The following is a 576,716-nucleotide window of genomic DNA, read 5'->3' as shown; positions in this document are numbered from 1 at the left end:
TAGGAATATTGAAGAGGGACGTACCATTCTTAACAGCACCTCATAAGAACATAAGAAATTGCCATGCTGGGTCAGACCAAGTGTCCATCAAGCCCAGCATCCTGTTTCCAACAGAGGCCAAAACCAGGCGACAAGAAGCTGGCAATTACCCTCTCAGGTTTGCTGGAATGGGAAACGCCTGATTGAATAAGAGGGGGACAAGTATAGAGAGGTTAGTTTGTATTTTTGGTTAGCATTTAAGGGACTAAGAGCTTTTTCTTTTCTGTCTCCAGTTCTAGGTCTCACAGTCAGAGTCACTTGGAGAAAGGGAGAAGCTTTTCCCTGAACAGTGCACGACCTGCCTAGAAGGATTTGTCTCAGGATTCTCAGAGGAAGTAAATTATATTTGTGACGTCATTTTTGGAAGATTTTTCCTTTTTTGTGAATCCCTGGTCCTGGTTTGAAGAGGGGAAAAAACTCTGCCATGAGAGGATAGGGGTAGAGGAGACCTGATGTGCCCATCTCACAACTCGCAGAGGGAATGTGGTGGCCTGCCACAAGACGGAATTTGCTGGAGTTTGGAGAAGTTTTTTTTGTCCTTTCTCTGAGTTAGGAAAAAGTTTTGCTGCCACCCTTCTTTCCCAGAGGCTGGGGAAAAGAGAAGCATGGACTTTTCCTAGTTACAAGCCCTTTCATCCAGAGAGATCCAATTATACAATTTTGAGAGAAAATAAGAAGTAAGAAGATGGGGACACCTGGAGACCTCTATCAGAGACTTCACCCTAGGACACAAGACAAGGATTGCTTTTTAGATATCTGGAGTTCGCCTGGACCCCAGGTGCTTTTGGAGATGAGATCCCACTGCAACTAGGAAAGCCCCACCCACCTGGGACACTTATCTCTCCAAACCCTGAGAAGGTAAGAATATTGCAGGATCAAGTTCTGAAGTACACTTTCACAGAGAGAAAAGACATTTGAGGAAATATACTAGTTTGGGATATGGATGTAACTAGGGACAACTTTGTTGGTGAAAATTGATCAAATTAGACCTAATTACATTAAAGTTTTAATTTGGAACACCCACCCATCCAGTTTGGAACTTGGAACACCCACCCAACCAGTTTTAATTTGGAACTAGAATGTCCTGCCTTTCAATTCATTGCACTTATATTTAAATATCATCAAGAACACGCCTTGGGCCTTGGAGGTTTGGCCTCCCCCCCCTATTTGAGAAGTTCATGCCCTGGGATGAAAGGACTGATAACTGGGAATTGGACATTTTGGCCCCAGGACTGAGTGTGATCCCTGCCCAGTTCAGATAACACCCTAAATTTAGGGCTACATTAGTAATGCAGAAGATGTTGTTAAAGAGACCTCAAATTAGTAACTGCTGCTTTGGAAAAGTCGTTCTTTAAGTTGCAGTCTTCCCTTGACAAAGTGAAAGAGAAGCTCCACTCAAACCCAGAAACTGTCAGAAGTGGAAAATAGTCTCAGACCAATAAAATAACTTGAGAATGCAGATGACAGTACTACAAAGAGCAAACCCTTCTCCAGAATGGGTATCTCCCAAACATCCTCTTCAGTAAACACCGAACCAAAGAAATCATTTAATCTTTCCATGATGGCCTTATCTTCTCTAAGTGCCCCTTTAACCCCTCGATTATCTAACGGTCCAGTTGACTCCCTCACATGTTACGCGCCCCGTCAGCATCCAGCCCGCATATGGGCCTGCTCACCTCGCTAACTCCTCTGCAGGTCACGGGTCGGCTTCCCCAGCGGCAGCCATGAGCTCCTCCAGGCCTCGGCGTCCTGCGGCAGCGGTCGCAGGGCCTTCCACTGTGCGCCAGGCCTCACGCCAGAGTTCCACGTCCTCAGTGGCATTGGCCACGCCCCTATGCACACATGTGCGCTCCACCCAGTCTCTTGTAGGTCCAGGGGCGGGGTCCTAGCTCTACGGCACGCCCTGATTGATTGCCTGATATAAGGAAGTTCCTGCCTGCACTTCCTTGCCTTGGCAATCAGGTCAGCACTGCTTGTGTGATAGTTTGCCTCTGCTTTCACAGTCTTGTTCTAGTCTTGTTCCAGCCTTGTTCCAGCAACCTACTGTTCCAGCCTTGTCACGATGTCCTTCCGTTCCAGTGTCCGTCTGTCTCTTCTCCCCAGGTAGTACCCTCGGACTGTCTCTCTGGTACTGACCTCAGCCTGTTCCTCGACCATTCTGCCTGCTGCCTGGATCCTGACTTCTGCCTGCCTTGTGACCTCGTCTGACCTCCGGAACCTGATCCCTGCCTCATTGACCATTCCTCGGACTGATCCTTGGATTCTGACCTTGGCTGCCTTTGACCATGTGTCTGATTCTGGCTCTGTCCCTTGCCTTGTCATCGCCTACGCTGTTCTGGTCCTCCATCAGAGCCATAGCTCCAAGTTCAACCACGCTTCCTTGCTGTCCGTGGGCACACCTGTTTACAACTTCTCCAGAAGACCCTGCAAGGCCCACCTAAGTCCAAGTGGCTCTGGTCCCTACGGGCTCCACCCAGGGGGACAGCGGGCTTCCAGTGGTGAAGCTCATCCTAGCCTCTGTCTCCTCCAGTGCTCTGCCCTCTGGGGGCAGGTGCTTCCTGGTCCCTACCAGGGAGCAGTTCTCCACTACCTCAGTACAAGGGTCCACCCCTGAGCGCAACAGGTTGCCAAGGCCATGGACTCGGCAGAGTCTCCTGCCTCCGGGGCCTACCGGGTTTGTCTGCTACAGTTCAAGATCATCGCAGAGCTTTGGAATCATTAGCCTCTTCGGTGGAAGAGCTTCATTCACAGCTGCGAGATACAGCTCTGGCCAATCCTGTGGGCCTATCGGTCTCTATGCTACCCAAAGCATCACTGGTACTCCCGGCACCTCCTCGATACAATGGGGATCCAAGCTCCTGTCGTGGCTTCCTCAATCAGTGCTTCATGCAATTTGCACTGCAACCCTCTTTGTTCCTGAAGGAAACCACTAAAGTGACCTTCGTCCTTTCCCGTCTGGAAGGGAAGGCTCTGGCATGGGCCTCTCCCTTATGGAAACGCATTGATCCCATACCTTCCAAATTATCCGAGTTTATTGCTCTCTTCAAGCAGACCCTTGGAGACCCAGGCCATCAAGCGGTAGCCAGCCATGATCTGCTCCATCTCTGTCAAGGGTCACGGACCCTCTCTGAGTATACAGTGGAGTTCAGGACCCTGGCTACTGAGCTCGGGTGGCAAGAAGATTGTCTGCAAGCCATCTTCCTAGATGGAACTTTCCAGCACTCTCAAAGATGAACTCTCTGTCTGTGAGACTCCCACATCTTTAGAGGACTTGATTTCCCTCACCGGGAAGATCGACCATCATTTCCGGCAGAGGCGCCTAGAAGTAAAGGCTTCTCATTCTCCTACATCGCGTCCTATGTGTGTCCTGAGTCCTCCAGTCAAGACTCCAGCACCACCACCCTCTTCCATGGTGGAACCTATGGAGGTGAACCGTGGGTGACTATCTCCAACTGAACATCTTCTTCGGAGGAAGGAGGGTCTTTGCCTTTACTGTGGCACTCCCAGAAATCTTCATCAGTCTTGTCCAGCACGCCCGGAAAACTGCAACAACTGAGCCCGGCAGGGGTCCCGGGCTTAGGCGCTACTGTCACCTGCCCCCAACTCCAGCTTCCTGTCTCTCTGGGCATCGAAGCCCACTCCTTCACCACCACTGCACTTGTCGACACAGGAGCAAGTGGCAGCTTCATCATGGAGGATATTGTCAAACTCTTGAACATTCCTCTTCAGCCACTGGATGTGTGTCTCCGTATTGCCTCCATTCAAGGAGAACATCTTCCAGGACTAATCACCCATCGAACAGTGGTGGTCCGTCTTATCATGGGCACTCTCCATGAGGAGGATATGTCTTTCTATGTGTTAAAACGTTCTACTCATCCAGTCATCCTGGGGCTGCCCTGGCTCCAGGCCCACGAACCCCAGTTCGATTGGCATTCCCTGCAGTTGGTGCAGTGGGGCTCCAAAAGCCAGAAGACATGCCTGTGTCAAGTATCTCCTGCAGTCTCCGTTCTAAAGTCTACCACGCTAGCTGGGTTGCCTACTCAGTATGCGGACTTCGAAGACGTTTTCTCGAAGCAGAAGGCGGATACCTTGCCTCCGTTATGCAAGTTCAATTGTCCCATAGAGCTTCTGCCTGGCACCATGCCTCCCAAGGGCAGAACATATCCATTGTCTCACCCAGAAACCATAGCCATGTCTGAGTATATCAAGGAGAACCTAGAGAAAGGGTTCATTCATCCCTCTGATTCGCCTGCCGGAGCAGGCTTTTTCTTTATCAAGAAAAAGGCCGTCGGTTTACGCCCTTGTATCAATTACAGAGGGCTCAACGCCATAACCCGCAAAGATCGATATCCCATGCCCCTTATAAGCGAACTGTTTGACCGACTTCAAGGGGCACGGATCTTCACCAAGTTGGATCTCAGGGGTGCTTACAGTCTGGTACACATCTGACCTGAAGACATCTGGAAAACCACATTCAACATGAGGGATGGTCACTATGAATATATCATGATGCTCTTTGGGCTATGCAATGCCCCAGCAGTCTTTCAACGCCTTATGAACAAAATACTACGAGACCTCTTGTATGACATCCTGATCTTTCCAAAGATCTTGAATCCCATCGAGATCATGTCTGGACTGTCCTCCAATGTCTAAGAGAAAACCACCTTTATGCCAAGTTAGAAAAGTGCCTCTTTGAGCGGAATCGCTTACCTTCCTAGGGTACATCATATCCGATCGAGGTTTCTCCATGGATTCAGATAAGGTCCAGGGGATCTGTGACTGGCCCCAGCCAGTAGGCCTTCGGGCCTTACAAAGGTTCCTTGGCTTTACTAATTATTAATGGAGCTTCATTGCCAATTATTCTACCCTAGCTGCTCCGGTCACCGCCATGACCAAGAAAGGGGCGAGCACTCGTGTGTGAACTCCCAAAGCACAAGCCACCTTTCAGACGCTCAAGGAAGCTTTCTGTTCCGGTCCTTGTCTCCAGCATCCAGATGCAAGATGTCCTTTCGTTGTCGAAGTTGACGCCTCTGCAGTTGGAGCAGGAACTGTCTTAAGCCAGTTTTTTCCCAAGGGTAAACTGATACCTTGCTCGTTTTACTCACACAAGTTCTCGCCTACAGAGCAGCGCTACACCGTGGATGATCAAGAACTTCTCACTGTCAAGTTGGCACTCCAAAAGTGGCGTCCCTGGTTAGAAGGGGCGCAGCACAAATTTACCATTTTCACCAACCATAAGAATCTTGAGCACCTTAAAGAAACTCAACTTCTGAACCCTCAACAGACCCGATGGGTGCTCTTCTTTGAATGGTTCAACTTTGTTCTCTCCTATCGCCCAGCTTCTAAGAACCTGTGTGCTGATGCATTCTCAAGATCCTTTAAACCAGAGGATGTTCCTGATGTTCCTAGATACATCATAGATCCGGCCTGCGTATCCCTCGCCGTAACCACTACAGTCCCAGCTGGGAAAACTGTCGTTCCAAGTAGATTACCTGAACAAGTTCTGAAATGGGCTCATGACTCCAAGCTGGCAGGCCACCTGAGTCATGCCAGGACCTTAGAGATACTGCGGAGATACTACTGGTGGCCCAACATGGTGCAAGACTCTCATAACTATGTAGATTCATGTCCTGTCTGCGCCCAGCAGAAGCCGCCTACCGGACGGCCTTGGGGCCTACTTCAACCCCTGCCTGCATCTACCGAGCCATGGTCCAGCATCTCAATGGACTTTATCCAGACCTGCCTCCATCCCAGAACAATACTTTATTCTGGGTTATCATCAACCGTTTTTAAAAAATGGGTCACTTCATTCCCTTGCCGGGCCTCCCATCGGCCCCAGTATTAGCCAAGTTGTTTCTGAAACACATTTTCCGCCTCCATGGACTTCCAAAGGAAATCATCTCCAACCGAGGACCACAGTTTGCCGCCACATACTGGCGCTCCCTATGTAAGAAGTTTAACATCATTTTGAATTTCACATGGGCCTATCACCCACAGGCCAATAGTCAAGCTGAAAGGACCAACTGAACTCTGAAAACATTCCTCCATTCCTACGTAAATGATCAGCAGGACAACTGGTCTGATCTACTATCCTGGGCTGAACTGGCGCACAATACCCACGTCGCTGCTACCACCAATGTATCTCCGTTCTCCGTGGTATTTGAACGGCAACCTCGGCTACCACTCCCAGTTCCTTTGACTGTTCCTTCTCCAGCTGCGCAATCAATGGCCCACACCATTTGTCAGGTGTGGAATCAAGTCAAAGAATGCCTTACCCAAGCCGCTGAACGTTCCAAGTGGACTTCTGATGCCCATAGACGTCCCACTCCACTCTTCCATCCTGGTCAAAAGATGTGGTAAAGCGCCCGACACATACGGTTGAGACTTCCCTCTCATCGCCTGGCTCCCAAGTATATCCATCCATTTCCAGTGCTTCAAAGAGTGGGAGCAGTATCTTATCAGCTTCAGCTAACTCATGCTATGGGCATTCACAACACATTCCATGTCTCCTAGTTGAAGCCTTTGGTCCTCTCCTGGCCCTCTCGTAGGGATCCATCACCTCCACGGATCTCCACAGAACCAGACTCATCTCTCCAGGTAAGAGAGGTCATCGACATCTGTCGGCGTTGAGGTAGATTGGAATACCTCTTAGCTTGGGAGGGTTATGGGGCCGAGGAGAACTCATGGGAACCTTCCCATAATATCCTTGATAAGGAGCTCCTCAGAACCTTTCAAAGGACATGTCCTGATAAGCCTAGACAGGGTAGAGGGAGACCTAGAAGGGTGGTACTGTTATGCGCCCCGTCCGCGTCTGGCCCACGCACGGGCCTGCTCACCTTGCTAACTGTTCTGCAGTGGCAGCCGCAAGCTCCTCTAGGGCTTGGCGTCCCACGGCGGTGGTCGCCGAGCCTTCCACTGCGTGCCAGGCCTCACGCCGGAGTTCGGCATCCTCAGTGGTGTTGACCACGCCCCTACACGCACGCACGCGCACGCGCGTTCTGTCCGGTCTCTTATAGGGCCAGGGGTGGGTCCTAGTTCCGCGGCGCGCCCTTATTGATTGCCTGATATAAGGAAGTTCCTTCCTCCACTTCCTTGCCTTGGCAATGTGGTCGACACTACTTGTGTGATAGTTTGCCTCCGTGTTCACAATCTTGTTCCAGTCTTGTTCCAGCCTTGTTCCAGCATCCTACTGTTCCAGCCTTGTCCCAACGTCCTTCCGTTCCAGTGTCCGTCTGTCTCTTCTCCCCAGGTAGTACCCTCGGACTGTCTCTCTGGTACTGACCTCAGCCTGTTCCTCAACCATCCTGCCTGCTGCCTGGATCCTGACCTCTGCCTGCCTTGTGACCTCGTCTGACCTCCAGAACCTGACCCCTGCCTCATTGACCACTCCTCGGACTGATCCTTGGATTCTGACCTCGGCTGCCTTTGACCACGTCTCTGATTCTGGCTCTGTCCCTTGCCTTGTCATCGTTCTGGTCATCCTTGCTCCATTGTTCTGGTCATCCTTGCTCCATCAGAACCACCCTTGCCTTGTCATTGTTCTGGTCATCCTTGCTCCATCAGAACCACAGCTCCAAGTTAAACAAGCAATTTTCAAGTACTGGCATGTTTTGCAAATACACAATGTTTTTCAGTCTTTTCCACGGATAACGTTTTCCCGTGCTAGAAACCTACGAGATCGATTGGTACATTCTGATTTTTCCCTTCCATCTAATACCATATTTGAAAATTCAGGCTCTCATAGATCATGCCAGTCCTGTTCAGTATGTACAAATTCTATGACTGTTGATGATGTTTTTGATTTGCCATCCGGTTTTAAAATTTACCTCAAGCATCACATCACATGCATTTCCATGATGATCGTATACCTGATTAAATGTCCGTGTGATCTGTTATACATTGGTAAAACCAAATGGATGCTAAAAACCAGAATGATTGAGCATCGATCTAATATAAAGACTGGCCACGCAGAAGAACCCTTGGTTGCCCATTGAATTCAATATGGATATTCCTTTACTGATTTGACATTCTGTGCAATAGATCAAGTAGCCCAACATTGGCGAGGAAGAAATCAGGGCTTATACCTTCTCCGTTTGGAACAGCGTTGGATATACAGATTAAAAACAGTCAGCCCTTTTGGTTTGAATACTGAACTAGTCTTACATGTTTGTTTAGGTTAACATGTTTTGTTTATGATTGTAAGTATGGAATTTAGAGGAGATACTTTTCCATTTCCCTCATCTACTTGACGTCATGATTGTTTGTTTGGATAGCCCCATTTGCATAGAGTGACGTCCCGTTCCCGCTTTCGGCGTATACAGGATATTTAAAGAGACGCTCTCGTCTCGTGTTTTGGACTTTATAATGTCCTTTATCAAGGGCTCTATTTATTCCAACAACATGGTTTTGAAAATGCTGAGAGTAACCATGTTGTTGGAATAAATAGAGCCCTTGATAAAGGACATTATAAAGTCCGAAACACAGCACTGTGTCGGGCATGGATACCGCAATGAACATGGAGACCGCAACTTATTAACAGCACTGCATTGCAGCAGAATAAATTTGGACATGAGGATTGGAATATAAGATAAATAAAGTTCAAATTGAACATGGACTAGTAATGACAACAAGTTTGGATGGGAACATATATTTTTATTAGCACGGGTGAAGAAGCACAAAAAATTAAAAAGATTGTTCGGGACAGTAATATTGACCTATGATTATACATAAGGCAGAGTGCAATGATGCCTATTATGATGGTCATTATCCAAGCGTCATAAGAATTGTTGATATGGGAAATTAGTTACCTTCATATTGTTATCATTTACTGCTATACATTCTAATTCTCCCATCTTACTCCTTAGATCTCTAGTATTAGCAAACATTTCAAAGTGTGTTTTTTGTTTGTGTTTTCATTCTGCTTTTTAATTGATAGGAATAAATTAGAATTTTTTTTAGCTCAGGTGAGTTTTTAGTTACAGGCACTTGGACTATTTTTCTTATTATTGGAACCTCACTGTTGGGATGCCCTAATTCTAATGCGTCATTAGTATCCTTTAAAGATACCTCCCTCTGAACCATGTGCTGCTAAGTAACTGTCCGATTTCCCCTTTGTTCTAGTTTAAAAGCTGCTCTATCTGCTTTTTAAAGGTTAGTGCCAGCAGTCTGGTTCCACCCTGGTTAATGTGGAGCCCATCCCTTCGGATGAGACTCCCCCTTCCCCAAAAGGTTCCCCAGTTCCTTACAAAACTGAATCCCTCTTCCTTGCACCATCATCTCATCCATGCATTGAGACTCCAGAGCTCTGCCTGGAATCTCAATGGAACAGGGAGCATTTCAGAGAATTCTACCCTGGAGGTTGTGGATTTAAGCTTTCTACCTAAGAGCCTAAATTCGGCTTCCAGAACCTCCCTCGTACATTTTCCTATGTCGTTGGTGTCCACATGTACCATGACAGCCGGCTCCTCCCCAACACTGTCTAAAATCCTATCTAGGTGACGTGTGAGGTCCGCCACCTTCGTGCCAGGTAGGCATGTTACTACACGATCCTCACACCCACCAGCCACCCTGCTGTCTACATTCTTAATAATTGAATCACGAATAATATGACGGCCAACCTAACCACAACCTCTGGCAACAAATTCCAGAGTTTATTTGTGCATTGAGTGAAAAAGAACTTTCTCCGATTAGTTTTAAATGTGCCAAATGCTAACTTCATGGAGTGCCCCCTAGTCTTTCTATTATCTGAAAGAGTAAATAACCGATTCACATCTACCTGTTCTAGACCTCTCATGATTTTAAACACCTCTATCATATCCCCCCTCAGCCGACTCTTCTCCAAGCTGAAAAGTCCTAACCTCTTTAGTCTTTCCTCATAGGGGAACTGTTCCATTCCCCTTATCATTTTGGTCGTCCTTCTCTGTCCCTTCTCCATTGCAATTATATCTTTTTTGAGATGCAGCGACCAGAATTGTACACAGTATTCAAGGTACGGTCTCACCGTGGAGCGATATAGAGGCATTATGACATTTTCCTTTTTATTCACCATTCCCTTTCTAATAATTCCCAAAATTCTGTTTGCTTTTTTGACTGCTGCAGTACACTGAACCGACAATTTCAATGTGTTATCCACTATGACGCCTAGATCTCCTTCTTGAGTGATAGCACCTAATATGGAACCTTACATTGTGTAACTATAGCATGCGTTATTTTTCCCTATATGCATCACCTTGCACTTATCCACATTAAATTTCATCTGCCATTTCGATGCCCAATTTTCCAGCCTCGCAAGTCTTCCTGCAATTTATCACAATCTGCTTGTGATTTAACTACTCTGAACAATTTAGTATCACCTGCCAATTTGATTACCTCACTTGTCGTATTTCTTTCCAGATCATTTATAAATATATTGAAAAGTAAGGGTCCCAATACAGATCCCTGAGGCACTCCACTGTCCACTCCCTTCCAATGAGAAAATTGTCCATTTAATCCTACTCTCTGTTTCCTGTCTTTTAGCCAGTTTGTAATCCACGAAAGGACATCGCCACCTGTCCCATGACTTTTTACTTTTCCTAGAAGCCTCTCATGAGGAACTTTGTCAAACACCTTCTGAAAATCCAGTACAGGGCAAAGTGAGGAATGCACGAAATATCGTCAGGTAAAGATCATTCAGGGTCAGGTCCGTCAGCAGCTGCTGTGAGATTCACCACCTACACACTGCGTTTTGAATATGGACAGCAGCAATATGATTTTATGGATTTCCATCAAGTTGTTTTTTATTTATTGAATTTATGATTCTGAAGTAATGTTTGCTGATTGAATCTGTGCCAAGGTGCTGGTTAACATGAGGTTGACATTTTTCATAGTAAAGTCTTTGAGTTGCTTTTTTTTTATTTTCATACTTGAGGCGTATCATATTTTTCAAAAGCACTTTCTATTTGACAACTACTTTGGTTATTAATCTAACTTTATAGGGGTGCTGTACCACTGTTCATCATCAGAAATTCATGTGCAGCACCACTCAGATGCATCCAAAACACAAAGACATAACCAACTGAAGGAACTTCAGGAGAGACAATATTTAAATAGGGGCCTTGTTATAATTTTTTATTTATTTACTAAATATTTTAATAGAACATCTAAAGAAAACATATTGTACTAAGTGCTTTACAATTTTACATAACCATAATAAAAGGTTATGATTACACACCCTTTATTAGATGAAAGTTGATCCATGCATGGAGTAAGCATAACGTTTTGCATGGTAGATATAGACCAGTGGTTCTCAACCTTTTTTCTATTAGGACACACCTGAGAGATGATGCTCACATGAGTGACACACTGAACATACGAACATCATGAGACTAAATATAAGCATATGCCCTGCATCCATAGGCATCCCCCACTTCCTAACAAAGGGTGCAGAGCAGAACTAAGACATTTCACTGTTTAACTCATCATAAAAAAAAAAGATATTCTGATTCCGGTGTCATCTTAACAGCATCACAAACTCCCTCTACTACCAGCAGCATTGTAAAATAATTCAAACAAACCCCACTCTGTACAGGTCTATCAAACCTGCCATACCTCAGCAGCACTAACTCCAAGAAATGAAACAGCAATAGCCCTACCCATGAAAAGGCAGCAATTCACCACAAGTGCAATATCATATTGAGAAAATACAACAAATAAGGCTGATACAAACCTCTAGTAAAGTTCCTCATTTCAGTCACATATACAGACAGACCTGTCTTCACCAAATATAAAATAAGAGACCATAAATTACAAATGTGCAAACAAAACCTTTACTAACCTTCTGCATGCAGTGCAAAACTGGAGACTAGAAACAAAAAATATATTTCTTCCTACACTAAACAAAGTTCAAAGAGAGAAGAAGTGCATATTCACAAAACTGACATAGTATGGCCCTTAAAGGCAGTCACTCCCCTCCATGCCCCAATTATCCCTCATGTCTCCCAACTACTCAGTCATCCCTTCACATGCTCATATCCCTGACACCCCTCACCCCACATCCTCTTCCCCGTGCTCCCTTTCTGCCCTTCCCTCTGCCCTTACCAACCCAGAATACTTCTCACCACCTTTCTTACTCCTTCCTGCTCAGCATCCTCCAATCCCTGCTCCCCTCTCCCCCTCTCCAACCCAGCAGCCCCACAATTCCATCTCTCTCTCCACTTCCATCTCTCTTCCCTGCCCAGCAGCCCCCAAACCCTCCCTTCTCAACCTCTCCCTACTCAGCACCCCCAACCTCCTTCCCCCCACCCCTTCCTATTCAGTAGACTCCTGACTCCCTATCTCTCCATGCCTTCCTGCCCAGTACATGTCCCCCTCCTCCAGGCTCCCAGCTAGCAGAAAAGACCAGTCCAATCCAGAGTCTCTCTCCCTTTTTATCAATAGCAGATGAGGGCAAGAAGCATTGAGGAGAGGAAGATGAGGCGGCAGCAGCAGTGGATCTACAGAGCACGCACCTTTTTCCCTTATGCTACTGTTTTCACATCCAAGTCCCATGGGATGAAGAGAGCATCCGCAGGCTCACTGCCAGGCCAGGCAGAGGAAGATAAATTTAGTGTCCTGCCAGGCCCATACGAACGGGAGTTGGTGATATCGCACTCTGGGTGAAGGAGGAGGGAACAACCTCTCACTGGCCAGGAAGAGCAGAGAAAACAAGAGCAGCTTCCTGTCATACCCAATAAAAGAAAAGTCAGCTAACTCCTGCCCAGACTGATGAGGAAAGATCAGTCTTCTGCTGGCTCTGTGACACTCCTCCTGGGACTTCGCAACACACTAGTGTGTCCCAACACACCTGTTGAGAACCACTGATATAGACAATCCAGTCATCCATAATTTTTTAATAAAAAAAAATAAAGATTTAGGAAAAGAAAGGATAAAAAGAAAAGAGATAAATAAAAAAAAGAGCTTCTGTTCTAGATAGAACTAATTATAGATTCTTTGCCTTGAAGATCCTGGATTCTGTTTCCTGCATAACGAATCAGGTGCCCTAATATCAAATTTAGAACAAAGGACTCTGCCCCAATTGTTCAGGTGCTTACAATTAGTGCTGACACTTCTCATAAATGTTTTATCTCATAATATCTGTTTGGACTAACCTTCAGATGGCATCAGGGAATGAAGTCACAAAATCTTTCCAGGTTATGGTGATATGCGTCCCACCGTGCCTCCAGTCTTTCCTTTGACATATGTTGAAACCATCCTTCTATACCATAAATGTGCAATGGCAGCCACTTCTGAGGTCCACTTCGATAAGATGCACTTTTTGGTGATTGCAATAGGCCGGCTATGTGCTCTCATAAATGTAAGGGAGGAATTTTCCCTGATAGAGAGCATTAGCTGTAGGTATCAGGTAAATGTTGCTCATACTGTATCCCTGTTCCTAACATTTGTCTCCAGAAAGTCTTAATATGGCCACAGCTAGGAAAACAAAGCAACAAATATGGTTTCTGGAGTTTTATATTGGTAACCCCTGCTAGAGGAACATCAAATGAAAAGAGTCCTGAAGCTGGGGAGGGGGTTTTGCCTAGGCATACACTCTATGGGCCAGATTTTATAACATGCGCGCGGGCGTAGATTTGTACGCGCAACTCGGCGTGCATAAATCTACACCCGATTTTATAACATGTGCGCGCAGCCGGGCACATGTTATAAAATCTGGGGTTGGCGCACGCAAGGGGGTTTTCCTCTGGGCTGTAATTCTCCCATGAGATGAGATACTCCCATGTCTTGCCTCTTTTACGTACATCAAGTTAGCCATGTACTAAGTTAGCCATGTACTAAGTTAGCCATGTTATTTATACCCAATTGTTGGATGTAATTGTATATTTGTTTAATTGTTCAATCTGTTTGATGTAATTTTCTGTTCCTTGTTCTGTGTAAACCGAAGTGGTATGCACAAGTGCATGAACTCCGGTATATAAAAGCCTTTAAATAAATAAATAAATCAAGGATGTCGTCAACGGTGTATTCAATGTCATCTTCTGTATCTAGGCTGGTAGGCTCTGGGTCTTTCCAGGAGAACTCGGAGAGTATCACTGGCTTGAATATAGATACATGAAATGCATTGTGTATCTTCATTGATGGAGGCAGTTTTAAATTGTAAGTTAGATTTCCTAATTGCCATAGGATGGCGAAAGGTTCCCGCCATGACAAAGCGAGGTGCAAATCTTGCAGAAGGAAGCTTAAGTCGAAGGTACTTGGTGCTTAACCAAACCTTGTCTCCAGGCTGAAACTGGGGTGCCTTTTGATGATGGGCATCATAGGTTTTCTTTGCCTTTTGTCCTGCTTTGAGGAGAAGCTCCTTCGTCTGTCTCCAAAGTTGGGATAATTCTGCTGCGGTAGCCTGGGCATCAGGAGAGGTTACTGAAAATGGAATTGGCAGTGGAGGTAATGGTTGTCTCCTGTAGACAAGCTGGAAAAGGGAAGACCCCGATGAAGAAGCAGGATGTGAATTGATGGTAAATTCTGCCCAAGGCAGTAATTCAGCCCAGTTATTCTGTCTAGAGTTGACATAAGATCGCAGAAATTGTTTCAGCGTTCTATTCATCCTCTCAGTCTGACCGTTAGACTGAGGATGGTAAGCTGAAGTTAAGTCCAAGGCGATGTCAAATGTTTGACATAATGCTCTCCAAACCTTTGCAGTAAATTGCACTCCTCTGTCGGATAGGATATGTTTAGGCATCCCATGAAGATGGAAGTTGTGTTTAATGAAGAGTTTTGCTAACTCAGTAGCAGAGGGTAATCCTGGTAATGCTACAAAGTGTATGAAACAATACACAAAAGAGAGGGAAAAGGATCAACGTCCAATGTAAATCTCAAACCCGCTTAATTGACAAATGACAATATCATAATCAGTCTTTGCTTTAAAAGATTTGCATCTGCAGCCTCTCGCCTCACAATGGGCCGCAAGCTTCAATCAGCTTATAAAGCAGAGTGTAATACCTTTTTAATCATTTATTGTCATATTGTCTATCCCTATTCAAAACTTTATTTCAAATAATTTGTCAACAAACTTAATTCTAAACACCCCTAAAAAAGGTATACCCGTATGAAAAACTTAATGCTTCTCACTTTTCACTCCTCATTTTTCGCTCTGTTTTAACCTAAATTTTCTACAAAAGAATACTTAGCCAAGTCAACGTGAAATGTAAATAAAATCATTTCACGTTGACTTGGCTAAGTATTCTTTTGTAGAAAATTTAGGTTAAAACAGAGCGAAAAATGAGGAGTGAAAAGTGAGAAGCATTAAGTTTTTCATACGGGTATACCTTTTTTAGGGGTGTTTAGAATTAAGTTTGTTGACAAATTATTTGAAATAAAGTTTTGAATAGGGATAGACAATATGACAAGAAATGATTAAAAAGGTATTACACTCTGCTTTATAAGCTGATTGAAGCTTGCGGCCCATTGTGAGGCGAGAGGCTGCAGATGCAAATCTTTTAAAGCAAAGACTGATTATGATATTGTCATTTGTCAATTAAGCGGGTTTGAGATTTACATTGGACGTTGATCCTTTTCCCTCTCTTTTGTGTATTGTTTCATTATCTTAGAGAGGTGTTTCTGCTTCGTTGGTTAATGCTACAAAGTGTGCCATTTTAGAGAAATGGTTGACCGTAACCCATTTGGTGTTATTGCCGTTGGATGATGGCAAATCCACTACAAAATCGGTAGCAATATGGGTCCATGGGTCACCGGTGATGGTAGAGGCTGTAATAGGCCCCAAGGACGCCTGGGTGGTGGCTTTTATTTGGCACAGACAGCACAGGAACCCACGTATGCTTGTACATCCTTCTTCATGGTTGGCCACCAATAATATCTTTGCAACATAGCTAGGGTACGACTCTGTCCTGGATGGCCTATCAGATGGGAATCGTGTGCTCACTTCAGCAGTTTCTTTCTTAAACTTCTGGCCACTACCGTCTTCCCAGCAGGTACCGTGTGGGTGGCTGCGAGGACCACTCTTTCAGGATCGATGATATGACGGGGTTCATCCGGCACATCCTGAGGTGAGAAGGATCATGATAAGGCATCAGCCTGAGGGTTCTTCTCTCCCGGACGGTACTTCAGAAGGAAGTTGAATCTGTTGAAAAACAGCGACCATCTTGCTTGATGGTGGTTGAGTCGTTGAGCATGTCGAAGGTACTCTAGATTCTTGTGATCGGTGTATACTACTATTTGGTGTTGTGCGCTTTCTAGCGAAGGACGCCACTCTTCGAAAGCCAGCTTGATTGCGAGAAGCTCCTTGTCTCCTATCCCATAATTTCTCTCAGCAGGCAAGAATTGCCTAGAAAAGAAGGAGCAAGGATTCGCTGTACTGACTTACAACCGCCCCCACACCAACGTCGGATGCGTCGACCTCCACAATGAAAGGACAGTGTGGGTCAGGGTGATGGAGACACGGCTTCTTTTGAAAAGCCTCTTTAAGTGTCAGGAAGGCTGAGACGGCTTCTGGAGACCAATTGGCAAGATTGGCTCCCCTCTTGGTCATAGCAGATAGAGGAACTGTCAATGATTTATTTATTTATTTATTTATTTGAGGTTTCTTACCGAGGCACGTTTTAAAACAAAACATCACCTCGGTTCACAATATAACATAACTTAGCAACCAGCTTTACAATATTAACATTAACAGGGAGAGGGTTAACAGGGGACAAAACATGAATTATATACAGGAATAATATACAAATGTACATGTTAATTTTAACAAATGAGTTAAATAAGGCAGTGACGGTATATGGGGGGAAAGTAATGGAGGGAGGGGAGGAGGAGGAGTATACCTACAGGGGTGGGGGGTAGGGAAGGAGGGGAGAGGTCGGGGATCGGTCAGGCGGTCAAGAAGTATCTTTGGTGAGAGATAGTTCGTTAGTCAGGGGAATGCTAGTTTGAAAAGCCATGTTTTAAGGTTGTGTTTAAAGTTTTTATGGCAGGGTTCCTGGCGTAGTTGGGAAGGCATTTTGTTCCAGTGGGCGATTCCTGTGATGATGAAGGATCGATCTCTAAAGGTGGAATGCTTCATGAGTTTAGGAGAGGGTATTGGAGTTTGGCCTGGTGATGTGTTCTTGTGGGTCTTGTTGGAGTATGGAGCAGGAGATGATGAGTAGTTTTTAGTAAAGGATCGGTAGTAATTGATGAATCCCAAGAAGCGGCGCAATGCCTTCAGGCCTGTGGGTTGAGGCCAGTCCCGGATACTCTCAGGTTTCTTGGGGTCCATTTGAAAACCATTTTAGTCACAATGTATCCCAGGAAGGGTACATCTTCTTTGTGGAACTCACACTTTTCAAGCTTTGCGTAAAGGTGGTATTCACGCAGGCGACTTAGAACTTTCTTAACATCCTCCTGATGACGCTGAAGATCTTGAGAAAAGATCAGTATATCATTGAGATATATTACTACGCATTGATACAGTAAGTCCCATAAGATGTCATTCATCATATTTTGAAAGACTGTAGGTGCATTACTTAAACCGAAGGGCATGACGAGGTATTCAAAGTGTCCATCACAGGTGTTAAAAGCAGTCTTCCATTTGTCTCCTTCTTGAATACAGACCAAGTTGTAAGCTCCTTTTAGGTCTAATTTGGAGAATATTTTGGCTCCTTGGAGTCTATCAAACAATTCTGATATTAAGGGCAGGGGGTACATGTCCTTGATGGTAATCTCATTCAGACTCCTATAGTCGATGGAGGAGCCTAAAGTGCCATCCTTTTTCTCTACAAAAAAGAAGCGTGCTCCAGCAGGTGATTTGGAAGATCTGATAAATCCCTTTTGTAGATTTTCTTGTATGTAGGTAGACATAGCTTTAGTCTTAGCTACTGAAAGAGGGTAAACTCTTTCTTTGTGAGGTTCTGAATTTGGCTTCAGATTTAAGGCACAGTCGAACTCTCTGTGTGGTGGAAGAACATTAGCTGCTTGCTTTGAGAAAACATCCTAGAAGGAGGCATATTGTGGAGGTAAGCCAGGTAATGATGGGGTAGTGGGCATGCAGATGAGCAGTGAAACTTCAGCAAGACACCACCCATGACAGTCTGGTCTCCACCAGGACAGTTCCAAGGTAGCCCAATTAAATTGTGGCATATGGTCTTGAAGCCATGGCAGCCCCAATACCACTGGATGCATGGCTTTTTCCAATACTAAAAAAGAAATAGATTCTGAGTGTAGAGCTCCAGTGCGCAGGCCGATGGCCTGGGTGGTCAATGAAACTTCTCCAGGAAGTGGTTCTCAATGGATAGATGACAACAGCAGAGGCTTAGCTATTGGTGTGGTAGGAATCCGTAGATGTTCAACCAAGCACTTCAGAATAAAATTACCTCCGGCACCGGAGTCAATGAGAGGGGGAGTCTGAAATTCGAGATCTCCGTAAAGCAGAGATACAGATAATGATAATGGAGGAGTAGGAGAGGTGAGGCCCAGGAGAAGTCCTCCTGCAGATCCCAGGCCCATCAGTTTCCCGACAAATGAGACAGGTTTGGACTGCATGACCTGATAGGCCACAGTACATACACAACCCCATGGGCTTGCGATAACGTCTCTCCTTAGAGGTCAAATGGCTTCGGCCTAGTTGCATAGGCTCTTCTTCCTCTAGGGGTGCAGACGGTAAGCTGGAAGTAATAGGCACAGGTTTAGAATGGTTGGCCCCCACTGTAGACTTTCGTGGACTCTTAGTCTCCTGAGTACGATCACAGATACGGCGGTCAATTCTCCTCGCTAGTTCCATCAGGGACTCAAGGGTATCAGGCAAATCACGAGCCACTAATTTGTCCTTTATGCGAGAGTTGAGACCATCCATGAATATGGCACGAAAGCATTCAGTGTCCCAATGTAGTTCGGATGCTAGAGTCTTAAATTCAATAGCAAAGTCTGTGAGTGGCTTGTTACCTTGCTGAAGGTTGAGCAAGGCAGATCCAGCGATGGTCTGGCGAGCCGGGTCATCAAACACAGACTTAAAAAGTTTTAGAAATCCTGGTAGGTCATTCAGGATAGGATCTTCACATTCCCATAACGGTGAAGCCCAGGCCAGGGCTCGTCCTAGGAAAAACAGGATGTAGGTGGTCTTTGAAGCTTCAGTGGGAAAGAGGGTAGGCTGTAATGAAAAACGCATGCTGCATTGATTAACAAACCCTCTGCACATCTTGGCTTCACCCGTAAAGCGGGTAGGTGTGGCTAAAGGTACAGTGGTCTTAAGGGTTACCACTGGTGACAGTAATTCCTTCACAGGAGGAGCTGAAGAGTTCAGTTGAGCGTATAACTGATTGAAGGCAGTAGCTAGGCTCTCCAAAGACTTTTGTTGTTCCGTGATCTGCTAGGCTAGGCCAGGGATGGCCTGCAGGGCTGCGAGCTGAGCCGAGTCCATGAAGTTAGCAATCTGTTGTGTTTGTGGCATTGTGGACCCTTGGTCACAATGGAGATGACTCCGCCCATGGGGAGGAGCCCTGAGGGGAACCACTGCGATAGGCTGAACTCAGATAGCAGACACTTTATGGATAGAGGCTTTATTGGACTGCTGTAGATAGATGGTAAAAGCAGGAAGGTAAGGCACTGATCCACAAAGTGCCAGTATGTTCAACAGACTCAGAATTATAGTCTCACCCAGATGTTCACGATAGGCAGGAGCCTGCAGTGCGGGTAACGCCGCGGCTGCTGGATGGAGCTGGAGCACCGGATCGTAGAGATACTCACAGGAATGAAGGCGTCTTCCTGATGGTAGAATGGTGGGATCGAAGGTCTGTGGTGCAGGATATAATAGCTGGTAGGTCCTTGAGGAATGAGTACTCGATGGTCCGATATCCTGAAATGTAGAGAAAGAGAAAGACCCCCGAGAAGCGGTTGTCTTAATTTGTGAGGACCCCGAAGGGTAGTTGGAAGCGAGAGACCCCCGAGGAGCGGGTGTCTAGAGCTTCTACTGGAGCGGCGTCTAAGCGTGCAGCTTAGAGCGGTCAGAGTAGCTAAACCGAAGTCTTTGCTAACTCAAGGTGGTAGTGGAAGCGGAGGTTTGTTATACCCGAAGGTACTGATGTCATGCGATGGGGCCGCCCCCGAGGTTCCCACCATGACGTGTATTTGAGCGTAAGAGACGTGCGCGCGTGCACCCTAGGAGGCCATGAGAGTGAGCATGGTGGACTGGGACTCCCATGCTAGTTTGGAAACACCGAGACTCTCGGCACTCAGCACCGGAGGCAGCCATCTTGCCCAAGGAGAGTGAAAGAGGACAAAAAGAGGTAAGGCAGAGCGGTCGCAGCCGTCTGCGACCGACGGACCAACACAAGGGACAAGTGGCTGGATGCTTTTTTACCATTTTAGACAAATAAACGGGTGCGGTACCTTCTACCTTTAAAAATCAGAATTATTACTTTGAATGTTATCCTCTGGGTAACCAGCAACCAATGAAGGCTCCACAGAACTGGTTTGATATGCATACCTGGGAACTCTCAGGATTTCACCCTGAGACTCAGGGAATTTACATCCGTAGTAAGGTCTCAGGGGATACCCTAGAAATCTCAGGGCCTCTCTGTACACAGCTCAGCCACTCCCCTTTCTCAGTAAGCCTGCAGAGAACAGGAGAAGAAGGGGTGAGCCTGGAGCAGACACTGCAAGCAGCCTGTGGGGAGAAACTGGAGAGCGGCTGTAATACACACAAAACTCAATCTGCAGCTGTGATTCCAAGACTTGTTATAAAATACGATATCCACGCTCACATGTGGGGGCGGATGGCCTCCTCCATGTACAGTGGGGGAGGGAATTTTCAAAGCCCATATGCGGCGCGGGGCTAGGGCTTCCCCAGTTCCCTCCCAGTCCGCTCCAATTAAAGAGCAGACTGGGAGGGAACATCCCTATGCCTAATCCTACCCTTCCTACCCCTTCCCCTCTCCTCCCCAACCCCCTACCCTCTCCCTAACTCCTCTGGAGTAGCCGTAGATTCCGTGCGCCGGCCAGCGTCGAATGGCACTTTCCCCGCCCAGACCCCTCCCCCGGCCCGGCCCTTCTGAGAGGCCCAGCACTTCTGCATGTATCAGCAGTTACATGCATGGCTGAGCCCTTTAGAAAATGTGCACAGCACGCACAGGGCCCAGCCATGCATGTAACCTCCAGTATTTGCATGCGCAAGACTTTGAAAATGTACTTGAAGTGCATTTGCATCTTAACCACGGCATACAATAAAGGGGCAAATTTTCAAAGGTTCGGTCAGGATCTAAGTGGATAAAAACAGGGTTGAATGACTGAGACTGGCTAAGTGGACTTTCAGTTGCCTAAATGCATGCTCCCACTTTCATGACACAGGTACTCAGCCTTGGATCTGTCATTAGGCACCCATTGTGCCCGTGCCTAGGGCTGCAAACACATAGGGACAGCAGGCAGGCTGGCCAAGATTTGCTGCCGTCCAGCTCTGCTGAATCCCTGCTACCCTGTAATGGCTCCTTACGGGAGGTGGGGAGGTGAAAGCACCAAACGTTTCTAACGGCAGCAACATCCTAACTCTCTCCCTGCATGCACTTATAGTCACGGCCAGAGGGGGGCCCAAGAGACCCTCGAAGAGGGTCCTAAAATCTTTTTTTTTTTTTGGTGCCTATTTTGTTTTCTTGTGTCGTCATTTTATTTTATTTTGACTATAACTCGGGGGGGGGGCTTCAAAAGTTGGAAGTTGCCCAGGACTCCCTGGATCTCACAGAGGGCCGGCTTATAGTATGGACAGAATAACTGGACAGAGTGAATGGGACTGGATGGTCTTTTTCATCAGCTGTGTATTTTCTTACTTTTAGATGAATTAGAAAGGGTGTTGTTGCAGGGGGCTTATCATAGTCGGGGGAAAGTTCTACACACGTACATTTAATTTTCAGAAATGTATGTGCATTGCTAAGGTATGTGCTTTACCCCTTCAGTTTGGACTACCTACGATACACATGTACATTTTATCCTTCTGACAACCTTATCTTCAAAGAAAAGGAATGCAGGTACTTTCTGTTTGAAGATCAAGTTGGTTTGTGCGAGCCAAAATGGTTCTGCATATTTTGACTGATAGGTGCCATATTATTTATTTTTATTTATAAAATTCTTATATACTGTCGTTCAGACTGGCCATCACAACGGTTTCCAAACATAAAGCTGTAAATAAAACATAAATAAAATAGCCAGATAATATGCACGTACTCCTTAAAAATAGATTAAATTAAAACAATAAAATGCAATCATAATAAAACAATGTAAAATAATCTAAAATACATAGGGGCAGATTTTCAAAGCCCAATCGCGTAAATCCAGGCGTATTTACGCACGTAGGAGGGGTTACGCATGCCAGGCCTGTTTTCAAAAGGCCTGGTGGCGCGCGTAAAGCCCCAGGACGCGCGTATGTCCAAGGGCTCGAAAAAAGGGGTGGAGCACGGATGGGGTGGGGCGGGTCTGGAGCCTCCAGGCACAGCGGCCATTTGCTGCTGTGCCCGGGATCACGGGCCAGCCATCGGCCAGGTGCGCAACCTATGCCTGCCCAGAGGCAGGCGCAACATATAAAATAAAGGTGAGGGGGGGTTTAGGTAGGGCTGGGGGACGGGTTAGATAGGGGAAGGGAGGGGGGGCCGAAGGAAAGTTTCCTCCGAGGCCGCTCTGATTTAGGAGCGGCCTCGGAGGGAACGGGGAAAGCCATCGGGGCTCCCCTAGGGCTCGGCACACGCAAGGTGCACTAGTGTGCACCCCCTTGGGTCCGCTGACCCTGGATTTTATAACATGCGCGCGGCTGCGCGCATGTTATAAAATTGGGTGTAGATTTGTGCATGCTGGGTTGCACAAATCTATGCCCACGCATAGCTATTAAAATTATTTTAGTGCTTTTATGTCTCCCACTCTCAGATGTAAAAACTAGCTGCTTCACATTGTGGGGTAGATTTTCAAATAGCGCGAATTGGCTTACTTTTGCTGGCGCATCAGGCGCTAGCAAAAGTAAGCTGGATTTTAGTAGATACGCGCGGAGCCGCGCGTATCTGCTAAAAAACCTGGATCGGCGCGCGCAAGGCTATTGATTTTGTATAGCCGGCGCGCGCCGAGCCGCGCAGCCTACCCCCGTTCCCTCCGAGGCCGCTCCGAAATCGGAGCGGCCTCGGAGGGAATCCTCTAACGCCCTCCCCTCACCTTCCCCTCCCTTCCTCTACCTAACCCACCCGCCCGGCCCTGTCTAAACCCCCCCCCTTACCTTTGTTGGGGGATTTACGCCTCCCGGAGGGAGACGTAAATCCCCGCGCGCCAGCGGGCCTCTTGCGCGCCGGGCCACAACCTGGGGGCGGGTACGGAGGGCGCGACCACGCCCCCGGACCGCCCCAGGCCGTAGCCACACCCCCGGGCCCGCCCCAGAACGCTCCCGACACGCCCCGAAAACGCCGCGCGGTTCGGGCCCGCCCCCGACACGCCCCCCGACATGCCCCCTCCGAAAACCCCGGGACTTACGCGAGTCCCGGGGCTCTGCGCGCGCCGGTAGGCCTATGTAAAATAGGCTTACCGGCGCGCAGGGCTCTGCTCGCCTAAATCCGCCCGGATTTGGGCGGATTTAGGCGAGCAGGGCTCTGAAAATCCGCCCCAATATATATATATATAATACACATAGGGGCGGATTTTCATACTCCGCGAATAGGCCTACTTTTGTTTGCGCTCCAGGCGCAAACAAAAGTACGCTGGATTTTAGTAGATACGCGCGGAGCCGCACGTATCTGCTAAAAACCTGGATCGGCGCGCGCAAGGCTATCGATTTTGTATAGCCGGCGCGCGCCGAGCCGCGCAGCCTAACCCCGTTCCCTCCGAGGCCGCTCCGAAATCGGAGCGGCCTCGGAGGGAACTTCCTTTTGCCCTCCCCTCACCTTCCCCTCCCTTCCCCTACCTAACCCACCCACCCGGCCCTGTCTAAGCCCCCACCTTACCTTTGTCGGGGGATTTACGCCTCCTGGAGGGAGGCGTAAATCCCCGCGCGCCAGCGGGCCTCTTGCGCGCCGGGCCGCGACCTGGGGGCGGGTATGGAGGGCGCGGCCACGCCCCCGGACCGCCCCAGGCCGTAGCCACGCCCCCATACCCGCCCCCAAAACGCTGCCGACACGCCCCGAAAACGCCGCGACGACCGGGACCGCCCCCGACACGCCCCCCTCGGAGAACCCCGGGACTTACGCAAGTCCCGGGGCTCTGCGCGCGCCGGTAGGCCAATGTAAAATAGGCGCACCGGCGAGCAGGGCTCTTAAAATCCGCCCCACAATATATAAATAAATACTTAAAATGTACCCTGGGGACTGCAATTGTTAGAGAGCAGGAAGGTTGTAGGCTACAGGCCTGAACATCCTATAGAGTTTCCCTTTAATAATCCACTTGCTGGCCAGTGCTGCGTGGATCTCCAGGTGCAATGTATGGGGGTAAAGAATAAGCCAACATTTCATTGTACTTCATTGTATTTTTCTCCACAGGGAAAATTATCCGTGCTGTCGAAAGTAAGGGTGCTATTCTCCGCAGAGACAGAAGGTCAATTTTTAAAGGGTTTTTTTTTTTTTTCTGTGGGTAAAACCATGTTTATCCCCAGAAATCCCATTGAAAATTGCCCTGAAAATAAATTAAGCTGTAAAAAGATTCAGGAGTACCAGCAGATGGCGCTGTAAGTCCAGGATGCACAACCTCATGAACTCAGTAACTGGGCTATGTGGGAAAGCCTGCTTCCGTCTAGCCCTGTCTATGGAGTCTCCGTTCTGAGGATAAATTAAGAACGTCAGTTTCCAGGGCTGTTAGTCCGGCACCTATCAAGAGCTCTAAAGTTTCACTAGAAAAATAATTTTAAACAAATCCAAGAGGACAAAGCAGTTCAGTGTTACAGAAGGAAACCTGTCCAGAGGCAACAGAAAACTTGCCAACTCTGTTGGCTCAGTCTGCCTGGTAGCTGTTAGGAGAAAAATATGTTATTTTTGGTCTTTTGGACTGCTGCCCGAAGGAAAGGATGCTGACTGGGGGCACATGCTGTGATACTGTAAACAAAAGCACTGCACTATTGAACCACACTCTTCTCTGCAAATATTCTACCAGGGCTGAAAAGTGCTAAAAACTTACCCAAAAAATCTTTCATATAGAGTATTTTAATGACAGATGTCGCTTACATTCTCTCAGGTTTTCATGGTCTATTCTTATATTAAAGCTAGGATGTGACCTTTTTTTCAGTTAAGATCAATGATGAAAGAAGAAAGATTGGATGGTATAACAGGACTCCCAACTCAGAGCACTACCATGAACTGCAAATTATAAAGTCAGAATTCAAAAATATAAACCTATTCTCTAAGCTGCAACGCCAACCAGAGGGGAGAGCATGAAAGAAGCTGGGACATAAGGCGTAAGGAGCAGTCCCACTCTGTTTATACACAACCTTGGCTATATGAGCCAAGTTGTCTGTGGGACTGTATCATGCAGACCATGATCCATGAAAGGTTGCATTGCTCTGTAGCTTGGCCTTCAGTTGTCCCCAGTTACTAAAGAAAGGCCAAAACAGTTGTATCCAGCGGCTGCTGAGCAGAAGGGTAGAAGCAGATGGCAGTGCCACTCCATAGACTCATGGTCAGTTCAAAAATATCCTTTTCTGGCTAGGCAGCGAAGGGCAACAGATGCACTAAGCTGAGGGAGGGAGAGATTTGAAGTTCTGCTTCCATATGAACAAGTAATGTCGGGATTATTGACGTGGTTCACCCAACTTCAGTCCAAAATTTATTAGTTCAGCAAATAAAACAATTAAAATCATTTTGTACCAGACTGCTCTACAGAACACCAGCGTGAGCAGATCGTGGTTTTCCTCCAGAAACATGGTATAAGAAGACACTCAAGTGTGGGGTTAATTTCAAAAGGGAAGCTTTACCAAGAGTCTAGTAATGGGTTTACACAAAGGCCAATGCAATAATGTGCACTAGGCTGGGCACTCATTTTAACTCCCGTTCATGATTTCATTTTTCTGCTCGCAAATCTAATCTGAATTTAATAAGAATTTTAGCACCAAAAAATTGTGTGCAGAAATGGGAGTTAAAGTGTACACAAAAATTAGCACTCCTCATGTAAATCCCACATTAATAATAATTAATGCATTAACTATTACTTCCAACTGCAGAGAGGTCGTAGCATTGTAACGTTGGAAATTCAACTGGGTCAGAGGTGGAGTAAAGTTAACTCACATTTCTGGGGCTATTAGGCTATGGTGCTTTGCTCCAGTATTGTCCTGGATCTGCAGTTCAAGGATCCTGAACTTAGGTTTTGTGTGCACAACTTTTACGAGCACGATTTTGTGCTCCTAACTTGTATGTTCCTAACTCTTGTTTTGTATGCACAACTTTAAAGCATACAATTTGTTTGCACCAAAATATTTTCTACAAGCAACAATGCACACAAACGATGTTTTGTGAGCACTAAGCATATTTTTGTGTTCACATTTTTGCCTTAAATGCTTTTTTTTTAAACTTCTGATGCATTTGCTTAACATTAGCTCTGAATCAGGAGTTAACTCTTAATTTTTAGAAAATGCTTAAAGAAAATACGCACTGAAATTCAGTACATATGTTTTACTCAAGCCTTTTTACAGTGGGCACAGAGTGAGTCCATGACTGTCAAACAACAAAGCAGAATGACAATGCTGATGATCTATGAACACTCAAGGAAATCCTATTCTCCTAGTCCTTCTAAAGGGTCTAGCCACAGTTCAACCAAGCACAAGTTCACCATTCTTAGCAACCACAGGAAGAAATCAGAGCACAGAGAAGACCTAAGGCAGAGCCCGGAGGAACGCTAGCAGAAAGAGGAGAAGATACAAAAACAAGACCCCTGAAGCAAAGATTGAATAGATAGGAGGAAAACCAATTGTGGACCAAGCCAAAGAATAGCAAAGCAGGGAGCGTAGAGAGAAGACAGGGGTGATCAACAGTGACAAAAGCAGCGAAGAGGTCAAACAGGACATGAATATAGAAGGGCAGAGAAAAACAGCCATGGGGAGATGGTTAAACAGATAAAGAAGAACTGATCCAATAGATTAAGTAGGTTGAAAACCTGATTAAGAGGGACCAAATGTGTTTGCAGACAGGAGAAACTGGAGAAACTTTCAATAGTTTGATCATGAAGTTTGGAAAGGAAGGTGAGAAGAGAGATGGGACAATAGTTTGTAACAGAAGAAGGATCCAAAAAGGGCCTCTTCAGGACAGGACAGAACAGACTACAGAAGCTTTCAAAAAATTAGACAGGCGCTACAAAAATAAAAAAGTTAAGGAGAAATGGAATGAAAGGGAGAAATAGATTAGTGTTCATAAGAAGGACAAATACCAGGACAGGATCAGAAGGTGAGGTAGGAGACTTTAGGAATTCATGTATATATTTCTAGCATATGGTCCAGAATTGTACAACATTACTGTACTTAATTCTATGGAAAACTAACTGTAGGCTCAGGAATAATAATACACTTTTGAACACTGTAACAACAATTAGTTCAGAGGCACAATGAAAACAAGATGAAAGTGGGTATCTTTTTTTCCCCTTCTTTGGCACACAATAAAACTGAAAGGTATCAAAACCATTATTTCTGCAGCATCAAACCATCCCCAATTCTTTTTTAAGTTTCCTTGTAAATACCAGATTAACTATCAAAATACTCACTGTGAGCCCATCGTTCAAAACTGCTCGCGCTACACTATTTGCACACTTAAGTGGGTGCACTGAGATTTGTGCTAGTATTTTATAAACTGTGTGCCAGGTGCCACAATTATAAAATACTGTGCATTTCTCTCCCAAAATACACATGTATTTATCAGTACATGCATATATTTGTAATGCAGGAGCAGGCATAACTTTCTCTAACCATTTTCAAAATATACATGTGTGTATTTTAGACATGTAATAACTGTAACAATTCATAATAACCCAGAATTAAACACAGCAACGGGTATATTTTAAAGTATGCACTAACCTTGCTTCTGTAAATACTTCCTTGTGCATGTATTTGGAGTCATCAGTTTGACATCAGTTCACCCAGACCTTCACCAATTCAGAGAGACCCTCCTGCATTTCACCCGAACCCACCACCATTTCATCCAGTTGCCCACCCAAAAACTGAGGACAAAAGATAAGACCAATTTAAATTGCATGAGTCACTTTGTTGGTATAAAAGTATTTCAGTAATGTATGTGTGTATTCCACTTATGAAATAGAACTTGTGTGCCTGCTTCTGAACTCCACCCCAGAATGCTCCTAGATCACCCCCTTTTTTTCCCCTGTTCACATGTACATGTGATACTGCAAGTATATGAACAATCTCGAGGTTTATAAAATAGCATCGATTTATTTATTTATTATTTATTTCTGAACATTGGATATTCTGCCTTTTCCCAAATTTGGTCTCAAGGCAGATTACAATGAATGTAAGTGAACAGAGGCATTAGAACAGCTTGCAATCCAATCAGAATTTGCAATTAATGTAGCACTGTGATCCAGCATAGTTTCAAAACAAAACTGTGTCCCTGTCGTGTATAACACAGCCCCTCGTCGGGAGTTCAGGAAGTTGGGCCAAAAACATGGGTCTTAGGGGAAGGCCAGGCTGAAAAGCCGTGCCCTAGCTTTTTTCCTGAAATTAAGGAAGCAGGGCCCCAGGCACAAGGTTAGTGGTACTTTGTTCCAAATTTTTGGTGCGTAACAGCTGAAAGCATGGAGTCTCATGCAGAACAATCTGACAGCAGTCAGTGGAGGAGAGAAAAGAAGAACCATTTTGGTGGGCTAGCGATCCCTTGCGGGCATGTAAGGGGAAAGAAGTTGTTTATTCAAGCATTTCAAGACAAAGCAGAGAGTTTTGAATTTTATCCTGCTTTCTACTGGGAGCCAGTGAAGTTGATATAGAATAGGCTTGATATGATTAGTTGCTTTTGCACCTACCGAAAGTCTTGTAGGAGTACTTTATGGGAGCTGGAGGCACAATCAACTGTATTGTGAGATGCCATCATATAGGAATTACAACAATCGGCTGGTGATTAACACATGGATTTCAGAAGCAAGATTGTTTGTCAAGGAAGTGGGCAGATCTGATGCACATACATGAAGGAGAACTTACTACTTTCAAGATGTGGGGTTCCATTGTGAGGTTTTGGTCAAGTTGAACCTCTAAACTTTGCACTAACATTTTAGGATGTAAGGTGGTACCTGCCAGTGAGGGAAGCAATTGTAGAGGGTGACCTTTATTTTATTTTTAAAACTTCTATGCTGCGTTCTCTTAGGTCCTAAGAAACTGAACCAGAGGCATTCTGATTTAGATGGATTTAGTCTTGTGTTTGTGTTTGGTCTTGTGTTTGTGTTTGCTAAGCCATTGGGCTACTGCTGTAAGATAGTTATTGATATTGATAATGGATAAAGTTTGGTCATATCCTACTTTGGTGCAGAACTGGATCTCATCCACAAATAGGTGGCACTCAATATTGAAGGACTGGATGAGATCGCAGATAGGGCACATGTAGATGTTGTAAAGTACTGGAGAGAGGACTGAGCCCTGAGGCAAAGGTGAGCTCTCTAAGGCAGAATAGTTTGTTGACACACATAACGATTGTGTTCTCTTGGAAAGGAATGATTCAAACCACTTTAAGGCAATGCTATTGATATCAATGTCCTTTAGGTACTGGATCAGGAGATGGTGGTTACTTATATTGAAGGCAGCCAAGAGATCAAGTAGGACAATGAGGGAGTCACCAGCTTGATCTGCATGGAGGTGGATACTGTTTGTGATACTAAAAGGACCGATTCTAATCCATGGTCTTTCCAGAACCTGGATTGGTAGTGATGTAGGATATTGTACTCCTCTAGGAAATCTAAGATTGGAGGTAAACTACTTTTTCCACCACCTTAGATAAGAAAGGGAGGCTGGAGACTGGGCGATAATTTTGATTATTTTAGGATCAGCACCAGATTTTTTTAGAATGGGCTTGATAATAGCCTTTTTGAGCAAGCTGGGTAATGAGCCTAGGGTTAGAATGGCATTTATTATATTGGTTAGCTAGAGGTCTAGATCATGTTTCAGGTTACAGATGAATTTGGGGGAAATTGAATCTAATGGGCTCATGGACTGGCTGAATCACTAGAGGCTCTTTTCCATTTATATTGGAGTGATTGTCCTGAAATTGGAGAATTGGATCAAGTCTGGAGGGAGCTGAATAGAATTTGCGGTTTGGAGAGTTTCCATACCAGGTCAAAAAGTTTAATTGGGTGATTCATGGACAGTTCAAGTTGTTTGGAAATATAGTCTTTTTTTTTTTTGTCTTACTGGATAACTACTTTGTATTTTTTGAATGCTCCTTGCAGAGCAAATAGTATTTTGTTTCCACCATGTCTGTTCGAATTGTCAGGATTGTTGTTTTAGGAGAAGACCTTCATGGAGCTATAGAGAATTCCTGGGACTTCTGATAAGATTGGATTTGAGAGGGGCTAGAACAATGGTCCCCAAACCTATCCTGGAGGGCCACCAGCCAGTCGGGTTTTTGGGATATCCTCAATGAATATGCATGAGAGAAAATTTACATGCACTGCCTCCATAACATGCAAATTTTCTCTCATGCATATTCATTGTGGATATCCCAAAAGCCCGACTGGCTGGTGGCCCTCCAGGACAGGTTTGGGGACCACTGGGCTAGAATCTCAATCGCTGTAGAGAATTCATCGTTCTTTTGCTGGACTAGAAGTTCTGGTGGGACTGAAGTGGTAGTTGTTGTGGGTATGTTGATGAGATCCTTAGGTTTTCATTTGTAATATAAGCTAGATTCCTGATGGGAGATTTGGTTGTAGGAGGATTTGGGAATGGGATGATGGCATGGGCAAGTTTATTGTCCAACCAGGACATGATGACCACTGATATTGAGTCAGAGTCAATCTTGATGCTGGCAGATTGAAAAATTAAGTTGAGAGTGTGAACATGTCTGTTTTTGGGACCTTGATTAATTGGATGAGGCCAACGTCATCCATGTTGCACTGGAAGCTGGCAGAGTACCCTTTGAGGGAGGACTCTGTGTGATAGTTGAAATCTCTTAGAACCAGGAGATTGTGAGTAGTGGTAGTGATATCACATAGGAATTCAAATAGTTTAAGAAAGAAATCTGTAATAATTGTGAGCCCTTGTGTTGTGGTGAGGTTGATACAGCATAGTAGGTGAACCTACTAGGCCCCTGCCGACAGCTGCTGAACACGCCCTGGTTTGGGACAAGCTGGAGCTTTGCCTAAGCCAGCCCGATTCCCCTCAGGTTGAGCTCTTGGGTTCCAGGGGCCAGCTGATGAGTCCCAAGGGTAGTCCAAGAGAGAGTCCATAGATGTTCTAAAAGTCAGGGCAGGCAACGAGCAGGTCTTAGTCAGAGTTCATGGCAAGGTCGAGTCCAGGCAGCAGGCAAGGGAGTACTCAATGTCCAGAGCAGAGGTTAAATCCAGGTGAGCAGGCAGAAGGGCTGAAAGGGTACAGAGCAATGACCTCATCCAAAGCTGGATGAGGCAAGAATGAGGCAGGCTTGGCCAAGGCAAGGTAAATCTGGATAAGACAAGGCTGGACAAGGCAAGGCAAAGCTGGATGAAGCAAGGCTGGAGCAACACATACTACACAAGGTAGGAGGACTTGTTGCTGAGGTATTGGAGGGGAGCATGGTTAGAGCTTATGTACCCAGCCATGCTGACATCATAACAAAGCACCAATAGGCTTTTCCTGCCATGTGCGCCTAGGGAGTCAGCAGGTGAGAGGCGGTGTGAGAGCATTGACTGCACCATTCTGCAAAGACAGGTCGGCGGTGGCCAGGGTGAGTATGGCCAGTCATGGGGCTGTCCCGTGGCTGGCCAAACATAACAGAGTCAGGCTGGATATCAGATGGGCAGTAGATAAATACAATTTTAGATCGCTCATTGCCTTGGAGCTTTGTTACTAGGCAGTCAGATTTTTCTATTTATTTAGTAGTCGTTAGGTCCAAGGGCAATGAGTGTTGTAAGATGTCAGCAACTCCTACTCCACACCCATGTGTCGAGGGGTGAATTGAATTTGGTAGCCAAGTGGGCACAACTGAGTGAGAGTGACAAAGTCACTTTCTCCTACCCAGGTATGTGGAGCTGGTATTCTTCAATTAGGTCCTGAATGAGGTGAGATTTGCTATTTGCAGCATGAACATTAAGAAGGCCTAGCTGAAGAGATGGAAGGGTGATTTGTTTGGGTTGAGTAAACTGCTTGGGTTGAAGGGGAATAAGGAGAAGATACCTTGTAAAGTTTGGCTTTGGTGGTAATGTTTACTTTAAATCACCTATATAGGTAGAATGATTTTGCTGAAGTACATAGTAGTGATATATACTACTTACATGTTTAAATGCTATTTTTATGCAAGCAACCCCTGCATAATTCTTTAAAACTTCACTCCTGTATGTTTTTTTTTAACTTTTTATTTATGCATTTCCAAAAATAAACAAGACATTACATCTTGAAAGAAAAATAGGAAATTGAAATTAGAAACAAATACATATCACCCTCAAACTCAGATATCTCAGTTCATTTTCAATTCTTTCCAACTTTTTTTGCTGAACTCCTTGTCTCCTTGTATTAGTCCACTTTGTATTTTTTTCTATTTGTACAACCTTCTGATCTAGTTCTTTCATTTGTATACTCTGTATCTCATTCTGCTGTTCCATTTTCAACATCCTTTTATTCACATCCGTTACTACGTTAGTCAAAGTGGATATAGATTTTTCTAGGGTCATAATTGCAGTACAGACATTATCAAGCGTAATTACTGAAGGCTTTTCCACGTTTTTGGGAAAACTGGCAGCTAAATCTGGGACTCCAACACCAATCAGGTCTTTACGTGTGTCAGAGATTCCTCCTTCACCTCGTTTACAAAGTCCTACTCCACCTCCTTCTTGTAGAACCTTTTCCCCAGATGTTTCAAGGTTAAACTCGATTTCTCTAAGTGAAGATGGTCTATCTCCACATGGAGGGGAAGGAGTATTCAGTGCTCCCGGACTCAATGAGGTAACTGAGGCTGGTGAATCCACATCAAGCTCAATAGTGGATACCACAGCGTCTCCTTCAACGGGAGTATTTTCAGGGACTGCGTTGAAAAAACTTTCTATTTTTAACTGGGAGGGGTTCATTGGGGAGGATGTGGTAGTCACCTCCCTCAGTTTCCCCTTCCTTTTTGTGTGTGGCATTCTTAAATACCAGGAAGAAATAAACAACAAGAAATTTGAAAGTTTTCAACTTCCAGTAATTAAATATTTCCCTCAAATTAAATGTATCTCGATCCAAGAACAATTTAAACAATACATGAATACTGTGCTAAAAATTCCAGCAGAATCTACACCACCATTGGCGAAAATATATTTCCTAACTGGAAGAAGATCGAAAGAGGAAGAAAAACAGGAGTCTCTTAATGTAACTGAGTTGCTTGAGTCATCAAACGAGGAGATAGTTGAAAAAAGAGGATCTGTACTTGGACCGGTGCTTTTCAATATATATATAAATGATCTGGAAAGGAATACAACGAGTGAGGTTATCAAATTTGCAGATTATACAAAATTATTCAGAGTAGTTAAATCACAAGCAGACTGTGATACATTGCAGGAGGACCTTGCAAGACTTGAAGATTGGGCATCCAAATGGCAGATGAAATTTAATGTGGACAAGTGCAAGGTGTTGCACATAGGGAAAAATAACCGTTGCTGTAGTTACACGATGTTAGGATCCATATTAGGAGCTACCACCCAGGAAAAAAATCTAGGCATCATAGTGGATAATACTTTATAATCGTCAGCTCAGTGTGCTGCAGCAGTCAAAAAAGCAAATAGAATGTTAGGAATTATTAGGAAGGGAATGGTTAATAGAACGAAAAATGTCATAATGCCTCTATATCGCTCCATGGTGAGACCACACCTTGAATACTGTGTACAATTCTGGTCGCCGCATCTCAAAAAAGATATAGTTGCGATGGAGAAGGTACAGAGAAGGGCAACCAAAATGATAAAGGGGATGGAACAGCTTCCCTATGAGGAAAGGCTGAAGAGATTAGGGCTGTTCAGCTTGGAGAAGAGACGGCTGAGGGGGGATAAGATAGAGGTCTTTAAGATCATGAAAGGTCTTGAACGAGTAGATGTGAATCGGTTATTTTCACTTTCGAATAATAGAAGGACTAGGGGGCATTCCATGAAGTTAGCAAGTAGCACATTTAAGACTAATTGGAGAAAATTCTTTTTCACTCAACGCACAATAAAGCTCTGGAGTTTGTTGCCAGAGGATGTGGTTAGTGCAGTTAGTGTAGCTAGTATAGCACATAAATAAACAATACAAGCAAATTGAACGTATCTCTTTATCTTCAACCCTGACACAGGACTGACACAGGACTGTGTTTTGAAAAAATATTCTGCCTCAGGGGGGGATAATCTTGAAGCTCAGTATCACTTCTCCACTAATGATTCTAGCATTTCAAAAAAAAAAAAAAAAGAAAAGAAAAAGAAATAAAACAAACATACAAACAATTTTATGGAGCAGTTGGTTCAGGAACTGACGAGAGAGGAAGCAATTTTAGATCTAATTCTTAGTGGAGCACAGGATTTGCTAGAGAGGTAACGGTGGTGGGGCCGCTTGGCAATAGTAATCATAATATGATCAAATTTGAATTAATGAATGGAAGGGGGACAGTAAGTAAATCTATGGCTCTAGCGCTAAACTTTCAAAAGGGAAACTTTGAGAAAATGAGAAAAATAATTAGAAAAAAACTGAAAGGAGCAGCTACAAAGGTAAAATGTGTACAAGAGGCATGGGCATTGTTAAAAAATACCATCCTAGAAGCACAGTCCAGGTGATTTCTCACATTAAGAAAGGTGGAAGGAAGGCAAAATGATTACCAGCATGGTTAAAAGGGGAGATGATGTTAGGTTCCATATTAGGAGCTACCACTCAGAAAAGAGATCTCGGCGTCATAGTGGATAATACATTGAAATTGTCAGCTCATTATGCTGCAGCAGTCAAAAAAGCAAACATAATGGGGCAGATTTTTAAAAAGTACGCCAGATTTTAAAAGATACGCGTGTAGCCACGCGTATCTTTTAAAATCCGGGGTCGGCACGCGCAAGCCTGCGCAAAATTGGCAGCCTGTGCGCGCCGAGCCACGCAGCCTGCCTCTGTTCCCTCCGAGGCCGCTCTGAAATCGGAGCGGCCTCGGAGGGAACTTATTTTTTGTCCCACCCCCCACCTTTCCCTCCCTTCCCCTATCTAACCCACCCCCCAGCCCTAACTAAATCCCCCTCCCCTACCTTATTTCATTGAGTTATGCCTGCCTCTGCTGTGCCGGAGCACTCGGCCCCACCTCCGGACCACCGTCACGCCTCCAGCCCCACCCCCGGACCACCGCCATGCCCCCCCAGACACGCCCCCGAACGCCGTGCTGCCCCCGACACACCCCCCAAGCAAAACCCCGGGACTTACGTGCATCCCGGGGTTTTGCGCGTGCCGGTGGCCTATGCAAAATAGGCGCGCTGGCGCACAAGTGCCCTGCGCACATAAATCCGGCAGGATTTACGCGCGCAGGGCTTTTAAAATCTATCCCAATGTTAGGAATTATTAGGAAGGGAATGGTGAATAAAACAGAAAATGACATAATGCCTCTGTATCGCTCCATGGTGAGACCACACCTTGAATACTGTGTACAAGTCTGGTCGTCGACATCTCAAAAAAGATAGTTGCGATGGAGAAGGGCGACCAAAATATTAAAGGGGATGGAACAGCTCCCCTATGAGGAAAGACTAAAGAGGCTAGGACTGATTCAGCTTGGAGAAGAGATGGCTGAGGGGGGATGTGATAGAGGTGTTTAAAATCATGAGAGGTCTAGAACGAATAAATGTGAATCGGTTATTTACTCTTTCGGATAATAGAAGGACTAGGGGACAGTCCATGAAGTTATCATGTAGCACATTTAAAACTAATCAGAGAAAATTATTTTTCACTCAACGTACAATTAAACTCTGGAATTTGTTGCCAGGGGATGTGGTTAGTGCAGTTAGTGTAGCTGGATTTAAAAAAGGTTTGGGTAAATTCTTGGAGAAGTCTATTACCTGCTATTAATCAAGTTAACTTAGAAAACTTCTATTACTGGCATCAGTAGCGTGGGATATACTTAGTTTTTGGGTACATGCCAGGTATTTGTAGCCTGAATTGGCCACTGTTGGAAACAGGATGCTGGGCTTGATGGACCCATGGTTGGACACAGAATGGCATGTTCTTATATTCTTATGTTTATTTATTTATTTATTTAAAAACTTTTATATACCGGTATTAGTATGCATACATCATACCGGTTTACAATGTAACTTTAAAGGTAGAAATTACAATGAACAGGGAGGGGCGAACAAGGAGGAGTATACAAAGAGCAGGAGGTGGAGGAATTAAAGCAATAAATAAAAACTGCAACAGACTATTTACAGGAATATACAAGGCGTAGGCAAGATACTTGCAGAAGTCGGTGTACTTAATCAGGGTAGGCTTGTCGGAAGAGCCATGTTTTAAGTTTTTTTCTGAACTTGGCGTAACATGGCTCTAGCCTGAGAGTGGTAGGGAGGGCGTTCCATTGTTTAGGGCCTGCAATGGATAGTGCACGGTCCCTAGTAGAGGAGAGGTGGGCTTTTTTCAAAGGGGGAATGGAGAGGGTGCCTTTGTTGACAGTGCGAGTGGGTCGTTCAGTGCGTATAGGACGAAAGGGTTCATCCAACCAATTGGAATTGTGCGAGTGGATGGACTTGTGCACTATGGTTAGAATTTTGAAGAAAATTCGGGATGCGATGGGGAGCCAGTGGAGTTCTTTGAGTATTGGGGTAATGTGATCAGCTTTCCTTGAGTTGGTGATGACCCTGGCGATGGCCAAATATTACAAAAGTACACTGTGAAAACTCATTTTTCTGCCATTCCTTCTCACTTTACACATTACTATAGGCAGAAGGGAACTCATGAGTTCTCTGTTTAAAATGGATGACCAACAAAATTAATTTCTAATCAACCATTGCCCTGTCATGCTGTCTTTCCGCACAGACTTAAAGAAGTGTATTCCACTCTATATTGATATCTAAGCCTTGTGGATGTACAGTCTCCAATGTAAAAATCCAAAACTATCTATAATCCAAGTATAACTGTTGATCAATGTACATGTCTTCTTTATCACACACCATTTTAGCTCCTCACAGGAACGACCATGTTCCAGAAAGTGTTGAACCATAGATGCCTTTGTTTTACATGTGTTTAGACAACTTCAATGTTCTGTAAGTCACATTCTTTTAATGCATCTCACCTGTACCTTTGGACAAACAAGCACATACACTATAAATGAAGATGAACAATTCATACTAATCTACAGCTTGTATATTTGACCCTATGCTGGATGCTCCCCTCCTTCCCTACTGATAGCTGCCATTTAAAAACATCCAGATGACACTACTCAGGAACATCCAGATGACACTACTCAGGAACAGAGCCAGAAGCTTCCACACCCTGGGATTCCTGAAAACTCTTCTCCATAAGTTCAGTTTACATAATACTTGCTATATTCGTAGACTCTGGTATAAAATAAATAAATAGAATAATAAAATCATGGGACTTTTATCAGTGGAAATACAGACATCCTTCGAAGAAAATTGTGAAGAAAAGGCATCAGTTGACATCCTCCAAACCTGGAAGATAGGAAATGATAAACTACAATCAGGCAAAGAACATCACTCACCAAGCTTGCCAGGGATTCAGAAGCTTAGTGACCTCAGTATAAAGTAGGTTCTTATGATCAATGAGCATTGTTACTGGGAAGGCAGCACCCTCTAGAAAATGTTTCCACTCTTCTAAGACCCATTTTATGGCAAAATATTTCTGGTTTATTGTAGTTGCGTTTGGTGGGAGAGAATTTATTTATTTTATTTATTTATTTTTAATTTTTATATACCGAGGTTCTTGTATGAAATACAAATCACTCCGGTTTATATAAAACAGTGAAACGCCCGAAAAAGAGGGGGGCTTTACATAGAACAATAGAACAAGTACAGATTGAACAAATTATAGTTACAAGAAACATTTGAACTCGGTATAATAGTACAGTTACAAAGAACATTTGAACTCGGTATAATAGTACAGTTACCAAGAAACAATTAAGCAAAGTAGCTTTAATAGGGGAGCAAGGGATGGGACAACGTGAATGAGTATGGAATATACAGAATGCGAGTATAAAAACTTGAACAAATCACTCTGAGCTGAAATCTGTTATAGGCATTAGTCCCGGGAACTGCCTAATAGAGTTTTAAAGTTATAAATAAAAGGAGGGAAGTGTATTGTGTAGAAAGAGGGAGGGGAGAGATCCTTTAGGAGGGGGGGGACGACGACAGAAGATGAGAATAGTGATGTAACGTAGTCCTATGACCTGAAAGAAAACATATCGATGAATTGAGTGGAAGACTGACCAGTAGTAGAATTTCCAAGAGAAGCAACTGCATGGGTACAGCCAAGAATTGGGGTTCGATCTTTGTGACAAAAATACCCTAGCTCCAACTCCTGATGCAGTAACCTCTAGAATGGCACAATGGGAGAGCAGAAGAAAAAAGCTGATTTAGCTAAGAATAGTGATGTAACATAGTCCTATGACCTGAAAGAGAACATATCGATGAACTGAGTGGAAGACTGACCAGTAGTAGAATTTCCAAGAGAAGCAACTGCATGGGTAGAGCCAAGAATTGGGGTTCGATCTTTGTGACAAAAATACCCTAGCTCCAACTCCTGATGCAGTAACCTCTAGAATGGCACAATGGGAAAGCAGAAGAAAAAAGCTGATTTAGCCTCTCAAAGGCCTCCTAAGCCTTGAGATTCCAAGTGTTCTGGGAGTCCCTTTCCAAGTCAACATCTTTAGCAGAACCATTACCCAGGAATAGTTAAGAACAGAACACAAGAAGTTGCTTTACAGGGTCAGAATAAGGGTCCGACAAGCCCAACATCCTGTTTCCAACAGTGGCCAATCCAGGTTACAAGTACCTGGCAAGTACCCAACATTAAACAGATCCCATACTACTGATGCTGGTAAAAAGCAGTAGCTATTCCCTAAAACAACATAATTAATAGCAGTTTATACACTTTTATTTATTTAATTCTTTTTTGATATACCGATAATCAAGACACATGTCTTATCGTACCGGTTTACAGCAAAACAAGGGATAACCAGCAATATAGGCGAAAGTTACAAAAATCAGGGTGATGAATTCAGGACAATTAAGATAGGTAGAATTAGCTTAACATAGCGCTAAGATAGAGTAAGCAACAGGCAATTTAAAATTTAACAATTTTAAAAATTTTTAAATGGTAAACAACAAGCAATAGTAAACAACAAGCAATTTAAAGTAGTAACTTGGCATGAGACCTGGATGGCACTTAAACAGTTCTTCAAGGGGAGATTAAATCTATACAGAGCAATGAAAAAAACGGAATTTGTGTTGAGTCTTAGGGGAGGATGGGTAAGGAGAGAATGGGCTAGAGGACCGATGGGGTGGGTGAAGGGGGAACAGAGGGCTGAGGATCTAGCAGGGTGGATTGCATTATTACAGGTTTAGAGCCAAGAGAGCAGCAAGAATAAAGAAAGTTATTAATGGATCAGTGTAGTTCTGACTGGAAATTATAAATGAAGATTTTTGTATGATCCTTATTTGAAGTGGGGCCAATCAAGGGAAGGCTTGTTTGAAAAGCCAGGTTTTCAGTTTCTTTCTAAAGGTGAATGGGCATTGTTCCAGGCAAAGTTCAGGTGGTAATGAATTCCATTGAGAAGGTCCGCCGGTGGAGAATGCACGTTCCGAATGGAGGGGTGAAGTGTGGATTTAGTAGGGGGAGCCTGAAGAGATCCTTTATATGCCGTTCTGATCGGTCTCGGCAGAGGAGTGAATGTTGAGCGGAATTTTGAGTTGGAGTATGGATTGAAGGTGGATGGTTTTGTGTATAATGGTCAGGGACTTATATAGGATTCTAAAGTTGATCGAAAGCCAGTATAAATTTTTGAGGATAGGTGTGATATGGTCTCTTCGCCTTGAATTGGTTAGGATCCTAGCTGCGGCATTCTGGAGCATCTGTAATGGTTTTGTTGTGGAGGCAGGAAGGCCAAGGAGTAACGCGTTACAGTAATCAATTTTTGAAAACAGTGTGGCCTGAAGGACTGAGCGATAATCATGAAAGTGAAGGAGGGGTCTGAGCTGTTTTAGTATGTGTAGCTTATAGAAGCATTCTTTTGTGGTATTCTCCTCCAGGAACTTATCCAAACCCTTTTTAAACCCAACTACACCATCTGCCTTAACCACATCCTCTGGCAATGATTTTCAGGGCTTAATTGTGTGTTGGGTAACAAAGGATTTTCTCCTATTTGTTTTAAATGTGCTACTTGCTAACTTCATGGAGTGCCTCCTAATAATTGTATTATCTGAAAGAGTAAATAACTGATTCACATTTGCTCGTTCAAGTCCTTTCATGATTTTACAGACCTCTATCATATCCCCCCTCAGCTGTCCTCTTCTCCAAGCTAACAGCCCTAACCTCTTTAGCCTTTCCTCATAGGGGAGCTATTCCATCCATTTTATTATTTTGCTCACCTTTCTCTGTATATTCTCCAGTGCAACTATATCATTTTTGAGATGCAACGACTAGAATTGCACATAGTGTTCAAAGTGCGTTTTAAACCATGGAGCGATACAGAGGCATTATGACATTCTCCATTTTATTCACTAATCCATTCCTAATAATTCCTAACATTCTGTTTGCTTTTTTGACTGCTGCAGCAAACTGAGCCATTTTTAAAGTATTGTCCACTAAGATGCCTAAATCTTTTTCCTGGGTGGTAGTTCCTAATATGGAACCTAACATTGTGTAACTACAACAAGGGTTATTTTTCCCTATATGCATCACCTTACACTTATCCACATTAAATTTCATCTGCCATTTGAACACCCAATCTTCCAGTCTCACAAGGTCCTCCTGCAATTTATCACAATTCGCTTGTGATTTAACTATTCTGAATAATTTTGTGGCATCTGCAAATTTGATCACCTCACTCATCGTACCCTTTTCCAGATCGTTATAAATATTTTAAAAAGAACAGGTCCAAGTACAGATCCCTGAAGCACTCCACATTTTACCTTTTTCCACTGAGAAAACTGATCATTTCCTAGCATGTAGCAGATGGACTCAGGACCAATGGGTATAATGTACTCCTGATAGCAGTTGGAGACTGATCAGATTTCAATCTGACGTCAGCCCTAGTACATATACCCCTGCAGGAAGTGCAGCTCTTCAGTATTTTCCGTCTCCATAGCAGTTAGGGACTCTATGCACGCTTGCACAACAATAGAGTAAATTTACCAAAGAAAACCAAAATAAAAAGAAATCTTACCTCTACAGACGAGTCCCCGCTCTCCTGCAGTGGTGGAGCTTGTGGCCTCCTATAATATGGCCACAAGCTCCACCAGAGGACCTCAACATCCCAGGACCCTCTATGCCCAGGGAAGTGATCCCACCCGCCCAGAAGCCCCACACGGACAACTCGGATGAGGATTCAGAACCCATGGAGGAACGGGGACTCTCTCCGGGTGTTACTAAAGCTCTGTTGTTAAAGCTGGGAATTAGCAATCTGTTATTAGAGCTCTGTTGTTAAAGCTGAGAGACAGTAATCTGTTATTAACGGAGTTGCTGGATATAGCAATCTGATATTATTTAGAATAGTTGTGGGTGGATCCTTGGACCAGTGGCAGGTGACCACGCCCTCGGGGGAAATCCCGAGAGGGACCACTGGTCAGGCTTAGTGTAGGAGACAGACACACACTAGTTCTTTTATTAGACAACAAGCCGTTAAGAGCCCGTTAAAACGGGCAACATTAACATTTTTTTTGGATCATTTCCTTCCCCCTCATGCTCCCTCCCACCTCCACCACTCTCTCCCCTCAGTCACTCCTATCTCCCCCTCCCCCAGTCACTCCCCCCTCCCCTGAGTCACTCCTCCCTCCCCCCTCCCCTCAGTCAGTCACTCCTCCCTCCTCCCTCCCTCCCTCCTCCCCTGAGTCACTCCTCTCCCCCTCCCCCCTCTCTCCCCTCAGTCACTCCTCCCTCCCCCCTCCCCTCAGTCACTCCTCCCTCCCCTCAGTCCACTCCTCCCTCCCCCCTCCCCTCATTCAGTCACTCTCCTCCCTCCTCCCCCTGAGTCACTCCTCTCCCCCTCCCTCCCTCCCTCCTCCCTCATTCCCTCCTCCTTCCCTCCTCCCCTCAGTCCCTCCTCCCTCCCCTCAGTCACTCCTCCCTCCCTCCTCCCCCTGAGTCACTCCTCTCTCTCCCTCCCTCCCTCCTCCCTCCTCCCCTCAGTCACTCCTCTCTCCCCCCTCCCTCCTCCCCTCAGTCGATCTCCGCCAGAGCAGCGGGAGCGGCGGCCTGAAGACCCGGAGCGGCGGGAGCGGCAGCGGCGGCCCGAAGACCCGGAGCGGCGGCCCGAAGACCCGGAGCGGCGGCGGCATGCGCACGAGGGAGGGACAGACGGAAGGAAAATGATAAAGGGGATGGAACAGCTTCCCTATGAGGAAAGGCTGAAGAGATTAGGGCTGTTCAGCTTGGAGAAGAGACGGCTGAGGGGGGATAAGATAGAGGTCTTTAAGATCATGAAAGGTCTTGAACGAGTAGATGTGAATCGGTTATTTTCACTTTCGAATAATAGAAGGACTAGGGGGCATTCCATGAAGTTAGCAAGTAGCACATTTAAGACTAATTGGAGAAAATTCTTTTTCACTCAACGCACAATAAAGCTCTGGAGTTTGTTGCCAGAGGATGTGGTTAGTGCAGTTAGTGTAGCTAGTATAGCACATAAATAAACAATACAAGCAAATTGAACGTATCTCTTTATCTTCAACCCTGACACAGGACTGACACAGGACTGTGTTTTGAAAAAATATTCTGCCTCAGGGGGGGATAATCTTGAAAGCTCAGTATCACTTCTCCACTAATGATTCTAGCATTTCAAAAAAAAAAAAAAAAGAAAAGAAAAAGAAATAAAACAAACATACAAACAATTTTATGGAGCAGTTGGTTCAGGAACTGACGAGAGAGGAAGCAATTTTAGATCTAATTCTTAGTGGAGCACAGGATTTGCTAGAGAGGTAACGGTGGTGGGGCCGCTTGGCAATAGTAATCATAATATGATCAAATTTGAATTAATGAATGGAAGGGGGACAGTAAGTAAATCTATGGCTCTAGCGCTAAACTTTCAAAAGGGAAACTTTGAGAAAATGAGAAAAATAATTAGAAAAAAACTGAAAGGAGCAGCTACAAAGGTAAAATGTGTACAAGAGGCATGGGCATTGTTAAAAAATACCATCCTAGAAGCACAGTCCAGGTGATTTCTCACATTAAGAAAGGTGGAAGGAAGGCAAAATGATTACCAGCATGGTTAAAAGGGGAGATGATGTTAGGTTCCATATTAGGAGCTACCACTCAGAAAAGAGATCTCGGCGTCATAGTGGATAATACATTGAAATTGGTCAGCTCATTATGCTGCAGCAGTCAAAAAAGCAAACATAATGGGGCAGATTTTTAAAAAGTACGCCAGATTTTAAAAGATACGCGTGTAGCCACGCGTATCTTTTAAAATCCGGGGTCGGCACGCGCAAGCCTGCGCAAAATCGGCAGCCTGTGCGCGCCGAGCCACGCAGCCTGCCTCTGTTCCCTCCGAGGCCGCTCTGAAATCGGAGCGGCCTCGGAGGGAACTTATTTTTTGTCCCACCCCCCACCTTTCCCTCCCTTCCCCTATCTAACCCACCCCCAGCCCTAACTAAATCCCCCTCCCCTACCTTATTTCATTGAGTTATGCCTGCCTCTGCTGTGCCGGAGCACTCGGCCCCACCTCCGGACCACCGTCACGCCTCCAGCCCCCCCCCCGGACCGCCGCCATGCCCCCCCCAGACACGCCCCCGAACGCCGTGCTGCCCCCGACACACCCCCCAAGCAAAACCCCGGGACTTACGTGCATCCCGGGGTTTTGCGCGTGCCGGTGGCCTATGCAAAATAGGCGCGCTGGCGCACAAGTGCCCTGCGCACATAAATCCGGCAGGATTTACGCGCGCAGGGCTTTTAAAATCTATCCCAATGTTAGGAATTATTAGGAAGGGAATGGTGAATAAAACAGAAAATGTCATAATGCCTCTGTATCGCTCCATGGTGAGACCACACCTTGAATACTGTGTACAATTCTGGTCGTCACATCTCAAAAAAGATAGTTGCGATGGAGAAGGGCGACCAAAATATTAAAGGGGATGGAACAGCTCCCCTATGAGGAAAGACTAAAGAGGCTAGGACTGTTCAGCTTGGAGAAGAGATGGCTGAGGGGGGATGTGATAGAGGTGTTTAAAATCATGAGAGGTCTAGAACGAATAAATGTGAATCGGTTATTTACTCTTTCGGATAATAGAAGGACTAGGGGACAGTCCATGAAGTTATCATGTAGCACATTTAAAACTAATCAGAGAAAATTATTTTTCACTCAACGTACAATTAAACTCTGGAATTTGTTGCCAGGGGATGTGGTTAGTGCAGTTAGTGTAGCTGGATTTAAAAAAGGTTTGGGTAAATTCTTGGAGAAGTCTATTACCTGCTATTAATCAAGTTAACTTAGAAAACTTCTATTACTGGCATCAGTAGCGTGGGATATACTTAGTTTTTGGGTACATGCCAGGTATTTGTAGCCTGAATTGGCCACTGTTGGAAACAGGATGCTGGGCTTGATGGACCCATGGTTGGACACAGAATGGCATGTTCTTATATTCTTATGTTTATTTATTTATTTATTTAAAAACTTTTATATACCGGTATTAGTATGCATACATCATACCGGTTTACAATGTAACTTTAAAGGTAGAAATTACAATGAACAGGGAGGGGCGAACAAGGAGGAGTATACAAAGAGCAGGAGGTGGAGGAATTAAAGCAATAAATAAAAACTGCAACAGACTATTTACAGGAATATACAAGGCGTAGGCAAGATACTTGCAGAAGTCGGTGTACTTAATCAGGGTAGGCTTGTCGGAAGAGCCATGTTTTAAGTTTTTTTCTGAACTTGGCGTAACATGGCTCTAGCCTGAGAGTGGTAGGGAGGGCGTTCCATTGTTTAGGGCCTGCAATGGATAGTGCACGGTCCCTAGTAGAGGAGAGGTGGGCTTTTTTCAAAGGGGGAATGGAGAGGGTGCCTTTGTTGACAGTGCGAGTGGGTCGTTCAGTGCGTATAGGACGAAAGGGTTCATCCAACCAATTGGAATTGTGCGAGTGGATGGACTTGTGCACTATGGTTAGAATTTTGAAGAAAATTCGGGATGCGATGGGGAGCCAGTGGAGTTCTTTGAGTATTGGGGTAATGTGATCAGCTTTCCTTGAGTTGGTGATGACCCTGGCGATGGCCAAATATTACAAAAGTACACTGTGAAAACTCATTTTTCTGCCATTCCTTCTCACTTTACACATTACTATAGGCAGAAGGGAACTCATGAGTTCTCTGTTTAAAATGGATGACCAACAAAATTAATTTCTAATCAACCATTGCCCTGTCATGCTGTCTTTCCGCACAGACTTAAAGAAGTGTATTCCACTCTATATTGATATCTAAGCCTTGTGGATGTACAGTCTCCAATGTAAAAATCCAAAACTATCTATAATCCAAGTATAACTGTTGATCAATGTACATGTCTTCTTTATCACACACCATTTTAGCTCCTCACAGGAACGACCATGTTCCAGAAAGTGTTGAACCATAGATGCCTTTGTTTTACATGTGTTTAGACAACTTCAATGTTCTGTAAGTCACATTCTTTTAATGCATCTCACCTGTACCTTTGGACAAACAAGCACATACACTATAAATGAAGATGAACAATTCATACTAATCTACAGCTTGTATATTTGACCCTATGCTGGATGCTCCCCTCCTTCCCTACTGATAGCTGCCATTTAAAAACATCCAGATGACACTACTCAGGAACATCCAGATGACACTACTCAGGAACAGAGCCAGAAGCTTCCACACCCTGGGATTCCTGAAAACTCTTCTCCATAAGTTCAGTTTACATAATACTTGCTATATTCGTAGACTCTGGTATAAAATAAATAAATAGAATAATAAAATCATGGGACTTTTATCAGTGGAAATACAGACATCCTTCGAAGAAAATTGTGAAGAAAAGGCATCAGTTGACATCCTCCAAACCTGGAAGATAGGAAATGATAAACTACAATCAGGCAAAGAACATCACTCACCAAGCTTGCCAGGGATTCAGAAGCTTAGTGACCTCAGTATAAAGTAGGTTCTTATGATCAATGAGCATTGTTACTGGGAAGGCAGCACCCTCTAGAAAATGTTTCCACTCTTCTAAGACCCATTTTATGGCAAAATATTTCTGGTTTATTGTAGTTGCGTTTGGTGGGAGAGAATTTATTTATTTTATTTATTTATTTTTAATTTTTATATACCGAGGTTCTTGTATGAAATACAAATCACTCCGGTTTATATAAAACAGTGAAACGCCCGAAAAAGAGGGGGGCTTTACATAGAACAATAGAACAAGTACAGATTGAACAAATTATAGTTACAAGAAACATTTGAACTCGGTATAATAGTACAGTTACAAAGAACATTTGAACTCGGTATAATAGTACAGTTACCAAGAAAACAATTAAGCAAAGTAGCTTTAATAGGGGAGCAAGGGATGGGACAACGTGAATGAGTATGGAATATACAGAATGCGAGTATAAAAACTTGAACAAATCACTCTGAGCTGAAATCTGTTATAGGCATTAGTCCCGGGAACTGCCTAATAGAGTTTTAAAGTTATAAATAAAAGGAGGGAAGTGTATTGTGTAGAAAGAGGGAGGGGAGAGATCCTTTAGGAGGGGGGGGGACGACGACAGAAGATGAGAATAGTGATGTAACGTAGTCCTATGACCTGAAAGAAAACATATCGATGAATTGAGTGGAAGACTGACCAGTAGTAGAATTTCCAAGAGAAGCAACTGCATGGGTACAGCCAAGAATTGGGGTTCGATCTTTGTGACAAAAATACCCTAGCTCCAACTCCTGATGCAGTAACCTCTAGAATGGCACAATGGGAGAGCAGAAGAAAAAAGCTGATTTAGCTAAGAATAGTGATGTAACATAGTCCTATGACCTGAAAGAGAACATATCGATGAACTGAGTGGAAGACTGACCAGTAGTAGAATTTCCAAGAGAAGCAACTGCATGGGTAGAGCCAAGAATTGGGGTTCGATCTTTGTGACAAAAATACCCTAGCTCCAACTCCTGATGCAGTAACCTCTAGAATGGCACAATGGGAAAGCAGAAGAAAAAAGCTGATTTAGCCTCTCAAAGGCCTCCTAAGCCTTGAGATTCCAAGTGTTCTGGGAGTCCCTTTCCAAGTCAACATCTTTAGCAGAACCATTACCCAGGAATAGTTAAGAACAGAACACAAGAAGTTGCTTTACAGGGTCAGAATAAGGGTCCGACAAGCCCAACATCCTGTTTCCAACAGTGGCCAATCCAGGTTACAAGTACCTGGCAAGTACCCAACATTAAACAGATCCCATACTACTGATGCTGGTAAAAAGCAGTAGCTATTCCCTAAAACAACATAATTAATAGCAGTTTATACACTTTTATTTATTTAATTCTTTTTTGATATACCGATAATCAAGACACATGTCTTATCGTACCGGTTTACAGCAAAACAAGGGATAACCAGCAATATAGGCGAAAGTTACAAAAATCAGGGTGATGAATTCAGGACAATTAAGATAGGTAGAATTAGCTTAACATAGCGCTAAGATAGAGTAAGCAACAGGCAATTTAAAATTTTAACAATTTTAAAAATTTTTAAATGGTAAACAACAAGCAATAGTAAACAACAAGCAATTTAAAGTAGTAACTTGGCATGAGACCTGGATGGCACTTAAACAGTTCTTCAAGGGGAGATTAAATCTATACAGAGCAATGAAAAAACGGAATTTGTGTTGAGTCTTAGGGGAGGATGGGTAAGGAGAGAATGGGCTAGAGGACCGATGGGGTGGGTGAAGGGGGAACAGAGGGCTGAGGATCTAGCAGGGTGGATTGCATTATTACAGGTTTAGAGCCAAGAGAGCAGCAAGAATAAAGAAAGTTATTAATGGATCAGTGTAGTTCTGACTGGAAATTATAAATGAAGATTTTTGTATGATCCTTATTTGAAGTGGGGCCAATCAAGGGAAGGCTTGTTTGAAAAGCCAGGTTTTCAGTTTCTTTCTAAAGGTGAATGGGCATTGTTCCAGGCAAAGTTCAGGTGGTAATGAATTCCATTGAGAAGGTCCGCCGGTGGAGAATGCACGTTTCCGAATGGAGGGGTGAAGTGTGGATTTAGTAGGGGGAGCCTGAAGAGATCCTTTATATGCCGTTCTGATCGGTCTCGCAGAGGAGTGAATGTTGAGCGGAATTTTGAGTTGGAGTATGGATTGAAGGTGGATGGTTTTGTGTATAATGGTCAGGGACTTATATAGGATTCTAAAGTTGATCGAAAGCCAGTATAAATTTTTGAGGATAGGTGTGATATGGTCTCTTCGCCTTGAATTGGTTAGGATCCTAGCTGCGGCATTCTGGAGCATCTGTAATGGTTTTGTTGTGGAGGCAGGAAGGCCAAGGAGTAACGCGTTACAGTAATCAATTTTTGAAAACAGTGTGGCCTGAAGGACTGAGCGATAATCATGAAAGTGAAGGAGGGGTCTGAGCTGTTTTAGTATGTGTAGCTTATAGAAGCATTCTTTTGTGGTATTCTCCTCCAGGAACTTATCCAAACCCTTTTTTAAACCCAACTACACCATCTGCCTTAACCACATCCTCTGGCAATGATTTTCAGGGCTTAATTGTGTGTTGGGTAACAAAGGATTTTCTCCTATTTGTTTTAAATGTGCTACTTGCTAACTTCATGGAGTGCCTCCTAATAATTGTATTATCTGAAAGAGTAAATAACTGATTCACATTTGCTCGTTCAAGTCCTTTCATGATTTTACAGACCTCTATCATATCCCCCCCTCAGCTGTCTCTTCTCCAAGCTAAACAGCCCTAACCTCTTTAGCCTTTCCTCATAGGGGAGCTATTCCATCCATTTTATTATTTTGCTCACCTTTCTCTGTATATTCTCCAGTGCAACTATATCATTTTTGAGATGCAACGACTAGAATTGCACATAGTGTTCAAAGTGCGTTTAACCATGGAGCGATACAGAGGCATTATGACATTCTCCATTTTATTCACTAATCCATTCCTAATAATTCCTAACATTCTGTTTGCTTTTTGACTGCTGCAGCAAACTGAGCCATTTTTAAAGTATTGTCCACTAAGATGCCTAAATCTTTTTCCTGGGTGGTAGTTCCTAATATGGAACCTAACATTGTGTAACTACAACAAGGGTTATTTTTCCCTATATGCATCACCTTACACTTATCCACATTAAATTTCATCTGCCATTTGAACACCCAATCTTCCAGTCTCACAAGGTCCTCCTGCAATTTATCACAATTCGCTTGTGATTTAACTATTCTGAATAATTTTGTGGCATCTGCAAATTTGATCACCTCACTCATCGTACCCTTTTCCAGATCGTTTATAAATATTTAAAAAGAACAGGTCCAAGTACAGATCCCTGAAGCACTCCACATTTTACCTTTTTCCACTGAGAAAACTGATCATTTCCTAGCATGTAGCAGATGGACTCAGGACCAATGGGTATAATGTACTCCTGATAGCAGTTGGAGACTGATCAGATTTCAATCTGACGTCAGCCCTAGTACATATACCCCTGCAGGAAGTGCAGCTCTTCAGTATTTTCCGTCTCCATAGCAGTTAGGGACTCTATGCACGCTTGCACAACAATAGAGTAAATTTACCAAAGAAAACAAAATAAAAAGAAATCTTACCTCTACAGACGAGTCCCGCTCTCCTGCAGTGGTGGAGCTTGTGGCCTCCTATAATATGGCCACAAGCTCCACCAGAGGACCTCAACATCCCAGGACCCTCTATGCCCAGGGAAGTGATCCCACCGCCCAGAAGCCCCACACGGACAACTCGGATGAGGATTCAGAACCCATGGAGGAACGGGGACTCTCTCCGGGTGTTACTAAAGCTCTGTTGTTAAAGCTGGGAATTAGCAATCTGTTATTAGAGCTCTGTTGTTAAAGCTGAGAGACAGTAATCTGTTATTAACGGAGTTGCTGGATATAGCAATCTGATATTATTTAGAATAGTTGTGGGTGGATCCTTGGACCAGTGGCAGGTGACCACGCCCTCGGGGGAAATCCCGAGAGGGACCACTGGTCAGGCTTAGTGTAGGAGACAGACACACACTAGTTCTTTTATTAGACAACAAGCCGTTAAGAGCCCGTTAAAACGGGCAACATTAACATTTTTTTTGGATCATTTCCTTCCCCCCTCATGCTCCCTCCCACCTCCACCACTCTCTCCCCTCAGTCACTCCTATCTCCCCCTCCCCCAGTCACTCCCCCCCTCCCCTGAGTCACTCCTCCCTCCCCCCTCCCCTCAGTCAGTCACTCCTCCCTCCTCCCTCCCCTCCCTCCTCACCCCTGATGAGTCACTCCTCTCCCCCCCCCCCCCCTCTCCCCCTCAGTCACTCCTCCCTCCCCCCCTCCCCTCAGTCACTCCTCCCTCCCCTCAGTCACTCCTCCTCCCCCCTCCCCCTCAGTCAGTCACTCCTCCCTCCTCCCCCTGAGTCACTCCTCTCCCCCTCCCTCCCTCCCCTCCCCCTCGTCACTCCTCCTTCCCTCCTCCCCTCAGGTCACTCCTCCCTCCCCTCAGTCACTCCTCCCTCCCTCCTCCCCCTGAGTCACTCCTCTCTCTCCCTCCCCTCCCTCCTCCTCCTCCCCTCAGTCACTCCTCTCTCCCCCCCTTCCCTCCTCCCCTCAGTCGATCTCCGCCAGAGCAGCGGGAGCGGCGGCCTGAAGACCCGGAATCGGCGGGAGCGGCAGCGGCGGCCCGAAGACCCGGAGCGGCGGCCCGAAGACCCGGAGCGGCGGCGGCATGCGCACGAGGGAGGGACAGACGAAGGAAAATGATAAAGGGGATGGAACAGCTTCCCTATGAGGAAAGGCTGAAGAGATTAGGGCTGTTCAGCTTGGAGAAGAGACGGCTGAGGGGGGATAAGATAGAGGTCTTTAAGATCATGAAAGGTCTTGAACGAGTAGATGTGAATCGGTTATTTTCACTTTCGAATAATAGAAGGACTAGGGGGCATTCCATGAAGTTAGCAAGTAGCACATTTAAGACTAATTGGAGAAAATTCTTTTTCACTCAACGCACAATAAAGCTCTGGAGTTTGTTGCCAGAGGATGTGGTTAGTGCAGTTAGTGTAGCTAGTATAGCACATAAATAAACAATACAAGCAAATTGAACGTATCTCTTTATCTTCAACCCTGACACAGGACTGACACAGGACTGTGTTTTGAAAAAATATTCTGCCTCAGGGGGGGATAATCTTGAAGCTCAGTATCACTTCTCCACTAATGATTCTAGCATTTCAAAAAAAAAAAAAAAAGAAAAGAAAAAAGAAATAAAACAAACATACAAACAATTTTATGGAGCAGTTGGTTCAGGAACTGACGAGAGAGGAAGCAATTTTAGATCTAATTCTTAGTGGAGCACAGGATTTGCTAGAGAGGTAACGGTGGTGGGGCCGCTTGGCAATAGTAATCATAATATGATCAAATTTGAATTAATGAATGGAAGGGGGACAGTAAGTAAATCTATGGCTCTAGCGCTAAACTTTCAAAAGGGAAACTTTGAGAAAATGAGAAAAATAATTAGAAAAAAAACTGAAAGGAGCAGCTACAAAGGTAAAATGTGTACAAGAGGCATGGGCATTGTTAAAAAATACCATCCTAGAAGCACAGTCCAGGTGATTTCTCACATTAAGAAAGGTGGAAGGAAGGCAAAATGATTACCAGCATGGTTAAAAGGGGAGATGATGTTAGGTTCCATATTAGGAGCTACCACTCAGAAAAGAGATCTCGGCGTCATAGTGGATAATACATTGAAATTGTCAGCTCATTATGCTGCAGCAGTCAAAAAAGCAAACATAATGGGGCAGATTTTTAAAAAGTACGCCAGATTTTAAAAGATACGCGTGTAGCCACGCGTATCTTTTAAAATCCGGGGTCGGCACGCGCAAGCCTGCGCAAAATCGGCAGCCTGTGCGCGCCGAGCCACGCAGCCTGCCTCTGTTCCCTCCGAGGCCGCTCTGAAATCGGAGCGGCCTCGGAGGGAACTTATTTTTGTCCCACCCCCCACCTTTCCCTCCCTTCCCCTATCTAACACCCACCCCCCAGCCCTAACTAAATCCCCCTCCCCTACCTTATTTCATTGAGTTATGCCTGCCTCTGCTGTGCCGGAGCACTCGGCCCCACCTCCGGACCACCGTCACGCCTCCAGCCCCACCCCCGGACCGCCGCCATGCCCCCCCAGACACGCCCCCGAACGCCGTGCTGCCCCCGACACACCCCCCAAGCAAAACCCCGGGACTTACGTGCATCCCGGGGTTTTGCGCGTGCCGGTGGCCTATGCAAAATAGGCGCGCTGGCGCACAAGTGCCCTGCGCACATAAATCCGGCAGGATTTACGCGCGCAGGGCTTTTAAAATCTATCCCAATGTTAGGAATTATTAGGAAGGGAATGGTGAATAAAACAGAAAATGTCATAATGCCTCTGTATCGCTCCATGGTGAGACCACACCTTGAATACTGTGTACAATTCTGGTCGTCACATCTCAAAAAAGATAGTTGCGATGGAGAAGGGCGACCAAAATATTAAAGGGGATGGAACAGCTCCCCTATGAGGAAAGACTAAAGAGGCTAGGACTGTTCAGCTTGGAGAAGAGATGGCTGAGGGGGGATGTGATAGAGGTGTTTAAAATCATGAGAGGTCTAGAACGAATAAATGTGAATCGGTTATTTACTCTTTCGGATAATAGAAGGACTAGGGGACAGTCCATGAAGTTATCATGTAGCACATTTAAAACTAATCAGAGAAAATTATTTTTCACTCAACGTACAATTAAACTCTGGAATTTGTTGCCAGGGGATGTGGTTAGTGCAGTTAGTGTAGCTGGATTTAAAAAAGGTTTGGGTAAATTCTTGGAGAAGTCTATTACCTGCTATTAATCAAGTTAACTTAGAAAACTTCTATTACTGGCATCAGTAGCGTGGGATATACTTAGTTTTTGGGTACATGCCAGGTATTTGTAGCCTGAATTGGCCACTGTTGGAAACAGGATGCTGGGCTTGATGGACCCATGGTTGGACACAGAATGGCATGTTCTTATATTCTTATGTTTATTTATTTATTTATTTAAAAACTTTTATATACCGGTATTAGTATGCATACATCATACCGGTTTACAATGTAACTTTAAAGGTAGAAATTACAATGAACAGGGAGGGCGAACAAGGAGGAGTATACAAAGAGCAGGAGGTGGAGGAATTAAAGCAATAAATAAAAACTGCAACAGACTATTTACAGGAATATACAAGGCGTAGGCAAGATACTTGCAGAAGTCGGTGTACTTAATCAGGGTAGGCTTGTCGGAAGAGCCATGTTTTAAGTTTTTTTCTGAACTTGGCGTAACATGGCTCTAGCCTGAGAGTGGTAGGGAGGGCGTTCCATTGTTTAGGGCCTGCAATGGATAGTGCACGGTCCCTAGTAGAGGAGAGGTGGGCTTTTTTCAAAGGGGGAATGGAGAGGGTGCCTTTGTTGACAGTGCGAGTGGGTCGTTCAGTGCGTATAGGACGAAAGGGTTCATCCAACCAATTGGAATTGTGCGAGTGGATGGACTTGTGCACTATGGTTAGAATTTTGAAGAAAATTCGGGATGCGATGGGGAGCCAGTGGAGTTCTTTGAGTATTGGGGTAATGTGATCAGCTTTCCTTGAGTTGGTGATGACCCTGGCGATGGCCAAATATTACAAAAGTACACTGTGAAAACTCATTTTTTCTGCCATTCCTTCTCACTTTACACATTACTATAGGCAGAAGGGAACTCATGAGTTCTCTGTTTAAAATGGATGACCAACAAAATTAATTTCTAATCAACCATTGCCCTGTCATGCTGTCTTTCCGCACAGACTTAAAGAAGTGTATTCCACTCTATATTGATATCTAAGCCTTGTGGATGTACAGTCTCCAATGTAAAAATCCAAAACTATCTATAATCCAAGTATAACTGTTGATCAATGTACATGTCTTCTTTATCACACACCATTTTAGCTCCTCACAGGAACGACCATGTTCCAGAAAGTGTTGAACCATAGATGCCTTTGTTTTACATGTGTTTAGACAACTTCAATGTTCTGTAAGTCACATTCTTTTAATGCATCTCACCTGTACCTTTGGACAAACAAGCACATACACTATAAATGAAGATGAACAATTCATACTAATCTACAGCTTGTATATTTGACCCTATGCTGGATGCTCCCCTCCTTCCCTACTGATAGCTGCCATTTAAAAACATCCAGATGACACTACTCAGGAACATCCAGATGACACTACTCAGGAACAGAGCCAGAAGCTTCCACACCCTGGGATTCCTGAAAACTCTTCTCCATAAGTTCAGTTTACATAATACTTGCTATATTCGTAGACTCTGGTATAAAATAAATAAATAGAATAATAAAATCATGGGACTTTTATCAGTGGAAATACAGACATCCTTCGAAGAAAATTGTGAAGAAAAGGCATCAGTTGACATCCTCCAAACCTGGAAGATAGGAAATGATAAACTACAATCAGGCAAAGAACATCACTCACCAAGCTTGCCAGGGATTCAGAAGCTTAGTGACCTCAGTATAAAGTAGGTTCTTATGATCAATGAGCATTGTTACTGGGAAGGCAGCACCCTCTAGAAAATGTTTCCACTCTTCTAAGACCCATTTTATGGCAAAATATTTCTGGTTTATTGTAGTTGCGTTTGGTGGGAGAGAATTTATTTATTTTATTTATTTATTTTTAATTTTTATATACCGAGGTTCTTGTATGAAATACAAATCACTCCGGTTTATATAAAACAGTGAAACGCCCGAAAAAGAGGGGGGCTTTACATAGAACAATAGAACAAGTACAGATTGAACAAATTATAGTTACAAGAAACATTTGAACTCGGTATAATAGTACAGTTACAAAGAACATTTGAACTCGGTATAATAGTACAGTTACCAAGAAAACAATTAAGCAAAGTAGCTTTAATAGGGGAGCAAGGGATGGGACAACGTGAATGAGTATGGAATATACAGAATGCGAGTATAAAAACTTGAACAAATCACTCTGAGCTGAAATCTGTTATAGGCATTAGTCCCGGGAACTGCCTAATAGAGTTTTAAAGTTATAAATAAAAGGAGGGAAGTGTATTGTGTAGAAAGAGGGAGGGGAGAGATCCTTTAGGAGGGGGGGGACGACGACAGAAGATGAGAATAGTGATGTAACGTAGTCCTATGACCTGAAAGAAAACATATCGATGAATTGAGTGGAAGACTGACCAGTAGTAGAATTTCCAAGAGAAGCAACTGCATGGGTACAGCCAAGAATTGGGGTTCGATCTTTGTGACAAAAATACCCTAGCTCCAACTCCTGATGCAGTAACCTCTAGAATGGCACAATGGGAGAGCAGAAGAAAAAAGCTGATTTAGCTAAGAATAGTGATGTAACATAGTCCTATGACCTGAAAGAGAACATATCGATGAACTGAGTGGAAGACTGACCAGTAGTAGAATTTCCAAGAGAAGCAACTGCATGGGTAGAGCCAAGAATTGGGGTTCGATCTTTGTGACAAAAATACCCTAGCTCCAACTCCTGATGCAGTAACCTCTAGAATGGCACAATGGGAAAGCAGAAGAAAAAAGCTGATTTAGCCTCTCAAAGGCCTCCTAAGCCTTGAGATTCCAAGTGTTCTGGGAGTCCCTTTCCAAGTCAACATCTTTAGCAGAACCATTACCCAGGAATAGTTAAGAACAGAACACAAGAAGTTGCTTTACAGGGTCAGAATAAGGGTCCGACAAGCCCAACATCCTGTTTCCAACAGTGGCCAATCCAGGTTACAAGTACCTGGCAAGTACCCAACATTAAACAGATCCCATACTACTGATGCTGGTAAAAAGCAGTAGCTATTCCCTAAAACAACATAATTAATAGCAGTTTATACACTTTTATTTATTTAATTCTTTTTTGATATACCGATAATCAAGACACATGTCTTATCGTACCGGTTTACAGCAAAACAAGGGATAACCAGCAATATAGGCGAAAGTTACAAAAATCAGGGTGATGAATTCAGGACAATTAAGATAGGTAGAATTAGCTTAACATAGCGCTAAGATAGAGTAAGCAACAGGCAATTTAAAATTTTAACAATTTTAAAAATTTTTAAATGGTAAACAACAAGCAATAGTAAACAACAAGCAATTTAAAGTAGTAACTTGGCATGAGACCTGGATGGCACTTAAACAGTTCTTCAAGGGGAGATTAAATCTATACAGAGCAATGAAAAAACGGAATTTGTGTTGAGTCTTAGGGGAGGATGGGTAAGGAGAGAATGGGCTAGAGGACCGATGGGGTGGGTGAAGGGGGAACAGAGGGCTGAGGATCTAGCAGGGTGGATTGCATTATTACAGGTTTAGAGCCAAGAGAGCAGCAAGAATAAAGAAAGTTATTAATGGATCAGTGTAGTTCTGACTGGAAATTATAAATGAAGATTTTTGTATGATCCTTATTTGAAGTGGGGCCAATCAAGGGAAGGCTTGTTTGAAAAAGCCAGGTTTTCAGTTTCTTTCTAAAGGTGAATGGGCATTGTTCCAGGCAAAGTTCAGGTGGTAATGAATTCCATTGAGAAGGTCCGCCGGTGGAGAATGCACGTTTCCGAATGGAGGGGTGAAGTGTGGATTTAGTAGGGGGAGCCTGAAGAGATCCTTTATATGCCGTTCTGATCGGTCTCGCAGAGGAGTGAATGTTGAGCGGAATTTTGAGTTGGAGTATGGATTGAAGGTGGATGGTTTTGTGTATAATGGTCAGGGACTTATATAGGATTCTAAAGTTGATCGAAAGCCAGTATAAATTTTTGAGGATAGGTGTGATATGGTCTCTTCGCCTTGAATTGGTTAGGATCCTAGCTGCGGCATTCTGGAGCATCTGTAATGGTTTTGTTGTGGAGGCAGGAAGGCCAAGGAGTAACGCGTTACAGTAATCAATTTTTGAAAACAGTGTGGCCTGAAGGACTGAGCGATAATCATGAAAGTGAAGGAGGGGTCTGAGCTGTTTTAGTATGTGTAGCTTATAGAAGCATTCTTTTGTGGTATTCTCCTCCAGGAACTTATCCAAACCCTTTTTTAAACCCAACTACACCATCTGCCTTAACCACATCCTCTGGCAATGATTTTCAGGGCTTAATTGTGTGTTGGGTAACAAAGGATTTTCTCCTATTTGTTTTAAATGTGCTACTTGCTAACTTCATGGAGTGCCTCCTAATAATTGTATTATCTGAAAGAGTAAATAACTGATTCACATTTGCTCGTTCAAGTCCTTTCATGATTTTACAGACCTCTATCATATCCCCCCTCAGCTGTCTCTTCTCCAAGCTAAACAGCCCTAACCTCTTTAGCCTTTCCTCATAGGGGAGCTATTCCATCCATTTTATTATTTTGCTCACCTTTCTCTGTATATTCTCCAGTGCAACTATATCATTTTTGAGATGCAACGACTAGAATTGCACATAGTGTTCAAAGTGCGTTTTAACCATGGAGCGATACAGAGGCATTATGACATTCTCCATTTTATTCACTAATCCATTCCTAATAATTCCTAACATTCTGTTTGCTTTTTTGACTGCTGCAGCAAACTGAGCCATTTTTAAAGTATTGTCCACTAAGATGCCTAAATCTTTTCCTGGGTGGTAGTTCCTAATATGGAACCTAACATTGTGTAACTACAACAAGGGTTATTTTTCCCTATATGCATCACCTTACACTTATCCACATTAAATTTCATCTGCCATTTGAACACCCAATCTTCCAGTCTCACAAGGTCCTCCTGCAATTTATCACAATTCGCTTGTGATTTAACTATTCTGAATAATTTTGTGGCATCTGCAAATTTGATCACCTCACTCATCGTACCCTTTTCCAGATCGTTTATAAATATTTTAAAAAGAACAGGTCCAAGTACAGATCCCTGAAGCACTCCACATTTTACCTTTTTCCACTGAGAAAACTGATCATTTCCTAGCATGTAGCAGATGGACTCAGGACCAATGGGTATAATGTACTCCTGATAGCAGTTGGAGACTGATCAGATTTCAATCTGACGTCAGCCCTAGTACATATACCCCTGCAGGAAGTGCAGCTCTTCAGTATTTTCCGTCTCCATAGCAGTTAGGGACTCTATGCACGCTTGCACAACAATAGAGTAAATTTACCAAAGAAAACCAAAATAAAAAGAAATCTTACCTCTACAGACGAGTCCCGCTCTCCTGCAGTGGTGGAGCTTGTGGCCTCCTATAATATGGCCACAAGCTCCACCAGAGGACCTCAACATCCCAGGACCCTCTATGCCCAGGGAAGTGATCCCACCGCCCAGAAGCCCCACACGGACAACTCGGATGAGGATTCAGAACCCATGGAGGAACGGGGACTCTCTCCGGGTGTTACTAAAGCTCTGTTGTTAAAGCTGGGAATTAGCAATCTGTTATTAGAGCTCTGTTGTTAAAGCTGAGAGACAGTAATCTGTTATTAACGGAGTTGCTGGATATAGCAATCTGATATTATTTAGAATAGTTGTGGGTGGATCCTTGGACCAGTGGCAGGTGACCACGCCCTCGGGGGAAATCCCGAGAGGGACCACTGGTCAGGCTTAGTGTAGGAGACAGACACACACTAGTTCTTTTATTAGACAACAAGCCGTTAAGCCCGTTAAAACGGGCAACATTAACATTTTTTTTGGATCATTTCCTTCCCCCTCATGCTCCCTCCCACCTCCACCACTCTCTCCCCTCAGTCACTCCTATCTCCCCCCCCCCCAGTCACTCCCCCCCCTCCCCTGAGTCACTCCTCCCTCCCCCCTCCCCTCAGTCAGTCACTCCTCCCTCCTCCCTCCCTCCCTCCTCCCCCTGAGTCACTCCTCTCCCCCTCCCCCCTCTCTCCCCTCAGTCACTCCTCCCTCCCCCCTCCCCTCAGTCACTCCTCCCTCCCCTCAGTCACTCCTCCCTCCCCCCCTCCCCTCAGTCAGTCACTCCTCCCTCCTCCCCCTGAGTCACTCCTCTCCCCCTCCCTCCCTCCCTCCTCCCCTCAGTCACTCCTCCTTCCCTCCTCCCCTCAGTCACTCCTCCCTCCCCTCAGTCACTCCTCCCTCCCTCCTCCCCTGAGTCACTCCTCTCTCTCCCTCCCTCCCTCCTCCCTCCTCCCCTCAGTCACTCCTCTCTCCCCCCTCCCTCCTCCCCTCAGTCGATCTCCGCCAGAGCAGCGGGAGCGGCGGCCTGAAGACCCGGAGCGGCGGGAGCGGCAGCGGCGGCCCGAAGACCCGGAGCGGCGGCCCGAAGACCCGGAGCGGCGGCGGCATGCGCACGAGGGAGGGACAGACGGAAGGAAGTCTGTCCCTCCCTCGCGCGCATGCCGCCGCCGCTCCGGGTCTTTGGGCTGCCGCTTCGGGCCGCCACTGCCGCCGCTCCAGCCCAGGTCTTCGGGCCGGTGCCGCCGCCGCCGCCGCCGCCGCTGCTCTTCGGGCCGCCGCTGCCGCTCCCGCCGCTCCGGGTCTTCGGGCCGCCGCTCCTGCCGCTCCGGGTCTTCGGGCCGGTGCCGCTGCCGCTCCGGGTCTTCGGGCCGCCGCCGCCGCTCCGGGTCTTCGGGCCGCCGCTCCTGCCGCTCCTACAGCGCCATTTTTATTTTTAAGAGGCACACTGTGACCGACGTGCTCGCTTGCGCGGTAGAGCTGCTCTCTACTGCGCATTTGCGGCACGTCGGTCAACCTTCGTTATTAGGTTGATATGTTAAACCACCAGAGGTGGCAGTAGTGAGCTGGAAGCGCCCGGCTGGGCTGTAGTCCCTCAGGTATTGGAACAGCGATCCCAAGGTGGCTGAGCTGTAGAGAAACTAAGAAAGTGAGTAGATAGGATATGCAGAGTTCTGGAACAAGTCCTTGATGATAACACTCACACCATAGTCTCTTGAGGCAGCCCAGGAGTAAGAATGAAGTAGGCCCTCGAGGAGAGAGTACCTGGTCCCAGGGACAGCTCTGAGAGATAGATGGAAACTCACTAATGTTGTAAGCAGCGATGACTTCTTAGCAGAAGTGGTATTCAAGAGCTGGTCCAGGACATGGGCCCTCGAGGAGTGAGTACCGGTTCCGAACTGCAACCTGAAAAGAAAAAGAGAGATTGAGGCCCCCGAGGAGCAGGTACCTCTAGTTAAGTCCGAGGAGGCAGAGTAGCTAGGTTTGCGGAGAGTGAATCCCATCTGCAGCGACCTGGAGGAAGTGAACCCTTGCTAACTCGTCTTGTTAGCGAAAACTGAGACCTTAAATATCTGGAACTGATGACGTCATCTCAGGGGGATGCCCCTGAGGTTCACGCCAACGCCGGTACATCAGTCGGGCTGTGCGTGCGTGCTCATTTAGGCATCTGGTCAACATGGTGGCTTGCAGAGTCGAGCCGGTCCAGGGACGCCGGAGGAGGACGGCCTGGAGACGCCGCAGCAGCTAGCCTTCCATCAACCCCGAAGGGAGTCGCCAACGAGATAAGGTGGGCGGAGCAGAGATGTCGGACAGCGACGGACACAACACCGGGGACAGAGCCCCACCGAACCATGAGACGCTTCTTCACCAAGGACTAGCTTCCAGACCTGGTCACACACAGCTTAAAAGAGCTTGCTATCCTGGGCTCAAGTGCCTCAGGGGAACCTAAGACAACCCCCCTACTAGAGGGACTCCGTCAAACCTCCCATCATTTCCCACTATTACAAGCCGTCCAGCAACTAATTGACCTGGAATGGGATGCCCCGGAAACTACGTGGCTCTGGCAGCCATGTACCCTCTGGACCCAACCGCCAATGATCTCCTGGCATGTCCGAAAGTGGATGCCATGGTCTGCGCGGTTTCGAAGCACACTACTATCCCAGAGGAGGGAGGAGCAGCACTCAAGGATGCCCAAGACAGACGTCTGGAATCTATCCTCAAACAGTCCTTTGACATCTCCGCTATGTCTCTACAGATCGCGGCCTGCTGTGCCGTGGTGACACGCGCCTGCTTATCACAGACCAGGAACAACACTCCTGGGGAAGCCCTGGAACCAGCAGTATAATTCCTCACGGATGCTGCTTCTGATCTGGTACGCACCGCAGCTAGAGGAGTGTCATCCGCCATGGCAGCCAGAAGACAACTCTGGCTCTGAAACTGGTCGGCCGATGCATCTTCCAAAACGAACTCACAAGGATGCCCTTCAAGGGAACCCTCCTGTTCGGAAGCGAACTAGAGAAACTAGCCAACAAATGGGACGAGTTCCCACTGCCACAGCTACCGGAGGACAGGAATAAGAGAAACCAGCGACCCTTCCCCCGAACCTCCAGGGGCAGAGGATCACAGCGCTTCAACCCATATAGAACTACATATCAAGCGACCCACCCCGCAGGCCAGAGGCAGTCCTTTCGGAACAAGCATAACAAAAAGGGAGCCAGCTCAGGCCCAGGCCCCAGCTGCACCCCACAATGAAAATCAGCCGACCCATCCAAAGGAGGAAGCCATAGGGGGCAGGCTTGCCCTATTCTACCAAAGATGGGTCGAGATAACTTCGGACCCAGCACTCCGGACATTCACCAAGATCATAGTGGTGGTGGCAGCAACACTGAGGAAGGAAGGAATCTGCATACACCCTTACCTAGACGATTGGTTGATCAGGGCGAAATCCCCAAAGGAGAGCCACCAGGCGACCAACAGAGTCAAAACGCTACTGGAGAGCCTGGGGTGGGTGGTCAACACAAACAAGAGCTGTCTGCAGCCCTCCCAATCTTTAGAAATCTTGGGAGTCCGGTTCGACACCAAACAAGACAAGGTCATCCTGACACCGCCGAGGAGATCGAAATTGATGACCCAATTGCGAACCCTGTTGAGCGAGCTTCGCCCCACAGCATGGGACTACCTCATGCCTCATGGCATCCACACTGGAAGTAGTGCCATGGGCAAGAGCTCATTTGAGACCCCTACAGTGCTCACTACTATCACGATGGAATCCACTGTCCCAGAACTACACCATACGCATTCAGCTCCCGGACAAAGTCCGGACCCAACTATGATGGTGGCTACAAGAAGACCATCTGAGCCAGGGAGCAAGACTATCCTCACATTCCTGGATCCTACTCACCACGGACACCAGCCTACAAGGATGGGGAGCACACTGCCAGAAGCTGACTGCTCAGGGACTGTAATGAATCTCCGTGCGGAGTTAGCAATCTTGTTGAGAATCTATGTTGCGGGCTCCTGAAGGGGAGGAGTTAGCAATCTGTAATGAATCTCCGTGCGGAGTTAGAAATCTGTAATGAATCTATTATGATTGACTCCAAAGAAAGAGGAGTTAGTAGTCATTGATATAGTTGTGGGTGGATCCCTGGACCGGTGGCAGATGACCATGCCCTTGGGAGGATATCCCGAGAGGGACCACCGGCTAGGCTTGAGTATGGAGACAGACACACATTAGTTCTTTTATTAAACAGGTGATAAAGCCACCAAAGGTGGCGGTAGTGAGCTGATATGCCTGGCAGGGCTGTAGTCCCTCAGGTACTGGAACAGCGATCCAGGATGGCTGAGCTGTTGAGAAACTGTAGAACGTGAGTAGGCAAAGTAGACAGGGTTCATGAACAGAACTAGATGACAAAACTCACATAAGGTCTCAAGGAAGCTCAGGAGCTGGAACAGTATAGGCCCTCGAGGAGCGAGTACCTGGTTCCAGGGTAAGCTCTGAGACAGCGATGGTAACTCACAATTGTTTGTAGTAGCGATATCTTCCAGGCAGTAGAGAATCTTCAGAGTCTCCAGGAACATGGGCCCTCAAGGAGCGAGGTTCCTATCTGTAATCTGAAAGGTAAAGAGAGAAAGCGAGGCCCCCAAGGAGCAGGTACCTCTGGTAAGTCCGAGGAGGCAGAGTAGCTTGGAGGAATCATAGACGGATCCGTATCCGTATCTTCTCCACTCCTTGCTAACTCAATCTGATAGTGAAAATAGAGACCTTTAAATACTGAAAGCGGATGATGTCATCTCAGGGGGTCGCCCCTGAGGTTTGCACCCTTGCTGGTACTTCAGTCAGAGCGCGCACGCGCACCCTAGGTCATCAGGCAAACATGGCGGATCTGCAACGTCGAGCCGGTCCGGGGACGCTGGAGGGAGATGGCATGGAGACGCCATGGCAGCCAGCCGTCCATCAAACCCAGAGGGAGTCGCCACAGATGTAAAGAGGGCGGAGTGAGGGCATCGAGCAGGACGGACACAACAGGGACAATGGAACAAAGAAGAGTCGGGGTGGAACATCAATCGCCTAGAGGCCCGGGCAGTCAGACTATCCTGCCTATGGTTCAGTTACAGACTCAGAGACAAGTCAGTCAGTCAGAGTAATGTCGGACAACGCCACAACACTCCTATTGGGCGCAATCATCAACAAGATAGAACACCACAGGGGACCAGTACTTCTAGTGGCCCCAGACTAGCCAAGAAGACCATGGTACGCAGACATGCGAAGACTGCTGACAGGGAGCCCCCTCCCTCTACCTCCACACAGAGACCTGCTCCAACAAGCTGGATCCTCCACGAGGATCCAGCTCGATTCTCTCTTATGGTCTGGTCATTGAGAGGACTCACCTGAGGAAGAGCAGATACTTGTGGACAATAATTAACACCCTACTCCGAGCACGCAAGTTCTCCACATCCCTAACATACATAAGGATTTGGAGAGTATTCGAAGCCTGGTGCGAGGACCACGACATCGTTCCACGCTCAGTCAAAATTCCTGCGGTTTTGGAATTCCTACAGAACGGCCTACAGAAGGGATTGTCTCTCAACTCCATCAAGGTACAGGTGGCCGCTTTGTCATGCTATGGAACCAAGAGCGAGAGCGGCAGCATAGCCTCTCACCCGGATGTCTCCTGCTTTCTGAAAGGAGTCAAGCAGATCCAACCACTCCTAAAGTGGCCAGTGCCTCTTTGGAACCTCAACCTGGTCCTAGATTTCTTAGCAGGAGCTTCCTTCAGACCTCTTCGCGACCTGTCTCTCCGACTATTAACATTGAAGACAGCCTTCCTGGTGGCGGTCTGTTCGGCCCGCCATATTTCTGAGCTACAAGCACTGTCCTGCCGGGAACCATTCCTCAGACTCACCCCGGGAACCACCCAGTTATGCACAGTTCCGTCATTCCTTCCCAAAGTGGTGTCTCACTTCCATCTCAACCAAACCATCTCGCTACCATCGCCAGATGAGCATCAGAATTTGGAAGAGTCTCACAGCCTACGCTATCTCAACATCAGTAGACTCCTAGTCCAATACCTGGAAAGGTCAGAATCCATATAAAAGATGGACCATCTATTCATTCTTCACAGTGGGAAGAAGCAAGGGGAAGCGGCCTTGCAAGCAACCATAGCCCGCTGGATCAAAGAAGTCATCAAGACGGCCTACGTAGAAGCAGGCAAGCCATCGCCTTTACAAGTCAAAGTCCATTCTACGAGAGCCCAGGCAGTGTCCTGGGCGGAAACCAAGGTGCTGTCACCCGGCGAGATCTGTCAGGCGGCGACATGGTCCTCCATCCACACCTTCTCCAGGTTTTACAGCCTGGATGTTAAGGCTCGGGAGGACACAGCATTTGCAAGGGCAGTACTAAGTGGGTCATGGGCAGCCTCCCACCCGGTTCGGGAGTAGCTTTTATACATCCCATTGGTCCTGAGTCCATCTGCTACACCCTAGGAAATGGAGAAATTACTTACCTGATAATTTCGTTTTCCTTAGTGTAGACAGATGGACTCAGCATCCCACCCACGGCTGCCGTTACACATGGAATTCTCGGGTGACATCCCTGAGAGCGAGTGATTCACGGGTAAGCCATGCTTTCCTTCAGCTAGGACACCCATCCTGCTGGTTGTTGATGTTTCTCGGTTGAGGGCACTGGCGGTCTCCAGCTATAACCAATTCAACCGGGTCAAATTAATTAAGTTAACCAAGTTATAAAGTTAATCAAGTTGTCCAAATTATTCAGTCATACAAGTAAGCGACGGTATAGAAAAGACAATCAATCAATCAATCAATCAATCAATAAATAAATAAATAAATAAATAAATGCTTTTCGAGGAGAATACTGAAGAGCTGCACTTCCTGCAGGGGTATATGTATATCAGATTGAAATCTGATCCGTCTCCAACTGCTATCAGGAGTACACTATACCCATTGGTCCTGAGTCCATCTGTCTACACTAAGGAAAACAAAATTATCAGGTAAGTAATTTCTCCATTTAATCCTACTCTCTGTTTCCTGTCTTTTGACTAGTTTACCATCCACGAAAGGACATCGCCTCCTAACCCATGACTTTTTAATTTTCTTAGAAGCCTTGTCAAACGCCTTATGAAAATCCAAAAACACCATATCTACCGGTTCACTTTTATGCACGTTTATTAACCCCTTCAAAAAATGCAGTAGATTTATAATGCAAGACTTCCCTTGGGTAAATCTATGTGTTGTGTCTGTGGGCCCTTGGGCTGAGGCAAGATCGATACTACCTGCAGGGAGGAGTCCTGCAGGTTCTCACCATTGACAGGCGGACCCAGGCAAAGAGGTTTCCGTTCAGGACCTTCACCTGTACCAGCCCATGTTCCCCTCAGGCTGAGCCTTTGGGTGCTGAAGTGGGCAGGACTTAGGTGGGATCTCTGCTGATGGTAGAAGAGAAGGTCGGTAATAGCTAGGATCATAGGCAGGCAGCAATCAGGCATATCTGAAATCCAGGCAGTGGTCAGGGGCAGGCAGAGATCAAGTGTATCCAAAGTCCAGGCAAGGGTCAGAGCTGGGTATCCATTCAAAGGAAAGGAAGAGGGCCGGATAGGCTGGGGCAGGCAGGCAAGGGCTGGAACAAGCGTGCAATGGAGGATGAAACAGGCTGGAGTGAAGACTGAAAACAAGCTGGATGAAGACTGAAGGCAAGTTGTGTGAAGACTGAAGATAAACTGAATGGAGACTGGAACATTGAGAAGCAACACACATGCTAGGAGTAGCTGTACTTGTTGCTGAGGCAAGTTGCTTCTGGGGAGCTGCCCTTATATAGGACAATACTGATGATATGATATCTAGGGGCCACCTGGACTTTCCTGTCGCAGTCCCTTTAAATTCTGGGCATGATGCACGCAAACGCCCATAGGGAGGCGTGGCACGTGCTGTCAACTGCATCCTGCTGGCATTGTCTCGGCACAACGGGGAGTAGTGTCCTGTTATGTGGTTTGGCTTGCAGCATTTGCCACGTTGACAAACAGCGGGATCGGCCCAGCTGAGGGGGGTGTGTGTTGTGGTTCGTGGGAGGAGTCCGCAGACCGCCAAATGCAACAATATTTTGGCTGTGTCCCAGTAACCCATTATGTTCCTGTGTCCTATCTAGAGGACAGCTTCTTAAAAATTGTGGGACATAATGGGTTAAATCAATTCTATCTGTATGTTCTGAGATTTTGTTCTTTAGAATAGTTTTCATGATTTTTTCCAGCACTGAAGTCAGGCTCACCAGGGTATAGTTTCCTGGATCACCTCTGGAGCCCTTTTTAAATATCAGGGTTACACTGGCCAACCTCCAGTCTTCAGGTATAATGGACAATTTTACTGATAGGTTACAAATTACTAGTAATAGGTCTAAAATTTTATATTTGAGTTCTTTCAGAACCCTGGAGTGTATACCAACCAGCCCATGCTACTCTTCAATTTGTCAATCTGGCCACTACATCTTCCAGGTTCACCATGATTTGGTTCAGTTTATCCGAATCATCACCCTTGAAAACCATCTCTGGAATGGATATCTCCCCAACATCCTCTTCAGTAAACACCGAAGCAAAGAATTCATTTAGGCTTTCTGCGATGGTCTTATCTTCCCTAAGAGCCCCTTTAACCCTTTGATCATCTAATGGTTCTACCAACTCCCTTGCAGGCTTCCTGCTTTGTATATATTTTTTAAAGTTTTTATTATGAGTTTTTGCCTCTACAGCCAACTGCTTTTCAAATTCTCTCTTTACCTGTCTTATCTATGTTTTACATTTAACTTGCCAATGCTTATGCTTTTTCTTTTTTTCTTCAGACAGATCCTTTTTCCAATTTTTGAAGGAAGTTCTTTCGGCTAAAATAACCTCTTTCGCCTCGCCTTTTAACCATGCCAGCAATCATTTGGCCTTCCTTCTACCTTTCTTATTGCATGGAATACATCTGGACTGCACTTCTAAGATGGTATTTTTAAACAATGTCCTCACCTGTTGTACACTCTTAACCTTCATAGCTGCACCTTTCAGTTTTTTTCTATTTCCTCATTTTATCAGTTTCTCTCTTGAAAGTTTAATAGTTAAGCTGTAGATGTAATTATTGTCCCTATTACAGTCATTAATTTAAAATTGATCATAATATGTCACTATTGCAAACTGGCCCCAACACTGTTACCTTTTTCATCAAATCATGCGTTCCACTAAGAATTAGATCTCAAATCGCTCCCTCTTTCATCGGTTCCTGAACCAATTGATCTATGAAGCAGTCATTTCTTCCATCCAGGTACTTTATCTCTTTAGCATGTTCTGATGTTACATTTACCCAGGCAATATTGGAGCAATTGAAATCTCCAGACACCAAAAGTGCAGAAAAGAATTTAGTCCAAACCACGTAGTTCAAAAAGCTCTACAGAGCGTAAACAGTTTTTATTCTTGAACGGCAACTCCACTGATTCACAAATTACCAATTTAGACCGCGTCCCCCGACACGGTCCCGTGTTTCGCCTAGGTAATTTGTGAATCAGTGGAGTTGCCGTTCAAGAATAAAAACTGTTTACGCTCTGTAGAGCTTTTTGAACTACGTGGTTTGGACTAAATTCTTTTCTGCACTTTTGGTGTCTGGATATTATTGAAGTGCAGTATTCTTTGCTCTGTGGTGTTTTGGGTCAGCAATTGAAATCTCCCATTATTACTGCACTGCCAAATTGGTTAGCTTCCCTAATTTCTCTTTAGCATGTCATCATTCATCTTATCATTTTGGCCAAGTGGACGGTGGTATACTCCTATCACTATACTCTTACCCAACACACATGGGATTTCTAACCATAAAGATTCTACTGTGCATTTTAGTCTCTTACAGAATCTTTATCCTGTTGGACTCTAGGCCATCCCAAACATAAAGTGACTCCCCCTCACCCAGTTGATCTACCCTATCATTGCAATATAATTTGTAACTTGGTATAGCACTGTCCCATTGGTTATCCTCTTTCCACTAGGTCTCTGAGATACCAATTATGTCTATCTCATCATTCACTGCTATACACTCTAACTCTTCCATCTTACTTCTTAGACTTCTGGCATTGGCATACATACATTTCAAAGTGTGTTTTTTGTTTGTATTAACAACCTGTTTTTCAGTTGACAGAGATAATTTGGAATCTTTATAGGCACATGGGTTACTTTTGCTTGTATTGGAACCTCTCTGTTGGGATGCCCCTAACTCTCTTGTTTCATTATTATCCTTTGAAGATAATTCCCTCCAAATTATGTGCTGCTTAGTGATTGTGAGCTTTCTTCCTTGCTTTAGTTTAAAAGATGCTCTTTCTCCTTTTTAAAGCTTAGCGCCAGCAGCCTGGTTCCACTCCGGTTAAGGTAGAGCCCGTCCTTTTGGAAAAGACTCCGCCTTCCCCAAAAGGTTGTCCAGTTCCTTACAAAACTGAATCCCTCTTCCCTGCACCTTGAATACTGTGTACAATTCTGGTTGCCGCATCTCAAAAAAGATATAGTTGCGATGGAGAAGGTACAGAGAAGGGCAACCAAAATGATAAAGAGGATGGAACAGCTCCCCTATGAGGAAAGACTAAAAAGGGTTAGGGCTGTTCAGCTTGGAGAAGAGACGGCTGAGGGGGGATATGATAGAGGTCTTTAAGATCATAAGAGGTCTTGAACGAGTAGATGTGAATCGGTTATTTACACTTTCGAATAATAGAAGGACTAGGAGGCATTCCATGAAGTTAGCAAGTAGCACATTTTAGACTAATCGGAGAAAATTCTTTTTCACTCAACGCACAATAAAGCTCTGGAATTTGTTGTCAGAGGATGTGGTTAGTGCAATTAGTGTAGCTGGGTTCAAAAAAGGTTTGGATAAGTTCTTGGAGGAGAAGTCCATTAACAGCTATTAATCAAGTTTACTTAGGGAATAGCCACTGCTATTAATTGCATCAGTAGCATGGGATCTTCTTAGTGTTTGGGTAATTGCCAGGTTCTTGTGGCCTGGTTTGGCCTCTGTTGGAAACAGGATGCTGGGCTTGATGGACCCTTGGTCTGACCCAGCATGGCAATTTCTTATGTTCTTATGCACCATCATCTCATCCACACAATGAGACTCTGGAGCTCTGCCTGCCTCTAGGGACCTGTATGTTAAACAGGGGGCATTTCAGAAAATGCTACCCTTGAGATTCTGGATTTCAGCTATCTAATTTTCTAAATTTGGCTTCCAGAACCTTCCTCCCACATTTTCCTATGTTCTTGGAATCCACAAATATCATAGCAGCCAGCTCCTCCCAGCAATGTCTAAAATCCTATCTAGGTGACATGTTCTGGATAAATTTCTTATAATAGCAGCCTAGATTTCTGGTCCTGCCCTTACACTGTCCCTAGGCCCACCCAGAATTTGTCTGGCTAAATTTAGCCACCTACTGAAATTTAAGAATTTAAATTTATTTGATTAGGCTGTCCAGTTTTCAAAGGCTTTAATCTAGCCAACTAAGTCCTAACTTAACCAGCTAGATCCCTTTGAAAATTGACCCCATAGTGGGTATCCCTCATATAAAAACAATCTTCCATTCATTACCTTTGTGATCTGAATAAGATTGTAGGCCCCAAAAGACATCCAACATAGTGAATATCTTGGCATTTTGAAATCTGTCAAACAGCTCCAAGTTCAATATCACATAATATCTAACCTTAATAGTAATTTTATTAAGGCCATGAAAATCAATACAGCCCTAAGAAAGCCATATTACTTGTGAACAAAAAAGAATTTCACCCCAGCTGGAGATTTAGAGAGGCAAATAAGACTACATGATTGGTTCTCCTGAATATAATACCACAAGGCCTTCATCTCAGATCCAGATGGTGGATATGTGCAACCACAAAATGGCATCATCCTGGGAGTAATTCAGTGGTGTAGTTGTATTCACAGTGCCTGGACAAGGTCTCCACCTGTTTCTTGATGAAAACATCAGCAAGTGAATAATATTCAACCAGAAAACCCTTAGGCATCTCCAAGGTGGAAGCTAGGAAGGCAGGATCCATGGGTCTAGGGTCTGGAACACAAGACAAAAAACAGGAGGAAGACTATGAGAGAATTGTCCCTGCCGCCAATCAATAAAGGGGATTGTGCTTTTAAAGCCAAAGTAACCTCAAAAGAATGGGGCAGGACCATACCTCAATGACCAGAAGGAAAATGGCCTCCAAATGCTAGGTGCCCACTGTTACTTTCATTGTGACATGTTGCATACTCCCATGGGCTAGAGATCTGCCATTGATGGCCACAACTAAAATCAGTGAAGGTTCATCTTAAGAGGTATTCCATGTTAATGTGTGAAATCATGACTGAAAGTTCCTCACTGCTACTGAATCAATACGGGCAGATGCCTCCACCAGTACAAGGAAACTTGAACTGAGATATATTGGGCCTTCTGGAGATACAACCTAGAGGACAACTTTCTACCTCCATGAGGCTTGGGTATTTACCACACTTATTCTTGTAAGGGAAGGTTGTGGTGAAGTTCTCTTCTCCATCACAATAGAGACACAAGCCCAGTCTCTTTCTTCAGTCTTTTTTCACTACCAACAACATAATCCCTATATGGCTCACCTCTGTAGGTTCCTCAGTCTGTAAGGGGCAAGTAGGCAATGGAGCAATTGTGGAGGCAGCACCCCTGGGGAAAAGCTGGAGTCCTGACAGATGTTCCCAGATGCAAGCATCCAGGCGCAAACACAGAAGGATTAGAGCATCCAATTCTGATGACAATTTACGACAGGTCAGCTCATCTTTAATCCAGGCAAAAAGGCCATTCCAAAAGGCTGCCACCAAAGCCTCATTATTCTAGCCCAACTTGACTGAGACTGCCTGACTGAACGTGCTCTTTGTCTTATATGAAGAAGGGCAGAGGAAGCAGAAACCACATGGCCAGGGTCATCAAATGAACATTTAAAAATATGAACAAGGGCATCATATTCTAAGACCACAGGATCCTGCCTCTCCCAAAGTGGAGATACCCAGTCCAGTGTCTCCCCTATCAGTAATGAGATAATGTGGGAGGCCTGTAAAGTAAACACAATAGAGCACTGGTTCAGAAACCAACAAGAATTGGATTTGGATTTCCTGAAAAACACAGGGAGCCTCAACCCAAGGTTCCTCAAACCATAATACTGGCACTGCTGTGGACACAGGAGCTGGAGATGCCGATTACAGAATTTGAGCTCCAGCAGACATCCCCGGTTGGTGAACTAGAATGAGTGCATTGATCTGTTCCTGCTGCTTATCCAGACACTGGTGCAATTCTCCCAGGCATTGGTTTGGTTCTACCAGAAGCTTCTCTTGGGCTGCTAAAACTACTAAAAATACTCAAGAGGGTTCATTTGGCTAGGGCTTGGTGTGATGATTCTAGTCAAAGAGGAAGACCCTGAGATAGTGAGAGAGCCAGAGCCCAAGGACAAGGTAAACTGCAGAATCAAGCACCCCTGGTCTGAGAATATGGAAGATATGATTTTCTGCCTGTGACAGTTGCCTTCCCCCTTGGTTGAGCCCTTGGGTGCTGATGGATGCCAGACCTTTGGCCATATAGAGCGGCTACCAGGGAGTGAGTTACCCAAGACAGCCAAATGTAGTCACAAGAAGAAACCAGAGAGCACACAACTTCAAGGAAGATCCTTCCAGATAGAGGACCAAGCCACAGTTGGAACCAGAGCCTGGAATGAAGAGAGTCCAATGCAAAGTCTAAATCCAAGAAGAATCCAAGCCACCATAGGAAACAGTGAAAACTCGAGGTGCATGTTGGGATAGTATATGACCAAGCTATGGAAAAGAAAACAGGCAGGATTCATAGTATATATATACACAATAAATTAGGAAACCAAATGGCCCCAAGAGGAAATGGGGACCATGGAGTGGTAAGAGGAAATAAACTGGTCAGATAAGCATACTGACATATGTTGGTGGAAGTTTGCTCCATCATGAGGTCCTCCTGGGACCAGAGCTTCTCCCTAGCCTAGCAGCGGAACCTCAGTTCCAGGATTTGGCTTCTGAATTTGGGTTTCTTTTGACTGCGGGCAAGTTTAAGGGTCTGACCAGGTACCTTACCTTCTTGGGTATCGAGCTTGACTCCACAACTATGGTATCTAGACTACCACAGGACAAGTTAGTCAAGTTGTACAGTTTGGTCAGTTCAACACATGCAGCCAGGAAGGTCACCCTACGGCAGCTGAGGTCTCATCTTGGGTCCCTTACATTTGCTTGCTGGGTCACACACATGAGTTACACTTTTCTGCGCTGGTTGACTCTAGCAATGGTAGGGATTAGCAGGGACCACCACTGGAAAATAATATCCATACAGATGCAGGAATGTCCTTGCTAAAGGGGAGGCCTTCCTGATTGAGTTTAAAGAGGTATCTATGTGGTTATATTCTGATGTCTCTGTGGGCTAGGTTTTGGTCTTTTCTGCCAAATGACTGCTGGAAGGAGGAACATCAGGGGTCATCCCTCTTTCCTGCACCATCTTCTCATCCGCACATTGAGACTCCAGAGCTCAGCCTGCATCTGTTATATATTTTTATATTTTTACATGTTATAACTTGTAATCTGTCCAGAAAAGGCATTCTGAAAATTGGGCAGAATATAAATTGCTGTAATAAATAAATAAATATTGTCTTTTTAGAGTTCTTCCCAGTTGTAGTGGCCTTACATGTCTTATTTATTTATTTATTTATTATAGCAATTTATATTCTGCCCAATTTTCAGAATGCCTTTTCTGGACAGATTACAAGTTATAACATGTAAAAATATAAAAATATATAACAGATGCAGGCTGAGCTCTGGAGTCTCAATGTGCAGATGATATTTTACTGCGACAACATGGCGGTTGTGGAAGTTATTAACTACTAGACTTCAAAATGCCTGCTGGTTTTGGAGCTGTTAAGGGTATTTGTTCTGATGTGCTTGCGAGCAAGTCATATACCAGGTTCAAGAAATCAAATTGCCGTCTCTCTTTCTCATTGCCAGTGGTCTGTTTTCAGGAAGCTGGCTCCAGGAGCAGAGAGGAATGGAACCCAGTACTGGGTCATTTATGGGACCATCGAGCCGGAGGCATGGGAACATAAGAACATAAGAAGTTACCATACTGGGTCAGACCGAGGGTCCATTAAGCCCACTATTCTGTTTCCAATAGTGGCCAAACCAGGATACAAGAACCTGACAAATACTCAGACAGTAAATAAATTCTATGCTATTAATGACAGTAATACGCAGTGGCTAGTCCCTAAGTCAATTTGATTAATTGCAGTTTATGGACTTCTCCAAGAATTTGTCAAAACCTTTTTTAAACCCAGCTATGCTAACTTCTTAACCACATCCTCTGGCAATGAATTCCAGAGTTTAATTGTGTATTGAGTGGAAAAGAATTTTCTCCAATTTGTTTTAAATGTACCACTTGCTAACTTCATGGCGTGCCCCCATGTCCTTATATTATCTGAAAGTGTAAATGACCAATTCACATTTACCCATTCTAAACCTCTCATGTTTTTATAGAGCTCTGTCATATTACCCCCTCAGCCGTTTTTTCTCCAAGCTAAACAGCCCTAACCTCTAGCCTTTCCTGATAGGGGAGTTGTTCCATCCTCTGTCATTTTGGTCACCCTTCTATGAACCTTTCTAAGTGCAACTATATATTTTTTGAGATGCAGCAATCAGACCTGCACACAGTACTCAAGGTGTGATCTCACTATGGAGCAATACAAAGTTACTATGACGTTCTCCTTTTTATTCACTATTCCTTTCCTAATAATTCCTAATATTTTATTTTCTTTTTTGACCACTGCAGCCCCCTGAGCCGATGATTTCAATGTATTATCTGCTATGATGCCCAGATCTTTTTCCTGAGTAGTAACTCCTAATATGGAACCTAACATCGTGTAACTACAACGTGGGTTACTTTTCCTTATGTGCATTATATTGCACTTGTCCACATTAAATTACATCTGCCATTTGGATGCTCAATCTTTCAATCTCACAAGGTCCTCCTGCAATTTATCACAATCCGCTGGGCAGATCCATGGCCCCCACCACCTGGAGGGCCTATAGCAGGGGGGCTTCTATATGAGCAGAAATATGGCACCATTATTTCGGCTAAGCATTCCAGGGTTTCCAGGGTTTCCCTATTTATTGAAGTGGTCAGACTGCGGTGGAGGACAATATGGATCATGGGTCGCCTGTACATCTTCTGGGCAGAGGGGCATGCAAAATCCAGCTCCTTTGGTACCCACTTGGGACTGTACGAGTATGATATTTGGGTGCATTGGTTCAGTCACAGAGGTAAGTTTTGGGTTGACCTTATTCTGGGTGTTCATCAACTGCTTATTTTTATTTATATTTTTTATTTTAATAACCTTATATTATGAATCTTCCAATCAAAAGATGTTCAGTGCAGAGAATACCTAATACAGTCATAAAATCAATAAAGCATGGCAAAAAAATTGCATACATACACAATACATGAAATGCAAATTAAAAATTCTGTTTAGCAAATATAAACACATAAGCATAATCATGATCATGGCTGTAAGCCAAATGCCTCTTGAAAAAGAATAGTCTTGTCCTGCTTCCAGAATACCTTTATATATACCTCTACTCTAAGCTGAGGTGGTAACGCATTCCATAAAACTGGAGCTACATATGAAAATGCTATATTTCTTGTCCACTGATACCTATAATCATGAATGGCAGGTATTTCAAGCAATCGTTGACCTGCTGAGTATAACATTCTGGCTGGAGTATACCATTTCAACTTTTTTCCAAGTACACATGAATATTCTGTGTTCAATAATTTATGAGTCACCACTAGCATTCTGAACTAAATCTATATTTAACTGGTAACCAATGCAAACCTTGCAACGCCAGCTGAATATGATCACTTCTTGAAAGCCCTAGTATCAATCAGGCAGCTGCATGCTGAATTAACTGAGGTACATGAAAAAAACATTTCCAGAAGTCCAGTGCAAATGCTATAGTAGTCAAGATGACCTAAAACCAAGACTTGAAGCACAGTTCTAAACATCTCAAAAGGTAATATAAATTTCAGTGGCCTCAATATTTTCAATTTATAAAATGCTACCTTGCCCAACTGCCAAATGTGTGGTTGCATGGTCAACTGTGAATCTAAAATTACCCCCAGATTCCTCAATTCAGATAATAAGGTATAGATACTCCCTCAAAAGTAACAGACTGGCTTGCTCCGATGTGTTAGTAATCCATATTTGAGGCAATGATTTGGGCAATCTGTCTGGAAGACAGCTGGTGAACATGATCAGGTTGATATCGCACTCCTTACCTCCTGGTTGCCATGAACCTGTATTGTTTGGTCCAAAATTTTCCCTTTCTGCCAATGGGATCCATTCCTGCCCATGTTGCGGAGTATAGCCAAGATCAATCAGCAAATTGGAAAATGTGTAATCCATCAAGGGGGCTGTCACATTAGACACAAATAGGCATCCGTCAACTGTGTTGATTGGTTCTGGTGTGCCCATATCTGACCTTGGCCAGGAATTATTCCTTAATCCCTTAAAGATAGGTCTGACTTGAGCAACTGTGGGGAGAGAGAGAACTTACATGAGCAGTCGGACTGAAGTTTGTGGTGGCGGTCCCTGAGCAAGCCCAGGTGGGCTGCTCAGGTCCTGTGGTGAGTACCCGAGCCTAAGGTGGAGGGTGATGCAGGGAGAGGGGAGGAGGGGAGAATATTACATTGGGCACTGTCTGCCGTAAGGTTCAAGAAATTAGCTGGAGTCATCTACCTCCCGGAGAGCAGAAGACGGTTTGGCATCTGACAGATGATTCCTCTTGCAGCCAAATAACAGATCTGGAGGGCCGACAACCTTGCTAGCATGGGGCAGGCTGTCCAAATGGCCCAGACCTACTCACTCACCACTATAACCCAGCCTTGTTTGCCTGGGGCAGACCAGGGCTGGGTTTGTGGAAGGGTGGGCAGTTCTCCTTCCCCTTTATAGCTTAATACCAACTGTTATTACAAGGCTCAGGTACATAGCTGAGACCTTTTCTCAGAGTATTGACTATGCAATAAAGCTACAACCTATTTATTTCCACTCGAATATTGGCTCTGGGTATTTGTGGCTGTTTATTGAGTTGGGATGCGAAACTTGCATGACTGCCCTGGTTACATCTTAAATTGAATTTTCAGTCAAAGTTTTAATTTTAGTGAAACCCCTTTTCAGACTGTAGATTAATACTTAAGTAATCAGTACCTACAATAACCTGTCACTTAGCCACGAGTTTGTCCAAGATATTTGCCAATTATATATTAGAGAATATTTTATTTCAGTAAGAGAGTGAAAGGAACTGAATGCAAATTATTTTTGTTAATCCCCCAAACTGAATTTAAATAATATCTAAACTATAAAAAGGCAAAAAATTCACAATTTTCTAAACCAAACCTTGGAAACCAATTTTCTAAACCAATTTTGAGATCTTGAAATCTGCAATTTTTTTTCCATTGGCAGAGAAAACTTTTTTCACTACTGTCAGTCCATTTTTTCTACATTTACTAAATATTTTTTGGAAAGGTCTGGCTCAAATTCAGCATCACCTTGCAGAGGTAGGAAAACTGAATAGTTTGGAAGAAGTCCTAGCATTTTCCATGCTGTAAACCAAGCTCCTCCAACTGACTTAACCAATATTTTTGTATTAACTCTGGAAGATATTTTGGTTTCGCATGAAGAATAAGGTTAAAAAACAGAGGTTTTCCATCTGACATTCAATATTCATGGCACTACACTATATATTGACGTTCCCAAATTCTCTAGTATGTCATATATCATGCTATGTTATATTTTCTGATATCCAGGCCTCCCTCTCTCTAGGGCAGGGGTCAGGAACCTATGGCTCGGGAGCCAGATATGGCTCTTTTGATGGCTGCATCTGGCTCGCAGACAAATCTTTAATAAAAAAGTAAAAATCTAACAAAATCCCCCACCCTCCTGATGCCCCCCAAGACCTCCAAAATTAATTTACTACAACCCCCATCCTCCTGACCCCCCCCCCCCCCAAGACCTGCCAAATGTCCCTGGTGGTCCAGTGGGGGTCCAGGAGCGGTCCGGGAGCGATCTCCTGGACTTGGGCTGTCGGCTGCCAGTAGTCAAAATGGCGCAGACGGCCCTTTGCCCTCACTATGTCGATGGGGTCGACCAATGGCGGTGGTAGCCCCTGTGACATAGTAAGGGCAAAGGGCCGTCGGCTGCCAGTAATCAAAATGGCGTCGACAGCCCTTTGCCCTTACTATGTCACAGGGGCTACCGCCACCATTGGTCGACCCCAGTGACATAGTGAGGGCAAAGGGCCGTCGGCGCCATTTTGACTACTGGCAGCCGACAGCCCAAGTCCAGGAGATCGCTCCCGGACCCCCGCTGGACCACCAGGGACTTTTGGCAGGTCTTGGGGGGGGTCAGGAGGGTGGGGGTTGTAGTAAATTAATTTTGGAGGTCTTGGGGGGCGTCAGGAGGGTGGGGGGGGGTTAGTTAGATTTTTACTTTTTTATTAAAGATTTGTCTGCGAGACCTGGACCCCCGCTGGATCACCAGGGACTTTTGGCAGGTCTTGGGGGGGGGGGTTTAGGAGGATGGGGGGTTATAGTAAATTAATTTGGTAGGTCTTGGGGGAGTCAGGAGGGTGGGGGGTTGTAGTTAGTATGGCTCTCACGGAATTACATTTTAAAATATGTGGCGTTCATGGCTCTCTCAGCCAAAAAGGTTCCCGACCCCTGCTCTAGGGCAATGCTAAAGGTTTCAGGAAGGAAACACAAACACAAAATAGTCATATATACTCCTTCCATTAGTTGCATGTGTTTGTGCTTCACACAACTATGTGTGTGATGTGATCCCAGATATATGGATGGGCTCATCTGCAAAATAATGTTTCATATTTCTCAGAAGCAACCTAATTAAGGCCTGGATTTATCAAAATGCACTAAATATTGCATGTGATAGAAAAAGGGCTATGTTTTATGGTAGTAGGCAGTTTATTACAATTTGTGCTAATATCTTCCATGTTTACTATCAGAGAGTGAGCGAGAGAGCTAGTGAGAGAGAGAGAGCGAGACTGACTAGCCATAATGTACTCACACTAGAGAGGTATTTATATCTCTATGGGAGGCCCACCTAGTAACTCGAGTGAGGTTTAGGTATTAGTGTAGGGGGTTAGGGGCCACTTTGACATTCAAAGTGAGGCGTACGAACAGAACAGTGCGCTCTTGTGAAGATTTGATGACCTTCGGAGTGAGGAAACTCACTCAAAGATGAGATTCGGGCAATGTTTGGACTATTGCAACTCTCTCCTGATTGGCTTACCTAAAACGTCCTTAAAACCTTTGCAGTTACTTCAGAATGCTGCTGCCAGAGACCTGACAGGTAAAAGAAAATCTGACCACATAACCCCCATCCTCAACTATTTACAGTGGCTACCGATAGAGAAAAGAATAGAATTCAAAGTTCTCACAATTCTTTACAAAGCAATTTATAAAGCAGACTACACTGCCCTTGATGACATCATACATATTCATAGATCTCTTCGCACAACAAGAACAACAAGTAAACTCCAACTAGTGATTCCATCTCTTCCACATGCCAAACTGTCCTCCACTAGAAACAGAACCATTTCCATCATTGGCCCGAAGTTATGGAATTCGCTACATCACCTAACCACTCAAGAAAACATAAAATCTTTTTAAAAAGACCTAAAAGCCTGGCTACTCGGCCAAACTCTTAAAGATCTTAAAAGATAAATCCACAGACTTCTCCCTCTGCATGCCCCTCCTTCTGACATTTAATCCCCCTCCAATGACTAATTTTCTCTCTGACTCCCAGAATCCTTCCCATTTTTCTACTACAGATGTCCCCTACATGATTTAAATTCAGATTTTTTCGTATTCCTATTTTATTGTATATCTTGATCAGTTTATGCTATTGTTACCAGTTTCTGCAGTTTTTGATGTTAAATTACTTTAAATGTAACAGGTTGTTATAAGTGTAAACCGGAGTGAAGGCAACTCTGCCATACCTCGGTATATAAAAAATGCTAAATAAATAAATGTTCTCTCAACCTAGCTTGATGTTACCCAGGTAGAGAGTCCATCAAGCTAGGTTGAGAGAACATTGCACAAATCTCATCTTTGAGTGAGTTTCCCTACTCTGAAGCTCATCAAATCTTCACAAGAGAGCACTGTTCTGTTCGTACGTCTCACTTTGAATGTCAAAGTGGCCCCTAACCCCCTATACTAATACCTAAACCTCACCTCGAGTTACTAGATGGGCCTCCCATAGAGATATATATACCTATCTAATAGACACATACCCTGGCTAGTTAGTCTCTCTAGCTCTCCAGGATCCTCAAAACACATAGGCAAGCTCAGCTTAACACTACTGAAAAGAAAAAGATGTAGCTAAAATTGTTGTTAAAGCCATACAATAGGTCTTTGCAAAACAGTAAACCCTAACTCTTCCTCTTTTTCTGATTTGCATCACACCATACCTTATGGTGCTATCACATGCATTAAAGGCATTTTCACATGCATTAACGGCACTTTTCACATGCGATAAGCCCTTAACGCATGCAAAACGCCTTATAGCATTTTGATAAATGACCCTACAAATTTGTCAAATTTGGAAGAATAATATAGATTAGAAGGGAGAATATGTGTGCCAATGTCCAGGAAAATTTGACTTGTATCAGCAAATTGAAAATTATCACTTAATATAGAAGTACCAAGGGACCCTTAGCAATGGTAGTACTGCTGAGTTACCATAATACAAAATATTCACAGTTATTTATTTTTTTATTTTAAGGATTTTATGATTGAAATTGTAGCTTAGGTTTGTATTAGATTCAGAAGCAATGGCCCTCCTGTTTGTCATTTGCGAAGATTAAATGGTCCACTATATTTTTCTTCAAGGGACAACGTCAGAAAAATATTTTTTCATATTGAATGCATAGAATGGCTTCCCAGTGGTGGTGGTGGTGGTAGTGGAGACAAAAAATGGTAACAGAATTAAAAAATATATTGCACAAGCTCAGAGGATCACAAGTGGCAAGGAAGTGATTGGGAGGCCAGAGATTGCTAGGGTCTATCATGTTCCTCCAGGAGTGAAGTGGGGTGGGCTGGCTGGGCCCTAACAGTCCTTGTGTTCTGTGGTGGTAGTGGGAGCAGGGTTGTGTGGTTGCAGTGTTGTGGGCAGCCCACCGTTCACTCCTTCCGTGGTGGAGGCAAGGCGGTGAGATGATGAGGGCAGAGCCAAGGGGCAGGTAATGGAAGCATGACCTAATGAAACTGCAGGCCACAGTGGAGCTGGGCTGGACCAGCAGGCTATCACTCCCCTAAAATCAATCAGGTCTGTGCCAGCCGGTTGGTACCAACGTTGTCCAGCATGGTCACAGGGACCTGGGAGGCGGGATGTTCTGACCACAGACTGTCTAGTTTTGACAGATTTGTGCATTACTACAAAGCTCGGAGGTATGATGGGAGGGAGGGGGGTGCCTTGGTATTAGATTAGGTTATGGAACCTTACGGCCAAATTTTCAAATACCTGCGCGCATAAAATCCAGGGTCTCTGTGTGTGGCTGGGCCTTGCGTGCATCACGTGCATTTTCAATCGGGCCCAGCCACAAACGTAAACCCCGGTGCACACACAAGTGCAGGGGTCTCTTCAAAGGGGCAGGCCGGGGGCGTGGTCTGGGTGGGGAGGGGTGGGCCGGGACAGCGCCATTCTACGCTGTCCCGGGGAAGGGCATGCCGGCCGGCATTTGCTTCTACTCCCAAGGAGCAGTAAGTAAAAAAATTTAAAAAAGGAGGGGTGGCTAGATAGGCATTAGGAGTTAGGGTGGAGAGAGGAAAGGGAAGGGAGGTTAGGTAGGGGGTAGGGAAGTTTCCTCCCAGTCCGCGAGTGCGCCAGCGCGTGCATGTTATAAAATCCGTGCGTCCATGTGCACGCGCCAGGAACCGCGCGCACGCCTTTTAAAATCTACCTCTTAATGCTCATCTACCTGGGGCGATAGAGAACCAATGAGAAAGAAAATACAGCCTGGCTTGGATAAGAAGTGATATTCAACAAGCAGTCAAACCTCTATGGCTGGCAAATGGGATGTATCTCTGCAGTATTGTACAACTGGACAGACTGGATGGACCAAGTGGTCTTTTTCTGCCACCATCTATTGTATTACTATGAAAGAAACATAATCCTTTGTGAACCAGAAGGCAAACTTTTAATCACATGAGCTTAGTTTTGTGTTTGAAATATGAGTGTTCTGCTTTCTTAACATGGTTCTAATTGTTTTCTGAAAGCCTTTGTTCCACATATGAGTGATTCCTGAGTTCTTCATATAGCAGGTACCATTGGAATCATTTGGTCAGTAAAATGGGAGAGTCACTTGTCCATCTAGGAACAGAAAGTAATATTTTGCATTTAAGAGGGGCACTGCAATGCTGTATCTGGTAATGAGCATTTTAGAAGACGGAAGAATTGATCAGATTTAGTGAATGTGTTTTCAAGGTTTGCATAATAGCAAGGTTTAAAAATACATTTTAAAAAAATAACTTTCTACTTTTGGTTAAATGATTTAATTAAATATTTCCCCCAGTTGGTTAATTTGACTTTTGATACACCTTTAATTGATAAAAATGTATACTTATGTTTATATCTACCTTCTTATCTATGACATTGCATTCATTGCCTGTAGAATTTTTTTATTAGGCATGTGTCCATGTTAGTTTTCCATAAATACGCTCAGACTGCTTCATCTCCAGAGTGGGTACATTTCTGTGGTGGCCCAGATGAGCCACGACCATCTCCAGCTTCTAAGTACACTGGAGGGACGCATGACACAACTGCTTCAGCAGGTTGGCACTATGTGATATCCATGTGCTCCTCCTCCACCCCTACCCCCAGCACAACTGAATGGGAATTGTCGGACAGCACATAACCTCCACCAGTGCCTGTGCAAACAGGGCCACTGAAACAAACAAACACAACACAAGCAAATTTCCTGTTATATATAGTGCATGAGATATATATATACAGAGGGAGGGGGAATGAATATTAGGAAAGATGTTCCAATAAACAGAAAAGAATGAATCACACTGGAAGAAGATCACAAAGAAAATCATTTTGCCCCACTCTGCACTCGGTCGGCTCAGTCAGTGACTGCTGCTGCTTTGCTATGACTCTACTTTTTGCACTTCACATCCCATGCACAGTGCTGTACATGAAACAGGCTCTCAGAGGACTGAACTTAAACCAGGGCTGGATTCTGGGGTGGGCAAGCTGGGTAGAGCCGTGAGCTAAGGGGATGCTCAAGGCCCCACCAGTATCACCCATCCCACAGCAGTATGGCCATGGCTATTTCATCACTCTCTAGCATTTGTCTCATCCAAAGAAGGGCCCTGTGAAGTCAAGAAGGCTCAGGTACTACATCATTTTTCGGGTTGGTTATGTATAAGATATCCCAAACTACAAAGAACTCTGCACTACAGCATTTTCTAAAGCAAACAGGTTCAACTGCCAGCCCCTGCCTCCCTGAATACACGAGTGAAGTGGTGAAGAAAGATGATAAAATCAGAATCAAAGCACTGATATCTTTTGTCATTTCCTGTTCCAGCACTCCCAACATAAATGTGCAATTTCAGCAAACAGAACAATTTTCCCCAGTTTGCAACAGTTTTGGTTTTTGGTTTTTTTTCATTTTTTAAATTGGTGTATAGAAACCTTCAGAAATAAAAGAATGGAACTGACATCCCTATGGGAATTTGAAAGTGTTCTGACTTAACCTTAACACTTCCATATGCAGCCGCAAACATTTTTGCTTCAAAAATCTAAAAGAAAAATGAACTCAGTCCATTTACAGACCTGGTGAAATAATCTAGGTAAAATAAAAAGCTTTTAATGCTGAATACATCGTCACAAAGGTGATTTTACAAAAGCTACACTGTCAGAGCCCTACTCTCTGATGCCTGCATAAACAGAATCACTTGTACCAGAGTTTTGAATACATTTTGAAACTCCCAACTGTCTGATTTTTGATTGATGGCCTCTCTGACAGTCAAAGAGCCTGTGCTCATGTCTTCTGCCTGCCCCTGTCTGCCATGAAGGTCTTATCTATAAAGATCACAGTTAATGAAAATGTCATGGGTACAGGGCCGGCCATTAGACGAACTTCGGCGGTCACCTAGTGCGCCGAGCCGTATGGGGCGCCGGAGAGCAGTCACGTGGTGCTCAGGCACACAGTCTCTATTTCTCTGTGGCATCACGTGGCTGCTCTTCGGCGCCCCCTACGGCTCAGCGCCCTGAGAAGCACACAGTCGGCGCCGAAACAGGTAGGGGAGGGGGTGCGACCGGGGAGGGGAGGGGGCGGCAGCGCAAGGGTCGCTTAGGACGCCCTATACCCTTGCACCGACCCTGCACGGGTACCACGGGAGAGAAAACCTTGTAGACCAAGTTCTCTAATGACTGTCTGGCTGACCTTGGGCAATAGGGACAGGCTCTGACCTATCCTAGTGCCACTTTTATCACCACACAAAGATGCAGAGTCCCTGCCAAACTGCCATCCTGAGCCTTCTGAATAATAATTCTGAATCTGCCCCTCCCCGTGGTTATTAGATCATGGTCTCCTCCACTCTTGATCCCCTACTGCCAAGTATTGTCCTGTTAATCACCTGGAACTTTTGCTTACGTAGCCATGCTTGTGCATGGAATTCAGAGTATGATATGCCAAGGGATTGAGGCTGGCATTCAGCGTGACACTGAGCTGTACATTTTCTACTTGGCTCTCGCTAACACTTAATAGGATCTTGCAAAGGGTAGCAGTTCCTTCATGGGTCACACAGTAGGACCTACAAAGGCAGCCTGGAGCCCTATATCTGGAAGCAGTAAAAAAAAAAAAATGAGGGACGAGAACAGCCTTTGCTTCCTGTGGGTGTATAACACTATAATAATTTTAGGCACCAATGCAAAGCATTCGAACATGGCCAGTGTCTGAGATAGCTAAACTAAACCCTTGCTTTAATACCTCAAAATGAGTCCATAAAATCTACCTTAATCCTTTCCATGGTATGCCTAAGCCAAAAATATTTTAAGAAAAGAGCCTTTTGAATTAATCTAAAAAGACGTCTCTTGCATTTTATGTATCCATACAATTTGCAGTTGTGAGTTTTGCACAAGGTCACCTTGGTAGATGCAGACAAGATGGAAGACATAGACATTTTTATCTAATTAAAAAAGAAAGGTGTTATTTTTGGAGAGCAGCACTAACACACTTGTGAAAATGTTGACTTTTGAAATCCCTGCTTAGATAGACATTTCCAATAAGTGTTAAAGAAAAAGCCTGCCAACTCCAGCTTTTTCAGCTTGATCTCTATTTTCCCTCCATCATCTCCAGGCTGAATTTAATCCGAGAAGGGTTCCTTTGAGCTTTTGTGTTTACTGGGGGAGATGTTGATGCAATGGGATCACATTACAACTTTCATTTCCTGAAATGTTTGAGGGAACATCCAGGGTTTTATCCACACGTCAGGCAAAGTTGGCAAGCTCAGGTTTCAGGCCTTGTCACTCAGCTGTCACCAAACAAATGAGCCTCTCAGAGATGGAGATTGAGAGAGCTACCTGCTATTCATGACCCCAAAGCAGGTGATCACTCATGGGAAAAGCAGGTAGAATTAATCATTTTGCAGCTCTCTACTTCCTCTCCTTTTTAGCTGACCTACAGTGTGACGCCTGACAAAAAAAAAAAAAAGTCTAATTAACTGTTCCTTAACCATGGAAAGCGTGCAAAGACAAACTGAGAAAAAGAATAAAATGCTGGTTTGGTTCAGCTGCATTTCAGATGGTATATGGTATCTCTTGCATGAGCTTGAAGGTTTTAACTTGCTGAAGAACTCGTAGCTCATGCAAGTCAGTCACAAAGCTGCTGTTAGTCTAGGTAATCGGGTTCATCCATAACTGTTTGGGGGACCTGTGCTTTTACATAACCTTCATCAGACTCCTCCGGCTGATTTTAAGGTCTGAGCAATAGTCCCGTGGTACCGATTGCCCAAAGATTGGTTCTTTTGCACATGCCCAGTCCATCCAGGCTTGCATTAAAAAAATGCACCAATTAAAAACTGCATGGCAATTCTATTTTATTAGTTTTCTTTTTTTGCTGTACATTTTTAAAACAAACATAGTTACCATTGTTATAATGAACTTTAAAAAGAAAGTATTCTCCTTTTGGTTCTAACTTTGCTTTTAGTTTTCTTACACATCCCTAAAAGATAGGAAATCATGCTACCTACCTACACACATTGTGGCCTCTAAGATGCAGCAATATCTCACTGCTGCTCAGTGTTACAGCATCATCCAAGTTTGAATTTCACAGCCAGAACCTAAACCACAGTGCTTAAACATGTCCTGCCTTTATCTCACAAAAGTCCCACCAAATAAAAACAAAAAAAAAAGCCTCCTTTTGAAGAGCGGGGGTGTGTATGGCACAGAACTGCCTATTTGAATGTCCGTGGAGGGTTTTTGAACCAGGGTTACCTAGACAACCAATGTGCAGGTATGACTTCCTAACTGTTGATAATGTTTGCATTTATTGATTTAGCCTGCACAGCTCATCCACTGGGACTTCACGGGTCCTATTGCCCCAAAGTTATGGGCAGAATCCCGGGAAACGGGGCCGTTCCTAGGACCACAGCAAGACAGACTGAAACAGGGAGAACCGCTGTAACCTCTGGGCTGCACCCACAGCAAGACAGACTGAAACAGGGAGAACCGCTGTAACCTCTGGGCTGCACCCACAGCAAAGAGTGGCAGAGGCCAGTCCCAAACGTCCCCGTGAAATGTACGCATCGTTCCTTCTGGTTCCACTTCTCCCTGGACCTTCCCAAGCAAACTTGAGGTCACCACTCTGTATTATTACTTCTGAAGCTTCCCTTTGTGATGGGCACATTAGATCATTTCTGTAGTTTATTTTTTTTTCTCTTTCATAGAAGGGAAAATCGTGTCTTTTTCAGCTGAATTTAGCGTCTTATTACATCCAGGCTGGTTTTCTTCCTTTCTTTCGGTTTTTTTTTTTTGTTTTTTTTAGAGGGTCATTTTCAAAAGCATTGCCATGGGTAAATCTAAATAAATAAATAAAACCCGCACTTCTCCCGCCCCAATATGTCAGTAAACCTATGCCCATATGCTCTGTATGCGCATAACTTTAACCGGACTAAATAGAGGCATTCCGGGAGGGGGGGGCAGGTGGGGAGAGGGGTTTGGATTTGCACAGGTTTTTGTATTTTCAAAAGCATGCACGTCAATCTCCTGAAAAGTTTTCCCTCTCTCAAACTGGCAGGTATAGTTGGTGTGCAGGTAGTGTTGGTGGGGACCTTGCGTTAAGTTCGCTTTGAACCTCTGGGTAACTTCTGTGCAGATTTGCTGATTTTCTTACCCAGGCTGTTACAAAATGGTCCCCCTTAATTTAATAGGGAAATGGGTGCGCATCTTAAATCATGGCAGTTAAAATTAATTGTGGGTAGCCTCCTTGGTCCGAGATATGTCTTACTGTCGTTTAAAAAAAAAAATGTTGTTACAACTAATTTTTAAATGAAGAACACTGGCAAGCAAGCAGTTAAGTGCAGCAGCTATAGATTAAAGTAAATACATTTCACTTAGCAATGGTAATGGATATCTTATAGATTTTCGCCTTAGGTTTTAAGGGCTTCTAAAGAATAAGATATGTAAGAAATCCTTCTTCATGTCTTTATGAAGTCTGCATTCTTCGGTTTATTTTTGAAACACTCATTGGTTAGGGATTCTCATAACTGACTAGTTAATTTTGCAGAGGAACAGCCCTGAGCAATGCTGTTCTTTAGTGACTCTGGAAGGTAGCATATCACATTTGCTCTGTGTCAGTAGAAGAAAGATACATTTACTCACACAAGGGTCCATCTGTTCTATAGAAGCTCATTGCACGCTACAGGGAAAATATTAGTAATATTGATTCCAAGGTGAATTATTATCAGCAACGCCAACACAAAAAAAGAGAATTTAAAATATGAAGATGTGCATTTCACATATCACAAAATAAACTCCTGTCATTCGAATGTGTTTGGTGGCAGGATAGTATCATTTAAAACTCATGAAGAACTTAGAAAAGTAAGTGACATAAACTAATGGTTTCTATTTATTTATTTATTTTATTTATTTAACAACTTTTAATATACCGACGTTCGTGAGGCACATCACGCCGGTTTACAAGTAACTCAGTTAAAGGAGGAAATTACAATGAACAGGGGGCCGGGGGATGGGAGCAGGCCAGAAAGGGGGGGGGGGGGGAAGGGAGACAGGAAGAAGAGAGGGAAAGATAGGTAGCATGAGTGAGAGTATAAAAACAACCGTTAACATAAGAAATAAAAGGAACTTATTTACAGAAAAAAGGAATATTTACATTAGTGACAATTAGCATAGGATTAATTATATCGGACTAAATTGAACAATTTTGTAGAATTGTAGGAAGATAAAGGGGGAAGGGCGGGCAAGGAGAGGCGAAAGGGAAAGCCTTGGGAGGGGGGAAAAAGCCTAAGGAGGGGGGAAAACTTTGGGGCTTCCCAAACCCATCTTGGAGGACCCCCACAGCCAGTCAGATTTTCAGGATAGCTAACGTGAACATTCATGAGATACATTTGCAGACCATGGAGACACTGCACATGCAAATTTATGCCATGCATATTCCTGGTGAATATCCTGAGAACCAGACTGGCTGTGGAGACCCCGGCGTGGGTTCAGGAAGCCCTGGGCTAGCCTAGGGGTGAGGGCCCACAGAAAAGCGCCAGTGGGGAAAAAATCAGGAGGAAGATATGGAACAATCGGGCTGCCGTCTGTAGAGGTGAACTGGTGACCTTGTTTAGGCTATCATCATTTTGAATAAAACTCTGAGTGATTTGGTGTCAAATGAAGGTGAGATGGATCACATGATTTAAAAAAACAAACAAACATTTTTTTTAAGTTCAGCTTGTTAAAAAAAAACCCTGAGAACTGCTGGCATTAAAAGACTCCTTAATGTGATTGGATTGTAAAGTTTCTATCTTCTCTAAGAATGGTGCAGTACCCTGTTAGGAATTTTATCTGAACTCTACCGTCTTCCTTACTCTACCTGTCAGTATACCTGGCTTCTGCACAATATCAGCAGACGGTAATAGGATAGGGCTCTGCCATCCTAAGGTGGTTTCCAAATGCCATAGACAAAGGTAAGCTCTTTGGAAACATTACACTGAAGTATGGTTGGGAGAATTCACACTATACAAAGACAAACATTAAAGAAGCATTACAAGAAATGTCAGCATTTTTCTGTGCAATGAATTCGGAATTCAGTGTTTGGTGTTAAGAGATTGCACCTTCTCTTTGCAGCTCGTCATTGTACATAAACTATTTAGGTACACTGGAAGGATGTGAGTAATAACGTTCTCTGTTGAACTAAAAATTAAATTCATTGCATCAAGACTGATCAAAATTGTCCTGGTGTACCTGAAAAAAAAAAGTGTGGTACCTTCGTGGTTTTAATTGATGTTGTTGACATTGTAGAACAACTGAAGTCTGTGAAGCAAAAGAAATCATTTATATTACAAGCACACATGAAAGTTTTGCTGCACCTCCAGCCTCCCAGCACAAATTCAGTTTTAACAGCTAGGAAGAGTTCTTTGAAACTATTGTCCTTTTTTTTTTTTTCATTTGCTTGCATAGATTTTGGTTTGCAATGACTACACAAAGCTGCAAGGTAAATACACAATATTAGACTATTTTTCTGAGAAGTTGTAATAAAGTATCGCAGTGGTGGCCGTTTTACCCCCTTAGTGTGCCTTTTGTTGCTTTCCACCATTATATCTTGAAGGAGATCTTAAAAACTGCAAATGAAAACACTGACACTGTTTTTCTTTCAGTACATTATTTCCCAATAACTGGGTTGTGCTTTTTAAGTCACTGAAAGCGAATTTTTTCTTTCTGTTTCGGTGGCTCTGCAGTAGCGTTTTGTCATTCAGTAAAAAAAAAAACAAAAAAAAAACGGGCTGTAAATAAGGCATCGCTAAAATCACATTTTTTAATTTAGTAAAAATTATGTAAACTGGCAGACAATTATCTGTTGTAGGTACAGCAAGCAGCATAAAAGGATATGCACGTTATGTACGAAAGTTTAACTTAGCAGCAAGGAAAATGTGGATTTTGCTGCTAAGAGTCATATCCTTCGAGCAAGATCGTTTTTAGCTCTTCCCTCCAGTGGAAGGATGTCCAGTAATCCCCATTCTTCACGTAGTGTGGAAAAAACCCCCCCAAATCTTTACATGAAGGTCTGTGGATTAGTTGACGTAAACCCAAGGATGCCCCTAAGAGAAATCCGTTACAGAAATGTATTTCTGTAATGCTCGGAATAAACAGAGAACAACAACATTGATGTCAAGATTTCCTTCCCCCGTGCTTTGCCCCTGGTAAAAAAAAAACAACAACAACAAAAAAAAACCGAGGGCCGATCAGGGAAGATCCTTCACTGCCGGCGCAGGTCTTGGAATTTCTTGCATTGGAGTAGGTTTGACCTGAGCAATTGCGTTCGCATTTCAGGTTTAAGTGAACTCCAGACCTCCTTCCTATGCAATCTTTGGCGTTTTTTTGTTTTGTTTTGTTTTGTTTTTTTAAGAAGAAAGCATTGCTAGCTAAACTTTCCACTGATGGGCGATGCGCCTTGTTTGAACGTTTTCTCCTTGCTGCTTTGGGGGATGTACGAGCCGGGGGCGCCTATGCCGTTTTATTCTTGGCCTCCAAAACCTTGTGCCTCGAATTAAAGGACTACGTGAACGACTGAATTCTACCATTGGGTCTATTTTTTTTTTCCCAGTCGTACTTCCATTCCTATTGTAGTACAGGTGCTATTCGTTCATTCACTTATTTATTTATTTTTAATCTAGCCCTTGGCTGTTAGGAGAAGGTGAGCAGTGGGGTCGGGGGAGTCCTGCTCTGATTTGGGGGGGAGGGGATGGAACATGTCTTCCCCGGCTCCTGCCCCTTCACCTGCGGTTTCCGCCTCCCCCCCCCCCTACCTGCCCGGCTGTGCTTCCTCACGCTCCCCTGCTCCGGAACAGGACCTGACAGGTCGCATTAACATCCCAGAGAGACTGTGAAGCAGGTAGGGGGAGAGAAGCTTACCATGGACTCCCCCGCCCTGCCCCTCTTCCTGCACAGAAACGCGGGATCCCTCTTTGCTTCTCTTCTCCAGCCATTACAGGCACTGGCTTCAGATGCTCTCCCTCAGCAATTTATTTCAAATTTAGTTTTGTTTTGGGTTTTTTTTTTTTTTTTTACAGCTTCCCTTTAGTCTTTTTTTTTTAAATGTAATTTCAGTTACAACCATTTCATTCTACGTTTCAGACGATTTCTTTGCAATTTCCCTTCCTAAGGCTCACAGCAGTATATCCAAGGCCGCGCACGCCTCTGCGCTGGGCGTTCCTATTTCCAAAGCGACTGAAAATAGCGCTATATTATTCTAAATCAAGGTTAATAGTACTGCTTTACCCTGCTCAATTCTATGTACCTTTATCTCCATAGGCAGAGGAAGGCAATAAAATGTATATGATATGAAAATGAATTGCAAGAAGCGGCATATCTCCCCTCCCAATGGTAGGGGGGGCTATTCAGACAGCCAGACAGACCCACACACAATTTGAAATGTTTCTCTTATTTGAATAAAGGTACTTTTTCAAAGTTTGAGGGTTTTAGGCTTCCTATCTTCTTAGAATTCAGTGAGAAAACTCGAATGTCCCCCCCCCCCCATCTCTAACCTGCCCAGGTCGGGCTCAAGTTGCTGCCTTTAGGTCCAGCTTCTTTTTAATAGCTCATGGATTGCACTGCAATACATTAATTACCACTTCCTTTCTGGATCGCTGGTCCTGTAAATTCAGCATCTTTGGTGCAGAGACCTGAACTCCTCTGCACCCTGCACAGCAACCTGAGCCTTCAACGTCCTATTGTAGTTCACGAGCTTCCAAAATCACAGGGGCCCCTTTTGTACCGTTTCAAAAGCTCAGGCATTACAACTTCTTTTTCGCTAAACCTTTAAGTAGGTGCTATGAAAACCTCTGCATCTGCATAGGTTTTGCAAAATGTTGACAAAACACATTTTCAGTTTACTACTTGCTTCCCTATAATCTCCTAAAACAGTAGTGCAGTTCTCGAGCCTGTTGGTCATGGAGAAAGCTGAAGTCTTAGATTGTGATATTTCTTAAAATACAGCCACATTGCCTTATTAAAGTATCTCTGGATTCAGGTTTAAACAAATTATAAGCACTAATAAAAAAAAAAAAAGCCTCCAAAATATTTTTGCTCAGTCAGTTTCCCAACCAATGTGCCTTCAGACCTAATGAGGGGGCCGATGAGATAAATTAGCGTAGAAAGCGGGTGCTGAAGAGTCCCGTGCCCGCTTTCTTAATGCACCCCAGGCTCCCCCAAGGGGAGCGCCATGCAATATTAAAATTGGGGGCTCGCCTTAGCCAGCAGGCGCTGTATTGCATCTGCCCCCAGGTGTGCCAGGGAACAGTCGCCACTGTGCCTGACGCTGAGATCCAGCCAAGTACTTGGAAGCAACAGGAGCCATCAGCAGTGGATCTTAAACGTGGAGGAGTTCCTTTCTGAGAATCTGAACTCATGTGTGTCTCTTCTTCCTAGCTGCAGTATGGACAACATGCAAGCCATGGATTATTACTGGGCCCTGCTTCCAGCAGCAAACACATTGCACACTAGGGATGTGAATCGTTTTAGGACGATTAAAATTATCGTCCGATAATTTTAATATCGTCTTAAACCGTTATGGAACACAATACAATACAGATTCTAACGATTTATCGTTATAAATCGTTAGAATCGTGAGCCGGCACACTAAAACCCCCTAAAACCCACCCCCGACCCTTTAAATTAAATCCCCCACCCTCCCGAACCCCCCCCCAAATAACTTAAATAACCTGCGGGTCCAGCGGCGGTCCGGAACGGCAGCGGTCCGGAACGGGCTCCTGCTCCTGCATCTTGTCGTCTTCGGCCGGCGCCATTTTCCAAAATGGCGCCGAAAAATGGCGGCGGCCATAGACGAAAAAGATTGGACGGCAGGAGGTCCTTCCGGACCCCCGCTGGACTTTTGGCAAGTCTCGTGGGGGTCAGGAGGCCCCCCACAAGCTGGCCAAAAGTTCCTGGAGGTCCAGCGGGGGTCAGGGAGCGATTTCCCGCCGCGAATCGTTTTCGTACGGAAAATGGCGCCGGCAGGAGATCGACTGCAGGAGGTCGTTCAGCGAGGCGCCGGAACCCTCGCTGTACGACCTCCTGCAGTCGATCTCCTGCCAGCGCCATTTTCCGTACGAAAACGATTCGCGGCGGGAAATCGCTCCCTGACCCCCGCTGGACCTCCAGGAACTTTTGGCCAGCTTGTGGGGGGCCTCCTGACCCCCACGAGACTTGCCAAAAGTCCAGCGGGGGTCCGGAAGGACCTCCTGCCGTCCAATCTTTTTCGTCTATGGCCGCCGCCATTTTTCGGCGCCATTTTGGAAAATGGCGCCGGCCGAAGACGACAAGATGCAGGAGCAGGAGCCCGTTCCGGACCGCTGCCGTTCCGGACCGCCGCTGGACCCGCAGGTTATTTAAGTTATTTGGGGGTGGGGGATTTAATTTAAAGGGTCGGGGGTGGGTTTTAGGGGGTTTTAATGTGCCGGTTTTTCGATTTTTCGATTTTTTAACGATTTTTTAACGATTTTTCACGATATTTTACCCCCCCAAACGGCAACAATACGATTCCCTCCCCCTCCCAGCCGAAATCGATCGTTAAGACGATCGAGGACACGATTCACATCCCTATTGCACACAGCAGTTCCTCGTCTGATCTTCCTGCCTCTGTTTTGTCCTTAGTCGGAGTAAGAGGGCAGCCTGCACTGAGCACTGGATGTTGGAAGCAGCAGCAGTGGAGGAGCTCTGACAGCCACATGGGGCAACCAAAGTAAACCACTGAGCCTGCTGATTTCTCCCTTTTCTCCTGCACTTGTGCATAGAGGGAGCCACTGCATGCTGAGGGGTTCACATTGCCCCTTTGTTTTAAAATTTGGAAGAGAGACTGCTGGAGCTTGCAGTGCTTCCCTTCTGGACATATGAGTTCTCCATGTCCTCCCTGCTTGCTCAGCAGAGGTGGATGTGCCACACATTTTTGCTACAGGCGATGTGCTTTGAGTGTAAAAGGGTTGGGAAAGGTTGTGCTCCACATTAGCAGCAGCATCAAAGCCACTGTCAGGGATCTGGAAGAACAGCTCATCCTTTTGGTTTGCCAGCAAAAGAGGCAGCCATTGAGAATAGTTAATTGCTGTGAGGAATAAAATGCCCTATTTTCTAAAAGCTTCACTCCTTCTGCATCAAATACAAATCAAAATCTTTAAAAAGAAAGATTTTTCCACCATTGACACAGCGTAAACCTTGCTGCATAAGGTCCTGCTTCTATGGCTTTTTGGCCAGTTTCTGGAAGGGAAAGAAGTGTGTATGTGAGGGTGTGTGTGTGTGTGTGTGTGAGAGAGAGAGAGAGAGAGAGAGACAGATACACACCATAGTAACTTTAGGGGCTGATTTTAAAAAAGCATTTATATGCTTAAAATTAGGTTTCACATGATTAAATGCACCTTACCCATTTAAGTGGGCTTTTGAAAATTGCTACAATATATGCCATTGAATTATCCATAGGATATTCACGTGTAAGTGCACTTTATGCAGGTAAATGGCTTTTTAAAATTGCTATAATAGTATGTTACATTTACACGTGTAACTCCTTTGAAAATGACCTCCTTAGTGTTTAATATCCAACTTTTAGTGCATGCTAGGAGAGGGAGGGAGAAGGGAGTGGAGCCTGGGGATTCTGAGGGGGGGGGGGGGGGGGGGGGGGGGGGGGGGGGGGAGGGGGGATTTCAAGATCCTGGCATCTGTGCTAACTGCAGACACCCGAGCAGGCGGGCCGGACAGAAGGCCCCATTTGGGTTTCTCTTCTGTTACTGCACTAATTGTCTGCTTGTGAAGGATTGATGTATGATGCCAGCTTTTGAGCCCATGCTAGATTTGAACATTTGAGACTTGTTTTGTAATCAATTAACTAATTAACCAAGTAATTAATTAATTGCCAAGTTCTCTAAAGCATTCCCTCTCTGGAGTTAAGGTTCTCAGTTCCTGAAGATGTTCTCCCGTTCTGCTTCTATGAAAAAGGAAGGAAAAACTTTGAGCGAAAAGGATGCTAAAGGCTGTTTCCCAGCAACCTTCTTCTGCTCCGCTATGAGCTTACAGGTGAAATGTCGGAACCATAGGATCCTAAATACCGAGGGGAAAAGTGCTTCCCTATTTCGAAATGGAAGAAAGAGTGGTGTGTGTGTGGGGTTAAGAGAAACCTGGACAGAGTTATGTGCCTGAAAAGTCAACTTGTGACTCTGGTGTTGACGTTTCTAATCAGCAGTCCCGGAGCAGGGCAGCAACTAGTTCAGTTTAGGAGCAGGAAATCCTTATCCCCCTTCATCGAAACGGTTATCATGCTCTCAAAGACAAAGAAAACCTGTCTTATATATAGAAAGCTAGATATTTGCATCTGAGGTAGAGGAAGCAGCTATTGCTTATTGCAGGGAGCGCTGATCATCCGCTTCAGATTAGCAATCCGAAAATATGCAAAGGTGTCGTCTGTTGAATGCTTTAGGTGCACTGGATGGGGACGGTGGCTGGGCGCAAGAGACCAAAATACCATCTGTGAAAATAAAATCACACTTTTTTTTTGTTTTCATATTTAAAGACAACATTGACAATGAGCGGTATTCAGTAGCTGTTAAAAAAAAAACAAAAAACGTCAAATAAGAACAATAATTGGGCCAAAGCGTGTCACATTTCTAACTCAGTTCTGTAAAATACAAAAATGAAACATAACAAAACAAAATAAAACAAGGGGGGCCCCACAGAACTGTTCAGAGACTTAAATGACACCCTCTATTTTTCTGGGAACTTAACCAGCTGCTAGTGTCAACGTTTTATTTGCGAAGAAGCTTGAAGTAAGCGGTGCACAACAGCAAGAGGTTCAACGTGGAGCCCAGTGGCTATTCTCTGCCACCACTTCTAAAATTATTTATTACTGACTTGATTTCACAGTCCTGACTTATTTTCCAAAAGAAAAACAAATATAAAGGTTATTTATTCATTCATTCATTCATTCCCTGGTATTGACATGACTCTGATTTCATTTGGTGAATACCAGGTACAATTAGCTTAACTCATTTCCCCCTAAAACAAACCCTGAGGTCAAATGCGTATTAGCCTCTCGGTTAGCATGAAATCTACGATGGACTCCGATATTTCAAACAATGTCAAATATTCCACAAAGATTAACACACGCCATTAACAGCATGCAACAACATAAACGCAGGATGCAGGCAGGGAGACACCTGCATTGACATTCATTGATAAATACTATCTTAATAGCATCAGACTGCCTGATATACTTTCTGTTTGGATAACTGCGGCAACGTAGACAGACGCTTTGCTATATGAATGCAAATACGATAAAATAACTCTTTTTTTTTTCTTTTCAAAAGAGGCAAAGACTCCTAAAACTTGCTTTGTTGCATCTTCAATATTTGATTGACTCATCCTGTATGAGATTTCCTGTCACTGATATGCTGGATTCATATTGCATATAGATACAATGCAGGGTAGCGTGTTTTAATTTATTTCCATCTGTCATAGACTTTTCATGATTTGATTTATATTTTCTGTAGGACTATTTGATGCATTATCGCTTACCCTAGTTTACAGCCTTGCTACTAACCCATTGCTTTTGGATTCACACCCCCCCCCCCCCCCCCTGGGATTGGTCTTCTACTGCCGGATACCTGCACACTTGCTGGAATGGGAGCTAGGCTGCCATTGGCTTTGCATATTTTGAAAGCATAGGATTTAAACGTATTTTGCTTCTTGACGTAGTCAACTAAGAAAGTCTCATATATCTCTCTTCAATAGTTCAGTCTTTATTTAACCCACCAACATAACAGGACAATTTCTTGCTAATCTCAGTCTTTTTATTTTTATTTTCCTAGGACCTATTGACATTGTGACAATGACTGTCCCCCTACAATCTGAGAACTTTCCTTGTTAAGCGCAGTATAATAAATAACTTTTTATTATTTACCCCCCAAATCCTGCAATATGATTGAACCCGCAGTCATGGCTGTCTTCCTCCTTGGGCTTACTCTTGTTTTACTAATTTCCGTATAATTTGTTCGTGGATTAGAAAAATTTAAAAAAAAAAAAGTGGGAGCCGTCAAGGATCCCATTTAATATCTATAGATCATATTTTTTGTAGGGGTGGAGCCTAACCTTTCTTAATATTATAAAAGTAACAGAATCATTATTACCCTTACTGTTATTTTGTACATAATAGACTACAATGACAGACCAAAAACGATTAAAAAAAATGTAGATGACTTAAGCATTGCCTTCTGCAAAATTATAGAACATTTTAAATAAGTTTCACGGGTCTTCCTTTTCGCAGAATTACCGAGAAATGTAAATTGTGCCTGTAAAAGCAGAACTCTAACGGATGATTTCAAGCCAGGCTTTTCGACTAACAGTCAAGGTGGGTAGCTAACAATCACCGGTTTTGTTTTCTGTTGCAGAACATTTCAGAAAGCCTCGCGTGGGATAGTGCGCAGAAATCCAGTGGCTGGCAGTGAACGTTCATTCGCAGGGTCCAGTGAGAAGAGGCTGCTCTACCGCCGCTGAATACTTTGGCAGAAGTGTCATTTTTTAAGTGCTGGAGGCAATAATAGGACGGTTTTAGGACAATTCTTCCTTTCTCCAGTGGTTGCCGACTTCTCTGCTTCTTCACTGAGGTTTCCCTTTCAGAAAGTAAAGAGGCCACACCACCCAGGGATGACTTCATTGGCGCAGCTGTGTGTGTGCGCATAGGTCATGGAATTATACGGGAAACCACTGGCAAGGTATCATCTGCCAAACTGACTAGTAGACAAAACAAATATTAAAAAATCTAACCGGCTTGACATTCCTTCTCTTGCACTAAGGTTTAGGCAATCCGTGCTGGGACTGCATGGGTCATTTAGAGCTATGGTGTGTTTGGTTTCTTTAGTGAATGTGAAGAATGCGCGGAGGTCCCTAGTGAGGGTCCCTCCTGCAGAGGGTGGCATTTCTCCATGGCCCCCAAAACCTGGAGGATAAACACAACTGTGACTTAAATAAACACGCACCTAATGATCCAAAACACTAACAAAGGAGATTGGGCTCGTTAGCTCTAAACCCAAGTGAATATATGAATAGTGTGCATTTAAAGAAAATTATTTTTACTTCAAAGGGCAGTGGAGAAGCATCCATGCCGTTTGTTGCCTCAGTAAAGAAGAACTTGGAGGGTTGTTTTGGGGGTTTTTTTTAAACCTATACAATAATTCAATTTTTTTTTACTAGAACAGAGCCACTTGTGCTTCACATTACCATCCTATAAATAGGGTAATAAAAGCTTAACAGGAAAATATGAATACAAATCAAATCATTACATTCAAATCATTATGTAGTCCAAAAATTCAGCCTATTGGTATCGGAGAATACCTTTGAAAAATAGGGACCCTTACCGAATAAAATGCTTTCCCATGAAGAAGGAATATTTTCATAAAACCCTGTTGCACATAATTTTATGGTATGTACCGTTCTTAAATAAATAACTTCGATACATTTAGGATAGGCAATATATTGCTTTTAATTAAAATTATAAATCAAACTCAATTCGATTTCCCTGTCACTTACCCAAAACAAAAAGTGCTTCTCCACTGTCAGCATGTTTCACACATGTTATGAAGGACTTTCTATAAGATTGTTATTCTAACACTAATCCAATTGTTCTGTTTCCCATAAAATCTTATTACATGATTACTCTGTTCAAGTCGGAAATATCCCACCTGAAAAACATCCCTACTGTAAAATAAACAGTAAAAAGGTAAAAATCAACCTTCACCCAGTATATGACAAAAAAAGTTCTGCTTGCCATTAATAAAATTACTTTTTTTATTGCTTGTCATTTGCTCACTTGAATATAATTCAATATTTATCAGTAAAAATGCAAGCAACCATATAATAGGAAAACTAGAAACAATAAAAATATAAGCCTTTTAACAGGAAAGACCAAAATAGCTAAGTTGTTTTCTATTTTGAATGTCCAAATATGTAAGCAATGGAAGATCACCCCCGACAAACTGTTTTGGTTTTTTTTTTGGGGGGGGGGGGTTCTTTTATGTGGCTTGTTTTTTTATTTGCTTATTTGTTTGTTCTGCTTCGAATTGCAGACTTGATTAAATTCTGTACATTCAATACGATTTAATGAATAAGAAAATTTAAAGATTTTAATATTGGTCAGGAAAATACTTTCCTTCACCTGATGGGTTTCCAATGTTCACCACAAGCAAAAAAAAGATAAACATTGTTGTCTATTAATGGCCTCTTAAATATGTAAAGAAAGACAAAGCCACTAGATTTTCTAATACTGCCTTTTATTATAAACTACTTTGCAATCCCGTTTAACACTAAATGTGAAAAAAAAAATGTAAACTTAGCTTCCCCCACAAGGCATTTTGTACATTATGGTATAGATATTTTATTTTCAGGAAATTAAAAGGAGAGAGAGAAAGCACAGTTTTTCAAAGCATATGCTGTGGTTTGCCTCAGTTGCTTCTCTCTCTCCCTCCCCCCCCCCCCCCCCATAGGATAGAATTCATCTTCATAAATAATTGAATCCAGTCATTTTTTTTTATAATTCCTATTTGCAAAAGCTTCATTGACCTGGACGGAATATATAGGTTTAGAGTTTAACAGTGCTTTTCATTTCTCAAGAGTTTGGCTACTTGCGGGAGAAATATGCGAAAGTTGTAAGAGCGATCAAGACATGAGGTGAGGATTTTTGATCATTAAAAGGTATTTTAAAAAGTCAGGGGTTTCCTTACAGGCTATGAGTACCACAAGATGAGTTATGGTGTTTACTTGTCCTACTATTTACAATTAAGTGTCTAGTGACGGCTGGGTACAGTTCAGAGTGCAATCTAGGAGGCCAAATCCACCAGGCTGGAGGTGAGGGGTCCGAGCAGGGAGTCCTGCAGCTGATGCTGGTGCCCCTGGAGGCCGTGACTTCCCTGAGTGCCGCTTAACGCGCTCAGGGAATAACTGGAGCTTCCCGGGTGGTTGAGATTTCCCTGTAAGAGGAGAACCGAGTTCTGATCTGGACTTTGAGGGGGCGAGAATTCTTCTTCGGAGCTGGACATAAGTGATTTGCCCCCATCCAGCGGGGAAAGCTGATTTGGTTTGTTGGTGGAGGCGTTATTGTTTTCAGTGTTCTCCCTAAGAAACAGAATTACAGAATATTTTAATGCAAATAAATAAATAAATAAATACAAAATAAAAACAGCCAGATTCACTGCAATTCAATTTACTGGCACCACATTGTGCTAAAAATTTGTTTCAGTTAGGCTAGAAGTAAAATGCCCCACGCCTTATGAGAGAAAAAAAAAAAAAGAAACCAGAAAAACCAGGGAACATAAGTATTTAAAAATAGCACCGTAACCCAGAGAGCCGGAGTAATCACGAAATGGACAATTCATTCAGTACAACTGCCAACTAACGCAACACAAGAAAACAGAGTCATGAGTATCATGAGCCATACCAGGCAAAAGGTTACAGCTTTCACAGCTCTTCAAATGTCTTTAAACTTTTAAAAATAGTGTTAAATTATTACCAGACAACTGAAGTATTAGTTTAACTATGAAGTGAATTATGCAGGGATATAATAAACAGCAGAGGAACTCATTCTAGATTACAAGGTGTGGTCTAGGCCTACTTCTGTCAGATTATTCTCCATGTACGAATATCTAAATGAACATGAAATGCAGTTCCCCATCCAAAACAATCACCCAATATTTAGGAAAGCCTTCTTTAAAAAAAAAACAAAAACAACAACACAACACCTCTAGATCTTCGAAATTGTATTAACTGCTATTGCTCTCCAATATAGACTGAAACAAGGTCTGGAGTGCTATGGCAATTGCCAATACTTGCATCTCAAAAACTAAACTTGGAGTTATCCTATCCATAGACCCCAGAGCCTAAAACTTGAGGGCCTTCACTGAACTATCTGGAAGTGGAAAGGTCTGAATTTTCATCGCTGCCACTTTTTAGTACTCTGGGCCTAATTATCAGGGTCCTCGCTAAAGCGCTATTCTATTTATTGTCGAGATCAACCAAAACAATAGGATTTGTCCTATGACCCCCAACACTGACAGCCAAGTCCAATAAACCGTGCTGAACTATCAAAACAAAATATCCGCACATTCACTGCCTGTTCCATGTGTTTGTTTTTCCTGCCACAAGTCAAAGGGGCTGTGAAATTCAAAATGCTTGCTAGAAGAAAGACTGCAGTTTGAGAAAATGGATTTCCAAATGTGCAAAGTTAACTAGGCACTTAGAGGAGTTCGTCCAAGAAAAACTAAACGACTTAAGGAAAATCTTAAGTGTGGCAAAACGGATAACAAATAAGGATTTTTTTTTAATTTCCTAATTTGTACTCCATTTGCAGAGTTTTATATATAGGATAGTCTGTATGTAAATATCTTCTGGTACTGTTTCGCTTGTGTTGATTTATGTGATTATGAATGTCACTTTGTGATCCGCACTGGACTTATTTATTGGAAGCTTGCGGGAATACAAGAATACACAAATAAAATAAACATTTTCTTAAACATCAGTCCTTACTTTCCCCTTCCACACTGCCCCATCAGCTCAGTTTTCTGTTGTCGTTTGTACTGTTTCCAACGGGAAAACATCCAATTTTCAAAGCGGAATAATTTAACAGGGCCATATTTATTTATTTATTTATTTTTTGTTCCCTCCGGTGGGTCCCACAGTCCGAGACCAGATTCCTTGGAAAGACTGTGCAGGACCTGTGAAGCAGAGCCCCCCCCCCCCCCCCCCCCCGGGGCTAAGGAGAGACTCCCGTGGCCTTTCCCGATCACCCTGGGATCCTACAGTTTTAGGTGGGAGGGCATGAGCAGGGAATAAAAGCGCCCTCGTCAGTTGCAGACCGAAGGCCACCGGGCACTAAACACATTTCCTCTATAAACTCCAAACTGGCGAAAGCCCCGAGACACTTCGGGAGCTTAATTTCTGCCAGGTTGCAGGCAAAGTCGATCTCGTCAGCTAGGAGAAGCAACCACTGCTAGCTCCTTCAACCTCTGCTGTAAGCCGGGATACTTTTCAGACTTGTAACTCGGTGTAGTAGGCAGAGAGGGGTGGGGGTGGGGGGAGAACAAGCCAGCCAGGGCTATACTGTACCTTTCTTTGGCCTCCGCTGCCCGGTCCCGCTGCCTCCGGTTTTTAAACCAGTTGCTGACCTGGGTGGTGGTGAGCCCGGTGGCCTCCGCCAGCTCCCGCTTCTCCCGCGGCGACGGGTAGGGGTTGTGCGCGTACCACTCCCGCAGCACCCCCCGCGACTTCTCCTTGAAGCAGTAGCTCGTCTCCTCGCCGTCCCAGATGGTGCGGGGCAGGGGGAATTTCCTGCGCACCCGGTACTTGCCCACCGCCCCCAGGGGTCGGCCCCGCAGCTTCTCCGCCTCCACGTAGTGCGCCTTGAGCCAGAGCTGCTGCAGCTTGGGGTGGTTGTGCGGCGAGAACTGGTGGCTCTCCAGGATCTTGTAGAGCTCGCGGAAGTTGCCCCGGTGGAAGGCCACCACCGCCTTGGCTTTCAGCACGCTCTCGTTCTTGTGGAGGTGGTCGCAGGCGGGCAGCGACCAGAGGAACCTGCCCAGGCGCTCCAGGTTCCCCCCTTGCTGCAGCACCTCGCACACGCAGGCCACTTGCTCCTGGGTGAAGCCGAAGGACGGCAGCATCGACATGGCTCAGCTCGCCACAGTCGCCCGTGGAGGAGGAGGAGGAGGAGGTAGGTATCCGAGGAGCAAAAAAAACCAGCGAACGGAAAGGACAAAAAAAAAAAAACAAAACCCCCTCCAACCTTCCGAGCAGCAGATCTGCGCGCAAACACAAAAGAATCCCAGGCTCCGAACAAAACGAAATAAACTAGCCAAAGCTCTTCGCAGCTTGCCAACTTTCGGGAAGGGGGGAGGGGGCGGAGGGGGGGTGGGTGTGTGTGTGTGGGGGGGTGGGGGGGTGATGCTGGTCGCGGCGGGGAGAACTTTGTTTCTGCTCTTCTGCAGGCAGCCTTAAGGCTCCCGGCGGCGGTGCGCTCTGATTGGCTGGGCCCGGCGCCTATAGGAAGGCGGCAGGAGCTCAGGCAGGGCCTGACGGAGGGGGCGCAGAGCGGAGCGGAGAAGAGCCGACGACTGGGGGGGGGGGGGGGGGCGGGGGAGCGAGACGGAAAGGGACCCGCGCTGCTCCGGGGAGAGACGAGTCAGGCAGGACTCTGCAACATGAGCCCCGGCTCAAGTATCACCCATAAGGGAGCTGGCTTCATCTCTGCACAAATCAATTATTGCAGACCTTTTCTTTAAAAAAAAAAAGAAAAAGAAAAAAATCCTCCATTCTCATTGTCCTTTTCAGACCTGCTCATTCCCGGTGAGCTCATATTTAATTACCTTAATGCTGAGAATGAATAAATAATAGCTTGATGAATAGCCTCTCGAGCAAGATAAATAATTAAGGAGAGCTAAGGTCTTTGTAAAAAGGAACCCATAAGTTTTTAAGGCCTTTTAAATCAATGCTCGAACTGTGACGAGGAGAAAATAAAACATATCTTTCAACTGGTTTTATGGGGGGTGGGGGGGGGGGGGCTTTTCTGTTCGTGAGCAAGAATGATTTTTAAAAATGGCAGAATAAATGGCGTTTCCAGAAGCTTTCTTATTTCTGGTATATTGCTAATGCCAGGTTCTCCTCCATCCATCCCTTGCTCGTAAAGAGTTATTAGTGTCTTAAATAAAATACGAAACACTGCTCCTTTTCCACCTGGGAGGAGATAGATAAAACTTTAGTTAGTCCCAACGCCGAGGAGTTCCACAATTTATGCACTGTATGGGGCCATTCTTCTGTGAAATAGATATGGGATCCGGGAAAGGACTGGCGCCTTGGTGGGTGGTGTTGCTGCGCCTAACTTTTAAACGAATTCTATCATATCGTCCCCTGTGGCCCGCTTTTTTCAAATGTTTTCTTTTCAGCGACTACAAGCTACCTTTTTTTGAAAATAGGGCACTTTTAGTCGTATTGTTTATTCTCTGTAGGCGTGTGGAGCGCTTTTTTTTTTCCCCGTAAACTTGCACAAACAAGCCACGCTCTAATTATCTTAATGCCCATTTGCACACCTTATTTGAAAGCAGTTATTAGAAAAAGATTTAGAAAACAATTAGCCTCTCTAAACACCACTAATCTATTGTCAGTAGCAGAGGCAGTTTGTGAGATAAAAACAATACGTTAAGATAAGGAAAGTGGACAGGTGACAAGGCAGAGGTTTTTCCGATTATTTATCCTTGGCTGTATAAGAAGATAGTACTTTAAGTATGCGCTCTACAAAATGCTTTTGATTTACGAATTACGACTCAGGAAATGCTAACAAGTTAGGGCTTTTATAAACAAGTCTGTCTTTATTGAAGACATTTAAGTCAATAGACTTGTGTAAACACGTAGGGCCAGAGCTCAAGCCCTTGAGGATAATATATATTGTAAATGATTATCCTCTGGATTCAGTTTTGGAAGCAGCCTCTTTCTCTATAGTACTTCTGAGTCTGTGATCGTCAGAAAGTTGCACTCATTTCTCCTAGGGTGTTCTTATCTTTGCTTTAAAAAAAACCCAAAACAAACAAACACTCTTGGTTCTTGATTTTTTCGCTAGTAAAGGCGCACGGTGGTAAAACCTGTAAAGAAGATGAATCTTTTGCATTTGTAAGATTTACCCTCAACTAAAATATTATGAGAAAAAAAAGCTTCCGATGGTTTTAAGGCTGTCTTTTAAATATATATATATATATATATATATATATATATTTAAAAGACAGCCTTAAAACCATCGATATTAAGGCTGTCTTTTAAATATATATATATATATATATTTAAAAGACAGCCTTAAAACCATCGGAAGCTTTTTTTTCTCATAATATTTAGATTGGTTATTGCCACATTAGTCTCTAGGATGACTTGTTTTCTAAACCGGAGGCACGGCACTTCTCTGTCTCCTGACCATGTGCCTGGTAGATTTCCCTTGCCCTTTTTTTTTTTATTTTAGTGCTTGTGATGTTTCAGATGAAGTCTTAAAGAGCTGCAATGTTCTGCCAGAAAGAATGTCTCTACTTGGAAGAGCTCCTTATTGACAAGGCAGCTGTGTTGGGACCGGAACGGAGCCTTTAAACCCTATTCCCAAATCGCTTCATACCCTAATGTCTGGAACAAGTGCGCAGAATTACACTGGAGGAGCTGCGATTGTCTCTTAAAATAGGCGTCCCAGCTTCCCATACGTGTTTGCCAAATGGATGCTTTGCCGGTAATACTTATAAATAAGGTAACGAGTGGTGGAGGGTTTATTTGGGGAGGGGGGAGGGGGTCATCTAGGGATCTGGCAAGGCTGAGGGTATAGAAAGTGCGATGAGATTCGCTCTGTCCCCCTTTATTTATTTATTTTTACTGTTGTCTCCAAATAAAGTTTGGAGACAACTTACTGTTGTCTGGAGACAATAAAGTTTGGAGACAAGTTTGTATCATGAAGATTGCTTCTTTGTATTAGAAAACGACTATAACCGGTTACCGGTGCTGAAGGAGGTCACGTGCGGTACAGTCGCCACTCCAAAAAAAAAAATATATATATATATATAATAAAAGAATTTAACTGGAGAAAGTGCATCGCAGGGAAGCTAATGTTAATTTCTGGCAACAGTTACAGCTGTTAAAGGTAGTAATGAGTGACTGAGCATAGATAATATATATATAAGCAATTCTGAAATTAGAAATCTGGGCCCCCAGGCAGCCTCTGGCAGCAGGTGCCTTCCATCGGGCCAGGCCGCTGCCCTTATCCACTCAAAGCAACGACCTCCATCCATTCCGCCACCCTGACCTACCTTGTGCCAGCCACTTTGCAGTTTTTGTGCTTGTCTTGGGAAAAAAAAAACCCCACAAGGTGCCTGTTTCTTACCAAAATAGCAACTCTTTGCTTCGGTTTAAAGCAGGCCGGCCGGCTCCAGCGAAGCACAGGCCAGGGCTTCAGACCTCTCTACTGAAGGAGGGCTCCCGTTTCGTGTTGATAGGAAAACGCTTACTCAACAGGGCCCGAACCTGTCCTAATTTAAGACATAGAACTGCATTTTAAGGCGTCTATTATGCCTGCAGAACTGCGACCACCCAGTCATTTTAGGATCTACAAAAAAAAACAAACCCAAAACGTCACAAATGCTACGTAATGAGCTCATTGCTGTCGTTTTTAAATCATCAATTTAGAGGTTACTATTCGGAGATTATGGCTTTCTCATATCATTTCCCTTCTTCAGTCCTTATTTGAAAGCGCATTCTCTGGTTCGTTCAGGACAAATCGTCCTCCTCAACAAGTGCACACAGTAAACACAGTTATCCGTGGTCCTGCAACAAGCACACACCGACCACCACAAGACAGAAAATGCTAGCTGTGCATCCCCCCTGGTAACGCGGGCTTGAAAATGTGGCATAAAACAGAGCGGCTTCAGGAGAGGCTGGGAACACAGAGGCGGGCATTCACAAATGGGAACAGAAATAGGACACCGAGCCATTAGTAAATGAAGGTCTTTTTTTTTTTTCCCATCCACTTGCTGCTCTCAAAACTAGATCACATTTCGTTATCTTTAGTGAAAATCTGCAAGGCGACACCGGATCCTGCACAGCAGCATTGCCAGCCCCAACTGCCTGCCAGCCGCACTCCGCTCCCCTGCCTAATTTCCAAACAAATGGGCATTTGTGCCTTTTATTTTCTTTCAAAATACAGGCGTGGAGACCTTTACCACGGGATGGTTGGTGCAATCGTGAAGCCCTGGGCCCAGTAAAGCTAAAGAGGGCGCTTTAGTGAGATAGAGCTTAGCTATTGCCTTCCACACCTGTGAAAACAAAGTTTGCCAGGAGGGAAGAAGGGGGGAGCAGGGCAAGGAGAGGCTTCTGCAGTGAGTGCCGGGTGACTTTCCTGGAGAAAAATTATATAAAAAAAAAAAAAAGGAGCCTTTCCTTTTGTCAGGGATGCCCTTGGTAGAAACAGGTAAACAGCTCCAAGGCCTCAGCCAGGAACCAGAAGGAATGGGAGTATCTGAAAGCTATTCTGCCCTGGCTTTCCAATGCCCTCTCTCCCTCCCCTTGCTTTTCAAAAGTTGGACTCTTTTGACTGCCGGTGCAACGTGATCGTCCTCTCCTGTGCCGACTCCTTTCCCCCTTCTGCCTCAGCCCGATATTAAGAACAGACCAGGGAGCGCGGCTAACAAAACGCCCTTGCCTGAAAATCAGCTCCTCCCAAAAGGAGAAGCCGGGGAATAGGGCTCAGGACACTGAACGGGGAGCTCGGAAGGCAGGCGGGGAAGGGGGCTTTTGACGCTTTTGTTAGGGGAGATGAGCACTTCGGTAACAAAAGTGCTGCGCGCAAGCAGCTTGGGAGGTATTTTCAAAGGACTGAAAGTAAGGAGATCCTCTCCTTTATAAGCCGAGGTACCGGGAGATCCAATTTTCGGGCCGGCCTTCTGCTCCTCTTGGAGCATCGTGGACGCCGAATCGGCCTAAGCTAAGAGGAATTTCCTCCTGAAGGGCGGAAGCCTTCAGCTCCCCCAGTGCAGAGGGAAAGTGCCGGTGATGCTAATAGGAGGTGACACTAAATAAACAGTTAAGTTGGGCTGGAAAGATGGAGTTAATTATCCAGTGAGCTCCATTTAACTCTGCCCCATCGGCTCTCAGCAGAGAGCGGGAGAGGAGCCATCTCCGTCTCGTCACTTCTCCGGACTCCCAGGAGTTTTAAGGAATCCCATTTTTGGTGGACGGAGGCCAGTAGTTTAAGAAAATCGTTTTAAAGAACCGAAATGGTTATTCCTTTTGTTTTCCAGACCGCGACAACAGAAATCGTCATGAACTGCGAGGTCTCAATAGCGCAGTCAAGCGAAAGAAAAAGAAAAACAAACAAACAAACAAACAAACAAAACCCCAGAAACCCAAGCTCAGATCTGTGAAATTATGGGTGCAGCTGTCAACAAAGAAAATGCTTTATGGAGACAAGTCTTTTGCAGGCCACACAGGGCTCATCCTAACACCGCATTACATTTCCGAGCACACGGGCATCGTTTTTTTGGTTTGTTTGTTTGTTTGTTGTTGTTTTTTTTTTTTTTATAATTGTTAAAGTCTCTTCTAGCTGCAGTAGAGCCGGCTCGCTTGCCAGCCCATTCCCGCAGGTAAAATCCGCACCCAGATCGGACTGCTGGTAACTCAAACCTTGCTGTTGCTATAACATTTTGCTGTTGCTAATCCCCGGTTGCCCCTATCCCCGGGTCATTACGGTACTGCTGGTCTCTAATCAATCCTAATGCGATGGCAATTGGAGTCCCTGATGAATGCGGCTCGAGTTTCCTGTAATGGCTCTACCACATTTTCCTGGAGCGCCTTCTTTAACCTGAGATGCCAGGGGGACGAGTCCTTTTCTCGGCTTCTGATTACTTCAAGATGTGGGGGTGGGGGGTGGGGAGAGAGAGAGGAGAGAAGCAGAAAAAAAAAAAAAAAAAAAAGAAAAGAAATGTAACTGATTGGCAGTCTCCAGTCAAAGTGACTTTCCTCTTTTTTTTTTTTTTCAGGGTTTTTTGATGTTGTCGGATTTTGGGTCATATTTAACAGCTTTCCTATGCGATTTCTGGGCGCTCTTAGCTAAGCGAGCCTGAGCATTCGTTTGTATATTTTGTTTTTAATTCGCCTTCGCTTTTTTTCTTTATGGGGACTCGCAGGTCATTTTTCAGCGCTGGTCTCCTCCTGGCCGGTAATACTGTAAGTTACCAGCACTGATCCACGGCAAAGGCTCCTACCCCACCACCGCAGGGTGACATTCGTTCAGCTCGCTTCATGCAGCTCTGCCGCCCTTCTGCTCTGCTGCCATTCACATGTGCAAAGGCCCTGGCTGCTTTCGATTTCTCAGCTTAATGGAATCCGCCGTAACCCGAGACAACTGATAATTGCAGCTTCCGTGCCAGGGTCCTTTTTTTTTTTTTTTTTAAATAAGATAATGCTTGCAAATTAAGTTGGAAAGTGCTGTAGACAAATTAGGGCACCGAGCTGCTGCTAGATTGATCGTTTTCCAGCAGGACTCTTAGTGGCTGCTGCTGGTGGCTGGCTGGCTCTTGCACCTCTCATACATCAGCCCCTGGCTTTCTGCTGAATTCGCTTGAAATAAGACGTTCTAATAAGGCAAGATATGGTTGGCCAGAGCAGTGCAAATTACTACAATTAGTTCTCAAGAAACTAGTGCTTGCTTTCATTGCCCTGCCACCGGTATTCTAATTAATTAACTCACCATCAATCTTTGAACCCCTTACATCAGTGTGTACAAGAAATTGTACACACTGATGTCATTGATAAGCTCTGCTATGAACTGGACACAGACTTTGGTTGTCCCTTGCAATTTAAATCAGAAGTTGAAATGTTAGGGGTACTGTTGGATTCAGAATCACCTATGCAACCATGGGTTTAATAATCTGGCCAGGCTATCATTTGGCAACTTCAATTAATTCAAACTCTCCAGTTTTACTCACCAAGAGAAGATTTGATTATGGCAGTCCAATGCCTTTTTTTCTTGGAAGATTAGACTATTGTAATGCTTTGCTAGCTGGGTAAGACAAGAAACAACTAGAATACAATATGTCCAAAACACTGCAGCCCAAATAATGATGAGGTTAAAGCTTTCAGATCACATTTCCTCCTCCTTGACATTTCTTTATTTTTTTTCAATCTCTTCTGGAGTGAATTTTAAGTTCTTGACTATTGCACATAAAGTGAAATATTAAAGATCTACTTCTCACAGAGAATGTTATGCTTTTTATGTATTTATTTTAAATATTTATATTCCATTGGATCCAGACCTGCCATTCTGAAAGGATTCCCCAAAGCCTAAATAATTAGACAAAAAAAAATCCAAAGCATAATAGATATTAAACTTAAAACAACTGCTTCATTGAATTTCTACATGAAAATGAGATCTTGGATCACTTTCAGTTCAGCTTAAAAATATAGTACTGAAGTTTAAATAATCGTGAGCCTGGATATTATATGTGGAGACTTTGATACCAGTACTGACTTTATGCTGGTGTTGCTAGATGCATCTGCAGCATTCAACATCTTGGACCACAATATGTTATTATCATGTTTGGACGAAATCGGTAATGCTGTATCTGTGTATATGTGTGGTTCCAAATCTTTCTCTCTGGCTGACTGCAACAAGTCAGATTTAACTCTGAAACCTCTAATTGGTTCCCTTTAAAAATTGGTGTACCACAACGATTGTCCCTTTCAGCAACATCTATCTGAACTCAATATGCAAATTGTTTGCAGGCCTCGGCCTACATTATTGTATATATCTGGATGATAGCCTCAGATAACAATATCACATTAGGTTATTGACAATCTATTTGAAGGCAATTAAAGCATGGATGTTTGCACACAAGCTTGCTTTATATATTAATAAATCTGATTGTAAGACTTAGTGGGAATCCAGCTCCTGGAGGTTCAAGTTTTTTCTTTTGATGGTCAGGACATAGCAATTTATTTTAAGATAAAAAATCTGAGGATAATGGTCCTTCGAAACACTGATTAAGGCTGTACTTCACAGTTCCTTTTATATACTTCATCTTCTAAGCAAAATCAAGCCCTATTTGGAGGCAGAAGACTTTTGTACAGTCTTGCAAGCGTTGGTCATATCAGGGATGGAATACTGTAACATTATATATTTGGGCCTTCCTGCATCAACAATTAAATCCCTACAAATAATTCAAAATTCCACAGCCCATATTTACTGGGTGCAGCACGATATGGTCATATTGCCCCAGTTTTACATACCTTACATTGTCTTCCAGTAGAATGGAGGGACACTAATAAGATCCTTACCGTGCTTCATAAAGCTCTAAACAATGTATCAGTAGCTTATGAAAAATCTATAGAACATCACACCCCCTCTGTTCTGCTGGATGTACTGACAGTCAGTCATGCTAGGCTGGTAGAATCAAGGAAAAGGTTATTTGTCGTTACATGTCCTATTCTTTGGAATCAGCTTCCTGAAACTCTACACCTAGAGCAATGTTTTAACACTTTTAAGAAGACTCTTAAAACATACTGTTTTACAAAGGCTTTTAATTTATCTTTTTAGTCAGTATTGTGTCTTTTGCAGTCCTGAGATCAGTCATTGAAATGATGAAATGATGTATTATCTTGTCCTTTGTCAGTGATGGCGAGTCTATAATCAGTCTGATTTAATTGGTGCTTGCTGCTTGTTTCCATCAATAACAATATTCATATTTGTTTTTAATTTATTCTAAATATTGTCTGTTTTATGTGTTATGTTTGTTAATGATGGCTATTTTATGGTTACTTTGTTTTATTTTATGATTGTTTGGATTTATAATGTTGATATTTGTTTTAAATTTATTTTATTGTTTTTTTAATGTTTTCTGTTTATGGGTGTTATATTGTAAGCCACTTAGGGTATTAGATAATGCAGCATACAAATAAAATGAAAAAAAAAAAAAGAATAAATATATTTACCTTGCTAACTGCCCAAATATCTTTGAACTCTTTCTGAAAGTTCACATTGTCCTGTACCACAAGTCCAACAATTAGTTGTTCCCCTTTTGGCAGAAGTCAAGTTGGTTTTCACTAGGAAGAAGGCATCATATATGTGGAGCTCTCTCCCTAATGAGCTAAGACTGATGTAGGGGAATCTGCATTTTCATAAACCACATAAAGCTTCCTTTTTTTAGAATGGCATTTTAGAATGAATTTTAATGATTTATGATAATGACAAATGCTGATTAATCTGATTCACAGTATAGTGTCATTTGATGTCAGAATTTTAATTTTAATTTATTTTTGGTTACTATTTCTTGGTCTGATATTTTATTTGGTTGTATGTTTTATGTTCTTGTTGGTTTGTTTTATGTGTATCTTATTATTGTAATTTTATGTATGAATTGTATGTTGATCAGAGTTTCATTTGAAATGAGTATCAAAGAAATTAAAAAACTAAATAAATTAATAAGTAATTAATTTTCATAAAGTACAACCACATAAAATAAAATAATTATTTCCCATTTCTGGCCCTTGATGTAGAGATGTGCACTGATTTTTTATTCGTGTCATTTTCGTTTCGGGGCATTTACTGTCAGATTTCATTTTTATAATGGTTCGGGAGGTAGTTATTTCGTGTTTCTCTCATTTCAGAGTTAGTGCACACTACGTAGTTTTCTAATTCTGGAGTTAGTACGCCCTAATAGGACTTAGAGAGCACTAACTAAAGAGACAGTAAGGAGACAGCCAGTGGGAATATAGAACAAAACCTCTAGCTAATGAACTACTCCCCAATTGACACATTTTGTAACTTATTGGTAACATTTTTTGTTAGTGAGCACTAACTAACAAGACTTAGGGGGTCATTTTCTAAAGGGATTGCACGCGAAAAGACCCTTTTCGTGTGTGATACCTAGATCGGGGCGGAGTTGGGGCAGAGTCCGCTCCAGAAAGGTAGGAGTCGGGGTGGCACCGGGGCGGACTCTGCGACGACTTTGCTGACACTGAAAGGTAAGAGTTATGCGCAGGGGAGTTATGCGCGCTGAGCGTATTTTGCATAGGCCCAGTGATGCTCGCAAAGCCCTGGGACGCGCGTATGTCCCGAGGCTTGGAAAAAGGGGCGGGGCGGAGGTGGGTGGGGGTGTGGCCAGAGGCCTTCGTAGGGCTGCTAGGCCAGGGGATTGCGCGCTGGCACTTGGCCGGTGCGCGCAATCTACGCCTGCCCAGATGCAGGCGCAACTTGTAAATTAAAGGTTAGGGAGGGTTTTAGGTAGGACTGGGGGGCGGTTTAGGTAGGGGAAGGGAGGGGAAGATGGGGGGGTGGAAGGAAAGTTCCCTCCGAGGCCACTCCGATTTTGTAGCGACCTTGGAGGGAACGGGGAAAGCCATTGGGACTCCCCTAGGGCTCGGCGCGTGCAAGGTGCACTAGTGTGCACCCCCTTGCACGCACCAACCCCGGATTTTATAACATGCGTGCAGCTGCGCACGCATGTTATAAAATCAGGCGTACATTTGTGCACACCGGGTTGCGCGCACAAATGTATGCCTCGCACACCTCTTAAAATCTGGCCCCGAGCTTGTAAACAGTTAATCCGCACTAACATAAAATATGAAAGTCCATGAAATTTTGTCGATTTTTTTTTTTTCATTTCGGGGTGCTCCCAAAACACAACGAAATAGACAATTTCGTTGCCATTGTCTATTTAGTTAAAAACGAATGCACATCTCTACTTGATGACCATCTGTATCTGTCCATGGCTATAAGCCCATCTCCTGCTACTTCCCTCAGACACCCATAAGTGTCCCAGATTGGTGACCAGAAGGCAGGAGAAAACAAATCTTGTCTGTCTCTTTGAAGTCAATCTATCTACTATGATGGAGGAAAGTTTTTATCGGAATACAAGAGTTAGGGGTGCCTCTATTACTGAAGCGTGTAGAACTACACTGGAATTTTGCCTTGTCATCGCTGGAGGCTGACAATTACAGACATATCCACATTCACACCGATCCAGCGGCGGCAGAGCCACCACCAGTGACATATTCCATTTATGCTGTATACCCTTGTATTTAAACAAAAAATTGCAATTTAAACTGTTCTAAACTTTGATACATTTGCCTCCAACTAAATAGCTTACTCTTGACAATTTTATGAAGAAATGCTCACGTAAAAAGCATTCAAGGGTAGATTTTAGAATGGACGTGCCGATTTTATAACATGCGCGACTGGCGAAGAATGGCGCTGACCTGGCCTGCCTCCTGGACCGCCCATCCCAGTCCCCCGGCCTGTCCATTTGTCAGGGCCCAGCACTTATGCACATATGGCCACTTACGCGCGTGGCCGGACCCTTTTTAAAATGCACACAGCTCACACAGGGCCCGGCAATGTGTGTAAGTGGCCATTTCTATGCGCGTGGCCGATTTAAAATCCAGCCGTTAATGAAAGAGCCCTGTTTTCCAAAATTGATTTTCCATCTTATGTCAATAGAGACATCATCAGAAAATAACAAGGTAAGACAGGAACATGGTCCCCTTGTATTAACAGCTTTCAAGCTTTCTTTCCTTAGAATCCAGTGGGAGAAAAAAAAAATTTGTCTCAGGACCCTGTGGAAGAAAAACATTTAATCCCCACATGGTCTCAGTCCAGCTCCAGCATCCATGGCAGAAGCCTTCGCATTGTGGCCCCTCCAAAGGTCCTGACTCTAAATTTTGCTGCACCATCCTCTCTGGATTGTAACAAGGACAATGAGAGAGATGCAAGCAATATCTTTTGACTTGAGTTTTCATAAAACACAGTGCTAGCCATAGCACTTCATATCGAGTAATAATTAGACATTGATGTAATTTGTAAACCATTTTAAACAGTACAAAATAAATATGTTAAAACAGTAAAGATTGGGTTGTTTCACTTAAGTTTGTTGTGATGGGCGTGCCTGCCTCTTCCCGATGTCCTTGCAATCCAATCAAAAGATGAAAGTGCTGCCCCCATATCAGGTCTGTTCTGAGGTCTCCTTCATTCTCTTGTTTTCTCTTCTTCACAGCGTTCCCTCTCTCCCTACTCCCCACTGTCAATGCTGTCAGTCCCCTAAGCCCCGATTACTCATTCTGTCACCCGGACAGTAATGAATTTAGGATTTTTCCACCCCCCCTAGGCACTGTTGGTGCTGTTGTCCTCCCACATCCCCATCAGATCAGACAAGAGGGAGCAGGAGGTCAAAGGCACAGCTCCTCAGCCTTATGAAGCAGCTCAAGGGTAGATTCTGTGGCAAAATCAGAAGATGCATAAGCACATTGGCAAACAGTTCAACATTTTATATTACATTTTAAAAATGAAGTAATTTTCCAGGCAATCTGTATACTTTATTATTATTATTATTATTATTATTGGACAAGGAAAAGAGACCTCAAGCATCAGTAGAGGAAATTTCAGGAATGGGGAAAGAGGAAAGGAGGACTAGGAATGGGACAAGGAGAAGTGGTGAGAACTGGGGGGTGGGGGGTAGGAGTGTGAGAAGGAAATAGGACTGGGTGTAGGCAGGATGGGGAAGGGGAAGATCGAGAAAGGGGGCAGAGATCAAGAATCTGGGATGGGCGAGGGAGGCTCTGGGAATGAGTAAGGAGGAGGATGGAGTAGGAGGGGTCGGGCCATGGGTACCAGGATCTGGAGGGAAGGGAGAGGCAGGAAGGGAGGGAGATTCCAGGATAGGGGGGAAAGAATCTGAGGTCAAGGGAGAGAGGATCTGAATTGCATTGGTAGGGGTGAGGGAAGAGGCAAGCATCTCTGCCATTCTTTGGTTCTGCTCTCCCTTGATAACCCTCTCTAACCTCCCACCCAATCTGGCAAACACGCTCACAGCCATCCCCGATCCCTTCTCTCTCACACACGCACACACTGCCCCTACCCTCTCCCCTTCCATTCCCCTCTCACACAGAAACAAGTTCCCTAGTTGATCCCCTCATCCCCCAATGATCCCCACTCAGCCCCTCCTATTCTCCCAAACATGATCCCCTTGGATCTGTCTTCTCCAGTCTCACCCTCTCCCTGCACACGGCCTGGGAAGGAAGGGGCTGGATCAGGAAACAGAGGGCTGTTTTCTGGTGACTGAGATTAAGCCCAGTTGGAAGGCAGCAAAGCTTCAACAAGCCTACTGTCCCCAGATTTCTGCCATCCTAGGCACAGGCCTAGTGGGCCTATTGCAAATCCAAACCTGCACTCTAACCCACTTTGCTAACTCTCACAACCCCAAGTCCCCATTGCTTACTCTTACACACTCCCCAGCAGCACCATTTCTCATACTCCACCAACTCTCATTGCTCACTTTTTCACTCCTCTAGCCGCTGTTGCTTACTTTTTCAGCATCATCCCCAGCCCCACTACTCACTCTCACACACTCCCCCACCCCCACGGTTCACTCTCACCTTTTCACACACCTCCCCCCTTAATTGTTTTCTCCCCTTCTGCCAATATACAGCTCTGGGTCATTTATCAAATCGCGTTATGGCATTTTTGCATGCGAAAAGTGCCTTAAAGCATGTGAAAATGCCTTAACGCACGTGATAAGCACCATAACGCATGGTGCGATGCAAATTTTTCAAAGGGGAGAGATTGGAGAGCAGTCGGAGGCAAGATTTCCAAAAAAGCGGGCCGGCTTCACACTTTACGTGTTGTGAACTTGCCCGCGATGGGTGCAAGCAGGTCCTCTACCTTCTCTCCAAGCTGAGCACGGCAGTCCGCCGCCGACACCGTCCTCCGTGGCCCGGAGGCTGCGGCCATCTCCTGCCCTGCACGGCAGGGCTGAGCTGCCTGACACATCCTCTTCCCGGCTGGAGCTGCTGTCGGGGTCCTCGGACGGCAAGGAAGCCATTCTTGCCGCTGCCGGGGTCTTCGGACAGCAGGGAAGCCGTCCCTGCCGGTGCCTGTTTCCTTACCCCGTCTTCGCAGCAGGGAACCACTCCAGCTTGGGCCTTCCATGTGGCAGGGACACCACCAGCGTCTCTGTCTCTTCCTGCTCTCCCTTAGGCGTGGGCGCCCGCCTCACCTTGACAATTAAAGGGCCAGCGGCAGGAAAAGTCCCCGCAGCCCTCAAAGATGATGTCATCGACCAGTCCTGCTTCAGCCCTATAAAAGAGACCCTGTGTCAGTCTTTCATGGCCTTTGCAAGGAGCCAGTTCGCTTCTGGATGTCCAGACCTTCGCTCCAGGAGTCTTCTGAGGTCCATTGCTTCTTCAAGGTCCTGTGTTTCCTGTTGGAGCTCCTTTGTCTTTGTCTGAGCCTTCGTTCCTGATGTTTCATGTCCAGATGTTCCGCAGACCTGTGGGTTCGTTCCAGAAAGCCTTGATGTTCCAGATGTCCTGTTGTTTGTGGCTCCATTTCTGAATATCCTGTCATTCCACATCCTGATGTTCCTGATGTCTCAGATGCTCCGTGTTGCTGTTGTCTTGTTCCTGATGCCCTTGTCTTTTCTTCTGCATCCAGTTCCCAGGTTCCTTGTACCCACCTTTCCTGGCATGCCACATCGTGGTCCATGACCAGCCCACGGGATGGCTGTGTAGGGCGCTTCGTGGTACAAGGCCTCCTTCTCTGCTGTAGCGCAAGCCTCTGGGAGACTTCTGTCTTGAAGCCTTTTTCCTGTGTCTCTTGTTCCCAGTCTACGGAGTTCCATTGTGTCTGCTCCATCCATGCCAAAGACTCTGCAGTACCTGCTCCGCTTCATCATGGTCCGCAACCAGCCACAGGCGGCTGTGTAGGGCGCGCCCCGGTGCAGGCCTCTATGGTATCTTCACCATGTTCCTGTCTCACCTTCCATTACCTCGTCTTGAGTCTGCTTCGCGTCCAGCATGGTCCGCGACCAGCCCATGGGATGGCTGTGTAGGGCACGCTGTGATGCAGTGCTCACCCAGTACTTTGCCTGACTCCTGAATCCCTGCTTGAACCTCTGAATGATCCGAATACCTTGAATCCTTGTCCAAGTCTGAAGTATCCAACTCCTCGCCTGAGTCTTCATCTGTGCATCCAAGTCCTCGTCAAGTATCCAAGTCTACGTCTGAACCCTCTGAGTATCCGAGTCTATGTCTGAGTCTTCATGTTCCAGCCCTCAGCCTCCGTCTGGCCTCACGCACTCGTCGTTCCCAAGCGGTGGGTCCGAAAGGGCTTCCGAGTGGCCGGAGGGCTACTCTCAAGACCAGCATTGCATTGCTGGGTCACACTGGTGTGTGCAGGTCCAGCGGAGGCCGGGTCCAGTCTTGCTCCTGTCCTGCCCATGCCCGGGCATGCCTCACCTGCCTCAGCACCTCTTCGGAGTTCCTCTGGGGTCGAGCGGTGGCCCAAGAACACATATTCTCCTTGAAAGTGGAACCGCTCTCCTAGCGCTTCCTAACATTATGAAGCCATAACGCATGATAATGCCAAGAATAACTACACCTTTTTCAATTGCGTTTAGCTGTGCGATATGTCCATAACTCAATTTTTTCACAAATTCTGTTTTGGGCATTTTTTTTAGGAGAGAGAGAGAGAGAAAGCCTCTGGGGGTGGCACCATAGTAAGCAGCTATTTATGCTACTATAGGAGGCCCATCTAGTAACTCGAGGTGAGGTTTAGGTAGTAGTGTAGGAGTTAGGGGCCACTTTTACATGTAGCGTGAGATGTATGAACAGAACAGTACATCTCACTCTGCATGTAAAAGTGGCCCCTATCCCTTACACTACTACCTAAACCTCACCTCGAGTTACTGGGTGGGCCTCCTATAGAGATATAAATAGCTAACTACTAGAAGGGCCTTGTAGATAGAGTCTCTCTCTCTCTCTCTCTCTCTCTCTCTCTCTCTCTCTCTCTCTCTCTCTCTCTCTCTCTCTCTCTCTCTCTCCCCTAACATAGCACACATTGCAATAATTAGGAAATTACTATAAAACATGCCCCTTTTTCTACCATATGTGATATTTAAAGCTTCACTAAGTTTAAAACCTGTCATGATGAGTGCCATATTGAACTATTCTGAGATTTTCAGCCACTTAGGATTCCATGGACTATCCCATCCCTTGCTGATTCTGTCAACCACTCGACAGGAACAATTCTCATTGATGGTGTTCCTTTTGTTTCTAATTATTTAAAAGAATGCATTTCTCGCCTCTACACTGTTATTATGAAATAGAATCTGAATCAGCTGCACTCTAAAAAGGAGCAGGGATCCACCACTGCTTTGGATGCCAGGGCAACGTTTGGGACATAAAGATGCTATAAGATAGGCCCTGAAGAGCATACACAAAGATGCTATATTATTATTATTGAATATGGTAGCTCTGCACTGCTGCCCACAGTTCCATGTCAGCAAAGATTAGTCTTCCAAAGCACATTACAGCTTTAAAATAGATAGCTCCATACTGTTATTGGTTTTGACCATTACAAAATTATTTGATTTAAGCACCACAGGGGGAAAGGATGTCTCAGTCATGTCGTCTGCTCTGGTAGAGTATCAGGGTATTTGTTGCTATTTCTGAGTTGTCTGAGAATAAACAAGCATTGTGGCAGATCAGGCAGCCTCGCGTGTCCATCACGCTTTGATTTGTTTGGAGAGGCGGCATAATAAGAGCAATAAACTAAAGAGCGAACACAGGAGACACAAATGTAAAGGAAAGCTGAGTTTACAACACTTGAGCCCCATTGAAATTTCACCTGAAATGGAGAAACATACAATACAGAAAGAATTATAATTAAATATTTCAAAAGTAACATTGATAAGGTTTCTGCTGGGTCATTATTGTTTACATTTTTTAAGTTGCTTCCCTGGACCCATGGAAGCACCCACGATATTATTATTATTTTATTTGCTTGATATACTTCAATTCCATTAATTCCATCAAAGCGGTTAACAGCAAAATATAGCAGGAATTACAATATCTAAAAATTATTTCTAGGAGAAGTATACATTAAAATAGCAGAAAAATAGTGTCACAAATTATCTAGCATGAGGGGCATTATGATTAGTTCATGCAGCCTATTTGATGTCAGATCCTGGACATAAGGTGATTTGGAACCCTCCTTTGAATGTGCTGCTCCCAGAGTTACAGGAGAATTCTAGGAGCTACCTGGCGCGCGCACACATGGACGCCCGATTTTATAACATGCGCGAGCAGGTGCGTGCATGTTATAAAATTGGGGGTCGGCGCGCGCAAGGGGGTGCACACTAGTGCATCTTAGGCGTGCCAACTCCCGCGGCCTTCACCCGTTCCCAACCAGGCCGCTCCAATTTAGGAGCGGCCTGTGAGGGAACTTCCCTTCCCCCTACTCTTTCCTTCCTACCCCTTCCCCTATCCTTCCCGCCCCCTAGCCCTATTCTAACCCCCTTCCCCATTCCTTTAACTTACCGTTTGCGCCTGCCTTGGGGCAATCCCCCGGCACAGCGGCAAATGCAATCCCCCGGCACAGCGGCAAATGCCGCTGTGCCGGGAACCTCTAGCTCCATCCCAACCCCACCCCACCCCTTTTTCGAAGCCCCGAGACATACGCACATCACCGGGCCTTTTTAAAATAGGCCCGGTGCGAGTAACCCCCACCTATGCGCGTAAATCCTCTGGATTTACGCGCATAGGCATTTTAAAATCTATCCCTAAGGACTCAGTTTACCCAATAAGGGGTAGATTTTAAAAGGTGCGTGTGCGGCGTACATGTGCGTACCTTGCGCGCACCGAGCCGTGCTGCCTTCCCCCGTTCCCTCCCCCCTAACCTGATCTTCCCAGCCCTTCCCCTAACCTTTCCCCCCCTAGCCCTACCCTAAACTCCCCCAAATTTTTATCTTACCTTTTGCGCTTGTCTCTGGGCAGGCGCCAGTTGCGCGCCCCGGCAGTCTGCCGGAACACGATCCTTCGACACAGCGGCAATGGCCGCTGTGTTGGAGGCCTCTGGTCCCGCCCCGCCCACGGACCGCCCCTTTAGTAAAGCCCCGGGACTTACACGTATCCCGGGGCTTTACGCGCGTCGCCAGGCCTTTTTAAAATAGGCCCGGTGCGCGTAAGGCTGGTTACGTGCGTAACCTTTTGAAAATCCGGCCCTGGGAGCACATACTGTCAACTGCAGAGGGGCCGGACTATGTTCCAAAGCAGGATGCACAAACATACTCATGTTTGCAGCCTTTGGGAAATGCATAAAAGGCAAATTTCATTTTAATTGTATTTCCTCTTTAACTACAATTCGTAAGGGACAATTTTGGGTGGGGCACCGAGAGGACAGTCTAAGGAACCAGAATTAAGCATCAAATGGCCAAAAAAGGTAATGGAAATATGTGTTTCTGAGCATGATAGGCAAAACTAATTTTTATTTAGTTCTCCTCTAATCCCCTCTGCACCTATGGGGGAAACGTTACGTTACTGGTAAATTTTAAAAGCCCTGCGTGCGCGCCAAAACCGGAAGATACGCAAGTATCTCGGGCCAGCATGCACCGAGCGGATTTTAAAAGCTGCCCAAGTATGCGTGTATCTCCCGCTACACGCACAAATTCATTTTGTCAAAAAAGGGGTGTGCATGGGCATTGTCTGGGCGGAGCATGGGCATTCTTGGATTTTTTAATGAATCCAGCACATAAATACTTATGCGCACAAACACGTGCCAGGGTCTCCTACCACATAAGTTTACTTCTGCTATGGATGGCGTGTAAGTAGCAAAATAAAAAAATCTAGGCTAGTCAGTGGGGTTTTAAGAGTTGGGGCTAACGGGGTAAAAGGGAGGCTATTTAACTGGGGGGGTTAGGAAGTCCTATCCCTTACCCGGGCAAACTGGGAATGAACTGGAAAATGACCAGTTGTGTCGGTGCATTGCCTTATAATAGTCCCCCACTTGGACGCTAGAGGCAGCCTTTGTATGCACATGCGCGCATCCACTATAAAATCGTGCGCACAAGTGCACGCATAGGGCCGGATTTTCAAAAGGTTACGAGCATAAATCTGGAAGATTTACGTGCGTAACCTGTCTTACGCTCGCTGGGCCTATTTTAAAAAGGCCCGGTGACGCAAGTAAAGCTCTGGGACGCGTGTAAGTCCCGGGGCTTTACAAAAGGGGCGGGGAGGGGTGGGGCCAGAGGCCTCCAACAGGTGGCAGCCAATTTGAGAGTAGCACGTGAATGGCTTTTGGGGAAATCCTTTTATGTGCACATCATGGCGGAGCAGACGCTGGTGGCCCCATTGGATCTGAAATTTGTTTTAATGGGGCCTAGTGATGCTTTACCTTCCTCGCTGTCTTGAAGCCCCTTAATCCTCCCTATTAGGAGGGCTTGGTTATCCCTAAGTAAAATGCTGGGACTGCCAAGAGTTTGTTCCTATCTGTTACCCCTACGAGGAAACCCGGAGCTTGTGCCTGGTTCCTCTTCTGCCCTCTACCAGACTTGGGAGAGGCAGGGCATATTATACTTGGGACACTTGCTGGATGACATGGGTGCTCTATTACCTTTTGACACTTTGAAAGACCTGTATGGGTTACACGGGACTCATGTTTTTGGCTATTTGCAGGTTAGGCATTACATTCAATTGTTGAGTCCTGATATTCCCTCTTCCAAGCCTTAGACGCTTTCTTTCATTTTGACAATCCAAAATTTCCCTCTTTATCCAGATACTATAAAGGGCTGTGCCAGGGTCGACCAGAACCTACTTACGCTTTGTCAGTGGAGAGCTGGGAACATGATGGAGTGTTTCAGGTTCCTATTGCGGCCTTCTCTGCTTGTATGAGAAATGTGTGTCAGAATACAGGCACCATGTACTATCGGGAAATGCAATTCAAATTTTTGCGGAGAGCCTATATATCTCCTCAGATTGCGTTCTATGCCAAACAGCGGCAGGACGCTACTTGTTTCAGATGTCATTTGACTGTGGGATCACTTTCTCACGTATTTTGGGCTTGTCCCTTGATCCAAATGTACTGGGGTAAAATTGTGGGGTTTTTGAAGCATCTCTTAAAGGTGAATATTCCGATGTCTCCGCAATTACTATTATTTGATTGCATTCCCCAGTCCCTGCTCAGAGAGGTGGGGCCTTGTTGCTTTGTTAAGAAGGCGTGGCTGGTGGGGAAGAAGGTTATCTTACTTTCCTGGAAAGATCCCTCTGCTCCCTCCTATTGGACTTGGCGCATACATTTTCATTGTCTGATGCAGATGGATAATCTCACATCAAGATCTTTGCCACAACATCGTCGGTCGGTCCTGCGAATTTGGGAGGCCTATTTGCAGGCCCTGCCTCATCGCACTCGAAGTCTGAGACTCAACGACTGACATTGCTGAGTTGTCCTTATCCTTGGCTAAGGATTTGACTCTGCAGTTTGGGGTTTCATATTTAGTCACATCAAGGACACAGAGAGACTGGGAAAAAAAAGTTTGTTTGGATGGACTGGAAAGGGGGGGGGGGAGAAGGTATTGGGTTGTGATGCAATGTATAGTATGTTTGTATCGCCTTGAACCTGGGGGGGGGCAGCTGCAGGGTGTATAAGGAACACTGCGCCTGCGGCTACTCCGCAGGTTTATCCTATATGTGTTGACAATCTTATTGGTTATTATGCATGAAAGGGGGGTGGGGATGAGGGTTTTGGGGGGGGGGAGGTAAAGGTCAAATATGAGTTGACTCCGATCGACCGCTTGATGCTAGAAATTACATCGTTTTTTGTTCACAGATATACACTGTTATAAACGTTGAAGCTGTTTGGAATATGTAAGTTTCTCTGTTTAAGTTATACTGTTAAATGTAATAGGTTGTTGTAATTGTAAACCGGAGTGAAGGCTGCTAGCTATACCTCGGTATAAAAAAACCTCTTAAATAAATAAATGCTGCACAGCTGTTCATTCATTTGCATAGGACATGTTATTTTGTAGCAGGAGACACCATTGTTTATTGGTATTTCCATGGTTTCATTCACTAATTAAAAATTGTTTAAAAAAAAAATAAAAAAATCTACCCCTTTGTGAAGTAACACGAACCCCTGCAAAAAAAAAAAAAAAAGACAGACACCTAGAATCCTGTCATACCACATCATAACAGCAGTAAATCTCAGGACTCAAACAGCAGCAACTTTATCTATGAAAAGGCGGCAAAGCAAACATTATACCATGCCCTAGAACACTAAGGGCCAGATTTTCAAAGGCGTACGCGAGTAAGATACGCGTGTACCCCCCAAAAACCTGGCCCAAACTCCCCCTACGCGCGCCGAGCCTGCGTTGAGTAGGCTCGGCGGCGCGCGCAAGCCCCGGGACACGCGTAAGTCCCGGGGTTTTCCTGGGGGGGGGGGGGTGTCGAGGCCATGTCGGGGCCGTGTCGGGGGGGGGCGTGTCGCGGCTGGCGCGTCATCAGGGGCGTTTCGGGGGGTGTATCAGGGGGGCGTGTTGTGGCGTCATTGGGGGCATTCCGGGGGCGTGGCCGTGGCCTCCGGACCAGACCATGACGTCCTGGCGGCCGGCCCAACGCGCGCAAGTTATGCCTTCGAGCAGGCGTAACTTGTACAACACAGGTGGGGGGGATTTAGATAGGGCCGGGGGGGTGGGTTAGGTAGGGGAAGGGAAGGGAAGGTGCGGGGAGGCCGAAGGAAAGTTCCCTCTGAGGCCGCTCCGATTTCGGAGCGGCCTCAGAGGGAACGGAGGCAGGCTGCGCGGCTCGGTGTGCGCAGGCTGCCGATTTTGCGCAGCCTTGTGCGCGCCGACTCCGGATTTTATAAAATCTGGTGTATTTTTGTTCGTGCCGGTGGCGCGAACAAAAGTACGCGCGCGCGTATGTTTTGAAGATCTGCCTCAGCGGGTTTTGTGGAAACATCACTCCCTCCAATCTCAAAGATATTGTATTTACTGTCAAGAAGAGATGATGAGAAGCAAGAGGAAAAATCAGAAGAAAATTTGTCAGATATAATTGAAAGATCTTATGAGACAGTGATTGAGAAAAGAGCTACGCTCTTGGTAACGTTTTCATCGCTCTCAGATAGAGATAGAATTCTTCAAGTGTATTTTTGTAAGCAGAAGAATTTATTCTATGGGAAACAGATAAGAATTTTCTCCGATATAAAAAGAGCAATGCAGCAAAAAAGGAAAATTGTTTCTTCAGATGAGAAATGAAGTTATTTCCAGAGAAGCAAAATATTTTTTAAGGTTTCCATGTCGCTGTATAATTGTTTATCAAGGGAATAGATATATATTTAATGAAGTTGAGCTGTTGAGGCAATATTTGGATTCCCATTCCTAAGTATTCTCAGGAGTAGTTGGTTAATAGAAAAGAAATGGAGCATGTGCTATGCTTACTTTATAGAGTAACATTTACCTGGAAGTATTCTGCTTAAAATTATCTTGCCCCCCTTAAATTACCTATAAGTTTTGATTAGACTTTGTTACAGATTTTTTGTACTGAATGTATAAGTGCTTTCTTTTGGGACTTGCATTTTTTCTGCAGTAACAGTGTCTGAATATATAATTTGAAAATTCAATAAAAATTAAATTAAAAAAAACAACAACAAAACAAACATTAGAATTAGCAAAAAGAAAGAAGTTGCCATCAAATGAGGTAAAGGGGAGGGGGGGGGGAACTAGAAATAGGATTGACAGGAGTGGAGGGTGGAAAGGAGACCGGAGGTAAAGTAGCACGGACCCTCCTGTCGACCAAAGATTCCACAGGCAAAATGGAACCAGGGACACAATTTCTCCCAGAGCTCCCAGGAACCATCTGAGCAGAGCCTCTCACAACGGAGGAGCTGGGCTACCAACAAAGTTTTGAACGAGGGGGGGGGGGGGGCCACGCGAGGGCTGAGAGTTTGAAGCCGGTGCCCTTTTGCCACGGGCAGGCATGTTAGCCGCAGCAAAGAAAAAACTTGCTAAAACTCTGAATGCCCTGATAAAAAACCCTGAACTAGCTGACAAGGAAATCCCAGACAAAAAACCAACCCAGCTCTAACACTTGGAAAAAATTGCTGCACTGACCGAAAACCCACCGACCCACCCCCAAGACAAAAAACTACCTATAATTAGAAAAACACTCATGCGCCGTGCAAACAAAAGGGGGGCAACCCAATAGCAGAAGGAAGGACCGACTGCCAACTGCACAGAGGAAAAAGAAGCAGGGAGGAAGTGTTGCGTCCGTCGGTTGCAGACGGCTGCGACCGCTCTGCCTTACCTCTATTTCTCCCCTTTCCCTCTCTTTGGACGAGATGGCTGTCTCTGGTGCTGAGTGCCGCGGGCCTCAGCGTCTTCAGACCAGCATGGGCGTCCCCATCCGCCATGCTCACTCCCGTGGACTCCCAGGGCGCGAGCTTGTACATCTCTGACGCTCAAATACAGGTCATGGTGGGAACCTCGAGGGCGGCCCCATCGCATAATGTCAGCATCTCCGGGTATAACTAGCCTCCGCTTCCGCTACCAATTTGAGTTAGCAAAGACTTCGCTTTGCTACTCTGCCTGCTTTAAGCTGCTAGCTTAGACGCCTCCTTTCGATAAGGGCCTTGCTCCAGCAGAAGCTCTAGACACCCACTCCTCGGGGGTCTCTCGCTTCCAACTTCCCTTCGGGGTCCTCACTAACCTAGACAACCACTCCTCGGGGGTCTTTACTCTTATTCATTCCAGGATATTGGACCATTGGGTACTCGTTCCTCGAGGGCCTATCTACTTCATATCCTGCACCATGGACCTTGGGTCCTACCATTCCACCATCAGGAAGACGCCTTCACTCTGTGAGTACCTCTAAGAACCAGCGCTCCAACTCCACCCACTAGCCGCGGCGTTACCCGCACTGTGGGCTCCTGCCTATCATGAACATCTGGGTGAGACTATACTTCTGAGCCTGTTGAGTATATTGGCACCTCGTGGATCAGTGCCTTACCTTCCTGCTTTACCATCTATTTACAGCAGTACAATAAAGACTCTATCCATTCTATGTCTGCTAACTGTGTCAGCCTATCACAGTGGTTCCCTAAGGGGCTCCTCCCCGTGGGCGGAGTCATCTCCATTGTGACCAAGGGTCCACAATGCCTCAAACACAACAGATTGCTAACTCCATGGACTCGGCTCAGCTCGCAGCCCTGCAAGCCATTCCTGGCCTAGCCCAGCGGATTACAGAACAACAAAAGTCTTCAAAGAATCCTGATACTGCTTTAAATCAGTTACACACTCAACTGAACTCCTCAGCTCCTTCCATGAAGGAGTTGCTGTCACCAGTGATAACCCTTAAGATCACTGTGCCTTTATCTACACCTACCCGCTTTACAGGTGAAGCCAAGATGTGCAGAGGATTCATCAATCAATGCAGCATGCATTTTGCTTTACAGCCTACCCTTTTTCCCACTGAGGCTTCAAAGACCACCTACATCCTGTCGTTCCTTGAAGGACGAGCCCTGGCCTGGGCTTCACCACTATGGGAACGTGAAGATCCTACCCTGAATGACCTATCAGGATTTCTACAACTTTTTAAGTCTGTGTTTGATGACCCGGCTTGCCAGACCATCGCTGGATCCGCCTTGCTCAACCTTCAGCAAGGTAACAAGCCACTTACAGACTTTGCCATTGAATTTAAGACTCTAGCATCCGAACTGCATTGGGACACTGGATGCCTACGTGCCATATTCATGGAGGGTCTCAACTCTCGCATAAAGGATGAACTAGTGCCAGGAAAAATAGTGGAAAGTGTTCTAAACATCAAAATCACAGAACATATAGAAAGACATGGTTTAATGGAACAAAGTCAGCATGGCTTTACCCAAGGCAAGTCTTGCCTTACAAATCTGCTTCACTTTTTTGAAGGAATTAATAAACACGTGGATAAAGGTGAATCGGTAGATGTAGTGTATTTGGATTTTCAGAAGGCATTTGACAAAGTTCCTCATGAGAGGCTTCTAGGAAAAGTAAAAAGTCATGGGATAGGTGGTGATGTCCTTTCGTGGATTACAAACTGGCAAAAAGACAGGAAACAGAGAGTAGGATTAAATGGACAATTTTCTCAGTGGAAGGGTGTGGGCAGTGGAGTGCCTCAGGGATCTGTATTGGGACCCTTACTTTTCAATATATTTATAAATGATCTGGAAAGAAATACGACGAGTGAGGTAATCAGATTTGCAGATGACACAAAATTGTTCAGAGTAGTTAAATCACAAGCAGATTGTGATAAATTGCAGGAAGACCTTGTGAGACTGGAAAATTGGGCATCCAAATGGCAGATGAAATTTAATGTGGATAAGTGCAAGGTGATGCATATAGGGAAAAATAACCTATGCTATAATTACACAATGTTGGGTGCTACCACCCAAGAAAGAGATCTAGGCGTCATAGTGGATAACACATTGAAATCGTCGGTTCAGTGTGCTGCGGCAGTCAAAAAAGCAAACAGAATGTTGGGAATTATTAGAAAGGTGAATAAAACAGAAAATATCAAAATGCCTCTGTATCGCTCCATGGTGAGACTGCACCTTGAATACTGTGTACAATTCTGGTTGCCACATCTCAAAAAAGATATAATTGCGATGGAGAAGGTACAGAGAAGGGCTACCAAAATGATAAGGGGAATGGAACAGCTCCCCTATGAGGAAAGACTAAAGAGGTTAGGACTTTTCAGCTTGGAGAAGAGACGGCTGAGGGGGGATATGATAGAGATGTTTAAAATCATGAGAGGTCCAGAACAGGTAGATGTGAATTGGTTATTTACTCTTTCGGATAATAGGGGGCACTCCATGAAGTTAGCATGTGGCACATTTAAAACTAATTGGAGAAAGTTCTTCTTCACTCAACGCACAATTAAACTCTGGAATTTGTTGCCAGAGGACGTGGTTAGTTCAATTAGTATAGCTGTGTTTAAAAAAGGATTGGATAGGTTCTTGGAGGAGAAGTCCATTGCCTGCTATTAATTAAGTTGACTTAGAAAATAGCTACTGCTATATTACTAGCAACAACAACATGAAATAGACTTAGTTTTTGGGTACTTGCCAGGTTCTTATGGCCTGGATTGGCCACTGTTGGAAACAGGATGCTGGACTTGATGGACCCTTGCCGTAGACGACATCCTTGATGTACGTAAAAGAGGCAAGACATGGGCGTACCTCATCTCTTGGGAGAACCATGGCCCAGAGGAAAACTCCTGGGAACCACTGGCCAATATTACAGACAAGGAGATGCTATGCCAATTCCACCTGGCACACCCACGCAAGGCCAGACCACCTGGAAGAGGTCTTGGAGGGGGCCCTTTGAAGGGGAGTACTGTTGCATCCATCGGTCGCACATCTGCGACCACTCTTCCTTATCTCTTTTTCTCCCCTTTTCCTCTCTTTGGGCAAGATGGCTGTCTCCGGAGCCGAGTGCCGCGAGCCTCAGCATTTTCAGACCAGCATGGGTGTCCCTATCTGCCATGCTCACTCCTATGGCCTCCTAGGGCGCGAGCGCGCACATCTCTGATGCTCAAATACACGTCATGGCGGGAACCTTGAGGGCAGCCCCACCGCATGACGTCAGTACCTCCGGGTATAACTAGCCTCCGCTTCCGCTACCAATTTGAGTTAGCAAAGACTTCGCTTCGCTACTCTGCCTGCTCTAAGCTGCTAGCTTAGATGCTTCCTTTCGCTAAGGGCCTCGCTCCAGCAGAAGCTCTTGTTATGGTCCCGGGCCGTGCCCCGGTCCCTTCACCTACCTCGGGGCCGGCCCGGGCCGCTGCAATACCTTCCCTTCCAGCAAGGCCCATCCGGCCTCTGCTGCGGCGCTCCCTCCTCGAGAGAGACGCCGTCGATCCACCATGCTTGGCCCTGTCCCCTAGGCGTGCACGTGCGCAGGGGCTCAAGATTTAAAGGGGCCAGCGCGGGAAGAAAGGGAGCAGCCCACAGATGACGTCAGACGCTGCAGGGGTATTTAAACCCTGCAGCTACGCCTATGCTTTGCCTTGCAACGAGGTTCACTCTCTGTTGAGAGCTACTAGTTGCTGCTTCTGACTTCTGGCTTCTGACTTCGGCTTTCGACTACTGGCTTCTGACTTCAGCTCATCCACTGGCTTCTGATTCCAGCTTCTGTCCACTGGTTCCTGACTCCGGCTTTCATCCAGAAGGCCTCTCCTAAGTCCAAGTGGCTCGGGTCCTCATGAGCTCCTCTCGGGGGGACCACGGGCTTCCAGTGGTGAAGTTCCAGTTGGCCTCCTGGCTTCAGCTCTACACTTCTCTTTCCTCTGGAACTCCTCTTCAGGCACCGACCCACAGGAGGCCGTACATAAGTCCAAGCGGCTCGGGTCCTCACAGGCTCCTCCTGGGGGGACCTCGGACTTCCAGTGGTGAAGATCCCTCCAGTCTCCTGCCCTGTACCACCTCCCGGCTTCGACTTCCATTGTGGGCTTTCCCACGGTGTGTCATCATCTGTCCCAGCTGGCTCAAAGGTCCACGAATCCAACAGTTTGCAAGGCCATGGACCCAGCGGACGTGGCGGGCTTAAAGGCCATCCCCGGTATTGCCCAACGTTTGCAGCAACAGTAAGTGTGCCTTGCTGCTCTGATGGTGACGGTAGACAGACTGGCCAATCGTATTGATGGAACACCTGCACTGATACCTCCTGTGCCAGTTGCCGCGGCCGATCCTGGACCAGCAATGCCCACACCGCTGCCGGCACTCTCACGGTACTCGGGGGAAGCGAAGTACTGCCGTGGATTCCTCAATCAGTGTTTCATCCGATTCAATCTGCTGCCTTCCCAGTTTTCGATGGATCAGATTAAGACCAGTTATATTATTTATTTGTTGGATGGGAAGCCCTTGGCCTGGGCTTCTCTGCTTTGGGACCGTAAAGATCCCCTCCTAGGGAATCTGGAATAGTTTGTCTCTGCCTTCCGACATGTCTTTGATGAACCCTCTCGCAGGCCCATTGCCGCCTCTGAGTTACTTCAGGTACGCCAAGGCAACTGGTCCCTTGCTGAGTATGCGGTGGAATTCTGTACTCTTGCAGCCGAGCTAGACTGGAGGGATGACAGCCTCCCCGGCATATTCTTGGAAGGTATCTTTTCAAGACTCCAAGACGAGCTAGCGGCAAGAGACCTCCCGGATGACCTGAACAGCCTGATTGATCTGGCTGGACGGGTGGATCGCCGTATCCAAGGGAGGTCCGGTCATAAACCCAGTAACTCTGGGCCTACATTTCCCCGACCGGTACCCTCCTCCTCTGCCTCTCCCGGAAACCAAGACGTAGGGCCTATGCAGTTAGGTCGAGGTCCCATTTCGCAGGAAGAGAAAAGACGATTCCGCGCTCAATATCTGTGCCTGTATTGTGGTGGCAAAGGGCACTTCCTAGCCCGATGTGGTGAGCGGCTGGGAAACGCCAGAACCTAGGGATCAATGGAGAGCTGACCCTAGGTAATACATGTTCTGCCTCCTCATGTACTGTACCGGTTACCCTCATCTACCCTGGGGGGTACATTTGATACGATGGCTTTGGTCGAATCCGGAGCCGGAGGGAATTTCATTCTCGCAGACCTCGTCCAGCAGTTGCAGATTGGGGTCCAACCCCGAATTCCTCCAATCCGGGTATCATCGATTCACGGTACTCTCTTTCCGGGGAGCATTACTACCTGCACCAAGCCCTTGGTCCTTCATACCAGTCTCCTGCACGTGGAAGAAAACTCCTTCCTTATACTGGAGAAATCCATGCACCCCATCATCTTGGGCTTACCCTGGCTACAGAAACATTCCCCAGTCATACAATGGGATACCCTTCAGATCGCAGCCTGGGGCCCATCTTGTTTTGACTCCTGCCTGACGAATATTCCTCGTCCCAGTGTGCCTCTCTTGACCACGCCCATGACACTCCTGCCACAGTACCAAGACTTTGAAGATGTCTTCTCTTAGTAGAAGGCTGAACTTCTCCTGGAACACTGGCCTTTGATTGTGCCATTAACCTGGTCCCAGGCACTATGCCTCCCAGGGGGCGGGTTTACTCATTGTCGCTTCCGGAGACTCGGGTCATGTCTTCATATATTCAAGAGAATTTGGACAGAGGGTTCATTCGGCCTCTAACTCCCCTGCCAGGGTCGGGTTCTTCTTTGTGGCCAATAAGGATGGGTCACTCCGGCCCTGCATCGATAACCATGGCCTCAACGCCATCACGTGATGGGACAGGTACCCTTTGCCTCTGATTCCAGAGTTACTAGACCGGCTGCAACGAGCGAAGATCTTTACCAAGTGGACCACCGAGGTGCCTACAATTTGGTATGGATACGACCCAGCGACAAATGGAAGACCGCCTTCAATACTAGAGATGGGCACTACGAATATTTGGTCATGCCTTTTGGCTTATGCAACGCCCCTGCAGTCTTTCAAAACCTCATGAATGAGGTCTTGAGGGATATGTTGCATACCTCTGTTATAGTGTACCTCGACGACGTGTTGATATATTCTAAGGATTTGTCCACGCACCGAGTACAAGTGTGGCAAGTACTACAGAAACTTCGGGACAATCATCTCTTTGCCAAGTTAGAGAAGTGCCAGTTTGAGCAGGAATCCTTGCCATTCCTCGGATATATAGTTTCATCCACCGACTTCCATATGGACCCTGATAAAGTGGCAGCCATTCGGGATTGGCCATAGCTAGTAGGGGTCAAGGCCCTACAATGCTTCCTGGGTTTTGCCAATTTCTATCGCCAGTTCATACCCCATCACTCCTGGATGGTGGTACCACTTATGGCCCTTACCAAGAAGGGTGCCGATGCAAAGAATTGGTCCCAGATGGCAATAGATGCTTTCCAGAGGCTGAAGGAAGCCTTTCTCCTTGATGTCTATCTCCACCATCCAAATCCACAGCGTCAGTTTACTGTGGAGGTAGACACATCTGATGTTGCAAATCCCTACCATGTTGCTATTATTCCTGAAAATTCTCTCCTGCAGAGAGAAATTATACTATCAGCGATAAGGAGCTCCTCGCCATCAAGCTCACGCAGGAGGAGTGGCGACAATGGCTGGAGGGGGCCCAATACCCCGTGATCGTATATACAGATCACAAGAACCTGGAATCCTTGTGCCGAGCCCAACGCCTTAATTCTCGACAAGCCCGATGGTCACTCTTCTTTAACCGGTTCAATTTCATCTTCCGGTACAGGCCAGCCTCCAAGAACATTAGAGCGGACCCCGTCTCACGCACGGCTGAAACAGAGGATAACCCGGTTCCACCCCATTATATCCTCGATCCAGCCAAAGTCCTTCTTGCAGCTTCAGAGATGGTTCCTATGGGTAAGACGGTCATACCCGTTCACCTGCGCAAAAAGGTGTTGTCTTGGGCTCATGACTCCTTGACCGCAGGGCATTTGGGGGTCGCTTGGACTTTGGATCTGCTGACTGAATATTACTGGTGGCCTCAGGTAAGAAGAGATGTTCGTCTCTACGTCAGCTCCTGCTTGACCTGTGCTCGACAAAAGACACCGACTGGTCGCCCGTGGGGGCTCCTTCAACCGTTACCTATCCTCACCGAGCCATGGACCCATTTGTCCACCGACTTCATCGTGGACTTGCCACCTTCAGAAGGAAAACAGTAATATGGGTCATGATCGACAGGTTTTTAAAGATGGCCCACTTCGTCCCCCTCACTATCAGGCCGATACAGCAAGGCCGCGTTAGAAAGAGTGCGGCAGTGCCGGGCGCACCCTCGTTCCCCGCACGCACAGTCCTGCTCACATACCGCTCGATACTCTATTTAAATTGCTTGCAAATGCAAGCCGCGTCTGCGAAGCGTTAGGCGAAGGGTTAGGCCCGCGCAACCCATTTTACTGTATAGGCGGGAGCGAGTTCATCGAGGCGGTAGCCGGCGGGCTGTCATCGAGGCGGGAGCCGGCGGGCGGGCGTGCTGTCATCGAGGCGGGAGCTGGCGGGCGGGTGATTGTCAGCCCTCTCCCCTTCTCCTGAAGCAAGGCGCGAAAGCAGCCTTGCTCCGGGAGGAGGGGAGACAGGACTGGCAGTGTAAAGCGAAAAAAAAAGTAGCAAGAGCGAGGGGAGAGAGGACGGGCAATCCTACGCTCGGGATAGCCAGTCCCTCTCCCCTCCTCCCGAGGCAAGGCGCGAAAAGCAGCCTTGCTCCGGGAGGAGGGGAGAGAGGACTGGCAGTGTGAAGCGACCAAGCGACTTACTTTTTTTTGCAGCCCTCCGGAGGAGACGGCCATCAGCAGAAACGGATCGCTGCTCCCGGCGAAGATGGACGCCTGCACGGGGGAAAGCGGCCCCTGTGCGTGCAATTGGCCGCTCAAGACGTGATGTCACGACGTTTGGCGTCACGGCATGTGACGTCACGTCTTGAGTGGCCAATTGCACGCACAGGGGCCGCTTTCCCCCGTGCAGGCGTCCATCTTCGCCGGGAGGCAGGGGAGGGGAGCCGCGATCCGTTGCTGCCCCGGAGACCAGCACCCATGGTCGCGGCCAGGGCAGGAGAGCGGGGGCTGGGGGAAAGTTTGCCGCCTACCCTTACCCCTGCCTCTAACGCAGGGGTAGGGGTAGGCGGTAAGTTAGCAGGTTAAACGCGCGGCAAAACGGCAGGGTAAAAAAGGGATAGTCGGGGTGCGCGTTACTGGATGGTAGGGAATAGCTAATTCAATCGTTTGCATGCAATATACATGCCGCGTGCGGAAGGGGTTGCCCGGGGATTTTAGGACGCGGTAGGAGTAGGTTAAAGGGGATAGTGTATTGCAGGAAGGGCTAACGCGGCCGGAAAGTGAGTAGAACGCGAGTTAGGAGCGGGGTAAACGCGGCCGCACATTACTGGATCGATCTGTATGTGACCAACGGCACCTGAGCTCGCTAGCCTTTTTGCCCAACATGTCTTTCGCCTTCACAGACTTCTTCTCCAACCTCCAACCGAGGCTCACAGTTCATGGCTAAATATTGGAGAGCACTCTGTAAGAAATTTGGGGTCCAGTTGGACTTCACGACCGCCTTTCATCCCCAAGGCAATGGCCAAGCGGAGCACACAAACCAGACCTTGAAAGCCTTCCTCCAAGCCTTTGTGGGAGACCTACAAGATGATTGGGTGGCTTTAATCCCGTGGGCAGAATTCTCCTACAACCACCATAGGCATTCGGCCACCAGTAGGCCTCCCTTCCAGGTAGTCTATGAGACATGTCTCCGACCTCCTTTGCCTTTGCCATTGGCTGTTCCGTCACCAGCCGTGCAATTCACAGCTCACCAGCTACGCAGCCTCTGGGGCTCTACTCGGGAGAAATTTCAACGCACAGCAGTCACGGCAAAGAGGTACGCAGATCGTCTGCAACGTCCAGCTCCAACGTTCCATCCTGGGGACAAGGTATGGTTAAGTACCAAACACCTTCGCCTGCGGGTTCCTTCTATGCACTTGGCTCCAAAATACATTGGCCTGTTTCCTGTCACAGAACGAGTGGGTGCTGTCTCCTACCGACTCCGCCTTCCCTCTAAGCTCTGACTACTGGCTTCTGACTTCGGCTTTAGACTACTTGCTTCTGACTCCGGCTTCCGACTACTGGCTTTTGACTTCAGCTCGTCCACTGGCTTCTGATTCCAGCTTCTGTCCACTGCTTCCTGACTCTGGCTTTCAGCCAGGAGGCCTCTCCTAATTCCAAGCGGCTCGGGTCCTCACGAGCTCCTCTCGGGGGGACCGCGGGTTTCCAGTGGTGAAGTTCCAGTTGGCCTCCTGGCTTCAGCTCTCCACTTCTCTTTCCTCTGGAACTCCTCTTCAGGCACCGACCCACAGGAGACCGCACGTAAGTCCAAGCCGCTCGGGTCCTCACAGGCTCCTCCTGGGGGGACCTCGGGCTTCCAGTGGTGAAGATCCCTCCAGTCTCCTGCCCTGTACCACCTCCCGGCTTCGACTTCCATTGTGGGCTTTCCCACGGTGTGTCATCATCTGTCCCAGCCGGCTCAAGGGTCCACGAATCCAACAGCTCTAGATACCCACTCCTCAGGGTCTCTCTCTTCAACTTCCCTTCGGGGTCCTCACTAACCTAGACAACCACTCCTCGGGGGTCTTTTCTCTTATTCATTCCAGGATATTGGATCATTGGGTACTCGCTCCTCGAGGGCCTATCTACTTCATATCCTGCATCACTGACCTTCGGTCCCATCATTCCACCATCAGGAAACACCTTCACTCTGTGAGTACCTCTACGAACCAGTGCTCCAACTCCACCCACCAGCCGTGGCGTTACCCGAACTGCGGGCTCCTGCTTATCATGAACATCTGGGTGAGACTATACTTCTGAGCCTGTTGAGCGTATTGGCACCTCGTGGATCAGTACCTGACCTTCCTGCTTTACCATCTATTTACAGCAGTACAATAAAGACAGTATCCATTCTGTGTCTGCTAACTGTGTCAGCCTATCGCAGTGGTTCCCCATGGGGCTCCTCCCCATGGGCGGAGTCATCTCCATTGTGACCAAGGTCCACAATGCCTCAAACACAACAGGAAGGTGCCGCACCCTTTTATTTCCCTCCCCCGATGACGTCACAACTTCCCCTAGTGCACTGGGGTCGGCCAACCCGACCAGTGGATCTTAAAGGGTCGGCACCGGGCACCAATAAAATTGAATCACCAGCCACCCCGAAGGGGAGGGGGTGAGTGGAAGGGCCAGAGGAAAGGCCAATGGTCCTGCCCTGAATCCCCCACCACCACACCCAATCATGCACGCTGGGCGGAGGAGACAGCCTGGCGCCCACATTACTGTGGGCCTCCCAGATTGCGCTCCTCCGGCCCTTCCAGTGTGCAAATCATTTGTGTAATCTGCAAATCAGATTTACCAGCCATAGCAATCATTTATAGAATTTCTACTGAAATTATGCAAACAAACAGATCATTGTTGAATCCAGTAGTTCTGCATAATTTGTGAGCAATCAATCCCTAAGGTTAATTAATCTGCTGACCTGCAGACATCATGAAAAATCAGAGACCTTATTTGTGAACCAATATGTTTGCACATCCTTTTTGCTGGTTTTTATAGGATGGTTGCTTTAATTCTTGTAAAGGGATCTTTAATCTTTTTGACTCCTAATTTGGACAGCGGGATATTTTGATCCTCTAATTTGTGGCTATAGCAGATGGTAATTAGCTAAAACTCAGTCCAAACTATTTGGGTGCAAAGGTTTATGTGCATGGTCTTATGGTCAAAAAGCCTCATCCTCCCCATTTATAAAACCCTTTCATTCATGTGTTATTAAATATACAATCCCCAGCCAGCAAAAATGATCATTTATAAATTGCTGTTAAACAGTAAATAATAACCACATTAAGGAATTATTTTTAAAGGACTATAATTAATTGTTCAATAAAGATTTCTGTTTGATGATAATTGAGTACACATTTTGTACAAACTGTAAATAAATGATGTAGCCTATCTGGTTAAAAGCACTGAACAAATCCCCATAAAAGAGGTTTGTAATAGCTCCTGAATTCACACTGGTAGAGTCTTTATCTCACTGGTATTCACTTCCAGCCCTTAAGGGCCGCAAACAGGTCGGGTTTTCAGGATATCCCTAATGAGTATGCATGAGATTGATTTGCATGCACACTGCTGCCATTGCATGCAAATCTATCTGATGCATATTCATTAGGGATATCCTGAAAACCCGACCTGTTTGCGGCCCTTGAGGGCTGGGAGTGAATGCCACTGCTTTTCCTGAAAGGAGGTCATCATTTTCTGCTACAGTCATGCAATGCAAAATGTCCTGACCCAGTTCATAAGTTTTACCAGTGCAAGTTGTCTTAATGCCACTCCAGTTTGTTTTTCTATCCTTTTCCTGAGTCTATTGAGTCCATGTGAATAAAACATATGCAATCTTTGCTTTGTTAACACATGCAGGTTAGTGCTGGGACTGCACTGAATAAGAAGGCAAAGGGCTGAAATCAGGGCTGAGAGTAACAGTGAAAAGGCTAGAGGATCACCACACTGGCAAACCGTGCCGCTTTCCCCTACAGTTCCCCTTCCTCATTCGCTCCCCTTCCTGAAATAAAGACACCATATGTTGCCTTTACCAACCTTTATTTATTTATTTTATTTATTTATTTAAAATTTTTATATACCGGCATTCATGATACAATCACATCATGCCGGTTTACATAGAACAGGGGTGTACAAAGAACAAATGAGTAACCTATTAGTGAGGAGGAAGCAGTTACAAATAACAAGGTACTAGAACTGGGAGTAGAGAAGAAAGGGAGAGGATAACATTAGATAAAGATATTTACATTAAATTAACATTTTTACAATGGGAGGTAGTTCAACAGGCTGCAAGGGTTAATCAGTGTCCGGGAATGCTTTTTTGAACAGCCAGGTCTTTAATTATTATATGCTACGCTGACAATTACAGCACAACTAATGCAGCCTTATTAACATCTTTATTACACCTGACCACCCCCCCAGACATTTGGCAATCAATGTTCACCAGAATGGAGACAATGTGTTAATCATAACATTTCTTTGCCCCTGAACCAGCCACACATGGCAGCTGCGCCACACTGTCCATTCAAAAAGTTGAATTAGTTTATAATCCCCCATATCTTTTGGGCTCTGAGCGCACACCTCCATTTGTTTTGAAACCATATTATTTGACCATCTATAACTGTGAGGGCTTCCCTTTAATTAAGCAACTATGCTAAAGCTTAGGACTGACCCGGGTGCCCCCCGATCTAGCGGCACCTAGGCACCCCATTCCACACGTCTTCTGCTTTTTGCAGGCAAGATGCCATCACCATTCAATCACAAAGAAAACCCAGTGCGCACAATCCTACCCCTACACTTGTTGAACTCTCGGTTGCTGGAGAGTTCTTCCCTATGGTGTGGTTGCCTTGGCTCCTGCCCTAGTTCCTTTTCATGCTACCCACTCCCTTCCCCAGTCCTTTGGGCCACTGCCAGCAGATGGGTTGTGCAGCTCTGGCCCCTAAGGGTAACCATGTTGACTCTCCTGGGGCAGCAGCCATCAAGGAGGTAAGGGCCGAGGGCAGCAGTGTGCAGATAGGTAAGACAGGTAGGGCAGTGCTGAGGCAGCAGCGGGCAGGCATGGGCAGATAAAGCAGACAGGTAAGGCTGGGAGCCCAGGACGGAAGGCAGCAGTGAGCAGACAGGTGAGGCCGGCAGTCAGGGACAGAAGGCAGCAGTGAAAGGTGAGCTAGTCAGGCTAGGAGTAAGCAAGCAGGCCAGGGCACTACAGAAAGAGCGGCAAGTGCAGTTACTTCAGCAAAGATCTGAGACCGGAAGAGAGAGGGCGCTCACTCACAAATGGAAAGGTTCAGAAACTCACTTCAGGAGTTTTCTGACCTCAAATAAAACTAAGCTAACATGCTTCACAGTTGTCTTGTTCTTTCTGCCTCTGTTTCCTTTCATACCCTAAATTGTTCAGTCCCCAGAAGCACAATAATTAGCAGAGCTAAAGATAAGGACGCTGCTTTTCAAAGCTGGCGCAGAATGGTAAAAACATTCTTCCACCATTTGTTTTATTTCGGCATATGAACAGGCATGAGCGCCCCAAATTGTAATCATGTAATAGAGCTTTTATTTATTTATTTATTTAAAATCTTTTCTATACCGTCGTTAAGCGGGAGCCATCACAACGGTTCACAATAAGGCACAAAAACTATGTTGCATAAAGTGTCTGGAATTTTAACTCTTACACAGGTGCCATCAAAAATACTATAACATTATATTATAATAAGTACTATTTGGTGAGTGTTATAAGTTATGTCTAGGATTTCTAACTCTGCTAAAAGTTTGGTGTTACTTAACTTTAGTTCTTTGAAGTTTAAGATAAAGGTGGAGATTAGAATATAGGAGAGGAGACACACTTTAAGAAGGAAGGAGTGTGTTTGTGTGGGTGTTTGCTTGACCGCAACTAACAGTTCCCTGGGTTCAACTCTTGATTCTCTTTGTGGTATGCTTGCTTAAATAGCCATGTTTTTAAATTTTTTCTGAATGTTTTCATGTTCCCAGTGAGAGCAGGCTCCCTCCCTTCCACCAGCTCCACCTTAAAATGCAAGGCAGCAGTGAGACCAGAAACCAGCAGCAGAATTTCACCTGAAGGGGCCTCCCCTGGAGATGGGGAGCAATTTTTGGAAAGCTAAGGCATTAGAAATGTATCTGGTAATTAAAATAACAAATGAAAGTAATGAAAAGAGCTGCCCCAGATCACAGGCTTGGAACTAGGTCCCAGGATGAATTGTTAATATTCTGTATCACACCAGGCAATAAATGTTTCAGACCTTTGATGTCCCTTGCAGCCTCTCTCTCTCCTTTTCTGGTTTCCTCCTTCCTTTTCCTTTTCTGTTAGTTCTGCCTCTTCCTTCCCTCTTTCTTTTAGTAGCAGATATTTTAATAATGGTTTCTCTTCTTTCTTCTTGCCAGCTTTTCTGTCCCCATTTCTCCCCCTTCTTTCACTCCTCCTGCTTCTACGCTTTTTTCTCCATTCCACATTCTCTTCCTCCCTGGTGTTTCGAAGTGTAAATCCTTGGACTGTGGCATGGTTGGTACAGCCCAGCAGGTGAAACCAGCTGGGTCCACGCTGAATGCAGGCAGAAAAGCTCAATCTGGGATTGGAACTAGGCTTCACCTCTACCAGCCTCTTCCTCTGCAGGTTGAGTCCTTGGGTTTGGAGGCTGGCAGGACTTAGGAGAGGGTCCAGCAAGAGGGCGGACAGGAGCAGAGTACAGCGGGGTCAGGGCAGGCGGCAGTCAGGCAGACTCTCTGTATCAAAGCAGAGACCAAGGCAGGCATCAATCAGGCAGAGTCAGTATCTGAGCAGAGGTCAAGCACAGGAGATCAGACAGAGGGGGGGAGCAGGAGGCAGGAGACAAGGGACAGAACAAGGAAGGAGCTGGGCAAGGACTAGGACAAGGCCGAGACAAGACACGGACTTGAACCAGGCAAGGCACAATACAAACAGGGTGAGACAGGAGCAGTACATGAGCTGGAATGAAGTAGGAGCAGGTCATAAGAACATGAGAAATTGCCATGCTGGGACAGACCAAGGGTCCAACTAGCCCAGCATCCTGTTTCCAACAGAGGCCAAACCAGGCCACAAGAACCTGGCAATTACCCAAACACTAAGAAGATCCCATGCTACTGATGCCAGTAATAGCAGAGGTCATTCCCTAAGTAAACTTGATTAATAGCCATTAATGGACTTCTCCTCCAAGAACTTATCCAAACCTTTTTTAAACCCAGCTACACTAACTGCACTAACCACATCCTCTGGCAACAAATTCTAGAGCTTAATTGTGCATTGAGTGAAAAATAATTTTCTTTGATTAGTCTTAAATGTGCTATGTGCTAACTTCATGGAGTGCGCCCTAGTCCTTCTATTATCCGAAAGTGTAAATAACCAATTCACATCTACCCGTTCTAGACCTTTCATGATTTTAAAGACCTCTATCATATCCCCCCTCAGCCGTCTCTTCTCCAAGCTGAACAGCCCTAACCTCTTCAGCCTTTCCTCATAGGGGAGCTGTTCCATTCCCTTTATCATTTTGGTTGCCCTTCTCTGTACCTTCTCCATCGCAACTATATCTTTTTTGAGATGCGGCGACCAGAATTGTACACAATATTCAAGGTGCGGTCTCACCATGGAGCGATACAGAGGCATTATGACATTTTCTGTTTTGTTAACCATCCCTTTCTTTTTTTTTTTTTTTAATATATTTATGCACTTTTACAATAAATCATAAAGAAAAAGGATTTCCAGGTTTACATGTCAATTATAACATTTGTTACTCTTTCCCTTTTTAAATACAAAGTAATATAATTAGAACATAATAACTAAAAATAATATGGAAAAATAAAAAAGAAGGTAACCCTATTCTAGATTATCCTGAGCTGGCTGAGTTACAGTGCTCCCAGTTCCCTGGTTATTCAAAAAAAATCTTAATTGTGATGGTTCAAAAAAAAGATATCGTGTATTATTCAGGTGTACCAAACACTTACAAGGGTATCTGACAAACATTTTAGCCCCCAACTGCCTAACCTCTTGAATCATATCTAGGAATTTTCTCCTTCGGATTTGAGTAACCTGGGTTAAATCCAGAAATACCCAGATCTTTTGCCCCAAATACAATTTATTTCTATTTCGAAAAAACAAATTTAATACTGAGTATCTATCTGTTGATGAAACAAAAGTCACCAAAAGTGTCCCTCGGTATTCTATTTGTTCCTCTTCTGTAGTTTCCAAAAATGCAGTTAGATTAACTTCTACTCCCGCTACAGGCTCAGTCATTATCTCTTGTTCTTTCATTGTTGAAGATACAAAGTATATATTAGATATTACTGGTATTATTTCCTTTGAAAATTGAAGAATTTCAATCAGGTATCTCCTGAACTGCTCTCGTGGAGAGATCAACTTTACTTTAGGAAAATTTAATATTCGTAAATTATGATATCTGGCAGAGTTTTCTAGATTTTCAATCTTCTTCATAACAACATTCTCATCTTGAATTAGCTTTGTTTGGATTTCCTGATTAGAGGTAGTTTTTTCTTCCAGTCCTTTTATTTTTAACTCATGGGCAACCAACTTTGGCTCAATTGCTTGAATTTTAGTCTGTGAATTATTAACAGCCTTAGTTAAGGAGGCTATCATATTCTGGATTGTCGATAGGACTTCCCAAAGCATTCCCAGAGTGATTTCAGAAGGCTTAACCAGTTTTTTTACTGGGAGAATGCCTCACTCCTCCTTCCTGACAAATTGCAATAATCCTACTGGATTAATTTGCAGGTTCCTCTCATCCCTCTAAGTTGGTAATGGAGGCGCTCATCCCTCCTATTGTGCCTCTTTCTATAACATCCTCTGATGAAAACTCAGCTCCAGCTTCTGCGACTGGTTTAATATCCAAAATTCTTTAGTGTGCTGACCAGTCATGTATCTGGATATGGGTATTTATTGGAGGAGAGGGAGTCTCAGGAGGCCTAGGGTTAAGGATGTATGAATGCCTAAGGAAGCCTGGATATGTTCCTCACCCATCTTCACAGCAGACGCTCCTTAGGCGTGAGCGGCTTTGGTGGCGTGCCGGCGGCAGCTGCGCACTGCGAAAGCTCCAGTTTATGAAGGCCCTTCCTCGGACCCTCCTTGATGATGTCAGTCCCGGAAGTCAATTGGAGCAATGCCGTCGGTGTTATGGTTTTGAGGTGTTTGAGTGGATTCTTGGGTATTGTGGAGATGGCCACTCCCACGAGGAGGAGCCCTGTGAGGAACCGCAGTACTAGGCTAGACTCTATAGAGAATTAGTGTTTATTATACAGCTTGATGGTACTGCCCAGGGGGTGGCAGCATTGAGGTAACCCAGTAGAGTAGTCCTGGGGTCCTTGGCAGAGGAGACCTGTCCCACACTCCAATGATGGTAGGCTGCGCTGGGTAGAAGGGAGAGTCCCGGATGTAAACTCACATCGCTGAAGCTGGAGGTGAGACAAGCTGACAAGCAGGCCGATAGGGTACAGTGTGTCCGACGGAACGCACTGTTAATCCGCCATTGGATGCGCGTTTTCGACGTGCTAGCATTAGCCCTTATTCAGTAAGGGGCCGAAAACACGCGTCCAATCCCCCGAACCTAATTAGCGCCTACCCAAAGGTAGGCGCTAATTTCTTTGGGCACCGGGAAAGTGCACAGAAAAGCAGTAAAAACTGCTTTTCTGTGCACCCTCCGACTTAATATCATGGCGATATTAAGTCGGAGGTCCCTAAGGATAAAAAAAGTAAAAAAAAAAAAAAAATTTGAAGTCGGCCCACGGCTGTCAGATCGAAAACCGGACGCTCAATTTTGCCGGCGTCCGATTTCCGAGCCCGTGGCTGTCAGCGGGTTTGACAGCTGACGCTCAATTTTGCCGGCGTCGGTTGGCTAGACTCTATAGAGAATTAGTGTTTATTATACAGCTTGATGGTACTGCCCAGGGGGTGGCAGCATTGAGGTAACCCAGTAGAGTAGTCCAGGGGTCCTGACGCTCAATTTTGCCGGAGTCGGTTGGCTAGACTCTATAGAGAATTAGTGTTTATTATACAGCTTGATGGCACTGCCCAGGGGTTGGCAGCATTGAGGTAACCCAGTAGAGTAGTCCAGGGGTCCTTGGCAGAGGAGACCTGTCCCACACTCCAATGATGGTAGGCTGCGCTGGGTAGAAGGGAGAGTCCTGGATGTAAACTCACATCGCTGAAGCTGGAGGTGAGACAAGCTGACAAGCAGGCCGATACGGTACAGTGCGTCCGACGGAACGCACTGTTAATCCGCCACTGGATGCGCGTTTTCAACGTGCTAGTATTAGCCCTTATTCAGTAAGGGGCCGAAAACACGCGTCCAATCCCCCGAACCTAATAGCGCCTGCAACATGCAAATGCATGTTGATGGCCCTATTAGGTATTCCCGTGCGATTCAGAAAACAAAATGTGCAGCCAAGCCGCACATTTTGCTTTCAGAAATTAGCGCCTACCCAAAGGTAGGCGCTAATTTCTTTGGGCACTGGGAAAGTGCACAGAAAAGCAGTAAAAACTGATTTTCTGTGCACCCTCCGACTTAATATCATGGCAATATTAAGTCGGAGGTCCCGAAGGGTAAAAAAAGTAAAAAAAAAAAAAATTTGAAGTCGGCCCACGGCTGTCGGGTCAAAAACCGGATGCTCAATTTTGCCGGCGTCCGGATTCCGAGCCCGTGGCTGTCAGTGGGCTCGACAACCGACGCCGGCAAAATTGAGCGTCAGCTGTCAAACCCGCTGACAGCCGCCGTACCGGTCCAAAAGGAGGCGCTAGGGACGCGCTAGTGTCCCCAGCGCCTCCTTTTGCCTGTTTTTACCGCCGGTCCTCATTTAAATACAGAATCGCGCGCACAGGAGAGTGGCCTGTGTGCGTGCCGGGAGAGTGGGCGTTCGCCCGCTCTCCCGCGGACTTTACTGTATCGGCCCGAAGGTTAGTTTACTCACTGAATAGATAGCTGTATTTCTTGAAGATCCTGGCAGGCAGAAGTAGTTGGTTTGCAGGCACCAAGGCAGGGAGAGCAGGTCCTCGAAGAGCGAGTATCCGGTATCCCAGATAGGCACCTGAAAGAAAGCATAGGGCCCCCAAGGAGTGGGTACCCAGGTTAGAGGTGAATGGCCCCGGAGGGCAGAGAGAACTTCCAGCAGCAGCATAGAAGCAGCAGAGTAACTTAGACTGGAGGCATTGCAATCCTTGCTAACTCAGTTTGTTAGCAAACGAAGGGCAGGCTAAATACCCAGACGGCGTGACGTTACTCGGTTGGGCCGCCCCTGAGGTTCCTGCCATGACGTGGATAAAGATGTGGGTGGCGTGCGCGCGCGCACTCTAGAAGGCCCTCAAGAGAAACATGGTGAACACCGTCGCCGTAGCTGTTCCAGGGACGCCGGAGAGAGCGGCATGATGACGCGGCAGCAGCCATCTTCCCAAGGCTAGTGGAGAGAGAAGGTAGAAAGGTGAGGCACAGAGGTCGAAGCCGTCTGAGACGGACGGATGCAACAGTTGGGGCTAGGTAGGATCCTTACCCCCGGATTTCGCTGTAGATAGACAGTTTCAAGGAAATGCGGTACTCCCTTCTCCTCCAACCATTCCTTTCTTAATAATTTCTAACATTCTGTTTGCTTTTTTTGATTGCTGCAGCACACTGAGCTGACAATTTCAAAGTATTATCCACTATGATGCCTAGATCTTTTTCCTGTGTGGTAGCTCCTAATAAGGAACCTAACATTATATAACTACAGCAAGGGTTATTTTTCCTTATGTGCAACATCTTGCATTTTTCCACATTAAATTTCATCTGCCATTTGGATGCCCAATCTTCCAGTCTCGGAAGGTCCTCCTGCAATGTATCACAATCTGCTTGTGATTTAACTACTCTGAATAATTTTGTATCATCTGCAAATTTGATAATCTCACTCGTCGTATTCCTTTCCAGATCATTTATAAACATATTGAAAAGCATCGGTCCAAGTACAGATCCCTGAGGCACTACATTGTTTACACAAACTGGAACGAGGCAGGAGCAGGACACAGGCTGGAACGAGGCAATGAGCACTGTAGGCAGGAAGCACGGCAGAAGACTTGTTGCTGAGGCACCGGGTGATCCCAAGGTTCCAGTTTAAATGACCCAGGAGCGGTGATGTCATCAGGCAGCACCACAAACTCCTTCCCACTGTGGGGCCTGTATCAGCTGGCAGGTGGTGTGCCTAAGAGAAAGAAGAAGTCAGCTGGCATGGAGGCATGAGGATGCATCCCAGGATCTGGCCTGCTGCAGTAAGGTGTGCCGGCCAAGAGTGCAATTCCATGGTTGGCACAGTTACAGTACCGCCTCTCTAAGCCCCCTCCCCAAGCCTTAGATCTGGGCTTGTGGGGGGAAGAGTCGATGGAATTCCTTGTTGAGGCTGAGAGCTTGGACATTAGAGGCTGGTTCCTACATGTTCTCCTCGTGTCAAAATTCCTTCTAGGATATGAGATAGTGTAGTTTGCCTCTGATGCCCTTGGTGTCCAGAATGGTTTGAACTTTATATTCTGTGTCCTCTTTGAGACCACATTTGTAGGTTTAGGAACAGGTCGTAATGGCCATGATAGGAGTAATGGTTTTAACAGTGATACATGAAATATGTTGTGTATTTTCAAAGTAGGAAGCAAGAAGAGTTGGTAGGTGACCGAAAGGGTCAACTGGAAAAGGGTGTTACAATCGGCAGTCCATGGGATGTTCCCACAGAACACCGCTCTTATCTCCAGCCCTAGGCCTGAGCTAACTCTGCTTCCTCATACATGGTGCGACACCGCCGACACATGATGGACACTGCCACTTTTGTACTCTACTCTGCTAGCTTCCTTAGGCGTGCGTACATCACTCTGAGATTTAAAGGGACCATGGTGGGAAAAGTCCTGCGACCCCTGAGGTTGATGTCAGGAGCTCGGGCCTACAAAAGGCCCATGCCTGCCTGCATTCCTTGCCTTGCCAACAGGTCAACCTGCTTCCAGTGTTGCAAGTTGCCAGTGTCTTTGTTCCTTTGTTTCCAGTTCCAGCTTGTCTACATCTCCAGTTCCAGCTTTTCTATGTCTCTAGTAACAGCTTGTCTACATCTCCAGTTCCAGCTTGTCTCTGTTCCAGTTCTTATCTTCAGCTTCTGGCCCTGAGTCTTCAATCTTCAGCTTCAACATGCTTTATTTTCAGCCTCTGTGGTCCATGTCTTCTCGTCTCTCCTTCTGATTGCATCTTCAGTTCTTTAGTGTGCTTCTCCTGCTTGTTTTGCCCCCTGCCTGCCTCTCCATCCTTCCATTACCCTTCAGACAGATATTGAAGATTGACCTTGGCCTGACTCTTGGACCTGCCTAACTGCTGCCTGCCTTCAACCATTGCCTGCTACTGGATATGCCTTGCCTTCTCCTGTTTCAACTCTGCTACATCCATAGATCTCATCACAAGCAGAGGCCTCCACCTAAGACCTGCCAGCTCCAGTACCCAAAGGCTCAACTAAGGGAGATGTGGGCTGGTAAAGGCAAAGCACCAGTTAGGCTTCTGCCTCATCTGGGACCACCTGCCAACGGTGGGGACCTGTAGGGCTCCACCCTGCAGGTAGAATCAACTCTGCCTCGGCCCAAGAACCCACGCTCACAATAAAGGGCTGATGAACCATGGGGAGAACTTCATTGAAAGAGTTCTAAGGCAGAGATTCCTAATGCTAAGCTATACTCTGTCTCCTGGCTTAAACTGAGGTGCTGGATGGTATTTTCTATCAGTCTGTTTCAAGCATTTCTTCATTTCCCAGAGAAGGAGCTGGTGAGATTTCTTGTAGAGTTCTCCAAGGGTTTTAGCTGTATGATTTGCCATGGAAGATAGGACTGACAAAAGAACAGGGATGGGAACCCATGGATGCTGGCCATAGACAATGTGGAAGAGTGAAGAATCAGATGATTCTCCCACATGGTTAAAATTGCAGAATTCTGCCCACAGTACTAAGGAAGCCCAGTCATCTTGCCAATCATTTACGTAGGCTCTCAGGAAGGACTTGAGGACCTGGTTGTTCTGCTCTGTTTAGCTGTCAGTTTCTGGTTAATATGCTGAAGAGAAATTTAGTGAAACATTAAACTTTCGGCAAAGATTCCTCCAAACTTTGACAGTGAACTATATTTCCCAGTCACTGACCATATGTACAGGTAATCCATGGAGGTGAAAAATGTTTAGGAAAAATTGATGGGCCAGTTCCAGTGCTGATGGTAAGGCTGAAAGGGGCATGAAGTGAACCATTTTGGAAAAATGGTCCACCACAAGTAAATTACTGGGCAGCCATTGGAGAGGGGAAGGTCAGTTAGGAAATCTATAGCTATATGGGACTATGGTGTTGCGGTCTCGGTCGCCACTGCACCACCCGAGCCCTTACCTCTTCTGCTGGGTCCGGGGCCTTGCCGCGATCCGCGGGATTCGGGGTCGGTCGGGCCGCATGGTGATGGCCTCCTCGCGTGCGAGACGCCGCCAAGCTCCACGGGACTCCTCCCCCTCGGGGGAACGCGCGCGCGCGAGGGTCGGGCTTTTCACGGTCCAGCACCCGGATGTGCTGGACCGCCCCCCCGAGTGACGTCAGCACCAGCGGGGGATTTAAGTCGGCGCCAGTCCCCTTGGAATTGCCTTGCAACGAGGTCACTTTGGGGCGGATTTTAAAAGGCGCGCGAATAGCCTACTTTTGTTTGCGCTCCAGGTGCAAACAAAAGTACGCTGGATTTTAGTAGATACGCGCGGAGCCGCGTGTATCTGCTAAAAACCTGGATCGGCGCGCGCAAGGCTATGGATTTTGTATAGCCGGCGCGCGCCGAGCCGCGCAGCCTACCCCCGTTCCCTCCAAGGCCGCTCCGAAATCGGAGCGGCCTCGGAGGGAACTTTCCTTTGCCCTCCCCTCACCTTCCCCTCTCTTCCCCTACCTAACCCACCCACCCGGCTCTGTCTAAACCCCCCCTTACCTTTGTCGGGGGATTTACGCCTCCCAGAGGGAGGCGTAAATCCCCGCGCGCCAGCGGGCCTCCTGCGCGCCGGGCCGCGACCTGGGGGCGGGTACGGAGGGCGCGGCCATGCCCCCGGACCGCCCCGGGCCGTAGCCATGCCCCCGTACCCGCCCCCAAAACGCTGCCGACACGCCCCCGAAACGCCGCGACGACCGGGCCCGCCCCCCGACACGCCCCCGACACGCCCCCCCTCGGAGAACCCCGGGACTTACGCGAGTCCCGGGGCTCTGCGCGCGCCGGGAGGCCTATGTAAAATAGGCTTCCCGGCGCGCAGGGCTCTGCTCGCGTAAATCCGCCCGGTTTTGGGCGGATTTACGCGAGCAGGGCTCTGAAAATCCGCCCCTTTGTGAGTAAGTTGCTGTTCCTGGAATCCCTGTTCCTGCTCGCCAGTATCGGTGTTCCTGCATTCGTTTCTCGTGCCTTGCCCCGGACTGCCTACTCGTTTGATTCCTGCTGCCTGCCTTGACCCCGGACTGCCTACTCGTTTTGATTCCTGCTGCCTGCCCTGAGCCACGGACTGTCTATTCGTTCTGCTTCCTGCTGCCTGCCTAGACCTCGGACTGTTTCTTGTTCCCGATTCCCGCCGTCAGCCCTGTTTAGGGTACTTCGCTATCTACTCCAGCTTTGATCTCGTTTCCGGTTCAGTTCCAGGATTTCTTTCACGCCAGTTGTTCACCTAAGTCCCAGCGGTCCGGGTCCCTACGGGCTCCTCCTGGGGGGACCTCGGACTTCCAGGGCGAAGACACCTAAGCCCTAGCGACCCGGGCGCCAACGGCTTCTCCGGGGGCGTTTCGGGTTTCCAGGTGAAGATCAGGCCTCTGCCTGGCGTTCTGCCTCCCGATTGTCCACTCGACAGTCGGCCCAAGGATCCACCCTCTAATCGCAACATATGGTTTCTCATGGCTAGCACAGACTGTAAAAGTCCAAAAGTTAGGAGTGAGAAAGTTTGTTGGCGGCACAGTTAGGGCAGGACTCAGTGTAGTTTTGTTCATCTTGAGTTACCCAAGGCCACCAATAATGTCAGGATGGGATGTCTAAGGTTTTCCAGTTACCCACTGGAAAACCATCTCTCACAGACACTTAGGTATCAAGTTTTTTCCTGGGGATACTAGGACAGCTGTTGCTACTAGGATTTTAGCTGGGAAGAGGACATGTTGTGGAGGCTTCTGTATGTCAGACACCTCAAAGGAGTGTGAGAGAACATCAGTTCATGAATTCTTTTCAGCAGGGTAGCATTTGAGCATTAAATTAAAACAGTTCAAGAATAGTGACCATCTTACTTGTCAGGTACTCAACCTCTAAGCTTGTTGGAAGTATTGGAAATTCTTATGATCTGTGTAAATGGTGATGGGGTGGACAGCTCCTTCCAAGAGATGTCTCCACTCCTCAAGGGTGAATTTTTTTTGGCCAGTAATTCTCAGTCCCCGATAGTGTAATTCCTTTCTGGGGGCATGAATTTCTTGGAGTTGAAGAAGCATGGGGTGAGTATCCCATTACCATTATGTTGAGACAGCATGGCCCCTACCCCAGTGGAGGAGGCGTCTATTTCCACAATGAAAGGTTTCTTGGAATCTGGATGTTGTAACCAGGAAGCATCGAGGAATGTCTTAAGTTGGTCAAAGGCTTGAAATGCTCCTTCTGGCCAATTCTTTGTATCAGAGCCCTTTTTTGTGAGAGAAGTGAGAGGTGTTACTAAGGAGGAGTGGTAATGAATATACTGCCTGTAATAACTAGTGAATCCTAAGAATCTCTGGAGGGCTTTGAGGCCTATAAGTCTAGGCCATTCTTGTATAGCACTCAACTTGTCTAGGTCTATCTGCGGGCCCCAGGGAAAGATAATGTATCCCAGAAAGGGTAATGAGCACATCTCAAGTTTTGCATATTAGTGATTCTCACTGAGTCAATGCAGTACTGTTTTTACATGTTCTTAGTGATGGGGTAGTAAGTGAGAGAAAATAAGGATATCATCCAGGTAGACACGTACTCATGATTGCAAGAGATTCCGGAAGATGTCAATTACCATTTGCTGGAAGACTGCAGGGGCATTTCACAAGCCAACAGGCATTACTCGTAATGCATGTTTCAAGTATTTAAATGCTATCTTCTATGTATCCCCTTTGCATATTTGAATGAGGTTGTATGCACCCCAGAGTTGAGCTTAGCAAAGATCTTGGCACCTTGGAGTCTATGAAATAACTCTGATATTAGCAGTATTGGATAGCGGTTCCTTACAGTGATGGCACTGAGACAACGGTAATCTATGATTGGTCATAAGGACTTGTGCTTCTTCCCTACAAAGAAGAATCCAGCCCCAGCTGGTGATGAAGATGGTCGAATGAAGCAGCACTCAAGTTCTCTTGGATATAACTTGACATGGTTTGTATCTCTGGAATGGACATGGGATAGGCACAACCTCTGGGTGAAATCTTGCCCAGCAGGAGGTCAATGGCACAGTCATTGAATCTATGAGGTGGTAGTCTCTCAGCTTGTTGTTTACTGAACAGATAAGCATAAGCTGCATAAGCCTGAGGAAGTCCTTGAGGTAGTGGGAGGCTGCCAGGACAATGGTCAGCGGTGATAGTACTGGGAAGAAACATCCTGGATGGAAAATGGGTCCCCAACAGGTAATTTTGATAGTGGGCTTGTGCTTAATCAACCATGATAGTCCCAAAATAAAAGGGTTCACAGCTTTGGGCAAGATTAGGAACATAATCAGCTCCTGATGTAACGTTCCAATCTGCAGCATCAGAGGTGTTGTAGTCCTCGCCAAATTACCTGATAGGGGATCCCCATTACTGAGGAGGTTTTTGTTATACTTAGTGAGGTTTGGGTGGACCCTTGGACACTGTGGCAGCTGACCATGCCCACGGGGGCAGTCCCGTGAGGGGCCACAGGTCAGGCTCAGCTGAGGACACACAAACACAGAGAGATTGATCTTTATTTAAACCATGTTGTGTAGCCACCAGAGGTGGCAGTGATGAGTAGTTGAAGTAGCCCGGCTGGGCTAGTATCCCTCAGGCGCTGTAACAGTGACTCCTCTGGTAGCAGTGCTGCAGTGGAAAGAACTGAGAATAATGAGTACAGTGGAATATGAACAAGCCCCAGTATGGAGAACCCCAGGATAGGAAGAGCATGCCCTTGAGGAGCGAGTACCCGATCCCTGAGAGCTGAGAGACTTGAAGGAGATGTACTCGGTTCCACGTAGGAGATGGCACCAGGGCTGGAACGGAGGCAGGCCCTCGAGGAGCGAGTACTTGGTTCCAGGAAAAGCTCTGAGGTGAAGATGGTAGTACTCACTGGTGTTGAAGATAGGGAATCCTTCCAGGCAGAAGAGAAGGTAGGAGCAGGCGAGTACCGGTTTCCTGATAGCAACCTGAAAAGCAAGTGAGGCCCTCGAGGACCGGGTACCCCGTTAGCGTTAAGAGTCCAATGAAGATTGGAGGCAGAGTAGCTGGGTACGGAGAGTGACTCCCATCCGTAAGAATCCCCTTGCTAACTCAAAGGCTAGCAAACAGTGTAGGCTTTAAATATCCAGGCAGCATGACGTCATCACAGGGGGACGCTCCTGAGGTTTCCGCCAAGTAGGAAATAAGAGCGAGGGCCGCGTGGCGCGCACACCCTAAGGTACAGGCGGAGCATTGCGGGAGGCAGTGCCCAAGCCGGTCCAGGGACACCGGAGAGGACGGCAAACAGATGCAGTGGCAGCCAGGCTTCCATTAACAGGAAGAGGAGGAGCAAAAGGAGAGAGGTAGGAGGAGTGCAGCCATCGGTAAGGGACGGTTGCAACAGTTTTAACAGAAGTAACTAATGGAATTGAGGCTAAGTTGTAGCATTGCACTAAGGCTTCTTCAATGAAATTTCCTGCTGCTCCTGAGTCCAGGAAGGCTTCGGTGGTGAACTCCTCACTGTTGGTCTTCAGGGTGACTGGGAACAGCATTCATGTAGAGGAAGAAGAGAAAGGATGACATAGTGCTGCCTCTCTATCCAGTCCTAGGTTCAGAAGTTTCTCAACTTTTCTGGGAATCATGTAGCATAGAGCACTTGGCCGGCACAATACAGGTACAAATTGAGGCATCTGCATTTCTGTTTCTTCTCATCTGTTAGCTTAACTCTCCCGAGCTGCATGGGCTCCTCTACTGTAGAAGGCACTGCATATTCTGTGGCAGAGAGCACTAGTGGATGCTGGAACCTAGGAGCTAGTTTTATGAGCTGTCGAGAATAATCTCTTTCTCAAGCTCATTCCTTAATATAGAGAGTGATGAGATCATTTAGCCCTGGTGATACCTCTCTTCCAGTGAGCACATCTTTTTTTTTTTTAATTATTTATAGTTTATTAAATTTCTATAACATTTACAATGAAAAGAAATCAAGAAATCATGGGATACATTTTCAGATTCAAAAACAGAGGAAATACTTACAGGAAATAAAATTTACATATTATCCCAACTAAACAGTCCACTTTATCTGGGAAGCCTCTCTATAAGATATTTAAAGAAAATATGTCTAAATCTAGACTAATAAGTAGATCCTTTTTTTTGACCAAATTAATTAACCGTCAAGTAGACTGCTCACGAACCCCAGATCCCCCTTTATCCAGAAGAAATACCTCCAGGTGTTCAGGTTGAAGAAAAACAAATTTGTTTTTTTGATAGGTAATAATACATTTGCATGGGAATTTGAGGAAGAATGTAGCCCCAATGACTAAAACCCTTCCTCGCATTGCCAAAAACTGTTTCCTTCTCACCTGGGTCGATCTTGAGACATCTGGAAATATTTGAACAGTTTTACCACAGAATAAGAAATTTTTATTTTTAAAATATTTCTGCAGAACAAGATTCTTTTCAATCTCTAATCCGAAAACCACTATTAAAGTAGCTCTTGATGTTATATCATCCCCAGAAGCTTCTAGGAAAGATGTCAAATTGGGACTTCTATCATTTATTTCCTCCATCCCACTCTCATTTACTTTCCCATCCCTCTTATAATTGGAGATATAATACATATTTGATATTAATAATTCACTACTTATACCCAACACCTCTTTAACATATTTTTTAAACAGCTCTTGCGCAGACAACAGTCTGGTATATGGAAAATTTAAGAGTCTTAAATTCTTACTACGAAAATTGTTTTCCAACATTTCTATGTTTCTATAGATTATTAAAGAGTCCTTAATAAATGCAGTCCCGCTAGTTTGTAGAGAGGTAATTTGATTAGTCATCATCTTGTCTGCAGATTCTAACTGCTCTATTCTTTTCCCATGGTCGTCAATCTTTCCTTTAATCTCAGCAGCAAAAACTGTGGACTGGGTCATGGATTGAGAGAGTCTCATTTCCATTTTCGTTACAGCCTTCCATATATCTGCCAGTGAGATGTTATCAGGGTCTGCCAGTTCAGCTTTCCCTTCCACTATTCCAGCAGACGGAACAGATTCCAGTACTCTGGTTCCTCCCTCTGCTGAATTTGGCATTTCAGTAACATTGGTTGTATTTAAAACACTTACCACCATATTACTGCGATCTTTGGCAGCTATTTGGTCCTGGACGGGACTTGCGCTCATCCCAGAAGAGAAGGATAAATCCTGGGCAATCTCTCCAGATGGTTGACTCCCCCTACGGATCAAATGATTATCCATAGGGCCTTTCATCTCCTTAGAGGCTGGGGTAGATGTAGTAGGTTTTATCTTTCTTTTCTTCCCCATAGGGAGCTCTCCACAAATTTCCTCCCAGGGGCGCGCCCCTTTGGTGCGCGGCTTCGGCGCGCCGGCGGCTGCGCGCCGCTGTGCCGATCTTTAAATAGCACAGCCCCGTCAGCTGGCAATGACGTCAGGGTTTGGGAGGCGGGTTCAGCGGCTTACCGGAGCAGTCCCCCTCGTCCTCTCGTGATCTCTCTCGCACCCGGAAGGCTTCCAGTTCCCCTCTGCTGAGCCGGTCTTTAAATAGCACAGCCCCGTCAGCTGGCAATGACGTCAGGGTTTGGGAGGCGGGTTCAGCGGCTTACCGGAGCAGTCCCCCTCGTCCTCTCGCGATCTCTCTCGCACCCGGAAGGCTTCCAGTTCCCCTCTGCTGTGCCGGTCTTTAAATAGCACAGCCCCGTCAGCTGGCAATGACGTCAGGGTTTGGGAGGCGGGTTCAGCGGCTTACCGGAGCAGTCCCCCTCGTCCTCTCGCGATCTCTCTCGCACCCGGAAGGCTTCCAGTTCCCCTCTGCTGTGCCGGTCTTTAAATAGCACAGCCCCGTCAGCTGGCAATGACGTCAGGGTTTGGGAGGCGGGTTCAGCGGCTTACCGGAGCAGTCCCCCTCGTCCTCTCGCGATCTCTCTCGCACCCGGAAGGCTTCCAGTTCCCCTCTGCTGTGCCGGTCTTTAAATAGCACAGCCCCGTCAGCTGGCAATGACGTCAGGGTTTGGGAGGCGGGTTCAGCGGCTTACCGGAGCAGTCCCCCTCGTCCTCTCGCGATCTCTCTCGCACCCGGAAGGCTTCCCCAGTGAGCACATCTTTAATGCGATCATTAAGGCCCTGACAATTCATGACCACAAGGCTCTCCTGATTCCAACGTGTTAGCGCTCACCCCGCCAAAAGAGCGGAGTTAGCAATCTGATAGCGCTCACCCCGCCAGGAGGGCGGAGTGAGCGATCTGATAGGCTTGGCTCCTGTAGGAGGAGAGGTTAGCAATCTGTTAGTGCTCTGTTCCCCCAGAAGGGAGGAGTTGGCAAAGTATTATGCTTTGTTCCTGTAGAAAGAGGAGCCAGCAACCTGTATGATCCTCATGGGGAGTAGGCTATCTGATATGGTCTGATGTGGGTTGGCTCCCACAGAGTCACAGATGATGATACCGCTCTGTTAGTGTAAGGAGTAACACTTAGTAGAAATAGTGAATCCCTGGGCTGATGGCAGATGACAGCGCCCTCAAGTGGAGATCCTGAGAGGGACCACTGGCTAGGCTGGAGTATTGAGACAAACACAGATAGTTCTTTATTAGACTGGAAGTAGAACCACCAGAGGTGGCAGTAGTGAGCTGATGTGCCCAGCAGGGCTGAAGTCCCTCAAATACTGGAATCATGATCTCTGAGTTGCTGAGCTGTAAGGAGAGACTATAGGTAGTGAGTAGACAGGGTATGCTGGACATACAACCAGTGGTAGATGATACACTCACACTTGTAGATATATGTAATGTCTTCTTTTGCAACAGAGAGTCTTCAGTATTCAGGAACAGGAGCAGCAGGCGAATACTGGTTCCTGTAGGCAGTCTGAAATAGAACTCACAATAACTGTGTATGGGATGGCTTCTGGAATAGAAGAGAGGCTAGAAGAAATTTAGGAACATAGGCCTTCGTGGAGCGAGTGCCAGTTCCAATCTGTAAATCTGTAATAGTAATCCATAAGATAAGGTTTGCGATATCTTCTGAGGAAGAAGAGTCTGAGAAAGGTATTAAGAACATAGGCCCTCTTGGAGCGAGTACCGGTTCTTATCTGCAATCTGCAATGGTAATTCACGATCTCCGTACCTGCGATAACATCTTAGACTGAAGGGAGTCTTAGAGATTAGGAACATAGGCCCTCGTGGAGCGAGTACCGGTTCCTGTCTGTAATAGGACTCACTGTGTTCACGTCGATCGCCTCCAGGCAATAGGAGTCTTCTGAGTATTCGGGAACTTAGGCCCTCGAGGGGTGAGTACCGGATCCCGTCCAACAATCTGAATTCAAGAAGAGAGAGAGCGGGGTCCCCGAGGAGCGGGTACCCCAAGGTGAGTATGTAGAGGCAGAGCAGCTGAGAAAGGATTCCCCGAGAGTTGCAAGGAAGGGGTTCCTACCCTTGTCCTTGCTAACTCTAATTGAATTAGCAATCAAAGACCTTTTATGTTGGAAGTGGATGACGTCACTACGGGGGGACGCCCCCAAGGTTTGCGCCCTTCCTGGTACAAAGTCTGAAGCGCGCGAGCGCGCCCTTACGTCATCAGGAACATGGTGGATCCGTAGCGTCATGCCAGCCCGTGGATTCCAGGAACAAAATGGCGAAGAGATGCCGCGGCCACATCTGTCCGTCAAAGCCGAAGGGAGTCGCCACAAGATAGAGAGGGTGGAGCGAGGGCGAGAATAGGCACTAGCACGTCCCTAGCACCTCTTTTTTGAAAGGAGCGGTGGCTGTCAGTGAGTTTGACAGCTGATGCTCAATTTTGCCGGCTTCGGTTCTCAAACCCGCTGACAACCATGGGTTTGGAAACCGGATGCTGGCAAAATTGAGCGTCCGGTATTCAACCCGCGAGCCGTGGGCTGATTTTAAATTTCTTTTTTTTTAAATTTTTAATTATTTTTTACTTTTGGGACTGCTTTTCTGTACACTTTCCCGGTGCCGGCAGAAATTAACGCCTACCTTTGGGTAGGCGCTAATTTCTGAAAGTAAAATGTGCGGCTTGGCTGCACATTTTACTTACTGAATTGCGCGGGAATAACTAATAGGGCCATCAACATGCATTTGCATGTTGCGGGCGCTATTAGTTTCAGGGGGGTTGGCCGCGCATTTTCGACGCACTATTACCCCTTACTGAATAAGGGGTAAAGCTAGCATGTCGAAAACGCGTGTCCAAATGCGGGTTAACAATGTGCTCCACTGGAGCATACTGTACTGTATCAGCCTGTTAGTGAGTAATCTAACATTGTCAGTCTGTCTCATCTACAGATCAGCACTGGGAACCTGCATCCTGCTCTCCCTATACTTTCATTGTGAGACGGGTCTCCTTTGCCGAGGGCCCCTGGACTGCTATCTCTGGATCACCTCACTACTGCCACCTCTGGTGGTATCATTCTGCTGTATAATAAAAGACAAATCTCTGGGGTAGGTTTTCAAAGGGTTACACGCATAGGTTATGCGTGTAACCCCCGAAAACCTACCCCAAACCCCCCCTGCGCACACCGAGCCTATCTTGCATAGGCTGCAGGCGTGCGCAAAGCCCCGGGATACGCGAAAGTCCCGGGGCTTTCCTGGGGGGGCGTGTCGGGGGCGTGTCATGACCGGCGCGTCATCGGGGGCGTGTCGGGGGCGTGTCGCAGCAGTGCGTCATCGGGGGGCGTTCCGGAGGCGGTGGCCACGGCCTCCGGACCAGCCCCCGGACCGGACCATGGCATACTAGCGGCCAGCCCACGTAACTTGTGCAACAGAGGTAGGGGGGGTTTAGATAGGGCTGGGGGGTGGGTTAGGTAGGGGAAGGTGCGAGGGTGGAAGGAGTGTTCCCTCCGAGGCCATTCCGATTTCGGAGCGGCCTCGAAGGGAACAGAGGCAGGCTATGTGGCTCGGCCGATTTTGGGCAGCCTTGCACGCGCCGACCATGTATTTTAACAGATACACGCGGCTAAGCGCGTATCTATTGAAATCCGGCGTACTTTTGTTTGCGCCTGGTGCGCGAACAAAAGTACACGCGCGCATATTTTTCTAAAATCTGCCCCTCTGTGTCTGCGTGTATAGAGTCTAGCCTAGTACTGTGGTTCCTCACGGGGCTCCTCCCCATGGGAGTGGTCATCACCACAGTACCCAAGAATCCACTCCAACACCTCAAAACCATAACACTGGTGCTGCTCGGCTGCTCATTGATCCTTCTACATGCTTGAGGGAGGTGCAGGTGAGGAAAATGGCCTAGAAGCCTATGTACTAAGCTGCAAAGGATTTTTTTCAAAAGAGGCCAATGTGCAAAAAATAAATGCAAAACCATCCAAAACATGCAAAAATACCACAATTTTAATGTCCTTGTGTGCTTTTTTTGACACGTTGGCCACTTGTTTAAAAAAACCCTTATAAAATTGCCTCCTTCAGAAGTAGTAAACGTTTGTGTATAGTCTGCTATACATTAAAGTATAGTAAATTCTGAGTTAATGAGCTGCTGGGATACAATATTATGTAGAATCTAGTGAAAACCAGTGCATGGAGATGTCTTCACGGGCCTGTTTTAACAAAAATCACCATACTGTAATGCGGTGTAGTTATTATTTTTTGACCAGGCCTTATATTTATCTTCAGTCAAAATGGTCTGCTTACATGCAAGAAATCTTGCTGGTTAGTACATTGGTCCACTAGTCTGCATTTGATCGCATTTCAAAGTTAATCGTTGTTGGTTCGATTGAAAATGTGTGTTTTTCATTATTGGATTCTTTTTACCCCGGAAAATATAAACATGTCAAATATTTAAATGTGAATTGTGAAAAAAACCTACACAATGTCTTTTGAATATTATAACAAAAGAAACTGCATTAGTTAAGTTTTTTTTACATTTAATGTGAAATGAGTTTAAACTGGCACCTAACCTAGACTTAAAGACCATGGGAAAAATTTACTACTATTATTGCTTCACATTTCTGTAGCGCTACTAGGTATATACAATGCTGTTTGGATACATGAAAGAAATACTCACTATTCAATGGCGCTTACAAGCTAGTTAAATCTCAAGGGGGTGAACCTATAAGCAGGATTTGAATTATTATGGTTGTACAGTAATCATTTTTTTTTGGCAGTCCTGGGAGCTGTTTCACTGTATCACCTGTCACCACCTTCTTCCCTTAGCCTGTATCTCACACACAGTCTGAGGCGCTATGATATTAATATAGGTTTGCTCCCAAAGGGTCTCAGTCTGTCACAGATAGTCCTACTGGACAGGGTAAAGCACAGCCATCAAGTCTGATTTTCTGCACACGCCTATCAGTTCCATGCCTAGGAAAGCAAAATTTTAGGGTCCAAGCTCCAGCACCCCATTGTCCAGTCCAGTTGAGCAGAGTTTTATAGCCCTACCAGTCTGCACAGGGTCGGGGAGGTTCCTTGTAGTATCAGCCCACCTGCCATCACCTCTGCATGGTGCCAATGCATGACAGAAAAGGTGACATAAGGGTCAGACCACCAAAATGCTATCATTAGTTCCTGCCCTGCGCTACTAATGACTTTCCTAGGAAGGGCGTGGTGGCACCAATAGCATCTAAGGCATCAACATTTTAAATCACTGGCTACAATAGGCTGCAGGCCTGTTTTACAGGATGTCTCGTCCCTCCACAAGGAATCAGTTTGTTCACAATCCCTCAGGGCTGGTGCAAGAGTATTGGGCACCCTAGGTGAACCTTCAATCATGTGCCCTTCCCCCCACCCTTTCCCAACTTACCTATTGGCAGCAGCTCCAATAAAGTGCTCCATCCTAGCAGTGGCACTAGCAGTGGAGACAGCTCTAGCATCCTTCTGTGACAGCAGTGTTTCTGGCACAGCATCCCCCTCTCTTTGCTCCCTGGCCAAAATATCTTCTCTCTTCTTCTCCTCCCCTCCCCCAGCACTCTCCCCTCTCTTACCTCCACTGCCTGCCCAGCATGCCAGCATCACCCCAATCTTTGCCTCCTTCCTTCCACATTGCCTTTCAACCCCATTCTTGTCTATCCAGCACCCTCCCTCTCTCTCTCCACCCTGCCTATCAGTACCTTTTCTCTCCCGCTTTCTCTCTCCACTCCCCACCCACTCAGCATCTTCTCTCTCCCCTGACACCTGCTCAACACACTCTTTTTTTCTCTCTCCACTCCCCACCCACTCAGCACCCACTCTCTCTCTCCACCTCCCATGCACACAGTGCAATCTCTCACCCCCACCCACCCAGCACCTTCTCTCTCTCTCTCTCAACCCCTCCACCCACCCTGTATCCTCTCTCTTCCCTCCACAGTTACCCAGTATTCATTTCCCCTTCTCTTTCCCCTTCTAATTCAATTAATTATTCATTTGAAAAATGTCTTCACTGCCCATCATCATTTCTAGATGGTTTATAATAAAAGCAAAATATGAGAGAGGAGAAAAAAAAAAAAGAGTGCGAAGGCTTGCTGGGCAGACTGGATGGGCCGTTTGGTCTTCTTCTGCCTTCATTTCTATGTTCCTATATGTTTCTATCAAAATACAAGGCATATCACATTGGCAAACATAAAAGCGCCATCAAACAATAAGATACTATTACATTAAACTTAATTAAAAAAAAAAATAAATCCCTCAACACTGCCTTTACTTGCAACCCATTAGTCTCTACTTTCTTAGACATCCTTCCCAACATCTTCTGCAGCAATGATGAGTTCACTCATCCAATCACCCTAGCAAAGGCCTGCTCATATAGAAAAGCCTCAACTACCAAGGAGGATTCGGCCTTGATCAAATCCGGACAGCTCCAGGATCCGAGCATCCTGCGTTCTTCGGTCGCAGGCGGGATGTGCTCTGCCTGCAGTCGTCAGCACCAGCCAGCGCAAGCACTTTTAAAACTTGCAGGCTGGTACGTCTGATGCCGCGTCTGCTGATCTCGTGAGGCACCAGAGCAGCGATCAGGAATGGCTGACAGCGCGTTCCAAAAATGCTTGTGGTCAGTGCCGTGAGTTTCTTGGCTCCCGCCCCCAAACTTTGGCACTCAAGGCACCCACCTAGTTTGCTTAAAGGAAAAGCCAGCCCTGTATTCTCCACTTTTCTTACACTGGTCGGATGAGTCATCTTTGTAGAGACCTGAGGCTACCCATGGGAAACGTAACAGGAACCCAAGCTCGGCTACACAGCTATGTTTTCCTTTTCAGGTGCTATTGTTTTTTTGGTTTGCACTCATTTCAATTTTCATTTTGCATACTAATATTTTTATTCAGCCTCTAAAGTCATTCAGGTCAATCATGCACTGCATGAAATAAAAAAGCACTGTACCTCCAAATATTTGTAATAGGAGCAGTCTTTTCTGTTCGAAATGTCTTTCGGGATGTAAACAGGTAAGAGAACATGGTTTGGTACAAACTGGTACCTTACCTACATCAGACTCCAGGGTCCTCTTTACTATGGAGTTAAAGGATATGGAGTTCCCTGCATAGGAAAAAAAAAAAAAGGATACAGCTTTGAACTAAAGTTTCTGGGGGAAAACCCACTAAAAGGAAAAACAAAAAAAAAAGGCCCTTTCACCTCTCATTAGTGATGCCATGAGTGCTGCGGCAGGGTAGAGCCGAGGTCATGTTACATATGGCGCACAGTCTGTTCAGCACTTTAAACATCAGCTTTGAAATTTTAGAGAGGTCAAAGATCATCTTTAATAAGCTGGGGTTGGGGGCAGAGAGGGAGGGAAGGGGTCGCTGCTTGCTGCGTGGGTGTCCAGCTTTCTTTCCCTCCCTCGCCTGGGCTGAAGGTAATGACAGCAGCAGGAAGTGACTTGTCCTTGAGTTGCACTTACTTACTGTACTGGGGGCTTTGCTTTGTACACCTCGAGAATCTGCTCTTGCATTCTCCCAGCAACTGGCTCATGCTGGCTGCTTTCTTCCATACAAACGGAGTAATCCAGTCTTGTCAGGAGTGATAGTTTGGGGGGGGGGGGTTGTATAAACTTGGTATCCCCTGAGAAAACAAAGTGTCTGCCTACCTAACGGAGACATGAAGCCTATAGTCAGAGGTCCGGTTTCCTGCGGCAAATTCTTCAAAAATCTGCAGCAATTATGAGGCAAATTTGCATAATTGTGTATATATTTGCAACTTAAGTCATGTATATTTTTTTTTTTTACTTCACACAAATAAAGTCCTTTTCTGCCTTTATTTATCTGGTTCTTCATTAGAGAAAAAGGGATCTTAGTGATTGGGGGCCTGTGGAGGGAGGAAGGAAAGGGGTCTGGGAATGCAAAGACAGGAGATTGCAGAAGAGGGAAGTGAAAAAGGAATCTTAGACAGGGAGATAGAGAGGTAAGGGATGGAGGAGGACAGGAAGAGGGAGGAGAAGTTGGGGGATTCATGAAAGATAAGGAATGGGAGGGAAAGGAAGAGGGATAAGGAGCGAGGAGTAGGGAATGGGGATGGGAAGGTAGGAAGCAAGGGAGTATAAGGCATGGGAGTGGAAGATTGGGATGAAGAAGTGAAGGAGGAAAGAAGAAGGAGAAGGGATGAGGGTGAAGGAGGGAATATTGAGATGGGGTGAAGGAAAGAAGCCACAGCCCCCCCCAACACACCCCATCCCTTCTTTCCCTTATCCTTCTTCCAAAACTCCTTTGATCCTGTTACTCTTCCTCTTTCACTTCCACCCTCCTCCCCACGAACTCCTCCCTCCCCCCCTGCCACCCCACTTTCCTTGGTTCACTCCCTTGCCCCATCTCATGCCCTCCTCACTTTTCCCAGTTCATTCACTCCCCCTCTCCCCATTGATCCCCATTCTTTTCATTCACTCCCCCTTCCGAGATCCCCGGTTCAAGCCCTCCCTGCCCCCTCTCACTCACTGGCTCCTAATATTTTCAAACAGGAGGAGAACAGCAGTCTTGCATCTCCTCCGGCACATCTTCCCTCCTCCCTCCTTACCTGCAAGGGTACAAGCGTCGTGCTTTGAATCACGTGGTTCAAAAATGCGCCGTCAGGCCAGAGAGTGAGGGAATAAAGGTTGAGATGGAGGGCAGACTGCACCGTCCACTGCCATTTTTCTTCTAGGGAGGGTGGGCAGGAAGAGGAAGAGAAATGTGCCGTCCACTGCCAACAAAGGCTTTTGAAAGGTTCCCTGGTCTCCTGTGGAAATTTGGCCAGGACTGACCAAATCCATGGCAAGGGCCGAATTTTGCAGCCCTTACTACAGCTGTGTAATCATGGGACACTGGGGGCCCTGCCTATAAGAACATAAGAACATAAGAAATTGCCATGCTGGGACAGACCAAGGGTCCATCAAGCCCAGCATCCTGTTTCCAACAGAGGCCAAAAACCAGGCCACAAGAACCTGGCAATTACCCAAACACCAAGAAGCACCCATGCCACTGATGCAATTAATAGCAGTGGCTATTCCCTAAGTATAATTGATTAATAGCCATTAATGGGTAGCATTTCTCGGGGGGGGGGGAGGTAGATGAAGGCTTCAGAGGAGACTGGCGCTCAGTTTTTAAAACCTTGATTTCCGGATACATTTGCGCTTTTGTTTAATGAGAAGCACAGTGTGTCAGGCTCCATGTTGTTAGCTGGGAGTTTTCTGAAACCTATCTGGTCGCTAGGCCTAGCACACAAGCCATAAAGTACAATGAATTAAATAATGTTAAGACACATCCAAACACACGATCTCCACGTTTTTCTTTCACAGCATGCAGCCGGTCACAGAAAGGAGTTTTCAGAACAAGGGACAAAACTAGATCAATCACCAGCTTGGGCAGGAAAAGAAACCGCATATGAAGGTAAGAATGCAGTTACCAGTTTCTAATCATGAAACGTTTTATGATAGGCAACTGTAATGCAGTTTTTGGAGGTGATAAAAGCACACATACATATGCAGATGAACATAAGCACTTATTTTTTTTTTTGGCAAGCAGTTTAATCCTCTTGGTTCAGTGAGTTTCCAAACAGCTGGATATCCCCAGTAGATTTGAATGGCAGGATGTTAACTTCCCTGTTCAAGGGGATCTCAATTTCAACCTAAAGGCCAAATAACAATCAGTACATTTGTACAGTTGTTGGCTTTTTTTTTTCAGGAAGTTTAAGCCGCCTGCTTTGGCAATGGTCCTTACTTCATTGTGTCTCCAGCAAGGGTCTGGTGGTAGGACGTTAAACCCTCCTCCTCCCCTCATAGTGCATGGGTTTTCAATCTCAGCCAAAAGACCGAGAAGAGGTCATTCTCTGCTCATTGGTCAGACCCTGCACTTGGATCCTAACCAAAAAGATTCCGAAAGTGATGCTCCAGTTTATACGATTTGAAGAGAAACAGATACAGCTTATCTATGAACATACGATATATATCTATATCTATCTAGATATATATCTGTGCATACTCTTATTCACAGAAGCCCACATATGTATTACATACGAACACACTACATACATATCACGTGCAGTACATACCTCAATTCACTGACATTTTGTACTTAGAAACATTTACAGGCAAAAGTTATTTGTTGGTGAATTCAAAACCTACGTTAAAGACATTATGACTCAGATGCTGTATATATCTCATTTTAATATACACAAAACTGCTTATGTGGCCATACTTCATAACAATCAGTGGTGGAAAAGGAGAATGAAGAAAAAAATAAGAATTTTTTGCCCCTGCCTACTCTTCTGCAGAGATCTCTGTAGTACAAAGGGGCAGGATCAAACCCCAGTCGCTTCTGCCCCGCCAGTTACTGGTTCCAAACTGGTGCCGGTCCAGCACTGAAACCAATGCTATTTAGTTTTACAGCTGCAATATGGCTGTACGCTTTACGGCCATAAAACAAATTGGTGCCAGTCTTAGGACCGGCCAACACCATTATGGGACCAGGAGTTGGCGGGACAGGAGTGACTGAGGATCACTTCTCCCCCTTTCTCCTTCGGAAACCCTTGCAAAGGGGTAACTGTGGGCTGTGGGAGCCAGGGGGATGTTTCTGTTTCTTTTTTTTATTTCATTTTGGGTTCTTTTTTTTTTTTATATAATTTGCTGTTTATTTCAGTTAAACAAAATGAACTGAGCCAACAAACATTAATCAAATAAAAAAAAAAAAAATCCCCAAAATGAAAAAAAAATGAACCAAAATAAAAATGTTTCACTTGCACATCCCTAATATGAAGTAGGGTTGCACATGGAAAAAAATTGTGTTTTATTTCATTATGTTCATTTCTGCTTTACATCAATTATATTGTTTTGTTTTCTCAAGTATATCGTTTGTTTTGTTTTCATGCCTGCTATACTTTTATAACATATGTACATTTCATACAAAGTACGTACTTTACTCAGTTTTGGGAATAGCACATACTGAAATGCTTTAGTATGCACTAAAATGACATAAAAATATTGTGTTCACTTTTTGTGTCATTTTGGATGGGAAATTGTTGATGATTTATGTTGTTTTAAAATGGCAACATATCCTTAATATGAAGGAGGAGACCATGCCATTTCTAAACATCATACATATCTCTCTCTGTCCTAGGACAGCATGCATTCACATCCACACAATGCACACTACAGTGCAAATTATCCAAAGTGGGAGAGGAGTTAAGCTTCGGAGAATGCTCATCTGGATAGGTTATGGCTCTCAAAAATAAATACTGTAGCAAAAATGTTGGGTTTTAGCAGTGCATTTAAAGCATTTCAGGCAATGTCAGGAAGTGCACCGTAATCATAACGAGATTTATTTATTTATTTATAAAAAATTTTATATACCGCGGCACGTTGGGAACATCACCTCGGTTTACAGATAACCCAATGCAGCAACAGGCTTTACATATAACTCAGGGAATGATTAATCAAGAGAGGTGTGGGTGACTACTGGTGGATAAAAGAGAACTCATATACAAAATATACAGAATATACAAAATATACAAAGAGAGCAATAAAGCCATATGAGGAAGATTGGTAAAGAGTGCCGTTAGGGGGGGTTACAAAAGGAAAATAGAGGAAGGTTTTTTGCAGGGAGTAGGTCAGTAGGGGTAATGGAGAGCTAAAGGGTAAAGGAGGAGGGGAATTTCAAGTGCGAAAGCAGAGAGAGATGAGACTAGGATTATTATAATAGAATGGCAGAGGGGGCATAAGGGGGGTGGGAGGGTGGAAGTGGATGAATTTGTTCGAAGATTTTGTTCAGGTGAAGGCCTGTTTAAAGAGCCAGGTCTTAAGGTTCTGTTTGAATTTCTTGGGACATATCTCCTGGCGAAGGCTGGGGGGGCATATTGTTCCAAAGAGCAGGTCCGTCCTGCTATGGAGAGGGCACGTTCACTGGTGGAGGTAAGTTTTGTGAGCTTGGGAGAGGGTGTGTGCAGCGTTTCCAGATATTGGGATCTAGTGGGTCTGTGTGTGGTGTGAAAGTGGAGGTGCTCATCGAACCAGTGCATGTCTGGGTAGTACAGAGATTTGTGGATGATAGTTAGGGACTTGTATGTTATCTGGGATGTGATTGGCAGCCGGTGTAGGTGTCTGAGGACAGGGGTGATGTGGTCATGTCAGTGGGCATAGGTGAGAATGCGAGCTGCCGCATTCTGTAGCATCTGCAGGGGTTGGAGGGCATTTTTTGGAAGGCCTAGGAGGATGGCATTACAGTAGTCGATTTTGGATAGGATAGTGGCTTGGAGAATTGTGCGAAAGTCGTTTAGATGGAGGAGGGGTTTAAGTTTTTTTAGCGTGTGGAGTTTGAAGAAGCCATCTTTTAGGGTGGTGTTGATGAATTTTTTTAGGTTGAAATGGTTGTCTAGGATGACTCTGAGGCTACGTACATTTTGGGAGAAAGTAGTGGGGAGGGGAGTGGTGTGTTGTGTGGGGGTAGGTTGAGGTGGATGTGAGGGGGTGAGATGATTAGGAGCTCCGTTTTCGAGGTGTCTGAGAGCAGGGTGCGGATGGTAGTGAGGGCCGAATCCCAGGTCTTCATGGCGTTGGGTAAGTTGTCCGTTATAGGTATGAGGATCTGAACGTCGTCAGCATATATAAAGTGCAGAAGACCAAGTTTGAATAGGAGATGGCAGAGGGGGAGGAGGTATATGTTGAAGAGGGTGGAGGACAAAGAGGAACCTTGGGAAACACCTTGTGCCAGGTTAATTGGTTTAGATTCACAGTGATTGGTTTAGATTCACAGAGATCTTTCAAACAACTCTCCGTGGCCACATAGATGGGTGTATATGACCATGCACAGGTTTACGATAATATTTTATAACCCATGTGTATCAGATACCTCATTATTATAAAATATGAATATATCTATCTTGCAACATATGTGAGTATTTCAATGCATTGAACACATGCACTTTTCCTATCATTTTTTTTTCAAAATTATTTTTATTACCAGGAATTTAGAGAAGGAGGTACAGAGACATAAACAGCTGATCACAAAAGGTCCAGAAAGAAAAAAACAATGCAAAAATAGAACTTAAAACATACCATCAAGATACAAAAACTAAATTCTTTACTAACTAAACCCAGGAAGTCACAAAACCCCAGGCTATAAAGGTAAACTATGCAGAGTACATCTCTTTCCCCTTACCCTGTGTTTTCTGTTGTTGTGGGTCCTACCACAACAACAGAAAACAAAAACACAGGGTAAGGGGAAAGTGGCATATAGGGACACACTCACACCACATTCACACCCATGCATACATCCCAAATTGAGAATAGAACTTATAGAAACCCGTTCTCAAACCACCCAAACTAACCCCCCGCACCCCACCCATTAAAGTATAAGATTACTGAACAGGAAAAAGCACTGGAATAAGCAAGAACACTTTTCCCATCTCTTTAAAAAAATATGGGGTAGATTTTCAATGGGTTATGCGCATAACTCAGAAAACCTGCCCCTGCGTGCACCGAGCCTATTTTGCATAGGCTCGGCGGCGCGCACAAGCCCCGGGACGCACGTATGTCCCGGGGCTTTGAAAAAGGGGCAGGAAGGGGGCGGGGTCATGGGTGGGACAGAGGCCTCTGGCACAGTGGCTGTGCCGGAGGTTCACGTGTCGGCAGCTGGCCGGCGCGCGCAAGTTATGCCTGCTCAGAGGCAGGCGTAAATTCGAAAACAAAGGTGGGGGGGATTTAGGTAGGGCTGGGGGGCAGGTTAGATAGTGGAAGGGAGCAGAAGGGAAGTTCCCTCTGAGGCCGCTCTGATTTTGGAGCAGCCTCGGAGGGAACAGGGAAAGCCATTGGGGCTCCCCTAGGGCTTGGCGTGCGGAAGGTGCACAAGTGTGCATCCCCTTGCGCGTGCTGACCCCGGATTTTATAACATGTGCGTGGATGCGCGCGCATGTTATAAAATCGGGCGTAGATTTGTGCACACCGGGTTGCACACACAAATCTACGCCCACGCGTAGGTTTGAATATCTGGCCCTATATGTGCATATATTTTATACACGAAAATAAAGTTGAAATTGTTTGCCTAAATTGGGATTTACGTACAGAAATCGGTACATTTTAAAACATGCACTTGTATTTGAAATTTCCAGTTTTACTAATTTCTTCACCAGTTCGCCTAGTCTTTCTCCAGGCCATGAAGACCCTCCTGGTTCTTCAGCCTGAACTCCCCATAGTTCACTCAGACCACCCACCAGACTAATAGTGCACAATAAGCATGCTTAATATCCCTTCTGCAAGGCTAAGAGAGAATTTGAAAAGAAGTTGGCTGTAGAGGCAAAAACTCACAGTAAAATCTTTTTAAAATATATCTGAAGCAGAAAGCCTGTGAGGGAGTCAGTTGGACCGTTAGATGATCGAGGGGTTAAAGGGGCACTAAGAGAAGATAAGGCCATCGCGGAAAGATTAAATGATTTCTTTGCTTCGGTGTTTACTGATAAGGATGTTGGGGAGGTACCCGTAATGGAGAAGGTTTTCATGGGTAATGAAACTTCATGGAGTGCCCCTAGGACCGAATCAAATCACGGTGAACCTAGAAGATGTGGTAGGCCTGATTGACAAACTGAAGAGTAGTAAATCACCTGGACCGGATGGTATACACCCCAGAGTTCTGAAGGAACTAAAAAATGAAATTTCAGACCTATTGGTAAAAATTTGTAACCTATCATTAAAATCATCCATTGTACCTGAAGACTGGAGGGTAGCAAATGTAACCCCAATATTTAAAAAAGGCTCCAGGGGCGATCCGGGAAACTACAGACTGGTTAGCCTGACTTCAGTGCCAGGAAAAATAGTGGAAAGTGTTCTAAACATCAAAATCACAGAACATATAGAAAGACATGGTTTAATGGAACAAAGTCAGCATGGCTTTACCCAGGGCAAGTCTTGCCTCACAAATCTGCTTCACTTTTTTGAAGGAGTTAATAAACATGTGGATAAAGGTGAACCGGTAGATATAGTATACTTGGATTTTCAGAAGGCGTTTGACAAAGTTCCTCATGAGAGGCTTCTAGGAAAAGTAAAAAGTCATGGGATAGGTGGCGATGTCCTTTCGTGGATTGCAAACTGGCTAAAAGACAGGAAATAGAGAGTAGGATTAAATGGACAATTTTCTCAGTGGAAGGGAGTGGACAGTGGAGTGCCTCAGGGATCTGTATTGGGACCCTTACTTTTCAATATATTTATGAATGATCTGGAAAGTAATACGACGAGTGAGATAATCAAATTTGCAGATGACACAAAATTGTTCAGAGTAGTTAAATCACAAGCAGATTGTGATAAATTGCAGGAAGACCTTGTGAGACTGGAAAATTGGGCATCCAAATGGCAGATGAAATTTAATGTGGATAAGTGCAAGGTGATGCATATAGGGAAAAATAACCCATGCTATAATTATACAATGTTGGGTTCCATATTAGGTGCTACAACCCAAGAAAGAGATCTAGGTGTCATAGTGGATAACAACACATTGAAATCGTCGGTTCAGTGTGCTGCGGCAGTCAAAAAAGCAAACAGAATGTTGGGAATTATTAGAAAGGGAAAGGTGAATAAAACGGAAAATGTCATAATGCCTCTGTATCGCTCCATGGTGAGACCGCACTTTGAATACTGTGTACAATTCTGGTCGCCGCATCTCAAAAAAGATATAATTGCGATGGAGAAGGTACAGAGAAGGGCTACCAAAATGATAAGGGGAATGGAACAGCTCCCCTATGAGGAAAGACTGAAGAGGTTAGGACTTTTCAGCTTGGAGAAGAGACGACTGAGGGGGGATATGATAGAGATGTTTAAACTCATGAGAGGTCTAGAACGGGTAGATGTGAATCGGTTATTTACTCTTTCGGATAGTAGAAAGACTAGGGGCACTCCATGAAGTTAGCATGGGGCACATTTAAAACTAATCGGAGAAAGTTCTTTTTTACTCAACGCACAAACTCTGGAATTTGTTGCCAGAGGATGTGGTTAGTGCAGTTAGTATAGCTGTGTTTAAAAAAGGATTGGATAAGTTCTTGGAGGAGAAGTCCATTACCTACTATTAAATTCACCTAGAGAATAGCCACTGCCATTAGCAATGGTAACATGGAATAGATTTAGTTTTTGGGTACTTGCCAGGTTCTTGTGGCCTGGATTGGCCATTGTTGGAAGCAGGATGCTGAGCTTGATGGACCCTTGTTCTGACCCAGTATGGCATTTTCTTATGTTCTTATGGAATCAAACGAGTAAACATTAATCAACTGTTTACGCTTTCGAAAAGTACAAAGACCAAGGGACATACAGTGAAATTACTAGGTAATACATTTAAAGCTAATAAAATATTATTTACTCAACACATAATTAAGCTCTGGAATTCTTTGCCAGAGGATGTGGTGAAAGCTATTAGTATAGCTGTGCTTAAAAAACGTTTAGACAAGTTCCTGACGGAAAAGTCCATTAACCAATATTAAGGTAGAGTTGCAGAAATCCACTGCTTATTCTTGAGATAAGCAACATGGAATCTTTCTACCCCTTGGGATCCTGCCAGGTACTTGTGATCTGACTTGGCCACTGTTGGAAACAGGATACTGGGCTTGATGGACCTTTGGTCTGACTCAGAGTTTTGAAATATCTGGAATTTGTGGAGGGCCTTATCTGTTAGATCCTTTTACAGTGTGTTGTGGTCATTCATTCTCTATTTCACGCTCTTTTATTCTCTATTTCACGCTACCTATCTTTCCCTCTCTTCTCCTGTCTCCATTACCCCCCTCCTCTTTCTGGCCTGCTCCCATCCCCGGCCCCCTGTTCATTGTAATTCCTCCTTTAATTGAGTTACTTGTAAACCGGCGTGATGTGCCATACGAACGTCGGTATATTAAAAACTGTTAAATAAATAAATAAATAAATAAATAAATAAATAAAATTCAACTGTGTGGTTACTATGGCATGAACTACTGTGAGTAGGCTTTTCTTCTCGATGACTGGGAGCAGTCTTCTCAAATTTCAAAGATGAAAATGGAAACTTTTTACTGCTGTTAGGATTTATAGGAGCGTGGTTAGTTCTAGGTCCTGTATGATTCCCAGACTTTTGACCTGGGAGTCATACAGGACTCAGCTATACATCACACCAGCCCTGCAGACACTCCATTGGCAACCAGTGACATGGCATATAAAATACAAACTAGCAACAATCATACATAACCTACTCCGTAATGTATCATCACTAGGGATCAGCTCTACATTCAGGCTCTTTGCTCCTATAAGAAATCTCTGTTCTTCTAACCAATGTTCCACCTTCCTGGGTTGCTTGCCTGCCCAAGACCTGTGAAAGAGAATTGTCAATCTCTGGGCTAGTTTTATGGAATTCTCTACTGCTAGTTCTCTGTAAAATTTCTGATCCCAAGACTTTTAAGCAGGCCCTTAAGACACACTTTTTTAAGGAGGCCTTTACTACATCTACATATAGAATTGACTTATACTTGGCAGTTTACAAACCAATAAGCTCCAGTGATTACCGGTAAGTCAAGATGTTCATTGTTTAGTTAATACTGTACTATGTTGTCTTACGTTTATATATTTGTCTACCTTTTATGTGTGTTTTATTGTATCCCACCATGAACTTTGGAGGACACAGGGAATAAATCCTTTTTAAATAAAATAAAAAATAAATAAATGGGAGCTCATGGATTCCAAATGGGATTATCAGGTTCACAATTTGTCTCTGTTTGATTTATACCCAAAGAATTTCTATTTTATTGGGATTTAGATGGAGTTTGCCATAAGACATACTTAGCTTATTTATAGCTGTTGGTGGGTTTGAGTCCATTGGTAGCACAAGTCGAATATTGCATAGATATAGGCTTCTATGTCAAAACTATAAATCAGTCTTCTATTTTGCTGCAATCTTCCTTAATTTTCTTTGGGGCCGATGCAATATCAGCAAGCAAAATACTGCACTCATGATTGAGCACTTGCTTTCCTAACATGCGCCCACCCTCCTCTCCCTGGCATGCGATGCTATGTAAAAAAAAGGAGGCGCTAGAGGAAATTTTGCGTTCCTAACACTTCCTCTGCATCGGGCACCCAGGAGGCAAGACTGTCAGTGTGGTTAACAAAACCAACACTCAGTATGAGCGTCTGTGTTCTCCTGTTGCCTGCACAAAATATATATGCACAATATACATGGCCTGGACCTTGCCTTGTGGCCTCAGGCCTTCTTGTTCCTTGCTTGTGGCCTTTCTAGATTTTACCTTACCTTGTGGCCTCTGGACTTTCTGTCTCCTTAGGCCTAGATCTGTGACCTAGTCAGGCCTTACCTTGCTTAGTAGCCTTCAGGCCTCCAGCCTTGCTGCCTTCGGGCTTCTGTGTTCTCTGTTCTATGTTGTCCTTGTCTGTTCTTAACCTTGTTTGCCTTGTTTCAGTCCTTTCCAAGTCTGCTTTGTTTAGTCCTGCCCTTAGCTGGTCTTGTCCTGGTCTGCCCAGTCCAGTCCCCAGTATTCTTTCCCTGCTTTGCCTTGCCCAGTCCTTAGCCTGCTCCAGCATCCAGTGCTCAGCTCATCGCCTGTTCCAGTCTCCAGTCCTTGGCTCCCTGTTTGAACCTAGACAGGGGACCAAGGATGCCAAATGTTCTAGTAATGGCCACAGTAGTAGTGATAACTATTTAAATTATTACAGAACTTTGTGGTTAGACATGGGAAGGAAATGGTAATAGCTGCGCACTAAGTGGGGGGATCTTGTAGGCTCATGTATCTAATATGGTACAGTACACATGAAGGAGATGACAAACACTGCCCTAGACAAGGAGAGATATCTTACAAGTGGTGACAATATATGGCTGTCAACTGAGGTACATCCTAGCAGTATGGACATGAATAACTGAACAGAATGCTATCATCTACCATGTCACTTGTGATAACATGGGAGATGTGTTCTTTTGGTGAATGTGAGTCTGGCTGATTTTTTTTTTTTTTGCATGATTGTGGTTTTATTTAAGTTGTATGCATTTTATTGGTTTTGTCTGTTGTATAAATAAAAGATTTATTTTGTTAATATATCTAATGTGTGATATCAGTTCCTATACAACCTGCTAATCATTGTGAGGTATATGCAAAGACAAGATTTGAGTATTTCATTTTCAAATTAGACGTTATGTATGAAGGAGGATTGTGAGTGACACATGCACTATAGCTTGTCTACTAGAGAGATGCAGGTATGTAATATTACCTACTGCAATGAGAAGTCCGTTTGAATTAGAAAACCTTGATTATGATTGTAGATGTCTAGGCATTAGGATCACCGAAAGCTGATTTTAAAAGGTGAGTGCTACTGTTTTGCCTGGAAAAGAAGCACTAGCCCTTTAAAAATGACTTTTGCATCAAAATGTTTAGGTACATTTTGAAAATAGTGTCTTAAAAGCTGCTTTTCTTGTGTTTGTCTTTCACAAAGCATAAAAATGTTTTACGAAGTGCCAAATTCACTCTCCAGTGAAAAGTAATGGGAGAAATGAGAGTTATCTTCCAACACAAATTTACTATTTGCATTTATAAACTGTCTATCTCTAAGAGGGTCGAAATGCCGAACAGATCAGGTATGCAAATACAAACTTATTCTAGTCTCAAGTAGGAGTAAATATATTTGTGTCTGAGTGCTGCTGGAAGCCGATAAAAGGTGTGCATGCATTTGGGTGAATGGGTTTGTGGGAAGGTCTGTGAGTGGAGTGAAGGGCGCTAATGCAGCATATACTGTAGCTCTTCCTCTTCCTGTGAACCTCAAATATATTTTTGTTTTTAGGCCAATATCCCCTTTTTTTTTGTCATACTCTCTTGAGTATCCCATTATGACCATTGATATTTGACGTTTGTTGGCTATTCGCTCTCTAGAAGCCAAACACGATTTGGTTGAATCAAGCCCACTGACAACATAAGAACATAAGAAATTGCCATGCTGGGTCAGACCAAGTGTCCATCAAGCCCAGCATCCTGTTGCCAACAGAGACCAAAACCAGGCCACAAGAACCTGGCAATTACCCAAACACTAAGAAGATCCCATGCTACTGATGCAATTAATAGCAGTGGCTATTCCCTAAGTAAAACTGATTAATAGCCATTAATGGACTTCTCCTCCAAGAACTTATCCAAACCTTTTTTGAACCCAGCTACACTAACTGCACTACCATATCCTCTGGCAACAAATTCCAGAGCTTTATTGTGTGTACATACACACACACATGTATACATGGAATAATTACATGCATACAAGTACAAGGTACATGAACATGATTGTAAATGTTTTGTATCTGATAGATTAGCTATGTCTGATATCTGATTTTTCCAAAAAACTGATATTGACTTATAGTGCAGCATCTGATTTTAGAGCAATCTATTTACAAGGAAACTTTAAAGTAATCCTACTTGGGGCTGGTCGGCCTAGTGGCTTAGTGGCAAGCACTGTTCCCTGCCATGCGGAAGATCTACATTCACTTGCCAGGGCTGGGGATGCTGCAGACAGCATTCACATCCCCTAGGCAGTAGTTCTCAACCCTGTCCTGGAGACCCCCCCAGAAAATGTGCATATTATGGAGGCAGTGCATGCAAATTTTCTCTCACGCATATTCATTGTGGATATCTTGAAAACCCGACAGGCTGGGGGGTCCCCAGGAAGGGTTGGGGACCACTGCCCTAGGATGAAGGAATCTCAGTCATTGCTCAATGGTGACACCTAGTGGACAGACTTATGATCCACAATTTGACCCCCAGCCAAGAACTGTTGCTGCAGTTACTTGGCAAAGTGAAATGGAAGAGGGTAGAAAATACAATAAGACACCCAGGTAGTTGCATATGATGGCTCATGATGACATAGCCTAACAGAGGACAGTTTTAACTGAGCTGAAAATCCAAGGAATAGGAGCAAACTGCTCAGATAAAACCCCACCAAAGCAATCATTGTTGGTTCCTCAAAGTATCAGTTAGAATACGTCTTGCCTGTTGATTCCAGCATCTGCTTTCCTTTTTTCTAGAAAGTTATTTTATTATACACAATGCTATAGTTTATATATTTATTTTTACTAAAAAGTCATGAGCCTTTCGCTATGGTCACTCACAGCTGCTCTGTTACTTTAAAACCTCCGCTCCGGAGATTTGTATTTCTAGTTGTTCATTTGTAGGTCAGTTGCATCAGGTTACTGCTGACTCCAGTTTCTGAATCAATGAGACCCGGTACCGGCAGACCAAACCCCTGAATCTGCAGTGCACGTGATTTTGGTGTTTGTGCGCCTTACCTTAGTTAAGTCTAGATCTTAGTCCTTTTGAAGTGTAGAGAACATTGCTTCGCCTTCCTCCAGAAGCTGTTGTTGAGCTTCCTTGCATGGACTTGGCTGAAGTTTATATGCGGTGTACAGCAGGGATTCTGCAATTGTGCATGACAGTGAGAGGCTCAGGTTCCCCATTAAGTCCTCTGATGATTCAAGTCAGCTTGTGAAACAAAATCTTTTTTTTTTTTTTTGCCTGCTTAGTTGCTGCACTGTGCAAACAGCTTCTACAACCAAAGCTTTGCTTTACCTGCATATGATATCACCAGACGCTATGCTGCTAAGTGTTTGCAGAGGGGCATGGGGAAGGAGACCAATTCATTTTCAATAAACATAAACCTTTAAGGGTACAAAACAGTAATGCATTCTGTATATAGATCTTACAAGGTGATGTTTGATGCTTTGAGGTGGATTCTTCTTTCCCTAAGGATAAACATCCCTGATAAAGGTCCCACTGCTGGGCCACTTGGCCTGTCATGCACTGCTTCCAAACTCAAGGACCTGTGCAACAAGTGGATTCCAGCCACCTCACTTGCTTTTTTGCCTTCCAGCCTTCTTTGGAAACCTCTGTCCTCTTCGCCTTCCTGTTCCTCATCAAGATTTCGCCTTGTCTCCCCTTCTTCTTGCTTATTACTTTTTGTCACAGTTGGGTATCATGGGTACCTATGGGGCCTTATATCCAATAAAGATGTTTTCCATAGGCACAACATTTAATTTAATTCAATCATTTATAGACCGTCTCTACAGCATGGCTGCACGTGGTGGTGCCCAATAATATAAAAACATGGAACATAAAAACACCCCTCAAAAAGAACAAGCATACTTAAGTAACAAAGCACCAAAACAGCATCACAATATTTTAAAACTCAGGACATTTAAATACATTAACAGCCTCCAAGAACTTGCATATTGCTCACTATACTAAACAAATTTCTGAAAAGCCATAAAGCACATTTCCAGCTCAACCTGGGAGCAAGTTCCACCAACGAGGGCTGCAATAAGAAATTCTCTCTATGGTGTGGGGTACGTTTGCATCTCATAATGAAGAGGTGCAGAAAAGAGCAGCCTGCTGCAATTTTAATGATCTCTTAGGAGAATTTCAAGAGTTACAAAATAAACAGAACAACAAACATTTAATCCTGTAGCACAAAGTGAATATAAAGCTTTAGCATCTGATGACTTCACTAACTAACCCTGGGATTTAGCAAAATGCTATAAATATAGCAAAAATAGTGCCTGCGATAAAAAAGGGGCATGGTTAGGCTAATTTTCCTGATCCTGCATCGCATAGGCAATTTCTACAACACACGATAATAGCGGGGGAAATATACTTTTTTTTTATTGAATTTTCAAAATTTTACAAAGAACAATGTTCTTAAGATTGGGGGAAATATTTTTATCACACATGCTGAGAGAGACTCTGAATAAACCTCCATATGTCACTCTCTATTTATATCACTGTAAGAGGGGGTACTTTTAATTCGGTGTGGGGTTTCGGGATGGGATAGTTTTTTTTTGGGGGGGGGGGGGGTTTACATACACAGTCAGAAGTATGAACAGCAAAGTTGACATAACTGAAGACTTTCTGTTGTTTGAATAGATGACAGATACAAGAGGAGTTGATTGTACAATGTACAGCCATGGGTTAAGAAAACGGACACTCGTAAATTGAGCATCCATTTTCCTAACCTGACTGCCGTCAAGAGTTTGTTTTTTCCATGCTGCTTCTTGAAAAGCAGTAATTTCTGCTTTTTTTTGGAGACCTTGACGCGCATCACAACTTAACGCTAGCTCCGGGGTTGGGGTAAAAATGTGCACATCAGGCGCACAATTATTTTTTGCATTGGGGGCAATAGCTAATAGCCTCATCTATATGGCATTTGCATGTGATGAGCGCCATTGAGCTATGAGTGTGTTTGGACACGCGTTTTGAATGCACTAATCACCTTTTTGCATCGGGTGTTAGCACATCCAATCACTGGCTGCTAACCTGTGCGCTAGCCTGAGCCTCTAGATTAACCAGTTTCTGGTAAGTTCCCAGAGTTTATCCTGGGTCCCCAGCTGCATAGCAATATCTGAACCAATAGTTAAAAGTTTCCTGTCTCTCTGAAGCAGCTGAATACCTACCAATCCCAGGCTTTAACAGCAACAATACCTAAAACTAACAGCCCTCTTAAAGGTGAATTCCCTATTTACATAAAACACAGAGATGTCAATATTTGGTAGGTCAGTGAGCCAACAAGTTATTCGGTTAAAGTTAGCTGGATAACATGACCAGGCTATTCAGTGGGATAAACGTCCTGCTCAATATGCTCACCTAAAGTTATCCAGCTATGTGTAACTGGATAACTTTAAAATATAACTGGCTTTATTTGAATATATCCGATTAGATTTTAAAGTTATCTGGCTGCATGTGGCCAGTAACTTGCCACTTAACCAGATTTATTCTACTTTGGGAACAAGAGACGCTTCGCTGGAAATATAACAGGAACCTTACCATAGGTCACATAACAGAATACCACCTGAGGTCATTAAATTTTAAACTATTTCTATTTATTTATATTAAGCTTTTTTTTCATGGTATTTCAACAGTTTTAGCTAATGGAAACCAGTCATACACCCCAAACAGATGGATAATATTTTTTAAATATATGTTTTCTTTTTGCAAACATTACATTTTGTCCTGCAGCTGAATTACTTACCCTTTTTCTGTGCTTGTAAAACAAGTATTGCCTTTTTTCACAACACAAGTAAATATAAAAACATGCATCAAACAGTCCAAAGCTCCAGAAAAGGTGTTCCATTTTAAAAGCTTTGTTCTAAAAAGAAAATATACTGTCAAAGGATATGCTATAATTCCAGAGAGTAGTGTCTACAAATTCAAAACAGTCCTACAAAGATGCATGGAAAGTGCGTTTATTATCCCATGGAACATTTGCCACGCAACCTTTGCAATCGTTTTGTAACTGGAGACAACAGGGCAACTGAAGACCACTGTAGTTAACTACTGCAGCAGAGTAGTTGTCAGAACTTCAGGACACTAGAAATAGACTGGAATTTCCTTGCACAGCACTGAATGCATATACAAGAGAAGCGCTGATGCCTATCTTGCCTTTATTCATCTCTTGGGCCTTTGCTTTCCTCTAGCTATGGTTGGCAATGATATGTACTAGCTGAACTCAGATGTCAAAGATGGAACAATATCCAGTTTAGGAGCATCTATATAGGTTGTAACCCTGAAAGGAAAAGGGGCACTAAGAGGGACAGGAACATGTATTTGACATCCTCATCATCAGGAACTTGATTTGATCGCGAGATAAAATCATGAAAAGCAAAATTACTGGCACCTGCTGAACCCTGAGAAATGATTGGGCTGCTGTTGAAGATCAGGGCCAGGGAGGGAGGAAGTGGAGGCTGTACTGGCAGATTAGGGCTGGGGGAAGGGAGAGGGGATGTGGCAGCAGCAGATAGAGGCTTGGACGGGAGGGAGGAAATGGTGGCTGCAGGGACGGATGAGGACCATGTGTTACTATGCCACAGAAAGTACCACGTAAAAATGCCTTTTCTCTTCACGAAACTGCAAGAAGGAAAATGTAATAAAATCAGTCCCCTGCCCATAATTCCTTCAAGATGACTGCTTTGGCCATCTTTCAATTGAAAATACTGACTGAAGCTCCCTAGGAGGGGGGGGGCCTGCAGATGTTCTCGTGCTGCAGATCATAACTGACAGAGGCTGGTGCCCGTGGGATGCTTTAGCTCTCAGCACAGCAGCCTTTTCTCATTGCTTGTTCTATACAGCAGACCATGGCCCTGTAAATCAAGTACAATATCAGAATTCTTACTCCTGACGCACCGGGAGGAAATGGCAGGAGCAGCTTTTCTGTGGTTGCACACTTTGACAACTAATTAGGAAACCATACAGAATGTCTGATGTAAAAAAAAAAAAGTGCCTGTCGCTAGAGTAACTGGTCAGAAAGTCTGATGGCCCCATCGGGGTGAGCTTAACCTGTAAATGGGAACCCTGCATTTCTGTCCCAGTATCCCTAGTAGGGATGGTCCAAGAAAACAAAGAGGTAGGCGATCTATGATACCGTCAGGTGAACACAAAAAGAATAGATGCCTGGATCTTTTTCAACGCTTTATTGGTGCAGAGACGTGTCAAATAAAATCGCCTGACTCAGGCCGAGTTTCGCAGCTTTACAGCTGCTGCCTCAGGGGCTCCACAATTCCACTTATCCAATCATCGACGTTGTTTCATCCAATCTATTGTACTGGTATGCCGGCAGTAAAAAAGCAACAAAGGTTCGAAACGCATGCCAGCATAACAAACAGCAGTCTCCGCTGAGTCGGGCGATTTTATTTGACACGTCTCTGCACCAATAAAGCGTTGAAAAAGATCCAGGCATCTATTCTTTTTGTGTTCACCTGCCAGTATCCCTAGTAGCACAACAATGCTGGGTCTCTGCTTTGCACTTATAGTTTGCTTATTTCATTTGGTTTAATGTATAGACTGCTTTTCATTTGTGGGCTCAGCATGGTGTACGTAATTAAATCTGTATCAATATCCATACAGCTCACACAATCAAATAAAATACCAATAAGGAAATAACAATCACAGCTGTACATAAAGCGGCAAATCAGCCATCATAAGAGATAAGATGGAGTACATTTTTAACACCACACTTGTTTAAAGTCCCAAGTCTCTGCTATTTCCCTGAATAGCTTTTGGGTAAAGAATTCCAGAGGTCTGGTTCTGTCAGGAGCTTCATTGGAGCTTTATTTCTTTCAGGGAAAGGAGACAGAGTTAAACTAATATTCAAAGTAGCAGCTGACTGTGTAAATAAGTTCCAGCACATTCAAATTTCTCGCACACATTCAAATTGGAGGTAACAAAGATCTGACTGCCTTTGTGGCATTCAAATTCTGGCATTTACCTTCCCCATAGAGCCCAGATATTAGTATTGTTCCACTCCTTAGATCTGCGTTGCTGCTTTTCAGTTTATCCCGGCTCGGCCATCCTTTCCGGTCCGAGCTTGTGGCTGACAGTGGATGTTTCAGGCAGAGTTCATGGAGTTGATTGGGTATATACGACCTGTCATAAGGAAATGCAGAACAGAAAGCTGGCAGTTTCCTACTGATTTGTGGGCTGTCAGCTCAGTTAGAACCAGAGCCTTCATTTGCAACCATGCTGAGCTTTTTCCCCCTCTCCAAGAGAACAAGTTATTTTTAGATTTATATTCCACTTTTACAGCACTTCAAAGTGGATTACATTCAGGTACTGTAGGTATTTCCCTGTCCTCAGAGGGCTTACAATCTAAGTTTGTACCTGAGGCAATGGAGGGTGAAGTGACTTGCCCAAGGTCACAAGGAGCAACAGTGGGGGGCTTGAACCCTGGTCTCCTGGTTCATAGCCCACTGCTCCTCCACTGCTCCTCCACTCCAACATGTTATCCAAGTTAGTGGGATATCATGTTCCGGATATTCCATGGTATATACTTGCCTAAAGTTATCTGGCTATGTGTAGAAGACCCAACTTGGGGATCAAACCAGGGGCCTTTCATGACAGTGCATTGCATTGCCACTGAGCGACTGGGCTTCTGCCGTGAATTGAGAAATTAATACATTCTTTTCAAGATCTGATGATATCCAATATCATCAGCCCTCTTCTTAACATGGTGAGGAACATATGTTAATGAGAGGTGGGAGGGCTGGCAGAAGGGCCTCTAGGCAAGCATAAGTCTTGCACCCTCCCCCTTTCAAGACTTACCTACTGATGGCAGCTCTGTGCTCTTAAAATGCCAATGGGATGAGCTCTGTTTGTGGCCCAGCCTAGGCCTCCTCTTTTTCTTTGACTGCTGATGGGATGGGGGTCCAACAGCATCCAGGGACTTCTTTCTCTTTGGTTGCTAGCAGGATGGGCTCTACCAGTAGCTGGGGCCTCTTCTTTATGTTCCACTGCCAGTGGTCCCAGACCTTCTTCTTCCTCTTTGACTGTTGGCAGGATGGATGCCACCCCAAGCCTGGATCCTCTTTTTCCTCTTCAGCTGCCAGTGGGATGGACTGCTTTTGAAGGCCCAGGTCCTGTTTTTCCTCTTCAGACACTGGCAGGATGGGCACCATAGATGGCCTTGAGTCCTCTTCAGCAGCCAGAAGGATGGGCTTTGCCGGCAGTCCTGGGCCTGGCCTCTTCCATCTGTTTGACCACTGATGAAATTGGCTCTGCCAGCAGCCCCATGCTCTCTTCTTCCTCTTCACCCAATGGGCCTGGTGCTATTGGTATTTAAAAATATTTCTATTCCACACAATTTCAATAAAATTTCCCCAAGGCAGAACTATCTTTCTATCTATCTATTTATTTACTTATTTAAAATCTTTTCTATACCGTCGTTAAGTTATATACTATCACAACGGTTCACAGACAGGCACATAAATTAAAGTCAGTAAATGTGTAGGGTAATACATTCTAACAAGTGCCATTAAGGTCAGTTACATCATTTCATAATAAATATTATTTAATGAGTGTAATAAGTCTTGTCCTTTTATACATGTATCATACTTTATTTAACAAGTATAATTCTCATGATCTGTGTATTTCTCTTATGTTAGCCATGATATAAAATAATAAACTAAGAATAAAAATCACACATGTTGAGATAAGTGCTGTGTGGTGATGTTCTTCTGCCTGTTCCTTCATACTTTCTATTCTCCGTTCTCTTTGTAAAAAGCTTGTTTAGAAAGCCAGGTTTTTAAACTTTTTTTAAACATTTTGAAGTCTCTTTGTAATCTGATCTCTAGTGGCATGGTGTTCCATAGTATAGGTCCTGCTAAGGATAACACCCATTTTCTAACTTGGGTTAGTCTAGCTGTCCTGACTGAAGGGTCGGTTAGGAGTGCTTTGTTGGCCGATCTCAGGTTTCTATGTGGGACATGTACACGTAGTGCTGTGTTCAGCCATTCTGCTTTTTCGCCATGTATTAATTTATGTATTATACATAGGGTTTTGTATTGTATTCTGTGTTCTATGGGTAACCAGTGTAATTCCGCTAGAGTTTCTGTGATATGGTCCCTCTTTCTTTTACCAGTCAGTATTCTTGCTGCGGTGTTTTGTAGTATTTGAAGTGGTCTTATTGTTGTGTGCGGTAATCCTAGTAACAGGGCGTTGCACTAGTCAGTGCTAGAAAATATTAGTGCCTGAAGCACTGTTCGAAAGTTTGCAGGCATTAGTAAGAGTTTTAGTTTCCTGAGAACCATGAGCTTTGCATAGCCTTCCTTTACTTTTAATGATGTGTGTTGTTTTAGACTGAGTTCTGTGTCTATTATCACACCGAGGTTCCGTACCTTTTCTGCTAGTTCTATTTTCTGGTTGTTTTTGAGTATTATTGGAGTTTGAATGACCTCAATATTCTTCCATTCTAAATGTAGAAATTCTGTTTTTTCGATGTTTATAACTAGTTCTATTTGGTTTAAAAGCTGTTTGATAATATCTAGGTACAAGTTAGCTAGGTTTAATTTTTTTTCAATTGTCTTCAATTGGTAGGATTAGTTGAATGTCATCTGCATATATGTAATGTATGATTCCCAGTCCAGCTAGTAGATGGCATAAAGGCAGCATGTATATGAAAAAAGAGTGTTGCGGACAAGGCTGATCCTTGTGGGCAGGGAATTTCATCAGCTTACTGCCCTCCACAAGACATAGGAGATTTCCCCTATTCCCTGTCCTAGATATCTCCCTCACTATTTTTAATCAGGGATCAGGCTGAGCAAGAAGTGTGGAAATGAACTCTTGTACTGCTTCTCTGAGTAACAAATACACTAAGCAATCATCACCCGATCTGAGTTTTCAAAGGGGTATGCGCACAAGATACGTGCATACCCCCCCCCCCCCGAAAACCTGCCCCAAGCTCCCCCTGCGCACGCCGAGCCTATGTTGTATAGGCTGCCGGCGAGCGCAAAGCCCCAGGATGCGCATAAGTCTTGGGGCTTTCCTGGGGGGGGCGTGTTGGGGGCGTGTCATGGTGGCACATCATCGGGGGCGTTCTGGGGGCGGGGCCGCAGGCGTGGTTCCAGCCCGGGGGCATGGCTGAGGCCTCCGAAACTGCTCCCGGGCTGGGGATTTGCATGCTGGCAGCTGGCCGGCAGGCGTAACTTTTATAATAAAGGTAGGGGAAGGGAGAGGAAGGTGGGGGCACTGGAAAGAAAGTTCCCTCCGAGGCCGCTTCGATTTCGGAGCGGCCTCGGAGGGTACAGAGGCAGGCTGTGCAGCTCGGCGCACGCAGGCTGCCAATTTTGCGTAGCCTTGCATGCCCCGATCCTAGATTTTAAAAAATACACACAGCTATGCATGTATCTATTAAAATCCGGCGTACTCTTGTTTGCACCAGGTGCACGAACAAAAGTACGCGCGCGCATATACTTTTTAAAAATCTGCCCCATTACGTAATGATGACAAGGCAGATTGTGCATGATGACAAAACTTATCATTGAGTTGATACCCTCTTTTAATGATCACATTTAGAGATCCCCTCAGTGTGATCATGATAGAACTAAGTTTGGGAAAACCTACCTACCTTTTTACAAGATAAACCAGAACAAACAATTATCTTCTGCTTGATGCCTGTCTCTATCAGAACCCTCCAGACTCCTTTGCAGAATGGAGTTAGATTACACTGTTACAAACACCACACATATGCACATATTTTTGCTTTCACGCACACACATATTTGCACGTAAATAGGAGAGGGTCTAGGGAGGTTTTAGGGCAGCTCCAACATTTATGCACATAAGTTGCTATTTTAAAAGACACGTGTGTAGATTTGGCCACATACTCATGGAATTTTGCACCTACTAATTATCATGTGTGATATTAAACGCATGGTCAGTTGTGTGTATTGTTAGAGATGTGATTTGACCGAACCTTTTGGTTTGGCCTTTGTTATCGGCCTGCCGCGGGAAATTTCGTTTCCCGCAGTTCGGGCCGTTTTTTTTCCGGCTGTCCCAGATCGAAAAAAACCCCCACTCCAACCCTTCAGATTTAATTAATTACAATCCCCCACCCTCCCAACCCCCCAAAAATGTACCAAAAGTCCCTGGTGGTCCAGCAGGGTTCCTGGGAGCGATCTCCCACTCTCGGGCCGTCAGCTGCCAGTAAACAAAATGGTGCCGGTGGCCCTTTGCCCTTACCATGTAACAGGGGCTATCGGAGCCATTGGCCAGCCTCTGTCACATGATAGGAGCAATGGATCTTATAAAATGGTGCGGGCCATCCTGCTCCTACCATGTGACAGGGGCCGACCAATGGCACTGATAGCCCGTCACATGGTAAGGGCAAAGGGCCATCGGCGCCATTTTGATTAGTGGCAGCCGCCGGCCCGAAAAGGGGACATAGCTCCCGGGACTGCGCTGGACCACCAGGGACTTTCGGTAAGTCTTCGGGGGGGGGGGGGGTTTACAATTAATTAAATTTGAAGGGTTGGGGTGGGTTTGGCTTTTTTTTTTAATGTGCCCTTTCTCCCCCCCAAAACGATAAGAAAACCGCATGAAATTTTGTGGGTTTTCCAATTGTTTCATTGGTCCCCTGAACTGCAACGAAATAGAAAATATCGTCTATATTTCCTATTTCGGCACAAATGAATGCACATCCCTAGTGTATTGGTCAAATGGGAGGTCTGAATGAACTGTGGGGAGTCCAGGCTGAAGAACCAGGAGATGTACTACCTTTTTTTACAAAATGTTCTTCTTGTGCAGCAAAGAATATATCTCAAATAAAGATGAAGTTGTAAACAAAGATCACAATGTCTTTGAATAATCTCACACAAGAAGCATAGGTCCTAATGCGCATTCCCCAGGTGAACTGCTCTACAATAATGAAAAGCTTGTAAATCATAATCCCTGGTTCCAGGGAAACAGATCTGAGGAGTAGATGGTAGTAGTACTTACAGATGGTGTCTGTAGTGAATTCTTCCAAGTAGACACAGGCAGCGAGTCAGGGAACATGGGCCCTCGAGGAGCGAGTACCGGTTCCTGATAGCAACCTGAAAGAAGCAGAGAGGCCCCCAAGGAGCGGGTACCTTGTTAACAGCAAAGAGTCCAAATAGAAGTTGGAGGCAGAGTAGCTGGGCACGGAGAGCGAATCCCATCCGTAGGAATTCCCTTGCTAACTCAAAGGCTAGCAATAAACAACAGGCTTAAATATCTGGGCAGTGTGACGTTATCACAGGGGGACGCCTCTGAGGTTCGAGCCATGGAGAAAATAAGAATGAGGGCCGCGTGGCGCGCGCGCCCTAAGGTACCTGAGGAGCATGGCGGGAGACAGTGCCCAAGCCAGTCCAGGGTCGGCACGCGCAAGGGGGTGCACACTAGTGCACTTTCAGTCTGCCGAGCCCTAGGGGAGCCCCGATGGCTTTCCCCATTACCTCCAAGGCCGCTCCGAAATCGGAGCGGCCTTGGAGGGAACTTTCCTTTGCCCCCCCCCCCCATTCCCCTTCCTTCCCCTATCTAATCCCCCTACCTTTATTTTATAAGTTGCGCCTGCCTCCGGACAGGCGTAGGTTGCGTGCGCCGGCTGATGGCTGGCCCACGATCCCGGGCACAGTGGCAAATAGCCGCTGTGCCTGGAGGCTCCGCCCAAGCCCCCACCCCGCCCCTTTTTTCGAACCCCGGGACATACGCACGTCCTGAGGCTTTATGCGCACCGCCGGACCTTTTGAAAATAGGCCCAGCGTGCGTAGGCTTTGAAAATCTGCCCGATAGTGAATTCACTAATACATTTAAAGGACGTTAGACACATTCCTACTCCCATAGCAACCTAAAATTTAAGTAGGACCTGAACAAATTTGAGATGAAGGCAGCAGTCCAGCAGCAAGAGGGGGGCTTCCCAGTCTTTTACATCGAGTGTCACATGTATGATTTTTTACCCACCGGTGAGACATTGTACATGTGCATGCGATGCAAAGAGCTCCTGGGTCTCAGAGAATGAGTCCGATCTCTGGAGGCTAGGGTGGCAGACCTGGAGGAGCTGAGGCAGACAGAGAGGTATATAGATGAGACCTTCAGGGACATAGTAGCCAAGTCCCAACTTCAGACTGGCAGCCCTGGTATTGCCTTGGAGGAAGAAGGTCTCATGATTGGAGAGCATCAACCTGGTGTCTAAGTGTTGCATTGTCCTTTCACACAGAGGATATCTCCCCAAGGTCTACTGCCCAGAAGGGAAGGGTCAAGTCAGCTGTCATAGTTGGTGATTCGATTATTAGGAATGTAGACAGGCAGGAGGCTGGTGGGCGTGAGGATCGCCTGGTAATATGCCCACCTGGTGCGAAGGTGGCGGACCTCATGTGTCACCTAGATAGAATTTTAGACAGTGCTGGGGAGGAGCCTGCTGTCATGGTACATGTAGGCACCATCGACATAGGAAAATGTGGGAGGGAGGTTCTGGAAGCCAAATTTAGGCTCTTAGGAGAAAGCTTAAATCCAGAACCTCCAGGGTAGCATTCTCTGAAATGCTCCCTGTTCCATGCGCAGGTCCCCAGAGGCAGGCAGAGCTCCGGAGTCTCAATGCGTGGATGAGACAATGGTGCAAGGAAGAGGGATTCAGTTTTGTAAGGAACTGGGGAACCTTTTGGGGAAGGGGGAGTCTCTTCCGAAGGGATGGGCTCCACCTTAACCAGGGTGGAACCAGACTGCTGGTGCTAACCTTTAAAAAGGAGATTGTTCTAGTTTAAAAGTGTTCTAAGGGGAAAGCAGACAGTCGTTCAGCAGTACATGGTTCAGAGGGAAGTATCTTCAAAGGATACTAATGATGCATTAGAATTAAGGCATCCCGACAGTGAGATTCCAATAATAAGAAAAGTAGTCCAAGTACCTGTAACTAAAAACTCACCTGAGCTAAAAAAAATCCTAACTTATCCCTATCAATTAAAAAGCAGAATGAAAATACAAACAAAAAGTAAACTTTGAAATTTTTGTATGCTAATGCCAGACGTTTAAGAACTAAGATGGGAGAATTAGAATTTATAGCAGTGAATGATGACAGACTTAATTGGCATCTCAGAGACATTGTGGAAGGAGGACAACCAATGGGTCAGGGCTATACCGGGGTACAAATTATATCTCAATGACAGAGAGGAGCACCCGGGAGGTGGTGTAGTGTTTTATGTCCGGGATGGCATAGAGTCCAACAGGATAAACATCTTGCATGAGTCTAAATGCTCAGTAGAATCTATATGGGTAGAAATCCCTTGTGTGTTGGGGAAGACTATACTGATGGGAGTATACTACTGTCCACCTGGTCAAGATGGTGAGATGGACAGTGAAATGCTAAGAGAAATTAGGGAAGCTAACCAAATTGGTAGTGAGGTAATAATGGGAGATTTCAATTACCACAAAGTCAATAGTGCAAGTAAGAGGATAGAGTCCCATTCACTAATATAAGAATTTTAATGAACAAAGGTTCAAAAATAGTTCATTCAACTCGACAACTCCATACAGGTAGAAACAAAGAATTAAAGGTCCCCCAACACGGTCCCGTGTTTCACGGAGGCTGCATCGGGAGGGACCAGGAAACGTATTATTCACATCTGCAATATAATATGCAATAGTAAGGAATAGAACAAGAACTGCCATAACAATTTATACAAATAAAGTATACACACCTTTTTGAGTATCCACAGGAGCGCAATCGCCCTCTGTGAATTTCACAAACTTATAAAGGGCAAAAAACGGCGCGAAAGGCAACTCTCGCGGGATGCTGTAATCAGCAAACCTACACCTGTGATAAGGACAGCGAATCTTTATTAATAAAACTGATACCATTCAATATCTTTGTTCAAGCCAGAGGGGGCAACTGTATTAAGGGTGTAAATCCATCGCTGCTCCTTCCGACTCAGCAAGCCGGCAAAATCTCCCCCCCGCAATGGGGGTGAGACCACCTCTAATACTGAGAAGGAAAGGGCATCGATGGAGTGTTCAGCCTGGAGCCAGTGAGATACCAGAGGTTCATCAATCCTGGAGGACCTAATGTTGGAGCAATGTTCTATGATTCGTGTCTTGATCATCCGGGAGGTTTTGCCCACATACAACAGTGGGCAGGGGCATTTAATAACATAAATGACCCCCTTTGTATTTATGTTAGTTGGTCGTAGAGGCAAAAACTCATAGTAAAAGCTTTTTAAAATATATCTGAAGCAGAAAGCCTGTGAGGGAGTCAGTTGGACCGTTAGATGATTGAGGGGTTAAAGGGGCACCTAGAAAAGATAAGGCCATCGCGGAAAGATTAAATGATTTCTTTGCTTCAGTGTTTACTGAAGAGGATGTTGGGGAGGTACCCATACCGGAGAAGGTTTTCATGGGTAATGATTCAGATGGACTGAACCAAATCATGATGAACCTAGAAGATGTGGTAGGCCTGATTGACAAACTAAAGAGTAATAAATCACCTGGACCAGATGGTATACACCCCAGGGTTCTGAAGAAACTAAAAAATGAAATTTCAGACCTATTAGTATAAATTTGTAACCTATCATTAAAATCATCCATTGTACCTGAAGATTGGAGGGTAGCTAATATAACCCCAATATTTAAAAAGGGCGCCAGGGGCGCTCCAGGAAACTAGACTAGTTAGCCTGACTTCAGTGCCGGGAAAAATAGTGGAAAGTGTTCTAAACATCAAAATCACAGAACATATAGAAAGACATGGATTAATGGAACAATGTCAGCATGGCTTTACCCAAAGCAAGTCTTGCCTCACAAATCTGCTTCACTTTTTTGAAGGAGTTAATAACATGTAGATAAAAGTGAACCGGTAGCTGTGTATTTGGATTTTCAGAAGGAGTGGGCAGTGGAGTGCCTCAGGGATCTGTATTAGGACCCGTACTTTTCAATATATTTATAAATGATCTGGAAAGAAATACGACGAGTGAGATAATCAAATCTGCAAATGATACAAAATTGTTCAGAGTAGTTAAATCACAAGCAGATTGTGATACATTACAGGAAGACCTTGTGAGACTGGAAAATTGGGCATCGAAATGGCAGATGAAATTTAATGTGCATAAGTGCAAGGTGATGCATATAGGGAAAATAACCTATGCTATAGTTACACAATATTAGGTTCCATATTAGGAGCTACCACCCAAGAAAGAGATCTAGGCATCATAGTGGATAACACATTGAAATAGTCAGCTCAGTGTGCTGCGGCAGTCAAAAAAGCAAACAGAATGCTGGGAATTATTAAAAAGAGAATGGTGAATAAAACAGAAAATGTTATAATGCCTCTGTATCGCTCCATGGTGAGATTGCACCTTGAATACTGTGTACAATTCTGGTCGCCGCATCTCAAAAAATATATAGTGGCGATGGAGAAGGTACAGAGAAGGGCGACCAAAATGATAAAGGGAATGGAACAGCTCCCCTATGAGGAAAGACTAAAGAGGTTAGAAACATATAGAAACATAGAAATGACTGCAGAAGAAGACCAAATGGCCCATCCAGTCTGCCCAGCAAGCTTTCACACGTCTTTTTTTTTTTTTTAATCTCTCATACTTATCTGTTACTCTTGGCCTTTAGTTTGTCGTTTTCTTTGGATCATTAAAAACTTTCAATGACAAACCTTTTCCATTGGAAAAATCTCAGCAGAACCATGGGTCACGATTTGAAGCTCCAAGGAGGAAGACTCAGAACCAATGTCAGGAAGTATTTCTTCACAGAGAGGGTGGTGGATGCCTGGAAAGCCCTTCCAGAGGAAGTGGTGAAGACCAAAACTGTGAAGGACTTCAAAGGGGCGTGGGATAAACACTGTGGATCCATAAAGTCTAGAGGATGTGAATGAAGAGGGTGGCTTACGGGAAAGACAGCTACTACCTGGAGATAATACCCTTATTCAATAAACATACATATGGTTAATGCCACTCCAACATTGCTCTATGCTTCAACGGCAAGAGGAAATGTGGAAAAAAGGATTTGCATTCACAAAAAAGCTGAGAGTAGCTTGCTTGTTACGGTGGTTACTACCCCAAACCAAACAAGCCTGATACTTCACTTTCAATGCATATCCATATCCAGTGTAGCTCTCTGCTTCAACAGCAGGGGGGAATGAAGAAAATATGATTTTATATTCAGACAACAGCGACTGAATTACACAGTCTGGGTAAACAAATAAGCATGGGTGTAGCTTGCTTGTTACGATGGTTAATACCCTGAATCAATTAATCCTGATACTTCACTTTCAATACATATCCAGAGTAGCTCTCTGCTTCAAATGCAGGGGGGATGAAGAAAAGTGGATTTATATTCAGATAACAACCAACAAGGACTGAATTGCACAGGCTGGGTAAACAAATATGCATGGGAGTAACTTGCTTATTGCAGCGGTTACTACCCCTAACCAATTAAGCTAGATAATTCACTTAGAAGCAGTTCCAGCACTGCTCTCTACATTAATGGCGGGGGTGGAAGGAAAATAGAACCAAAAGGTTACTAAAGGCCAAGAGTAACAGGTAAGTATGAGAGATAAAAAAAAAAAAAAAAAGTGTGAAAACTTGCTGGGCAGACTGGATGGGCCATTTGGTCTTCTTCTGCAGTCATTTCTATGTTTCTATGACTTTTCAGCTTGGAAAAGAGATGGCTGAGAGGGGATATGATAGAGGTGTTTAAAATCATGAGAGGTCTAGAACCGGTAAATGTGAATCGGTTATTTACTCTTTCAGATAATAAAAGGACTAGGGGGCACTCCGTGAAGTTAGCATGTGGCACATTTAAAACTAATCGGAGAAAGTTCTTTTTCACTCAACACACAATTAAACTCTGGAATTTGTTGCCAGAGGATGTGTTTAGTGCAGTTAGTGTAGCTGTGTTTAAAAAAGGATTGGATAAGTTCTTGGAGGAGAAGTCCATTACCTGCTATTAATTAAGTTGACTTAGATAATAACCACCGCTATTACTAGCAACCGTAACATGGAACAGACTTAGTTTTTGGGTACTTGCCAGGTTCTTATGGCCTGGATTGGCCACTGTTGGAAACAGGATGCTGGGCTTGATGGATCCTTGGTCTGACCCAGTATGGCATGTTCTTATGTTTTTATGACTGGATAAACTGTTAATTGCGTTGGTGCGCGTATGAAATAAAATCCTCCCACTTATGCGGTAGAGCCGGCATTTGCGCGCACATGCATGTGCCCATATAAAATTCTGCAAACATGTACATGCGTACTGCCGATTTTATACCATGCATGCATATATGCACATCTGTTATAAAATGGCCACGTCCATTCACACAAGCCGGCGTACGAGAGTACATATACGCCTGTGCAGCTGTTTGAAAGTTAATGTTTTAGAATATTGACCACTGCTCCATTCCAAAAATGCCCCCCTCCCCACACCTCACCCTTCCAGCACTTTGATACCAAGCAATAGGGGCAGAGAGGGAAAATTAACTGAAATACCTGGCAACTGATGTCACCAAAATCTCCCCTCCTATACACAAAGCCACAAGTTTTACATACCTCAAGACATACACACTAACCCCAATTCTCCATCCATTAATTTGTCACACATTGACACATCACACACACACACAAACCCTTACCCTGACACATACACACCCTTCCACCCACACCCCACAAGTGCCTTCCATACCCCTCCACAGCCACTCACACCCACCCCAGCTCCCTATACACAACTCACCCGCCAGCCACGCTCACCATAGGCAGCACACACAAACCCAACAGTACCCCCACACTTTTACATATCCCACATACACACCCACACACACGTTCTTACATATATCCACCCACCTAGCTTCCTACTGTTAGGGGCGTGGATCCTTGAGTCGGTTGAGACGGATGGTGATGCACTGTGGGAACCCACAGTGGATGTCGCCGCCGGGAGGTGGCGCTGAGGAGAAGGCCCTGGAAGACATCACCCTTGGAAGCCCGTGAGGACCCGAGCCGCTGGGACTTAGGCGAGATCCTCTGCGACTGAGGCCCTGAGGGGATAGGCCCGGGAAGCAGCCGGCACCAGGAGATCGATGAAGACTTCACCCTTGGAAGCCCGTGGTCCCCCTGGGAGGAGCCCGTGAGGACCCGAGCCGCTGGGACTTAGGCGAGGCCTCCTGGTGGGCGAAGAACTGGATACCTGTGGATGGAGAGAAGCCGGAGTCCAGCCGGGGGCGGAAGCTGAAGCCAGAGTCAGTGGACGGACCAAGGTCGGAAGCCAGAAGTCAGAAACCGCAGCAGAGGCCAGGATGAGCCTAGCAGGAGGGAGAGGAGTTCCAGCGGCCCGAGGTAGGTGGAGGGACTGGAGCACGGCCCGAGACCGTAACACCTACTCCCCATACCCCCCACAAATCTACAACCTACCCAGTCCTATACCCAAACCTACCAAGCACATACATTCCACTTACACCTTCCACAAATTTGGGTTGAAAAATTTCCAAAGCTATGCCTCTGCATGGTTTCCCCCACTTAATTTAAGTTCCACAGAACTGCTATGTTGTGCATATTTGAAAAGTCATGATTCTTGCCTGTCAGATTTACCAAGAGTTGATGAGTCTGACAAACACATTTTTGTATTGAGCACACAACCCAAGCCTTCCCACAAAACTCAACATCTGTTGCATTGTTCATTAAAGACATGCTCTAGTCTCCCCACAATGATGTGATGCTGCAGGCCGAACTGTACAATAAGCAGATGGTAACACTGCATGTTAGATGCTTGCTACTCGTATGAGAATGCACAAAACTGGCTTATTTGTAAACTGAAGACAGCCCATTCCAGCCTCCACATGGTAAAATGTGTTGCTACTCACTTTACCATAAAATATTTTTCCTTTATCTTGCCCTGGCCTCTTCCTGATATACTGCAGCTCTTGGCTGGCATATCATCTTTGTTCCCCACATCTCTTCTACCTGAACATATAACACTCCCCTGCAAATAAGGGATTGTGTATTCATCCATATTTACATCCAAACTAAGCCTGGAGGACATACAAGCTGATTAGAGGCAAGGACCAGCCAACCTGCCAAAGTCATAGATTGGTAAGAGCAGCCTTACGGCCTGTTGCAATTTGACTCAGTTTATTTGACCCTCCTCTTCCCCGTTTAGTTACATTAATATAGCGAACTGTTATCACATAAAACTCAAATTATCTTTCCAACAAGTGATTTAATTTCTTGCAGCACAAGGTGTGTATAAATATAAAAGTTTATTCAGTATAGTGTTTAGAAAAATAAGTTCACATCCTTTCAGAATACAATAAAACACAAATGTCCAGGCATAAATCCCTATCGTGGTACAACAAACACACATACTTTAGATCTCTTTGGTTGAGTAATTTATTCACAGGGCTGATCTGTGCTATCTCTGTGTACCGTCACCCAAGTGTGCAGAAAGGATTTCAGGTTACCCTCTACCACAATGTAATATACATTTTGTATAGATCTGTAACGTTGTTGTAAGGCACAATAAAACTGCATAGAAAACAAACCGCAGAAAAAGTGACTAGTTCTAGGGCACACGTGCACCCAAAAAAATGGACTTGCCTTTGAATGAGATCCCCCCTAAATAGACAAAGAGTTCCCATGCTCTTATAAAAAAAAGCAGTTTAGAAATATAAGGTAGGAGATATGCCTGCTAATGGCTATGAAATGTTCCAGCAGTTCTGACAGCTGCTTGCTTACATATTTCTGACTTTTTACAACCTGAATTCTTGTTGTTTAACCTTCTGAAGCATGCATATTTGCCCCTGGTATGCTTCCCCTCCCCCCCTTGGGAGATGATGTCCGAGCAGCAGGGTAAACCTTACAAAGATAACAGTGATGACAGATTTCAGTGCAGCACATTGGTCTGGCTCGGTGGCAAGGCTAGATTCGTACAAACTCATGCCCTGAGCCTCCTCCCAAATCATTTCCCTACAGTATTTGTTACAGCAGTCAAATTCCGCTATAGCAAAGTATCTGGATGGTAAACCTCTTGGCTCCCAACCCCTCTGCGACAGAATGGGATCACTGTATATTTTTCTCCCATTTAAAATTATTCTGGATATAAATCAATGTCCCAGAAATGGTGGCCTATTCCGCATTGGTGAGGGTGAATTAAAATATAAGAAACCTGCAACAAGCTTCATTTCTTCAGCAGGCTCCATGCCAAAAATCCAAAGTACTAGTTATTACAGATGGGATGGTACGATAGTGCAAAACGAATCGTTTGGATTTAGGAGTGTTACAAAATCATACAGCAAAACACAAAGTATTTTTTTAATTCATTAAAACTCACCAATGATCTGGGCAGGCTCCTATGAAAGGCTTACAGTTGTGATTGTCAAACTTTTATAATATTGGCTTTTTAATGACAGAATTCCATGTCTGGAAGCAGATCTTCGTCAGTTTGCAGTATTATTCACATTTACAGCTAAAGAGATCCACATAGCTCTTTACCGTTCCTATTACTACTACTATTCCAGGCTATGCCAGGCTGGCGTACAGACGTTCTTTGGACAATATTACTAGGGTTGAATAGAACTGCAGATTAAAATGCTCAATCCTCTGATACTGTGCTTTCAGCAAATAGAAGAAAGGAGCCCTAGGCAGGAAAGGCACAAGGAATTTTGCATAACATATAAGATTAAAACAACCTACATATTACTAAGTAAACAAAAACACGATGAGGAGAAATCCCAATGTCCAAAAATCAATTCAGTACCTGGGTTAATATTCTGAATTCAACGTCAACAGCTTGTTAGTGTAAAACTCACCTCTTTTTAAATCTTCACACAAGCCTCTTTGGAAATAACTATACTCCATTCCTGTTCAGTTACGATTGGTACAGTCACAAAACAGTTCGCTTTCCAAAATAAAACAACCCAACAAACCCCCCTTCCCCCCCAAAGTCTGGTTTATGCAGCCTGATACGATATACATTCATTTTAAGTAAAAGCTTTTGCATTGCATATTTACTTTTTCCAATCTGTTTAAAGCAGCAGTACCGGCCAGATTATTCAAAAATATCAACTTGTCTTGCTCCTTGGCTTAATTGCTTCCACTTTTGGTCTTATTTATTTAGGCATTTTATATACCATCATTCCAAATGAAGATCACAACAGTTTACAATATCAGCATTCATAGTCTATATTTCTAGGTTTCCTGCACCAATCTATTTAATTTCTTCTATAGTGTAGAGTGTGATTTTTAGCAAGGCCACACCCTCTGCTTTAATCAAAGTTCACCCGTTACTTGCTGTGCACGTATGCATGTAAGTAGCAGTGTGATGCCTGCACAGGATACAGATGGAAAGTCAGTACAGCAGCTCCCCTTCCCAGCTGCTTTTTAGTGCTTTTCAACACATGCTGAAAGCACTTGTGGGCTGGTTCCCTCTGTCCGAAGACTTAACTTCTCCTATCATACAAACTTGGAAGGGGAAGGTCCTCTGCGCCACAGTCCCATAAAGTTTCAAGCCATTTTAATTGGGCGATGGAACTAGTCCTACTTGCATCGCCTGCTTCCTGGTCTCACGCCCACCATTCTGACTGTTCTGTTCTTTAGATAATAGAGGGCAAAGATGCCTGATCTACTAAATTAGCTCTATCAGTCCCTCAATCTCCGTCTGTCGACTAGATTGTAGACTCCAGAGAGAAGGGACTGTCTCTTGCATTCAGTATATCTTGAAGTGCTATATAAACAGGAGTAAATAAGAGCTAGAAAATCATTGGTTTTCACTTTCTTTCCTTGTTTAGCTCAATAATGGTAAGAACATAAGAAATTGCCATGCTGGGTCAGACCAAGGGTCCATCAAGCCCAGCATCCTGTTTCCAACAGTGGCCAATCCAGGCCACAAGAACCTGGCAATTACCCAAACACTAAGAAGATCCCATGCTACTGATGCAATTAATAGGAGAACCCTACAAGAACTTTAAAGGGAGACGCTGAGGGTTGGTAAAATGGGAATTTTAAAGTCAATGACATCCGTTTACAGCTGAGACGCAGCAGCAAGGCCTTGCAAATCAAAGCAACAGAACTCATCCATCCTCCTAAGCGAGTTGCATCAGACTGCATTTGCTGCATCATGGTTGCAAACATTTGTCAGCCATTGTAGTGTGAAACACAACGATACTAGACCTTAGAATTTTCACTGAAAAATAAACAGCTAAAGAGCTAAAAGCAACGCAAGGCATTGGAGCACAAGTGGCAGAAAACAAGGATGGCCTAAGCATGATCTGCCGCAGAGATGTTCAAATTCTCATTTTACCGGCCCTCAAGGCATTCTCTTAAACAGGGTGTGACCATCTTCGGTCCTGGAACACCATGAGCTAGCCTGATTTAGGAGAGCCCCAAAATAAATATTTATGGTGGATAGTGTAGCTAGTTAAATTAAGAATTACATTAATTTGCATGTCTGGGTTACCCTGATTACCAAATCTGGCTGTGGCTATTCAGGAATGGAGATGGGACATGCTTTCCACAAATATAAATATCTCATCAGGAATGCTTCAAAGATCCGAATGTAAAAGAAAGCTTTTAATTGAATTGATAAAATAAAATCTTGTTATCTTGCTAGTACTGCTGCTTTAATTTCACTGCTAAATGAGGAACATGGAATTCTGGAACTGGCCAAATGCACACACTACAAACTTTTCCCCATACAAAGGTGCAATGCAACCCCCTCCCTCCCAAACCCAGCAGAAATGTAAATTATAGTTTTAGCACCCAATTTACTAAGGCTCCCCCCCCCTTTTTCTATTTATAGGGGGAGGGGGAAGCTTAGTAAACCATGCCATTAATGAACTCATAACCTCAAGCAGCAATACTACAAGCAGCTGCTGAAGTAACAGCTAAGTTTTCTTTCAAACATTTCAATGCCCGGTGTGTTAAAAAACAAACCAACCTGCAGTTTAGTTCTGACAGCTCTTGCACCTACTTTATTCAAATGTTCTCATATAAAACTAGGAGTGTCCATCACTGTATGGAAAGTCTACTAAAACCTATTAGGTTTGCACTGCTGAGTTAGATCATCAGACCTTTGTTCAATATTCCTGTCTGTTCCCCTTAACCTTGCACCCTGTCTGGTTAAAAGGACCTACTGCATGCATAAGAAAAGAAAACAGGAGCCAAAATACGTTTCGGCCTTCTAGATTCCAAAGCACTGTCAATCTCCGGATTCTTAGATGTGTTTAAAGCCGTCTCTAGTCATTTTTAATGCACAAATCTTTTTGCTCCGAGGCCCAGTTTGGGTTCCTTTAATCAAAAGCAGCAGGTCTTTTTCCTTTAAATGTTTTGTATATCTTCATCCAGCTGGGCACTCTGGAGTTTGGCAAGTCCCTTTCTGTCCGTTTCAAGTTCCTCACAGACTGGATTAACAAGGTTACCAACAGAATATTTTGACTTGGAGTCCAACATCATTAAGTTGCTGTTTATCGACTTACTCTGAGAGCTGGCGACAAAATGCTCTTTCATGTTGGGTACGGCCTGCAAAACTAACCTGTGCTGTCTGAGAAAATCCTGATGGGCTTGAGCGGAAGCGGAGCTCACGCCCTCTCCGGTTGCAGAAACCATCTCCCTAAGTACGGGCACTGCAGAAGTGCCCGACAGTGCGTCCTGGTCTGGGGCAAAGGCGCAGTTCTGAAGGGTGGCATAGCTGGCACTGCTGAGAGAGATCACAGTGGAGGTGCTGATGGCGGGAATCGACATGGACTCGTCCGTTGTCATGGCCTGGGTCCCAGCCAGAGAGTTCAGGTCTCCTGCAGCGCTGAGCACGGCAGAGGAGGGGAGAGGAAAACTGTGGGACGGAGCTCCATTTGCTAAAGAGGCAGCCATGGTCTGAAGACTGCCCTCAGAAGACATGCTGGCATGGAGCTGTGTGCTCTGATTGACAGGCATCAACTGAGAAAATATAAGGCTTCTCTCCAGTCCTTCTTGCTTAATGGATCCTATTGCCTGACCTGGATTCGGAACAGTGTACACCACTGTGCTTGGTGTCAGAGAACCTAGGAAAACCTTTCCTTGCTGCACAGCTGTAGCAGAGTCACTTGGAAATGTTCCCCCATCTGAAGTACCCAGATTTATGGAAATGTTACCTAAAAAGAAGAGATCACACACTGTTAAAAGCTGGACCTACATGCTTCAAATGACATAAGCAACCTCCCTATCTACTACTCTTTATAGCCTAGAGAAATACATTTGAAACACATAAATATTAGCACAGTGCTCAAAGTAAAAAAAAAAATATATATATATATATATATACATTGTAGGCATAAAGTAAATCAGCAGCCGGTTTGTCCATGTTTATGATAAACATGAGATCGCAAATGATATTATAGAAGCTCTAAGAACTGATGTTTTACCAGGAAACAAAATCGGAAGAGCTACAAAAGATGTTTTTGTAAATCTAACTTCAATAATGAAGGAGATATTTTTAAAAAACTCACAAAATTAATCATTAAGACTGAAATCTAATCCTGTTGAGCTACAGGGACAAGGTATAGATGTCTCCAGTTTAAGCTGCTTTTCAGCAATTCTGCATTTTTCACAAATTTAAATTATTAAGAATGCACTATTTAAAGACCATAAAGTACTGCTGATTTGCTTTCTTAATTCATTTCTTGTTGATTTAAATGACATAAACATCTAATAATCAAAATGCAAACATTAAAAAATGAATACACACATGCAGTATATATTTATATATAATGGATTATCTCTCTCTAAACGCATGCTCTCGTATGACTTGAAAACAGTTGATTCTACCTACTCTAAACTTACTAAAATTACTGAAAACCACCCTAAAAAAAATGATAGGTGAATCATTGTGACTTCACCCTTTATTGGGCTTCCATTGGCTGGGATTACTTCACTTTTTCAGGTAACAAACATATCCTAGGTTCTTTGAAAATAATAACAGTTATGTTGCGCTAAGATCTTTGAAAATAAACATTGCAATTACAAAAATAAACAGGCGGCCTGATTTTAAAAAGTGTGCGTGTGTAAATTTTGAGGGTTACGCTCGTGGCCAAGCCCTGTGCGCATCGTGCGCATTTTACAACGGGCCTGGCCACGTGCAGAAGTGCCGGGACTACTGAAAGGGGCGGCCCTGGGAGGGTGGGGAAGAATGTGCCGGCAGCCGGCCGATGCACGGAGTCTTCTGCTGCTCCAAAGGAGCAGCAAAGTAAAAAAACAAAAAAATGTATTATGGTTAGGAAAGAGTTAGGGGTTGGAGAGGAGAAGGGAAAAGCTGGGAAGATTAGGTAGGGGTATAGGATAGTTCCCTCCCAGCCCGCTCCTTAATTGGAGTGGACTGGAAGGGAACCGGGGACGCCCTACTTGCGCCGCCAGACATATTTTTCTAAAATCCCTCCCCCCCCACACACAGAGCAGGCCACCCGCCCGCACATGCGTGAGCAGACATGAAAACGTGGTGCGCATGTGCATGTGGGACCCATATTTTATAACATGCGCGCAGCGACGCCCACATGTTATACAACTGGCACATCCATGTCCGTGCGCCGGGAACAGTGTGCACATGGACGCGCGTGTGGGTCTTAAAATCGACCCCTAAATGAAGAACGGGTACTTCAGATGGATTCTTGGCTGGAGGGCATCAATGGGCAGGGCGAGCGTGTTTCCTAATTTTGAATATGAAAAAGCTTTCATTGATTAAACAAAAGAAAATGTTGCATTCCTGGACATATGGTGCCATTTTAAACCTACTGCACAGGTGCAAAGACTGCAGGCAGATTTCTGTATAGGCTCGGCCTCAATTTTGAAAAGGAAAGCACAAGTGTGTTTTCCTTTTGAAAATTGTCTCAGGAAAACATCCTTGCACAGATCTGCACCTGTTGTTTGTGCGGGTACTTTGGGCAGAACATGCAGAGTTTTGAAAATGGCATATTCACATGTATTGTTGCCTCCCCAGGCCTAACCCCACTCTACCAACCTTATAACCAGGTAAAAGTACTAACCTACTCCCTCCCCCTCATTCCCCCCAATGCATGTACTTTACTCAGCAAAAGGGACAATTTATCTTGGTAAATGGATTTTGAAAATTGCCCTGACAATGAACAGGTGTCTAAAACTAACCACCCAGAAACACTGCAGGCATCTCACTTTATACAACTCACTCTAAGCTATCGCCGCGTATTCACAGAATTTATTTATATGCAGAGTGAGGTTAACACTTGCAGAACAAGGATTTCTGCTTCTTACATATAAAACTGCTTCTCCTCCATTTGAATAGGGTGGTTAAATACGACAGGTGTCAACATTTGAGGCCTTTACGCCATAAACTGAAATTTAAGCAAAGGATTTGCAAAAAAAAATAATGATATATATATATATATATATATATATATATATATGTTAGTCTTGCAATAATATGTCCTTGTACAGTGTGGAGGAATGTGATACTAGTGCGAGAAGGGAAAAGAGTGGAGGGACAAAGGTGTCTATTTCTAAAACTGATGAATGCATTAATAGGGGATGACCAGCTTGTGAATCTTCCCATGCAGATATTAGCTTGATTGGTATTGGAAAAAAATACATTTAGAGGTACTTTTATATTAAACAGCCCACATAGGTTAGCCAGAAAACACGTGCTCAACTTGCACCAATTTTTAAAGTGGACTTACGCACGTCTGCTGTGAAATGTATCCCACCAAATTTACCCGCACTCAAATTACACCTGTGTGTGCAAATTTTTCTTTTAAGTTGACATGCATGCTTTTGAAAATGCAAAAGCATGGGTGTAAGTGCAAACCCAGTCCCATGTTCTGCTCACTGCAGGTAAAATTACGCACAAACAGGTCATACGTGCGTGCACTGACCCGCTTATCAGGCGGGTCATTTTATAACAGGCCATTTCTGCAGGTAAAACACAGTTCTCCCCTCCCGGAAATGCCTTTGAAAGATAGCCTTCATAATTACAAGGAAAGTCAAAAGCAAGGGATATATTTAAACCCAGAAGACAAAATCCTGAAAACAGAAAGGCATGAGTTATAAGATTTAATATAAATTTAGTAGTTCAGTGGCATTTGGGATAAAAAAAAAATTGTGTGGTCTCAAAAGTTTATATTACTACACAACATCTTTTTTGCTGGTCCTTTAAAAAGGTATTGCAACCTATTAAGAGGGCTTTACAGTGAACATGAATGCTCTCATGCATGTTAAAAATAGTGCATTATGCAGAATGCTCTCATTGTGCATGTCAAAGGGTCCTAGAAGACGTTAGGATGGGCATGCAAAAATGTGCAAGCCTGTACATGCAAATGAAGAAACCTCATATACAAATGAGGGGTTAGCAAGCTCACGGTACATTCATTCTCTACTCTAACGAGAGCTTGGTAAATGGCTGCTATTTAATACTTACCTTGGAATTTACTGAGGGGAAGCTAAATAGCATGACTATGCTAAACTGAGCATGCTCAGTTCTCTTTTTCTATTGACTCCTCCTACTAACTTTCAAGCAGTATACATGGAGGTTGCTCATCAATTCAGAGGGAAGAAGTGGGGAATCTACTAAACTCCAGGAGAGAAGGTCAAAGGAGAGTACCTGATATCCCATGCCCTCTTCGAAATAAACACAAAGACTCCTCAATTGGAAAAAAAAAAAAAGAAAGGGGAGGCAGAAGAATTAGCAATTGCTTCCATCTGCCAGGCTGCAATTTCCTCTAGTTCTCTACCTCCTTGGCAGACATCTTGAGTTGTATGTATTTTTGGTCTGCTTTTTCCTCTTCAGGGACACTCTGCTGCCCTTTGACCATGTACCAGGTTTCCCTGTACACCCACTGGATGGCAGTTGAAGGAGTCAAGAGAAAAAGAAATGAGCATGCTCAGTTTAGAAGGCTCATGTTATTTAAGGGTACTTTCATTAAGAAGCATTCTCACGCTCTTTAGCCAATGCATTTTCAGGTTTCCGTGCCCAATAATAGCGTGACCATGCTATTTCTGACATTACCTTAAGCAAATTAATTGTTTTTGCATGGTTCATTAAGTGGCTTTTAGCAAGCCAATGCTAAAATTGGATTTCTAAGAGTCTCCAACAGAAGTTTCAAAATTGAACAATTTAGAATACCACAGAAATGAGCATAATTTTGCCACGGAGCATGAGAATTGAGATGAGAAATACTTTCCCCTTTTCCATTCAACATCAGCTTATCCTCTCTTTACAAAAGGCAGAATATAAATAAGAAATTATTTTTCCATCAAAGAACAATAACGATCAGGGAGCAGGAACTTGAAGGGGCTGCGGCACTCTCAGAGAGCAAGTGCATGTTATACATTTATTTATTTATTTATTTTTAAACTATTCTACACCGTTGTTAACTTAATTCACCATCACAACGGTTTACAGAAAGGCACAATAAGAAAAAAACCCCCTATAATTGGTATAGATTACAAATTATTCATGTGCCAACATAGTCTTTTCTTATTAAAATATGTTACCGTACTATGTGTTAATTAAGGCTTATATGTCGGTTGTAAAATTGTCAAGCGGTTCAAATCTAGCGTTAATATGCAATTGGAGATATTAGAGGAAAAAACTGATTACTTGGTGCGTCATTATCTTTTTCAATATTGTATTGTGTGTCTGGAGTCCTACTTGGTAATACATAGGTCAAAAATGGTTTTCTGTACCCCCAGTAAAAAAAAAATAAATAAATTCTTCCAAATTCCCTAACAACAATGAATGAGTTGAATAAGATGAACTAGAGAAGCATAGGCCACCAAAGCCAATTTGTTGCTAATGTTTTTAAATTGAACTTGAAGAAAAAAAAAAAAGAACCATATCTCCTCATCTATTTTAGGTAGGAGTTTAGTGCCATTCCTGGAAAGATTTCATTGACTCTTCTTGTCTCCTTTATGCCATTCCACAGAGACAGTTTAAAATTACACAAAAATGAGTCAGGGTATACTGTTACAGTCAAAATGTGCTAAACTCAAGGCAGAAATCCTAAACCCCTGTGAAACTGCAAAGCCACACATAATAACTACCTCCTCAACCTAATGGAATTTAGTGCTGGCATAGCTAAGCAAAAACCTATGATACGTTTTCAATATTGTATTGTGTGGCTGGAGTCCTACTTGGTAATTTGTAATCTGTAGCCATAACTGCTCTATATTTAACCAAACATGCTTCACTCTACCCCCTGCGGTTCTAATTAACTGAACTCTTGTACAGCCCTATACTCAGTAGGGGTCAATTTTCTAAGGATTTAGGCTCCTAAATTGGCCCTTTTGAAAATGTATTGGGGCTGAGTGACTAAATCTAGGCTCCAAGGAGCTTAAAAGTAGGTAGCCAAGGGGCGGAGTTAGAGCAGGGAAACAAATGGGCCGATTCAATAAAAACACGGGAGAGCGGACGAATGCCCGCTCTCCCGGCGCGCGCACTGGCCACTTGCCGGAGCGCGCGATGCAGTATGTAAATGAGGTGGTGCGGAAGAAACGGGCAAAAGGAGGCGTAGGGACACTAGCTCGTCCCTAGCGCCTCCTTTTGACCCAGAGCGGCAGCTGTCAGCGGGTTTGACAGCCGACGCTCAATTTTGCCGGCGTCGGTTCTCGAGCCGCTGACAGCCACGGGCTCAGAAACCGGACACCGGCAAAATTGAGCGTCCGGTTTTCGGCCTGACAGCCGCCGGCCCAATTAAAATTTTTTTTTCTTTTTTTTACTTTTTACACCCTTCGGGACCTCCGACTTAACAGCTATGATATTAAGTCGGAGGGTGCACAGAAAAGTAGTTTTTACTGCTTTTCTGTGCACTTTCCCGGTGCCGGCAGAAATTTCTTAGAGTAAAATGTGCAGCTTGGCTGCACATTTAATTACTGTATCCCACGCGCATACCTAATAGGGCCATCAACATGCATTTGCATGTTGAGGGCACTATTAGGTGCCGCGGATTGGACGCGTGTTTTCTGCCCCATACTGAATAAGGGGTAAGGGAAAACGCGTGTCCAAGAGCAGGCTAACAGTGAGCTCTGTCGGAGCGCACTGTACTGTATCGGCTCCGTCGGAGCGCACTGTACTGTATCGGCCTGATAGTTAGTAGCTGAGCTCCTAACTTACCCCTAAATTCATCGAAATACTTAGAGAGAGCTAGAGAGAGAGAGAGAAAGTCTCCATATAGAGTCAGTCTGTCACTCTATATATGTACCACTAGGGTGGCGTTTTGGAGATGATGTTACAGAAACATTCTGAGGTACTGTTAGTAAAATTGATATCACTAAAGATTTGTAATCATTATAATGGTTGAAAAGTATAACTAGAGCAGGGGTCGGGTACCTTTTTGGCTGAGAGAGCCATGAACGCCACATATTTTAAAATGTAATTCCGTGAGAGCCATACTAACTACAACCCCCCACCCTCCTGACCCCCCCACGACCTACCAAATTAATTTACTACAACTCCCTTCTCTCCTGACGCCCCCCAAGACCTGCCAAATTAATTTACTACAACCCCCCACCCTCCTGACCCCCCCAAGACCTGCCAAAAGTCCCTGGTGGTCCAGCGGGGGTCCAGGAGCGGTCCGGGAGCGATCTCCTGGACTTGGGCTGTCGGCTGCCAGTAGTCAAAATGGCGCCGAAGGCCCTTTGCCCTCACTATGTCACTGGGGTCGACCAATGGCAGCAGTAGCCCCTGTGATACAGTAAGGGCAAAGGGCCGTCGACGCCATTTTGACTACTGGCAGCAGACAGCCCAAGTCCAGGAGATCGCTCCTGGACCCCCGCTGGACCACCAGGGACTTCTGGCAGGTCTTGGGGGGGGGGGGGGGTCAGGAGGGTGGGGGGTTGTAGTAAATTAATTTTGGAGGTCTGGGGGGGGCGTCAAGGGGGTGGGGGTTTTTGTTAGATTTTTACTTTTTTATTAAAGATTTGTCTGCGAGCCAGATGCAGCCATCAAAAGAGCCACATCTGGCTCGCGAGCCATAGGTTCCCGACCCCTGAACTACAGGAACTAGATTCAAAGAATCCTGCGTTGCTGTATCGCACTGAATGCTACTGACCCTCATTTCCATTAAATCTGTCCAAACTCTTCCCACTGGAAGACTCAATGTTGAATTTGCATACGCATTTGTATTGCATTATCATGTACGTTAAGGCCCTAACGCAAATTGATAAATGACCCAGTTAGGGACCTAAATTTTGGAGCTCAGCATTTTTTTGAATGTTGGCCCAAAAGAACTCACTTTGCAACTCCCATCCTACCATTGCCGTTTTAGGACCAACCTGTACCAGATTCAATAACTTAACTTTGTAACTCGCTTTGAACTCCCTGGCTGGCAAAGCATATAATAAATAATAATGATTTCATTCACGTGCATAACGTCCTAATGAATCACTGGTCGTCCATTCAATTCCTCTATTCATAATTAGAAATTGACGCTGCTCTTACAATTCTTGAAAAGTTATGCCTCACTCTTGTTCTGTTTCAGTGCTCTTTCTAGAAATAAATATCAGATAATCCATTTCACTGTATCTTAAATTACAGTTTTCACCCAATATGTTCAGCTATTTGCAGTGAAAAATAATGTATAAAAATCAACAGCTTTTGGCCCTGCCTACAATGATTACTGGTATTGTGTAGGGTTTCCATCTTATATTAAAAGGTTAGACTCAAGAAAAACATTAAGTCATATTTAAGTTAAAATCTAACACATCAATATTTAAAATTTTAGATTAGAACTTGTCACTTATTTTAAGTGGGAAGCAGATTTTCCACGGGGCTAAATCCGAAGCTCTTATTGGAGGATAGAGATGCATTGCTAGAGCACACACAGAGTATCCTCTGAAGAAGTAGAGGTATTCTCATCTTTCCTTTTACCTGGAACCATAAAGGACAACCAAGCACAACACCCACATCTTTTCTTTCGACAAAGGAACTAGCTGGTGGTATGTAATCAGTTTGCTGGGCAGATGGGAAGTAGCAGTTGGTAAAATTCTGTGAATGTTGATAAGGAATCTTTTAAATGGCCGAGGATATTACCTAGATGAGTCAGCTGTGTCTAGGTTTCTAACATAGATCTGGCATGCAAATTTTCTTCAACAGTTTAATATGATGAAAAGCACATAGATAGTACTTGTTTTCCTTGTGGCATAAGAGCACCACACTGCAGACATGTCTGTACTACTTCAGCATCTTCACACCAAAAAATCTATCACACTAGGCAGTATTTTCCTAACTATAACTTTGTACTGCCAGTATAGTTTTAAATGTTGCAATCAGGATATGTAACTACATAGAAAATATCGCCTTCTGTTGGTTGTTCTAAACTAGCTTGATGAGTCTCCAGTGCGGTATAGCTTGTTGCAGTTTTATGTACTGTTATGTATGCATTTTATTATCAAGGGATGGAGGAGTAGCAGTTATTGTGTGTGAAGAACTTAAGGAGTAGATTTTAAAACGTGCGTGCGAATGTGTGGGTGGCATGTACAAGGGGGGGGAGGGAGAATGTATGCAAATTCTGGTGCGGCGATGCATTTGGGCCTTCTCCAATTAAGGAGCGGACTGGGAGGGAACTTCCCTACCCACCTACCTAAACTCCCTCCCTCTTCCTCTCTCCTCCCCATCCCCTAAGCCCTATCTTTTTTTTTTGGTTTGTTTTGGAACTTACTTCAGGTCCCCATGCTGAAGTAATTTGCGCACGCCGGCACGCAAGTCTTCGGAACAGCGTTCAATGGCGCTGTCCCGACCTGTCCCTTTGAAGAGGCACGGTAGGTTGTGCGCGTACCAGGGTTTACGCGGGTGGCCGGGCCTCTGAAAATTCGCCCAGTGCGTCCAAGGCCTGGCCATGCACATAAAGCCCAGGATTTACATGCATAGGCCTTTGAAAATCCACCCGTGTATGGTTATAAGCCGAGCTACCATAGCCCTATTGTTTAGTACTGAATAAAAATTGTATTCCTACTTGTATATCATGTTCCATATGATTTTGGACCCTTCAGCAAAGCACTGCTGGACAGATTACTGGACTTTCTATTTTACACTCCCATTTTATTGTTTTAGGGATTTTAATAGACATATTGACCTAAGTTGTCAACAGTCCTGCTGAAGAATTTATGAAAACTATGAATGATTTAGGGATGACTTATTTCTGAACTTACTCATGCAGCAAGTCATTCACTTGATTTAATTTCTCTCAGTAATCCAAAGGTGTCAAAATGGAAGGTCTCTGATCTCAGTGTTGCACCACTTGTGAGATCTATTCGTTTTATGATATCTATTCAACGAGTGTATACTTCACTGATGTGCAGAATAAATATGGTTGAAATGGAGTTTAGCTCAAAGACATTGATAAACAAAGAAACATTTATAACACCTTTGGGTAATGATCTTCCAACTAAATTATACATTTTTTCAGTAGATCATATGGTATACACTTGAAACCCACACGTATTATATACACATGTAATATAAAGTATCCGTATCTTTACCCAGGAACTTGTACGCATATGTACGCTTATGGACAAAGGCAAACAAGAAGAGATGCAGGGAAACTAATTAAGTCCTTGTACTTCAATATCTCATGTATTGTGTACGGCAACTTCACTGTGGTATAACAACAGTAACACTTTTAAAACTGGTCCCCCGTTACTTCTGAGATTGGAAATTGTTGCACTTCCGTCCCTCCCGACGCAGCCTTTCGGCGAAACACGGGGTCCATGTGAGGGGACCAGTTTTAAAGTGTTACTTTTGTTATACCACAGTGGAGTTGCCGTACACAATACATGAGATATTGAAGTACAAGGAATTAATTAGTTTCCCTGCATCTCTTCTTGTTTGCCTTTGTCCGTAAGTGTACATATGTGTACAAGCTCCTGGGTAAAAAATACGGGTACTTTATATTACATGTGTATATAATACATGTGAGTTATAAAATACTATCATATGGCTGCAGGTAGATCTAAATGTGCATACAGGCTGCCATGCGTAGTTGTTTGAAAGTTATTATGTAAGGGCCTGATTTTAAAAAGCATTTACATGCTTAAAATTGGGTTTTACATGTGTAAATGCACTTTTGAAAATTGCTACAATATATGCGCCATTGAATAGTCCATAGGATATTCATGTGTAAGTGCACTTTGCACGCATAAATGGCTTTTTAAACTTGCTACGATAGTATGTTACATTTACACATTTATTAATTATTTTTTTTATATACCAACATTTGATCTCAATCGAGATATCACACCGGTTTATATTCAGGTACTGGAGGTATTTTCTTATCCCCAGAGGGCTTACAGTCTAAGTTTTGTACCTGAGGCAATGGAGGGTAAAGTGACTTGCCCAAGGTCACAAGGAGTGACAGCAGGACTCTAACTCTGGTCTCCTGGTTCATAGTCCACTGCTCTAACCACTAGGCTATTCCTCCTCTCAAAAACTCTTTTAAAATTACCTCCAAACAAGTACATTTTTAAAGGAGCGCACATGCGCCCATAAATGCATGTATTGGGCACGCGAGCAAAAATACGCTCAATTTTATATCACGCGTGCAAGTTCACGTGTACCACTTAAAATATCCCTACTGCACGTATGTGTTGGAGCCTTTACGCGCGTATTCACAAGTAAATCGGGAGGAGGGAGGAAGAGAGAGAGAGCAAGAGAGAGCGACTCTTTCAGCGAGACAATCTAGCACTCGATATATCTCCCACTTAAGAGGGACACTTTCAACTCAGGGTGGTTTTTGGGGGAGGTCAGTGTTACAAAGGTCTGCAGACCCTTGCACCCTAGGCAGACCATTGTAACACCGACCCCCCCCCCCAAAAACCCAGCCTGAGTTGAAAGTGCCCCTCTTAAGTGAAAGATATATAGTGCCCCGACTGTCTCTCTAAAAGAGTCTCTCACGCTCGATCCCTCTGGCCCAAAAATCTCCAGAATTGCACCTCATCAGGACCAGTAGTAAAAGTTATGCAGGTAACATGGAGCCCGTTGCCATGGTCAGCCTTGCAAAATTGGGGGGGTTATGCGCAGACGTCTTATGCCCTTGCCCCGCCCCTTTTCTGCCTCCTTATTCTTGATTCTCGCACAGGTAATGTATGTGCGGACTTCCCGGCTTGCAGCCCACACATGTATGTATGGGGCCGTTTGCTTTTAAAATCTACCTGAAAGCGAGCATTTCTTTTCAAACATGCTTACATTTCCAGAAAATAGGGCTACGCATCTTTTTAAGATGGTGGGTGGACTGATCAAAAAATGCCAGCAGTGTAAGTGATCTGAAGAATCTGTTTGTTCAAAATTGTGAGGCGCTTACAAAATATTTATCTGAAAAAAAAACGGATACCAATTTTCAGCAGGTTGTTTAATGGACAAGTTATCCAGTTAAGGTTAGCCGGATAACTTGCTCTGAATAAATATTCAGTGGGATAAACGTCCTACTGAATATCCCTGACTAAAAAAAAAAAACATATCAGCTAACCTTAGCTGAAGAAGTTTGAACATAACCGGATATTCTTTGGAATATCACTGGTTAGGTCTAAAGTTATGTGGATAAAGTGTGTGGCCGGATAATTTTAGACTTTTTCGGCTATATTAAAAAGAATATATCCAGATCAGCAGCATCTCTGAAAAAAAATTAAAAAAACCCCACACAAATTGTGGGCCTGCAGGCCCAAACCTGTCCCTGCCTCCCTCTCACACAAACTCCAAAGGCCCTGTGGGGCCAAACTTGCCACCTCCTCCCCAAAGAGCTCTGTTTTTAGCTTTAAAATAAAGATATCAGGGCCGCGAATCCATGCACTTTATTCCCCCTCTCCTCCACCTCCTGCTCCCGCTTCCCATATTTTAAATGTTAAGATCTTGGGTTCAGGCCCCCGCCCACCCCGACCCCCGGTACCTTAATCTGTCATATTTACTCACTCGGATCGTGGTAGTGTCCGAGCCTGGCACGTCTGACGTTGCTAGGGACTACGTTGGAACAATCCTGGTGAGAAAATATGACAAATTAAGGTACTGGGGGTGGACTGGTGGGGGAGCTCTGTCACACCCTGGATCGTCCCCAGAACGCCCCTTTTTCAACTGGCTAAATTACAGCCAGATAACGACTTATGCAGCTTAGCTGAATAACAGGCTGAATATCCCACAAGTTGCCATTTAAAACAGATAACTTTAAGTTATCCATCTAAATGGCTTTTGAATATTGATCCCATGTAATTATTCAGAGGGAATTGAAAGATGAAGTTAGCTTGACTTTTCGAGGAGCCAGTGTTTTGGTCTGTGGGACCTGGTCTTAATTCATTTAAATCAGGTAGTTATTACTAAGATTGAGCTAATGCTATCTAAGATCAGATCGTCTTCTTGTTTAACAGATTCTTCCCCATCATGGCTGATAAATCAGGCAAAATTGGAATTCACATTATCTTCACACAACCTTGTGAACACCTCACTTATACAGGGTAGATTTCCTCATGATTTGAAGGAAACTATTGTTAGACCATTACAGAAAAAGCCTTCCTTGGATTTCAACATACAGGCAATTTCAATGTCCATATCGAAATTTCTGTTTCTCTCCAAAAGAACTGAGAAAATTGTAGTAGTGCAGTTAAAGCAATATCTAGAAGAAAATAAGATACTGGATGCATCACAATCTGGATTTCCCAAATCTCCTAGCACCAGGTCTACTTTAGTTGCTTTATTAGATACTTTACGTAGGAATCTTAACAAAGGCGCCAGTGCTGCTGTAGTTTTATCAGATCTATCTGCAGGGTAAACTGTCTTCAAGGTGAGGATCTCAACAGGTGGTGAAGGGAGTTTTCCTGCTCCTCCCCAGTCCCCACAAGAGCTGCTTTTGTCACCTGTTCTTTTTAATTTACATCCATCTCCACTGGTAAATATATTCAATATAATGGGGATTACCTTTTCAACGTATGCAGATGATATACAGCTATGTGTCGCTTTAGGCAAAGATAGAGGTCAACCAGTGTTACAGTTAAATCAATGTCCAAGATGAATGAGGGCTAATAAATTAAAGCTGATCCCACCCAATTCTGAGATCTTATGGGTCTGAAATGCCTCAGTATCTCCATTTCCTGTTCTGTTGGATAGTTTTCAGTCAAGTTCATGTGGACTCTGTCCGTATCTTAGTGATTCAGGTTTGAGGATGACCAAGCAAGTCTTTGTTATGACAAAGTGTTCTTTTATTATTTGCATTTAATTAGGAAAAATGTGACTGTTCTTAGATAGTTATGTTGCCACAGTAATCCAGTCATTAATGATGTTACACATTGACTACTGTACTATAGTATACTTGAGTTTACTTAAGAAAGTGCTCCATACACTTCAGTTGATACAAAACAGTGCTGCTATGATTATGGCTAAATCATATTACACCAATACTGTCAAATCTTCATTGGGTACCTGTGTCTCATCGTGTTTCTTTCAATGTTCTTACGTGGGTTTTCTGGGCCTTGCATACGTTTCAAAAACATTAGAATAGAGAATACAAGGAAAAGATTATTTTCGCATATGGGTGTGTTCATGTGCAGTTTGCTTTCTAAAGAAACTAAGCATTTGATAATTATCCAGTTTTAGAAAAATGATCAAAACTGTACCTTTTTTTTTTTTAAAGTAGCCTTCCACTAGTCTGTAATTAGTCTATGATTATTAGTCTTAGCTCATTCGGGTTTGATAATTTCTGGAGACAAATGTTTTGATTATGTACTGTAAATAATTAAAACAAGAATACAATATTAATTTATGTATCTCATGTGTTATGTTAGTGCTGTTTGTGGATATTGGTTGTTCCATGCTATGATGATTATTATGTATATTGCTAAATTTATAAAATCTATTTTTTATTGGAATGTTAATTTTGTAACCTATGTTTACATTTTGGTTTTGTAATTGTTGATATCTTATTGGTTTGTTAATCTGCTTTGGGTGTGTTTGACAATGAAACAGACTATAAATCTAATAAATGAAATGAAAGTATTGATCATTCATATTGGGTCAGAATACCAAAAGCATTTATGCCCATAAAATGTGGTTTTATGTGCGCGAATGGGCTTTTAGAAAAATAAAAATAAGCACAGAACGAATTTCATGCTTACTTTCACACAGATTAGAAAGAGGATTTCTTGGTGGTGGAGTTGGGGGGTTTGGGAAAAAATAATGCACATACTTTTGATTTTCAAAGATTATGCGCAGAGATTCTCATGCATGCATTTATCCCAAGCAGGTGTAACTGCATGCGCATATGCTGAGCTAGGTTTTGTGGACACCTGCTACTTTTGCTAATCTACCCGCAGATTTCAGCCCCACCCGGCCTGTTATAAAATTACTCTCAGTATTGTAGATTATCAATGCATATTCTGCATTTTTTATCTTGATCTATGCTTAGCAGAATCAAATATAAAAACAGTGTGTTTATTAAGTATTGTGTACTTTTTCAAATGTATTGATTTGTATTGGATTATGTATTTTTTTTTTAGTGCTGCAGACTGTGCGGGGTGGTCCTTTCATTGACCAGAAAGGTGGCATATAAACCTCAGATTAGATAACATTTTCTCTTCATGGTGAGGTAAATAACCAAATCGAAAAAGAAGAAACGGACACTGCTTCCGCCCATGAGACGTTAGGTCAAAGGACCCACCAAAGAGGAAAAGGAACTTAAGTTTCAAGAGGTCAATTTGCAGAGCCCTTCACGTTGCTGCTTGAAATTGTCCTCCTCAGTCCAGCTATAAGTTAAGTGTGGACTTCCCAGTGCACATACTATTAGTTGTAAGAGGAGCAACATTCCCTGGGAGGGGCGCAAAGATAGGGTATGTTAAGAAAACAGCACATGATTTGATTTTCAAAATGTACACTTCGTTTTCCGGCCATTTTCTGATCGCGCGGGTGCAAAGTCAACAGGTACTTTCTACCAATGGAACCTGAAGGCGACCGGCACAGGGGAAACTACCCAAACAGTTTGCCTTTGAAAATCAGCGACAAGGTACTCGTGGGATGTGCATCTATGCGGGCTCTCCCCCCCCCCCCACACCCCAAAAGTCTCCACCAGTTCTAGAGAGGGGTGACCCATCTCTCCGTGTGAAGGCAGCTCTTCTCTACTAAGGGGCTTCCTGTGCTGAGGAGGTCCCTCTTCTGACCTGAGAAGAAAGGGAGAAGGAACTCTCCCTTCTAAGAAACTGCACTGGGGAAGAGAAATGACAGCTTGCTGAAGTTAGGTTTTTGCTTTGACAGGAATCATGTGCTCTTTTTGAGACTCAGGAAAACAGGATATGGACTGGTAATACAGATTCTGTACTGATTGGAGAGGAGAAAGGGGAATCTAATTTATAGACATAAAATAAGAGAAAACTATAAATCAGGCTTAGGCAACTCCCATTGTTGTTACAACTGGAATGAAATATCCTTTGTAAATCTATTTGCACGTACAACAATACAGTCATGCTTTATTAATGACTTCCCATGGAGATCCCATGCAGAAAACAGAAGATTTATTTCCAAAGAGCAGTACTGATTACAGGACTGAAGGATGCGTGATAAATTGGTGGCAGGATACCGAAGGATTAATATTGGTACTACTTGAATCTATTACAATAACTAAATATTCAGGTGATAGTGCCCAGAAAATGTGCACTAATGTACCAGTAAAAACAGAAATAATCATTCCAGTATGCCCCTATCTTGATTCCATACAGGAATCAGGTTCCCAAGTTAATCATGGTTTCATTGTATGAAAACCATGCATATCTAAGAAACATTCAACATGATTATTTTTCCCAAAAAGATAGTAAATAGGAGAAAAAACCCTACTGAATCAAGCTATAAAGACTTGATGGTGCATCCTTAACCATTGTCTTCTTCTGATGCTTCTGGGTGCACACTTAACACTCTATGGAAAGCTATTTTCAATCCAAATTTACTGAAGCAATTCTGAACAATCTAATCTAAAAGAATGAATGCACTTTTAACATCCTGAACTGTGCTGGTTTTGCCATTAAGCAAACCTAGGCAGTCCCCTAGAGTGCCAAAATATGCTGCACAAGAGCTCTGCCCGAGGAAGACATGATGGAGGAGACAATGGAGCAGCCTGGGCCCCACCAGCTAAAGAAATGGAGGGAGAGCCAGGAGGAGTGTGGCAAATGAGGGTCCCCATGCCCTGCCTGCCAAAGAGATGGAGAGGAGCCAGGCCACAGAAGTGGGATCCTACACTGCCAATCCTCACTGTTCTGCCTCTTTTGCACTGGCACTGCGAGCAAGTTAAAAACTTGCAGGTCGGCACTTCCTGTTGGTCTCCTGCATTGTGAGAGTGGTGGCCCAGGTTTCTTAGGATCAGTTAACCTGAAGGGGGGGAGAGGCAGATGCTAGAGGAGGGAGGGAAAGAGGTAGAAGGGCAGATGCTGGAGTAGAGGACGAACAAGACAAGAGGACAGACGCTGGGAAAGGGAGAAAACAAGGCAGAGGACAGATGCCGGGGAAGAGAAATGGAGAGTTGGAGGCAGCAAAGGGTAATAATAAGAAAAGGAGACATTACATGGATGAAGGATGTTGTGGAGAAAGCAGTGGAGGGGATGGGAGACAAAAAACAAGGAACAGAAGAGTGGGAGACAAGAAAATGGAGTGGAGGGGTAGATGAGAGAGCAGAAAGATGGACATGGAGGAGTAAGAAGAGTTAGCAACGAAGGGAAGAGATGGAAGGTGAAAAGACAGAAGTAACAAGGGAGAAGGATGGGAGTTTGCATACCGGGTGGCAGAAGTGCTAAGTGGTGGTGCTACAGAGGAAAGAGGGAGACGGTGTACAAACAGCATAAGATGCTCCCCTGCTAGCTTAGAAAAACTGTGCACACAACAATGGCGCTGGGCTGGAGGGACAGAAAGAGAAAGGGGGTGTGCTGCGTCAGAACCATCACTGTGAAGAGAGGGAGCAGGATGCTGGAGCAGCTGCAAGGCAGGTAAGCTGGTGAGGGGAAGGAGGGTACGCACATCGGGCTGAAGGTTTGCCCAAGGCACTTAACATCCTTGCACTGGCCCTGATCCCAAAGGTGAGTTTAGGCTACTGGGGTGTTGAGATCTATGCGATCTTAATGGGGATCACTTATTGGTTAATTTCCCAAATTTTGAATATTAAAGGAAAATGTTTTATTTCATTTTTGCAAAGCCTAAAATAATGTCAAACAAATCAGCAAGTACTGTGAAATGAAAAATAAAATACATTACCAACAGTTAAACATTAACAGCAATTCTTGTGATTCCCAGAAAAATCTGTGTCAAATGGCCCATAAAAATGAATCAAGATCATCCAACAAGAAATATGCAATACATCCAAATCAAGAGGCTAAGAACAAATAAAGACAATTAGATATTTTAAAAAAATTCAGTCTAAAACCTCTGTGTAAAATGCAGATAATTCTAGTGAAGGCATTTAGGGGGCTACAAAAACAATGCTACAACATAAAACTGGACAATAGTGTTGTGTTACATATTTAATTGCTTTGTGAACATTTTGGGAGTTTTATATCGGAGACAAGATGTGAGAAACAAAGTGGGGTTATTGTATGGACGTATGATCAGGTTTCTGAGAGGCTCTCTCTTTTCTCCTTTGTGCTGCTCTCCAAAGAGAAAACCGTGCAGGGGATGGCAAAGTATGGTTAAGGTGAGTAGAGGCTGAAACAGAGGCCTGTTGTTCTGTCTGTTTCCTGCCAGATCTGTGAACAGCGGCCGTTTCTGGTCCCAAGTCTTCTGGAGCTTGATGGGAGGAGGACGGTGTGGCTACCGACTGCCCAATCACATGCAGCATCCTTCTCAACACCTGACCAATACTGGCCATTTCATTATGAAGGCCATGCAAGTCAGTAGCCATAGAGCTGTGGAGGTCATAAAGGTTTCCAAGCTGCTCGTTTACACAAGACATTTGATTCACCAACAGATCCTGCTGCCGCTGTTGGGTCTCCATTCTTTTCTGTTCCAGCTCCAAAAGGTCAGCAAGACGGACATGGCGAGAACAGCGGAAGAGGCGAGAAGAGCGCCTCCTTCCCCTTTTCCTCACCTGAGAGCCTTGTCTTACAGAGGATACACTACTGTCAGAAGTTGGAGAAATGCTTGGTAAAGAAGAGTCTTCTTGTGACTCTGGGTGTTCCCTTTGAACCAGCCCTCTCATATTCCCGTTCAAAGCCAGTTCACCATGGAGGCTTCTTGCCTCAGACTTTTGAGTTTTAAGATGCTTTTCCATCTGTTGGGTGGAAGAATCCAAGTTTTTGGAATAGGAACCAACATTTGTGGGCTGATAGGAGGCAAGGGCCTCCAAATCAGAAGAAAGCATTTCACTAGATGTCTCTGTAGCCTGCGGACAGCAATGCTCTGGTGGCTGGGTGACCTGGTGTGGGCTCTCTTGTGAAGCCTTTGTAATGTGTGTCTGTCTTGGAAGATCCTGAGACAAGTTCTCTCTCTTCTCTGCTGCATCCAGCTGTAACCTTCTGCAGGCTTCGGGGGGCATTTTTCTTCCTTGAGGTACTCGCCATAAAGAAGTCGCTATGGAAGAGAAAATAAATATTAAAAATTGATTCAGACAGTCCTTTGTGCACGTTCAGGCTGAATTAGATGGGCGACATTGATGTTCTCTATTCTCAAGATACTTACTTGTGCAGCCAGAAGAGAAAGTCAAGATTGTGATCCTGGATCCTGCAGACATCTGGGCTACTACAGAGGACCCGGAGAAAGAGGACATGTCTACATGTAGGCTTGAAGAGGAGACGGCCACGTACTTGTCCTCACCAAAAGGTAAATGTACTGACAACTTGCTCTGGGGGCTGAAAAATTAGAAGAAAAAGGTGTGGGAATCTTGTAACAAGAATATATTAAGACCTATATTATATGTTAATCTTGTTGGCTAAACAAATATCTGAATTTTAAAATTAAAAAGTATGTCTGTCTACTTTTCATTCGTCTTTGAAAAATCCTCAGCCTTACCTCTAATATGTTGAATCCTTGCTTCTTGTAGTGTAAAAAGGGAAAAACCTGCTTGCAATCATCCTTCTGACAGGGGTGAGGACAAGTATGTGTGCGCGGTGGATCTCTTCCAATGGCCACAGTGTCCCGTTCTGCTCCCCATCTTCTCCTTCACCAGACTACGGCCTTCCCCTCTTGTGTTTTTATTCTCCTTCAGGTCTGTCTTGCAGTAGCCCAGAGCATTAATGTGTTTGAGGATCCTGGTCCGTACCAAAACCTTTCCCCTCCTCTGAGGTGCTACAGTCAATCCTGGTAGCACTACAATATTAAACTGCTGCACAAGATCACCTTTTCATCAAGGCTAAAACACAGCTTCTTACTCCTGCCTGCAGGAGATGACGACGTCGGCCTGAATGTTCCAGCTGTGCGGGAACTAGTCAGTACGAAAAGCAGCAGAGTGTAATACTGCTATAGGAGCACAAACAGTGGCAACACAGGATCTTTAGTAGCGTGCGTGTGCAATACCCAGAGAAATTCTTCTGGCTTTCACGACGCGCTTCTGCGCCACATATATATTTGTAGGGATGAAATGACGAATCCCATCATGAGCAGTGGCTTGTTTGGTCCAGATAAAACCAAACAGTAATAAGCATGGTCATGTTGGACTTGATTTTCAAAAGTGACTTATGCACATAAAACCTCATTTTGTTCACCTAGGTGGCACTTTGAAAATATAATTAAAGGGTTGAGTGTACAAACATAAAACCCCATTTTTTGCATATTTTTATCCTGGCAAGAGGTATTCCAGGCAGCAGAGTTGGAGCGGGGAAAGTTTTTAAGCACATAACTTTCAATTTTCGAAAGTATGCCTGTAAATATACAATGCAAAAAAAGAGCGGCACGTGCTCGGGAGCAAGGGGAAACTTCCTGCAGGCGTGCGTGCAAGCTTGCATACTGGGACAGCTGAACATTTTAAAAGCAAACTTAAATGCTCTAAGTCTGCTTTGAAAATCTGGGTGAAAGTATAGAGTACCTGCAGACTTTAGCCCTACATGGACTATTATATGAATTAACCTTGTATATTGTACAACATACAAATCATTCTCTCAGTTAAGATCTTGATATTGGTGGATTTCATTTATTCAGCTTACATTCTGCAAGAGAACAAGATGAACATAATGGAAGTGTGCAGTTTGTAGATGAATTTAACTCGATACCCAGATGTGGATGATAGAATTAAGTGTCTGATCTGCTCATATACTTAGCATGTTTGTGAGATGGCCATTAATGCTGTAAAACATATTTTAAGAGTATCTAGTTGCAATTATTTTTCCAGTTACTTTGGAGCTACATGAAACAGATATCATGCCAATTCGATTTTATCTTGGGTGCACATTTACTATGAATAAACAGAATTTCCATCCAATGGAAATTCCCCAGGCTGTTTTCAGATTTTTAAATACACATTTTTAATTTTTAAAGCCAGGATTTAACAAAAAACTGCGTGTTGACATGACCGTGACATCTGCCATATAATTTAAAAAATGCAGCACCAACTGGAGGATTGCTCCAGAAGCAGATCACAGGAAATTTTGTACAAAAGTAAAAAAAAAAAAATGTAGCTTTGTGAGAGAGTTACTTTGACAGAAAACCAGTTACAATACTAGCTGCTTTTTAGACCTGGACTCTCAGAAAAATACTACCTCTTGGTATATGTCAAACACAGATTTTGCTAACCGAACCTTTTTACATTCTTCAGATTAGGGACAACTGAGTATTGCAAAGACAGGTGGAGGGATCCTGTTTTTTCAGACTGCCACAATTCGGGACTGGAAGGGGAAAACTCCACAATAATATACGGATGTATTTCTTCAGAGAAAGAGTGCTGGGCACATGAAAGAATCTCCCAGCAGAGAAGGTACAGAAAAAAAAGAAATTAGTCATGGAATTTCAAAGACCACAAGACACGCCCAGAGAATGCTTAGCCTTAGGAAAGCGAGAGAAGAGGCAGAGAGCAAGTGAGAAGCTGCAGCTTAGCAGCCCCGAAGGAAAAGGGATGCACTAGTGTGGTGCGGCCTCCTGTTCTGTACAGACTTCTCCAAATGACCTTCCCCCCCATTCTGTGTCTGTGGTAAAAAATCAACTGTCGCATAAGGTCCTATGAACACTTAAAAACTAGTGATACCAAGCATACTGGAAACAAGTTTCACTGCTGAAATCCCATCTAATTGTGCCCAAAAAAAAAAATAATTTTAGAGCCTAAATGTATATAGTGGTTCACCTGTAGGTGAATGCATTTTTTTTTTAATATGAAGCTCCCAATGTGTTTCTATCATCTGATGATGTTATGTCAGTAACCTTTCAATACAGTGATCACTGTCCCCAGAAGAAAGGTCATCAATAATTGTAAAGGCTCTCACTAATAGGGAAGGCAACTTTCTAAGGCATTCCCCCAAAGTCATGCTTTGCCCACAGCAGTGGGAGGGGGGTCTCTGAAAATCACCTTCCCTAAGTGCGGGTACAATTCCGAGGGTGGCGCCACTATGGGCGTACTTCTACCGGCTGTGAACGGAAGTGTTCCTGGGGGGGGTGGGAATGGTGAGGGGCTTGCTAGTACATGCAATACTTTGTATTCTTCAAAAGTATCTGAATACCTTGACCTGTTAAAAGCAGCTGCTCAAAAAGGAGATATTTCTTAGGCAACTTTCAAAGGGAAAATTTTGCCTTTGAAAATTGGTGCAAGATCCATCATTTAAAAAAAAAAACAAAAAAAAGCCTGCCAATTTTGCATTTCTGTGGGCAGTTTGGAGATTGCCTCTAAATGGATTTTGCAAACTCATTTAATGCAATGGCTGCAGGGGATTAAAACATGGTGAGTTTATTTGGCAGTAAAAGTAGCGTTTGCAACACTCAGATGCTGTGCATTCTCAGAAAGCAGGACCATGCACGGCAGAAATAACATTACTTTTAATTTCTGCTTTTTGCCTTCACAAATAAAGCAAAGTCAACGAGCAAAGGCATCAGGAATGGGAAAAAAAAATCACTGGTGCCAGGGACCTGGGGACTCAAAATTCAGCACTTGGGGACCAATGTAATATCATGCATGCAAAAAACGTATCCTGGACGCATGTGGTTTTTTTTAACACGCACACATCCCCTCTCTTTGGCGCTCAATCTAATATTCTCTTGAGCTGGCATGCTAAAAGGGACGCGCAATGGATAATTTGCGCGTCCCATCACATCCATGCCATTGAGCGCTCAGGAGCAGTGGCTGTGCGCAGGTAAGGAAAATGGATACTCGATTTTTGGAGCATCTGTTTTCCTAACCCGTGCACAGCCATGGGTTAGGAAAACGGAAGCTCGTAAATTGAGCTTCCCTTTTCCTAACCTGACTGCTGTCAAGTTTTTTTTTTTCTTTTTTGTTGCAGCTTTCTGTAGTTCCTCCTGCTTAGTATCGCAATAATATTAAATAGAAGGAACCACAAAAAAAAAACAACCTGTATTTTTTGCTCTTCTGAGCGTGGCTTGGAATACCTCAAAACGTAACACCAGTGCTGGGCTGGCATTAATTTTTGAGTGTTAAAATGTGTGTGTCAGGCACACTTTTTTTTTTTTTTTTTTTTTTTTTTTAGATCGGGGGTACTAGCTAATAGCCTCATCAACATACATTTGCATATGATGAGCGCTATGGGGTAGATCTTTAAAAAATACGCGATCGCGTACTTTTGTTCGCGCACCAGGCGCGAACAAAAGTACACTGGATTTTATAAGATACGGGCGTAGCCGCGTGTATCTTATAAAATCCGGGGTCGGCGCGCGCAACGGGGTGCACATTTGTGCAACCTGCACACGCCGAGCCCAGCGCGCGCTGCCTGTTCCCTCCGAGGCCGCTCCGAAATCGGAGCGGCCTCGGAGGGAACTTTCCTTCGCCCTCCCTTCCCTTACCTAACCCACCCCCCCGGCCCTATCTAACCCCCCCCCCTACCTTTGTCGGCAAAGTTACGCCTGCTGAAAGCAGGCGTAACTTTGCGCACGCCGGCAGGCAGCCCCGCTCCATCCTCCAGTCCCGGGGGCTGGTCCAGAGGCCTCGATCACGCCCCCGAGCCGGCACCACGCCCCCGGGCCCGCCCCCGAAACATCGCGGCACGCCCCTTTTCGAAAGCCCCGGGACTTACGCACGTCCCGGGGCTTTATGCCCGCCGGCGGCCTATGCAAAATGGGCGCGCCGGCGCGCGGCCCTTTTAAAATCCGCCCCTATACATTTTGCGGGGAGTTGGATGCGCGTTTTGTACATGCTAATCCCCTTATAGCATAAGGGGTTGTGGATGCGCCTCCAACCAAGGGGCGCATCGGCCCCTTGGTGTTGTGGCTGAACCCAAGAGGACACGTTGTGGGGATGCCCCCTGCGGCCAGACCACACAGGAGGCTTGAGGAGAGAGCAAGGAAAAAGGTAAATAGAGCAAAAGTAAAACAAAGTTAGCAAAATGACTAATAAAAAGAGAAAAAACATAAATAAAAAACACAAACACTTTTTTCTCTGTCTCCTAAAAAAAACAAAACAACCTGTCCTAACCCTATAAAGCAATCTTGGGAAGGTCCCACTAAGGCAACCTGTATTCATACCAGAATAGCAGCAGCATTTCAGCTTGGAAACTGGTGAATACCATCAGTCTCCAGCCATGCAAGGCTCTGCTTCATACTGACTGGTGTTTAAGAGGCTCAAACTTAATTTCTTCAAACACACAAAAAAATGAATGCAGTTTTGTGCAAAACTAAGAGAAAAGACAGCAAAAAGATCAATGACTAAAGGAATATGCCATGAGTGTCCCCCGTTCGCACCTGTGCCCGTCCACCGCCCCTTCCCCCCCTCCCAGTCCTGACTCCTACCTCATTCGCTGAGACGCTGCTCGTGGCCCGCCGAGCGTGCGCTTCTCTGGGCTGAGAGCAGTACAGGCACCACTCGCGGCGTGCCAAGTCTCTACCCCTCTCTGCCGCGAGCGGGATAGGCTCCGCTCGCAGCCCCTCATGGCTGCTCTTCGGCGCCCCCTAATGGTTGGTGCCATAGGCGACCGCCTAGTTCGCCTAATGGGATGCACCGGGCCTGGGACAAACCAGCCCGGTCCTGATTTAATCCCACTGCGTGCACAGAGATGTAGTCCCAGTTTCCCTATTGAGTTCCTTAACAAAAGCAGGATTACACCTGCCTGCCTGCACTGGGGTAAAAACCAGGACCGATTCAGCTTGTCCTTCTCCCACAGGAATGCCTCTGCTTACCGTGAATAAAGTTATATGCAGATAGACCATGTATGCATAACTGTATCTGCATATGGGGTATGCAATTTATTTTTTTTTAAAAGCCCATTTTCATGGGTAAAATGCTGTTTTTACCCATGGAAACAGAGCTGGATGGTCAGCCTAGTTATGAGCCACTCATGAGTTCCACTGCAAAAAAATGCAAGTCAAATACTTCATCTTGCACTTTGGTTTTCTGCAAATGGAACTGGCTAATAATAATAATAATAATAATGTTCCCCTTCCCTTTCAGAAGCTGTGACACAGATCAGGCACTAAAACTGGTAGCCAGACTTTCCAGCCCGCCCCATACTCTGAAATAGATCTCTCTGAATTATTCAGTTGTAAAGAGAGTTGTGATGAAAAACCACATAGAAATTATTAAAATATTACTATGGAGAGGAGGGAAAAGGTTTCCAAACCAACAAAGTCAGGAAACTAGTAAGTTGAATGCAAGTAGTTTCCAGTGTTTCCCAGCCCTCCCCTGGAGGCACATCCAGCCAATCAGGTTTCCAGGATATCCATGATGAGCATGCAGGAGAGAGATTTGCATGCACTGGAGACGCAGGCCGGGCACATCTCTCTCCTGCATACTCGCTGCGGCGATCCTGAAAACCCGACTGGACAGGCGTGCCACCAGGAGAGGACTGGGAAACTCTGGAATAAAATAACCTAATCTGCTCTTCCGAGACAATTTTTCAAACGTAAACAGCAGAGGCAGCACAGGACATAATGTTGGTGGCAGGGAAGAAGATTGCATGAAGAGGTAATGTACTGAATCGGACTTCCATCCTTCGAATGAACGAACAAAACTAATCAGCTCCTTAAAAACATCCCTCCTCTCCCCCACTCCACACCTTTCAAAAAAAAAAAAAAAAAAGGGAAAGGTGGGACCCAGGAGCTCTGCAGCATGGATGAGTTCTTGTTTTGTTTTTCTGCTATTTTATCTTTTTCTTGAAGCGTCTAGGAGAGTCCCATGGCTATGGGAAGTCCTGCAAGTCCTGGCTCTTCAGCCAAGCCTTTAAGCAGGTAGCTGTTAATTTTACATCTGTTCAATGCTGGAGACCACGAGGCAGGTATTCAAAAGCCAATTAGACGGATAATTTAAAGTTATCCATCTAAATGACAAATTTTGGTATATTTAGCCTCTTATATAGCCAGGTTTTAGCCAGATAAATTAGTATCCAGCTAAAATATAGCTAAAAACGGTGTTCCAGGGGCATAGCTGGGAGGAGCTACTTATCCAGCTAACTTAGGCCTGGATTTATCAAAATGCACTAAATATTGCATGCGATAGGAAAAGGGGTGTGTTTTATGGTAACAGGCAGTTTACCGCAAAGTGCGCTATCTTAGCACTTCGCATAGGTATTAGCGCAATGGTCTCTCAGCCTAGCTTGATGGACTCTCTATCTGGATAACATCAAGCTAGGTTGAGAGAACATTGCACAAATCTCATCTTTATGTGAGTTTCCTCACAAGAGAGCACTGTTCTGTTCGTACATTTCACTTTGACTGTCAAAGTGGCCCCTAACCCCTACACTAATACCTAAACCTCACCTCGAGTGACTAGGTAGGCCTCATATAGAGGTATAAATACCTACCTAGTATGAAGGCATTATGGCTAGGTGCTCTCTCTCTCTCCCTTCCCCTCCCAGTGGTTGTTGAAGGGCCCTGATAACTAGGTTGGATCTCCAGAAGCCTAAAACTATTAAAACCGGCATCTGTGAAAACATCACATGGTGCGAAATACCAAAAAGGTGGAGGGTCGTCATCCAATGACTTATGAGAAGAGATTGAAGAATCTAAACATGTACACCCAGGAGGAACAGAGGTGATATGATACAGACTTTCAGATACTTGAAAGGTTTTAATGATCCAAAGATAACAACAAACCTTTTCCATTGGAAAAAAATCAGCAGAACCAGAGGCCATGATTTAAAACTCCAGGGAGGAAGACTCAGAACCAATGTCAGGAAGTATTTCTTCACGGAGAGGATGGTGGATGCCTGGAATGCCCTTCTGGAGGAAGTGGTGAAGACCAGAACTGTGAAGGAGTTCATAGGGGCGTGGGATAAACACTATGGATCCATAAAGTCTACAGGATGCGAAGGAAGAAAGGGTGGCTCACGGGAATGATGGCTACTCCCTGGAGACAATACCCTTATTCAATAAACATACATACGGTTAATGCGACTCCAACATTGCTCTAAACTACAACGGCAAGAGAAAATGTGGAAAAAAGGATGTGTATTCACAAAAAAACTGGGAGTAGCTTGCTTGTTACAGTGGTTACTACCCCAAACCAAATAAGCCTGATACTTCACTTTCAATGCATATCCAACATAACTCTCTGCTGCAATGGCAGGGGGGAATGAAGTAAAGTGGATCCATATACAGACAATAACCAACAAGGTCCAAATTACATAGTCTGGGTAAACAAATAAGCATGGGTGTAGCTTGCTTATAGGAAGCTAGATATTTCACTTAGATGCAGTTCCAACACTGCTCTCTACATTAATGGTGGGGGTGGAAGGGAATAGAACCAAAAGGTTATAAAGGGCCAAGAGTAACAGAAGTATGAGAGAAAAAAAAAAAAAGTGTGAAAGCTTGCTGGGCAAACTGGATGGGTCGTTTGGTCTTCTTCTGCTGTCATTTCTATGTTTCTATGCAATATGGCTTCACAAATTATGAAGCCAGCCCTCTTGGCCACAAATCCTGCCCCAAACTCCTCCCCTTTTTCTATTTTGCATTCCACTATGCATTATGGCGTTTTCGCATGCGTTAAAGGCATTTTTTTCATGCAAAAACGCCATATAGCACTTTGATAAATGATCCCCTTAGCCAGATAAGCAGTGAATAGTGAAACTTATCCAGCTAAGGTAACCGGTAGGGATATGCAGAGGGACGCCATACATTGCATTCGGGATTTGTATTCGTCAGGGGGCAGAAACGTTGCATTCGGCAAGGGGGGCCCCCCCGATACTTTATATGTTAATTCTTATTTGTCCCGGCTAAAATTAAATTAACTACACCCCACCCTCCTGACTCCCCCAAGACTTACCAAAACTCCCTGGTGGTCCAGTGGGGGGTCCGGGAACCATCTGCACTCACACCCTCGGCTGCCGGTTTCAAAATGGCGTCGATAGCCTTTGACCTACTATGTCACAGGGGCTGACCAATGGCACCGGTAGCCCCTGTGACATAGTAAGGGCAAAGGCTATCGGCGCCATTTTAAATACTGGCAGCCTCCCGGACCCCCGCTGGACTTTTGGCAAGTCTTGTGGGGGTCAGGGAGGGTCCCCCAAGACTTGCCAAAAGCCCTTGGTGGTCCAGCAGGGATTTGGGAGCGATCTCCTACACTCGGGCTGTCTGCTGCCAGTAATCAAAATGGCGCCGATGGCCTTTCACCATACTATGTCACAGGGGCTACCGGTGCCATTGGTCAGCCCCTGTCACATGGTAGGAGCACAAGTTGGCGCCGGCCATCCATTGCTCCTACCATGTGACAGGGGCTGACCAATAGCACCGGTAGCCCCTGTGACATAGTAGGTCAAAGGCTATCGGCGCCATTTTGAAACCGGCAGCCGAGGGTGTGAGTGCAGGAGATGGCTCCCGGACCCCCCGCTGGACCACCAGGGAGTTTTGGTAAGTCTTGGGGGAGTCAGAAGGGCAGGGGGTTTGTTTAAATTGACTCCTTTAGACGGCCGAATAATTCGGCGAAGATTCGTTGTATTCGTGGGGAATCGCGATACGTTTCGCTTCCCCACGAATATGTCCCTATACGCTGCGGATTGCCAATTTGTAGGGAACGAATGCACACCCCTAGTAACCGGATAAATTTACACTGGAAACTGAGCGGGTCTAAAGTCAGCCGGTTATCTTATCTAGCTACCTTAAGAACATAAGAAAATGCCAGAGTTTAATTGTGTGTTGAGTAAAAAAGAACTTTCTCCGATTCGTTTTAAATGTGCCCCATGCTAACTTCATGGAGTGCCCCCTAGTCTTTCTACTATCCGAAAGAGTAAATAACCGATTCACATCTACCCGTTCTAGACCTCTCATGATTTTAAACACCTCTATCATATCCCCCCTCGGTCGTCTCTTCTCCAAGCTGAAAAGTCTTAACCTCTTTAGTCTTTCCTCATAGGGGAGTTGTTCCATTCCCCTTATTTTGGTAGCCCTTCTCTGTACCTTCTCCATCGCAATTATATCTTTTTTTTACTTATCCGGGTACATTCAGCGGTACAGCCCCACCACTGAATATCCCAGTTACGTTTATTTCTGCTAATTTATCTGGCTACGCCTGAATTTCTCTATCTACCTCTTCATTTGTCTACCGGTATTTTGCTGGCCACGATTGCTATTTTTGTTTGGGAATTGTAACTTGTGTAACCAATTCGTGTCCTTTGTGACACTGTATTGTTTTATTTTTCATTTTTTAGGTGCTTTATTTTATTGTACACCACCCAATGCTTGGGAAATTCATAAATATAAATTACATATATAAAAGGGTAATTTTCAATAGTGCGCGTAAGTCAGCACATATGGGCACAAGTTGGTGCTGCATTTTTTAAATTATATGGCAGATGTCACGGTCATGTCAACACGCAGTTTATGTGCCTGCTATTTTAAAGTACACGTATATATACATTTTACAAGGGAAATCATTGTAATCTGCGCGCGTCATAACCCTGTTTATGCACGGAGGCAGGACGTGCATACGCCACTTATGAAAATACTGATTTGTGTGCCTTCTTTTTAAATCATCAATTCACCCAAAATCTCCAACACTTCCCCCTGATACCCCCTTCCAAAAAGTGCGGACAAAAGGGCAAGCGCGATTTCATTTCAGCAACTGCAGCAGGTGTGTACAAATGGCGTGTACACTGCTTCCAAAAATCTGGCTTGTGTGCATACTTTCGAACCCTGTTCCAGAATGTTTTTGGGTTTTTTTACTTGCAAAGAACTATGCATAAAATGATAAATACAAACATACTTCTGGCCCTCTGAAAATGTGCTTACCACTCACAAGGGATACCATACGTATGAATCTCCTAATTTTAGCTTTTACACAGATACCTATCCCGAAAATTTGGTTGCTATAAATAGAATGGGTTGGGAAATATTGTGTCCAGTGATGGACAGACAAAGACCACAAATACATGCAATTTCCGGTTGTTGTTTTTTTAAGAAAATAAACTGTTAAAAAAAGGCACGGCTTTAAAAAAAAAAGAAAAGAAAAGAAAATTGAGCCCATTACAATGTTTCTAGGGTCCCCTTTAGCATTTTTTTTTAAATGAAACTGAGACAACATGCAGGAGAGATCAATACTCTTAGAAGCAGCCCTGCCATAAATTTTAAAGAATTCAGTTGCCTGTTAAAATTCCATCTTTCCCTTTTTTTTTTTTTTACTTAAAAAAAAGCAAATGTTTGAAATTGGAGGTTTTTAAGTGCAGATCAGGCAAACATCCATGGGGGGGGGGGGGGGGGTTTCAGGTGCAGTGAATCCTGCCTGGAGATAGAGGATGAACCAGCTGACCCCTCAAGACCCCCTACCAGCCTTATTTTTCTCTGACTCTCAGGGCTGCCTGCTAATAACCACTCCCTCCATTCCAGACTTTAAAAAACTGGGTGCTGCAACTCCTGACTGACCCGAAGCAGGAGGAGATCACAAACGGCAAACCACTGCAGACAAAGGAAACATGAGAAGTGCTTTATGTGGCTATCACGCACATATCACAAAGCACGCACTAAAAATGGCTCTCCTTGCAAGCTGATAATCATGGGCCCTAGTATGGCATTATAGCTTTTAGAGCATTTTCTTCCTGTTGCAGCCAAGCAGCATCCCCAACACATCAGAAAGGGATTTTTTAAACAGGGGAAACAATTGTAACAGGGTATGCCAAAAATAATGCTTTTAAAATGTCCCTCAAATCACCTTAAACAAAAGGAAAGGGGGCCTTGCATATGGACACAATGAAAAAAAACTGACTAAAAAAACAAACAAACAAACAAACATCACAGTGCTGTCTGAAAGTACCTGCCTTCACCTTTCCTAAGTCAGATACTGCAGCTAACAAAACCTTTACCTTGTGAAGGCGTAACTGAAAGTGGAGGTACATGGAGTGAAGAAAACCCAATGCTTCCATTAAGCACGTGTCCACCGTTTCCTGAATTTGGAAGCTGAACTACACCGTACTGGTTTAATTGCACAGGGGCAGTGAAAGTGACTACAGATCCTTCATCCTGAGACACAACCGCTTGCAAGTTTTCGCTTTTAACTTCTGTGCTTGGTATCAGCCCAGGGAAGGGAGCGGATACGTTAGGACTGTAGGCGGTCGCCATGGCGGCCTGGAGAATCTTGAAGTCCTTGACGTCCTCTGGGGAAGAGGCCAGCACGTCAGTGGTGGCTGCGCTGTTGCTCACAGCGCTGGAAGTCATTTTGGGGGGGTTCAGGGTTGCTGCCTGCGAATGTCCCACACTGAGTCCGTTGATGATTACTCCATTGGGTCCCTGGAGAAAGGAATTGCCATTGAGAAAGACCGGGGATGTATTGGCGGACGTTAAGCTGCCATTCAGTAAGACCGCAGGACTTAGGGAGATTTTGGCGTTTCCGATCTGCTGCATGTACACCGTCTCTGGGTGGCTGGAAAGGCTCAGGTTGGAAACTCCATCAGATGAGTTGGAAAGGGGGTGAGGAGATAAATCCTCTTGCCCTTTGCTAGATTCATCTTCAGTACTGTGATTGCCATCTGACTCGCTAAAGAGAAAAAAAAAAAAAAGAGTGAATTCAATTAAAAATCATGGTCTACGATAACTTTTTTTTTTTTTTTAAAGGAATCATCTGAATGCCTCCACAAAACCAAGCAAAAAAACAAACAAAAAACAAACCACCCCAAAACACAGCAAAATAATTTCAACGCTCCAGTTGCTCAGACACCACTCTATTAAAAGCTCTCCTGCCTGGACTGTAGATATCCATGACATTATTTGTGAGAGGGTTAACACAACTACAGACTTTCTCCTTTTCAGTCTGCTTAATACAGAACAGTTGGCCTGGGTGAATTTCAAAAGGAAACACTTCAGGAATATGCGCCAGCTATTTGGTAAGTGGCCTGCATCTGTGCAGCTGTTAAAAGGTACAAAGGGATAACAGCATTTGTTAAGACCACAAAGTACCTACTGCTCAAAGCTTGGCCAAATAAAGCCTTGTATTCAACCAAACAATTGCTTATACAAGTCTAATTGCAAAGTTGTTTTGCCTCACCAGGATCTAATTGTATCCATGTAAATCTAAGACGTCATTCATTCTTTTAGGTATAAGACACCGGAAAAGATGTATGAAAATGATATTTTAAGATGGTCTGTCTTAAAGCTTTTGTCTCTGTGGCTGCACAGAAAGGATCACAAGCACTTATACATACATTTGGCTTGATTGTACTTTCTGTAAAAGGGATTGTCAGATTTGACTGCTACCCTTTGAATAGGGCATGGTTTTTATCAACTGAAATATAAAGGCAATTTTAGAAAATGAGTCATGTAGGCAGATGCGGAGGACTCAACCGTAACATGCTTAAAAGATCCTTCTAAAGGATGCCACTTCTTTGTAAATACTCCCTAAATATTTCAAAAGATTTGATGTTCTAACCTTTCAGCTTGCCAAGAGGCAGGCTAGAAATATTAGCTCTTCCTGTCGAGAAACAAAAAGCCATTTCTCTCCCATTCCCCCAAAGTTATAAAAATTAGTTTTCAAGGAAGGAGTTAAATCCGTTGTATTGCACCAGGCTATATTTTTATCCTGAAACCATTCTCAAATTGCTAAGCATCTTCTCCCTAATTCTTATTATTATACTTTTCCTATTTGGACCTCCTTCTGTTAATCTACTTTAAAAAAAAAATAAAAAAATCATGTCTGTAGACATTTCATTCTTACTTGCACAAAACCTCTTAGCTCAGCATATTCGTGCCCTTCTGGAAAAATGCTTTTGGGCAGTTTTTGTCATTAGCTGCTGCTGCTGCTGCTACAAGGAAGGGAAAAAAGAAAAGGCGCACAAAGGTCACCTCCTCATGGGGAACACAGCCCGCTATCCAGAGGATAACACAGGCCCTCCACCCTGGCCACAGAAAGTATCTTAGAGCTCCAGGACCCCCCAGCCATCCAGAGAATAACCAGGTCCCCCCGCCATAAAAAGTATTAACCTGGAGGCCCCAGGACCTCAGTCATCCAGATTATTACCAGGTTGTCCACCAAGCCACGAAAAGTGGCCCCCAGCTCCAGGAGCCTGGACACTCAGAGATTAATAAGGGGGCCCATCAAGCCACCCAAAGTATTTACGCGGAGGCCCCAGAACTCCGGGAACATGGCCACTTATTTATTTATTTGGCCATTTTATATACCACGTCGTTCCAAGTGAAGATCATGGCATAAATATTATACCGTAGGTACCAATTACATTCACTTGATGTGTTCATGCATCACACACTTTAGGCAAAAGACATACACTGACTAAGGTGTCCAGGGGAAGGAGAGATATAAAGGGATGAGGTAGCAGGGATGAGGAAGCACTTGTAACAAAAGGTGCTGGAGGGATATAAAGAAGGGGGCTGAGCGAGATGTTTCCCATATATTTATTTGGGCTGGGTTGGAAAGAAAGTGGTGACGAGTTCTTTAGTGAGGTTCATACTGAGCTTGTCCATATAGGAGGAAGTAATAACTTCATCCACAGAATAACCAGGGGCTCCAAGCCACCAACGTATTACCCGAGGGGCCCCAGAAGATCCAGGACCCTGGGCACCCAGAGTGTAACCCGGGTCCTCAGAGCTGCAGGCCCCAAGGATATCCACAGGAAAACGACCTTAGATACTGGCCTGAATCCGGGCCCCATCGGGGAAGGTTTACGCCCTCACCTTCGAAACAGCAAGCAACGGTGGTGGTGGCGGCGGCGACTGGGTGCTATCATCGGCTCTCTCTCTCCTCCATGAAAACTCTCTCAGATCTCAGCTAGTCACCTCGCCCTTTCCCTGGCCTACCCAGAAGTCCAAAACTGGACCCGGAGGTAGACTTGGGAGCAAGGATGCAACCTCACGGCAGAGAACTGAAAGCTTTCCCTAAGCTAAGAGCAATGCGGTCGCTGCTCCCCCCGATAAATAATACCGGCCCGGTGCTCTGCAGCTCCTGACACGGGGCAAAAAGCCAGGGAGATCCTCCTTCTCCCACACAGTCCCAGCCCATACAAGGCACCGACAGCAACATCGGTTCAAAGAGGACGGACTGCCTCCCCCCCCCCCCCAACCGGTACCATATATCCCCGATACCGGAGCAGCAAAACCGGTTCAGTACTGAGCCTTTCCATACAACCTGACCCAGAGCTGAATCATTCGCAAGGAACTCACCACCTTGTGGAGACTTACTGGAACCTTTTGCTACTGCAAATGCTTGGCGGCCCTGCTCGACTGCAGGATCAGAAAGCTTTTTTTTTTTTTTTGTAGACATGCACAAGTACAGATAATGTGCCAATAAAAATATTCCAAAATCTGAGGTCGATCTCGTCCGATTTAAAATGGTTCAAAGCTAGCAACACAATTGCTCCCCTACAATGGGCGCATGCAGAATGTTGCACACATGAATTCGCACTCCGGCCATCTAGCTAGGATTTCAATGAAATCCGATCTCAAGGAGCCCCGAATCATGTTTCAAAACACTGCAACGAGTAGCAACCATGCTTTTGATAACTTTAAACTCGACAAATGATTAACTCTGTCAAAGAAAAAAACTGCACGGAGCGCGCAGTTGCGGGCACGAGACCTGCATTTTTGCAGCTAAGAAGCCTCTGCTGCAGCCGGCAGAGCACAGGGTGCTCCTTTTCCGCGGCTCCGGGGCTTTGCGGCTGCGAAGTTTGCTCTGGTTGTTTGTATCGATTACACGTTGTCTTAGGGCTGCCATGAGGAGCCAGAACTACAGGAGGAAAGGATACTGTGAAGGTAAGCGCCATATTGCAGCACCTAGGAAAGGACAAATAAAGCGCGGTGGGGGGGGGGGGGAGAGAGAAAAGTTTCGCCTCACCTTTTGGACTGAGTTTCCGAGGGGTTTCTGTCTCGCTGCCTCCGGTTCTTGAACCAGTTGCTGACCTGAGTTAAGGAAAGGCCGGTGATCTTTGCCAGATTTCTCTTCTCAGCCGGCGACGGATAGCGATTGTGCTTGTAAAGCTCTTTGAGTGCGTTTCGCGATTTCTCCTTGAAGCAGTACACCGTTTCCTCGCCATCCCAAATCGTCCGGGGAAGTGGGAATTTCCTCCTCAGCCTGTATTTGTCCACCGCTCCCAGGGGTCTTCCCCGGGCTTTCTCGGCTTCCGTGTACCGTGCTTTGTACCACAGATCCTGCAGGACCGAGTGATTCGAAGAGTCAAAGTTGTGACTCTCCAAAACACCGAACAGTTCTTGGTATCTACCCTGGTGGAAAGCCACCAGGGCTCTGGCTTTCAGAATACTTTCATTGCCACGTAGCAGATCACTTTGGGGCAAAGACCACAAAAACCTGGCCAGGCGATCTAGATTCCCACCTTGCTGCAAGGCTTCGCAGACGCAAGCTACGTGATCGGGAGAAAAAGCTAGCGTGGAAGAGGTATTTGTTAAAAGTTCACTCGGCAGCTGGTCCGCGGATCCTCCTTCACTTGCATGCTCCATAGAAAAAGGTGCAGGATCCAGCACTGTTAGCCCACAGACCTCGGGATCTGCGTTTTCAACTGCATTTTCCTTCTTGATCTCAACTACACTCACGATCTTGTTTGTGGGGGAAGACATTTTTTTTTTTCCCCCCCGCGAGTCCACTCCTCCTGGTTTCGGCTGGGTCTAGCCGATCAGGTTTCTGTCGGCCGCGCAGTCACCATTAGATGGCTATAACCAAAAGTGTAAACGGATCGCTTTCTGCGCTCAGCGTGACTGCTCGCTGCAGCCTATGGCAATAAAAGTCCTGGCCCGATTCTGGCTCGCGATTGGTTGTTTCGCATTTTGAGGGTGGAGGTTCTGCGGCGAGGACTGGCCGTTTCTATGGCCACCGTCAATCAAACTGCAGAAGCCAGCCATTTAAACACCTACACCTGAAGTATGCGTCCTGCTCGGGCTGCTGCAAGGCTCCTCTCTGAATGGCACGACCTAGGAGGACACCTATGAAGAGGGTGCTTGGAGTTCAAGTACAGTTCAAGTGGAAACGTACATGTAATGATACTGGAGGGCTTTTTTTTTTTTTTAATATATTTGCTATATGTAAAAGTCACCTAATGAAATCTGGAAATCTGCATAATTGCTTCATTCATTTCTAAGCCAGTGCAATCCCACCCCAAAGCATAACATTAGATATCCTTCCCTAAATAGGGACCTTGTTTATCAGGTTTTTTTCTTAGTTATTCCCCAATTTTTCATAATAGGAAGTTGATACTGAAATACTAAAGTAAAAAATAAATTTAAAAAAATAGCATAATTTTAGAGTAAAATAAATGTAGGCAACAAAGTTGAACTGCTATAGAAAAGGAGTCTAAATAGCAATGTGAGAGTAAAAGAAAGATGCAGTGAGTCATACATGTAAAAAAATATGACAGGGTCGTATTTCAACATTATTTAGATGACTAACAGTTAAATTATATAAAGTAATAAAACAGCAAGACAGCTACACTGGTCAAAAGATTTTCTCAAATAAAGTTGCAGAGTAATTTGCACCTAGTATATATATATATATATATATATATATATATATATATATATATATATATATTATTTTTTTTTAGCACAGTTCAAATAGACATGTTGGCCCTGGAGAAAGAGACAGTTTTAGTAGGTTTTGAGACTTTTTAAATGGATTCATGTAGAAAAATGTAGGTAAACCACATAGGTCTCTTTTTCTGAGGTTCCACCTACTTCATTTAAGTAAATTATGTGGATTCAAAACTCTCTCAAAGAAGACCAACAGTGAAGGGTGCAGTACTGTTAGCCGCCCCCCCTAAACAACATTCATACCTTTCTGGCCCACCCTAACACATAGGACCCCAATAGAGGACTTTCATCTGACCTCCTTTTATGTGACACAGAACCTAGCATGGAGACTGAAAATGAGGGATACAAAGAATGGTGTAATGTGTTTGCGTGCATAATCTCAAGGAATTACATCATGCCTATACTGTACTTGCAATATAAATACTGTAGAGTCATTTTACAAAAACACTATTTGTAAAATTGCCCTGAACATTTTTAAAGCTAGCTAAAGAAACAAAATCTATTAAAAAGTTGATTGGCAGGAGTTTGTTAGTATTTTCTTACAATTGAGGTAATTTTACACAATTATTTTGTGGCTTCAGAATAAAGAGGCAGAATGTTATACGTATACTTAGCTTGTTACTGTTCGAATGAGCAGCACACAGACACATTTTTTACATGTGGACTGTACTGCTTTTTCTTCATTGTTTCCATGTACTACTCTAGAAAGCTTTTTTTCTTTGTTCAAATGAGGCAATTACCTAAAAATGCTTTTCACCCAGGGCTGAAAGTGCTGTAGGAGTGATTCAATTCATCCTTCAGTCTGGAGGCACAGTGACTTCGGTGAAAATTCATCAATTGGGTCCACACCTGGAGGGGGAAAAGGAAGCAAATGCCTGGCACCTACCCTACTGAAAAGGACCTTGATCCAAAAAGGGTGAGGTCATTTTCAACAAGATCAAAGTGGAAAAGCGCTAGAAAATCTATGGATAAGCATGATTTTCACTTCCGCTCGAGTTTAATCTTGAACTGTTTTCATGTTGCTGCTATAACTTCCTATGACATTTCTCTAATCATTTACTGTACCTGTCAAAAGGAAAGGACTTCCTTCCTACACCTTTCAAATTATTTGTAAACCGATGTGATATGTAAATCGAACACCGGTATATAAAAAGAAACAAACAAACAAATAAATAAATAAATATAAGAATCTGAAACTGAGGAGCCTTCTGACAAATAAGTTAAGAAGATGAGACTTTTTCATGCATAAGTATCTTTAATATGAATATATTCTCCTTGAGAGTATAATATAGCAAATAGCATATTTAATGGTTGTGCAATATTTGTTTTCCTTTCTTCTTCTTAACCAATTGTCTGTAATAGGATTGTGAACATAACCTTTGATGTCCATATTACAGCTAAGGGCTTGATATAATAAGGTGTGTGTAAAAATGTGAGTTAAATGTTAGCTCACATTTTCTTTACTCATGCAATAAAAATTAAATTAACTTCCAATGCAGTAAACTAATGGTATGTTAATGCATCAGAAGCTAAAAAAAGAACTTTATCCAAAAATAGAAACATGACAGCAGAAAAAGACCATAAGGCCTATCTAATCTGCCTATTCACACCAATTCAGAGATCCCCCTGTGTTTTTCCTATGCTTTGTTGAATTCACATACTGTTATTGTGACCACCACATCTACGGGGAGACTATTTCATGCATTCACTACCTTATCTGTAAAGAAATATTTCCTTAGATTACTCCTGAGTCTACCTGCGTTCATCCTCATCCCATGTCTCCTCGTTCTAGAGCAGCGGTTCTCAACCTGTGGGTCGCGACCCCGGCGGGGGTCGAACGACCAAAACACAGGGGTCGCCTAAAGCCATCGGAAAATACATATTTCTGATGGCTTTAGCCGCTGAGAAGTCGCGCTACCGTCTGCAGCAGCGCTATTCAGCTGGAACGCATGCCGTTATGGATGCGCGTTCCAAACTGAATGCCTGCGCGCATGCGCAGACGTGATTGCATCATCTGTCCGGAGCCTAAGGGGCGGGGGAAGCGGGGGGAACGCTCCACAGTCCATAGCAGCGCATTACATGTGTCCGGCGCTTGCTGATGTCATCAGTGGGCGGACTCAGCAAGCGCCAGAGGACAGAAGCCTAGGAGGCGGAGAGGCAAGAGGCGGAGAGCCAAGAGAGCCTGCGAGGCAGCCTGCTGATGTAAAAAAGGTTAATAATGTAAAAACAGTACACACACCATACACACAATACTGTGTAAGTGTAAGGTGCTTTGTGTGTAATCATTTCTGAATTGGTAAGCAAGAAGCAACCACAACCATCTCACTGAATTTGGCAGCATACTGTTGCAAAATATTGCACTGTTGTTTACTGTTATATTACTGTTATATTTAAACCCATGCTATGCCATGGTGAAATGTTATTTATTGGAATTAGTAATAAATATTTCTCAACATATAATTAAATATTGTTTTTGTGATTAATCACTATGTTTAAATTATGTTTGATTTGTAGCAATGAGAATACATAATGCATATCAGGTATTTACATTCCAAATCATAACTGTAGCAAAATTACAGTTTTGGAGTAGCCACCAAAATTATTTTTTGGTTTGGGGTCACCGCAACATGAGGAACTGTATTGCGGGGTCACGGCATTAGAAAGGTTGAGAACCACTGTTCTAGAGCATCTTATCCTTTGAAAGAGGCTCATTTCCTGTGCATGAAAACCTTGAAAATATTTAAACATTTCTATTATAGCTCCCCTATCTTGCTTTTCCACTAGGTTAGGATGACATGTTTAGATCTTTAAGTCTGTCCCCATGTGCTTTTTAATGAAGACCATTGATCATATTAGTTGCCACCCTCTGGACCAATTCCAAAGGGTTTATATCCTTTTGAATGTGTGGTCTCCTGAACAGAGGACAGTATTCCAAATGAGGTCTTACCAGGGACTTATACGAGGCAATATAGCCTCCCTTTTTCTGCTCTCCCTATTCTTCCAAGCATCTTTCTAGCTTTTGCTCTCACCGTAGCCACCTGCTTGCCCTTCCTAAGATCATCGGACCTGAGCACCCTCAGATCCCACTCTTCATTCGTGCTTAGAGGAATTTTACCCTTATGCTGTATCTCTCTCTTGGATTTCTGTATCCTAAATGCATTACACTGCATTTTTAGCATTAAATCTTAGCTGCCATACTCTAGACCAAAGGTTCCCAACCTATAGTCCATGGACCTCTAGGCGGTCCACCAGACCATAACAGGGGGTCTGCGAAAACCCATGCCAATAAGAGGCCCAGCAAACCCCAATCCATGGAGGCCATGAAAGAGAAGGCCTAACAGGCAGCTGAAGAGTGAAGAGGGTGGCTGCACATCCCATCTCACCGGCAGCAGAAGACAGCAGGAGGTCACTGGCTCACCCAATCCTGCCAGTGGCTGAGGAATGAAGACTACATGGCTTTCGGCATACATCATCTTTCCAGCGGCCAAAGACTCCAGGAGGCCACAGGGCCACCAGCTCACCCGATCATGCCAGTGGCCAAAGAATGCAGAAGGCAATGGGGCCGCCAACTCACTCCATCTCGCTGGCAGACTGAGTGAGAAGGAGCCAGTTGAACCCCTCTTCCCGTGCAGATTCCAGGACAAAAAGAGGGAGTGGCCATGGTAAGAGAGAGGGTGTGTGAGCATATATGCCTGTGTAAATTAGAGAGAGGGAGCTTGTGTGTGTGTGTGTATGAGAGAGGGCGCTTGTATGTGAGAGAGCATGAGTGTATGAGAGATGGAGTGTTTGTGTGAGAGAACATATGTGTATGAGAGAGAGGCAATGTGTATGTTTGGTGTGTCTATGTGTGTGAGAGCATGTCTATATGAGAGAGGGAGCATATGTGTGTGAGCATGTATGTGCATGAAAGAACATGTATATATGAAGGAGTGTATGTGTGTGTGTGAGAGAGAGAGAGAGAGGGAGAGTATGTGTGATTGTGAAAGACAGAGAGAGCCTGTGTGTATGAGAAATGGAGTGTGTATGTGTGAGAGAGACACCATGTGTATAACAGAGAGGAAGTGTGTATCTCAGCATGTGTGTACGAGAGAGAAAAAGAGTGTGTTTGTGTGTGAGAGTGAGCATGTTTGTGTGACTGAGAATGAATGTATGCATGAATGTGTACATGAGAGGAGAAAGTTTGTGCACCCTCTCACCAACCTTACTAATTCACGGCAATTTTAGGGTGACTGGAAATCAAAAGGTCCTTGGTATGGAGAGTGAGGAATTTTTAAATCCATTGTACCTGAAGACTGGAGGTTGGCCAATGCAACCCCAATATTTAAAAAGGCTCCAGGGGCAATTTGGGAAACTATAGACCAGTGAGTCTGACTTCAGTGCTGGGAAAAATAGTGGAAACTATTCTAAATATCAAAATCACAGAACATATAGAAAGACATTGTTTAATGGATTTACCCAAGGGAAGTCTTGCCTCACAAATCTGCTTCATTTTTTTAAGGGGTCTATAAACGTGGATAAAGGTGAATCGGTAGATGTAGTGTATTTGGATTTGCAGAAGGCGTTTGACAAAGTATCTCATGACAGGCTTCTAAGAAAACTAAAAAGTCATGGGATAGGAGGCAATGTTCTTTCATGGATTACAAACTGGTTAACAGACAGGAAACAGAGAGTAGGATTAAATGGTTAGTTTTCTCAGTGGAAAAGGGTAAACAGTGGAGTACCTCAAGGATCTGTACTTGGACTGGTGCTTTTCAAGATATTTATAAATGGTCTGGAAAGGAATATGATGAGTGAAGTTATCAAATTTGCAGATGATACAAAATTATTCAGAAAAGTTAAATCACAAGCGGATTGTGATAAATTGCAGGAAGACCTTGTTAGACTGGAAGATTGGGCATCCAAATGGCAGATGAAATTTAATGTGGACAAGTGCAAGTTGTTGCATATATGGAAAAATAATCCATGTAGTAGTTACACAATGTTAGGTTCCATATTAGGAGCTACCACCCAGGAAAAAGATCTAGGCATCATAGTGGATAATACATTGAAATCGTCAGCTCAGTGTGCTGCAGTAGTCAAAAAAGCAAACAGAATGTTAGGAATTATTAGGAAGGGAATGGTTAACAAAATGGAAAATGTCATAATGCCTCCATATCGCTCCATGGTGAGACCGCACCTTGAATTGTGTGTACAATTCTGGTCACCGCATCTGAAAGAAGATATAGATGCGATGGAGAAGGTACAGAGAAGGGCGACCAAAATGATAAAGAGGATGGAATAGCTCCCTATGAGGAAAGGCTAAAGAGGTTAGGGCTGTTTAGCTTGGAGAAGAGATGGCTGAGGGGGGATATGATAGAGGTGTTTAAAATCATGAGAGGTCTAGAACGAGTAGATGTGAATCGGTTATTTACACTTTCAGATAAAAGTTAGCAAGTAGGACATTTAAAACTAATCAAAGAAAATTCTTTTTCACTCAACGCGCAATTAAGTTCTGGAATTTATTGCCAGAGGATGTGGTTAGTGCAGTTAGTGTAGCTGGGTTTCAAAAGGTTTTGGATAAGTTCTATGAGGAGAAGTCCATTAACTCCTATTAATCAAGTTGACTTAGGGAATAGCCTCTGCTATTACTGGCATCAATAGCATGGGATCTTCTTAGTGTTTGGGTACTTGCCAGGTTCTTCTAGCCTGGTTTGGCCACTGTTGGAAACAGGATGCTGGGCTTGATGGACCCTTGGTCTGACCTAGTAACGCTATTTCTTATGTTCTTAGTTTAATTGTTGGCTGTTATTTGATGTGCCTGATGTTTTGAAATATTTTATTGTTGACTGGGAAATTCAAAAATAATTAAAATGAGTCTTAAATTATTGGATGTTATATGTGTCAGTTAATTTGAAATATTCTTTTATTAGTATGGTTTTACTATTATTGATCTTTTATATTTCTTGATTGTATTATTTAATGTTTTTTGAGGAATGGTGATGTTAGGACCTGGAGCGTGGACCCTTGTTCTGCGGTAGAGTCTGTACTGCCGTCAAGGATGGGACTCCTTGTCGACCCTTACCGTCAGATGGCGAGGCCTGTTGTAGATGTGGACAGAACTTCACCCTGGAAGCACATGAGCCCCCCAGGAGGAGCCCGTAGGGACACGGCCGCTGGGACTTAGGCGACTCCCTGAAGACAGAAGATGGTCTGGATGCAGGCGCCTCCTGCAGGTCATGGGTTCCAGACGGCTGGCGCCTCCAGCAGGTCGTAAATAGTCTCTGTAGGGAGTTTGAAGAAATCCAAAAGCCGGTCCCAGAGTCAGCGACCAAAACACCGTCCGCAGCCAGTCCAGGGGTCGAAATCCAGAGCGCGGTCCAAAGCCGGTCCAAGGGTCAGAGTCCAAAGCGTGGTCCAAATCCAGTCCAGGGGTCGGAGTCCAGAAGAATCAATCAGCAGAGAAGGCAGAGCAGAAGCGGGACGAAGAACCAGGATACCAGGAACACAGGAACCAAGCAAGACCTCAATACCAAGGCAAGGACTGAATGCTCAGCCCTTGCCTTAAATACAGGAAACCGAGGGAGGAGCTTCGGAGGGAGCCATGACACTTCCTGTCATGGCCCCTTTAAGAATCCTCTTCAGCCGCGCGCACGGCCCTATGGGGCAAAAGGGAGAGGAGCCAGAGTCCCGCGGAGCCATGCTGCCGACAGCCCTAGCAGCGGTCCGGAGGAAGAAAGAGGAAGGAGGCTGCCTGTGACTGCGGGCAGCCTCCACATGCCGGCGATCCGGGTGAGTGGTGGTGCGGACGTCGGCCTTGCTTCTGCGGCCGACCGCGGCCGGCAACCATGACACTTGGTCCCAGTTGCGGCCGACGCCGCTGACAGGTGATGTCTCTGTTTTTCCATAGTTGCAATTCATACAGAGTCTAGCTTCTTGCAGTTTCCAGTTCAGTTTTTGTATGCACATTTATATTTATACTCTGTATTCTGTGTTTGGAGAACGTCTGTCTGTGTTCTGCATGTATGACTTAGGTGAAGTATTCTGCTAGCATGTAGTTTCTAAATAGGGATCTATAGCAGCCTAATTTGTTCTGTTTTCCCTACAGGACATGTTTTGATGTTTTAGGGCCTGGTGTAATATTTGCAGTGCTGCCTTTTCATAGGTAAGGTTCTTACTGTTTTGAGTCTGGCAGTTAGTGTGTTTATGGTACGGCAGGTTTTCTATAGTCTCTCAGTACATTTTTTGAAGGATTTTTTATTATACAATGTTCCTAGTAATGGAGGGAGTTTGTGTTGCTGCTACTGAGGTGATATCAGAATTTTAGTATTCTGTTTTTTATGGTGAGTGGTAAGCGGAAATGTCCTTACTCTTTACACTCTGCTCTGCAACCTTTGTTGGAGGAGTTTCTATGAATGCAGGGTATTGTAGAATGTGAAGTGCAGGTTTTATATTGGGATTCCTCCCACTCCTAGCTAGAAGAATTTTTGATTTATGCTTTTGAATAATTTTAGTTGTAGTTTTATTAGATGGCTGAAACTGACCAGGGTTTTTTTTGTTACTTAGAAGGTTCTTTTGTCTGGAGAGGCCACTGACGTGCATGCCCTGTGGCAATGGTGCAAAATGCTTGTAGCAGTGCCTCTTGTTTTATGAATGGGGTGTCATGACTCTGCATGTATGGAATTTGGTAACAGGCAGCTGTGGCCAAGATCAAACTCACCCTGTCACAGGTGATTTTCTTTAAAAATCATAATAATAATTAAAAAATAAATCTTGCTGGGTGAGGATTGGGAGGGGAAATATGTGCACCACATCTCTCTTTTAGTAATGTGGGCCTGTCTCAAACATCCCTCCCTCCCCCTTTCCACCAGTTTCTCACTCTTTGTCTTTGCTTCACAGTCCATCCCAACCAGTCCCCCTTTCTTATTCCAGCAGACCAGTCCTGCCAGTCGCTCTGTCTCCCTCCACAAGTTCATCTCTACTTGTATCTCCCTCCACCAATGCATCCTCACCAGCTGCTATCTCTCTATCTCTTTCTCTCTATCCACCAATCCATCCTTGCCAGTCTGTCTCTCTCTGTCTCCCTCTACCCCTCCATCCCTACCAGTCTTACTCTCTCTCTCTCTCGTTCCCCACCAATCTTCCACCAGTCTCTGTCTCTGTCACCCTCCAGCAGTCCATCCCCAGCATTTTTTTCTTCTCTCTCAACCAGTCCATTTCAACCAGTTTCTCACTGTCCCGTCACCAGTCCCTTTCTTACCAGTATCTCTCTTTCTTCGTCCCTCCACTAGTCCATCCTGGTCAGTATTTCCCTCCCCTTCCACCAGTCCATCTTCCCCAGTCTGTCTCTCTTTCTCCCACCCTACCAGTCTCTCTTTCTTTCTCCTTCCACCAGTCCATTCCCCTCAGTCGGACCAGATCCAGACAGATCCATTTGTGTGACTGCCTGTAGTTATTGAATATGAGTACATTCTTGCACATTTACTGCTGTCCTTGTAGTTATATGTATTCCATTTAAATCAGTAAGCATTATTTAATAAATTTTATATTTTATGAATGTGTCTGATGTGCATGTAATTATTTCTTTTTTATTACATTAATAACTTTTTATATACGGCACATTACGACAGGTAAAAATGAGAGGTTTGTGGGGATCCACAAAACCTTTGGGGGTTAAAAAGGGGTCCTTGCTCCCAAAAAGGTTGGGAACTCCTGCTCTAGACCATTCCTTGAGCTTCACTAGATCCCTCCTCATGTTTCCCACATCGTCCTGGCTGTCTACATGTTGCAGATTTTGGTATCATTGACAAAAAGACCCAAAAATGTTGACAAGAACCGATCCAAGGAATGATCCCTGCAGCACACAGCTAGTACTGCCTCCTCCTTGGAGTGAATTCCATTTACCACTACCATTTGTCGCCTCTCACTCCATCATTTTCTAACGCTGTCAAGTCATTTTAGAGCCCATACCAAGGACGTTGAATTTATTTATAAGTCGCCTATGCAGGACCGTGTCAAAGGCCTTACTGAAATCCAAGTTCATTACATCTAATGCTCTGCCTTGATCCAGCTCCCTGGTCACCCAAACAAAGACATTGATCAGATTTGTCTGACAAGACCTATGTCTGGTAAAACCATGCTGCCTCAGATCTTGCAATTCATTGGATTCCAGAAACTGCTCTATCCTCTGTTTTAGCAATGATTCCATTCATTTGCTCACTACAGAGGTCAGACTAACTGGCCTGTATTTCCCAACTCTACCTTACTTCCACTTTTGTGATTAGGAACCACATTCGCCCAGCTCCAGCCCTCTAGAATTACCTCCAGCTCTAAAGAAGCATTGAAAGGGTCAGCAAGCAGAGCTTTCAGAACTTTTCTAAATTCCTTTAATTCCCTCAGATGTATCTCATCTGGCCCCATTACTTTATCAACTTTTAAGTTTAATTAGCTCCCCATGAACACACTTTTCTAAAAATTGACTGAGGTTTAATTCACTTTCAATCTTATTTGTTTTCATTTTATGTGGTCCTGCTCCTGACCCTTCCACAGTGAACACTGAACAGAAATATTTGTTAAGCAATTTCACTTTTTCCTCATCAGCCTGTACATATTCCTCTCTTTCACCTCTGAGTCTACAATGCCACTTTTACACTTCCTCCTATCACTAACATATCTGTAAAATGTCGTCTCCCCATTGTACCATACTTGCTCTTAAGAACATAAGAAATTGCCATGCTGGGTCAGACCAAGGGTCCATCAAGCCCAGCATCCTGTTTCCAACAGAGGCCAATCCAGGCCACAAGAACCTGGCAATTACCCAAACACTAAGAAGAACCCATGCTACTGATGCAATTAATAGCAGTGGCTATTCCCTAAGTATAATTGATTAATAGCCATTAATGGACTTCTCCTCCAAGAACTTATCCAAACTTTTTTTCAACCCAGCTACACTAACTGCAACAAATTCCAGAGCTTTATTGTGCGTTGAGTGAAAAAGAATTTTCTCCGATTAGTCTTAAATGTGCTACTTGCTAACTTCATGGAATGCCCCCTAGTCCTTCTATTATTCGAAAGTGTAAATAACCGAATCACATCTACTCGTTCAAGATCTCTCATGATCTTAAAGACCTCTATCATATCCCCCCTCAGCCGTCTCTTCTCCAAGCTGAACAGCCCTAACCTCTTCAGCCTTTCCTCATAGGGGAGCTGTTCCATCCCCTTTATCATTTTGGTTGCCCTTCTCTGTACCTTTTCCATCGCAATTGTACACAGTATTCAAGGTGCGGTCTGTTTGAATCTTTGCATTCCTGACTACTTTCCCTGCTTCTCTTAATTTTTCCAGATATTGTTTTGTTTGTGGTCCTCTTTCTGGCATCTCTTGTAGTTTATGAATGCTAACCAATTTTCTCTTACTTTTTCAGCTATTTCTTTAGAAAATAATAGTGGCCTCTTTTTCCTCTTCCCTTTATTTATACTCCTAACAAAAAGGTTTGTTGCCCTTATAAACTTGATTTGTGCACAAATTGTTTTATGTACATAAATCCTAAGTACAGGACCCCGGGTTCAGCCCCGATAGACTAACATTAGCCCCCGTAACTTTACTCTAGCTCTGATCAGGATTTACAATTCCATTGTTAAGAAACCACTAATTAATTCTACGTGCCTCTCTACATCAGGGAGTAAAAGCTAATGCCTTCATTATCCTGGGATCTAAATGGAGGTGCACTAATTTGTAGACCGTTTTATGCCGGTTGATGCGCACACATTTTACATACATAACTCCTTGCTACATCAAGAGTAAAATCGGCACACAAAGAAATGGGCACCATTTGCAGAGAAAACTGTGCACACCGCCCAGCGCATCTCATTACGTCCTCGATTACTAATGGATGAAAACTATAATCTGATTGTCTGAGGAGGGAGGTACTTTGTGATAATGATGTGGTAAAAGCACTGATGTAAAATCACAAATCCTAAAAATCTAAAGAATCAATAAAGGTGAGCACTAGGCTATATATTAAGTCACTTCAAACAGTAATTCTCCAAGACATTGCAAAAAAAGTGGTGGTGTTTTTTTTTATCATTTGGCCTTTGGCCTTCTGCCTGGTACTGCAGTGTTCCTCCAGCCTATTCTAGTCCAAGGTACACTCACTTACATGAATTAAAATTTGTATAGCATACATCTTCCTTTAATTGATACAAATGCTAAAGCCCATTATTTTTAATGAGAAATCTATTTATTTATTTATTTATTTAATTAATTAATTAATTAATTAATTAACAACTTTTAATATACCGACGTTCGTGAGGCACATCACGCCGGTTTACAAGTAACTCAGTTAAAGGAGGAAATTACAATGAACAGGGGGCCGGGGATGGGAGCAGGCCAGAAAAGGGGGGGGGGGGGGGGTAAGGGAGACAGGAAGAAGAGAGGGAAAGATAGGTAGCGTGAGTGAGAGTAGAAAACAACCGTTAACATAAGAAATAAAAGGAACTTATTTACAGAAAAAGGACTATTTACATTAGAGACAATTGGCATAGGATTGATTATATCGGACAAAATTGAACAATTTTGTAAAATTGTAGGAAGATAAAATGGGGAGGGCGGGCAAAGGAGAGGCGAAAGGGAAAGCCTTAGGAGGGGGGGAAAAGCCTTAGGAGGGGGGAAAAAGCCTTAGGAGGGGGGGGGAAAAAGGGAAAGCCTTAGGAGGGGGGGAAAAAGGGCGGGTGGGGTGAGGGGGATGGAGGCTGGGAATCTGAGTGGGGGGGGATTATGTGGATATGTTTAGGTTTGGTTGGTTTCTGGGTAGGAATTTTAGAATTGTTGTGATGTAGAGTGGGCCAGAAATATTGACTGGACCACTCGCAGATTTTATTTTACCAACCTCAGGTGCTTTCTGCATTGACTCTTCATATGTATGTCAGGTTACCTCCATGTTGAGAATAGCCGTACAATGAAGACAACTTAGTCTGAAATGTCTGGCTCTTTATTTATCAACATCAACCAATACGTGCTGTGCCCCATCTTTCATTTGATTAGCTGCTCCTGAGCCATCATTGCAAGATTTGTTATGCTTTCTCTGGGAGGAAGAGCTAAAAGGATCTCAGTGTGCTCTCATTTTTTTTCTTGATTCTTGATTGCAAATTCTTGATTGCGATTCTTGATTGCAAATAAATGATTGCACCAAAATCTCTCTTCTTCACATTTCTTAACAGAAGATCAGTATGTTTTTACATACATGAGTGGACTAACAGGGAGTCTCCATTTCTTTTTCTATAGTGTTGGAAAACACAAACAAGCTGCCGTGCCCTCCCTGCGAGTCAGTGTCATGTGACTAATACAACAGCTCATGATTTTTTTTTTCTTCCTTCTTGAAGTGCAAACACAGCAAAACCTCAAATTTTTTTTCACTTACTGCCACTAGTCAAAAGAACAGGAGAATTCACAGAAATGTTTCCGCATATATGACTTTCTGAAAGTTCCATGGCATGGATGGCACTTCTGGCATTACATTTGTGTCCCACAGCACCGTGGTTTGGAAACATTATGAAACTGTATTTTAGTCATCTTGTAACAACAACCAGATAATTCCTGAAGTTCATCACTGCGTCAGGCGTCTAAGAAGGCATTGGGCTAAACCTGCACAAAGCGGCAGTTATGACTCTTAACAGCCAATGCATTAAAAAAGCCCATTATGGTAACCTTATTAGATTGAACATGGTTAGAATCCAAACTTTCATTAGTATGGGGAGGTTGAATGTTTTAAGCAATGGCTTTGCCTATTTATGGTGGCTGCGTGCAGATTGTTGGAAGGCTTGGTGGTAAGACATGCTAGGGGACCTAGGTGTTGGATTTCATGTTACTCTTGTAAGTATCATGGAGGAAGATGGCAGGACCTAAGGTGACCTAACCATTGGAGGTGGGGGAGGCCAGTATTCTTTTTTTTAAATTTAGAACTTTTTTTATTGAGTCTAACAACACATAAACAAATGAACATGCATATGTCTATAGAGACAGTATTGTGTACTCGTACATAGAGTAATGGTTATAGTACAGGACGCATCGTAACAGAGAGATGAGACATGGTGTACAATCATATTGTACAAGGTTCCAGTTATTGTGTTACAATCCATACTATCTACCATAGGTACACTCATGTTTTATACATAACCCCAAAACCCGATACTACCCTCCGCCCTCCCCCCCGTCCCCGCTATGCCAACTGATAGGATAGAGGTATAGCATGCAGGCCAGTATTCTAATGGGTTCTGGGCATGCTTGGGACTGATATGGAGGACAGTGGTAGGAAAAGTTAAGTTAAAAGACATGGAAGGTGAAGAGCAGCTGGTGTTGGGTTGAGTTTGGGGAATTTGTGTAGCATTTCAACTGGATGGGCCAAGTTGCTCTTTTTCTGTTGCCATTTACTATATTACTATGGTCTTAAATAAACAGTTTACGATTTAGTACTTATTAGGGATGTGCATTTGTTTAAAACTTAAGTGAAATACGCGATATATAAGGCCGATTTGTTTCATTCGGGGGGGCCTCAAAATGAATTGGGGGACTCCCAAATGAAACAAACCTTATTCATTGCATTCATTTTAAATGAATGCATCGGCTCTAGGCAGAGGCCTAGGCCTGTCCGAGTGTGACACTAGTGCCTCGGCCTAGGCCCGAAGCCAGGGCTTCACCTAGGTCCTATCCCGAGGCCCAAAGCAGGGTTCATGGCCTAGGCTCAAGCGTGATGCCAGGGTCTGACGCCAGGGCCTCAGCTGAGACCTTCCTGAACAAAATTACCTGATCCGTTGGGTATCTGTGGAAGCGGCCAGGTCGGGTCCCAGTGTCTAAGCCAGAGGCCGGACCCAGGCTCAACACTGTGGTCCGGCCTGGAAGGCAGATCCTGACAACGGGGCCTCAACCCGGATCCAAGCCTGAAGTAGGGGCTCGGCCCAGAGGCCGGGTGCCGATGCCTGGGCATAGGCTAAGGCCAGAGCCCTGATGCTGCAGCCTGACTTGGAGGCTGGAACTGGGCCTGAAGCTGGGTCTTGACAGTTGGGCCTCGGCCTAGTCAGAGCCCAGGCCCAAGCCCAAGCCCAAAGCCGCAGCTTGGCTTGGAAGCCAGGTCTCAATGCCAGGGCCTTAGCCCTGTCCCAGGCTTGATACTGGGGTCTAGCCTGTAGGCCAGGTCCCATGCTTGGAGCTCAGCCTAGGGTGAGGCACAGGCCTCAGAGCAGCTCCAACACGTACGACATCCTCTTTTTTTCTTCTTCAACTGAGGCTGCCTGCTTAACTCCAGCTTTACCCCAGCAGATAGCATCAGTTGAAGAGGAAAAGAAGAGGATGTCAGATGCTTCGTAAGTGCTCCAAGGCTTGGGCTCCAGGCCTGGGCCTTACCCTAGACTGAGGCCCAGGCATTGGGACCCAGCCTCCCGACTGAGGCCCCGTTGTTGAGACCCCAGCCTCCAGGCAAGGCCACAGCCTCGGTGGGCTCCAGCCTAGGCTGAGTCCAGGCATTGTGACATGGGCTCTGGGCCAGTCCCCGCATGTGGCCTGGGTGCAGGCTGAGGCACCAGCATTGGGACCTGACTTTTGAGCTGGGCCTCGGCATTGGGCCTGGGCCCAGGATCCTGCATGGGTTGAGGCCCGGCATCGGGATATGGCCTCCGGGCCAGGCTGTGGCTTCGGGCCTAAGCCCAGTCACTGGCCTAGGCTGAGGTCACGTGACCTACCAAGGCCTTGGCTTACACATGTCCAAGGCTTTGGTGCAGGTCGAAGCCTCAACATCTGGACCTGGCCTTTGGGCTGGGCCCTGGTGCCAGGCCTGGGTCTAGTTCTATCCCAGACCGAAGCGTTTAGGCCAAGGGTTAGGTTGTGGTGACCTGCCTCAGCCTAGGCCTCACAGGCAGATCCTCACTGGACAGGGTAAGTAGGGGCGGGGGGGGGGGGGAATCCTGGCCCCAGCATTTTTCTGGGTGGGTGGGAAGCCTTGGGAGGCCCCATTTTTTTTTATTTTGGCCATTTTGTTTTGTTTTGTTTTAAATGTTTGATTCATGAATGAAATGAATCAAACATTCCACAAACTGAAATTCATGGGAAAAAACCTCCTGAAAACAAAACGGAAACAATTTTTTCCCCTCCATGTCCCTAGTACTTATAAGGTTATTAGATTTTTTGTTATTGAAAATTATTCACCCTTATATTTGGAAGCATGTATTTAGATATGCAATAATTAATCATATGTACAAAACCCTTCAAGCAGAAGTTGCATAGGCAATAGGTTTCAAGCAAATCATTGCATCCCCCTCCCACAAAGCTGGTCATACATTAGACCTGATCTTCACCAATTCAGGCCTTCATCATACTACACCTCTCTCATGCTCCCCAGTCCCATGGTCTGATCACTTTCTCATTGAAGTCCGCCTCTCCATTAAAACCTCTTCACTGAATCACACTGCACACAGCTCCGTCATAATCTCCCGCAAGTCCTGCAACACTGACGACCTTACCACAGCACTCACAACCTCGTTACCTAATCTTGAATGCTCCAACCCGGATGCGGCCATGTCTTCATGGCACAAACTCACTCTGGAGATTGCCAACAAACTCTGCCCAATCTCCAAACGCACCATAAACATGGAGTCCAAACACTCTAACCCGTGGTACACACTAGAACTAAAAACATTGAAAAGCAATCTAAGATGACAGGAACGAATATGGCGCAAGGATCCCACCCCACAAAATGCATCCAGATTCAAATCAGCCCTTCATTGCTATAGAAGCACCACACTTAGACACAAAAGGGACTTCTACGCCTCAAAAATCCATCAATACATGTACAACCCCAAAGCGCTTTTCTCTTACGTCTCAAGCCTCACTAAATCTAACCCCCACACGATCCCTGACTCCGAAGCCCAAGCCAAATGTGATGAACTAGCGCAATTCTTCAATGATAAAATAACAAACCTCCTTTCCAGATTCACCAACCCTCCCCACCCCACAACGTCAACACCCATTCCCCCTACCTTATCTTTAAACTCCCTGGACCTCACAACCACCAAAGAAATCAAGATCATCCTAAAAAAGCTCAGGCCATCCTCTCACCCCAGCGACACCATCCCCAGCAAAGCACTACTATCTGTCCCATCCGCCATCGATAAACCCATAGCTGACATTACCAATTCCTCCCTCTCCACAGGCACAGTCCCCGATACACTCAAACAAGCAGTAGTCAAGCCTCTTCTAAAGAAACCCTCCCTAGACCCGAAGGACGCTGCCAACTATCGACCCATCTCTCACCTCCCATTTATAGCCAAAATAATGGAAAGAGTTGTTAACACACAACTGACTGACTACCTTGAAAACCACAATATCCTTCACCCTGCTCAATTTGGCTTCCGTAAACACTTTAACACGGAATCCCTCCTTCTCTCCCTCTCTGATTACCTCCTCAGGGGCATGGACCAAAGGAACAGCTACATCCTTGCCCTTCTCGATATCTCAGCAGCATTTGACACCATATGCCACAATCACCTCATCACCCGACTAAAAGACATCGGCATCTCAGACTTATCCCTCCTCTGGTTCTCTTCCTACCTCTCCAATAGAAAATTCCTTGTAAAAATAGGTAATGCCTTATCAACCCCCCATCCCCTCCTCCATGGAGTCCCACAGGGCTCATCCCTTTCCTCCACCCTTTTCAACATCTACCTCACCCCACTATGTCATCTTCTCTCAGATCTCAAACTAAAATTCTTTCTATATGCAGACGATGTTCAAATCGTCATACCTATACACACCTCCATATCCGATGCCTTAACCCACTGGGAAACCTGCCTCAAAACAATCAACTCCCTTCTCACCAATCTCCATCTTGCACTAAACACTAATAAAACCGAGCTACTACTCATCTCTCACCACTCCACCCCTAAGCCTTCATTAACCTCTGACCCAGCTTTCAATCTCGTCTCCGCACAACCTTCTGTCAGAAACCTGGGAGTTCTTATTGACCAACAACTAAACATGAAGAAACACGTCAGTTCTACCCTTAAAGATGGATTCTTCAAACTTATGGTGCTAAAGAAACTCAAACCCTTACTACACGACCATGACTTTCGAACTGTAATCCAAACCACCCTATCATCAAAACTGGATTACTGCAATTCACTATTCCTAGGATTCCCCTCCTCTACCATAAAACCACTACAAATGCTCCAAAATGCCATGGCAAGAATCATATCAAACATCCGCAAAACCGACCATCTAACCCCCATTCTTAAAGATCTGCATTGGCTCCCCATCCACTCTCGCATCCTATACAAAACACTCACAGTTATCCACAAAGCCATTCACTCCCACCACTCTAACTGGCTTGACCACCCTTTCACCTCTACACAGTCAAATCGCCCCACCAGGTCAATCAACAAGGGATCTCTTCATGTACCCTCTCTAAAAATGGCACACCTTTCCACTACAAGAAAACGTGCCATCTCAATTGCAGGCCCCTCACATTGGAACACCCTGCCATCAACACTACGTCTCGAATCCTGCCATTTCAAATTTAGAAAGAAATTAAAAACATGGCTATTCACACAAGCATACCCCGACTAACCACCCCCGCCCTCCCCTAGACCATTTTCTGTCCTCCCCTTAGCCTACTACCCTCCATCCTTAATACCATGCAAATCTGTACATCTATGCACTCCTGTACATATTGTATATAATTAACATATGTTTATTGTTATCTACCTCGTTATACATTAATATTTGCAACATGTTAGGAATTGGCACCCTGAACCTTATATTCTTAGGTTCTGAACCTTTCTGCCAGTTACTCTATATTTCTATGCCTCTCTATTCATTCACATGGCCCATGCCTTGTTACTCCCCTGTTTAATGTACATCCCTGTTTAATGTATTTTCCAAGCTACTGTTATAATGTAAACCGATGTGATGTACACACTAACACCGGTATATTAAAAAAAAAAAAAAAAATCTTAAATAAATAAATAAATAGGTTCTTATTGGCAGGTTAAGGAGTTGTTAAGAAACTGCATATGTGCTAGGAATATGCATTTTGTCATGATCCCACTTGTTATTTTCAATATTTACACTGTAACATTTAATTGTGGTTGTAAAATATGTATTTAATTTTATTTAGCAAATATTTGATGCTTTTGGCTATTTAGAGTGGTGCATGGAGTGTGTGTGTTCAGGATATTATAATTCCTGACTTGTAATTGAACCAATGCATTCTCTGAGTTATTGTTTAAGAAATGCAGTCACTATATTAATAGTATGGCTATTATTCAAGCTTCAGCTGGTCTTCTTTTATATCTCTAGAAGATCCTACCTTCTGTGCACTAGTATTTTTCCTAGATCCCATTCCTAGATCCTAGGAGAGATGTAGAAAGAGGCGAGTCAAGAATGGTGGCACGCACACACATGCACATGTATGGCCAAGGAAGATTCTGCTTGCCATGATGCCATGTGCCATCACAGCTTCAAAGGGGCACTGCTGAACCTGACACACACACAAAATTTATGTTTGTGTACTGGTCACTTTGTTTCATGCTCTAACAAACTTTTTTCTGCAGTCTTGGGAGATTGAATGATTGATTTATGGTCTGGTCTTAGTATCCCACCTAAAATTGTCCCTTAACAACCTTAAATAAACACAAAATGCAATTAAAATGTGTTTCCCACTCTAAGGGTAAACAGTACTTTGAATAAACATGTGTGTATGTGGGCAAAATGCACATTGGATCATTGGCCTTTGTATAGGTAAATGTATGTGTGCAGTGTAATAGTTCATATACTTTTACCTGCTGCAAAAAGTATGAGTGCTTTCTATCCTTAGTTGAGAAAAGGGTAGTTAGCAATGGTGGGTATTTCCAGGACTCATACTTTCTTTAGGCAAACTAAGCATTCACCTAAAGCTCCGCATCTTGAGGGTTGGGGTGGCAGAATCCCACTTTCACTAAGTCCATGGCCATTGCCAGAACCCATCCCACTAGTGGCCAATAAGCACAAGATGAGGCCTGGGGCCTCTAGTGGACCCCATCCCATTTGCTGCCGATGAGTACAAGAGAAGGACTGGGGTTGCTGGCAGAGGGACGAGTGCAGAGGAGCCCATCCTGTCAGCTACATAAGCGTGGGTGGAGATTAAAGGTTACTTAGGGCACCTAATGTCTTTGCACTGGCCCTGATTATTTCTCATCATTTTTGACAGGGCCTTAAATTAATGCAGTGGTTCTCAAAGCTGTCATGGAGGACCCCCAGCCAGTCAGGTTTCCAGGATATCCACAATGAATATGCACGAGATAGATTTCCAAGAACTGCCTCCATAGCATGCAAATTTTATCTCATATATATTTATTGAGGATATCCTGAAAACCTGGCTGGGGGTTTCCTAGTTCAAGTTTGGGAACCTCTGCATTAATGTATTCATAAGTAAGCACAGTGATTCCAAACCCTGTCCTGGGGACCCCCCCAGCCAGTCGGGTTTTCAGGGTATCCACAATGAATATGCATGCTCAGCTCATGCTCAGCTCATGCATATTCATTGTGGATACCCTGAAAACCCGACTGGCTGGGGGGGTCCCCAGGACAGGGTTTGGAATCACTGTGCTTACTTATGAATACATTAATGCAGAGGTTCCCAAACTTGAACTAGGAAACCCCCAGCCAGGTTTTCAGGTTATCCTCAATAAATATGTATGAGATAAAATTTCATGCTCATGCATATTCATTATGGATATCCTGAAAATCCGACTGGCTTGGGGGGGGGGGGTGTCACCAGGACAGGGTTGGGAACCACTGGAGCAAAACAGCATTTTGACTTAGCTGATCTGAAAGGTGATTTTTGGAATGCGCCTCCTGATTCATAAGCTATAAGAACCTTTATAGTGAACCTTTATAGTGAAACTTAAATTTGCTTCTGTCATCATTCATTAGTGATTAATTTGTGAACATCTGGGCTTCATAAAAGAACAGGGGTTGGGACAAGCAGAAGCGAGAAAGCGACTGCAGCCTTTCCGAGCAACGCCGAAGCCGATTATGAAGCGGAACGACGTCAGAGCAGAGTTCCTTTCCACCCGTACTCTTTTTGATGTGGGACGCAGCTTCCTCGGTCTAGGAAACGAAGAGAGAGCATAAACGAGGAGAAGTTGTTGTTCCGAAGTAGGAGTAAGAGAAGACTTAACGAAAATAAATGGAGGACCAGTGCTGTCCCCGCTGCAAGACTACAAAGTACCGGAATCCCTCCCTGAAGCTGTTGGTGAACATATGCGGCCACACACTGTAAGTGCACCGCAGGCCCGCTTTCCCCTCCCAGTGCGGTTAAGGACAGGGTACCAACCGGTAGAGAGCTTTCTGGGATATACTGGGCGCCTTGCCCTGCCCTGCCTTTGGGATACTGAGTCGCCAGTTTCAGGATGCTCGGGGTGCACGAACCGCTGCACTCCAGCTTCAGTGTACGTGAGGTTAGGAGACACTCTGGGGTTTCCTTCGTTGGTTCTGTGAGATTCTTTGGGCGTGGAAGGGAACGTGAAGGGGTCCAGAGCTTGATCTTCTCTCTGCCTCGTTTGATGGTTGCCTGTATTGCTCACCTTGGGTACAGTCGTTTTGATATGTGCATCGTATATTAGCTTGATGTCCAAACAGTTTTTGAATAACAAAAACGTGTGCGCTGTGTATATGTCTGTGTAGCTTTTTTTTTTTTTTTTTAAATTATTTACACACATTCTCTCTCATCGGAGACAACGGCAGTCAGTCAATTTATTCCGATTTCACTGTCTGTTCTATTCACAATATGGAACCACTTCTGAATTAAATGTGGACTGTTTGTATTTAAATCTAAGCTTGTCCTTCTTGACCTAAACTCCATTTACATACATTGAATCTAGCCTCGGTTCCTGGAATAACTACAATAATCCTTGAGGGGCATTGGCTCACTGGGTGGGATTAATTACTCCAGAATTAATATGGAACTTGCTCTCTGATCTACTTCTAACGTGAACATAAACAGCATTGAATTGAATGAATCCGATCATATTTCTTTGATTGGGTGACCAGAGAGTTGGATCAAGGGAAAACCCTTTACTTCTTGTACTTGGATTTCAGTAAGGCCTTTGATATGGTTCCGCACATGAGACTTGTAAATAAATTGAGTGCCCTTGGTATGGAACCTAGAAACTGGCTAAGAAGTGGGAGGCAACAAAGAATAGTGGTAAATGGAGTTTACTCTGAGGAGGGGAGAGTTACTAGTGGCGTGCCTCAGGGATCAGTCCTGGGACCTTTGAGATACTTAAATATCTCTATATCTTCCCTATTTCACCTTTCCTTTAGGGTGCAGTCCTGGGACTTTTCAACATTTTTGTGAGCAACATAGAGGGATTGTCAGGAAATATTTGTCTCTTTGCTGATGATACCAAAATCAGCAACAGGGTAAATAGCCAGGAAAGTGTGAAAAACATGAGGAGGGATCTAGAGTGGTGGTTCTCAAACCTGTCCTGGAGGACCCTCAGCCAGTCAGGTTTTCAGGATATCTGCAATGAATATGCAGGAGGGACATTTGCATGCACTGCCTCCATAGTATGCAAATTTCTCATACATATTCATTGCAGATATCCTGAAAACCTGACTGCTGGGGATCCTCCAGGGCAGATTTGAAACTACTGGTCTAGAGTGTGGTAGCTAAGAATTTATCGTTAAAAAATGCAGAGGAATGCACTTAGGCTGCAAAACTGGAGAGGTACAGTATTGAGGAGAAATTCTTCTAAGCACAAAACAAGAGTGGGATCTGGGGATGCATGTATCTGATGATCTTAAGGTGGCCAAACAGGTGGTTAAAGCAACAGCAAAAGCCAAAAAGATGTTTGCTGCATAGGAAGAAAAATGGTCAGCAGAAAAAGGAAGGCGGTATTGCCCCGTACAGGTCCCTGGAGAGTCCTCACTTGGAATACTGTGTGCCATTCTGGAGTCTGCACCTTCAAAAGGATATAAACCAGTTGGAGTCTGTCCAGAGAGTGGCTACTAAAATGATTAGTTGTCTTCATTCTAAAGCATATAGGGATAGATACACACATTTAGATCTTTAAAGTCTATGTGGGCAAAATGCACATTGGATCATTGGCCTTTGTATAGGTAAATGTGTGTGTGCAGTGTAATAGTTGGGGATAGAAGATGGCTATTGTAAGATGAGCTGCCAGTGACCGGTGGAGAGAGGGTGAAATCATCTGCGGATGTCAGAATACAGCACACAACAGTGCACTGACATGCAGACAGAGCTTGCACACTTGCCTTACACATGGCCCCTTTCTTTTATTTCCATAAGACATGTGGATTTCCAAACTTTTTCCCCCCAGTAGTAACTGTTAGTAAAGTTAGCAGAATTGTCCTAATCAGACATTTACTTCAGACAGAAATCTTTGTGCGTTTTTAGACCCTCTTAATGCTTCCCAAGGGCATATATTGGCAGAAATCCCTGATGCTTGCAGTGTGATCTGCGTAGAGGAATATATGGGATGTGGTGGGTAGGATGTCATTGACTTGGAAGCAGATGGAAGAAGAGATCCTTGTGGCTAGCCGGGGCATCTCTTCTGTCCAAGATGGATATTTTTTCCCTTCAGCTCCCATTGAATGTGGTGGAGACAAAAACGGTATCTGAATTCAAGAAAGCATATGATAAATATCTGTGAGGAAGTAACGGGAATCGTAAGGTCTACATAAATTGGATGGATAGGCAGTCTAGATGGTTCATATGGTCTTTTCTTTTATTTTTTCTGCCATCATATTTCTGTGTTTCTATGAATCTGGTGTGAGTGTGCATTTACTACTGGACTAAAAGTATGTATAAAACTTAACTTTAGCAACCCAGCATTTAAAATTATAACATTCCTTGGCACTCTGGCTTATTAAGGTGCAGATGCTTTGAGCATCTTTATTGGTTCAGCAGGGAATCTAAAGGTATCACACAACACCCAGAAGAAAGTTCTGCAATTATGGAGATATTTAAAAAATATATATATTTTTATATTTAAAAAAAAAAAAAAAAAATCTCCTCTGATGAAGGTATAGACTCTTTTTCAATGCTATACAACCATGAAAGAACATTTCAACCTAGCTGACTTTAGATAGCAAAATTTAAAATTTTGCTTCATATATTTTAGGCATTCAAATTAAATAATCTAATCCATATAGAGGCATCCAATTTGATACTAATCTGTCGTCTTGATATTTTAAATTAAAGCAATTATGGCACCTTTAGACAATTTTTGGAAGAAAGTGATTTTCGCACAATTGTGCAGGCATTCATAATGACAAAGATAATTTCAATTCTTTGTATGCAGGTCTTCCTTATGCCTTACAGATTTTACAAACTTGGCAGTGAGACTAATAGTGAACACACCAAAATTTGAGCAAATCATCCCAGTTCTGCAAAGCCCGCACTGGCTTCCTATAAGTGCATAAAATGTAAAATAATGTTAGTTTTTAGACACAAGAAAATGCACCTGAATATTTGGCTAAGATTGTGAGAAAATCTGTTCCTGCCCAATCATTACAATTATCATCACAGAATTTATTAGGTATTCCAAATAATACAGGCATGGCTCCATGCGACACGCAACTGTGCTGTTTGGTTATTGGCCTCACATGGTGGAACTTATCAAATGATGTGAAATTTTTCCACAAAACACTGAAAGCACTGTTATTTGTTGAAGCTTTTGGCACTAGTGAGGACCAACATTGATTTTATTATGATCTTACAATGTTAACAGTTGATATAAACATTCCTTATAAAATTGAAATGAATGTTTGCTGAAGCCTTTGGCAGAGGAGGGGATTGATTCTATGATGATTGTATTGCTTTATTTTACTGTTATATTGTTTTGCTGTATTTTTGTTTATCAATATATAATCCACTTAGCATGAATTCATAAGTGGACTATAAATGTTTTAAATAAATAAAATGTTGTGAATACTGAGCTATAATAGTCACTTAAATAATGATTATTTATCATCCTGCTAGACCAGTAAAGACTAGTGGGTTTACTCCACCTACTAGTTGATGGAGACGGAGGACATTTCTTTTTTCCCATGATGACATCACTGGTTAGAAGGGAGGTGCAGCCTAGGCATTTACAAGGAGTCTCTCTGTCTCTAGCAGATGGTGGACATGTGTGGCTGTTCAGCAGGATTGTAGACTGCTAAGGCCTTGGGTAAGCCTCAGCCTGGTTGAGCAAATGTTGGTCTTCTCCTTGGGCAACAGTCCTTTGGGGGCTGATTTATCTTATTGAGCAGCGCTCTCCGGATATACCTTGGTTAAGTAAGGCCTTGGGGTTGATCACTCGTAGCAGGCCTGGTTGAGTCCTAGGAGGGGGCCTCCTTCAGAGACAGGAAACATTAGGTCTGTTGTCCCTTCTTTTTTTTTTCCTCCCTCCTTTCTCCCTTTTTCGTGGGCAGTAGTTCTGTATCAAGCTTATTCCAAAAAAGTAAAAGAAGCAGAAGAACCAATCCTCCTCTGTGATAGGTGAACTTTTTTTTTTTTTTATGCCACTGCTTCCTGAGGGATAAGTGCACAGGGGGAAACATCGGGGGGAGAGAGTCCTCCCGGAGAGTTGCCAGTGCCAATTTCTTGTGGCCCTTGGACCCGCTTTGCTACCAACATGAATCGGCACATTTCCAACATCACAAGCTCATTCTGTCTTGCATATGATGAGGGCAAAGGGCCTTCTGCATCTTCCACTTATTTGTGGGTCTCCCTCCTTCCAGTGCCCCCATGCCTGTGGAGCAGGAGGAACAGGTAGTCATGGGAGTGGCAGCAGGAGAAGTTTTACCCTTATCTCCCACGTTTGTCTGAGATCTGTGCTTCAGGTGGGGCTTCTGGCTCTCCTAAAGAGGGTAGCAAGCAGTAGCCACTCCTCTACATGTTCTTTTTGTATTGGTTATGCATCAGTCTTCTGCTTGAGGTCTAGGCCCCTGTGCCTGATGGCCTTATTGACCACCAGGGTTCTGTTCTAAAGTAGCCAAAAGAGGCCTCTGTGGTTGTAATCTTCCTGCTTGCATTTCTCTTTTCGGAGTTTCCTAGGGGATCAGGGTTGAATGACAACTCATTTCATTCATCAGAATAGGCTCATGAGAAATGCACCTTCCTGGTGTATGTTCAGGTATGGCACCTCTATAAAAATGTTGTGTGGAGCTGATAGTTTCTCCCAGGAGGGCAGACATTGTGTCTATTTTAGCCTTCCTTTATAGAGGCCAAAATAAAAGGTTAGTGCTTAATTCTCTAAAAGTTCAGGTTGCAGCTATCTGTTACTAAAGAGGCCAAGTCAAAAGAATCTTGGTAGCTGCACATCTAGATGTCGTCTTCTTCCTCTGAGGTGTTAAGATTATTCGTCTACTCTTTGGGACTTTGTGCTTCAGTGGGACCTCAGTGCTCTGGTGAATTCACCCTTTTGAACAATTGAATCTGGAAAACAGAGATTTTCTTGTGGTTATCTGTTCTAGTAGATGTATTGCAGGCTTTATCTGTAATTATTAGGAAAGGAATGGAGAAAAAAACAGAGAATATCATAATGCCTTTGTATCACTCCATGATGCAATCTCATCTTGAGCATTTTGTGTAGTTCTGGTTACCACATCTCAAAGATACAGAGAAGGGCAACCAAAATGATAAAGGAGATGGAATGATTCCCCTATGAGCAAAGGCTAGAGAGGTTAGGACTCTTCAGTTTAGAGAAGAGATGGCTCAGGGCAGATATAATAGAGGTCTATAAAATAATGAGTGGAGTTGAATAAGTAAATGTTAATCGGTTATTTACTCTTTCAAAGAGTACAAAGATTAGAGGACACACAATGAAGCTACTAGGTAATACATTTGAAACTAATAAAATTATTTTTTTACTCAACACATAATTAAGCTCTGGAATTCACTGCCAGAGGATGTGGTGAAAACTATTAATGTAGCTGCATTTAAAACAAGGGTTGGACAAGTTTCTGGAGGAAAAGTCCATTAACCATTGTTAAGATGTATATTTATACAACTCCACCTTATCCCTGGGATAAGCAGCATGGAATCTATTTATTTACCTCTTGTGATCTGCCAGGTATTTGTGAATGGATTGGCCACTGTTGGAAACAGGATCCTGGGCTTGATGGACTTTTAGTCTGACCCAGTGTGGCAAATCTTATGCTCTTATCTTGTAAGAACATAAGAACAGGCCATACTGGGTCAGACCAAGGGTCCGTCAAGCCCAGTATCCTGTTTCCAACAGTGGCCAATCTAGGCCATAAGTACCTGGCAAGTACCCAAAAATGAAGTCTATTTCATGTTACTGTTGCTAGTAATAGCAGTGGCTATTTTCTAAGTCAACTTAATAGCAGGTAATGGACTTCTCCTCCAAGAACTTACCCCTGCCTAGATTTCTCTGTAGAACTGGTACATTTTGACTTTTTTTTTACCAAAATTGTCACCCTTTCGTTTGTCGGTTTTACTTCCAGCCTTTTGGAGGAGCGAATGTCTGGGTAAAGAAAGCATGTTCCATTTTTTAGATGTCCATCACATGCTCCTCAGAATCCTGGAATGACAAACCCCTTTTGTAAAACAAGTTGTTAATACTATGTGAAGGTCCTCATGAAGGTGAGGTAGCTTCCATGATCATACTGGCGAAATGGATTAGGGAGTTGACCTACTGAAGGGCTGCCGAGTGCTGGAGTTGCTCCGGGCTCATTCCACAAGAGCCCAGGTATCATCATGGGCCTTTGTAGAGGCCTCAGAAGGTATCTATAAGGCAGTTGTTTTGTTGACATTTAAATTCTTTTTATTAAATATTACAGGCTAGATATGAAAGCCAAGGTGGACACTGCATTTGGAGTAGGTATTCTTAGAGCAGTCATGTCTTCTTGCTACCTAAATTTGTGTTGGCTTGGGTACTTTCCATTAGTTTGGATTGGTCTAGCAGGATAAATAAGGATAAATCGAATCCCACCTGATAGACCAGTCCAGGACCCTTCTGAAAACACAGTGGCTGCTTATATGGATCTTGTTTTCTCTCCCTGGCTTAGCTTCCTCAGAGAGACTTAATCAGGTAGATATTCAAAGTTAAACGTTTATGTAAGTTAGCTGCATAAAACTTGTCCAGCTAACTTACTTAGTATATTCAGCAGTAGAGGAGGACCGGAAGGCTCATCTGCATACTGCTTCCAGCATCCCCTGGGGGAGAGGAGTCCAGAGGTCACTGCAAGCGACCCAGGGATTGACTTCCTCAGCCCCAGCTTCTGGAGGCCCCGCACCCTTTGCAGTAGAGAAGGACCGGAAGCCCTTCAATTAACTGAATGAAGATTAATTTAACGGTGGTCAAAGAGGATTGGTAAGAATAGCTTTCAGAAATTTTTGGACTTATAAAAGTTTGATGAAAAGGTGAAATTGAGGGATATGTTCTTTAGTTTGTGTGTGTCTGAGGTAATAAGCAAGCCAGAGATAGTTAATCCTAGTGTCTGTCTCTCCCACCCACTCAACCCTTGATTTTTAGCCACGAGACACTTTCTCATTAAAAATCAATCGGGGTCTAGTATAGCTCACCAACTGACTTTGGCGCAACAGCAATTCTTTGAAGGGGGGAATAAGGCCGAGAAGCACTTAGCCCATATGCTCAAGAGAAGACAAGTGCTGGCTACCATATCAAAAATCAAAACTCCAGAGGGTCAGATATTAACTGACAATACTTCCATTAGGCAACAATTTCTTCAGTTTTACACTAAGTTTATACAGTGGGGATCTGAACACTTCAGACAGGGATATCATAGATTACCTTTCCGATACACCGTTACCGGAGCTGACCACCTCTCAAAGGCAATTTCTGGATAAAGATATTACCCTGGGGGAAATCCAAGACATAATTAAATCACTAAAACCTGGTAAATCTCCAGGTATCGATGGGTACACTCCAAAATTCTATAAACGTTTTGCCACAGGTTTAGCACCTGTACTCCAAAAGGTTTTTAATTCTTATGAACAGGGACTGCCCTTACATCCCAGGCTAATTCGGCGGGGATTACTATTTGGGTAAAACCAGGTAGGGATCCGATACTCTGTGGATCATATCGCCCCATTTCTCTTTTGAACATAATGTTAAGCTGTTGGCAAAGATTCTAGCTAACTGCTTAAACAGTTTCATAGCCCAACTGGTTCATTTCGATCAAGAGGGGTTTATTCCTGGGAGAATCACAGCAGATAATGTCCATAAGATCCTTGATATTCTCTGGTTTGCGAAGCAACATAAGGTACCTGCTATTGCCCTTTCTATAGATGCTGAAAAAGCATTCGATATGGTGCACTGGCCATATCTATTCCACACTCTAGAGAAAATGGGATTCAGAGCTCCATACCTCGAGTGGCTTCAGCAGCTCTATAGCACACCTAAGGCGTGTCTCAAAATTAACAGTGGCTACTCACCTATGTTCCCTGTCGGTAGAGGGACCAGGCAGGGGTGCCCTTTATCCCCGTTGCTCTTTGCTTTTTTTTCTTGAGCCCTTTGCTGTTAACATTCGTCGGAATGCTGAGGTCTCTGGGTTTTATTTGGGGGGGGGGGGCGTCCTCTAAACTCTCTGTGTATGCTGACGACATTTTTCTTACGCTCATGCGCCCTGAGCTTTCCCTTCGGCATATGACTAGTGAAATGGAGTCATTTAGCCGCGTATCGGGCTTCCGGGTCAACTGGGACAAATCAGAGATCCTGAATATAAATATCCCGTCTAATGAGATCTCCCATCTACAGGGGCAATTTAGTTTAAATGGACAAATACACAGATCAAATATCTGGGTGTCTATTTGAGTGCCACCTAGGATCTGCTTTCCATAAATTATACACCTTTTATGGCACAAACTCACTAAAGCTATGGAAGAATGGAGCAGATACCATATCTCCTGGTTCGGCCACATGGCAGTCTTTAAAATGACCATACTCCCCAAACTTTTATACTTATTTCAAACTCTCCCGATTCCAGTCCCTTCCAATCTACTTAAGCAAAGGCAGAAGAAATGTATGGCCTTTATATGGGCCGGGCGGCAACCCCGGGTTTCTCAGCGCGTATTATTTCTTCCTAAGTGCGAAGGGGGGCTCACGTCCCAGATATTGCCAGATACTATTGGGCAGCCCAAATTAAGAATCTGGTGGATTGGCACATTACGAGGCAACCTAAGCAATGGGTACTGCATATGCAAGCTTGGCTGGAGCAGGTTTTCCTACGCAGTCTATTGTGGCAACCTAAATGCACGTGGTTGGTCAATCCTAATGAGATTCTTCCTCCATCTTCCCTCCTTTCTTTGAATTTGTGGCATCAATTGCAGACACGGCTAGTGGGAGGGCGGGAGTACCACCAATAAGGCATTCCCGTCAGGATATGAGAGTGCAGCATTTCAGGTGTGGAGACAGAGGGGGATCAAAACATGGGAGCATGTTTGGGGACTACAGAATTTGCGGACTTTCCAAGACTTGCAACACGCATATGACTTGCCTCTATCTGCTGCCTATTCCTATGTACAGTTAGCCCATTTTGCTAGGGCCCATCAGCTCATGGCGCCACTTAATATGGGAATGTCCGACTTTGAAAAGATCTGTCATAAGGCCAATTACGCTAAAAAAGTTCTCTCCCTGACTTATCGACTTTTAGCACCACAAGTAAAGGCTCCCCCAGTTTTTCTAAGGGCCTGGGAAAGAGATATATCATTTCACTGGACACGCTTATTATGGAAGTCTATCTTTCAGTATTTGGGGAAGGGGTATATTGCATCCTCACTCATTGAAAACACCTATAAAGTGGTATATCGATGGTATGTATGTCCTCTACAATTACATAAATTTGCATAACATGTCACAGATATTTGCTGGCGGGCATGTGGGGAGGCTGGCTCCTTTTTGCACATGTGGTGGAGGTGCTCTACAGTGCAAAAATTATGGCAGGAGGTATTTCATTGGTTGAATGAAATATTCCCGGGATTGGGTGCTCTAACGCCAATGCACACTTTACTGGGCATAAAGGTATCTAAGATCTCATCAGACCAGAACAGTCTGGCACAAATCATTCTGACAGCTAGTAGATGCGAAATAGCTAGGGTGTGGAAATCATCACAAGTACTAACAAAAGCAGTCATACAACAAAGAGTGGATAAAATATTTTTATTGTCCCGTATCACAGCTTACAAACACAATAATATATCTACATTTTGAAAAAATTTGGCAACCATACCAGCTTTGGAAATCTACCCGTACAACGTCTACATCTATAGTGGACCCTTCATGACTTGACTTACCAACACCAGGTTCTATTTGCTTCCAGAAGATATTCGATGGCTCCCATGCGTTCTCTTACGACCGCTTGGTAGGATTACTATATATGTAAGAGGCATTTGGGGGGGCGGTCTAAAGGTGTAAAATCAATGCTTATCTTCATATTTGGAATATGAATCTGCTCTTATCTATCCCTCCTATTGTCCGGGGGGATTCGTTATTTATTGACACAGATACAATTGTTATAACTTTTGATATAGTTTATGTATCTTTTATTCTGGTATGTTTGTACCCAGTCGGATTACAAAAAAAAAATAATCAGGGTCTTATTTAAATCATACTATTTTACCAGCCCTTATTGAAAGTGTAATGATCCCCTTGTAGGACACTAGCTGATTAATTAGTAAATTCACCTGTAAATTTAAAGTACTCTCATTCCAACTCCCTTAGTATCCTAAACTTAACTAGGAACTCAATAAAATTAAGATGAAGGCAGCAGTCCAGCAGCAAGAGGGGGGCTTTCCAGTCTTTTGCATTGAGTGTCAATGTATGATTTTTTACCCACCGGTGAGAGATTGTATATGTGTACTCGGTGCAAAGAGCTCCTGGCTCTCAGGGGACGAGTCCAATCTCTGGAGGCTAGAGTAGCAGACTTGGAGGAGCTGAGGGAGACAGAGAGGTACATTGATGAGACCTTCAGGGACATAGTAGCCCCAGTGCTGCCTTGGATCAGAAAGGTCTCCCAGTAGGAGAACATCACCCTGGTGTAGCAGGAAGTGATCCTGTAGCAAGGACCTGCTCTCCAGGTGATGTATTGTCCTCTCGCACTGAAGACAAGTCTCCCAGGGCTGCTGCCCAGGAGTGAAGGGTTAGGCTGGCAATCATAGTTGGTGATTCAATTATTAGAAATGTAGATAGCAGAATGGCTGGTGGATGTGAGGACCACCTGATAACTTGCCTACCTGGTGCGAAGGTGGCAGACCTCACGTGTCACATAGATAGGATTATAGATAGTGCTGGGGAGGAGCCGGCTGTCGTGGTACATGTGGGCACCAACGACATAGGAAAATGTGGGAGAGAGGTTCTGGAAGCCAAATTTAGGATTTTTGGTAGTAAGCTGAAATCCAGAACCTCCAGGGTGGCATTCTCTGAAATGCTTCTTGTTCCACGTGCAGGTCCCCAGAGGCAGGCAGAGCTCCAGAGTTTCAATGCGTGGATAAGACAATGGTGCAGGGAAGAGGAATTAAGCTTTGTAAGGAATTGGGGAAAGGGGATCCTTTTCCGAAAGGATGGGCTCCACCTTAATCAGAGTGGAACCAAGCTACCGGCACTAACTTTCAAAAAGGAGAGAGAGCAGCTTTTAAACTAGAACAAGGGGGAAAGCAGACAGTCACTCAGCAGTGCATGGTTTGGAGAAATGTATCCTTGAAGGATACTAATGAAACAGTAGAGTTAGGGCATCCCAACAGAGGTTCCAATAAAAGCAAACATAGTCCATGAGCCTATATGTAAAAATCACCGAAGCTAATGTTTTCCAAATTATCCCTAAGAACTGAAAAGCAGGTTGTTAATACAAACAAAAAACACCCTTTGTCTGTATGCCAGAAGTCTAAGAAGTAAGATGGGAGAGTTAGTGTATAGCAGCAAATGAGATTGACATAATTGGCATCACAGAGACTTGGTGGAAGGAGGATAACCAATGGGACCGTGCTATATCAGGGTACAAATTATATCGCAATGATAGGGAGGATCAACTTGGTGGGGGTGTGGCACTTTATGTCCGGGAGGGTATAAGAGTCCAACAGGATAAAGATCATACAAGAGACTAAATGCTCAGTAGAATCTATATGGGTAGAAATCCCCTGTGTGTTGGGAAGAGTATAGTGATAGGAGTATACTACCGATCACCTGGACAAAATGGTCAGACAGATGATGAAATGCTAAGAGAAATCAGGGAAGCTAACCAATTTGGAGGTGCAATAATAATGGGAGATTTCAATTACCCCAATATTGACTGGGTAAATGTAACATCAGGACTTGCTAGTGACATAAAGTTCCTGGATATAATAAAAATGACTGCTTCATGGAGCATTTGGTTCAGGAACCAACAAGAGAGGGAACTATTTTAGATTTAATTCTTAGTGGAACGCAGGATTTGGTGAGAGAGGTAACAGTGGTGGGGCCTCTTGGCAACAGTGATCATAACATGATCAAATTTAAACTAATAACTGGAAGAGGGACAATAAGTAAATTGCAGCTCTAACACTAAACTTTCAAAAGGGAAACTTTGATAAAAAGAGGAAAATAGTTAGAAAAAAAACTGAAAGGTGCAGCTGCAAAGATTAAGTGTTCAACAGGCATGGACATTGTTTAAAAATACAATCCTAGAGATGCAGTCCATGTGTATTCCACACATTAAGAAAAGTGAAAGGAAGGCAAAACGATTACAGTCATGGTTGTGAGGTGAAAGAGGCTATTTTAGCCAAAAAAAATCCTTCAAAAATTGGAAGAAGGATCCATCTGAAGAAAATAGGATAAAACATAAGCATTGTCAAGGTAAGTGTAAAACATTGATAAGACAGGCAAAGAGAGAATTTGAAATGAAGTTTGCCATAGAGGCAAAAACTCATAATAAAAGCTTTTTTTTAAAATATATCTGAAGCAAGAAACCTGTCAGGGAGTCGGTTGGACCATTAGATGACAGAGGGGTTAAAGGGGCTCTTAGGGAAGATAAGGCCATTGCAGAAAGACTAAATGAATTCTTTGCTTCCGTGTTTACTAATGAGGATGTTGGTGAGATACCAGTTCCGGCGATGGTTTTCAGGGGTGATGAGTCAGATGAACTGAACAAAATCACTGTGAACCTGGAAGATGTAGTAGGCCACATTGACAAACTAAAGAGTAGCAAATCACCTGGAACGGCTGGTATGCATCCTAGGGTACTGAAGGAACTAAAAAATGAAATTTCTGATCTATTAGTTAAAATGTGTAACCTTTCATTAAAATCAAGCATTGTACCTGAAAACTGGAGGGTGGCCAATGTAACCCCCAACACTTAAAAAAGGCTCCAGGGGCGATCCGGGTAACTATAGACCTGTGAGTCTGACTTCAGTGCCGGGAAAAATAGTGGAACATGGCCAACTTGGATTTACCCAAGGGAAGTCTTGCCTAACAAATCTGCTTCATTTTTTGAAGGGGTTAATAAACATGTGGATAAAGGTGAACCGGTAGATGTAGTGTATTTGGATTTCCAGAAGGCGTTTGACAAAGTCTCTGATGAAAACTAAAAAGTCATGGGATAGGAGGCGATGTCAAACAGAGAGTAGGATTAAATGGTCAATTTTCTCAGTGGAAAAGGGTAAACAGTGGCGTACCTCAGGGATCTATACTTGGACTGGTCCTCCTGTAATGTATCACAGTCTACTTGTGGTTTAACTACTCTGAATAATTTTGTATCATCCGCAAATTTAATAACCTCACTCATATTCCTTTCCAGATCATATACGAGTGAGGTTATCAAATTTGTGGATGATACAAAATTATTCAGAGTAGTTAAATCACAAGCAGACAGTGATACATTACAGGAGGACCTTGCAAGACTGGAAGATTGGGCATCCAAATGGCAGATGAAATTTAATGTGGACAAGTGCAAGGTGTTGCATATAGGGAAAAATAGCCCTTGCTGTAGTTATACGATGTTAGGAGCTGCCACCCAGGAAAAAGATCTAGGTATCATAGTAGATAATACTTTAAAATTGTCGGCTCAGTGTGATGCAGCAGTCAAAAAAAGCAAACAGAATGTTATGAATTGTTAGGAAGGGAATGGTTAATAAAACGGAAAATGTCATAATGGTTCTACATTGCTCCATGTTGAGACCGCACTTTGAATTCTGTGTACAGTTCTGGTCACATCTCAAAAAAAGATATAGTTGCGATGGAGAAGGTACTGAGAAGGGCAACCAAAATGATAAAAGGGATGGAACAGCTCCCCTATGAAGAAAGGCTGAAGAGGTTAGGGCTGTTCAGCTTGGAGAAGAGGCGGCTGAGGGGGGATATGATAGAGGTCTTGAACGAGTAGATGTGACTCGGTTATTTACACTTTCGAATAATAGAAGGACTAGAGGACATTCCATGAAGTTAGCAAGTAGCACATTTAAGACTAATTGGAGAAAATTCTTTTTCACTCAACGCACAATAAAAACTCTGGAATTTGTTGCCAGAGGATGTGGTTAGTGCAGTTAGTGTAGCTGGGTACAAAAAAGGTTTGGATAAGTTCTTGGAGGAGAAGTCCATTAACTGCTGATAATCAAGCATATTTAGGCAATAGCCACTGCTATTAATTGCATCAGTAGCATGGGATCTTCTTGGTGTTTGGGTAATTGCCAGGTTCTTGTGGCCTGCTTTGGCCTCTGTTGGAAACAGGATGCTGGGTTTGATGGACCCTTGGTCTGACCCAGTATGGCAATTTCTTATGTTCTTACAGCTATGCTCCTCAAAATCTCCTCTTAGCTGGATAAGTTATATCTAGCTAAATTAGACCTGCTCTAAGGCAGGGTTTAACTTAACCAGATAAGTATGATTATTGAATATCACTACTTATATGGCCAAATTAACCAAATAAATGGTGCTTCCATGATTCTGTCCACTCTATATTGGGCTAACTACTTAGTTGGATAAGTAAGAGATTTATCCAGCTAAGTGGCAGCCACTGAATGTAGCTTGGTATTCAGTAGCCACAGCTTAGCTGGATAAATCACTATTTAGACACACAATATAAAAGTGTGTGTGTGTGAGAGAGAGAGAGAGCCTGGTTTACTATTTCACCTGAGACAGATGCAGAGGTTCTTCCTTTGGGGAGAGTATAATCTCTTTTCAGGGTAAGGAACATGGTTACCGTCAGACTATCACAAAGGAAATGCCACACACTAGATTGTGATTGCCAGTGAAAATCTTGTTTACTTGACTGGTAAATGTTTATATGCTGTTCTGCTGCTGCTATGAGTTGAATTGCAAGTTTAGGTAGTGGTGTTATGGGTGCCAGTGCAATTCATGACTTCTGTAAGGGTGTTATCTTCCAGCCATCACTGGATTACATGAGGGGGCAGCTAGTCTCCTTTTGCAGGCAAGTATTTTTGGCTGCTTTGGTAAGCAGTAATCTAAATGCCATATAGTTACAGATCCTGAGCTGGATAGGTTTGGAACTTGGTGGAATTTATCCTAAAGACATTCCTGGCCAACACGTGATTTCTAACATAGTGAACCTGAGGTAACACACAGCTTGCATCTCCTCCTCTGAGGTGTAGTTGAAATAGAAACTCTTGGTTTTCCTCAGCTTCAGTTAGCTTGGAAGTTTTCTGTGACTTGCAGTTCTCAGAGATTTGGGTTGATCAGACCTCTCCCTCAGGAAGGATCTGATACCTTCTCTCCTTCACTTCTCTAGGATAAGCTTTTGGTAGGGACTGTTTCTCTTCTGAGCTAGGGCTAGAATCAGCTGCTCCTCTTCTAAGGAGAATTCCATGTTCCTTCTTTTGCAAGAAACACCCAGAACTTGCTTTCACCTCTCTTCAATCTTGAAGGAAGTCTCTTGTCTATGAGGGTCTCTGCTTCTCTCTCCTGCAGAACCCACCCACTGCATGTTTACAGGGTGTGATGCAAGATCGATGTATTTATTTATTGAAAAAATTTGTATTCTTCTAATCCACAGATTTTAGCAGATGATAAAATATAGCAATGCATTAAAAGCAAATAAACAATGTAGAATTACAGTAAAATAAACCCACATAGTACGGGAACAATAGACAACACAAACCTGGAGATATTGGAGCAAACCAGTTGGGTCATGATCTATCCAGGAATGCCTGCTTAAAGAAGTGCTTTCAGCAATTTACAGAAGTGGAGCCAATTATTCTCTGATCTAACGAACTCGGGAAATTCATTTCCATAGACTGGGCCCAGCGATGCTAAAGATCCGGCTATGAGAAGTCACCAGGTATGTTCGTGTCAATGAAGGAATTTCTAACAGAAACTACGGATAGGACAATAAGAGCGAATTGATAAAGCAGTACATGCTGGTGCAGTCCCATGGATGGCCTTCAAAGATAAACTTCAGTCTTCAAGATAAACATCAATCTCTGAGATAACAAATGGTGAACTTACTTTTTATTAAGGTATCAACTACCTTTTATACTTACTTTAAACACGTAGGGACTCCTGATAGATAAAAAAGGTACAAATTATATGTTTTCACAGATCTTGACAATTGCTGTGTGCCATGTGACTGTTTTCTGCAGCCCACAGTACCAGGTTTTTCCGTCTGACCCCCACCAACTCCTAACTAAATCTGACCTTTTTTAGCTGTCTGATCTGATGGATTTGGGCTATTTCTGGGACATATACAGCCAGCTCCTGGTGTATTCAGCATGCAGCAAGTACAAGTTCCAGCTGACCCATCCCTCTGCCCCACCGTCTGCTCTACCTCCGGGCCCTGGATTGAAGCTGGATTTGGTGTGAGAATGAACTGAGGAAGTTGGGGGCTCTTTAACAAGTTGTACATGTCCATATCTGGCCTCTGATTCATAAAGCTTTGTTGTTCTAAGCATGAAACTGGTTTTTTTTTTTTTTTTCCCCCACCAACAGAACTGGATCTTTTTCAAAGGTTTAGATTAGAGTTAAGGATTTTATTTTGTGATGGCCTTGTGATGGTGCTATAAATCGAAATTGTAGCTCAGTCCTGAGCCTGGATAGAGCAGAACTTCTCTATTTACCGAGAGAACTTTTTTTCTTTTTCAGAAAAGCACAATGGAGTGAGGAAGGTTTGAGCAGTCATTTTTGTCACGGTTGATTTAAAAGTGGCTGAGCTGGTTGCGATTTAATATGAGATTAGTGAGAGAGTGCAACTGAAAAACTGCTGCTTTTCAAAACTAGTCATCTCCTCTGAGAAGTGCTGGCCCCTGAATACGCCTAACCAGCTGGGACTTGCCAAGTCATTGCTTCCACTGCACTAAGCAAAATTCCTCAACAATCCCCCCTTCTCTTGGTGACTGTGTAAGCTCTTGTTTCAATCTTTTATAAAAGACCTGCATCAGTTGCTAGGCCTGTGTCTTTACATACACTGCATTGCTATAGTTTTCGAATGAGTGGGGTTTGAGCTTGGAATAATTTTAGAATTCTGAGCATTTCTTTTTTTTTTTTTTTTTTTTTTTGTTTCTTCCAAAGGACAAATATGGATGTGGCTCTATATCATTGAAAATTAATGAACCTTCCATCAATATGGTGCAGTGCCTCTGCATTCGGAGAGATTTATTTATATTTAATGAGCTTACTATTCTAATTTCAGGTAGCAGGAATGAATGCATTCAGTACCCATGGATTCATTTATAAGCAATTCATTCCAGAGTTTGGAGTTTATAAGTATAGAGAAATGCTTTTGCATAATCAAATATAATACTCCTGTTCACCTAATTAGCTCCTTCTAGTCAGCTGTAGTTTTAGCACTCATTTAGCCACTAGCAGTGCAGCCATTTCTTGGGTGGAGCACTAGCATTTTATTTTGCATGCACACTATATGCCAGTGGTAACAGAATATGTAGAATTCAGAAAAAGGTGGTGGGATTTTAAAATCTATTGAGTAGACAAAATCTAGTCTTTTGAAGGATTCTTCATAAAGAGTAGTGAATGTGATGTGTTGGAAATTTTTTTTTTTTTTTCTTCCAAAAAATGGTACCTCCATTTAGATCCTAGCTGTTCAGGGTAGTCTGTCCATTTGGTCCCTTTGGTGTTTATGCAGCTGGATGCCTGAATTTCAATTGCTGTCTGACAGAATGTCTAGGTGCTAATGTTTTAACTTGGCTAAAATGTTGCAGATGTCCCAGGCTTCTTTCTAGCCTTTGTGCTTGTTGACACTCTTGCATGCTTGGTGTTGCCAAAAGCGTGCTTGTCTATAGCAGCCATTATCTGGCTTTTAAAGCCTCGGATTGCAGAAGTCATCGTTGCCAGTCTTTTACTGACGTTTATAGCACAGTAAATTGTGCACTGTGAGAAAGTTAAGAATTTTTTTTTTTTGTTTGTTTGTATTTCTAAAATTTGCTTAAGGTTTCTGAAATTTAGTGTCTTCTTCACCCTCTGTTGGTTCCTAAGAATGAGCTGCTTATGGGATAGTCCAGCATTATTGCCATAATGCCATGCATTGCCAGAATAATGTTCCATAATAGAAATGTAAAAATGTATTCTTATTTTTAAATGGAAAATTCAATCCATGTATGTCACATCTTAAAATGTACTATGGCTACTGTTGATTACCGAGAACAGAGCAGTGAATGGGTAGTAAATAAGATATATCTGAAGAGCAGTGTGCCGGGTATCATAACCGTGTACAGGTAGCTCTTTTCTGATTACTCGGTGGTACAATTTAAAAACACACAATGCATTATATCATTTTAGATCTAATTAGCTATTCTGGTTACTTTTAAAATGCTACATTTTGGTCAGTGTTCTCATTCAGGATTTTATATTTCTATCTGTTAGATTATGTCTGTGTCCTACTGTTTCTGGTAGTCGCAACTGGCATTAAAAATTAATGCGTGTTTTGGAGTTTAATTGCTAAAAAAAAAAAAATTCTAAAAGGTTTTTATCATGGTAGAGTAGCAGGCTGTAGAAAACTAAAACACAAATCCCATCATCTCCCCACCTAGGAAGGGCAGTGTGTGTCAGTGGAGACTATTTGTGCTTTTGCACCTTTTCTTTCGCAGTGGTAGAACTACAATGGCATTGACTTATTATAAGCGCCTAGTTTTCCTAAAAACGACAAATATTTTGTGAGCAGAAATTCTCACTTCAGTTTGTGTGACAAGCGGACCAGGTGTCTGTGTCGTGTGCCTTTTTACTTCTTTTATGTCTGTCTCCATGGTACAGTTGTGAGATTTATTCTTTTAGGGTTTATGAGCAGATTCTGCAACGGATCCCAAGGCTTAGATAAATGTTTTGCTTGAAGAACAGGTATAAACTGAGACAGTACATCAGAATATGCTACTATTAACTGTGACAGGGTAAAACAGTAAGGGAGTGGACTTGAGCAACTTGGCTAAAGAAGAGAGGTTTCTCCTGCTAGCTCACCCTAGGGAGCTGCTGCTTTACCTCGATGGGAAAGCCCCTAGTTGAAAGCTAGAAGGTTGCAGGTTCAAATCCTGAGATCCCAAGTTGGGGAAAATGAGGTTGTGCCAATTTGATGTGCACAGCAAGTATAGAATCTTCATAGTACAAAACATCTTTCTTTTCTATCTGTGTTTTCTGTTTTTGCTGGGATTGCCACCTTCCGGTTGGGCCTGGCGGTATGCTGCTGTCTGTTTTCATCACCAAGCTCAAAAGTATTCCATTGGCTCCTTTGTCCCACCGGATCCTGCAGAGTGCCTCTGTCTCCTTCCCAGGCAAGCCCAGTGGAGCCCTGGGATCAGCAGGGGCTGTCCCTTTGGCAGGATGAGTAGCAGGGAGTGCAGTGGTAAGAAGAGGTTGGCTTTTTTGACCTGCATAATGTCAAAAACAACCTCACCTCATCTTATAATCGGGCTGATAATGTACATTCAGAGTACTTTCTAGACAAAATGTATCTGTGCCTGAGCTCGCTCAATTTCTGAGTCACTGATGTAACCATGCTCATCGTGATGCATCGGATTCTTCTCATGCATGCCAAAGTCCACTTATTAGATGAGAGGGTCTGCATCTGAATCCTTTGTATCATGTTATCTTCTGAATGATATATATTATTGCAATTTGTATATAATTAAGTTGGACTTTTTCAATGTATGTGTTTCCTGTCAGTAAGCAGGCTGAATTAGCCATGATCTGTGGGTGACATCATCTAGTGGCACCAAATGGACTTCCCTCCAAGCTAGTAGAGCTGTAAGCTCTACTGAACATGTGTGGGAGTTCCTGCACAGGTGTTGCTGTGAGAGCTTCTTCAGTCTGTGTTTGTTTTTTTTTTTGTCTGAGCCCAACCCGGATGCCTACTCTGCACCTCTAAGGATTTTTTTTTTTTTTGTGCAGAATGCTTTAACATTTTTGTGTTTTTCTTCAGGTTTTTTTTTTTCACTTTAGTTGACCTGCTGCTCTGCAGCACCTAAAACAGCACTTTTTAGTACTACAAAAAAAAAAAATCACACACAAAAAGACTTGTGCCTCCTCAGAATGGCTGTTGAACCGCATCCTTGGTAAGATGAAGTCCCTCATGGCATGTTCCTGCTTTTTCTTGGTTATGCCTTTGGACCTATCTGCATTCTCAGGGGTGCCACACCTAGAAGAAGTGTGTAAGTCTCTCAGAAGCAGCAGTAGATCCTCTTCCCACAGTGCAGCATAGTCAGTATCATCAGGAAATGAGTTGAACAGGAGATCCTCATTACCTCCCCCACCCCATCAACCTAAATCAAAGCCACGGGGTTGATTGTAATCATCTTGCATCAAACTGGCCCCTTTGTCATTGGCACAGGGTGACATGGTGTGCTTGATGCAGGCTGTATCACTGGACACACGGTGCACGGAGGTGCTCGATGCAATGAAAGCATCGAGGTTCTGGAAGCAGATGTATGTATGTAAAAGTTTCTTATATACCGCTTATACATAGCATGGTCTAAGCGGTTTACAAATTGGATAGCACATACATAATTCAGAAGATAACACCCTTCAATTACCACCAGTGGGGTACTCTCGCTTTCTTAATCCTCTCTCTCCTCCTCCCATGTGTGCTTCCCGCCCTTCTCCCTCCCTCCCAGGTCTACAGCAGTCTACTCCCCACTCCCCTAGAGACAAAAAAAAGACACACACTCAACCCATATAGCATTAGGCCTGTTGTAATATTTAATAGATGTGGGCTTTAACTTCAGAAAGCCATGAATAAACAGAATGTAGTAAACATCCCATTCCAAAAACAGCACTAACTGCCAGCACTCAAACTCAACCCTACCAAGGAAAAGACAGCACTGCAAATATGACGTCAGGCTCTAAAACATCAATATACCTCCTATTTAGAAAACAGAACAACCAGGCTGCCTAAAATACCTGTAAAATAAAAAATTACATGTATGCAAAAATATTGTACAAAAGATTTTAAAATTACATAAGTCCCTTCAGATGTCAGATCAGATAACATTCACATCTAGGGACAGGTTTTATATTGTCTTAATGCATGTACAATTTTTGGATAATACTTTATTTAGTTTTTATTGGAGCTATCATAGCCTGCCAAGAATATAGTTTACCCCAAGAAACAAATCTGCCATATCAAAACACTAACTCCCAGGACTCAAACAGCAACAAACCCACCCAGGAAAGAGCAGCACTGCAAATATTACATCGGGCCCTAGAAAACCAATACATCTGTTGAAAACAGAAGACGGACTTCTTTAGATCCCTACACAGAAACTACGCAGAATCCCTCACCTTGATCACACATACAGAATAGACATACCCGTACCAAAGGCAAAATAAGAGACCAACAAACAACAAAATATAGAAATTTAAAACCAATCATAAAAGTAAAACCATACTAATAAAAATATTTGAAAACATGAATAAAACATCCAATAATAAGGATTTTAAAAAAATCTCTTCATACCTTGTATGTTTCAGTTTTCAACCATTCTGAGATTGTTGTGGATTTGTGGGAGGGGTAGGTGTACAAACTTTATCCTCTCACACATACAATCTCTTAAGTCCCTCACACACACATGCCCACACACAAACACCGGCTCTTTCCCACCCACATTGGCACTCATCCACTCACCCAAACACATTCACCCCACCCCCCTCACATATAGGCTCTCAACCAGCCCTCTGTCGCCACATATACAGGATCTCACCCACAGGCTCTCACCCTCCAACCCCTCGACAGGCACATATGCGCTTTCTCTTGGCCTTTTCTTTGGCTGCCAGCCAGATGGAGTCTGGCGGCCATCACATCCTCCTCATCCTCCTCTTTGTCCACCAGAGGGATGAAGGCTGCTGGAGGCCATGCTGCATCCTTTTTTTTTTTTGCCACCATGTTCTCTTGCGCTTTCTCTCTTCAGCCACCGCGGGACATGCTCTGCATCAGCTGAAGAGTGATGGGGTAGGTGGCAGCAGGAGTCACATTTATCTAAACGTCATTTTCTGCTGCCACAGGGCTAGTGACTCCTGCTGCCGGGGCGTTGGGGTGGGGGTGAGGTGGGGAGGTGTATTACCACTGATAAGATGGCGTAGGAGTTTGGCCTATCCCTGCCTAATCCGATGATTTTAAAATTGGGGTGGCATTTGCCATCCCAAGGCAATGCCTATGGGCTAGGGATTCACTTGAATCCCTTGAAGGCTCTGATCGCATGCCACTGACAGTCCTCATTCATTCTAGACTGATAATGGACAGCTTCTGATTACAGACTCCATCTCCAGTATGCTTCATACTGATGCTTGTCTCAAGAGGTTTCTTTTTTTTTTTTTATTAAGATGCAGGAACCTATCATTGTAATTGGAGGGGATGTTCCACTATCAGTGCCACATTAGTTGCTTGACCAGACTGCAAATCTAGTGTGAAATTTCTTTGCCTCATCATTTAATCCAACCACTTCTCTTCAGCATTGTGGCAGTGATTCCTCAGACTGCAGTCTCAATATCACCCATCATGGTGAACACTTCCTCAGAACCCCCTGATACAAGGTTCTTGATATTCACACTCAATGACAGCAGAGCCAGGCTGTTCAGACATGCTTGGCCACAGTTTATTCCCCTCTAAAGTATCTGGAAGAGCACCCTAGTTTGCCTTCATCATCGTCGGAGTCTCACTTTCAGGAGAGGGTTCTATAAATAGACCACAAAAACCATTTCTGGATATACCTGACATGACAGCAGAACAGCTATCAAATTCAAAGTTTGTGTAAACAGGTGGGTTCAAGGCTTAAGGCCTGATTTTTTTTTTTTTTTTTTTTTTTCCAAAGCATTTACATGCTTAGCACTGGGTCCTTTATGCATGCGTACATACACTTTACCTGTGTAAAGTGTCTTTTTCCTAGCAGTGTAGCAGATGGACTCAGGACCAATGGGTATAGTGTACTCCTGATAGCAGTTGGGAGACGGATCAGATTTCAATCTGACATCAGCCCTAGTACATATACCCCTGCAGGAAGTGCAGCTCTTCAGTATTTTCCGTCTCCATAGCAGTTCGGGACTCTATGCACGCTAGCACAGCGTTAGAGTAATTTAGCAAAGACACCCATTGGGTCCCTCCCCCAGTTGAGAATTCCCGTGATCCCTCGTTGGTAAGCCTCTGTCCGGCGGCCGACCTCGGCGGGAACCTAGCCCCCAACATCGGGTGAGGCTGAGAGGCAGCAGGTGCAGCTTTGAGCGCGGCGGTGAAGGTATTTCCTTCTCCCCCTGCAGCTGGAGACTGCCATCTGTTTAAAAGTTTCCGGTCTCCGAAGCTCGAGGAGTCGCACAGGTCGCCAGCCGGGACAGTGCCACCGGGTTGATCTGCCCTAGCAGGGCTAGACCCCGGTCAGATCCGAGGGTCCTCCCATGTGGAGACCCTCTGAGGTGGTCGCCATATTGGCAGTGGTCGCCGTCACCATTTTGATCTGTCCGCCGCCCCGATCTGTGCGCACAGAGTTGAGCCGTGTGCACAACGTCGTGTACCCAAGTACTATGCACAAAAGCGACGCGCATAGCTACGCGCTTTATTGTGCCAGTTGCATAACTTCGATCTGTGTGCACCACAGCGTGTACATCTCTCTGAGCACGTACCAATCCTACGCACACAACTTTGATGCACCGGAGCGCATAACTAAGCCACCCGGGCCCTGTATTTTACGTGCACAAGCCATGGCACCACCGGAAAAGAAGCTCAGGGCCTTTGCCCAGCATGCCACATTAGAGCTGCACGGCATGAGGAGGCCATAGCCCTATGTATACAGTGCGAGGAGGCCCTGGGGGATCCAGCCCATGGCCATTCCCAGCCACGGGTTCCAGCTTCTTGAATAGTACGCCAGACCTAGTGTCTCCCAGCGGGACCCTCCCTCAAACGGGGCTCCCCAGGGACACACAGCGCCTCTTAATTTAGACCCAGCAACTATCTCCTGGGTGGAATTCTTCAAAGGCCTGCGTACCTTCATCCACATGCAACCGGGGCCTCCGATTAATATGGCCACAACCTCCGCCAGAGGACCTCAACATACCGGGACCCTCTATGCCCAGAGAAGTGATTCCAATGCCCAGAAGCCTCACCTTCGGGGACACGGACAACTCAGATGAGGAATCTCAACCCCTGGAGGAAGGGGAACTCCCGGGGACAGAGCCCCACCGAACCATGAGGTGCTTCTTCACCAAGGACAAGCTTCCAGACCTGGTCACACACAGCTTGAAAGAGCTCGCTATCCCGGGCACAAGTGCCACAGGGGAACCTAAGACAAACCCCCTACTAGAGGGACTCTGTTAGACCTCCCGTCATTTCCCACTATTGCAAGTTGTCCAGCAGCTAATTGACCTGGAATGGGATGCCCCGGAGACTACGTTCATAGGGGTGTGCCCTGGCAGCCATGTACCTTCTGAAACCAGCCGCCAAAGATCTCCTGGCATGTCCGAAAGTGGATACTATGGTCTGCGCGGTCTCAGAGCGCACTACTATCCCAGTTGCGGGAAGAGCAGCACTCAAGGATGCTCAAGACAGACGTCTGGAATCCATCCTCAAACAGTCTTTTGATGTCTCTACAAATCGCGGCCTCCTGTGCTGTGGTGACATGCGCCAGACCAGGAACAACACTCCTGGGGGAAGCACTGGAACCAGCAGTATCATTCCTCATGGATGCTGCTTCTGATCTGGTGCGCACCGCAGCTAGAGGAGGGTCATCAGCCGTGGCAGCCAGAAGACAACTCTGGCTCCGAAGCTGGTCGGCCGATGCATCTTCCAAAACGAGACTCACAAGGATGCCGTTCAAGGGAACCCTCCTGTTCGGAAGCGAACTAGAGAAACTAGCCAACAAATGGGGCGAATCCCCACTGCTGCAGCTACCGGAGGACAGGAATAAGAGAAACCAGGGACCCTTCCCCCGAACTTTCAGGAGCAGAGGATCACAGTGCTTCAACCCATACAGAAGCACATATTTAGCAGCTCGCTCCGCAGGCCGGAGCCAGTCCTTTCGGAACAAGCACAACAAAAGGGGAGCCGGCTTGGGCCTTGGCCCCAGCCGCACCCCACAATGAAAATCAGCCGACCCGTCCAAAGGAAGAAGCCATAGGGGGCAGACTTGCCCTGTTCTACCAAAGATGGGTCGCGAGAACTTCGGACAAGTGGGTCCTAGCCATCATTCGAGAGGGATATTACCTGGATTTCCACCACCTCCCTCCGGGCAAGTTTGTGGAATCCCCCTGCCATGACCCTTCCAAGAGGATGGCAGTGGAATCTACACTGGCAAGATTGCTAGCATTAGAGGCTATAATACCGGTGCCCCCACAACAAATACTGGACATTATTCAATCTATTTTATCGTTCCCAAGAAAGAAGGAATGTTCCGGCCCATCCTGGACCTCAAGTCGGTCAACCGCCACCTGAATATTCCTTGCTTCCACATGGAAACCTTACGCTCTGTCATAAGGGCGATACAACCGAGAGAGTTCCTTACATCCCTGGATCTGTCGGAAGCCTACCTACACATTCCGATCCATCAAGAGCATCAGCGTTTTTCTACGCTTCACGATCCTGGCCCGTCACTACCAGTTCCGGGCATTACCATTTGGGTTAGCCACAGCTCCTTGGATGGTTCACCAAGATCATGGTGGTAGTGGCAGCAACACTGAGGAAGGAAGGAATCCTCGTACACCCTTATCTAGACGATTGGCTGATCAGGGTGAAATCCCCAGAGGAAAGCCACCAGGTGACCAACAGAGTCAAAACTCTACTGGAGAGCCTCTGGTGGTTGGTCAACACAAACAAGAGCTGTCTACAGCCCTCCCAATCTCTAGAATACTTGGGAGTCCGGTTCGACACCAAACAAGACAAGGTCATCCTGACACAGACAAGGAGATCAAAACTGATGACCCAGTTGCGAACCCTGTTGAGTGAGCTTTGCTCCACGGCATGGGATTACCTCCAAGTCCTCTGCCTCATGGCATCCACACTGGAAGTAGTGCCATGGGCAAGAGCTCACATGAGACCCCCTATAGCACTCACTACTAAAAACACGAATGTTCCGCAAATTCTACATTTATCTTCAGACGTTTGATCATCCCAACTCTCAACTGAACTCTCAGTTGTAAACCTCTTAATACATTCTCTTCACCCTGAACCTGCATACCCTCCTCATCCAACCTAATAATGCTCTCTGGACTTGATATGCTTATTTCTGATATTGTTCAAATTGTTTTTACTGTTGCACAACTGCTAAGAAAAATGTATACTTTTGTAAACCGTTGTGATGGCTCTACTGAATGACAGTATATAAAACTCAACAAATAAATACTGTCATGATGGAATCCACTGTCCCAGAACTACACTGTACGTCTCCAGCGTAGTTCGGACCCAACTACGATGATGGCTACAAGAAGGCCATCTGAGCCAGGGAGTGAAACTATCCTCACCAACCTGGATCCTGCTCACCATGGATGCCAGCCTACGAGGATGGGGAGCACACTGCCAGGAGCTAACTGCCCAAGGGCAATAAAACAAAGAAGAGTCAGGATGGGACATCAATCGACTAGAAGCCTGGGCAGTCAGACTAGCCTGCCTATGGTTCGGTCACAGACTCAGAGACAAATCAGTCAGAGTAATGTCAGACAACGCCACAACAGTGGCCTAAATCAACCATCAGGGAGGAACCAGAAGCCAACAGGTGTCTCTGGAAATAGACCCCCTAATGTCATGGGCGGAAGCGAACCTTCAAGAGATCTCGGCCATCCACATTGCAGGGAAAGACAACGTCGCTGTGGATTACCTCAGCAGAAAAAGTCTAGACCTAGGAGAATGGAGGCTGTCGACCACAGCATTCCAATTGATCGTAAACTATTGGGGAACACCAACCATGGACCTCCCAGCAAACTGGTCCAATGCCCAAGTGCCCAGCTTCTTCAGCCACAGGTGGGAACCTTAGGCCCAGGGAATCGATGCCCTGATACAGATCTGGCCACAGGAAACTCTATTATATGCCTTTCCACTGTGGCCCCTATTGGGTGTAATCATCCACAAGATAGAACACCACAGGGTCGCTTCTAGTGGCCCCGGTCTGGCCAAGAAGACCGTGGTACGCAGACATGCGAAGACACTTGGCAGGGAGCCCCCTCCCGCCACTTCAACACAGAGACCTGCTCCAACAAGGACCGATCCTCCACGAAGATCCAGCTCGATTCTCTCTCTTACGGCCTGGCCATTGAGAGGACTTGCCTGAGGAAGAGCGGATACTCGGGGGCAGTAATTGACACCTCAACCAAACCATCTCGCTACCATCGCCAGATGAGCGAAAGAATTCGGAAGTGTCTCGCAGTCTATGCCACCTCAACGTCAGCAGACTCCTAGTCCAATACCTGGAAAGGTCGGAATCCATACGAAAGACGGACCATCTATTCTTCCTTCACAGCGGGAAGAAGCAAGGGGAAGCGGCCTCGCGAGCAATCATAGCCTGCTGGATCAAAGAAGTCAACAAGGCGGCCTACATAGAAGCAGGCAAGCCACTGCCTTTACAAGTCAAGGCCCAGGCAGTGTCCTGGGTGGAAACCAAGATGCTGTGACCCGCCGAGATCTGCAGGGCGGCGACATGGTCCTCCATCCACACCTTCTCCAGGTTTTACCGCCTGGATGTTCAGGCTTGAGAGGACACAGCATTTGCAAGGGCAGTACTATGTGGGCTACGGGCAGCCTCCCACCCGGTTCGGGAGTAGCTTTTATACATCCCATTGGTCCTGAGTCCATCTGCTACACACTAGGAAATGGAGAAATTACTTACCTGATAATTTCGTTTTCCTTAGTGTAGACAGATGGACTTGGCATCCCACCCACGGCTGCCGTTATTCATGGAATTCTCGAGTGACATCCCCGAGAGCGAGTGATTCACAGGTAAGCCATGCTTTCCTCCAACTTGGCCACCCATCCTACCGGGTATTTACGCTTCTCGGTAGAGGACACTGGTGGTCTCCAGCTATAACCAATTCAACCAGTTCAAATTAATCAAGTTATTCAAATTATTCAGTCATGCATATATCCACAATTGCTTTTCGAGGAGAATACTGAAGAGCTGCACTTCCTGCAGGGGTATATGTACTAGGGCTGACGTCAGATTGAAATCTGATCCATCTCCAACTGCTATCAGGAGTACACTGTACCCATTGGCCCTGAGTCCATCTGTCTACACTAAGGAAAACAAAATTATCAGGTAAGTAATTTCTTCATTTTTGGGTAATCACAGATATGCTATTGAATTGTTTGTACATCTTACCTGCATTAAGTGCACTTAACATAAGCAAATAGCTTTTGAAAATTGCTACAATAGTATGTTAATTTTATATGCATAACTCCTTTGAAAATTCACCTGTTAGCGTTAAACACCCTTATTTATAGAATACTTTGAAGACCCTCCAGATATTGGATACCCCGTCAGCCAATGGCTCTCCCATTCTACACCATTCTGAACCTTTTGCTGATGAGAAGTGGAAATGGTTATCTCTGGCATTCCTATTGCTACAAAGCTGAATCTCGAATGCAGAGTTCAAACTTCCGCATCAGTCAGTCGTTGTGCTGGACATTCTTGGCAAGGGAAACTTCCAAGGCTCCATGTTTCTTGCCTGTATCTCTATGCACCAGTTCCATATGGTGCAATATCTTCGCGACTGCAGGAAAAAACCTTCAGATTTTTAATACAATCTGCATAACTGCATTTGAAGGCAGAAGAGTGCATTCATCACTTTTTTTCTATTCTGTCTATGAACTTTTTTTTTTTTTTTTTTCCCATGCTTCAGCTTTGATTGGAGCTTGGCGGATGACATGGCATCCAAGATAATGTCCCCATGAAGTCACCAGACATACCTGGTCTCGCTTCCAATTTATGAAAGGGAATGTAGAGGACCAACCCTATCGTAGGTCTCCAACCACTTGCCAATGGTCAGCCTCTTTTTTTTTTTTTTTGTAGGAGTCAATTCTGGCATTTTCAGTAGTACCACCTACCGCCTCCTCTGGCCCAACATTAGCAGCTGCTTTTGGCCACACCTTAGAAACATGAACTCAGTAGCCTTGGCACGTGCCCAGACCCAGTTTTTCATCCCTCTGAATTCTGTTCTGGAGGGGAACAGGATCTAAATCTTCAAGGTGTGGCACCAGATAACGTAGGACCTCTAGGTCCTCCAAATTGTGGAGTTTGGATACTGTTTTTTATGTTTCTCCTGAGTACCATCTCCTCCATACTGCTCAAATCTTGATCCATATTTGTCTCACTTGATACAATCACTTCCTCACCAACAAACGATAGAACCAATCTTTGAATCCAAGCATATTTCCTAATCCCGAAAGAAATCAAGAGGCTTGAGGCCCATTCTGGAACTGAGGCCCTTGAACAAATGCCTGCTTCGATAGGAGTTCATAATGAATTCCCACAGTATGCTTCTCCTGACAACCAAAAACAGGAATGATTAGGCACTCTCGAGCTAAACGATACATATGCTCATATACTGATCCATCCTTACTGTTGGCATACCCTTCACTTCAAGATGGATTCTTCCCACTACCAATATAGGCTTCCTTCATTGCCATAAGGGCAACTCCAAGAGCCTTTACCTGATGCCTTACAACTGTAGCTGCATACCTTCGTCGCCAGGGGATTCAAGTTCTTTCCCATTCCTAGATGATTGGCTAATCACAGCAAGCTCTTGGGAATAAGCTTTGTTTTTCCCAGCATATCTTCTCCAAAATTTGGACTTTCAGGGTAACATTTTTTTTTCTGATCTAGAACCTGCTCAGGGAATGAAATTGATTGATTGATTAAACCATGGATAGACTCGTTGCAAGAGAAGAGTATTTTTGACAACGGATTAAGTGTACACAGTAATATCGTTCATACATAAAACTACTGACCTCTCATCATGCGACGGCTGGACTGATCCTCCTTATATTGGGACATATGGTGGTGGCTGCTGAATGTGGTTCCACTGATTTGCCTTTATATCTGTTATCTACACAGGGGGTCTCCATTCTCGATGGTTTCCAAGGTGAGAATTAGTCTAGTGATAAAACCCTTGTGGGGTTTAGGATGGTGCTCCGCTTCTCGCTCTTCCTTCAAGCTCGTGTCTGCTATTTGCCATATATACAGTTTTTCCCATGATCAGGTGGTCCTTTCCATTTGACAACATTTTTACCAAAAGTGGTCTTGGTTTTCCATATCCATCATATTGTCTACCCATTTTTCTGAGACCACATGTACATGAACAAGAGAGAGCCCTTCATACCTTAGATTATAGAAGTATCTTCATCTGGTATAAGAAAGGAACTCAATCATGTTGCCAGGCTTCTCATTTATTAGTCACTTGCAACACTAACAGACTTCACATCAAAGGTTAGCAGTATGTGTTCAGTACTGCTACCTCTTAGCAGGCTTATAGATAAGAGACTAGGTTGAAGCTCAGAGCTCTGAACTCCAAATCACATTAAATCTTCACTGATGGTAACTATGTTGTTCGTACATATGACTGTGCATTTAAAACTGCTCCCCCCCCCCTCCCCAAACCTCACCCAGAGTTACTAGTGCCCCCTCTTACAGTGGTATAAACACTTCAGATATAAGTGAACCTCCACAGAGTCAGCCTCTCTCCTCTCTTGCCAGCAGCCCAAAATGCGATAAAAGCTGTCTAGTCAGTAAAGCAGCATGTGATGGACTTCTTAGCTTGTAATGTGAACATAACGTGGGTGCGATTTTAAATTTGATGCGCAATGCGGTACCAGGTAAATTAGCCTAACCACACCCCTTTTTTTTTTTTTTATTGTGGGCGCTATTTTTGCTATATTTATAGCAAAATGATGAATCTAGACTTAAGTTTGAACAGGTTTTGGCCATAGGCACTCGTGAATTGGATAGGGTTTTTTTTTTAACCATTTTTTTAAATTACATTTTTTTTTGATATTTAATGCATGAATACGACTTACATCATTAAGACAAGATTGAAGCATCCCTTTTGCAATCTTCTCTTCCAAAGAATTTGTTTATCATAGCCAATACTTTTTCACATTGTTCTTCTTCTCCTTTATCAAAGTACTATATTTTTGTAGTTTAACCTCAAGGATGGTCCCAGCAGGGACTGAAACATCTGATCATAGTGCAGTCAATGTTTTTCCTTTTTTATTAATTTTTAGTTTAGAGTGCTGCCTCTGATTTATTCCTTTTCTTCAGATCTAGGTGTTTTGGCCCAAGACCTGGAGACAAAACACCTGAAAAAAAATTGCTGAATATTAAGTTACTGTTATTTGCAGGCCATACTGCTTAAATGTTTTATATTTACATTAAAATTTACTTGCTCTGGGAAAATGAATGGACAAACGAGTTGAGTTACACTCGTGTGTACAGGGTGAGCCTACCTTCTTTTCCTATATGGGCGGGGAAGATGGCAGGCTTGCTTGTGGTCCTATGAGGTTATCTCGTTTCCTGATTCCCTACTATTTTAAATATATATTTCTTTTTTAAATCTTATTATGACCAATGACAAAATAGAGCTTATTACTATAACAAGTGGAAGAGATTTTTGGAAAATAAAAAAAAAAAATACACACACACAAATGGCGACTCCTTCAGCGCTAGAAAGGTGGAGTAACAGAAATCTACTACGTATCCCTGGGATAAGCAGCATGGAAACTGTCTACCTCTTGGGATCCTGCCAAGTACTTGTGACTTAAATTGGCCACTGTTGGAAACAGGATACTAGGCTGGATGGATCCTTTTGGTCTGACCCAGTATGGCAAGTCTTATGTTCTTATATATTTTCTAAATATTTCTGTTGCATTCTGAAAACGTTGCGAGGAAATGATTAATATATGATGCTTTATGACCCTGAGCAGATGAGGTTGTTATAGACCAAGTTTTGTATTCACTCCACAAACTGCAGTGAGTGATTAATCAGGAAATTCAGTACAACAGGCTTCCACTGTATATATGTCATCTGTTGGGCAAAAATGGCAAAGAACAGACTTTCAAACAAGTCTTTGTAGTAAAAGGTTTTATGTTTGTTTTTTACTGAGAGGCAGGGCTCAGAAATGAGAATGAAGAAATACAGATGCATCTCTTTCTACAATATTGATGTGAGAGGCCAGGCAGCTGAGCCCAGTGGATTAAAGCAAATGGGGCCAGATGTACTAAAGGTGCTCTAGGGAAAATGGCTAGTACATTCTAGCCTCTGGTGTGATGAGCACAGCCAGAACCCCCAAAATATTTAATTGGTTAACATTTTTTATTCTAAATTTTTTATTTTATCTTTCTGGATTTCTTCATTTTAATTCATGGTGTTTTTTTTAAATGAAAGACATAGTCCCCATAAATCACTTAGATTTGAATTATGTATGTGTCCTACTTTTGTATCTTAATTTCATTTGTAATTTTCTTTCTAAATCTTGGCACCTTGAATTGCTTCATGAACTCTTGAAAGACTGTTTGCGATTACGATCTTTTGTATACTAAAGAGCAGACTGACTCCATTTGACATGTGTGCATGTTTATAAGATTTCCCCCAATTATGATGAGACAATACAGAGATGATTAAAGGGATTCCATGCTGCCTAAAAGCAACTAAAAAGAAGGGAGATGATATTTTTGGGTAATATTGATCTGATTTTGCTAAGCTTGAAATATAATATCCTGAAAGCAGCGTTTTCACTGTACCAAACCAGAATTGCTGCGTGCTGTTTGGCTATAGAAAACGAGCTATAATCCGTTTATGCTGGTTTTAGACCATTGCGATTCTTTCCATTTCATGCAGCCATGCTGTTTGGCTTGCGGACAAGGCATTTTGATGCTGATTGGATTTTTTTTCTCCTGCATGTTTTATTGTTTTTGAGGTGGCCTTTTTTCCCTCCACTTTATAAATGCTTTTGCCATTGTTTTGGAAATCGAGGAATATGTAGTTTAGTTTGAAAAGGTAACAATAAAGAGCAGGTGAGGTTTGACTTGCACATAAAGTAATACTTTATCAATTTTTTTCATCTGGTTGTGTTTAATACGTTGTGCAACGCTACAACTGACACATCTATCTGTTTTTAGAGTGTGAACCTAGCTTGATTTTGCAGTTCAAAATCTTTAAAGCTACAGAACAACGGTGGAAAAGTACTGATAGCACAGTAATATAGATTTAGAGAAAATAAATGTAATGTTTAACATGCGATACGTAGCTTTGGGAGTCTCCATTGTGTATGTAATCCAGATTGTATTAAATCACTCACTCAGTGCTGGGGGATGGATTTTCTTCCAGTTGGCTGCAGCTATGCACTGGGTGACCACTACAAACTGAATAACCAACAGATAGGGACCTTCACTTTTTATTTTATTTTTATTTTCCATGGGAATTGTAATGCTAGAATTAAAAAAAAAAAACAAATCGGTGTAAAGATTCTTGCACTGATTTTTCTTCTGTTTTTATAATACAATCCTTTTCCCTACCAATAGAATACAGTACTCTGTTTTTATACTGGGAGCCACAGTATAAAGAGTCCAAAGGAAGGTGCTTATTTGTTATGCCAAATATATATGTTTCCAAAGAGAAATCCTTTCGGAACAATCTCACAAGATATGTATGAAAGCTCCTATCATGCCACATTCCTTCTAGCAGACACCTGAAATGTGTCTGTTCCTTTACTGGAGCGGACTGGGAGGGAACAGGGAATAGGGCCAATTGCGTCGCTGTGCACAGGTTGTAAAATCTCCCCCCACTTAAGCGCGTGATTCGGATATGAAATTGTGCACGCGGGTAGCGGATTTTGTAACGGGTGCATCGGCATGCACATGTTATAAAATCACCGCGTCCATGTGGACGCGCTGGCAACTGCGCACACATGGACGCTTGCGCATGGGTTTGAAAGTTACCATCTAACAGGTTCATTCATCAAAATGCATTATGGTGTTAACACATGCAATGATAACCCTAGAGTATGGTGCGAATGCAAATTTGGGAAGGGGCGGGATTAGGGAGGAGTTTGGACAGGATTTATGAGGGGCAGTATTGCATGGTGCGATAGCATGCATTATGCTATCGCATGGATTTAATGTGGGAAATAATTGCACCTTTTTTCATGGCGTTAAGCTGTGCGATAGGACCGAAATGCAATTCCCCATAAATTTTTCAAATAGCATTTCGAGAGAGATGCGAAATAGGAATTATCATGGGGTGTGAAAAACCTATCGTACCACGCAATACTACATACGACTTCCGCACAGTGCTACAAGCTACAATCTTGTCAGAGCTTGACTACTGCAACGCATTGCTGTTAGGCTTACCAAAAAACACGTTACAACCATTACAAATGCTACAAAATGCAGCTGCCCACATACTCACACCGCCACGATCACATCACTCCTGCTCTTCAGTCTCTGCACTGGCTACCCGTTGCATCCAGGATTATATACAAATCCATTACACTAATACACAAGGCTATTCATAACAGAAACATGCAATGGTTTTCCGAACACCTGTATTTCAAGAAGACAAACCGACCAACAAGATTGCTGCATCAGGCCAGACTGCCGTTCCCCTCCCCTAAACTTGCCAAACATGCATCTACAAAAGAACGCTCTCTCATCATAGCAGGATCCACAATATGGAACAGTATGCCCTCTGAACTACGCCAGGAACCATGCCAAAGAAATTTAAACAAAACCTAAAAACCTGGCTGTTTAAAAAAGCATACCCATGACTGGCTGGGCCCCTTATAGGCCGCATATGTCGCTCTTTAACCTCCATCCTGATTCCCCCTCCCATCCTACCTGCACTTGTTCCCTAGAAATGCTCGCTACTGTATAATGCTATATGTAGATCAAATTCTCGGTAATCCCTGTTACTCTTACGTCAATGATATTTATTTGCTTAGTTAACTGTTAAACATGCTGTTTGTACTTTTTTTCTTTTATTATTTTTGCTCCGTTTAATATTTGATTGTAAAGCCTGTTGCTGCATTACTCTTTGCTGTAAACCGAGGTGATGTGCTGCACGTGCCGCGGTATATAAAAAAATCTCTAAATAAATGTGAAGCGCTATGTTACCGCATTACACGGTAATTCTAAAATTTCCTTAAAAATGCCCCTTTTTTTTAGCTCTAGCATTATCCATGCGTTATTATAGCATTTTGATGAATCTAGGGGTAAGTGAGCATATTTTCTTCCAGATTGTCTAATTTTAATGTAAGCAAACCTAGCAATGCCTATATTTTCATATAGTTTTGAAATTCTATTTTGTATTCTGTGAATCACTGTATTCTAGCATTAATAGTTGATAAACCCTTGCTTCTACTACTGGAACTGTTTGTCTGCCCAGCTACAGTGCATGGTGGGGAATGTCCTTATAAGAGGACTCTGTTTCCCGGTTCCATACTACAGGTTCTGATTTATGTAGTGATCATAAAAGCTTGTTAAAGCCTGAGGAGGAGTGATCTGACACTGCCACCTAGATAACTTGACATGGTGCCTCCAGCAAAAGCAAGGCATGTGGAAATGTCAGGGCAAACCTTGTATCATAATATGACCTATTTATGTTACTTTAGTTTCCAATGGCATTTGGCTTTGCTCATGCAACAAGCTGTAGAAATGTGAAACTTTTTGGCTGTACACGGCACTGGCAGAAGCACTGTGCAGTGTTACCATCTTCTGAATGCTTTTGGTCATCAGTACTGCTGAACAAGAGCGGCATGCTGTGACTTGCATGCATCAAATAAATTAATAATACAGTTCTCCCTGAGGAGTATTGGTCATAGCATCCATTGAAGTATTCATGATGATCTTAATTAGTTAAATGTGTTTATTTCTATTTGTGAATCTAGTCAAGATTTTTTGCTCCAAAACCTCATCCTTACCTATTTCCATCAGCAAGCTCAGTGCATGGGGACCCATCACATAGCAGCTGGCACAACAGTTCTTTTATTGTTGGCTGTCAGTATTGCTCAGTGAGAAATAGGGAAAAGAATTAAAACATATATGGTGACCAAACAGATTGGTTCAACGCAGCAATCCAGTTGTACAAGCCACAAAGAAGTTTAAGATCTACAAACAAAGGCCTGCTGGCCATTCCATCTGTAAATTCTGCCCATTTGAGCCAAGTAAGGGAAAGAGCTATCTCCTTTAGCTGGACCCAAGCTGTGGAATACTTTCCCTACAGAATTAAGATTACAATTAGACTGCAAAGCTTTTAAAAAGGGGTCTAAAAACCTGTCTATTCGGTATTGCCTACAAGGATAATTTATTTATTTATTTAAAAATATTTCTATACCGTCTTTTCAAACTAGTTTGATCAAGACGGTTTACAAGTATCAATTATATAGATCGAGTTAACCAAAAGATAATTTAAATAAAATAAAATAAAAATTAAAAAATAAAATCAATCTAATCAACAAAAAGTTAAAGAGAAGCACAGAAAGAAGAAAAATACATTAAACCATCATAATCCCTACTCATAAAAATAAATATACTAATTTTTTACAAAAACAGATAAAGAAAGGAAATAAGTAACCCTAAAACTTTAACTTATACAATCCAGATTCCTGATAAGTGTATAATCAAACAGTCAATAGCTGCAGAGTACGTGGCTTGTCAAGGTGGGATATTCAGTTTTCAAGATGACCATATGCAATCTTAAATAGATAAGTTTTTACTGCCTTCTTAAATTCATTATGACTGGAGATTTGCCTTAAGGTGTTAGGGAGAGAATTCCACAACAGCGGCCCTGCCACTGAAAAGGCCCTTTCCCTAGTCATATTAAGTCTTGCTAATCTAACTGTGGGGACATCAAGCAAATATTGCGATATTGATCTGAGATGTCTCATTGGTTTGTACAATCGTAAAGATGTACAAAGCCATGTTGAATCTTGAATGAATCTTGAATGAATGAGAGCAGCTCAAATAGACAATTTTTATTAACCTCTACTCCTACTTATGTTTGTTTTTTACTTTAATTTTTAGAGTGATAAATATTTATTTTGTATTTCATTTAAATAGCAATTTTAGGCCTGGATTTATCAAAATGCGATAAGTATCGCATGCGATAGCAAAAGGGGCGTGTTTTATGCTAATATACAGTTTATCGCAATTTGTACTAATTACCTATGCGAAGAACTAAGTTAGCGCAAATTGCGATAACATTTTCAGATTTTGTGATAAGTGCCAGACCTGTTGTATTTCCTGTATTCAACCACTGGGGGACCACTGTTAATGGTCCCAAGGAGCTCAGATGAGAGAGAAAGAAAAAGCCATAATGTCCTCTCCCTAGATATAGGTATTTGTATCCCTATGGGTGGCCCACCTAGTAACCCGAGGTGAGGTTTAAGTATGAGTGTAGGGGCCACTTTGGCATTCAACGTGAGACGTACGAACAGAACAGTGGTCTCTTGTGAAGATTTGATGACCTACAGAGTGAGGAAACTCACTCCAAGATGATATATGTGCAAGGTTTTCTCTACCTGGGTGACATCAAGCTAGGTAGAGAGAACATTGCCCAAATCTCATCTTTGGGTGAGTTTCCTCTATCCGTAGTTTATCAAATTTTCACAAGAGACCACTGTTCTGTTCATACGTCTCACGTTTAATGTCAAAGTGGCCCCTACACTCATACTTAAATCTCACCTCGAGTTACTAGGTGGGCCACCCATAGGGATACAAATACCTATCTAGGGAGAGGACATTATGGCTAGTCTCACTCTCTTATTCCCTCCTCAGATGGCTAGGCTGGTGCCCTGGGACCCTCAAATCTACTAAAACAGGCCTTTCAGGGGACATCGCAAAATGCGATACAACCTTACCGTCCTGTAATGCAAGCTGTCGCACGGCTTGATGCTAATGAAAAAGGTGTAGTTAAAATTGGCGTTAAGTCTGTGCGATAGCACTTCGCAGACTGGCAAACCCAACCCACTCCCCGTCCCTAACTCCTCCTCATTTTCAAATTTGCATCGCACCATACGATACGGTGCTTTCGCATGCGGTAAGGGCCTATCGCATGCGTTAACAGGGCTTTTCGCATGCGATAAGCCCTTAACGCGTGCGAAAACGTCTTAGCGCATTTTGATAAATGACCCCCTTAGATTGATATTTTAGTAACATGTATAACACTTGTTTTAGATTTAATGTGTGTAAAATATTTTAATTTTATATGATTTCAATGTTACTGTTTTATATGAAGTTTGTAAACCATTGTGAAGGCTCGTCTAAATGACGGTATAAAAAAACCAATAAATGTACTGAAACAAAGCTAGCCTGCTTTGCTGTTCTCATTAATATCTTGCAGTTCTTTTATAATATCTACTAGTGAAAAGTTCCTGGTGTTGCTTGGGTATTCTGATCTATAACAGCTTGTGTGTGTATGTGGGGGTGGGGTGCTGTCCCATTGTGCTTGTGCACACTTGTGTGCTCTTGTGTGAGTGCCTATGCCTGACTGTCCCTGTGTGTGTGGGAGTGTGAGAGACTGGGATCAGTAGCTAGAGCATATTGGTGAGCATAACCTGAGCAATGCCTGGTAATCTGGTCACCAACAGCCTGTGTGGGTATGCCTTTGCCTGTGTGTATGTTTGTGTTTGGTGGAGCTCCTGTGTGGGCGTCTGCGTGTATGTGACAGAGCTTTGCAGGCAAAGCATATTGTTTTTGCACAGTGCACCTTCCTCTGTTCTGGGAACCATCTGGTGGCCACAGATGGACACAGCAGTGTGACAGACTGACTGACACAAGCCTTTTATATATATATATATTATATAATATATATATATATATATATATATATAATTATATGATATGATATTTCAAATGACGGTATATAAAACTCAACAAACAAATAAATACCGATTATTAATGAGTGGAATGCAAGGTAGTTGGAAAAGGTTCTTCCATTTTTTTTTTCTCCCACAGAAAAGCAGTTTGGTGATTTATTAGCATGTTTGACAATTGATTAGGTTATCTAAACCCCGAGTACATTTTAAATATCCAGATTAGTTTCCATTATTTTTCTAAATCTAGGGGGTTGGCAATTCCAGTCCTGGAGTGCCACGAGCAGGTCTAGTTTTCCGGACATCCACAATGAATATGCATGAGGTGTATATTTACATTCAGTGGAGGCAGTGCATGCTGATATATCTCATGCATATTCGTAGTGGACATCCTGAAACCCAGACCTGGTTATGGCACTCCAGGAACAGAGTTGCCTGTCCCTGCTCTATGTTTACCTACATGCACCTTCCTTTCACCAATGGCACTCACCCTGGATTACTTATATATATCCTGTAGTCTATATAGTTACTAAAGAAAGAAACTGTTCAGTTTTATGCAACAAAGTAATATATGTAAACACTGGCATATTACCATATTTACTATATTTCTTAGGCAAGTATTTCCTAACTCTCTTGGAGGTGTACCCAGCCAGGCAGGTTTTCAGGATTTCCACAATGAATATGCATGAGGTAGATTTACATATTCTGAGTCTCTAATGTATGCAAATCTAGCTCATGCATATTTATTATGGATGTCCTGAAAAACGTGACTGGCTAGGTGTGCCTTCAGGAGAGTGCTGGGAAACACTTTTAGATAATGGGAGAGTTGTATAATACTACATTCTGTACAGCTATAACTTTTTTTTTTTTGTTTTTTTACAAGCTGAAACATGTAGCACTAGTTCCATGTAAAAGTCAGAAAGTACATTGATGCTTTCTGGTGTGTGTGTGTGTGTCTGTGATTCTGTATAATAATATGAAAAAACAGAGCAAAAGCAATATATACTTTTGATTTGTAATTGTCACTTGACATTGTACTATTTTGCTGCACTAGCGAACCCAGAGCAGCGAACGGGACTAGGAAGAGAACTCCACACGCGGCATCTAGCTGTAGCTCCTACCCTTTTTAACAAACATTGTTTGAAGCCTATTAAAGGATCAGGTGAAAGAAATAAACTCTATGGCAAGAAAGGCTTTTTAAAGAAATTCCTTGTTGCCATTGTTTTTCTCTTTAGACGGATTGAAAGCAGAGCAAATACCAGGGTTGTGTTGATTGGTATGTCTGCACGCAAGCTAGCGCTGCTGCTAAGCAGAGGCACTGAAGCTGGTGGAGCTTACTTTTTGCCAGTTTTCCAGCACTGGCTACAGAGCAAGGCATAGCTTTTGACTGTGGTTTTTTTTTCCTCAGGTCTTTTGATTTCACAGGAGATGAATTGGGCTCTAAGGACTCATTCCATCTACTTTTCTTGTTACCCAAATATTTTCTGTGTGGGTAGGTGGATTGCTCTATAATAGGTGTACATAGTGCTGATTAATGGAGCCTTGAGTTTCCCTGAGTAATCACTGAAAATCTTTCCTTCATTGTACAGTAGCATCCTCATTCCTTTCTTTCACTGCCTGCAATTAAGAATAACTCTGATCAGAAAGTAGGATTTTTTTTTTCCAAGAACAGCCCGGTAAAGTCCCTCTTAAGCCTCATGGTTTGAAGTACTGTTTGAATAACCAGCTTGGACCCTCATACAATGGTGGAAAAATGATCTAATCGCATATTTTCAAAACAAAGAACTTCCTTAGATATGGTCTCTTAGAGGACCATTTAGTTCATTCATATTGGTGTGGGTTGAGCTCCAGAATTAACGTGCCATAGAGTTTTCTCTTTTGATGACTGTGTGTTTACTGAGTAGGTGGGGATTCGATGCAGGTGTGCTGCTGGTAGTGTGTGAGATTCTCTACTGTGTGCTCAGCATGGGAAAAGACTTGGCAGGAGAAAGCTACACCTGCATTTTCTTTTCCGTCAGTTTACACGTTTTCCTTGTTCTTATGCCACCTGACAAGGTTTTGCTTTGTGTTTAGTTTTTCATTTTAACTAAATTATATTAGGGAAATAAGATGTTGGGGTTGTGATTTTTTTTTTTTTTGCAGCCAATAGATGTTTTCAAGAATAAACTGGACATTTAGGTATTAGGAATATTTGTGTTTAGGGATAAAATGTGAAGAGAATGTATAGTTGAAGCTTAACATTATACTTTATGTTAAATACGGTCTAAATTGGTTACAAATTTGACTTGTTGGGATCTCTTGGCATAAGTTTAAAAGTCAGATATGAAATGGCAATAGTTCCTACTCATAAACCAATAGAAAACTAACTTTTAAAAATAGAATTAACTACTAAACCACTACTTGTGCTTCATCTATAACAAGCTCTGTTCAAAGAATTGCATTCTATGGTATGCAAATTTAAAACTCATTTGACAGACAATTTGTGCTGTCATTGGTTAAAACTGGTAGCAATAAATGTGTTTGTTCACTAGCTAGATCTGATGCCTCCATCCACAAATAAACTTCACCAGGATAGGTTTCCAGTGGATTGACCTTTATTATGCAGCAGAAATAGGTAAATTGGTTTAAAGTATCTTTTTTTTTTTTTTTTGAGTCAATTTGCATGTGCTTAGTTTTAAAGTGAGGACTTTTTTAAACACTGATTTTAATCATGTATGGTTTGTGCCAAAAACCAAATGAGATATTTAAGTACCTAAATATGAATAACCAGAGGGGAGGAGAGACTAGGTGGGTAGGTGGTGGAATATGATAGAAACATATGACAGGTTTACTTCTTGTTGGACAGGAACTTGTAGAACTAGGGGCTATGATAGGAAACTCCAAAGGGATGATGTCAGAAAATTAATGCCTGGAATGCTCTCCCAGAACATAAGGTGGAAGCTAAAACTGTAATTTACTTCAAAACATTTATGGGATAAACACAGAGTATCCTTACTTGCAAAAAGTGAAGAGAGAGCGGAAGCATGACCTAGTGGCACCACAGGTCATGGAGGTAACCTGTATGGAGCGGTGCTTTATGTCCCTGACCATTGAGTGGCATTAGTACAACATGCTTTCAAGAAGGCATTGGTGTGACCTTAGCTAAAATCTAAACTTCAGTGCGCATGGGGAGGCAGGATGTTTTTGACAAAGGCTTTGCTAGTTTTGGTAGTTGTGTAGATTATTGGAAAACTTGGATTGGTTTCTTGGTGTTGCATTTAGTATTGGTCTTTATGGATCCACAGTGTTTATCCCATGCCCCTTTGAAGTCCTTCACAGTTCTGGTCTTCACCACTTCCTCCGGAAGGGCATTCCAGGCATCCACCACCCTCTCCGTGAAGAAATACTTCCTGACATTGGTTCTGAGTCTTCCTCCCTGGAGCTTCAAATAGTGACCCCTGGTTCTGCTGATTTTTTTCCAACGGAAAAGGTTTGTCGTTGTCTTTGGATCATTAAAACCTTTCAAGTATCTGAAAGTCTGTATCATATCACCTCTGTTCCTCCTTTCCTCCAGGGTGCACATATTTAGATTCTTCAATCTCTCCTCATAAGTCATTTGATCGATAGTTATGGAACCCACCACTGCAGTTTTAGTAGATGCAGGCTGCAATTGGGTCTATACCTCGACTAGGGGAGTGGTTTTGGAAATAGCGGCCAGACATCAATTATGGCTGCGTAATTGGTCGGCTGACGCTACCTCCAAAGCTAATCTTATAAAGTTCCCATTTAAAGATTCCCTCTTGTTCAAGAGTGAGTTGGAGAAACTGGCCAGTAAATGGGGCAAATCCCTGGTTCCTTGATTGCCAGAGGATAAGAAGCAGTTGCAGCACCCCTTTGGTATAAGGGATCGTCTTCGGGGTTCCAAGTGGTTTGGACCCTACAGGGGGGGTCGACCTTTCAAAGGACTTTGCCTTTTGTTAGGTCTCAATCCTTTCATCCCAGACAGCCCAAGAAAGGCACGGGCTTGGGGGTTTCCGACCCACCCCTGGAGATAGGGGGACGTCTCTCTCTCTCTCACTCTTATCAGAGGTGGGTCAAAATCACATCGGTTCAGTGGATCCTGGAGGTGGTACGAGGAGGATATACATTGGAATTTTGCAGTGTTCCTTGCTTCATGTTCATGGTATCTCCTTACCACTCCCTGCAGAAGAAGCATGCAGTGGAGTCTACTCTATCAAGGCTCCTCAGTCTGAGGGCTGTGGTCCCAATGCCTCTGATTCAGGAAAGTATGGGAAGATATTCCATTAATTTTGTTGTGCCCAAGAAAGAGGGATCCTTTTGCTCCATTCTGGATCTCACAGGAGTGAACTTTCATTTGCTGGTGACTCATTTTTTGCATGGAAACCTTGCGTTCAGTGATATTGGCCATGCAGTTGGGGGAATATCTGGCCTCTTTGGATCTGTCCGAGGCCTGCCTTCATAGTCTCATCCGGTTGGAGCACCAACGTTGTCTGTGTGGAGCACCATTATCAGTTTTGAGCGATGCCTTTTGGTCTAGCCACTGCCCCCAGAACTTTTTCCAAGGTGGTAGTGGCAGCGGAGTTGGGAAAGGATGGGATTCTAGTACATCCATATTTGGACAGCTGGCTGATTTGAGCCAAGTCTCTGGAAGAGACCTGCAAGGTGATCTCCTTGTTGCAGGAGCTTGGTTGGTAAACCTAGCTGAGAGCAGTTTTCAGTTTTCTCAGTCATTGGAGTACCTGGTTGTTGAGTTAGACATGAGACAGGACAAAGTTTTCCTGCCTGAAGTTTGAATTCAGAAGTTGATGTTGCAAGTGAGTCTCTTGGTGAACTCTATACCTACGACAGTGAGGTCCTATCTTCAGGTACTCTGTTTGATGGTGGCAACCCTGGAAGTGGTGCCATGATGAGGGCACATATGCGTTCCCTTCAGTGCTCCCTGCTGTCTCGTTGGATCCCATATCTCCAGGTGATCTCTGCCTCTCACATTGCAGAAAAAGTCAACATAAGAGCAGACTTTCTCAGCCAGGAAAGTCTGGACCTAGGAGAATGGGTGTTTTTGGATGAGGCGTATCACCTGATAGTGGATTGCTTGGGGCCATCCTTTCCTAGACCTGCTGGCAACTTCTCGCAATGTGAAGGTTCCTCGATTCTTCAGTCGCAGGAGAGATCCAAAGTCTTTGGGTATTGATGCTGTCTTAAAAGTCTGGCCAGAAGACAAGCTGCCATATGCCTTTCCCCTGTGGCCCCTGATGGGCAGAATAGTTCACAGGATCTAAGGCTACAAGGGGGCTAGTGCTCCTGGTGGCACCAAATTGTCCCAGAAGACCATAGTATGAGGATCTGTGGAGACTCATGGTAGAGGCTCCCCTTGTTCTTCCGCCGCACAAGATTCTGTTGCAGCAGGGACCTATCCTTCATGAAGATCCAACTCTATTTTGTCTTACGGTATGGTCTTTGAAAGGGCTCTCTTGTTGAAGCGTGGTGGTTCTTCTGCTGTGATTGCCACCTTGCTACATGCTTGGAAGTTCTCCACTTCCTTAACCTGTATGTGGATTTGGTGAGTGTTTGAGCCTTGGTGTGAAGATCCTGCTCATTTTGGAATTTTTGCTGGGTGAATTAAATAAGGGCTTGGTCTTTAATTCCTTGAAGGTATAGGTTGCGCCTCTTGCCTGTCTCAGAGGCCAGGTCAATGGTGAATCCTTATCGTCTCATCCTGATGTGGCTTGTTTCTTGAAGGGAGTGAATCATCTTCGTCCTCCCTTACGGTTCCCTTGTGAAGTCTTAACCTGGTGTTGGATTTCTTTTGGGTCCTATGTTTTGACCGCTGCATTACCTTTACTTGCGGCTTTGCCCTTGAAGACAGTGTTCCTGGTGGTGATATGTTCTGCATGCCAAATTTCTGAGCTGCAGGCCTAGTCTTGCAGGGAGCTGTTCCTTCAGGTGACTCCAGGAGCAATTCAGCTGCGTACCATTCCCTCTTTCTTGCCTAAAGTGGTCTCTGATTTTTCACTTGAATCCAGTCCATTTCCATGTCGTCGTTGGATAAGGAGAAAGATGCGGAAGAGTATTGCCTTTGCATCCTTTGGATGTCAAGAGACTTGTCATGCGGTATCTGGAGGTTTCTAAACCTTTCTGAAAGACGGATCGCCTGTTTACCTTAATGGTGGAATGAGGCAGGGCGGGTTACGATAGCTTGCTGGATTAAGGAGGTAGTATGGCATCATATGTGGAGGCTGAAAAACCGTTTCCTACTCAGTTTAAGGCTCAGGCAGTGTCATGGATGAAATTAGATTGTTGTCTCCCGTCGACATTTGCCGAGCTGCGACGAGGTCCTCCTTACACACTTTTTTTCCAGGTATTATGTGCAGGGCCGGGAAAGCATAGTCTTTGCACGTGCGGTGTTGACTGAACCCCAGGCAGCCTCCCACCTTTAGTCGGGAGTAGCTTGGTACATTCCACTGGTCCTGAGTCTATCCGTCTACACACTAGGAAAGGAGAAATTACTACTTACCTGATAATTTCATTTTCCTTAGTGTAGATAGATGGACTCAGCTTCCTGCCCTTGGCTGCGAAATGATTGGTCTACTGGTCCTCCTTTGAGGCTATGTGTTCCAGAGGATTACTGGTAAGTGTTCATCCAGTCCCTAGATTAGGGTGCATACATTCGTTACCTGAGTTCAGTGTGGCCTGTTGGTTGAGTACAGTAATGGTTGACTGTTTGTTTTTTAATCAAGTTTTTTGCTAGTCTATTCACAGTTGCTTTTGAAGAGAATACTGACTGGCAGGCTGATGTTGCTGCAGGAGTGTTTATATACTGTGACGTCTCCATCTTCTGGCACAGGTGCATAACCCATTGGTCCTGAGTCTGTCTATTCTAAGGAAAATGAAATTTATTTATTTATATTTATTTAACATTTTTCTATACCGACATTCGCACGAGACATCACATCGGTTTCCAGACAACAGCAAATTCAGCCAACAGGGCTTTACATTGTAACTGATATTATAACTGGGGGAGGGGAGGGAAGGGGCAGGGCAGTAACTTGAAACTATATGAGAATACTGGGAACAGCGGGGGGGGGGGGGGGTGTAAGTAGGTTAGTTAGAAATTCAGGCAAGTAGTAATTTCTCCATATAGTTTAGGCAGCATGAAGGAAGCTCTTTTTTTTTTCAGTAAGGATGAGATGTTACCTAGTATAAGTGAATTTAAATGGAAGTATTTTACTTACCTTTTACAATAATTCATATCAACAAATAAAGGGAAGCAAGACGTTTCTTTCACTGAGCCAATATAGAGATGAAATGTAATTGGTGCTGTCTCTGCCATTTTGATAAAAATACTGGATATTTTCATTCAGCATTTTAAGGGAACTAGGCATGCATTTTCGAAATGTATATCTTTTTTCGCCAAACCTGTTTGTGGTGGGTTTGTTTTTTTTTAGAGAGAATTTCCCTGCACTAAACAATGTTTCCAACTGTCAGTGGAAGCAAAAAAAATATAAAGTTAGCTTTTGGCTATCTGGAGTGTAACTTTTCATTGTTTTATTGTAAGAAAGAAGGAAGCTGCCTGTAAATAACATTCTGTCAAGAGTATCTTCAGTTGCATTGGTGTGGATTGCCCCGGCGCAGAATGCCTCAGCACAGACAGGGTTGTCTATTTTGTTGGCATGGAGAACCTTAGAGCCAAAGTTCATACTGCCATCTGAGGTGGAAAGCAGAGCATTGGTATGAAAGGTAGTACATGTGCTGATGACCTGACTCCAGCTAACAGAGCTTGTCTGCACCAAGTGTGTTCCAGGTCCTGCTTCATCAAGGGCTTCTTCGGAGCTGCCTTCCACTGTGGTGCCGAGTGAAGATGAACCTATTGTTAGGGTCTGATCAGGGTGTAGACACACAAAGAGCTTTAATTAAAAAACACGTATTGAACACAAAACGGGTTCCTGCCTTACAATATGTAGGAGAAAGAAAAGTAGTAAAAAATACTTAGGCAAGTGAGGATTTAGTTCCAAGTTAGCTCAACTGGATTCAGAGGAACCCTTACAGTCCTAGCCAAGGGAATTAGGAATTCATTGTATTCAAGAGATGGTAGCCTTGATGAAAAATCATCAGTCCATTCTGCAGTCATGGTCTACAGTGCCGAGTGACCAACCCACCAAGGCCAGGCATCAGTAATTCTTGTTAAAGTAGACCTTTTGCTAAAGGAGGCCCTTCCATCCTTTTGGGGGCATTGAGCCCCTCTTTCAATATGCAGCTGATGTCCACTAGGAGATGAGAGAGAAAGCCGACAGCCCAAAGGCTCAGCAACAACCACAGCCCAAGCCAGGGGCGGGTTTTTGATGCATTTTGATACCTTCCTCCATGAAGGGGAGGGGCCAGGTCTTCTTGCTGGAATGGAAGTGTATCACAGGGGACAAGTGAGTCCTGAGAATTGTGGAATATGGCTACTGAGTGCACTTCTTGCACCTTTCCCTGACCTGATGGACATCTTTATTTGGTTCGGACCCCCCCTCCCCCTCCCTATAATCACTTTCAGTTGTAGCTGATCCAACATCCTTTCTAAATCAGAATGCCATAGAGATTTTACCTCCACGAGAGTGTGGCATAGGGTTTTACTCTTGCTAATACTCAATTCCCAAGAAGTTGGGTGGGCTAAGGCCCATATTGTATTTCCAGAACCTGAACAAGTTGCTGGTTCAGGAGCGGTTAAAATTAATTTACTCACCAAAGCCCAAAATCAATGTAATCTGAGGACCAACAAGTGATACCACAAAATACAATGTCTCTCAGTAATATCCTTATTAATCTATTTCACTGCTAGTATCTTATCTTCTTGTTAAATTTATTTTTATTTTTGTGGGACCTTCAGGTACTCAGAATGTTCAAGACATCCTGTTTTTACTTACAAGTCCAATTTTATTTTATTAATCATTCTCTTTTTTTCTCACTTAAAAATCCCCATTTTCAGAGGTTCACCATATAATCAAAAACTTTTGTACTATATTGAAGATGCCACATACAAGCAGTCTCTGTTTATCGTACCAACTTTTTTTTGAAGAATGAATGTAAAACGTCACTTATCTCAGTATTCCATTTTACTGCCCCGACCTAAGGGAAAAGAAACGTCAGTGAAGTACCACGGTAAAAGTTTGATCCAGCAGTCCAAAGTTTGAGTGGATAAGAAGAATCTTGAAAAGGTGAAAAAGAAGACCCCCTGAGGCAGGCATCGAAACTTGGATCCAGGTCGGGGCAGTAAAATTGAATACTGAGAAGTGGCGTTTTACATTCATTCTTCAAAAAAAAGTTGGTACGATAAACAGAGACTGCTTGTATGTGGCATCTTCAATATAGTACAAAAGTTTTTGATTATATGGTGAACCTCTGAAAATGGGGATTTTTAAGTGAGGTAAAAAAGAGAATGATGAATAAAATAAAATTGGGCTTGTGAGTAAAAACAGGATGTTTTGTACATTCTGAATATTTGAAGGTCCTATAAAATAAATTTAATAACAAGAAGAAAGATATACCAACGGTGAAATAGATTAATAAAATTAATTTACTCCTTAAAATTTTACCATTCATTCAGCCAAAGAACTAGCTGTGTGCTTTGGTTCTGAAGGTCGTTTTTTATTTGCGCATCCCCTGCTCATTGTAAATTTCTTGAGTTTGTAGTAGAAGGTATGCATTATCAGTGCAAGGTGCTCTAAGGGAATTCACAAAGGGATCGATTTAAAAACAAAAACGCACATGGGCGTCCACGTATGAGCGGTTCCCAGCGCGCACACGTGGACACGGCTAATTTATAACATGTGTGTGTCGACGTACACGTTATAAAATCTGATTCCCAGGCACACTGGATTTTAATATCCGTGTGGGCAGATGTCATCTCCCACACGCAAGGGGGGGGTATTTTACAAAAATACGTGCAGTGACTCAAGTAGACCTTTGCCAGTTCCCTCAGAGTCCGTTGCAATTAAGGAGCAGACTGGGAGGGATCTTCCCTATGTTCCCTAGAATTTTTTGTTTTAAAACTTACCCACTTCTCCGAGCAGGTGCAAGTTGCACTTGCTGGCCAGCTGCCTGTGCATGCTTCCCTGGGACAGGGCGCTGTCCCGGCCAGCCTCCACCCCACCACGGCCCACCCCTTTCATCAAGCCTGTCACTCCTGCACATATCGGGAGATGTGTATGACTCAGCCAGTTTTAAAATGTGCTATGCGCGGACATGTGCATATCTCTCGGATTTTATGCTCTCTGGGCTTCGAAAATTCAGGTGAAAGTGTCTGGTAGTTGTAGTACAGATATGGAAGTAGGGAACCTGAATCATTGAGTCCCTCCCTGTCAGGCATCTTGGAATCTCTCCACATGATAGTTCAGCTTCTGCAGTCCCTGGGCATCTTGTCAATTTTACAAAGTCCAATTTAATTCTGTCCCAGAGGGTCCAGCTCATAGGAACCTGGATCCCACTCACTTCAGGAGATAGTCTTCCTGCCTGTCAAAAGGGCCAGGAATCTAATGGGCTTTGCAAGATACCTTCTAAAGAACCACACCTCAAAAAGGTTGGCCTTTGTCCTGCTAGGCCATCTGGGAACGGCGATCCATGTGGTCCCCCTGACTCATCTTCAAATGCAGGATCTCCAGTTGGTCCTTTGTCATCAGTGGGATCATTTGCTTTAACCATTTTCTCATCAGATATGTGATTCCCTAGATGCAAGCCTCTCTGCTGTGATGGATAAACCTGGAGGTTCTGGTGACAGGACTTCCATTGCATGTCCCAGCACATCAAGTTATGCCGTCCACCAGTGCCTCCACAAGAGGGGGGGAGGGCACACACACCGGTCTTTCATGGACCAAAAAGGTTTGGCCCTGAGTGGAAAGTCATCTTCTGATCATCCTGCTAGAGCTGTAGGCCTTCCTGTGTGCATTAAGAGATTTCTTCTACCTGCTGTTGAGCAGGAGAATCTTGATTCACATGCAAATCAGTTAGCTGTTCTATTTAAACAAGCAAGGAGGCATTAGGCTCTTGTGCCGTCCACAAAGAGGCTCTGTGAATTTTGTCATGGTTCTATTATTGCAATTCATATCTCTAAGTGTTCAGAATATGCTGGTGGGCTAGCTTAGCAGATCCTGCAACCCCATGAGTGGTCTCTAGCTCAGGAGAGCACCTTGGTGATGTGAGGAACTGGAGGGTATGTGTAGAGCAAACCAGTGTTTCAGTTTAGTGCAAGAGCATCGGGAGCTCATCAGCAGTTGCTCAGTTTCATGGAACAAAACTGTTCTCATCAGATGATGGGTTAGTCATTTGTGTTCCATTAGACTGAGGAACTGCTGATGAGCTCCCAGTGCTCTTGCGCTAAACTGAAGCATTGGTTTGCTCTACACATACCCTCCCAGTTCCTCACATCACCAGGACTGTCAGAAGACAGCCTCATTAGATGTAGTACCCCTGCCTCCTCCATCAGGTCAACCTGTCTTATCAATCAGGTGGATGGAAAACTCTGCCACCCAAAATCTTACATCCTTGGCCTTCATGGCATAGATGTTGAGCACTCAATAGTAATGTCTTTGCTCCTTCTCAAGGCCATAAGGACATTCTGATCTCAGTTAGAAAACCTTCCATGTGGAAGCCATACAGTTTCAAGTGGAAGAGATTCTCTGCATGGTGTAAGACCAATCATCTGGATCCCTTTTCTTGTGGTCAGAGACACCACCTTCAGTATCTCTTCTTCTTCTCGCCATTAGGCCACTTCGGTCAAGGTACATCTCTGTGCCATTATGGCTTATCACCAGGGGGTGCATAACAGTCTAGTATCTCTTCACCCTTTTGTGTGGCCTTCATGAATATATTGTGGCATTCCAAGCCTCCAATCGGTAAACCACTAGTACTATGGTACCTTAATATGGTCCTGACTCGGCTCATAAAACTTCCTTTTGAATCAGTGAAGTCTGTGGACTTGAAGTTTCTCGCCTGGAAACTGTTGTTCCTTGTGCCTGTCACGTCAGCTTGAAGAGTGAACAAAATACAGGCTCTGGTCTCTTATTCATCATATTTTCATATTTTTTCACAGCAGAGTTGTTGTACATATTCACCCTAAGTTTTTTCCAAAAGTGGTATCTGCATTCCACATCAGCCAGTCAGTTGTGCTGACCACGTGCACACAAAAGAGAATGCGTACGTCATTCCTTGGACAACAAGAGAGCCCTAGTGTATTACCTCAAGAGAACTCAGCTTCACTGAGTCTTTCAAACTGTTTGTGTCCTTTGATCCCAACAGGTTGGGAAGGGCAGTTGCCAAGAGAACTCGTTTAAATTGGCTAGTGGACTGTGTAGCACACTCGTAAGCCCTGACTGGCTTACAGATTACAGACTCTAGGCTAATCAAGTGAGAGCCATGGCAATTTCAGTGGCTTATTTTAGAGCCACCTTCATTGAAGATGTATGTAAAGCTGTTGCTTGGCCATTTATGTCCGATTAATGTCAGACACCAAGTCCCAAGGAGACAGTAGCTTTGGACAAGCAGCTTTCCACAACCTGTTCATCCAGTTGTCTACTTTGTTAATGCAGTTCAGATTTTCTGTTAAAGTAGTTGCTCCGTAAGGCAACTCTCATCTTGGGACTCTCCACTGGTTATGGCTGATTTAATCCTATTTGTTGATTGGGGGGGGGGTAAGCAAATTGCTTATCAGTAACCAGGGTTCTTTATAGACAGCAGAATAAATCGGCCCTATGTCTATTACACATCTGCTTCCCTAGAAGTCAATTACTCAGCTTAAGTTTTAAACTCTGTAAGAGACTGAGGGGCTCATGAGGAGGCGACTGTGCATGGGAACTCCATATATGCTCAACGTTTCTGAGCTTTTTAGTGCTGGGGGCATGTCAGCACCATTGGATGACATCACCCACTGGTTATGGCTGTTTTCCTCTGCCGTCTATGGAGAACCCTGGTCACAGGTAGGAAACATTTTTTTGCTTATTCTCTGCCTGCTATCTTGGAACAGCCCACCTCCTGGGTTTTATTTCCAACTCCTACAGTCTGATTCTGCCATGCCTCTACTTTCACCCCCTCCCGATGCGGTCACTGCTTCTGCTACTTCTTTTCCCTCTCTGCTACTTCTCCTGATGCAAACATTGCTTCTGCTTCCTCTGCTTTCCTTCTGCCCTGCAAGCAGACTCCAGTCCTGTAGCCTTTACTGCTACTCCTCTTGGTTTTATGATTGGACCCCATTATCAGCTTAACCTCTCTCTCGCTCCTCCTGCAGTTGGGACCACATTCCATAATTGTCCTTGCTTTGGCCATCTGCTCCAATGTCATCATCAGAAGGAAAATTTGGTTGACATTGGCATTTCAGCAGCCCTTGTCTGGATAATTATAACTGTATTGAGCATCATCAGGCTTAGCACAGATCCCAGCACTGTTTAACTACCTCCAGTAGGACAACTGACCATTTAGTCCTACCTTTCATTTTATATCTTTCAACCAGTTTTCAGTCAATCAAAGGACTTGTTCTGTGAACCTGTGACAGCTTCGGTCAGTTAAGAGCCTTTGAGCCTTTTAACCTTGCTATGTATGTATTAAATCCTTGTTTTTGGATATCTTCATTTTCCTCCATTAATTTAGAATGACTGTTACAGGGTTGCCTGGAGTTCATGGTGCTTTTTTTTTTAACAGGTTTCAATATTACAAGCATTACATTATAAAGTGAAGGCCAAATCGAATAAAAGACAGCAGTCAAAAACTAATTATATCCTTCTTTGCTAAGTATTGACTAGGCAGAAATACGCCTTTGATTGTTAGAGCTGTACGTTTTTTGATATCTTCAAATCTGTTACATTTTGATGTGTCGTGGTATAGCAATTGATTACTGTATAATATGCTAACTTTTATTTATTTATTTTTTAGCATAGTTAAAGTCAATTAAAAAAGAGAAAAGCTATTTATGTTGAGCAAGTTACAAATCGTGCTCAGCAATTAACGTTGCAACTATAGTACGTGGTTATAAATACAGCTGGTAGAGCTTTTAAGCAAGAAAGCTGAAAGCTTTAGCGCTTTGTAGTATGCAATGCTCCATTTTTCTTTTTCTGAGAGACAAAAGGAACTCGTAAATAAGGTTTGCGCTTTGTCTAAGTTTTGCAGGCAGATGGAAAAGTGTTGCCACCATGGACAGAAATAAGGTTACTTTGTTGCTTTTTCCCATCTTATTCTACTATTGCCACACAGTGATTATTTAAAGCATTGTTAAAGCACTTGTCAGTGACCTTAGTGTTGGAGGTCACTGACAGTGTCAGAGCAGGGATGAGCAAACTGGGGGGCAGGCCCTCCAGTTCGGTGCTTGGACAATACTGAAGGGGGCAAGCTGGCTGCCCAATCAGGTAAGAAGAAAGCGGCCACACTGAGTCTCTGTCTGAGCCATGAAGGCCCCTCATGCTTAGGAAAGAGGGAGCTGCTAGAATTAGTGACATCATTGTAAGCATGCCTTGGTTTAGCCATGTGTCTCTTTCGGTGGGTCAGGGAGAGGAGGGGGGGAGCTGCTTTACTCTGCAGCAGTACTGGACATGGGAGCAGCCACTGGTGGCGGTCCACAGCCCACGAGGAGTTCCTGTTGCTGCCGAGTCCCTACCCAGGGAGAAATATCACAGCTGTTGCCTGCCGGGGGAAAAGTTGTGGTAAGTTGGGGAGGGGAATGGGCAAAGAAACCAGAGAGAATGAGGAGCTGGAGGACAGAGAGAGGGAGGAGGTGGGGAATAGAGAATAAAGGCAAAAAGTATAAAAAGAGTTAAATAAGCAAACCAAAACATGAGAAAATAAAGATGAGCAAATAAGAATACAAAGAGAGAAACTAGTGAAAACCATAAAAAAAAAAAAAAAAACCCCAGACTGGGTGGGATGGCATTTTTCTTGGAAGGTTTTTGGCTGGTCCCTGTTTTGTGTTTTGAAAAATTTTCCATCCCTTACCATTGTGGTGGTGTTGAGTATGTGTGTATGTGTTTGCTTGGTGTCCTTTGGACTTTGTTTTTGATCTGTGTGTAATGTGGTCGATCTGTCTGGGCGTGTTGTGTTGTGTCTATGCTTATGTCTGTCTGTCTGTTCTGTCTAGGCATGGTAGGACTGTATCTCTGTGCCTGTGTGGATGTTGGGTTTCTGTCTTTATGGGGTGTCTTTGTCTCGCTGTATCTATTTGTGTGTTGGGTCTCTGCATCTGTCTGGGTATGGGGTGTTTGCGTCTCTTTTGGGTATGAGGTAACTTGTTTCTGTGTCTGCTTCTGTGGGCCCATGTGTGTGTGATATTACTCCTTTCTACAACTTGAGGAGAAATAAAATGGGAGTTTAGAGCCACTGATTGGCAGTGTGGCTGCCTGTTGAATATCCTTCGTGTGTGTGTGTGTGTGTGTATACATACATGCATGCATATATACATATAGTAATCCATCTTGGAAAGGTGGCTGTATTTCAAAACGTTTGCTCATCCCCTGGTCTAGAGAATTCTATCACAAAATGTGTATCTTTTTTTTTTTTTTTAAGCCTGGCAATTTCTTCCTCCTCTCAGCTTCCAACTTTTTTTGGAGCCATGATTGGGGTCCAGCACCATGAGCACACATTTGCAGCTACCTGGGGCTATTTTTTCTCCTATTTTATGCCCCCTCCCAACTCTCAGCCCAGTTATTGAAGCGACGGTCCTTAGCTGCGGCTGGCAGGGGCAAGAGGAAGAGGAAGGAATGCAGAGTGCTATATGCCATACATCATATGCCAAGGTGCTTTTGGAATCCTGCAGTCAAGGTCCTTTAAAACAAGCTAGTTGGTATGGCCATTGCATGTTGACTGGGACTTCTTCCCCCAACCAAGAACTGCAAACACTGTTTCTTCAGCATTCTCAGTCCTGGTTGACCTGGAAAGCAGAAGACCTGACCTGGGGATCAAATCCAAGTCTTCTGTGTGGCAGTGCATAATACTGCCTCTGAGCCACAGAATGTATCAAGATAAGACATTAAAATAAAGGATGTGCCCTGCAAGGTGGAGCAAGCAAGTAGGGGTTGAATTTCAGCCAAACTCTTTTCTGATTGTTTGATCAGTAAGTAGGGGAAAAAAATGTACTGACTTACAAACTCTTACAAATGCACATATTAGCCACCCCATCCCAATATACAGTTGTGATCATAAGAGTGATCAGAAAAAAACATGTCTGTTAGTTTAAATTTGAAACATTAAAAATATTATGCATCACAGAATAGCACAATCATTAACCCATAGCAATTAAGGAAATAATAAAATGGTCCTGTTCAAAAGCTTGCATACTTTTGAATGTTTGGTCTGATAATATACATTCAAGTTGACACTCACAAGTTGAGATGTCAATGAAGGGTAGGTATCCATACCTGTGCCTTGTTTGATTGTAATTAGTGTCTGCGTATGAATAGGCATTGCATTTCTTAGCTCTTGAGAAACGCTTGTGCATTTCATCCAGGGCTACACTGACTTTGGTTACTGAAGCATAGGGAAAGCAAAAGAACTGTCAAAGGAACTGCGAACAAAAGCAGTTCAACTTTATAAATCAGGAAAAGGATATATAAAAATAATCTAAAGATTTGAAAATGCCGATCAGTAAGAACATAAGAAATTGCCATGCTGGGTCAGACCAAGGGTCCATCAAGCCCAACATCCCATTTCCAACAGAGGCCAAACCAGGCCTCAAATACTGTTCAAACTCTGATCAAGAAGTGGAAAATTATGGGTTCTATTAATACCAAAAGTCACCAAGCACAGCAAAGCACTCTAAATCTAATTCCACACCCAAGGTGAGTGCTAAGATCAAGTTGTACAGTCCCAAAGAACTCAAAACAATTTGTAAGTCCAAAGGCGCTCCCTGTTACGTGTGTATACTCTTCAACTTGATAGCTCTGAATCCTCTTGTGCGTCCCCCCCGATGCAGCCCCTGGCGAAACACGGGTCCGTGTCGGGGGACCCTTTTGCTTAAAGCATGATCTTATATACACAGTGGAGTTGCCGTTATGAATAAATATTACCTTTGGACTTACAAATTGTTTTGAGTTCTTTGGGACTGTACAACTTGATCTTAGCACTCACCTTGGGTGTGGTTCTATTAATACCAAACCATGGTCAGGTAGACTAAGATTTCAGACACAGCTGCCAGGAAAACTTGTTGGAATGCAAAGAAAAACCCACAAGCAATTTCTACAGAAATACAGACTTCTCTGAAACAAAGTGGTGTAAGTGTATCAGCATGGACAATAAGGAGATACTTGAACAAAAATGGGCTGCATGGTAGAGTTGCCAGAAGAAAAGCCATTGCTGCACCAATGCTGCCAAACAGCACCTAGAGAAGCCTTAAAACTTCTGGGACAAAATAATTTGGAGTGATGAGACCGAAATTGAACTTTATGGTCACAACCATAAACGCTATCTTTGGAGAGGAGTCAACAAGGCCTATGAAGAGAAGCACACGTTGCCTATCGTGATGCATGGAGGTGGATCTCTGATGTTTTGGGAGTGTTTGAGCTACAGTGGCACAGGGAATTTAGTCAAAACTGTTGGCAAAATGAATGCAGGATCTTAATGTTGAGGAGAATTTGCATTTATCAGCAGGATACTGCGCATGGGATACACTTAGACTTTCCAGCATGACCATGATCCGAAACATAAGGCCAAGTCGACCCTTCAGTGGCTGCAGCAGAAGACAGTGAAGATTCTGGAGTGGCCATCACAATCTCCTGACATGAAAATCATTGCGCTACTTTGGAGAGAACTCAAATATGTAGTTCATACTAGACAGACAAACAACTTACAGGATCTGGAGGATTTTTGCCAAGAGGAATGGGCAACTTTTATCACATGAGAAAAATAAAGGGCCTCATTCACAACTATCACAAAAGACTGCAAGTTGTCATTGATGCAGAAGTGGGCAATACATGAAATTAAGAACTAAGGATATGTAAACTTTTGAACAGGGCCATTTATTATTATGGTTTGTTTAATGATTTTGCTATTCTCTGATGCATAATTTAATTTCATTAAATTTAATTTCATTAAATTCCCTGTTCATTGTAATTTCTACCTTTAAAGTTACATTGTAAACCGGTATGATGTATGCATACTAATACCGGTATATAAAAGTTTTTAAATAAATAAATAAATAAAATAAATAAATTTGAAATAACATGTGTTTTGTCTGATCACTCATGTTTTCTTAAAATGCTACACATCTTACAAATGTACCGTATTTATTTTTATATACCGACATTCAATCTGACATATCACATCGGTTTACAGGAAACAAATGAAGCTAGAGCAAACATAGTTTTCTTATTTCTTACAGTATAACTTTGCGTCAACATTACAAATCTTATAAATTCTTCCAGGGATATGTAAACTTATGAGCACAACTGTGTGGATGTATATATTCTAGACTTTCCTCTCCCTTTTTCATTTGTGCATATTCTGACCCTGATTTTAAATAGGAAAAAAGCCCTGTCTTTTGAGCTATAAGGCTTGGAGCCTCCCCAGTCAACTGTGCTTCTTACAGTGTTTTACATGTGCCAGGGGCTGAACTCTGAACTTAGTATGGTCCCTGCTTGGCCTTTTTGGCAGAAATTGAGAACCTGCATTATATTGGAGGCATGGTGTGGAGGAGGGGAATATTCTTCCCCTGCCCCCAGGACATGATGATGATACTTTCATTGCCAAAATAGGAATGATACATATGGTTTAAAAGAAAAAGCAACACATGCTGATAGAGAGGACTTTAGATTTGGATATGAATTTGTCATTGGGAATGACTTGATGAAGCATGTGCTTCTCCTGGAAATATTTTAGATTAACCGTATGAAAAACACTCCCTGATATCATGACAGGCTTTGATTGAAACAACAAATGTGTCAACTTCAGCATATGTGGTTATAGAGATTCTACTGTGGCTCATAGGAACAGATGTAGAATACATATCAAGGGGCACAAATTGAAGGTCAGAGAGGCAAAAAGAATTGGTTGTCTGCAAACACTAGTTTCTGTTTAACAATCTAAAAAGTTATATCAAATAGTAAAGAAGCTATTGAATTCAGGAAAATATACTCATGTTTTGAATGTTACTTGTGAGAACTGAGCTCTATCTTTTGAAGATAAAATACTTTGCAGACCGAATTTAAAACTGTAATGCTGATTTTTAAGGCTGTAAGAGGAAATGGACCTAGTTATCTGAGAGGGGGAGAGACTGTCCTTCTGCAAGCCTCTCAGACCTCTACGATCCTCATTTGGAGCCTTCAAACTACCCTGTCAGCAAAAGGAATCAAGAATGAATACCTATAGGCTAATTTTCTTGGGAGCAACATCAGCCCTATGAAACTCTTTCAGAAGAGCTCTGTCAAACGCATGATTACTTTCATTCAGAAAATAAATAAAAGCCTGGTTCTTCCACCCTGGAAGCAGCTGAAACACAACCCCTACTTGCACTAGAACCAAACCAATTACTATAAACTGCTTTTACCTTTATACGAGTGCTTTGATTTCACCCCCCTCCCCACTGGTGGATTTGTTGCTGAAGGACTGAGCCATAGGGCATGCCCCTTTTGTGTGCTCGCTTGTGCACAAACCTAGCACGTAGAAGTGAAGAAACTTGAAGCCCACCATTCCCCAACCTGCCTGTGCTGGCTACTATTGCCCTTTTGGGGAAGCCCCACCTCCTCACTGCATCACCATAGGTCTGCCCCCCTGAAGAAGCAGCCTTTCGGCTCCAAAGGGTCTTCTCCCATCTTCTTTGGTTGGTATTAAGGACTTGCTCTTTTTCCAGTAAAGCTGAGCTGATCCTATATTTTACACACTGCACCTCTCTGCCTTTCTGCCAGTATCCTTTAAATTCCACACACATCTGTCCTGAAGCTCTGTGCAATTTGTTCTTCCTCACATACTTGCTTCACACTGTTGCATACTGCACTACTGTACTTCCCCCATCTACATATTCAGTTCTCACAACCACACTGTGTTTAAACCCCATCCTGTTTCTCTTACTGGCATGCTGTGACCCTTTTGCACCCATCTATTGGATCAAGGTCATTTTTGGGAAAGTTAGATATCAGCTAAGTAGAGCTCACCCTGCCTTAAGCATTACAAATAGCCATACTTATGCTTGATCCCTTTGGTGTGTTCTCCAAATACCATACAGACCGCACCCTGCAAATGTAACAGAATCGCTTCTCAATGCCTGCTCCATTAAAAATTAAAAAAAAAAAAGAAATAAGTTGGCCATCCTCTATGATCGCCTCAGCAATGAAAAATTGCACTACTTCTGCAGTAGTGATTAGCTGAATCAGATGATTTCTATTTAGAACACTCATGTTTCCCTTATTTCAATGCAACCCATCAACCACGACTCTAAAATACAGGTGGGAGTGTCACCCTTATTTACCGTGACAGCCTCTGCTGCTCACATATCCCAGTCTGCTAGCCCAAAGGATTATGTCTCCTCTTTAAAACTGATAAACCCTGTATTTTACCATACCCCTAGAGATCCAATCAACTCCCCTACTGGATCTCTACGATCTCCTTGGTGAAACATTATTGGAAGTGTCCTCCCTAATTGTCTTGGGTGACTTCAGCATTCAGATTGAGGCCCCCCACCATCACCAATGAGCTAGTCTTTATCACAGCAATGGATATGTTAAAACTCCACCAGATAGTAAGTCAGTGATGGCCATCCATACCAAAAGCCATGTTGTTCCAATAATCTTTCATGTGAAGATCTGTTGGCGAGAAATCTAAATCACACCCATTCTATGGTCAGATCACAGCCTCCTAACTTTTACCTTTTCGGTTTCCTCTCCACCTGGCCCAGTAAAGGAATGCTCCTAGTATTTCCCCAAAGCGTAAGAGCTGACAATCTTATCGGTCCTTAAGAGGCCTCTCTATCTGAATCTCAAATTCCCCACTCAAGGCTAAAATCTGGCACATTTGAGAGAAAAAATGCCATTGACCACCAAGCGCCTGTCGGATATTATCTTGTGTCCACCAATAGGGTGAGCCCCTGGCACAGAGGCACTGTGCCCTCAAAAGAAATATGTCAGTTGGAGAGGAAATGGTGCAAAATCAAGGATGACCAAGCCAAATCCCTTTGCCTCTACCACAACAAGGTCTACATCCAGCCAAAAAAGGAAAATTTCTATCCTTACAGCCTCTAGAAATGGCCCTAAAAAAACCTTCAGGTTGTCCAGGACATAATTAAGCTGGTTTCATCAGGACCCTCTCTGTTAATCCCCTCTTGTCTAGACTGTAGTCCCTTTGCTAATTTCTTCTAATATAAAATCAAATCTAGCCGCAGAAACATTGACAATGCACACATGAGATCAGACAGCTTCCTTAGGGACCCACAATCTGAGCTCCTTCTCAAAAATTACCTCCTGCAAACTAAGGAGATCAGTATCCATGAGAACAATGATTTGCCCTGGAACCCCTGTCCTTCATCTCTTTTATAAGGAGCCTTGGGCAGCCTTTTGGGGCCTCTATTTTTGTTGCTATCCATTGCTCATATAACAGCAAAGATTTGTGGAATTGCTCTAATTTATCGTGACGCATGGCAGTCAATTTATTAAGATAGTAGACACCAACCATTTTCTGCAAGTTTCTGCTAGGCGTGGATATTCTTTTTGCTTCCATGTTGCAGCAATTACTAATCGGGTGGCTATGACCATCTGGGATATCAAAATCTGGTGATCCTTATTGAAGTCCGGATGTAGAATTGTAAGCAAACATTTAATGTCCTTAGATACTGTACTTCTCAACATCTCAGCGTTTGAAAGATAGAGTCCCAAAGTGTGCATATGTCCGGGCATGACCACCGCATATGCAGGAATGTTCCATCTGTGCAGTTTCTCAAACATTTACCGGAAAGATTAGGGTATATCTATGCAATTTATAAGGAGTAAGATACCATCTGTACCGCAACTTATAGCCATTTTCCATGAGCATGGTTGATACAGAACTACGCTTAAAGAGGAGTGGGATGCCTGTTTTTAGAACATTATCTAATGCGTCTCCAGATCTTTTTCCTAGGCTTGAATGTGTTTAGGCAATTTTTTCATATCTCCCAAAAGAAAGCGGTATAATCTTGAAATCAATCTTAGGTTTTCCCGATGTGACGCATAAGCCCTCAAATAGTGATCTTTCTAATTGTAATTGATTTTTAACTGGAGGAAGGAATGTAATGCACTAACTACATATACACAAATATGTCTGAATTGGGCAAGTTAAATTTGTCCTGTAACTGTTCATAACCTAATAGATGGTTTTGCTCCCGTAAATACCCTAATGTTCGTATGCCCAGCTTATGCCATTGCTGAAATCGACCTTGTGTGAGACCCGGTGGGAATTCTTTGTCGCAAATAGGGGAGTTTCTAAAGATTTATCTCATTTCCTATTAATCCGCGTTTCCATGTATCCCATAGTCTAAAAGTATGTATGGAATATGGCGAAATAGACTTCTCAACTATCCTACTATTTCTTGGGAGCCAAACTTGACCCACCAAGTGTTCTCCCTTAGCCAAAGCTCTATGGCAACCCATTGTTTGATGGGACTTTCTAAATGCCACTCTATTATAGCTTTCATTTGAGCTGCTAAATAGTATTTTTTTAATATCCGGCAATCCTACCCCTCCTTGCACTTTTGGCTGGTATAAAACCCGTCTAGCTATTTGTGGGGGCCTCCTTTGCCAAATAAAATAAAAAATACATTTCTGCACTACTTTCAGAAAACTGTCAGGGACCTCTATGGGCAATGTTTTGGAACAAATAAAGTAGTCTGGGAAGAATATTCATCTTTACTGCAGCTATTTTCCCCAGCCATGATAAGTTCAGGGAGTTCATACGTCTAGATCAAACAGAATCTTTTTCGCTAGCGGTTTAAAGTTGGGCGTGAATAAATCTGTTTCTGAACCATTCAGATTTATGCCTAGATAGCGGATAGTGTTGTGCGCCCATTTAAATGGGTATTGTTTCTGTAAATACTTCTGCATGTTTATCCAAATTGGGAGTAATTCCATTTTATCATAACTAATTTTATAGCCCGAAACTTGGCTGTATGAATTTAGCTCTGTGATTAGTGCCGGAAGAGTAGATAGTGGGGAGCTTAATGTAAATAAAATATTGTCAGCAAACAGATATTTTGTATGGAATCATTCCTACCTCCAACCCTTGAATTCCCTCATTGTTACATATTTTGGTTGCAAAAGGTTCTAACACTAGCACGAATAACAGTGGAGAGAGTAGGCAACCTTGCCTGGACCCTCTTCCCACCTCAAATACGGATGAGTAGACACCATTAACTTAGTTACTTCTGGAGTCGAGTATAACTATTGAAGCCAACAAATGAATTTGGAGCACAACTGGAGTTTCTCCAAGACCTGAAATAAAAAAGCCCAGGGTACCTGGCCGAATGCCTTTTCGGCGTCGACTGACATTAATGTAGATGGTAATTCTTTAGTTTTGGCAGTCCAGATCAGATTAAGTACTCTGCGGACGTTGTGTGAAGCCATATGTCCAGGGACAAAATCTGATTGATCTGTGTGGACCAAACTGGGCAAAAGATGTCCCATCCGGTTATCTAATATTTTTGCTAATAAATTTAAATCTATATTTAATAAAGAAATAGAACGGTATGAACCTCATTGAGTGATATCTTTTCCCGTTTAGGTAAAACTGTTATGCCGGCTATATTAGTGTGAGCTGCTAAAGAAGTTTCTCCTAGTAATGAATTAAATGCTGTAGTTGAAAGGGGTGATACTTGAGCGGAGAATAGTTTGTAAAATTTCCCTGTGAAGCCATCTAGGCCTGGGGTCTTACCTGCCTTCAGTTCTTTAATTGCCTGTCTCGTTTCAGCCAATGTTATTTCCTTATTTAAATATTCCTTCTGATTATCAGTGGGTACAGGAAGGGTGACTGCGGATAGATATTCAGATATTTTTGCTGTGGTTCTAGTAGTGTCAGTCTTATAGCCTTTTAGGACCTCTGACCTCATCAGTCACTCACTCTCAGGCTGTTTTCACTAAATGTCTGAAAGCAGCACTATTGAGACCTTTCCTTTAAAAAAAAAAAAAAAAATAAATTCTGGACTTGCTCCAATTCAACAACTACAGGCCCATCTTCAACCTCTCATTTGTTGAAAGACTCTGCAAGATAATGCAACAAGCGGCATCAGCAAAGAAAATAACCCTGCGGGGTTGCACAATCCATTCTGGGAACATTGAACCTTTGCATGTAGCGGTCATTCCCATGGGAAGGACATTAATGCGAAGACAGCCGCGATAAAACGACCTCACCATTTCCTACAAGTCTCAAAGGAGATATGCACAGATGTCAAGATATGGAAAGAGTTCCTCAACGACTTCAATGGTGTATCTGTTATACAAGGGGCACCACTTTCCGATCAGGATCTGAACATTCACACATGCATCAGGAGGTTGGGATTTTGGGGCCATTTTCCAAGGCACATGGTGTGCAGAACCATGGCCAGCGGAATGAATTTTGAATGGGCTCACAAAGAACATAACCTTTTTGGAGCTCTTCCCTATATTGGTTACGCTAGAATTATGGAGCTACAGGCTCGGGAATAAGCAGGTAATTTTCTGGTGCGACAACAAAGCAGTGGTAAAGGTATTGAACTCGCAATCGGCCAAGTGCCCGAAAGTTGTCAATCTCCTCAGGGAGATAGTGTTAGCGGCATTGTGAAACACAACACTGCGAGCTAGGCATGTGCCGGGGATATGCAATAGTGAGGTGGATGCTTTATCTTGTGCTAAATGGCATTTGTTTCTCAAGCAGGTACCAGCAGTGGAAGAAGCAGGGACAGCAATGCCAGCACACTTATGGAAAATTGGTCTGCAACCACCTTGGAATTAGTACGCAGATCTGACGCACCATTCACATGGAAGTCATACTGCTGAGGCTATGATTGTGACTAACTTTCTAAGAGAGAACGGATGTAGACAGGGCTCAGTTAGTGACGAATTGATCATCAAATACGTCGCCACGTCAAAGGAAAACGGTGTATCAAGGAATGCCGTAATTAAACACTTTGCTGGACTGTCGTTCTTCTTTAAGGCAAGGGGGTGGGGTGACCCCACTAAGTCCTTCATTCTGAAGAAAATGATGACAGGATGGGCAAGAAAATCAGTCCTACCAGTGACATCAGACATCCCATTACACATGACATGTTGAGGTCTCTCTGGACAATGTTATCATCAATCTGTTCATTGGAGTTCGAAACAGAGCTATTTCTTCTGGCCTTCTCTCTCGCATTCTTTGGAGCATTGTGGGTGAGTGAATTGACAGCCGCCAACAAGGAGGACTCTGGAGAATAGTAGATTACTTTGGAAGAATGTGATATAGATGCCGGAGGTGACATTAACTATCACAATACACAGGTCAAAAATGGATCAACATAGAAGAGGAGCCACACTTTTGCTGAAATGGGTGGCAGGGTGTGACACTTGCCCAATAAATAATCTAAGGAAGTATTTGGACCTGTGGCCAGATGGGGGAGTACACCTTCTGATGCATGCGGATGGTACCCCATTAACCAGGTACCAATTTGCAGCAGTGCTGAAGGCATGAATTACAAAAATGAATTTGGGACCACAAAAATTCACCACACATTCTTTCAGAATTGGGGTGGCGACAAGTGCAGCACAAGCCGGGCTTCAAACGTCCACAATAAAGAGAATTGGACGGTGGCATTCCAATGCGGTCAATACATATGTCAGTTTAGACAAAGTGACCACAGATAACCAATAGTCTTGATTTATATCTTACATCAGCAAAGGGTGCAGCGCTCAGCTTGGATCATTGGTCACTCATATATACATTGGGCTGCTAAGAGAGCAAAGGAATGACCCTATGGACAACACCTAGGACTACCATCACAAGGGTGGGCCATATCATGGATGGGAAAGCCTGGCAAGCAATGGGAACAGTTATTGCCCCTACTACGGCGCCTGAGGGATTTGAGGACTGCTCCAGAGGTGGTGGTAATACATCTGGGGGGCAATGACCTGTGTTCATCGGCATGCAGGCAACTGATAAAGGCAAAAAGCGACCTGGCCAGGATAGCCGACTTTTTTATACCCAAACGTCGCAATATTCTGGTCAGATATCATCCCATGTATCAAGTGGAAGGATTCTAAATTAGGGAGTCGGGGGCCAAAAGAAAGTGAACAGTCAGATCGGATTATGGACACGAGAGAGGTAGCCAACAGATAAGACACCAGTGGGCTGATGATCAATGTCCAGGCCTTTTCAGACAGGACAGAATGCACCTGTCGGATGTGGGTTACGACACATTTAATAATGTGATACAGGATGCCATGGAAGCATGGTATGACAGACACAGAGGGCAAGGGCTACAGCTTATTTAGTTGGGGGGGACATGAGGCAAGGGTCCTCCCTACCTCATGCCTTGGCGGTGACCCGGGCCGGTTGGGCATATTGCAAGTGGTGCCAGTGGCATCACAGGATGGCTGGGTAGCCGATCAGTGCTGGGGGAGGTGCAAAAAGCGGCACAGAAGGCGCTGATGGTCGGGGCCCCTTTGCTCGAGGACAAGGCGGGGGGCCCATGGAGTAATGCTGCCTTGCTTGGTCCCTATAGCGGGCAGCGGTGGACACATCTTACTGGCTTGGGTACAGGGAAGTTTTTGACATGATATGTTAAATAAAAGCTGCGGCCTTATTCTACCAACATCAGTTTCTGTGTGGTTCATCTTATACAAGTGAATGAATAACTGTGATCTAAGGTACAAGGAGGTAGAGTCGATGGACAAGTGGGTCAGAGTGGCGGCTGCTAGCGTTAAGCACATCTTCTGCAGTTGTATTAGATTTTATTTCATCCTTATATCTCCATTATAGAAAGTTACTAGTAATTGATGATTTCAATATACTGATGATAAAGTGAGCGAATATTCTGATACTATTGCCTCTGTTGGGCTATCTAAAATTATTGATATTCCGACACATTGTAAGAATCACATCTTGGATTTATTGTTCTTTCCTGCAGACATTCAGACTTAGGGGTCTTATTCATGAAGACATTTTCCCATAGACACAGAATGGGAGAAATGCTTTAGTGAATCAGGCCCTATATTTGTTATGCTACTACACCCCAGGCCTTGGACTGTATGTTATCTTTTAATATATTGTACCTTGCTTTGGGTGAATTTCTCATTCAAAAGGTGGGCAGTAAATTCAAATAAGCTACCTTCAGGGAACTGATTTATTTATTTAAATTAGAGTAGTAATGTTCCTACCCTTGAATTTTTTTTTCTTTTTTTGGGGGGGGGGGGGGGGGGGGGAGAGGGACGAGTTCCTGAAATTTAGATGTAACACCTTTAGACATTGAAAGGCTTTGTCTATGAAATTGACTACATGTCAACTAGATCTGGCCTTTCCAAGCTAGTAAAGATTTTGTAGCAGGAAGTGGTGCCTTTTCTGACTGACATTAACAGGTCCTTAGAACAGAAAGAACTGCCTCAACTACTTAAAAAAAAAAAAAAAAAAAAAAAAGGTAGTGGTTAGAACTGATTTATAAAAGAGAGAATCGAATTTTGATGTAGTTGCCAGTCTCCCAATTGCCATTCCTTAGAAAGAATAGTGTATCGCCAACTAGTTGATTATTTACTACAAAAGAAACTCCTAACCAGTCAGAATTCCATGCAGGGCATGGCACAGAGATAGTTCTTCTGATATTTAATCTTGATATCAAAATGCAGGAGGCTAGGGGAAGAGATTCTCTACTAATTCAATTTGACCTTCTCATAGGATTTGACACCTTAGATCATGCATTGCTTCTAAAATATTTAAAAGCTTTGGGCTGGGAGGGACTGTGTTAAGTTGGTTTGCCTCTTTCCTGATGAATAGCATGCAAACTATACTCTGGGGTGATAGTTTATAGCTAAAAGAAGTAGTTAAAAGTTAAGTCTTCAGCATTTGAGAAATCTTTTTCCCCATTGTATGACTAATCCATCAACTCACAGTAGGGGGGGGGGGGGGTTAGGCATCTATGGTCTTAGAATGCCACAGACTGGTCTGGTTTACAAGATAGCCACAATAAATATGTTTGAGGAATATTTACATGTCCTGCCTCCATTTTATGCAAATATAATCTCATGCATGTTCATGGTGAATGCTCTGAAAACCAAACCTGTTGGTGACCCTCCAGGACTGGAGTTGCCTCCCTGACTTAGACCATGCTTGTATCAGAAGGATTTAGTAAGTGTTATCCATTCTTTGGTACTGATACTTTGGGTTACTGTTATTCCTTGTATCGGGGTTGCCGAAATCCAGTATTAGCTATTCAAAATACAGCAGCTTGGCTTTTGGGAAAAGGAAAGATCATGTTATACCTATACTGTGTGACTTATGATGGCTTCCAGTTGAAGCCAAACTGAAAATTTAAAGAGTTGTCTTTAATTTTCAAATATCTGCATCAAGGTGTTCCAGAATATTTTGTTAATAGCTTAATTATTTATGAGCCTGTTAGAGCTTTGAGATCATCTCAGCAGTCTCTTCTGGCTGTCCCGTCTCCATCAATAGTTCAGCTGGTTTCCACTAGATGCATAGAGTTCAGTTATTTTGAACCTATGATTTTGCAACCTGAGTTGAACTACCTAATTTTCAGAAAAACCATGAAAACTTGGCTGTATGAGCATGTTTTCTCAGGTAGGAGATATGTAGACTTATTAGTAAATTTGACTATATGCAATTTATACCCAGTGTACCCACTTCTTTCTTCCTAGTAATGTACCCCACTTCTTATATATTTACTTGCAGTCTCTCTTATCTGTTTATCATATCTATATGTACTCAGTACCTCATGTCTTTATGCAGTCTGTTTTGGGGCTTCGTTTTTTGAAAAGGTGGCATATCAAATGCTTATAAATCAATTAATTTTTTAATTCTCTGCTTTGATGCCCAAAGGGAAAAGTGTAGCAGTAAATTTTAATAAATAAATGATTTGTCCTTTCCAAATCCAAGCTTAAGGCTGGTAATGAATTCAGGTACCTCCAAAGGGCTTACAATCTAAGGGCCCGATTAAAATAAGGCTTTTCTGCCATTCTGTTCCAATGGGAAAAATGCTTAGTAAATGAGGCCCTGAGTTTGTACCGGAGGCAGTGTAGGGTGAAGAGACTTGCCCGGGGTCAGAAAGAGCAACAGCAGGATTTGAGCCCTGGCTTCCCTGGTTCTTAGCATGTCACTGTGTAACCATTAGGCTACTCCTCTTGGCACACATTAGGAGCAGACAACAGTTAGACAGACTGGTTTTGACAGATCAGATGACGTAGGGATGTTGCCAATTCCTTCCCCTAAAATTGCGCATCTAAATAATGTAAGAGAAAGAACTATCTCTATTGCTGGACCCCAACTATGGAACTCTATTCCACAGGAATTACGATTAGAAGCAGACGTCAAATTATTCAAAAAGGGCATTAAAACTTGGCTTTTTAAACAAGCCTTCCAAGAGCTGTTAACATAATGATTTCAAACTACTGATTTTATCCAAGGTAATGTATATATTTTTTATTTTATTATCTTTACTCTTATTATACTGCCTCTCTAATTGTTTAATTTTTAAGATTATTTAGCCTACTATTTTACTTTACTATTTTATTTATTGGTCCAAGAAAACAAACCGGTAACCGATCCAATGTGGCTAGCAGCAAAGGATGACAATGTAGAATCGGAAAAAATGGACTTTATTGAACTTGCCCGACTCTGGCCGAGTTTCGCTCACATGAGCTGCCTCAGGGGCTTTTTGAACCAATGATGGTTGATCAAGAGGAGGGCTATACAAATTACGAGCGCAGGCACAACCTAGACTGATGTTAGAGAGGTTGTGCGGTGAGCATCTGCATGCCGATTTATCTAAAGAATCGCATCACCACCGCTTGCACAACCATCTATGAAGTACAAGTGCTTGTTTTTTGTATACGCCAACACTGGGCATGCTGACTGTCCAAACTTGATGTAAAATTACATTGAAACTGCACAGAGCCAATTACATTGGTTCAAAAAGCCCCTGAGGCAGCTCATGTGAGCGAAACTCGGCCAGAGTCGGGCAAGTTCAATAAAGTCCATTTTTTCCGATTCTACATTGTCATCCTTTGCTGCTATTTTATTTATTTACATTATGAAACTATATCTACTTCCTTTCTTCTTTTGGAAATGCAAATATTTTTAAATGAATATTTGCTAACTACTATAAACCGATTTGATATGCTCACATGAAAAGTCGGTATATAAACATTATTTAAATAAATGACCAGTAAAATGGTGTCGAGATGATGAAATTATCTACCCTGTTTTTTTCTTTTTTTGGGGGGGGGGGGGAGAGGGAGGGTGTGGTTTATAAAAAAAAAAAAAATAAAAAAAAAATAGGAGCATATACCATTAATGTTGTCTTATTACAAATTCATTCTTTTAGACAGATATCTGAATGGCCCTATTTCTGAGGGCAAATCTAAATGCTTTGATGGCTGTACAGTGCAAGCAGTCTTTTAGAGGTCTGACTTGCAGTTCCTCTTCCTACTACTAATGCCTCACTGTGTGGTGCTTAGTTTATCCTGTGCTACAAATTCCCTTTCAGAGTTCTATATTGCTGCCTGTTCTGCAGCTTGTGAGCTTGAGATGTTTTGTTTGACACTTAGCTGGAAGCACACAGCACTTTATATCAAAATTAAAGTATCCTCAGGATATGCAGCTTTGCAGTATTACATTTTTTTTATAACACTGTCAGTTCTGAAGTAATGGAGCATAGTCTTCAGAAATCTGTGGTCTGAAAATACAATAAATATTCTTAAAAGAATTTTAGAGGATAAAAGAACCTCATTAGAAAAGTACCATAATAGGCATCCTGGATATGTTTTGAAGCAGCAGCTAACAGAAAATCACCAATGTGAAAGTATTTGAGAGAGACTGCATAGTGCTATTGTAGAAAAGTCCACATTTTTGGTAGCACTTATAACAGTGGTTTTCTGCTCTGGCCTAGCCAGTCTGGTTCTCAGGATATCCACAATTAATATGCATGAGAGAGATTTGTATGCACGGCCTCCATTGTTTTGCAAATCTATCTCATATATTCATTGTCAATATTCTGAAAACCAGACCGGCTAGGGGGTACTCCAGGACTGGCTTGAGAAACACTATCCTAGGACTCAATAGGAGTCCAGGTACCAGAAAGGTAGAAGAATTAAGTGTTCCAGCTGCACTTTATAAATCATTATGGAGTGCATAGCATTTTTTTTTTGTTGACTATTAGAGCTCCTGCTCAAGAGAGGCATGCACGAAACTCTTCTGTACATTAACAGCAGCCAGTGAATTTCACTTCTATTCCAAATTCATTGTTTTAAGCAGATATCTGAATGGCCCTATTTCTGAAGGCAAATCTAAATGGTTTGGCTGTAAATAAGACACATCCTCTGTACAGTACAAGCAGTTTCTTAGCGGTCTGCCCTGCAGGAACAGAAAAAGTATTCAGCCACTCTATGTACTTGATTGGTTTACATATCCTTCCCCTTTAAATCTCCTCTAGCGTCACCATGTTAAACGAAATGGTAGTTGGACTGTTACATTTGGGGCTAGGGAGAAACTTTTTTTTTTTTTTTTAAATTTTAAAGCTTTTTCATTAATTACAACATTTATTTATTTATTTATTTTAAGTTTTTCTATACCGGCATTCGCGATAAATATCGCATCATGCCGGTTTACATTTAACAAGTGGACAGGGAACAAAAAGGTAAAAAATAACATTGATCCTAATAATAGTAATAAATAATGATAATAGTAGTGATAAAACATTAACACATTAAACAAGAGAAAGGCTAAGGAATGCAGTTACAATAAAACAAGGGAGTAATACAACTTGGAGCATAGAAAAAGAAGCAGGGGTTTAAATAGAGAGAGTATATATGTCAGACAATGTGCTTGAAGCATTAATGAATTGCCCTTATGAGGTAGGGATGTTAATTACCATGATTAAGGCAAAGTCTGAGCGCAAAGTCTGAGCGCAAAGTCTGAACATACAAAATTTCTGTTGTACTATTAGAGATAACAGTGAAATTATCAATGGCAACATACTGAGGCAATACTTCTCTTATCTACTAATCTTTTAAGGAAAAATGGGAGAGCAAGTGCAATTGAGCAGATATATAGGCAATATAGACAATTCTCAAGGTAAGGTTTGAGTCATCAGAATGCTTCATTTCTCTTCCGAGCCCTAGATAGGTTCTTCTTGGGAATGTGTGTCCAAGAACAAGCGAAGCTGCTGTGGTTCAAGAAAAACATACTTAAAATTTAAATAATTCAAAACACACTTGCAGGGATATTTCAAGAGGAAAGTGGCCCACCTAGCCAAGACCTCTGAGTGCATACTTAGGAATTTCTTCCTTCTCTCCTGAGAAATTTTGGATAAATCCGGATAGATCCATATTTTCCCTCCATGAAACTGTAACATGCGATTCCGCATAAACAGACGTAACACCATGTCCCGGTCAGATTGCAATGGGAAGGACACTAATAACGTTGCTCTAGAGGAAATTGTAATATCAATCGATGACTCCAAAACTTCTGTCAAGTTTAATGATTTTTCTATAGGCAAATCCTTCCTTGTAATATCTTCCTTCAAGGACAGATAGTATAGCTTTGTTATCACTGGCAGCGCCAGTGATAACATGCAGTAGAGCCGCTCTCTACTGCACATTTGCGGTCCGTCGGTCAGAGCCCATTTATATTGTAGATAGCGTGTGTTGCTTTTATGTCCAACAGATGGCACTGTTTTTCCCAAAAAGTATGTTTTTACCTGTCACAAGTATGACATCTATATAATATAGGTATATAAAAACACACGCGAAATCGAATGCAACGTTGTGTCAAAATTTCAAAGCAATTGGTGAAGAACTTTCGGAGATTTAAGATTTTGAACAAACTAACACATTTTTATTTACATAGATTTTCAAAGCGCTGGTTTGATTCTAAAGTAATTTCAGTCAATTTCAACATCACAGTTTCCAGTGATTTTTATAGCTGACCATAAAGATTCCAATGTGATCTCGGATGGCTTGGCCAGGGGAGTGAAACCATGAATCTTGGGCTCCACTTCTCCCACCCCTGTTTGGTTCATCCCCAAATTAGCAAAGTTCTCCCAGCTGCAATATCGAGAGAGGACCTTCTCAATGGTAAAAACTGTTTTACCTGATGTAATCTACTTGAATCTCACATTGTAGCTTTCTTTTTCCGGCAATAAGCAGGGCGTTTAGCCATGCATAGTGGGTGACGTCATCCGTGATGTCACGAAGGCGGAGCTACTCTTAGCTTGAAGAGCTTTGAAGTGCGCATGACCTCGGGGTCCCGTGCTCCTCGAGCTCCCTCTCAGTTTTAGTTTTCTGCGGTTACACATGGACGTATGGCTACTCTCGCCCTGACTAAAATTAAAAAAACAAAACATTGTGACGGACTACAGAAAGAAGAAAAGATGCCAAGAAGCCCAGGTTTTAAATATTGTACCGGCGGCAAAATTATGTTGGTGACCGGGCATAATTATTGCTATTTATGCCTCTGTTTCGACCATGATCAGGCCACATGCAGGGACTGTGTTAAAATGTCCCCACGGGTCAGAAGACAACGAAAAGAAAAAATGGAAAGGTTGAAGCAAACATATGCCCCCTCTCTGATGGATGATTGATCGACTAAGTCCTCCCTGGGTAGGCAAAAGCCCCAATCTGAGGCCCCTCGATGCGCGCACTCGACCTCAGATGGCCGTGCGTCGGCGTCCATGCTTTGACCGCTCCGCAGACTACGACGCATGCGCCGTTAAAACCAGCATCGCGTCCTGCGTCGATGCCTCGTACGACACTACCAACGCATGCGTCGACTCCATTAAAGAAGTCTATTTCTACGAAGCACCACGATGCATCACATCAATCTACGACGCAGTTAACTCAAAAAAAAACCTAAAAAACCTTCTCCCCTGCAACCGGAAAAACCAGTCTCGACACCAAAAATTCCAAATAAATCGGGGAAATCTCTTTCAAAGACAAAACATACTATAACTCCATCTCAGCAAGGAGGTCATCACTCTCCTTTATCAGTTTTGTCAGATGTTGTTATTGAGGATTCTCCAGGGGGCTGGGAATCATCCCCAGATCGTGGAGCTCGTCCTAAACAATCCAAAAAGAGACCAAGGTCTCCTCATTCATCAGTCAGTCCCTAGGACGCCGTCTAAATGATCCAAAAAATCGACCAGATTACCTGACCATCCACATCATCAAACAGCTGAAGAGACAATGTCTCAAATAACTACACTGTTACATACATTTTTTCTTGGGTTACCATCTGATCCTAACGTTTTATCACCAGATCCTCAGATTCCTACATCACCACAGGTTTCTCTGGATCCAGCTTATAACCTGCCATCTCCACAATCGTCACATTCCCCTCTCTTCTGTTCACACTATCTCACCAGATCCTTCTCCGGTATCATCACCTGGAAGTTCAACAGGTATTCCATTGGACCCCCCACAAGATTTTCCTCAACCAACTTCCCCACCAGAAGATTTAACTTACACTAAATTCCTAGAGAAATTGGGGTTAGCCTCAAATATATAGAAACTTGAAAACTTCCAGACCCAAGATCTGAAGTTATGGGGATTCTCCAAATACTAGACGTTTCATCTGAACCAACTGCTCTACCTCCCCACCAAATATTGGAGGGCCTTATGGATAAAGCTTGGGATACTCCACACCTTCATCTATTTCTAAGAAAATAGATTTAAAATACAGAATGCAAAAAGCCTCTTACTACTCAAATGTGCAGGTTCCTCACAATTCAATAGTCGTTGAATTGGCAATGAAGAGAGCCAAGAAAAACTGACTATACTCCCGGAAAGGACAATAAACTCCTCGACGACTTTGCAAAAAAGTTTTACCAAAATTCTATGCTTAATTCTAGAATTAACCATCACTAGTTTTATATTATACAATATTTATTCAATTGTACTCAACAGCTGCAGCCCTTCCTAACTACTTCACAAGGAGATGCTCCACTGCCTCAGCCCTTCCTGGACCTGCAGGAAGGCTTACGTCATTTGTTGCGGACATCATATGAAGCCTTTGACACCTCTGCGAGATCATCAGCTAATTCCATTTCTGCTAGACGTCTGGCACTGCTCAGGGCAGCAGTATTAGAGAAGACGTACATGACCGGCTAACCAATTTGCCTTGCAGACCAGATAATCTCTTTGGGGAGAAGCTATGAGAGACAGTTTCTCTTATTAAAGAACAGAATATAGCAGTCCAGTCTTTAACGACACCTCTGGATACGCCTTCAGCATCGAAGCGCTTCTTGGGTCAATATTAAAGAGGTTACTACTATTGCAGACCATACCGCTACTATCAACCTTACCAACCTAGTTATAGGCAACACCCTTTCCAACTTCAGAGACAGCAATCCCAGCTGCAAGGACAAAGACCAGGGCAAAGAACACCAAGACAACAAAAACCACAAACCTTTCAACAGACGCCAAAGCATTCTTTTTTTTTTTTTAAATCATCTTGCCACAACAACAGTTCACGTGGGGGGGGGGGGGAGAGACTATCCTTATTTCATTCCCAGTGGTCCACAACCACCACAGATCGATGGGTGTTAAGTATCATACTTCAAGGGTACCAGCTACATTTCAGTTTCTTCCCAGCTCTTCCATATCTCATCACTTTCAAGTCTCCTCAAAATCAAGTCCCTTCTCTCATGACGGAAGTTTCCATTCTCCTTCGGAGGGCAATTCAGCCAATTCCTTCTTCTCAAAAGGAGAACAATTTCTACTCCCAATATTTTCTCATTCCCAAGAAGTCGGGAGGCCTATGCCCTATTTTAGACCTTCGAGCTCTAAACAAACACCTCACAAGAGAGAGATTCAAAATGACTTCTCTCAAAACAGTACTTCCCTTTCTACAAGCGAACGACTGGATGTGTTCGCTGGATCTAAAGGATGCGTGCACTCACATACCAATACAAAAGGATTTTTGGTGTTATCTTTGTTTCCAAGTTGCGAATCATCACTATCAATACAAGGTACTCCCATTTGGTCTTTCCTCTGCCCGAGTATTCACGAAATGTCTTGCTGTTGTTGTGATACACTTACGCAAACAAGGAATAAACATATTCTCTTACTTGGACGATTGGCTTCTGGTATCTCCCAATCCACAACTCCTGAAGCAACAAGTGGAATGCACGCTCCTTTGTCTACAAAACTTGAAATGGATAGTGAATTACGAAAAATCTCAACTCCATCCCTCACAAACCATTCAATTCATAAGAGCATTGATTCAAACACAAATATCCAGAGCTTTTCTCCCTATGGACAGAATCAAAACCTTACAATCCTTTTCTCAGACTCTTATGTCGGACAGTAGTTCCAGCTCGTCAAATAATGGTACTTTTGGGACATATGGCGGCAGCAATTCATGTAGTCCAGAATACCCGTCTACACATGAGACGTCTCCAGTGGGGTCTAAAGTCTCAATGGAACCAGCTGTTGCAGCAAATGTCACACAAAGTACGGGTGACACGCTCCATGAAAAAAAGACATCAAATGGTGACTCCGACCGCCCGTTCTGAACGAAGGAAGTCCCTTCCAACTTCCCCCCTCATCAGATAATACTCACAATAGATGCTTCTAGGAAGGGCTGGGGTGCCCATCTCTTACATCTAGACACTCAAGGTCTTTGGTCAGAAACAGAACAAGGTCTCCAAATAAATCTGCTGGAATTAAGAGCCATCAAGAACTCTTTGATGGCATTCCAGTCATGGTTACAAGAGAAATCAGTAATGATCCATACCGACAATCAGGTAGCCATGTTCTATATCAACAAGCAAGGGGGATCGGATTCATTGACACTTTGCAAGGAAGCAGTTCAGATATGGGAATGGGCAGAACATAACAAGATCTTCTTACAGGCATCCTACCTTCCAGGTCTTGCGAACACGAGAGCAGACAAACTAAGCAGAGTTTTCCATCAGAAAACAATCGGAAGGTGCAAAGTTTTGTTCTCTTCTTCTCAGTGCGCATGGAATGTCACAGGACGCTTTCCTGATTTCTTGGGGAAAAAGGCCTTCTGTACACATTTCCTCCCATTCTGCTAATTTCACGCACTGTCCAGAAATGTATTGCGGACAAATCAGACCTAATCCTAATTGCTCCAGCGTGGCCGAGACAACCATGGTATCCTTATCTACTTCGTCTCTCAGTCACTCATCCAATACTCTTACCGAAAGACCCCTTTCTCCTTTCTCAAGATGCAGGGAATCTGATTCACCCCATGCAGTCCTCCCTTCATCTGACAGCATGGAGATTGAACGACAGTTACTGAGTTCCCTGAACCTTTCTCCAGACATTTTGGACATCCTCGTAGCATCACGAAAGCCTTTTACCAGAAGAATTATGCCTTCAAATGGAATAGATATTCAAAATGGTGTACCAATCAGAGGCTTGACCCTCTATCTTGCCCACCTGAGACGCTGTTGACTTATCTCCATCATTTATCCCACTCAGGCCTGGCAGTAACTTCTATTAGGGTTCACCTTAGTGCTATTGCAGCTTACCATCTCACGAATGAAGACTGTTCCATCTCTACCCATCCGTTAATTTCCAAGTTCATGAAAGGCTTGCTTCGTCTGCACCCGCCTTTCAAAAAGCCAATAGTGCCATGGGATATTAACATAGTCCTTGAAGTGCTTATGAATCCACCTTTTGAGCCCATGTTAACCTCCACGCATAAATTATTGACGTGGAAGGTGCTTTTCCTAGTGGCCATCCCTTTGGCGCTAGTGATCAATTTTCCATATCTTCAATTTCACCATAAGGTGGTTTTACGAACCCACCCTTCATTTCTGCTGAAGGTAGTTTCATTCAGGTGAAAAGCAGATACTATCTCCCTTCTGTTTTTTTCCCCAAAACCACATTCTGACGATCGACAGAAGTCTCTGCATACCTTAGATTGTAAAAGAGCTAGCGTATTATAAGACCAAGACAGCCTCACTCAGACATTCATCTCAATTATGTCTCCTTCAACCCAAACAATCCAGAGCAAGCGGTATCAAAGAGAACACTCTCTAACTGGCTTACCGCCTGCATCCAATACTGTTATTCTACAAAAGAAATACCTCTTACTGGTCCTGTGAAAGCTCATCAGATTAGAGCCACTGCAGCTTCTATAGTGCACATTCAAGTAGTGCCTATCCAGGAAATTTGCAGAGCAGCAACCTGGTCGTCTGCTCATACGTTTACATCACACTACTGTCGCGATCAGCAGTCTGCTTCAGATTCCTCCTTGGGATCTGCAATTCTAAAAACCTTTTCTTAAGTATTGAGGGCAGTCTACCTTCCATTGGTTGCAAAAAAAAAAAACAAAAACAATTTTTCAATTTGATAATATCTCTTTGCAACCTATATGCTTGGGACTCCCACTATGCATGGCTAAATTCCCTGCTTATCGCCAGAAAAAAGCAAGTTTGCTTACCGTAAACGGTGTTTTCCGTAGATAGTAGGGAATTTAGCCATGCATTCCCACCCACCTCCCTGGACAGCCTTCCATCCTCACAACACCTACACTAGTACTTAGCTTGGAAAACCAACTGAGAGGGAGCTCGAAGAGCGCGAGAACCTGAGGTCATGCGCACTTCAAAGCTCTTCGAGCTAAGAGAGTAGCTCCGCCTTTGTGACATCACGGATGACGTCACCCACTATGCATGACTAAATTCCCTGCTATCTATGGAAAACACCGTTTACGGTAAGCAAACATGCTTTTCTTCCTCTTCTCTGAAACCTACTATTTCAGTAAACGTTTTCACAGGTTGGGGTGGGGAGGGGTGCTCAGTGCGCCGGGACTTAGATATTGATTCAGCCAGTGGTGCAGACACCCGCTCCGTGTCTGCATCTACAGCGGCTCTCTCTTCCGGCATTTCTTCTGATGTCAGCGCGAAAAAGGATTCTATCTGTGGCTGTAATGACGCCGGCAAGGAAGAAGATGTAGACATCTCCCTCAATTTTGCCTTGCGTTTTGGTGTGAGGTATTTTTTAGGGCAATTTTAGAAGCAAGTGGAGAAAGCCTTTTACATGCCTGTCTCAAACGGCCCACACCTTGCTCTCCCAGGGAGAAACTTTTTAATTTAAACAAAAACAACTAAAAATCTAAAATACACAGGATCTTATTTAATAAAGATAGGTACCGCTTGTAGGAAGAGGGACGTACTATCTCTGAGTACCTTGTGTACGGTGTCCAATTTTTGGAGACTGTTTCTACAAAGGACTTTGCTAAGGCAGAGGCAATTTAAAGAAGGGCCACCAAAACCTCAGCAGCTCCAGAAATATTTGTATCAGGGGAGGGAGCTCAATGAATTTCAGGGCGAGCAAATGTGCCTTTCTGCCTTTTCCTAGAAGCCTCATGAGAGGCTTCTAGGAAAAGTAAAAAGTCATGGGATAGGTGGCAATGTCCTTTCGTGGATTGCAAACTGGCTAAAAGACAGGAAACAGAGTAGGATTAAATGGGCAATTTTCTCAGTGGAAGGGAGAGGACAGTGGAGTGCCTCAGGGATCTGTATTGGGACCCTTACTGTTCAATATATTTATAAATGATTTGGAAAGAAATACGACGAGTGAGATAATCAAATTTGCAGATGACACAAAATTGTTCAGAGTAGTTAAATCACAAGCAGATTGTGATAAATTGCAGGAAGACCTTGTGAGACTGGAAAATTGGGCATCCAAATGGCAGATGAAATTTAATGTGGATAAGTGCAAGGTGATGCATATAGGGAAAAATAACCCATGCTATAATTACACAATGTTGGGTTCCATATTAGGTGCTACAACTCAAGAAAGAGTTCTAGGTGTCATAGTGGATAACACACTGAAATCGTCTGTGCAGTGTGCTGCGGCAGTCAAAAAAGCAAACAGAATGTTGGGAATTATTAGAAAAGGAATGGTGAATAAAACGGAAAATGTCATAATGCCTCTGTATCGCTCCATGGTGAGACCGCACCTTGAATACTGTGTACAATTCTGGTCGCCGCATCTCAAAAAAGATATAATTGTGATGGAGAAGGTACAGAGAAGGGCTACCAAAATAAGGGGAATGGAACAACTCCCCTATGAGGAAAGACTAAAGAGGTTAGGACTTTTCAGCTTGGAGAAGAGACGACTGAGGGGGGATATGATAGAGGTGTTTAAAATCATGAGAGGTCTAGAACGGGTAGATGTGAATCGGTTATTTACTCTTTCGGATAGTAGAAAGACTAGGGGGCACTCCATGAAGTTAGCATGGGGCACATTTAAAACTAATCGGAGAAAGTTCTTTTTTACTCAATGCACAATTAAACTCTGGAATTTGTTGCCAGCGAATGTGGTTAGTGCAGTTAGTATAGCTGTGTTTAAAAAAGGATTGGATAAGTTCTTGGAGGAGAAGTCCATTACCTGCTATTAAGTTCACTTAGAGAATAGCCACTGCCATTAGCAATGGTTACATGGAATAGACTTAGTTTTTGGGTACTTGCCAGGTTCTTATGGCCTGGATTGGCCACTGTTGGAAACAGGATGCTGGGCTTGATGGACCCTTGGTCTGACCCAGTATGGCATTTTCTTATGTTCAATCAAAATGGGTCTAGCCAGACCAGGGTGGGGGGACAAGCTCCTTGTCTTGCCCCTCTCTAGAGCCACCACTGCACCAAAATGATGCATTACCTGCGTACAGAAGCTTAAAAAGCTAATGATACACTCCTTAAAAGAAACAAGGGAAAAGGGAGACATAATACAAACACTCCAATATCTAGCAGGCTTGAGTAAGTTCCCAGGAGGTAGTATTTTCCATTGAAGGAAAAGTTCAAAGACCAGGCATTGTCATTTCATGCTTAGGCGAAAGAGACTCAAAAGGAATGCAAGAAAATGCATTTTTATTGAAAGGGTGGTGTACTTCCAAAATGGACTTCTAGCAGAAGCGACAGGAGCCATGAAAGCATACTTGGAGCAAAAGAGAGAATGGTGGCTATTTATTTATTTACTTTTATATACCGGTGTTCGATTTTACATATCACATCGGTTTACATTTAAACAAAATTTGCAGGAACTTATGCGTTACCTTTGTCAAATACATTAAACATTTAAATATGTCATGGCAGGGAAAGACTAAGTAGGATCTGTGACAGCACAGTAGACTAGAACAAATGGGTAAATTGAGTGACCCAGGTGGTTTTTATCCCCTGGCATCTTCTGTGATTCTTGAGAGGGGAAAAATGACATCTTGTCTTAGCAGTATCTTGAAATGAATGCAGACAATTTGAAATTGGATGCCTGCTAAATGTTTTATGTCATTGAACATAATATCCTTTCAACATAGGTAGTCATTGCTGAAGCACAAGCTGCGGTATAGAAGTTAATACATGTTGCTACTGGTATTTCTTACTATTTATGTCTCACTACACACAGAGCTGGGTATGAGCACCATGAGAAGCAGCTCTAGCAAGTCAAACCTATTTATAGCCACACTAGTCTTTACATAGTTGTAAGTATCTCTTACTATTTTATTATAAAGCAGCTTTGGGTCGTCTTCAGAAAGGACTTTCCCTATTCTATGCCTATGGAAGACAAAATTTTTATGTACCCAACCTCCTTTTTACTCTGACTGGCTAACTTGAGGTCATCAGATATGATTTAATTTAATCTAATCTTCAGTTTATCCCAGGACAAGCAGGATGCTAGTCCTCACATATGGGTGACGTCACCGAACGGAGCCCAGGCGGGAAAGCTTTCTGTCAAAGTTTCTAGAAACTTTTGACTGGCCCTGTGAGGCCACTGAGCATGCTCAGCATGCTATGATATTCTCTGCCACAGGTGTCTCTCTTCAGTCTTCATTTTTCCACGCTGCCGTTCGCACCGCGGACCGATAGCCCTACCGTTGGGAATATCGTTTTGACTAAAAGTCAATTTTTTCTATATATTCTCTGTCACGGGAAGTTCTCTGCCTCGCCGGCTGGTGAGTACTGTCTGTTTCACAATTTTCGGCTGAAAATTTTTTCACACGTTCGTTTCATCGACGGCCGTCGATCGAAAATGGCGACCGGTTTTAAAAAATGTCCGGTCTGTAATAGAACTATGTCTATTACTGATCCCCATTCGGAGTGTGTAATGTGCCTCGGGAAACAACATGATGTTAATTCCTGTGAAAAATGTGCTGAAATGACGGTCAAGGGAAGAAAGGCCAGACAAGAGAAGATGGAACACCTTTTTTCTCTTCAACTAATTCCTTCTTCCTCAAAAGCACCGAGTTCGTCTCCGGCTGGAGCTACGAAGAAAATCCTCCTTAAAAAACCGCGTCCGGATGGATCGGGGGACCGTTCATCCTCGCCATCTTCTGTACGTTCTGCCACGTCAACAGAACGCTCCAAAACTAAACATCGCCATCGCCATCGATCATCCTCCGAAACACTGTCCCAGGACGAGTCGATGCCAAAGCGGTCTAAAAACCAAGAGACGCCGGTGATTGGGCCTTCGCCGCCACCGCCACCAACACCGTCATCGATGGTCGTTGCAATACCATCGCATACACCATCGGCTCCTTCGCTCACACCACAGCTTGAATTGTCTGCACTGATTAAACAAGCTGTTTTCCAAGCTCTTCAAGAGCAACAACTCCCGACAGGCCTGTCGATGCCGACCTCGGAGTCGATGCCGATACCCTCGATGTCGATGCCGATACCCTCGATGTCGATGCCGATGTCCTCGATGTCGATGCCGATGTCCTCGATATCGATGCCGATGTCCTCCGACATCGATGCCGGTGATAACACCGATGACGACAACACCTTTTCCATCAAGATCCTCGGCGGATACTATAACCACTACACCGAGAGTACTGACTCAATCTACATCGATGATTTTTCAAATTCCATCGACGAATCAAACGACTGCATCTCTGCAGCAACCTATTCCATCGGAGGAGGTCCGCGATGAAGCTTTTTATCATCGTCTCCTACAAAGATACCAAAAAGTCATCGACAAATTACCACCTATTACAAAAAAGAAGGTATCTGCTGATTTTTTCCTCGATGATCCACAACCTGGACCTTCCGGACTGCAAGCCTCTCCAGTTCCAACAACTTATAGAGAGGAATCAGAAGAATCCTGGGATGATGATGAACCCTCTCAATTTTCCTCAGAGGAATTCATGTCCAATCCTTCTTCTCCTGACCGAAGAAAGAAGTCACCTCCGGAAGATCTATCCTTCTCATCCTTCGTACAAACTATGTCTGATTCCATTCCATTTAAATTGGCTGCTGAGGAGGATACCAGAACACAAACTCTCGAAGTACTACAGTTTGTGGATCCACCCAAACAGGTACTAGCAATACCTGTACATGAGGTGTTACTGGAACTTCAAAAAAGAATCTGGGAACACCCAGCTTCCATACCTGCTGTAAACAAAAGAGTAGAAACTACTTACATTGTTCAACCAGCTCCGGGGTATCATAAACAACAATTGCCCCATCAATCTGTCGTTGTGGAATCAGCACAGAAGAAGTCTAAACGTGTGCGTCCACACTCCTCCATCCCACCAGGCAGGGAGCACAGGTTTCTGGACACATTAGGTAAAAAGATTTACCAGAGTTCCATGCTGAGTACAAAAATCTCTGCATATCAACTCTATATAACTCAACATCAAAGAAATCTCTGGAAATAGATGGAACAATTTGTTACTTCCTTACCATCTCAATTCCAAGAACCTGCTCAAGAAATTATATCAAAAGGACTTGAAGCGGGCAAACATGAAGTAAGAGCAGTTTATGATAACTTCGAAACTGCTTCAAGAACAGCAGCAGCAGGAATCACTGCTCGCCGGTGGGCCTGGCTCAAGGCATCTGACCTCAGACTTGAGGTTCAGGATAAGCTTGTTGACCTTCCCTGTCTTGGCGACAATCTCTTTGGAGATAAAATTCAGGAAGCGGTTCAACAACTCAAAGACCACACGGAGACACTGAAACAACTGTCTCAGATCCCACAAGAACCTGCTAGTCAACCTTCTCGTCGTCCTCCACGAAGAGATGTAAGACGCTCTTACTACAGACCACGCAGGTACTACCAACCAACAAATAGAGGTAGATCAACTAGGCCAACTCAGCGTTCTCAAGCCAGACAACCCAGACCTGCCCGCCCACAACCACCTGCGCAAACAGGGCCTGCAACAGGCTTTTGAGGATTACACCAGAGAACAGACTCAACCTTGCAATCCCAAACCAAACCTACCAGTTGGAGGCAGAATATCCCTTTTTCACGAAAATTGGCAAAACATAACCTCAGATCAATGGGTTCTTTCAATAGTTGCCCGAGGTTACAAACTAAATTTCACTTCAATTCCTCCAGAATTTCCACCAACATCATGCCAACAACAAAGATCTCAACTTCATCAATTACAAACAGAATTATCCACCCTTCTGAAATCCAAGGCCATTCAACCAGTGCCTCGGAAGCAGAAGGGCAGGGGATTCTACTCCAAATATTTCCTCATTCCAAAGAAAACAGGAGGCCTACGTCCCATCCTAGACCTAAGAAATCTCAACAAATTTCTAAAGAAGGAAAAGTTCAGGATGGTTTCTCTAGGTACCATACTTCCACTTCTTCAAGCAAAGGATTGGCTTTGTTCTCTGGATCTTCAAGACGCTTATGCTCACATTCCGATATACCCCCCTCATCGCAAATACCTGCGCTTCACAGTGGGTCCTCAACATTACCAATACAGAGTTCTCCCTTTTGGACTAGCATCTGCTCCCAGAGTCTTCACCAAATGTCTAGCAGTAATAGCAGGACACTTACACAAAGAAGGTGTCCATGTTTTTCCATATCTAGACGACTGGCTCATAAGGAGTCCATCTCAACAAGGAGCAATAACTTCTCTCAACCGGACAATTGCTCTACTTCACTCCATGGGATTTCTCGTCAATTATCAAAAATCACATCTCACTCCAACTCAAATGCTTCAATTCATAGGAGCAGAGTTGAACACAAACCTCGCAAGGGCCATTCTACCCATAGAACGGGCGGAAACCCTTATTCAGTTAGCGAGGTCCATTTCCTTACGGACGCAAACCACAGCTCATCAGTTTCTGATTCTGTTAGGTCACATGGCATCAACAGTTCATGTTACCCCTATGGCAAGACTAGCCATGAGAGTAACTCAATGGACTTTAAGGTCACAATGGATCCAAGCAATTCAACCATTACACTATCCAATTCAAGTGACCCACCAACTAAGATCGTCTCTACTTTGGTGGACCAACAGGGACAACCTGTGCAAAGGCCTACCTTTCCAACAACCGGTCCCACAGACTACTTTAACTACGGATGCCTCCACCTTGGGATGGGGAGCTCATATAGACAATCTCCACACACAAGGAACCTGGACAAAACTCGAAGCAACATACCAAATCAATTTTCTGGAACTTCGAGCGATACGTTACGCACTGCATGCGTTCCAGGATTGCCTTTCGCGCAAGACTGTTCTCATTCAGACAGACAATACAGTAGCCATGTGGTACATCAACAAACAGGGAGGTACGGGCTCGTATCTCCTTTGTCAAGAAGCTGCACAGATATGGGGCTGGGCCCTGACTCACTCAATGTCTCTACGAGCCACATATCTGGCAGGCATCCACAATGTAGTGGCGGACTGCCTCAGCCGTCATTTCCAACCGCACGAATGGTCCCTGGATCCTACCATAGCAACCAGGATCTTTCAACGCTGGGGTCAACCGACAATCGACCTCTTTGCATCACCTCTGAATCACAAAGTGGACAACTTCTGTTCTTTACACAGACAGAAGAACCAACCAGCCAAGGACGCCTTTGCTCGCCCTTGGAATTCAGGCCTGTTATACGCGTATCCTCCAATACCACTCATAACCAAAACTCTAGTGAAGCTACAACAGGACAGGGGGGCCATGATTCTCATAGCCCTGCATTGGCCTCGACAAGTATGGTTTCCCACACTTCTAGACCTCTCAGTCAGAGATCCAATTCGTCTAGGAGTAGCTCCCACTCTCATTACTCAAGATCAGGGTCGGTTGAGACATCCCAACCTCCAGTCCCTGTCACTGACAGCATGGATGTTGAAAGCTTGATTTTACAACCACTCAATCTTTCATCTCATATATCTCAAGTGCTTATAGCTTCACGTAAACCTTCCACACGAAAAAACTATGCTTCTAAATGGAAGAGATTCACTTTGTGGTGCTCAGCAAGGGATATAAATCCTTTCACTTGCCCCGTAACTTCTCTTTTAGATTACTTATACCATCTTTCAGAATCTGATCTTCAGACTTCATCCGTAAGAGTACATTTAAGTGCAATATCTGCTTACCATAACAAGATAGCAGATGCACCTATATCTACACAACCTCTCATAAGTAGATTTATGAGAGGTTTAACTCACCTCAAACCACCAATTCAAAAACCCGTCCCAAGCTGGGACCTGAATTTGGTACTTGCAAGACTCATGCGTTCTCCTTTCGAACCCATCGACTCATGTAATCTTAAATTTCTCACATGGAAGACTATCTTCCTCATAGCTATTACCTCAGCTAGAAGGGTTAGTGAGTTACAAGCACTTGTCACATACGAACCTTATACAAAATTCCTACATGACAGAGTGGTTCTCCGTACACATCCTAAATTCCTTCCCAAGGTGGTTACGGAATTCCACTTGAACCAATCCATAAACTTACCCACATTCTTTCCAAGGCCTCATTCCCATCCAGGAGAAACAGCCTTACATACCCTGGACTGTAAACGTACACTCGCTTTCTACTTAAACCGTACTTCAGTCCATAGGAAATCCACTCAACTTTTTGTTTCTTATGATCCAAACAAACCGGGTAAAGCAGTGGGTAAACATACCCTATCCAATTGGATAGCGAATTGCATAGAGTTCTGCTATGAACAAGCAGGCCTTCCTCTTCAAGGGCGAGTAAAGGCACATTCAGTAAGAGCAATGTCAACTTCAGTAGCACATTTTCGTTCAGTGCCAATACTAGACATATGCAGAGCAGCAACATGGACCTCTCTTCACACTTTTGCAGCTCACTATTGCTTAGACAAGGAAGGAAGACATGATTCAGCCTACGGACAATCTGTCTTAAAGAACTTGTTTCCTGTTTAATCCCAACTCCTTCTACATCCAATGTTCTGGAATCCTCGGCTGACTCATTCAACAACAATACTTCCATATTGCCTCAATACAACATGACTCGGCCTCTAGCTTGCTATTCACCCATATGTGAGGACTAGCATCCTGCTTGTCCTGGGATAAAGCAAAATTGCTTACCTTGTAATAGGTGTTATCCCAGGACAGCAGGATGTAGTCCTCACAGAACCCACCCGCCACCCCGCGGAGTTGGGTCTCATACCTTTTATTATTTTATTTTTTGCTATCGCTTCATGCTATATAACAGACTGAAGAGAGACACCTGTGGCAGAGAATATCATAGCATGCTGAGCATGCTCAGTGGCCTCACAGGGCCAGTCAAAAGTTTCTAGAAACTTTGACAGAAAGCTTTCCCGCCTGGGCTCCGTTCGGTGACGTCACCCATATGTGAGGACTACATCCTGCTGTCCTGGGATAACACCTATTACAAGGTAAGCAATTTTGCTTTCTTATGCGTCTTAACACAAAACGTGCCCTGGTGCAACAAATGGAAACAGTAAAATTTCACATCAGTTAAATGTGTGTGTGTGTGTAATTATATATAATATGCATTACAATAAATAAAAATATAAATTAACCATAATATCAACAGTAATGAAACATAAAAAATACAATGCAAATTAAATATACCCTATAACAAAATCCTGCTGGTTGCCAGCAGGGCTTTCAACGGGGCTTGTGTAGGTTAGATGTCCCAAGTTGAAGGCAAGAACATTCAAGATGATGATCCCTTTTCTCTTTCCTGTTTGGTCCTTGGATTTCTTCACCTCTAAAGCATAGTTTTACAGTTCTTGGATTAAAGTGCAGTCACCAAACCATTGGAACATTCTTCCAATTTTTTAAAGTCCTCTTTATTTCCCCATCCTCTTAATATTAAGGCCTTCCTCCTGCCTCTCGCCTTTTGTAAATTATCATTCAGGTCATCCTCTTGCCAATTATATTTTATGCTCTCTGTATAAGTTTCCCACCTCCCCCCTTTTAGCTTTTAGTCTCTTCCCCCTTTAGCTATTTTGCATTTGCAAGATCCTAGTTTATTGTAAAGCCTGTTACTGCATTCTGTTTTTTGTTAACCAATGAGATGTTAACAACAACTGTCGGTGTATATAAAAGATTCAAATAAAATAAACATCTGCTGTTTTGCAGATTTTTGTATCATCTGCAAACAGGCACATATTCCCTTCTAGCTCTTCTACAAAGTTGCCTATAAAGACATTGAAAAAGACTAGATCTAGCACTGATGTTTGGAGCATCCTGCTGGCCACTTTCCTCCCATCACCAGAATGGAGTTCATTGATTACCACCTGTTGCTTAATCAACATCTCACTCAATGTTTAATTTTTTTTTCCAACTCCCTTACTGGCTAGCTTTTGTTTGGAAAAGTGTCAAAGGCCTGCGTGAAATACAGATATGCCACAGCTACTGCACCATTGCAGAACAAGTTGTATTCAAATCAGCAATCACAGGTACACACATGCAGTTCTAGAAAGATACTTTTTGTTGTATTGGTGGAACATATGATCTGCATAAGACATATCTAGATAAAGTAAAGGTCTAAAAGAATTACTCATACATAATTTCTTTTTTTTGTAAATTTCAGTTAATTTTATCAATCCAGTTTCTGGAGAACTTTTGATGAGGTTGTTTTTAAGCTGACTAGTAGAATACAACAGGGATGTTTTTACTTTTTACAATATGCTCTGTAATTACTAGAATATTTTCTCTGCTCTACATTCATTCTCTGAGAACCTGCATCCTCATTCTTGTACTGAAGCAAAAATGTAAGTCCAGCTAGAACGACTGTTAGTCATCCAGGCTGTAAACTTCCTTATTATTCCAGCTAGTTTAGCTTTATGCACTGAACCTACTTCCTGTGGAACAACTGATCAGTGTGGCAAAGTATTATTATAGATGGTACTAGGGCAGTTGCATAGGAGTAACCTACAGAGAGTGGCAGGTACAACCCTAAACACATGGCTGGGTAGACTGGATAGGCCATTTGTTACTGTAGCATTATTTCCCTTGATAAAAGTCTCTATGACCAAATCTCAAACAATGTTGGGCTTCTGGCATGTTATGAGTCTTGTGTTCATTTAAATCGCAGATCAATTTTTCATATCCCACATTTTTTTTCAGTCCCTATGATAGTGGGTGACTAACCAATTTTGAACAGGTAAGGCTGGCCTTAGCTGAAGTGTGCTTTCTTAGGAGAGTTTTTCACTTGGCAGGTATAGGTGTGCAATACTGTTTCATTGCTGTTATTTAAGATTTAAGCCTATTTTCAGCTTTGTTAATTAGGATTGTCTCTAAACTTGTTTGCTCTATGAATTTAATCCCCCTGAAATGGTCTGTCTACTTCTCTATACCTCCATTCCCCGAGATGAGAAGTTTCATAACACACACTGTCATCTAATTGTTCAGTGATAATAAAGATGGTATTGTCCTGAAGACTGGTTGGTGTTCTAATGAATACGAATAGAACAGGAGCAGCCAACTCTGGTCCTCGAAAGCCACAAATAGGCTAGGTTTTCAGGATATCCACAATGAATATGCACAAGATACAATGGAGTTAGTGCATGCAAATCTATGTATAAGAAAATCCTTTCTTATTATTTAGGGTGTGTATCTCTCAGCATTCCTAGTCAAAGCTGTGTAAGAGAAGAGAGGAGATTCAATTCACAGACCAATGATCAAACTGACCCCTAGATTCATTAAAATGCTATAATATCGCATGCATAACACCTGCGGTAAGATAGCGCTCCGCATAGCTAGTATCTCGTAATGTGGTAAAGTTTTCGTATCCTGCAATACTTTTATTTCGCATCTTACAAAGTGCCCAGACAGGCTATTTATTAGAGAGAGAGAGAGAGACAGACAATTCATAAGGCCCTCATAGTAGTCAACTATTTATATCTCTATAGGAGGGCCAACTAATAGATCAAAGTGAGGTGTTGGTGGTGGTTTAGGGGCCAGTTTTACATGCAGCATGAGTCATACAAACTGCACAGTACACCTCTGTGAAGATTTGACGTCATGTACGCCGTCATGCTCTACTGTTCCTCCAGGACCTGCTTCTTGTCTCTCGCTTCCACCTCACTATGATGGGACCCCCAAAGCTTACTGGGGTTTTCTTATTCAATGTCATATGATTCAAGTTGCAGGCTGCCAGCTTCGCTACTTACTGGCCAAAGTGCCTTTTATTATTTCACTTCTTTCTGGCCAGGCATTGACATGGGCATCTCCACTGTGAGAGGAATGAGCCAATTCTTACCAGCCTCTTGGAGTTCCTAGCTCAATGTAGTAAGGTTTTCAATGAGCCAGGTTGATCCTCTTCAGCTGCTGCTGACCTTCTTTATTTCTTCCAAAGATCCAAGAAAGTGGGGTAGTACACGGTCCAGTTCCACACCTTGACTTCAGATCTAGTTGGAACAAGGAAAGCCAAACTGCTGTTTTCTGTTAAGGACTCTCAGACTGAATAAAAGATGAACTGGTGAGCTGCCAAGATGCCCTTCAATCTGGATGAGCTGATCTCTCTGTGTATCACGGTAAACATATATTTCCAAGAAAGATCCTAGGAGCAACCCATATGCTTGGCACTGAAATTCCGAAGACCAGGAGCTCATCTCCACTTGCTATGGAAGAGGAGCGTATGAAGTTGGGCCATGCTAGAATATCTGAGGAAGAAAGATGTACTCTTTGCCCTGAACCAGCACAGTACAGGCACTCGTCTTGTGTTGACCGGGAAAAAAAGCAGGAAACTCCAGAGACTACAATTGGTTGGAGCGGCAACCGTAGGCATTACTCGACTGTCTCCTTCCTCTTAAGTTGATGCTACCTGCTCATCTTCAGGTGGGCACCGGAGGATTTTTCACCAAAGCATTCATTGATGCTAGAGTGCTGGAAACTTTATTGGAAGAGGCTGTAATCTGACAACATTGCATTCCAGTGTCCGATCATTGTCTCCTCCGTGTATGGTGAGCCCCTGCGGGGAAATATTCAGGCTATCATTGTGCCCCTGATGCTGAAAGTGGAATTCCTACACCAAGAATCTGATTTCCTTGTATGTACTTCCAAAGTCTATGAAATCCCCTTATCTTGGGGCTACCATGGTTATAGCAGCATACTCCCAACACTGACTTGCTCTCTGGGGATATCAAAACCTGGGGAAGTCTGCTGCTTTCAACACTGCAGCCTGTGCTTCCACTGGTGGCTATTGCCTTTTCTGAGCTTCCTACTGTACCAGGGCTCCCACAGGCCTACGCTGCAAATGCAGAAGTTCAATAAGAAGCAGGCTGAGGTTTTACCACCGTATTGCCCTTACGACTGCCCAATTTGATCTGATACCTGGGAAGATGCCACTATGAAGAAGTTATCCCCTGTCTGTACGTGAAACCCTGGCCATGTCAAGAACATGGATTTATCAGACCATCATTTTCCTCAGCCGGCATAGAAGTTTTTTGTTGGAAGAAAGGATGGATCATTACGGCCCTGCATGGATTACAGAGGTCTAAATGCCATCATGATGAAGAAAAAACAAATAACCCATGCCACTCATTTCAGAAATTTTTGATAGTCTCCAAGGAGCCACCATCTTTATCAAGCTGGACCTTATAGGAGCATATAATCTGATCTGGATCTAGGAGAGATGAGTGGAAAACAACATTCAACACTTGCGATGGCCACTATGAATACCCTGTCATGCCTTTTGGCCAATGCAGTGCCCCAGCAATATTTCATAAATTCATCAATGATATTTTCAGAGATCTTCTCAATTCCTGTGTCCTCGTATATTTTGATGTTATCTTAATTTACTCCACGTCCCTTTTTAAGCTCTGCAAGCAAATAAAAACTGTGCTACAACGCCTCAGCCAACATGGCCTCTATGCGAAACTTGAAGTGCTTGTTCAAACACTCTGAACTCCTTTTCCAAGGCTACGTTATTTCTGTGCAAGGTCTCAAGATGGATCCCTCTAAACCCTCTGCAGTTCAGGACTGGCTGCGACAGATGTTCCTCAAAGTTTTGCAATGTTTCTTTAAATTCTCCCAACTATTACTGGCAGTTTATTCAAGACTATTCCTCCATCATTGCACTGTGCATGGCTTTCACCAAGAAAGAAGCCGACACCCGGAACTGGTGGTCTGAAGCAAATCAGTTTTCCTAGTGGCTCCCATATTACAACACTCAGACACCTCTTGGCCATTCTTCCTGGAGGTTGATGCCTCACCCATAGGCATTGGGCAGTGCTTTCATAGGCAGCACAGATAGCAAACTTTTGTCATGTTCATGCTTCTCAAAGAAATTTTCTCCAGCCAAGAGAAATTATACATAGGAGATTGGGAACTCCTAGCCATTAAACTGGCAATTGAGTAACGGTTACACCTTTTTAGAAGGGGGTTACACATCCTTCACCATAGACACAGACTACAAGAACTTATTACACCTTTAGGTCGCCAGGTGACTTAAACTGCGTCAGGCTAGACGGTCTCTGTTCTTCAATCATTTTGATTTCCGCCTATTATACTGACGCGCTGAAAAGAATACTAGAGCTGATGCTCTCTCCAGGTTCTTTAACACTATGGACATTCCCCTGGATCCCCAATTGATAATTGACCCTGCCAAGGTTATCACTGCCACCACACCTTCGGTACCTTTGGGTAAGACGGTGGTCCCCAAATGCCTCCAGTAATAAGTCCTTAGGTGGGGCCACAATTCAAAGCTCGCTGGTCACCCAGGCAAAAAAGGGACCATCTAGTTTGTTTCACACCACTATTGGTGGCTCCAGCTAGCCTGAGATGACAAGCGGTGTGTGGAATCATGCGAGAATTGTGCCCGTAATAAAACCTCACACCTGTGTCAAGAGGTTTTTATAACTGCCTGTACTTATCAAACCATGGACCCACATCATCATGAACTTTATAACTGCCCTCCCACCTTCGATATGCCATACTATCTTCTGGGTCACTGTGAACCATTTCTCTAAAATGGCTTTTTTTTTTTTTTTTTTTTTTTTAATACCTCTGGCAGTCTTGCCCACAGAGTGTTCCCTTGCCCAACATATCTTTAGGAGCATCTTCTGCCTGAGCACATCATGAGTGATGGAGATGTACTCAGGCAAAATCTGGCAGAATATCTGCAAAGTATTTTGGGTGATGCTGGATTTTTCATCTGCGTCACAAACAAATGGACAAATGGAAAGGATCAACCAAATTCCCAGAGTTCCTCAGGGCTTACGTCTCTGCCCAACAAGACAATTGACCCCAGCTATTGCTGTGGGCCAAATTTAGTTAAAACAACCAAATAATTGAATCCTCTAGTTCCTTGCCTTTCTATATAGGCTATGGGAGCTATTCCAAGATTCTATTATCAATGCAACTGTCCACACAGGCCCCAGCAGTGGAGCAAGTGCCTCTAGACATGACTGAAACTTGGAAGATAACCCGAGAGCTATTGATGAAAGCCATGGAGAGGTACAAATGGAGTGGAGTAGCTCCCCAGTTCTTGCCAGGAGACAAGGTGAGGCTAAACTCCAAGAATATCTGCTTGAGATTACTTTTAGTCAAGTTTGCACCTCAATTCATTGGACACATGCTATAACAACTTGGACCAGTTGTACACCAGCTGAAGATGCCACCCTTGCTACAAATGCACAACTATTTCCATGTGTCCTTTTTTTTAAAGCCTTTGACCCTCAGTTGGAAAGCACAAATACCTCCAACATTCACTATGGGTGGCCTCTTACCCAGGCATCGAGTGAGAGGTTCAAGACAGCCTGGATGTCAAGCTCTTGTGTTTGAAAACTCCACTATCTCATACAATGGAAAGGATATGAAGCAGAAGAGATATCCTGGGAACCTACAACCAATGTCCATGCTCCCAAGGTAGTCCGGAGATTCCATCATTGCTTTTCCCACAAACCCAGGAGGGACGGTCTTGGGCGAGGGCTTAAGAGGAGGGGTGCTGTAATGCCCTTAGCTCCAAGCACTTCCGGCATACTGTCCTACACTGTACTTCATCCAAGGGCTGTGTATAGTACTTTCTGCACCCTTGAGTTCATCTTTCAAGCCTTGCAGCTTGGACTTCCTAGGGCACTGGCTAATGACGTCACATTTTGACTAAGCATACAAGGAAGTTCTCTGCAACCAGCCAGAGTCTCAGCAACAGATCGTCCTGCACTAGTCATCTGTGCTACGTTGCTATTGTCCCAGCCTTTCCTTGTCATGTTCCTGTTTTGTCTAGTCTTGGCTAGCCTTGCTCCTGCCATGCCTTATCTCTTCTCTCTGCCTTGTTCTCTGTCCCTGCTTTGCCTTGCTTTTCTGTCATCCTTCTTTGGACTTTCTTCTGTCTCTGATCCAGACTTTCTCTTGATCTTGCTTTATCTCTGCCTGGCCTTGACCCATGCCTGGATACCAACCTCGCTAGTTCTCCATCAGCCCTGACCCTTGCCTGTTCTCGATGTTGTCTGTACTCTGCTGTCTCTGACTTCCATCCACCTTGGTCCTGTCTGACTCCTTGTCCCCTACACTCCATCAGAGAAGTCCTGCTGGCCGCCGGAATCTGTGAGCTCAATCCAAGGAGGAGGGGACTGGCCAGACGGAAGACCTTGTCTTGTAGCGTATCAACTGACTCCTTCTAGGGCTTGGTTTGGTTTCACCTGCCTCAGGCCTCGTCAACCTAGCAGAAGCCCAAGGGCTCACGTCTCCCAGAACGTGACAAAGTATGCATGAGTATCAACAATGCACATGCTTTTATGCAGACAAGATCCTGGTGGACCTGGGGCCATGTTTAGCACTGTGAAGTAAATAATGTTCATAGATGACATTTTCAAATCTACATACAGTATTTCCATGGGACAATGTATCTGCAGAAAAAGCAAGCGCACATTTCTGTGGGCACACTTTTTATCCCAAGAACATTTTCAAAGGGAACGTCTGCTTGTATTTTTTCCTTTAGAAATTGGTGCAAAACTTGTGGATAAAAGTACCTATGGATTTTGCAGCCATGGGGTAGCTATGAAAAATGCTGCATTTATATCTTACTTAGGAAACAAATTCTCATGACAATAAAGTGAATTACAATATGAATGTACAAAAAAATTCAGAATAAATAGATGTACAACAAGTAGGAAGCATAAATATAAAAGCTAACTAAGCAGCAACATTGTAAATCTAAATGAAATCATGATCTCAACCTGGGAATGCTTGCTCAAATACCCATGTCTTTAATTTCTTTCTAAAAGTCAAATAATGGCCACCTGAATCAATGTCCACTGGAACCAAATTCCATAGATTAAAGGCAAAGTAAACAAATACTGACTGTGTTGATTCTTGTCTCATTACAGCTGGAGGGAAATAAAGTAACTTTTGTGGGAAGACCAAATTGGTCTTGCTGGCAAATAATTTAGCAGATCAGCTAGATAATCTGGACCCAGATGGATATGGCACTTAATTATTGTGTAAACATCTTTAACTCAAGCTGTAGGAAACCAGCCAGTGTGGACTCTTCATAACCGGCGTAATGCGTTAGATTTTTTTGGTCACCATCAATAACTTAGCTGTAGCATTTTGGAGAATCTGCAGATGGTAAGATTCTGATGTAGGGAATTACAATAGTTCATTTTTTACATCACTACCATGTAAACGATAGTGGCCAAATCCATGTCTAGAAACATAAGGACAGCGCTGCCGGAAGCCTAGAATAGCTGAGCACACCACAGAGGAAATTTGGGTGCCATGGTTAACTGAAAGTTTATACTGACTCTCAAATTATTGGTTTTAATACAGTCCTTCCAAAGTATGTAAAGTTTGAAAGAACTTTCTTTCCTAGACATCCAAAACAATTCTGTTTTAAACATACGAGTGTTTGTAACCAGATCATTTTCCCAGGAAAACAAGCATCCAACCAGCAGCAATAATATATGCAAAACTGGATTTACATCAGAAGAGCAAGGAGGAAATTCTGAAGTTATGAGGAAGAAGCCACTTAGTCATTTGAATTTCAGAAACCTTGAAAAACCACAAGACTCATACTTGATTCTAATTGAGTTACTATGGAGGAGCTGTCAACAAGGCATTGGGAATGCAACAAATACCTCTGGAATCATGAAAAACAGGTTTAATAGCCTGAAGGACTCTTTCTTTCAAGAGAGCAAGATGTCAACAGGACTCAGACTTACTACAGAGCTGAGGTGGAACAGACTGAAGGAAGGATAATGGAAAGATGTATACTAAAAGCTGTAGAGTTAAATATTGACATTTTAGAATTAGCTCTTCTACTATTACTTTGTATTCATTGTTCTAACCCTGCCATTTTTATCCTGGAAAACATTCTAAAGGTGCATTATTAGTTTGTGAGCATACTTGTTTTTGTAAAATTCAAGAAAACACCTGAATGGCACCTGTAATGGTTGCTTTAGTTTCTCAACTCCCTTATTGATAAATTTTGTTCTATCCCTTCTGCTCGTATTGCTTCTAGTGTGATGTTTTTACGCCCAGTATGATATGGAGAAGAGGATCATGGAGGTAGCAGGAAGGTGGTGCAAATAGTAACATTTTCATACATTTTCTGTAACAGGGAATACAAAGGAAGAGAGGATGGTACCCACTGCACCTTATTTGTGTTTGTTGGGTTTTTAGTGGAAAAATATGAAGCTGTTCAATTTTAGAATTGAGATTCAGTGGTTTTGTTTTTTGACCTAGGCAAAAAAAACTTCTTTGGGCCTCCAAAACAATTGGAATCAAGGCTGGGATCCTGGTGCCATGAGTGTTTGTTTGCAACTACCTGAGGAATTTCCCCTATTTTATATTCTACCCCCTCTCCTTGCATCCACAGTGTGCCTAGTATGATCATTGCAGCAGTGGTTCTAGAGGCTATACATCAAGGCTCCTTCTAGAGTCTTGAAATCATGAACTCTTAATCCAGTCACTAAGTGTTGTTCGTTCTTTCTTTATATTTATTTTCTTTAGATTTATATTCCACTTTTCACACTTTTCAGCGCTTCAATGTGGATTACATTCAGGTACTGTAGGTATTTCCCTATCCCCAGAGGGCTTACAATCTAAGCTTGTACCTGAGGCAAAGGAGGGTAAAGTGACTTGCCCAAGGTCACAAGGAGCGACAGTGGGACTCTAACCCTGGTCCTCCTGGTTTATAGCCCACTGCTCTAATCACTAATTACAAAATAAGCAATGACTATGCATAAGAAATGACCTGATGAGCCACACGGAGCTCCGTAAAGCCCAGATCTTGCCTCTGACACTTGCCAGTTCAGGTCATAAGTACCTGCAGGTTCCAAAAAAGTAGATCTATTTCTGGTTACTTATTCCCAGGTATAGCGAAGGCTTTCCCTAGTCTAGTTAGCTGTTAATGTTTTATGGACTTTTCTGGCAAGAACTTGTCTATACCTCTTTTAAACTCTGCTACACTAGTTGTTTTGACTATATCTTCTGGCTATAGATTCTGCAGCTTGATTTTGCATTGAATGAAAAGTACTTCCTGCGATTTGTTTTTGCATTCCCAGCAAAACTGGGAAACTTCCTCATGAGCCACCAGACCAGTTAGTTGGTCCTTTAATTTGATGTGATGCCCAAAAACTTCAAGCAAGTTCATCTGTGTTAGACTGCACTTGTTCCTGCTTTTTGTCAAAACCTAAGCCATTCTTCTCTCAGCCTTTTTTTTTTTTTTATATAGATGTTCTTCCCTGTTTCATATTGTCAGGCATCTCCATTTTGAATACTCTTCTTATTGGACTTTTTTTTCATGTACTTTTTGATGTAGTGCTATTCCTATATTTTTCTCCACCAGATTCTAGGCTGCCTATTGGTGTACCCTCTCTCCAGTTTGCCTCCCAGTCATGAACTGTGTGCTGCGTTCAAAGCAGAGCGAATGCTTCAGAGCAAAAGTGGACTATGTGCTATGTATCTGAATTCTCATAAACATAAGAACATGCCATACTGGGTCAGACCAAGGGTCCATCAAGCCCAGCATCCTGTTTCCAACAGTGGCCAATCCAGGCCATAAGAAACCTGGCAAGTACCCAAAAACTAAGTCTATTCCATGTTACCGTTGCTAGTAATAGCAGTGGCTATTTTCTAAGTCAGTTTAATTAATAGCAGGTAATGGACTTCTCCTCCAAGAACTTATCCAATCCTTTTTTAAACACAGATATACAGCATAAATTGCCATAATGTGGGCAAGGCCAGATTTAAAAAAAGGAGGGGGGGCACAGGCAGGCAGCAGCCCAGGGTGCTGGCATATGGGGGGGGGGGAGGCATGGAGGATTTGCAGCTTTGGCTGTTCACCTGGCGCAGAAATGGCTGCAACTGCTTGAGCTCCATTCATCCACCTGTGCACTCCCTGGTAGGACTCCAAGTTTCTGTGCTCATTGGGGGCTGCAGGGCAAGGAAAGGGGGTGGGAGGCAGAGCCCGGAGCATTTCTCCGCATCGGCAGCTACTTGGAACCAAGCAGCATCTGTTGCCGAGGGAGAGGGGTGTTGGACTGATCTTTTCCTTCTGTTGCTGTTCTGGGTGCTGCTCTGACCTGCCCGGTGTGCCCGCTTGGCTCAGTCTGGCTCTGAACAAGGGTGACTACATCTAGAGGCACTGTCATGGACTCGGCTCTAGGAACTCAGTAAAATCTTTATTGAGAATGTGTGGGAGTTCTTGCCTGTGCATGCTGTCTCATGAGCCCCTCAATCTTTCTTTGTCTGAGCTACCACAATGATGTGTCCCAGTTTCTGTCTTAACTTTTTTCAGCTTTTGGCCTTATTCCTGTTTACTGCCTCATTACTTTTCTGTTTTCTTGCTGCCTCTTCAGTAGTCTCTCAAACAGAACTTTTAGTTGTTAAAAAAAAAAAAAAAAAAAAAAAAAAAAAAGGTCAATTAAGATGAGCATGGAGAAGCCCAAGACCAAGAAGCCTGCGCTTAGTGGCTTCAAAGCCTTTATCTATGGTCACTGGATGTCCATTACAGATAAGCATCTCAAAAAAAGGTATAATTGCGATGGGGAAGGTAGAGAGAAGGGCAACCAAAATGATAAAGGGGATGGAACAGCTCCCCTATGAAGAAAGGCTGAAGAGGTTAGTGCTGTTCAGCTTGGAGAAGAGACGGCTGAGAGAGGATATGTCTTTAAGATCATGAGAGGTCTTGAACGAGTAGATGTAAATTGGTTATTTACACTTTAGGATAATAGAAGGACTAGGGGGCATTCCATGAAGTTAGCAAGTAGCACATTTAAGACTAATAGAAGAAAATTCTTTTTTACTCAATGCACAATTAAGCTCTGGAATTTGTTGCCAGAGAATATGGTTAGTGTAGCTGGGTTCAAAAAAGGTTTGGATAAGTTCTTGGAGGAGAAGTCCATTAACTACTATTATTCAAGTTTACTTAGGGAATAGCCACTGCTATTAATTGCATCAGTAGCATGGGATCATCTTGGTGTTTGGATAATTGCCAGGTTCTTGTGGCCTGGTTTGGCCTCTGTTGGAAACAGGATGCTGGGCTTGATGGACCCTTGGTCTGACCCAGCAGGGCAATTTCTTATGTTCTTATGTCAACTACAATCACTGCCTGAGCCTAGTCCATGACTCTTTCAACTGTTAAAGCTGTGGTTGGGTGTCTACTAGAGTGCAACAGCATCACTCTTGAAAGAGAAAGGCCGTAAGGAGGGTGCTGGCTGGTAAGAGCTCCAAGCCTTGGCTCGGAGATGAATAACTGAGCTGCTTCTCGTGCAGGAGCAAGGCATTATCAGAGTCTTGAAATGAAATTCCATCCTATCTTGATCACATATGCAAAGGAAGTTTCCCCTACTTTACCCTGTGGTATCGATTCCCAGATCCATCTTGAGTCGAGGGTTGACCATGGCCTAGAAGCCTGTGGCACCAGAAAAAGCAGCAAGAAGAATGCTCAAACATCGTGAGGGACCCCCTTTGGGGCATCTCCCTCATAGCTGAAGAAAAAGTCTGGGCCCTTCTCAATGCTGAGTGGGAAGATAGCCTCACTGGCACAGGTCTCTTCATCCTTTTATGGTGCAAAAAATTCCTATGGCATCAAGTCACTTATTGGACCCGGAATCAACTAGGGCACCCTTGGTTTTCTTGGCCACATTCTAAGGCACAATAGTCTTACTTGGCATAGCATACTAGGGTGCCATCAGTTTTATCAGAGCATTTTGACGCATAAGCTTAGGAGTCCTGCTGTTGAGGTTAGGACACAGCAGGAGATGTAGTAGGTGCTTGAATGGACTATGGTGCTATACAAATGGTATGGTCCCAAAAAAGTACGAAGGCTGGCGGTCTAAAAGTCGTCAGGAAGAAAATAAGGATTAGACGCCAGTCTTTTTCAAAACTTTATTGAAGTGGAGACGTATATATTCTTAAAGCCCGACTCTGGCCGAGTTTTGCCGTTGGCTGCCTCAGGGGCTTGAGTATATTTGGACTCAGGTTGAAGCAACTGTATTCTTGTTAATCCAAGTGTGATCCACTGTAGCAATGATTCTTTTTATTTTATTCGCAATTCATAATCTTGTTAATGCGATATGTTTATTGGACCTCCAACTCAGACAGCTAATCCACTAGTCAGAGTGGGGACGAGCATCTGAATGCGGAGCAGAAGCTTCTTTAGCCGCACTGCATGTCTAATGCAATGTCTTGGGACCTTAATCTGGTTTTGGGTTGGCTCATGAAACCGCCTTTTGAACCTCTTCACTCTTGTGATATCCCACATGGAAAGTGATTTTTCTTTTGGCTATCACTTTAGCTCGCAGAGTTAGTGAATTGCAGGCTTTAGTTACCTATCTACCTTACACTAAACTTCTGCAGGACCGGGCAGTACTCCGCACTCACCCTAAATTCTTACCTAAGGTAGTTTCGGAGTTTCACCTCAATCAATCCATTATACTACCTACATTTCTTCCCAGGCCCCATTCCAATCCAGGAGAGCAGGCTCTGCATACCCTTGACTGTAAACGGGCTCTAGCCTTCTATCTAGACCGTACAGCTGCCCACAGGGAAAGCACTCAATTGTTTATCTCTTTCCACCCTAACAAGTTAGGGAAGCCTGTGGGTAAGCAGACTCTCTCCTCCTGGTTGGCGGACTGCATATCCTTTTGCTATCAGCAAGCGGGCATTCCATTTTAAGACCGTGTTAAAGCACACTCTGTGAGGGCCATGGCGACTTCAGTAGCAAACCTGCGATCGGTGCCGCTTCCTGACATTTGCAGGACTGCCACCTGGAGTTCTCTCCACACCTTTGCAGCCCACTATTGCTTGGACAAAGCCGGAAGACAAGACTCCATCTTCGGCCAGTCTGTCCTTTGTAACCTATTTACAACGTGACGTACCTACACCCTTCCGCCTGCCCGGTGGGGTTCAGGATGCCCTCTGCCAAATTCCACCCCAGTTGTTCTGCCTGTTGCACGCCTTTGGGTACATTTGGTGCATGTTCGGACATCCTCAGCTCGGTACTCACCCATATGTGAGGACTACCATCCTGCTTGTCCTGTGAGAAAGCAAATGTTGCTTACCTGTAACAGGTGTTCTCACAGGACAGCAGGATGTTAGTCCTCATGAAACCCGCCCGCCACCCCGTGGTGTTGGGTTCGTAATATTTTGTTTTATTTTTCGGCACTGCCTGTAGCTTTCAAATAAGACTGAAGGGGGACCCTTGCTGGCTGCAGGGCTAGTGCCATGCTGAGCATGCCCAGTAGGGGCCAGTCAAAGTTCTGGAAACTTTGTCAGAAGTTTTCCGTGATTGGGCTCCATCCTGTGATGTCACCCATATGTGAGGACTAACATCCTGCTGTCCTGTGAACACTTGTTACAGGTAAGCAACATTTGCTAAGTGCAAATAAGAAAGCTAAAATAAAACTGAGAAAGTATGGGACCTGATGATGGAAGTATAACTGGTTTTAATAAATAGTGGTGGAATTTCAACTACAGTACATGTTAACCGCAGTGTTTGGTCCTATTTTGAAACAATATCAGAGTTCTGTGTAAGAGATTGGGAATTTTGAAATGTGATTGAAGATATATATTGGTTGCAGAGAAGTTTCAAGTTATTACACAAAAAAAACCTGACGTGATCCATGTTTTGAGATGCTGTCTGTCTTAGAGTGCATTCTTATACTGGAAGAACTTCTTCACAGAGAGAAATATTTAAAAATGTGATGCGTAGAGCATCCAATCATGTTGGAGCACATAGGTCAAGGCCAACATGCATTTGGCATCATTATAAATGATTGAATAAACTAAAAACCCAACAACATTCATAAGAACATAAGGCTTATCATACTGGATCAGACCAAGGGTCCATCAGGCCCAGCATCCTGTTTCTAACAGTGCCCACACCAGGTCACAAGTACCTGGCAGGATCCCAAGGGCTAGATAGATTTCAAGCTGCTTATCCCAAGAATGAGTGGATTTTGCAACTCTACCTAAATAATTATTAAATGACTTTTCCTACAGAAACTTGTTCAAACCTGCGTTGCACACTGAGCAGAAGATTTCAACATATTTTCGGTGATAACACTAAGATCCTTTAACTGAGTGGTACTCCTAACTTGGAACCGTGCAGTTTGTAGCTATAATTTGGGTTACTCTTCCCTAAGTGTATCACTGTGCACTTGACTATATTAAATTTCATTTGCATGCCCAGTCTCCCAGTTTCGTAGTGTCCTCTTGCAATTTCTCACAATCTTCTTGTGATCTGACAACTTTGAATAATTTTGTATCATCAGCAAATTTGATCACCTCACTTGTTCCCATTTCCCTGGGGCACTCCATTATTCACCTTTTTCCATTGGGAAAATTTACCATTTAGACTACTCTGTTTTCTATCTTTTAACCAGTTGGCAAGCCACAATAGGACACTGCCCCTATCCCATGACTTTTTAAATTTTCTAAGTCGTCTCTCATGAGGGACTTTGTCAGATGCTTTCTGGAAATCCAGTCACGCTATATCAACTGGCTCACCTTTATCCAATTGTTTGTTTACACACTCAAAAAAATGTAGCAAATTTGTAAATCAAGACTTCCCTTGGTTAAATCCATGTTGGCTTTGTCCTATTAAACTATGCTTATCCATATGTTCACCAATTTTGTTCTTTATGATACTTTCTACCTTTTGTTTGGCACAAACATCAGACTTGTTGGTCTGTAACTTGCTGGATCCATTCCTTGATCCCTTTTTATGTGTAATATGTTATTAAACACCAATAAAATACAAAGCAAACATAACATTGCATAACATTTTTCATTTTGTTGTGGGTTATTCTGGAGGTAGTCCCTAACTTCCAATACCAAAATTCAAGAAAGATACAAAGTATCACAGCATGTTGAGGATGGCGTTGTGGTCTGATACACCCATCCCCTAAAAGCCAAAGGTGGACGTACTTCTAAACCCCTCCCCCCCCCCGACATGAGTGCAGGTCCGGGGTTATACCTCGAATCCAAAATGGCTATCAGTGATACATCTTACAAAGTATTTAATATCATACTCTGTGCTGTATGTGGTACGGTATGCAAATACGAGCCCCACACTTGTAAAAAGTGGGTCCTTGAGGTAGGAGAATGTCACGCCGCTAGGGCTTCCATCTATAGCTTTTCATGGATTGCATTGCGCCATTGCCAAAATGAGGGGGACTCTTCCAATCTCCAACCCAGTAGATAGAACGTTTGGCCTGGGCTAGCAATTTGCAGGCCAAACACCAGCGATACTTCCCCAGGATGTGAGACTTGAGATCCATATAGAAAAGAAGAAGTTCATGGTGCATAGGGAGATGACAGTTAAGCAACAAACCTATGTAATTGTTAACCCGTCACCAAAAAGATAGAACTACTGTACAAAACCAAAAAGAGTGTGAGAAAGTGCCTTTGGCTGCCTGGCAGCGGGGACAAGAGGGGTCCTCTGTCAATTGGGCTCTATGGGCGACCACCTGGGATATATACGCCCGGTGTAGGAATTAAAAATACATCTCCCGGATATAACCATTAGAGGAGATAGAGTTTATCTCTACAAAACAATTAGTTAGCCCCTTCAGAGAAACAGGGATCTCCCCATCCTTCTGCCATCTAGATAGGAGGGAGTCAAGTGCCCATTGCAGCCTTATTGTCTGCATAGTCTTCTTATAGTGGGACAGTGAGAGCCATTGCCGCCCCACCTGAAAAAAATCATCCATCTTATATGCCATTTGTGAGAGTAAGGCCTCCCGTGGCAAGGAAGCAACATAATGCTTCAGTTTCAGGTACGGCAATATATCTAGGGGGCTGAGATCATACTGCTGTTGCAGGGTGACAAATGGGAGAATGATGCCCTCGGGTGTTGTGCCAACCCCTTGCCTTTCCAATCCCGAAACACCCTTGAAGTAATCCCAGGGGTAAAGGCCAAATTCCCCTGAATAGGTAAGAAGGGAGAACAGTGACTGGTGAACCGGAGGTCTGTCAGCAAGACCCTCCAAGCATGGCGTATAGGCGCCAGCATTGGATGTGTGCGCATCCATGTGGGCAGCTCAGAGGATGGCACCTATATCGGATATCGAAGGTCAAGATTATGGAAAAGAGTGCGGTCACATTCCAGGGTAGTGTAAGTAGAGCCGTCATAAAGCCAATCACAGACTATGTGTAAAAGACAGGCCAAATTGTACAGTTGGAGATCAGGGAGACCTAGGCCCCACAGTCCTGGGGTTCTTTTAAACGACGTAAAGGTATTCAAGCCTTTTTCCCTGCCCACAAATAAGGTATCAAAGCTGTATCCAAAGTGCGGAGGTCAGTGGGTTGGAGGAGTAATGGGAGAGTCTGTAAAAGATACATCCACGTGGGGAATAATATCTTATAAGCATTAATGCGCCTTGCCAAAGACAGCGGACGGGCCCTCCACATGAGTAATTTATCTTGAGAGTGACTGATTAGTGGTGAGACATTCAGCCCATATAGTTTGGATAAATCTAAAGCAATTTGCTCCCCTAGGTAATGACAGGAACCCTCCGCCCATCTAAGGGGGAAAGTGCCCTGCCATTTACCCTGCAACTCTGCAGAAAAAGCCAAAGCCTCCGATTTGTCCTTATTCAATCTGAAGCCCGACATAGCCCCATATCTATGTATAAGCTGAAGTAGGGGTAGTAAGGAAAGTTCAGAGTCCCACAGGAAAACCATAAAGTCGTCCGCAAATGCGGCATATTTGAAAAGAAAGTGACCCATCTGCAACCCCCTTATTTGGGCAGAAGTCTGAATCGCCCTCAGCAGGGGCTCCAGCGCTAACAAAAATAACCAGGGGGACAGGGGGCAGCCCTGCCACGTACCCCGGTATATTCGGAAGCCCTGTGACGTAGTACCATTGATCCCTTTTAAAAAATTTGTTACACTGGCAATCCTCCAATCTTCAGGTACCATAAATGATGTTATTGATGGTTTACAAATTTCCAATAGTAGGTCTGCAATTTCATTTCTCAGTTCTTTCAGCATCCTGGGATGTATACAATCTGGTCTAGGTGATTTGCTATTCTTTAATTTGTAAATTTGCCCTAGTATATCTTCCAGGTTCACTGAGATTTGTTTCAGTTCCTCTGAATTGTCATTTCCGGCATGGGTATATTTCTAAAATCTCAAACAAAGAACAGTTTCATACTCTCATCAAAATATAAGATCAGGACATATATGGAATGACAGTCACACAAAGTAGCTCACTAAACTGAATAGCAAAATTGTTGAAATCTTTATTATTGAACATCATCAAACTCATTTAACAAAATGTAAACACTGTGTAAATCCCTTTTATCACCTTACATCAAGTCTCACTATTCTAACCTTTACTCTTACAAAAACCATACTAGACATAACAAACACCATACAAACATAAATTACACCACATAAATATAAATTTTACCATCACAAACGGGTGAAAAAAGAAAGACAAAAAAGGAAAAAAATCAAAGGGCTAAATACAAGAAAAGAAAAAAAATCAAAACCACATTAAAAAAATGTTTAAAAGAAGCTCTACATGGAAAAAAAATCATGAGATTTATAATCCAATCAAAATTCATCACAAATAATCCACTGTCACCCTAATTTATACCAATGAATGTTATATTTCTTCTGAAGTTGAAATAGTCTTGCGGAGATCAAGTATCGTTGCCTAAAAGTTCAGTCGTGCTGAAGGGGCACCAGCTTAAGCATAGATAATATCGACTGACAGGCTTAAATCCTGGCCTCAGGAATTATCATTTCACTTCGCAAAAGTGTACTCATGCATTTTAACACCGTATTAAACCATCTGGCAGTGATATAGTTAGTCCCATCACTTGTTTAAGATTAGTGCAGCAACAATAATGTGTATTGCACACAAGATGCAGTCTGTGTACAATAATGTTCATCGTAGCACCTGACAACGCAGCGTTTCGGCAGCCACTACTGCCTGCATCCAGGGCACTGCCACTCTTATTCCCAAACAAACTTAGCCCAGGAAAGATATATTGAAGAAAATAGGGGCAGATTTTCAAAGCCCTATGCATGCAGGGCTTATTTTATAAAGGCCCGGTGATGCGCGTAAAGCCCTGGGACGTGTCTAAGAGCAGGGCCAGAGGCCTCCGGGACAGCAGCCATTTGCCGTTGTGTTTGAGGATCGCATGCCGGCAGGGTGCTGGCGTGCGCAACTTGCGCCTTCCTGGAGCAGGCGCAAAAGGTAAAACAAAGGTGTGTGTGGGGGTGGGGTTAGGATAGGGCTAGGGGGCGGGAGGGGAAGGGAGGTTAGGTTAGGGGGTTAGGAAGTTCCCTCCCAGGTTCCCTCCCTTCCAAGTTCCCTGAGAGGGAATGGGGGAAGGCCGCAGGTGTCGCATGTTATAAAATCGAGTGCGTGCTGGGTAACATGCGCACATTGACACCCGCACGTAGATATTAAAATCTACCCCATAATGTTCATTTATTTATTTATTTATTTATTTATTTAATGTCTCTTTTATACCGATAGCCGTTCACACATCGTATCGGTTTACAGTTAAACAGGAACCATTGGGCAGAACCCTTACATATAACATTGCAAACAGGTTAACTTTTGGGCAGGGCCCTTACATAAAATTGAGAACAGCAAAATCACTATATACATATCATCAAAACTATATACAAAAGATAAGTACATAAATAGCCGAGTCAAAGTACAAAATCGATAGGCATACAACGTAATCCGAGAAATAAATCATAAGTCGCGTATCAGATTCTGGGAGAATCACTTATTTAATCAGTAAGGATTTATGTAATGGGAGGTGATGTGTGGTAAGCTTGCTGGAAGAGCCATGTTTTCAGTTTTTTTTTTTGAAAATGGGTGTGTATGATTCCAGGCGTATATCAGGAGGCAGGGAGTTCCATATAGAGGGGCCGGCTAGGGAGAAAGCTCTGTTTATAGTGGACGATAGTTTGAAAGATTTGATAGGTTGTGCACGTAGGGTTCCTTGGAGGGCAGTACGTGTGGGTCTATTCGAGGTGCGGGGGAGGAGTGGGGGGTTAATCCAATTCAGGTTAGAGTTCAACAGACTTTTGTGGATGATGGAACAGGCTTTATAGAGAATTCGAGAGTGTATAGGGAGCCAATGAAGTTCGATAAGTGTAGGGGTGATGTGATCTCTTTTTTTCGTGTTTGATAGTATCCTGGCGGCAGCGTTTTGTAGTAGTTGTAGGGGTTTGATATGGGTAGCGGGGATGCCTAGAAAAAGTGCATTACAATAGTCTACCTTAGATAAAATGATAGACTGTAGTACAGTGCGAAAATCAGAAAAGTGTAGCAGTGGTTTGAGTTTTTTTATGGTTTGGAGCTTAAAGAAGCATTCCTTAATGATAGATTTAATGAAAGGTTTGAATGTAAGATGGTTATCAATGAAAACACCAAGGTTGCGAACGTGTGATGGGAAAGTTGTGGAAGAGTATGCAGGTGGGATGTCTGGGAGCGGTGGCCTGTTAGATATAATTAAAAGTTCAGTCTTGCTGGGGTTTAGCGCTAGTTGCATGTCATTTAGTAATTTGTTAATGGCTGAGACAGGATTCCCAGTTCATCGGTATAAATAATGGTGACAGTGGCTTATTTGTGATTAACTTTGATTGGATTATAAATCTTTCATGATTTTTTTTCCCCATATGGAGCTTCTTTTATACATTTTTTGAATGTGATTTTTTTATTTTTTCTGTTTTATTTTTTCTTGTATTTAGTCCTTTCGTTTTTTCCTTTTGCCTTTTTTTTTTTTTTTGTCTTTTCACCCCTCTTTGTGGGAATAAAATTTGTTTATGTGGTGTAATTTATGTCTCTGGGGTGATGTTTATGTCTAGTATGTTTTTTGTAAGAGGGTTACAGTAGAGGTTAGAATAGTGAGACTTGATGTAGGGTGCTAAAAGGGATTTACACAGTGTTTACATTTTGTTAAATGAGTTTGACAATGTTCAATAATAAAGATTTCAACAATTTTGCTATTGAGTTTAGTGAGCTACTTTTTGTGACTATCATTCCATATATGTCCTGATATGGGTATATTTCTTATATTTTTCTTGAATACTGAAGCAAAGAATTAATTTAGTCTCTCTGCTATGGCTTTGTCATCCTTAACTGCTACTTTTATCCCTTGATCATCTAATGGTCCAACTGACTCCCTCACAGGCTTTTTACCTCAAATGTATCTGAATAAGTTGTTATGAGTGTTTTTTGGTTTTTTTTGGTTTTTTGCTTCCAAGGCATGCTTCTTTTCAAATTCTCTTTCCCTTCCTTGCTTTGCATCTGACTTGCCGGTGCTTATGTTGTTTCCTGTTTTCTTCATTGGGATCCCTTTTCCATTTCTTGAAAGAAAGATATTTTTTTAAATATAGCCTCTCTCACCTCACTCTTCAACCATGCAGGTAGTCATTTAGCCTTCTTTCCATCTTTTCTAATGCATGGAATACATCTGTTCTGGACTTCCAAGATGGTATTTTTAAACAGCATCCATGCCTTAGCTAAATTAAACCTTTGCAGTTGCTCCTTTCACGTTTTTACTAACTATTTTCTTCATTTTATCTATTTTCCCTGTTCTCTTAGATACATCATTTCGCACCATACGCTTCAGAGCGATTATCAGCTTTCCCCCCATCATCTAGTTTAAAAGCTGCATTATCTCCTTTTTAAAGGTTAGTGCCAGCAGCCTGGTTCCACTCTGGTTAAGGTGGAACCCATCCTTTCAGAAAAGGCCCCCCCCTTCCCCAAAATGATGCCCAGTTCCTACAAATCTAAAACCCTCTTCCTTGTACTGTCTCATCCACACATTGAGACTTTAGAGCTCTGCCTGCCTCTGGGGTCCTGCAAGTGGAAATGGGAGTATTTCTGAGAATGCTATCCTGGAGGTTCTGGATTTTAGCTTTCTACCTAAAACCCTAAATTAGCTTCCAGAACCTCCCTCCTGCACTTTCCTATGTCATTGGTACTCACATGTACCATGACAACCACTCCTTCCCAGCACTATCTAAAATCCTATATATGTGATGCGTGAGGTCTGCCATCTTCGCACCAGGCAGGCAAGTTAACAAGCGATCCTCACATCCACCAGCCACCCAGCTATCAGCCTTCCTAATCATTGAATCACCAACTGTCACGGCCATCCTAACCCTTCCATCCTGGGCACGTGCCCCTGGAGAACTATCTATGGTTCACGAGGATACTACATCATCTTGAGGGCAGGTCCTAGCTACAGGATTGTTTCCTGCCTCATCAAGCTGATGCTCTCCTTCCAGGTGACCTTTCTCCTCTAAAGCAGCACTGGGGCTACCAGATTGGAGGTAGGACTTCTCTACTATGTCCCTGAAGGTCTCCTCTATATACCTCTTTGTCTCCCTTAGTTCCTTCAGTTCTGCCACTCTAGCCTCCAGAGATCAGACTCATTCTCTGAGGGCTTGGAGCTCTTTGCACTTAGCAAACACACATGATCTCTTGCCAGCTGGGAGATGCAGCACTTGGTGCAAAAGACTGGCAAGCCTCCCTCTCACTGCTGGACTACTTCCTGCAGCATAATTTTGTTGATTTGTTATAGGTTTAAAATTTCTAAGGGAGCAGAGATGTAAAGCTTTCCTAAATTACTTTCAACTTATGAATTTATTTTATGTGTGTCCTGGTAATGACCCTCAAAACACTACAATTAATCTATCTATATCTTCCAACTTATTAACTCTCTCTTGTTTTGAATTAGATTCCTTATGTATAAAATCAGCAACAAATTACTCCTACCAAACACAATTACTATGTAAAATCAAAACATATAAAAACAGATAAGGTATAGCAAGGTAAATCGATAGAATATAGCTTCCAGTCCTCTTCTGTTGCAAGGGGTGTGGGGCTTCTGGAAGTTGGGGCTATGGAAATTGAATTCTGGATTGCTCGTTGTGACTTCTAAACTTCTCTTCTGGGGGCTTCTGGGTAGAGTATGCAGATGAGCCTTCCAGTCCTCTTCTGCTTCAAGCCTATGAAATTTGAGGGTGTTGAGAGTAAAATTCCCAAACTGTTCACATTTCCCTAATTGAGATTCCCAATTCCCTCTCTTCCAGCATTTTGGTATATGCTCAGTAATTGTTCAATTTAAATCGGCAAAATAATGTTGTAAAGTCAAAGCAAAATAATGTTGACTTTGATTAAAGAACATTATGTCACCTGCTATGGCGGAGGATCAAGAGGACCTGCCCAAAGCCAGTGGTTTCCCTCCCAAAGATGCCCCTTCTGCTCCTTTCAGCATCTTCAAACTCCTCCCACTCTTCATTAGGAAGCAGCTGCATGCCCCAGGTCAACAGAAGGAAAAATGTCCACAAAAGTCTAATTAGCAGAATCGGCTGAAGCCTGGGTCCAGTTTTTGATAAATTTGAGACCTACTGTCTCCGGTGGAGGGAAGAGTTTTTTTTTAGTTCTTCCTCTCAGAATGGCTCCATATCTCCAAAGACCAGGGAGTCTTGAAAATTGTGGAGTATGGTTATATCTTATAAATCTTCAGAGGGATAGATGTGTTAGTCTGGTGTAGCAAAAAATGACAGAAGTCGAGTAGTACCTTATAGACTAACCAGTTTATTGAAGCATGAGCTTTCAAGGTCTGTGTCCACTTCAGATTCATCTGACGAAGTGGACACTGTCCTTGAAAGCTCATGCTTCAATAAATTGGTTAGTCTATAAGCTGCCACTTGACACTTGTCATTTTTGGCTATAGTTATGCATCTTGTGCCGTCCTCCAACCCAATGAACTTCAATCTTTCACTCCAACCTTTCTCTATTGGCCCAGCTGCAAATGGAAGTCAAATTGGCTGTCATGCAGTGAGACAGGCGGTCAAACCTGTCTCACTGCATGAGTATGACCAGGAATTCTATTTCAGGTATTTCCTGATTCCCAAGAAGTTGGAGATCTAAGACCTATAGTGGACATCTACATACTGAGCAAGTTGTTGCTGTGGGAGAAGTTCAAATGTACTCCCTCCATGTGGTTCTCCTTTCCACTCAGCTGAGGGATTAGATGTGTGCTCTGGATCTGAAAGATGCTTATACACCCATCCCTATTCTCCCTGCCTATTGGAAGTTCCTTAGTTTTGTGGGAAAGCATGCATGCTACCAATACAAGGTGCTGCCCTTTAGCTTCCTTTCTGCCCCGAGGGTGTTCACAAAATGCCTCGCAGCAATGGAGGCACAACTTTGCAGTGAGTCTGTCTGTTCCCATATCTGGATGCTTGGTTGGCAACAGGTCCATATCCATTAGGAATTCTGGAGCCAATTTTGCCAAGCCACACCTGATTCTGTCTCAAAGAATTCAGTTCATAAGAAGCCTGGATAGACTTGTTTCAGGAAAAAGCATTTCTCCCCATCGAAAGAGCTGCATTGCTGATGAATCAATGAGATTATTTTATTTAATGAATCTTACTAAAGCAAATCATAGCAATGTACAATAAAACATTACAATGTGCATGAAATCAGAAAAAAAGCAATAAAACAGGTTGTGTATATAATAAAATAAGCTAAAACATAAAATTGAAAAAAACAATCACGGACTCTTATTACCCATTATCTTATCAAATCTCTGTGAACCCTGGGATGAGAGCATCCCTGCAGTAGTGGATGACTCCAGAAGTGACTCTGTCCTATAGGGTGTGGGGGGGACACTGGAGAATCATTTACAATTCAACCATCTGGAGTTGTGAGCCATCCACCATGCTCTATAGGCTTTCTCTTACATTAGGAGAAAGAGAATCTTGATCCAGATGGACAATCAAGCAAGGATGTATGGGATCCTATGCCATCTGCCAGGAGGCCCTCCAAATCTGGTCATGAGCAAGTCATCACAAAGTCCATTTCAAGGCAACCTTCCTTCCAGTAATTCAGAACACAGTGGACTGCCTCAGCAGAATTTTAACAAGTGGTGCCTGGATCAAGGGATTGCAGTGATTTGTTCAGTCCTGGGGAAAGCTGTTCATCTCAGAAGACAACAGAAAGATTGAGAAATTCAGATACATTCATCTGCGTAGCTACAGATGAGCTCCTGACACTTTTTTGTTGTAGACTACAGCTTCTGCCTACTTTCTGTGTATCCACTGACTTCTCTTATTGTCAGAATCATCCAAAAGGTCTGGCAGCGCTCTGTCACCTCCCCAAGTTACTATTTACGTTCATAGCACTCTCTTGCCCAGAGTACGTGGGACCTTTTGGGGTCTGCAGCCTTCTACGTGTCCAGGTCTCACTAGTGTTGCTGATTATGCACTCTCCTGATCACTTGGCTTGAAAATGTAGCTTCCTCTAGCATGCACAGCTTTCTGGCCCCTATTGAGATGCTTTTCTTTTGCTTCCATTTTCTGAGAAGATCTTGCACAGCTGTGGAATTCTTCAGTACTTACACTAAAACGTTTAATTAGGCAAAAACAATCCAGATGGCCTCTGAGTGGCATTGTAGCTTCTCTTCTTTGCCTGGAATCATTGAACAGCTTCTTCCTACAGCCTTAGCCTGCTCCAGATTTGCAAGTAGTCTGCCTGGATCCCTGGTGCCACAAAGCAGGCCTTTTGGTTGGCCTCTCCTGCTTCAAACCTTCCAGAACATGAGGACTTTTCTCCCCAACTCACAGTCTCCCCTAAATGGCTCTCATCAAATTGCAGTAGCCACCTCATTCACTGTATGCCTTCTGACTGATAAGTTGGTTCTGCCTCTGTGGTTTCAGCCTACTTCAGTGTCATGGTTCCACAAATGCCAATTGGCAGGTCCCTCTGCTTTTCTCTCCTGCTTCTAGCCGGCTGGAGCATGGTGATATTCTTCTGTGGCTCCTGGTTTTTTTTTTTTTTTAAATTGTGCCGGCCATGAACTTGCATTTATAGTTTTAGGTGACTGAAAATCCACTTACATGCATTCGGCCAACCTACATACATTATATTTGTATATTACCATTCTTGGACAAAATCCAATGTAACCTCTTTCTTTTCTGATTGACATTAGTATGCATTTTACATCAAAGTTAACATTGATATTGTATATTTTTAATCTGGTCAAGCTTCTTAGCTCTAAACAGAAAGAGTGACGTTATGTGATGGATAGTGTCTGCTCGGAATCACGATTCATTCTCCTATCAGTTATTTAATACCTGGGCAGCCACATGCTTTTCTTTGCATCTCCTTATAGCAATATTTCTGATATGTATTGAGATTGCATAAGTGAATCTATGCGGTCCTGAGTGTCTCTGACCAGCTACTGAAAATTTATTTTGACGTTGCACAATTTATTTTGCATATGTTTATTGTATATATTTCACTTCTGATATGGTGGGTGTTTCATAGGCTGGCAAATGTTTGCGGCAGTTTTCTTTTATAGCTATCTCTGTAGTTACTAATGGCAGTGGAATCTCTTTTGCAAGGTACATTGGGGTTCAGAGAAGCATGTGCGTTGACCATTAATGTAGAACTGTTCTTTCACTATGGTAAATGGTTATATATAGGAGCTTGTGTCAGCAGTAGGAAATGACTGTAACAGGTGTTGCTCTTTGCTGGAATTTTCTCTGATGCAAATACCCAAATGCATTTTGGGTTTCTGTTGATTCATTGCTGTCTTGTATTTGTTTTTGTTAAACGTGAACGTTGGTAATGACAGATTTTATGAGATATAGGGAAGGCAGATGAAAGAGAGAGAGTTTTTGAGTGAACTGAGCTATGTTTTGATTTATGTTTCACTTCTCACTTTCCAAGACCTAGCTGTTTTATCCTAATCAAATTTGGATGAAAATCTTTTGATCTTCCTTCTCTGAAACCTCATGGACATTAACAGAATTTGAAGAGATTCCACGAACTCCTCTTTCTGATACAGAAGGGTGTGGTGGTTAAAGTGTGATTCTCCACCCTAAGAAATATTTTTCAAGTTTACTAAATATGTAATGAATAACACTGAAGTTGACTGTCTTTCAGAGACCCTGATCTGAACTAGAGCCAGAAAAGACTTGTTTTTTTCTGAGCCAAACCAAGCTCTCCTTTATTCCCGGGGTGAGATTTAGGAGGAATACTGAATCTAATTCAGTACTCTAATTTTTGTTGTAAATCACTTTTGAGAGATGTAATCAGGACGGCGATTAGGAAGCATTTTTTTAAATAAATAAAATAATTCAAACTACCTTATCTGTTGTAACAGTGAAGTACATTAATAGAAAAAGCTATACAATGATTACTGTACTTGGTAAAAAGTAGAGCACAATGGACACGGATTTCATCAAAATTCAAAGCTTCTGTGTTCACTGGTTTGCCATTTCCATTAATTTCATTGTTAAAATTTCTGGAGGTATTAATTTTCTAACAATGAGCCAAAAATCTGCCATCATTAAGGAGGCAATATTCAAACTGCCTGCACTGTATGCACTTTTTACCTGCGATCTTTGCACCAATTTTCAGAGGGAAGATATGCAAGGACTTACAGGTAGAATTTTGCTGGAAAAGTAATGGGTAAATTTTAAAAGGCACTTGCTGATTTTATAATGTGTGTTTCGATGTTCGCATGTTATAAAATTGGCTACTTGTGCGCAAATGGGCGCCCGATTTTCATGTCTGCATGCGCAAGTGCCGTTTTGTGCGTGGAATGGTGGGGGGGGGGGGGTTGTTTGACACACGAGGTGATAAGATTGGGCCTTCCCCAGTTCCCTAACCCCCTACCTATCCTTCATCCCTCTTCTCCATTCCTCCCAACCTCTAAACCCACCCCCCCCCCCAACCACCTTTATTTTATTTATTTATTTATTTTTGGGCTACTTACTTGCTCTCTGGAGCCAGTAGTAGCTTCCGTATGCCAGCCAGCTGCTGGCACGCTCTTCAGTGGGACAGCGCCTAATGGTGCTATTCCATACCCCGCCCCTGGCCATCCCCTTTTTAAAAGCCCGGCACTTCCACGCATATCGGGCCACTTGTAAAATGTGCTCGGCACATCTGCAGCCGGGCCAAGCACGTATCTCCCGGGATTTATGCATGCTGGGCTTTTAAAATCTGACCTTAGTGCGTAGATTTGAAAATGCAATGTATGTTTGAGAGTGCCTTATCTCAATACAGCTAAAAGTACATGTGTGTTATATGGAAGAACGCAGACTTTTAGCCGCTTTGAGGATGGGTAGTTTAGAGCGTCCGATTACATGGGTCGAAAGCTTTTTATCTATGGAAATTGCTTTGAAAATTGCCCTGTAAGCATTTATCATTATTGCTCTAATTATCTTGTATAAGATTGACATAAGCAATCAGCCAATGCAAATGTTTCTTGTTTTCTAGGTGTGAAAATTGTGTGGAATTACTGTTTGTCAGGGGGGCCGGCAGCTGCCAGGAATGTGGCACAGCACTGCGAAAGAGCAACTTTCGAGTTCAGCTTTTTGAAGATCCTGCTGTAGACAAGGAGGTAGAGATTCGGAAGAAAGTGCTAAAAATGTGAGTTCTAGAACTGGGAAAACTTTAGGTGCTTGTTTCCAATTTGTGGTGAAATTGATCTTGCTGTTTAAAACGTAATTCAAACAGAAGAAGGTGACAAAGTTTTTGGTGCATGCAAGAGGAATAATGTGCTTTGTATTATTCAACAAACACAGTCATATATTTTAGTTCCAAATTTACTGAATCAACAGAAATTGCTGCTGATATTCAGAAAATATAATTAGCATAGGTGTACAAAAATATATATTAGAAATAAAAGTCACAAATTTGAAAAGGTGCATTGTGTGTGTGAATGTCTGTGAGTGGGGAAAAAAGATAGTTGGAGAAGAAAGATGAAGAGACAAGGTTATATAAAGGAGTAGATGAGCATAGAAGAAAAGAGAACATTGAAAGGAGAACTTAGAAATGAAGTTAGGCAAGATAAGAACATAAGAAATTGCCATACTGGGTCTGACCAAGAGTCCATCAAGCCCAGCATCCTGTTTCCAACAGAGGCCAAACCAGGCCACAAGAACCTGGCAATTACCCAAACACCAAGAAGATCTCATGTTACTGATGCAGTTAGTAGCAGTGGCTATTCCCTAAGTAAACTTGATTAACAGCAGTTAATGGACTTCTCCTCCAAGAACTTATCTAAACCTTTTTTGAACCCAGCTACACTAACTGCACTAACCACATCCTCTGGCAACAAATTCCAGAGCTTTATTGTGCGTTGAGTGAAAAATACTTTTTCTCCGATTAGTCTTAAATGTGCTACTTGCTAACTTCAAGGAGTGCCCCCTAGTTCTTCTATTATTCGAAAGTGTAAATAACCGATTTACATCTGCTCGTTCAAGACCTCTCATGATCTTAAGACCTCTATCATATCCCCCCTCAGCCGCCTCTTCTCCAAGCTGAACAGCTCTAACGTCTTCAGCCTTTCCTCATAGGGGAGCTTTTCCATCCCCTTTATCATTTTGGTTGCCCTTCTCTGTACCTTCTCCATCGCAACTATATCTTTTTTGAGATGCTGTAGTAAGATGAAAACAAGAAGAGAGAAGGAAAAAATGCTGTTTAATTAAGGTAGACTAAAACAAATATATATATCATAGTTGAATTATATTTTTAGTTTTTACAATGTTGAGGATTCAGGAGACATCTTAAAACTCTTGAAAGTGGTACATTATTCATAAAAGATTGAGAACTGCCGACCTACATGATTGCTCAGAGCTTGGTTTCTGTAGCAAGCAGCAGATATTCGTATGTACAGTTTGCATCCCTGTTCTGTGAAAGTTCACCAGCGCCTTGGCTACTTGGGAGAAGATGGTTGAGAACTTGGCCCAAGAAGTAGCTTTTTACAGCTATGCACCAATTGTATGCAGTTCCACTTAACATGGCCTAGAGACTCTTTACCAATGTTCAGGCTGATCAGCTATGACAATTGTTGCGGGAGTTTCAAGATCAAAGTTTGCAACATTCCAATTATTTTGAGAAGACTTTTGAGGTGGAACATCAAATTATCAGGACTCATAAGGGCCAAAAGAGTGATTTTGGTCAATTTTACTGAAGATATACCAACTAGGAAGACCAATGATATGTGAGATGGAAAAAGTGGGTGGTAAGGAGAGCTATAGTCCCTGGTGCCTGATAATGCTGGTCAAGAACAAGACTGATACAATTTGATTTTGCTTAATTAGTGGCTTACTACAGTAACCTATCACTATGCCCAGACCTTGCTTCTATGGAATGAGACCTTGAATGCTTTAAAAACAGCATCCTAAACTCATCATTCAAAGCCTTTAATGTACTTAGGAGTTTGGGATTCCTAGACCTACTAATTTTTATATTTGCAACTATGGCAAGCCATGGGTCATTTACTTAATTTTGGCTGGATTCCTAGGAAACCCCAAAAAGGATTCTGTCATATGCAAGGATTGTGAAGGCAATTGTGGTTTTATACAGTAGTATTCTGCTTACTAACAGGGTCATTCATCAAAACGCATTGGGCCGTTATCAGGTGTGTTAGGGCGTTATCGCACCGAATAATGCCTTAATGCAATCGATAACTACCATATTGTGACTTTAACATTTAAATGAGGGAAAGGGGAGGGGTTTGGGCGGGGTTAAAAAAAAGTTTGATGCCGGTACTGCTGTGGGTGATAATGTTTTACACTTTATTGCTGGCAGTAGCACCGGGATTAACTACTTTCCCCTTGGTGCTATGGGGGCGATAGTGCAGAGCAGCTGCAACTGTGGCAGGCGAAATTGTACCACTGCGATGCGGCCGCTGGCTCAATATTGCCCCCCTCACAACTCATCATTTTGCTATGTTTATAGCAGAATGATGAATCCCGGGGCAAGTTTGGTGAAGAAACTCCTTCAGACCTTATTTGCCGGTGAATCGGTGATTTGGATGTTAATTTGGACACAAGCAATTGGGCTATGATCAGGAAGACAGCACAGAGCATTTCTGTTTGCTGCAGGCTTGTAGAGCGAATGATCAGACTTGCATGGGGTTTAATCTCCATGCTTGTATGTAAGGAAGTCTCCTGGGGGTAGAGTTGTTGTGATGGAAGGACTGTGGGGAGATTGGCACATATTTGAATATGCGGGGAATGTGTTGCAGGGTGTCACTGTTTTGGGGAAAAAAGTAATGATATTTCTGATGATACTGCGATTCTATTACATATTTTGTCAATGCTTAGGCTATTGGATAGGTGGAGTGATTTTACAGATCTGTCTCTGCTGTCTGCTTTATAATTGCTTAGTATTGGAATTGTACTCCAAAGATCAAATACTGGCATAAATAATCTGTTAAAATTGTTAATACTGAAAGATTCTGGCCAGGTCTTTGGGGTGTGAGACCTTTCACTATCTTTGTAGTAAATCTGATCTCCTTCCATATCTTTTAGCATTTATTTTTTATGCTGGTGACTCCCCGATCTACCTCTTTACCTCAGGTCCAGTCCAGCCCCAAATTAGTCTACTCGTGTGTGTCATCCCCATCTAGCATATTCTATAAAGACTATTCTGTTAAATGTTTTACTGTTTTACTGTTTTAAACTGTTATATGTAAAGCTGGTTGCTAAATTATTGTTTCACTGTAAACCGAGGTGATGTATATCTATACGTACCTTGGTATAAAAGAATCTATAAATAAATAAAATAAAATAAATCTAGAGGTCCTGCCGCTACATTAAACTTAAAATGACCAAGAAGGAACTTCTTGTTCCTCCCCCCCCCCTCCAAACTTACCTTTATCCTTCTTTTTCTGTCTCTCAAGTGATTCAGATCTTCTGAGGGATAGCCATGTTAGTCTTGTGTAGCAAAAATTACATGATTTGGGTGGCATCTTGGTTAGTCTGTAAGGTGCCACCTGCCTCATATCATTTCAGTCTCTGTAAATAGTTCCCTCAGCCCATAACCTTGGGGCTCTCTTTGATGCCTCCCTCACCTTCATCTACACGCATCCAAAACACTGTTGAAGCATGTTGGTTCTTTCTCTGTAACATCACTAAGATCTTTTCCTTTCTTTCTGAGCATGCTACTGAAATGCCCAGCCACTCTCACCGCCTCCTGCGTTTATTATATTGCAGCAGCTTCCCACTGAACTGTCTTTCTGCATTAAAATTAATTTAAAATTCTGCTGTATGACTTCTCTATCTTCAGCATTGCTATGACCATGTAGTCCTTCTGCTCAAGTAGCTGCATTGGCTCACTGTCTGCTTCTGCAAACAGTTCAAGATTCTTTTACTTGTCTATGAATGCATTCACTCTATAGCTGCACATTACCTATTTTCCCTATACCCAACCTTGTGAACACTTCATCAACAAAGTTGCTCTTATTTAAAGATTTTTATCCTCCAAAATCCAACATACTTGGCGGGTAACAAATGTACATACATAACTAACATATCCGGTATCGTACAGTGTCAATATTTTACAATACATAAACTTACAAACTCATCACCCTTCTTTATTGCCTACTGCCAATGTTGTGCTTTTCACCCTGTTGCACCATATACCTGGAATAGAGTGCCTAAATTGGTGTATCATGCTCCTTTTTTGGCAGTATTCAGTTTTTTAAAAACTCATATTTTTGAAGCTGCTTTTAAATACTAAACACTTCTCTACAATAAGTATACTTTCCATAGACCCTTATTTGTCATGTATATTTGTCTTGACTAGACTATAAGCTCCATTGAGCAGGGGCTATCTCTTAGGTGTACCTATATAGTGCAGTGTATGTTTAGTAGTGTTTTAGAAATGATGAGTTGTAGTAGTACATATATTTCCTTTTTTTGTTATGAAGTGGTTTGATATGGTTAGAAGGATTTACCTGTGGCATATGTTTTGTGAATATCTTTGCCATTTTCTTTGTTGGTTTAAATAGATTGATGTATGGTGCTTACTAGGAATTCGTATATATATATAAAAAAAAAAAAAAAGCCTCAAATGCCAAATGATACCAATCTAAACAGGGAAACAAGATGCCAATATTTCTAAGAAAAACAGTCTTCAATGTGATGAAATAAATAGCAATGCTTGACTTATTTCCAGATTGGCAAGCCAGACAGTGTGCCCTGCATTGCACGGATCACTCGGACAGCTCATTCATACATGGAAAACAATGGCAAAATGTTCTGCTCAACTCAATTTTTTAGCTTTTTTATATTGCAATTAAAAGTAAAGTCCAATCTTTAAAGGACAATAGTCCTGCAATATTGAAAATCAAAGCCCAACAACGGCCGATGTTTCGCGGTGAGCTTCGTCAGGAGCTGTGCACAATTTACTATAAATCCTCACTTCTTAAAGCAGACTAAAGTCATTCACATAGAAGAACACGTCTCATAGAAATATTGGCATCTTGTTTCCCTGTTTCATAGGCTTACTAGGAATTGCTACCAAGCTATTTTATACTTTTATATTTGTGTCACTGTTAATGTCGGGTTGTTTAAATAAAAAAGCAACCCTAAAAACCATAAGCACTAGTTTACCATCCTTGATTTAGCAAGCAGTTACTGGCAGCTAAGACAAAAGAAGACATAGAAAAGATCACATTTACCATTCTGATGGTTTTGTTCGAGTTCCTACACCTGATTTACTGGTGCTTTAATGTTTTTGAACCACTGTTTGTTCTGTTCTTCCTACACAGCCTTTGGTGTAACATTGGACTGTGTTGGGGACATTGACACTTTTTTAAAGCTCACTAAATTTGACAGTAGGAGTCTCTCATAATAAAATTATAATCTTTATGAGGATTAGAATGCAAGTACCATGCTTCCCTCTCTAATTTGTGATTTCTCAAGTGTGCTTCCTTTACTATTTTACTGGTTGCCTTTGTTTGAGTTCCAACATGCCCTTTGGGTTATGTAACACACCTACAAGTTTCCAAAGCAGTGCTGTCTTGGGGACTTCATTCTGAATCCGCCCTATTGTACTTGGATGATATTATCTACTCTGAGAAATTTGAACAGCACAAGGAACATATGAGGATAATTTTCTCTAGAGCAGGCCAGTATGGGCTAAAAACACAGCCTGCCAAATGTGTTTTTATGTCAAGGCTAATTTTCTTATTTGGATCACATAGTTTTAGCCCAAGGCATTGCTCCTTATCTAGCAAGAATGGAAGCCATGCAGAAATGGCCAATCCTTGAGACCATGAGAGATGTTTACCATCTACTTAATTTTACTGGTTTATCATCAAAAATTCATAAAGCAATATACCGCTGGGGTATGACCAAGCCAGGATTTATTGCAGGAAGTTAAACAAAATGAAAAGAATAATGCTGTGCACTAGACAAACCAATGTGACTATGCCTTTAACATCCTGAAATAAAAACTAACATCCGCCTACCCAGATTATACTCTGCAATTCTGACTTTATTTGAATGCCGACTTCAAAGATCTGGGTAGAACAGTTTTAGCACAAGTACAAGATGGCCAAGAGAGAATTATAGTTGCCAGCAAAAGATCTATGGCCAACCAAAACAAATGCAGAAAACATATAGCTCATTCCCCCTTTAACTTCTTGCTCTTGATTGTGCTGTTATCAACAATTTCAGTAAATATCTCACTGATAGCGAGTTTATGGCTTTTACTATTAATAATCCATTGGCCTATCTACAAACTTACAAGTGGATTTACTAAGCTGCAATAAAGGTATAATGCGCAAAAAAAGTGTTTATCGCGCAATATAACCTTAGGGGTAAATTTTCAAAACCTTACACATGCCGGGCCAATTTTCAAAGACCCAGGACGCATGTAAGTCCCAGGGCCTCGGAAAAGGGGTGGGGCGGTCTGGGGGGGGGGGGGGCGGAGTGTGGCTAGAGGTGCCCGGCACAACTGTGCTGGGGGTTCACATGGCAGCAGGGTGCCGGTGCACGCACCCTGCTCCTGCCCCGAGGCAGATGCAAATGGTAAGATAAGGATTTGGGGGGTGGGGGGAGTTAGGATAGGGCTAGGGGGCGGAAAGGTTAGGGGAAGGGGTAGGGAATGCCGCTCACAGGCCGCTCCTAAATTGGAGTGGACTGGGAGGGAACTGCAGAAGACCGCGGGCGTTGGTGCGTGCAGGTTGCACAAATGTGCACCCTCTTGTGCGCGCCGTCCCCTGATTTTATAACATGCGCGCACATGTTATAAAATTGTGTCCATGTGTGCGCGTGCGCAAGTTTTTAAAATCTACCCCTTCTGAGTTTTCACCAAAAAATCTGTCCCCTATTGAAATTACTAATGCAAAGCAGCTAATACATAGGTAATCTTATGCAAATACAATAACGCATCTTGCCTTAAAAAAAAAAAAAAAGCAGCTACATTATTCCCTGTACGTACCAAGATCAGTCCAGACTTCTGAGATTATGCCTCCCTTCCAGCAGATGGAGTCAGAGAAACAAACTGAAAAGCACCCCTTTTAATCCGGTGTGCAGATGAGGGTGGCAGAACCTGCGGTCCTGATCCTGTAAAAGAAATAATAGATAATTAATTATACTACTATTTACAAATTGGAAAGTGAGGGGTTCTTGGGCCCCTAGCTGCCTCTGGCTAGTTCAACTGGTTTATTTAAAAATAAATAAAATAAAACAGGAGTGCAAGGCCTCCTAAGGGGTTACAGCCAGTTCCCCTTGGTGGTAGGCAAGGTAGGGATTTCCAGAGAGTCAAATTGCCCAGAGTTCCTTCTTTTCACCCGGTGAGTTGGGGGGATTTACCGGTGGGCCGGTCCCTCCCCCCTAGAAACCCAGAGACGCGACATTCCTCTGGAAGGAGCTGTTTCTGCTTGGCTCAGACGCTTCTTGGCTCAGACGCTTCTTTCCCTGGTTGATTTGGAACGCAGCAGAAAAAAACCCCCTTTAATTTTAATACTGGTCTCCAGAGGGTTTATCTTTTATAGCCAGATACTTACTGTGCCGCGGCTCCCTTTGTCATGCTGCATGGATCGCAGTGTTCTGCCTGCGGGGAGCTGGCAGCACGGCTCTCCCGCGACAGCTTGTGCTCCCGATGCCTTCCCGGGGGAGAGGGGCCGTCGGAGCAGCCTGGTGTAGGCAGGGGAGCTGTTACCACACGGTCGCGTGCAGCAGAGAGGCCTCTGTAAGCTTTAAGGCTTCGGCCTGCCCCGTTGCGAAGCAGCATGGGAACGGCAGCCATTTTAGCTCCCTCTGGCTCGGAGGCTGTGCAGAGCTCGGGGGGAGGAGTTTTACTTCCGCAGCTGTCACCACCCAGTTTGAACCCTGTAAGGCCTCAGGAGTCAGGTCATGATTCTCCTCCTCAGGGCCCCCCCCCCAGAGGGGGGGGGCCTTAAAGAGGCAGCATCCGTTTTCGTCCCAGTTTGTGCTTATTTTGCACAAAGCTTATATGGAGGCAGAAGCTGCTTGGGATGTGCAAGATCCTCCGCCAGCAAAGGATCCGAGGCCTGCTGAGGGCCCCAGGGTCCGGGTGGGGGGTACCACTCTGGATTTGGTGGCAGCTCCATGCCCTGACCTGCTAGGTCTCGCGTCCCAGGACCCGGATTCGTCTGGAGATGTGGATTCATCTGCTGTGTTGAAAGGAGATGATCCGCGAGACCTCCTTTGTTTCACAGGGAGGAGCTGGACCCCTTGATACCTCACGTGCTAGAGGAGCTGGATATTAAGGTGCCACAGGCCGAGGCTGAGCCTGCTTCGGGGGATCTGGTTTTGTCGGGTCTTCGACCTCCTCCCAGGACTTTTCCTTGTCACCCGATGTTCTTACAGCTTATGACCCGGGAGTGGGATGCGCCAGAGGCTAGTCTGCAGGTCACCAGGGCTATGGCGAAGCTTTACCCGTTACCGGAGGAGTCATTAGAGCTTCTAAGGATTCCTAAGGTGAATTCGGCTGTCTCGGCTATTGCCAAGTGCACCACGATCCCAGTGACAGGAGGGGCTGTGCTTAAAGATCTCCAGGATAAGAAGCTGGAGGTTCTTCTCAAGAGAATTTTCGAGGTTTCAGCGCTCTGTAGTAGTCTCTGGCAGCGGGCAACTCTCAGATGGGTGCAGCAGCTGCTCACGGCTCAGGCACTGCCCCCGGGGGAAGCAGAGCAGGTGAACCGGATGGAGGTGGCTGTGGCTTATACTGCAGACGCTTTGTATGATCTCCTCCATACTTCATCGCGCACGATGTCCTTGGCAGTGTCGGCCAGGAGGCTCCTTTGGCTCCGTAATTGGTCTGCTGATGTCTCCTCCAAGTCACAGTTGGGGTCTTTTCTGTTTAAAGGCAAGCTGTTATTTGGCGAGGATCTCTAGCAGCTTGTTAAGTCCTTGGGTGACAATAAAGTGTATAAGCTTCTGGAGGACAAGCCTCTGTCCTCTAGGTCCTTCGGTTCCTCTCGGGGTTGTTTTCGGGGGCAGCGCCGTTACCGTGTGGGCAGGACTCAGTCCTTTGCCCCCCGGAAGTAGTTGATGAGGTCCCAGACTTGGGCTCATTCCTTTCGCAGTCGAAGGCTGGCTCGAGACGGGGTCTCCCAAGGATCCTCTGGCAACAAATCTTCCCCTTGAAGGTGCGCTGACCCACTCCTCTGTTCCGGAGATAGGAGGGCTTCTCTCTCTGTTTTTCGAGGAATGGGTCAAGATCACTTCAGATCAGTGGGTCCTAAACATTATAGAACGCAGTTATGCCTTGGATTTTGCTCGGCCGCTAAGAGAACGTTTTTGGTGTCCCCTTGCGGTTCTCGAGCAAAGCAGCTGGTGGTGAACCAAACTCTCTGGGTCACTTGAAGGCTCTAGGGTCCATAGTCCTGGTCCCGCCGGCCGAGCACCAGACAGGCAGATACTCCATATATTTTGAGGTTGCCAAGAAGGAGAGCTCATTCCGCCCAATCTTGGACCTCAAGAAAGTTAGCAAAGCGTTGCGGATACCTCGTTTTTGGATGGAGACGTTGAGGTCGGTCATTGCGGCCGTCCACAAAGGAGAATTTTTGGCCTCGCTGGATCTGAAGGAGGCTTACCTTCTCATAGGCATCCAGGAAGATCGGAGGTTTCTGCGGTTCATGATCATGGGCGAACATTACCAGTTTTGAGCGCTTCCATTTGGGCTACCCCGCGTCTTCACCAAGGTGATGGTGGTGGCGGCAGTGGCTCTCAGGAGAGAGGGGATATTAGTTCATCCATACTTGGATGACTGGCTCATTCGAGTGAAGACAGAGGAACTTTGCAAGTTAGCAGTTCATTTGGTCTTGCAGCATCTTCACTCTCTCGAATGGGTCGTCAACTTCTCCAAGAGCCAGTTGATCCCCTCACAATAGTTGCTCTTCCTGGGAGCCCGGTTTGACACAGCTATCGGCAAAGTTTTTCTCCACCAGGAGTGGATAGACAAGCTGATGGATCAGATTTTGCGTCTGTTGACCCTTCAGGTACCCAACGTATGGGATTACTTGCAGGTTCTTGGCTCTATGGCCAAGAACCTGCAAGTAATTGGTCCCCTGGGCTTTCGTGCATATGAGACCTTTACAGAGAGCGTTGCTTTCCTGCTGGGATCCCAAGTCAGAAGAGTTCCACTTGCCCTTGCCTCTTCTGGACCCTGCCAGAGCCAACTTAGCATGGTGGTTAGTTCCAGAACATTTGCATCGCGGGGTGGACCTGGAGAACCCCCAGTGGGACATCGTGATGATAGATGCCAGCCTCTCCGGTTGGGGGGGCAGTGTGTCAGTTGTGGTCGGCGCAAGGTCCGTGGACGTGTCAGGAGGCACAGTGATCCATAAATCGTCTGGAAACACGAGCGGTCTGTCTAGCGTTGCGCGCTTTTCTCCCACTCATTCGGCATCGGTCAGTGAGGATCCTGTCCAACGATGCGACGACTGTGGCATACATCAATCGTCAAGGCGGCACGAGAAGTCGGCCGGTCACCGTGGAAGTGGATGAGCTGATGGTCTGGGCAGAGCGCAACCTGGCTCGCTTGGCGGCGTCGCACATAGCCAGCATGGACAAAGTGCAGGCGGATTTTCTCAGTCATCAGCAGTTAGACCCCAGAGAGTGGGAACTGTCGGAGGACGCAATGTGGCTGTTGACTCGTCGGTGGGGAGTGCCCCATCTGGACTTCATGGCAACTCTGCGGAACGCAAAGGCGGCTCACTTCTTCAGTCTCAGAAGGAAGCATGGGGCAGAAGGAGTAGATGCTCTGGTCCTCCCGTGGCCCAGCGATGTTCTTCTGTTTTCCCTCCTTGGCCGTTAGTAGGTAAGGTCCTGAGAAGAATAGAGAACCACCCGGGATCGGTCATTCTCGTGGCCTCGGAATGGCCGTGGTTCGCAGATCTGATCAGCTTGGCAGTGGATGGTCCCTTGTGTCTCGGTCATCTTCCGAATCTACTTTGGCAGGGTCCCGTATTTTTCGATCGGGCGAATCACTTCTGTCTAGTGGCTTGGCTTATGAAAAGAGACAGTTGAGGAAGAAAAGTTACTCTGTTTCCGTTATTTCCACTCTCCTCAGGGTACGCAAGACTTCTACTTCGCTCACGTATGTTTGGGTCTGGAAGGTTTTCGATCTATGGTGTTGCGAGTTTCTCCACGGCAGGCCTCTGTTGTACAAATTCTCGCTTCCTTGCAAGAGGATTTGCAGAAAGTGTTGGCGTACAGCTCCCTTTGGGTGCAAGTAGCAGCTCTAAGATCTTTAAGGGGTAAGGTCGATGGCACGTCCCTTGCGACTCATCCGGATGTGGCACAGTTTCTGAAGGGTGCGAGGCATTTCAAGCCTTCGGTTCGTCCAGTCTGTCCTTCTTGGAGTCTGAATCTGGTGCTCTGGGGATTGTGCAGTCTGCCGTTTGAACCTCTAAAGAGAGCTACATTGAAGGACCTAACGCTCAAGTCTGTTTTCTTCGTGGCGATATATTCGGCCAGGCGGATATCTGAAATTCAAGTGTTTGTTATGCAGAGAACCATTTTTGCGGTTTTTGGAGTTCGGGGTATCACTTCGAATGATGCCCTCTTTTCTGCCAAAGGTCGTGCCTGTGTTTCATTTGAATCAGTCAGAGTTATCGGCTTTTCCGGATTTAGATTGGGACTCCCCTCAGGCTCACGATTTGAGAAGTTGGATGTCCGCCGGGTTCTCCTTTGGTATTTGGAGGTGACAAATGAATTTCGATTGTCGGACCATCTTTTTGTCTTATGGAGCGGTCCAAAGAAAGGAATTCCGGCATCAAACATAAGAACATAAGAAAATGCCATACTGGGTCAGACCAAGGGTCCATCAAGCCCAGCATCCTGTTTCCAACAGTGGCCAATCCAGGCCATAAGAACCTGGCAAGTACCCAAAAACTAAGTCTATTCCATGTAACCATTCCTAATGGCAGTGGCTATTCTCTAAGTGAACTTAATAGCAGGTAATGGACTTCTCCTCCAAGAACTTATCCAATCCTTTTTTAAACACAGCTATACTAACTGCACTAACCACATTCTCTGGCAACAAATTCCAGAGTTTAATTGTGCGTTGAGTAAAAAAGAACTTTCTCCGATTAGTTTTAAATGTGCCCCATGCTAACTTCATGGAGTGTCCCCTAGTCTTTCTACTATCCGAAAGAGTAAATAACCGATTCACATCTACCCGTTCTAGACCTCTCATGATTTTAAACACCTCTATCATATCCCCTCTCAGTCGTCTCTTCTCCAAGCTGAAAAGTCCTAACCTCTTTAGTCTTTCCTCATAGGGGAGTTGTTCCATTCCCCTTATCATTTTGGTAGCCCTTCTCTGTACCTTCTCCATCGCAATTATATCTTTTTTGAGATGCGGCGACCAGAATTGTACACAGTATTCAAGGTGCGGTCTCACCATGGAGCGATACAGAGGCATTATGACATTTTCTGTTTTATTCATCATTCCTTTTCTAATAATTCCCAACATTCTGTTTGCTTTTTTGACTGCCGCAGCACACTGAACAGACGATTTCAATGTGTTATCCACTATGACACCTAGATCTCTTTCTTGGGTTGTAGCACCTAATATGGAACCCAACATCGTGTAATTATAGCAGGGGTTATTTTTCCCTATATGCATCACCTTGCACTTATCCACATTAAATTTCATCTGCCATTTGGATGCCCAATTTTCCAGTCTCACAAGGTCTTCCTGCAATTTATCACAATCTGCTTGTGATTTAACTACTCTGAACAATTTTGTGAGATCTGCAAATTTGATTATCTCACTCGTTGTATTTCTTTCCAGATCATTTATAAATATATTGAACAGTAAGGGTCCCAATACAGATCCCTGAGGCACTCCACTGTCCACTCCCTTCCACTGAGAAAATTGCCCATTTAATCCTACTCTCTGTTTCCTATCTTTTAGCCAGTTTGCAATCCACGAAAGGACATCGCCACCTATCCCATGACTTTTTACTTTTCCTAGAAGCCTCTCATGAGGAACTTTGTCAAACGCCTTCTGAAAATCCAAGTATACTATATCTACCGGTTCACCTTTATCCACATGTTTATTAACTCCTTCAAAAAAGTGAAGCAGATTTGTGAGGCAAGACTTGCCCTGGGTAAAGCCATGCTGACTTTGTTCCATTAAACCATGTCTTTCTATATGTTAGGCTACCATTGCCCGATGGTTGAAGGAAGCTATAGCTTCGGCTTACATATGTCAGGGTCGGTCTGTTCCGGAGGGTCTCGAGGCTCATTCCATCAGATCTCAAGCGGCATCCTGGGCAGAAAGCCAGTGTGTTTGCCACAAGAGATTTGCCAAGCAGCTACTTGGAAATCTTTGCACACGTTTGCTAGGCATTACCACTTGGACGTCCGAGCTCCGGAGGTCGATTTTTTTTTTTTTTTTTGGCAGTAGTGTGCTCCGAGCAGGACTCTCTGGTTCCCACCCCATTTAGGGCAGCTTGGGTACATCCCAGCAGTCTGGATTGATCCTGGTACGTACAGGTAAAGGAAAATTGGTTCTTACCTGCTAATTTTCGTTCTTGTAGTACCATGGATCAGTCCAGACGCCCGCCCGGGATATTATGTTCTGGAGAGTCTGCTTGTTTTTTGCTTATGTTTTACTGCACTTGTAAGTTTGTAGATGGGCCAATGGATTATTAATAGTAAAAGCCAAAAACTCGCTATCAGTGAGATATTTGCTGAAATTGTTGATAACAGTACAATCGAGAGCAAGAAGTTAAAGGTGGAATGAGCTATGTTTTCTGCATTTGTTTTGGTTGGCCATAGATCTTTTGCTGGCAAATATAATTCTCTTGTCAATATCTTCGTATTCTTCTCCAACCAGGTCATCCTGATTCAAACAGACAACCAGGTGGCCATGTGGTACATCAACAAGCAAGGGGGAACGGGCTCCTACCTCCTGTGTCAGGAAGCTGCACAGATATGGGCGGAGGCCCTTTCCCACTCGATGTACCTCAGGGCCTACATGCCGGGAGTGGACAATGTGTTGGACAAGCTGAGTCACACTTTTCAACCACACAAGTGGTCCTTCAACCCCACTGTAGCGGACTCAATATTCCAATGTTGGGGTTATCCTCACATAGACCTCTGTGTCAATTCACAATCGCAAAGTAGGGAACTTCTGCTCTCTCACTTGCAGCCAACACCGCCAGCCCAGAGATGCTTTCTCCCTCTCGTAGGCCAGTGGTCTCCTTTATGCGTACCCTCCACTTCCACTCATTTCAAAGACTCTCGTGAAGTTGCGAAGGGACAGGGGTCTATTGATTCTCATAGCCCCTCATTGGCCACGCCAGGTCTGGTTTCCAATTCTCCACAACCTATCTGTACACCGGCACATTCCTCTAGGGAAGGACCCACTTCTGATCACTCAGAACAATGGCTGCCTTAGTCACCCCAACCTCCAGGCCCTCTCCCTGACTGCCTGGATGTTGAAAGGTTAATATTTCAACCTCTTAAACTTTCAGAGCTGGTTTTCCGTATCCTAGTAGCTTCACGAAAGCCTTCCACAAGGCAATCTTATCGTTATAAATGGAACAGGATTACGGGATGGTGTACTTCCATGTCCATCAATCCCTTCACTTGTCCCACACCGAAGTTTCTGGACTATCTCTGGCACCTGTCAAGAGTCAGGCCTCAAAACTTCTTCTATCAGGGTACATGTCAGTGCGGTAGCTGCCTTCCCTTAAGGTGTGGGGGATTTACCCATTTCAGTACAACACCTTGTCTCATGCTTTTTGAAGGGCTTGCTTCACCTTAAACCTCCACTGCGCCCTCTGGCCCCTTCTTGGGACCTCAACATGGTTTTGGGAAGACTCATAAAACCGCCGCTTGAGCCTCTCCAATCCTGTGATCTCCACTATCTCGCTTGGAAAGTGACTTTTCTTTTGGCGATCACATCGGTTCACAGAGTTAGTGAGTTACAGGCCTTAGTCACCTACCCGCCTTACACTAAACTTCTGCATGACAGGGGTAGTACTCCGCACTCACCCTAACTTTTTGCCTAAGGTAGTATCGGAGTTTCATATCAATCAATCCATTATACTACCCACTTTCTTTCCCAGGCCCCACTCAAACCCAGGAGAATGGGCTCTGCATACCCTTGACTGCAAACGTGCTCTAGCATTTTATCTAGACTGTACAGCTGCCCACAGGAAAGGCACTCAATTGTTTGTTTCCTTTGATCCCATCAAATTGGGCAAACCTCCTGGTTAGCGGACTGTATTTCCTTTTGTTACCAACAGGCAGGCATTCCGCTTCAAGACCGTGTTAAAGCACACTCTGTCAGGGCCATGGCAACATCAGTAGCACACCTACGCTCGGTGCCGCTTCCTGACATCTGTAAAGCTGCTACCTGGAGCTCTCTCCACACCTTCGCAGCCCATTATTGTTTAGACAAGGCTGGCAGACAAGATTCCATCTTCGGCCAGTCTGTGCTACGCAACTTATTTGTGAACTGAGGTACCAACTTCCTTCCGCCAACCCGGTAGGGTTCAGGATGCCCTCTACCAAATTCCACCCCAGTTGTTGTGCCTGTTGCACGTCTTTGGGTACATTTGGTGCATTGCTCAGGCATCCTCAGCTCGGTACTCACCCATATGTGAGGACTACCATCCTGCTTGTCCTGTGAAAAAGCAGAGTTCTTACCTGTAACAGGTGTTCTCATAGGACAGCAGGATGTTAGTCCTCATGAAACCTGCCCGCCACCCCGTGGAGTTGGGTTCGCTTACGATTTATTATTTTATTTTTTGCATGTACTTTTACTATAAGACGAGACTGAAGGGGGACCCCTGCTGGCTGCAGGGTTGACGCTATGCTGGGCATGCCTAGTAGGTGCCAGTCAAAGTTCTGGAAACTTTGACAAAAGTGTTCCGTGATTGGGCTCCATCCTGATGATGTCACCCATATGTGAGGACTAACATCCTGCTGTCCTGTGAGAACACCTGTTAGAGGTGAGCAACTCTGCTTACAGCATAGTAAATCTCCCCCTTGGCTTGTTGCCATGGAACAATGGTGAATATCTATTTAGTAAATTTTGATTTCACAATCAAATTTTAGTTGGATGCAGAAATAAAAACACAGCTGAATTGTCTTTATTGCTACATACAGGTGACTCAAACACTGGGCAAAAAAGAATGAATACTTGACCAATTTGTTAGTATCTGCTCACAGCTTGATTAGAGAAGCACTAATGATTGGAAAATGGAACAGCGCAGTGACCCTTGAATTGACTCCCTTCGCAGCTGAGAGGTGCCTGAGGTCTGTACCATCAAATGAACAGGAAACGTTATCCTTCCTAAAGAGTTTGGTTAGATAAGAATATTGTCTTATGTTGGATAGAGAAATGCCGATTTGAATGTGCCAACAAATTTTGGTACCTCCAAGCAAAACGTCTCTGCTTCTACCTATAATCAGTCTGGGCACTGGGGAAAAACAGAAGCTTGATGAATATTTGTACTGGCCAGGGTTAACAGGACATCTTGATATAGATTGACTAGAGCTCATTATGATGTTGAAACAAGAAAGCAAAGCTCCTTTGTAACCTACTGAGTCCAAACAACCATTAAAATTGGCCAGATTAGATCATCATCAATTTCCAATGCATTAGGATGGCATAAATTATTTATTGGTTGTGGTGGTTTGTTTATTTCTTGTTTGTTTTTTAATCTATTTTTCTGATGGAGAATTTCTTCAAAATTTCTGGTGACAGCAGCAGTCGAGGTCTGTACCATGACAACCATAGAGGAGATGTTTGTAAAATTGTTCAGAAAAGGTATTGATAGATCAAGGTCTGGCGTTTGTGACCAAAATTGTTCTAAGAAGCCTGTTAGCTATATGAGGTTAAGAAAATTCATTCCACCCCTTGCAGATTCCAATGCAATGGCCTTTATGAAAGACCTAGTCAAGTTCTGTTTGAAATAAAAACCCTGGGAAAAGAAAATTGGAGTAACTGGCCATGAGAGCTGTCAGAACATTGACAGGTTTTACACCTTATCAATTACTCTTTAGGAGGGCCAGAGGAATGCTGGTGTATATATAACTGGACAATATAGAAGATGTACTCACAAGACAGGAGAAACTGATAGTAGATAAAATGACAGGAGTCTCGTGGCACCTTATAAACCGGAGTGAAGGCAACTTGCTATACCTCGGTATGTAAACTTTCCTAAATAAAATAAATAAATAAATTATAGACTAATTTACTAAACCATGAGCTTTCAAGGACAGAGTCCACTTTGTCAGATGCATGAAGTGATGTACAAAAGATGGGTAAAATATATGTAGTGTCATATATGAACAACTCAGAAGTGCACCCCAAACACAGTTACAAAACACATATACCCCACACCTTTCTATGCAGAAAAACTTTTTTTGGGGAGATTTTAATTTTTATCTTTAAATATCACAAAACTTAATAGAAGTCTGTCATCTAGCCCTGTTTTAAGCAGTGGAAAAGAAAGGGGAAAACCTCAGACCGTGCACCCATTGAATTTCAAAATGACAATTTCTAACACTGCATAGAGCTAATTAAAGTTGCCGTCACTGGAAAAAAAACCCTTATACTTGTTCGCTTTAACATAACCATTGCTTTAACTGATCTTGGCAACTTCTTTATTTACAAACAGAACAGAGAGAAGGCATTGGATTAGGCAGGACATATATTAGATAGAAAGACAAGAAAGTAAATTACATGAAACATATCGCATAGTCAGCAAAAATACAGTTTATACGACAAGACAAAGAAGTGATTTGATGAATGGACAGAAGTAGCCCCACTGAAAATGGATCTTACCTAGAAATGAGAGAAGAAACAAAGATATTTATTTAGTAGAAAGTATACCCTCTGAGGGTCTGCCGGTATAAAACAGAATATGGGGGAACCATTCAGACAGTTCATCAAAGTAAGTTAAAGATCTGCCTTTCCAGGAATCTGATGAAAGAAGGCAATCATGAAAATCATACTTGGAGATGAGAGCAAAATGCTACAACATGTCTATTGGTTTACTATTCTGCTCATAAGGAATGGATAGCACATCACCTAACACAGGCATCCCATAAGGTGGTACCTGTTCCAATCTAGGAATAGAAAACCTTTTCCATTTGGGGGGGAGAGATACTTAATGTCCCAAAGAGAGAATAAAGATATGTCACTTGTCGACGTAAAGGGGAAAAAGTGCTAAAAAAAAATAATCTTTCCAAACTTTGATGTACACATTTGATAAGAATACAGAAAAATACAAACAGCATTGAGTGGATACCTGAATAAATGGAGAGAAAACTCAGGGATGTGATATAGAAACATAGAAATGATGGCAGCAAAAGACTAATCTGCCCATCCAGTCTTCCCAGCAAGCTCCCACACTTATTTTCCCATACTTATCTGTTTCACCGACCACCAAGTTCAGGGCCCTTGTTAGTAACTGATTCAAATTCCCTGCCACCCCCTGCCATTGATGCAGAGAGTAATGGAGTTGCATCAAAGGTGAGCATAAACCTTAATGGTTACGGGTAGTAACCGCATCAAGCAAGTTACCCCGATGCTTGTTTACCCAGACTGCACAGATCCATACCTTGTTGGATGTTGTCTGAATGTAAATCCTCTTCCACATTTCTCCCTGCTGTTGAAGCAGAGAGCAACGCTGTATATGCATTCAAAGTGAAGTATCAGGCTTAATTGGTTTAGGGTAGTAACTGCCGCAATAAGCAAGTTACCCCCACGCTTATTTGTTTATGCAAACTGTGTAGTTCAGTCCTTGTTGGTTGTTGTCTGAATGCAAATCCTATTTTCCACATTTCCCCTTGCCTTTGAAGCAGAGAGCAATGTTTTAGTTGCATTAACTGTGTGAAGGCTTATTGAGTAAGGGTAGTAATCACCAGGTAGTAGCCTCCATTCCAGAAAGCCACCCCCATGGCTCTTCTCTTCATTCCCATCTTCTAGCCGTTATGGATCCACATTGTTTATCCCATGCCCCTTTGAAATCCTTCAGTTTTAGTTTTCACCACTTCCTCCGGAAGGGCATTCCAGGCATCCACCACCCTCTCCGTGAAGAAATACTTCCTGATGTTGGTTCTGAGTCTTCCACCCTGGAGTTTCAAATTGTGACCCCTAGTTCTACTGATTTTCTTTTTTTTCCAACGGAAAAGGTTTGTTGTTGACCATGGATCATTAAAACCTTTCAAGTATCTGAAAGTCTGTATCATATCACCCCTGCTCCTCCTCTCCTCCAGGGTGTACATATTTAGGTTCTTCAATTTCTCCTCATAAGTCATTTTATGAAGACCATCCACCTTTTTGGTCGCTCTTCTCTGGACCGCCTCCATTCTGTCTCTGTCCCTTTGGAGATACAGTCTCCAGAACTGAACACGGTACTCCAGGTGAGGCCTCACCAAGGCCCTGTACAAAGGGATCATCACTTCTTTCTCTTACTAGATATTCCTCTCTATATGCAGCCCAGCATTCTTCTGGCTTTAGCTATCGCCTGGTCACATTATTTTTGCCGACTTCAGATCGTTAGACACTATCACCCCAAGGTCTTTCTCCTGCTCTGTGCACATCAGCCCTTCACCCCCCCATCAAATACAATTCTTTCAGATTTCCACACCCCATATGCATGACTCTGCACTTCCTGGCATTGAATCTCAGCTGCTATATCTTCGACCACTGTTCCAGCTTTCTTAAATCCCTTCTCATTCTCTCCACTCATTCCGGCGTGTCCACTCTGTTGCAGATCTTAGTATCATCCGCAAAAAGACAAACCTTACCTTCTATCCCGTCCACAATGTTGCTCACAAAGGTATTGAACAGGACCGGTCCCAACACCGATCTTTGCGGCACTCCGCTTAACACCGCTCTCTCTTCAGAGTAAGTTCCATTTACCATCACACGTTGTCTTCTGTCCATCAACCAGTTTGCAATCCAGCCCATCACCTCAGCACTCACTCTTAAGCTTCTCATTTTACTCACAAGCCTCCTGTGCGGGACCATATCAAAAGCTTTGCTGAAATCCAAGTAGATGACATCGAGCGCTCTTCCTTGAGCCAGTTCCCTAGTCACCCAATCAAAAAAAGTCAATCAGATTTGTCTGACAGGACCTTCCCCTGGTGAATCCATGCTGCCTCTGGTCCAGCCATGACAGTAGATAGTTCACTATTCTTTCTTTCAGCAGCGACTCCATTGCTTTTCCCACCACCTAGGTGATGCTAACCGACCTTTAGTTTCCAGCCTCCTCTCTGCTCCCACTCTTGTGAAGCGGGACCACCACCGCTCTTCTCCAATCATTCGGCACCACTCCCGTTTCTAGGGATCTATTGAACAGGTCACGCAGTGGTAAATTGGATATATTCATCCACTTTATATAATAAAAAGTTGTATTTCGTTGCTTGCTTGTTTCCTCTAGGTGGTGGTCATGTGTGGACTGTATGTAGCATTGTGCACTATGTGCAGTCTGCTGTTAAGCTTTTAGCTGCCTGGGGGATGCTATGGGATGGGTCTATGGCAATGATGGCAAACTGCAGTCCTCGAGTGCCACAAACAGGCCAGGTTTTCAGGATATCTACAATGAATATGCATGAGATAGATTTGCATGTATGTAGTGTATAGGCCATCTCAGCTTTGCATTTTTTTAGTGGCACTTTTCAGTGAACACCCCTCCCCCCCAACACACACACACACACACACACATACTCCCAGCTACACACTTTGAAAATGTTTTGCATTTTGTTGTCTGTGCATCAGACTTGCATTCATGAGGTTCCCCCCCCCCCCCTCACTCATGAACACACTATATACTACATCGTTCAGGGGCAAACATTGTTTGGGAGGGACAAAGCATATATGTATCCTCTCACCCAAAAAACCTGAAATCCATTTAGACGTCTTCACCCTCTTGAGTCAATACTTGGTGGAAGCACTTTTGGCAGCGATTACAGCTGGGATTCTGTTGGGGTAGGTCAACAACAACTTTGCATACCTAGATTTGTCTATATGAGACCATTCTTCTTTTCAAAATTGTTTAAGCTCTGTCAAATTCCTTGATAGCAATCTTCAAGTAATGCCACAGATTTTCTTTGGACTGAGGTCAGTGCTTTGACTGGGCCACTTCAGGTCATGTACTACTTTTGTTTCTTAGCTACTCCAGTGTAACTTTGGCTGTGTGCTTTGGGTCATTGTGATGCTGAAAGTGAACTTTTGTTCCAATTTTAGCTTTCTTGCAGAGGGTTGCAGGTTTTCCTCAAGGATGCTTCTCCATTCATTGTCCCTTTTTATATTGACAAGTGCCCCAGTCCATACCAATGAGAAACATCTCTATAACATGATGCTGCTGCCATCATGCTTTACAGTAGGGAAGGGGGTTCTTTGGATGATGTGCTGTTTTGGGTTCTTGCCAAATTTAATACTTTGCATTGAGGCCAAAAAGTTATATTTTCGTTTTGTCAGACCACAAACGTTTTGCCACCTTGGTTATAGTATTCCCTGAGAATTCCTTTGCATACTTCAAACGGAACTCAAGGTGGGCTTTTTTGAATAACTGCTTCCTTCTTGCCACCCTATCATACAGGCTATATTTGTGGAGTACTTGGATGTTGTTGTCATATGCACACTTTGACCAGTTTTAGTCATGGAAATTTGTAACTCTTTCAAAATTGTTATTGGTCTCCTAGTTGCCTCCCTGAACAGTGTCCTTGCTTGGTCATCCAGTTTGGAGGGACAGCTTGATGTAGGCAAGTCCTTGGCGGTGCTATAAACCTTCCACTTTTTAATAATCATATAATTAAGAAGTGGAAGTTACTGACCGTATTCCGAGGGATATTACAGGACTTTGAAATTCTTTTATACCTATCCATATATTATGGAAAGGCACAGCTTTGTCCCAGACTTCTTTTGCTTGAGTCTTTTGCTTTGAAATGCACTACCTAGCAAAGAGAACCAACAGGAACAACTGATTTTATCCTGTCATGTGAATCGGTACAATTTAACAAAAGTGGGACCAATTCATTTTGAAGGCGTTTGGTTACACTGGAGCTTTGAGTATTTAGGATTGCTGCCAAAGTACTAGGAGGGTGGATACTTGTCCAACCAAGCTATTACGTTTTTATTTCTCCTTCGTTTTCTAAGAATTATGGAATATATTTTTTGGGCGAGGGGATACATGGAACATTAATGTATTTTTCTTATGAGCTATAAGGCAGCAAAAGATGACCGTTTTTGGGGTGTAGACTTCCGTAGTTGATGCGTATGTATGTGCTAGTGAGGGATATTGGATTAAAAGTCTAAGGTACTTATTAAGAGGGTTAAAGTGGCTGCATTGTAATAAAGTGCTGTAACATGTGCCTGAGGAGTTACGTTTGGGAGAAGGTCATCCTGCTTGAGGAGGCAACATACAGAAGTATGGTGATGACAGAGCTACACTTGTTCTGGGAACGCAATCTTGAGACTTCTTACTACTTCTCTGTTCTAATTTACACCTTTCTGCCAAAACAGAACTCTGTCATGGTATTGCCAAGGCAACAAACTGAGTAGAATTAAAAGCCTGGCAGTTGGAATTTGTTTTTCTGTACAAGAGAGGGAGCCAAAACCCAAGCTAATCAGTGCAGCCTGTTGAGCTACGTACCAGGACCCCCACCCCCCAAAAATCCCCAAAATACAAACTTCTGGGTCAAGGCTTGAGATAGGAGGATGGACACCCGATAAAACTGATGGTTGATGAAAAACAGTGGCCAGCAGCAGTTTCTTTAACAGCTCTGAGAACAACAATTCGTTAGTGTTCATTGTTTGTCCTTATGTAGTCTGTTTTTGGTAGTTTCAGCCTTACAGGCAGACCAAGCCTCTGGAAAATGCAAGCAAAAGGAAATTAGTAAGTATGCTGTCTGCAGAAGTTCTATCAGAAGAAGCTGGCTGTGTGTAGTGTCTGAACCTGACTCATTTTACATTCATAAAAAGTGCCATGCTGGGTCAGACCAAGATCTATTGAGTCCAGCATCCTGTCTCTGATAGTAGCCAATCCAGGTTGCAAGTACCTGGCAGATCCCATAGGGGGTTCATTCCCAGGGGTTGCAAGAGCTGTCTTTAGTCTACCTGGCTAATTTGCATAACATGTTATTAGCATAACACATTATTAGCTAGGTAGACTAAAGACCGCTTTTGTTATGCACTTTTCTTCCAGAAACTTGTCCAAACTGCTTTTAAACCCTGCTATGCTAGTCGCCTTGACCACATCCTCTGGCAACAGTGCCACAGCTTGATTGTATGCTGAGTGAAAAAGTACTTCCTACAGTCTGTTTTAAATCTGCTGGTGGTTATTTTCATAGAATGTCCCCTCAATTTAGTATTTTTTTGAAAGGGCAAATAACCATCTTTTATGTACCTGTTTCACTCCACTCATGATTTTATTAACTTCTATAATCTTCCCTCTTAGCTGTTTTTTTCCAAGCTGAAGAGCTCTAGCTGCATAGCCTCCAAGCCATAAGGGGGAGACTTTTCCAAAAGGATTGGCTCCACCTTATCCAGAGTGGAACCAAGCTGCTCTATCTCCTTTTTAAAACTAGAACAAGGGGGAAAGCAGACAGTCACTCAGCAGTGCATAGTTCGGAAGAATGTATCCTTGAAGGATACTAATGAAACAGGAGAGTTAGGGCATCCCAACAGAGAGGTTCCAATTAAAGCAATAGTAGTCTATGTGCTTATATGTAAAAAAAAATAAATCACCTGTGCTAAAAATTTCCAGATTATCCCTATCAACAGAAAAGCAGGTTGTTAATACAAACAAAAAGCACACTTTGAAATATCTGTATGCCAATGCCAGAAGTCTTAGAAGTAAGATGGGAGAATTAGAGTGTATAGCAGTAAATGATGAGATTGACATAATTGGCATCTCAGAGACCTGGTGGAAGGAGGATAACCAATGGGACAGTGCTATATCAGGGTACAAATTATATCGTAATGATAGGGAGGATCTACTTGGTTGGGGTGTGGCACTTTATGTCCGGGAGGGTATAGAGTCCAACAGAATAAAGAACAAACAAGAGACTAAATGCTCAGTAGAATCTATATGGGTAGAAATCCCATGTGTGTTGTGTATGAGTATAGTGATAGGAGTATACTACCATCCACCTGGACAAAATAGTCAGACAGATGATGAAATGCTAAGAGAAATCGGGGAAGCTAACCAATTTAGCAGTGCAATAATAATGGGAGATTTCAATTACCAAATACAAAAGATCTCTTAATGGGTAAACCCACGAGTACAGTAAACTAAATTGAAATACGTGGTGTTTAAGATTTTGAAAAAACTTCAACGCTGTGCATATCAATATTTACTTATGAATTTAAGGACCATCATACCACCCCAGTGCTCACAAGTCAGACTTGCATTTCATGCACTTCATTAGGGTCACTTTTAATCAATTGGTCCACATAGCTCAGTTCGAATTTTTATGGATTTTTTCGTTATAAGTTTAAAAAGAAACAACTTCCCTTATTCATCCGTTGTCGGGGTCATTCATCCCGTAGCTGTCGGGGGTATTCGTCCGACGCGCGCGTTTCGCCACACTAGCTGCTTCAGAGACGTGTATTCAGACTCTCCTGATCCAGCACTCCCCTTATTTTAGCGGGGATACAAACAGATCTTTAGGTAATCGTAAATTCTTACAAAGGAAAGAACTTCAATGGAGTTAGAGGTCCATCAAATTTTTCGGACCCAACGCCATCTCCCCGCTAAGAACTTTAAGCGGGGAGATGGCGTTGGGTCCGAAAAATTTGATGGACCTCTAACTCCATTGAAGTTCTTTCCTTTGTAAGAATTTACGATTACCTAAAGATCTGTTTGTATCCCCGCTAAAATAAGGGGAGTGCTGGATCAGGAGAGTCTGAATACACGTCTCTGAAGCAGCTAGTGTGGCGAAACGCGCGCGTCGGACGAATACCCCCGACAGCTACGGGATGAATGACCCCGACAACGGATGAATAAGGGAAGTTGTTTCTTTTTAAACTTATAACGAAAAAATCCATAAAAATTCGAACTGAGCTATGTGGACCAATTGATTAAAAGTGACCCTAATGAAGTGCATGAAATGCAAGTCTGACTTGTGAGCACTGGGGTGGTATGATGGTCCTTAAATTCATAAGTAAATATTGATATGCACAGCGTTGAAGTTTTTTCAAAATCTTAAACACCACGTATTTCAATTTAGATTTCAATTACCCCAATATTGACTGGGTAAATGTAACACCAGGACTTTCTAGAGACATTTATTTTATTTATTATTTTTATATACCGACATTCGATCTCAATAAAGTTCTGGATGTAATAAATGACTGCTTCATGGAGTAATTGGTTCAGGAACCAATGCGCGAGGGAGCTATTTTAGATTTAATTCTTAGTGGAACGTAGTATTTGGTGAGAGAGGTAACAGTGGTGGGCCACTTGACAATAGTGATCATAACATGATCAAGTTTAAACTAATAACTAGAAGGGGGACAATAAGTAAATCTACAACTCTAACACTAAGTTTTGAAAAGGGAAACTTTGATAAAATGAGGAAAATAGAAAAAAACTGAAAGTGCAGCTGCAAAGGTTAAAAGTGTTCAACAGGCTTGGAGATTGTTTAAAAATACAGTCCTAGACGCGCAGTCCAGATGTATTCCATGCATTAAGAAAGGTGGAAGGAAGACAAAACACGATGTACTCTACTAGTATTACACTGCCACAAGTCTATGGTTGTTACTCTCACAAGCGGTATTTTTCATCTTCTCCCCAGTATCAATGTACAGTTTACTCTATACTGATATCTGTTTGTTTAGTTTTATGATCTAATCCATAATTTAAGCTAGAATAGTTACCCCTATCCAAGTTTTTGTTCCCCCTGTTCCATGGACCGTCTCCGGGCGAATTCCTTTTTCTCTGTTTCAATGTAAACTGATGTGATTTGTATTTCATACAAGAACACCGGTATATTTATTTATTTATTTATTTAAAAACTTTTATATACCGGTATTAGTATGCATACATCATACCGGTTTACAATGTAACTTTAAAGGTAGAAATTTATATAAATAAATATATATATATATATATATATATATATATATATATATATATATATATATATATATTTATATATATATTTATATATTTATTTATTTATAAAATATTTATAAAATATTTATTTATATATTTATATAATTTATATATATATATATATAAAAATTAAAAATATATATTATATATTTATAAAATATTTATTTATAAATATATATTTATATTTATATTATATATATATATATATATATATATATATATATATATATATATATATACTATAAAAATTAAAAATAATAATACGATTACCGGAATGGTTAAAAGGTCAGGTGAAAGACTATTTTAGCCATAAAATCCTTAAAAAATTGGATGAAAGATCCATCTGAAGAAAATAGGAAAAAAGCATAAGCATTGTCAAGTTAAGTGTAAAACTTTGATAAGACAGGCGAAGAGAGAATTTGAAATGAAGTTAGCCAAAGAGGCAAAAATTTATAATAAAAACTTTTTAAATTATATCCAAAGCAAGAAACCTGTGAGGGAGTTGGTTGGACTGTTAGATGACCGAGGAGTTAAAGGGAGTCTTAGGGAAGATAAGTCCATTACAGAAAGACTAAATTAATTCTTTGCTTCTGTGTTTACTAATGAGGATGTTGGGGAGATACCAGTTCCGGAGATGGTTTTCAAAGGTGAAGAGTCAGATTAGCTAAACCAAATTGCTGTGAACCTGGAAAATGTAATAGGCCAGATTGACAAACTAAAGAGTAGCAAATCATCTGGACTGGGTATTCTGAAGGAACTAAAAAATGAAATTTCAGATCTATTAAAATTTGTAACCTATCATTAAAATAATCCATTGGTCACCCTCCAGTCTTCAGGTACAATGTAACCCCAATATTTAAAAAGGGATCCAGGGGCGATCCGGGAAACTATAGACCAGTGAGCCTAACTTCAGAGCCGGGAAAAATAGTGGAAACTATTCTAAATATCAACATCGCAGAGCATATAGAAAGAAATGGTTTAATGGTACACAGTCAACATGGATTTACCTAAAGGAAGTCTTGCCTCACGAATCTGCTTCATTTTTTTGAAAGGGTTAATAAACGTGGATAAAGGTGAACCAGTAGATGTAGTGTATTTGGATTTTCAGAAGGCATTTGACAATGTCCCTCATGAGAGGCTTCTATGAAAACTAAAAAGTCGTGGATTACAAACAGGTTAAAAGACAGGAAACAGAGTAGGATTAAGTGGTCCATTTTCTCAGTGGAAAAGGGGTAAACAGTGGAGTGCCTCGGGGATCTGTACTTGTTCCGATGCTTTTCAATATATTTATAAATGATCTGGAAAGGAATACAGTGAATGAGGTTATCAATTTTGCAGATGATACAAAATTATTCAGAGTAATTAAATCACAAGCGATTGTGATACTTTGCAGGAGGACCTTGCGAGACTGGAAGGTTGGGCATCCAAATGGCAGATGAAATTTACTGTGGGCAAGTGCAAGGTGTTGCATATAGGGAAAAATAACCCTTGCTGTAGTTACACGATGTTAGGTTCCATAATTAGGAACTACCACTCAGGAAAATGATCTAGGCATCATAGTGGATAATACTTTGAAATCGTTGGCTCAGATTGCTGCAGCAGTCAAAAAAGCAAACAGAATGGTAGGAATTAAGGGAATGGTAAACAAAACCCAAAATGTCATAATGCCTCTGTATTGCTCCATGGTGAGACCACACCTTGAATACTGTGTGCAATTCTGGTCGCCGCATCTCAAAAAAGATATAGTTGCGATGGAGAAGGTACAGAGAACGGCAACCAAAATGATAAAGAGGATGGAACAGCTCCCCTATGAGGAAAGGCTAATGAGGTTAAGGCTATTCAGCTTGGAGAAGAGATGGCTGAGGGGGGATATGATAGAGATCTTTAAAATGAGAGGTGTTGAACGAGTAGATGTGAATCTGTTATTTACACTTTTGGATAATAGAAGGACTAGGGGGCATTGCATGAAGTTAGCAAGTAGCAGCACATTTAGACTAATTGGAGAAAATTATTTTTCACTCAACACACAATTAAACTCTGGAATTTGTTGCCAGAGGATGTGGTTAGTGCAGTTAGTATAGCTGGGTTCAAAAAAGGTTTGGAGAAGTCCATTAACTGATATTAATAAAGTTGAATTAGGGAATGGCCTCTGCTATTACTGGCATCAGTAGCATGGTATCTTCTTAGTGTTTGGGTACTTGCCAGGTTCACGTGGCCTGGTTTGGCCTCTGTTGGAAACAGGATGCTGGGCTTGATGGACCCTTGGTCTAACTCAGAATGGCAATTTCTTATGTTCTGTCCCCTCTTATCATTTTTGTCACCACCCTCTGCACCTTTTCTTGTTTTGTTTTTTATATATATATATATATATATATATATATATTTTTTTTTTTTTTTTAGATGGGACAACCAAAGCTGCCCACAGTACAAAAAGGTGCTTTTGCACCATGGATATGATACAGAAGCAATATAATAATTTCCATATTATTATTTTTTTTCAGATCATCCTTATCATTCTAATTTTGTTTTTCTGAACATCATTGCACATTGAGCTGAGGATTTCGATGTATTGTCTATAAGGACTCCAAGTTCCTTTTCCTGGGTAGTGACTCCCAATACAGATACTAGCATTGTATACCTTTAGTTGGGATTACTGTGTCACTTTGCATTTTTTCCACATTAAATTTCATCTACCATTCAGTTATCCAGTCTCCTAGTCTCATGTGATCCCTCTGCAATACCTTGCAATCCACTGCTGTTTTAATAACTTTGAATAATTTGGATCATCTGAAAATTTGATCACCTCGCTTTCTCACTTTTGCAGATCATTTATGAATATGTTAAACAGTATAGATCCTGGTACTAATCCCTGTGGTATTCCACTAATGATATTTCTGCATTTGGAAAACTATTTAGTCCACTCTTTGTTTCCTATCTTTTTTCCCAGTTTCCAATCCACAATAGGACGCTGCCTTCCTAACCCATGACTTTGTAAATTCCTGAGGAGTATTTAATGGGGGACTTTATCAAATGCCTAATGAAAACTCAAATACATTATATCAACTGGCTCACCTCTGTCTACATATTTATTTACACCTTCAAAAAAATCTAAAAGATTTAATAAGGCAAGACTTCCCTTTGCTAAAAGCATGTTGAATCTTCCCCATTACGCCATGTCTGTCTATAGGACCAGTGATTTTGTTTTTTAAGTATGGTTTCTACTATTTCCCCAGCACTGACGTCTGGCTAATTGATCTATAGTTTGCCGCATCACCCTTGGAGCCCTTTTGAAAAATTGTCCCATTGGCCACCTTCCAGTCTTCAGTATTATGTCTGTTTTAAATGATAGGTTACAGATTGCTAATAAAACATTAGTAATGTCATGTTTTAGTTCTTTTAGAACTTTAGGGTATTTATTTATTTATTTATTTATTTAAAGTCTCTTTTATACCGATGTTCGTTTGCACATCGCATCGGTTCACAAATAACAAAAACTTTTGGGCGGAGCCCTTACATATAACAGCAGAATATAAATAACTTTCGGGAGGGCCCTTACATGTAACCAAAACCAAAAGAATACATTAAACAGGTGGAGGGTAAAATACTGGTTAGGCGAGGCGGTATTCCAAATAATTAAATGGATACCATAAACTATATACATATGGATACCATCAATGAAACCATCAATGGATACCATTGATGGTTTCATTGATGGGTAGATGACATCTGGTTCTAGTGATTTGTTACTCTTTAGTTTGTCAATTAGATCTATTACATCTTCCATTGTCACAGATACTTGTTTTAGTTGCTCAGAATATGTACCAATAAATTTCAGGTGTGGATATGTTCCCAACATCATCCTCAGTAAAGACTGAGGCAAAGAACTCATTTTCTGCTATTTCCTTGTCTTCCCCGAGCACCCCTTTCAATCCTCGGTCATCAGGCAGCCCAGCTGATTCCCTCACAGGCTTTTTGCTTCCATTGTACTTGAAAAAGCTTTTATTAACTTTTGCTTCACTGGCAAGTTTCTTATCAGATTTTCTCTTCACCTTTCTTATTACTGCTTTACATCTAACTTGACAGTGCAAATGCTGTTACCTGTTATCATTTGGATGTGCTTTCTATTTTTTTTTAATTTTTCCTGTTTAGCTTTAATTGCCTCCTTTACCTCACAATTAAACCATGCTGGCAATTATTTAATTTTTCTTAATCTTTTCTTAATGCATGGAATACGTTTTATCTGAGCTTCCAAAATGGTATTTTTATATAGTGTTCTCCTCTCATGCAAAATTTTAACTTTTGCAATTGCTCCTTTGTTTTTTTTTTTCCTAATTAATTTCCACATTTGTTTTAGTCTCCCTTTTTAAAGTTCTGTACTATTGTAGTATTTTTATTTAATATCCTTCCAGTGATTATCAAATTTGATTGCATTATGATCACTATAGCTTAGTGCGTCCCCCCTCCAGTAACCCAGGTTGTGTGTTCCACTAAATACTAGATCTAAAGTAGCTGCTCCATAAAAGTCACTAATGCAGCTAAAAACTGAATCTCTCTGGCATGTCCCAATGATACATTGACCTAATCAATTCTGGGGTAATCAAAATCTCTTATTATTGTTGTGTTGCCATCAAGGACAAATTTATGATTTTGCCACCCCTAGGCACTTTTTGTGCTTTCAGCCCCCCCCCCCCCATCTCCTGTCTGGGTTTGTTACAGGGTAGCAGAAGGCTGTTTTGTGTTGAATGAGATTGAGTAGAGCTAGAAGGCAGCAAATATTAGCCAGCCTGCTGCCTCTAAATGTTTTCCACCCTAGGCACAGGCATAATGGGTACCTATTGACAAATCCAGGGCTGGTTGCCAAATATATTTGCCTTTCTATTTTCAGCTAATATGTCAGTCTGTTTCTTCTTCTTGGCCAGTAATAGACTCTTAACTGTCAGACGTGGAATTTCTATCCATAAAGATCCCACAGTACATTTTGTTTCCTGCAGAATTATCATCATGCTTGGCTATATGCTATCTTTTACATATCATGCCACTCCTCGACCAATTTTATCTGCCCTATAATGTCAAAATTCTGAAGATAGCACCTTCAAAAGGATATAAACAGGATGGAGTCAGTCCAAAGGGTGGCTACTAAAATGGTCAGCGGCCTTTTTTCTAAAGCATATGGAGATAGTCTTAAAAATCTAAATATGTACACCATGGAGGAAAGGGGAGATAAGATAGAGACACTGAAATATCTTAAAGTAAGTGACCCACAATAATGGATGTAAAGCAGAATTATGACATTCCTCATACAACTCACCCTACAAAAAAGATGTTCTGGTGTCATCTCAGTAACAGCAACTCAAACTCCTTCTAGTTCCAGGCTCAATAGCCCTACTTTTGAAAAGACAGCAGTTTACCACCAATGCATGTCCTCTTGAGAAAACACAATATATAAGACTGATACAAACTCTTACATGCTAGTAAAATATCTCATCTTGGTAACAGACACAGAACCGACCTAACTTACTTCCAGGATCTGTAGTAATGCACATAAACTAATCCGCACACAGTTGCACCTGTATTATGGAATACGCTCAAACAGGAGCAACCCTATCTATGAAAAGGCAACAATACAAATATTAAATCAGGCCCTAAAAACCAATAAACCTCTTATTAGGAAAACAGAACTAGCAAGCAGCTATAGATCCCCACACAGAAATAATTGTAAAACTATACTAATAAGCAGAATAAATGTTTCAAAACAGCTATGAACAGAATAACATCCAACAATTAAAAACTCATAAAAACTATTAAACATTCTCCAAACACCAATAAAATATTTCAAAAAAGCAGGCATCATATAATATTAAATAATTAAAATGGCAGTCAATCAAGAAAAATAAACTTAAAAAGCCACCTTTACTTACCCCCTCTCCAGCAGCTCTCCTACTCCCCTTCCATGCAGGCAGTAGCACACACCAGAAGCAGCATTAGTGGCTAAGCTCTATACTCATGGTCCTCTTCCTTAGTGCCCTTGTCTCACACACACACACACACACACACACACACACCATACCAGTCATGTCCCCATGACCAGTTTCTGTCTCTCACATACCAATCATCTCCCAAACAGTCTTTGACACACGCACACCAGTCACCTTCCTGAACAGTTTCTCTCATGCCATACCCACACACAGGCTTCCCACTCCCATGTTCTTCTTACATATATGGGCTTCTCACTCTCATAATCACTTTCTCTCTCTCTCTCTCTCTCTCACACACACACTCACCAGTCTCTCACTCCCATGCTTGTTCTCTCTACATGCACAGGCTTCTCATTCCCCTCTCTCTCTCTCTCACCAGTCACCTGACCTCTCTCATGCATAAACACATACACAGGCTTCCCATTCCCATGTTCTCTTTCAGATATACAGGCTTCTCCCTCCCATGCTGTGTCTCACACACACCCAGGTTTCTCACTCCCATGCTCACTCTCTTCACATACACAGGCTTCTCATTCGCATAATCACTTTCTCTCTGTTACACACACACCAATCTCTCTCTCATTTCCATGCTTGCTCTTCACGTGCACAGGCTTCTCATTCCCTGAATCACATTCTTTCTCTCACATTCACACACACCGTCAACTTACCAACCAGTCTCTCTCTCTCATGCATGCACACACACACAGGCTTCCCACTCCCATGCTCTCTCTCACATAATCAGGCTTCTCACTCCCATACTTTCTTTCACACACACACACACACACACACACACACACACACACACACACACACACACACACACACACCCACCCTCCCAACACCAGGCTTCTTACGCCCATGCTGCTCACATACCCAGATTTCTCACTTCCATGCTTACCAGTCACCTCCCTGACTAATGTCTCACACTCTCACATGCACATCAGTCATCTCCCTGAGCAGTCACTTTCATCACTTTCATTGTCTCTCACATATACCCACATATCAGTTCTCTGACCAGTTTCTCTCAATCCCACACATGCTCTCAATCACACACTGGCTGGCTGGCTGCTTCTCTCTCTTTCTCTCACTCACTTCCTCTCCCCTCCCCCCCCACCCGAGCAGAAATGGTAGCTGCAGCAGCCTCCACCTCCAGCCCCCGCAGGCCAAGAAAGAAGAATCCCATCGGCCGCGGGAGGCTCATGCTGCTGTCTCCTTTCCCGATTACCAACTGCTTCGATTCCTCGGGGGCCGATGCTGCTGCCGCCGCTGCTATTTTTCCACGCGGCACAGCTCTTTCTCCTTTCCGCGCACTGCGTATCACTTCCTGTTCCGGGTCACCGGGGGGGGCGGCGCGGGAAGAAGAAAAGGCCAGTCTCAGGTGCCACTATTTCTTCTACCACCGCTGCCGTTCCCACTGGGCTTGAACATACTGATAGCCTAGTGGCAACGGCAGCAGGGAAGGAAGAGCAGCGGGAGAGCCCGGGAGCACGCGACATCCCTGCCGGGGGAGGGGTTAGCACTTGATGATACTCCATAGGCGGAGTTAATGATCTGCTGTGGGTTGGTTCCCACAGAGTGGCAGTTGATAATACCGTTCTATTAGTGTAAAGAATGAATACTTAGTAAATGGTGAATCCCTGGGCCGATGGCAGATGACAGCGTCCTCAAGTGGAGATCTTGAGAGGGACCACCGGCTAGGCTGGAATATTGAGACAAGCACAGACAGTTCTTTATTAGACTGGAAGTAGAACCACCAAATTGGCAGCAGAGAGTTGATATGCCCGACAGGGCTGAAGTCCCTCTGATACTGGAACTACGATCTCTGAGTTGCTGAGCTGTAAGGAGAGACTATAGGTAGTGAGTAGACAGGGTATGCTGGGCATAACCAGTGGTAGATGATACACTCACAATTGTAGATCTCTGTAGTGTCTTCTTTATGCAACAGAGAACCTTCAGTATTCAGGAACAGGAGCCGCAGGCAAGTACTGGTTCCTATAAGCAGTTTGAAATAGAACTCACAATAACTGTGTATGGAATGGCTTCTGGAATAGGGGAGAGTTGAGGAACATAGGCCCTCGTGGAGCGAGTACCAGTTCCTATCTGCAATGGTAATTCACGATCTCCGTACCTGTGATAACGTCTTAGACTGAAGGGAGCCTTAGCGATTAGAAACAATGGCCCTCGTGGAGCGAGTACGGTTCCTGTCTGAAATAGGATTCACTTGTTCACGTCTGCGATCGCCTCCAGGCAATAGGAGTCTTCTGAGTCTTTGGGAACATAGGCCCTCGGGGAGCGAGTACCGGATCCCATCCAACAATCTGAAATAAAGAATAGAGAGAGCTGAGCCCCCAAGGAGCGGGTACTCCTAATAATACAAAAGCAGAGTAGCTTGGTTGAATCATAACTGGCAGAGAAAGATTCGAGTTCTTGCTAACTCGATTAGTAGTAGCAATCAAGACCTTTTTATGTTAGAAGCGGGTGATGTCACTACGGGAGTATGCTCCCGGGGTTGGTGCCTTCGCCGGTACAAGTCTGGAGCGCGCATGCGCCCTTACATCATTAGGAACATGGCGGGTCAGTAGCGTCAAGCCAGATCGGAGATTCCGACGTGATGTGGCAGGAGAACTCCGGGATAGCAACTGTCTGTCAGACCTGGAGGGAGTCGCCACAGAAGTAGAGAGGGTGGAGCGAGGAAAAGGCACGAACGCAACAACCAGGCCCAAAAACACAAATACACTTATTAGAAAAACAGAACAAGCCAAGTTTCTATAGATCCTTACAGAGAAAATTACACATTAGTAGAATACCTTATATCGATGTCTCATGTAGAAAACCCTCAAAATGAGCACTAAATTGCTTTGGAGGAATTGATTCAATTGAAAAACCACAAATCGAATCCTCCGTGATAAGTTATTTGTTGAAATGTATGAGGCTTCTGATCCCAAACCCGGGTAAAGCACTTTAAATGATATTTAAATGGGTATTTCAAGAAAAAAAAAATTTTAAGACGAAATTTATCACCCACCAACATCATCAGATAAGTCGGGATGTTGAAGGAGCTTTTTCAAGCCCTTATTTACATTTCTCTATGCCTATTGGGTTGAACAATCAGCATTTAACACCATCTATTTATACCCTTTTGGGATTATTACAACTTTGCCGGGACATTCACAATTTTTTCACAGTTGTTGGAGGAAACTTTTTTCACCATCATTAATAAGAAAGAATTTTTAAATAACACATTATAAAGGTTTTCACTGTATTATCACTTTTATCTCAAGAAAACACTTTGGACGGAGGGGGTCTGTTTATGATTATAATTATAGTCATATTACCCTTGGTGGGGATCTATGACAACGATATATGAAACGTTCCTCTCTTCGTCTTAAAATTTTTTTTTCTTGAAATACCCATTTAAATATCATTTAAAGTGCTTTACCCAGGTTTGGGATCAGAAGCCTCATACATTTCAACAAATAACTTATGCTGATTGTTCAACCCAATAGGCATAGAGAAATGTAAATAAGGGCTTGAAAAAGCTCCTTCAACATCCCGACTTATCTGATGATGTTGGTGGGTGATAAATTTCGTCTTAAAATTTTTTTTTCTTGAAATACCCATTTAAATATCATTTAAAGTGCTTTACCCAGGTTTGGGATCAGAAGCCTCATACATTTCAACAAATAACTTATCACGGAGGATTCAATTTGTGGTTTTTCATGTAGAAAACAGACAGACCCTTACCAAACATCGATGTCTCATGTAGAACACCAAATATAGAACAGAGAGATCCATAAAGTATAAAATAGAAACATACAGACAAAAGGTGAACTGGAAACTGCAGCAAGCCAGATCTACTTTTGGAACAACTGTATATAAAAGGCATAAATAAAATAAATAAACTATATGCAGTGCAACAATGGAAAAATGAAATCGCCATTCCTCATAAAATATCAAAAAATAAAATCAAGAAATATAAAACATCAATCACATTAGTAAAACAATATTAACAAAAGGTCTAAATATTTCAAAATGGCTGCCAAATAGAATGAGCTCCAATAATTAAAAACTCACATACAATGTTTTTAAAATTTTCCAGACTCCAATAAAATATTTCAAAGCAGCAGACACATCAAACATCTAATAATTAAAACTAGTAAGGCTAAAAATAAATCCTTTGCTCTTCATATCTGGGAACCTTTGATTTTTCAGTCACCCAGAGCTTGTCATGGATTAGTGGATTGGGGGGAGGAGCACACAAACTTCCTCCATTCTCTCTCACCTATGCACACTATCCCATATCTACATGCTCACTCTCCCTCTCTTTCACATACATACACACGCTTGCTCTCTCTCTCTCTCCTATTTACATACACACAAGTGCTTTCTCCTCCACATGCTCGCTGTTGCTCACATATGCTGTTTTGCACATGTTTACGCATGCTGTTTCTCCCACATGCTTTCCCACATTTCTTTTATACATGCTCATACACAGACTCTGTCACATATACACACATGCTGTCTTGGCAGCAGCAGCAGTCTCCTCCTGAGGCCCGTTTGTGGAGCAGATGCTGCTCCTCATCCTCTCTTCAGTCATGGGATCCAGGCCAACAAAGGTCCATCTCCTTTTTCTTTAGGTTGCACATGCCTGCCGACACCTTCTTTCTTTCAAACTCACGGGGCCAATGGTGATGTGGCCTGTTCCTTCTAGCAGCAACAATCGGACCTCTTTCTTCCAGCTGCGCAAGTGGGAAGGCAGCATCAGCATTGGCCCTGGGGGGTCCGGAAGTAAAAAGCAGCATCGGCAAGCATGAACTTTGTCACTGTCCTCACCTCTCATTTGTTTAATTTGGCTTTAATTCTAGTTTACTTGCCTGACGTTTCCCGCCTGCCAGCTGTTTCAGAGACACTGCTACTATCTTTTTCTCTGCTGGGGTGGTGAGTGCTGCCGTTGTAGACGAAGCAAATGCAAAATAGCTCAGCCCTGCTGCCCACTGCTGACAGCCTCTACATCCCTGCTGGGCCTCTGGAGCCAGCTCCTTCCCTCCCAGATTATTGGGACTCTGGGTGCAGGGATGAAGAGAGGCACCCACGTTGTGTGCTGCAGGATGACTGCAGGAAAATTCAGTCGTCTTGCTTCTACTACTGTCCAAAAACCACATCTAAGCAGGGCCAAGTGGAAGCACTAGATGGCTGCCTCCAAACTTCTGATGTCATAGTCGGCCTAGTGCTTCCACTGGCCCTGATAGAAGCTGCATTACACAGCATTGCTCAGGAAATCCCATATCTAATGGTTCACATGTTAGAAAGTGGTCCAACAAAATCAAATATACTTTGCAATAAAAATCTGAACTAATATATATTTTACAAAGCTGTGGCAATGTATATTTATTTATTTTTATTTTACAATCTTATATTCTGCTATATTTCCTAAAATAGTTCAATGCAGATTACATAATTACACTTTTATAAAATTTCAACATCAAATACCAACACAACTTTTACATTATACACACATAAATTTAAAAAAACTAGCCTAATATTCATCACATAAAATATCAACTTTCATATTTTGAAAGCTTCAGTAAAAAATGTTTTCAAACCTTTCCTAAAACTTTTTATATCTTTCCTCGCAATTTGATAGGCAATGAATTCCACAATACAGGTGCAGCATATGAAAATGCACGGGCCCTTGTCATTTCGCTTTTGTACTTGGAATAATAAGCAATTTTTTATTACAAGAGTGCAAGGTTCTTTCTGGCACATACCATTGTATTCTTTGTTGTAGTGAACACCCCTTATCGGAGTATAACAATCTATGAGCCTGAATTTAAATCTCCATCTTACTGTTTTTTGTGGCAAATACATTACATTTCCAGCCCTTGAGCAGACGACATAAAATTGCCTGTAAGAAAAGCAAGGAATTAAGAACTGGTACATTAAGTGATTGTATTAGAGCTTTATTGATGGACATCACGAAAGGAAGACATACCAGAAATTGCGACCGTTTTGAATTCAGAAGGCATATCAGTAGGAATGATCAGTATCTGTGGTATGAATGCATTCTCACCCACTGCTCAGCTTGCCAGAATTGTTGCTTCATTAATATGAGGTATCAGGCTTTTAACTCAGTCTTGTGCCATTGCATAGTCTTGGTGCATCCAAATTCTTCAGTAGCATAGTGGAGAAACTTCTAGCTTGGCAAAGACTGAATATTTTGTGTCAGAAAATGGTCCATGATCTTTCTCTGGATGAAAAGACATACCCTGTCAAGTTTGGCTGCATTTACTCGAATGGTGTCTAAATACATGCAAAATAAATGAACAGAACATTAAATATACATATATTTTATACAAATTATCTATATTAGGCTAACTAAATGTGTGTTGGTGATATTTGCCATTAAGGAGGAAGCATATAAGATTTTGGTTATTTTATTTATTTTTTTTTTCAGCGTAAGGACTCTTGTATCTCAGGATAATATGAAACCACTTTCACACTTATGTCTTGTGGAAACTGATCGGTAGTAGAAACATAAGGGAGTCCATTTAGACATGTCAGATCCTGCCAGTAAAACAGGAAATGAAAAAGATTCTTTCTGAAAGCCAGCAAAGAAGGTGATACTTAAAAAAAATAATAATAAAAAAATAACATTAGTTAAGTCCAGCATATTTTGTGCATTGAAAATATACGAATGGAGGGAAAAGTGATTTGAAAGAAATTTCTGACTTTTGTTTTTCAAAGATACAATAAGAGAGAAGAAGACTTTTTCAGCCTGAAGGAATACAATGATTTCCTGGAAGATATAGAAGAAATTGGTAAGTTCTGTTTGCATTTTTGATCATCTGCACATTAGACTGTCTGCTTTCAGCTTTCAATTGCCATTAGCAGAATTTATCAGGGTATCTGAGGTTTATATAATTGTTTTGCTTGCATTTTAATCATCTCTATCACTTTAGAGAGCATGACAAAATTAAAAAAAAAAAATTTTTTAGCTTTTGAGATCAAACCAAGATGGATGTAGTAAGCACTATGTAGGGTTTTTAAGACAAATATCCTATGAGAGTAATTTTCAGAGTCGTTTATCTGTGAAAATGGCTTTTTGCAAAAGAACTCTCCTGATATGTGGGTAAACTTAGGTGAGTATGTCCTCTGTGCACACACGTTTATCTGCAAAGGCTGGGTTGGAGAGGGATTTGCCCTTGTGTGCATACTTTTTACATTTTCCTGAGGGAAAACTGCAAGCAGTTAGCATGTATAATTGTGCACGAGTATTCTTAATGGAATATTTTTCAAATGGAACGAACTCATGTATTTTCCCTTGAAAAATTGGTATAAAGTATGCAGACACTTGATTTCAGTTTTATGGGGGCTGTTACAAAATTACCCCCTGTATATTCCAAATTGTTTATTTAATGTACAACATTTTTTTGTGTTGAAGATATTAGTTTCCACTAAGATTTGCATTACATACCTGAGTTATTGTTATGTTAAGAACAGCACAAGCAAAATATATTAAATAACTTTACATAAAGTAAATATTCTTCTGGTTTATTTGCATTGTAAAAACTGAACCAGAATAAACAAATCCTGGCCTCCTTATATGCTTCATAATGCTATGTGCTGACTTCCATCACAGACTGTTTTTCTGCTTGCATTATGAAGCAGTTGACCTTGGGTGGTGCACTGCAGTAGATTTTGGTACTTCATAGGAAACAAGTTTAAATACAAATGTTGGATTCTTACTGTCTGGCATATCCAACATGGAAACATCTTTCTGGAACTTCACAAAATGCCGGCTTTACAGCTTAAGCTGAACAGTGATATATTTTTTCAGAGAAAGCTGTTAGTTCTGCTTCTTCTATCAGGATTAATTAATGGTGCTGCGAGGAGGATGATTTGATAGAGAACTCAACTCCCTCAGTTCCTTGGGACATCTCAGGCTCTACTATATAACAGACATCTTAGGAAGAGTGTGGTAGAAATCTATCCAAGATAACAGCAAGGGAAGGTCGTTTCAATAGCCATCCGCAGATAAAGCAGTACTTTACCTGCAGAAACGGCCTTTTAAAAATTGCCTTCCCTATATGTGCGTAAATTCTCTCGTGCGTAAATTTCCAAAGGGATTTTATGCATAAAAATGCCTTCTTTGTGTGCATGTATGCTTGATGTACGTGCGCACAAACAATTTTCCAAATGGACTACATTTGCATGTACCATGCAGAAAGGTCTGTGTGAACAAAGTGGGCATGTTTGGGGACGTGTGTCAGACTGTTTGGCACGTACGTTGCTATTTTATAAAGAACATGTGCGAATGACATCAGCAATTTATAAACACTTTTACACCTGCTATTAATGTGCCAAATTCAAACTTGTATTGTGTTTTTTGGCCTGATATTTGGTGGGCTGGTTGCTCCCAGTGTGTGTGGATAGGAAGGCAAGTAGAAGGGTTGGAGAGGGGGTCGTAACTTGGAAATTGTTGTACTTGCCCAGAAGTGTTTGGCTATAATGCTTTTTTGTTTTTTGTCATCTACTAGGTTTACTTCTGTTCTGTTTTGTTTTTTTGTTTGTTTTTTGGAAAACCCTTGCCGTGAATGGCACTGCTTTTCTGGTGGGCTGTGTGTCTGAGTGGGTCTCACTAGGGGTGGGTGGGCTTGTGACTGGGGTGTGTGTGAGCAGAGGTGAACTGACATTGAACATGAGTATTATAAGCTTTATGGATATTCATGACGCAATCTTTGAGGAGGGAGAGAGAACAGAAGAGGAAGGAAGTACCACCCCTTAGAGAGAGAATATAGGACCAGGGCATGATTTTTGGATCTGTCTGAGGATCAAGTCTTGAACAGATTCAGGTTCAACAAGGAAACCATACTAAACCTATGCCAGCTGTTAGAGCAAGACCTGGGCCTTTCCACTCGTATTGGCAAGGCATGGCCTCTCTACCTCAAGATCACTATGGCTCTGGTCCTTTTGGCCACTAGCACCTTTCAGACACCTCTAGGATAGGTTACAGCTGGAATAAGCCAGTCATCCACCATCCTATATATTGATCAATTTCTGGCTGCATTTCTCAGGAAAACATATAACTATATAGTTTTCCTCAGAGGATACAGCTTCAACAAAATATCCTGACTGATTTCTATAGAATTTCACATTTCCCCTTGGTTTTAGGGGTTATTGATTACACTTGCATCCCTACAAGGGCACTTGTGGACAACGAGATTGCTATCTACAAGGGCTTCCAGTTCTTCAATATGCAGGTGGTCTGTGATGTCAAGGGGATCAATTTGGATGTAGTTTCCATGTTTCTTGGATCTTATCATGATGCCGACATCCTCTCACAGTTACTTCCAGGAAGATCTCATCACTGGAAGTTAGCTTCTAGGTAGGTATGCTGCTCTCATAAGAATATAAGATATGCCATACTGGGTCATTCTGAGGGTCCATCAAGCCCAGTGTCCTGTTTCCAACAGAGGCTAGTCCAACTCGCAAGTACCCAAACATTAAATAGCTCTTATGCAACTGATGCTGGCAACAAGCAGTGGCTATTCCCTATTGATTAATAGCAGTTTATGGATTTCTCCTCCAGGAACTTATCCAAACCTTTTTTAAACACAGCTAAACTATCTTCCTTAGCTACCTGCTCTGAAAATGCATTCCAGAGCTTAATTGTGCATTGAGTGAAAAATAATTTTTTTTCAGATTTGTTTTAAATGTGCTATTTGCTGACTTCATGGAGTGCCCCCTCGTCCTTGTATTATCCAAAAGAGTAAATAACAATTTCACATTTACCCATTCAAGTCCTTTCATGATTTTGTAGATCTGTATCATCTTTATTTATTTTATTTATTTATTCGTTTTTATATACCGTTATTCGGTTTAGCCATCACAACGGTTCAGAATCAACCAAAAATCAGATAAATTATACATAGTTGCAAAAGAAAAAACAATAACAATAGTGAAATGATAGGTAGAGGAAGATGGTGGGGTGAAAGAGGGGGGAGAAGGGAAAGATGTAAAAAGGAAAGTAACAATAATAGTATTAATTCATCTTAAAGGAGGGCTTCTTATTAATTTCTGAAATTGTAATACTTAAAGTTTGATGCCAGTTGTAGTTACTGTTTTTTTTCTTGTTTGGGTTTGAATGGTTGAATTGATTGTAGATGGATTGTTGTTATAGATGATCATTGATGTAGACTGTATGAAAGAGGAATGTTTTTAGGTCCTTCTTGAACTTTTTGATATTAGATTGAGTTCTTAAATAAGGTGGTAGAGAGTTTCATTTTTTGGGGGGAAGCAATGGAGAATGCTCTGTTTCTAGTAGTTGATAGTCTAGCATCTTTGATGGGAGGAATTTTTAGACAAGAAGTGTTATCAGATCGAAGATTTGTTCTGGTAATTTGTGGAGTGATTTTTAAACCAGTATGTTTATGATGATCAGCATGTATTAATTTGTGAATGATGATCAGGATCTTATAATCTATTTGAGATTTAATAGGAAGCCAATGAAGCGACATTAGTATAGGGGTAATCCCCCCTCTGCCATCTCTTCTCCAAGCTGAAAAGCCCTAACCTCTTTAGCCTTTCCTCATAGGGGAGCCGTTCCATGCCCTTCATCGTTTAGGTTGCTCTTCTCTTTACTTTCTCCAATGTAGCTATATCTTTTTTGAGATGCGGCGACCAAAATTTTACACAGTATTCAAGGTGTGGTCTAACCACAGAGGCATTATGACATTCTCCTTTTTATTTGCCATTCACTTCCTAATAATGCTAACATTGTTTGCATTTTTGACCACCACAGCACACTGAGCTATTTCAGTGTGATATGAGCTATGAAACCCATATCTTTTTCCTGGGTGGTAGCTCCTAAGATGGAACCTAACATTGTGTAACTGCAGCATGGGTTATTTTTCCCTATCTGCATCACCTTGCACTTGTGCACATTATATTTCATCTGCTATATAGACACTCAATATTTCAGTCTCGTAAGATCCTCCTGTAATGTATCACAGTCCGCTTGTGACTTAACTACTCTGATTAATTTTGTCATCTGAAAATTTAATCACCTCACTTGTCGTACCCCTTTCCAGATCATTTATAAATATATTAAAAAGCACCGGTCCAAGGACAGATCCCTGAGGTACTTCACTGTTTATCTTTTTCCACTTTGAAAACAGACCATTTAATCCTACTCTGTTTCCTTTTAACCAGTTTGCAATCCACAAAAGAACATCTCCTCCTGTCCCATGACTTTTAAGTTTTCTTAGAAGCCTCTCATGAGGGACTTTGTCAAACGCCTTCTGAAAATCCAAATCCACACATCTACCGGTTTGCCTTTATCCATGTTTATTTACCCCTTCAAAAAAAACAAAAGTAGCAGATTTGTGAGGCAAGACTTCCCTTAGGTAAATCCATGCTGGCTATGGATTTACTCACTACAAACACACAGCAACTAACCTCTGTCCTTTTCTCTTTCTCTAGGTGGTCTTTGGCTCCGGATGCCTTCTCCAGGCTCTACCAGGGGACAACCTCGCTGCCTACCAGCTTGGAGTATTTCACTTTGTTCTTCTCTGCCTTCTCCCCTGCAGTTAAATAGAAGATATCAGCTCAAAACCTGGCTCATGATCCTACTGGAATACTCAAACTGTGTCAGATGTCCGCTGCAATAGGGCTCACCGGCAGGCCAGGGCAGTCAGCAGGAGTAGCTTTGGCCTACTTAAAACATATTTCCGCTGCCTGAACTGATTGGGGGATCTCTTCTCTACAACCCATTCAAGGTCTGTGACATCTTTCTAGCCTGCTGCATGCTTCATAACCTGGCCAAAAGCCAAGTCCTGCTTCCTCTAGAAGGACAAGATGATCATCTTATAGGGCCCAATGATGAAGAGGAGGGGGAGGCATGCAACCTGAGTGAGGATGTGCTGCAGGAGGTATATCGCCAGTCTTACCAGCAGGCTGCAGAGGAAAGGAACACTGATATAAAGAAATTTTCAAATGTGAAGGTGCATTTATTTCCAAGACAAATGTGATATGTACATAATCAAATTAATTTTTCCTGGGTTGTTTTCTCCTTTTGAGGGATGGTTATGGTCCCCTGGACTGCCCAAGTCTTGTGCTTCTGTGTAAGACTGTGTGGTTACTACTCATAGTGCCTTTAGAGGCTAAGGACACTGGAGACAGTGGTAAGGGGAGATAGCTACAAAAGGCTCTGGAGGGGAGAGGGGCTCTGAGAGCTGATGTTTTGGGAGCCAGAGGATGAAGGCCTGTATTATAGAAACATAGAGATGATGGCAGAAAAGGACCAAACGTCCACCCAGTCTGTCAAGCAAGCTTATGGCAGTATCTGCCTGGCAGAACTGGTGTGCCTCTCCTCTTCAGCTTGTGTACAGAAGGTCATTCCTGTGTCAGCCGAGGGGGATGTACTCGCCTTTGTCAGAGAAGGGGGAGCCTTCCTCTGAGGAAGTGAAAGCGTTGATAGAGAATGCATCCTTTGAGATGGTGAAGCTATAGGAGTAGGAACCAGCATCATTGGTAGTGGTGGGACACAGGGGGAGCCTCCCACTACTGAAGCAGAGGAACTTACCATGGTGGTGGTGGTGTAAATATGGGAGAAAGCTGCATCCAGGGGCCCTGAGGCTGCAGGTGGCATCTGCTGGAGCATTTCTCTAGCAGAAGTCATGGACACAATTCCTCCCACAGTGTCCAGCCAAGACTCTGCATCTCTGCACCACTTCCTTGAGGCCCTATATGTCCTGCATTAAGCATCTCAGCAGGTCATCGGCTCTTGTAGAAAAGCTGTCCTTTTCCACGTCTCTGCCTTCCCCGTCATCAACATCTTGACCCAAGACATCGAAGTAGGTGGTTCTGTCTAGACTGGCAAGGGCTCTACACATGTCAATGCCAGAGTGTGCTCCTCATCTGTTGCACATACTTCTCGGGCTCCTCTCTGCCAGCTGCAGACTCCAAAGCCCCCAGCTTTTCTGACTCATGCTGTTTCTCAAGAATGTCATGCAGCAATGCCGCCTTGGCCTTACAATTCCACGGAGTCCTAGCCAATTGGAATCATCTTATGTGTCATCGCCTGCAAGACGATAAAGAACATAAATTATCACTATTGATTCTTTCTGCGTGGTCTTCTCTTTTCTCACCTATTGGAACTTGCATGGAGAACAGCTAAATGGCTCCCACTCCACAGCCTCCATCTACTCCTGAAATTTCTATTCTAGCATTCCTTTGGGTGTTAGAGCTACCTTTATGCATTTTCTGTTCATGCTTGTAAGTGAAAAAGAAAAGAGGAGGAGGACTGACAGCTAGGTGTTGCTCATGACAGCAGGCCCCATCAGCCTTTTGGACCATTGATCTGTAAATATGTAAAAATGAATGCTTAGGTATTGTTAGACATTTTATAATAGTTACTATATGCAAGAAACTTGTATTCCTTCTCTTACAAAGACTGTTCACCTTGTCACCCTTAAACGTGTGAAGTATTTGGCTCACCACCCCTTCTTACTGCAGCCTTTGATATGGTGCTCCGGACTATCCATTCTACTGGAGTGAAAATTATGTGGCTGGTGGGCCCCTCTGCCCTCATTCTGATCTGTTTGTCCTTGACCTCCTATCTAAGGTTTCCGCATTTGTAACTGAGGTTTTGCATACTTCTGTTGTGGGAAGACAGCATTTAGTCTATGGTGAATTTTCTCCCAGCTCTGCACTTTTCTGTAGAATCTCACTTTCCTGAACTAAAGAGGGTCTCCTTTGATTATTTACCCTTCATGTGCCATTTAATGTACTTTGTCTGGTTGGACCGCAGTTGAGGGAACTGACAATTCTTACCCTGCTTTATGTGGTTTCAATTTGTCTGAGGGGTTGCTTTGTGTGGGTCCTTCTCCATTATAAGAGTTGCAGGTGGGTGAGGGGAAGAGGTAATGGTTACGTTTTGGAGTCCCTGATAGCTCACAGCTGGGAGCATTAATGTGAAAGCTCTCAAATACTCATTTTGCCTACATGTCTTTTATAAGACAAGGGCTCAGATGGAACATCAGTACCAATAGACTGACCTCCATTGACATATGGGGCTTCCAGCGATATAACTATTGGCATGGTGATGAAGGGACATAACCAGCTTTTTGGAGATAGAGGCAAATAATTAGAACTTGTGCAGACAGTTTCTGTTGAAAGGAGCTCTTACTTGTACATCCATATTACAGCTTTTATCTGCTGGAAGGTTTCCTTTTGGTGACAGGAAAGGGCCACTAAATTTCTGCTCTATTGTGTGATAGTAGTGCTGAGAGAGACAAGATGTTTGCCTCTCTATAGGCTATAATCTTGTTTGTGGCAAGGACTCACTAAACATCTCTGGCACTTTGAGGAAATAAGACCTAAGTGATGACTTATACCTCTAATGGTTTGTGCCCATGACAGCAAGATAATTTAGGGGAGCTAGGTATAGAATGCTGATCCAAAGAACTTGAAAACTGAGGCAGCTGTAAAGGTAGATAAGAAAGGGTAGAGGTTAGAGGAAAAAGCTGCATGGCTAGCTACATCCAGACGTGTGTGTTTGTGTGAATGAGTGCAGTAGGCTGTTATGAAAGGGGCTAGACTCTGGGATGACATGGTACGTAGCATGCAAAAGAAGATGCCATACACAAAACTTAAATGTAAAATAACTTCTATAAAAATATTTGAACATTTTTAAACTATTTACATAAACATGAAAACAAAAAAGGGAGAAGAAGTGAAAATAACTAAGGAGAAAGAGCCTATGAACTCCTGGAGGACAGATCCTGATAGGCCTAGGGGGCTGGTGGCCTGTGGTGGTGACCTCATGCTCACCAATTCGAGTGACCGTGAAGCCCTCTTGAGTCTGGACGAGAGGCTTCACCACATCCACCAGCCTCCTGAAGTTGGCACATCTCACGGACAACTTTCCTCATCCTCTTCATTATGGACCCTATATCCTAAAAAAACTGGTTCTCTGGGCTTGGAGCTGGTGTGCCAGCAACAGAGCCTGCCTTTTCAGCCATGGGATGGAGGCCTGAATCAGGGGGAAGCTTGAAGGATATGAATGAAACAGGAGAGTTAGGGTATCCCAACAGAGAAGTTCCAATTAAAGCAAAAGTGTAGTCCATGGGCCTATATGTAAAAAATCACCTGAGCTAAAGATTTCCAAGTTTCCCTATCAACTGAAAAGCAGGTTGTTAATACAAACAAACACACTTTGAAATGTCTGTATGCCAATGCCAGAAGTCTAAGAAGTAAGAGAGTTAGTGTATAGCAGTAAATGATGACATTGAAATATTTGGCATCACAGAGACCTGGTGGGAAGGAGGCTAACCAAAGGGACGGTGCTATATCAAGGTACAAATTATATCGCAGTAATAGTGAGGATCAACTTGGTGGGGGGTGTGGCACTTTATGTCCGGGAGGGTATAGAGTACAGTAGAATAAAGATCATACAAGAGTCTAAATGCTCAGTAGAATCTATATGGGTAGAAATCCCATGTGTGTTGGGTACAAGAATAGTGATAGGAGTATACTACTGTCCACCTTGACAAAATGGTCAGACAGATGATGAAATGCTAAGAGAAATCAGGGCAGCTAACCAATTTGGCAGTGCAATAATGATGGGAGATTTCAATTACCCCAATATTGACTGGGTAAATGTAACACCAGGACTTTCTAGAGACACAAAGTTCCTGGATGTAATAATCAACTGCTTCATGGAGCAATTGGTTCAGGAACCAACGAGAGAGGGAGCTATTTTAGATTTAATTCTTAGTGGAATGCAGGATTTGGTGAGAGAGGGTAACTGTGGTGGGGCCACTTGGCAACAGTGATCATAACATGATCAAATTTAAACTAATAACTGGAAGGGGAAAATAAGTAAATCTACAACTCTAACACTGAATTTTCAAAAGGTAAACTTTGATAAAATGAGGAAAATAGTTAGAAAAATCTGAAAGGTGCAGCTGTAAAGGTTAAGTGTTCAACAGGCATGGATATTGTTTAAAAATACAATCCTAGATTCGTAGTCCAGATGTACTCCACGCATTAAGAAAGATGGAAGGAAGGCAAAACGATTATAGGCATGGTTAAAAGATGAAGTGAAAGAGGCTTTTTTAGCCAAAAAAAATCCTTAAAAAATTGGAAGAAGGATCCATCTGAAGAAAATAGGAAAAAGCATAAGCATTGTCAAGTTAAGTGTAAAACATTGATGAGACAGGTGAAGAGAGAATTTGAAATGAAGTTGGCTGTAGAGGCAAAAAAATTATAATAAAAACTTTTAAAATTATATCCAAAGCAAGAAACCTATGAGGGAGTTGGTTGGACCGTTAGATGACCGAGGGTTAAAGGGGCTCTTAGGGAAGATAAGGCCATTGCAGAAAGACTAAATTAATTCTTTGCTTCCTAGTTTACTAATGAGGATGTTGGGGAGATACCAGTTCCGGAGATGGTTTTCAAGGGTGATGAGTCAGATGACTGAACGAAATCACTGTGAACCTGGAAGATGTAGTAGGCCAGATTTGCTACTCTTTAGTTTGTCAATCACCTGGACCAGATGGTATGCATCCTAGAGTACTGAAGGAACTAAAAAAATGAAATTACTGATCTATTAATTAAAATTTTTAACCTATCATTAAAATCATCCATAGTACCTGAAGACTGGAGGGTGGCCAGTGTAACCCCCAATATATAAAATGGGCTCCAGGGACGACCGGGAAACTATAGACCAGTGAGCCTGACTTCAATGCCGGGAAAAATAGTAGAAACTATTCTAAAGATCAAAATCATAGAGCATTAGAAAGACATGGTTTAATGGAACACAGTCAACATGGATTTACCCAAGGGAAGTCTTGCCTAACAAATCTGCTTCACTTTTTTGAAGGGGTTAATAAACATGTGAATAAAGGTAAACCGGTAGATGTAGTATATTTGGATTTTCAGAAGGTGTTTTACAAAGTCCCTCATGAGGCTTCTAAGAAAACTAAAAAGTCATGGGATAGGAGGCGATGTCCTTTCTTGGATTACAAACTGGTTAAAAGACAGGAAACAGAGAGTAGGATTAAATGGTCAATTTTCTCAGTGGAAAAGGGTAAACAGTGGAGTGCCTCAGGGATCTGTACTTGGACCAGTGCTTTTCAATATATTTATAAATGAACTGGAAAGGAATATGACAAGTGAGGTTATCAAATTTGCGGATGATACAAAATTATTCAGAGTAGTTAAATCACAAGCAGATTGTGATACATTTCAGAAGGACCTTGCGAGACTGGAAGATTGGGCATCCAAATGGCAGATGAAATTTAATGTGGACAAGTGAAAGGTGTTGCATATCAGGGAAAAATAACCCTTGCTGTAGTTACACAATGTTAGGTTTCATATTAGGAGCTACCACCTAGGAAAAAGATCTAGGCATCGTAGTGGATAATACTTTGAAATCGTCGGCTCAGTGTGCTGCGGCATTAAAAAAGCAAACCATGTTAGGAATTATTAGGAAGGGAATGGTTAATAAAACGGAAAAAGTCATAATGCCTCTGTAACACTCCATGGTGAGACCGCACCTTGAATACTGTGTACAATTCTGGTCGCTGCATCTCAAAAAAGATATAGTTGTGATGGAGAAGGTGCAGAGAAGGGCAACCAAAATGATAGAGGGGATGGACGTGAGGAAAGGCTGAAGAGGGTTAGGGCTGTTCAGCTTTGAGAAGAGACAGCTGAGGGGGGATATGATAGAGGTCTTTAAGATCAACAAGAGAACACGCATTGTCCATAGCCGGACCCACACTTTGGAACAACCTTCCAACATAACTCAGATCGGAACCCTCAACACAGCTCTTCAAAAAAGTCCTAAAAACCTGGCTCTTCCGCCAAGCCTTCCCCCAGTGACCTCATCGCAGCTCCACACTTCCCGTCTCTGACTCCTTTCTATCTCATGACGCATAGTAAATGCATAAAATGAATTACTAAATAAAGATATGAAACCCTTTATACATTCTTCTGCGTACAACCCTAGGGCATATTTACAGAGCCCTTGTAATAATCCTCGTCATAAAACCCTGGTTTATAACCTTTGTATATAACATTGTATATAGTCCTCTTGTGCTAAAACACTGTATAAAAATCCTTATATATAGTCCTCCTCTGCATAACCTTTGTATATGACCCGTACATGATCCTCTTGTGATATAAGCACTGTATAAAAATCCTCCGTTTTTTAAAACCAACACTTGAACTAACCTCCCTCTCCCTCTAAGTAACCAACTAATATGGCCCCTTAGTGACCTTGGGCAAGTCACCTTACCCCTTTTCGCCTCTGGTACAAACCTTAGATTGCAAGCCCTCCGGGGATAGGAAAATACCCACAGTACCTGAATGTAAACCGATGTGATATCCCTGATCAAATGTTGGTATATAAAAATAATAATAATTAGAGGTCTTGAATGAGTAGATGTGAATCGGTTATTTACACTTTCGGATAATAGAAGGACTAGGGGGCATTCCATGAAGTTAGCAAGTAGCACATTTAAGACTAATCGGAGAAAATTATTTTTCAATCAATGTACAATTAAGCTCTAGAATTTGTTGCTAGAGGATGTGGTTAGTGCAGTTAGTGTAGCTGGGTTTAAAAAAGGTTTGGATAAGTTCTTGGAGGAGAAGTCCATTAACTTCTATTAATCAAGTTTACTTAGGGAATGGCCTCTGCTATTATTGGCATCAGTAGCATGGGATCTTCTTGGTGTTTGGGTAATTGCCAGGTTCTTGTGGCCTGGTTTGGCCTCTGTTGGAAACAGAGGCTTGATGGACCCTTGGTCTGACCCAGCATGGCAATTTCTTATGTTCTTAAGCTTCCCTGCATATTGTATGCCTCCCTCATCCAGCAATGACCGCATCCAGAGGTCTTGTGGCAAGAAGGGAAGGAGGCTTTACAGGGGAGGGGAGAGGAAGGTGAACCTCTTGAAGTTGAGTTCCGGGGCTGCAAGTTTGTGTGTGTGTGTGTGGGGGGGGGGGGGGGCTTGTCTGACTACTTTGCTGTTGCGGGGTATGGTAGTGGCTGTTGGCCGCTTGCAGCTGGCACAGCTGCTCCTCCAGCATAAGGTATTGTGTACTCTTCCTCCTCTTCCGAGCTGGTGGTGTCAGTGAACAGAGACATGAGTGGGTAGCCAGCCATCAGCTGATGTGCACATGAGTGTGATGCACTGCAACATACAGACTGTTAAGAGTGCATCCTATCTGTGGGACACTTATATGATATGGGGCTTGTTAAGCCATATATAAGTTCGGTGGGATATGTTGGCTTCTGTATTGCAGTCATTTACAGCATGGTGCTTACATAATAAGGGCTGTGTGGTAGCCCAGTGACTGGGAAGTATGTGTTGGAATGTGTCTTGGATTCCAAGCCGTCAACGACCATGATGCTGCCATAAGATAAAGGGTCCTTGTTGAAAGGGAGGTATAGGCATTCCCTGGTTAAGGATATTAGGAGTAGATTCTAACACCTTACTTATAGTTGGCCGGTGAGTGCATTAAAAGTTGTTTGATGACAAGGCAGGCTATGATCCGGGGTTGCACTGTCTACCATACCACTGGATGGATGCCTGTGGGTTTTAGAAGGGAAAGGTCCATGTGCTTGAGGGATTCTTGCAGCTGTTGGCAGAGGCTGGGTATTGTTGAGTTGCAGAGCAATAGTGGGGCCTGTGGTGGAAGCAGGAAATACAGACTATGCCAACATCTCTCTGATGGGTGTTTATGAAATTTACCTCCAGCCACCTCCTGCCTGGCATGCAGCTGGTTTAACAATTCTCCTCCTTGTGGCGCAGTGCTTGGGTCACCTTCTTGAGGTCCTCAGTTTATACAGTGAAGAAGTTGGAATAAAATGCTCTTGGTTCAATGTTTCTGGTTTTGTAATCTCAACAGTAGGTTTCCATTTTTTTCTAGTGAACCCTTGATCCATTGTTACTATGGATCTTCACTGTCCTCGGCACATTGATATATGCTATTTGGCTTTTGGCCATCCCTTCCCTCACACCCTCATCCACATCCCTATTTCCTATGAGGTACTTACCTGTGGGGATAAGTGTCTCAGTGATTAAATCCTCTTTGGAGGCCACGCCAGGTCTCCCACATTGTTTTAAAATTCTTGCAGATTCCCCGGATGGGAAACAGGAGCTCTTCATTCCTCAGCACGAGGGAGGCCAGCCTGGCTGCATCTCTGGTGGTGAAATTCATGTCTTGCTGGAGAAGGGGGGTGGGCCAATTTGGAATGAGACTGCCCCAGCAAAACTGGAAGTGCACACGCGTATGAGAGAACCTGTGCCCGTACGACTCTTCCTGAGTATGCATGTACTTTTCTGTGTACAGTAAACTGCACGCAGATGTTTGGGAGCATGGGCCACATATAGTTCAGAACCTGCGCACACAGATCTGTGTAGTTTCTACTGTAGCAAATCTCCATGGACCCATATACGCACACCAATAGCAGTGCACTGAGAGGTTTAAAATGTGGGCTTCTTATGTGTAAGTTTACCTGAAGTGACAGGAAGTGTTCCGGGGTTGGGGAGAGGTTAGGCATGCCATACATAGATTTCCATTTTCAAATGTATGCTCAAATTTATCTCCCAAAAACCACTTTCACAAATTAGCAGGTGTAAATGCATGTGGGTGTGTCTTTTTTTCTGGGAACATTTTTTTTTTTTTTAGAGTACACGTTTACTTTCACTTTGAAAATTGGTATAAAGTCTGTGGGTAAAAAAGTACCCACAGATTTTGCATTTATGCAGTCAGTTTTGAAATTGCCCCCAAAAAGAATAATCTATTTTACAACACCTAATTTGGTGATCGGCAAAGGATTGTGTAAAATGGTAAGGAGAAATTGAATAATGTGATTGCCCTAATAGCCTCATGTGACTATCCAGTAAAAATAATTTTAACACATCTAATGGCTTGACTAATATCACTGAAGCATTTACAGGACAAATCTTCAAATTTAAATTTTTGCTGGATTTTTATTTATGTCCTGTTTCAGTTTTAAGTTAGATAAATATACATTTTAAGTTGCAGGACCTCTCATTTCTGCACATTATGGAAAGTGTAAATAATTTTTTTTATGCTAAAGAATAATTTTACCAGACTTAAAATGTTATTGTACTACCCCCCTGCTCTCTCTCAGAATTTGGCAATTCTGCACAGGGAGGAATTCTGCGCTCCGCAGTAGCGCAGAATTCCCCCCCGGACTATTCTATATCAGGAACCTGTAAAGGAGGATCCAACTCCATTCTTGCTTACAGCTTGGCTATTGAAAGGGCAAGGTTAGCAAGGAGAGGTTACTCACCCTTGGTGATTAGTGTGATGTTGCACTCTAGAAAAGGTTCTACTTTTCTGTCTTATATAAGAGTTTGACGCATATTTGAGGATTGTGGTAGGAATCGGAACTTATCGGGTTGCACAAATAGGGGATATTCTCACCTTTTGCAGTGTGGTTTGGATAAAGGTTTACACTAGGAAAAGGGAGGACCATATAATTACTTAGAAAAGATTGCCTACTTAAGTAATTATATGGTCCTCCCTTTTCCTAGTGTATATTATTTGTGGGATTACCCTGCTCTTTTGGTTTTTATTGGGTAAAGGTTTAGCATTAAACTCTTTGAAGGTTCAAATAGCTGCCATTTCTTGCTTTCGGGGGCAAATTAATGGGAGTTTGATTTCTTCCCCTAGGGTTATTCCCCGTTTTTTAGTAGGGAGAAACATATACGTCCTCTAATCAGATCTGTTTTTCCTCATTGGAGTTTAAATTTAGTTTTGCAAGTGTTAACTAAACCTTCATTTGAGCCTTTAAGTCAGGCAACAATAAAGGATTTAACTTTTAAAACTGTCTTTTTGGTAGCAATTACTTTTGCAAGGCGAATTTCTGAATTACAGGCCTTGTCATGTCAATCCCCTTTCTTGAGATTTACAAAAAATGTGGTTATTTTGATGCCAGTTCCTTCTTTTTTATCTAAGGTAATGTCTCCTTTTCATATTAATCAACATCTTGTTCTACTTGCTTTTAACAAGGAGTGTAAGGAAGATTTAGACTCGTTAAAATTTCTGGGTGTTAAGAGATGCTTAAAGTTTTACCTTGAGAAAACTAAGGATTCTCATAAGTCTGAGAGGTTGTTTGTTCTGTATTGTGGACCACAAAGGGAGAATCTGCTTCAAAAACTTTGATTGCTAGATGGTTAAATGCCATTTCTTCGGCTTATTTATTGCAGGGTAGAATTGTACCTAAAATGATTAAGGCCCATTCAGCATGAGCTCAAGCATCATCATGGGCTGAAAGATGTTCAGTAAGTCCATTGGAGATTTGTAAAGCGGCCACATGGACTTCTTTGGGAACATTTGCAAAGCATTATAGGTTGGATCTTCTTGCTAGACAAGATGCCATTTTTGGTTCGTCTGCCTTGAAAGCGGGATTGTCAGCCACCCACCCTTAGATGGGCTTTGGTATTTCCCATAGGTTTGGGATTGGTGAAGCAGAAGGTAGCGGAAGAAGAAATTATATCTTACCTGTTACTTTCCTTTCCTTCTGCTATACCAGTCCAGAACCCCTCCCATTATATATAAAAAGGATAAGAGGTTAGGAAAATTTTAATTTAGCTATTTTCATATTTACTGGGTTTTGCATAAGGGCCTGACTTCCTTCAAGAGAGAATTTTATATATACATTTTTTTTTGTATATTAATCTCAGCTTGATAGACTGTGACATTGCAAGATATAATTTTGCAAATGAGCTTTTGGTTTGGCTATTCTTTTAATATTTGTGTCTGATATATGTTATTTTAGCTTTGACAGTAGTAAACTGGCTGAATTAGTTCTAGACATTACATATAATCTGGTTGTGATGTAAAAAAAAAATTTAAAAAACCTCTGCCTCCATGTCTGCTGGCTGAGAGGTTTATACCCATAGGCTCTGGACTGGGGTAACAGAAGGAAAGGAAATGAAACTAACAGGTAGGACATAATTTCTCCTTTCCCTTTCCCATAAACTGATTCAAATCTTTGTAAGTTTTGATGCATAGGATATGAATTTTGTTGAATTTTTTGTTCTTTTTAAGGAGATGAGAATTAGCTTCCATGTCTTTTTTGCTTTTTTTTGTTTTTTGTTTTGTTTGTTTGTTTTTGGCTTGACAGTTTCCTCTTGCTCCTTTGGACTTAAAGCTCAGTTGGAACCAGTCAGGAACAGTCATTCTCCTCTGTCTAGGACAGGGATGGCCAGCTCTAGTCCTTAAGAGTTACAGATAGATCTGGTTGTCAGGATATCCACAATGAATATGGATGAGATTTTCATGTACTGCCTCCATTATATGCAAATCAATTTCATGCATATTTATTATGGGTATCCTGAAAAACAGGCCTGTTTGTGGCTCTTGAGGGCTGGAGCGGGTCACACCTGACCTAAGGTTTCCCTCATTTTCAACCCTCTTTCTCTTTCCATCTAGGTCAAGGACCATAGAGTGTAGCTCTTTATAGAATGCCGTATGCATGCACATTTAGTCCGACCACCACTGTGAAATGACTCTCGCCCTACAGCAGTGCTTCTCGACCAGCAGGGCCGGTGCTAGCTTTTTTGCTGCCTTGTGCGAAGAATGACTGTGCGAGCCCACCCAAAAAACATCCAACTCGCTTCAGTGATACAAACTTAAAAAACTGACACCATTCCCCCCCTCCCCCAAATTCATGGCTGGTGCAAGGGTATTAGGTGCCCTAGGCCCTCCCACCCCATTCCACACACACAGTTAAGAGTTATGCATTTATAATTTACATGAAAAATATTAAAGTACAGTATTCTGAATTAAAAATATCACTTAACATATTTACATGCACTGCTGTGATGCCAACCAGAAATCCCTGCAAAAGACATTTGGAACCCATGTGGTATTAGGCCTATTATGATGTATGTTTGGGTGTGGGCTTGACCCTCTGAAAGCCCAAATACCCTAATATACTTCCTTTTAGGAAAATGCCTCACCTCAGTCACACATGCAGAACATACAGACCCTCACCGAATATAGAATAGAGCAACCATAAAGTAGAAATACAAACACGCAGAAAAAAAACTGAACTGGAAACCGCAAGAAGCCAGACAATCTATGCAATGCAACAATGAAAAAACAGAATCATCACTATTCCTCAAACATCAAACAATAAAATCAAGAAATAAAATAAATACATAATCATAATACTAAAACCATACTAATAAAATGTATTTTTAAAAGCTGATGAATAAAATATCAAATAATTAAAAACTCATAAGTTTTTTTTAAATGTCCCAAACACCAATAAAATATTTCAAAACAGCAGACATAGCAAATAACACCTGAAAAATAAAACTAGAAAGGATTTTAAAAATTCACGCTCTCTATACCTGGGAGCTTTTGATTTCCAGTCACCCTGGAATTGTAGTGGGAGTGGGACGCACAAATTTTCTCCTATATACACACGCACGCTCATACGCTCACACGCACGCTCATACACACACACGCTCCCTCTCAGACAAACCTGCAGGCATCTCCAGCTCTTCTTCGATTGGGATATACCAGCAGTCCCAGGCCCTCATCTTCATTTCAGCTGCTAGCATGTGGGAATCCACCTGCAGCCCCCATTCTCTCTCTCTCATACACACACCAGCTTCCTTTCTCTCTGTCTCTCTCACACACGCCAGACAAGCTCCCATTTGTACTCACATAAATCCCAGGCAGGCTGCCATGCATGTATGTACACCCACCCAGGCAGGCTACCATTCTCTCACACACCCATAAACCCCAGGCAGGCTCCCATTCTCTTTCACCCCCCCCCCCCCCCCCAAGGCAGGCTTTCATTCTCTCTCTCACACACCCCAGGCAGGCTCCCATTCTCACAAGCGCACCCAAACACACACCTCAGGCAGGATCCCATTGTCACAGACGCACACACAGACCCCAGGTAGGCTCCCATTCTCACTCACACACCTCCACCCTGGGTAGGTTCCCATTCATATATATTCATTCTCGCTCTCTCTCTCTCGGGTCATTCCTCTGCCGCTGCTGCCAGCCTGTTCCTTTCTGACGAAAAGCCGTTCTGCAGCTCCTCTTCATGTGCTGGCCCCGAGGTAATTCAACACTCGCGGTGCTAGTACTTCTGTATCCTCATCTTGCAAGACTTCAGGAAGTTCTAGCACCGCGAGTGTTGAATAGTATGGGGCCAGCACTGGAGGAGGAGCTGCCAGACTAGTTTCTTCTGCTGTGGCCGCCTGCTTCTGCTGCCGGTGGGATCGCATCCACTGGCGGCACCTCGGGCCTCCTCTTCACCACTGCTGGTGGGATCGGGTCCACCTGGGCAGCACGGATCTTCTTCTTCCACTGCCAGTTGGGAGCAGGGCTTTTCCCTGCTCCCAACATTGCCCCACCGTGTTTGCTGCCCTGTGCAATTGCACAGCTTGCACACCCGGTGTCACCGGGCCCATCAACCAGCGTGCCTTGTGAAAGTTCTTCCTGTGCCTCAGTTCTGGTAGCTTCATCTTAATCCTCCTCCCTGGGCTCATGCTGGATTCTGTTGGACAGAGCCTCAAATCTCTTGCTTGCTGCTTCAGCCCCTTCTTTCTGTTCCCACTGTAACCAGCACTGATGACGATAAGAAGGGTGGGACATGAGCAGGGAGCCCACCCAGCAGCAGTGAATGGCAGGGAAGAGCTTCTGCTCCCTGTTCTAGCCCCTCTGCTAACTCCCCACCTGCTGCCTGGAGTGCAGGGCTCTTCTCTGCTGCACACTGTTTACAGGGAGAATCACTGCTCCAGGCCTTAGCTATCTATGCTGCAGGGACTTGAGATTCAGATGACAGTAAAGTAGGGAGTCCAGCAGGGGTGCAGCCAGGTGAGAATGAGTTGTGGGAAAGGAAGAGGAGTGAATGCTGAAAGTCAGAGGAGAGAGGGGTGAATGCTTGGGGGGTGGGGGCAGGGTAAAAGATGGTCAATGTTATGGGAAGTAGGAAGAGTGTGAATGCTTTGCGGGAAGCACAGGATGCTGACAGTATTATACATGGCTGCTCCTGCTGGCAGTGAGGGAGGGAGATAGGGACAGGATTGAAAGGACAAGCTGGGCTATACTAGGGGAGGTGGAAAGGTGAGGAAGGGGGAGAGTGGATTAGGTACGGAGGAGGAGGGGGAATCAGGAGTGGGCAGGAGAAGAGAGGAAGAACGGAGCAAGGAACCTGGATTAAGGGCCAGGATGATGGAAAGGGAAAGAAGACTCAGGATAGAGAAAGAGAGAGAAGACAGAGATGGAGAAATAACTCAGGTAAAGGGAAAGAAAAGGGATAAGAGAGAGGGGACCCTGTGTTTTGAGGGTAGAGAATATTTGGAGATAATGAAAGAGAGGAGCAAGGAAGAATGGAGATGAGGAGGAGAGCATCAAGAGAAGAGAAAGTATTAAATATCCATTCAAGGAAAGAGACAAAGAAAAAGGAAATGGCACCAGAGAGAGAGGAAAACTAAAAAGGAACAGAAAGAGGACCTGAGTGTGAGGGAAAAAAATAGACAAAATCAGCCAGAAAAGCAAGCCAGGGACATTAAAGGTTGGAAACTTTTCTTGCTTTATAGAGAACATTAATAACTCACCAGTATAAAATATACTGGGACAAAGATCAAAATCTCTGATCTGGATGTGTCTCCAGTATAGAATTTACATGCTGGCAAGAGTTTTTAATTATGTTGGCCTATTTTGTGTTTCTGGCATGCAATTAATTCTCTTGTATGCAGGACATACCCGCCAGCATGGAGGCTTTTGTATTGGGCCCAAAAATATTTTGTGGTGTTAAAACTTAAAGAATGTGCTTTTCGATCGATTCTAAGAGTAGCTTGCTACGATTTTCCATGGGGACAGTCCATCAGACTTCCTCCCTCCCACCCACCACAATGAACTGCTCTCTCCCACTATTTGCATGACAGGGAGCAAGTGTCCAGGATTCACCCGTCAGAACTCTGGTAATCTCACTCTTATCGCCCTCCTTCCCACTGCTTCTTACCTGGGTGCACTTCCTATGCCGGTTTCAATTTGACGTTTGAATGTGCGGTGCCCTATAATCTCACAGGATTTGGTGGATTCTGCATGTTCAGTTGTCAGATTGAGCCAAACACAAGTAAAAAGTGCTACTTTCTTGTTGGTGAGTGGGGGGAGCATGAATTATGGTTTGTTTGTGTGACATAAGAATTAAGCAAACATGAAAGTGTTCCATGGGGGGAAAAAAAAAAAAAGGTTGAGAAGCCCTTTCCTACAGAATGTGTCTACAAAATTTGCCAGCCTGGCTGGTCCAGGAAGCCGAAGCCCAGGTCTCCTGCACCCTGCCATTGAGGGCCCCGACCTGCCCAGGTCCGTGGTTTATGTGCTGCACAGCTAAGTCTTAACATTTGGTTCAGATGTATAAAATCGACCAGTTAATGACCTTGAGGATTTGTGAGTGTGCTAACCTGTGAAGAAGAGCTTCATTGACGTTTTATTTATTGCTTAAGGCAGCTCAGTATATTGATTTGTACCTGATTAAGAAGCGGGAAAAAGTCACAGTGACCAAAGCGTACCTTAAAAATGACCAGCATATCATTGGAAACTAGAGTAAATTTATTTTTTTTTTGTCCTTTTATGTTCTGCTACATTCAGCAAATTGTTTGGAGTAGGTTACAAAGTCAACATTCATAATTCCCATAAAATACAACATAAAACAATCACAGACAGCAGCATAATAAAACAAACATGTATACAATTATCTGAATCATTAAAACATGTAAATTTAAAATTAATGCTCTAAAATATTATTGATATGCCTGCCTGAAGAAAAATGGTTTTAGCTTTTTTTTTTTTTTTTTTTTTTTTGAAACTTTTCAAGTCCACTTCCTCCCTAAGCTCGGCCAGTAAGGAGTGCCATAAATAGGCCCAACTTAAGAGAATGCTCTGGACTTCAGCTCTTGAAGCTAGCACTTGCGTAGGGCTGGGATGACCAATTGGTTTTTGGCCAGATGATCTCAATAAATAGGCTGAGCTTTGCCGAATTAATAACTTATTCAAAACTACAAGATTCTTCCGAAAAAGGAAGCTTGTGAATCATCCACGGTCTTAAATTAAACTCCACAGTATCGGGAGCTAGTGGAGTAACACTATGTCTAATTCTAGTGCTGGTAAGGAGTCCTGCGGCAGCGGTCTGCATCAATTGAACACTCGGTAAATTATTTGGTAGTCCCACATAAAGTACCCATTATGAAAGCCTAATTACCAATGCTGGCAAAATTTGGTCATTGAGGGTCTGGAGACTCAAGGTCTCTCACTAACCTATGGACTGGGGGGGGGGGGGGGGCATGTGTGTGCCTCCTCCAAGGTGAACTCTCAGAGCCACTCGTTGGCTGGCAGGGCCCACCAGTAGCAGTAGCTATCTTTCACAGGCCTAAACACATCTCCTGCATGGTGTACTTGGGCCTGACTGATGGCAGATTTGAGCCATGGGAGTCTGCCCATTTAAAAGACGTCATATAATGAACAGAAATAGGTTCTTGGAACAAGTTCGTGACAGATTTGCAAGCCTGGCTGGTCCAGGAAGCAGAAGCCCAGGTCTCCTGCACACTGCCATTGAGCCACCTGACATGCCAACTAAAAACGTGAGGCAGAGGTAACACTTTAAATGTACATTTGCCAATATGTATATATTGCAGGGAAATGATCTTACTTTAGCAGATAAGATTTTGTATTTTAGCATGGGGGCAGAGTCAACGATCTGGTCTTTCATAATGAGGGAAATAAAAACCAATCTAGCTCTCACTCATGCTTTCCTTTTAGTGATTTGTGGTGATGTTTTCAGTTTATGCTTCATTTGCTTGCAACAATGATGACTAGATAATGCATTTCCCATTTACCGGGCTCTTTTGTTGGTATGTCTCTTTTGAAAGAATTCAGTGCTAAAGCTCTCTGCCTTACTGAAATTTTTAGAAAGCTGATTATTAGGGTATAGTTCAGATTGAACTTTCCCACAAATGAATGTAAAATGCATTTGAGTGTGTGTGCTTGAAACCCACTTACGGGAAAGCTGCACGAAGCCTGCGCCCAAATCCAGGTACTCTGTGAATGTTTTCTATAAATAATGATCTGTGATCGTATATCTGCTGAGCACCCCATATTTCTGTGGCCAGTCTCTTCTTTGTTTTAACTTATCTATGTGCAGGATAAAGTAGTGATCGATTTAGGAGGCTATTTTTAAAGTAGTGTGGACTCTGGAAGTGGTAACGCTCCCAGGGAAGCACTTGCAGAATGCACCTGGGAATTTATTTCCCTGCACTCCTCTGCAGCGTAGGGCACTGTGCTTTTTATGCTGTCTTATAGGGCTTAAGCAAAAACTCCACCAAAAACCAGGGAACAATAACATCAAAGTTTTAACCTAAGACACGACTGAATAAGGATCTACAAGGTATCAGCACGCCTGGCAGTGTGCCCCTGCCTGAGGCTCCCCTTTTGAAAAGCAGTGAGACATGGTGTGAGTCCAGTCAAAAAACAGGGTTTTCGAGAGCTTCAGATAAGTGACTTAAAATTATTGCCCCTGAAGAAATATTGTTACAAATCATTGGTCAATGTTGGGCTTGGGTTTGGGGATTGTCCGATCTATTTGTACCTTTTATCTTTATTAAAAATGTATGAATTGCCTGATACACTGGACTGGAGGTGATTTCCAATTCACTGTTCACAATAAAAATGAAGATTTTGTGACTAGGTTGAGGTGGTAGTGACATCATGATCTACTTAACATTTATATGCATCTTTTTCAGCATTTTTCTATATGATTTGGAAAAGTTTTTGTTTTTCATTTTGGATTTTAGCTGCAGATATCACTAAAAAAACCAAAAAACCCCAAACCATATATAGAAGGTAAATGATGGTTGACTGGGTGACCCACTGCAAAAAAACAAAAAAAACCAACCCAAAATGGGGGTATACTACAAGGCTTGCTGATACCTTAACATAGAAACATAGAAATGACGGCAGGAAAAGACCAATCGGCCCATCCAGTCTGCCCAGCAAGCTCCCACACTTATTTTCCCATACTTATCTGTTTCATCAACCACCAAATACAGGGCCCTTGTTGGTAACTGTTTGATTAAAATTTCCTTCCATCCCCTGTCATTGATGCAGAGAGTAATGTTGGAGTTGCATCAAAGATGAGCATAAGGTTTAATGGTTAAAGGTAGTAACCACCGCATCAAGTAAGCTACCCCAATGCTTGTTTACCCAGACTGCACAGATCCAGTCCTTGTTGGTTGTCTGAATGTAAATCCTGTTTTCCACATTTCCCCCTGCCGTTGAAGCAGAGAGCAATGCTGTATATGCATTCAAAGTGAAGTATCAGGTTTGATTGGTTTAGGGTTGTAACCACCGCAATAAGCAAGCTACCCCCACACTTATTTATTTACAGACTGTGTAGTTCAGTCCTTGTTGGTTGTCTGAATGCAAATCCTCTTTTCCATATTTCCCCTTGCCGTTTGAAGCAGAGAGCAATGTTGGAGTTGCATTAACCATGCGAAGGCTTATTGAGTAAGGGTAGTAATCACCAGGTTGTAGCCTCTACTCCAGTAATCCACCCCCATGGCTCTACTCTTCATTCCCATCCTCTAGCCTTTATGGATCCACAGTGTTTATCCCATGCCCCTTTGAAATCCTTCATAGTTTTTGTTTTCATCACTTCCTCCGGAAGGGCATTCCAGGCATCCACCACCCTCTCCGTGAAGAAATACTTCCTGACATTGGTTCTGAGTCTTCCTCCTTGGAGCTTCAAATCGTGGCCCCTAGTTCTACTGATTATTTTTTTTTCTAACGTAAAAGGTTTGTTGTTGACCATGGATCATTAAAACCTTTCAGGTATCTGAAAGTCTGTATCATATCACCCCTGCTCCTCCTCTCCTCCAGGGAAATAACTTGTAGATACTTATTCAGATATGTTTTAGATTAAGACTATAACATTATTTGCCCTTTTTTTGTGGATTTGTTTCATTTGGGGACAATTTTTTTTTTTTTTTTAAATATAAAGTAAAAACTCCACAAATTTGCTGCTGTATGGAGATGATAAAACTATTCCTGGACATATGCAGCTCATTTGGCTTGAAATATAAAATAGTAAGCATACCTGATCTATTTACCTATCTTTCAGTGTTGATTGCCCCAGATGCTCTAGTTTTTCTATGATGTGAGCTCTGTAGGAAAGGAGGTGCTACCATAGTTACTTTCCTTATGTTGAAAGGGCATTTGATATTCCATCTTCTCGAGTGTCCAAGGGGGTTGCAGGCCCTGCAAGTTCATTGCAGTTGTGGGCCTGCAAGTTCATTTCAAAAGGAAATGGGGTTTCCCTTTGAAAATCAGGCTGGCAGTGCACAGCGGGTAATTAGTACCCACTTACCTTTGAACATATACGCAGAAAGTATGCACAGGACTTTCTAAATGAAAGCCCACTCTGCACTTGTCCTCTCGGATTAAATCCGCCCTTTTTTAAATTTATTTTTGCCGTGGGTGAAAGCATCCAAGCTGATAGCAGCATGAGTACTTTTACTTGCATTGCAGAGGGGAACAGGGGGAAAGCAATTTCAGTGGCCCTTTTTGCGCAGGCCTTTCAAAGCACCCTGTAACGGTAAGGGCATATAAAGGCAAATTTCACAATTAGATTCTTTTATTATTTTTAAAATGAATTGTATGTTAGTGGCGTTCAAAAGGAAGGAATAGTCTCCTCAGAACACTTGCTTATAGTTTCCTCTCCATGCACGTACTCTGATTCCCTCCTCGGCTCATTCCTGGCTCCGTTATTCTTCTCCAGGCCTCGATTTCCAGTCTCTTTTCCTCCTTCCCTTTTCCTGCCAGGGCAGTAATTTTTCCATGGCCAGTACATGAATGCTTAAGAGGGAGGTGGCGTTGGCGTGGCCGGAGCCACTGTAAGTGCTGCCACTTCTTTGTATTGTTTGTGTAATGCTGATAGGAGGAAAGGGGGCATGAATTGTTTTGGGAAGAGAGCAACAGTTAGAAATCAAGTGACAGCCATGGTTTGAGGTTTTGTGCTTGTTTTTTTTTTTTTTTTTAAATGGAAGGCGAGCAGTGGGAGAGGATGGGCCCGGAGTGGCTTCTCAGTCCTGTGCTGGAGCATTGATTTTAAGATGGAAGATGGAGCTGGTGAATCAGAATGGGAGGAGAAAAATGCAGTCTGAGCCAGACAAAACCCACTGGTTACTGATTGGCTGAGGCCTTCTTAAAGTTGATTTCTGTAGAGTTGAGCAGTTAGTGTGGATGGGCAGACTAGAGAAGCCATAATGGTCTTTATCTGCCATCACGCTGCTTTTTCTCTGTTATTGAGCAGTTCCAATACACTTCCTTCCCTTTTCTGAGTCCATCCTTCAAGAACCATAAGTACTACTTTATTGTAAAAGCAGAGGGGCTTGGAGACTGCTGTTTTATTTATATGGACAGAACTGAAGATACAATGACTTTTTGTCATATTTCGACAGCTGTCAAAGGACCAGGGTAACCTTTAAAGCAGCCAGTAGCAGATGAATAAGGAGGCAAATGATTGTCACACACAAATCAGCTTCTGTTTCTTTGCCCTAAGGGCTCAAGGCCCCCTTCTATCAAGGGATCCCATGCTTCTTTTAAACCTTTACCATATAACCATCTGTTTTGCTTTAGTAATTTTTTTAAGTAGTTTTAATTGTAAGTAGTGCTGTAAGTAAACACCTCTTTTTGGTCAAAGAGGAAATAGAAATGGAAACAGACTCCACTTTGAAACTAAAGGTTTAAATTCCATACCTATTAGGTTATTGATCTGTCGTCTTTCATAGCTGTAACCTGCGGGGTGTGTAGGTCTTCTCGCTTGGTGTTCAAGCCCCAAGAAAGGCCCCCCCTTTTTTTTTTTTTTTTTTGCTTGTAAGATTTTAGCTTTTATATGTGCCTCTGCTAAGCCCATTGTTTCTCCATCTACATACATCTGCTGTTCAGCATATGGAAGTTTCTGTGCTGTTACTATCAGGAGGCAAGCTGGACCACAAAAGCAGCGTGGGGAAAGTGAGGGCTAGTTTTGCAATCTGGAATAACCAGAAAGGAATAAATGACTCTCTTATCAGTCTGATGCCGTGTTAAAGTATATTAAAGGAACCAGAAAGTAGACTTTTTATATTCAAACGCTGGCTTAGGTTAAATGGAGAAGATTTAACCAGCAGTATGCCTGTTGGGTCCTCACTTAGGAAGTTTTAAATCTGAGGAAGCAGGTGCCTGTACCGCAGCATGCTGTTCTCGTGCCACGGTTTCTTAGCTTCAAACAGAAATAATGACTACTCCAAAAGTTAGAGCCTCAAGCACGATGATGGGTTTGGAGAAACAGTTTTGCCTCTGGTAGAGGTTTAATTTAAAAAAAAAAAAAAAGGGTAGACTTCTCTGTTTCTAGCCAGTTACATTTCTGCCCATTATTTGGTTTCTGATTTGGTTTCTAGATCCTGGCATATCCCAGGGAAATGCTGGAAATAACAATGGCTCTCATTTTGGTAACTTAAGCATTTCAAATGAAGGTCTGTTATTGAAGAATCTTCTTTATTTTAGCCTTTTTCCCCTCCATCCTTTTCTGCTGTCATTTCTATTTTTCTATTAAAAAAAAAAAAAAAAAAAAAAAAGTAAAAGTAAGTAAGCACATCAGTTTAGAATAATATACAAGGCCATTCTTACTACATACAAAAACATCCACCTACTGGCTCCCATTGACCTACAGATCCCGCTCCGACTACATAATTCGTCAAGACCGACAAGAGATGCATACAAGGGATCGCTACAGGTACCACCGTCCAAATCTACCAGACACAGCACACTAAGAGACCGGGCGTTCTCTACAGCCATTCCACCGTTATGGAACTCCATCCCCCCAAATCTCAGAATAGAACCATGCATCTCAACTTTCAAAAAAAGACTAAACACCTGGATATTCATACAAGCATTCCCGGACGCCAATTAAACTATCACCTCCACGCCACCCCTTATCTCCACATATACCATGGTGAACCATATCTTCTATCGTTTACTTGTGTGAATTAATAACCTGTCCTTTCTCTTCCTTCTCCGCCAAGTTCTTTTCACCCTGTTATATGTAACTGCCTTTTTCCGCACCATTGTTATAGTTTATGTTTACTACGCACCCCTGTTTTATGTGAACCAGCATGATGTGACTGCTGTCTCGAATGCCGGTATATAAAAATTTGAAATAAATAAATAAATAAATGAGCAGAACAATGTTACAGATTTTATCTCCTGCGTTGGACCTCTTTTGTTCATGTATGTTCCATACGCTTTTTTGTATTTGTACTTGCAGGGTGCACTTCAGAAGTATTGCACAGGACATACTGGGTGCCATTTTCTTCTGCATGGTTATGTATTTGTATACCGCCCCTACCTGGGGTGGCTCACAGTGAAACATACAAAGTAAAACAAAGATTAATAAAAACATGATTAAAAACAACATAAAATAAGCTTAACCAATGGACAAGTGGTAACAGACCCAGAGTGCAGTAATGTGTTTATGTTTCTGGTATGTCTATTTCTCTGCTCTTTGTGAAGCATCTCTTTGGAAGGATGCACCGTTATTAACTGTGATTGTACCTGTAGCCATTATTTAATGACCTGCAAGTGCAAGGGGCTGCTTTTACAAATGAATTCTGGGTCTAGATCCAGTTGAGGACCTGATTTACTAGGGCGTTTCTCCAATTCTGTGCCTATGGGGAAAAACGTTTAGCAAATTAGGCCCTAAGTCAATTGTGAATCCCTGGGGTGCTGCTTCCCTATTTAATTTGGGAAGGAGCGTGATCAAGACCACTGTCCATATGTTAATGTCACGTTCTAATAGCTGGTTTTTTTTTTTTTTTCCCAAACTTTTATTCAGTTTTTAACTTGACTAATAATGTGGATATGGAAAACACCAAAAAGAAAATGGAGCTATACCAGAAGGATAACAAAGATGTCATTCAAAAAAATAAACTAAAATTGGTAAGTTGGTAAATTCTACCTTTCTGTTTTATAAGTTTTTTGCATTTCCAGAAGCAATTTCTGATTTTTGTCCTCCAGTATAAATTATTGGTAGAGATGAGTGTAAATATTGTCACTTATAAAGTAAAAATCAGCCATTTTTTCAGCCACAAAATCAAACTGAACGGCTGGGAAATGATACTAGCTACACCCTGTCCTGGAATATTGCCAGACAGACCAAAACAATCAAGTGACCAGAAAAACTTGCAGAAACAAGTGTCTTATTTTTTTTCTAGGTCTGTTAACTTCGCACTAATACAGTTCCTTCCTTGAGACAATAACAGTACATATATGTAAGCATACATAAAACTCTATGCAATAACCCAAAACTCCCTTTAAAGCTGAAACCTATCACTCTCTAAGCCAGCTCTTAAGCCCAGGCTCCAAAGACTTCTTGCAGGACTGTGCCCCCTGCAAGCTCTAGGCTTATCATGGTCTCCCTCTGACTGGCCCCCTGCTCCTTTGGCTGTTCTTCCTTCCTGGCAGACACCTGTCCCATGCAGGCTCCACAGGCAACTCCTTCCTTCTCCATTCCTTGGCTGTATTTTCCTAGCCTTTCCAAGGGACTTTTCTTTCTTCTTAAACTACACTGTAACTGGCTACATATGTTTCCATGGTTCCTGTCCCTTTAAAACTACATTACCCAGCACCCTTTTGGCTACAATTACATCACTTCCTGTTTTCCATTTTCTTGTTTGCAGCACTCTCTGCTTCCCTGGCAGGCTTGCCTACACCTTCCTTTCGCCCCCAGCTGGGTGGAGTCCTAACTCTCTTCTAGACTACACCCTCCTAAGACCCTCTTCTTTAAAGCCACATTCCCTTTCTTTTCTGCCATTCCTTTTACATTGTTTTTTTTTGTGTTGCTGACAGCGCATTTTATAAGTGTTGCTTCTAAGCGTGCAGAGCCTTGGTTCAGCCACAGCAACTTATGAAAAAGAAAACCAAAATGTATATTTGCATCTTTTGTTTGTAAAGCTTCAGGCAAGACTATACTTGAAGCTGGCTACATAGGTTTCCAGGGTAGTCATAGGAAGAAAATACTTTGACCAAAAAAGAGAGAATCATAAAAAAATAAATTATTTAAGCTCAGAAAAAACTTTTAAGGTGTTAATCCATTTGTAGCTTGCAAATAAGTCTGAGAGTGAGTGGTAAAAGATAGCTGGAGAGCAGTTGCAGGCTTCATTGCAAGTGCGTATATACTGGCAGTGTGTTTGGGCTCTAGCCAAGGGGAGCTGGGGTCATTCCTACACTAGGACAATAATTTCTTTCTCATCCAATAGACAAAAAAAAAAAAAAAGCATTCCAGACGTAGACTTGATGAGGTTCCCGGTGGGGGTTAGCAAATGGGAACGCAAGACCGTGTCCATACAGAAATTAAATGAGTAATGACAGTAAGCTGAAAGAAGGTAAAACTTGTGGGTTGAAATGAAACACTGTTTTGTTACAGACATGGTTATAAATGGAAAATTTGCTGGAAGTACTTTACACATGGCATGGATCAGCCTGGCCAAAATATTTAGCTGGTCCTATAAAAGCAGGCCTCTGAGGATATTCTTTGACTTCCAGGTTAAATGTGCTCTCCTTTGTTCTTAAACTTACTTTTCCCCCCAATTTCTTTTTCACAAAGCAGTGAAAATGCGTTGCAGATCAGTTTGCCGTAGTATATTCCAGCAGACTTTGCTTTGTGCCTCTTTCACTTGTAGTTTTTCCTGAAATTGCAAAAGTATTCAGAGTGAAAGTGAAATTGGTAATCTTCATACTGAAGTGATTTTCAAGGTACTGTTCAAAAAGAGTATTTTTTTTCAATATCGTCGCACTTATCTGCCTTGCGTTCCAGTAACATCACCCATTAAAACATCACTCATTGTAAACTGCTCCTGTGTGACTCCATTAAAATCCCACATGTATAAACATTCCTTTTAAGTGCACAGTCATTTACTTGTTAAAGTCCATGGTTAAAACTTATACTGGGTCAAAAGGTTGTCGAATCACAAACAGGAGCCAACCATAAATCCAGATGTTAAAGTGAAAACTTTCCTTGTTGAAAAGGAATGGCAGAAGTGTGTGCGGTGGAATGTGGCTGGCAATATAAACTCCCCGTTACACCTTCTTTGTATTCTCAACATATACCGTAGTACAAGTTTAACTATTGCCATTAACACCAGGAATTGATTCGGTGTTGTGTTACCAGTTTCTTATCAAGGGGCTGTCGCCACTATCAAGTGTTTATCAAAGGTACAAACTTGGTGCCTGATTTACTAAGGCTTTGCTCCAATTCTGGGTCTATGGGGAAAAGAGCTTAGTAAATCAAGCCCTCTGGGAATAGGGAAATGCCTCTACAGTACCTGAATATAATCTGTTGACAGGTGGAATATAAATCAAATAAATACATAAATAAATGAATAAAGGGATCTCAGCAGCTCTGTTTTCCCGTCGATAGCAGGGCTGAATTAGCCATGCTGTCATTGGAACTGCCAATCAGGGCCCGGGAGGCGGAGCTTAAGTAGCAAGAGTGTAGATTTTTCAGTCTCTGCGGCTGCGCCTATGTTCCCGCGCAGGAAAGTAACAGATTATCCTCAGTCTGTTTTTTCCACGTGCGGGAGCACACGTGGAGCTTCATTCTCCTAAAAAATTTTTGATTTTGTGAACCATGTCCAAGAAGCCGTCCGGCTTCAAACTGTGTCCCTGCAGTAAGATCATGTCCTTCACCGATGGACATGATCGATGCTACCGCTGCCTGGGACCAGAGCACAATCAGTCAGATTGTGATTTTTGTCTACGAATGTCTCCGAGAGCCCGGCATCACAGGGCCTATAGGATGCTGGAGCTCAAGCTCACCAATAGGCCGTTGACTACTCATTCTTCACCGGGGCAGGTGGCGCGGACGCCACCCCAAAAAAGAAGATCTTCGTCGTGTGACCAGCATACCTCCAGGACCGGAGGTAAGGCCAATACGCAGGGAAAAACCTAGGGCTCTGGGTCATACCACGATGAAACACGGGGCCAACGATCTTCTCATCAGATATGAGTGCACCGTGATTCCAGGGCACATTCCCGGGCGGAATTGAAGGCCCACTTGAAACATGTAGTATCGAAGCGGCACCACTTGACAGGCCTAAAAAGGCCGGAGCCGTCGCTGAAAACATAGACTCAGTCACCGAGAATACAGTACACAGCGCCCATGATGCAGGAAACGGCGCATAGCACGTCGGAGCCGGCGCCGAGGAGAGCGCACTCGGCGCCAAAGAGACTGGAGCCGAAATGACCAGCGCCGTTGGGGCCGGGACCAGCGCCAGAGGCCCTTGAACAGATGCCGAGGCAGTCTACATCGGACCCGGCGCCGCACAAACCAACGCCGTATATGTTCAAAGGTAAGTGGGTACTAAGACGTACTAAGTTTGTAACAAGAAGTCGTCATTCAGGGGTAGCTGTAATTTTAATACTTAAGGTACTTAGCAGATATGTGATTACTATTTTGAAAACATTAATTTTGAATATATGAATTGCACTTTGGATTTTCATTTTGGTTTAGTACAGCTCCAAATATTCCATTTGAGTCTCCCTTTCTAGGTTTGGGGGTTGGTGTTTATTGTTCATTCAGGATTTTGTACTGCTTTCAGTCTTAAAATAGGTGTTCAGCTGGCAGTGTTGATTGACTTGTTCCATTTTTTATGTGCAAATTATGTAGCATGATCTTGGCAATCAGATGAGTTGTATTTCAGAAATCTACAAAGACTCACTTGGCCTTAGAAGATGCCCGCAAAAGCTGTTAGTGTGGTAACTTAACACAGGCTTACCTCATCAGAGGATTGCTGCAAATTTCAAATGAGAGAGGAATTTAATTTCATCCTGGCTAATATCAGGAGCATATATGAAAAGGCAGATTTAACCATGCTATAATTACATTTAGTTTTTGTTTTCTCTGAGTTGGAAAACCAGAAATCTTTTAGTGCCATGAGCAATTCAATAATGCCCAAGATAAAACTACTAAACAGAAGGCAGCAATCATAGGGTTTTCTCCTTTTCTCTTCCTCTAAGAAAAATATTTAAAATGTAGTATCCAGGCCATTATTTTTCACAGTACGTATGCTTATATTAGGGGCTTGCTTCCTTACAGTCTTCATTTGCATATCTCTTGGGGTACCAACAAATGACAAGTCAACATTAAGAATGTTCAGTAGCATCATTTGGCAGCTCAGATTGCTTAGTGCATGGTTCAAAATTCTGTCTTGGTTTTGATCTTACTATGTGAACATTTTTGATAGCAATAAGGCACTTGAGGTGTGTGAGGTTATCACTAGATTAGAATCTCCTCAGGACTGCACCCTCTCTGTGCTTTTTTTTTTATGATTGCACTTCCTTAGAGCTGTTATCATGAAGTGTGTCTTCAATATGCTTCTTGAAATTTGAATGTTATTGTATCATTTATAAAAGAATAAAGTTAGGTATCAATCCAGCTGTTCCAAAGAATTCATGCAGTTTATTTTGGTATGCATATCACAGCATTAATTCAAATAATTAATTAGCAAGTACAATTTATATGTTTTAATTATATAGTCCTAGACAGTTTAAATGAATGTGTGGTGTGCAGGGATGAAAATGCCAGAGAACATAGGAAGCTATTTAAAAAGACATTGCAGATACAGGTTTTAAATTTGTCATAAAATGGGCACCAGTTCTGAATGCAGTACTCCAGATGAAGCCTCACCAAGGATCTGTACAAGGGCATTATCACCTCTTCTTTTTTTTTTTTGTTTCCTTACTGGTTATTCCTCTCTGTCTCTGCAGCCCAGCATTCTTCTGGCTTTAGCTATCGCCTTGTCACATTGCTTCACCACCTTCAGATCATCAGACACTATCACACCAAGGTCCCTCTCCCAGTCCATGCACGTTAGTCGTTCACCGCCCATCACATAAAGCTCTTTTGGATTGCTACACTCCAGATGCATGACTCTGCACTTCTTGGCAGTGAATCCCAGCTGCCAAATCTTCAACCACTCTTCAAGCTTTCTTAAACCACTTTCATTCTCTCTATTCCTTCAGGCATTTCTACTCTGCTGCAGATCTTAGTATCATCCGCAAATAGACAAACTTTACCTTCTATTCCTTCCGCCAAGTCTGTTCTGTTCAAAATCACAAAGATTTTGAACAGAACCAGTCCCAAAACTGATCCATGTGGCACTCCACTTAACACTGTTCTTTCTTCAGAGTAGGTTCCATTTACCATTATATGCTGTTTACTGTCAGTCAACCAGTTTGCAATCCACGATACTACCTTGGCACCCACTCCCAAGCTTCTCATTTTGTTCACAAGTCTATGTAGAACCATATCAAAAGCTTTACTAAAATCCAAGTAAATCACATCCAGTCTAATCACCCAACCAAAAAAATCAATCAGATTTGTCTGACAGGACCTTTCCCTGGTGAATCCATTCTGCCTCAGGCCGAGCAACTCACTGGATTGTAGATAGTTCACTATCCTTTTCTTCAACAGAGTCTCCATTAATTTTACCACCACCGAGGTAAAGCTAACCAGCTTGTAGTTTCCAGCCTCCTTTCTGCTCCCACTCTTGTGAAGCGGGACCGTCACCACTCTTCTCCAATCTTGCGGCTCCACTCCTGTTACCAGGGATTTATTAGTCCTTCAGTGGACCTGCCAGAACATCTGAGCTTTCTCAGTATCCTGGGGTGTATCTCATCTGGCCCCATGGCCTTGTCCACTTTCAGTTTTCCTAGCTCTTTCCATACATTCTCTTCGATAAACAGAGTATTGTCTACTCCACCCCCATCCACAGTCTTGCCAACTAGTTAGAGTCCTTTTTTCCAGGGTCTTCTTTAGTGAACACCGAACTGAAGTATTTGTTTAATTTCAGCCATTTCTTTGTCTCTCTCCACACATTGATCTTTGTCACCTTTCAATTTCACTATACCACTTTGGACCTTTCTCTGATATATCTGAGAAATGTTTTGTCACCTTGCTTTACCTTTTTGGCAATCCTTTCTTCCACCTGACTTTTTGCTTTCTTGCTTTCTTTCTTCATCTCCTTCAATTTCACCAGATTTTCTTCCCTGTGTTCCTCTTTTTGGGATCCTTTATATTTCTTGTATGCTGCTTTTTTTGCCTTTATTTTATCTGCCACGTCCTTTGAGAACCAGATAGGTTTCTTATTTTTTACTTTTGTTTACTTTTCCAACATATAGACTAGTTGCCTTTGTAATTGCTCCTTTTAGTTTGGCCCACTGTTCCACCTCTCTCATTTTCTCCCAGTATTCTAGTTCTACCTCCAGGTAGGTCCCCAATTCGACAAAGTCCATATTTTTGTAATTCAAAACACAGGTTATTGTGTGGCCTCTGTGTATCCTATTTGCAAAATCAAACCATACTGTTTGATCACTAGTGCTCATGTGGGCACTCACCCGGACTTTAGAGACATTATCCCCGTTAGAGAGCACTAGGTCGAGTATAACTGCCTCCCTCCTAGGTTTCATTACCATTTGTTTGAACAAAGCCCCTTGAAGGGCATCCATTATCTCTCTACTTCTGGTAGATTCCACAGAAGGGATTCTCCAGTCTACGTCCAGCAGATTAAAATCTCCAACAATCTCCAAACAACCTTCTAGCAAATCTCAACCTGATACTCAACTCCAACAAGACAGAGTTCCTTCTCATCACTCCAGACGGCAACTACTCGTTATCTAACTCACACACCGTAGCTCTTCCAGCCTTATCCCCCCAGGTCAGAAATCTTGGGGTCATCATGGATAATCAACTGAACTACAGAAGTTTCATCAATAACTCCGTTAAAGAATGCTTCCTTAAACTCCAAGTCTTAAAGAGGCTAAGACCCCTCCTACACTTCCAAGATTTCAGATCTGTATTACAAGTAATCATTTTCTCAAAAATAGATTATTGCAACTCTTTGCTGCTCGGGCTACCTGCCAACACTTTGAAACCGTTACAAATATTACAAAACGCCACAGCAAGGATTCTAACAAAGTCCAACAAAAGGGACCACATAACACCCATTTTAAAGAACCTTCACTGGCTCCCAATCAAATATAGAATCCTCTACAAAGCCCTATCAATCATCCACAACACCACCCCGATTGATCTCATGATCCCATTGCAGCCACACACTACCTCCCGACCGATGAGACTAGCTCAGAGAGGCACTCTACAGGCCCATCCTGTCAAAACAACACTAAGTAGAAGAGCTCTTTCCACCGCTGGCCCTAAACATTGGAACTCACTCCCACCAGACCTCAGGCTTGAACAATCAACACCCACCTTTAAAAAAAAAGACTTAAGACCTGGTTGTTCAACCAAACATTTTCCTAACTCAATTATCCTGGTACAGATCCCAAGGGTACACCCTGCCCTTGACATATCTACAAGTTTCATCCAGCACTAATAAACCATCCGTAGTAGTTCACTCTCCCAGTGAATGTCATGACAGTTGGCTTTAGGCCCTGCCAAGTCAGTCCCAGCGACTATACACATTGTTCTTCCAAGTTCTTTGTATATAAATTGTATTCTCCCCGTTCATTGTAAGATATTATCCAAGTTTCATTCACCCTGTTCATTGTAAGACATTATACTTTATACTGTCATTGTAATTGTTGAAATGTAAACCGAAGTGATTAGTAACTCTGTTACCGGAACCTCGGTATATAAAACTGTTAAATAAATAAATAAACAATCAACAATTGTTTCTCCTTTCCCACCTTTTGGATGTCTTCAATCAGATCTTTGTCTAGTTCTTCCGTTTGAGTTAGAGGCCTGTAAACCACTCCAGTAAAAATGGATGCACCATCATCTTTTTTTAGTACAGCCCATAATGCTTCTTCTCTACCCCACATTCTTTGCAGTTCAGTTGCTTGGATATTGTTTTTGACATAAAGAACTACTCCTCCCCCTTTTCTGTCATCTTTCCTTCCTTAACAAGTTATAGCCCAATATGGCTGCATCCCAATCATGAGACTCTGTGACCCAGTTCTCTGTAACAGCAACTATGTCCAAGTCCGTTTCCACCATTAAGGCCTTCAGGTTTGGGATTTTATTGCCCAGACAACAAGCATTTGTGGTCATAACTTTCTAGCTAGTCTCCCTAGGATTGCTGCTCTTAGTCATCTTTTCTGCTCTTTTGAGCTGGATTGACCTTGTTGTTTTCTTCTCCTAATTCCTGTCTTGCTAGGGGGTGACGTCAATTTCATTGGCCATCTCCTGCCACCCCTGCCTTCTAGTTTAAATGCCTCATAGTATATGCTTTGAATTTCTCACTTAGCATCCTCTTTCCGGCCAAGGTTAAATGTAGACCATCCTTACAATATAACCTTTTACTGTTCCATATATTGCTCCATCCACCAATGTAATCAAAAACCTCTTGATTTACACCATGCTTTGAGCCAAACATTGAAGTTATTTATATGGCAGAGCCTTTCTTTCCTCTTTCCATAAACAGGTAATACTTCTGAAAAGGCAGTGGTCTTTACCATGTGTCTAATCTTCGTCCCTGGGTTTTGGAAATCTTTCTGTACTGCAAGGATACCTTATCTAGCAAGGTCGTTGTTCCCCAGATGGATGATAACATTGATGCTGAAATCTACTTTCTTCTGTAATTGAGTTGACCATCTGATTGTCATTTTTACTAGCTGAGGATCCTGGAAGGCATTTAACTGTTGTGTCCCCATCAAACTTATTACCCAAATTGGTTCCTATGATGACAGAGTCTCCCAGCAGAGGAAGCTTCCTTTTATGGCCTTTGATAATGTTTAAGGTTTTCTGGGTACACAGGGTGATTACATCTCTTTCAGATATCACCTCATTTTCTATTCCTGGAGCTTCTTCGTTATCCAATGCAGGGAAGGTATTATGCAAGAGTAACGGTGGGGAGAGTGGGTGTCTCTTCATCGCAGGCCTTATTCTGCCAGAGCCCATTGTAATCCATTTATTCCTAGGTTTCTGAATCCTGGATGTCAGACTTCTCTGTGGGCGTAGGGGTTGGATATTCCAGATGCTACACAATTAGGGAAATTGGGTGTTGTGTTTTCACATTTATTTATTTAATTTTTTATATACCACCTATACAATAACAGTGTTTGAACTAGGCAATTTACAATAATATTACATACTTGTTCTACCAGAACCTACTGTAAACCATTTATTTATGGGTATCTTAATGAGCTGGGGGAGATATTGTGGATACTGCCAGGGAGGGGAGGTTTTCTGAAACTTGAGCAATTCCTCTTTCAGATGTGTCAACTACTTTTTCATTGTAGACAGGTGAAAGCACATTTTGGACATCTCTTAAGTCTCCAAAAGTCAGGCCTTGGGACATAAGCATCACAATTATTACAGCTCTTGTAGACACCAGCCTTTTTTTAAATTAACAAACATAGCTACTTAATACAGACTAGCAATATCAAAATTTGGAAAAATCGAGAGAGATTACAAAGCTTGCAATACAGAAATGCAGAAGAAGATCACCAAGAAAGCAATCTATTATATGGCTAACTTTAAATTTTTCAACTTGTGTATGTGTGTGTGTGTGTGTGTGTAAAGTTAGAGGTGGGAGTGTGCTGCAATATTGCAGTGTAGATTATTAGTACTGATACATGTAAAGGTGTTGGCATGAGCAGAAATACAAGAATATCTATCTTAATCCTAACATACAAACATGATTTAGCCCCTTCTGCTTTGAGCTACAGGAGTTAAAAGGCCAAAATATAGAAATATGAAGGCAGAAAAAGACCATATTGACCCATCTAGTCTACCCATCTGTCTGGTTTATTCTAGCTCTTACAATTCCTATCTCTCCATCAGAAATCCCCCTGCATTTTTCCCATGCTTTCTTGAATTTTTGACTCCTCCATCTCCATTGCATGCATCCACGACCATCTCTGTAAAGAAATATTTCCTAAAGTTACTCCAGAGTCTACCCCCTTTACCCTCATCTCATTACCCCATTGAAAGAGGCTAGCCACCTGTGCTTGGAAAGCTTTGAAATATTTAAATGTCTATCATATCTCCCCTATCTTGTCTTCCCTCTAGGATGCACATGTTTAGATCTTTGAGCCTAGCCCCATGTGTGTTTAGAACAAAGACCACTGATCATTTTAATAGCCACCTTCTTCACAGACTCCATCCAGTTTATATCTGCTGGATAATAGACTAAACCTAAAGAAAATGGTCAACACCACATCCAAAGACTGCTTATATAGACTCCAGGTTCTGAAACGACTCAAACCACTTCTTTTTTTCCAAGACTTTAGGACAGTCCTCCAAGTGCTACTATTTGCCAAGATAGACTACTGCAGTGCCCTTCTCCTCGGCCTCCCCAAATCGACCACCAAACCACTGCAGATGATACAAAATGCGGCAGCGAGATTACTAACCAATACCAGCCGTGGAGATCACATTTCACCCATCCTCAGAAAACTACATTGGTTACCAGTAAATTTTAGATTCCTCTACAAATCAATCACCCTAATACACAAATCTATCCATCATCAACTCCAACTCGACCTTGAAATCCCCTTCAAATTACACTCTTCCAACAGACCAATTAGAGATATTCACAAAGGCACGTTGAATTTCCCCCCTACCAAAGCCTCACGCCTTTCCTCGACAAAAGACTGAGCTTTTTCAATAGCAGGACCAGCTATATGGAACAACATTCCTTCAAGCCTCCGATTAGAACCTTGTCTAATTACGTTCAGAAAAAAACTCAAGACATGGCTATTTCACCAAGCATTCGATGACCCTCCAGACAATCACTAATCATATTTTATCTCTCCTGGACATAGAGGATAGAGGTCCACTATCCTTTTGAACGAAGGACAATCACAGGTTAAAGCACATTATGCTCTAACCTAAATTCCTTTTGTATTATGTTATAATTCCTCCTGCCTTTCTTTCTTCCAGCTTTAAGCTTCCCAAGTTTTTTACTCCTTGTTAAATGTAACTTTGCCTTATTCACCTCTCTTGTTAATTACTATTTTATTTATTGCTTCAGTTATACCCTTGTTCTATGTAAACCGATCCGATATGGTTATTACTATGAAGGTCGGTATAAAAAAGTGTTAAATAAAATAAATAAATAAATATACTTTTGAAGGTGCTGTCTCCAGAATTGTACACAATATTCCAAATGAAGACTCAGCAGGGATGTATATAGAGGCATTTTCTGCTGACCATTCCTCTCCTTATGCAGCCAAGTATCATTCTGGCTTTTGCTGTTGCTTTATCCACTTATTTGGCCACCTTAAGATCATCTGATACAATCACCCCCAAGATCCCACTCCTGTTTTGAACTTTGAAGAATTTCACCTTCAATACTGTACTTCACCCTTGTTTTTTGTTTTTTGTTTTTGCAGCCCAAATGCATTACTTTGCGCTTTTTTTTTTAGCATTAAATCTTAGCTGCCAGTATCTAGACCATTCCTTGAGCTTCACTGGATTCCCTTCTCATGTTTTCCATACTTCCTGGCTGTCTACCCTGTTGCAGGTTTTTGTATCATCAGTAAAAAGACAAAACCTTTCCCGACAGTCCTTCTGTTGTGTTGCTCATGAAAATGTTGAAAAGAACTGGTCCCAGGACCGATCCCTGAGGCACACCGCTAGTAACAACCCCCTCCTCAGAGAAAACGCCTATTTACCATTACCCTTTGTCGCCTCCCACTCAGCCAGTTTCTAACCCAGTCAGTTACTTCGGGTTCCATACCAAGCGCATGCTCAGTCTATTTATTTATTTAGCTCCATTAGCCAGGGTACCAGGCATGAACTAGCAGTGGCAAGAGTGACTAAACTGATACAGATGGTCACCGCAAGTACATACATTGTTTTTTAAGTACTTCCTTTTTGCTGCTGGTGGTATTTACTGTAAAGATTATGTTGCCACAGGTTGGAGTAGCATTGTTTGCAGTCTATATTGTTCTAAAGTTAATGTAAGACTTTCAGATTTCTTGTCTGTTATTAGCAAGTTGTCCAACTGTAGTACACTTACTTAGATATTTTGGGATTGAGGAGTAAGTTGAAGAGAGCCACTCTGGTTTTGTAATGGCCACTTGTGGTTTCAGGAAAAAAACAGTAGGAATACACACATCAGTAGATCTGGAAGGCTATAACCGCAGCATTGCAGTCCCACTAGTAATGTTTCTCCCTTTCACTGATAGATACTAAAGAATTTGGAAAAATAACTGTTAATGGTGTGAGATATGGTACCAGCAGTATTACTTATATGCAGTTGTTGTTAACAAGACTGTAACTCAGTTGCTGATTCTCTTGGACACCAAACCCTATAGTGCATGGAGAGAATGCTCAGCGTATCTACAAATTTGGAAATCAAAACTAGCATAAAAAATTAAATATGCATGTATACTGTTTTTGCATTTCGCTTTTCCTCTGTTGCCGGTTACCTGTTTGAGCACAAATTAAAATATTATTAAAAGCATAAACTTTTGAAATTGATATTACAGGAAAACAGAGCGCTGACTATTCCATCTTGAGCAGATGTGATGTGATATAAGGTGTACAGAAAGGAATTGTATGCATGTGTATGTTGCCAAGTGAGAAATTTGTTTGACACTAATAAATATTGTGGGTAGTTTATGATGCATGTCGCTTATCAATTTACTGCTATTCAGGGCAGTCGCTAGACAGAATTAGTCCCTGAGCAAGAGTTGCTTATGGTGTCCCCTTTCCCTTTTGTTCATGTGTGCTCCTGGAATCGCAGACTGAAGTAAAAACCCCTGAGTTTTGGCACCCAGGGCAGTTGCCCTTCTTGTCCTGCTGCGATTATAGATTAATTGAAAAAGTTTTCATTTTAGACACGGGAGCAGGAGCAGTTAGAAGAATCTTTAGAAGTGGAACGACAGGAAAATGAGCAAAGAAGGCTGGTGATACAGAAAGAGGAACATCTGCAGCAGATGCTGAAAAGGAAGAATAAACAAGCCCTTCTGGATCAGCTGGTAGGTTGTCAAATACACCAGTAGTCCCAATGCTTAGGCCTGTTTAAGAGGAAAAATTGATGTTCCAGCTCTTAGGCTTTATTGTTTCATTGGCAATAATGCAAATTGCTAGTTTGGCAAAGGGGAGAGTGAGATTAGGAAGGAAGAAGATTGGATAATTATTGTCAGAAGTAACAAAAATAGTGGCTAAGATGGTGGCTGTCTAGATTGCTCTGACAGATGGTACTATAGCAAGGTGGGCAACTCTGGTACTTGAGAAACAGGTCAGGATGTCAAGATATCCACAATAAATATGCAAGTGAGAGATTTGCATACAATGGCAGGATTACATGCAAATCTCTCAAATGCATATTCATTGGGGATATCCTGAAAACCTGGTCTGCTTGTGAATCTCGAGGACCGCAGTTGGCCACCCCTATGTATAGCAAAAAAAAAGCCAATAAGTAAAAAGATTATATATCACACACAAATCCAATACATAAAATGATATATCAAATAGTACATATATAAAAAAAAAATTGATCTCAAAATACAAAAAAAATTGCAATTTTTTAAACAGTATTAGTGTACCCACTCACTATAATAAAAAAACAAAACACAAAATTCCTAATGTAGAAACCGGGTGGATACAATTCTATATTTCAAAATTAAATCATAGAGTACAACTGTATCTGAGAAGACACGCTGATTAGCTTCCAAATAATTCAAACGATCCCTCAGTGTTCTTAATCAGATTGCATATAACAAATCATCTCAATCTCTGCAGAGAGTTCAAAAAAACTTTTCAATTAATACAACAAAAATCACAATACAGAAAACAAGAATACAAAAATGAATGAAAAGCAAACTTCCTCAAGATATACAAAACATGCTTCTCATTCATACAAATATATATCAAGTTAACACAGTGTCCATCACGTGTCTCAAGTGTAATTAGTCTCTCAAAAAAAAATAAAAATCAAAATAACATTTTTGAAAAAAATCTGTATAATCTAAACACATGGTTCACAGACAGAAATAAAACAAAGTCGCCATATTCATAAATGGATCAGATGACACACATCACGCAATCGGAATATATATCATAAGAGAGCCAATCAAAGTCGAGGAAACCCAGAATCAAAAATAAGATGTCCAATCAATCCTATCATTTAGACCTCCCAGAGTCATGGTCTTTAAATTAAAGATCTAACGTTGCTCAGCTCTCAATAACATCTTATTTATATCCCCACCAAGTCTATTGACTAAACGTTGGACTACAGAAAAACAAAGATCGTCAACAGAATGTTGACCTTGTTGCCAATGATCCACGAGTGGAGCATTAGCAACAGAGTTCTGAATCCTACTGCAATGTTCCATAATACGTGTTTGATCTTTCTAATTGTTTTACCTACATATAATAGATTGTAAGTTCAACGAATAATATATACTACCAAAACCATATCACATGTTGTAAAAGACCTTAAAAACAAAGTCTTACCAGAAACAGGATGTACAAAGGAGCAGAGAGATGAAGATAATTTACAACCTGCACAACCGTTACACGGAGAATATCCAACGGACGACACCCATATGTGATGCTTAATCTCTACCCAATTAATTAGTAATCTGTACCTTGTGAAGCAGTAGGTGTTGAAAAGGGAATGTGTGCCTTTTTTTTTTCATTAATAGCTTTATTGATTTTTCATTATTTAAAACAGAAACAAAAATACAAAATTAGTTTGATAAACCTATCTCAGAGACTTTACAACTTTATCAGTGTTATTATTCGAATCTGTTTTCCATGTTTTCCAAGTTCTATAACCTTGTTATATGTACCGCCTCTTGGCATAATTTTTATGTTTCAATGTAAACCGATGTGATCTGTATTTTAATACAGGAACACTGGTATATAAAAATCTAAAAATAAATAAATAAATAATATTCACAAAGTAATATTGAACAATTAACATGTTTCTTATAACTTAACCAAGTGTAACAGGTACTTATGTCAACTGAAACAGAGGTATTTAAAACAGTTGGGAGCTTCAATATTGGCAACTAGCTTATTAATTTAGAAATTTCACGGACTGTGCTATTCTATTTCTCTCATTACTCACTAGCGAGGAGGGACGAGGTAGTTAATCTCCTCTGTTCAACAAAAAATTTTAATTGATCTGGTAAACAAATATGAAAACATCTTGTTCTTTCTTAATTATACACTTACATGGAAATCTTAAAACAAAAGCATAACCCAGAGTAATCACATCCTGGCGATATATCAAAAACTGTTTTCTCCTCTGCTGTGTAGCGAAGGAAATATTTTTACTACATCTTTGTGAAAAGAGATGGGGTATTTGGAAAAATATCTTTTCATGACCTTATTAAGGTCCAGGAAATTTATAAATGAAACTAACAATATTCCCCGATCTATTATCAAATTATTAGAACTTTCTAAGAAATTAGTTAAGTCACCTTGAAAAGGAAGCTCTGAGACATTCAAGTTTGCGTTTTTCTTAGGCAAAAAATAACAATAACTAATACATGGCAATTGAAATTTTTTCAATGATTCCATCGGTACCTCACCGGCTACTCTTGGAAAATTGAGCAGTCGGAGGTTTAACCGTTTGGTGTTATTTTCAAAAATTTCTATACACCTAGAGAGTGCTTCTCTGTCCTTGGCTACCACAGCCTGAAATTCCATATTTTTTACTCTTGTTTCCTCCAGGACTTTAATTCTATTCTCAGACTTTTTAACCTCATCCTGAATCTTCTCTAAATCCTGCTGGGTTTTCCCTGCAATGAAATCCATCTTTCTCTCTAAACTTTTAATATTCGAAGACATCACAACCATCAAGTCCCACACGATTCAGTGTAACCACTGCAGGTCGAACTAAAGTCTCTAGGACTTCACCCTCAGCTGTCTGATTTTCCTCTCCAGTAGCAACCACACGGGATGTCATCCTTTCTTCACTCCAGCTTGATCTTAAACCTGTTACAGCTGAAGGCTCCCCACTCAAACTTTCCAGGGGGGCCTCAGCTGCTGAGGGTAGTTCTGTCACTATATTCCCAGATATCGACTCGTTTGCCCTCTGCAAAGGTGGTAAATCCAGATTGGGACTCAGCGAGGCCTTCTCTATAGAACCAGATCTTTCTCCCAATTGAACTGGCTCAGCAGGTTCCTTGGCTACTGGTACATTTAGCGCAGACGCTGACATATATTTGACAATCTCCTGTTGGATAGGAGACGGAAGGGACGTAGTAGGATACACCCTAACTTTGCCCTTTCTTTTAGGCAACATATTATCTATTGAAAAAATATTTTCAATCCAGCAAAATTGTCATATATAGTCTATCTTCTGTGAATAAATAAATACCTCTGTGGCTACAGATCCGGTATGCAGAACTCCACCCGTCACTCCGTCCTACTCCGGACTAAGCCGGACCAAGCAGCGCGCTGGCAGCGGTGGCGTGTCGCAGCTGCGCCGATTTTATGGCGCTAAGGCTCCTCCCACCTGAATCGGGGCCTCGAGAGGTAGGCTTGATGTCCCAGCCCTTCCAGGCAGCTTACGTCCGGTCCTGCAGCGTCTTAGCACCGCAGCTGCGCCGATTTTATGACGCTAAGGCTCCTCCCACCTGAATCGGGGCCTCGAGAGGTAGGCTTGATGACCCGGCCCTTCTAGGCAACTCACGTCCGGTCCTGCAGCCGAATGTGTGCCTTTAAGGCATGATGTTGTACCTTTTTTGCTTCTATTGAATTATACAATTTTAATAGCAAAGCTAACTCACTCCATTACGGTGTGCCTGGTGATATACCACAAAACCTTGCTGAAAACAGATTGTAGCAAACCTGCCAAACAGCACTTAACACTCAGGAACTCGAACAGCAACAACTTTACTGCAAGGCTTGGGGCTCTTGTTAGCTAAAGCCCTTTGCAGAACAAGCTGCTCTCCTCACATACCTGGCTGACCTACTTGCCCACTTTTAATTGCTTAGTCCCTCACTAGATTTCTGTTTGCCACGAGTCCAACATATCTTTTCAGCTATACACTTCGTCACAGGAAGTTAGTTTTCTAAACCAGTCTATTTTGTTTGCTTTTTCTGAATGGGATCAGCGCTTATCCTACTTCTGATGACCCTACCAGACTCAATTATGTTACCAGCACATAGTTTTTAAACAACAATCCCGTTCTCAACCCAGGCACTTCTATGCAAATGTCTAACCTGGGAGCCTTTGAGTTGTGGTTGCCCTGAGATTGATATAGATTGGGAGGTGTATACATCCACTTTCTCTTCCACTCCATATCCACACTCTATTGTCTCCATTCTCTCACACTCTCTCACTCTCACACTCACGCACACTCTGTTCCCCCTCCAGCGATGTCCTTAGCATTCTCCCATTCCCTAGTCAGAGACTCACAAGGTTTATGCAAGAAATCTTACTCGGAAGAGAACAACCCTCTGATTCCTGCTGCAGTCCCTCTCCTCTGGGGAGAGGTTGGCTAGGGTATGGGTGAGACCAAAGACTGGAGCGGAGCAGAGCAGAGAAGGAAAGAACAACTCTGCTCCCTAATCCAGTCCCTCTCCTCCAGGCTACAAAGCAGCAGTGTCATGGTGCCTCTGGTCTAGGCCATATTTGGCTATAGGGTAGAGACGGCTCTGCACTTACTACTCAAATGTATTACCTGCTTGTGGCTTGACATCTTAAGAATGACCAGAAAATAAAATTGACAGTTGTGCTGAGAGAGTATATTATGTATTTGACACTGATTGAGACTAATTATTTTTGTACAAAAGTTATATTGTGCTGAGCAGTCAAAAGATTAAAGCATTCTTCAATGTGAGTAGAACTACCCAGGCCAAATGGAGAGTTCCAGGAGCTTTTGACAAGAGGTTTTGTGGTTTGGGATGACAGTTTACCTTAAATATCCTTATAAATATTTAATCTCAAATCAGGGGAAGTAATAATTGAATATATAATAAAGAAATAACAAAGCTAATGAGACAACGACAAAGCTAAAGACAACGACAAACCTGTTCCGTAGGAAAAAAATCAGCAGAACCAGGGGTCAAGATTTGAAGCTCCAGGGAGGAAGATTCAGAACCAATTAAAGGAAGTATTTCTTCACGGAGAGGGTGGTGGACGCCTGGAATGCCCTTCCGGAGGATGTGGTGAAGACCAGAACTGTGAAGGACTTCAAAGGGGCGTGGGATAAACACCGTGGATCCATAAAGTCAAGAGGCCGCCAATGAAGAGTGGGTGACTCACCAGAATGACAGCTACTGCCTGGAGACAATACCCTTATTCAATAAACATACACATGCTTACTGTGACTCCAACATCGCTCTAAGCTTCAACAGCAAGAGGAAATGTGGAAAAATGGATTTACACTCACAAAGAGGGGAGTAGCTGGCTTGTTACGGCGGTTACTACCCCAAACCAAATAAGCCTGATACTTCACCTTCAATGCATATACAGCATAGTTCTCTGCTTCAACGACAGGGGAGAAGAAAAAAGGGTTCGCACTCACAAAGCGGGGAGTAGCTGGCTTGTTACGGCGGTTACTACCCCAAACCAAATGTGTCTGATACTTCACTTTCGATGCATATCCAGCTTGGCTCTCTGCTTCAACGGCATGGGAGAAGACTGATACATCACGCATTTCCAGCATAGCTCCCTGCTTCAACAGCAGGGGAGAAGAAAAACAACCAATAAGGACTGTATAACATAGTCTGGGTAAAACAAATAAGCATGGGTGTAGCTTGCTTATTGCGGCGGTTACTACCCCTAACTAATCAAGCTAGATATTTCAATGGTGGGGGTGGAAGGTAAATAGAACCAAGAGCTAAGAGAAACAGATAAGTATGAGAGAAAAAATGTGTGAAGCTTGCTGGGCAGACTGGATGGGCCGTTTGGTCTTCTTCTGCCGTCATTTCTATGTTCCTATGTTTCTATCTTTGGAGAAACCTGTGCCATAAAATTATGTGCAGTTTTTGAAGGCTATAGAATACAATGTTAACTTTTAGCTAACTGAAGGGCAATATTTATGGAGCTGAATGTGTCTTGTTTATATTAAAGGTTACTTTTTTTTTTGTATTTAGAGGCTTCTGTTAGTTGTTGGGCTTCTGCTGAGGCTTGTCATCCAGCACTGGGGTCTTTCTGGAGACCCAGGATGGGGTCAGAGCAGTATTTCTCAACCAGTGGTCCCCTGGCAGTGTTTTTGCTGGTCCACGGAGTCACGGTCTTTGCAGGAGAAACGATACCCGTTCTGCAGCAGCATTGCTCCTGGCTCCTCCCTGGTCACCTGCAGTCACGAGTGAGACATTCTCTACTGCCCTAAACCTCTGGGCCGAAATGTCCTGGTAGCAGCTTCACTACAGGTCCCACAATGCTGCACACTGCTGCTGCTGCTTCTGGGTGCAGGGACAGACTGCCATCGCTCTCCAGCTCTTCCCTGCCTCTCATATTAAAGGCAAGAACAGGTTGGCAGTCTGAACATGAACATCAGGCTCAGCTGAGTCCCACACTCCCCCCCCCCCACCCCCCATCCCCCATCCCCATCTGACTCTGTAAACTAAAAAAAAACCCCCAAAAATCCAATGGGTTGCTGACTATGCAGTCACGAAAGCTGCAAGCACCAGGCCCCTTACATAGGTGGCAGTGGGAGTAGATGCTAGCCTTTTAAGGATTTTTAGCCTCTGGCCTCACTGTCCTCTGGAATGAGAAGACCTGGGGTTTTTTTGTTTTTTTTTCCCCTTCACTGCTCTGGGTGCAAGGAGCACGGCTCCTTTGTCAGAATTCTTGTAATTAAAACATTAGAGAGTGGCTGGGTTGAGGCGGGAAGAGACCCCTGAAGAGAGAGGGGATGTGTATGTGTACTCCTGTCCCCGCCCCCCCCCCCCTCCCCTCACTCTTTAGCGACAGAAAGGGACCCCACGTGCTTCTCAGCTGCAGGAGGGAACTCTTTAGGTGTCTCTCCTAACTCTGCCAGCCAGCCAGCCGCTCCATGTCCATTTAGGAGGTCCCTGGCATCAAAACGCTTGAGGAACACTGGCTTAGAGTACAGCCAGGGGGAGGAGAGATTTCCTAGTGTGCGCTGTTCCCAGACTGTGGCAAAAGTAATGACCTCGTCACCTCAGCCAGAATGTAGAGTGCTGTATTTTAAGCAATAGATATCTTGCAAGTGCATGTGGTAGAGGCAGCTGGTATTAGCTGGGTTTGAGAAAAGGTTTGGACGAGTTCCTGGAGGAGTAGCCCATACATTGTGTTTAATGAAGGAGGCTTGGGGAAAGCTGCCGCTGATCTCTGGGCACAGGCAGTGTGGGATCTCTCTGCTGTTTGGGATTCTGCCAGATATTTGTGATCTGGGTTGGCCACTGTTGGAAGCAGGATATGGAGCTTGATGGACCCTAGGTCTGACCTATCTATTGGTTCTTCTGTTCTTAAGTGACATTTTGACTCAGCTATATAAATGTTGTATTTGTTGCTGGAAAGAGTAGACCAACTTCACAAAAGAATCCCTTTAAAATTGATAGAGTATTTGCACTGACAAGCTGTAATTGTCTTTTATTTATTATTTATTTTATTTGCTTTTATATACCGATATTCAGCAATGCCATCACGTCGGTTTACATATAGCAATTTTAACTAAAAAAAAATGGATACAATGTAATAAAATATAACAAATGAGGGGAAAAAATGGGATATGTATTACAATATATAATTATCATATATGTTAAAAAAAAATAGTGTGATCAGTGAAAGATTGGGGGTTGAGAAGAGGGAGAAACAAGAGAGAGGGATGGGTTAAAGAGTGTAGTGATTGATAAAATAAAAGGAAGGGGATGGGAAAAAGGGAAGTAAAGGGGAAGGTATAATTGAAAGTGAAAGAGGGGTTATTGATCTTAGGACATTGTAAATGCTTTATTGAAAAGCCAAGTTTTTAAAATTTTTTCTTGAAAGTTTTAGTAGCTTCTTCAAGTCTTATTTCTGTGGGTAAAGTATTCCATGAAGCTGGTCCTGCAATGGAAAAAGCACGCTCTCTTGTAAATTGATGGTGCATCATTCTTGGTGAAGAAGTTAAGAGAAGCCCAGTATTTGTTGAATGTAGGTTTCTAAGTGAGTCTTTAAAAAGAAGTGTGGCTTTCATCCATTCAGTTTTATTATTATAGAGAGCTTTGTGGATTAGAGTTAGGGTTTTATATATTATCCTGTGAGAGATTGGTAACCAATGAAGTTGTTTAAGAATCGGAGTGATATGTCCTGCTCTTTTGCAGTTGGATAAAGATCTAGCTGCTGCATTTTGTAGAAGCTGTAAAGGCTTTATAGTTGAGATTGGAAGACCTAGGAGAATTGCATTGCAGTAATCTAGTTTTGAAAAAATTAAGGCTTGCAAAGCTGTTCTATAGTCTTCAAAGTGTAGAAGAGGTTTAATTCGTTTTAAAATTTGAAGTTTAAAGAAACCTTCTTTTATTATATTATTGATATATTTCTTAAAGTTTATTTCATTATCAACTGTAACTCCAAGATCTTTTGTAGTATTCCACACTGAATTATGTAACAGGACTGTTTCCCTAAAGCCTCATCATGTTAGAGTTGCTGGACTTTTCTTCTGGATGGCTTTCAACTTTTGAGGATGATATCAGCTGTTTTTGTGTGGTCTGCACTGTGTGGCATAAGTTATTGTAGCCCTCTCTGTACATACGTGCCTCCACATCATAAAAACGTGAGATTTGGGAAAGGCATCAAACCTAGATTTTGTTAGAAACATAGAGGCCAATATTCAGTAAAATGGCAAGACGGCAAGTTATCTGGCTATCTTTTGAATATCATTGGTAAAAGATATCCGGCTAAGAATAGCCGGATAATTTTCATCTTAACCATCTATATTCAAAAGTATACAGCTGGTTAAGTGGCAAAATCTGCCTTGCCAGGCTGAGCATCCCCCACATCCACCTGAGCCCCTCCGGAAGCGTTGGGGGTCCCATTGGGTGAACTTCCCCTTCCCCTGCCTCATCCCTGCTTCCGGGCACAGTTTTAAAAAGTCCTGCTCTTCTCCCTCACCCCTATGGTACCTCTACAAATCTGTCCTTGTGCTGGGGTTGCGAGGCCCCTACTACAATCCTGGCTGCTTTCAAAGTTGTGGCAACAGCGTTGGAAGCTTAAGCTCCTAATGTCACAGCAATGCTGAGAGCAGCCAAGGTCCTCCTAGGAGCCCTGCGATCCCAACACAAGTTTGGGAGGGGGGGGGGGGGGGGGGGAGATAGGCCACACGGCAGACACCACATTTTATTTATTATGTGCTTCCAGGGGGGTGTGTGTGTGTGTGTGTGTGTTGAGCTGTAGGGGGGTTTCTTGTTTGGAAAGACAGACTTTAAAATATTCCGTGGGAGGGGGGGATCAGAGAATCAGGCCACATGGACGCTTTAAAAAAACAAACAAACAAACAAACAAACAAAAAAACCCCAAAGAAACAAAAACCTCTGCCACTTCAATGGCTATATTCTTTCTGAATTTAGCCAGTTACGATGAAAGCTATCGGCCACATGCGGCTGGATAACTTTTAGAACTGCTGTGAGACAGTCCTAAATTTATTCGTCTAACTCAGGGGCTCATTCACTAAGCCACAATATTTTCCCATGAGAGTCACAAAACCATGGTAAATGACCCTGCTACTTTGTGACCTCTGAGGTATTTTTCCCTGTGGGAAAATACTGTGAGAGTGAAAGCCCTTCAAACAACACACGATGGCGGCCTCAAGACTGTGAGGCCACCGTAGCTTCAAGGGGCAAAGTAGGTCAACCTCCACCCCCCCCCCCCGACTCTTCCAAGGGTAGTGCAAAACCCCGGGGGCCTGCATAGACCACCCATGTCCCATTCCCCCCTCATTACCCTTGGAGGTGGTCAGTTTTGTAAATAAAAAAAAAAATTCTTTTTAAAAGAGCAGTGCAAGTCCTGCCTCCCATTACTACTCCTTCCCTTCAGTAAAAAAATAAAAAAAATATCTGGCCCCTGTTGGCCCAGGAGGGTGGGAGCCCACTCTACTCAAAATACCATCCCTGGTGATCCAGTGGGGCACCCTGGCCTCCTCTTACTCACACAGCCAACCCTGGTGGTTCAGTGGACCCCCGACCTCCTCCCTGGTGGTCCAGTGGGAGCCCGGAGCACTCCCTAGACTCCTTACCTGGAGGTGGCCATTTTTCAGATGATGCTACCCAGTCTTTGCTCCTATTACTTGTTATGGGCACCATTTTGGAAAATAGCTGCTGCCAGGCCTGGAGCCTAGGGGGTGCTCTCGCCCGCACTGGTTCACTGGAGAGACTGAAAAGTAAGGAGGGATCTGGGGGTGGGGTCCACTGGACCAATAGGGATGGTATTTAGAGTAGAGGGTGGGGATTGGGGGTCCTGGCTTAATGGGGTCTGGATTTATTTATATTGAAGGGGAGGGGTTACGGCAGGGAGGCGCTTGTGCTGATCTAAAAAGTAAATTTTTATTTGGTCAACGGGCCGCCTCCATGTGTGGTGGGAGTGGGGGATGGGGTGGGACAGGGGGATCTATGCAGATTCTCTGGGTTTTGCACTACTCTGGGGAGTGGGATTGGCTTTCTTGGGGCCATTGGCCCCTTTAAGGCTAGGCCCCAGGAGCATCAGGATGTATGTTAGTGTCCTGATGCCCCTGAGTTAATTTACCTACAACTATTAATGACTGGTCTACCTTTGGAGAGTGCCACGGTCGGCCTCACTCACCCCATGAAATTTCTGGCGTCTGGCATTCTGGTTCCTTTAGATGTGCAGGCGCACCAGGTTGCACCTTAAAGATTGGCAGGAAACTGCCACAGCACCAGAAGATGATGTCATCCCTGCCTGGGCATTTAAAACTCAACCACATTCCCAGCTAGCACCTCAGCAACAGGTCCCGTACCATGTCTTGCCTGCAGTGCGTGTTGCTGCTTTACCTTGCCTCATTCCAGCCTCTCCTCGTTCCTGACCTCTCCTGCCCTGCTGTGCTTCATACTCTCCTGCCCGACTTCCCCGCTTGACCTCTGCCTGGTTTCTGATTTCGCTTGACCCGCCACCTGCCTTGACCTCTGCCTGGATTCTGATTTCGCTTGACCCGCCACCTGCCTTGACCTCTGCCTGGATTCTGATTTCGCCTGTCCCGCCACCTGCCTTGACCTCTGCCTGGATACTGACTTTGCCTAACCCACCACCTGCCTTGACCTCTGCCTGGATACTGACTTTGCCTGACACCCACCTGCCTTAACCTCTGCCTGGATTCTGATTTTGCCTGACCGCCACCTGCCTTGACCTCTGCCTGGATTCTGATTTTTCCTGACCCGCCACCTGCCTTGATCTCTGCCTGGATTCTGATTTTTCCTGACCCGCCACCTGCCTTGACCTCTGCCTGGATTCTGATTTTTCCTGACCCGCCACCTGCCTTGACCTCTGCCTGGATACTGACTTTGCCTAACCCGCCACCTGCCTTGACCCCTGCCTGGATTCTGATTTTTCCTGACCGCCACCTGCCATGACCTCTGCCTGGATTCTGATTTCGCTTGACCCGCCACCTGCCTTGACCTCTGCCTGGATACTGACTTCGCCTGTTAGCTGCCTGTCCTGACTTTCACTGTGCTCTGATTCCGCCATGCGTGCTGTCCTGATTCCTCGCTTAAGTCCTGCTGGTCTTCAAAACCAAGGGCTCAATTTGTGGGGGAAAGAGGCCGGTAAAAGTGAAGCCTAGCTTATTACCAGCCTGAGCATGTCTGCTTGCTGTCGGCATGAGCCTGAGTTCCCTGCCGGGTTGTATCTATCTTACCACAGCCAGAGGACTCTCACTCCGTGACACAGCTCTTGAGTTGTAGCTAACGTCAAATCAAATAACATGTCTTGCAAATTTTTCAGTAAGGCACATTATTTGATTTGCATAGTTTAGGGTAATCGGCTCATTTAAATACATGTGGTGCCAGGGCTTGAATGACAATGATTTTATTAGTGGTTTGACTGCTATGTTTGCTTGTTTTACTTTAATTCTTTTCTGGGTGTAGAGGAATTCAGTAATTAGTTGTTTTCACAAATTTGTTTATGTATTAGTGCTGTGTACATTGCAGGTTAATTAAATTACCAGTGTACTGTGATCAGACTTGAGGTACTCTCAGAACTGGAAAGACATGCAATCTGCTTCATAAAGGTAGTTCTGCCATTTTGAGCCTATGGAGTAAACTTTTCATAAATCAAGCCCATGTTGTATCGATTCCAGTGCAGTTTGCACACTTGTGTGAACAGCACCAAGTATATACAATGAAAGCTGTGAATTGAGACCTCCATTAGACCATCTGTTCCTGGTTTATAACGGTCTGCCATCATCACTATGTTACTATGACATCTGGTCATCATATACAAATTTCACACACACACACACATTACTGAGCTGTAAAACCAAGTTTGACAGGAACGAGGCTGCTCTTAACTTACCAGAGCACCTTTTGGTAAGTAGCACTTTTCATTTCTTACGAGCACTCTTGCTTTTGTAAAGAGAAATGTTGGCGTTTCCTTTCTCCGAGCAGTAGCAGGGTCCACAGGTAAAGCAGTTTGTGGCAGCAGGTTGTGGTCTGGTCATAGTGCAGCTAGGAGAGGCAACACCGCAACCAACTTCAATTTTAGTATGGTATGCACTACTAAAAAAAAAAAAAAATCCGAGATGCTGCTACCAAATCACATTGCACTTCTATCCTGGTGCAAGTGACTTGAGAAGCACTCTACTGTGGTGGGTAGACGTGAAGGGTAAATAAATAGAAATAGTTAATCCTTCTGTTTTTTTTAGAAACATCACAGCCTTATGTGTGTCCCCCAAGATGTGGACTAAGATATATTTTTCTTGCATTTGTTAAGTTAGGGGAGATTTCCTTATTGTGGTTCCTTTATTTACATGATACCTTTCATTTATTGTAAATGAATAGATCAAAATAAAATTTAAATTGAATATGTAATTTTTAAAAATGGAAAGAGTGACAAACAACTGATCATCTGTTTCAGATTTGAACTCTGACAGTATCAAGTGCAAGTAGATTCAGATCTAAATATTCTAAGTAGGAAAACTGTTCAGCTGACAAAAATATTCTTTTGTGTCTCATTGCTTAACTCGATGATTATTAAGTAAAATAAGTGGAGCTATTACATTGAATGATATGTTTTTATTACTCAATTTTCATGTTTTTTGGCTCGAGCGTGGGTAATAATAAAGTGTGCATAAATAAATTAGAATTTTTTTTTTTGTTTCAAAGTTAAAATTACACATGAAAGGGTGGATTTTATAATCTCTGCGCATATGTCCAGGCAGTGCGCGCAAGTGGTGGGGGGAAGAGGACTTTTGCAATTTCCATGCGGTTACGCATTCAGGCTTTCCCCAGTTCCCTTCCAGTCTACACCAAGTAAGGAGTGGACTGGGAGGGAACTTACCTAAGCCCCTGCCTAACCTTCCTTCCCCTTCCCTTCCCTTCCCCTCTCCTCTCCTCTCCTCCCCACCCCCTAATCCCTACCAATTTTTTTTTTTTTTAGGTTTGTTGCAGAACTTACTTCAGGTCCCCAGGCTGAAGTAAGTTGCGCTGGCCGGTGCGCGAGTCTTCAGGACGGTGATCCATGGCATTGTCTCGGCCCGCGGCCTGGCAGCTGTGCGCGTACCGGGGTTTAAGCCCGTGGCCAGGCCTCTTTGAATATGTGCCCAGCGCCCGTAAACCCCTTTACGCACGCTGGGCCTTTAATCTATAGATAGGGACCTTCATTTTCGTTTTTTTATTGTTCTTTATTTTTTCCTGGGAGTTTATCAGGGTTTAGTTTATTGGTTTTTCTATACCGTCACATGGGCAATGCCATCGCAACGGTTTACACTTACATTAAAATAGAGAAATGCAATAATATCATAAAAGATATTGTGACTAGAGCAAAAACAGGAGAAAATCAGTTGAAAAAATTGGCAAATATCCGAGTTTATTTTTGTGGACAGAAGCCGGGATAATAAAACATTATTAAGCAGAACCTCCCCCATCCCCTGCCTAGCATGTCCCTCTCACCCCCCTCCCCACTGCTCACACTGCAGCAGGATTTACCCTTGTTGGCAGCTCCAAGGCTTCTCCTCTGTCCTTCAGCAGCATTGCTTACTGAGGCTCCCTTGCTCTGCAGCACTGCACGGCTGCTTTTCTGCAGGGCCAGGGAAACCTGCCAGGAGATGCTTCTGGTCAACAGGGCCTGCTCCAGATGCATTCGTGGCACCAGACAGCAGGCACGTTGGCTGCTTAGGGGGTGAGAAGGCAGGTCTTGAAACATGGCATGGGCGGCAGTTAAACACAGCATGCGTTCAGCTTTTTAATCAGCCTAAAATTAGGGTGAAAATTGGTTTAAACTGAAGACAAAGGAGTCTATGTATAGAGAACAAGGTTGATCATCTCCTTTTTGCCTTTGTTTGACTAGTAGACTGGACTTTCCTGGTGGTTTCTGAAGCGTTCATCACGTGATAAAGATAAGAGTTTCTAAATAAATTTTCCCTGCTCTTTTACTTGGAGTACATTTGTTTAGAAGCAATACTAGAACATTTTGTTTTAAACAAGGGGATATGTGATGAGGTGAAGGATTTCATAATAAAGTATTTGGTTCTTTGAACTTTTTCTAATGCAGGTGGTAGATAACGAAGATGTAGCTTGAATGATGCACTTGATGGAAATGGAGGTCTTGGAGAAAAGGCACACATATACATGGATATGTGTGGGCCGATGTGTACAATCTAGTAGTAAAAGAAAATGTTAACTGTTATTAATCATGTATAGATCTAGTATTGATAAGAATTTACTATCACCCAAAATGTTTGTACAATTTGAAATTAGAAGATTGCTCGCTCTTCTTTTTTTTTTTTTTTTTCCAATGTTTTGATTTGTGTCCTCTTTGCCTAGTGGGCTTTTGTGGCAAAATTATTTTTTCGACTTCATAAATATCACAGTTGGAAGTCTTTTTGTTTGAATCTTGGTGGGGTTTTTTTTTGGGTTTTTTTTTTTTTTTGGAAGAATATTTAAAATTATTTTTGTTGGGATGTTTTATGTTTTTGGGTGTCTGTGGTTTGTGTATTTGTATATGGGCCCTGATTGTTCTCTGATGTAGTTGATTTGGTTAATAAATGTGTGAATTTTAATTTTGGCTTTATTTAATTGAAATATGAGTGTATTTTGAGTTTGATGAACTTGATTAAAATTTAGGTTGAATTTAGAATTTGCATTTTTTTTTAATGTATGTATGTTTTTTTGATAATGCATACAGGGGAACTTAATTTTTGTAATTCTACTCCCCAAAAGAGATGCATTGCAATGGCACTGATATGAACAGGAATTATCTTCCTCCCAAGATGAGTATTGTCATGGAGTGCAAACTGATAAATCTCGTGACTTACTGTCTTGAAGATCTTCCTAAACTGCCTGGCAACCAATGGTCAGCCATTTGTTCCGCTAGCTCCTTTGCTTTTGCAATCCTGTGAAGAGTTTCTCTGACTCTGTTCTCTGGGAATATTTCCAACTTAGAAACAAGATGGATTCATGCTCAAAGTAATAACGATTGATTGTTTCATAAACTCTACTAATTATAAAAATATGTTAATCATACCTTAAAATGAAGCACAAAGAGATCCAATAGATTTTAACATTTTTCTTATGTGAAGGAAACAGAAAACAACGGATAGACTGAGATGGTGGTGGAGGCTTTTTGTTTAAAATGTTTTTTTTTAAAGGTAATCGAAGAACTCTATTAGCAGCTGTGTGTGAGATATGGCTGCTGGCCATCAACGTCATACCTGGAAACTATATTTTGTCTTCATTCTTGTAGCCAGTGCAGCAAGCTCTCTTCTGGCACGTAGACAGATGCTTCACATGGCATGGAGTGTTTCTTTAATGACTTGGAAACCAGTATTCCATTTCTAGCAGCTTAGAACCTTGCTGAGTTGTGCTTCAAATTACGATAATTATATGCTTCTAATTTAGTAGGGGCCGGCACTGTTAACTTGCCCAGCAGGCAAGACTCATCTGCGAGAATTGACCAGCAGATGGTTTGCCAAAACAATAGTTATGTCCTTAACAACTTGACAAAATGTGGGTATTGCAACCTTTTAGTGTTTGCAAAATTTTTTTTAATATTCTTTCACAATTTAGGAGTTAGACTGAACATTTGTGTAAACCTTTCCTTAAAAATACATGTGCAAATATCTGGACCACATGGTAATGAACCGAAAAAAAAAGAATTGAATTAGGGTGTTAACTCCTTGCAATAAAAACAATGTCTATGCAGAATGGGCATGTGTGAGTTATCATCATGGATTTCTATTAGACATTACTGCAAACAAAGGAAGTTACTGCAGAGAATTTTTGGGTGCTGAACATAATCACAGCGATTTGCTAACAAAACAATTATATGATCTACCCGTAGCATGTCATTAGTGTGTGCGTGTATATATAGAGATGCAACAGCCATCCTTTTTAGAGTCAGAATTTAAGATGTAACTATTTTCTTACTTAGATTTTTTTTTATTTGGCTGGATTCCTTGGAAATAACTCTGTAGAAAGAAAAATAAATATGTTATAGGTTAATATTACAATGGCAGCATTGTACAAAGTAAGGTAGAGATAATTTCCAAAGCGGCCTCAGGTGAAATCTAATGGGAAACAATTTCAAACTGGTCTGAGTTCCTTTGCAAGAAAAATGTCTTAGATAAACATCTGATCCATGTTATGCTACCTTGTGCTGTTTTTAACAAGCAAGTTTTACTTCTTTTTTTTTTTTTTTTTCTTTTTCTCAGCAAGTAAGTTTGCATTGGCTTTTTCCCTTTAGAAAAGCATTATGTTGCTTCCATATCAATAGCTATTTCAGGTTTATTAAATTACTATTGCTTTTTCTGCTTACCTTCTGTACAACTGCTTACCTTCTGTACAACTGTGCTGAAGTGGTAGTGCAAAAGATATAAATCCTCAATAGATAACACAAATACATAAAATTATCCTGAATTCAAAACTGCAGAAACAGATCTAGTTCAGTGAATTTTTCTTAAATTATTCATTTGGAGCAAATGAAAATGTTTGGTTAAGTAGACTACTTCAATAAACTGGAACTGCTTCTGTTGGATGATTCTGGCTGTGTCAGAAGTCGATATATTAAGTGTCATACCATAGCAAGAGCTCTCAGAAGTGACAGGTATGTGATTGTGATGGATTTTGCTTCCTTTTAACGTGCCTTTGCATTTTGCCCTTTTTGTCAGGAAAGCTCCCACCTACCTGCATCCCTCCTTTTGGCGCAACACAAAGACAGATCGGCACAGCTGGAGATTCAGCTAGAAAAACCCAAACAAATAAAACCTATAACATTTTCTACTGGCATCAAAATGGTAAGGTTAACTTTCATATTCCTTTTCTTACTGATTGCACACAAAGCAAACCTTGATATGTAAAGCTGACCAGTGTCAAAGGTGTAAAAAGCATTTTCCTAGCATGTAAACAAATGGACTCAGGACCAGTGGGTCTGTGCTCCCCTGCCAGTAGATGGAGACAGAGCAAGCTGATGTCACAGTATACATAACCTTGTAGTGACCCCAGCCTGCCAGTATTCTCCGTCTCCAGCAGATGGTGGACGTGCATCTCCCTATGGAGATTGAGCTTTTTGAAAGGAGAAATTCTAAATTCAGGAAAAGAAAGCCCCACTCTTGCTGTGATACCTAAAGGTCCTTCCCCCAGTTGAGAATTCCTGAGGCGACTTCCATGATCCCTCAGAGGCGTGCCTTGGTCCAGTAGCTGGGTTTCCCGGCATGGACTTAGCTGCTAGTCCAGCTGAAAAGAGGTGGGTGCAGGAGGCCAAGTACAGCGGTGACAGCAGATGCCCTCTTCCCCCCCCCCCCCCCGCAGCCAGAGACAATCTCTGTACTCAACCAGTAAGTGCTGAGCTCAGGTAAGTTTAAATTTAAAAAAAAAAAAAAGAGAGTTTTACCTGAATCAGAGACAGAGGGGTTTCACGACTTCCTCTGATCTCCGTTCTCAGCGTGCCATGCCGACGTTTGTTCCTGCTCCCATTGGGGTTGGGGAACTGGGCAGCCTGGGGGTTGAGTGGCCCCCAGTGGGCTAGATCCTGCACTTAGGCTTTTTTTCTTGCACGCTGCGTGGTAGGCCATGGCGGCCATTTTAGCGCACTCTTGGGCGTGTTCTGCTGCCCTCTATAGGGCAGTCGTCCGCTTCCCCCATTTCTGTCCAGTTGGACCCTTAGCCGATGGCTCCTCTCTCTTCCAGTCCTATGCTTAAGTGCCGGGGCTTGCCCCGGCTCCCTGCGGGTGTCCCCGACAGGAATTCGTATGGTACTGATGATGTTGATCTCAGCCTTCATTCTATCTAAAACAGACTACTGTAACGCCTTGCTCGTAGGCTTACCCAAAAGCACGCTGCAACCGCTGCAATTACTACAAAATGCAGCTGCACGGATCCTTACAACCCCCCTCAGAAGCAACCACATAACCCCTGTACTCAAACACCTCTATTGCTTACCAGTCACTGCGAGAATATCATACAAAACTTACACTAATCCACAAAGCCCTACACAACCAAAATATGCAATGGTTCACAGAACACCTCAGCTTTCACAACACAAGCAGACCCACAAGACAGCAACATAGAGCAACACTACTCACTCCATCACCTAAACAATTTAAACTATGCTCCACCAAAGCTTGGGCCCTATCATTAGCGGGGCCCACGCTATGGAACAACCTCCCATCCTCCCTTCGGCAAGAATCATGCTCTAAAAAATTTAAACAAAACTTGAAAACCCACCTCTTCAAGCAAGCATACACCTAACATCTCATTCTTATGCCCTCTGACTTATGACTTTCTGACTTTATTCTTGTAAATACTTATATTGTTATTAGTATCATTCGTCCCATATTATTGTAATTATGCACTTTTTCCAGTTCTGTTGTAATTTTAATTTAAATGTAATATTATGCATACTGTTCTCTGTTTCACTGTAAAGCTCTTTTAGCTGCATTCTGTTTATTGTAAACCGATGAGATGTTCCCAACGTTCTTCGGTATATAAAAGCTTCTAAATAAATAAATAAATCTGCTGGCAGTTTCTCGAAATGTGAAGGTTCCTCGCTTCTACAGTCACAGGAGAAATCCATGGTCCCTGGGAATAGATGCTCTCATACAGGTCTGACTGAAAGACAGATTGTTTTATGCCTTTCATCTGTCTCCCTTGCTGGGCAGGATAATTTGCAAGATTGAAGGCCACAGGGGACTAGTACTCCTGGTGGCATTGGACTGGCCCTGGCATCCGTGGTATACAGATTTGCGACAACTCCTGGTGAAAGCCCCCCTTTGTCTTCTGCCACTCATGGATCTGCTTCAGCAGGGACTGGTTCTTCACGAGGATCCGACTCTATTCTGTTTTAGTTTGGCCCTTGAGAGAGCTTGCCTGTTAAAGCGAGGTTATTGCTCTGTGGTGATTGCCACCTTACTCTGTACTCACTAGGTCTCCATTTCATTGGCTTATGTGCGGGTTTGGAGAGTTTTTGAGGCCTGGTGTGAGGAGTGGGGTGTTCTTCCTTATTCAGTTAAGATCCTGCTCATTCTGGATTTTTTGCAGGATGGATTGAATAAAGGCTTGACCCTGAATTCCTTGAAGGTGCAGGTTGCGGCTCTTGCCTGTTTCTGAGGCCTGGTAAATGGTGCTTCCTTGTCGCATCCTGACGTGGCTCTTTTTTTTTTTTTTTTTTTGAAGGGAGTGAAGCACCTTAGGCCTCCCTTTAGGCTACCGGTTCCATTGTGGAGTCTTAATTTGGTGCTGGATGTTTTGGCGGGCTTTACGTTCCAACCACTGTGTAGCCTTTCCTTACGGTTGTTGACTTTGAAGACTGTGTTCCTGTTGGCTGTATGTTCTGTGCGTCTGATTTCTGAGCTGCAGGTCTTGTCTTGCCTAGAACTGTTCCTTCAGGTGACTCCGGGGGCGTTACAACTGCGTACTGTTCCATCCTTCTTTCCCAAGGTAGTCTCTGGCTTTCGTTTGAATCAGTCCATCACCTTGCCATCCCTGGATAAGGTCAGGGATGCAGAGGAGTTTAGCCTTTTGCACTCCTTGGATGTTAAACGTCTTGTCTTGTGCGGTATCTGGAGGTCTCTTGAGTCTTTTCGAAAGACAGATCGCCTGTTTGTTCTCCTTGGCGGGAGTAAGAGGATGTTCCAGCTTTGTGGGCTAGCATAACTCATTGGGTTAAGGAGATGGTCACGACCTCGTATGTGGATGCTGGAAAGCCATTGCCTACTCTGGTTAGGGCTCATTCCACTAGGGCTCAAGCAGAGGTTATGGGCAGAGGTTAGTCTATTGTCTCCCATTGATATCTGCCAAGCTGCAACATGGTCCTGCTTATTCACTTTTTCCAGGTTTTATTGTCTGGATGTGCAGGCCCGAGAGGATGTAGCCTTTGCATGTGCAGTGCTGACTGGAGCATGGGCAGCTGCCCACCCTGTTGAGGCATAGCTTTGGTACATCCCACTGATCCTGAGTCTGTCTACATGCTAGGAAATGGAGAAATTACTTACCTGATAATTTTGTTTTCCTTAGTGTAGACAGATGGACTCAGCTTCCCGCTCCCGGCTGCTCTGAGTGTGTCAATAGTCGTCCTGTGGGGCTCTGGGTCCCAAGGGATTTATAGTAAATGTTCATCCAATCCCAAGCTTGGGGTACCTAGAATCTTATGTGAGTTCAGTGTTTGGTTGAGTAAAGTTCTGGTTATCTGTTTTTAATCAAGTTTTTTGCTAGTCTGTCTACAGTTACTTTGGAAGAGCACACCGGCAGGCTGGGGTCACTGCAGGGTTATGTATACTGAGACATCAGCTTGCTCTGTCTCCATCTGCTGGCAGGGAGCGTCTGTCTACACTAAGGAAAATGAAATCATCAGTTAAGTAATTTCTCCAATGTTTCATAAGTCAAAAAATGGTATCAGAAACTTTACGATGCTTTAAATGATAATCTGCAATCTTTGCCTGCAGTGGGCTATAGAAAGACTCATATTGGGAGTTTTCCACTTCAAATCATTTACCATTTCCACCTGAAAAAAATACCAGTTCTACTCAATGAAAACTAATTCACCTCAGTGCTCATATATGTTAAGTACCTTTTGGTTTTCATATCAGGTAAAAACAGCCTCTTTAAAATCTTCAGTTTCTCCAACGTGGATCTTTTGTAATGAAATGCTCCTAATCCTGACCTGACATTTCCGGTGTTTCGGCAGCTAGTACCTTCGTCAAGGGTCAAAATATCTGTTTACATGTAAAATACAGGAGACTGCTAGTCCTAGGTAAACAGATATTTTGACCCTTGACGAAGGTACTAGCTGCCGAAACACCGGAAATGTCAGGTCAGGATTAGGAGCATTTCATTACAAAAGATCCACGTTGGAGAAACTGAAGATTTTAGAGAGGCTTTTTCCTGATAATATGAAAATGAAAAGGTACTAAGATATATGGACATTGAGGTGAATTAATTTTCATTGAGTAGAATTGTTTTTTTGCGAGTAGGTTGGTAGAGGATTTGAAGTGGGGTGCTTCCTATATGATTCTCATTGTGGGCAAAAGATTGCAGATTATCATTTAAAGCACTGTGACATATGCTTTTACGCCTTTGATGTTGGTTAGCTTTCTGAATACAAAGTGAGGTGCTGGCTTACATTTAAAGTTCTCAAAAATATGCAAATTATACTTCCATCAAATATTTAGAATATTTTTATTACCAAAACTGGCTCATACAATGATAGGAAAAGACCTCAGAACTTGGACAAATCTAGTCAATAAGACTTAAGAACTTGTTCTACACAATTCAGTCATCGGTCATAAAAACCTCCAATCTTCCTTTTATTCACTTGCAATCAATATATTTCTTTTAATTTTTCCTTATATGTAAAAACTTATCTCATGGTAATGTCCATTCTAGTCCACAAATTGTTTGTGTATTGCCAGTGTTGGCCAGCATTTCGCCAGCAAGGCTTCTTCAGGGCATAAATTATTGTTGAAAATCCAGCGTCATCTTACTCCTGGAGCTCAACTCTCTGACTCTGACTTGTTGAACCCTGAAGAAGTCTTGTCGGTGAAACGCTGGCCAACAACGGTAATACATAAACAACTTGTGGACTAGAATGGACATTATCATGAGAGAAGTTTTTATATATCAGGAAAAATTTAAAAAATATATATTTTTTCAATTGAATCAAAAGAAAGTTGGAGGTTTTTATGGCCAGTGATTGAATTGTGTAGAGCAAGTTCTTAAGTCTTATTGACTAGATTTGCCCAAGTTCTGAGGTCTTTTCCTCGTTTTCACATGATTGCATGATCCAGTTTTGGTAACAAAAATATTCTAAATATTTGGTGGAAGTATAATTTGCATATTTTGAGTTCTAAATTAACTTTCACTGGCTTGCTTTTTTCTTTTTTTTACATTTAAAGTTGATACATTTGAAAATATTGAAACAGCTGGCTAACCTTTCTTTAATAATCACCATGTGGTGGTCTTTTTGTAAGACTGTTTTTTTGCAAGAGATTGGGTTTAGAATGAATATCGATAGACATGGTTGTTTGTTACTGTGGCTCCTAGTGGAACTCCTCTAAGGTGCAGTATTAATTATCTAGACATGGTGGTTCTTGCTTGCTGTAAGAAAGAAAATGATTGTGAAAGAATTTTTTTTTTGTTTGTTTGTTTTTAAATAGAAGCACATGCTCAAGCATCAGGCTTACCCTTGACCCTCAGGTCCCATCACAGTCATTTTTCTGTCCATTGGGACCTTACTTGAGAGGGGGAAGTCAAATGGCTGGATGTGGGATCTCAGTCCCTGCATCTTCTGCTGTAATGGATGACTGGAAAGTATTTTATGTCATGGTCTTCATGAATGTACGTTAAAACTTCTATACACCAGATAGGTTCTGCATTAGTTTCCAACATTTTCCTGCTTAACATCTACATACAAGCTCTTACAGAAACTTCGGAGCCATGGGAAACTCAGGTCCTGCCGAATCACAGTTGATGGTTTATCTTTGAAAATTAGCTTAAATAGTCCCATGGACCCTGCAGCTGCTATTTGGGCGGGCAGGAGGGGATGAAGTGGAAGGAGCCCGTGGACTTCTGAAAAAGCCATGTACACTAAACTCACCCCCAGGAATGCCTCTCTTTAAACTGACAAAATCCATTTGCTGCAGAAGCTCAAACCTACTTTTAGCCAGGCAGAGGAACACTCTTTTCAGACGAGCTATTTTACCTAGTTAAATAATTATTTACTGGGGTAAATGGCTTTGAAAATTAGAGGGTAATTTCAGCAGCCTGGGTATGGCTAACATACGCCCAGATTTTAGAAACAGACTTGCGCATGTAGTTCCATTTTAAAAATTCTTGGGATGCACCGGCACGTGTGTACACATGCTCTCAGGAAGTTATACCTGCTCCCGAGCCGTTGTCACATTCTGCATCTACATTTACGCATAGGGATGATAACTTTCAAACAACGGTATGTAGTGACATAAATAAATGAGCATATTTGCTCTATTATTTTATAATTCACGTATATGATATGTGCACATTTTGTAAAATATGCATAATTCTACTCCGCAACATATGTGCTTATGTAGGCTTACACACAAATAAATGCAATGCAAGGAAACCACATATATCAATGGATTGAATGTGCATACTTTACCCACCTATTTTAATATATACAGGCATAAATTTGTGCGTGAAGTAAATTAGTACCTACTCGCATATGTCCCGATTTACACGTATAAGTCAGCCAATTTTAAAACATGCACATATCGAGGAAATGAATCAGTTTTACCAATTAGTCCACCAGGTCACCTTCTCCAAGTCATTGAGACGTTCCTGGTGCTTCAGCCCCCATTCCACGCAGACTTCCCACCCTGTCAGTACTATAGAGATGTGCATTCGTTTTTCCCGAATAAGGCAATTTCAACGAAATTGCCTAACTCCTGATAGTGTGCACTAACCCGATAATCAGGGCGCCTCCCCCCCCCCCCAAAAAAAAACAAAACCCGAACCGTGGGAAAACTAAATTCCAGCAGGGGGCCCCCCCCCCCCCCCCCCCCCCGAAACGAAGCCTGACATGATATCAAAACCCGAAGCACATTTCTATTTAATATCACATCAGATGATGAGCCGATGTAAAAATGTGTGAGTACGTTGGAAAATGAATGTGCATAAGTGTCTTTTAAAATGGCAACTTGCATACGTAACTGTTAGCTCCACCCCAGATCGCCCCTTTTTTACTGGCGTATATGTGTGCATGAAAATGAAAATTTTCACGTATGTGCAACTTTTAGAAAATCCGGAATACGCGAGTAGAGGCCACTTGCATGCGTAATATGCTAGATTTTACGTGCACAGCGTTTTGAAAATTCACCTTACACTTTTGAAACTAAAAAAATGAGTAAATGCTTGCTCCGCTCCCTGGAAAGCCTAACGAGAGTGCAGGGAGGAGTAAGCATGTAATTGTTACATGCTTAACACTTCTGTGCACAATCCCCCGGTTCATTTTCAAAAGCCGACTTACACACACAGACTTAGGGTTTATGTAGGCAGATCCTTTTGAAAATTGCTCCCTTAATTTTTTTAATGGTCAATTTCCATGTGACTTATTTGTGAGGCTTCCTGGCCCATAGGTACAGGGCCCTGTAGAATGTGCTGTGAATCTGCTTTTGCACTGGAACAAGAAAAAGTAATTGCACACGAGATTCTTATGGTCTCTGTCTGTACTGCATTAGCTCGTCATAGGTCACGTAGCAAAAGGTTTATTCTGATTGATCTGGATTTTAGATTTAATTCCTTGCCTTTCCAAATCCAAGTTCAGCGCAAGTTACAAATTCAGGTACAATTAGTCGTTTTCATTTGGTTCCTTACTTCAGACAATTTAGAAGAATGACTGGAAGAAGAAATCTATAGAGAGGCTGCGTTAAATCAATAATTTATGTTAATAAATCCCTGTGTTTGAGTACAACTTTTAATGCTCCAGTACTATATTGCTTTAATAAAAAAAAGAGCCAAACCACGTGCGATATGAGTTAGACTTTATTCACTAATAAAGCTGTGCAATAAATCATCTCGGTTCTCCCAGGGTTTTCCTGTTACCTGTTTCCATTTCCTTTTGTAACTTGGTTGTGAAGGTAGCACTCTAATTTTCACTTAGGAATAATGTATCTTCTGGGAGCTCAAATATGCATTTCAAAAGAATGTGTGCTTGGTTTCTACTTGTGGTTTAATGTAATGCTCTAATAAAGGTTATACAGCTGGGTTATATTCTAGAATGGGGAAGCCGGTGCCAAGGTAGGTTCCCTTGTCTCTTGACTGCATCTAAGGCTACAGCCTTGCACCCGGGCAGCCATCCAATCCCTCTCTCAGCTTTTTAACTTACATTGAATTAGGGCACCAGCCAGACTTGGGAGTCTAATACACCGGGTATTGAAGAGAGAAAAAGGTGTGTAGGGTTTTGTTTTCTTTTTTTTAATTTGCACCATTTGATTTACTGAATAAAGATAATGTTTGAAGGCAATAAGGAAAAGGACTATGCTTTGGAGTAAGGTCTGTATTTTACTGTTTATATTTATGTTCATTTTAGGAAGTCATTGAATCATAACCAATAACTGATCGACTTGGCTCTTGCCTGGCTTTGCTTATAGTGTGAAAGACAATGGGGTCGAATTTAAAAGGAGCGCACAGTTCACGGCTCGCACACATGGACGCGCCGATTTGATAGCATGCACGTGCTCAAGGGTGGGTAGTGTGCGCGGGGGGGGGGGGAGGTGAATTTTCCCTAAATACGCTCGGCGACGCAATCGGGCCTCCCCCAGTTTCCTCTCAGCCCGCTCCGATTAAGGAGCGGACTGGGAGGAAACTTCCCTGACTCCTTGCCTAACCTTCCTTCTCTTTCCCCTCTCCATCCTGACCCCTAACACCTGCCTAGCTATCCCAATTTTTTTTTCTACTTACTGCTCCTTTGGAGCAGAAGCAAGTTATGAGTGCTGGCCAGCTACTGGTACGCTTGCTTCTCCGGGACAGCGTACAATGGCGTACAATGGCGTACAATGGCCATGCGTGTAAACCCCGTGCCTGTGGGCCTTTGAAAATTTGGGCAAATGTGTGCAGCTGTGGTAGACAGCTGAAAGGCAGTTAATAGAACCTGGATGGATAAAAAGAGTGCTTGAATTGACATGGAGAAGTCCATGAATTAAACTTGGTCAGATTGGCAGGGACGTCTCAAGAGCCTTGAGAGAATGCGGAACCTCTAGAGGAAAAGAGTGCCTCCTGAGCTTCTTGTGAGTGTGGATTGATGAGGTCTCTGGCTCCAAGACTGCTGCTAGTTTAATTTTTGTGAGTCATGTATTAATGTTGCAGAAAAGTTCATGCATACACGGTAAAACATACAGACAAATGAATGAATTAGCACGAATTTGAAACTTGTGAGTAGTAGCGGCAGTTGTCAGAGCCTGAAGTCTGTGATTTGTTTGTAAATTGCAAACTGGCTCTAACGCAACCATTCTTCTGTAAATGTTAATGCTAAAATAAGATTGAAATGCTTCCACTTAAAAGCATAAAATGTTTCAAGGATTCTCTTGATTTCAGACCTGTCTGTGTAGCACGGATTTAAATGAATTGCATCTTAGCCTTGCCCATATTTAAACAGTTTTCTTCGCACGTTTTCTAAATTAGTGATGCATCCTAGTCTCAGAAGAGATTTTCCTTGTTCTTTTAAACTTCCTTTGAGAAACTTCTGGTGAGAATTATAGCTGATAAATTACCTATGTAGAATATCTGTAAAGTTCATTGCATGAGATCACATTGTTGGTGCCTCTGGACAGCGGGTATCAGAGCTGCATAAATCCTGGCTACCATGAAACCTAGAAGTTATTATTTATTTATTTATTTAGAGCTTTTTTTATACCGGTATTCATGGGTACATCATATCGGTTTACAGAGAACTTAATGAAAGTTAGCTTATTGCACCCGGGATTTGCTGCTGCTGCTCCTGCCTAATGCACACGGTCATGACTTATTTTGCCAGTGAAAAGCTAGTTGCAGGGGTCGGGAGCTTGGTCAGATGTGAGACCTCACTGTGTCCTTATATCTACTGATCCCTGGACTCTTTCTTCCCCCTTCCTCCACAATCCTCCCTGGCAGACAGGAGTGGCACTTCATAATACATCAGCCTCCTTTGGCCAGTATCTTACAAGATAGGCCATATGGTGTTCTGGTCGCCGCATCTCAAAAAAGATATAATTACGATGGAGAAGGTACAGAGAAGGGCTACCAAAATGATAAGGGGAATGGAACAACTCCCCTATGAGGAAAGACTAAAGAGGTTAGGACTTTTCAGCTTGGAGAAGAGACGACTGAGGGGGGATATGATAGAGGTGTTTAAAATCATGAGAGGTCTAGAATGGGTAGATGTGAATCGGTTATTTACTCTTTCAGATAGTAGAAAGACTAGGGGGCACTCCATGAAGTTAGCATGGGGCACATTTAAAACTAATCGGAGAAAGTTCTTTTTTACTCAACGCACAATTAAACTCTGGAATTTGTTGCCAGAGAATGTGGTTAGTGCAGTTAGTATAGCTGTGTTTAAAAAAGGATTGGATAAGTTCTTGGAGGAGAAGTCCATTACCTGCTATTAAGTTCACTTAGAGAATAGCCACTGCCATTAGCAATGGTTACATGGAATATACTTCGTTTTTGGGTACTTGCCAGGTTCTTAAGGCCTGGATTGGCCACTGTTGGAAACAGGATGCTGGGCTTGATGGACCCTTGGTCTGACCCAGTATGGCATTTTCTTATGTTCTTATGTTCTGTCATCACGTTTCTATATACAACTGTATGATGTGCCATCATCTTGGAGGACCAAGGTTATGGCACATATAGCATCACGTATTCAAACAGACTGTACCTGGCTGGTAGAGGAAGCTAATGCAGTTATGAAGGTCACTGTCCTACTACTAATCAGGAAGTAAAGATGGGTTTCAGTGGATTGGAGGGAGGGGTCATGTGTGATTGTCATGGAGTACTGCACTGGGGGGAGATAGGGCATTTGAGCAGTAGGGTAGGTACATGAGGAAAATGAACTGGAGAAGTGAGAGTGCATGGTAGGGAGATCTGGAAGGGTGGATGAATGTAATGGGGCTTGGGGCATGAGTGCTTCAGATAGGGGGACTGGGCTGGTGAGTGTGTCAAGAGGATATCAAAGGCGGGGAGAAGGGGATTAGGTGGGGGAGAATGCATGGGGGTTTTAGAGAACAAGTGTTGATATCCATCACGGTGCCTAAATGTTGGAAGCGAGCTGCTTCTAGATCTGTCCAGGCACGGTGAGTATGCATCTTCAGCAGTAATAAAAACTCACTTTCCACCCCTTTGCCTTTGTGCTTTTGCTTGGTGAGTAACTTTCTCTTCCAAAGTGATCTGTTTTGTCTGCGGTTCACTTCATGAAAACAGAAGGCTTCTGTAATGATGCGCATTGTGCTGAGGGTATGACTTGTTCTGTACCAGAGACTAATTGTTTGAAGGAAAATGTTATGATGTGTTGCAATCTATCACCATTAGCAGGGAAAGGTATGCCTGGCTTGGCACACTTTTGATGTTTGCATGTGCCAGAACACATAATTTTTAATGTTATTAGATAATTGGTCATATAATTCTAACAGGAGTTATTTAGACATAACTGCTTAGAAGTTGTAAACCACAAAACAAGTTGAACAAGTTACCAATTATAAAACCAGCATCAAGGAAGATTTAGTTTAAAAGAGAAAGTTTAACATTTTTAAAATATAAGCTGTTTGATGCTCTTATAACCTGTGAATGGTTTTTGGACATCGGTGGAGTCCTGCAAAAAATCACAAATTATTTTTTTTAATATTGTTTAAAAACTTTCACCCATGCTGACTGTTTTCTCTTCCATGACCACACTGACTCTTTTCTCTCCTGAGTATCAGGGAAGTCTCTTGGACTTGAACTCGCATTTTCTCTTCTCGTGAGGCAAGAGAAGGAGTTCTCCAGGCCGGAGTTCATCACAGTGACACACGAGCCTAAGTGTATGTTGGCTGTTTTTACAATTGCCACTGTAACAGCCACCACAACGATCTTTTTTTTTTTTTTTTCAGGCAGCCATATTTTTTTTAAAAACTAAGTATTTTTGGAAAAATTTAGCTTTCACTTTTCCAAAAGGCACCTTAACTATCATCATCCTTTTTATTCCAACAAATCAGCTCAAGACTTGTTATAGCAGGTCAACGTTTGCATTCATGACATCTCTGTAAATAAAATACAAGGCACACTGTTACAGCAGGTCAATGTCTGTAGGGCAACGGGAAGTGTCCTAGCAGAGCACCTGCATAATCTGGTTGAATTATCTATTGGTGTATAGACAAGTGGAAACCTGTTTAAAAAAACAAAAACACATAATTGATTTTTTTTTTTTTGTTTAATTTTATTCCATAGTTTTTCTCTCTGCTGTAGGGGATGGGGAGTCTGCAGTGGGGATCTATGTCCTTGCACTTTCTTTGTTTCTGGGGAGGAAATCCACCAGCCCGCTCATAAGCTTAGATCCCAAAGTGAGGATCCTGTAGCATACGCTCATTTTCTCACAGACCAAAGAGTTGGGATTCTGCTCTCTGCTGACTGCATGACACAGGAATCTGAATGCATTGTGACTGTTTATTTATTTATTATTTTTTTAATATCCACTGCTGTAAAGCTGTTGCACAGACCATTTTTTAAATTTTTTTTTTAACAAACCTCCCCAACTATGTTTTGATAAAACCTATGGCATTTACTGTTTCAAAAGCTAACATATATCTGTAAGGTAACTGGAAGAGCCCTAACAAAGCATTAATAGAAACATGGAATATGATGGCAGTTAAGGGCTGCTTCCTTATGTAATGCTATAGACTAGAGGTGGATAACCTATGACTTGCAGTAGTTCTTCATCTGGCCTGCGGTGATGAGAACGTCATTTCTGGCCGGAAGTAATTTTGGGAGGACAGAAGTGATAACTCCGTCAGATCTCAGAGATATCTCTGCTTCTGCACTTCAGATATCAGTTTCCCACACCATCTCTCCTACCCATGTTCTTCAGATTTTATGGATGCTCTTTTAATCATATTGTGAAAATTAACATTTAACCCGTGTGTGAATTCTAATAGAAGACTAACATTAAAATTCAATAGACCCTGAGGATAGTATATTTTATATTGATATTTGTAGAGGATAATAGTAAGATTTCATAAGACCTTGGGGGTCTGAATAGGAACTTGAACCATTTTTAAAGTTTTTTTTTTATAAGCGACCAAAATACCACTGCCTCGTTGTGTTAGCACGGGCTGAAAGACTACACAATAATCATATGCTCATAACAGATTAAATAAAATTGTATCTCTATCATTTAACCAAGCTTCAGTCAAACATAGGAAATTTTCTTGCACACTGAACACGTTTACTAAAACAATGGACATTGACGTGAAGTCAATGAGGTGTATATTGTTAACATTCCTTCTAGTTTTTCTATGCCACCAGCATAAATCACCATTTTTACCTTGACCAGTTTTCACAGCAATGGGGAATATGTCCATTTCCAAAAGTGGACACACTGGGGAAAACTGACTGACTGTTGCTCAGTAGTGCATGGCTCAGAGGAAGGTATCTTTGAAAGATGCTAAAGAAACAGGGGAGTTAGCGAGGTTCTCATAAAAGCAAAAGTATCTTATGTGCTTATAAGTAAAGAACAGATTGAGTAAATATTCCAAATTATCTCTGTTAACTGCTAGAAAGATTGTAGGTACAAATAAACAATGTGCTTTGAAATGGCTGTATGTTAATGCCAGAAGTCTAAAAAAGTAATATGTAAGAGTTACAATATATAGCACTGAACGAAGAGGTAGATATAATTGGAATTTTTTAACCCTATTGCACCTTTGAAAATTGAAGACCATTGAAAAGCTGCCGATTCCCACTGGAAATCAGTGGTGCCTACAAATAGCTTACTGAATTTCCAGAGAGTGGCATAGTCCACTATATTTATAGAAGCATTCTGGATATGTTTTTTAAAAGTGTTCATTCATTTTATTTATTTAAATTGTCATGTTAATTTTATGTTTGTGTATCTTTTGTTTTATATTGTTTTATTGTACTGAATTATAGAAGTTAGCATTGTATACTGCGCTGAACACATTTTGGAAAGTCACAGAATATAAGAAATGCTAAATAAATCTCAGGAAGGATAACGAAAGGGATAGTGCTATGTGAGGGTTCAAATTATATCATAATAATAGAGAGGATCAGCTTGGTGGAGGGGAAGTAGGGAGTGGTGCTTTATATTAAGAATGGCATAGAATCTATCAGGTTATTCTAGATGCACAGTATAATCTTTATGGGTGGAAATTCCATGTGTGAAGGGGAAGAGTATAGTGGTGAGGGTATACTGTTGTCTACCTGGCCAAAATGAACAGACAGACAATGAAATGCTAACACAAATTAGGGAAGTTAACAAATTTGACAGCACAATAATAGGAGTTTTCTAGGGAGGCAAAGTTTCTAGATTTTATTTTTCTCACAGGACAAGCAGGATGGTAGTCCTCACATATGGGTGACATCAAGATGGAGCCCAATCACGGACAACTTCTGTCAAAGTTTCCAGAACTTTGACTGGCCCCTACTGGGCATGCCCAGCATGGCACTAACCCTGCAACCAGCAAGGGTCCCCCCTTCAGTGCAGCAGTAGCTTCGCGGTTAAGGAGCTCTGAAGAGATTCCTGACATGAATTTTCCTCACGGAATTACTAAAAGTTAAATTACCCCACAGGGGTCCCTCCTCTACCTTTTATTAGTCCACGGTACTCCGGTAAGTTTTTACCCGTTTCCCGTCAATTACCATCGGGTTTGGCCCTCGTGGCCTACTGACCGTCGACCGTACTGCAGCTAAATTTTTGCCATGGTGTCGGGGTTTCGTCTGTGCCCTGACTGTACCCGCACCATGTCTATCACAGACCCCCATAAAGTCTGTGTAATGTGTCTAGGAAGCGAGCACGATGTCTTGACCTGCACCAAATGTGCCCTAATGACACCGAAGGGTCGCAAGGCCAGAATGGAGAAGATGGAACTTCTCTTCCGTGCTCAAACCCCGACTCTATCCATTGCATCGACGTCGTCTGAACCGGTACCGTCGACTTCGCGCCAGCATCGACCACCGACCGGTGACCGACCGGCATAAACGACTTCTTGGCCATCGACACCCTCTACTCCCCCTCAGGTTTGAGGGGATCGCAGGGAGAAACATCGCCATCGACACCGTAAGACTCGGACCATCAAGGGAGCGAAATCTTCAATCTCGCCATCATCCGAGCTGCTGTCGAAGAAGCCCCGTCCAGGAAAGGCACAGACCATTCCTGCGACCGGGTCTCCAAGGCAACCCTCACCCGATCGGGGATCGGGAGCCGCGACTCCGCCTTTAACGGTGGTCCCTCCGGCTATGCCTCTGCCTCCTTCTTCTGTTCCGGAGCTGGGGCTACTTGCTCCAGGTCTCCGAGAAGAACTGGACCGGATGGTTCAGGAGGCCATCGGCAAGGTGATGCAACGTCTTCAGGTTCCTCCAGCACCGGCACAGACTGTGGAACCGATCATCGACCCGATTCCGGCAGCGCTGGCACCGCTGCTATCCAGGATGAAGCCCTAATGGCCGCCTTTCCATCGATGGATCCCGGGTCTCCGATGGCTCCGATGCTCTCCCCACTGACAGCATCATCGGGAGGAGAAACACCGTTCCGCATTCCTCCATCCGGAGTTATGCCTCAGCCATCCATGCCTATACGTTCCTCGCCACCGATCCAACCATCGGTGCCGATACATCCATCAGCACCACCGAGCCATCCATCGATGCCTATACCGGTGCCTCCGATAATTCCTTCGATTCCTTCGGACCCTAGACCAGGACCTTCAGGTATCCAACCACCCTGTCCCCCTCTACTTCCTAGAGGGAAGGGTGTTGATCCTTATGATACCTGGGGAGATGATACCTCATCAAACACCGATGACTTACCTTCACCACTGTCACCCACTGAAAGTGTTCTCCTCCAGAGGACCTCTCATTTATAAATTTTGTGAAGGAAATGGCTGAATTGGTTCCTTTTCAATTGCAGACGGAATAGGATGATAGACACCAGATGATGGAGTTGCTCCAATTCCTGGATGCCCCCAAAGTAATAACTTCTATTCCCATCCATCAGGTCATTCTTGATCGCCTCAAGAAGACCTGGGAAAATCCAGTACACAGGAAAGCTGACACTACTTATTTAGTACAGTCAGCCCCAGGTTTTCAGAAGTCATAGTTTGATCACCACTCTGTCGTGGTAGAGTCTACACAAAAGAGGGCAAAAAGGTCAAAACCTCACTTGTCTCTTCCTCCTGGCAAGGAAGAGAAATTCCTAGACAACATTAGTCGCAGAGTATTCCAAGGGGCCATGCTCATCACCCGAATTGCCGCCTATCAGCTTTATATGACCCAATATAACAGGATCATTTTTAAGCAGATACAGGACTTCTCAGACTCCCTGCCTCAGCAATTCCAAGAACAATTACAAACCCTTGTAAGCAAAGGTTTTGAGGCAGGCAAACATGAGATTAGAACATCTTATGACGTTTTTGACACCTCTACCAGAGTGTCTGCAGCTGCTATTTCGGCGAGATGGTAGGCCTGGCTCAAGTCTTCTGACCTTCGCCCAGAAATGCAAGACCGATTGTCCAACCTACCTTGTGTGGGAGATAATCTGTTCTGCAAACAGATCCAACGCACGGTGGCAGAATTAAAAGACTATCATGAGACCCTAAAACAGCTCTCTTTGATACCTTCCGACTTCTCTCAAAGCAGCCCTTTAGAAAGGACCCTAAGAAGTCGTTCTACCGTCCAAGGAAGTCCTACCCGCCACCAGCCAGATCCCGTGCTACGAGACCTTATCAAAAACCGCAGTCTTGCCAAACCCGAAAACAAAAACCTCAAACAGCTCCCCAGCCAGGGCCTGCTTCAGGTTTTTGACTTCCACTTAGAGAGCAGCAGCCAGATTCCTCTGTCGCACATACCAGTGGGAGTTCGACTGTGCCACTTCCACAGCAGGTGGCATTCAATCACTCTGACCAATGGGTATTGGCAATCATTGCTCAGGGTTACCATCTGAACTTTTTTGCCCTGCTACCGGACTCCCCACCTCTACAGACGTGGAGAACATCCGATCACTCCATTCTTCTGGATCAAGAGTTCTCCCTCATTCTCCAGTCAAGAGCAATGGAACCCGTTCCACACTCTCAACAAGGCCTAGGGTTCTATTCCCGGTACTTCCTAATCCCCAAAAAATCTGGAGGCGACTGTCCTATTCTAGATCTACGGGCCATCAACAAGTACCTACAGCGAGAAAAGTTCAAGATGGTTACCTTGGGCTCGCTTCTACCTCTTATACAAAGAGGAGACTGGCTCTGCTCTCTGGACCTCCAGGACGCATACACCCATATTGCGATGAGCTGGATTTATCGCAAATACCTGAGATTCCTAGTAGGCCTCAAGCACTATCAATACCGAGTGCTTCCATTCGGCCTAGCGTCTGTACCACGAGTCTTTACAAAATGCCTCGTAGTCGTAGCAGCATTCCTCAAGACACAGGGTGTTCACATCTACCCCTATCTGGATGACTGGTTAATCAGGGCTCCCACTCAGCAAGCTGCTCTGTCATCCCTCAATCTAACTTTGCACACTCTAATTTCATTAGGATTTCTAGTCAATTATGACAAATCCTACTTGGTCCCATCTCAATCCTGATCTTTCATTGGGGCAGACTTGGACACCTTGCAGGCAAAGGCTTTCCTGCCTCGACAATGAGCACTGACTCTCGCGTCACTTGCTCACCAGCTGCAGTCTCAACATGCTGCGACTGCACGCCAATTTCTTGTCCTCCTGGGACACATTGCATCCTCGGTCCATGTCATACCAATGGCCCGCTTGGCCATGAGACTCATGCACTGGACTCTGAAAGGTCTGAGGTCTCAATGGACTCAAGCTATTCAGCCTCTGTCGGCCATTGTCCACGTCACCGACTCACTCCGTCTGTCCCTCGCCTGGTGGAAAAATCAGGCCAATCTCCTCCAGGGATTACCCTTCCAGGTTCCGAATCCTCAAATCATTCTCACCACAAAAATTTCCATCCTCTGGTGGGGAGCCCACGTAGCCGATCTGCAGACACAAGGCTCTTGGTCTCCACAGGAAGCCAAACACCAAATAAATTTCCTGGAGCTTCGAGCAATAAGATATGCTCTCAGGACCTTTCAGGATCGCCTGTCAAATCAGGTCATCCTAATTCAGGTGGACAACCAGGTGGCCATGTGGTACATCAACAAGCAGGGAGGTATAGGCTCCTTCCTTCTGTGTCAGGAAGCTGCGTAGATATGGGCGGAAGCCCTCTCCCATTTGATGTACCTCAGGGCCACCTACTTGCCAGGAGTGAACAATGTGCTGGCAGACAAGCTGAGTTGCGTCTTTCAACCGCACAAGTGGTCTCTCAACCCCTCAGTAGCGAATGCTATCTTCCAACGATGGGGATATCCTCAGATAGACCTCTTTGCGTCCCCTCAGAACTGCAAAGTGGACAACTACTGCTCCCTCATTCGCAGCGAACACTTTCAGCCCAGAGAAGCATTCTGCCTCTCATGGGCAACTGGTCTGCTCTATGCATTCCCTCCAATTCCTCTTCTCCCGAAGACTCTCATGAAGTTAGGTCAGGACAAGGGAACCATGATCCTGGTAGCGCCTCACTGGCCATGCCAAGTGTGGTTTCCAATACTTCAGGATCTCTCCATCCGCAGGCACATTCCCTTGGGACAGGACCAGCTCCTGATCACTCAAAACGACGGGTGCCTAAGCCATCCCAATCTTCAAGCCTTGTCCCTGACTGCATGGATGTTGAAAGGTTAATCCTTCAGCCACTTAACCTTTCAGATCCAGTTTCCTGTGTCTTGATTGCTTTGCGAAAGCCTTCCACGAGAAAATCTTACTCTTACAAATGGAAAAGGTTCACGTCATGGTGCTCTTCTCAGTCCCTTGACCCCTTTTCCTGTCCAATCCCGAAGTTTCTGGAATCTCTCTGGCATCTATCAGTCAGGTCTTAAGACATCTTCCATTAGAATGCATGTCAGTGCGGTAGCCGCCTTCCATAAAGGTGTCGGGGATGTCCCTTTATCAGTGCAACACCTTGTAACACGCTTTTTGAAGGGCTTGCTCCACATCAAGCCTCCACTGCGTCCTCCGGCCCCTTCTTGGGACCTTAATCTGATTCTGGGTCGGCTCAACAAACCACCATTCGAGCCTCTTCACTCTTGTGAACTTCGATATCTCACATGGAAAGTGATTTTCCTTTTGGCTATCGCTTCAGCTCGCAGAGTTAGTGAATTGCAGGCTCTAGTTACCAATCCGCCTTACACGAAACTTCTGCAGGACCGGGCGGTACTCCACACGCACCCTAAATTTTTACCTAAGGTAGTCTCGGATTTTCATCTAAACCAATCCATCATACTACCTACCTTTTTTCCCAGGCCCCTTGCCAACCCAGGAGAACAGGCTCTGCATACCCTTGACTGTAAATGGGCTCGAGCATTTTACCTAGACCGTACAGCTGCCCACAGAGAAAGCACTCAATTGTTCGTCTCTTTCTATCCTAAAAACTTAGGGAAGCCTATGGGTAAGCAGACTCTCTCCTCCTGGATGGAGGACTGCATATCCTTCTGCTATCAGCAAGCGGGCATTCCACTCCAAGACCGTGTTAAAGCACACTCTGTGAGGGCCATGGCGACTTCAGTAGCACACCTGCGATCGGTGCTGCTTCCTGACATTTGGAGAGCTGCAACCTGGAGTTCTCTCCACACCTTTGCAGCCCACTATTGCTTGGACAAAGCCGGAAGACAAAATTCCATCTTCGGCCAGTCTGTCCTTCGCAACTTATTTACAACGTGACGTACCTACACCCTTCCGCCTGCCCGGTGGGGTTCAGGATGCCCTCTACCAAATTTCACCCCAGTTGTTGTGCCTGTTGCACGCCTTTGGGTCATTTGGTGCATGTTCGGACATCCTCAGCTCGGTACTCGCCCATATGTGAGGACTACCATCCTTCTTGTCCTGTGAGAAAGCAAATGTTTCTTACCTGTAACAGGTGTTCTCACAGGACAGCAGGATGTTAGTCCTCACGAAACCCGCCCACCGCCCCGCAATGTTAGGTTCGTAACATTTTGTTGTGTTATTTTTTGGCACTGCCTGTAGCTTTCAAATAAGACTGAAGGGGGACCCCTGCTGGCTGCAGGGTTAGTGCCATGCTGGGCATGCCCAGTAGGGGCTAGTTAAAGTTCTGGAAACTTTGACAGAAGTGTTCAGTGATTGGGCTCCATCCTGTGATGTCACCCATATGTGAGGACTAACATCCTGCTGTCCTGTGAGAACACCTGTTACAGGTAAGCAACATTTGCTATATATTTATTTAATTATTTAGTGGACTTGTAGGCTGCACAATCCAATGTTCTCGGAGGCCTCTAAATGTTACATTGATAAAAGCAAGATGAAATAAGACTGCTTCATGCTGTCTGGGAGCTGATGAGAATGGAAACCATTTAGACTTATTTCTTAGTAGAATGCAGCATTTGGTGCCAAAGGTAATGGTAGTGAGGCTGCTTAGCAACAGTGATCATAACATGATCAAATTTGAATGACTGGAGGGAGGACATTAAGTATCTATTGTTCTAGCATTTAACTTTCAAAATGGAGACTTTGGTAAATGAGAAAAAAAAATCTAAAAGTTGCAGCCACAAAGGATAAAAGTTTATATCAGGCATTAATATTGTTTAAAAATCATCTTGGAAGCCTATATCAGATGTATTTCACACATTAAAAAAGGTGGAAGGAAGGCCAAACGACTGAGTGCTTAAAAGATGAGGAGAAAGAGGCTATTGTAACCAAAAATCTTTCAAAAATTGGAAAAAGGATCCATCTGAAGAAAATAGGAAAAAGCATAAGAATTGGTAAGTTAGATGTTAAACCTTGATAAGGTGGACTAAAAAAGAATTTGGAAAAAAGCTAGCCATAGAAGCAAAAGCTCATAATAAAAACTTTTAAAAATATATCTGAAGCAGGAAGCCTCTGAAGGGAGTTGGTTGGACTGTTGAGTGATCAAGGGGTTAAAGGGGCACTTAGGGAAGACTAGCCCATAGTGGAAAGACTAAATTAATTCTTTGCTTCAGTGTTTATTGAAGAGGATGTGGGGAAAGAGACATGTCAGAAATGATATTTAATGGTGATGATTTGGAAGAACTAAGACAAATCACAGTGAACCTGGAAAATGTAATTCTGGTTACTGCATCTCAAAAAGGATATAGCTGCACTGGAGAATGTGCAGAGAAGGGAAACTAAAATAAGGGGCATGGAAGGGCTGTCCTATGAGGAAAGGCTAAAGAAGTTAGGGTTGTTCAGTTTGGAGAAGAGACAACTGAGGGGGGGGGGGGGGGATATAATAGAAGTCTACAAAATCATGAAAGACTTGAACAATTTAATGTAAATTGGTTATTTACTCTCTCAGATAATAGAAAGACCGGGGGCACTCCATGAAGTTAGCAAGTAGCTCATTTAAAACAAATTGAAGAAAATTCTTTTTCACTCAGTGCATAGTTAAGCTCTAGAATTCATTGCCAGAGAATGTGGTTGCATGAGTTAGTGTAACTGGGTTTAAAAAAGGTTTGGATAAGTTCCCAGAGGATAAATCCATAAACTGCTATGACTGTAATTAATAAGCAGTAGTAGCTTGTGATCTATCTAATGTTTGGGTACTTGCCAGGTAATTGTGACCTGGATTGGCCACTGTTAGAAACAGGATACTGAGCTTGATGGACCCTTGGTCTGACCCAGTATGGCATTTCGTATGTTCTTATGTAGTAGGGCAGATTGACAAAATATAGAGTAGCAAATCACCTGGACCAGATGCTATATACCCCAGAATTATGAAAGAACTAAAACATGAAATTACAGATCTAGTACTACTGTGTAACCTATCCATATAATCATTTGTTGTACCTGAAGATTGGAAATTGGCTAGTGTAACCCTGATATTTAAAAAGGGCTTCAGAGTGATCCGGTAAACTATAAACCGATGAGTCTGACTTTAGTGCTGGGAAAAATCATAGAAACTATTCTAAAGAATACAATAACAAAATATATATATATATATATATGGTTTAATAGGACACAACCAGCATGGATTTACACAAGGGAAGTCTTGCTTCACCAATCTGCTACACTTTTTTGAAGGGGTTAATAAACGTTGATAATGGTGAGCTGGTGGTTGTAGTATATTAGGATTTTCAGAAGGTATTTAACAAAGTCCCCTATGAGAGACTTCTGATACAAAAAGTCATAGGATTGGAGGCAATATTCTATTGTAGATTGCAAACTGGTAAAAAGGAAGCAGAGAGTAGGATTAAATGGTCAGTTTTGTCATTGGAGATAGGGTAAACAGTGGAGTACAGAGCTGTAGCTAACCTATGGCCATGGCCTTAGGCATCATCCATACTGAGGCACCACTGCTGTTGCACAATATTGGGGAAAAGCCACCTCCCCTCCTCCTGATACAGCCCAGAGGTCTGTTGACAGGGGAGGAGAAGATAAACTATTGCGATTGCTCTTATGTATGTATTTATTTTAATGATTTATAGCTCTCTGATCCACCCAGCTCAGTGGGTTACAACTTACATACAAAATCAGCATAACATACAAGTTTGTCAAAACATGGTAAACAATAACAAAGCAAATACAAATAATTATAGATACTTAAATAAAACCATCTTACTACTTCTCAGGGAGGGAAAGCGGAACTGAAGAAATGGGCTTTAAGGAGTTCTCTAAACTGGGGGAGATCCTGTTTTAATCTGGGCTCCTCTGGCAAGGCTGTCCTTGAAGGGAGAGGGGGAAATAAGGACAAAATACCAATGTTGCCACTCAGTGGAGGCAGCCTGCGCAGGATCCCCTCCCTCTGAAGTCTGGAGTAATGTGGTCTGCTGGGCTGTGAGATGAATTTGTGGCCTCCCTTGCTGTAGTCAGGAGCAGGAAAACCAGGAAGTCTGCTGGCTGGAAGATGCCTTGGTCTCTCTCTCCCCCTGCCCCCCGCCCCCCAAAATGCTGTCAAAGAAGCGCAGCCCACAAGGCCGCAAGAAGCATCAGCCTCCTTTACCCCAGGCACTCAAGAGCAGTGGGGCCACAAGAAGAATAATCATCTCATCTCTCTTCCCCCCCCCACAATCGGGCACAGGAAGAGCAGAACCACCCATTAGCCAAAAGATGCAGCATCGGCCTTCCCTCAGTCTGGAGCAGGAGAAGTGCGGCTTCAACGCTAGAAAACATCTGGTGGGCTCTGGGGATGCTGCTTCTGCTGCTCCTTGTGCTTCTAGAGAGGGAAACAGGTGAGAGAGTGTATTGGTGTGACTGAGCATGGCAGAGAGCGAGGCTGTGGGTGTGACTGAGAATGGCAGAGAGCGAGGCTGTGGGTGTGATTGAACAAGGCAGAGAGTAAGTGTGTGAGTCTGTGGGGATGATTGAGCATTGCAGACAGCAAGTGTGGGTGTGTGTATGTGTTTGTAAGAGAACGGGAGGAGGAAGTTTGTGCTCAACAACCCCTTTACTCTCCCCCTGCTAATCCACAAAAATCTGGTATCTGGAAATCAAATTTTGCCAGGTATGGAAAGCAAGGGATTTAAAACAAACAAAAAAAAATCCTTATTTAATTACTGGGTGTTCTCATGTGCCTGTTATTTTGAAATATTTTATTGGTGTTTGGAAAAGTTTTATGAGTTTTTCATTACTAGATGTTCTATTCATCAGCTGTTGTGAAATATTCTTTTTATTAACATTATTTTGCTATTATGATTTTTATATTTCTTTATTTTTATTTGATGCTTTATGAGGAATGGTGATGCTTCTCTTTTTCCATTGTTGCATTGCATACAAAGTCTGGCTTATTGTGGTTTCCAGTTTTCCATTAAATATTATTTATTCTGTATTTGAGGGTCTGTCTGTGCTCTGCATGTGTGACCAAGGTGAGGGATTCTGCTAGTTTGTACTTTCTGTGTAGGATTTTATAATAGCCTGACTTGATCCACTTTCCTAATAGGAGGTATATTAGTGTTCTGGGACCTGGTGTAATTAGTGTTGTCTTTTCATAGGTAGGGTTGTTACTGTTTGTGCTGACTTTTAGTTCTGATCTGGTATAGGTGATTTATTATATTGTAATTGTAATTCAGTTTCTCCTAGAACACGCAGGATGGTAGTCCTCACACATGGGTGGCATCAGATGTTTCTAGAAACCTTGATCTACACACTGAGCATGCCCAGCATGCCACTATCCATGCAGGGTCCCTCTTCAAACTCTCTCTTTTTCCAATAAGCTAGTGCCTCGCGACTTTGGAGCTTGCGCTCTTTTTTTGTGGAAAACTAATCTGTTCCATTGCAAGTCCCATCTGATCCCTCTGCCCTTTGGATGCTGTGGTAGGTCTTTTCGTCGTCCGCGGTTAATTACTGTGGCCGCTAAACATTGACCTTGCGTCGCCCTCTTTTTCCCATGGCGTCATTCGGCTTCCACCATTTCCCCCACGGCCTCCAGACCATGTCGGGCCCCCATGAGGTCTGCATTTTGTGCCTGGGGGCATTGCATGATATCTGGGGCTGTGATTTTTGTGCCTGATGACCCCTAAGGGCTGTTGTGCGCACCTCGACAAAATGGAAAAGTTGTTTGGTGCCAAAAAAAGTCACAACCCTCGACTTCTGCATCAGGGGCATCAACGCCATAAAAATTAAAATGAACTTACCTGATCCGTCGGGTATCTGATGAAGGCCAAGAATACGATAATTCCGTACGTCAAAATGGCGCCATCTGTCAGCGGATGACGTTAGTTGGCATTGAAGAGCCAAAGGAATGAAGAAATAGAAGAGGAATTCTGAGGCCTGGGCTTCTGTCCTGGGCCTCACCCTGGGCCAAGGCCCAAGTGTTGGGATCTGGCCTGGGTCCGGGTTGAGGACCTGGCCTCCAGGCTGGGCCGTGGTGTCAGGGCCTGGGTCGGTGCTCCAGGCTTAGGTCAGGGCCCAGGCATCGGGACCCAGCCACCAGACTAGGTAAGTGGAGACTGGGAGGGTTTCCTGGCCCCAGCATTTTTCTTTTCTTTTTTTAATGTTTGATTTTTTTTTTCACATGAATGAAATGAATCAAACATTCCACAAACTGAAATTTGTGTGGAAAAACCTTCAGAAAATAAACTGAAAAATGAAAATGAATTTTTTTTTTTTAATCCCTGTACACCCCTAAAAATTATTCAAGGTTGTTAAATCAGAAGCGGATTGTGAAAATTTGCAGGAGGACTTTGAGAGACTGGGCACACAAATGAAAGATGAAATTTAATCTGGACAAGTGCAAAGTGATGAAATTAAGAAAAAGTAACCCATACTCTAGTTACATGATGTTGGCTTCCATATTAGCTGTTACTACCCAGGAAAAGGATATGGGCATCATCATGGAAAATACTTTGAAATTCTTGACTCATTGTGTGGCAGTGGACAAAAAACAAACAATGTTAGGAATTATTAGGAAAAGAATGGAGCATAAAATAAAATGTTGTCCTACCCCTGTATCGCTCCATGGTGAGTCTGCACCTAGAGAATTATGTGGAGTTCTGGTCTCCTCATCTTAAAAAAATATAGAGTTGAACTAGAAAAGATACAGAGAAGGGAGACCAAAATGATAAAGGGGATGGAACAGCTCTACTATGAAGAAAGACTAAAGTGCTTAGGGCCACTTCAGCTTGGAGAAGAGATGGCTGATAAGGGATATGATCAAGGTCTATAACAGCGATTCTCAACCGATGTGTCGCCACGCACCAGCAGGTATGTCTCGTGCTACCCTCAGCTGGTGGGCCTGAAGACCCAAAGATCGGAGCCTCTGGCAACTAGGCAGGTGGGGCTGAAGACCCAAGATTGGAGCTGCTGGCCGCCGCTGGAGACCAAACCTGCAGGGCTGAAGATTGGAGCTTCTGGCTGCTGCCGGAGAAAAGGCTGGAGGGTCCGAACATCGGAGCTGTTGGCTGCTGCCACTCGAGACCAGGCCGGTGGGGCCGAAGTCTAGCTGTGTCCAGCTGGGGGCTGGTATGTATGTGAGACAGGGAGGGTGCTTCTGTGTGTGTGGTCTGTATGTGAGACAGGGTGTGTCTGTGTGTGTGTGGTCTGTATGAGTCAGGGAGGATGCTTCTGTGTGTGTGGTGTGTATGTGGGAGGGGGTGTGTGTGTGTGTGTGTGCAAGAGAGAGAGGGGCATGTGTGTGATTGAAAGCTTGTGTGTAAGTGAGAGAGCATTGTCGTATGTGTATGACCAAGGTGAGGTATTTAAACTAGCATATAGGCTAGTAAAATACCTCACCTTGTTTGTTGTGTTTTCGCAATAGGACATTCATTGGTGGTGAACTGCTGTCTTTTTATAAGTAGGGCTATTGCACCTGGAAATAGAGGGAGTTTGTGTTGCTGTTATTAGGATAACACCAGAATATCTTTTTTGTATGGTGTGTTGTATGGGTAATGTTCTAGTTCTACTTTATACCCATTACTGAGGGTTGGGGGTGGGGTTAGCCTTGTGACTGTCATGTGTTCAGTGTGCCATGCATGTGGGAACTATTTTGGTGTGTCCTGACAGAAAAAAGGTTGAGAACCACTGCTTTAACCAACACTTTTGGTGATGTCATTAGGGAGGCGGGCCTAGCTTAGACATAGCTCAGATGGAAAGGAGGCTGTCAGCGTCAGGTCTCTTTCTCTTGGGGCATGCTAGAGGCAGCAGGTGGTCTGCCCAAGTCTCTTCTCTCTCAGCAGCATCAGATGTTCTTGGTGGCAGGCAAGTGTCAGTTTGGCTCTTTGGCATCCCCACTGGTCCTTTAACCAAAACTCCCAGTGGTGTCACCAGGGAGGCACGACTAGCTCAAACACAGCTGGAATGGGGGGGAAGAAGATTGTCAGCAATGGGTGTCTTGCTCTCAGGGGCTCGTTGGAGCAACAAGTGGTCACAGGTGGTCAGTCCATGCCACTCTTGCAGCACTGTCAAATGTTCTTTGCAGCATAAGGCCAATAAAGCACTCTTGGTTTGGGCCCTAAAGTGACTGACTGGATTAGAAACTGGTTGAGTGGGAGGTGAAAAAGAGTAGTGGGAAATGGATTTCACTCTGAGGAGAGGGTCATTATTAGCAGTGTACTGCAGGAATCGATCTTTGGACTTGTTCTTTTCAACATTTGCATAAATTACATTGTGGACGCATAGTCTGAAAATGTTCCTTTATGCAAATGATATTAAAATCTGTAATAGCCAGGAAGGTGTGAAAAATTTGATAGGGGAGCTTGAGGAATGGTCTAATCTGACAGCTAAGATTTAATGCTTAAAAAAAAAAAAAGTAAAGTATCATGTTTTAGTCCGCAGAAACCAAAGAGAGAGTGGTATAGTGTAGGGAAGGGATAGGCAACTTTAGTCCTGGGGTGCCACAAATGGGTCTGGGTTCCATGACATCCACAATGAATATGCATGAAATATATTTGTATACAAAGGAGGCAATACATGTAAATATTTTAATATGAATATTCATTGTAGATACCCAGAAAACTTGACCTGGTTGTGGCATTCCAGGACTAGAGCGGTCTATTCCTGGTGTTAGGGGTGAAATTCTTCTCAGCATGAAAGAAGAGCAAGACCTAGGGGTGATTGTATCTGATGATCTTAAGGTGGCCAAACAGGTGAATAAGGCAATGGCAAAATCCAGAAAGATGCTTGGCTGCATGGGGAGAGGAATGGTCAGAAGAAAAAAGAGGTGATATTGCCTCTGGCGAGACCTCATTTGGAATGCTGTGTAGTGTTCTGGAGACCACACCTTTAAAAGGATATAAATAAGATGGAGTTGGTCCAGAAAGTGGCTACTAAAATGGTCAGTGATCTTAGTTCTAAAGCATATAGGCATAGTCTTAAATATCTAAATATGAACACTCTGGTGGAAAGGAGAGATAGGGGATATGAAAGAGACATTCAAATATCTCAAAAATATTTATGCACAGGAGTGGATCATAGGATTTTATTTATTTATTTATTTAATTTTATATACCGGCAACCGTTTGCACATCGTGCCGGTTTACAGATAACTTAAAACAAGGATATATATAGGCAAAGCCTTTACAAGGAACATTGTGTAACCTAGAACATAGTAACAGATCAATAACTAAATAAATAGGGGAGGGAGGGGAGGGGGTGGTCGAGACAAAGGGGGGGGTGAAGACGGAAACGTGAGGAGGATGAGGGTGAAAGAGGGTAGACTTATTTAGAATGTTTATTGGATGCATGGAACAGCCTCCCTATGGTGGGGGTGGAGACAACATTGAATGAAGAAAATACAGGGGATCTCTAAGGGAGTGGTAAGGATTGTAAAAATGAATATTTGGTGTGGGTTGGTAGACTAGCTAGGCCATATGGCAGGGGTGGTCAGCTCTGATCCTCAAGAGCCAGGTTTTCAGAATATCCACAATGAATATGCATATGAGAGATGTGCATATACTGCTTCCATTGTATGCAAAGCTATCTCATGCATATTTATTGTACATATCCTGTTAGGGGTGGCCAACTCCAGTCCTTGGGAGCCACAATCATATGGTCTTTTTCTGCCTTCATGTTTCTGATTCTAGATAGCAAAATCACGAAGTGTTAAATTGCCCTATTCCAGTGAGTCAACAATGAATATTGGGATTGTTAGAAGGAATTGCAAAATGGGTAATATGGCATGCTAGCAGTCCCAGCAGAAATACGGTAAACCATTTAACTAGGTCTGTCATAGAGTGAATTAATAGCTGGGTTTGTTTGGCAGGACGCAAGTATAGTAATAGCTAGAATTCTTAGCAGAAACATAGGCCCTCAAGTGTACAGGTCTGTCTGGAAGGCTACATAGGGGATCTAGGTGGTCAGATGTTAAGACAACAGCTACAGTATAAACTGGATGCTATTTAGATTGTTATAAAACTTTGTGGTTAGATATAGGAAGGGAGGTTATGGGTGTAAATATGTTACTGTATCCAAGAGGGTAGAGTACAAAGGAGGAAGATGACAAAAACTGTTTTGGGTGTACTGAGCAAGGCCTTATAAAAGTTAGGCTTAAGAGTGTTGGAAATAGTGGGAAGCAAGATGGCGGCAGGACTTAGTCCTAGCTTGGATGTCCATTTTCTTTATCATTTCTTGTTGAATTTCCGTTGGAATTATGCCTCATAAGAGGAAGGTAAAACTAGAACTTATAACCTCGAGCCTTCTTTGATCTTTGGTCAGCGTTCTATTGTTGAGTTTGCAGTGCCTGTAATAATAGAGGAGCCATATCCCTGTTGCTGGGATAGATCGAGGAGAGTCTGCCTTGGCTGGGAGCGAGGTTTCTGGTTTTCTTTCTGTTTGGAATGCTACTGTTTTAACACCTTTGGATCTGCTTGGGCCATCTGAGAAGTCTGGTGGCAAGTCCCAGTCTACTTCTTTAATCCCAACAGCAGGTTTGAAACCCCCCTGCCCTAAGCCTGGTCACCCTGGAATCACTTTGGGACTTAATAGCCTTATTAGCTGGACTTGGTTAAGTACCTTGGCCAAAGTAGATGTCTCTGCTTGAAACTCACATTGCTGCTACTCAAACTAAACAGAATCAATTTCAGGAAAAGATTTCTGTTGTCGAGCATGAAATCTCTTCAATTAAATCTGTTCAATCCATGGTTATCAAGGAGCATGGCATCCTTCAGAGAAGGGTGGAATTTGTGGAGAACATATTATGTTCTCTTAAGATTCATGAATTTTCCCCAAAGGTTTCGCCAGTTCCTTCAGTTTTGTAAGGAACTGGAGAAACTTCTCGGGAAGGAGGAAACTTTTCCGAAAGGATGGGCACCACCTTAACCAGAGTGGAACCAAGCTGCTGGCACTAACTTTTAAAAAGGAGATAGAGCAGCTGTTAAACTAGAACAAGGGGGAAAGCAGACAGTCACTCAGCAGTGCCTGGTTCGGAGGACCTTGAAGGATACTAAGGAAACCAGAGTTAGAACATCCCCAACTGAGATATTCCAAGAAAAACAAGCGTATTCAATTTGCCTATATGTAAAAAATTACCTGAGCTAAAGATTTCCAAGTTAACCCTATCAACTGAAAAGCAGGTTGTTAATACAAACAAAAAACACACTTTGAGATTGCTGTTGCCAATGCTAGAAGTCTAAGAAGTAAGATGGGAGAGTTAGAGTGTACAGCAGTAAATGATGACATTGATATAATTGGCATCACAGAGACCTGGTGGAAGGAGGATAACCAATGGGACAGTGCTATATCAGGGTACAAATTATATTGCAATGATATTGAGGATCAACTTGGTGGGTATGTGGCACTTTATGTCCAGGAGGATGTAGAATTCCAAAGGATAAAGATCATACAAGAGACTAAATGCTCAGTAGAATCTATATGGGTAGAAATCCCATGTGTGTTGGGTAAGAGTATAGTGATAGGAGTATACTACCGTCCACCTGGACAAAATGGTCAGACAGATGATGAAATACTAAGAGAAATCAGGGAAGCTAATCACTTTGGCAGTGCAATAATTGGACATTTCAGTTACCCCAATATTGACTGGGTAAATGTAACATCAGGCCATGCTAGAGACATAAAGTTCCTGGATAGAATAAATGACTGCTTCATGGAGCAATTGGTTCAGGAACCAACGAGAGAAGGAGCTATTTTAGATTTAATTCATAGTGGAACGCAGGATTTGGTGAGAGAGGTAACAGTGGTGGGGCCACTTGGCAATAGTGATCATAACATGATCAAATTTAAACTAAAAACTGGAAGGGGGACAATAAGTACATCTACAGCTCTAACACTAACTTTCAAAAGGGAAACTTTGATAAAATGAGGAAATAGTTGGGAAAAAAAACTGAAAGGTACAGCTGCAAAGGTTTAAAGTATTCAACTGGGATGGACTTTGTTTAAAAATACAATCCTAGATGCGCAGTCCAGATGTATTCCACGCATTAAGAAAGATGGAAGTGAAGGCAAAACGATTACCTGCATGGTTAAATGGTGAGGTGAAAGAGGCTATTTTAGCCAAAAAAAATCCTTCAAAAATTGGAAGAAGGAACCATCTGAAGAAAATAGGATAAAACCTAAGCATTGTCAAGTTAAGTGTAAAACATTGATAAGACCAGCAAAGAGAGAATTTGAAATTAAGTTGACCGTAGAAGCAAAAACTCATAATAAAAACTTTTTAACATATATCCGAATCAAGAAACCTGTGAGGGAGTTGATTGGACCGTTAGATGATCAAGGAGTTAAAGGAGCTCTTAGGGAAGATAAGGCCATTGCAGAAAGACTAAATGAACTCTTTGCTTCTGTGTTTACTAATGAGGATGTTGTGGAGATACCAGTTCTGGAGATGGCTTTCAAGGGAGATGAGCCAGATGAACAGACCCAAATCACTGTGAATCTGGAAGATGTAGTAGGCCAGATTGACAAACTAAAGAGTAGCAAATCACCTGGACTGGATGGTATGCATTCTAGTGTTCTGAAGGAACTAAAAAATGAAATTTCTGATCTATTAGTTAAAATTTGGAACCTATCATTAAATCATCCATTGTACCTGAAGACTGGAGGGTGGCAAATGTAACACCAATATTTAAAAAGGGCTCCGGGGGGTGATCCGGGAAACTATAGACCAGTGAGTCTGACTTCAGTGCTGGGAAAAATAGTGGAAACTATTCTAAAATCAAAATCACAGAGCATGTAGAAAAAACATGATTTAATGGAACACAGTCAACATTGATTTATCCAAGGGAAGTCTTGCCTCACAAATCTGCTCATTTTTTTTTGAAGGGGTTAATAAAACATGTGGATAAAGGTGAACCGGTAGATGTAGTGTATTTGGATTTTCAGAAGGCATTGACAAAGTCCCTCCTGAGAGGCTTCTAAGACAACTAAAAAGACATGGGATAGAGGTAATGTCTTTTCGTGGATTACAAACTGGTTAAAAGACAGGAAACAGAGAGTAGGATTAAATGGTCAATTTTCTCAGTGGAAAAGGGTAAACAGTGGAGTGCCTCAGGGATCTGTACTTAGACTGGTGCTTTTCAATATATTTTAAATGATCTGGAAAGGAATACGACGAGTGAGGCTATCAATTTGCAGATGATACAAAATTATGCAGAGTATTTAAATCACAAGCGATTGTGATAAATTGCAGGAAGACCTTGTTAGACTGGAAGATTGGCATCCAAATGGCAGATGAAATTTAATGTGGACAAGTGCACGGTGTTGCATATAGGGAAAAATTACCCTTGCTGTAGTTACACGATGTTATGGTTTATTTATTATTTATTTATTTATAACTTTTATATACCGGCATTCGTAAAAAAAAAAACATCATGTTTTTTAATATGTAGGTTCCATATAAGAGCTACCACCCAAGAAAAAGATTCTAACTTCATAGTGGGATAATACTTTGAAATCATCGGCTCAGTGTGCTGCAGCCATCAAAAAAGCAAATCGAATGTTAGGAATTATTAAGAAGGGAATGGTAAGCAAAACTGAGAATGTCATAATATCTTTGTATCGCTCCATGGTGAGACCGCATCTTGAATACTGTGTACAATTCTGGTCGCCACATCTCAAAAAAGATATAGTTGCAATGGAGAAGGGTGACCCAAAATGCTAAAGGGGACTGGAACAGCTCCCCTATGAGAAAAGACTTTGAAGAGGTTAGGGCTGGAGAAGAGATGGCTGAGGGGGGGGATATGATAGAGGTCTTTAAAATAATGAGAGATCTTGACAAGTAGATGTGAATCAGTTATTTACACTTTCAGATAATAGAAGGACTAGGGGCACTCCATGAAGTTAGCAAGTAGCATAATTTTCACTCAAACACAATTAAGCTCTGGAACTTTCTGCCAGAGAATGTGGTTAGTGCAGTTAGTGTAGCTGGGTTTAAAAAAGGTTTGGATAAGTTCTTGGATAAGTCCATTAACTGCTATTAATTAAATTGACTTAGGAAATGGGCCTCTGCTATTACTGGCATCAGTAGCATGGGACCTTCTTAGTGTTTGGGTACTTGCCAGGTTTTGTGGCCTGTTTTGACCTTTGTTGGAAACAGGATGCTGGGCTTGTTGGACCCTTGGACCTAGCATGGCAATTTCTTATGTCTTAGTTAATTTACAAACATATTTCCTTGAGATATTGAAGATTCCTCAGAAGCCGTTCCTACTCTTAAAAGTTCTATCTTCTGGGAATCATCAGATCCAATGGAGTCTCTAGGCCTTTCACACTACCTAGAATCTTCCAATTATGAAATATCTGAAAAGGCTACTTTATTTCTATCCTTATTTTCGGAATCTGACCGTAGCCTTTTTGTGAAAAATTTCTTTAAAAATCTTGGTGTCTTGTTTATGAGTTCTGGTGTTAGGATCTTTCTCTGAGGACAAGCAGGATGGTAGTCCTCACACATGGGTGATGACATGAGATGGAGCCCAATATCGAAAAATGTCAAAGTTTTTAGAAATTTGACTAGGCGCATTGAGCATGCCTTATACCAAACGTCCATGCAGGGTACCTCTTCATTCTCTTTTTTTTCTGCAGAGCTGTTAGCCTTGCGGTTTGATTGAGCTCTAAAATCTTTGTTTAGTGGAAAACCTTTTGTTTGCATTTGTTCCATTGCCAGGTCCCCCTCTTAGTGCCTTCCTGTAGTGTCCCCAGTCAGGGTTTTCAGCATTTGGTAAGTTTTCTTTCGTGTTAGTTTCCCCTGTGGTAGTGGTGCCTCAGTGCCAGCCCACCATCGACGCCTGCCGCCATCGTTTGTCTTTCGTACACCGTCATGGCCACGTCCAACTTTTATTGATGCCCCCAGTGCTCGAGGACCATGCCCATCACTGATCCTCATGAGGTTTATATCCTCTGCCTGGGGGGCATCGCATGAAGTCCAAGATTGCCGCTTTTGTGCCCAGATGACCCCGAAGGGACATCTGCTTCGACTCAACAAGATGGATCAGGTCTTCGAGTTCAGGAAGTATGAACCATTGGCATCGGCATTGAAGGACCTCTGAGGCACACCCATGCACAAATTGCCATCAACATTGGCGGGACTATTGAGGTTGCTGGTGGATAGGGGCACCGGGCACTGACCATTGTCTATCTCCTCTGGGCCGATGACGCCGGGTTCATCATCTTGGACCTCGGCACTGGGGAACGACCGGACCAAGCATCAAGGGAAACCTAAGAAGAATTGGCACCATTCCCGGTCAATGCCTGGTGTTGGGCACAGGGAATCTCTGGCTTTTGCCGTGATGCCTCTGAAGCGGCCGTGTGGTAAGGAGCGCCCATCCTCCATCAATGCCCAGGATCCGTGATGGTCTCCACCGGTCCTGGTGCCAGTTGCTATTTCCCTTTGTGGGTACAAGGAAGATCTGGCCATCCCTCCTTCCTCCCAGTTGGTGTTGGTATTGGCAATGTTCGAAGAGGAGCTGGAGTGTCGAGCCCAGCTGGTGGTGGATCTGGCTCTGCAGGGCTTAGGTCCTGTGGTGGCTGCCCGTCCTGAAGAAGCTCAGTGTGCTTATCGGTTCGTTACTGGCACTGAGGCCTCCCCCTACCGATACAATGATCATTGCTGGCTCTTCTGAGGAGGAAGCTCTGCCGAGGCCAGCAGACACACCATGGCCTGTCAACCCCCTGGTCTACATCCAGAGGTGCCTACACCTCTGGATGTAGACCAAGCACTAGGTCCCCATCCCCAGTGGCATACAGTGTGGATGAGGGTTGCTATGACCCCTGGGGGATGATCAAACAGAATCCTCCTCCAAGGACTCAGATGGTCTTCCATTAGATCATTCTCCTCCAGATGAGCAAAGGAAGGCTACGCCTGAGAACTTAACCTTCACAGGGTTTGTGAGGGTGTTGGCGTAGGCCATCCCATTCCAGCTTTTGACAGAGGAGGATGCCAGGCACAAAATGCTTGAGATCCTTTATTTTATGTAACCTCCTAAGGAGATAATGGCAGTCCCGGTACACAAGATCCTTAAGGAGTTGCTGCTGAGGATTTGGGACCACCATCTCACAGTGCCTCCCATTGTTAAGAAGTTGGATGGGGGTTTAATTCATCCAGAATCCTGCCAGATACAATAAGCATCAGCTGCCTCACCAATTGATGGTGGTCGAATCTGTGCTCAAGAGGGCCAAGCATTCTCAGACCCATTCCTTGGTGCCCCAGGGAAGGGCCACAAAGCAATGGATGCTTTTGGGAGGAAGGTGTTTCAAGGCACCATGCTTATTGCCCACATGGTTGCCTACCAGTTCTACATGAGCCATTACTCGCGGGACATCTTGGAAGCAGGTGCAGAAGGTGGCTGAGCAGCTGCTTCAACAGCAGCAAGACCACCCTCATGAAGCTGGTGCATTAAGGTCTGGAGTGTGGGAAACATGAGGTCCATGTGACCTATGATGTTTTTGAGATGGCATCGAGAGTCTCTGCAACAGGAATCTGCGCCCGCAGAATGGCATGGCTGTGGGCCTCGGATCTCTGACCGGAGGTATAGGAACGAATTGCTGACATGCCATGCTCTGGAGACAATCTCTTCAGAGATAGGGTGCTGTGTCCCAGCTTCAGGACCACCATGAAACCCTCCAACAACTTTCCACCAGTTCTCTGGACCTGTCCTCCTCCTCCAGGAGGCCATTGGGGCCGAGGACAAGGAAGTCTTTATTTTGTCAAAGGAAATACTATCCTCCGCCTCTTCACTCCTGTTAACATCATCAGAATTCCCGTGGCCATCCCAGGCAGCAGAGAGTTCCCAAGCCCCAGCCAGCTCTTAAACCAAACTTGCAGGTGGGGTTTTGACTAGGCCGCAGGGAGTGTAAGCCAGTCACCATACTGAGGGCAATGGACCCTCCAGTCAGGGGCAGACTGCGGTTCTTTGCGAGCCAGTGGACCAGTGTAACCTTGGTTCAGTGGGTTCTGTCCATTGTCCTTCAGGAGTACCAATTGAACCTATTAGATGTCCCGCCAGATTGCCCTCTGTGCCCATATCGGGAGTCTGTAGCACATCAGTTGGTACTACTAACAGAGCTCTCTTCCCTCAGTGGCCAGAGCAGTCGAGCCCGTACCACCAAGGCAAAGAGGGTGGGATTCTACTTATATCCTAATGCAAATCACCACACAAAAGAGTAGCAACTCAGACAATTATAGACCATTGAATTTGCAAGCAATTTTACCAGTTCTAGAAGCAGAAATGGGGAAAGGTCAATATGCCATTTATTTTGTAGTCCCGAAGAAAGAGGTAACCTTTTCAGCATGCATTGGATCTAAAAAGGGTCAGTCACTGAAGATTGTATATTTTCATATGGAGACCCTGAAGTCAGTAGTGACAACAGTAAGAAAAGGGGAGTACTTATCTTCCCTTAACTTGTCTGAGGTATATCTGCATATCCTCATCAAACAGGAACACCAAAGGTAAATTCGGTTCATGGTACTAGGAAAACATTATCAACTCAAGGCGTTACACTTTGTTCTAGCTACAGCACTCAGATTCTTCACAAACGTAACGGCAGTAGTGACAGCCTTTCTTTGCAGAGAAGGGTGCACACCCAACCTAGATGAGTGGCTGATCAGAGCCAACTCATTGTGGGGAAAACTGCCAGGTTACAGACAAGGTAATCCAGGTGCCGGAATCCCTAGGATGGATAGTCAACAGAGCCAAAAGCCACGTGCAAACCTCCCAGTCATTGTAATGAATTGGGCTCCAAGGTAGATCTAAGGCAGGGAAGGTATGCATGACAATTGAAAGGATCAACAAATTGAAGAAACAAATATTAGGATTGTTGACCAGATCAACTGAAGCCTGGACATATTTACAGGTGTTAGGTTCAATGGCAGCAACCATTGAAATGGTGCCATGGGCAAGAGCCTGTATGTGCTCCCTTCAGAACAGTCTTCTATCCAGATGGGCCCCCGAAACTCTGTATTTCAAGAAAAAGCTGCCAGTGCTGCCATCAAGTCAGGAGGAATCTAGATGGTGGCTAATCAAGGCCAATCTGGAAAGGGGGAATCATGCTGGAAGTACCAGAGTGGGTGTGGGTCACAGTAACAATGGACGCAAACAGGACATGATCGGGTACATACTGCAAGGAGCAGGTAGTACAAGGTTACCAGTCTGATACAGGCAAAATATCTAATGAACCCCTTGGAGACCAGAGCCATCATATTGCTGGTACACTTCCTGCCAAGAGTAGAAGAAAAGACAAAGTCTTTTCAGACATTGTTCACATAGGCTACTGCTATGGCAATCAGGGAGGCACAAAGATCCCGCAAATAGCAAGGGAGATGGAGCTACTGATGGCATGGGCAGAATATCATCTGCAGCAGAAAGCAGTGACACACATAGCAGGAGTCAACATTTTTAAGTTATCAACTTTTTATTTTATCAACTTTAAGTTGATGGACGCTAGACACAAAATGGAAATGGGAGTTATACTCAGATGCATTTGACCAGATAGTGAATGGGTGGGACCTAATAGCAACACACAAGAATACCAAGACAAAAATATTTCAGTCGAAGGAAAGAGGTAGGATGTCAGGGAATAGACGCTCTGACGCAGAAGTGGCCTCAACAATCTTTTATATGTATTCCCACCTTGACCAGCGGTAGCAAAAGTCCTGAGCAGGATTGCAAACCACCCAGGGAAGGTCAGATTGGGCAAGGATGCCATGATACGCAGATTTCATCAGGCTTAAAAAAGGGATACCACTCCTATTCTGCTGAGACAAGGACCCAACACTATTTTGTCTTACGGCATGGCTCTTGAGAGGAGACTATGCAAGAGAGGATACTCAGGGCAGGTGATATCAACTATGCTAAAAGCAAGGAAAGATTGACCACTTTAGCATATGTCAAAAAATGGAAGGTCTTTGAAGCTTTGTGTAAGCAAAGGAAGGTCATACTGGCTAAAACAGTTAGCCACTATCCTGCAGTTCCTCCAAGATGGATTGCATAAAGGACTAACAGGTAATTCTCTAAAAGGACAAGCAGCAGCCATTTCATGTTTTAGGAGCCAAGTTAAGGGGATCTTCTCTAATTTCATACTCTGACTCAGTCTGCTTTTTCAAAGGAGCAAAGCACCTGTGCCCTTAAAAGAACCCCGTTGTTCCACCATGGGACATGCCTCTAGTCCTGAATACTCTGTTGAAAGCAACATTCGAACCTTTGATGAAAACTTCCATAAAGATCTGACCCTGAAGACGTTTTTTCTGGTAGCAGTCTGTTTGGTGAAAAGGAGTTCAGTATTACAAGCTCTGTCTTGTGGGGATCCCTACCTCACATTCTCGAGGGAAGAAATTACAATCAGGCCAGTACCCTCATTCTTGACAAAGGTGGTATCAGAATTTCATCTAAATCAGATAGTATTCTTGCTGGCATTCAGAAGGGTAGACTGTGTGGGCCAAAATAAAGTACTATAATTCTTGGACATGAGGTGGGCCCTCTGGTGACATTTAAAAGCTACAAACCCTTTTCGGAGGATTTGTTTTGTTTGCAGGCCCCCCGCGAAGAAGAAGCTGCTTCAAAAGCATCCATTGCATGTTGGAGTATGGAGGCAGTCGCTACAACATGAATAATAAAAGGTAAAATAGTTCCAGTGGGGTTAAGGGCAGACTCCATCATGGCACAGGCGGCAACCTAGGTGGAATACAAAAGAGTGGCACCAGTGGATATTGTGAGGCAGCAACATGGGCATCCTTAACTCATTCACTGAACATTACGGCCTAGACCTACAGACAAAAAAGGGACATAACCTTTGTAATGGGGCAGGGGTAGCCAACTCCGGTCCTCAAGAGCCAGTCAGGCCTAGTTTTCAGGATATCCAAAATAAATAGTGGAAGCAGTGCATGCAAATCTAGTTCATGCATATTCATTGTGGATATACTGAAAGCCAGGTCTGTTTGTGGGTCTTAAGGACTGAAGTTGGCCACCCCTGCAATAGGGGTTCTAGAAGCAGCTCTGGGGTTACTCCCAGAGGAGTACTGCTCAGGTATATCCCACATGTCTAAACTGGCCTGACAGGGTGGTGAGAGAGGTTAAATTAGGTCTTGTCTGCTAATTTACTTTGCTTGGATCCACCTAAATAGGGGGGACAATAATTGGCTGCCTTTACAATTGAGAGTTCAGTTCAAGATTGTAACCCTCATTCATAAAATTATTTAATCTCACTCTATAACTGTTTTGAATGCCAGCTTACTGATTTATTACCAGTCTAAAGCATTAAGATCATCCAATCATTTTCTAGTAGAAATACCCTCCTTGAAAGTTGCCTGCCTAGGCGAGAATCGAAACAGGACATTCTCAGTTGCTGAATCCATTTTGTGGATTCGCTATCTGAACAACTTTATCTTACAGTACATCAGAAACAGTTTAGAAAGCAAGAGAAAACATATCTGTTTAAACAGGCGTATAAGTACTTTTATAAGTATTCAATCTGCGGGTTTTACAGTCAACCTTAGCAGCAGCGATTAATATATTGTCTGTCTGATATTGCATTAGGTTTTAATTATATGTCTTAATGCATTTTTATGTATGTTCAGTTGTAACCCATAGCGAACAAAGGATGTGTCATGGGATATAAATGTTTAAAAATAAATATAAAGATGGAGAAGTAAAAGAAGGGGAGGAAAAGAGGGATGTTATCACTTTTTCCCAGTATGGAGGTGCACCCAGGGATTAAGAGCATTAATAGTACTTGAATATTTCTGTTTTGATAACTCTCTCCTCAGCTGTTTCGTTCACAATTAAAAAAAAAAAATCTAAATAAGTTGATTTGTATAGAAGTTACAGGAAGAACTTATACATTAGCTTGGGTAAGAGTCTATTGACATCTTCCCTGCTATACCAGGCAAGAGAGACATCATCAAATCAAAGAGTTTGCACTCTGCTTTCCTCTTCTGGTAGGGGGAACAAATCCCACATGTCTGGATTGGTCTGGCAGGACTGAAGGAAAGGAAATGTAACCATTTTTCTTTTGTAATTTTATTTCATAAAGGAGTGTACCCTGTAAACAGAGAGAGTAGACAGTGAAAATACTGTGTTGTACTGAAATCCCAAAGTCCTGATTACTGTAACACATGTCTGAAGAAATCTTTGCCTGAAATACAGCTTGGCACTGTCTGCTGGTCCTATTCTCTGCCACAGAAGACAAATGGTAACAGCAGGAACCCAGGCTTAAATTAAGATGTCCTGAAGGTTCAGGAAGACTCATGCGCCTTTGCTGTAGTCAGAAATGTAGAAACCTTTTATTTATTTATTTTTTTAAGTGTAAGCCAGACACAACATATTTATAAAAGCAATCTGTCATCAAATCTATTTCTGTGTGTGCCAATCCATAAACTAACGTCTGAGCTGTTTAATTAGTTGCATCATTACTGCGTGGCAGCCATAAATCAAAGTGCTTAAAGCCAATGAATGCTTTTTTTTTGACTGACTGAATTCTTAATTTATTTTTTTTTACATAAGTTTAAGTAAACAAGAAAATGTTTGCATGTAAAACGCTAGGGTGCTCCAGCTGCACATCTGGAAGTTGAGAGAGTGATGATCTCTGATGGCTGGAGAGAGGTTTTGTTGATGGAGGTAGTAAAGGGAGTTAAGTACCCTTATTAGTAAGAGATTCTGGCAGTAGCCTTGAGATTACTGATATGGCAATTTATGTATTGTGCTACTTTATGGAGCAGGGGAGATCTGTTAAAACAGTTGTCGATAGGCTGGGTAGGTAAAAATGGGAATCTTAACAATGAGTCTCTGCTTTGGAACACTGAAAAAGAGGCTGTGCATGATGGACTAATATTTATTCTCAGTTTAAATGTTATGCAAATATACTAATTATTCATATAAATTCCAGTAGAAGGGGTTTTGTTTCAAAATGGGGTTTTCCCAAAAAAAAAAAAGTTACGATAACTGGAACTTTAAACCTGATGTCATCACTGGATCATTTTTCACTGAGGGATCAGGTGCTTCATTTTAATCTGGAGTGAGAACGGTGAGTTGGTGAACTAGAAAAACAGCATTTACAATGTTTTGTGTGAGGTTTGATTTTTCTGTTTGTAAAGGCAGGATAGTATTCAGCCATACATGTGGGTCTGGTTTTCAGGGTTATCTGAAAGGGCTGAGATGCAAAATCTCTCTCAGAGCTCAGAATGATCGAGAAGATCCTTCTGAGCATGCGCTGTGGTTTGCATCCAGCCATTGTTGCTTGAGTCTCTTCATTCTTTCTCTTCTACTTCTGGTAATATGATGGGAATATTTGGAAGCCAAATTTAAGATTTTATGTAGAAAACTGAAATCATGAATCTCAATGGTAGCATTCTCAAACATGTGTCCCCTTCATACCCCCCCCCCCCCCCAATTCCTACGCACAAGACCCCAGCAGCATGCAGAGCTCTGGAGACTCAATGCATAGATGAGACAGTGGTGCAGGGAAGAGGACTTAAAGTTGTGAGGGCAACATTTTGGGAAGGGGGAACCTGTTCTGAAAAGATGGGCTCCACCTTAACCAGAGTGGAACCCATCTGCTAGTGCTAACATTTTAAAAAGAAGATAAAGCAGCATTTAAATTAAAAAATGGTGAAAGCCAGCACTTGCTTAGCAGTACATAGTACGGTGGATGGTATCTTTGAAGGATGCTAACAAAACAGTGAAGTTAGACTATACTGATAGAGAGGCTCCAATAAAGGCAAAAGTAGCCCAGGTGCCTTTTTCTGAAGAACAGACTAGGTTAAGATTCCAAACTATCCTTGTCAACTGCTAGAAACATTTTAAATACAAACAAAAACATTCTTTGAACTATCTGTATGCAAATGCCAGAAATAAAAAAAAAAAAAAAAAATGGAGGTAGAATGTATAGCATGAATGACCAAGTAGACATAATTGTCATCTCAGATCTGGTGGAAAAAGGATAATCAATGGGCCAGTGCTGTACCAGCGTACAAATTATATTGCAGTGATAGGGTGGGTGAGATTGGTGGTGGAGTTTCGGGGTGGGGGCACAATATGTTAAGGATGGCATAGAGCAGGGATGGCCTACTCTAGTCCCCGAGTCACAGACAGGTCTGGTTTTCAGGGTATCCACAATGAATACGTATAAGAAAGATTTCCGTACGATGGAAGCAGTGCATACAAATCTGTCTCATGCATTTTCATTATGGATTTTTTAAACTCAGGTCTGTTTGTAGCTGTTGAAGACTGAAGTTGGCCACCCCTGGCACAGAATCAAATAGATTAAAGGTCCTGCAGGAGATCAGATGTACTATGGAATCTTTATGGATAGAAATTCCATGTGTGCTAGGGAAGAGTTATTTGGGGTGAGGCAGAAGTGTACTGCTGACTGCCTGTCCAGAATGAACAGATGACGAAATTCGAACACATTTTACAACACAATAACGGAGATTTCAATTACCTCAGTATTGACTGGATAAAATGACTATATACTGTTGTTCCTTGTAAAGATCACAATGGTTTACAAAAGTAACATTCCTAGCTAAAATCATCAATTATTGACCGTTTACAGAGGTAGTATTCGTAAACAGGAATTAATATCTATCAGACAAATTGTTACAGTCCATATTAGTTAAAGATCTAAGACATAAGGCAAGTAGTACAGGAAGACAAAATAATAAGGTGAGAAGTGCAGGAAGACAAATTAATGTAACAAATTTCACATATTAGTACGTTGTATTGAGATTTCTTACATTCTCTCGTTAAATTTTTTCCTCATGCTTCAGTTTCTGTCTCTTGTCCCTATTGTTTTTGCAGTTTTCTGCATTCTGATGGGGGAGTGTGTGTGTGAATGGCAGCCTGAGGGGGGGTGTATGTGAATGGCGGCTTGAGGTGCGTATGTGTGAGAATGGCAGCCTGAGGGGTGTGTGTGTGTGTGCGCGTGTGAGAATGGCAGCCTGAGGTGTGTGCGTGTGTGTGTGTGTGAAGAAAGCTTGTGCTACCCCCAGTATCCCACGACAAGCTCAGGGTGGCCGGAAATGAAAAGTTTTCAAGTATGGGGAGCAGGGGATATTTCCCTCCTTAGTTTTAATTACTGGGCATTTCTGTCTTATATTTTGAAATATTTTATAGCTGCTTGGAAAAATTTTAAAACTTTTATATGGGTTCTTAATTATTGAATGTTTTACTGTTCATCAGCTCTTTGGTAGAATTCTTTTTATTAGTGTGGTTTCTCATGATTGATTTATATTTCTTGATTTTATTGTTTAGTTTATGAGGACTGGTGATGTTTCTGTTTTCCATTCCTGCATTGCATACAGAGTCTGGCTTGCTGCAGTTTCCAGTTTGGTTTCTGTTTATTTTGTATTTGATGATGATCTGTCTGTGTTCTGCATGTGTGACAGAAGTGGGGTATTCTGCTACCATATAATTTCTGTATCGGAATTTAGAGCAGCTTGGTTTGTTCTGCTTTCCTAATAGGAGGTGTTTTAGGACCTGGTATAATATTTGTAGTGTTACCTTTTCATAGATAGAGTTGTTCCTGTTTGTGTACTGACAGTAAGTACTGTTTTGGTATGGGAAGTGTACTATACTGTTTTCATTCGATTTACTCAAGGTTGTCCAAGAACTAAACACACACCTAACATGAATTATAATATGCCTAATACCATAGGGGTTCCAACTGTGGTTTGTTTTTTTTTGCAGGGTTTTCTGGGTGTCACCATAACAGTGCATGTTTTTGTCATGTTATGTTGTTCTTTATTTCTATGCTGCTTATGTCAAAGGACCCTAAGTGGCTCACAAAATAGTGCATAAATAAATACAGGAGCTTAAAATTAAGCAGTTAACAAATAGAGAAAATAAAAAAGCAAGTACAATTAAAACAGTGCATATTAAAAGAAAACCTTAAAATTCATGTTAGATCATTAAACATAAATGAAGCAGCTTCAAAAAATTAATATCAGGAAAGGCTTTTGGTACTTATGAAAAAGCCTGGATAAAGAGAGTTTTTTTTTTATTGTTTTCTAAACAAATTGGGACATTAGGATAAGCGTATCTCTTCTGGTAGCTGATTCCAGTATTCTGGCATTGCAACCAAGAAGGCACATTTGCGTAATGTAATAAGTAATACTTGAAACAGTGAAGAAACATCTAATAAGAACTTTTGAGAGGATCTTAAAGCTCTTACAAGACAATAAACCTTCAGTATAGCAGAGATCCAGAAATGGTAAAGTGATTGCAAATGTCTAGGCTAGCAATTTTATAATTGATCCTTGACTCAAAAAGAAACCAGTGAAGATCCGCTAGAACAAGAGATATATGGTCATGCAGTCGAGCTGCTGCATTCTGTAAAAGTTGGAGCAATTTGATGACAAAGAAAGACCTAGGTACAACCCATTACAGTAATCCAGGATGGGCATAATCAGCTGAACAACAGTATGAAAGTCACATGTGTAGCAAAGGTTTAAGTGGGCGTAACAACAAAGTTTATAAAAGCCCGATATTCCTACAGCCTTGGTTTGAGGAACAAAGAATAGCACTGATGCTGCAAGGTTTCATGCTTGAGAATGTTGTCACCCCATGAATCATAATAGAAGTAGGTCTTGGGATATTATCATGGTGTTGTAAAAATACAAATTCAGTTGGAATAGATAATTTGATATCCATCAAATTTTGGTTTAGTGAAAATATGTTGTCATGCACGAGGAAACGTCAATCTTCAATAGGTAGCAGGAATTATATATCTGCATAAATTCGGAAGCTCTCATAAAGGCCTCCCAAAAGATCACAAATAGGAACTAAATAGATATTACAAAGAGCGCAGATAGGGCAAACCCCTGTGGAACTCCCAAAGTCATGGGATACCACCTTGACTTTTTCCCTTACTCCAGACCTGTTGCTTTCTATTTTGAATATGTTTGAAACCATCTAAGAAGTGGTCCTGAAATGCCAAGTTCTCTCAGTCGAAGTAATAGAATTGAATGGTTGAAGGTATCAAATGCTGCTGTAAAATCTTTCTAAACCATATTGAAAATGGTTAAGAACATCATTATGAACAAAGGTCTCTAATCGATTTAAAATGATTGATTCTAAAATCTTTATTAAAAATGGTAATGAAAAAATGGGTCTAAAATTTAAAAGGTCTGTTTGGTTAAGACTCTGTTTTTTCAGTAATGGCCGAACAGCAGCCATCTTAAGTGAATCTAATACGAAACCCTCTAATAGAGAAAGATTAACTAAATGGCCAGTTGATGGAGAAATAAACCTCCAGGGCTAAGGTCTATTTTTTAAAACATTTACCCTGCAGTTTGAATAATTCAATGCGCCTATCATATTTGAGATTTCACTGGCTGAGGAGAGTTCAAAAGGAATTCCATTTGGATTTGATCTCATTGGTGGAAGAATCGAATTTCTTTGAATACCCATTAAAAGGCATTGACATTGTCATAAATTTTAGAGCTAAGGATTGCATAAATGCATCCCCATCAATATTACAGGAGTGTTTAGAATGGCTATCGGAAGATACTAATGTTAATTGATTAACAATGTTGAACAGAATTTTGGGATTATTCCCTGCTGCTTGAATCAGAGTGGAATGATACTGTTTACTGGTGTTCAGGCAATGAAGCTGGTAATCAGATAACTATTTGCATTTAGTTACATTTTCAGCAGATTGATATTTGCGCCATTTCGTTCAATTCTCCTCAGTGTTTGTCTCATAGATCTTAATTCAGGAGTCATCCGTTTTATATGAAAACCTTGGTTTAAATTTAATCATCTTAAAAGGGGCAAGATCGTCAACAGTATTGTGTAGTGTCTCATTTCAGGTGGTAATTGCTGATTCACAGTCTGTGCTACAAAATGGTGCCAGCTACAGGGTCCCATCTGGTGCCATTTTTACAAACTGGCAGGCAGGGAATGAGCACCTGGGGATCATTCCTGCACAATTTAGTAATTTTGGACCTGTGGATGGGGTAAGATATGTTCGGGGGAGGGGGTGTCGGTTTTGAAAGTTTGGATCACTGGAGGAAGCAGGGCTTTTCTAGGTGGGGGAAAAGGGGATCTGGGACAGAACATGAGACTGATATTTTCTATTGTGTTTGTTATTTGGAAAACAAAAATTCTGTGTTTAAAAAAATAAAAAAAAACAAAAACAGAATGGGGGAGGGGCAGCATTGTACCTGTCCACACAGGGCAGCAAAAATACTAGCACCAGCCCTGGTTGGCAGCAGGATGCTGGGCTTGATAAACCCTCGGTCTGACCCAGTATGGTATGTGCGATGTGTATCCTATACAGGAACATCAGTATATAAAAGTTAAAAAATAAATAAATAAATGTTCTTATGGCTTCAGGCGTGCCCATTCTGCTACAGATATTAGTATCATCTGAAAGAGACAAAAGAAACCTATCTTTCTTCCTGCTCTTTTCACGTTGTATCTCAGGAATACTGGGAGCTAAAAGCCTGGGTTCATGGAGAAAGGGGAGGGCTGCGTATCACTTGAGGGGTGAGGGGCTTTGACTGAAAACGAAATCACAGAGGTCCTAAAACCAGTACTGCCTCACTTGACTCTTTGACTTCCTGGAATGTTGTTGATGCTGTGCTCTGAAAGGCAGAGCACAGCAGTTCTGACTTGCGTAGGCATCTTTTTTTTTTTTTTTTTCTTCTCACTTGAACCACAGTATTGATAAAATAGATTTATTTATCTAGAAAGGCAATCTATGATTATATCTTATTCCAGAAAGATAATTCAATTTCTTTTCAAGAGTAATACTTGATGTTATGTAGTATATAATCTTGCAACTTAATGCTTGACAGAGGAAAACAAGCAGATAGAAGAAAAATAGAGCAATTTCAAGTAAAATATAGAAAATATTCAATTTTGAAAGGCATTATTTCTTGGGCTCTCCTTTTGATTTATGATTATTAATATTTCAGTTGGTGGCAGCAGGGAACCTGTGTGCAGTTAAGAGAAGATCTGTTTGTATAAAAGCTTTCAGAGCTTGTAAAACAGATTAAATGTGGCTGCATGTGAAGGATGTACGTCGCACAATAGTGCCCCTCCGTTCCCTTTGTGTAATGAAGCTCAATAGTGTATTCAAATGAGGGCTAGATGCCAAAAAGAACAGGTTCGACTTGTCTGTGAGGATTTACACCACAGTAAAATGCACAACTGCTTTTGTAGAGGTCATGCTAGAGGGCACAGAACATGTACAACTGAGCTAAAAGCAGCTCATAACATGACTGAAGGGACAGCTCTGAATTGTACCAAAAGCTGTACTAAAGATAAGGAACAAAAGTAAACCCCGAAATTAATAAGATTAAGATTCAATTTTACCAAAAGTTGAAAATCCTTAAAATAAATCATGGAAAATCAGTCATATGAGAGGGAAAAAATTTTTGGGCTGGAGATTAATTTAAAAAGTAGAAATAGTAGTCATCTTTAATTTCAAAGTAAAGCCATAATCTAAAACAAAACTTAAAGGCAGGTTATTCATTTTGAAAACCTTTTGCTTTGTTGATGGCTTGCAGGTAAGATTTTAAAGCATGTTTTCATGGCTACTGCTGCTTGATGTTGAAGTACAGAAGGATAAAGAAACTCACTGAACCGACGGTAAAACTGAGCCTTTTTATTGAGAGTGAATCTCCTTTTTAAATGTAGGGTTGTTGATGGTCATGGGGTTGCTTTCCCTTTAAATAAAAAATGATGAACATGTTAAAATGGGCAGCAGCCATTGATGGGGCTTAGTGCAGAGATTAATTAGCAAACTTTGGAATGTGATATGGCAAATGTCTGATTGGCAATAACATATGTTGCAGCAACTGCTGGAAAGTCACTGCTGCTAGCAGGCCCAGCTATTTCCAACAAGGTTTAGGAGTTCTGCAAGTCATTATTCTTTAATGGGATGCTCGTTGCATACTTCATGCACAAAGTTGTGCTAAGGGTTTGATGATAGGTTTTTCAGTTTAGTTTTTATCAACTTAAAAACATTTAGGGGTAATTTAGAACATAGTTTATGTTCATTAGTATCAGTTTGTGCATGTAAATCAGCTTTTGAAAATTATCCAGAGGGTAGCTGGGGGAAAAGTATGTGCAGAAATCGATTTTGCACGGATTTTTCCCCAGGAGGTGTTCCAGGGGGAGGGGGTCAGGGCAGAGAAAACATTTATGTACGTACTTTATACACGCAAATGCTTGGAAACCGGCTGCAACTTTCCATGTGTATGTCCCAGCGTGTACTTGGCAGAACACACACATTTTTAAAGTAAACTTATGCGTATTTTTTCCCTCCCTTTCTGAAAATGTGAGTACAGCATTCTCTAAAAGCAAAATCAAACCATTCCTACAGAACGTTAGGGGCTTCATGACCTCATGGATTCACTTTCCTCAGCCTCCTCATAAGAAGAAAAAAATGCCAGTGTTTATTCTTGGGGGGCATTGTATTTTGTAAATTGTCCATTTTTCATCTTGGACTATTAGTTTGATATGTCGAATCGGCATTAAAACAGGATTGCAGTGTACATGAGCTGAAAGGGGCCTTCCCATGATAAAAGTAACTGCAATGAAATGGGGAGCTCAGGATCATTCTTTCAACTGCTGTGGTCATCGGATAACTGAGATATTGTCTGATTTATTTTATTTTTTATTTTATTTATTAATTCTTATATACCGATGTTTCATGAGAGCATATCACATTGGTTTACATTAGTTACAAATATTTTTAAATGAATATTTATTTCCAAAATTAAAATGAAAAGAAGTAAATACAAAGTTTCATAATAAACAAATAAAATAGTAAATAATTAATAAAAAATTTAAACCGTTAAAAATGCAGAACAGTAAGAGCAGAGATAGTATACGTAACTAAGTATATAAAATAAAGGGAAATGTAATCATTAAGTTAACTCTTGGAAGGCTTGTTCTAATAGCCATGTTTTAATACCCTTTTTAAATATTTTAATGTCTGATTCCATCCTTAGTTCTTGAGGTAGAGAGTTCCACAGTTGGGGCCTGGCAATTGAAATAGCCCTTTCTCTTACATTATTCAAATGAGCAATTTTAGGGGATGGTATGGGCAACATCCCTGTACCTTCTGATCTTGAATTCTTGATGGGATATGAAAATGTAATGCTGAGGTTAACCATTCAATCTTTTCGTTGTAGAGAGTTTTATGAATTAGAGAGAGAACTTTATGTTGAGCCCTATGTTTAACAGGCAACCAGTGTAGGTCTTTCAATATTGGCATAATATGATCTGATCTTTCAGTTCCTGTTAAGTCTGGCCGCTGAGTTCTGCAACAATTGTAATGGTCTGGTAACATTCGCTGGTAGGCCCAAAAACATCAAGTTACAGTAATCCAATTTTGACAAAACAAGAGCTTGCAAAACTGTTCTGAAATCTTTTCGAAATAGAAGTGGCTTTAATCTTTTTAGAACATTCAATTTAAAATACCCATCATTAATGATTTTTTTCACGTACGCTTTCAGTGTGAATTCACAATCTAGAAAAATCCCTAGATCTCGGACTTCCAGGGAAATGGGATAATTTTTAGCAGCTTCCTGAATTTCAAGTTCCTTTGCTTGGGTCAATTTAGGACAGATGTATAAAATTTCGGTCTTTTTTGTATTCGGAGAAAGATTCATCTGGTGCCAGCTCCTGAAGGAATCTGCATAAGACTGTGCAGTTTTACTGTTCAGTAGATGGATGTATAAAAAAACCTAGTAAATTGAGGAACATGATCTATAAGTGAATAGGTAGCCTCATGAAGTCTTTTCACAAGGGGCCTGTTATTCCTGGAGGCCTGTTTTGAGACAGTAGTTTAGGCAACTGTGTATTCCCTTGTGCGTCCATTAGAATATCCTGTGAGATCAGAGAGCTAAGCAATTGTGCATAGACTTGCTGGTTATCCTTGGTGATTTAACAATTAAGCCTCATTTTGATTTTGGTTTCAAAATCATTTTATTCTGTAGAGGCTCCTGTAGTGATGTATAGAGTGAAAGTAAATCTTGCATGGAAAAGCTGGGAGCTATGCCATAGGACAGTGGAGTCAGGGGGAGAAAAACAGTTCTTATATAGATGCAAGTAATTTTTGCAGCCAGCTTCATAGTTTCATAGCAGTTCTACATGCTACAGTCAGGGGGACACAAGTTCTAGCCTCTGAACTCTCATGGTAGCAGGGTTTGGGTGTGACGGTGACAGTGTCCGCAGACTGTGAAAAGAGCAAGTAGGTTTGAACCTTAGTGCTGTACATTGAAAGAAGACAATAAGTTATTCTGTATATCACTGGGACTTGATGCACAAAGAGAACTGTCATTTCTTCCTGGTCAGTGCTCCTGACAGTTTAGAAGGGCTACTGGCTGTGTGGCATCCAGAAGCAAATGCAGACTCTCGGGGGGCCAATGCAATAAATGTGTGCTGAAAGCGGGCGCTGAGCACTCGGAGCCCAGGTACCCCTCCTGGGGGGCACCATGCAACATTTAAATTAGGGGTTGCATTATCAAGGAGGCGCTAGGTTCGCTTGCACGCTCCTAGCACCACCTTGAGAACGGGAGCCGCCGGTTAGGAAACAGATGCCAGATTTATCGGCAGTCCCTTTTCCTAAACGGCGCACAGCCAGGGGTTCAGGAAACGGACGCTTGTTAACTGAGGCGTCCTGTTTCCTGAGCCCGACTGTGTGTGCTTTTTAAAACTTTTTTTTTTGTTGGGGTTTTTTTGGGGGGGGGGGGGGGTTTTAAAGATTTTCTGCTTTTCTTTTCAACTTTTGGGAGCGCTCAGCAATTTAATACCTGTTCGCACACTTTTTTTTTTTTTTAATTTGGAGTGAATAGCTAATAGGCTCATTCACATGCATTTGCATGTGATGACTGCTATTAGTTTCGCTCCGTATTGGACGTGTGTTGTGGAGGCGCTAATCCCCTTATTGCATACGGGGATTAGATAGCGCCTACACAACACGCGTCCAACTGCCGGTTAAACTGTGCACATTTGAGCGCACTGTATTGCATCGGCCCCTTGGAGAATAAAACTTTTTTTTCATTTCAGAATGAGTTGGGTTTTTTTTTGTTTGTTTTTTTTTTTAAATATGAAGCTATTTTATTGGGAATTTAATACAGTGGTAGTGTTTATATTATTAATATTTCCCAATAAATCAGTTGTTGGATGTGGTTAAAATAGCAAAGAATGGACTAGTGATTACCAATGCTTCTCTTTGACAGAGGAAATAGTCGATTCCTTGAGAGCCTAAGCACATTGCATCCCCTAGTTCTATATTAACCTGTCCAGTTATTTATAGAAGAAAAGGATGAGAGTGAATGGCATGCCAGTCACCTGTTGTGATAACATTGTTTCCACAATATCACCGAGGAGACCAAGAGTGCAATAACTGTTTGGGGGTCTATGTACTAAAGGTTTTCTTCCATTTTTTTTTTTTTTGGTCTGAGTGAAAAATGTTTAGTATATAGGACTCTTATACCTTTCAGACATGGCCCAGAGAAGTTCATAGAATATGATGGCAGGGCAGGTAAGGATTCTAAGGCTCATCTAATCTGTGCAATTTGTTTCCTGGTGCATGCCAGCTGATATCTGACTTTTCCCTTCACGTCTTCACGCCTAGGGATCCTCTGAGCTTATTGCATGCTTTCTTGAATTCAGTTACTGTTTTTCCCTCCACTGCCTCTCTTGAAAGGTCACTGTATGCATCCATGACCTTTTCCATAAAGAAATATGTTCTGATGTTACTCCCGATTCTACCCCTTGGAGTCTCATATCACGACCTCATATCATGAAGTATACATAGAAAAACATCGAAGCAAGACCCTCATCAGTAGGTTTGCCGGTTTGTTCTGGGAAGGCACGCCAAGCCTTCTTCGCTAGGTGGATATTATCTCTTGTTAGCAGCCCTTGGAACACCATCCCATGTTCCAGGAAGCCACTGCCACTTCTAAACGACCCTCCACATCTTGGAGGTTCTCCTCAGAAGCAGTTTTTTAATCAAAAGAAACGCTTCCCAGGCAGGAGAGCAGAAGACCTTGCCAACACAAGCAGAGAAGCTCTAGTCCCCTTGTTGCCATCCAGTGAAAATCAGGTATGGGTTTGTGGCTGAATCCAGAGCAGGTACAGTGTTCCAGTCTTTGTACCAGAGGTCCGCCCTATGTGCAGAGGCTGAGTTTTTATGTAAACCATTGGCCTGTTGTAATCTCAGGCAACAGAGATTACCTAATAATAAGATACTGTTACAGGATACATCTATACTTAACACCAGGATTTGCTCATATCAGAAATCCTCTCCCTCCTACCAGAGTAGTTGAGCCTGTCCCACCACAGGAAAGAGAGCAGGGATTTTACTTCAGGTACCTCCTGTTCCCCTTCCTCCTCCCCCCTCCCCCCCAAGACTTTCAGATACAGCATCTCAAGGTCTCCAGTAATTGCTGGAAGCCAGTGTGGGCCAAAGCACCTGCAGTGTTTTAAGTCCTGCCCCCATCAGCGAAAATGCTACCCTTCCAGTGCTGCAGATATGGCATTTCAAGTCCTGCCTCCGCCTCCCCCTAAACAGTCAAAGTACATGCTGCTTGGTGCTACCAAATGCAGCATTTTGAAGGAGCACCAAGCTCACCAGAAGCACGTCCCAGCAGGCTCCCTGGCCCTGCAAAAACGTGCACAGTACTGCACAGCACAGGGACCTCAGCTGCCGAAGGAGAGAGGGGAAACCTGGAGCCACTACTAGTAAGGACAAATGCTCTTGCAATGGGGGACGGTTGAAGGCGATTCTTGTTGGGGGTGTGGGGAGAGAAAGGGACATGCTAGGCAGGAGATGGAGGTAGAGATAGCGATGCTGCTGAGTGAGTGAGTGGGAAAATCTGCTTGTTTTATTGTTCTGGCTTTTGTCCATTAAAATAAACTGCAGTATTTACCCAGAAAAATAGTATCATATTTTTCCACTGATTTTATCCTCTTTTGTTCTTGTCTATAAACCTGATAAATTCCAGGGAACATTTTAAAAAATGAAAATAAAGGTCCCTATCAATACCTTATTAAATTCAGAAGAGAGAGGGGAACCTTGATACTTACAGATCTGGTTTCCACTCCTATGGGATCCAGCCCTCATTCAAAACAAGGGATCACTGTTCCATTCTAACATCCATTCTCTAGCCCTCATGGTCTGAATGTTGATGGGAACATAAAATTCTTCAGTCTATCTGCAAAAGTGTTTGAAGTCCTGGCTTCTAGAAAAAAGAAGGCCTTATGTCTTAAGTAGAGGAGGTTAGTATTCTGTGAGGAAGAGGCCTTAAATCTTTTTTCTCTTGTCTCACACAATAACTGCTTGACTATTTTCTGCTTTAAGAATTTGGTTTAAAAACCAACTCTCTTAGGGTTCATCCCAGTGCAGCTGGCCCTTCACAAACATGCAAGAAGAAACACCTTCTCTGTGCAGCCTTTTAGTTGCTTGGGGCTTGCTTTAGTTCATCTCCTAACAAGCTACCTGCAGTATCATGGGATATCAACATGATTCTTACCCAGCTATGAAAGCTTCCTTGAGAACCTCTAAATTTTTGTAGTCTCAAGAATCCCAAGTTCTCATCTAAGGTGCTACTGAATTTCTACCTTAACCAGTCAATTGCCCTTCCAACATTTTTTCCCAGGCTGTGTCTTCTAAAAGGTGAACAAGACCCTTCATTCTTTGGACTGCAAGAAATCTGTCACCTTCTACCCTGAGCAGACTAAGGTCCACTCAATGTTTTGTTTCTTAAACCCAGATAGATTTTTTTTTTTTAAAGTAGACACTTGAAAGGGATGTGGAATAATTTTTTCCTTGTGTGGCTCATTGTCTGTATGTAGTTTGGGTTCTGTGATGTATTATGCATGTTATTGTTTGGGCTCTGTTTTGGTTTGTTTATTTGTTTTTAAACTTTATTGCGCATCGCTTCAGACTGTTTCCTAAGGACTTAGGAAGTGGTTAATAAATATTTTAAATACATAATGAAAAATAACTAGGCCTGGGATTGCAGTGACAAAATGTGCCATTTCCAATTGGATAGCAGATTGCATCTCCTTTTGTAATGCACAGGCAGACCTGACCTTAGAGAGGGGCATGGCAAGGCCCATAATATTAGGCAAATGGCAACTTCAGTTGGCCACTTAAGGGCTACCTTGATTGAGGACAGTTTGCCAAGATGTGACTGGAATAAATTTTACACATTTAATTCTTGTTGCCATGTAGCCAGCCTCTTGGCAGGATGACAGGTGTGGATTGTTTATCCTTTGTGATCTCTGAAGTGTACAGCTGAACTCCTCCTCCTAAGCCCATTTTATTATTGGCGATTGCTTCCCTGCTATAGATATAATGCAAACGCATATATAAAAACATAAAAGGGTTTTAGCCCAGCAAATGTTTTCTTCTTGCGGTGTTGGTCTTGATAGTGTTTGTTTCCTTAGCTAAGGAGTCACACTTTGCAACAGTGGTGAAGTGCTTTGTCTTCCGAGAAAGCAAAGTTGCTTATCTGTAACATATAGTCCCCTGAAGATAGTTTATTGGTCACACAGAGTCCTCTCACTTCCACTTCTGGAGTTTTTTTCTTCCCCTAATCAAAGGTCTTTTATCAGAACTGAGGGGAGCAGCCGTGTCATGTCAGAATTGGCAATCTGGTGCATGTGGAGTAAAGGCCTTTAGGATTTTCCATGAAGCTCTGGGACAAATCTCTACTTGGGGCTAAGCATGGTCATGTGACCCATGTATGTGACGGAACTGCTGTCTCAGAGATTTGTGTTACTGGTAAGCAATTTTGCTTTTGTCTTGCCTCTTCTGTAAGGATTACTATTTAATCTTATGTCATAGGGTGCCATTCTTTCTTGGACTTGCCTCTATTTCTGCCTTTTTTGCTCCTCAGTCAGTGTTAATATCTTGCATTTCTCTAATAGATTAACTTTTAAACTTGAATGTAAGGTAGGAATGATGAAACACAACCCAAGAAAGAGATCTGGGCGTCATAGTGGATAACACATTGAAATCGTCGGTTCAGTGTGTTGCGGCAGTCAAAAAAGCAAACAATGTTGGGAATTTTTAGAAAGGGAATGGTGAATAAAACAGAAAATGTCATAATGCCCTGTATCACTCTATGGTGAGACTGCACCTTGAATACTGTGTACAATTCTGGTAGCCGCATCTCAAAAAAGATATAGTTATGATGGAGAAGGTACAGAGAATGGCGACCAAAACAGAGCCCTATGAGGAAAGACTAAAGAGGTTAGGACTGTTCAGCTTAGAGAAGAGATGGCTGAGGGGGGATATGAGAGGTCTACAACGGGTAAATGTGAATCGGTTATTTACTCTTTCGGATAATAGGACTAGGGTGCATGCCATGAAGTTAGCATGTGGCACATTTAAAACTAATCGGAGAAAGTTCTTTTTTACTCTGCACAATTAAACTCTGGAATTTGTTGCCAGGGGAATGTGGTTAGTGCAGTTAGTGTAGCTAGGTTTAAAAAAGGATTGGATAAGTTATTGGAGGAGAAGTCCATTACCTGCTATTAATTAAGCTGACTTAGAAAATAGCCACTGTTATTACTAGCAACAGTAACGTGGGATAGACTTAGTTTTTGGGAACTTGCCAGGTTCTTATGGCCTGGATTGGCCACTATTGGAGACAGGATGCTGGGCTTGATGGACCCTTAGTCTGACCCAATATGGCATGTTCTTATGTTCTTTTTTTGTAATGGGCCAGATCTTTTAAAAGTTATTTCCTATTTTGAGTCATAGAAATATAGAAACGTGACAGCCTATCTAGTCTGCCCATTTGCCCAACTAATTTAGCTTTACAATTCCCATCACTCACTCAGAGATCCCCCTGTGTTCATGAATTCAAATGCTGATTTTGTCTCCACCACCTCCACTGGGAGGTAGTTCCATGCATCCACTACCCTCTCTGTACCAAAATATTTCCTAAGAATCTATCCCCTTTCACCTTATCCCATGAGCCCTTGTTTGAGAGCTTCCTTTCCTTTGAAAGAGGCCTGTCTCCTGTGCATGGAAACCTTGGATGTATTTAAATGTCTCTATTATATCTTCCCTATCTTGCTTTTCCTCTAGGGTATACATATTTAGATCTTTGTCTGATCCCATATAGTTTAGAATGAAGACCACTGACCATTTTAGTAACCACCCTCTGGACCGACTCCAACTGGTTTATATCCTTTTGAAGCTATGGACTCCAGAACTGTACCTTGTATTCCAAATGAGGAATACTAGGAACACCAGCGACCTGTTCTGGGGCAATATTGCTCCCTTATCTATTGACCATCATGCCTCTCCCTATGCAGACACGCATCTTTTTGGCTTTTGCCTGTTTGTCACCTTAAGACCATCAGATAAGATCATCCCCAGATTGCGCTCTTCTTTCGTGCTTAGAAGAATCCCCCCCCCCATCCAATATTGTATCTCTCCCTTGGCTTTTTGCAACCTAAATGCATTACTCTGCATTTTAGCATTAAATATTAGCTTCTAGACCCCACACCATTCCTCGAGCTTTACCAGATCCCTTCTCATATTTTTCACACTTTTTGGCTGTCTACCATGTTGCAAATGTTGATATCCTTAGTAAAAAGACAAACCTTTCTTGACAATCATTCCACAGTGTTGCTCAGGAAAATGTTAAGAATCGGTCTAAACATCAATCCCGAAGGCACACTGTTAGTAAACCCCTTCTCCTCGGAGTGAACTCCATTTACTACTACTCTTTGTCAACTCTCACTCAACCAGTTGCTAACACAATCACTTTAGGGTCCAGTCCAAATGCACTCAATTTATTTATGTCACCTATGTAGAACTGTATCAATGGCCTTACTAGTGCTATCCCTTGATCCATTTCTCTGGACATCCAGTCAAGGAAATTGATTAGTTGAGCAAGTTGCAAGTGCTTTAAGAATTCTTACTTTAAATATATGAATGTGAATTTTATGGTCAAATGGTTAGAATTTTTTTCCCGATTTGGCAACTGCCACTCAGAGGTGGAGGAAGGGATTCTTGGCTTTATTTCAAGAGGTACACACATTAGGGTTTTTTTTAAATTGTGAAAACCTTGCAAACGTATTATTAAATATCATAACACAAGAAATTGCCATACTGGATCAGACCAAGGGTCCATCAAGCCCAGCATCCTGTTTCCAACAGTGGCCAATCCAGGCTACAAGTACCTGGCAAGTACCCAAAAAACGAAGTATATCCCTTGCTACTGATGCTAGTAATAACAGTGACTATTCCCTAAGTCAACTTGATTAATAGCAGGTAATGGACTTCTCCTCCCAGAACTTATCCAAACCTTTTTTTAAACCCAGCTACACTAATTGCACTAACCACATCCCCTGGCAACAAATTCCAGAGTTTAATTGTGCGTTGAGTGAAACAGAAGTTTCATGTTTTTTGTTCCTGACCAGCTTAGAACCTTTATGGATTCTAGGAAACTAGTTACATCTTCACCAGTTGCCATTATGGGTCAAGATTAGTTGATCTTAGTTATTATCAGGAGTGTTCTTGCGGTGGCTATTTTTCTTTTCACTTTTATGTGACCTTTCTTTTCCTTTCTCGTCCCCCTTTTTTTGTAGACTATACTAATGAGAAAATATTTGATATATTTTTTCCTCTAGTTGTGTTACAATAAAACTCAAAATAGTTATATTTTCTCATTGTGTTTCTGGCAAAGTTTATTTCCTTTGTAATTTCAGATATAATTAATAAATTGACCAGATTTTTCTACTTCTGGTAAAATCCTGCTTCCTCGGATCTTGCAATCCATTGGATTCTAGAAAGTGCCTTATCTTCTGTCTTAGCAGCGATTCCATTAATTTGCTCACCCCAGAGATCAGACTAACCGGTTTCTAGTTCCCAGCCTCCTCCTTACTTTCACTTTTATGAATAGGAGCCACATCTGCCCATCTCCAGTCTTCTGGAACTATTCCCGACACTAAAGCATTGAAAAAGTTAGCCAGCAGAGCTGCTAGAACCTCTCTAAGTTCTTAGTACCCTTGGATGTATCCCATTTGGCCTCATTACCTTTTCTACTTTGTTAGCTCCTCTTGAACACATTTTTCTGAAAATTATTTACCTCATTTCCAATCTTATTTGTGTTCGTTTTATGTGGTCCTGACCTTGGCCCTTCCACAATGAGCACCAGACATTTGTTAAGCAGTTTTTCTTTTTCCTCATCAGCTTCTACATATTCCTCCCCTTCAAATCTGAGTTTCACAATGCTACTTTTGCATTTCCTTCTATCATTAAGATATCTTAAAAAAAAAAAAAAAAAAAAATCTTGTTCCCCCTCTTGTTTTACTGTATTTGGTATTTTTTCTTTCCTGACCACATTCCCAGCTTCTCTTATTTCCAGATATTGTCGCCTGTCTTCCTCATTCTGTCATATCTTGTAGTTTATGAACGCTAACCTTTTCTCCTTTACCTTTTCAGCTACTTCTTTAGAAAACCATAGCGGCCTTTTTTCCTCTTATCTTTTTCTTCCTAACAAAAAGTGTTTTGCCCTTTTAATATCTCCTTTTAGTTTTGCCCACTGTTATTCCGCTTTCCCTAGATTTTCGAATCCAGTTAATGACTCTTTTGAAGTACTACCACATTTTAATAAAGTTAACTTTCTTGAAGTCTAGGACCTTCATCTTCTGCACTCTAATACTGAATCACTTCATCTTGTTATCACTGGATGCCAGATGATTGCCCACTACAACATCAGAGAGATTTTCCCCGTTGGTAAGTACCAGGTACAATATTGCCTTCTCCTGTGTGGGTTCTGTTACTAATTGATAGAACAGTTGTCCCTGCAGAGAATCCAGGATCTCCCTGCTTCTAGAAGACATCACAGTCGGAATGTCCCTATCAACATTTGGCAGATTGGATCACCTAGCAATAACGCCTCTCCTTTCATAGCAATGCATATAATAGTGAATATTGTGCATTAAATTTCTATCCATTTCTTCTGTCTGTGATGGAAGTCTATATATTACATCAATATAAACATATGTTCTTTCCCACTTTCCAGATTACCCCATAGTACCATCTTCTTACCTTGTAAGCCCTGCAGTTCTGTTGCTTTATTTATATACTGTATAGTGCTTTGCCTCCTCCCTTCCTTCCTACCTGCTCCTTCCCGAATAAATTGTAGTCCGGTATATCTATAGCTTATGGGGAAAAATGCTTAGCTTATCAGGTCGTATGAAAGTCCAGCTTCTCATACTCCATACCTCAAATATAGTCAAATTTACCTTCATTAAAGTGGGGTTTTGGAGACCTGTATATCATTTTTATATGTACAGCAGCTGTTCTTATGCTAGTATGTAGGTGTTATGATACTAAGTATTAGAAGTAAAATGCTGCGGTGTTGAGTGCCTAATTGCTTTCTACTAACTCTGATTGTATCACAGATTTTCCCATGAAACCTTTACAAAACAATCACCCAGCCTAAAGCATGCGTTACATAGACAGACATGCATAACTAATGTGAATAGGATGTAGGAACTCAAACGGAGGCTTCCAAGTGTCAAACACTGTATGGGAAGATTAATTTTTCTCAACTAGAACATGATGGATGCCTGAAACTTACAAAATATGTTAAAACTAAACTTGCTTGAAATTTTTATTGTATTTGAAACTAAAATTCCCCAAGTAAGGCTAGTTTTCAATATTTACTGAAAATGTGTATGGTGGTTTACATTCCTCTCAAGTGATGTGATCTTAAGCGGACGTGGCCCAGTGCCTTCTTTTTAGAGTTTCACATTCTAACACCATTATTTTGTTTTTCCTTGGCCGGCTTTTACATTCCATCTTCATTGTAAACAAAAGGAAGAGGGTTTTGCTAAAATAGTTTTGCTTGTGATTAACCCTATGTTATGAAAGACCTGCTATTGGGAAGTGTGTGTGTAATCTGATTTGATTATGGTTCCAGAATATCATTTCTTTTTTTGGGATGATTTGGTGTTTTAACAGACTTCGAGCTGCCTTGCCATGTACTGTTAAATAATGTGATTGTCCCTCTCTACCTAACACCAGACTGTTCGGGAAAGTTCCCTTAAGTGGCCAAAATGAGGGATCTTTTCACAGGCCTTCTACTCTTCTAGGGTTAATCAGAAATGCCGATTAATATTTTCTTACTGGAAAGTAACGTTAATTAAATTGCAGTGTTCAGTGTGGTAGGCTTGCTCCTGCTAGATATGGCTCATTAAATTGTAAAATAAGCTGTACTTCATTTTATTGGCTTTAAAGGAAGTCAAATGATCAATGCATTTCAGGTCATTTCTCAAAATAGCAGCTGCTTTGAACAAATACAAGGCAAACAATTTCAGTGCCTGGGAAAAGCTTCCTGTAATTTCTGTTATGAATTGCAAAGTGATGAAAAACTGTATACGTATTTTCTGTTTTGAAGATCAAGCATGTGTAACAATTAGTCTGTGACCCTTCTGATTTATATTTTGCCTTCAGATTTTGTTGGTACATTCTTATAACCCCTTACTAGTTGAACAACACAGTCAGTACCTTTAGATATATGCTTTTATCGTTTCTTTTTCTTTTTTGGTGTGGATGCAAATCTTGAAGCATAAAGAAATTTTGTACTGTTTGAAATAAAGTGCCACATGGTCTAGGATAACCTAACATATTCAGAAGCCTGCAGAGAGAAATGTCTATATTCTCACCAGTGGCTACTCAGTCACAGCTGGTGCTTTCTTCTGCCAAAGGATTATAACAATGGGACACTTGAATTCAGTGTATGGTTTGCATATTGTTTGCTTTTTCCACTGTCTCTGGGAGGAACTAATGACAGAGCATGTGTGTCTGTGTACTTCCTTAGACTTCACTGAATTCTATACCAATTCTGTTGTCTGTCTTTGCTCAGCAGTACAAGCTACATTCATCAAAATGTCAATTTGCCTACTTCTAAGCAATTTTTTCTTATAGTCTTGGAGAGCTCGGTTTCCTAATATTATTTATTATGTTTCCACACTTTTGGAATAAGACGCATGCTTTTCATTATGGCCATATTTCCTTTTTAACAACCTCCTTTCATTGGCCACATTTCAGCTGTTCATGCTGTATTCGTATATGACAAGGTATCTGTGACAGATGCTTCCACGAAAAGATAGGAGGTGTATACCAGAACGCTTTGGACACAAGGCTCTGGATTCTTCAAGAGAGCTGCTTTCAGATCAGCCTTCTAGAGTTGAGAGCAGTCAGATATGCTTTATCAGCCTTTCCACATCATCTTCAGGGAAAGATCATCTTGATTCAAGCTGACAACCAGGACACCATGTTTTATGTCAACGAGCAAGGAGGTACAGGGTCATGATGCCTCTGTCAAGAAGCCCAAAAACCTGGTATTGGGCAGAGACAAATCAGGATGGTTTTCAGGCCACTTATCTGCTGTGCATCTCTTAACATGGTGGCAAATTGACTCAGCAGAGTATTTCAACCACCTGAGTGATCTCTACAGCAGTCAGTGTCAGTGGCTGACTAACTCTTCAGCTTATGGGGGATCTACCATGTCAGGGAGATGATTTAATGGAACTTCTTCCAAAAGCCCTTCAAAATCTGGATCTGACAGATAACCGATTCCACTATTACATCGTGGAACACAAGTACCAATGATCTACCTAATATTTGCTGCCCCATAGTAAAAAAAAAATAAAATAAATAAAAAATAAAGCCCTCGCATAAATATAAAGCTCCCTGGTATACATCTGACCTTAAAATGACAAAACATTCCCTTTGAAACGCGGAAAGAAAATGGCAAAACAACCCAACCCCGACCACATTAGGTATCTATAGGGCAATGCCTTGCAAATATAGAACCAATATCCTTAAAACTAAATGATATTTGTTTTCCAAAAAAAATCCATGACTACCAATTTAACCCAAAATTATTTTCTCGTATGTAGCAGACTTAATCAAATCTGCCCTGAACTCTATACCCAACAATAACACTGAAACCAAACGTAACGATTTTGCACAATTTTTTAGAGACAAGATTCTAAAATTAATAAATATTCCCATAACCACAACATGTAGAATTACCCTGCCGAAAAACCCAGAATTAACATGGTCCACCTTTGAAAGCATATCATCCACTGAAATTGAGATTCTTATCAAAAAAATGAATCCTGCTGCCCATCCCTCAGACACTATTCCCATCAAATCCTTAAAGCTCGTCTCTAATTTAATTGCTAAACCACTCGCCATCCTCATCAATGTCTCCTTAACTCAAGGTAGTTGTCCAGACAATATAAAATGTGCCATAATAAAGTCCATTCTAAAAAAATCACACTTAAACTCCTCAGACCCAGCCAATTTTAGGCCAATCTCCAACCTTCCATTTCTGGCTAAACTAATGGAAAAAGTTGTAAATCAACAACTTTCGGAACATTTAGAAATATAATACATACTTCATCCCTCACAGTTCGGCTTCTGGAAATTTTTTAGTTCAAGAGACACTTCTCGTCTCCCTCACGGATACAGTCCTTAGAGGACTTGACAATGGTCAGTCTTAGCTCCTCGTGATGCTCGATATATCTACCGCATTCGATATGATCAACCACAAAATTTTACTAGATAGACTCATGGAAATTGGCCTAACTGATGCCACCCTTCACTGGTTTGAATCGTACTTAAAAAAAAAAAAAAAAAAAAAAAAAAAAAAAAAAAATCCTATAAGGTTAAAAAAGGCAGTTCTGAATCAAAACAGATTTCATCCATGGAGTTCACCAAGGATCCTCCCTTTCCTCAACACTATTCAACATATATATTTTGCCATTGTGCAAACTACTAGCTGGACTTGGGCTAACACACTTCATTTACGCCGATGACGTTCAAATCTTAATTCTGATCATCGACTCAACTGAAACTGCCCTAAAACTATAGGAAGTCTATCTCTCTGCAATAAATTAACTCCTAACTCAGATGAGCCTATCCTCAAACCCGTCTAAAACTGAATTCCTCATATTATGCCTTTATTATGAACAATAAAGTTAGTTCTGATGTAAAAACAGTACAGACTAAATACTCCATTTTGCACAAAGTAATAGACCTAGGAGTAATTTTAGACAGTGAACTAAACCTAAAGAAATTTATAAGTACCCTAATTAGACTGTTATTACAAACTTCATGTCCTAAACAAATTTAAGACCACTGCTCCACACAAATGATTTTAGAACTGTACTTCAAGCTTTCATTTTCCCAAAAATCGATTATTGTAATGCCATATTTTTAGGCCTCCCTACATCCACCATCAGATCTCTCCAATTACTGCAGAACCCTGCTGCTAGAGTACTTACTAATACCAGAAAAGCTGACCATATAGCACCTATTTTAAAGGAACTGCATTGGCTGCCAATATCACACAGAATACACTTCAAAATGTTAACTCTAATTCATAAAACATTATATAATGACAAAGTTGAATGGCTCAATGCTGCCCTCCATTTTCATACTCCACAAAGGAGCATGCGCTCAGCCAGCAATGGTACTTTATACCTTCTCCCAAACTAGCACACCTGAACACTGTTAGAGAGCGAGCTCTAGCCCTAGCAGGACTTAACTTATGGAATTCTTTACCACAAGACCTAAGACTAGAAGCAAACCCCCAAATCTTCAAGAAGAAAATAAAGACTTGGCTGTTCCAGCAAGTCTATGCTTAATCTAACAATGGCTATTTTTATACTACCCTTAGCCATACTTGATTCCATATTATCCATAGATAATAGAGCCCATTAGGTACATCTGATGTCTTTTTATAGTTTTATTTTATCAATTTTAGTATTTTCTTTAAGATGTTTTTTAAAATAGAAAAATGTATTGTATATGTTAGCTTAATGTTTCTCTTGACTAACCATGTAACTTATTGTATACCTTTTAATTGTGTTTTATATTTTATTACATTGTAAACTGATGTGATGTTTCCTAGGAACTTTGGTATATAAAAGCAAATAAATACCATCAATGGACTTGTTCATTTATAGCATATCACAAAACTAAGTAAATTTTGCTCATTTCTACCAAGCAATCACAGGTTGGCTCAAGACACTTTTCACTGTTACCACTTATTGCCAGGACAGTGCAGAAAGTTCTTCAGAACCATGCTAGTCTAATTCTTATAGTCCAGTGTGGCCCAGGCAGATCTGGTATGCATATCTGTTACAATTTTCCAGCAGTCCTCTCGTACTTCTCGGAACAGACCCTAGACTATTGACGCAGGAAGACGGGACATTGTATCATCCCAACCTTTCAGGCCTGAACATCACAGCTTGGACATTGAGTGCTCATTTGATTGAGGATCTTCACTTAATTACATAAATTGTGGGCATACTTGTCTCCTCTAGGAAACATTCCACTAGAAGGAATCATGCTTTCAAATGGCACAGGTACTCCAAAAGGTGTCAGCCATATGCTTTGGACCCATTTTCCTGTGAGCCTAAGCAACTCCTGAAATACCTGCTCCATCTCCGATTCAGGTCTCGCTACCTTGTCTGTAAGGTTTCACCTCAGCATTATAGTGGCTTACCATTCTCAAGTCAATACCAAACTTATCTCTACTCATCCTTTGATATCTTGCTTCATGAAAGGCCGGTGGCATGATAAACTCCCGGTACAAATGCCACCTGTTCCATGGGTCCTGAATATAGTCCTTTTCCAACTAATGAAGCCCTTCTTTTGGACCATTGGAGATAGTTTCTCTAAATTACTTGATATGGAAAGTGGTGTTCCTTGTTGGAGTGACTTCGGCTAGAAAAGTCTGTGAACTTCAAGCTCTCGTTTTACTAGCCTCCATACATGCAATTATTCCATAACAGGGTACTTCTTCATACTCCTCCTTGAAATTTCTCCCAAAGGTTGCCTTGGCTTTTCATATCAATTAATACATTGTTCTGCCCCCTTTCCTAGGTCCCATACACATGAGAGTAAAAAAGTCCTGCATACTTTAGGATAGGAAAAGGACCTTAGCATATGACAAGAAATGAACTCAGCCACATAGGAAAACCTCCCAACTATTTGTCTCATAGGATTTGAATAGCAGTTGCCAAATGTACGTTGTCTGACTGAGTGCATTCATTGCTGCTACACCTTAGAAGGACTGCAGATCACAAGCTCAGAGAAGGCTTATCAATTGAGAGCCATGGCTACTTCTGTTGCACATTTTTGAGAGTGCCAAAGAGTGGAAGATAAGTACCTATTGAAGATATCTACAAATTGCAACTTGGTCTGCTGTTTATACCTTTACATCTTGATAACATATCAAAGAATTGACACTACATTTGGACAAACAGTTTTGCAAAGTCTGCTCTAGTCCACTCTCCATGATGAGAGCCGGATTCCTTACTAAGTAGTCACTTCGCTGGAACCCTCAGCTTGCGACTCCCCACATGTAATGGCTAATTCAGCCTGCTTATCAATGGAAAAAACAAGTTTGCTTACCATAAATGGTTTTCCATAAATAGGTTGAATTAGCCATGGAATACCCACCCACCTCTCTGGAGAGTAGATAGCTGGATTAGCTCTGGTATGGACTGAGGAGACTCACAAGACAATGCCCATGTGGGAACTCCCACACATGCTCAGTAGAACTCAAAGCTCTATTAGCTTGGAGAAACCGTTCCGTTCATTGCTGCCTGATGATGTCACCCATAGAACATGGCTAAGTCATCCTTCTATTAATGGAAAACAACTTATGATAAGCAAACTTGCTATACCTGCATTCTGGATCTGGCAACTATGTGGTGCTATTTTTTGAGGGTGGGGACTCCTTACCCTGAGGACTATGAACACTATCTCTGCAGCATACTGTGCTTTGGTCAAGCCAAGGAGTGGAAAGCTGGACTTGAGTGAAACCCAAGTCTGCTGTATTAAAGTGCATACCACTATCCCTGAGTAAGTGGACTGGCAATTTGTCTACACTTCTAAATGTATCCTCAGCCTTGCTTCTTCTTATTTATCTATTCTTGTCTGCCACTATACTATCTTGCTCTCTCCAATCTCACTGAAGGCTCTTGATTTTTAATATCAGTAGTTGTGTTTATCATTTCACATTCCATAAAATATGATCCTAAGCTTAGTCCTAAGGATCCTAAGAAAATATTATCTTCAGGTAGAACCAAGTAACACATTTTGTAATTACATGGAAGAGTCATATTAACAATGTTGTTAATTACTTGCTTTTCCTTTGCTTTCTCTAAGTAAATATTAACAAGTGAGGAAAGCATGCAAAGGCATGGTTTCGGAACTGCTTCCCAATGTAGATTTGTAGAAGGGGGCATTTATTCAGTGCTTAACAATACATATCGTTAGGCATTTAATACGTGCTGTACTTCGGTTTCAACCATGGGGGTAAAATGGTGGGGGAGAGGGGAGATGAGCTTTGAAAGTATTTATGGATGCATGCTTGCACTGTGTGGCTTTGGGTAAGATTGTGGTGCTCTGGAAGGTACTTAAATGTTGCACCTCCAGAGCAAAAGTGAAACAGCATCCTAGTTTGCTCGGTTACAAAAAAATACTTTGGGATGTATTCAGACTTCAAAAAGCAAACAAGAAAAGTGGGCTGTATACATAGGGACATGCACACAGGCATGCTAGCACAAGAACAGTGACAGATCTCAGATGTGTATCTGTATGCTTACCTCAGTGTGTGTGTGTGTGTGTGTGTGTACAGGTGTGTCAGGGAATAGGTTGAGAATGTGTGTGTAGGAGGGAGTTAGTTGGAAAGTGAGGGGGACGGTGGATTGAAAAATGCCATCCTTCCCCAGTCTGCAACTGTCTTCCATAGTGAGGCAATGGGGATTTTTTTTTTAGCAGGGTTTATTCTCCAAAAATAGTGACCAAGTGTTTCTGGTCTTTGAACTTATCATAGAGATTCCCATTTTCTTCCAGGGAGTCAAATTTGGTGATTTTCCAGTTCTGTGGAATATTAGTTTGCCTTCAGACAGATGGACAGTAGGGGATGTGCACACACATTTTAGTTTTGGTTTGTTTTTTCATTTCGGGTATTTTCTATTTATTTTTCGGTTTATTTAATATTTTGGTTTGATTCATTTGCTGAACTGAAATAAATAAAAAGCAAACTGGGCTTCCCTGGGTCTCTCCTCAGCCACTTCTTCAGTTCCTAGAGCCTCCCTGGATTCCTCTACTTGCCCTGCCCCTGCCAATAACAAGGGGATGGGGCCTGCATGGGCTCCTAGGCCCCCTCCCAATCCCTGCAAACAGGCTGAGTCTTATTTGCTGTTAATTTGACAATGTTTAATTCCTAAAATGATCTTCTATGTCTACTAGTGCTATAGCAATAAGGAATATTGGATTATCAAAAAGCTTGAATGAATTGGTGCGGCTGCTAGTTAACCTTCCACCCAAATATGAAGTCGGCCTCTTTAAATCACCCCACCTACAAATATGCCTTATATATACTCCTCCTGGCATCTTAGACTCTGACGTATCACCCATCATTGAATGCATAGCATCAAACATAACCAATGATATACCTGCCATAGTACTCGGAGACTTTAACCTCCACATTGATTCCCATCCACTCTCACACAGTTGCGAATCCCTATTAACCTCCCTCCTAGCAATGGACCTACATCAAATCATCTCCAAACCCACACACAAAGCTGGACATTCACTAGACCTCATTTTCACGAACTCCCTCCTCCTTCCTAACCCTCCAACGTACACGCCAGTACCCTGGTCTGACCACTATCTCATCAAAGCAACCTGCTCCTTAAAAAACCTCCCACAACGCCCCAACAACAAAACTACCATACAATTTAGAAAAGCATGTCCCAGAGAAGAACTCATAGACACGCTTACAGATAACTTCAAAAAATTAGACCTCAAGGACTCTGAAACCGCAGTCACATCATGGAGCCACATCACTAGCGACACAGCCAACAAGCTATGCCCCATAATAACAAAAGAAATCCCCGCCGATGCTAAATCTAGACAACCCTGGTACACTCCCGAATTAAAGCTACTAAAGCACAAATTGAGAAGCCTAGAAAAAACATGGCGCAAAGACCCAACCACCTCCAATCTCAACAAATATAAATCCATGCTACACACATACAGATCAAACACGCTCAATACTAAACGAGACTTCTACGCTACCAGAATACACAATTATCAGTTCAATCCTAAAGCCCTATTCTCCTTCGTCACAAGCTTAACAAAAACGGCACCCAACTCCACTCTGGACGAAGAAAACGACAACAAATGCAACGAGCTCGCAAAATTTTTCCATAACAAAATAGCTAACATCACCTCACGCTTCACCACCTCTCCCTCACCCACCAAAACCTCTCTTAAAGCCCCCAATCATCAAATGGATGCCTTCGAAACCACATCCACTTCTGAAATCAGATCTATACTAAGTAAAATGAAACCCTCCTCCCACCCCTCAGACTCAATACCCACCAAAGCACTTCTATCTATACCAGATTGCATCGCACAACCCCTATCTGACCTCATTAACACATCCCTGGCCTCCGGCAACGTTCCCAACCAACTAAAACTAGCCATTGTAAAACCCATTCTAAAAAAGCCTAAACTAGATCCTACAGACCCAACTAACTTTCGCCCCATCTCCAATCTCCCGTTTATTGCGAAGGTCCTAGAAAGAACTGTTAACACACAATTATCCAATTATTTAGACCAGCATCAAATCCTCCTACCTTCACAGCACGGCTTTCGCAAACAATTTAGTACAGAAACCCTCCTGACGTCACTCTCAGACTACATCATCAGAGGACTAGACATGGGTCACACATACATCTTAGCCCTACTAGACATATCAGCAGCCTTCGATACCATCAATCACTCCATACTAATCGACAGGCTGACCGAAATTGGAATCTCAGGAATCCCCCTCCTATGGTTCAAATCCTTCATCAATGACAGACACTTCAAAGTCAAAATCGGAAAGCATGAATCCAAACCCATCAATATCACGTGCGGAGTTCCCCAAGGCTCCTCCCTATCTTCAACCCTATTTAACATATACCTCCTACCCCTCTGCCACCTCCTTCTGAAACTTGGTCTCCCACATTTTGTTTACGCCGACGATGTACAAGTCCTCATTCCCATCACAGACTCTCTACCCAATGCCCTTCTAAAATGGGGAAGTGCCCTCTCCTCCATCAACAGCCTTCTCACTCAACTCAACCTAGCACTAAACACTAATAAAACTGAACTAATGATCATCGCCCCCCAACAACTCAATCCCTCTCCCACCAATATCAGATCTCTGCACCCCCTCCCAGACTTCGTTCAACACGTAAGAGACCTTGGTGTAATTCTTGACTCCCAATTCAACCTGCAAAAATTCATCAACACTACCCTTAAAGAATGCTACTTCAAACTACACACACTCAAAAAACTAAAACCACTCCTGCATCCTAGCGACTTCAGAACTGTGCTTCAGGCTCTCATCCTATCCAAAATAGATTACGCAAACGCCATACTACTAGGCCTTCCCAAAAATACCACAACCCCCTTACAACTTCTTCTAAACGCAGCCGCGCGCATTCTAACAGGCACACGCAGAAACGATCACATCACGCCCATTCTGAAACAACTACATTGGCTCCCCATATCTTCAAGAATCATCTTCAAGACCCTAACTCTCATACACAAAGCCATCCACAACCCAAACATGCAATGGTTCTCTGACACCCTACACCTTCGTACGACATCAAGGCCAACCAGATCACCATACCTTGCAACAATACCTACTCCTACACCCAAACTATCCCACCTCGCTTCCACCAAACAACGCTCCATCTCCTTAGCTGGTCCCAAGCTATGGAACTCTATTCCCACCAGTCTACGCCTTGAAATCTGTCCAAAGAAATTTAGACAGAAACTTAAAACATGGCTTTTCACGCACGCCTACTCTTAATCTGCCATCCCAGTTCCTTTCCCCCACCCCCCACACCCCCCTCCTAATCCACTCTACCCTACACCCTGACTCCTTCCTCCCCCCCACCCCCATCCTTCCTCTTCCCTCCTTAACCTACCCTCCCCCCACTCCCTCGTCTTGTATATAGAACGTACATAATAGATTGTATATAGCATGTACATTACTCCTGCTTTTTGTAAATTAACCCTGTACTCCCCTCCCCTGTTCCCAGCATACTCATTAGCTCCAAGTTACTGCCCTGCCCCTTCCCCCTCCTCCCCCCCAGTTAAAATATCAGTTACAATGTAAAGCCCTGTTGGCTGATTTTGCTGTTGTCTGGAAACCGATGTGATGTCTCGTGCGAATGTCGGTATAGAAAAATGTTAAATAAATAAATAAATAAATAACTTATTGGTCTTTTATTCTGGTTCAGTAATTTCCTCCTCCTCCTGGGCGTCCAGCTCAATCAGACCTGAGGCTGGGGTACAATGCCAAGAGCCTTCTTTTGCAACTATCTGGAAATGTCCCCTTATTTTATATCCCATGGGCCCTAAGTCCAGACAGTAAGTGTCAGTGTTGTGCAATGACCAGGAATCCCTCCTCTCAGGGGATGTCAGTGCTTCCTCTGCAGCATGCCCAGCTCAGGCTGAATCCAAGTCCCTGCTCACAGAGCCGTAGCCAGGCCATTTGGCACCTATGGCCAAGTGAAAAAAAGAGTGCCCTCACTCTATACACAGCATACAACACCACGAGCTGAGAGATTCTTGCATTTTTCTTTTATTTAATACAGAACAATGACAAAATTAAATCAGAGATCTTTATATGTGGAACAAAAAGTTGCATCTTTTTGAATAGGGGTTATAGTATTTACTGTGAATTTTAATTTTCTTGACTCTGGGGGTACACAAGATATTTAACAATCTTGAAGAGGGGTATAGTAGTCATGAAAGGTTGAGAACCACTGCCCTAGACCAGTGATTCGCAACAGGTGTGTCGGGAGGGCCTGGGAGGTGTGTCACAGGGCCAGCAGATGGCTGCCTCCTTTATCAGCCTGGGTGGGAGTTGGTTGACATTATTCTTACATTGGGTCTGATGGGAGGCTGCTCTCACTTCCTTCCGTTCTTTCTGGCCCAGTGGGAGGCTGCTTCCTCCTTCACCCAGATCAGAGCGAAACATTGCCAGCTCCTGCTATTCTGCGCCTGATGGGATGTTGGGAATGCTGGGAAAATGAATGTGAAATGGAGAGGGAATATGGGGACTGCTGAACAGGGGAAACAAGCAGTCAGAGTAGCTGGCAGACAGGGAGATGGGATGAAGGGTGGGAGAGTCAAGCCAGGGGAGAGAGGGAGCACAGGGAAGAGGATGTGGGGGGTCAGGAATGCTGGGCAGGGATATGAGTGTGAGAGGATGATTGAAAGGGAGTAATTGGGAAAAGTGAGGAGGATGGAGACATGGAAGGGGAGTGATGGGGGTGCAAGAGCCATAATATGTCTGTTTTGGGAATGCGCATTTCTTCTATCTTTGTACTTTGCTCAGTGTAGGAAGAAATGTATTTCTGTTTCTAGCTCTCCAGTTTTGCACTGCATGGAGAAAGGCTTTTTGAAGTTTCCATTCCATTTTTGTCTCCACCTTTGTAATTTGTGGTCTTTTATTCTGTATCTAGTGAAGGTCAGATCTGTATGTGTGACTGAGGGTGAGGTATTTTACTAGTAGGTTGAGATTTGATTCAATCTTCTTTGTTGTGTTTTCTTATTCTTAATAGGACCTGCATTGGTGGTGCACAGCTGCCTTTTCATAGGAAGGGCTATTGCTGTTTGATTTCTTGGAATTAGTGTTGCAATGGTATGAAAGGTTTGTTACACATATGCTGAAAATGTCTTTTCAGTTTTTGTAATTTACAGTGTGCCTGGTAGTAAGGGAGTTTGTGTTTCTGTTACTGAGACAGCACCAGAATAACTATCTTTTTTATATAGTGAGTTGCATTTGAAATATCCTAGTTCTGCTCTGCATCCTTTGTTTAGGGAGGAGGGTGAGTTCCTGTGGATGCAGAGTATATGTTTACATCTAGCCCTATGATGGTCGAGTGTTCAGTGTGTCGTGCCTATAAGCATTATCTGCCAGGTGTGTCCCAATAGAAAAAAGGTTGAGAATCACTGCCCTAGACCATAGTACACCTTCCTGTTGGGAGGTGCAGATTGGAAAACAAAACAAACTGGACTGCTACAGATCGTGCACAGAAACCTGCCTAATCTCAGTTGCAAATGCAAAACACAGATAGATCCTCACCAAATATAGAAAAAAATGACCACAAATTAGAAATAGAAATATTTAGACAAAAAATCTGCCTGCAGTGCAACACCAGATAAAAAAAATAAATGCCATTTCCTCCTGTACTGTGCAAAAAGCAAAGATATCAGAGATGTATATTTTCCAAAAGTGAAAGGGAAAATGAAACTCTTCCCACAGAAGAAAGAGCAGAAAAACTCCTGTGAGAGCATAATTCAGTTTTATACAATTGCAAACATTTGTATTGGAATAGTGATATAAACTAACTTTTAGCTATCCAAATATTTTTTTTCCATGTGTTTTTATATCCTTTTCTCTCAAAATATTTAATCTCTCTCATTCTTTCCCATATTTGGAGTTTATTTTATACCTGTTTTCTTATGCTTTCTACCATTCCTTCATGTTAAGGTCACCATGAAATCTTGACTTGTATCCTGTTTCTTACACACTTCAATCCACTTTCACCAAGATATAGAGGGTAGAAATTAGGGATGTGCATTCCTTTCATTCGTTTAATTCATTTCATACGTTGCCCATTACATGTCAATTAGATGTGCATTTGTTTCATATGTTTCATACGTTTCATATTACATGCTTGTATAGGAAACGTATGAAACAAATGCACATCCCTAGTAGAAATAGTGTGCTTAATAATCTCAGATGAAGTTCTCCTGTATTGCATAACATTGTCTAAGGCCTGCATAGATCACTTTAAACAGTCTAGTCCATTTTAAAACTAAAAAATGTTTTCAGTGAAGAGCTTCTTTGAAATAAGAACTGATACGCAAAATACCCGGTATATTTCTTCGTTTCATGAGTGTTTCATCAGGGTATTTATTTGTTTTGCAGCTCTTTTGCCCCTAAGCCTGAAGATATCATCTTGGTGACAATACTGCATTCCAGTGGTAGTAGGCATCCAAGACTAAACCCAGTTTTATGTCCCTCAACAGTTTGAGATTCTGCTATCAATACATTTTGGTTTTTTTCTGAAAGAACTAAAAAATGAAATTTCAGACCTATTTCATTTACTTTGTAACCTATCATTAAATCATCCTTTGTATCTGAAGATTGGAAGAGGGCTAGTGTAACCCTTATATTTATTTAAAAAGGGCTCCAGGGGTGATCCGGGAAACTATAGACTGGTGAGCCTGACTTCAGTGCTGGGGAAAATCATGGAAACTGTTATAAAGAATAAAATCACAAACATTTAAATAGACATGGTTTGGGCCACAGCCAGCATGGATTTACCCAAGGGAAATCTTGCCATCCCTGGTCTAAAGACTGTGGAGACTGTGACCGTTCTTCCATGGTCTCTCTACTTTCAAGGGCATTGGGATCCTCAACTTCCTCAGCACCAGAGAAAGACTGGGCCGAGCATTGTGGGAGATACCGGAAACATAGACACTGGTCGCCATCGACGCATGGACCCTACCTGGTATAGCACCAGCGGCTGCTGGGCCGCCACCGAAGCAACCCCCGTGGCGAGGAGGCCCCACCCTCTGATAGGCCCGGGAGTTCCAGGTGTTCCCACAGATAATGGTGCCAGGCACTGTGCCGCCTCGGAGCTCCGAGGAAGTGCTGGTGATGCCTCGTCCCCCTCCATTAGTCCTGTCCTCACAGGGCTTCCAGGAGGAGTTGGACCGTAAGGTGCAGTGTGCACTGCTACGAACCCTTCGGAGCTTTGAACCGCCCCCACCACCAGCCCCCATACCGGAGCTGGGGCCCTTGCCATTCATCTTGGCGCTCGTGCTTGAGTGTCTGGATGTCCTGCTTGGAGCACTCCTGACGCAACCAGTGCTTGAGGGACCCTCTGTTCCTCAGCAGCCACCAATACCCTCCTCGGGAGTGATTCCTATCATTGGGTTCTCCAAGGAGGAAGACGCGCACTGACTGCCACCGCAGTCCAGTGCAGTGGTCCCAAGGCCTTCATTTCCTGAGCCCTTGCCCAGGCCGTCCAGCCTTCCGAGACTCCCGGTACCCTATCTTCCACTGGGGCCTTTGGCCCCATCGGTGCCCTCTGTTCCCTTGAGGCCCTCAGTGCCTAAGTCTGGGGATTTGCACAGACTTCACCCGCATAGGCCCCACAGGGACCTCAGCGAGGAAGAGAGTTCCTATGATCTGTGGAGAGACGACTCTTTGGAGTCTTCCTTCGAGATTTCCGATGATCCTCTCTCGGAGCCTTCACACCCAGAGGAAAGACATTGGTCTCCCTCGGAGGACCTCTCCTTCACAGGATTTGTATGGACCATGGCTGAGACCATCCCCTTTCAGCTTCTCATGAAGGAGGATGCGCAGCATAAGATGTTAGATGACCTCCAATTTGGCGATGTCCCGAAGGAGATAGGGGCTGCTCTCATCCACAATATTTTTAAGGACCTCCTCCTTCGGATGTGAGAACACCCGATATCCATCGCCCCAGTAAAAAGGAAGGTAGATGCCACCTATTTGGTGCAACAGGCCTTGGGCTTTGAGAGGCATCACCTCCCCTACCAGTCTGTGGTAGTGGAGTCCGCTCTCAAACGGGCCAAACGCTCCCGCACCCATGCCTCGGCCCCTTCGGGAGCTTGTTGCCTTGGGTGGTAGGAAGGTTTTTCAGGGTGCCATGCTCATCGCCAGGATAGCCTCTTACCAATTGTACATAACTCAGTACAATCAGAACCTATGGAAGCAGGTCCAAGAACTTATGGAACGTCTCCCACAGCAGCAGCAAGAGTCGCTGTCCACTGTCACGCAACAAGGTTTCGAAGCAGGAAAATACGAGGTGAGATCCACCTACAATGTCTTCGAGACCGCTGCCAGAGTGGCCACCATGGGCATCGATGCCTGTAGGATGGCTTGTCTCAGTGCTTCCGATTTAAGGCTAGAGGTCCAGGAGAAGTGGCTGATTTCCCCACCCCCAAGTACAGGAGAGTATCTTTTTGGGGACAAGGTCAGAGATGCGGTAGCCCAGTTGAAGGATCACCATGAAACCCTTCAACAGCTATCCACCAGTGCTTTGGATCCACTGTCCCCCACACAGAAACCTCCACGATCCAGTTCTTGGAGGTCTTTCCATAGGCAGCAGAAATATCCCCCTGCCTCCTGGTCTCGCACGCCCCGTATTGCTTCCAGGGGCCGCTCCTGCCAACAGAGAACTCCTAGGCCCCAGCCAGACCCCCACATGCCCCGGCTACAGGATTTTGAGGCGAGGGAGCATCGTCGTACCCCTGCCTCCCGATCCCCTAGTGGGGGGCAGACTTCTATGCTTTGCCCATCGTTGGCCGATCATCACCTTGGACCAATGGGTCCTCACTATTGTTCATCAGGGGTATTGACTAAACTTCAGAGCAATCCCGGAGGACTCTCCCGATATCCATCGTGGGGTTCATCTGCCCAACAAGGCATACTTCTCGCAGAGCTCTCCACCCTCCTTCAAGCAGGAGCAGTAGAACCCATCCCCTGTCAACACCAGGGTTGAAGGTTCTATTTGAGATATTTCCTGATACCCAAGAGAACTGGGTGCTTGCACCCCATTCCTGATCTCAGGGTGGTGAACAAATTCCTCTGAAGGGAAAAGTTCAAAATGGTTTCTCTGGGTACTCTGATGCCCCTGCTCAAAAAGGGGGATTGACTCTGCTCCCTCAACCTCAAGGATGCCTACGCCCTCATTGCCATCTTTCCCAGAGACAAAAAGTATCTGTGCTTTGTGGTGGGGAAGGCTCACTATCAATACAGAGTTTTGCCATTTGGCTTGACCTCAACCCCTCGCATCTTCACCAAATGCCTGACAAGTGGTAGCAGTGCATCTCAGATGGCAGGCAGTGCACATCTTCCCTTACCCAGACGACTGGCTGATCAAAAGCGACTCCCAAGCAGGATCGCTGGACTCTTTGACGCTGACCATGTGGGCGCTGCAGTCTCTGGGATTTGTTATCAACTACCCGAAGTCCCACCTCTGCCCGTCTCCCCAGCTGGACTTCATAGGAGCCAGACTGAACATGACTCAGGAAAAAGCGTTCTTGCCCCGCAATCGGTCTCGTGCCCTATCCTCACTGGCAGACTTGGTGCGCAACCGTTATTTATTTATTTATTTATTTATTTGATGAGTTTTATATACCGTTATTCGGTAGAGCCATCATAACTGTTTACAAAGTGAGCATTTTTCTTAACAGTATTGAAACATAATAGCAGAATAAGCATATATAGAGATAAACAAGTCAGGTCAAATAATTATTCTTAGGTTGGATGAGGAGGGAAGCAAGTTAGTGCATGAGTGCTCATCTACTGCTTTGCTTGCTGGGGCACATGGCAGCCTCTGTTCATATTACCCCATTAGCTCATCTCCGCATGTGCAGAGCACAATGGACGTTGTGATCTCAATGGCAGCAGGCATCCCAGGACTTTGAGGTCTGTGTCTCCGTCACGCAACCTCTGAGGGCCTCTCTATCCTGGTTGGAGGATCTCTCGATTCTGGAGCGGGGAGTTCCCTTCCAGGCTGCTCCGCCTCAAATAGTACTTACCACCGATGCCTCTCCCCAGGGCTGGGGGGCCATGTGGATAACTTCCACATGCAGGGTCCATGGACCGCTCAAGAAACTCTGTGTCAGATAAATGTTGGGCAATGCGTTACACACTTTGGGTGTTCCACGACCGCTTGTCCTACAAAGCAGTCCTGTTCCAAACAGAAAATCAGGTTGCGACGTGGAACATCAACAAGCTCCTCCTTTGCCAAGAGGCTGTGCAAATTTGGTCCTCAGCTCTGTTGCGTGGGATGTCCCTATGGGCAATGAACCCGCCTGGGACGCTGAATGTGCTGGTGGACCGCCTAAGCCACTCTTTTCACCCGCATGAGTGGTTGCTGGATCTGAAAATGGCAGCCCGGATCTTACGACTGTGGGGAACTCTGGATGTGGACCTGTTCACCTCCCTGTTTGACTGCAAGTTGAGCAATTTTTGCTTCCTATTCAGGACGGCCATCCACCTGCCAATGCCTTCACCCTTCATTGGGGCACGAGCCTCCTTTCTGCTTCTTATGAAAACTATCCTGAAGCTCCAGCAGGACCAGGGGACCATGATCCTCGTAGCACCTCATTGGCCCAGGCAGATCTGGTTCCCTCTCCTTCAGAACCTGTCGATCAGGGATCCTATCTGCCTGGGGGCTGCACCTGATCTGATAACACCAGAATTAGGGCACCCTGTGCCATCTGAACCTCCGGGCATTAGCTTTGATGGATTGGATGTTGAACCATTGGCTCTCTGACAGGGTCACCAAGGTACTGGTAGCTTCCAGGAGCTTTCCACTAGGAAGTCTTACAAGCTGAAGTGAAAGAGATTCTTGGTGTGGTGTGCGGGGCATGGATTAGATACAATTATTTACCCACTTCCCAGGTTCTTGTACTACTTGTGACACCTTTCTGAGGCTAGACTTAAAACCTCCTCCATCAGAGTCCATCTGAACGCGTTTAGTGCTTGCTATTGGGTGTTTCCGGCACACCCATCTTGGTTCAGCCTAATGTAAGTCGCTTCATGCAGGGCCTCTGCAGCTAAAGCCGCCTCTGTGGCCCCCTTTTTTTTTTCTTGGAATCTCAGCGTTGTGCTGGCACAGCTCATGCTTCCTCCTTTTGAGCCTATGTGCACCTGTGAGCTGAAATTCCTCACCTGGAAGGTCCTATTCCTGGTAGCAGTTACTTTGGCTCAGAGAGTAAGCAAGCTTCAGGCCTTGGTGACGTACCTACCCTACACTTTTTCATGATCGTGTGGTCCTCTGTATGCATCCCAAGTTCCTGCCTAAGGTAGTAACTGATTTTCCGAGACCCCATTCCCATCAGGGGGAATGGGCTTTGCATACGCTGGATTGCAAGAGAGCTCTGGCCTTCTTCTTAGAATGCTCAGTAGGCCATAGACAGTCTACCCAGCTATTCATCTCCTTCAATAAGAACAGACTGGGGGTCGCAGTGGGTAAACAGACCTTATCCAACTGCTTGCATATTGCATCTCATTCTGCTATGTACAATTGGAGCTTCAGCTAGAATCTCGAGTTAAAGCTCACTCTGTAAGAGCTATGGCGGCATCGGTGGCCCACTTCTGGGTGCCGAGATCTGCAGGGCTGTGCCGTGGAGCTCCCTGCACATGTTTACTGCCCATTATTGCTTGGATAAGAATGGTCGACAAGATGGGAAATTCGGCAATCTGTCCTGTACAACCTCTTCCAGACAAATCCAACTCTTCCTACCTAAGGCCCTCTACTTGAGACCAGGCTGTCTCCCAACCTTCCAACAGTACCTCAGTTTTTGTGCTTGTTGGCAACTTGTTTGGTATTTGTTGGTCTTTATTGTCACCGGGAACAGCTTGGAGCTTGGTATTCTCCCGTCTGTGAGGACTACTATCCTGCTTGTTCTAGGAGAAAGCGCAGTTGCTTACCTGTAACAGGTGTTCTCCTAGGACAGCAGGATATTAGTCCTCAGGAAACCTGCCCGTCACCCCCACAGAGTTGTTTTTTTTCTCCTGCATTTTGTTATTTTATTCTTTCGCTCATATTTTGCTATGTTATGAGACTGAAGGGGGACCTCACGTGGATGCGCAGATAGTGACATGTGGGGCATGCTCAGTGTGCCAATCAAAGCTTCTAGAAACTTTGACAAAGGTTTCCGTGCCGGGCTCCATCTGATGATGTCACCCATCTGTGAGGATTGACATCCTTCTGTCCTAGGAGAACACCTTTTACAGATAATCAACTGTGCTTTCTACAATACCTTTGTGTTGACAGAACTCCCTCAAGAAAGGGTGCAGAGCAGAACAAGGATATTTCATCTTAGCACTCACCATAAAAAAAAAAAATTTAAATTCTGATGTCACTTCACTAATAGCAACACAAACTTTCTCCTCTACTAGGAACATTGTATAATTCAAAATCCTGTAAAAAAAAAAAAAAAAAAAAAAAAAAAAAAAGTTCTCAAAACTGAAAGGAAACCTGCCATACCATTATATCCTAATTGCTAGATTCCAACAGTAAGTACATTACTTATGAAAAGGCAGCACTGCAAATAGTACACCAATACATCTCCTATTAGGAAAACAGAGCAAGTCAGGCTGCTATAGATCTCCGTACAAAAACTACATGCTAGCAGAATATCTAACCTAAATCACACACATAAAACACAGACATTCCTACCAAATACAGAATAAAGAGACCATAAATTAAAAAATACAAACATGTAAACAAAAACTGAACTGGAAACCATAAGCAGCCAGACTCTGTATGCAGTGCAACAATGGAAAAAAGAGAAACCTTGCCATTCTTCATAAAACATCAAACAATTCAATCAAGAAATATAAATATCAATAATTGTAAAACTATACCGATAGAAATAATATTTCAAAACGGACACACAGATTTCCAAACACCAATGAAACATCAGATACTGTATATCAACTAACATCCAACAATTAAAATTAATAAGGATTAAAAAATTACCCACTCTCCATACCTGGGAACTTTTGATTTTCGGACACCCTCTCACACATTCCCACTCTCAAACACACACATGCTCACACACTTTCCCTCTCATATGCACATGCTCACTCACACACTCTTCCTCTCTCGCGTACACACACGCTTACACACACTCTTCCTCTCTCAAATGCAGTCTACGCCTGACTCAGGCTGCTGGCGAGTTTGGATGCACCAGTGGCCCGTGGTCTCCTTTAGTCTTTTGCTACCAGCGTGATGGGTGCACTGGCGGCCTTGCTGCCTCCTTTAGTTTTTTGCCACCAGTGGGATGGGGTGTGCCGTGGACTTAAGGGCTCTCTTTCACAGCTGTTGGTGGGATGGGGGTCTATGGTGGCCTGTAGGGCTTCCTCTTTTGCAGTATGGGTTTTTTCTTTTCCTCTCTTTTCCTCATTTTTCACAGACTCCCTGTTATAGTCTGGCAGACTTCTAAGAGGTCTACGGACCACAAGCTGGGAACAAATGAATTAGAGTACCTTCTCTTAGTAATTTGAACTATGGGGGAATCATTAGTTATAATATCCAAACGCCTTGTCTTGCTTAGACCCATTTGTTTGTTATATTTGATAAATTAAATTCCTACCTAATAATTTCAGTATTCACATTAGAAAGCAGCTGGGCTGTAACATCCAGCCTGACTTTAGTAAACCTTTCCTTTTCCAAAGAATTATAGTGAACCAATTATTATAATTCATACTGTAGGTTTCACTCTATATAAATCTAATTACAATCAAGAAATGGTTGCTCTACTGGATAATATACTTTTGCATATGTGAATGTTTTTTTATGAATATGCAACTGGCTAAAAAAACTATTAGTAAAAATGATTTCTCTTATTTGTTTTCCTTAATAGGGTCACCCCTTCTCATCAGCACCTATGACAAAGCTTGAGGAAGCTTTGTATGAGTACCGGCCACTACAAATAGAAACACATGGACCGAAGGTTCCAAAGCTTGAGGATCTGGGAAGGCTAGGGTAAGTATGAAACTGAATTTCTTATACACATTAAATGTTTTCCAGATTTACTAATCATTTTATTTCTTTTCCTTTCGTGAAATGTTAGATTTCCTGCCCAAACATTGTTTTATTTGGGTAGATAAACTGATATCTTTTAGTTTTCTGGGCTTTATAGACTTATGGAGAGTTAGGCTAAAGTGTTTTTTAACATTTTCATTGGCATTTGAAATAAAACAACTGTTCACTTTCAGCTGCACAATACAAAAAAAAAAAAAAAGGGCTAGCCTTAGTTTAGCCAGCAGCAATCCAATAAAAATAACAGTTGGGATTTTTGCCATGGAAAAAGGGTATATTTGCTGTCAACCATGAAATAACTTTCTGAGAAATGTAAAATAAGAATAATGGACTAGCTCGGGATTTGGCTGCAATGCTGTGTGTAGCCGAGTCGGGAAATATGGAAGTCTCAAGGCTTTGGTTGACAACTATAGAGGTGACACATGGTCTCCAGGGATAAGGTCCATTTTCAAACATACGAAAGCCCACAGTTCTTGCTGCAGATGGTAAGCTTCATTCTCTGAGGACAAACAGTTCACAGAGTCACACAAGTGGCATGTGCTACAGTGGCCCTGCAGTTCCCCACAGTCATTTATGTCCGCCAAGTCCATTGGACATTTTTCTTCTTGAGGATCCACAGTTTTCTTCAAAATAAGTTTTTTCTTTCTTTTCCTGACATTTTGTCGTAAGAACATAAGATATGCCATACTGGGTCAGACCAAGAGTCCATCAAGCCCAGCAACCTGTTTCCAACTGTAGCCAATCCAAGTCCCAAGTACTTGGCAACTACCCAAACATTAAATGGATCCCAAGCTACTATTCCTTATTAATTAATAGAAGTTTATGGCCTTCTTCTCTAGGAACTTATCCAAAACTTTTTTTTTAAAACCCAGTTACACTAACTACAGTAACCACACTCTCTGGCAATGAATTCCAGAGCTTAATTATGTGTTGAGTGAAAAAAAGTTTTCTTTCGATTTGTTTTGAGAGCTTCTTGCTAATTTCATTGAGTGCCCCCTAGTCCTTTTATAACCAATTTACATTTACATGTTTAAGACCTTTCATGATTTTGTAGACCTCTATCATATCCCACCTCAGCTGCCTCTTCTCCAAGCTGAACAGCCCCACCCTCTTTAGCCTTTCTTCATAGGGGAGCCGTACCTTGCCCTTTATCATTTTGGTTGCCCTTCTCTGTCAAAACTTCCTAGTAGTTGCCTTAGTTAAGTTTTCAGTAATTCCTTAAGGTTATTTATTTTATTTTTCATTAAGTTCGCTGAGCTGACCTGTATGATTTTATTCAGTGGAGCTGCATCTGCAGGCTGCCTGGGCAACCTTTTCTTTCTTTGGACTATATTATATCAAGATGAAAATTTCATTATTGATTTTGCTTCATCTGTTCCTCATCAGGTCTGTGAAGCAGGTAAGTGGCTTAAAGTCTTTTCCTAGTGCAACTAGAAAAGGTCCATTATTGATCATCACAAGGTTTGCAACAAGGCCACAATAACTCCAGTTGTGTTAGATGCACTAAGTTGTTGCCCAGAATAGTTTGGACCCAGAAGACTCTGTCTTCCTCGGCAGTATACAAGTCCAGCTCTTTGAAGTTGGTGTTAAAGGCTTGACACAAGGATCAAAAAGCTACATAAACCATTGCTGGCCAGGCCACAACAAAGAGATCCCCCTCTGGATTCTTCATTGAAGCATAAGGCCAGGAGCTACGGATTCTGAAAACTTGAGCTAAGAATTGAACGAGTAGAGGCAATGATGTGGTGATGTGACTGATGTATAGTTCTGAGTGCCTAAAAATGTGAGCAGTTCTGTATTATTCAAAATGGCCCTATCTGGAGATGTGCTCTGCTGTCAGGCATGAATGGTCTTTTTGAAAGCTCTCAGCAACAACCTACAGAGAGCTGTGAAGGATGTCCAGACCCCAGTGCTGCCATTTGCATTTTTTGAGGCAGAACTGAATGGGAGAATCTTTTTGGAGACAAGCAGTAGAGCTCATGAAAAAACACTATTCTACAGTTCTGACAGTATGCAGTATCATCTCCAGTATCTCAAAGATTTCACTGTGGGCCAATTAGGAAGTAGTTTTTTCCTCAAAAAGAAACTCTTTCCAGATCCTACTCATCCTGGGCAGCAGACATTAAGGCCCTGCCATCACAATTAAAGGAGTACTACGTATCATGCTGCCATTGTCAGAATTATGATCTGGTTTTTGACTGGGTTCAGAGAAAATGGCCAGAATTCCATTCTCTATCTTGGAAGATCTATTTTGGGGGAACTAGGATTGGATTTCTTCCAACCATCTGGCCCATCCAGTTTGCCTAGTTATCCTATCCATACTGCTAGGGTACATACCATCTGATAGCCACAGAGTTTGACCACCTGCAAGATTTCTCTTTATCCAGAACAGTATTTTGTGTGTTAATCCTTTGCACTTCCTCCATCTTGTGTAGAAGAGCATATAAGATCCTCATTTAGTTTACTCTGGTACCCAGCTTTCTCCAAGGAAAGCAGATGGCAGTCCTCACACATGGGTGACATCAGATGGAGCCCAGCATGGGAAACTTATGTCAAAGTTTCTAGAACTTTGATTGAGCCTCTCTAAGCATGCTCAGCATGCATTATACCACACATCCATTCCAGGGTCACCTCAGTCTCTCTTTTTTTTTTTCCCACAGCCTTCTTAGGAAGTTAGGTGGTTCTCTCTATTCTGTCTCGTTTTGGAGCGTCATCGGCACAGGGTCCCTCTGGTTCTCCCCTTATCTGTAGCCCGGATTTTTGGCATTTTGGGTAAGTTTACTTTCGCAGTCATTCCACCCCCCCCCCCCCCCACCCAAGCAGAGGTGCCTTCAGTGCCCACCAGCCATTGTAGGCTGCTGCTGTTGTGGAGTCTGCACAAAAGAAGTCTAAACGAATAAGACCTCATTCCTCTACTCCTCCAGGCAAGGATCACAGATTCCTGGACTCCTTGGGCAGGAAAAATCTATCAAGGGGCCATGCTAAATACAAGGAATGCATCATATCAGTTATATATGACACAATACCAGAGAAACCTGTGGAAACAGATGCAAGATCTCTCAAACTCATTGCCACAGCAGTATCAAGAAGTAGCTCAAATAATAATACATAAAGGTCTTGAAGCTGGCAAGCACGAAGTCCGAGCCACTTATGACAATTTCGAAACTGCTTCCAGAGTAGCGGCCTCCAGCATAAGTGCACGTCGCTGGGCATGGCTTAAGGCCTCGGACCTCAGGCCTGAGGTCCAAGAAAAATTGGTTGATTTGCCATGCGTAAGAGACAACCTCTTTGGCTCTAAGGTGCAGGATGCTGTAGCCCAGTTAAGGAACACACAGAAACCCTGCGTCAACTGTCATCAGTTCCGCAGGACTCTGCTGCATCTTCATCTCGCCTCCCTCCTAAGAAGGAATCTCAAAGGCCTTTCTACAGGCAGAGGCGTTACTACCCTCCAGCATCAAGGGGGCAGATCTTCACGTCCGCAGCAAATATCTCAGCCCAGGCAACCTAGAGCTGCTAGGCCTCAACCTCCACCACAGACAGGACCGACTGCAGGCTTTTGAGGCCATCACCAGAGACCAAAACCATCTCCACAACTCACAACCGGAGCTACCAGTAGGAGGCCGAGTTTCCTCTCCTTTTACAACCATTGGATACAAATAACAGGCCAATGGGTACTCTCAGTAATATCTCGAGGTTACCAACTCAATTTTGTCTCAATTCCAAGAGATTCTCCTCCAAAACCTCTTCCATTAAGAGAAAATCATATATTCATCTACAAGCAGAATTATCCACCCTTCTGAGAGCCAGAGCTGTAGAACTGGTGCCCCGGACTAAGCAGGGCAGAGGATTCTATTCCTGGTATTTCCTCATTCCAAAGAAAACCGGAAGCCTACGTCCCATCCTAGACCTCAGAAATCTCAACAAATTTCTGAAGAAAGAAAAGTTCAGGATGGTTTCTCTAGGCACCATGCTTCCACTTCTTCAAGCAGGAGATTGGCTTTGTTCTCTGGATCTACAAGATGCTTATGCTCACATTCCAATATTCCCTCCTCATCGCAAATATCTGCGCTTCCTGGTGGGTCATCAGCATTTCCAGTACAGAGTACTACCATTTCGGACTCGCTTCAGCTCCCAGAGTTTTCACCAAATGCCTGGCAGTAATAGCAGCACACTTAGACAAGGAAAGTGTCCACGTCTTCCCTTATCTGGACTGGCTAATCAGGAGTCAATCTCAACAAGGAGCAATAACTTCTCTCAATCGAACAATTGCTCTACTTCACTCTATGGGATTTCTCATCAATTATCAAAAGTCCCATCTCATTCCGTCTCACCTGCTTCAATTCATCGGAGCAGAATTGAACACCATCCTCTCAAAAAGCCTTTCTACCCGACGATCGGGCAGAGACACTTGCCTTATTGGCAAACTCACTACACTCAAAGAAACAAGCAACAGCTCATCAGTTTCTGACCTTACTAGGTCACATGGCCTCCACAGTTCATGTCACTCCTATGGCAAGGTTAGCCATGAGAATAACCCAATGGACTTTAAGATCATAATGGATCCATGCCATTCAACCACTGTCCTCTCCAATTCAAGTAACCCACCAGCTGCGTTCATCTCTACTTTGGTGGGCGCACAAGGACAACTTGTGCAAGGGCCTGCCCTTCCAACAACCAGTCCCTCAGATAATTTTAACTACAGATGCATCCACCTTAGGTTGGGGAGCTCACATAGACAATCTCCAAACCCAAGGTACTTGGACAAAACTCGAAGCAATGTTTCAAATCAATTTCTTGGAACTTCGAGCTATACGTTATGCTCTGCATGTGTTCAATGACTGCCTTTCACACAAGACTGTTCTCATTCAAACGGACAATACAATAGCCATGTGGTACCTGAACAAACATGGAGGTACAGGCTCGTATCTCCTTTGTCAAGAAGCCGCACAGATTTGGGGCTGGGCCCTGACACACTCAATGTTTCTCCGGGCCACTTATCTGGCAGGCATTCACAACGTAGTGGCAGATCGACTCAGTCGTCAGTTCCAACCACATGAGTGGTCCCTGGATCCCTTAGTAGCGACCAGGATATTTCAACGTTGGGGGCAACCAACAATAGACCTCTTTGCATCACACCTGAATCACAAAGTGGACAAGTTCTGCGCTCTGCACAGACAGAAACACCAGCCAGCCAAGGACGCCTTTGCTCGCCCTTGGAACTCAGGCCTTCTATACGGGTAACCTCCGATACTGCTTATAACCAAAACTCTAGTGAAGCTACAACAGGACAAGGGGTCCATGATACTCATAGCCCCGTATTGGCCTCGATAAGTATGGTTTCCCATGCTTCTAGACCTCTCAATCAGAGATCCAATTCGCCTGGGTGTAGCTCCCACTCTCATATCTCAGGATCAGGGTCGGTTGCGCCATCCCATCCTTCAATCCCTATCCCTGACAGCATGAATGTTGAAAGCTTGATTTTATAACCACTCAATCTTTCAACCAATGTATCTCAAGTGCTTATAGCTTCATGTAAACCTTCAACACAAAAGAATTATTCTTCAAAATGGAAAGGTGCATGCAAAAAAGTATTGACCTTTTCTCCTGCCCCACAACTTCTCTACTAGACTACTTATGCCATCTTTCAGATTCTGGTCTCCAGACATCATCTGTAAGAGTACATTTAAGTGCAATCTCAGCTTACCATAACAAGATGGGAGATGCACCAATATCCATACATCCTTTTATTAGTAGATTTATGAGAGGTTTAATTCACCTGAAACCACCCATTCGGCCACCTGTCACAGAATGGGACCTGAATCTGGTCCTAACAAGACTCGTGCGTTCTCCTTTTGAACCCATGAGTTCCTGTGATCTTAAATTTCTCACTTGGAAGACTATCTTCCTCATAGCCATTACATCGGCTAGAAGGGTTAGTGAGTTACAAGCACTTGTCACGTATTTACCCTATACAAAATTCCTACATGACAGAGTGGTTCTCCATACACATCCAAAATTCCTCCCCAAGGTAGTTACGAAATTCCACTTGAATCAATCCATAGTTTTACCCACATTCTTTCCAAGACCTCATTCTCACTAAGGAGAGCGGGCCTTACATACCTTGGACTGTAAGCGTGCACTAGCATTTTACTTAGACCACACTGCAGTCCACAGGAAATCCACTCAACTCTTTGTATCTTATGATCCAAACAAATCGGGAAAAGCAGTGGGTAAACATACTCTTTCCAATTGGCTAGCAGATTGCATACAGTTTTGCTATGAAAAAGCAGGCCTTCCTCTCCAAGGACGAGTAAAGGCGCATTCAATAAGAGCAATGTCAACCTCAGTAGCACACTATTGTTCAGTGCCAATTCTTGACATATGTAAAGCAACGACTTGGAGTTCTCTTCACACCTTTGCCGCTCATTACTGTTTTGGACAAACAAGGGCGACAGTATTCAGCCTACGGACAATCTGTTTTAAAGAACTTGTTTCCAGTTTAATCCTTCTACATCCAACTGACTGTGATCTTCGGCTGCCTCATTTTCACCAACAATACTTCACTGTTGCCTCAATCCTAAATGACTCAGCCTCTAGCTTGCTAATCACCCATATGTGAGGACTAGCTTCCTGCTTGTCCTGGGATAAAGCAAAATTGCTTACCTTGTAATAGGTGTTATCCCAGGACAGCAGGATGTAGTCTTCACGAAACCCACCCGCCACCCCGCGGAGTTGGGTCCGATACGTTTTATTATTTTATTTTTTGCTAAAGCTTACTGCTACATACGAGACTGAAGGGAGACCCCTGTGGCTGAGAATATCATGGCATGCTGAGCATGCTCAGTGGGCTCAGAGTGCCAGTCAAACGTTTCTAGAAACTTGACAAAGTTTTCCGCAATAGGGCTCCATCAATGTCACCCATATGTGAGGACTACATCCTGCTGTCCTGGGATAACACCTATTTACAAGGTAAGCAATTTTGCTTTTTCTTCAGCACATTAAACTCTGGAATTCATTGTTGGAGAATGTGGAAATAGCTGTTAGTGTAGTGTAACTACTTTAAAAAAAAAATAAGATTTGGGCAAGTTTCTAGAAGAAAAATTCATAAACCATTATTAAGGTGGACTTGGGGAAATCCACTGCTTATCCTTGGGATAAGCAGCATGGATCCTATTGATGTTTTTGGAGTCCTTCCAGATGCTTGTGGCCTAGATTGGCCACTGTTGGAAACAGGATAGTTTCCAACAGTGATGGACCTTTGGTCTGACCTAATATGGCTAATCTTATGTTCTTATTATATTCACATTTTCTTCTTGCAAGCCAAATTTGGTGAATTTGCATCCCTTTTTTGTAGAGTTATTGTATCCACAGATAAATGGACATCAATCCAGTTTATATTATTCATAGAAAACACAAAAAAAAGTGATTTTTTTCCAACAAAAAATGTTCCCGCCTTTTGGGGTTCTTGTTTTCTCAACTGTATGGACAATTCAGGTCTCAATTTTCTGTGCATATATTAAAGGAGCCTGTTCTCTCTGAACCAAATAAGATGGAAGAAAGGGCAGCAAAGCATTATGGATATTCTACTCTGTGCTTTAAGATCGAGAAATATAGAAGTTGTAGAAGCAGCCTATGTCACAAAACTTTATATGGCTATGCCACCAGACTGTCTTCTTTTTTGGCTTTGCCTGAAACAGAGTCTGGACATTTATTTGGACGCTGCTTATCATTAAACATTCCCCAAACACGCAGACATCTCTATACAAAGCTGAACTGTATTTTTATTAAAAAAAAAAGAAAGAGTGTCTGCTAATCAAAGGGCAGACACCTTATCCCATATGCATTGATTATTGCAATTTGGCTACTAGATAAGCCAGAGTAGAGAGAGAATCCAGGAGCACACCAGTATCCAGAACAGCCACCATTACTAATAGAGGGCCAGCTTTGACAGAGCAGAGATTTTGCGATTTCTATACCAGAGCTGCTCGTTCTCTGTCCTGTCTCCTGTGACCAGCCTGCGGATGCTGTCCTGAGATTTCCGCACCAAGCCATTGAGCCTTCCAGGCTTGCACACAGGTGGCCATGGACGTTGCTTTCTCAACAAAGAGAACCTATCCAGTTCTTTCAATTGCTGTTTGCTAGAGTTTAATTCTTAATTAAGATGGTCTGAAGTTTCTCTTAGCTGTCTAGGAGTAGATAGCTTGCAATTTATCTGAATAAAGAAATCTGTGATGACATTTAGTCAATGGTTTGTTGTGCTAATTTAGAAACTAAAAAAGTGCATCTAGCTACCTTGAATCACTGAAGCAATTGCTACATTTATATGTAATACCTAATCATTTGTTTAATTGATAAAAAAAAAATGACTGAAGCTAAGCAAATGGAAGTTCTTTATTCTGAGTACAGTCGGGTGAATAAATTCTACTCTAAGAAATGAATGCTTCAAGATTTGTAGTAAAACTCTGTATAGCACTCTGTGACCTGCTTATCATCAGAGAAAATATTGTTTACTAGAAAATATAATAAAAAATGAATATTAAACCAGAAAGCAATGTGATGGATTGGTTTCCTTATCCCCAAGTGGATTATTTATTTTGCCAGGAGGAGATCCAGTTGAATTACCTAATAAGCAGGGACTGTCTTTGAAAGTTTCTGTGATAAAGCTGACAAAATGAGTGGGATCATTAAAAAAAATATATGCTAGATTAAATGTGGAATGTGTTAGCATGGGAGAACAATTTGGGGAGGTTATAGATGAGACATCTTAGGATAGTATTTTGATCACGGGCAGGTGGGTTTTGTTTCTTTGCTTTTGATAGGAAATGGATATAAAGTGCTTTTTAGATGGTGTCTCACTCCTTAATGATTGCACAAATTATATCCCGTTATTGATGATAAATCTTTGAGGCTACAATTAAAAAAAACAAGACTCTAAATTTCTTTTGCTGAGAGTTCCAGTTCCTAATATTGGCACAAGCTCTGTTTTTGCAAATATCTGTTGCCTCCCACTGTGAGCTGGCTTATTGGTGGAAGAAACTGATTTTGCCCTCTTATCTTTAGTGTGTTTTCGTGTCAGGAGAGTTTATTATATGGGGAAACTTAGTGCTTATAAGAATGATACGTTGCCAAGGTTCAACAAAATGTGGAATCCTTATATATCATGGCTGTCTGAAAAAGATTCTGCAGAGTCAGATGGGATGGAATGGAGATTCATGTAATTTTTTATTTTATCTTACAGAATATGGGGGTTGAGGGTGGGTTGGGGGGTTTGGGACTTGTTTCAAAACTGAGTTGATGCACTTCTCTGCATAAATGAACTTCTCTGCATAAATGAAACTGAAGGGAGTTGTAGGGTCATTGCACCCCAGAGTTCTGAAGGAACTAATAAATGAAATTTCAGATCTATTAGTTTAAATTTGTAACCAATCATTAAACTCATCAATTGTGCATGAAACCTGGAGGGTGGCCACTGTAATCCCAATATTTAAAAAGGGTTCCAGGGGCGATCCAGGAAACTATAGTGAGCCTGAATTCAATGGTGGGAAAAATAGTGGAAACGATTCTAAAAATCAAAATCACAGAGCATATAGAAAGAACATAAGAAATTGCCATGCTGGGTCAGACCAAGGGTCCATCAAGCCCAGCATCCTGTTTCCAACAGAGGCCAAACCAGGCCACAAGAACCTGGCAATTACCCAAAACACTAAGAAGATCCCATGCTACTGATGCAATTAATAGCAGTGGCTATTCCCTAAGTAAACTTAATTAATAGCAGTTAATGGACTTCTCCTCCAAGAACTTATCCAAACCTTTTATGAACACAGCTACACTAATTGCACTAACAACATCCTCTGGCAACAAATTACATAGCTTAATTGTGCATTGAGTACAAAAGAATTTTCTCCGATTAGTCTTAAATGTGCTACTTGCTAACTTCATGGAATGCCCTCTAGTCCTTCTATTATCCAAAAGTGTAAATAACTGATTCACATCTACTCGTTCAAGACATCTCATGATCTTAAAGACCTCTATCATATCCCCCCTCAGCTGTCTCTTCTCCAAGTTGAACAGCCCTAACCTTCAGCCTTTCCTCATAGGGGAGCTATTCCATCCCCTTAATCATTTTGGTTGCCCTTCTCAATATCTTCTCCATCGCAACTATATCTTTTTTGAGATGAGGCAACCAGCATTGAACACAGATTTCAAGATGCGGTCTCACCATGGAATGATAAAGAGGCATTATGACATTTTCCATTTTATTAACCATTTCCTTCCGAATAATTCCTAACATTCTGTTTGCTTTTTTGACTGTTGCAGCTCACTGAGCCGATGATTTTGTCCATTTTGATGCCTAGATCTTTTTCCTGGGTGGTACCTCCTAATATGGAACCTAACATCGTGTAATTACAGCAAGGGTTATTTTTCCCTATATGCAACTCCTTGCACTTGTCCACTTCAAATTTCATCTGCCATTTGGATGCCCAATCTTCCAGTCTTGCAAGGTCCTCCTGTAGTGTATCACAATCCACTTGTGATTTAACTACTCTGAATAATTTTGTGTCGTCCACAAATTTGATAACCTCACTCGTCGTAGTCCTTTCCAGATCATATATATGATTTTTCATTATATATATAATATATATATATATATATTATATATATAGTGAAAAGCACCGATCCCTGAGGCACTCTACTGTTCACCCTTTTCCACTGAGAAAATTGACCATTTATTCCTACTTTCTGTTTCCTGTATTTTAACCAGTTTGTAATCCACGAAAGGACAACACCTCCTATCCCATGACTTTTTAGTTTTCTTAGAAGCCTCTCATGAGGAACTTTGTCAAACACCTTCTGAAAATCCAAATACGCTACATCTACCGGTTCACCTTTATCCACATGTTTATTAACCCCGTCAAAAAATGAAGTAGATTTGTTAGGCAAGACTTCCCTTTGGTAAATCCATGTTGACTGTGTTCCATTAAACCATGTCTTTCTATATGCGCTATGATTTTGATCTTTAGAATAGTTTCCACTATTTTTCCCAGCACTGAATTCAGGCTCACTGGTCTATAGTTAAAGATTTGCTTTAATGGAACACAGTCTGCATTGATTTACCCAAATGAAGCCTTGCCTCATAAATCTGGTTCATTTTTTTTTTTTTTTTGAAAGAGTTAATAACATGTGGATAAAGGTGAACCGGTAGATATAGTATATTTGGATTTTCAGAAGACCTTTGACAAAGTCCCTCATGAGAGGCTTGTAAGAAAACTAAAAAGTCATGGGATAGGAGGTGGTATCCTTTCGTGGATTACAAACTGCTTAAAAGACAGGAAACAGAGAGTCGGATTAAATGGTCAATTTTCTCAGTGGAAAAGGGTGAACAGTAGAGTGCCTCTGGGATCTGTACTTTTACCGGTGCTATTCAGTATATTTATAAATGATTTGGAAAGGAATACGAGTGAGATAATCTAATTTGCAGATGATACAAAATTATTCGAGTCGTTAAATCATAAATAGATTGTGATAAATTGCAGGAGGACCTTGTGAGACTTGAAGATTGGTCATCCAAATGGCAGATGAAATTTAATGTGGACAAGTGCAAAGTGATGCATTTTGAGGAAAATAACCCATGCTGTAGTTAAATGAAATTAGGTTTCATATTAGAAGCTACCACCCAGGAAAAAGATCTAGGCGTCATAGTTGATAATACATTTCAATCATCAGCTCAGTGTGCTGCAGCAGTCAAAAAAGGCAAATGGAGTATTAGGAATTATTAAGAAGGGAATGGTGAATAAAATGGAAAATTTCATAATGCTTCTGTATCGCTCCATGATGAGACCACACCTTGAGTACTGTGTACAATTCTGGTTGTCGCATCTCAAAAAAGATATAGTTGCGATGGAGAAGGTACAGAGAAGGGCGACCGAAATGATAAAGGGGATGGAACAGCTCCCCTATGAGGAAAGGTTAAAAAGGTTAGGGCTGTTCAGCTTAGAGAAGAGACAGCTGAGGGGGGGATATGATAGAGGTGTTTAAAATCATGAGAGGTCTAGAACAGGTAAATGTGAATTTCGGATAATAGAAGAACTAAGGGGCACTCTATGAAGTTAGCATGTAGCACATTTTAAACTAATTGGATAAAAATTCTTTTTCACTCAATGCACAATTAAGCTCTGAAGTTGGTTGCCAGAGGATGTAGTTAGTGCAGTTAGTGTAGCTGGGTTTAAAAAAGGTTTGGATAAATTCTTGGAGAAGTCCATTAACTGCTATTAATCAAGTTGACTTAGGGGAATAGTCACTGCTATTACTGGCATCAGTAGCATGGGATCTACTTAGTGTTTGGGTACTTGCTAGGTACTTGTAGCCTGGATTGGCCACTGTTTGGAAACAGGATGCTGGGCTTGATGGACCCTTGGTCTGACCCAGTATGCAATTTCTTATGTTTTTATGTTCTTAACTACCATGTATGTACAGGAAAGACTTTTACCCTTTCCAGAAAACTCTGGAAAATTCCATCCAATTGGCATGTATCAATATCACAAGACCCACTTGTGTGTCTAGTAAAATGATGTCCTCGGAAACACCTATTGCAGGTAAGCAACTTTGCTTTATTTGCTTCCTTTGTGTTTGCTTCGTGCCTTGCCTGTTACAGATGTTGGCAATCATGGCCTTCCACTCACTCTTGTCTCCGGTAGCTGGTTTATGCTATTTCAATTTTCCATCATGATGTTCATATACAGTATTTGAGCCTTTGCTACCCTCTGATCGTTCTTATTTAATCTTGCCTGTTAGTGCAAGATTTTAAATCTTTCTCATGTCCTTAAAGCTGAAGTTGTCTGTTACTTTTATAGAAGACCTCTGAATTATTGTCCTTTTTAGTAGTTCCTGTTTGTAATTTTTTGTGTCTAAGATATCAGGATCCTCCTAGTATATCACATTTCTACTGCTTTTAATCTACTTTGCATAGTTTTGCTAATTCAACTTTCTAATCCATATAGTAAAATGGACTAGATATAACATTTCAACACAATTGCTTTCATGCCCTTAAAATGAGATTTCTGTTCTTCCGTATAATTCCCAGCTGAAAAACGTCCTTGGACTATGTTGTTCTTTCAATGTCTAGCTCACTTTGCCCCCTCTGATGAAAAATATTTCCTCTTGAAGTGTTGTACTTGTTTTATTTCTTTTCTCTGTATTTCTATTTATTTTGGGCCCAGCATTTTTCTCCTATTCTTTGGGGCTTCCACCTAATTCAGAATCGGCCTTTCTTGGGCTGCAGTGCGATGAGCACTACCTGGGCTCCCCACCTTGCCATCGTTGTAGCGATGGTCTTTGGCTAGGGGTCACAGTCCATAGTTCCTCCAGAATCTGGTATATGTGCACCCTAAGATTGATCAATAGATGTCATCTTTGAATGATGGCTGAGACTTCCTCTCCAACATTTCTTCTGCAGCATCCCCAGCCGCAGTGACCTAGGAATTGAAGCTAGGTTCTCTGCATATCGACACATAGTACTGCCAGTGGAATGGCTCTTTCGATGTATTTTTATTAGACATTTTGAGTTACAACCACGTTCAGTAGCAACTCTGTACAATAATATTTGTAAATCACCTTCTGTTTCTGCTGTAAATACAGTATTTGGATTGTAGATTTACTTACCTTATCAAACCCCATCTCAAGATAAGTTGCAGTCAGGTACAGCCTGTAGTGCTTTGGCCCAGAGGGCATAAAGTCTGTACCTAAGGCACTCAGGGGTTAAGTGACTTGCCCAAGTTCACAAGGAGCATTGGTGGAAGAAGCAGGATTTGAACTTGTTTGCTTGGGTCCCAACCTACTGCTCTAACTATTAGGCTGCTATTCTTTTAAGGATAATTTTGCTGTGTAGTAATAAAAGATCTAGGGAAAAAACATAAACTTATTCAACTCAGCTGTTTATTTCTTGCCATTCACTGATATCTTTCTCTATCCTAATTGGAGCTTTTTGTGTTTGTTTAAAGGTTTTCTGATGCACATATGTGGGAGCGGCATTTGTTTATCCACTAATCATGCATCCAACATATACAGCTTCTATTCCAGAAACTATGGTCTGATTCATTTCCATATTCAGAAACATGGTTTAACAAGCTCAAGAACAGTACATTAAACCTGTGTAGTGCACACTAATGCTGGTGGCAGGGTCCTGGTCCAAAAAAAACCAGGGATGCCTAGGAAGAGGAATACAGTGTCACCAAAAGTTTAATATTTTTTTTTTACTTTATTTTTTATAATTTCCAATTACATTAATTCAAGAAAACTTGAATTAGAACCAGATACAATATCACCAAAAATTGCCAAAAAGCAAAAAATACAATTAAAGCTGTTGACCTGTGTATAGACCACTAAGGGGAGCAGGAAAAATAAAACAAAAAAGACAAGGAAACAATCCACCACCAAAAGGTTTTAAACCTTTCAAATTCAAATTAACATCTACAATTTCAGGATGCCCTATTGGCTGATTTGTCTATTGAAAATAAGGTCACAGACAGTCGTATACAATCTCTTCATTAGAAAGTCTTTTTTACTTCATAAACAAGCACCTAAAAATGCAAACAAAAATGGAATGCAAATTAAGATGTATTATTTTGCATCAGGATGCTGATATACTGCTTAAGCTTTGATTGTATTGCCTGTGAGGCAGTGTCCCTAGTGTCCCCTTGTCAGCATGTGCAGGACCGGGCTAGGAGCCTGGTTCCCTTTAAATCCCCTTGAGGGAGAATGTCTATGGGTGGGACCCTGCCAGGCGGGAAGTGCTTGGAGGGGTGTGCCCAGTACCGGGGAGGATAAGTTGTTGAGCTAGCAGGGAATGGATGAGCTCCAGGTCCTCTCTGAGAGTGGGAGCTCCAGACCTCTCTGGGAGAGGGTAGGCAGACTTCTGGGAAGTGAATAAGAGATACCGTGAAGGTGGGCAGACTTCTGGGACATGCCTAATTACTTTGAGTTGCAGAGACTAGAGAAGAGTCTTAAGTGTTGGCATTTGTTTTTGTCATTCTGATCTTGTGTTTCTGTGGCACTGTAAATAAATACACTGAAGGTACAGCAGAGTCTGAGTGTGATTCCTCTGGCTGTATCAAAGTCCTTGACCGCTCGAGTGTCACAGTGCCAAAAAAAAAAAATTATATACTTAGATTGTGGAATATCTTGTATAAAGAATGTGAACATCCTTGGAACATTTCTTATTATACTGCCTTTTTATGTTGGGTGCCCAGATGAGAGAGCAAGAGAGAGCTGGTTTGCCAATTATTTAGTGACTTTGAATCTACCTGAACCTGTCCCAGTAGTTAGGAAGGTGATGGTTAAATATGTCTTGTTTGTATATTTTATTGTGTATTTAGTGCACACCTTTTCATTGGTAGCTCAAGGTGAGTTATGTTGACCTGGCTATACATATGGATAACTAACAGCCATTACACATAATGAAACCATTCAGAAAATGATAAAGCCAGAGAAGAATTCAAGGAATATTCATTGATATAAGATGCTTTCCTTATAGCACCCCTAAACGACTGAGCACACTTCACTCAAGCTGATGAAAGAAAGGTAACCCAGACTGATGTTCGGCTCAAAGGACAAGAATGGACAATCACTTTGTGACAATCTGGCAACGTGCTGCCACTTTCTTAGAATCTCATTCAGAAAAACACTAATAAACAGAACAGTAGGAACATCTCAAATGCACACCTCGTTCAAGACTCGGACATCACATTTTCTGGCTTTGATGTTCCTAGAAAACTCTGAAGTGCAATCAAATCCTTTAGATCACCTTCAGGCCAATGCATACACCTTCTCCATAAATGGAAATTAAGAACAAGCCATAATATGATTGTGGCCATACAGCTCAAAACTATTGACCTTATAGAGAACCACTGTAATCTGTTCTCCTCAGTGGAGGAATAGAAAACTACACTGTCTTTTTTGTGGCTGGCAGACCTTGACCGAGGTTCATATTCAAAAGCATTTAGCTGACTAACTGAGAAGTTACTTGAAAAACAAACCAATGAAGGATACAAAGAAAAAAAATATATATACAGGAAAATATATAGAAATTGGGCAATGGAGGCCGGATTTTAAAACCCTGGCATGCGTAAATCCCGGGCCTTACGCACACAGGGCCAATTTTTCAAACTGGCCCAGCCATGCGTGTAAGGGCCGGGACAGCGCCATTCCTCGCTGTCCTGGAGCCTCGTGTACCGGCCAGCTGCCGGCACACGCAAATTATTTCAGGTTGGGCTCTGAAGTAACTTGGAGAAAAAAAGGTAAACAAATTTAAAAATGCTTTTTAGAGGGTGGGGGAGGAGAGGGGAAGGGAGGTTAAGGTAGAGGGTAGGAAAGTTCCTTCCGAGGCTCCTAAATTGGAGCGGACTGGGAGGGAACTGGGGAAGGCCCCAATGTGTCGCCGTGCGAATGTAGAGAAAATAGACACCCCCCCCCCCCCTTGTGTGCACTGCCGCCGATTTTATAACATGCGCGCATGTTATGGAATCGCTTGTCCAGGTAGCATGCACACATGGACTGCGCTCGTATCTTTTTAAAATCTACCCCTATATGTAATATGTAAAGTGCTCTATTGTAATAAGAAAAATTTCCAAAAGGATAAAAAAGTACTTTCTGAAATTTGTTATTATAACATATTCTTTATTCATATAATATACACAATAAAATAAATGAGCAGTCCTGATATAGTAATAACTAGGTTAAAATCTAGTATAAGACCTATGCAAACCTTGACAACCTTTCTTCCTCTCCTTATTTTAGGTCCTTTATTCTAGGTATGTTCTGATTTCACTGCCTCACACTAGTCTTTTCTCTCATTTATGTATATCTTGTATGTTATTTTTTGTTTTAAATGTGTTTTTATTGATTATGAATGTATTGTTGTTAATCTGCCTCACCATTGCAGGGTGCGAATAATAAATTATTTTAAATAAATAAAATAAATAAATACACTACAACTACAACACAATTGAATCCATATATATATATTATACAACACACACCAGAAACAATGAACACATGTTAAACTATATCCTTAGGGGTAGATTTTAAAAGGTACGCCCGATTTTTTTTAACATGCGCGCGCATGTTGTAAAATTGGGGGTCGGCGTGCACAAGGGGGTGCACAATTGTGCACCTTGCGCGTGCTGAGCCCGCTCCGAGCTGCGCTGCCTTCCCTCGTTCCCCACCCCGCCCTTCCCCCCCTATCTTTTCCTTTTTTCATTCTTCTGTTGCAAACTTACTTCAGCCAACTACCGGCACGCAATCCCTGGCACAGCGGCAAATGGCCACTGTGCCTGGAGCCTCTGACCCTAGCCCTGCCCCGGACTGCCCGCCCCTTCTCCCCCCTTTAGTAAAGCCCCGGGACTTACATGCGTCCCGGGGCTTTATGCACGTCGCCGGGCCTTTTGAAAATAGGCCCAGCACGTGTAACCCTTTGAAAATGTGGCCCTTAGTGTCTATAACCAATCAGTGAACTTACACTATCAAATTATAAATATAGAAAAGTTTTTATTTTTCAAATTTTTTTTGTTTTTAAAAAACAATTCAAAAGTATCACTTATATACTAATTTGTTAAATAATATATAAATGAAACAGGAAATTGAAAGAGAACAATCAATCCATTCACAAGTATTCTAAAAACATAATATCTCCATCAAAATGATCCATATAGTCTTAGAGAAGTTTATTCATAGTGTATCAATGTTTGCACATACAATTCAGTAGGAGAGGTTGGTCTTCAAACAGTAGGCTGCTCAGTTTTGCAAATGAAAAGCTCTTCGCTAGATGCCCTGCTTCGGCGCCTCAATCGGGCTACTGGGCAATGATCATGCATCTGTTTCACCCTAAAAATAGGGTTTCATCAGGAGAAGGAGATAGTATAGGCCTAGGGCATTTGGATCATTAGTACAAGAAAATAAAAAAAATAATTTTATTTATTAAAAATAATTTTAAAAGATACTATCCTGAGGCTTATACAAATTTAAGTAAGTTATAAAACTTTGAACATATCCTTAACTTACATAATTTAGCAGTAGAGAAAACATTTTTAAGTCATACAAATCAACCTGAAAAGCAAAATTAAAACATATCTCAATAAAGACTTTTACATCTACTTTAAATATACATTCAGCAAGTATTAAAGAAAACTGTTTTAACGTGAATATTTTAAAAAAGAAACTATCCCAACCGCACTGACCTGAGAAGATCCTTCCTCTCCCGAGTGATTTCTACAGGAAAATTACTGTAAGGCTGAATGCCACGGAATTTGACCAGTTTTTGTGTGTGTGCCGGTATACTATATATATCAAGCACCGTTCTGACTACACCACAACGTAAATGACGTCATACTAATGAAATAGAACAAAATCTTAATGAAAACATTTCTGAGTGTTCCAGTTTTAAATTAACAAGTACTATCATCACATAACAATTTTTTATGTAAACAGAAAACCTTATCCAATTATGAAAAAATATTTTAGAATAATTATACAAGAATTGTTTTTATTATTCTGTCTGGTTTTGTACAAATACCGGTGCACTCAGGATCGAACACACTGTGGCTGGTGTCCTAAAAGCTGATACATTTTTATTTAAGAATGCCTATAAATTGATGAGTGCTCCTGTCACATAAAGATAGGTAAAGAACAAACTGTAGTTTTTAAAACTATAGTATATGAGAATTATTGTTTTTATAAAGGATTCTCACACAGAAATTGTTATTGTTTATCAAACTAAAGCAGAAAATCGATTGAATTGCAAGTTGAGCGGAATATCGATGAGCCATATGTTGGCAAAACAAATAAATATCCCAGACTTCAATTGTATTGGCAATGTGCTCCAACTTACATAGAAACATACATAGAAAACGGCAGAAAACGGCAGAAGAAGACCAAATGGGCCATCCAGTCTGCCCAGCAAGGTTTTATACTTTTTTTTTCATACATTTCTGTTACTCTTGTCCCTTTAAATAATTTTTTTGGTTCTATTTCCAGCCAGTTGGTTTGGGATAGTAACCGCCGTAATAAGCAAGCTACTCCCACGTTTGTTTACCCCAGCCTGTGCAATTCAGTCCTTGTTGGTTGTTTGAATATAAATCCTCTTTCTTCATTCCCCTGCCGTTGAAGCAGTGAGCTGCGCTTGGATATGTATTCTAAGTGAAGTAAAAGGCTTGATTTGGGGTAGTAACTGCCCGTAATAAGCAAGCTACACCCATGCTTATTTGTTTTACCCAGACTATATAATTCAGTCCTTGTTGGAAGATGTCTGAATATAAAATATCTTTTCTTCATTTCTCTGCCGTTGTGAAGCAGAGAGCTATGCTGGATATGCATTGAAAGTGAAGTATCAGGCATTTTTGGTTTTGGGGTAGTAACTGCCGTAACAAGCAAGCTACTCCCCTGCTTTTATGTGGATTGCAAATCCTTTTTTCCACATTTCCTCTTGCCGTTGAAGCATAGAGCAATGTTGGAGTCGCATTAACTGTGTGTATGTTTATTGAATAAGGATATTCATCTCCAGGTAGTAGCCTCATTCCCACAAGCCACCCCCATGCCTCTTCTCTTCAGTCACATCCTCTAGACTTTATGGATACACAGTATTTATCCCACGCCCCTTTGAAATCCTTCACAGTTTTGGTCTTCACCTTTACAGATGATTGTTTTCTCATGGGATTTTGAATGACTAGAAAATATTTCCCCTGCAAAAAAAATATATATAGTTGATGTTTCAGATTAATTGCTATTCAAAAATCATTATTATTCTAAAAGAAACTCTGTTACAAAAAATAAATATTACAAATATAAAATATATAAAATTGTTCTCCACGTCTCAATGCTAAGGAGATGTTACCTCCCCTAGTCATAGTTATTCTCTGTATTATGAAAAACCGCTGCTGGACTGCATCTATTGTTTGGATGATTCATGTCGAAACAGGCAACTTGGAGTATAATCATAGGTCATAGAGTATCTTAATGCTCAAGATGATATTTTTTTTTTTAAATTGTTGATATGCACATAAATATATTTGTAATTCTCAATGCTCAATGTATTGAATATATCACTTATCTTAGCAGGCACTGATGTATGAAGGTGGTCAAATTTAGCTTAGCGTTTCAGGATGTTCTTTAACACAGTCCAGTGTCAATGAATGACTTTGGATGATTAGACGCTGTGGCATTTCAAGAGTGAAAACTCATTCTCTGCTTCAGGAATCTAGAAACTGCTAAGGAACATCCTTCTTGTATTACAGTCCAAAACCAAATGTATCAAGCATGTCTGAGCAAAGGAAAATAAAGCATGTTTCTCAGAGGACAAGCAAGGATGTAATCCTCACACATGGGTGACATCAGATGGAGCCTCGATGTGGAAAACATGTCAAAGTTTCTAGAACTTTGACTATGCACATTGAGCATGCCCAACAAACCCTATACAAATGTGTCCACGCAAGGTCACTCTCTAGTCTCTCTTTTTCCACGAAGCTGAAGCTTTGGGTGTGAGTGAGCCTACTTTGGCTATTTTTGTCCTTGTGGAAACTTTTGGTTTTTCTTGTGTTTTTTTGCATTTTTTTCTTACTGTTCTGAGGCAGGGTCTCTCTCGTGCCCTCCTGTAGCGCCTCCTAGTCAAGGTTTTCAGCGATTTGAGTAAGTTTCCTTTCGCGGTCGATTCCCCATGGTGGCGGTATATCTGTGCTCACTGGATGATGCCCCTCTGTTATTGCCATCAGTTTGCACCCCTTTTGTCTGTCATGGCGACGTCCCATTTTTGGTGATGCTCCCAGTGCCCGAGGACCATGTCCATCACAGATCCACATGAAATATGTCCTCTGCCTGGGGTCATTGCATGACATCGGATTGCTGCTTATGCACCAAGATGATCCCAAAGGGATGTTGGCCTTGACTCGACAAGATGAAGTAGCTGCTTGGGTCAAAGAAGTCTAAACCATCGGCAGCCCCATCTTCTTCTCTGTCAGTCGTCTTCCACGCTGCATGCGGAGCTTGCTCTCTCCTCAAAGATTGTTGTTTTTCTGCTCTTCTTTTTCAAGAAGTGAAAGTTTGGATTTGTGATCATGCCGCCGCAGCCGCCGAGAGTCAAATTTTGCCAGTGTGGCAAAATAATGACTGCAATGGATGGGCACAATTACTGCTATTTGTGCCTCGGGCCGGACTACGACCATGCGGCCACGTGTCCCCTGGGCTCAACAACAATGCACCTACTTGAGTCTAAGTGTTCTTGTGTCCCTGGCCCTAAGCATAGAGTATTATTTACAACCGCCAAGATCTCCAGGCTCAGAGAGGACAACTCAGGGTCCTATGCCCCCAGCTCTGACCATCTGTTAGCCCATTTCTCCATGGGGCCCCGGCTGGACTGCCCCAAGAAGTTGAAAAAGCCTCCTCCTTGGGACCCCTGGGACAGCAGCAAGGCCCAGGGAGCAAAAACCCTGATCCTCAGCGCCCACAATCGGTGAAGAAAGCATCGGGAGATGCAACAATGCATCAGCCATGGCACCCTGCATCATGTGGTGTAGAACCACTGACACACTTGCTCGATGCATCACACACACCCCAATGTATCATCCAGCACCAAGCACCATTGCGCATCAAGGACCACGTCGTGCAAAGGACGAATCTGCACTCGATGCTCAGAGCATCAGCATAGTAAGCCAACAGACTCGATTCAGCTAGAACGTTGACGTAGGCACAATGCAGCTCAACACAAAGCACACCCGCACATCACCAGGACCCATGATCCTCCAAGGATTCGGCTCTGTAAGCAGCGCGACAAGGGGCCATCCTCCCTGACTTAAATCTGTTATTCTACGATGAGGAGCAGGTGTTGGTCATGGAGTTCAGGAGCTCCTCTCACTCCTCAGACCAAGTCTACCTTCGGACCTTTCTTCGGTCTCCAGGCACCAAAAGATCAGCACCGCACCTGCAGGAGCGTCACAAACCATCTGCTTTGACAGAACGTGTGAAGGTCTGGCACCGGGACGGATTCTGTTAATCTTGGCTCTGGAAGGAGGAGTTAGCAATCTGTTATGGTTTGCTCCCCCAGAGAGGAGGAGATAGCAACCTGTTACGGATTCTGTTAAGGAACTGCTCCTCCAGAGGGGCGGAGTTAGCAGTCTCGTTTTGACTCTGTAGGCGGAGTTAGCAGTCGTTGTAACTCTGTAGGCGGAGTTACCGTCTGCTTGTACTCTGTAGGCGGGTTAGCAGTCCGTTGTGAATCCCTTTGAGGAATTAGCAATCTGTATATAGATGCTCCCCAAAGAGGGCCAATCAGTTGTGGGTTTGGTCCCCACAGAGTGGCAGTCTGTTATGATTACTGCTCTTGTAGTGTGAGAAAGAACACTTAATATAAGTTGGTTGAATCCCTGGGCCGATGGCAGATGACAGCCCCCTCAGAAGGATATCCCTGAGAGGGGACCACTGGCTAGGCTGGAGTATGGAGACAGACACAGATAGTCTTATTAGACAGGTAGTAGAAACACCAGAGGTGGCAGTAGTGAGCTGATGTGCCCGGCAGGGCTTGAAGTCCCTCAGATACTGGAACTGCAGTCTCTGGGTTTTGCTGAGCTGTGTAGAGAAGAAACTATAGATAGTGAGTAGACAGGGTATGCTGGATACATAACCAGTAGTAGATGATACACTCACATAGATCATTAAGAAGGCTCAGTAGCTGGAAAGTTTAGGGCCTCGAGGAGTGAGTACCTGGTTCCAGGGACAGCTCTTGAGAGAGCGATGGTAACTCACAATTGTATATATCTGTAACTGGCTTCTATGAAACATAGTCTTCAGTATGTTCAGGAACAGGAGCCTCTAGGCGTAGTACTGGTTCCTATATGCAATCTGGAATAAGAACTCACAATATCTGTGTATGCGATGGCTTCTGAAATAGAAGAGAGTCTTGGAGGGTTTTAGGAACATGGGCCCTCGTGGAGCAAGTACCTGTTCCTATCTGCAATATGAATAGTAATTCACAAGATATAGGTATGCAATAGCTTCTGAGATAGAAGAGAGGTCTTTGAAGGGTTTTAGGAACATAGGCCCTTGTGGAGCTAGTACCGGTTCCTATCTGTAATCTGCAATAGCAACTCACAATCTCCGTTCCTGCGATAATGTCTTAGACAGAAGAGAGTCTTCAGAAGATTAGGAACATGGGCCCTCGAGGAACGAGTACCGATTCCTATCTGTAATAGAACTCAGTGTTCACGTCTGTGATTTTCCAGGCAATATGGAGTCTTCTGAGCATTCAGGAACATAGGCCCTCGAGGAGCGAGTACCGGATTCCGTCTAGCAATCTGAAATCAAGAAGAAAGAGCAGGGCCCCCGAGGAGCGGGTACCCCTTGGTAAGTTTGTGGAGGGTAGAGCAGCGGAGAGAAATCCTCCTCCTTGCTAATGCGATTCGTAAGTGCAAGCAAAGACCTTTTAAGTTGGGAAGCGATGATGTCATTACGGGGGACGCCTTCAAGGTTCATGTCCTTGCTGTACAAACTTCTGGAGCACGCGCGCCCTACGTCGTCGGGAACATGGCGGATCCGCAGCATCAGGCCAGCCGGGGACTCTGGGAAGAAGACGGCAAGGAGAAGGGCCGCAAGCAGCATCTGACCGTCAGACCCGAAGGGAGTCACCACAGAGGTAGAGAGGGTGAGCGAGGGCAGAACAGGCATGAATGCAACCACCGGGGGTCCTGATATAGACATCCTTCTGGCAGCAGTGCCCCCTAGGAAGCCCTCTGGGGGAGGGACTCGTCACCTATGCAGGAGCAAGGGATGTTAGCCTCTCAGGTATTGTCCCAGATTCAAAGATCCTTTCCCAGTTCATCTTCTCAGTGGAGGAACTAAGGCAGAGTGCCATGTCCTCGCCCTCTTCTAAGGGAGGACTCCCCTCAAGTTTAGACTACTTCGCCTCTGCAGGAAGACGTCAGCCTGGACTGCAGATCTAGCAGTCCAGCTCCAGGGCACACACTCTTTCCACTCACGTCCCTGGGTTCTTCAAGGTACCATCAGCCCCTCCAGAAGGGCAGCCAGAGCAGACCTCCCCTCCAGAAGACCTGTCATGTTCCAAGTTGTGGAGAAGGTGGATGCAATTTGAACATCGAAATATGAAAATGTATCAGCCCCATGTGCAGAAGTCTTAGGGATCCTGAAGATATTTGAAATACCAGCCAACTAATAACCTTGCCTTCACATGTTGTTCTGGATGCAGTCATGACAAAGGCTTGGGAGTCTCTGTTCTTGGGGCTGGCAACTTCTCAGAAATGGACCTCAAGTTACGGATGAGGCAGTCTCCATTCTACACGCACAGTACAGTTACCACATGCATCCGTGGTAGAATCGGCTATGAAAAGAGCAAAAAAGTCAAGCCTCCATTCCAGTATCCCCTCCAGGGCATGACTTAAAATACTTGGATGACTTCTGAAGACATGATTTTCCAGGTGGGGATGCTGAATGCCAAGATCCATCAGCATCAGTTTTATATTACCCAATACTTCTATGAGTGCCTGCAGTTCCTCAAGCCCTTTGTCACCACCGCCCCATAGCAAGAGGCCCTGCCGCAACAGTTCCATGACCTGGAAGAAGGTCTAAGTCACTTGTTATGTACAATCTACGAGGGCCTTTGAGACATCAGCTTGTACCAATGCAGGAGGCATTGCCGCCTGTCGGATGGCGTGGCTTAGGGCTAGTGCCGTTTGTGAAGACGTTCACGAGAAGTTGGGCAGACCTCCCTTATCCCCTGGACAACCTATTTGGGGACAAGCTCTGAGAGATGGTGGCGTGGCTGAAGGAGCAGAACATTGCAGTGCTGTCACTGGCAACCCAGCAGAACAGTCAGTGTCGAAGAAGTACTATCCAGCATACAGGAAGGGCCTACTTCCAAAGACTATCTTATCGACCATATTCAGCGTACCGCCCGACTGCTTACCCCCCAGCAAGACCTCAGCTGCCACCAACAGCAGCAGACCCAAGGCAGACAAAGGGTCCAAAGACAGCAATGCCTTCTGCCAGCCAACAACAACAACACAAAGCCCCAGCAGGTTTTGGAGACACCAGGGCCACTTTTGCTACTACATGTAGGGGAAGATCTCCCATTTCTACCACTCTTGGGAAACTATCACACCTCTGACCATTGTGTCCTCTCCATTGTCAAGGAGGACTAGTCCCTCCAATTTTCAAGACCACACCTACTCTTCCTCAAAGAGTGAGCCAAGCATCAGGCCATCTTAGGGATCTTCTCTGGTTGCAAGAGGAAGTCTCTACGCTGCGCCCGAGTGTTCAATCTGGATTCCCAAATTGCAGTTGGATCTGGGATTCAACTCTCATTATTCCTCATTCCCAAAAATTAGGAGGGCTACGCTCCATCTTGGACCTCAGACTCTCAACAGGTTTCTCGAGAAAGAGAAATTCAAGATGACGTCTCTCAAGTCCATCGTTCCCTTCTCATCCCAGCAATTGGATGTGCTCGCTGGACCTCAAGGATGCTTACTCACATATCCATATGCACCGTTCCTCCTGACAGTACCTGTGCTTTCAGGTCAACAGTCAACATTACCAATACAAAGTTCTTCCTTTTGGTGTCTCGTCTGCCCCAAGAGTCTTCACCAAGTTTCTAGCAGTAGCAGTGGCCCACCTCAGGAAGCAGGGAATCCAATTGTTCCCATACCTCGGCAACTGGTTGCTGGTGGCATCCCAGCCCAGCTCCCTGCAGAGCAACCTACTGACTATGATTCAATGCCTGGAAGGACTTGGATTAATAACCAATTATGAGACATCCAGCCTTCAACCAACGCAGAACCTCCAGTTTATCGGCGCCCGCATAAGTGTACAGCTCAGGGACGAGCATTCCTCCCAGTGGACAGAACCCAAGCGCTGCGCACCCTGGCCATACAGATGTGACTGTACTCACACTTCGGCCTTATTGGACGCTGGTTTTTTTTTTGCCTTTTAATTTTTTAGCCATATCTTTTGAGAACCAGATCAGTTTTTGTTTACCTTTCTAACATAGGGGCTGATGCAATATCGGGCGCTGAGCTCAGCGCACCGGTGGACGCACATTTTGGACGCGCTAGACATACATCCAATGCAATATCAGGATTAGTGCGACCAAAGCATGTGTAGCTAATTGTGCTTATCACATACAAATGCCATGTTGATTGAGGCTATTAACTAGAACCCCTGATTTAAAATAAATAAAGTGTTGCCAGCGCAAACATTTAAACATTCAAAAATTAATGTAGGCCCAGAGCTGGGTATTAAATTTGAGGCACCCCAAGCCATGATCAGAAGAGCAAAAAAAATATATATTTTTTTTGTGGTTCCTCCGACTTATTATTGATGCAATACTAAGAAGGAAGGAATCACAGAAAGCAACAAACCCCCCCCTCCCCCCCAAAAAAAAAAAAACTTGATAGTGATCAGGTTAGGAAAAGGGACGCTCAATTTGCAAGTGTCCATTTTCCTAACCCATAACTGTGTACTAGAAAAAGGGATGCTCAGAAAATTGAGTGTCCATTTCCTTACCTGTGCACAGTGACTTCTGGGCACTCAATGACATGAATGCACTAGGGACGCGCAAATTATCTATTGAGCGTCCCTTTTAGTGTGCCATCTCATTAGACTATTAGATCAAGCACCCAAGAGAGGGGATGTGCAGGTGTTCAAAAAAACGTGCATTGGACGCATGTTTTTTGCGTGCATGATATTGCATCAGCCCCATAGAGATTTGTGGCCTTTGTAATTACTCCTTTTAATTTGGCCCTCTGTTTCACCTCACTCATTTTCTCCCAGTCTTTTAGTTCTTCCTCCAGGTACATTCCCATTTTGACAGTCTATATTTTTCAAACCCGGATCTTCGTGCAACTTCTCTGTATCCTATTTTCTATATCAAACCAGACCGTCTGATGATCACTAGTGCTCATGGAGTACCTATGCGGATATTAGAGACATTATTCCCATTAGTGTGCACCAGGTTAAATATACACACCCCTTCTTCGTAGGTTCCATTACCATTTGTTTGAAGAGCATCACTATCTCTCTCCTTCTTGTAGATTCCGCTGAAAGGGTACTCCAATCCACATCTGACAGATTAAAATCTCCAGTGAGCAACAATTAGACCTTCTTTCCCACCTTTGGATGTCTTTGATCAGATCACTGTCCAGTTCCTCTGTTTGAGGTCGGAGGGCCTGTAAAGACCACACCCAGTGTAAATGGAAGTGCCACTTTTTTTTTTTTTTTTTTTTTTTAGGACCGTCTATAATACTTCTTTTCTACCCCATGTCCCTTACATTTCAGTTGCTTGGATACTCCTTGCTACTCCTGCCCCTTTTCTATCCTCTGTCCTTTCTTAAATTAGAGCTCGGGAATCCCAATCATGAGATTCAGTGAACCAAGTTTCCATAACAGTAATAATGTCCAAGTCTGCCTCCACCATTAAAGCCTGTAGCTCTGAGATTTTATTGCCCAGACTTCAAGGAATTGTGGTCAGAGCTTTCCACCTTTTTTGCCTTGGTTTTCTGCTCTTCATAGTCACCTTTTTTTTTTTTTTTTTTTTACTTTTTTTAGGTGATTGATTCCTATAATGCTTGGGAGTGACAAGCCAGTTTCACTGGCAACCTCCTGTCACCCTCATCCTCTAGTTTTAAATGCCTAATGCATGATTTCAATTTTCTTTAGCATCCTCTTTCCTGCCACAGACAAACGTAGGCTATCCTTACCATATAACTTTTTATTGTTCCATATATGGTCCCCAGCCTCCATTGTATCCAAAACCATTTTCTTCACACTATTTTGAGCCATTAATTGAAATTATCTATATGGTATAGCCTTTCCTTTCCCTTTTCATGAAAAGATACTACTTCCAAAAAGGCAATAGTCTTTGCCAGGTGTCATATCTTCTTCCCTAGGTTTTGGAAATCTTTCCGTACTTTATGGATACCATTTCTAACAAGGGTCATTGGTCCCCAATATGGATGGAAAACATTGATATTAGAGTCCCTACTTTCTTCTTTCATTGTTTGACTACCTGGTTTGCATTTCTATTAGCTGAGGATCATGGCAGGCATTTAACTTTTGTGTCCCCATTGAAATGAGTTCCCACGTTGGTTTCTCTGATCAAGTTTCCCAGCAGAAAAAGCTGGGAGTGCTTGGGCACTTGGACCCATAGATATGACAACTCTTTGTTAATCAGAAAGCCTCTTGAGGATGCTTGATCAAGTATTTCTGTAATCTGATTCTTTAAATGAGAGGTGGGATCTTCTTGGAACCAAATTAGAAATGAGTTTCTGCAAGTGGTCTATTTATCTCAGCAATCTATTCGCGGGTGTCCATAATCGCTATGACTCCTCCTATCTCTTCCAGTTTGATAATTATGCAATGATCCGTTGGTAAGAGAATAAAGAGCTGCCTGTTGTAAAGAGGAAAGATTGTAAAATGTCTTAACTTGTTGTTCTCTGTTTTCCAAGTCCTTGAGAAGTAATGATTGGAATGTCTGTATATGAGGATCCACGGATCCAGCGGGGACCCAATGTGATTGCAGTTTGACTAAAGAGGTGTCTGGATTTACGCCGGGATTCTGGGAGAAAAGCTTTCTTTGCAAAATTCCCCCCCACTTATGCACGCAATTCAGCACTCACGTGCATATGTGTGTGCCAAAATATAATAGTGCGTGCATGTGTGCACAGGTAGCAGATTTTATAACATGCGCGTGTCGACGCGTGCATGTTAGAAAATCGCCGTATCCATGTGCGCCCTCCAGGAACTGCACGCACGTGGATGTCCGTGCACGGGTCTTAAAATTTACCTTTTATTGTTTCCTTTCTTAAACTAGAGGCACTAGTTTCAAGGATGAGGTTAGGCTGCATTGCCAGGACCTCTGGAAGATTAACTACCATTGGGACATTATAATTGTGGCAATTGTGATGTGTAACACCACCCTTCAGGGTACATAGTGGCAGCAAACCGTTAATCTTCAAAGCTACATGAACTGCAATTCCCATGCGGTAGTATATTTGGTTCAGTGTCCTTGCTGTATGAACTGTTTTGGGAGCACATCTAGAAAAATTAAGGTATGACTCTTGGGACACCTCAGTTGCCTCAATTCAAAGGACATTCATGCACTGATGGTTCAACATTGCATTTTGCAGAATCACCTGTTTTCGAACTTAAAGTGTACGGTGT

The 576,716-nt window shown here is 43.2% G+C and overlaps 3 protein-coding genes across 4 annotated transcripts; 1 reads left to right on the top strand and 2 right to left on the bottom strand.

Moving 5' to 3' along the window:
* Positions 1-96,569: 96,569 nt before the first annotated feature.
* On the bottom strand, positions 96,570-102,918 carry SIX1 (SIX homeobox 1). The gene is made up of 2 exons (XM_029598164.1): positions 102,059-102,918; positions 96,570-100,072 (listed from the first exon to the last, which is right to left on the bottom strand). The coding sequence occupies exons 1-2, from the start codon at positions 102,616-102,618 to the stop codon at positions 99,778-99,780; spliced, it is 855 nt and encodes a 284-aa protein (XP_029454024.1). The 5' UTR covers positions 102,619-102,918; the 3' UTR covers positions 96,570-99,777.
* A 90,673-nt stretch (positions 102,919-193,591) lies between these two features.
* Positions 193,592-233,669, bottom strand: SIX4 (SIX homeobox 4). 2 transcript variants are annotated; one of them, XM_029598162.1, is made up of 3 exons: positions 232,622-233,634; positions 228,648-229,318; positions 193,592-198,469 (listed from the first exon to the last, which is right to left on the bottom strand). In XM_029598162.1, exons 1-3 carry the CDS (start codon positions 233,356-233,358, stop codon positions 197,661-197,663), a joined length of 2,217 nt encoding a protein of 738 aa, XP_029454022.1. In that variant the 5' UTR covers positions 233,359-233,634; the 3' UTR covers positions 193,592-197,660. The 2 variants fall into 2 exon arrangements, with proteins under 2 accessions (XP_029454022.1, XP_029454021.1); XM_029598161.1 differs by lacking the exon at positions 193,592-198,469 and adding an exon at positions 213,378-216,849 and having other exon boundaries at positions 232,622-233,669.
* A 20,628-nt stretch (positions 233,670-254,297) lies between these two features.
* On the top strand, positions 254,298-571,942 carry MNAT1 (MNAT1 component of CDK activating kinase). The gene is made up of 8 exons (XM_029597428.1): positions 254,298-254,599; positions 369,516-369,668; positions 408,327-408,400; positions 436,519-436,622; positions 449,490-449,630; positions 466,893-467,018; positions 547,333-547,454; positions 571,750-571,942. The coding sequence occupies exons 1-8, from the start codon at positions 254,511-254,513 to the stop codon at positions 571,940-571,942; spliced, it is 1,002 nt and encodes a 333-aa protein (XP_029453288.1). The 5' UTR covers positions 254,298-254,510.
* Positions 571,943-576,716: the final 4,774 nt, after the last annotated feature.

Source organism: Rhinatrema bivittatum, chromosome 4 (assembly GCF_901001135.1).
Source record: "Rhinatrema bivittatum chromosome 4, aRhiBiv1.1, whole genome shotgun sequence".
In the NCBI taxonomy this organism is placed as follows: Eukaryota; Metazoa; Chordata; class Amphibia; order Gymnophiona; family Rhinatrematidae; genus Rhinatrema; species Rhinatrema bivittatum.
Note: the sequence above shows the minus strand (reverse complement) of the source record. Positions and strands in the feature narration are given on the sequence as shown.

Coding starts and splice junctions, on each gene's coding strand:
- SIX4 (XM_029598161.1), bottom strand. CDS start 233,358: ATGTCTTCCCCCACAAACAAGATCGTGAGTGTAGTTGAGATCAAGAAG. Junction 229,319..232,621: donor TCGGAAACTCAGTCCAAAAG/GTGAGGCGAAAC, acceptor TTTTCTCTTTAG/CGAGTCAGATGGCAATCACA. Junction 216,850..228,647: donor TTCAGTTACGCCTTCACAAG/GTAAAGGTTTTG, acceptor TCTCTTCCATAG/CGACTTCTTTATGGCGAGTA.
- MNAT1 (XM_029597428.1), top strand. CDS start 254,511: ATGGAGGACCAGTGCTGTCCCCGCTGCAAGACTACAAAGTACCGGAAT. Junction 408,401..436,518: donor GGAAGATATAGAAGAAATTG/GTAAGTTCTGTT, acceptor ACTTTTATTCAG/TTTTTAACTTGACTAATAAT. Junction 436,623..449,489: donor AAAAAAATAAACTAAAATTG/GTAAGTTGGTAA, acceptor TTTTCATTTTAG/ACACGGGAGCAGGAGCAGTT.
- SIX1 (XM_029598164.1), bottom strand. CDS start 102,618: ATGTCGATGCTGCCGTCCTTCGGCTTCACCCAGGAGCAAGTGGCCTGC. Junction 100,073..102,058: donor GCAGCGGAGGCCAAAGAAAG/GTACAGTATAGC, acceptor TCTGTTTCTTAG/GGAGAACACTGAAAACAATA.